Consider the following 576,716-nt stretch of genomic DNA (forward strand, 5'->3'; position numbering starts at 1 on the left):
TTAGAAAAAAAATAAATACACAAATTATCAGGAATAAATTTCAAGATTAATTTTCAACATTTTCAAGAAATTTTCTAATTTTGGAATTTGGAAAAATAAAAACAATTAAGAAAAATTAACCTCAAAACTTGCCAAATTGTTTATAGTGCGATTAAAAATATATTTTTTGTTTTGCTAAAAAGGCACTTTTTTATGAAACGATAGTTTTTTCTCTCGATTTTTCCAATTGCATTAAATTCAGAATTTAATATAAGCAATATTCCAAAAAAAATATGTGTAAAAATTGCTAATGATAATTAATGGTTTGACAATTTTGTAAACGAATTTCAATTATAGTATAAATAATTTATAACCTAAAAATTCTAACTTACCAAATTGACAATTTTCGTCCGCCACGAAAACCAAATTAATAAGTTAATTAACACGTGGATACACAATCAGAAATCTGTAAAAAAAATCCAAATAACCATGATTAAACATTTAATATTTTAGGTTAGACACAAGATTAGAGGGTGAAAAACAATTGCAACTAACAAAAGTGCCACAAAAGTGCGAATGTTGTTCCGACAATAATGTATGCGACGCCATCTTGAAAAATCAACATTTTGCCGAAATTTGGCAACAATGTAATTTTAACCATTTCTTATGCTTTTAATTAGCGCAACATGATAATATTGACAAAACTCACTGAATATTCACTCCATTATATGATTTTGTAAACAATTATTGCGATTTTCGATAATTTTTCATGAAAAAAGAAATGTGTTGACCGAGTCATGGTGAGGGGAAAATTGCAATTTTTATCAATTTTACACACTTTTAGCTACTCATTTATGGCGCTTTCATGAAATGTGATACGGATTGAACAAATTACGAAAAAAATGCAATAGTTTTGTAAAAAAAATAAGGAAAATATTACCATTTTTTCGAAGAAAAGTTGACGATGCAAAGAGACGTTTCATCAGCGCTACTGCATTTCAACAAATGAACACGAAGGAACTCGTCGGAATGGAACGATTCTTCCTTGCTCTCTGATTGGTGGACTGTTTTAGTTGCGGGAAAATACAAACTTTTCATTGGTGGACAATTTTTTTTTGAAATTATTATTAGTATAAAATGTTTATTTTCAAAATTTATCTTAGGATTTATTTAGTAAATTTAATAAGTATTAAAATAAAAATATAAAAATAATCGAAAAATACCAATTTTTTTTTTATTTCCGTTTATTGACTCGACTGTGTACTGTTGATCTATTACCATATGATTTAGGGAGGTTCGCGCTGAGGTCGCTGTGAGTATAAGTCCAGAGAAAGAAAAAGCAGTTTCCTCTTTACCGATGGTAGATTTTATGTCTGACGCAACGCATTCAGCTTGAGGGGTGAACGTATTCTGGGGTATTTGAATCCTTGACTCAGTTTTTAATATCAAATCAGTTATTTTTAATTAGTTGAAATTTAAAGAGAAGTTTTAGTGAAAAATTAGTATAAATTGTTACTGTTTTAAATTATGGAACTAATCCCTATTTTAAACTTTAGAGGAAACAAAATTTTTTTCCATTCTAATATTTTAGAAAGTAAATAATAATAAGGGGCCATTCACATATTACGTGATATATTTAGGGTTAGGAGGGGGGTAAGCAGTATCATGGTTTAATAAATTTTCTATAAACTATAGAAAAAGTATCACACAGGCAGGGCTTGAACTAGGTCCGTAAATCCCGTAAAAGTCCGTAACTTTGCTTGAAGTCCGTAAAAGTCCATTTTTTTGAAAAAAAAGGTCCATAATTTGATTGAGAAAAGGATAAAAAGTTCGTAAATTGTACGATAGAATTTGGATAATTTCAGAGAAATTACAAATGATTGCAGAAATTCAATAATGTTCAAAAATTTTTTTTAAATTCTGGTCAAAATTTCAATTATTTTTATAGAAATAATTAAATTCTTCTCCGAAATTCAATTATTTTCAAAAATTTTCCTCAATTTAATGATTTTTAATAGGTATCTATTTCTAATAAAGTTTTTCAAAAGAATTCAATTATTTAAAAAAAAATTTAATAAAATTCTACATAAACTTTTAATTATTTTCAAAAAATAATACAAATTTCACAGGAATTTCATTATTTACAAATTTTTTAATAAATTTCTTCGCAATCATTGAATTATTTTCATTAATAATACAATTTTTACAAGAATTCAATAATTATTTTCGTAAATAATAAAATTCTTTTTAGGAATTAAATTATTTTCATATATAAATAATAAAACTTATTGCAGAATTTCAATTATTTTTAATACAATTTTAATCGAATTCATCGAAAAAATTCTTAAAAATTTTATTAAAATTCGTCAAAAGAATTCAGTTATTTAAAAATTTATATACAATAGATAAAATTCTTTATGAGAATTCAATTTTAAGAAACATGCAATATTATTAAAAAAATTGCTATTTTTGTATTTAAATAATTGAATTTAGTAGAATTTTATCATAAACATTGATTTAAAAATGGATTTCAGTTAAAATTTTAGACTATAATTGAATATTAAAAGCATTAGAGAGTAAATTTTTAGAAATAATTGAATTTTGAAAAGGTTTCAGATTAAAATCTTTGAAAATTTGAATTTCTCATATTTTTAACAAACAATTCTGTGGAATTAATTTTTTTTGAGAAACTTTAATTGCGGATTCTTTTTGAAATTATTTAAAGTTTTTTTTCTAATATATATTTATATATTTGAAGAATTTACGAATAATTGAAATTTTGTAAAATTAAATTCTAAACAAGTGAATTTGAAAATTCTTAAAGAACTTTTTCAAAAATTATTATAAAAGTAATGGATTTATAGAAGATCTTTAGTTAAAAACACGAATAGAAAATTCAATTTTGTGAAACTTACAAATTATTGCAAAAATTCAATTATTTTCAAGAGTAATAATATTCTTCGCAAAAAATGAAATATTGTTCAAAAGTATAATAAAATTCTTCTTAGGGGATTCAATTATATTTTCAGAAATAATAAAACTCATCGCAAAATTTCAATTATATTTTTAATACACAATTTTAATCGAATTTCTCGAAACATGTATAATTATTCTAAAATATTTTATTAAAAATCGTTGATAAAATTCAATTATTTTAAAATTTGTTGATAACGATTCTTTATGGGAATTGAAATTTAAGAAACATTCAATTATTCAATAAATTATTTATTTTCATTTTATTTGCATTTAAATAATTGAATTCTAGTAAAATTTTCTAATAAAAATTGATTTAAAAATGAATTTCAGTTAAATTTTTTCATAATAATTATTGAATATAGCGTGGATTTTTAAAAATAATTGAATTTTAAAATTAATTTTTTTGAAAAATTTTAATTGAATTTTTTTGTTATATTATTTTAAGTTTTTATATTTTCTAATATTTATTTATAATTAAGGGATTTACGAATAATTAAATTTTCGTAAAATTGAATATTGTAAACAAATGGATTTGAAAATTGTCAAAGAACTTTTTCGAAAATTATTAAAAATAATCGATTTAAAGAAGAATTTTAGTTAAAACTTCTTGTAAATAATAATTGAATTGTAAATGATTTTATCACTCGGTCATCTTCATATTTTATAGTTATGAAGAATTTAATTTCTAGTTTTAAGTAAAATGTTCTCTTATTTGGCTCGGACTGGCTATATTTTTGTCAGTAAATGGTCCGTAATTTTTAATTTTTGGTCCGTAAAGTCCGTACTTTTAAATACTTTCACTGGTTCGAGCCCTGCACAAGGGGAAGGGGATCTAAAATACCTAAACTATATGATTATAAATTAAGATTTTTCTCTAATTTACGAAAAAATGAATTCAAAAGAATACAAATAAAAATTTTTCTATTTCGATAATTTAAGGAATAAATAATATTTATTTGAAATTTTAAATAAATATCAAATTAGGAAAGTATTAATTATAATTTTTGCGAGAAGAATAAAATGACAGTGCTTGATACAGATATTACGAGTATATAGTTAGTAACATACATTCATCAGGTACGGGTATGCACCTGTATCTATTTTATGTGTCTATTGTTGGTAACTGTGCATATAATTATGTTTAGTGTGCATGTATATATACATATATATATATATATAAACAGGTATATACGTCAAAACAAAATGGCTGACAGCGGAAACCGTACAGTGAGGCTTGTTCTTTCGCGGTTCACGTTCCTCATAGTTATTCCAGTCTGACAGTTGAGAAGTAACATGAACCGCGAACGGCTTCACGATACTCTTGATTCATTTGATTCTATTTTATCTATATGATTATTAATTTCTCTATGTGCGTTGATATTATCAGTAGTTGTTTTTAATTGTTCCCATTTCGCGGTTTAATGACCCCTTCAACCCTATAATTTCACCGTCATAATGATTATGAACATCGATTAAATTGCGGATTATGTGTGGGTGATATTCAAGTGTTTTTTTTCTCTTTTTTCTATACCGCCGTCATATATACTACAGTTTCAGTAATATCAGTTTACCAAGGATTTCCTTATAAATAGAAAGTTGAATATATTAAAATATTGTTTGGAAAAAAAATCAGGTATGTCCTTTTCTTTTTGCAGAAGTTTTTCTTGGTTACGGAGATTGTGTTTTGATTCTTTGGCACTTTTTTTTATTATCATTTTTCGCACTGATTTTTATAAAAAGTTTTAAAAAGTTGTATTTTTAGTTGTGAAAACAGTTTACTTTGATTTGGTTTAATCTTTTTATTTACATATTTATTTATTTATGTATTTTTTCAAGTTCAATATTTTTCTTCTTTTTTTGCGCGAAACTAGGTTAATATGTATATTTTTAAACTGTCATTTCCATTTTTGTTGAGCAAAACAAACTGTTACTACAAATTGAAAATTTTAATTTACATATCTGCGTGAATGAAAGGAATTTCGTTTCTTTGAATAAAAATTATTTATTTGTTTTTTGAAAATTATCTGTTTTATTTGATAAAAATAAATTTTTGCTAAAATACCTACTAAATAATAAAGAATTTATTTTTATTGATAATAATTTCTTCCGTTTGCTGGCATCATTTTTTTATTATTTAATATTTACTGTGATTGATAGAATTCTTTTTCTTTAAATGCACTTTTTTTGTAAATAAATAAATAATAACAATAATAAAGATTACTTTATTATTATTATTATTTATTTATTATTTATTATAATAAATGTAACAAATAATAAATATTATAAAAGTAAATATAAATTAAATTTGAAACAAATTATGGTAAATAAATGAGAAAGCACCTGTAAATGTTTTTTAAATAAATACAAAATTTATTTTATGTTAAGATTTTAATGAAAGGATAAAATACAGACTTTTTAATGTAAATTTCAATTGTTCAAAAAATGACAGTTTTAAATGTAATTTTGTGAATTTATAAATATTTTATAAACAAATTAAAATCCAATAGAAATATGAAAAAAGGAAAAAAAACAATACTAAATTTTTTAACGTGCTACACGTGACAGTGAGTTCATGTAATAAGTGACAAAGCATCCTTTACTTGAAAATGTATATATGTATAAATTTCCCGGCGTAAAATAATTGATGAAACAATTCGTAATTTATAGTTTTCGTTATCATAAACTGGGAATTTTAAGTTTAAAAAAAATTAGTTTTTATAAATAGAAAAAAAAGTTATAAGGCTATTATATTATTGTTAAAAATTAATTATAATTAAAATATAATTATAATAAAAATAATAAAATTAATAATAAAATTAACAATTTTAAAAATAGTAGAATTTGAAAATTTTCTAATTTAAATTTTTGTTGAAAACACTAAATAGTTCATTTCTGGAGAAATTACAAATAATTAAAGAAATTCAATTATTTTCAAAAGAAATAAAATTCTTCTTATAAAATTCAACTACAGTAGAGACTCCATTATCCGGACTAATGGATGCAGGCACTTGTCCGGATAATCGAAAATCCGGATAATCGAGTAAAGTACGAATTAAACAAATGTTTGATTCATAATTTTAAGTATTTATTTGCATATGTATTAAAATAAGACTGAAACAAACTAAAACTTTTAAAGTCAACATTAATAAATATTTAGTTAAAAATATTTAAAAATATTTACATAAACATTTTCTTAAAATAATTAAAACACTTTAAAATGCAACATTTCGTGTTTGTTGGCGGGGAGAAATTTTAAATAGAAGTTAACGGCTTGAAACCTTATAAACTTTATATTAAAAAAATTTTTTTTTAATTTTAAATTTGTCCGGATAATCGAATATCCGGATAATAGGGGTCCGGATAATGGAGTCTCTACTGTATGTTCAAAATTTGAAAAAAAATCTCGTAAAAATCCCATTATCTTTATAAATAACAAAATTCTTCTCCAAAGTTCAATTATTTTCATAAATGTCAAAAAAATTCTTGTCCTAATTTCAATTTGTATTTTCAAAAAATTTTCTAATTTCAATTATTTTCAATATCTAAGATTTTAATAAAATTTTCCAAAACAAATTCAATTATTTAAAAAAAATTTTAATAAAATTGTATGTAAACATTTAATTATTTTCATAAATAATAAAAATTTCCCAGGAATTCAATTATTTTCATAAATAATAAATTTTTTTTAAGGAATTCAATTATTATTTTCATAAAAAATAATTTTAAATATTCTAGAAAATAATAATTGAATGAAAATGATGAAAATAATTTTGATGAAGTTACAGTAACAATTTTCTTATAATATAAAATAATGATTTTATCTCTCGGTCATCTTTAATTATTAGAAAACATGAAGAAATCGATCACTCCGAGTCTTCGACTCGGAGCAATCGATATCTTCATGTTTTATAACAAATTTTTTTATAAGTTGTTTAATTTTAAAAAAGGTTTGAATTTGAAATTTTTGAATGTCTTAATTCCTGTGGAAAATCCTGTTCCAAAAATAAGATTAAAAATAGAAATTGTACAAATATTTTTCTTCTTTTTCTAAAAGAAAATAATAATATTGTTAAAAAAATTGTGATTCATATAAATAAAAATAATGCAAAATAAAAAAATTTTCTATTTCTTAAACACAATTGTTTAACAATTTTCTAATTTTCTAATTTCTAAAGAACAAAAATCTGCAATTTCAATTTGACAAAACGTAATATTTAAGGGGAGACCCCACCTTTATTTTGACCCCTTTAAAATAAAATTATTAAACGAGGTAATATTTTTTTTCTTGCATCATTTTTAACTTGAAAACATATAAGACGGTCAAAAATATTTAATTTTAATTTTTAAAGAGGTTAGAATTTTTTTCTTTTGACCTATTGCATATTATTGCAAATCCATGCGAGAAGTTGTTTAGAATGATAAAATATGCATGGAAAAAAATTTTCGTTGAAAAATATTAAAAACTGTAAGAGGAGATCGAATTTTAATATTCAAATCTTTAAATTTTGCCGAAATGTCGGTATATATAAAGTATACCATAAAAGCTTCAGACTATGATTTTTATGGGTTTTACCACAAAAATGAGCTAAATGTTAATTTTAACAATGTTTTTTGAATAATAGTATCAAATTACGTAAGTATACAGTTTGGAAAAAAATTAAAGATTTAAGGCTTTCGAAATTTCGGCAAAAGTTAAAGATTTGAATATTAAAAATTGATCTTCTCTTACAGTTTTTAATATTTTTTAATGAAAATTTTTTTCCAAGCATATTTTACCATTCTAAACAACTTCTCGCATGGATTTGCAATAATATGCAATAGGTCAAAAGAAAAAAATTCTAACCTCTTCAAAAATTAAAATTAAATATTTTTGACCATCTTATGCAAGAAATCTTCACACTTCAGAGTGTGAAGGGACAGAAAAAATGAAAGATTGAATACGAAGATTATTATAGTTAATTATTAAAATTATAAAATAATTAATTGTATAAAAAAATAAAAGTACTGCTTGTAGAAAATATTTTCAAAAATGTGACTGGAGATTTTTTTTTTAAATTAATTTAAATAAATTCTGTTGAATTTTAATTGTATTTGAATTTTCATGAATTTTAATTTTAATTTAAATTGAGTTGAAGAAATGAATGGAATTTTTTTTTCTTTCTCTTTTTTTCTAAACAATAATAAGGATGCATGGTATATAAATGCTTTGGGATAAATACAGTTGGCAATCATTGCAAGGTTTCGACATTTAATTGATGAATTATTGTTCACGTATCGTTAACGTAATTACTGCGATAGAAATGATCACTATTTTAAGATAACAATTGTAAGAGTTTAAGTTTCCCACGTTTTGAGTTTTTTTTTTTTTTTGTTTAATCGATTGCCCTTGACCAAAATTTATCTCCTAGTACTTCAGATTGACTTTAATCCTGATATAAATATATCGAATTTGAATTTGATCATTGAGTTATTGAGTTATTATATGTTCTTATATTATTTTAAGTTCGTTTTTTTAATTCTCTTTAGAGTTATTTTTATTAGGGTTTTTTTTTATTAGTCTATTTTTGTTACAATTCTAAACTGTTTTTTTTTGTTAATTTTAAATGTTTTTGGTGGAAAATAAGGAAAAACTTTATAGACCTTTTTGAAATTCCATTTTGGCATATGTATTATTTTTAAATTCATATATTACTTTCAATTTATTATCATTAAAGATAATTAATCGTCGATTAATATCGATATCAATGTATACATTATTTAGATTCCTTTTTTTTATTATAATTAGTGGTCATCTAACGATGATTTTTAAAATTTGAGAATTTTATTTAAACAAATTTTATTTAAACAATTAAATTTTTTTCTTTCATTTTCATTTCTTTTTTGTTTGCTAAAATTTATTTAAATTTTATTTAGAATTATTAGAATTTTTAACAAATTTTAGATTATTTTGTATTATGATAATTTTATCTTAATGATAATTTTTGTATAATTTTATTTTAGTAAATTATTATTAATAGATTTATAAATAGATTTGTTTTGTAAATAAAATATAGGGAAATGAGAAAAAAAAAATTATCTCAAGTGAAGAGCATAGTATTGAATAAACTTTGATTTAATCTATAATAATTATTAATAGCAAACAAAAAATTATCGACAGTAGTTGAAATGCATGAGTTAAAATATAGTCATTTTGTGTTTAGCAAGGCCGCGCATTTGTAAACATTTTATCGCTTCCGTGGAATTCTTTGTTCCTCTGATGGCTTTGGTTAAAACTTTAATTTATCAACTTAAAATTACGTAAAGAAAATTTTTTGCTTACTAATTGTAATTCTGTAGACATTTGCAAATATTTATAATAATAACTTATTCGTTTGGTTATAATAATGATTTTATTATAGTTTTTATTATTATTATTATTATTATTAATATTATTATTTTTTTGATTTTTTCTGCAACCTGTATAGCCCAGCGGTCAATAAAGTGCCTATTATCGCCCTAGGGCAATAATACTACATTTCTTCTTACATCCAGCTGTCAATTAAGTGTCTATTATTGTCCTAGGGCAATAAAGTACTCATTATTACACTAGAGCAATAATGGTCACTTTATTGACCAGCTGAGTTTTATTATTACCAGCTTAATATTATTATTAATAGTAGTAGTATTGTTATTTTATGAGCATATTTATTATTCCCATTATTATTATTACTATACTCTTTTAATTATTGCTTTAATTTTAACTCAGCTAACTATTTACAAAAATAATGGAAATTTTATTTTTGAGTAGAATTTAATGTTTTGGAATAAAAAAATTTTTTTTTCAATCTGCATATGTCGACAGGATATTCAAGTGATGGCTAATCGAATGAATCAGCAAAAGAGTCATTGACTGTTTTTTAACTATTTTTTCTCTCTCTCTCTCTCGTTCTCCTTCAACATGATTGCATATTGACTATGGAGAAATTTTTCCTTTCTTTCTCTTGATGGATTTCCTACGTTTCATTTTCTCACTCAATATTTTGGTTGCTCAATATTCTTTTGTCATTTTAACTTAAGCACATGTATTCACAGCGGTTAATAAGATTTTTCTTTAACTCTGCGCACTGATTACCATTTACATTCTAATGCCACTAGATTAGCGTTATCCATTATGCATCAGTTATTTTTTTATAGAAAAAAAATCAAATGAATTTTAATATAAAGTTTTTATAAATTTTATATAAACTGATTGTTTTGGACTCTTGGTTTATTTTTCATTTGAGTCACAATTTAGATTCAATTTAATACTTGTTAATTGAATAATTTATAAATTGGTGATTTATTTTATTGTCTATTTATTATTATTTCTTATTGTTTATTTAATTATACTTTGTATTATTATTTAATTAATAATTGAATAATTTATTAATTAGTGATGTATTTTATCATCATTATTATTTGTTATTACGTTTATCATTAGCTATATTATCATAATTATTATTATAACTATTTTGATTATAAAATTATAATATTAATTATTATTATTATTGTCATCTATTTATTATTGTAATATTTTTGAGAAAATTATTTATTACTTGGGTGAAATTTCTCAAAATTAATAATTACTACGATCAAAGAAAATACTTATTATGGATTTATTTCCACCAATTTCTATTATTATAATAATTATTGAACTGATTATTAGGTATTATTATTATATACTTTTTATTATTAGTTTTACATTGTCTTTGTACATATATGATGCTTTTGGAAATTTGGTACATTGTGTAAAAAAGATTCAGATTGTTGAAATCGATTTGGGAGCACGGACTGAGACGGATTTGTAACCAAAAAAAAAAAAAAAAAAAAAAAAATGAAACAAGTTAGTAACGGTACGTGCCTTATTGTAAAAAAAGACAACGGCCTATTCTGCGTTCTTGGTTCTTGATGACTCAGACTTTGAACGTCTAAAAGTAACATGATGTCCTCGATTGTCTTGAAAAGGCGTTTCGATGAACTTAAAGTTCATCGATCAAGGAGAAAATGCTAAAAAATAATTTGTTTTATAAAAAATATTTAAATACGAATATATATTAGCAATAATTGAGAATCGTAATATATTTAAGCATATATGAATAATTTTTGATTATTAATTGACCATATTATGTCCAATATTATGACCATATGATAATTTGTAAGCCTATAAAACAAATATTATTTTGCGAACGATAATAATTCGGATTATCATTATAATATAGTATTAGTACAATTATTTTTAAATTTTAGTTTAATTTACCTAGATTTTAAAATTTAACAAAATTTAGGAAACTCAGATAATAATTCTTAACATGGAGTTCAGAGGAATAATAAATGATTACGTAATAACCAGTAATTGATTGAATTTTGCAGTAAAAGATCGAAGTGAAGTCAGCGGTGAACTTTCACTTTTTTCTTGCATGAAAAAATTCAATTAACCAACGTGAATTGTATAATTTTAATTTTAATTAATGAAAAATGTTATTATTTCTGTTACAGATATTAGTCTTGTATAGTTAACAAGAAAGAAAAGAAAAAAAAATCTGTCGCAATGGCAGAATATTGTGAATATCTTTGGGATCCCTTACGTGGCCACTCGAGTACTGCTCTTGCCCGTAGTCTTTATGATGAACAATCGAGAATCAATAAGGGTGATAAGAAACTTGCGATAAAGACTGTTAGGGCCATACTACGTGATATGCCTGGCGTTGGTAAATTTTTTTTATTTTATGATTCATTTTTTTATTATTACCGTTATTACCTAAAGTAGTAGGAACTTGATTGATTAGGTTCCAATTTAATCAAATATTGATTCGTATATTAAGGATTGGTAAAAATTGAGTAAAAGGAAACATAAAATGATGTATTTTACTATTTATTTTTTGTATTTCGTTTTATTTAATAATAGAATTCAAAATAGTTTACAGTATTTGTTAATGAAATTTTATTATATATATTTTTTTATATTATTTATTTTATTTATTTTTTAATAATAAACGTCCTTTAATAATTATTATAATAATACAGTGTATTTTATTTATCTATTTATTTAATCATAAAAAAACTCTTTTGTACAGTATATTTTATTAACAATTGGAAGTTTCATAGAAAACATTTACCTAAAGTTTCGAATGTTCAAATGAACGAAATATTTTATTGTGCTCTAATATTTTAAAAATTAATAGACTGAAATCGAAAAATATTGTAAATAATTATTTATTTAGCTAAAAAAATATTTTTTAATTATAAAAAACAATATTTTAAAAATAAAATTCGGATTAAAAGAAGTAATAAAAATATCGTCGTTCAATTGAACGTTCGAAACTTTAGGGACATTAGAAAACAATTTTTTTCGGTATTTTTTATAACAATAACAGAAATAATAATAATAATGACAATATTGTAAATTATTTATTTACTAGCAAATGAAACGCGCGGAACGTGATATTGAATTTATTATTCTTATGCAAGTTACAAAATTTTTTATTTTCAAATATAAATTTTAAAATAATTTCATAACCAAAATTTTAAAAATTCACTTATTAAGTACAAAATTAATTATTATTATTTATATTTTCAAAAATTTTAATATAATTCTTCTCAAAAATTCAATTATTTTTACATAAATAATAACATTTTTCGGAAGAATTCAATTATTATTTTAATAAATAGTAACATTTTTTGCAAAAATTCAATTATTTTTAACAAAATTTTAATAAAATTTCAGAAAAGAATCCAGTTATTTTCTAAAATTTTAATAAATACTTCTAAACAATTCAATTTATTTTTTAAATAGTAAAATCTTTACAAAAATTCAATTATTTTTAATAAAATTTCACGAAAGAATTTAATTTTGTTCTTAATTCGTTATAAAATTTTTGAAAAGAATTCAATTATTTTCTAAAATTTTAATAAATCCTTCGAAACAATTCAATTATTTTTTTAAATAGTAAAATTTTTACAAAAATTCAATGATTTTCAAAACAATTTTAATTAAATTCCTCGGAAGAATTCAATTTTTAAAAAAAATTTTTAACACATTTCGAAAAAATTCAATTATTTTTATAAAATGTAGTAAAAATTTTTTTTCAAAAATTAAATTATTTTTAACAAAATTTTAATAAAATTTCACGAAAAAATTCAATTGTTTTTATAAATAGGTATTAAAATTCTTCGCAATAATTTAATTATTTTTATAAATAGTAAAATTCTTTGCAGGAATTCAATTATTTTCAAAACAATTTTAATTGAATTTCTCAGCAGAATTCAAATACTTTCAAATATTTCCTTAACTTTAATTGAATTTCTCGAAAGAATTTAATTATTTTCAAATATTTCTATAAAATTAATTTATTTCCTATTTTAATAAATTCTTCGGAACAATTCAATTATTTTTATAAATAGTAAAATTCTTCGCTAAAGAGTCAAATTATTTTTATAAATAATAAAATTCTTCTCAGGAATTCAATTATTTTAAATACAATAATTTATTTAATAAAATTCTTCTTCATAAAATTCAATTGCTTTCAAAATTTTCAATTAAAATTATTAGAGAAACTCCATTATTTTTAAAAAATTCAAAGAAATTCTATTCAAAAGAATTTAATTAAGATTTTTAAAAATTTTAATAAAATTCATCACGAGAATTCAATTATTTTCATAAATAAAAAAATTCTTCGAAGGAATTCAATTATTCTCTGGAAATTTTTTGATAAGATTCTTTGCAAGATTTAATGATTTTCAATACATTAATTTTAAAATTAAAAATATTTAAAAAGAAAATTTTTAAAAAAGTTAGGAAACAAAAAAAGCAATCAACAACTAACTTTAAACTGCGAATAGATTACTAGAATACTACGATTATTAATATAGAAGATATTATATCAACTGGTCCAAAAAATCAGATTATAAAAAATTGTTATTGTAAAAATAATTACCATTAATTGTAATTTTTAAAAATATTATTATAAAAATACATTTATATTGTTATTAAAATTTATAATGATAAAAATAATAATTTCTTATTATTTTCAATTATTATTATTTTTGTTTATTCAGATTGTTTTGTTGTTATTTATTGTTTTTATTATTATTTGTTATCGTATTTTTTCTGACTAATTTTCCGATCCTTTTTTGGATAAAGGTGAAAAGTACAACATGATAAATATATTATTTATTGTGTACGCAAACGCAGTGGTAGAGTTTTTTAAATAACTGTAAAAAATAAAAAAAAATCTTGCGGTAGATTTAATTTTATAATTGAGTGCTCTTGCATAAAATACTAAAGTGTAAAAAGACGGATTTTTATAATTATAAAAACCGGGAATTATAAAGTAGATCACTTTCTTAAAATATACACGTATACACATATATCGTGTTAATTATTTATTTATTTTTTCCTATTACAGGTGAATTAATTATTTTGCAAATTATGAATGAGAAAATAAAATGTTTTCCTATATTTATGAAGATTTTAAAGAGTTTGCTTTTTTTGTAACAAATTAAATATATTAATTATTGTTGAGGAATTGAAAATTGTTTTTAAATTTATAATAAAATGTATAATTTTCTTCTTTTCGTAATTTTTGTTTTTGAATTCTAAGGGAATTTATGGTTCATTGAAAGTCTGTAATAGACTTACGTCCGGAAATAAATACTTCCTGAATGTTTCAGCCGCATGGCATTATAATGATTGTTTCTTCTATTGTTATTCGCAGATTTAACGCTTTGCAACGATGAATACATTACACGCTTCCTGTTGGCCCGGAAGTACAGAACTGAACAAGCGGCTGCACTGATAGTGGCTTATCAGGCACAAATTGCACACAGACAAGATATTTTTGGTAATCTCACAGCTCGCGATCCTGCATTGCAACGTGCACTTAGAGCCGGTATTCCTGGCGTTCTTCCCGCTCGTGACAAGTAAGAAAAGTGCTTCTTCTTTTTTTTATTTATTTATTTTCTTCTTACGTTCTTCCCGCTCGTGACATGTTAGAACAGTGCTTTTATTTATTTATTTTCTTCTTACACTGTAATTCTCGTTAAAGAGAAGAAGGAAATTTCTTCTTTTTTCAAAAGTAGTAATTTTGATGTCGAGAGTAATAGCAATATTATTTTTTTACTTCTTTATATTTTTGTTTTTGTATAGTTTTACCTTTTTATATTTTTATTTTTCAACTGCTTTATATTTTTTGTTAATTTTTACTTCGATTTATATATTTTCCCTTCTTTATATTTTTACCTTCTTATATTTTTACTTCTTTATATAATCTTCTTTCTTTATATTTTTATCTTCTAATATTTTTAATTTACAATATTTTTACATCTTTACTTTTTTCTCTCTCTATTTTTAATTCTTTATATTTTTACTACCTTATATATAATTATTATTTTTCTTACTTTATATTTTTATCATCTGATTTTTACTTCTTTCTATATTTTTCCTTATTTATACAGGGTTGCCACGCTTCTACTCTTTTCAAATTCTCTGACTCTTACAGATTTTCCAGGTTAAAAAACGGAATTTTTCCAGGTTTTTAAAACGAAAATTATTCGAAAACACAAATAACTTCATTTTTAAATAAATATTTAATCATTATTTTTTTTATAGAAATTAAGATATTCAAAAATTTGAAATTCAATAACATATAAGAATATTCTTATATTGTTACTGTAACTTTTTCAAAAATTATTTTTATCATTTCTAGAATTTTTAATTAAAATTTTTCTTTAAGTCAATTTTTTAAAATAATTTTTCAAAAAGTTCTTTGCGAATTCTCAAATTCTTTTGTTTACAATTTAATTTTACGAAATTTCGATTATTCTGAGATTCTTCAATTAAATATATTAGAAATTAAAAACTAAATAATTACAAAAAAATTCCATTAAACTTATTGAGAAAAATTTATTCTATAGAATTCTTAATTAAAAGCATGAAAAGTTCAAATTTTCAAAGATTTTAATTTGAAATTCATTTTTAAATCAATATTTATTAGAAAATTCTACGAGAATTCAATTATTTAATTATAAAAATATAAATATTTTATGAAACAATTGAATGTTTCTTAAAATTAAATTTTCGTAAAGAATTTTATCAACAAATTTTTAAAAAATTGAATTCTCTTGACAAATTTTAATAAAATTTTTAAAAATAATTGCATTTTTCGAGAAATTTGATGAAAATTGTATTAAAAATAATTGAAATTCAGCCAAGAATTTTATTAAAAGTTTTGAAAATAATTGAATTCTGGAGGAAAATTTTATTATTTATAAAGATAATTGAAATTTTGACGAGAATTTTTGTAAATTTTTAAACATAATTGGATTCTTGCGAAGAATTTTATTAAAATTATTTTGAAAAAAATTGAATTGTTACGCAAAGAACTGCATTAAAATTTTTGAAAATAATTTTATTCTTTAAAGAAATTAAATAAAAAATTTATTGAAAATAATACTTAAATTCTAATAAATAAATTGTAGCAAAGGTTATTAAAATAATTAAATTTCTTTGATAAATTTTAATAAAATTTTTAAGAATAATAACTTTTTTCGAGGAATTCCATTAAAATTGTATTAAAAATAATTGAAATTCAGCATTGAGTTTTATTATTTATAAAAGTAATTGATTCCCTGTAAAAAAAATGTTATTATTCATGAAAATATTTGAATAATAATATAAAAATAATTTGTAAATAATTGAATTCCTGTGAAATTTGTATTATTTATAAAAATAATGAAAGGTTTGAGTAGAATTTTATAAAAAATTTTTTTAACTAATTGAATTCGTTTGGGAACTTTTAATAAAGTTGTAGATATTAAAAATCATTGAATTGAGGAAAGTTTTTGAAAATCATTAAGTTTTCAAATTTTTTTTAAATCTAAGTTTTTTAATATTTCTAATTAAATTCATTTAAAATGGAAATTTTACAAAATTTTAAATCAAAATCTTTTGAAGTTCATCTACTTATATGAAAATTGTAAACGCAATTCTTTTAAAATTGAATTAATTTTGAAATATTTAAGTGAAATTAGATTTCAAAAATAAACACAATAAATTTAGAAAACAACAATTTTCCAGGATTTTGATCAAAATTCCCTGATTTTTCAATTTTTTTCAAGGTTTATAAAATTTCTTGACATTTCCAGGTTTTCCAGGTTTCCAGGTTGCGTAGCAACCCTATTATATTTGAATCTTCTGATATTTTTATTTTTTTACATTTTTACTTCTTTATATTTTTTCCTCCTTATATTTTGATTTTTTAATAATTTTTTTATTTTTTTTTCTATATTTTTACTTCTGAGCCATTCCATTACATTTCGACTAAAGTCGTTACCGACTAATTTAAAGAAATTATAATATTTTGCAGGAATTATTTTAAAGACATTAGGATCACTAAACTTCGTCCTTTAAAAATCACGTGTATTAACCTGATGAAAATAGTAAAAAGTTTAAAGTTAGTTAATTCGGAAAATAGCTTCGGGATCAAAGAAAATCTTTTTCTAGTGTTTGTATCTATACTGATCAATTAATTATTGTCCAATTTTCGTAATTTTTCGTTTTTCTGGAAGGAAGTTAATTTACATTTCAAAATCGTGAAAATAAAAAAAATGCCAATTTTAATTGCTTATTTTTTCACATTTGTAAAGAAAAAAGGAGGAAAGTGATAAGAAAAACTAAAAGTTAATCACAGGTACTTTATATTTGATAAGGTTTTATTCAATTTAATGATTTCTCTTTCTCACATTATAGTGGATGCAATTTGCAAAATTAGGTTATCTGCCAGGTTAACTTTAAAATAATTTTTCATTTCATATTTCTTATTATTAATTGTTTCTATCAATTTCTAATAATAAACTGAGTCATTATTAATAAATTCTAATCATTTTTTTACGTTTTCATAATGAATTATGTGTTTTCTTTCATATTTTTTAATAGGATGAAAAAGTTACAGTTTTTACGACCTCACATACTTTAGATGCTTACTTTACAATACATATTAAAAATATTTTTAAAAAATTCTTTTTGTTTAGTGATCCTAATATATGTCTTTAAAATTATTCCTGCAAAATATTATAATTTTCTAAAATTAGTCGGCAACGACTTTAGTCGAAATATAATGGAATGACTCTTCTTTATTTTTTTCTTTCTCCATATTTTTACCGTCTGTTTTTAATTCTTTATGAATATTTATATATTTTGCTTTATTTTTAATATGCTTTCAAATGTCACTGAATTTATTGAACTGTGAAATTTAATTTTTTCAGAAAGGGCAGGTGTGTTTTGCTCATCCTAGCATCACAATGGGATCCAATTGCTGTTCCTGCATTGGCAGTGCAACGGGCAATTTTTTTAGTCTTAGAAATTCTTATTCAAGACCCCAGAAATCAGGTATATACAGGAAAATAAAATTATAAAAAGAAAAGAATATAGAATTTAAAAAGTTTTAGATTATAAAATAAAGAATATAATATATATTGAATAAAATTTATAAATAGAATAGAATTTAAAGAAGAATATTAAACAAATAAATAAATGGTAAAAAATGGACAAATTTAAGTTTTTGGAGTACAACATAAAAAATTAATTATTAATGAATTAATTTAAAATGTCATTAAATTCCAAAAGTTTATTTCTAATATAAATATTCACTTTTTTTGGGAAAATTTGTTTATATTTGAATACAATTTTCAAATTCGATTTCTTCAAGTTTGAATAATTTTTACTGTTTTCTTTACATATATCAGGAAGTAAAGTGTTTTTTATTATTAATATTTATTTCACATATATGAAGAATTTTTGCTTAAAAGTACGAGTATAAAAAGATTGTGTATTCTGAAAGTTATGCTTGTTACGCAATAATTGTTATCTTCCGTTGTTTCTGAAGACACTTGCATTCATGAACATCCAAGTTCTTTTTATTTGCCTGACATTCAAGTTAAATACGCTCTTCCCGTTTTGAAAGAAGTAATGACTACGAACTTTTTATTTTAAACATTTTCCAGTTAACAATTTTCTTTTTTGGGGAGGCTGTTTTACTCTTCTTTGAAAATTTATTTTTAGTGCTTCTTATTAGAATTAAAAATTAATTTGTAAATTAAAATTGATTTCTAATTTAGAGTAGATGAAACTAAATTTTGCTTTGTATTGGAATTATTTTGTAAATTTAAATTTTATTAATTAAATATTTTAATATTAATTAATTAATTAATTAATTAATTAATTAATTAACTATATTAATTTGAATGTTCTTTCATTCTTTCATTCATTCACTTTTTCTGTCCCTCATACTCTGAAGTTGTCTTTTGTTTATACTTTTGTTTTTTTTATCTTTAGATAGATTGTTTATTATATTATTATGTTATAATTATTTTTGTACTTTATAATTAATTCAAAATTGAAATCGTCAGAATTTTTTTCACTTCTTTTCATTAAAAGACTAAAATTTTGTTAAATATTATTTTTTGTCAACTTGAAATTATGCAAATTTTTGTTCTTTACTTCTAAACAAAATTAAAAAATGGTTAAACAACTGTGATTAAGGAATAGAAAATTTATTTATTTTGCATTATTTTTGTTTATGAATCACAATTTTTAAAAAAAAAATTATTATTTTGTTTTAGAAAAAGAAGAAAAATATTTGCACAATTCCTATTTTTAATCTTATTTTTGGAACAGGATTTTCCACAGGAATTAAGACATTCAAAACATTCAAATTCAAACCTTTTTGAAATTAAACAAATTATAAAAAATTGTTATAAAACATGAAGATATCGATTGCACCGAGTCGAAGACTCGGAGTGATCGATTTCTTCATGTTTTCTAATAATTAAAGATGACCGAGAGATAAAATCAGTATTTTATATTATAAGAATTTTGTTACTGTAACTTCATCAAAATTATTTTTATCATTTTAATTCAATTATTATTTTCTAGAATTTTAAATTATTTTTTATGAAAATAATTGAATTCATTAAAAAAATTTATTATTTATGAAAATAATTCAATTCCTATGAAATTTTTATTATTTATGAAAATTATTAAATGTTTGCATACAATTTTATTAAAAATTTGTTTAAATAATTAAATTCTTTTTGGGAAATTTTATTAAAATAGTGGATATTGAAAATTATGGAAATTAAAAAAATGTTTGAAAATAATTGAAATTAGGACAAGAATTTTTTTGACATTTATGAAAATAATTTAACTTTGGAGAATAATTTTGTTATTTATTTATTTATTTATTTAACAAGTTTACGGGACAAGCCCTTTCGTACATAGTTATTTACAAAGATAATTGCGATTTTTACGAGAATTTTTTTCAAATTCTGAACATAGTTGAATTTTATAAGAAGAGTTTTATTTTTTTTTTAAATAATTGAATTTTTGGATTATTTCTCAAAAATTGAATTTTTTTTAGTGTTTTCAACAAAAATTTAATTTAGAAAATTTTTAAATTCTATTATTTTTATATTGCTAATTTTATTTTTAAAAAAGTCAACAAGCAGTAAGCTGCGCGCTTTACTGCGCGAATTGTTGCTATTTATAGTATTAATTTATTAATTTTGTATTTAAGTATTAATTTATTATTAGTATTAATTTATCAATTTTGCATTAATAATTTATTAATTTTGTTGAAAAAAATTTCAGCAATCTGGATTTGTGGCTGTGGTTGATTGGGGTAATTTTTCCCTGAGACAAGGTGGAGCTTTAGGAGCGGCAGCACTGCGAAATTTGGTGGCTGCACTGAGAGGAAGATTTCCTGCTAGATTTAAAGCAATTCATTTTTTATCGGCTCCACTTTATGTTCAAGCGACACTAGCTCTTGTTAAACCATTTCTCGATGAAAAAACACGAAGCAAAGTGAGTTTTTTTTCACTATTTATAATCAAACAAGAATTTCTAATTTGTCTAATTATTATTTAAATTAATTTTTTATTTAGCCGCGAATATTCCTTTATTATTTCCATTTTTTTCATTTTTAATTCGGTCGAATAAAAATTTTATTGAATATTCAAATGAGAATTCTTTATAAATTCTTTGGAAATTTTTAAACAATTCTTCAGAAATTCTAAAAAAATGTTTAAAAAAAGTTAAAAATTTTTTTTAATTTTTTAAAAATTTCTTTTAAAAAAATTCTTATGAAATAAATTCTAGTGAAATAAATTATATTAAAAATGACTTTAATTTTAAAAAGACCTTTTATTTTAAAAAAAAAGGAAGCAATTATTTCAATGAAATCAGACTTGAATCTGCAAGGTTGAGTAAGAAAAATTTCACAGTTTGCCGGAATAGAAACTAATAACCGCAAACGAATATAAATTTAATAATTTTGTCCTTGTCATTTCATATTATTACACTAACAGAAACGTGACACGTCTCGTAATTTGAGATGTCTTTTTTATCAGCATTTTTTTTTTTTGCATTTTTATATTTAAATCAGTTATTCATCGAAAAATTTTGTTTATTAAAATCGATAAAAAAATAAAGTAGAAATTCTTTTTTTCTTTAATAGTAGATTTTTAGTTATTTGAAAAATTTATTTGAAAATTTATGTGCTGTAAAATATTTAACAGAAAAAAAATAAATTTTTTATACAGAAGTAACTTGATATGGAATAAAAATATTTGTCATAAATTATGCTTATGACGACGAGTTATGTGCATTGTGATATAGAACAATATCACATTGTGTTTAAAAAAAAAATTCCGAGAAAATATAAAAGTGTAAAAAAAATTAATTGTTGTAATTTAATTTTAAATCAATTAAAGTGAATTAGTCAATTACTGAAGTGAATTAATTGTCTTTCAGAGACTTTTCTTTTTAATTAATTGGATTTTTCTTTTCATTTTAAAAATAAATTTCAAAATAAATTCGAAAAAATTAATTTCTATTGCAATTAAAAATTTTAATTATAAGTAATTAATTTGTTTGTTTATTGAAATAAATGAAATGGAACTTATTTTTTTTTATCAATTAAATTGTCTCTTTGAATAATTTCTTTTTAAATATTTTTTTGATATAAGAATAAGTTTTCGTAAATTTTTTTTTGAAATTATTGAATTAGTTGATAATTGATAATTTAAATTAATAAATAAATTTAAGGTTTAATTAAAAAAAAATAAATTTGGAGTTAATTTTAAGTTCTTTTTCAGATATACTTGCATGGAAATAATTTGAGTACTTTGCATCAGCACTTGCCAACTGATATTTTACCAGCGGAATTGGGTGGAACTGGTCCAGCATTTAATCCAGGTCTTTGGGCCGAACCTGTTATTCATTCAGCAATGAAAGAAGCTGAGTTGGCTAACACGAAAAGAGACAAAGAGTCCTCGAATGATGTGAATAACCTCAGAAATTCCCAGGAACAATCAAGGACGCAGGATCAAAAGCATTACGAATTTTCAGACAACGCAAAAAATGAAATGAATCGAACAGAATCCGAAGAACCTGATTCTGTTTTTGAAAACGAGAAAAACTTGAATTACTCCAAGGTCAGAAATAAGTAAAACTTTATCCTAAGAGCCTTTTTTTATTACATATATTTTAATTTTTAAATATTATTTGCAAACCAGAAAATTATTTTTTCGTCAAGTTTGTTTCAGGATCAAATATCAATTGTGTTATTTTGATCATTGTTGTTACTATTATTATTCTTATTAACTAAATTTGAATTTACATTATTTTATATTTATGTATATTTTTTGTTTCTGTATATTCAGGGTTGCCACAGGTCAGGGAAGTCAGAGAATTCAGGGAAAAGTCAGGAATTTTTATTAAAAGTACTGGAAAATATTGAATTTTTAAAATTCATGAGAAAACTCTGAATTTTTATGTTTTTTTTGTTTGCTTCGTAAACTATAAAATTACCACGAATTTTAATACAAAACCTTCAATTTTTTCTATTTCTGACAATAATTTCTTTTCAAATAATTTAATTTTTCAAGAACTATCATAAAATTATGACTTATAAATTATTTAATGAATAATTTTTACAATTTTCATAAATACTAGATTGTTAGAAGAATTTTAATTAAAAATACTAAAAAAAAAGATTTTCGAAAAATTAAAAAAAGATTTCAGAAATTCTCAAAATTTCAATTAACATTATAAATAATAAAATTCTTCATCAAAATTCAATTATTTTTAAAAATTTTAATAAAATTCTCGACAAAACTTCACAGGAATTCAATTATTCAATTTTTAATACATTTCTACGAAATTATTCAATTATTTTCATAAGTAATAAAATTTTCACATGAATTCAATTATTTAAAATACAAAATTTCATAAAATTATCAAATTCGTCACAAGAATTCGCAATTATTTAAAAAAATTTAACAAAGTTCTTTTCAAGATTTAAATTATTTTTATAAATAATAAAATTCTTCGCCGAAATTCAATTATTTTTATAAACTTGAATAAAATTCGTTGCAAAAATTCAATTATTTTTAAAAGTAATAAAATTTTTCGCATAAATTCAATTATGTTCAAAAATTAAAAAAATATTCTTGTCAATGTTTTCAAGTATCTTTATAAATAATAAATTATTTTTTCGATATTCAATTATTTTAGAAAAATTTTAATAAAATTCTTGACAAAATTTCACAGGAATTCAATTATTCAATTTCTAATAAATTTTTTCGAAATAATACAATTATTTTCATAAGTAATAAAATTTTCACAGGAATTCAATTATTTTTATAAATAGTAAAATTCTTCACAGAAATACAGTTATTTTTATAAAATTGAATAAAATTCGTTGGAAGAATTCAATTATTTTTAAAAATAATCAAATTCTTCGCAAAAATTCAATTATGTTCAAAAATTTTAAAAAAAATTCTTTTTTTAAATTTCAAGTATCTTTATAAATAATAAAATTCTTCTCTGACATTCAATTATTTTAGAACAATTTTAATAAAATTCTTGGCAAAATTTCACAGGAATTCAATTATTCAATTTTTAATAAATTTCTTCAAAATAATTCAATTATTTTCATAAGTAATAAAATTTTCACAGGAATTCAATTACTTAAAATACAAAATTTTCATAAATAATAAAACTCATCGCAGGATTTTTTATATTTTGGATTCAATATTTTAATCGAATTCTTCGAAAAATGTAATTCTTCTTAAAAATTTTATTAAAATTTGTTAGAAGAATTCAATTATTTAAAAATTTGTTGATAAAATTCATGATGAGAATTCAATTTAAACAAACATTCAATTATTCAATAAATTATTTATTTTTTAATTTAAATAATTGAATTCTTCTAAAATTTTCTAATAAAAATTTATTTAAAAATTAAAATTATTTGATTATTTAACCGAATAATCGATTTATTATTTATGAAATAAAAAAATAATGCAATGAATTATTGCAACGAATTTTATTACATTTTTTTTTAAATAATTGAATTTTTTTGAGAAATTTTACTAATACTTATAAAAATAATTGAATTCTTGCGAAGGATTTTATTAGGATTTTTGTAAATAATTAACTTTTTTTTGAAAAATTTTAGGGTAATTCAAATTAATTATAATTAATTAATTTGCTTTGTAATAATATTCTTATAAGTTGTTGAATTTTAAAAAGGTTTGAATTTTAACATTTTGAAGAATTTGTATTCCTACAGAAAAATAACAATGATTAAATATTTATTTAAAAAAAAAATTATTGATGTTTTTGAATAATTTTAAAATTAAAGAAATTTGTAAATAAATGTAATAGAACATTTTTTTGAGTATTTAATAATTTTTAGAGTGAATAAAAATATTTTTTATAGGGTCAGGGAAAAAGTGAAAATTTTGTTTGGAAATCAGGGAAAAATAAAATTAAATATTTGTGGCAACTCTGATATTGTAATTTATTTTTGTTATTGTGCTTATTTTTAAGCTTCTTGTTATTATTTTTATTATTACACTTGGAGAATGTAAATTTTAACAAACAATTTTCTTCCTGACAGGCACAAATTTTAAATTTAAATGGGAACGGTTCGGAAATGAAGAAAATAAAAGCATCAGTTTTAGAATCAATTCACAATAATTCGAGGAAAAATCAGGAAATGCAATTATTGATAAATGTTGAGGCATTAGATAAAAATCATCGTGGATTATCAATAAATCATAAAAATAGAAAGTCATTTGAGGAGCAGGAAGCTGAAAATTCCGAGTGCTTAAGTTTTAGATCAGATACAAATTCGAATGAATTTGAAATGGTGCCGAGTCAAGCAGATAGCGAGGATAATTCTCTGGAAATGAAAGTTGAAAAAATTGTCATTCGAACTGGAAAAGGTGAACCACTTCCGGAAGAAGCTAATTTAATAGCATAAAGCGAAGAAAAAAAATTAGATGAAAAAAAAACACATTTTTACATGACATTTGAATGTATTTTCAAATTGAAAATTTCTTTTTTGATACTTGAGAAGAAAAAAAGGAGAATAGAGAAGAATTTTTTCTATAAATCTCTCTTGAAGAGAATTTATAAATTCTCTTAATTATTATGAAAAAAATAATTTTTTAATTAAATTTCGATTTTCGAAATGTGTTTAAATTTTGATGAGAGAGAAAATCACATAAAATATTAAGGAATATTTTGTATACCACTGGAATTATTAATATATTTCTACAGTCTACTATTGATAAAATAAAAGTCTATATATAGAAAAAAATTTACAAGCAATTTCATGATTCGGGGAAATTTGATATTTAGAACAGAAATGACAAGATTGTAAAAGAATCATGAATTCATTATATTTAAAGTTTAACTACTCTTCTCATAAAAATTTTGCCAAAAAAGAAAAAGCAAATAAACAAAAGGACTTTTTTTGAAAATCACATTGAACAGTATTCGCCCCTTATACAGGCCTCAAAATTTTCTCAAAATATACAGAAACCGTCCTTTTTTTTCATCGACAAAAAAAAATTCGTACAGGAATTAAAATATTTACCAAAAAAAAATTTTTTTGATAATTTTAATAGTGAATAGTATCTGCCAGATCTGAAGAGCTCGTAACTTTTAGAAATTTAGAATATATATATGTAAAATAAGATCATTGTGATTGTATAAAAAAAATATTTTTTAGACTTAATAAATTTTGCACCAAGAAAACGATATTTTATTTCATTAATTTAATAAAGTTTTGTCATTAGAGAATAAAGAAAAATTCTTTTTTTTATAAATAAATTTTTTTATTTTATTAGAGGCGTTGACGAAAAGTAGTTATAGTTAATATATTTTTTTAATATAAAAACAACCTAACACCGGTTTAAAAATATTATTCGATAGTATCAAAATAGAGAATACTAGAATTAAGTATAAAAAAAATATTTTTATTGACATTTTCGGATTATTTTTTCAATTTCTGAAGACAAAAAGATTAGTAAAAATTTTTTAAAATTATAATTAATTTTTATTTTAAATAAGTGTACGGGACAAGCTCTTTCGTACTTTTCTTAATAATTATTAAATACGTAATTGTTTCTTAATAGAAAATATTTATTTTAATTTCTTTCTTAATAATAAATAATTAAATACTGATTGAAATTCATCAATATTTCGAACTCGGTTATCAATATTAAATATTATACAATTTTGATAATTATATTTTTATTTAAATTATAAAGAAGTTTAAATAAATATAATTTAACACTAAATTAATAATAATAATAATAATAATAAATCTGTTGTATTTGTAAAATATAATTTAAATGTTAATAAACGATAAATTAGATTTAATGCAGAATTGAAATAATTTAAAAATAATTTTACAAGACTATTTCAATATTTTGAATAAATAAATAAATCGAATAAATGAAAAAATAAATATTTTCTTGTTGATAATAAATATTTAAATATACATTTTTCATTTTGTTTAATTTAATTCATTCATTAATCTGTTGTCTTCAAAAAAAGAAAAAATAGAAAATATATATTTTCTTTTCTCTGTAAAGGCATTATTTTTATCACGAACTTTTTTTCTTTTTTGTACAGTAAGTTAAATATTTTTATATATGTCTGTATATTATAAATGTATAACAAAAATAGGAATTCTGTAAAAAATATCGAGTTTACATTATATTTAAAAAAATAGAAATTGTCAGACGCTTCATTATTTTTTTGCTTAGTCATTGAAGTGGAAAAATGTTTAATAACTTGTTTTACTTGCTTGCGGTAGAAAATCTTTCAATTATAAATAACGTTAGATAATTTATGCGGTTATTGATGGAGGAACCCAGCCTCCGAATCCGCGTTCTAATTCCTCTGCAACTGCTAATGTAAGGCGATCTTGATAAAGGCCACCAATTATCTGAAATTGTCGGAAAAAATTATTTTATTTTTAATGGAATTTAGTGTTTTTAATTTATTAATTAATTTATTATTTGAAATTACTTTTATCACCTATTGTTTATTATTATTATTCTTCCTATTATTATTATTATTATTATTAAAATTATTTTTATTATTACTATTATTATAATTGATTAATTAAATATTTTATTAAATTATTTTATTATTTTATTATTACTTTATTATTTTATCAAAATAGTGGATATTGAAAATCATCGAATTTCGAAAATTTTTTGAAAATAATTGAAATTAGGACAAGAATTTTTTTGAACATTTATGAAAATAATTGAACTTTGGAGCAGAATTTTGTTATTTATAAAGATAATTGGGATTTTTACGAGAAGTTTTTTCAAATTCTGAACATAGTTGAATTTTATAAGATTTCTTTTTTTTTTTTTGAAAATAATTGAATTTCTTCATTATTTCTCCAAAATTGAATTTTTGTTGAAAACACTAAAAAAATTCAATTTTGGAGAAATTACAAATAATTGCTGAAATTCAATTATTTAAAAACAAATTAAAATTCTTCTTATAAAATTCAACTATGTTCAAAATTTGAAAAAAAATTCTCGTAAATATCCCAATTATCTTTATAAATAACAAAATTTTTCTCCAAAGTTCAATTATTTTCATAAAGGTCAAAAAAATTCTTGTCCTAATTTCAATTATTTTCAAAAAATTTTCTAATTTCAATGATTTTTAATATTTTACTATTTTAATAAAATTTCCCAAAAAGAATGCAATTATTATTTTTATAAAAAAATAATTTAAAATTCTAGAAAATAATAATTGAATTAAAATGATGAAAATAATTTTAATGAAGTTACAGTAACAATATTCTAATAATATAAAATAATGATTTTATCTTTCAATTATCTTTATTTTATCTTTATTCTTTTATTATCTTATTTTATCTTTAATTATTTATTAGAAAACATGAAGAAATCGATCACTCCGAGTCTTCGACTCGGAGCAATCGATATCTTCATGTTTTCTAACAATACTTTTATAAGTTGTTTAATTAAAAAAGGTTTGAATTTGAAATTTTTGAATATCTTAATTCCTGTAAATATTTTTCTTCTTTTTCTAAAACAAAATATTAATTTTGTTAAGAAAATTGTGATTAATTAATTAATTAATTTTTAGTCAATTTATACTGAACTTGTCTTTTCGTATTAATTAATTAATTTAATTTTTTTAATCCAGAGGAATGGGGAGCAAATCGTTATTGTAGAACAAAAAAATGTTATTCTTAGCTTTAAATTCACTTCTTAATTAACATATTTTAAAATAATTAGGCATATTTATACTCGTATTTATATAATTATAAAATTATAAATTCAGATTTCGGTAATTTATTCAATTTTTTTTTTTACCTGAATACCAATCGGAAGCCCTTGTTTATTAAGACCTAATGGACAAGCGGTTGCTGGTAGTCCAAGAACATTTATTATTGCTGTATAAGTAAAATTGAATGGTTTTATAAGAGGCTCATGATGCAGTGGAGCAGCTGTCGGATGAGTTGGATACAAGAAAATTCCATCTTCTCCCAGCATATCCTAATTAATGACATTTATTATAATTAATAATGAATGTTATTCTTATTAAAATTTTATTTATTAACAAAAAATTTATCGTGCAAAGAAAATTATTTTAAAGTTTTTATTTTTTAATTTATAAAAAGAAATACATAATTTTCTAATAAAAATACATAAATTGTTTATTATATAGGTACTTTATTCATTTATAAATATAAATAACTAAGTAAATAATGCAAAAATAATAATTGTTTAGTAAGATTAAAAGGCAAATAATTATTTTCCAATCTCAAATGTTTGAAGTTAATAAATTATGATGAAATGAAATATTTTATCATAAGATGACATTAATGCGAAATTCACTATGTAAATAGTACTTTAATCATTTGTTCTTCAAATAATGACACTGTCAAGGACATGGAATTTAATCTTAAATAATTGATATTGATAAAATGTGTCATATCTTTCGTTACTATTGATTTGTCAGATATAATAAATGTGCAAATAGAAAAATGTTTACATAGTTTATTCGATTCTTATTCAAAAGTAATAGAATCTAATAATAGAGTTTGAAAATTGATATCTAAATTTATTGAATTTATTTGATTATTTCTGTTAATTTATTTGATTATGAAATTAACAAATTTTCATTTATTTGATTATCAAATTGTGAATTCAATAAATTAGAGTGAAAAGAAAATTTATTTGATTCAAATAACCACGATTACTTGTCTATTATAAAATAAATATTTACTTGAATCAAATAATTTTTATTTAATTCAAATAAAATTATATTTGAATCAAATAAATTTTTTTTTCAATGTAATTTAATTAAAATTTTTTTTATTTGATAAAACTTACTCTAAATTCTTGATAGAGTTCCCTTCCGCCTTGTATTAATTTTGTATGTTGTTCACTTCCAATTTTCATATTGAATTTTTCAAAAGCTGATGTCATTAAGGCAATTAATGTATGATTGCTCATGAAGAAAAACCATTTTATTAATTCCCACCAAACTTTAATTTGACCCTTTCTATTTGTTAATTCATAGGCAAAATCTTTTCCCTTTTCACCAGTCATCGCTGCCATCCAATAGGCTAAACTCATTTTCATTTTTTTCATTTGTATTTTCGTTGCTTTTATTTTGTGCGCCTTCTCAAGATAATTGACAATTTTTCTCATCGATTCATTTATTTCACGATCTACTGGCGATACCAAAAATTGACCACCATTATTTTCCATGTAGTAGAACTGAAAAAATTTTATTTTATATTTTTGAATTTTAATACTTTATTTTTTTCTTTATATGATAAAAGAATTAATATAAGTTGATATAAACAATAAATTAATATTTATTAATATTATATTATTTATTATTTATTAATATTACCTATGTATATATAATTTAATATTAATTATTAATTCAATTGTTCATTGAAACAATAATACCTTGAGTTTTGAAATATCAACTTTCGAACGTAGATTCAATTTTTCCGCGTTACTGTCGGCTATTATTTCTAAAATTGGAAGCATGTCCTGAGCATATCGACACATTGGTCCAATTCCCAGAAGTGAGTCTTGCTGTTCATTGTGTGTGCTAGGATATTGTCCGTGATTTGAAACAATTCCTGCAGCATGGGAAAAAAAGCGTTTTTATTTAATAATTTTTTATACTTGGGAAAATTTCCATTTTTTGTTGATTGATTTTATAAAAAAAATAATAAGAGACTACCCTTGGAAGGTTTATGACCGAAAATTCCATTAAAAAAGCAGGGCATTCGTATGGAGCCACCAATATCGGAGCCTAATCCACATGGAGAACCTGCAGCCGCCTGCAGACAACCTTCTCCACCTGATGATCCTCCGACAATGTGTCTAAAAGTTTTAATAGAATTTCAATTTATATAATACTTACTAGCTGACTTCTCACATACTTTTTTCAATAAAATTAGCACTTTTAAAAATAATAGAACGTAAAAATTTTTAATTCAAATTCTTTTTTTTATAAAAATAAAATATAAAATGGAATATATAGTTTTAATATTATTATAATTATAATAATCATATATTCTGACATAGGAAATTCAGGGAAAAGTCGGGAATTTTTATTTTAAAGTACTAAAAAAAATTTAACTTTAGAATTCATAAGAAAATTCTGAATTTTGGTGTCTTTTTTGTTTGACTCATAAACTATAAAATTACCACGAATTTTAATAAAACACCTTCAATTTCTTAAATTTCTGACAAAAATTCCTTTTCAAATAACTTAAATCTTGAACAACAACCATAAAATAAATAAATTATTTAATGAATAATTTTTCTTAAATATTTCAAAATTAATTCAATTTTAAAAAAGTTACGTTTACACTTTTCATAAATAAATGAACTTCAAACGGTTTCAATTTGAAATTTTATAAAATTTCAGATTTGAATGAATTTTGAATTAGAAATTTTAAAGAACTTAAAATTTTGAAAAATTTTAATAATTCAAAATTTTCTAAAATTAGTTGAATTTGTCAATATATATTTAATTAATTATTAAAAATAATGAAATTATAGAAGAATTTAATTAAAAACACTAAAAAAATTGAATTTTGAAGAAAATGATTGCAGAAATTCAATTATTTTCAAAAGTATAATAAAATTATTATCACAAAATTCAATTATGTTCAAAATTTACAAAAAAATCTCGACAAAATCCCAATTATTATCTTTATAAATAAAAAAATTCTTCTTCAAAATTCAACTATTTTCAAAAATTTTAATAAAATTTTTGTCAAAATTTCAATTATTTTCAAAATTTTTCCTCATGTCAATGATTTTCAATATCTACTATTTTAATTAAATTACGCAAAAGAATTCAATTATTTCAAAAAAATTTAATAAAATTGTACTCAAACATTTAATTATTTTCATAAATAATAAAAATTTCACAAGAATTCAAATATTTACAACTTTTTCATAAAATTCTTCTCTATAATTCAATTATTTTCAGAAATAATAAAACTCATCGCAGAATTTCAATTATTTTTAATAAAATTTTAATCGAACTCCTTGAAAAATTTAATTATTCTTAAGAAGGTTATTAAAATTCGTCGAAAGAATTAAATTATTTAAAAATTTGTCGATAATATTCTTCATGCCAGAATTCAATTTTAAGAAGTAATCAGAATTTTTCACACTTTTAATTGACAATTTTATAGAATTAATTTTTTTGAAAAAGTTTAATGTTATTTTTTTAAAATTATTTTTATTTTTTACTTTCTAATTTATATGTAATTGAAGAATTTACGAATACTCAAAATTTCGTAAAATTGAATTCTAAACAAATGATTTGAATTTTATTAAAATTCGTCAAAAAAATACAATTATTTAAAAATTTGTTAATAAAATTCTTTATAAGAATTAAATTTTAAGAAACATTCAATTATTCAATAAATAATTTACTATTGTATTTTAAATTTTAAATAATTGAATAAAATTTAATTAGTTTTATAAAACATGAAGAAATCGATTGAAATCGATTTCCTCATGTTTTATAACAATATTTTTAAAGTTGATTAATTTCAAAAAGGTTTAAATTTGAAATTTTTGAAAATCTTAATTCCTATGGAAAAATAATAATAATTAAATATTTAAAAGAGAAATTATTGTTTTCGAATAATTTTACAATTAAAGATATTCGTAAATAAATTTAACAGAACATTTTTTTCAATAAAATTTTTTCCTTCATGTTCTAAAAGAATATGAAGATTAATTTATATAATATTTTTAATTCAATTCGTACAAAACACTGAAAAATAATTTATTTGATTCAAATAACCGATTACTTGTCTATTACCAAATAAATATTTACTTGAATAGAGCAATTTTTATTTAAGTCGTAATTAAATGGCATTTGTTTCAAATACTAATAATTGGTTCAAATACAATTTCTTTTATTTAAATTATCGAAATTTCTAAGTAAATATAAATCTATTCATCTTCTTTTTTTAAATTTTAAGAGCAACATAAAAAAATTAAAATTAAATAAAAAAAAATTGATTTTTAAAAGAGTCATTAATTAAAATTTTTGATAATAGTTATATTAAAAAAAAAAATTTTGTAACAAGCTTGAATAAAAATTCTGTCAAAGGAAAATTTTGTTTACAGAGATAAGAATTGTGATAAAAATAAAAATGATAATGATAACTAAGAATAATAAAGGAATATTAAAGAAAGAGAAATTTAAAAAATATTTACCTTGTGTTGTAAGGATTTCTGCTGGTTCCGTACAATAAATTACTGGACTCCCACCACATTGCACCTTCCGATACATTTGTCGTTGCAAGAGGTATAGCTCCAGCATTTCTCATTAATTTTATTACATTTGCATCCTCATCGGCTATACAATCCTTACGGCATACAATTCCAGCAGTTTGTTTCATGCCAATAATGGCAACACAATCCTTTAAAAAAAAAATTATTTGCAAATAATTTCACATCTTTTTCATTTTTCAAATTTCTTTTTCTCTTAATGATACGTTGATTGTTTTCAGTTTCGTCATTTTTTTTTAAATTACATTCACTCAATTAGTTAATTTGCTTCCAATTTTTAAAATCATGCTCAAGTTTTCTATTTATTTTCTTTTTATTTTCTATTTATTTTCTATTTAAATTTCCTTGTTCTTTATTTTCTTAAAAAAAAAAAAATGTAACATGCTGCATATTTAGCACATTTTTCCTTCTTTTATAGTATTTCATAAAAGAAAATATGTTTCAATATGGAATTTATATATACACAGAGGAAAAAGGGACTATATAAACTATGATAAAGAAAGTGCAAATTATGTATAGTCGTCTTGTAAATTGTACCTATATTGCAAACCATAAAAGCACCTTTGTCGTAAATGGAACTCCAAATAGAGGTTTTTCTTTGGCAAGAAATTCAACTGTTGGAGAATTAGATGATTTTAATAATTCGTCACATTTTCTTGCATCTTTTAATGCCTCCTCGAAACGATCTTCAACCATTGGATTTAATATTGGTTGAATTTCTCTTATTCTATCGATGTACGATTGTACAACATCCTCTGATGAGAGCTGTAATTAATTCATTGCAAATAGTAATTGACCCCTTTTTAAAAAGAAAATATTATTCCTACATTGAAAATAGAAATCATTTTTTTTTCTAATAAACTTTTATCATCAATGTAGTAATATTTCTGATATTAAATAATATTTATTATTCCTATATTAATAATTACTATTATTATTGTTATTATTATTATAAAATTTGCAACAATTCACGAGACTGACTTCTCGCTCACTTTTTTGAATAACATTAGCAATTTTAAAAATAATCGAACGTAAAAATTTTTAATTCAAATTTTTTTTTATAAAAATAAAATATGAAGTAGAATATATATATATATATATATATATATATATATATATATATATATATATATAGTTTTAATATTATTATAATTATAATAATCATATATTTTGACATAGGGAATTCAGGCAAACGTCAGGAATTTTTATTAAAAGTACTGAAAAAAATTAAATTTTTAGAATTCATAAGAAAATTCTAAATAATTTTACTTAAATATTTCAAAATTAATTCAATTTTAAAAGAATTGGGTTTACAATTTTCATAAATAAATGAACTTCAAACGGTTTCAATATGAAATTTTATAAAATTTCAATGTTGAATGAATTTAATTAAAAATTTTAATGAACTTACATTTTTGAAAAATTTTAATCATTCAAAATCTTCTAAAATTAGTTAAATTTGTCAATATATATTTAATTAATTATTAAAAATAATGTATTTATAGAAGAATTTTAGTTAAAAACATTAAAAAAATTGAATTTTAAAGAAGTTACAAATGATTGCAGAAATTCAATTATTTTCAAAAGTAATAAAATTCTTATTATAAAATCCAATTACGTTCAAAATTTACAAAAAAATCTCGACAAATTCCCAATTATTATCTTTATAAATAAAAAAATTCTTCTTCAAAATTCAACTATTTTCAAAAATTTTAATAAAATTCTTGTCAAAATTTCAATTATTTTCAAAAATTTTCCTCATTTAAATTATTTTTAATATCTACTATTTTATTAAATTTACCCAAAAGAATTCAATTATTTAAAAACAATTTTAATAATTTTTAAATAATAAAAAAATTATTTTTAAAAATAATCCAAACTTCACAGAAATTCAAAAATTTACAATTTTTTTTATAAGTTTCTTCTCAATAATTCAATTATTTTCAGAAATAATAAAACTCATCACAGAATTTCAATTTTTTAAAATAAAATTTTAATCGAACTCTTTGAAAAATGTAATTATTCTAAAAGATTTTATTAAAATCCGTCAAAAAAATACAAAATTACGTTTAAAAATTTGTTGAAAAATTCTTTATAAGAATTAAATTTTAAGAAACATTTAATTATTCAATAAATAATTTAGTTTTTTATTGAAATAATTGAATTCTCGTAGAATTTTCTAATAACAATTGATTTAAAAATGAATTTTAGTTTCAATTTTAGATAATAATTGAATATGAAAATAATTTTGAAAAAGTTTCAGTAACAATATTTTTATTTCTTATAATATAAAATAATGATTTTAACACTCGATCCTATTTAATTATTATAAAACATAAAGAATTATCTTTATGTTTTATAACAAATTTGTTGATTAATTTCAAAAAGGTTGGAATTTGAAATTTTTGAAAATCTTAATTCCTATGGAAAAATAATAACAATAATTAAATATTTAAAATATTTAAAAAAGAAATGATTGTTTTCGAATAATTTTACAATTAAAGATATTAGTAGGAAATAAATATAACAGAACATTTTTTTCAATAACATTTTTTCCTTTATTTTCTAAAAATTCAAAAATTTTCAGTTTCATTTTCAATTAAATTTTCTAAATGACAAATAAAATTTATAAACATTTTTTTTTATTATTTTTAAAAAACTTTGAATTTTATTAAAACAATTGTAATTAAGAAATGGAAATGATGCAAATTATTTATTTATGAAAATTGAGAATTTTCTACAAAAATATTAAGAAACGGGACTAACTAATGTTTTTCTCCCCAAAAGAAAAAAATGAATTTATAAACAATATTGTTATTGATAATTAAGAATTATGCATAAAATGGGTATATTTCCCTACTTCTTAATCAAAATTTTTTAACAATATTAACAATTTTCTACTATTTTTTCTAAATAAAAAAGGAGATTAATTTTCATAATAATTTTAATTCGTATTTAATTGAAGAATTTCTGAATAATTTAAATTTCGTAAAATTGATTTGTAAACAAATGTATTTTTAATCTCTCAAAGAACTTTTTTCAAAAATTATTATAAATAATTTATTCCTGTGGGAAAATAATAATAATTAAAATTTAATTAGAAAAGAAGTTATTGATGTTTTCAAATAATTTTAGAATTATAGAAATTCGTAAATAAATGTAATGGAACATTTTTTGGAGTATCTAATCATCTTTAGAGTGAATCAGAATCATTAGATAATAATTAATTAATTAATAATTAATCATCAATAATATTATATTATAATAAAAAAAATGAAGAAATGTAATATTATCTGTCAAAACATATAGAAATACAAAAACATGAATTTTTAAAAAAATCGTGATGATTTTATATTTTATTTCTATTTTCTATCAAAACGTATAAAAAACAAAAGAATAATCATGACTAACTTCAGGTGTGGACAGAATAAAAGAAAGAATAAGACGATTATTATAGTTAATAATAATAATATTTATTATATTATTGAATATTAGTAATAATTAACTATTTTTATTAAAGTAAATATTTATTATTAAATAATATTTGTATGAAATGATTTTTATTTAAAACAACTAAATATTATTATTGACTGTTTGCTTTTGAAAAGTAAAATTTACTAATAAATAAGTAGAAATGACTATATTTATTAGTAAAATTTACTAATAAATTAGTAGAAATGACTATTTATTAGTAAAATTTACTAATAAATTATAGTAGAAAATACTACTAATAATTATTAGTTAAATTCACTTTTAGTTTCTGTTAAAATATGTAAAATTTTTGCTAACTAATTAAATTAGTCAAATTTGACTATTTTCTCAATTATTTATTTACTAGTAATTAGTTATTTTCTATTAATAGTACTTCTACTAGTAATTATTTTTTTAGTTAAAGTAGAGTGTTATTATTAAAAAATAACTTCTAGCACAATTACCATTAGTAGAAAATAAATACTATACTACAAGTATTATTGGTAGAAAATAAATAGTAGTACAAGTACTATTAGTAGAAAATACCCTACTAACAGAAGTACTATATATAGTGAAATAGCTAATTGCTAGTAAATAAATAATTAAGAAAATATTCAAATTTGACTAATTAAATGAGTTACCAAAAATTTATTAGTTAATTTTAATGCTTTTAACTAATTCAAATTTAGAGTAAAAATTCTGAATTTTTTACTGTTAAATATCAATGAAACTTACTTGTTTGTTGCGAATTTTCGTCGCTAATGCTGTTGCGCTGTGTAAAAGTGTTAAATCTTTTATTGGCGGTTGCATTTCCGCTGGACCACTTACATATGCAACTAAAAGTAATAATCCTCTGACTATAAATTCTATCAGTTTGTGAATCACAGACAATATTTTCCCAATGGTCTTCATTTTTTCGTGTTTCTTTTCCTTACTCGACATTTAGCTGAAAAAAATATTGAATGTTATATTGCAGATTTGAATTAATTTTTTATAATTATTTCATTATTGTTTGGATAATTAATTTTTTATTTAAATTAAATTTAATATGGAAAAATTAATTAGCCTAATTATAATAATTGTTTATATATTATAGTGTTTGAGTAATTGCCATGTCAACTATTTATACTGATGGAGCTAAATTAATTTTTATAATTATTATTCAATTATTGTCTGCATAATTAATTTTTTTATTGATATTAAATTTAAGGCAAGAAATTAATAATAATTGTTTACTTGCTTGCATAATTAGTTAAATTAATTAAAAATTAGTTATGAATTGAAAAATTGTATAACTTTCCTATTAAGTGGTTTTTATCAATTGCAATAATTATTTGATATGGAAACGAAAAGAGAATATTGCTAACCAGTGAAATATAAGATGAATGTTATATTCAAAGCATAAATAAAGTAGATGACCTCGTTTAACTTTAACTGCAGTTTACTTGTAATTGAATGAACGAATGAAGACTAATTCGGCATAAACTGGTCAAATTGTAATTCTTTACTCAATTTGTTTCGTTCTAATTTTATAGCGAAATTCAATATCATAACAATTTCATATTATTAATTATTAATATTATTATCATGAAGTATTCAAACAAAAAAATTTAATTATTATTTTTTATTGTACATATTGTGCTTTCGAATTTATCAAATTAATTTTTGAATTAATATTTTTCAAATGTTGATTAAAATATAAAAGTAAAAATTAAAATTAAAATTAAAATTAAAATTAAAATTAAAATTAAATTAAAATATTTTAAATGAAACATTTTTTTCTAGAATTAATAATAACAAATTTCTTTGTTTATTTATTTATTTATTTGAGTAGTAAACAGGCTTACAAAAAATAAATCTTTGTTAAAAAAATACAAAAAAAAGGAATAATAAACCATTTTTTCTCAGTTATTTTGCACTAGTTTCGTAGTAATTAATTAAATTAACTAATGGAGAAAAAAATGTATATTAAAAAAAGGTATAATTTTAAAAAGTGTACTTTTAGCATTTTATTTTTACTCTCAGAGGAATAAAGTTTGCGACAGTATTTTTTTCTCGTTTATTGAAGATAAAGATTTAAACTTCGTTTAAATATTATGTTAACTTAACATCCATGAAAGTAAACAGTCAAGTACTTTATACAGGTGTTATTATTTCAGAAAAAGAGAAAAAGAGTTTATTTTTGAAAAAAAGTTTTAAAAATAAAATATAATTTCCTTTGCAATTATATATTGTTTTACAACTGACTCACATATAGAAATAATTAAACTTGATGAAAATCTACAATAAGACGTTGATTAACATCAGTAAATGAATTTTATAAAATGCGTGTAAACAGAAAGAGTTAATATTTTTAAAAGTCACCGGAAAATTGACTTTTGAAACCTTTGAAAATAATATAATTAAATTATTTAATTATTAGTAACTTAATTAGACTTTGTGCTGTTGAATTAGTAAATTTTACTAATACCTAGAAATTTCTACTAATTTATTAGTAAATTTAACTGAAAAAGCAAAAATTATATCTTATTTAATTGCTGAGTTAATTATATTACACAGGGTGACAAAAAAGTTCCGAATCGAATTATAAATTTTTTTTAAACTATTATTTAAAATTTTGAGTTTTAGAAATTTTTTTTGTAAATTTATTTTATATCCATGTTTGTGTAAAATAATAAATTCCATCGATTTTATTTATTTGACTGGAGTTTTTGAGAATATTGCGAGTTTCATAGAAAACAATTTTGCATTTTGTTCTTGTTTCAATTTATTATTATTAATTCTATTACTTTTGTTTTCGATTTTTTGTCACGTAACTCTATTTCTATTTATTGTTTCGAAAAATATTAGACGTCATTAGGTAAGAATTTTAATTATTATTTGTAGTAGACAGATAGTAGAACAAATTTGTAAATTTAATTGTTATTGTCCATTTTACACAACATATTGTTTACACAGGAAAAGATCTTTACTTGAAAGAGCTATAAATTTTACTAAATAAGCAATATTTTGTAATTTGAGTTGTTACAGTTTAAATTTTTAGCTATTCTAGTAAAACTTATCGCTGTTTCAGGTGAAAATTTTTTTCCTTGTAATATTACATATTATTATTATTAGTTATTTTTTTAATAAATGTGTCACGTGACTTAATATTATATAGTTTTCTTTTAAAAACTAAAACTATGAAAAAATGAGGGACTAACTTTTTTTTAAAACAATATTTACTTTACTTGAAAAATATTTTTGTTTATTTTTGCACTTCGATTTGATTTAGTTTATGAAATTTGTCATCAATATAGGATAATATCCGCAAATTGTTGATTCGATTGGCATAACAATTGTCTGTGTGTAAAATACTGCGATCAACATTAATTGGCCTTTATTTAACGGTACTTTTGCCAATTCGCAACTTGGAAATCGGGCGCGGTGTCTTTATAATATTTTTTTAATAGAATTAAAATTGAAATTAATAGAATTAATTAATAGAATTAAAAAAAAATAAATTCTCAAAAAAAAATAGAAAAATTTTTCTTCAAAGAAAGAAAATGAGTTTTTTTTGCAATTTATCAATTTACATTTGCTGCGCTTAACGTCAAGGATAACGTCAACTGTTTTTTTTTCTACATTTAAAAGAAAAAGTTTTGTTTATTACTTACTCTTGTTTTGCTAATAAGTAATTGTGATATTCCAAGAGATTTTTTTATTTTATTTTTTATTATTATTAAATTTATTAGTCAATGCATCGCATGATTGAGAAAATTAAATTACAATAAACTATTGAAGCAATGTTCCGGTGCCTCTACTTTCCGGCAGAACGCTTAACTGACTGACTTGTGAGACAGTACCAAGAAGACTACAGTACATTAGGCTTCACTTGTTACTGTATATAGGTGTATAAAAACATTTTTCTGTAAGAGAGCGATAGGCCGACTAAAGTGAGGAATATAGCGAATTTTTATCTATAGTCTGTGTCCATTATTATATACTGTGTCATCCTGTAGTGAGACTGATATGGTTCTTTATAAAAAAATTCGCAAATTTTTGAGAAATGTCTATTTTGCCATCATTTTTTTTATTTATTATTTTTGTTTTCTATTTTTTTTTATTTTTTTTTTATTTTTTAATTTATTAATGTACTGAAACTCAAAATTTATTATTCAATTTGATTAAATTAATATTTTTTTACAATGAAAAAAACAATTTATTTAACTGAAATATAATTTACTTGATGCAAGTAAATGTTTTTTTGAATCAAATAAATTTTTTCAGCGTAAACTGTAGAATAGAAAAATTAACTAAAACAAGTATAATTTTTTATAAGTTTTGCAAAATTTATAAAATTTAGAAATAATAATAATAGTAAGAATAATAATGATAATAATAATATTTATAATAACAACGATAATAATTATTTTGCAATAAAAGGCGTAAATACTTTTATTGTACTTATTTTATTTATTTATATGTATTCAATATTTTTTAATTACTGTTACTATTATGTTTCAATATTTTTTTATTTTAGAAAAATTTTAAATTATTCTACGTCATTTTGGAAAGAACATTTAAATATAGCTAAAAGTTGCTAAAAGCAAGGAATGCGGTTGATTATGAATAGGAAATTCCAAATTTACCACTGGCATCATGCGCCCGCTATTCAATTTTAGCGTTATTCAAATATTACACGAATTTCTTTATAGTTATATATTTTATAATAACAAATTAAATAAGAAAAAATTAAAGACTCTAGTATTTATGTATAATTAATAATTATATTATGTAGAAATATGCAAATATATTAGTTAATTAATTAATAATTAGTTAATAAATAGTGAAATAAATAATTCATAATTAAAGAAATGATTGTAATTAAATTAAAGAAAGAATTAAAAAGTTTTTAAAAATGATAAAAATAAAATAAAAAAAATTGTTAATAAAAAGAATTCATTAGGGTTTTTTTCAAATTCAATAAGACATTAGGCTATTTGTACTATAAATAATAGACTTACATAATTTATATGTCTCGTTAATATATTTAAAAGAGTTTATGAGTGCTTTATTGATTTTAAGTAGATGAATATTTTTTTTATTGTTATATAAAAATATACATCACGCAAGCCTCCCATTTTTTTCTCTCTTTTTTTTGTACGTTCTACAAAGCTGCTCGTTTGTATATTAAAACTGAAAATATCATTTATGCACTTAGAGTTAAAATTGCATTTTTATACAAAAGAAATTCTAAAATTGCATTTTAGACGACGAATACCAAATGTGTTTTAAAATTAGTAATTATATTGCTTTGGAAAATGCTTTTTTTTTGTTACATATTCATGAGAAAATTGTGAAAAGAAATAAAAATGATTTTATAATGTGAGATTAAATAAAATATGCAAAAAGAAAATTTGTAAAAAACTAAAAATTTATTTTTGTTTTAAAAAGTAAAATAACTTAGCTCTTTTCTTTTTGCTATTTTTAAAAGAATATAGTTTTAGAATTAAAATATAATTTATAATTATATGAATTATAAAAAGTAATGAAATTGTTTTAAAAATATTTTCGATAATAGTTTTTAAAAGAATACGAAGTTTTATTATTTAAAAATATAAATTTATTACAAATAGGACTAATGTCGAATATTTTATAGTTTATACACAAAAGCTTTGTCATTAATAATTTATAATGAATAAATTTATGGGCAAAATTTATTACAATATGTCTCATTATGAACTTCCGTTAATAAAAACATTTTTAAAAAAAAATATATAGATAGAAAATAATATAATAGTAACAATATTGTAACTACAGTTTAATTTATTATTGATATGCTTTTTTATAACAAATTTCGTTACATTACATGTCACATGAAAATTAATGAAAGCGTGAATGCCAATATGACGATAAAAAATATGTTCATTACATTATTTTTGACTTATTAATTATCAAAAATAAATTACATTTAATTACAATTTATTATTTATTTGTTATTTTGTTTCTAATAGTTTTCTAGTAAAAATTAATTAATATTATTTTCATGTCATTAACATTCAAAAATACAATTATTCAGAAGAATTCTACACAAAATCACTATTTTTCTAAATTTATTCAGGGAAATCAGGAAAAAGTCAGAAAATTTTATCAAAAGTGCTGGAATAATATTCAATTTCAAGAATTCATAAGAAAATTCTGAATGTTATTCTTCAGCATTGAAAGATTTTATATATTTCAAACTCTTCCTGTTTTTAACAATAATTAGACTTTACAGATTTAAAATTGATTTTCTTAAATAATTTAAGTTTTGAAAAACTATCGAGAAAAAATGATTTTTTATGAATTATTTTGGAATAATTTTTTATTTAAAAATTAAAAAAATAATTGAATTTTATGAAATTTGTATTTAAAATTTTTTTGTAAATAATATAAATAAGTAGTAAATGTCACGCCCGCCAAACAAAGTATTTAATTTATTATTATTATCATTACTCAAAATAAATTCGATTATCTTTACAAAATTTCAATAAAAAATTCTTCGAAAAATTTATGAAAAATTACAAAAATGTTATCTTTTGAAATTATTACAGGTGACAGCTAAAAAAAACGCGCCCTAAAGCGCGCGTGTAGTTTCTCCTAGTATTAATAGATAATTAATAATAATGCCTATTAACAATAAAAACTGGTACTTAATCACTTAACTACTTAATCACAAAAATAATTAAAAAATTTCGTTAAAAATTGAAATTTACAAAATATATCACTGCTTTGCTAACTTTGCATAAAATTTCATATTTGTGCCTTCAAAAAATGAATTTAAAATTGTTTTGATAAAATTCTTTATCAGACTTAAATTTTAAGAAATTTTAATTACTCAATAAATTATTTATTTTTGCATTTAAATTATTGAATTATCTAATAAAAATTTATTTAAAAATGAATTTTAGTTAAAGTTCTACATAATAATTGAATATTAAAAGCATTCTAGCATGAATTTTAAGAAATAATTAAATTTAAAAAAAATAAACAAAAAAAATAAAAAGTAAATAAATAAGATAGATAGATAGATAGATATTTATTTCCTTAATGCTACATGTTTACATGTTAAGTAAATAAATAAATAAAATTCTTTAAAAATTTGTATTTTTCATACTTATAACTAACAATTCTGTACAATTAATTATTTTAAAAAAGTTTAATTGAATTTTTTTCTGAAATTATTTGAAGTATTTATTTTTTAATTCGTATTTAGTTGAAGAATTTCTGAATAATTTAAATTTCGTAAACAAATGGATTTTAAAATTCTCAAAGAACTTTTTTCAAAAATTATTAAAAATAATTTATTCCTGTGGGAAAATAATAATGATTAAAATTTATTTAGAAAAGAAGTTATTGATGTTTTCAAATAATTTTAGAATTAAAGAAATTCGTAAATAAATTTAATGGAACATTTTTTGGAGTATCTAATCATTTTTAGAGTTAATCAGAATATTCTTTAGAGTCAAGGAAGAAGTCAAAATTTTGTCAAGTAATAAAGTTTTTCATATTAAAAAAAAGAAAATATTTCACAGGTTTTACATTTGTTAATTTTCTAAACTGTTTGTTACAAAATGTTAATTTTTTAGAAACAAAGGAAATAATGAATAATATAATAATATTAATAATTTTTTTAGATTAATAAAAATATTTTTGAATTATTTAAGAAATAAAAATAATATTATTAAATTAAAAGAATAATAACAAAATAAAGAAATGTAATATTATCTATCAAAAATTCAAAACATATAAAAAACAAAAGCATGAACTTTGTTAAAAAATCGTTATTTTTATATTTTATTTCTATTTTTTATCAAACGAATAAAAAACAAAAGAATAACCATGACTAACTTCAGGTGTGGACAGAATAAAAGAAAGAATAAGACGATTATTATAGTTAATTAAGAATATTGTAACTGAAACTTCTTCAAAATTATTTTCATCATTCCAATTCAATTATTATTTTCTAGAATTTTTAACAAAAATTCTTCTCTAAATCAACTATTTTTTAATAATTTTTGAAAAAGTTCTTTGAGAATTTGCAAATACATTTGTTTAAAATTCAATTTTACGAAATTTTGATTATTCGAAAATTCATCAATTAAATACACAAGTAAGAAAATTTTTGGAAATTTTCCCAAAAAAATTTAGGAAGCAAATTTCACTAATTATTTAGAAAAATTTACTAACATAGATAAAGAAATTTTTCTAAAAAAATATCGAAAACTTCCTATATGAATTTAGAAACATTCCCATAAAATAATGTAGAAAAAATCACAAAAGTTTGGAAAAATTCACTTAAATGTTTAGGAAAATATTTTTAAAATTTAATTCTTATAAAGAATTTTATCAACAAATTTTTAAATAATTTAATTTTTTTGACGATTTTTAATTAAATTTTTAAAAATAATTACTTTTTTCGAGAAATTCGATTAAAATTGTACTAAAAATAATTAAAATTCTACGATGAGCTTTATTATTTATGAAAATAATTGAATTTCTAAAACAAATTTATTATTTATGAAAATAATTGAATTCATAACAAAAATTTATTATTTATGAAATTAATTGAATTATTGCGAAGAAATTTACAGAAAATTTTTTAATAATTATTGACTTCATGTGCAATTTTTATTATTTATGAAAATTATTAAATGTTTGAGTACAATTTTATTAAATGTTTTTTTAAATAATTGAAGTCTTTTATGAAATTTATTAAAATAGTAGATATTGAAAATCATTGAAATGAGGAAAATTTTTAAAAATAATTGAATTTCGGAGAAGAATTTTGTTATTTATAATGATAATTGTAATTTTGACGAGAATTTTTCTTTACATTTTGAAAATAATTGAATTTTTGCAATCATTTAATTTTGAAATATTTGAGTAAAATTATTCATTAAATAATTTATTTATTTTATGATAGTTGTTCAAGAATATAAAGTTATTTAAAAAGAAATTACTGTCAGAAATAGAAAAAATAAAAGGTTTTGTATTAGAATTCGTGATAATTTTATAGTTTATGAGTCAAACAAAAAAGACACAAAACAAAAAAAAAATTCAGAATTTTCTTATGAAATCTAAAAATTTAATTTTTTCCAGTACTTTGTCTGCGACTGTTTCTTGAATTCCCTACTGTCTCAGAATACCTATATATAATTATTGTGGTTATAATAGTAATAATCTATATTCCAATTTACATTTTATATTTATGGAAAAAAAATTTGAATTAAAAATTGCTAAATTCTATTTTTTTAAATTGCTAATTTTATTTAAAAACGTTTAGTGCCGCGCGCTTAAGCGCGCGAATTATTGCTAGTTCATGAAATAATCATTATATAATTTGCCATTTGGTATTATTTTTATTATTATTATATTGTTTTTATGTTTTATTTATAATAACAATAATAACAATAATAATAATAATAATAATAATAATAATAATATTTATAGAATAAAATTTAAAAAATAAAGTATGAAATACTTTCGGAAAAATAAATTAACGAATTTTGATGTAATAGAAGAAAAATGTACAGTGCAATACAAATTTAATTGAGCTTATAATAATTGTGCAATTTTCTGCATTATTATTTCGTTAATTATTTAAAAATTACTTAAAAGGATTTATATGATTTATATACCCTTTTATATCCTTGCACGTTTTTACACTCATGAATATGTAATGAATGAATTATACACACTATACTCTATATAAATCCTAATGAGGAAAATAAAAACTAAAAATGTTTTCCTCGTGAAGATTTTTTTAAAAAAAAAAAGGCAATGACTTACTTTACAAATGTTTATGCTTAATAAAATTTTAATGATGACATTCAAAAAAATAATATAAGGTAAAAAATTTAATTTATATGCGAACAATTTTTTTTCAATAAAAAATAAAATTTTATTTGAAAAAAGAAATAAAAAGTAAAATTTTTTATTGATTTTTTGAAGATAAATGCGTCCCTGAGGGAGCGTTTGTATGTGTGAATATAATTGCTATCGTCTATCAAACGTTTTGCCTTTCAGTGCGACAGAGTAAATCTGGACTTTAATAAACATTTGCTCTTTACATTGTCATTAGAAGAAAGTCATAATTTCGATTGTTATTTAATTGATATTATTCAATTTGTAATTTATAGAATGTTTTTAATATACAAATGTGATGTGATATTTTCATTTTAATTCAAGTGAGAAAAAGAGGGAAACACTTTTTAAGGTTAAAATACTCAACGAATGACTCGCACACGTAAGGATTTGTTTTTTTTTCAGTACAATTTTATTTTAAATTTCTTGCAAATGCTATTATAATTGTCACTTGTGGAGAAAAGATAAAAATGACTCACACACATTTATTTACTTTTTATTTTTCTTACTACGATAAAATAGACTTACTTTTTTATTTTCTTGTATAGCTAGTATGCAACAGTCTCGTACTCCTGATATGTAACAACTGCCATAATTTTAATTGTTTATTAAATAAATTAATTGGTTGAAAAAAATTATTGAATTGTTTACATAGTGATGATTGTGTAAATGAATTTTCTTTTGACAAAAGATAGATAGAGAGAGAAGAATAGATGTTCAGATGCAATGGAGCTTCAGTTGTTAAAATCGATGACTAGTCGTGTTCTTGATAAATAATTTTATTCAAAAAAAAAAACATTTTCTCTATTAAATATTTTTTTCTATGTAATTTCTTTCTAAATATTGGTGAATTTTGGAAATGTTTGATTTTTGTAAATATTTTATTGTTTACCAAATATTAAAGGAGATAAATTTTAGATATTTGAAATTATTTGTACGCATGTGTTGCAGATGTTAGATTGGTCGGTAAATGCTTCGGTAGCTGCTGCCATCTCATGCTTTGTTTCGTAAATTTTTTAAAATTTTATAAAATAAATTTTATTGACATTATTTACGTCTTGAGTAGATTTTGTTTTGTTTATTTAAAGGTCAAAGTTGTGTAAAAGTGAGTCATTTACTGATTATAATAGTAATTGTTATTCTAATGCTTATTTTTGAATTAAATATTTTATTTCCTAATGATTAATTTAATAATTAATAATTTTATTTCCTAACGACTCATTTAATAATTATTAATTTTATTTCCTAACGATTCATTTAATAATTAATAATTTTATTTTCTAACGATTTATTTAATAATTAATAACATTTATATTAATAATTTGATTATAATAATTGTTTTTAATTTAATTGTATTTATTAAATTGTAATTTGTAACTAAATTAAATACTAATTTATTTTTATGAAATTATTTTTTGAATTGTGTAATTAATTTATATACAGAATTGCAGGGATCACAGTCCCCTTTCTTTACTTAATCTCCCTTCTTATCCCCTTATAATTAATAAAATCCCCCTAAAGCACCAAAAGTCAAGACTATTCTCCCCTTTTCACTTTTTAAAAAAAAAAACATTTTTGACTTAGGTACAAAAATTGTCATTATTTTCTAAGTTGGAAAATTTTTTTTCATTTATGAGTTGAAGATTAAAGTTACTACTTTTTACAAACTTTGGAAAAGTTTTAGTTTTGGAGTCTTGAATCTTTTTATATTATTTTTGTTAAGAGTTTTTAAACTCAGAAATTATTTCCTAGAAGGTAACGAGTATAAAATAATTTTTACAATTTACAAAGTAAAGCACAAGTTGTTAGGAATTTCTGACAATTTAAACTATTTTCAGAATAAATTCTAATGAGTCAAAAGAGTAAATTTTACTAATTTTTATATTAAAATTTACTTTTATTATAAAGTTTACTTTTGAATTAGTAAAATTTTCTTTAAATGTAGTAAAAATAGTTATTAAAGATTATTATGTTCAGAGTTAATGTTACTATTCCAGAAGTAAATTTTTACTTAAAATTATTCTACTTATTATTAGATGAAAAAATCACTGTGATCCCTGAGAATATTAAAAAAAAAAATTTTTACAGTTTTTTTCGATTTTGCTTATTTTTAGACGATATTTTTATATAATTGCTGTTATAATAATAAAATATATAGAATTAGGATAGTCAGTTAGGTATATAAATAATTTTAATTTTAATCAAATCATGATTTTGATATTTATTTTAATCTTTTTGATATTTTTATTTCGTTTTTTCCTAAAATAAGTTTTATTAATAATTAATAATTATAAACGAAATCATATACCTAATGCGATCATAGTACATTATAATAATAGGTTATTATAGTAATTAATAATAATAATAATAATAATAATAATAATAATGTGATAATATATAATTATTAATAATTAATAATTCTATTACTATTCCTCTAAACATTTCCAAAGCTCTCTAAATCTGAAATAGCGATAAGTATAAATAGAATTAATTAGCTTGCATATGCTCCTAATTAGTGAAATTTCACTAATTTAGATTTAGAGACTAAAATGGAGAATATACATTTAATTTTAAACACTCGTATTAGTGTTGGGTTTTTCGTTATTTAACCCTTTGAGGTACCCTTGGCGATTATTATCTACAATTTCTTTTTGCCACAGAAAAGTGTGTGATTATAATTTTGCGTTTTTTTGTAATAATTATAATAATATAACCTATAAATGCGGGTAAATTTTTTGCGGCCACTTAAAAGAGTTGTGACGCGGTGCCGCAAAGGGTTAAGAAAATTATTTACTTTTATTTTATTAATTTTTTTTTTTTATTTAAAAACTTTTTTTTTTAAACCGGTTGTGTCAAAAAAAGGGACAACTTCCACGATATGGAAATTTTGTTTCAGGATGGAAAATTCGAGTGCGCAACAAGATGCTGCAGGGTCAAAAGTCGACCCTTTTCTCACCCCCAATCTGGTTAAAGACAAGAAAGACATTTCGGATAAGAATAAAAAAAGTGATTTGAAAATAAAAAATAGCGCGACCAGTCTTTTAGTGCAAAATACAATTTTATTGCCAAGTAGTGTTGTTCGTGTTAAACAATCGTACAATAATGATGGAGTTGAAAAATTAAATGTACAATCGACATCGTCTGGCAGTGCAACCGGTAAGTAAAGAGAAATTTCTTTTTTTAGAAAAAAAATATAAAATTAAAAAAAATATTCTCTTAACAATAATATTTGTTTTGTTTTTTATTTTTTTTTTGAATACTGATTGGTAAATTAAATATTTTATGCAAATCAATAGGCTTATACTATAAGTTCCCCTTTATAGTCCAGAGGTTAATAATGTGCCAATTATTGCCCTAGGGCGACAATATGTACTTTATTATCCTAGGGCAATAATGATCACTTTATAGACAAGCTGGGCTATATGGAGATACCGTATTATTATTTTGTTATAATAACACTCGGAGATGATGAAATTGGGTATTTTATACATAATTATTATTATAAATAATTTATAGTATTTTTATTAATATATTTTATAATATAGTAATTAATACTATTATGTGTGAATGAAGTAAATTTTGAAATTTTAATCTACTTATTATTAGTTATTATTATTAATACTAAAAATATGATTAATAATAATAATTGTTTTAATAGATACTAAAACTAAATAATGAATATATAATTATTGCTATAGTGATACTTAATTTTCTTATAAGTAATACAAATACTATAATAATAATAATAATAATAATAATAATAATAATAATAATAATAATAATAATAATAATAATAATAATAATAATAATAATAATAATAATAATTACAATTGACATTAATAATAGTGGTAATAAATTACTGTTCCAAGTAGACGAGAATTAGGAATTCATCAAATTTGATTACACGACAATTACATTGGTTTCTATTATTACCCAAATCGTCTGCAAATTCATTACTGTTTAATTTCCTGAATAATTGTTCATTACGGTTGCACGCTCTTATTAGCAATCAAATATTACGTGTAATATTTAGTGATTCATAAAGAATTAATTTTTATTCGAAATTTTTTCTGCAAATTAGAATTTAATTGCTTTCTTCTATTTAAATTTTTCAATATACATAGTTCAATTTTTCTTATTATATTAAATTTATAAATCTTTGCTCTTAAAATAAAATTATTCTTGAATGATCAAAGCTTGGATTTTGCTAATAAGAAGGAAAGCGTTTTTTTCTTTTTTAATATATAAATTTGCAGATGGTAATTACTTTGTGTTTCTCATTTTAGTGCTGTTTTTAATAATTCGTTTTTTGTAATTTCTTTTTTTCTTCTGCTGAGTGCTGAATATTCATTTGTGAAAAGTTGTTTATTTTTAATTACGACAAAAGCATTGAAGCTAAAGAGACAAAATAATTACGTTGCAGAATATTTTGCAACATTTTTATGGATCAAGTAGTTTTTTATCAATTTTGTTTATTATAATAATATAATAATTGATTATTGGTTTAGTTTATTTTAATAATAATATTAATAATAATAGTTTTACTATTGGGTAAATAAATAAACATAATAATAAATGAAAAAATTATTATAATGATCAGTAAAAATATAATTAGTAATTAAAAAACAGAAGTGTAGGCCTCGGATATTATGATTTTCTTGACTTTTTTCGACTAATTTCAATAAATGCAATTTTTTTCGACTTATTTTTAAAAAATTGCGTATTTTCCGACTTTTCTTCCAAATATTACAACAAAATACCACATTTTTAATATAGAATCCAACTTATTTTGACTTTTTAGATAAAATAAATATATTAAAATATAATGCGAAAAATAATTGTAGACAAGTCTTTCAAAAATTATTTTTCAATAATTTTTTTAAGAGAATTAAATTTTTAAATTAAACGTATGATTAAAACAGTATTGAATTATTGAAATTTTGTAAAAGTTACTTAAAAATAATTATTTTTAAATAATAAAAGTTCACTTTCAAAAATTTTAATAAAATATTTGAAAATAAACTTCTTAAAGAATTTTAATTGCAAATTTTGAAAATAATTGAATTCTCAGAAATTTTAATGTAAAATCTTCAAGTGTAAATTTATAAATGAAAATTAATGGAAATTAGCTTTTAAAAATTAGATTAAATTATTTTTGAAAAAAGTTATTCTTTGAATTTTTTTATTCTAATTTTTTAAAATGCAATTATTTTCAATATCTTCAATTAAATAATATTTCCGAAAATTTAAATACATACATACAAAAAATATTGAAATTAAAATTTTTTAGAATTATTTTTAATATTTTGGAGAAAATAATCATGTTTAATTTTTAATATTATAGTTCTCCAAAAAGTTAATTAATTTTTTTTTTAATATACAAAAATTCTTTTAAGAAATTCAGTTAATTTCGAAAAATTACATTACAATATTTTTAAAAAACTAATTTTTAGAATTGTTTTATTATTAAATTTTTTAAGATTCAATTATCTTCGAACAAAGTAAATTTAAGTTTCTTAAAATTTACTTTTTTAGACTTATTAAAGTTTTGGATGAATCATGTTCATATTTATAATTAAAATTCTTCAAAAATTTAATTATTTTAAAAATATTTTACCAAATATTCAATTATTTGGAAATTTTTCAATTGTACATAATATTCAATTTTAAAAGAGTTGCGTTTACTATTTTCATAAATAATTAAACTTCAAACGGTTTCAATTTAAAATTTTATATAAAATTTCAATGTTGAATGAATTTAATTAGAAATTTTAATGAACTTAGATTTTTGAAAAATTTTAATAATTCAAAATCTTCTAAAATTAGTTGAATTTGTCAATATGTATTTAATTAATTATTAAAAATTATGGATTTATAGAAGAATTTCAGTTAAAAACACTAAAAAAAGTAAATTTTTGAAAAGTTAGAAAGGATTACAGAAATTGAATTATTTTCAAAAGTAATAAAATTCTTATCACAAAATTCAATTATTTATTTTTATTTATTCAAAAATACACACACAATTATGTTCCAAATTTACAAAAAAATCTCGATAAAATCCCGATTATTATGTTTATAAATAAAAAAATTCTTCAAAATTCAATTATTTTCAAAATTTTTAATAAAATTACCCAAAAGAATTCAATTATTTAAAAACAATTTTAATAAAAATTGTACGCAAACATTTAATTATTTTCAAAAATAATCAAAACTTAACATAAATTTAAATATTTACAATTTTTTTATGAGTTTCATCTCAATAATTAAATTATTTTCATAAATAACAAAACTCGTTGCAAAATTTCAATTTTTTTGATACAATTTTAATCGAATTCCTTGAAAAATGTAATTATTCTAAAAAATTTTTTTAATATTCGTCAAAAGAATTCAATTATTTAAAAATTTTCTATTAAAAATTGATTTAAAAATGAATTTTAGTTTAAACTTTAGATAATAATAGAATAAGAAAATAATTTTGAACAAGTCATAGTAACAATATTCTTATAATATAAAATAATTATTTTAACACTCGATCCTCTTTAATTATTATAAAACATAAAGAAATCGATCACTCCGAGTCTTCGACTCGGAGCAATCAATTTCTTCATGTTTTATAACAATACTTTTATAAGTTGTTTTATTTAAAAAAGGTTTGAATTTGAATGTTTTGAAGAATTTAAATTTCTACGGAAATATAATAATAATAATTAAGTATTTAAAATATTTAAAAAAGAAATTATTGTTTTCAAATAACTTTACAATTAAAAATATTCGAATAAATAAATTTAACAGAACATTTTTTTTTGAATAAAATTTTTTCCTTTATTTTTAAAAAACTTTGAATTTTATTAAAACAATTGAAATTAAGAAATAGAATTGATGCAAATTATTTTCTTATGAAAATTTAGAATTTTCTTCTATAATATTAAGAGACGGGAGTATCTAATGTTTTTCCTCCCAAAAGAAAAAAATAAGTTTGTAAACAATATTGTTATTGAAAAATGAAAATTATGCATAAAATATTTCCTACTTCTTAATCAAAATTTTTTAACAATTAACAATTTTCTAGTATTTTTTATAAATAAAAAGGAGAATAATTTGCATACCTAATAATTTAGATCAGTAAAACTAAATTTGTTATAGATGAAAGCATATACACTGTAAAAAATTTAGGGAGTTAAGGGCATTTGAAACTTGATGACGTCACACATGCTTTGCACAAACTGAAACGTCATCAAGGTTCAAATGCCCTTAACGGACTTGGGAGTTGGGAGTGAAATTTTTCGAGTTAAAAATCAACTCCAAAAGAGAGTTAATTTCTAACTCCCTTCATTCAACACCCGCGCAAGTTATTTTTTCCTTGGGGAGTTAGCATTTGGGTGTGAAATTTTAACTCTCTTTATTTAACTCCCCTGGCATTAACTCCCCAATGGGTGCGACTTTTATAGACCCCCCAGGGGAGTTAAAATTTAACTCCCTTTTTTTACAGTGTATAACAAACAAAACGTGAATATTTTTTATTTGTTAATCATACTTTTTTTAAATTTTCTAATTTGTAATATTATTTAATTATAAATAATGAAAAAATACCTGCATATTTTCGATTTGTCAAACAATATTTTTTAAAGAAAAAAAAAGCAAAAGCATACACAGAAACTAACTTCAAACTGCGGACAGAGTAAGTGAAAGAATACGGAGATGAATATATAGTTAATTAAATATTTATTATCAAATTTTAGTAATAATTAAGTATTTTTATCAAATTAAATATTTATTATTAAATAATATTTGTATGAAATGATTTTTATTTAAAACAATGTAGTATTTTTTTCTTCAAACACAAAAATTAGTGGTTCGAATAGAATTTATTCTGCATTAAAATAAATCCTCTAAGTCTTAATTAGCTATCAAAATAACTAATTTTGATTAATTAATATTAATAATTTTATAAAATGTTTTTCTTTTAAATAGTTTTCTCTTGTTGTATTTGATATAAAAATGTATTTGTCACAATTTGTTTCATGTTTTAAAAGCGAGAAAAAAAAAAAACTATTGCCTTAGGTTATATATGACTTTTGTTGTCCTGTGTATATAACTTTACATCGTTGAATCGAATTAAAAAGCGAGAAGTATTGTTATAAATATAGTAGCATAACATGTCATGTATAATACAATATGAAAACACAAACTATGTTCAAGAAACTTCTCTCATGTCATATTAGTAGTCTGTATGAAGTAAGTTCTCCATTAAAGTTTGAGGTCCGGAATTCGATACCGCTATAGAGGATGACAAAGTTTAGATGGTCCAAGGAAGAGGGAAGAGGGGGATTTATACAAAATGAGTGACTTTGAAAGAGAGGGGTGGTGGCTTTAAAGCTCTCACATAACTATAGTGGAGAAAAGCGCGCGAACAGGGTGACCTGGTGCTCGTCGGAGCGATGCCGCTACTATATTGATCTATCTCTGCCTCAGAGAGTTGTGTGGTATTAAACCAGCGCAGTTTCTTGCGATCCTTCAACGCGTCATCAGTGTTCCATCTCATATATATATATATAGAACATATTTATTCGATTTTCCGAATTAGAAAAAAAATTTTTTTTTGCAAATTTTGAAAATTGGAAATTTTTTTTTTTTTAATTTAGAAAAATATTCCCGCTGATGATAAATTATAAACAGGAGGGAAATTTGAATGATGTATACTATCTCGTAACGTGTATGTACCACAAACGAAAGCACGTGTGTCGTATGCACGATGTTCTAAAACGAGCATGCCCTCTCACCTAATTCGCACCCGCCCACGAAAAGCTTTAATCATTTATCTTTCCTGACTTTCTCAAATGCCTTTTCTATATATACATATATATTTTATATGTGTCATTTAGGAGAATTTTCCGGAACTTCGTTACACGTTTCTAATTCGAGTTCTTGTTTAAGTAATGAGTTTTCCGAAAGAGTGATCAGTACTAATTGAAGTTGTTAGTTCTGGTGTCTTCTGTTAATGTCTTTTCTTCGAATTTCATTCTTTTTTCTTCTTCTTTTTTTTGTTCTACAATTTTTTTTTTCTATATTTGTGAAAATAAATTATTCACGCTTTTGGAAATTGTTTTTTTAGATGTAAAATTTTTTTCTTTTCAAATATTTTTAAAATCATTTTAATGATTAATTTTTGCTTCTATGCATTTTATTTTTGCAATTAAATTACATTATATTCTTAAGAAATATTTTTTCACTCTCTAAATGTTATTTTCGTGAAAAATTACTTCAAAGTAATTAAATTTTGTCAGTTGAATTTTCTAAAACTTATTTACTAATTTTTTATTTTCTAAAAATTTTTTTTCTAATAAAGGTTAATTTCTAAAAAAAACTTGTTTCTAATGAATGTGATTTTCTAATTTTCTTTCTTCTAATAAATGTCATTTTCTAAAAATTTCTTTTTCTAATAAAGGTAATTTTCAAAAATTTTGTTTAACAATATTCAATTTTTGTAATGACGATCAATTGATACATGATTAAAAAATAAAATTTACGAAAATTTTTTAATTCTTTGAAAAAAAACTTGAGATTTCCTTAAAAAATTTTAATAAACAATAGAAATTATAGGAATTTTTTTCCTAAAGATAATTTAAAATTTTCTAAAAAAGTGTTTTATAAATAAATTAATTTTCGAAATTTTACTAAAAAAAATGATGCAAATTATTATTTTTTTTTTCAAAAAAGAAGAGAATTTTGTTAACAAATTGTGATAAGAAATACCTAGTAATTTTATAAAAATTTTTCTTCTTTTTCAAAAAGAAACTTATAATTTTGTAAACAGAATTTATTGTGATTGAGAAACAGAAAATATGCAAAATAGTTTCTATTTCTTAATCTTAGTTTTTAACAATTTTTTAACTTTCATCAAAATTATGGAATTTTATAAATTTCAGGAAAATAAATATTAGAAATCATAACTTTTTAGAAAAACTTTTTTTAGAAATCAAAACTTGTTAGAAAAAATTTTTTTAGAAAAAAGATTTCATTAGAAATCGATTTTTTTAGACAAAAAGTATTAGAAAACATTTTTTAGAAAAAGTGCTCACCTACCAAATAAATATTAACAAAAATAGTAAATAGAAATAATAACAAATAAATAATATTAATACAATAAATAAATAACTAATAAAAATGATAGAAAATAATTATAAATTAGTAGTAAAAAATAAAAAGTTTTTTTTAATAATAATTAGTAAAAATATAAATAAAAATAAAAAAGTTAATAGTAAAATTATTAAAAATACAATTAATAATTAGTAAAAAAAATTAACTAGTAGATAATATTAAAATGTAATTATAATATTTACAAAAGAATATAAATAATAATTTTAAAAAATGAAATAGAAAAATCTTTAATGAAATAAGTAACAAATGAGAAAAGTAGTAAAAAAATATAAAGTTATTGTCATAATTAGCAAAAATCTAAATATTAATAAAAAAGTTGAAAATAAATTAAAACTATGAAAAATAATGAAAAATTCTGGGAAAATTCAAAATAAAAAAGGTAATAGTATGATTAGTAAAAATACAATCAGTAATTAGTTTAAAAAATTGTAATTTTAATTTTTAATGCACCCGCAAATCAATGTGAATTTAAATAATTTATTTTTGCATTTTGTTTGAAAATTTATTACCTATTTTTTTTAATAATAATTAGATGTTTAATGAAGAAGGTGTAAAATAAATTGGACAATTAAAACGACGAGATACGATTTAATAACTTTATGATAGGATGAGAAGGGAAATATGCCCTGCTCGAGGGGTTGCAAGTGAAGGAGAAAACTCATTACTTAAACGTTTGTCATAATTATTACAAGTTATCAAAAATTAATTTTTTTTTTATTTATACTTTCATTTTCATTAAAATTAAAAGAAAATTATTTTTTTACATTTTTAAGGAGCTAATAAGAATTTTAAATTTAGAATAAAATTTCATTGATATTTCTCCTCCAGGATAATATACTTATTGTAATAATTATAATTTCTAAATAATAATATGAATTTTAAAATAAAATTGGAAAAAACATTTTTGAAAATCAATCTTAAAAATTGATTGAAGATTTTTTTTACCAAAAAAAAAGAAAATATAAATTTGAAGATATTGAAAATTATTGAAGAATTTACAAAAGAGAATTTGTAAAATTCAATCATAAAAATTGATTAAAGTATTTTTAAAAAAAAAAAAGAAAAAAAGAAAAAAAATGAGAAAAGAAATTTGATGAAAACTGGAATTGTCCTGATATTAAAAAAAAACTTGATTGTCAGGTATGAGATGGAAAGAAATCGCACTTAATTTCCTGAATTGCGAGTTTTATTCTTCGATTTCCGGATGCCTTTTATTTTTTCATTCACCGCTGATGAAAAAAGGGAACTAAAACACGACAATGTCCTTCCGTTTGAAAAATGGACTCGATAATAATTACTCGGTTTCTATGAGACAATGCCTCGATGTTGTGGGGCACCTTTGGCTTCCACCATGGACCACCGCGATGGCTCTCCACAAAACCTCGGCCTCCAGATTGAGGACGGTCAGTAATTAGAGTAATTGACAATTAGTCGATTCATCGTAAATTCCTATTATTTTCTCTCTCTCTCTCTCTCTCTCTCTCTCTCTCTCTCCTTCCTTATGTCTTTGACCAATTTATTTGAAACAGTTTTCAAACACCATTCTTTTTATTATCTCACTTTTATTACATTTGTTCTGGACAATTAAGTCATCGATAGAGTGAGTGAGTGCAATTTTACGATTGGTCATCTTTTTTACTATTTTTTTTTTTTATTTCTTTCGGATTGAAATTGAGTAATTATTTTTTTTACTACGTGGATAAAAAAATATAAAGTGACTTTTAGTCTTTACAGAGTAAAAACTGTAAAATTTGAAATTTCCGCGAGGCAAATTTTGTTATTAAAAATGTCAATATTTTACAGTAAATGCATTTGCAAACCTATTTTTCGAAAATTTGTCAGTGTAAATAATTTTTGAAAAATTGTTCTCTAGTTGAATTTTTATAATATTTTCACAATTTGTGTTGTAATTGAAATACAATTGAAATTGAGTAAGAATAATTATTCTTTTCGAATAATGTTAAATAGGGAAAAATTTAATAATATTTATTAAATAAATTGATAATTAACTGTATTAATCTTCATATTTATTCATTCATTCTTGTTCGCAGTTTGAAAGTTAGTTTTTGTGTATGATTTTGTTTTTTTTTTCTTTAAAAATTATTGTTTGACAAATCAAAAATATGCAGGTATTTTTTCATGATTCATAATAAATAAATATTAGAAATTAAAAATTTAAAAAAAAATGATGATTAACAAATGAAATAAATACCCATTTTGTTTATTATATATGCATTTTTTCTATAACAAATTTCGTTTGACTGATCTAAATTATGCAAATTTTTTTCTTGTTTATTTATAAAAAATAGAAAATTGTCAAAAAAATTATGATTAAGAATTAGGAGTAAATAAATTTTATGCATAATTTTTATTTCTCAATAACAATATTGTTCGCAAACTCATTCTTTTATTTTGGAAAAAAACATTACATATATTCCCGTTTCTTAATATTTTTGTAGAAAATTTTCAATTTTTATAAGGAAATAATTTACTTTATTTCTATTTCTTAATTACACTTGTCTTAATAAAATTCAATGTTTTTTAAAACTAAAGGAAAAAAATGTTTATAAATTCTATTTGTCAATTACAATTCTTAATTAAAAATGAAAATTTTTGAATTTTTAGAAAATAAAGGAAAAGAATTTACTCAAAAAAATGTTCTGTTACATTTATTTACAAATTTCTTTAATTGCAAAATTATTTAAAAACATCAATAACTTCTTTTTTAAATAAATATTTAATTATTATTATTTTTTCCGTAGGAAATAAGATTTTCAAAAATTTAAAATTCAAACCTTTTTGAATTTAAATAACTTTAAAAATATTGCTAAAAAATATGAAGATATCGATTGCTCCGAGTCGAAGACTCGGAGTGATCGATTTCTACTTGTTTTATAATAATTAAAAATGTTCGAAAGATAAAATAATTATTTTATATTATAAGAATATTGTTATTGTAACTTCTTCAAAATTATTTTCAATTTAATTATTATCTAAAATTTTAACTAAAATATATTTTTATATCAATTTTCATTAGAAAATTCTACTAGAATTCAATTTTATTTAAATACAAAATTTACAAAAGTAAATTATTTATTGAATAATTGAATGTTTCTTAAAATTTAATTCTTATCAAGAATTTTATTACCAAATTTTTAAATAATTGAATTCTTTTGACGAATTTTTATAAAATTTTTAAGAATAGTTACATTTTTCAAGGAATTTGCTTAAAATATTGTATTAAAAATAATTGAAATTCTGCGATGAGTTTTATTATTTATGATAATAAAAATAATAATTTAATTATTAAGAAGAAACTTATAATAAAATTTGTAAATAATTGAATTCCTGTGAAATTTTTATTATTTATGAAAATAGAGATATTGAAAATTATTGAAATGAGGAAAATTTTTGAAAATAATAATTGAATTTTGAAGAAGAATTTTTTTATTTATAAAAATAATTATTGGGATTTTGTCGAGATTTGTTTGAAAATTTTGAAAATAATTGAATTTTGTGATAAGAATTTTATTGCTTTTGAAAATAATTGAATTTCTTATAAGAAAATAAATAATAACAATTTTATCAATAAAAAAAGAATAATAATTTAATAATAAAAATAAATAACTCTTATAAACAAAAATTTACTTTGGAAATAGTAAATTTTACTCGCTAAACGTGGTAAAAATTGAGTCAATTTAGAGTATAGTAAAAATTACTTTTCAATTATTGAAATAAGAAAAATATCAAATATTTAAATGAAGAAAAGTCAAATATTAAATTTAAAAAAGTAGAACTATTGAAATAAAACAAAAAGTTGAATACTTAATTGGAACAAAAAGTTCAATATTGAAATGAAACAAAATGCTAAATATTGAAATGAAGCAGAAGTAAAATTCTTGATTTAAACAAAAGTTGAAAGCTTTAATTAAACATAAGTTAATGAAAGGAGAAAAATAAAGAAGAAAATTTAATTGTGGAAATAGAATTTTAAAACAATCTGAAAATGAAGATTTAAAAATAAACGAAAAAACAATAATTGAATATGACGATAATAAAGAGAAAAAGAGCAATTATAGAAGAAATGATAATAAAAAAAATAAAAATAATAATATCAATATTAATAATAAAAATAACAGAAAAAAAATATTGTCAATACTATTAATAAGAAAAGTAATAAAAATAAAAATGTCAAAAAGAAAATTTCATCAATCGCAGGAGAAGAATTGCGAACCCTCGGGGCATTTGGAGAAAAATAGGACATCATGAATTATTGACAATTTGCATCATCCTTTTTACATATACACAGATTTCATTCAAGGGTCTTGTTATTAGAAAAATGTAGATTTCGAATAGAAACTGAAAGAGTCAATAAGAATATTTTTTCGACCCCCTAAGGGCAGATTGCGTTCTACTTTTCTGTATTTTTGCACATCACTGGAGAATTTATATTTGTGTCTAAGAATAATGTACTTCGTGATATGTTTCATAAATGGAGGAACGAAAACAATTCAAGAAAAGTGGAATTTGAAAAAAACCATATAAATTTATTTTTTTTTTATTATTCCAAAAACCAACTTTTTTAAATTTCAAAAATATAATTTAGATTTTTAGTTCTTTACAAAATTAATGTACTTCTTTTCACATTATTCTTAATAGTTATTAATAAAATTCGAAATTAGTGACATAAAAAAAACATTTTTTATATTATCTAAAAATATAAATATGAATATGAAATAAGAAATAAAAAATTCTATTTTATCAAGAAAGTATTGTTGCGATATTAAAATAATTATTCATGATATTATCAAGAAAATAATTCTTGATATTATCGAAGAAATAAGTTCATGGTATTATTCGAGGAAATTTGAAAGAAAAAAATTCTTATTTTAAATTCTTATTATCGAGAATAATAATAAAAAGGATAATAATAATAATAATTATTATTATAATTATAGTAGTAAACTAAACTAATTAATTAATTATTATTATTATTATTTTATTTTTATTTTTATAGTAGTAAAAAAGACATAAATTCAGTTTGTTTTTTATTATAAAAATATAATTTAAAAACTGTTTTAACAAGAAGGAAATATTAATAATAATAATTATAATAAGAATTGTAATATAATTATTTGTATTAGGGTATTTTTTATTATATATATTATTACATAATACAGTATTTATTAATAATTGTTATTATTATTATTAATTTTTCTACTAATAATAGAAAAAAATTATTCCGTTTATTTTTTAAAATAAAATAAATAAAATAATATAAAAATGCTAATAATAATCAATTGAGATTAAAGAGAATAATGGTTTAGACTACATAAGCCGTTGGTCTATAATGTTTTCTATAGATAATAGTAAAAATCAATAATTCATCATCTCTCAGCGAGTAATTTATTTTTAGCCGCGCGAAGACGTTTTGATGAAAATTGTTTTTATTCTCATAGGAAATCCACGAAATAAAACTGTCCTGGGTCCCGGTTTCAGTCTCATGGATTGGATTAGATTGGGATCAACGGGAATTGACTTGACTGGCGTCGGCGGTATTCCTCAAGTTATTACAATGGCCGAATTAGCAAAACACAATAAGGAGAACGACGCGTGGATTGCAATAAGAGGTGTTTATAAATTATAACAAAAAAATTGAAAAAAAAAATTAAAGAGAAAATAATTATTTTCTTTCAATATTTATTGAAACAAAAATTGTTTGTATTTTTTTTTCGTACTTTCTGTATGTACTACAGTTGAACCAACTTTCTTGGGACGAAACCATGTTTAATAAGGTTTGACTGTAATTAATTTTATTTAATATTTTGTAAATAATAAATTTTTGAATTAATAAATTAAAATATTAAAGTTTTCAATTAAGAAATTAAAAAACAATTGAACATTTTTTCAATCGAAAAATTTAATAATTTATTACAGTCGAACCTAATTAAATGAAGTTTGGTCTCAAGAAAGGGAGTTTAACTGTAGCGTATATGCAGAAAATACGAAAAAAAATTAAATTATTCTTCAATATTTATTGAAAGAATTGCGAGTTTTCGTATTTTCTCTCTATGATACAGTAAAACCTTCTTTCTTGGGATCAAAACCTCGTAACAGGGTTTGACTGTAATGAACTTTGATTTATTTTTAAATAAAATAATTTTTAATTGTATTTTAACTTAATTAAACTTTTTTAAATAAAATTCAAAGTTTTTCAAAAATAAAGCAAAAAAAAAAAAAAAAATTATAAATTCTATTTGTCAATTACAAAGTTTAATTGGAAAGGGAAATTTTTAAATTTTTAGAAAAAAAGGAAAAAAATTTACTCAAAAATGTTCTGTTACATTTATTTACGAATTTCTTTAATTGCAAAATTATTCAAAAACAGCACTAACATCTTTTTTAAATAAATATTTAATTATAATAATTTTTTCCATTTTATATTATAAGAATATTGTTATTGTAACTTCTTAAAAATTATTTTCATATTCAATTATTATCTAGAATTTTAACTAAAATACATTTTTAAATCAATTTTTATTAGAAAATTCTACGAGAATTTAATTATTAAAATACAAAAGTAAATTATTTATTAAATAATTGAATGTTTCTTAAAATTTAATTCTTATAAAGAATTTTATTACCCAATTTTTAAATAATTGAATTCCTTTGACGAATTTTTATAAAATTTTTAAGAATAGGGTAGAGTGGGGTAAAAAAGCCATGGTGTAAAAAAGCCATTTGAGTTTTATTTAAAAACTATTAAGCCGATTTATCAGCTGTTTAGAATATAAATACTATTAGGTAATACGCAACTTTTGAATCTAGTTTGAATGTTGTACCTAGATTAATATTGTTTTTATTGTAATTTTAATTTTTTGTTGCTTTTTTGAAAACATTTTGGTGAACTTTTCAAACATATTACAGTCTGATTAAGTGAACGAATAATAAAAATAAATGTTTGTACATAAGGAGAAAAGCATACCGAAAACGTATACAATGTTAATTTTTGGAAATTGAACTGAATTAACAATTTATTTTTGCTTTTTTTAATAACTAGTCTTGGGTGTAAAAAAGCCAGGGCAAAAAATCCATTGAATATTTTGTGAAATTCACTTGTTTTCTATTTAAACTAACCTTCTTATTTTACAAAATTTCTCGTGTTTATTTAATAAAATAAATTAAACACGACGAAAAAGTAGTTCAAAGTGCATTAAAAAAATAAACAATGAATAAACGGTTGCAACGAAATATGTTATCTGTGGTGAAACTTAAAGAGAACTTCTAAAAAAGGTACGAAAAATTGGCAGTGCAAATCGAAAACAGGTAAACTCTATATAATTTTCAATTTTGCTTGCTAAAAACTCTTTCATAATTATTAAAATATTTTTCAAATAAGACTATTTGTCATATAAATAAAGGAAAACTATAAAAATACCTAAATTGATAACATGTTTTGCTAAAATCGTAGGGTGGCTTTTTCACCCCACCAGGTGGTGCAAAAAAGCCACTTACAGTGCTTCCGTAAAACTCTTATAACTTAGTCCTTTCATGAGATAAAAAATATTTCCGTCAAGAATTTTCAAGCTTAATAACTAAACTTTCAATAACAATTGGAAATTTGAGAAAAAAATTTTAAATACAGATTTTACAGCATCAAAAGTAAAAATGTGGCTTTTTTACCCCACTCTACCCTAATAAATTGTATTTTTTAAGAAATTCGATTAAAATATTGTATTAAAAATAATTGAAATTCTGGATGAGTTTTATTATTTATTTTTTATTAGTTTTTTTTGTATTAGAAATTTTTATTAAAATTTCTATTAATTTTTATTAGAAAATTCTACGAGAATTTAATTATTAAAATGCAAAAGTAAATTATTTATTGAATATTTGAATGTTTCTTAAAATTTAATTCTTATAAAGAATTTTATTACCAAATTTTTAAATAATTGAATTCTTTTGACGAATTTTTATAAAATTTTTAAGAATAGTTACATTTTTCAAGGAAATCGATAAAAATTGTATTAAAAATAGTTGAAATTCTCGATGAGTTTTATTATTTATGATTTATTTTTTATTAGAATTTTTTTTTATTTTTATTAGAAATTTTTATTAATTTTTATTAGAAAATTCTACAAGAATTCAATTATTCAAATACAAAATTAAATTATTTATTGAATAATTGAATGTTTCTTAGAATTTAATTCTTATAAATAATTTTATTATCAAATTTTAAAATAATTGAATTCTTTTGACAAATTTTTATAAAATTTTTAAGAATACTTACATTTTTCAAGGAATTTGATAAAAATTGTATTAAAAATAATTGAAATTCTGCAATGAGTTTTATTATTTATGAATGTAATTTAATTATTGAGAAGAAACTTATAAAAAAAAAATTGTGAATATTTGAATTCCTGTGAAATTTTTATTATTTATGATAATAGAGATATTGAAAATTTTTATTAACAATTATTGAATTTTGTAGAAGAATTTTTTTATTTATAAAAATAATAATTGGGATTTTGTCGTAATTTTTTTTTTTGTAAATTTTGAACATAATTTAATTTTGTGATAATAATTTTATTACTTTTGAAAATAATTTGAAAATATTAATCAAAATTTATTACAGTCAAATCTAATTAAATAAAGTTTGGTCTTAAGAAAGGGGGTTTAACTGTATCGTATATGCAGAAAATACGAAAAAAAATTAACAGAAAATTTTAGATATTCTTCAATATTTATTGAAAGAATTGCGAGTTTTCGTAATTTCTCTCTATGCTACAGTTAAACCTCTTTTCTTGGGATCAAAACCTCGTAACAGGGTTTGACTGCAATGAACTTTGATTTATTTTTAAATAACATAATTTTTAATTATTTATTTATTATTTATTTATTTATTCAATTATATTTTAACTTCCATTTTAATTTTCAAGTTTTAACTTTATTATTAATTTTATTTTTAATTTTTATCTTGAAATTTAACTTTAATTTTTTATTTTAATTTTCTAATTTATTTTTAACTTTAATTTCTATTTTTATTTCAATTTTAATTGTAATTATAATATTAATGTCGATTATCATAGTTAATTTTCTCCTTATTTCACAGGAGTGGTGTTTAATGTGACGCAATATATGAAATTTCATCCTGGAGGTATTGAGGAATTAATGAAGGGCGTGGGAAAAGATGCGACAAAAATTTTCGATAACGTAAGCCATTAATGTCTATTTAATTTTTCATGTAGTAAAAAATTTACCATTCAATTGGTAATTGTTTTCATGTATACTCGTAGATTTTTAAATTGTAGGTCCACGCATGGGTTAATTATCAAAGTATTCTGCAAAAATGCGTTGTCGGAAGGCTCACACGATCCAATTCCATTTCGGAACATTCTCTAACACTAGACAACTTTGTTCTTCCAACAATCAAAACTGATCTTCCAAGTAAACTAATATTTCTTATAACATTCTATTTTTTTGTTTTCTACATTTATTTTCTTACAGATAATATTGAGGTACTTTTTTTGTCTATTTATAATTCTCAATTATTAGTAGTAAAAATATTAACAATATAAAAATTATTTTTTGTATTCACTTAAACCTCAGTTATTGAGACACTCACGTTTCCCTTTAATTGAGGTTCAATATTTTAATGTGGAATAATAATAATATTATTAATTAATTAATAATAATTAATAATAATAGTGATAATAACAATAACAAATAATTAATAAATAATGTAAAAATTATTTTTTGTATACACTTAAACCTCAGTTATTGAGACACTCACGTTTCCCTTTAATTGAGGTTCAATATTTTAATGTGGAATAATAATTATATTATTAATTAATTAATAATAATTAATAATAATAGTGTTAGTTACAATAACAAATAATTAATAAATAATGTAAAAATTATTTTTTGTATACACTTAAACCTCAGTTATTGAGACACTCACGTTTCCCTTTAATTGAGGTTCAATATTTTAATGTGGAATAATAATTATATTATTAATTAATTAATAATAATTAATAATAATAGTGTTAGTTACAATAACAAATAATTAATAAATCATTTAAAAATTATTTTTTGTATACACTTAAACCTCAGTTATTGAGACACTCACGTTTTCCTTTAATTGAGGTTCAATATTATAATGTGGAATAATAATTATATTATTAATAATAATAGTAATAGTAACAGTAACAATAATAACGAGAATAATAATTAGCAAACAATATAAACATTTTTTTTTTTTGCAATTCACTTAAACCTCAGTTATTGAGACAGTAAATATAATTTAAATTGAAATTTTAGATAAACCGAGAGATGAGTCTGCTTCGAGTTCCAGTTCAATTCCAAATGTACGAATGAATTGGAAACAAACCACAAACACCATAAAATTTTTTTATCAATCAGTGATTAATTATCCAGCGGCTAATTATCAATTAACAAGAATAGACGATTCAAAAATTGAGATAGCATTTAGTTTTGGAAATTTTGAAAAAGACGTCGTTAGTCATGAATTTCAATTAGCCGGAGAAGTTAAATGGCCTCCACAATGGACGAAAAATCACGAAACAATGGAGGTAATTGATATTAATATAGAATTTTTTTTATATTTATGATAATAGTGATATTTTTTTTTTTTTTTTTTGATGCAGAGAAATGTTTTCAATTTTTTCTCTTCTTAGTTAATTTGCACGGAGAATCTAATTATCGTTTGTTTCCTTTGTCTTGATAATAATTGTTCTAGTAATCAAAGACATTTTTTGTTTAAAAAATTTATGCATTGTTTATTTATTTATGATAATTATTTTGTTTTCTAGAAAGCAGTGTTATTTTTTTTCTTTTTTTTTAGTTAATTTCCCCTTATTGTAGAATCTAAATAGCATCAGCTTTTTGTTCTAGTGATCAAAGAAAATTTAGTATAAAATAGTTTTAAAAAATGTAAACAGTTTTGAATTTTTTGATTAAATTCGGAAAACCGCTTTTTTGTAATCAAACTTTTCCGTAATGTTTATTTTATTTTATTTATATTACAAGGAAAAAGTAAATAATTTTCCCCTAAAATTGTGATGGAGTTGTTTAGTTATTATTGTCTTTTATTTCAGGTGAATTTCATATTTACGAAAAAGACTGGAGCTCTATGGAAAACCTTTGGAACAAGAACCACTGAATTTAAGGAAAAATTTAAAGAGAGATTATACAAAGATTACGAAGTCATTAGCAATACTTTACTTTGCAAAGTGGTTCATCTAATGGTTCTAAGAGCAAAAGACTATTTGGAGCTTGTTCCGATTGGTCGACATTTAGAAGCTAAAAAAAGTGTTTTAGGTAGATTTTCTTCTCTTTTTAAAGAAAAATATTTCCAACTCGAGAATGATTTTTATTTATTATTTATTATAAATTATTTTTTAAATAAATTTTATTTTTAATTGAAAAATAAATATATTTTTCTAATTAATTATTAAATATTTTTTTTTTATTATTTTATTTGATTGATTATATTATTTTTATTACTGTCGACTCTCAAGGGACATAGAAAAATTCAATTTATCGAAAGTTTCTTATTATCCAGAATTGATTGTATTACATTCACTCTTATTCAATGACTTTCAATAATCTACTATTTTAATAAAATTTTCCAAAATAAATTAATTAATTTTAAAAAAATCAGTTGATAAAATTCTAAGCAAACATTAAATTATTTTCATAAATAATAAAAATTTCATGGGAACTCAACTATTTACAAATTTTTTAAAAATTTCTTGACAATAATTCAATTATTTTCATAAATAATAATATTCTTTGCAGGAATTTAATTATTTATTCTAAAAAAACAGTAAAACCCATCGCAGAATTTCAATTATTTTTAATTCAATATTTTAATCGAATTTCTCGAAAAATGTTTTTTCTTTTAAAAATTTTATTAAAATTCGACGAAAGAATTCAATTATTTAAAAATTTTTTAATAAAATTCTTTATGAGAATTTAATTTTAAGAAACATTCAATTATTCAATAAATTATTTATTTTTGTAGTTACATAATTAATTCTAGTAGAATTTTGCGGAATTTTGTAATAAAAAATTGATTTAAAAATTAATTTTAGTTATAATTTTGGATAATAATTGAATATTAAACGCATTATAGCATGAATTTTCAAAAATAATTGAAATTCTGTGAAGAATTTTATTATTTATGAGAGTAATTGAATTCTTGCAACAAATTTTTATTACATTTTTTTCAGATAGGTAATTGAAGTCCTATTAAGAATTGTATTATTTATGAAAATAATTGAATTCCTGCAATGAATTTTATTACATTTTTTGTAAATAGTTGAATTTTTTTGAGAAATTTTATTAAAATATTAGATTTTGAAAATATTTGAATTTGAACAAAAAATTTCATTATTTATAAAATGTAATTGAATTCTTGCAAAAAATTTTGAAAATAATTACATTTTTCGAGGAATTTATTTTAAACTTCATTAAAAATAATTGAAATTCTGCGATGAGTTTTATTATTTATAAAAATAATTGAAATTCTATGAAAAATTTTATTATTTATGAAAATAATTGAATTCTTACAAAGAATTCTATTACACTTTTTTAAATAACTTAATTCATGTGAAAAGTTTTATTACTAACTTGTAAAAATAATTTAAATCTAGAGAACGATTTTATTAAAAATTTAGTAAATAATTTAATTTCTGATTGAAAAATATTATGAAAATTTAAATTATTATAAAACATAAAGATATCAAACAAAGATATTGATATCTTATAATGTTTTATAATAATATTCTTAAAAGTTATTGAATTTCATGAAGGTTTGAATTGGAAATTTTTTGATAATCTTATTTCCTATGGAATAATAATAATGATTAAATATTTACTTTAAAAAAGAAGCTATTGATTTTTTCGTATAATTTTACAATTAAAGAAATTTTTAAATAAATGTAATATAATAATTTTTTGAGTATCTAATAATTTTTTAGAATAAATCAGAATATTCTTATGTATCAGGAAAGAATTCAAAATTTTGCCTGGAAATTAGGGAAAAGTCAGGGAAAAACAAAATTAATGTTTTGTGGCAATTCTCATAATTTTTATTAAAATCCAAATAGTATTTTGCTTCAAAATCAGAGATTATTGATTCGAATAGAATTTATTTGATTCGAATTATTTATTTATTGTATTTTATTCATTTATTTTTTAATATGTATTTTTTTATTTTCACAGTTTTCTTGAAAGCATCAAATTGTATCGAAATGATATAAAAATTTTGATTAAATTATGATTTGATTCACTTTTTGATATCAATTCGTTGCAATTTGATATTTTGAAATTAAAAATAATAATTAATAAAAAAATAATTAAAAATAAAGAAATAAATAAAATTCAAAATTTTGAATTTTATTTATTTCTTTATTTTTGTTCAGTTAAATGGGACAATTAGTAATAATAGTGGGGTAATAAGTAACAAGATTTCAAATTATAATTTAGGATGTTTATTAATAACATTAAAATAATTGAAAAAATAAATAAACATTTTTATTGTTCGGTCTTTGTGAATCAAAAATTTACAAGAACTGTCCTTATTATAAAAATCAGAAAACAAAAACGTCTTTAATGAACTTATGATAATTATAATAATAATGATAATGAACATCTAAAATTTAAATTCTTGTTACTTATTTTACCCCATTGTTACTAATTGACCCATTTTTACTGTATTTTTTTATTTTATCTATCTTTTTGTTTTATTTTGAAATAAAATAGTCAAGTAGGCTATTATTTGATTAGAATAAATGTTTTTCCACTGCGTGGAGAGATAATATTCTTTTTTTTTTTTTTTTTATTTGAACCAAAAAACACAGCCAAAGATTTTTTTTTGTAAAAATTGTTTTTTTTTCTTTTTAGGAACTGAAGTTTCTAGAATGTACACACCTGTCCCTCCGTGCCTTCATCCCGATGATATGGCGCCCAATTACACGTCCGATTGTATATGTCTTATGGTAAAAAATTATCCAGAAGGGGCACTCACTCCGTCCATGACTGCTTTACAGCCAGGGCAAACATTGAGTTTGAGCAGTGGACTAGGCACCTTCACTGTTGAATCCTTTGACATCTATTCGACAATTCACATGTTGGCTGCGGGTACTGGTTTAACTGCAATGCTTGGAATTATCCAAAGAGCACTTTGCAGACGCAATGTGTAAGTTATTTCCAATTTCTTTTCTTTTATTTATTTACTAGCCACACTATCCGCGCGGGAATGTTGTATGGAACTGCTTATTTTAAACAATTTAAAAAATTTTAAAGAAATAATTATTATTACCTAACAAAGAGATTTAACTAACTAAAATTCAAATAATTTCACTCAATGGTCTCAATTTAAATAGAATTTACATTACTAGACTTAAACTATGGATAGAACAATTCCAATTAGTATCTGGGTCATCTTTTGCATTGCTTATTTTATAAACCCATTTTAATTTAAATACATTTTTAAGAAATAATAATTATTACACACTGAAAAAAGTTTTACTTGAAATAGCGATAAGTTTCTCTAGAATAACGAAAGTATTAATTGAAGCACTGAAAAATTTCGCTACTAAAGTGAAATCTGTAGTTTATCCAGCTAAATATTTTTTGCCGTGCATAACGAAAAAAGAATTAAATTAACATCAGATTTTCTAAATTAAAAAAAAAAACGAATTCAAATAGAAATTAATCATTTTAAAACTTAACCAAATTCACCCCAGAAATCACTGAATTCGATAATTTAGAAGAAAGTCAGACAAAAGCAGGGTTCCTACAGAATCTGGAAATCATATAGAAATCATGGAAATGGTATGGAATTTTTAAAAGGCTTCTGGAAATCAGGGAAATCATGGAAAAAGCCTGAAATTTTTAAAAGTTTCTAAATTTTTCAGTTTTTCATTTTTTCTCTTGAATAGAAATTCAAGCTAAATCTCATAAAAGAGAGGAAAAAATGTTGAATTTTAAGAAATTCGGATTTTTGAATTTTTGATAATTTTCGATAATTTTAGATTTTTTACCAAAGAGTCGAGGCTATTAAATAAGTAAAGTATTTTCCAAGAGCACAAAAATAATGAAGCTAAATCTTATAAAAGAGAGGAAAAAATGTTGAATTTTAAAAAAATCGGTTTTTCGAATTTTTTATAAATTTTGATAATTTTAGAATTTTTACCAAAGGGTGGAGACTATTAAATAAGTAAAATGTTTTTAAAGAGCCCAAAAATATTGAAATTAGATTTAAAATTCCACTGGAATTTCGTAAAAATTTGACCTGGAAATCATCGAAAAGGTATATAGAATTTTAAATTCGGATTTCTGTAGGAATCCTGAAAAGGAAGTTCTATTTTGAATTTCTAAAATTTAATGTCAAATTTAACGCATTAGAAACGAATTACAAGTGAATCCGATAAATTTTGTTAAAATGCTATTACTGCTGTTAAACTTTCATGTTGTACAAAGAAAATTGAATATCGCAAAAATTGTTACATATTTTATACTTTTATTTTCCAAATAATTTAAAAATTAAAAATAATTTTGATAACGAAACTTTTAATTATTCTAAAAATTAAAAAAATAATTATTCATTTAGCTTTTTAAATAAAGAATTTCGTATCTTTCGAATCTAACATAATTGCAAAATATTAAATTAATTGAAAATGATAAAGTTAAACATGAACTTTTAATTCTAATTTCTTTGGAAAACAAAAAATCTGTAGTAAAAATACTAATTATAACTTGCATTAATTATTTAATTACAAGATGTAATATAATATAATGAAGCATCAAATTAAAAAAAATTCTAAATTTGTTTTTAGAAACAACGAAAAAAAATGCCAGGCGAATTTTAGGCGTACCATAGCCCCAAAATTTTAATTCTATACATTGGTTGTTTAATTGAATTTTTAACTTTATAATTATCATTTACTCGGCAGGTATGTGTCCATAATTTAATGTTAACATTATTTAAATATAGAGAAAAGATATTTGATGTAATATATTTTTAATTGAAAAAATTGACAATATATTTTCATTGATTAGTTGAATATTCTGTGAATCACGTATTAATTTAAAACATAAAAAAATGTTAAAAGTTTATAAAATTAACATTATATTAAACAATATTTTTATGTAATAAAAATTATAAGAAATAAAAATTGTATTAAATGACTATTTTGTAAAATATACTTTGATAATTTAAATTTATGTTGTAGTCTTTAATAATATAGAAATTATTTTTAATAATAATTATATCTGTCAAAAATTATTGAAAATAAATATTATATTTTTAATAATTACAGTATTTAGAGTTTTGCAAGTTAAAAAATTATTAAAAAGTTAAAAAACTAAATATTCTGTAATTAAGCAATTTATGAAAATAAAATTCAATTGAATGTTATATCAAATAACTTTTTTTTAATAATATAGAAATAATGTTAACATTAAATTATATAATACATTTAATTAAATTATAAAAAAGTATTTACCTTCAGAATGAATGATAGTTGAAAAGTTAAAAATTGAATTAAACACATAATAATATAAAACATAACCATTGAAACACATCAGAACACATTAAAAAGTTTGACATTAAAAAATATAAAAAATGCCAATACTTAACCCACAAAATTTAATTTTCAAAACAAACAAATGAATGAAGATAATTTGCTAACGGAAAGGAAACTTACGATTATTATAATGTATTTTTTTTAAGTATTCATTTTTATTTTGCAACCTACTCTCTAAAAAAACTTTTCCCCTTTTAAATTAGTAGAATATTACTAATTTTTAGTAAAATTTTACTAATGTTTTAGTAGAATTCCACTAATTGAAAGTCACTTATTTCACTAAATGAATTAGTGAAACTGTTTTATCGACTATTAATAAAACAGTTCTACTAATTGTTAGTAGAATTCTACTAAGCAATCAGTAAAATCTACTAATAATAAATTAGTAAAATTTCACTGTTTGTTAGTAAAATTATTACTAAATCATTTAGTGGAAGACTTTTCGTCATTTCATTAGTAACTTTCTATTAATTCAGATTTAGATAGTATATTTTTGTAGAGTTTTCGATAAATTTAAAAAAAATGTTAAACTGTTACCAACTCTAATTGGTAGTTGGTAACAGTTTTTTATACTTTTTCATATTATTGCATTAATATTATATTTTAAAAAATTTTTAATTCTTTTTTTATTAATTTTACACGGAAAAAATCCTTAGTTGATAAAAAACTGTTAATCTTTTACCAACTCCAATTGGATTTGGTAACAGTTTTTTTTATACTTTTTAATTTTATTTCCTTATTATTATAGTTTTTAATTTTAAATTTTTTTAATTAATTTTACACGGAAAAAATCCTTAGCTGATAAAAAACTGTTAAACAGTTACCAATTCCAATTGGAGTTGGTAACACATATTTTTATACTTTTTAATATTTCCCTAATATTACATTTTTTAAAATTTTTAATTCTTTTTTTATTAATTTTACACGGAAAGAAATCCTTAGCTGATAAAAAACTGTTAATCCTTTATCAACTCCAATTGGATTTGGTAACAGTTTTTTATACTTTTTAATTTTATTTCCTTATTATTTTAGTTTTTTAATTTAAAATTTTTTTATTAATTTTACACGGAAAAAAATCCTTAGCTGATAAAATACTGTTAATCCTTTACCAACTCCAATTGGATTTGGTAACAGTTTTTTATACTTTTTAATTTTATTTCCTTATTATTATAGTTTTTTAATTTAAAATTTTTTTATTAATTTTACACGGAAAAAAATCCTTAGCTGATAAAAAACTATTACCAACTTCAATTGGATTTGGTAACACAGTTTTTTATACTTTTTAATATTTCCTTATTATTTTTTTTAATTTAAAATTTTTTTTATTAATTTTACACAAAAAATAATTCTTAGCTGATAAAAGACTGTTAAACTGTTACCAACTCCAATTGAAGTTGGTAACACAGTTTTTTATATTTTTTAAAATTTCCTTATTATATTTTTTTTAATTTTTAATTATTTTTATTAATTTTTTACATGGAAAAAAATACTTAGCTAATAAACAACTGTTAATCTTTTACCAAATCCAATTGGATTTGGTAACAGTTTTTTATACTTTTTAATTATTATTATTATAATATTATAATATCATTATAATTATTATCATTTTCTTATTATTGTAGTTTTTTAATTAAAAAATTTTTTTATTAATTTTACTTTATTTTACGGTTTTCGTATAGAATCGTTTCACGTGGGAATTAATTCTCCAAAATTTGAATTGGTAAAAATTTTTATAATTTTAATTAGTGACTCTCTATTAGTTTTTGAATTAGTAAATTTTACTTATAGTAGGTAATTTTACTAAATACTAATTTCCACTAATTTATCAGTAAAATTTACTACTTCAAAAGCAAAAAGTTTATTTTACTAATGAACAGTAATTTCTACTAATTTATTAGTAAAATGTACTACTTCAAAAACAAAAAGTCAATCACGAATGTAAATTAGTAAACGTTTTTACTACTTCAAATTTATTTTATATTTATAATTATGTATTTATTTTATTTTTACAATTTCAGTCATCTCTCGATAATTGACCTTTCGATAAAAATTAAAGTTAACTTTTGTCTCTTAGAAAAAATTTTTATTCTAAATCATTCGATAATTTGAATTTTTTCATCTCCCTTGAGACATTCATTCAATTCAATTCATTGACAATTGTCTGTAAATTATAATTTTTATAAATTATAATAATTTAATTTCTTTACAATTATCTGAAATTTATGTATTAATTTGTTTATTGATTTTATTTCTTTTAATTTTTAAAATCTTTTTTCTTTTTTTTTATCGTCGACGCTTTGCAAATTGCTTTAAATCCTCTCTGCTATATAATTGCTTTATTAAATATTCTACATAATTCTCATTTATTCATTATGAAAAATCGCTCTTTCTCTCTCTTTACAGAATTTTAGTAAATTTGGTTAATTTTAACAAAGATGAAGACAACATTTTTTATTCTAAAGAATTAGAGCGAGTTTCTGCGGATAAAAAGTAAGTTATATTCTTTAGAAATTTTTTTTATCTATGTGGCAAATTATAAATTGTTTTCTCTTTCTTATTTTTAGGTTGAAAGTAACGCAAGTATTGTTAAAACCTAATGATACTTGGAATGGAAGGAAGGGAGAAATTTCGAGTGAATTAATGTCCGAATTAATTGGCAATCCAGTTAAGCAAGCTTGTATCTTCTCATGCGGTCCAAAAGGTTTCATGGAAACTGCAAAAACGTGGGTTGAATTCTGATTTTTTTTTTTTTTTTTTTTTTTTAATACAGTTGAACTCGAGTTATTGAGACGTGATTTTGGAAGAATGTATTAGTGTCTCAATTACTCGAGTTTCAGTGTATTTTGAATTAAATGAAGAGCAGTGTAATAATTGCATTGCGATATGATTTTTTAAATTAAAACATTAGCGTTTCTTTATTAATGTCATTTTTATTTCACTTTTATTCTTGTTTTCATCAATTTTATTATTTCTATTATTTTTGTCCTAATTTTTGTTATTTTTCTTCTTTTTTTTTAATATTTGTATTATTTTTATCATTTTTATTATTTTTGTTAATTTTGTCATTGTTGTTTTTGTTATTTTTATTCCTTTCTTCTTTGTTTTTAATATTTTTATCATTTTTGTCATTGTTTTTGTTTTTTTTTTATTATTTTCTTCTTTATTTTTAATTTTAATATTTTTATTATTTCTATCATTTTTGTCATAATTTTTATTATTTTTGTTAATTTTGTCATTGTTGTTTTTGTTATTTTTATTCCTTTCTTCTTTGTTTTTAATATTTTTATCATTTTTGTCATTGTTTTTGTTTTTTTTTATTATTTTCTTCTTTATTTTTAATTTTAATATTTTTATTATTTCTATCATTTTTGTCATAATTTTTATTATTTTTGTTAATTTTGTCATTGTTGTTTTTGTTATTTTTATTCTTTCCTTCTTTGTTTTTAATATTTTTGTCATTGTTTTTGTTTTTTTTTTGGAACCTTTATTATTTTTGTCATTATTTTTACTAATTTTGTTACTGCAGTCATCTCTCGATAATTGATGTTTCGATAAATTGAAGTTGATTTTGGGTCCGTAGAAAATATTTTAATACTAAAATCATTCGATAAATAAAACCTTCGATAATTTTTATTTTTTTATGTCTCGTGAGATTCAAATATTATCGAGAGTTGACTGTATTTTCATTATTTTTAACATTTTTGTTATTTATTGTTATTAACATTATTATTTATTCGTATAAGTTTTTTTATTAGTTTTTTATGGTTAGTTTTAAAGTTAAAATTTTCAAAGTTATTTTTGTTTTTTATTTAAGATATATTTTTTGTATATTTTTTATTTATTATATTAAAATTTTTCACTAATAATGTGTAATTTTCAGATTACTGATGAATATTGGATGGAGCTCGTCGCAAATGCACGAATTTGACGACTAAATTTTTAGACATAAATTAGAGATAACATTAAGAAAGAAAAGGACCTAAATGTTTGCCCACTGCGTCTATGAATGAAAAAAAAAATTTCGCAAATTTTTAGAAATGAATACTTTTAATTTAATATATATTATATAGTTGAGGAATACGTGAAAAATATTCTATACACTACTAGTGAGCATTCTCTCAGGTTTTTACAAATAGGTCTACTAATTTTTAAGTTAATTAATACTAAATAATTTATTTATCACAATTATTTTGTTTAAAAAACTGACCGACTGGAATCTTTTTTTATTGAAAACAAACTTCAAAGAACTTTGGCAAATATCTTCCATTTTACTTATTGATATTCATGAGCTTTGCAAATTATTGTTATTAATTTTTTTCTACCTTCTTTTTTTTGATGAATTTTTGATGTCGCGTAAAATTCTAATGGATAACCACTCAGAAGCACTTATTCTAAAAGCTATTTCGAAATTTGTTAGTTTGTAGTGAAATAAATGTAACTTAAGTACCTGGAGGAATTACGGGAACATGATAAAAAGTAAATAACTGTGCAAGATCGTAATCTATTTTCTAATAATTAATTAATCATTTCGACCATTCTTCCTGAAAGTTTAGAAATAAACCAATATTCTAAAATTTTTGATAATTTTCTTTCTAAATTTTTGAACATATTACTTTTTTTCAATTTGTTTATAAAAAAAGATGTCTAAAAAATAAAAATATATATTTTTAATATTATTTATATTTAACATTATTTATCTATTGCTAATGATTTATTTTTGTTATCTTTACAAAAAATTCATTTATTAAACATTCAGAATAATTTTTTTAACAAAAATATTTTTTTCAATACTGTCCAAAGTAGTTATAAATAGAATTTTGATTCAAATCGCTATATATATGAAAGTAAATTGCGTAAGAAATTAAAAACACACACTTGAAAACAATCTTTACAAAAAATTCATTTAAAAACTATATCCTTGTGATTTTATTTAAAAAGAAATAAAAAATTATTATTTAAAGAGAAAGAAAAAAAAAATAAATATTTTTAATGTGCACAAAATTTCAAAAAATTAAAAAGGTATATTAAAAAAAAAATTCCCTGACGGAAAATTAAATAATAAAAATTTCTAAAATGTGGAATTTTTCTTAGTGAAAACATAGAAATTCTAATTAGTCCATATATAGACACACAAACACAAAACACACTTTATGTAGATTGTGTACATATATACATAGGATTTGTACATATTTAGATATTTATTAGTGTTTAGTATAAATATAGGTATATGGATTTTTGGTCATTGTATTTACGTGATTATTAAGTAAAATAAAAAACTCATGAAATGTGTTCTTTTTAATTTCAACAAAAAAAATTACAACCCTTCTAAAGACAGTTTTTCTTTAGTTTTTATTAATTTATGCTAATTTAATAACTGTAAATGTGAAATTTTAGAAAAAATAATAAAAATAATGATAATATAATACTAAATTACATTAAATATATAATTTGGCGTCTGTTAATTTATTTGTTATTGATTTAGAATCTGCGTCGGTCGCGGTCGTTAAAGCATTGAGAAATGAAAATGAGGCCGTGCGTGGTCGTCATGCGTTCGAATCCTCACAAAGTTAAATATTTTAATGCTATCATAATACAACAAATACGATTTTTATATTAATTAATATTAAACTTAGAATAATAATAACAATAATATAACCATAACAATAACAGTAACAAATAATAATAATAATAATAATAATAATAATAATAATAATAATAATAATAATAATAATAATAATAATAATAATAATTACAATAATAATAGTAGCAATAATAATAAAAATATATTTAACCTATTGTTATTATTACATTCTTTATTTATAATACTTTTAAACATTTTTTATATTAATATATTTCATTATTTATTTAATTTATTAATTATTAATTATATTATAATTTAATTAATCGTTAATTACTATTTTCTCTGAATAATAGAAATAAAATAAAATTAATTTGTATTAATTAGAATTAATTTATATTAATATACAATTCTCTATTTTGATATTATTAATAATATTAATATTGATGCAGAAATTAATTTTTCAAAAGACAAAAATAAATTATTTCGATTAAGAAAAAACTTTATTTCCGGTAAAAGTTTTTTGTGGAACTAATTTTTGGATACGAAAGGTTGATAAATCAATCAAAAAACTTTTCGATCGTTGTGCGTTTAACGTCATAACGAGATTCCCTTAACGTTTTTGCAATTTGATAAATGCTTTCGCAATTTGAAGGGAAAAAAGTAAAACAAAATAGAAGAAAAAGATGATTAATTTGAAGTCAACATTTTTCATAAGAAATTTTTCTTGTTTTTTTTTCGAGAAAAATTTTCATTTGTTTTTGAGATAAATTTTTGTGTAAATAATAATAAATTATTAATTATTAATTATTAATTAATAAAAAAGAAAAAAAAATAAATAAAAAAAAATAAAAAAAAAAATAAATAAATAAAAAAAAAAAAATAAAAAATAAAAAAAATTAAAAAAAAAAAATGAAAAAAATGAAATAAAAAATGTATATGAATTAAATAAAATTTGTTTATAAATTATTAATATTTTTTGTGTAAATGTAAATATGTTTTGTGTAATTGTTAGTATTTTGTGTGTTGCTAATATTTTTGTGATAAATGTAAAAATCAAGAGAATATAAAATTTACTGATACAGTGTTAGTATTAAGTAGTTTAGAGAATTTTTTTTTTTGAAATTCTAGAAAGTATTGGAAATTTGAAACTTGGCCATCTTCGTAAAGAGCTTTTCCGTTTACATAAAGCTAGAATTACGTACCTTTAAGCTGAAAGGTGTGTTTAAAAGTTAGCAAAAATTTTCTTAAAAATTAGTTGAAGGAAGGGAAAGAAATTCTGAAATTGAGAATATTTTTCTTCCTTAAGTAAAAAAAAAATAAAAAATAAAAAAAAAAAAAATAAATAATAAATAATAAAATAAATAAAAAATTATATAATGTATAACAAATATGTTCTACTTTTTAGATTACACTGAAAAAAATACATGAGACATTTTCAACTACATCCCCTTAGTAGAGTAAAAAGTAATAAAACGAACTACTTTTTTAGTTAGTCTGGCTACTTTTGATACTTATTTTAACTGTTTTATGTAGTTAAAAATTATTAATTAAATTAATGTAATTTTACAGTTAACTTTGTAACTGCAGGTATGTTATAGAAATGACTACAGAAAGTAGTAGATTCTACTACTTAAAGTAGTTCGATAGACTAATTTTGTAGTAGTTTTTACTTCTTCTAGGAGTTGAATTATTTTCCATGTAATTTATGTTATAGATTTTTATAGAAGATTATCAACTGTGAAAAGTTGTAAATGCAACTACTTTAAGTAGTAAAATTAACTACAGTTATCAGTTGAACTGTGTCTGGAATGCCTTTAAGTATTAAGCAACTCATCGAAGCGGGCGAGCGTGGTTAGGTGGTTGGGTTATCGGTTTACGAATGTTAGGGTCGAGCGTTCAACTCCCAACGTTTAGAGATTTTTCTCCGTTAGGTATATAGACATTAAATAAATAAGGTATATAGGTAAACAAAAGTGGGTAGGGGGAAATATAAAAAAATACAACTCGATAATATTTATAATAAATTATAAATAATTTTATTTTACCATTTTCAGTAGTTACTTTATTACTGAGTTATCTTAGTAACTTTAACTATATATCAGCAGTTAATTCTACTGCAAAACTGTCATTGGTTCCTATTTAACTAAGAAAAGTAGTTAATGTAACTGTATTATCACTTCATTCAACTACATATCTGATAATTAATGTAAGTTCAAAATTATCTTTGGGGACTTATTGAACTAAGGAAAGTAGTTAAAAAGTAGTCAAATCTACTAAGAATTTTTTTCAGTGTACTTTTTATAGAATTTACTTAATTTTATTTATTATATTTATGTTATTTTTTTTATTGTATTTTACTTTTATATTTAGTCGAATATTTATTTGTTTGTAATAATATTAATTTGAATTTATCACTCTGTAGTATTTAATAATTTATTTATTTAAATTTATATTGTCTATTTTTAGAAGAATTTCACATAAAAATATTCTGAAAATTAATTTCTATTTTTAATTTTTAATTTATTTACACAAAAGTGATGGAATTTTTGAAATTGTTTCCTTAGGGCCATATATTTTTTTAATTAACTTTTTTTCGGTATAGAATTCTTTTTCAATAATAACTGAAAATTTAAATATTAATTAAAGAAATAGTTGAAAGATATTAACTTGAAGGATCATTCTTCTAACCACTTATTTTTGATTCTTTGAATTCTTGGTTCAATGACCGTTGAATACAAAGTTGCACAATAGTTCGGGTTTTTACATTTTTTTTTTTGTTTTTGTTTAGAAAGAGCCGATACCCATCATATTTTGAGCTATTATGCTGTGTATGACGAGTTTCTTTTTTTTTACTACTTTGATTTATGTTTGTGTGTGAATCTGTGTACTGACCACTTCATATTCGTAACAGTTCATTACTATATAGCGAACTTTGAGCACGATGCCTCTCGACTAGATCCGTTTGAAAAACTCATTTTCTCATCAATCAGCTGCCCTCTTATCATGTTTGATGATTTTTTTTTCTTTTCTTTATTTTAATCATCAATTTTAATCTAGAAATTAGTCAGGTGCGTAATAGAAATAGATATTTATTTATTGTGCTTGAAAAAATGATTCTAAAAGAAAAATTAATTTAAAATTTCGAAAAGAAAGATTTAATTTATATTCAGATTTCTGAAAAAATGATTAAGTTTTGAATTCTTTGTTAATTTAAATTTTTATAAAGAATGGAATTTTTAAGAAATAATTAAAAAGTTAATATTAAGTTTCAATTTTTCAAAAATGGTGGTAAAAGTATTTGGATAGTTTTGATTTATCGGTTTTTGAATTAGTAGTGTTTTATTGAAAATAGACTTTACCGAACTATTTTGTAATCCTTCTTATAGTTTGCAGCTATAAGTTGCAACTATAAATCCCTTAGATTTTTTTTTGTAGTTTTATACCTAGACACATTTTTCCAATGTTTAAAACTTTTTCTAGAACTAATGTTTTGTCAGTCCGAATATTTATTCTAATTTTGATTTTGATCGAAATCCTGGAAAATTGTTGTTTTCTAAAGTTATTCTGTTTATTCTTGAAATCTAATTTTACTTAAATATTTCAAAATTAATTCAATTTTAAAAGAATTGCGTTTACAATTTTCATAAGTTGATGAACTTTAACAGATTTTGATTAAAAATTTTGTACAATTTCCATTTTAAATGAATTTAATTAGAAATATAAAAATACTTAAGTTAAAAAAAAATTTAAAACTAAAATTCTTCTGAAATTATAGTTAAATTTTTTATAATATATATATTTAACTTGTTTTATTAAAAATAATGGATTTAAAGAAGAATTTTAGTTAAAAACACTAAAACAAATTGAATTTTGAAGCAATTACAAATTATTGCTGAAATTCAATTATTTTCAAAAGTAGTAAAATTCTTCTCGAAAATTCAATTATTTTCAAAAATTTTAATAAAATTCTTGGCAAAATTTTTAATTATTTTCAAAAACTTTTCTCAATTCAATGATTTTTAATATCTACTACTATAAAAATTCCTAAAAAAAATTCAATTTGTTAAAAAAATTTAAATTTTATTAAGTATTATTATTTTAATTGTTTTCATAAATAATAAAACTCAACGCTGAATTTCAATTATTTTTAATACAATTAAAATAGGTATCATATAAATATAAATAGGTATCAATGCTGATTGAATATTTTTGGTCCAATGTTATATTTTTAGAGATGACAATTACAGATATTATAATATTATACGTGAATAATATTATTATTCACGGTTCTGTGAGTAATTAATTAACTAACTTTGAATTATATTCCGTTGGTAAATTTATTCGCAAAAAAAAACTGTAATGCAATCATTTTCGTGAACCTTTCGGATAAAGATTTTCAATGTACAAACTTTGAATTTTTGTTTGAATTCGAACATTTCTCTCGACTCTCTGGTGGAAAAAAAAGTTAATGATATTATACATTGAAAGAGAGGATTTCCTGCAAGCTCGTAAAATCTCTTGTAATTAATATTTCATATTTGATACAATGTGTATATATGAATAATACCAATATAGAGAAAAGTGATTTCTATGATACTTTGTAAAAAAGTAATTTTTTTCGAATTAATTTTCTATGTAATAATAAAAAAGAAATGGTGATACTGATGAACACAATAAAAAATTGGAAATAGTAAGAAATATAGTAAAATAGTAAGTAGATGAAATAGTGAATAAATAAAATAGTAAAAAAGATAGAAAATAAACATAATAGTAAAAAAAAAACTAAAAAAAAATAGAAAATAAACAAAATAGTCAATAAAAAATGGTAAACAAACAAAACAATAAATAAACAAAAAGTAAATACTAAATGAACAAAATAGTAAAAAACAAAACACTAAATAAACAAAAGGAAAATACTAAATGAATAAAATAGTAAATTTCTAAATATTTGTAAATTACAATAATTTATATATAATCGCATATAAGTTATTAATAAAGTATTGAGTCATTGTTTAAGTATTACAGGTTACAACTTCTATTTTATAAGTCCTTTTTAGGAGTCATTGTGCGATCGTTAAGGGGTCACGTATCAGATTTAAAGTCAAGCCTTTTCAAGTATAACTATCCTACTTTGGGATCATTATTTCTGAAATTCGAGGTCATGACACCTGATCCTCTTCTCATTTTTGCTGGCTTTTTTTCTTAAATTTGCATTTGATTGAGAGAGAGAGAGACTTTAATGCAATTTAATTATTTATTGAAACATTTTTTCTATTTCTACAATCGGAATCAAAATTTTTAGTTTTCAGTACAATTTTTATTTTTAACGTTGCAACTTGAAAAACATTGTTTAATTTTTTTCTGTCTTTCATTGATTGAATTTATTTTATGTTGAATTACTATTATTATTATTTTATTTCTTTATTACTTACAATTGTTTATTATTGCCTTCTCATGGAGAAAGTATTATTTTTTTTGTTTACGGTAATAATTATTGTTCTATTGTTCATTGTTTACAATAACAATTATAATTATTTCAGGGCTCAAAGTAGGTCCGTAAATCCCGTAAAAGTCCGTAACTTTGCTTGAAGTCCGTAAAAGTCCGTTTTTTTGAAAAAAGGTCCGTAAAGTCTGTAATTTCATTCAAAAAGGATGAATAGTTCGTAAATTGAACGATATAATTTTGAGAATTTTAGAGAAATTACAAATGATTGCAGAAATTCAAATATTTTCAAAAGTAGTAAAATTCTTCGCAAAAATTCAATTATGTTCAAAATTTTTTTAAATTCTCGTCAAAATTTCAATTATTATCTTTAGAAATATTAAAATTCTTCTCAGAAATTCAATTATTTTCAAAAAATCTAAAAAACATTGTCAACATTTCAATTATCTTTATAAATAAATAGCAAAATTCTTCGACAAAATTCAATTATTTTCAAAAATTTTATTAAAATCCATTGCAAAATTTCAATTATTTTCAAAAGTAATAATATTCTTCGCAAAAATTAAATATTGTTCAATATCTACTATTTTCATAAAATTTATCAAAAGAATTTAATTATTTAAAAAAAAATTCAATAAAATTCTACAAAAACTTTTAATTATTTTCAAAAAATAATAAAAATTTCACAAGAATTTCATTAAAAACAAATTTTTTTATAAATTTCTTCCCACTCATTCAACTATTTTCATAAATAATAAAATCTTTACGGGGATTCAATTATTTTCGTAAATAATATAATTCCTTTTAGAAATTCAATTATTTTCAATAGAATTTTAATCGAATTCCTCGAAAAATGTAATTCTTCTGGTAAATTTTATTAAAATTCGTCCAAAGAATTTAATTATTTAAAAATTTGTTGATAATATTTTTAATGGGAATTGAATTCCAAGAAACATTTAATTATTCAATAAATTATTTATTTTTGTATTTAAATAATTGAATTCTGGTAGAATTTTCTCATAAACATTGATTTAAAAATAGATTTCAATTAAAATATCAGATTATAATAATTGAATTCTTTCGAAGAATTTTATTAAAATTTTAAAAATAATTGAATTTTATCGAGACATTTTTTTAAAATTGTCTTAAAAATAATTAAAATTCTACCAAAAAAAATTTCTATCGAAACTTTTTAAAATGTTTGAATTTCTGCTAAAATTATGATATTTTAAAAAATAATTGGATTCTTGCGAAGAATTTTATTAAGACTTTTGAAAATAATTGAATCTCTCTAAAGATTTTTATTATTTTACGAAAATATTTAAATTCTTGCGAAAAATTTTATTAAAATTTCTTAAAGTAATTGAAGATATGCTAAGAATTTTGTTATTTTTAATTTATGCCAAGAATTTTATTAAAATTTTTTAAAATAATTCAATTCCTGTTAATTTTTTACAAGAATTTAATTATTTTTGAAAATTTTAATAAAATTCTTCGCAAGAATTCAATTATTTTCATAAATAATAAAATTCAATGCAGAATTTCAAATATTTTATTTATTTTTAATACAATTTTAATCGAATTTTGTCGAAAAATGTAATTATTCTTAAAAATTTTATTAAAAATTCGTTGATAGAATTCAATTATTTGAAAATTTGTTGATAACGATTTTTTATGGGAATTGAATTTTAAGAAACGCTTAATTATTCAATGAATTATTTATTTGCATTTTTGCATTTAAATTTGTATTTAAATAATTGAATTCTAGTAGAATTTTCTAATAAAAATTGATTTTCATTTCATAAAAATGAATTTCAGTTAAAATTTTAGATAATAATTGAACATTACATGCAATAGAGCGTGAATTTAAAAAAATAATTGAATTTTGTAATTAATTTTTTTGAAAAAGTTTAATTGATTTTTTTAAATATTATTTTTAGTTTCTATTTTCTAATATTTATTTAATTAAAGAATTTACGAATAATTGAAATTTTGTAAAATTGAATATTGTAAAGAAATGAATTTGAAAATTGTCAAAGAACTTTTTCGAAAATTATTAGAAATAATCGATATAAGGAAGAATTTTAGATATAAAAATTCTTAAAAATAATAATTAAATTGATAATGATTTTAATTATTATAAATTATTTTTATTAATAATTATTATTAATTATTATAAAACATGAAGAAATCGATGACTTCGAGTCGAAGACTCGGAGTTATCGATTTTTTCATGTTTTATAGTTATGAAAAATTGAATTTCTAGTTTTAAGTAAAATATTCTCTTATTTGATTCGGTCTGATTCTATTTTTGTCAGCTGGTCCGTAAATAAACGTAAATAAACTAGATATCATAATTTAAAACATAATAATTATTATTTGTTATTACAATTATTTATTAACAATAATAATAATATCTATTTTTATTATTATTATTATTATTATTATTATTATTATTATTATTATTATTATCCCATGGCTATTATTTCAGTTATATTTTACTGACATTTTCTGCTTGATTAATTGCTATAGTTAGAATAATTAGTTCATGGCTTTATTAATTATCACCAGCTTTCTTCTCGAGTGTTAAAGACGAGAAAAATCAGAGTTGTTATAAACCGGAAATTTTGTTTATTTACTTGATAGCAAAATTATAATTTTTATAAACATTTTTATATTTCCTTCACATAAATAACGATTGTAATTTTCATATTATTATTTTTCAAGAAAAAAAAATATTTTTTGTAATAAATTTTATTTTAGAAAAAAATTTCTTTTAAACAACTATATTTTTTTACTATATTAAAAAATAATTTTCAATATAAAATTTCATTTTATTAAAAATTTTAAATTTAATTCAATGAAATTTTTGTTCAATATATTAAAATTTGAAGAGAAAAATTAAATTTACATTGAACGTGTATATTTAAATTCTTGAGCTATATAAAAATGATTTTATGACGCATAATTTTTAAGTATCTTAAACAAATTGCCATCATTTTTCGCTTAGTAATTTTTTTTCTCCGGAGATTATAATTTTTTTTTTTAAGTTTCTGTTTACTTTTTTTTCGATGAGTGATAATACTTTATGTGGGGAAAAATGTAAAATGAAGTCGCACTTGTTGAAAAATGTGGAACAATTTTTGTGATGTTTATCATGCAAGGTACAATATTATATTATGAGAGAGGGAAAAAAAATCAAAAGGGACAGATAGGCGGAAGTAAATGGTATCTATATATTAAAAAAAAAATAAATAAAGGGAGAGTATTAGGATCTGAAGATGGAGAAAAGCGCAAAGAGTAGGGGATGACTAACGTTTCCTGTGGAAGGTCGCTGATAGGGATGCTGCGAGTGTAAAGCAGTCTTTAGTTTTCAGTCGCGCGACCGCTCTCGTCCCGGACAGTCGATTGAGCATGATTCGACTGATTTTTTGTTAATTTCTATTTGCCAATTTTCAATCATCGTATTAAATTCAAAAATAGTTTTTAATTTTTTTTGAAAATTTGATTTGAAAAAAATAGTTTTGCAATAAGAAAAATACTTTTTTCGTATCAAGAGTTTTTGGTATTTGGTCAGTGAAATATTGGATTTTATTTATTTCTCATTTGGAAAAAAGGGACGAAGAGGAACAACAACTAAAAGTAATTTAATTTTATGGAAATTTAATTTTATTTAATTATTATTTTAAATTGCAAATTATGTTCGTTCTGTTTGTTATATTTTATCATATTTGTCTCATTCGATTTTTTCCTTAATTTTTCATTTATTTTATTATTTTATTGATATTAATAATATTAATTAATAATTATTAATAATTAATAATTGGTAATTAATAACTAATTAAAATTAATTTATAATTAATTAAACTATTACTATTAAACTATTACTATTGAACTATTAAACTATTAAATTAATTAAACTATATTATTAATTTTAGGCCCCTATTAATTTTTCTTTTTTTTCTTCTTTCTTATTAGATTAAAATTTTAATTTTATTAATTTCTTTTTTGTTTGCTTTCCTCTAGAATTCGTATCATTTTTATTCTGTTTTATTTGTTTTTAATATTTGCTAAAATATAAACATTTAAACAAATATTTTTGGCAATTACGTTACGGTATTTTTGTAGAAAGATTATTTAAAAGGGAATTAAAATTTTTAGTATCTTTTATAAATTATTGTGAATAATAAATTATAATTATAAGTATGACAATGATAACAATACTGTCAATAATTTTATCTATATTATATACTTAATTACTATTAAATTTTTATTTCTCGAAGCTAAATTAACATTATAATTTTTTTTTAATTATTTATTTATTTATTTATTTATCTACTTGAGAAAGGAGTATAGAAATTATTTTATTATTATTATTATTATTCCTACTACTAGTACTGCTACTAGAACCACTATTATTATTCTTTTCATTTCTATTATTATTATTAACATCTTTTGCAATTGTAAATATTCATTATTATTATTTTTTTTGGTCATTGTTAATATTGAGGTTGAAGTGGAGAAATAGCGATAAAAAATGTTAGTTCTTGTAAAATATCTGATGTGAATTTATAAATTGAAGAAAAGAAAAAGCATGAGTGGTACTTTGCGGTATTTGAAAGCTTTCTTTGATTTGAAAAATAGTTTTGAGTCAAACCAGTAAAAATTTCCAGTCACGAAACTCGTGTGCAACCGGCTATGATGGTCGTCCACTCTACTGTAAATTGCTCGAACGAATTTTATTTAAATCGTCGAGTAAATCCTCGATCGGCGATTCTGAACGATATACTTTTTTCAATAAATAGATTACTTTACACAATGCGCCTTTTAAGCGCCACAACTATAGAGACACGCAAATAATACGTGCCCACTTCCATGTATCGTTATACCACACACATTTATATGCATATAATAGTCAAATATATATTTATTATTATTATTATTATTAATTTTTACATTAATAATTTATCACACTGAAAAAAAAATTATCTGATGCGAATAAATATTTACTTGAATCAAATAATATGGTTATTTAAGTGTGATAAATTATTAATAAAAACATTTTTATAACAATAGTAATAAATAAACTATAATAATTTGAATGTTCTTTCATTCATTCACTTTTTTTGTCCGTCATACTCTGAAATTGTCTTTTTTATACTTTTGTTTTTTGTTAACTTTAGATAGATATTGTATATTATATTATTACACAGGTCAACAAAAAAAGACTTACTTTTTTTTTATGAGATAGCGGAATGGTTTCCTATGTATTTTTGGACGCTGAACACGATCCCGACTTCCAAATTTGCCCATCACGTCAGGATTTTGAGAAAAGTGGGGGTAAAGACCTCAAAAACGCTTTTTTGAAGATTTTCAACATTTCTTTTCTCTTTAACCTGACGTGCTAGAGACTTCCACAAGGTCTTAAATTAAAGCTTGTAATGTGCACTACAAGACCAATATCCATAAAATAAAAAAAAATTAAAAATTTTTTCAAAAAATGGGGTTGAAGACACCAAAAATTTGTGTTTTTGGATTGCTTTAATAGACTTCTTGCAATCGCTTGGATTCGCTTGAAAATGGGTACTTGGGGTTTTTGGGGTCGCTGATTACGAATCCGACATTTTTAATTTTTGCAAACTAATATCGGATTCGTAATCAGTGACCCCAAAAACCCCAAGTAACCATTTTCATGCGAATCCAAGCAATTGCAAAAAGTCTATTAAAGCAATCCAAAAACACAAATTTTTGGTGTCTTCAATCCCATTTTTTGAAAAAAAATTTTATTTTTTTTTATTTTATGGATATTGGTCTTTTAGTGCACATTATAAGCTTTAATTTAAGACCTTGTGGAAGTCTCTAGCACGTCAGGTTAAAGAGAAAATAAATGTTGAAATTTCTCAAAAAAGCGTTTTTGGGGTCTTTACCCCCACTTTTCTCAAAATCCTGACGTGATGGGCAATTTTGGAAGTCGGGATCGTGTTCAGCGTCCAAAAATACATAGGAAACCATTCCGCTATCTCATAAAAAAAAGTAAGTCTTTTTTTGTTGACCTGTGTTATTAGCAAACGTTACGCGCAGAACGTGATATTCAATTTATTATTGTTATGCAAATTACAAAATTTTTTATTTTCAAATATAAATTTTTTCAATAATTTCATATTCAAAATTTTAAAAACTCACTTATTAAGTACAAAATTAATTATTACTACTGTTCATATTTTCAAAAATTTTAATAAAATTTCACGATAGAATTCCATTTTTTTTTAAATTTTAATAAATCCTTCTAAACAATTCAATTATTTTTTTAAATATAGTAAAATCTTTACAAAAATTCAATTATTTTCAAAACAATTTTAATTGAATTCCTCGGAAGAATTCAGTTTTTTAAAAAATTATAACACGCTTTGAAAAAATTTAATTTTTTTCTAAAATTTTAAAAAACCCTTCGAAAAAATTCAAATATTTTTTATAAATAGTAAAATTCTTCGCAAAAGTTCAATTAATTTTATACATAGTAACATTCTTCGCAGGAATTCAATTATTTTCAAAACAATTTTAATTGAATTCCTCGGATGAATTCAAATATTTTAAAATATTTCCATAAAATTCAATTATTTCCTAAAATTTTAATAAATTCTTCGAAACAATTAAACTATTTTTATAAATACAAAAATTCTTTTCAGGAATTAAATTATTTTTTATCAAATTTAAATAAAATTACACGAAAGAATTTAATTATTTTCAAAAATTTCCATAAAATTCAATTTCAACAAGAATTTAAAATTCTCTAAATATAATTCAATATTATTCTCAAAATATTTTTTAAAAATTCTATATAAAAATTAAATTACTTTTAATGCAAATTGTAAATATATTCGTCAAAAAAATTGAAAGAATTAAATTATTTTCAAAAAATAATAAAATTCTTGTGGTGAATTCAATTATTTTGAATATACTTAATTTTAATGAAATTTTTTAAAGAAATTCAATTATTTTCGAAACAATTTTAATTGAATTTCTCGAAAAAATTCAATTCTTTTAATAAATACTAAAATCCTTTATAGAAATTCAAATCTTTTCAAAACAATTTTAATAGAATTCCTCGAAAGAATTTAAATTTTCAAATATAACCATAAAATTAATTTATTTTCTAAAATTTTTAGAAATTCTTTGGAACAATTCAATTATTTTCAATTCAATTTTAATAAAATTCTTCTTCATAAAAGTCAATTGCTTTCAAAATTTTCAATTAAAATTATTAAAGAAACTCCATTAGTTTAAAAAAAATTCAAAGAAATTCTTTAAAAGAATTTAATTAGGATTTTTAAAAATTTTAATGAAATTCTTGCGACAATTCAGTTATTTTCCTAAATAATAAAATTCTTTGAAGGAATTCTATTATTATCAAATTTTTTGATAAAATTCTTTGCAACAATTCGATAATTTTCCAAACATTAATTTAAAAATTGAAAATATTTGAAAAGAAAAATTATAAAAAAGTTAAGAAACAAAAAAGTAAACATCAACTAACTTCAAACTGCGAACAGATTACTGGAAAATGTAGTGTTTATTATTATTAATGAATGTTATAATTATATTTATTTTATAATTAATTCAAAATTGTAATGACAAATAGAAATCATCAGAATTTTTTTAACTTCTTTTCACTAAAAGACTAAAATTTTGTTAAATATTATGTTTTGTCAAATTGAAATTATGCACATTTTTGTTCTTTATTTCTAAACAAAATTAGAAAATTGTTAAGCAACTGTGATTAAGAAATAGAAAATTTATTTATTTTGCATTATTTTTGTTTATGAATCACAATTTTTTTAACAAAATTATTATTTTGTTTTAGAAAAAGAAGAAAAATATTTGCACAATTTCTATTTTTAATCTTATTTTTGTAACAGGATTTTTCACAGGAATTAAGACATTCAAAAATTTCAAATTTAAACCTTTTTGAAATTAAACAAAATATAAATATTGTTAGAAAACATGAAGATAGACTCCGAGTCGAAGACTCGGAGTGATCGATTTCTTCATGTTTTATAATAATTAAAAATGACCGAGAGATAAAGTCATTATTTTATATTATAAGAATATTGTTACTGTAACTTTATCAAAATTATTTTTATCATTTTAATTCAATTATTATTTTCTAGAATTTTAAATTATTTTTTATGAAAATAATTGAATTCATTAAAAAAATGTAGGGGAGAGTCTCCAGTTGTGAGACGGGTTTCATTTTTGACCCGTAAATTGTAAACGGTCAAACGAAATTGTAAATAAAATATACCGTTCGAAAGGTAACAGAAATACACAACTTTTATTAAAAGAAAGTATAGTGTTTCGATGAACTCAAAAAATTTTACGATACATTTTCCGAGCACATCGCTTTTTTCAAAAAAAAAAATGTCTCCAGTTGTGAGACACTCATTAAAAATTGCTAAAATTTAATAAGTTTGACATAAAACGTTATGTTTAGTAGAAATAATTAAATATATTAATAATATATATTATTATATACTAAATAATAATATTTATTCGCCAAAATATGACTATCAAATAAACACAATTTAATAGCTTCAACAAGAGCATTAAAATTGATTTCTTCTGAATCAATTGACTTTTTTCCACTTGACATGCCCAAAAATACTAGAAAAAAGAATCAAAACAACATTTAAATAGTATGCCTGCAAAGTCGTATTTTTTATGCTGCCCAGATGGGTGTTGACACCGTCTCACAACTGGTGATATGCTGTGTCTCACACCCAGAAATTGGCGCTATTTTGAAAAAGGAAAATTAAATTATTTTCAACCGTAGATTGGAACAATGCAATGTTGCATCACAAAATATAAGGAAAACACTAAAAGAAAATGCATTACATTTACCTTTTTCAATTAATTAAATTGCAAAAAAAGTACTTTGCATTTATTGAAAAAACGCTTTTTAGTCGATTATCACACACAGTGTTGGTATTTAACAAAAACAGTTTATATATCCGCCTCGGTGTACACGAAAAAGTTGGCTCATATAAAAAGAAATGTTTTTATATAAACCAATCGGCTTTTTAATATTGCATGTTAAAAATAATTGACTGTCTCACAACTGGAGGTGTCTCACAACTGGAGACTCTCCCCTATTATTTAAATATAAATTTAAAATTTTTATTTAAATTTTTTTTATTTTTAATTTATGAAAATAATTATACAATTTTATTAAGATTTTTTTTAAATAATTGAATTCTTTTTGAGAAATTTTATTAAAATAGTAGATATTGAAAATAATTTAAATTAGGACAAGAGTTTTTTTGACATTTATGAAAATAATTGAACTTTGGAGAAGAATTTTGTTATTTATAAAGATAATTGGTATTTTCACGAGAATTTTTTTCAAATTTTGAACATAGTTGAATATTATAAGAAGAACTTTATTTTTGAAAATAATTGAATTTCTGCAATTATTTGTAATTTCTCCAAAATTAAATTTTTTTTAGTGTTTTCAACAAAAATTTAAATTAGAAAATTTTTAAATTCTGTTACTTTTAAAATTGCTAATTTTATTTTAAAAAGGCAGTAAGAAGTTAGCTGCGCTCATAGAAAGATGGCAGGAAAGATGGGATGGTGAGGGAAAAGGTCGATGGACCTATCGCCTTATCCCGGCACTCGCCACCTGGATAAATAGGAAACACGGTCAGGTTTCCTATTATTTGACTCAGGCGCTCACAGGTCACGGGTGTTTTAACTCGTACCTGTGTCGCTTTAAATTACGCGAGAACGAGGTGTGTGCATATTGCCAGTTCCCTGAGGACAACGCGGAGCACACCCTCTTCTCATGCAAAAAATGGGACTTGGAGAGGCGGGCCATGTTCGAAGGTGTAAACAGTCAAGTTACACCGGAGAATATGGTATCGCTGATGACCCAGTCGGAAGAGAATTGGCGGCAAGTCGAGAACTTCATAATCTCGGTTATGTCGAGGAAGGATCTCGACGGCCGCCAAAAAGCGTAATTTAAACAGCTTTTAATTTGTTTGTTTGTTTTTTATTAATTTATTTTGTGATTTATTTGTCCCTATACATTTTTTTTAATTTGTTTTGTTTTTTTTATTCATCTTTGTACAATTTTATGTTTTCAATATTTTATACGCGTTTATTTTTATTTTTTTTTATATATCCGTTTATAATTTTATCTTTTGACTTTTTAAACTTCTTAAAATTTTTGTTTTTTATTGTTGTTGTGCTGTTAATTCCGCTTTTATATTGAAATAGTTTTAAATTTTTTAACTATTGACGCAGGAGAACCGCAGACACAGAACAAAGTCGCAGCAGCGATAGAGTTGGAGCGCCTCCCTCGAAGGCTAAAGTCTTACGACAGTTCCGAGGGAGGGTAAAGGGCTCCAAAAGAAGGGTTACGGGTTTTAGTGGGTCGGGCTGGTAGTAGGTCGCCAGTTTATTAAATTTATTATAACATTTATTTATTTATCCTTTTTTTTAAATTCCCTTTTTTTTATTTTACCAACCCCACATAACCTTGGAGTGCGGAATCCAAGGTGTCTGTAAACAGATTTCCCAAAATTCCCTAAGCAAAAAAAAAAAAAAAAAAAAAAAATAATAATAATAATAATAATAATAATAATAATAATAATAATAATAATAATAATAATAATAATAATAATAATAATAATAATAATAATAATAATAATAATAATAATAATAATAATAATAATAATAATAATAATAATAATAATAATAATAATAATAATAATAATAATAATAATAATAATAATAATAATAATAATAATAATAATAATAATAATAATAATAATAATAATAATAATAATAATAATAATAATAATAATAATAATAATAATAATAATAATAATAATAATAATAATAATAATAATTTTATATGTCAATATATATCAATGTACGAATAATATTATTAAAAATATGAATTGGCAATTGTTTCGTGAAAAATTCTGGAAAAATTCAAATAATATTAAAAAAATTGAAAAAATTTATTTGATTGAAATAAATATTTACTTGAATAAAATAATGTTTATTAAAATAAAATAAATATTGTATTGGGGCCGAATAAATTTTTTCTCCTCACAGTGTAATAGGTGTAATGTAGACACATGCATAAATAGGCATTTGTTCTGATGGGAGATTTAAAAAAATTTTCTGATCATGTTTCACGACAGATCGATTAACGATGATCGATGCCAGAGGGCTATATATTGCTGCTGCGTGAGATGTTTCATACCCTTAAAAAGGATTTTTTTACGAGATCATCATGTTACGTTACCCCTCAAGCGGCAATTTAAAACCGCACGCTGACACGAAATGTTACGTAGATAATTGCCACCAGAGAGAAAAAAGAGAGGAAAAAGCAAGCACATCAAAACTTGCTTCTCTCAAAGTCAAATTCTTCTCCCTCTCTCTGTCTTTCTCTCTCCCCCCCCCCTTCCCAACTCTTTTATATCCTCTTCTTGAACATTTCGCACTTCTATATATTTTTATACACACAATGTCAAATGCGTGCCTACCAATTTTTATTTCAAATGTACCAATGAAATTATATACTTGAAATTCTTTTCCTTTTTTTTTTTGGTTTTCCTTTTTACAATGAAACACTGTCGGTGTGTTCTTTATTCATTTATTTATTGCGATTACAAACTTCTTATGTGTAGGTGAAAAAATTATTTTTATTCTGTACCGACGTTTTTTTTTTAAATTACTTCACGGTGCAAACTGTTAAAAAAAAATTTCTATTTTTTCCATTGCAAAAATACAAGAAAAAAAATTAGCTTTTTTTATTTTTTGCTCTAACTTTTTTTCTGTTACTATCCGATTTGTTTGTAACAAATCTTTTGCAAAATTTTTTGTTCGTTACCTTCAATAAAAAAAAAAAATTAGGTCTAATTAAATACGTAATAATTACTAATTATTGCTTTATCTTTAATTGTCTACAGAATAATAAGTAATAATAATTAATATATATAATTATTAAAATTATAATTAAAATAATAAAAGTTATTATTAGTATAATACATTTCTTACTACGAAGAGAGAAATCTTTTTTATTATAAGACAATATATGGGTAGTTTTTAAAAAAAAAATTATGAGAGATATTTTATGATGTTTATATTCTCTATGATGAAAGACACTTTTTTTCGTTGCATACACGGCAAAATGTAATGTCAGGAGGTTTTATCAAAATTTAATGCATTTCCAATATTTTCCGGATTGCGTGTTCTTATATATACTTCGGGTCGCAGTTTGATTTCAAAGTACGCGTTTACTTATACACTCACACAAACGCAGCTACATATATATACATTATTTAAATCCATATCTGCTATGAAAAAACAATCAAAAATTTATGTCGATGTGTTTTTGACGAAATTATGTATACATACAAAAAGATTTACGTTGATTTTGTATATTGAAAAAAAAAATTAATCCGTCAATATTGTAGAAAAAGAATGTATATTGTAAAAAAAATTTTATTTATAAATAATTATGTGTAGTTAATTACAAATACGTATATCTTGTTTGTTATATGCTTTTTTCTATAACAAATTTCGTTTGACTGATCTAAATTATTATGCAAATTATTCTCCTTTCTATTTATAAAAAATACTAGAAAATTGTTAATTGTTAAATATTTTGATGAAGACGTAGGAAATATACCCATTTTATGCAGAATTTTTATTTCTCGATAACAATATTGTTTACAAATTCATTTTTTTTTCTTTTGGAAAGAAAAACATTAGATATTTTCTTTTTTTAATATTTTTTTTAGAAAATTCACATTTTTTCATAAAGAAATAATTTGCATCAATTCTATTGCTTAATTTCAATTGTTGTTTTAATAAAATTCAAAGTTTTTTAAAAATAAAGAAAAAAAATGTTTATAAATTATATTTGTCAATTAGAAAATTTAATTGAAAATGAAACTGAAAATTTATGAATTCTTAGAAAATAAAGAAAAAAATTTTATTAACAAAAAATTTTAAGTTAAATTTATTTACGAACATCTTTAATTGTAAAATTATTTGAAAACAATAATTTCTTTTTTAAATATTTTAAATATTTAATTATTATTACTTTTCCACGCAGGAATTAAGATTGTCAAAAATTTCAAATTCGAACCTTTTTGAAATTAAACAACTTATAATAATTATTAAAGAGGATCGAGTGGTAAAATCATTATTTTATAATATAAGAATATTGTTACTGTAGCTTCTTAAAAATTATTTTCATATTCTCATATTATCTAAAATTTAAATTAAAATTCATTTTCAAATCAATTTTTATTATAGAAAATTCTACGAGAAATCAATTATTTAAATACAAAAGTAAATTATTTATTGAATAATTGAATGTTTCGTAAAATTTAATTCTTATAAAGAATTTTATTAACATAATTTTTAAATAATTGAATTCTTTTGACAAATTTTAATAGAATTTTTTAGAATAGTTACATTTTTCAAGAAATTGGATTAAAATTGTATTAAAAATAATTGAAATTCTGACATTAGTTTTATTATTTCTGAAAATAATTGAATTCCTAAAAAGAATTTTATTATTAAAAATAATAATAATAATAATAATAATAATAATAATAATAATAATAATAATAATAATAATAATAATTTAAAAATAATTGAATCTCTGAAAAGAATTTTAATATTTATGAAAATAATTAAATTATTGCGAAGAATATATTTTATAAAAATTTTTTAAATAATTGAATTGATTCGACGAATTTTAATATTTTTAAGAATAATTGCATTTTTCAAGAAATTCAATTGTATTAAAAATAGTTAAAATTCTGAGATAAGTTTTATTATTTCTGATAAGAATTTTAATGTTTATAAAAGTAATTTTATTACTGCGAAGAATTTTATAAAAAAAATTTTAAATAATTGAATTGTTTTGACAAATTTTAATAAAATTTTAAGAATAATTGCATTTTTCGAGAAATTAAAATTAAATTGTATTGAGAATTGAGAAAATTTTTTGAAAATAATTGAGTTTCTAAAAAGAATTTTATTATTGTTAAAAATAATTGAATCCCTGTAAAAGATTTTATTATTTCTGAAAATAATTGAATTATCGCGAAGAAATTTATAAAAAATTTGTAAATATTTAAATTCCTGTGAAATTTTTATTATTTATTAAATATTTAGTAAATTCTTCCACAGTTATTTAATAAATTAATTTTTTCGATTTTTGGAAGACGTATATAAAAGGTAAAAGAAAAACACTCTTTTACTTTTTTATAAAATAGACGACGTTTCGGTGGTCAGGTTCGCCACCATCATCAGGTCACTTTAATAGAAAAATTTTTTTAAAAAAAATTAATACAACAAAATTTTGAAAATTTAAATTTAAACAAAAAATAAAAAACAATTTTTACCTAGTTAAAGTCAATAAATAAACATCACGTCAATAAATTAAAAACATAAATAAACGCAATACAACAAAAAAATAAAATATTTAAATTTACAAATCACAAACATATTAAAACGAGTGATTAGTCAAACTGACTGAGCCGGTGACAATTTTCGCGTTATATACAGTCGATGGGGTCAATGACCCGCAATCGAAATATTATGAATTATAACCATTATAACCACCGAAACGTCGTCTATTTTATAAAAAAGTAAAAGAGTGTTTTTCTTTTACCTTTTATATACGTCTTCCAAAAATCGAAAAAATTAATTTATTTTATTATTTATGAAAATAATTAAATGTTTGCGTACAATTTTATTAAAATTGTTTTTAAATAATTGAATTCCTTTAAAATTGAATTAATTTTGAAATATTTAAGTAAACTTATTCATTAAATAATTTATTTATTTTATGATAGTTGTTCAAGATTTAAGTTATTTAAATAGAAATTTTTGTCAGAAATTGAAAAGATTGAAGGTTTTGTATTAGAATTTGTGGTAATTTTATAGTTTATGAGTCAAACAAAAAAGACACTTAAATTCAGAATTTTCTTATGAATTCTAAAAATTTAATTTTTTTCAAAACTTTTAATAAAAATTCCTGACTTTTTCCTGAATTCCCTATATCAGAATATATAATTATTATAATTATAATAATATTAAAACTATATATTCCAATTTACATATTTTATTTTTATAAAAAATAATTTGAATTCAATATTTTTACGTTCTATTATTTTTAAACTTGATAATTTTATTTAAAAAAAAGTGAGTTAAAAGACAGCTGCGCGCAAATTGTTGCTAGTTTATTAATTATGATTGATTAATTATAAAGTAATTATATGTACATAATTAACGACGAATTATTTATTTATTTCATTTACTGAATTGAATTAATTACGTATATTAATAACGAATTATTTCAATTGCGGAACTGGATTTTTATTAAAATTTTATTTTATTACTTTAATATTTGTAAATAATAATATAATTTATAGTAATTTCATAATTAAATAATGAATTAATATTAATAATATAATAATATAATAATATATAATAATAAATATTAAATAATAATAAATAATAATAAGAATAATAATAATTAAATTAATTAATTTTTATAAAGTTTTTCAAATAAAATTACTGAAATAAAATTATTTATATTTAGGTACTTTATAATTGGAAAAAAAGGAATGTTTTTTTATTAAGGGAATTTGAACCATTATGACGTCACATATTTAGAACAAATGCTTTGGACAAACTGTGACGTCATAATGGTTCAAATGCCCTTAAGGAAAATTGAATAAAGTTAACTATAAAAGAAGAAAATTTGGAAAAAACATTTCTCGCGCAAGTTTTTTCTTTCATTGAGACAATAATAGTTAATTTAAAAAAAAAATGTTTTTCTTTTTCTGTTTTTTGTGTGAAACTAAGCGAAACGCGTTTCTCTGGATCTCTTCCCTTTAAGATGCAACCAGTCGTAAAATGTACTCTGCTGAATGCATGTTAAATTCGGAAAATTCACAAACTTCTCGAAAATTGTTTAACTGAATTTTCAAATACTGTCGGAATTTCAGTCACTGCTCTCATGAAACACGTTTATTGTCCTCAACATAGAAAAATTTTCCTTATTAGGAATGTTTTGGAATTTTTTTTCTCTTTTTTTTGTAGAAGTTGTCAATTATATCGGAAAAAAAACTTTCTGCAAATTTTTCTCCTGTAAAATGATTTGTTTTGTAGTATTTTGTTTTTCTTCTACATTTTTGAATTTGATTTTTTGTTTTTGTGTTTGACACAAATATTTTTCTTCCTTTGGAAAATAATATTTATTAAAAAAGTTGTTTGGTTGAATTTTTATTTATTTAAATAATAATGTAATAATAAAATGTATATTATTTTCTTTAACTCATTTTTCAGTTATTTTTTACTGAAAATCAGTATTTCTTTTTTTTTACTGACAATCAGTTATTTTTAACTGTAATTCAGAAACAAAAAGTCAGTCCGCGATATTATTAGTTAAAAGTCTATGATTTTTTTTGTTTTAAATTTTGTGAGTATATTAAATAGGTACTATCAAATAATATTAAATGAATAATTAATGTAATAATAATATATTTATTATTATTAATATTTTTCAAAATTCCCTTTTGTATAGCTTGTTGTAGAACTTGGTTGATTCTATTATAAGTTTAAATGTTGGAAGAAAAGAGATATAAAAACAAATATATGAAAATTGTAGTTTAAATATATGCTAAAAGGAAGCAGCTCTTTATTAGAATAATGTGAAGAATATTTATGGAAAATTTACTCTGTAATGTTTCTTCAAAAAGTTTGTGTAATTAATTTTTTATGAGATGCTATTCCCACTTTGAGAACATTATAATTCTTTTGATACGAAAATAAAATGTCCATACAGAAAATCGTTAAAGAAAGTTTCGATATTATTTTCTGTGAATGATATCTGACATTTTTCATTTTATTTTAAAATTAAATTCTGACATAATTATGATTTTAAATTTCTCTTTCTTTATCGAAATAATGATATAAAAGAATAAAGAAAGAGAGTGAGTTGGTATTTTTATAGTGTTTTTTAAATAACTTTAATGAAACGCATCTAGGGAGTGAAGAATTTCTTTATTGATGGGGTCAATTCTGCGGCTTTTGAAAGCTAATAAAAAATGTAATGAAAATTAAAATCTTTTATTTTCGTATAATAATTTTTCTTCACTCTTTTTTTTTGAAATGTTTCTTGAGAAGATAAATCCTTGAGAAATAAGTCCTCTTAAGCTTAAGTGACTGGGCGAGAGATTAAAACGACAGTAAAATGTTGTCATGAAATTATTATTAAAGAAAAAGGAAATGACAATAAACTTGTTTAAGATAACTTAAGACGTAAAAATTTCGTTGAGAAGAATATTTAAACGGATTTTTCTTCTGTTTTGGATTGTAGTTTATATATGAAAAAAAAATTTTTTTTTGTTTATCTCCCAGGAAAGAGAAATAATTGAGAGTGAATAAATTTAAAATTCGTTTATTTAGGGAACATTTTAGGGACAACGAACAACGCTTAATTGAAATTCAAATACATTCTTACAAACACAGGAGTGTGACGCATTTCAAAGTTTTATTAGGTGTGCTATTACTCTACCTACTTGACGCGAAAATCACGATCGAAAATTCCTTCAGGCTCTCTTGTGCACCTCACGTATTCGTAACTAGTGACCGAGAAGCGATTCGTTGCATACGAAAGGCTATTTTCATTCAAGGCAGCTCAATAGAATAAGGTCTAAATCAACCCTCGCCTCGCCTCGGCGAAAATACACTGATGAACCCCCTCAATATGTGTGCTAATTCAAAACGCGCTACTTTCATTCAAAGATCGCGTACACACACTGAGAAATAATTTATTGGAATTAAAAAAGAAAATTATTTCAATTACATGTAATAAGATTTATTTGAATCACCTCAAATTTATATTTGAATCAAGTAAATTTCTTTATTTAATTTCATCTTTTTCGTAATAATAATAATAATAATAATAATAATAATAATAATAATAATAATAATAATAATAATAATAATAATAATAATAATAATAATAATAATAATAATAATAATAATAATAATAATAATAATAATAATAATAATAATAATAATAATAATAAAAATAAAAACAATAATAATAATAATAAAAATAAAAACAATAATAATAATATTAATAATAATAAAAATATGTGACGCGCTCCAAAGAAAGGTTCCTAAGAAGCAAAGCATTTTAAGGTTATATTTGTATTATTTTTACCTTAATTAAAACTTTTTCTTTAATTCTTTAAAAGTAAAATTAGTTTTTATTAATTATTTTAGGTGTAATTAAAACTTAGGCCTCAGTGAATTATAGTCAGAGTTGATCAACTCCCTTCACACTCATCTACTAAAACCAACTATTTACTACTTTTTTTACGATTTGCTACTATTTGGATACTTTTTTTTTAAATCTGTGACACAAAAAGCTACTTTTTTTTCTTCTTTTTAGAATTAACACTGCTTTAAATCAGCTAATAATTAAGATAAAAAATTATTCTCAAAAATTTTTTTAATTTCTTTGAAACGATTCAATTATTTTGATAAATCTTAAGAAACTTTTTCGTAAGAATTCAATTATTTTCCCAAATAATAAAAGTCTTTGGAGAAATTCAATTATTTTCGATATCTACCAATATTTAATAAAATTTTCCAAAAGAATTCAATTATTATTTAAAAGAATCTTAATAAAATTCGCATGTAAACATTCAATTATTTTTATAAATAATAAAATTTTTTAGAGAAATTCAAATTATTTAAAATAAAATTTTCATTAAATTTTTTTGACAAAATTCAATTATTTCAAAAGAATTTTTATAAACTGCTCCTCGGGAATTCAATATTATTATATGAAAATTTTAATGCAGCTTTTAGCAGAAATTCAATTATTTTTAAAAACTTTATACAAATTCTACATATAAGAATTGAATTATTTTCAATAAAATTTTCATTAAATTCTTCGACAAAAATTTGTAAGAAATCATTTATTTTCATAATAAATAAAATTCTTCACTGGAATTCAATTATTTTCACAAATAATAAAACTCATCGCAGACTTTCAATTATTTTTATAAATATTAAAATTATTTTCAGAGATTCAATTATTTTCATAAATAATAAAACTCATGACAGAATCTCAATTATTTTTAATACATTTTTAATCGAATTCCTCAAAAAATGTAATTATTCTTAAAAATTTTATTAAAATTCGTCGAAAGAATTCAATTATTTAAAAATTTGTTGATAAAATTCTTTATGAGAATTGAATTTTAAGAAACTTTCAATTATTCAATAAATTATTAATTTTTTAAATTGATTTCAATATGAATTTCAGTTAAAATTTTAGATAATAATGTAATAAGCAATTTATCGTGAATTTTTAGAAATGATTGAATTTTAAAATTAATTTTTTTGAAAAAGTTTAATTGAATTTTTCTTTATATTATTTAAAGTATTTTATGTTTTTTAAGTAAATTTTCATTTTTGGTCTGTAAAATTCGTATTTTTAAATACTTTCACTGGTTCGAGTCCTGTAGAATATATACCTTTAATTAAAAGTTTTTGGAAATTGAATTTTATTACAAAAAATTGAATTAGAAAAAAATTGAACTCAAAGAAAAAAGAATTCATAATAAATTTTTACAAAATACAATTTCCATTGAATTTTTTTCGACAAAAATCAATTATTTAAAGAATTTTTATAAAAATTTTCTGGGGAATTTAATTGTTATTTAAAAATTTGAATGCAACTCTTCGCAGAAATTCAATTATTTTTAAAAATTTTATTAAAATTCTATATATAAGAATTGAATTATTTTTAATAAAATTTTTATTAAATTCGTCGAAAAAATTTTATAAGAATTCAATTATATTCATTTAAAGAATAAAATTCTTCGCTGAAATTCAATTATTTTATAAATAATAAAATACTTTAGATAAATTCAATTATTTTGAATATATTTTTAATAAACTTCTTCGCAAAAATTTAATTATTTTCAGATAATAAAATTTTTACAGGAATTCAATGACATAAAATACAATTTTCATAAAATTTTTCGAACAAAATCAACTATTTAAAAAATTTTATTCTTTGGAAGACTTAAATTTTTTTTTATAAATAATAATACGTTTCACAGAATTTCAATTATTTTTTATAAAATTTATAATAAATTCCTTGAAAAATGCAATTATTTTTTAAAATGTTATTAAAATTCTTCAAAGGAATTCAATTATTATTTAAGAAATGTTGATAAAATTCTTTATATAAATTCAATTTTAAGAAATATTCAATTATTCAAAAAATTATTTATTTTTGTATTTAAATAAAAATTAATTAAATTAAATTAATTAATTAAATTACAAAAGATTTTTAAATTGTAATCTTTGAAAATTTTAATTGTTGTAAAACTGTAACAATATTTAACTTTTTATTTTTTTTTGTAATATGTAAATTTATTTTTTTCTTAACAAATTATTAAAGTTTTGAATAATTTTAATTAAAAACATCAACAAAAAAATGATTGAATTTTGGAAGAATTACAGTTGTAATAAATTTTTAGAAATTGTTAAATTTCAAAAAGATTTTACACGCAGTAATCATTTAAAATATTGTAATTTCTGTGGATAATTAAATATGTATTTAAATATTTATTTAACAAAAATTATTCAAGTTTTGAATGTAATTTAATTTGAAAATTATGAAAAAAAACCGTCTTTTGAAAAATTTTAATTAAAATATGTTAAAGATAGTTGAATTTTGTAAAAATTTAGAATTCAAGTTATTAGCAGTATGAGGAAGAATGTAAATTTTTTTGATGAAAATTAGAAAAAAATGCATTAATTAAATTTATGTGATTTTTCTGAATCATTTAAAACTTTTTTCGGAGCGTGACACAAATATAATTTTTGTTTGTTGTAGCGTTTTTTATATTTATAAATAAATAATGTGTCATAATAATATAATAATAATAAATAATGTAATAATAATAATAATAATAATAATCATAATCATAATATTAACAATTTTCATTATTTATGTTGCTCATTTATAATATTGTCAAGAGGGTAATTGAAACTTAAACGAGATAAGTTTTGGTGATAAGCGTTGAGCCCAAGAGAGAAGCGCGAAATGATAAACTTTTGAAAAGCGATCATTCTTGACGCATCACTTCATCTATTATGAAGTGTACGCTTTCCATTTGAAAGTAAATTTCTCATTTCCATTGAATGGCGCTTGATAATAATAATAATGTAAGTAATAGAGACATCTGAATGTCGGAAATCTTTGAAATAATTAAAAAACAAAAAAAAAAAAATAAGAAAAAGAAAAAGGACATTTCAACATTCGCACTGCATAAATGAGAAACGAAACCATTATCCGTAAAGGATGAGAAAAATATTTTTACTACACATGGCCCTGCGCTCGAGTACTTCTCTCTTTAAGGTTAATGCGAAATAAAAATAATAATAATAAAAAAAGAAAATACTATCTGTGAAAAAATAGAAAAAATACGGGAATATAATTGAAATAAAATCCATTTTATTGCTTCTATTAAATAATGTTAATAAGGTAATTAATTTTTCTTTACTTTGAAAAATATGAACTAAAAATAAATAAAATAAAAACTAAAAATATGAATCTCTTTCTTCTAATAAATAACCATTCGTATTCATAATTTATTTTTAATTAAATATTAATAGAGATTAAAACAAAATTAAATTACGCAAATAAAATATTTGTTTTCTAAAAAATGAAAAGAAGTTGTTATATAAATAAGAGAATATTTTCAAATATTAAATTTTTTTTATTTTCTCAAAATAATGAATTTGTTTTTTATTAAAAAGTAATGTACTGCATAGCGTATTAAATATATTAATAATAAAAAAATTTCAGTTTATATTTAAATGTTTATGAAAGTATTCAGCAATATTTTATACAAAAATTCGCGACTTTAAAAACTAGTTGTAAAGGCGGAATTTAAAATTATGTACTGAAACTTTTATACTTTGAACAATTTTCATTTTAAATTCATTTTGAAATTCATTTTCAGTAATAAAAAGTTAATCAATTTGTAATAAAATACAAACTAATTATTTTTTTCCATTGACAAGGGAAAATTTGTCAAATTGTATTTGAAGTTGTAACTTCAGAATATTAATTCACTTTAATAAAATATTTTTTTATGAAATAAATTTTAAAGTATATACATATATAGAATAAAATAAAAATATAATTTTTTTCTGGCCGTTTAAATTGAAATTATGTAAATAAATATTAATATAAATAATAAAAATAATACTAAACATAAAATAAATATACTGCTGTTACTTATTACCCCACTTTTACTAATTGCCCCATTTGATGGTATAGAAAATAAAAAACTCTTTTCAATTCAAAAAACAAGTATATAAAATTTTTATATTAAAAATAAACTTAAAAATAAAAGCCAACTATTCTAGTATTTTTTTTCACACAAAAATTAATTCTAATAAACAAAAAAAGTCATTCGAATTTCTAATTTTCAAAATTAACTTTTCAATTAAACAAAAAGCCTCTGAATTCAACATTTTACCATAAAATGAAATGTTGAATTTCTCATTTAAAAAAAAAAGAAAAAAACACGTTATATAGAAAAATGAAAAAGATAAAATAGTCGCTTTGATCCGCAAATAAAAATATTTGAACTCCATCAATAATTTACTGTCTTCACTGAATTTTCAGAATTGGAAGTGTGCCAATAAGTGAATTGAGATGAAAATATGTTATCACATTGGAACGCACGTGAAACACATTGGCATGTCGCACGAAAAAAAAAGAAAGCAACAAAATAAAATAAATTTGATACGTAATTTCCGTATCAATCGCGAGGCAAACACACACCTACACCATATAACAAAAAAAAAAAAGTTTTTTTTCTCCAAATATACATTTACGCAACATGACGATGACAATTACTTTTGTGCAAACGTAATCAAGCTTAAATATAACTGATTGAATCGGCACATATATAGCAGCACCAAATTCACCGTCATCATTAAACTTTTAATTAACTTTGAAAAACAAAGCAAAAAAAAAAAAATAAATAATTAAAAATTAGTGAATAAATAAAACGAAAAAAAGAAATGATGGAAAAAATAACTATTAGGTATATTGAAAAAAAAATTCTTTCAACCATATCAAATTTTTATACACATACATAAATTGTGTTCGATTCACGAGCCAAAAGTATTCCAAATTCAAACAAAAGAAAACAAAAGGTACGTTCAGTACATTGTAACAAATATGTTTTTCCAATCTTTCGACAAAATGTAAACAACATATTATATTTAGGAAAAATATTGAATTCCTTGGCTTTAATAATATTGAATTGTTTGTAACTATCAACAATTATTATTACTATAATTATTATTAGTATTATTGTTATTTTAATTATTTTATAATAAAAAAGGCCTAAATACGGTATTTACTCTCTAAATTTAAATTAGTAAAAATGTTTACTATTTATTAGATTTAATGACTGACTGTTTGCCTTCAAATTAGTAAATTTTAATAGTAAATTAGTAGAAATTATTATTTATTAATAAAGTTTTCTAATTCCAAAGTAGAAATTACTTGAAATTACTATTTATTAGTATAGTTTACTAATTGAAAAGCAAAAAATTATTGAAATTATACTAATTATTTATTATTTATTATTTATTATTATAATAATTATACTAATTATTTAATAGTAAAATTTACTAATTACAAAGTAGAAATTAGGTACTATTTATTAGTAAAATTTACTAATTCAAAAACAAAAAGTCAGTCACTAGTTTAAATTAGAAAAAACTTATTACTAATTCAAATTTAGAGAATATTTATTATTTTTAAATACGGTATTCAGGATTTTTTAATTAAAAAATATTGTTATATTCACAAAATTATAATTAACTATATTAATAATAATATTAATTAATTTCTGTTTCTTGATTACAATTTTGTTTTAATAAAATTCAAAGTTTTTTAAAAATAAAGGAAAATTTTTTTTATAAAATATATTTGTCAATTACAAATTTTAATTAAAAATGAAATTGAAAATTTTTGAGTTTTTAAAAAATTAAGGAAAAAATTTTAGACAAAAAAATGTTCTCTTACATTTATTTACGAATTTCCTCGCGAATTTCTTTAATTGCAAAATTATTTAAAAACATCATTATAACTTCTTTTTTAAATAAATATTTGGGTAATTATTATTATTTTTCCACAGGAATTAAGATTTTAAAAAATTCCAAATTCAAACCTTTTTGAAATTAATCAACTTTAAAAATATTGTTATAAAACATAAAGATAACAATTACTCCAAGTCGAAGACTCGGAGTAATCGTTATCTTTTTGTTTTATAAAAATAAAGAAGGATTTAGTGCTAAAATTATTATTTTATATTATAAGAATATTGTTACTGTAACTTCTTAAAAATTATTTTCATATTCTATTATTATCTAAAATTTAAACTAAAATTCATTTTTAAATCAATTTTTATTGGAAAATTCTACGAGAATTCAATTATTTAAATACAAAAGTAAATTATTTATTTAATAATTAAATGTTTCTTAAAATTTAATTCTTATAAAGAATTTTATTAACAAATTTTTATATAATTGAATTATTTTGACGAATTTCAATTAGAATTTTTTCTAATTTTTTAGAAATTACAATTTTTAACGAATTTGATTAAAATTGTATTAAAAATAATTGAAATTCTGCCATGAGTTTTATTATTTCTGAAAATAATTGAATTCCTAAAAAGAATTTTATTATTTATAAAAATAATTGAATCTCTGAAAAGAATTTTGATATTTATGAAAATAATTGAATTATTGCGAAGAATTTTATAAAAAAAAATTTTAAATAATTGAATTGCTTCGACGAATTTTAATATTTTTAAGAAAAATTGCATTTTTCAAGAAATTCAATAAATTGTATTAAAAATAATTAAAATTCTGAGATAAGTTTTATTATTTCTGAAAAAAATGTTAATGTTTATAAAAATAATTTAATTACTGTGAAGAATTTTATAACAAAAATTGTAAATAATTGAATTGTTTCGACAAATTTTAATAAAATTTTAAGAATAATTGCATTTTTCAAAAAATTCAAATTAAATTGTATTGAGAATTGAGAAAAATTTTTGAAAATAATTGAATTCCTAAAAAGAATTTTATTATTGTTTAAAGTAATTGAATCCCTGTAAAAGATTTTATTATTTGTGAAAATAATTGAATTATCGCGAAGAAATTTATAAAAAATTTGTAAATATTTGAATTTTTGTGAAATTTTTATTATTTATGAAAATAATTAAATCTTTGCGTACAATTTTATTAAAATTGTTTTTAAATAATTGGTTTCTTTTGGGAAATTTTGTTAAAATAGAAGAAATTGAAAGTAATTGAAATTTTGACAAGAATTTTATAAAAATTTTTAAAAATAATTGAATTTTGAATAAGAATTTTTTTAATTATAAAGATAATAATTGAGATTTTGTCGAAATTTTTTTGTAAATTTTGAACATAATTGAATTTTGTGATAAGAATTTGATTACTTTTGAAAATAATTGAATTTCTGCAATCATTTGTAAATTCTTCAAAATAAAATTTTTTTAGTGTTTTTAACTAATATTCTTCTATAAATCCATTATTTTTAATAATTAATTAAATATTTTTTGACGAATTTAACAAATTTCAGAAGATTTTGAATTATTAAAATTTTTTAAAAATCTAAGTTCATTAAAATTTTGAATTAAATTAATTCAACATTGAAATTTTATAAAATTTCAAATTCAAATCGTTTGAAGTTAATTTATTTATGAAAATTGTAAATGCAACTCTTTTAAAATTGAATTAATTTTTAAATATTTAAGTTCGAAAAATGCAATTATTTTTAAAATTTTTATTAAAATTCTTCAAAAGAATAATTCAACTATTTTAAGAAATTTTTATAAAATTCTCTATAAGAATTCAATTTTAAGAAATATTCAATTATTTAAAAAATTATTTATTTTTGTATTTAAATAATTGAATTTTCGTAGAACTTTCTAAGAAGAATTGATGTAAAATTGAATTTCAATCAAAAATTTAGTTCATAATTAAATATTGAAATAATTAAATTTCAAAAGTTTTTTAAATTGTAATCTTTGAAAATTTTAATTGTTGTAAAACTGTAACAATATTCAACTTTTTATTTTTTTTAATATGTAAATTTTTTTTTTTTGAAAATAATGCAACCATTTATAAATTCTTTAAAATTAAATTTTTTTAGTGTTTTTAACTAATATTCTTCTATAAATCCATTTTTTTAAATAATTAATTAAATATTTATTGACAAATTTAACTAATTTTAGATTTTAAATTATCAAAATTTTTCAAAAATCTAAGTTCATTAAAATTTTGAATTAAATTCATTCAACATTGAAATTTTATAAAATTTCAAATTCAAATCGTTTGAAGTTAATTTATTTATGAAAATTGTAAATGCAACTCTTTTAAAATTGAATTAATTTTTAAATATTTAAGTTCGAAAAATGCATTAAATAATTTATTTTTTTTATGATAGTTGTTCAAGGTTTAATAGTTATTTAAAAAGAAATTTTTGTAAGAAATTGAAAAAATTGAAGGTTTTGTATTAGAATTTGTGGTAATTTTATAGTTTATGAGTCAAACAAAAAAGACACAAAAATTAAGAAATTTCTTATGAATTCTAAAAATTTAATTTTTTCAGTACTTTTAATAAAAATTCCTGCCTTTTTCCTGAATTCCCTATGGCAGAATATATGATTATTATAATTATAATAATATTAAAACTATATATTCCAATTCATATTTTATTTTTATAAAAAAATTTGATTTAAAAATTTTTACGTTCTATTATTTTTAAAATAATTAGCAATTATTGCTAATTTTATTTGAAAAAGTGAGCTAGAAGTTAGCTGCGCGCGAATTGTTGCTAATACTTTATTATTATTACTTTTTAATTATTAAGATTATTGTTGTTATTATTATTTTTATATACTTTATATATCTGTAAATAAATCAATTATTATTTGTTCGTTGCACCGTATGTGCGGGTATTGAACGTTGGGAATAACTTATGTATGTAAATTATTAAAAGAAAATTTGTCCAAGTACAAAATTTTCTTTTCGATAAAACGACGGTTCATTACGTTAATATGTTCGGTACCTGATCTAATTTCACGATCCCTCTTGATGTATAAAAGGGTCAAAATAAAATCCTTATCCATAAAAGCTGCATCCCGGAAACGAAACCCCTTGCTTTGAAGTGTTTCTGATTAAATTATTAGCCAAGGGTCAGTTTTATAAAAAAAAAAAAATGATTTACTTAATAAGCTGAAATTTATTCCTTGAATATTAATTTTTTTGCATTAAGAAATAATTTTTTTTTCAAATTATCTTTTACTATTAAAAATAGAATTTTTTTTATCAAACGTAGAATTCTTTTTAACAAACGACATTGAATATTTTGTATCAAATAATATTTTTTATATTAAATCATAAAATATCATAAAATTTTGTTTGTATAACGTAGTATTTTTATTTTTTTGTAATAAGCTTAGAATTTTTTTTTAGCAAAGTTTTTTCTATTAAACATCGAATTTTTTCTGAAACTAAAAAAATTTTTTTCCAAACGTAGAATTTTTCCTATGAAACACAACATTTTTTCTTTTTAGAATTTTTCAGAAAGAGAATTTTTTTTAGCAAACATGGAATTTTTTCTATGAAAAGTAGAATTTTTCTATTACAAATAAAATTTTTTCTTGTAAAATTTTTTGACAAACTTGAAATTTTTTTTTCAACCCTAAAAATTTTTCCTATGAAAGGTAAAATTTTTCCTGTTTAGAATTTTCTAGAAAGAATTTTTTGGCAAAGTTGAAATTTCTTTACCAAACATCTTTTTTATTATATTAAAAATAGAATTTTTTTTTAATTAAAATCTTTTTTAAAAATATGAAAGACAAAGAATTTAGTCACTACAATAATAATTGTTGCGATGATTATTTTTTTCAAAGAGTAAATAATAAACAGTGAAGTGATAAAATTTATATTAAAAATGTTACCGTTTATTCTTTCACATTTTTTTGCCGTTATGATGTATGTACGTGTTTTTTTCGTGTTTAACATTTTCTGTATTTGCATCTTTGAGTGATAATAATTCAAGTTAAATTCTATAAAAAGAGACAGTCGTTTTTCACGGATGCTGGTTAAAATTTTGTCATAAAGCGTTTTGAGCTTGGCAATGGTTTGCGTCCACTGCAACGAATACAGCAGCATATTTTATTTTTTTTTTTATTCTCTATATATGTATGGTGAATATTTCACTGTTGTTTTATTTCACTCGGATATGTTTTCACAAACTATAAAAATTCTCTTTATTTTTTAATCTAAAAAAAAAGCTTGTTTTCATAACAAAACATAGTAAATATAATACAGATTTTCAGTTATAATTATTCGATTATTATTAATATTATCTAAATTAACGAAATAATTTTTGCTGCAATATTTTCGATGAAAATAATTAGGAATTACTTACAGAACTCTGACTCAGGCGACATTTTAAATATCAATTTATTTAGTAAATAAATCAATTCAATGACTAAAGATAAACCTAAAAATATTGAACCATAAAAATACCAAATTGAAATGAATTCAAAATTTAAATCCAGTTTTATTAATTGTCAAACTCTCTAGATTCATAAAATTAAAAAAATTATCATAAATAATAATAAAATGACGAATATATTGAGATTCAGTATGGAGACGCTTCCACTTGAGAACGCCAAGGTCACCGCTAGATGGCACCTTAGTTCCTTCTTGGAATTTTAATTTTCACTGCCATCTGGTGGCGACCTTGACGTTCTCAAGTGGAGAATTTTTTCTAGTTAAAAAATGTTATTTTGAGAATAAGTCAATTTTTTCAGTAAAAACTTTGATTAAACTTTTAATTTCCTATTAAAATAGAAAGAAAATTTTTCGTAAAATGTCAAGAAACAAACCTTTTTGAACTTAAATTAAAAATTACTTTCTTCGCAATGATGAGAAAGTAATTTTTAAAAATATGTATATTCACTGTGCTCATTGAGATGATGTAAAAAATCGAAAAAAAAATGAAAAATATATATTATTAGAACCGATAAAATGAAGGTAGTGGAGCAGAGAAGTATTCCTCGTGAGAGATCTACTGGTAGATATAAATCTTAAAGAATAGATATCGGGTTCTGGCGACCCGGGAATAAATTTCTCGGCCGTTGCAGAAGTGATTCATTTCCGTCTTCATATAAAGGGTCGAGAAAGATCATGATTTTTTTTCCTTCATGAAGCTTTGTAACTGAAAAAAAAATGTTTTTCTCCTATTCCTCTCAGGATTTTGGTTTCTGCACATAAAACTGATTATCAAATTTCTAATCATTCGGATATTTTCTTAGATAAGTTGAATGAAATTTTCTTCAATATTTTTCCAATTTTTTTAAAAGTTGAATACGCAGAAAAAAAAACATCTACAAAATTTTACTAGTTCAGAAAAATTTGTAGTTGTTTCAGTTAAAACTTTCACTACTTTAGAGAAACCTATCGCTGTTTCATTTCAAGCTTTTTTCCTTAATATTGGGATATTGTCAAAAAGAAAAAATTAGAAGAGAATTTTTTTCAATATTTCCTTTTTTTTTAAAGAAATTACTGTAATTAAGATAGAGATTAAAAACACAAATCAGTTATTTTGAATCCTTATAAATTATTTCCTGTGTGAAATTTTGTAATGTATTAAAAATAATGGAATTCTTTCTATGGATTCACAACCTCCGCCTTTGGTAAATTTTTACTTTCATCCATTTATTATTTTTTTCCCCTTTTATCTTAAATTTAGAAACAGATTTATAAAGTTTGATAAGAATAAATAATGAGAAATCGAATCTACTCGAAATATATATATTTAAAATATCTTTTTAGTCCTTTGGCCAACTTCCCACTAGACGTCAATTTGTTATCTAGAATATAGACCTAAAAATTTTTTGGCATCTCCGGTTCTGACACTTGGTTTGGATTCAATTTTAAAGTTTAGTTGAGAAAAAGTTTAGGAAATTTATATAAACTTCTCTTTTGGAATATTATATTGGATTCTCGTTCTAGTTGAAAGATTAAAAATTATGAAACGGAATATTTCAGAATTAATATTTAAGAGAATAAAAAGTGTCAGTTTGTACGTATGTACATTCTATTGAATTTTCTAAAACTATTTTATATTAGGAAATAGAATTTTAATTTTAATCATATTGTAATTTAAAAATGTTCTCTATTCCTAATTATTTTCCTTGTTTTTCATTTTTTTTGTGTGGGCATTTAAAAGAGAGTTATTAGTTAATTATCGTGGTGTAAATTTCATTAAAATTATTCTTATTTGCATGTAATAACTGGGAAACATGAGCTGATGTTCTTTTTTAATGAAAAACCATTAATTGCATATTTCTATGTAAATTCAAAATTGCGGCATAACAATGGGAGATGATTTTCAAACCTCGTTAATTTAACATATATATATTTTTTTGATATTTTAAATAAAAAGCGAGTAGTAGAACGTTAAATTATTAGACCGGGAGAGAGAGTTGATTATTTAAAAATGAAATTGCAGATGTATTGTTCTAAATGAGAGGGAAAAAAAATTGGAAATTTCTTCATATGTTTGTTCTCTTACCCACACACCTATTAGGAAATATTTTTTTTGCTTTTTTATAATTGAAAAATTTGATAGACATTTCATTATTAAATGAAGACAGTTTTTAGATTTTTATAGAAAGTGCAGATTTCAGTAATTATCTTTATAATTTTATTTAATTTCCCTTAGTTTCTATTTTATTTTTCCTTTTTCTAATGTAAAAAAAAAAATTTCTGTGTATATTCTAAAAGAGTCAGTATTTTACTTGGAATATTATTACTCTTGCAGTGCTCTAGTATATTGAAATAAATGCGAGATTTATTTCGTGACAAATTTTCAACACTGTTGGACGGTGTTTACTTGTCAATTACAATTTTACGACAGTGCCGTCAACTCCGAGTCAGTTTAAATGTAGTTTTATGACACCGGGGATATCTTACCCAAGTAGTAACATTGCTTAATCCTTATGCGACGGCATGGCATCAATAGTTTATTTAAATTTCTCTATCGTATAAACTTTCGAGATTCACTGTGAATTTTGCCTCTAAAACATAACAAATTTTTTATTTAAATCCTTGTATCAACTGCAATAATATTTTTAATAAAATTAGCAATTTTAAAAATAATATAATTTGAAAAAATTTCTAGTTTAAATTTTTGTTTGAAAACACTAAAAAAGATTCAATTTTGGAGAAATTACAAATAATTGCAGAAATTCAATATTTTCAAAAAAAAATAAAATTCTTTTTATAAAAATTATTTTATCTTTTTGTTTTATTATCTTATTTTATCTTTAATTATATTATAAAACATGAAGAAATCAATCACTCTAAGTCTTCGACTCGGAGCAATCGATATCTTCATGTTTTATAACAATACTTTTATAAGTTGATAAATTTAAAAAAGATTTGAATTTGAATGTTTTGAATGTCTTAATTCCTGTGGAAAATCCTGTTCCAAAAATAAGATTAAAAATAGGAATTGTGCAAATATTTTTCTTCTTTTTCTAAAACAAAATAATAATTTATTGTTAAAAAAATTGAGATTCATAAACAAAAATAATGCAAAATAAATAAATTTTCTATTTCTTAATCACAGTTGTTTAACAATTTTCTAATTTTGCTTAGGAGTAAAGATCAAAAATAATTTCAATTTGACAAAATATAATATTTAACAAAATTTTAGTCTTTTAATAAAAAGAAGTGAAAAAAATTCTGATGATTTCTATTTATCATTACAATTTTAAATTAATTATAAAATAAAAATAATTATAACATTAATTAATAATAATAAAGTTCATGTTCCTGTAATATAACTTTTTAATAATTTTTCTTCTCAAATATTTTTAATTTTAAAATTAATGTTTTAAAAATTATTGAATTGTTGCAAAGAATTTTATCAAAAAATTTAATAATAATAGAATTCCTTCAAAGAATTTCATTATTTAGGGAAATAACTGAATTCTCGCGAAGAATTTTATTAAAATTTTTAAAAATCCAAATTAAATTCTTTTAAAGAATTTCTTTGCATTTTTTTTAAACTAATGGAGTTTCTTTAATAATTTTAATTAAAAATTTTGAAAGCAATTGAATTTTATGAAGAAGAATTTTATTAAAAGTGAATTGAAAATAATTGAATTCTTGCGAAGAATTTTACTATTTATAAAAATAGTTGAATTGTTTCGAAGAATTTATAAAAATTTTAGGACACAATAGAAATTTATAGAAATTTTTAAAAATATGTGAATTTATCGGAGGAATTCAATTAAAATTGTTTTGTAAAATCATTAAATTTTTGTAAAGATTTTACTGTTTAAAAAAATAATTGAATTGTTTAGAAGGATTTTACTATTTATAAAAATAATTGAAATGTTTCGAAGAATTTATTAAAATTTTAAGAAATAATTAAATTATTATGAAGAATTTTATAGAAATATTTGAAAATAATGAAATTTTTTCGAGAAATTCAATTAAAGTTATTTCGAAAATAATTGAATTTCTTTAAAGAATTTTATTAAAATTAAGTATGTATATTCAAAATAATTGAATTCATCACAAGAATTTTATTATTTTTTGAAAATAATTGAATTTTTTCAATTTTTTTGACGAATATATTTACAAATTGCATTGAAAAAATTTAATTTTTATATAGAATTTTTTTAAAATATTTTGAGAATAATTGAATTATTTTTAGAGAATTTTAAATTCTTCTTGAAATTGCATTTTGTGGAAATTTTTGATAATAATTACTTTCTTTCGTGTAATTTTATTTAAATTTGATTAAAAATAATTTAATTCCTGCAAAGAATTTTTCTATTTATAAAAATAGTTGAATTGTTTCGAAGAATTTATTAAAATTTTACGAAATAATTTAAATTTATGGAAATATTTTAAAAATATTTGAATTCATCCGAGAATTCAATTAAAATTGTTTTGAAAATAATTGAATTCCTGCAAAAAATTTTACTATTTTTATTAAATTAATTGAATTCTTGCAAAGAATTTTACTATTTATAAAAATAATTGAATTTTTTCGAAGGGTTTATTAAAATTTTAGAAAAAAAATAAATTTTTTTAAAATGTGTTATAATTTTTTAAAAAACTGAATTCTTCCGAGGAATTCAATTAAAATTGTTTTAAAAATAATTGAATTTTTGTAAAGATTTTACTATATTTAAAAAAATAATTGAATTGTTTAGAAGGATTTATTAAAACTTTTGAAAATATAAACAGTAATAATTAATTTTGTATTTAATAAGTGAATTTAATTTAATTCTTCATTAAAAATTAGAATGTAAGAAAAATTTCTTACTTTTGATGGAAAAATAATTTTTGAACACGTTTAAACAAGAAGAATCACTGATTGCAACTAAAATATAATAGTATACAATGCCGAAGAAAAATCCTTATATGAAAATAGTAGATATGCAAATTAGATAAAACAAAACATTCTTATGTTGTCTTTTTGAAAAGAGGAAATTATAAATCTAAGGAAAATAAATTAGTAATTCAATTTTTTTAAAAAAATTTCGAGAAGGAATTGTAAATATCATAAAAGATGTAAAATCGATTGTAGAAAGGCCATTAGTTGGATGACATTGTATCAGTGGCGGAACAATTTATATCCATAACACATGGGAATTGGATTATGAATGATGAGGACATCTCGTCCGGTATACAAATGCTCCTGAGTGGAGGTCAGAGAGTAAAACAACAGTGCGAGCATCATCACTGAAAACCTTTTGTCCGCTCGTTTAATAATTTCTTCATTCCGTTAACCGGACAGAAAGTAAATTTCCATTTGCAATTCATTTCTAGAAGAGGTTAATTTTATCTTCTATTTATTTTCTTATTTACAAATATTTTTCTTTCGATGGGAAAATAATTTCTATCCCCAAAGTTAGCTATTAATTATAGTTAAATTGTCAATTAACAATTAATTTTTTCTGTAAATATTTTAGAACTCTTTAACTAGAATACTTTTGAATTAAAATAGAAAAATAAGAAATCGAAATAAAAATTTGTTTATTTTTGTGTATGAGTGATAAAATATTTTGCCATCGCAATAAAACCACTATTGAGACAGGGAGTTTGCTTAATCCGACGAATTGCGATATTTAACGCAGTCGAGCGAGCAGCAATTAGGAGAGAATCGTCAGAATATTCGACGGAGAGGCTGAATATTAATCCCAGGGGATAATAACCCATCTTCCATTTACGCTTATGGTCGAGGTAATCGTTCCGATTTCGAATTTCGCGATATTCACTGACTTCTATACGTATAGATATGTATGCAAAATTCTACGGACTCAAATTTTATCCATGATTTAATCTTTTACGGTCATTCATTATTGGATTAAATTAGTAGAAGCGTAACTATTTTCACTTAAATCTGATTGCTTTTGTAGAAAAATATTTATATTTTTGGAAATTGAATAGAATTTGTAGAAATAGTGTTTTGGTTATGAAGACGCCCACACGAGTTCTGGTTATTTTCGATTGGCTGTTGCATGACCTTGAACAGTGAGCCAATAGGAAGCGCGGGAGTCCCATATGTGGGCGGGGCTCTAATTTCAAATTCTTGGAAAATTGAATTTGAGTGCGTCGTGCGTCAGTAGCAATCAGTGATTCCTCCTGTTTAAACGTGTTCATTTATAAACCCACTACAAATTTTTCTACATGTATTGAGCGAAACTTTGATAAAAAAATCTGGACTTGTCACTAATTTAATTTAAATTTTATTGTCAGAAAATTTACTTTAAGCTCGTCAGAAGCTATCGGTGATTCATCCTGTTTAAACGTGTTCATTTATTGTAGTTGGAAATTTTTTTGTACATATCTCTCACAAAATGTACATTGTAAAAAAATTTATTTGAGTCAAATGTTTTTTACTATCGTTAAAAAAATATTTATTTGAATCAAATCTTTTTTACTATCGTTAAATAAATATTTATTTGAAACAAATAATAATTTTTATTAAAATTGCAAATAATCTGATAGAAAATATTGTATTCGAGACACTTAATTTTATATTCGAATTAAATATAAATAAAATAATTATTTGATACAATTAATATTCACTAATTTGTGTATTTATATTTACATTTTTATTATTTATATTTTTATTATTATTTATTTTTGTTGCTTTTTATTTTTACATTCAAGTAATTTATTACTTGAGTCAAATATTCATTTTTACGATTTATAGTAAATGGAAAGACAATGCAAATAAAAAAATATTTATTACAAGTAAATATTTATTTGATAGTAATAAAGTAATCTCATAAATCAACTACTAATTGTAGTATTTATGATAAATAAAAATATAATTCCAATCAAGAATTATTTGATACAAATAAATATTTATTTCTTAATTAACAACTATTCGTTCATTTAAAATAAATACTATTATTATTAATACTAAAAATGTTAATTATTAAAATTACAATTCATATAAAAACTAATTGATACAAATAAATATTTATTTCTACAAATATCATGTAATCCATTATTTGAGACGAATAGATTTTCTCATTGTTGCATTGCAAACAAAACGAATAGGAAAATAATTTTTTTATTGTCAGGAGAAATTCTCTTGTAAAGTTTTATGACGAGTTTGTAAGGGAAAATGGATTATAATTTTTTCTAAGTTTTCAAAAGCGCAGAGATAGGTAGGAGAATATCACTTTAACCTTATCTTGAAAAGCACTCCCATAAAAGGCAGTGTTATAACAATTTTTGAATAAGTTACCGTGTAAGGCACTTGAACTTTGAAACATAAAACGGTGCCCTCCCGTCCCACTAGAATGTGTTGTAACCCATAAATCGTCATCTGCGGAACATTCCGGACGTAATATACAATGAAGTCCATTTTAAGAGTTATGATGACGATAAAAGCTTAACGGCACTACTTATGTTTGTTTTCTTCACACAAAAAAATAGCCGACCTAATTTTTATTACGTTTTGTCGGCAAAAAAAAATTCTTTTTTTATTTTGTCTCGAACAATTTTTTAACGTTAAATATTGTTCGATTGCTTTAACGTTAAATATTGCTGGATTTATTTAACATTAAGCATTAATAGATTTCTTAAACGTTGAGTATTTCTTTAACATTAAATATTAATAGATTCTTTAACGTTTAGATATCTCCTTTGTATTATTTTTTCCCTTCTTAATCGACTGTTAGCTTTCGATTATTTTAGTCCCAATCTACCTATTTCCTTTTTCTTCTTGACTTTATTGCACCGTTTGATTATACGGATCGTAGTTTTTTCTCTCTCCCTCTCTTAAGCCAAAACTACATCTACTACCTAAAATACGATTCGCTTTCTTTTTGTGAAAAATCTTTTTAGTCGATAGCTTAAAGATTTAGGCGAAGCGGAATTAAACCACCATTCTTAAAGGTCTTTAAAAGCTCTCCTTCTCTCTTTCCACTTTGTAAAAGAGATGGAGACTACAAAAACAGAAAGCGATAAAGAGGAAAGAAAATGCGAATTCCTGATAGATTGAAAATATCGGAAGTGGAACGATTCTCTTGTCAAATATAATTTCGAATTAGATTAATATTCCTTCCATTGGAAACGAATTTAAATAATCTTGATATGATAAATCACATCGTGGGATATCCTTCTTTTGAATTTTTACATATATTATCTGATTTTTGAGTTGTTCACTTCCTTTTCTTATGATTAGAAAATGAAATTTTTTCTTATATTTTAATATAATTTTTTCTCTTGATTCGTTTATTTATCTCTTGGTTTCCTACATTTATGACTATAGAAAAATTTATGTTTCTTTAAAAGTTTATTGACTTTTAGAGAAAAAATCGTTTATAGTTCTCATCCTTTAAGATCATTAAGTGTCGTTAACTTTCAAAAATGGGTCGTTTGCATGTTAATAAACAAAAAACTTTTTACTTGAAAATCTTGAAAAGTTTTTCATCTTTGCAATTTATTCCTCCGTTTTCCTAACTTTGAAAGTTATGATGCAGCTTTTATATTAAGATTCGTGATGCCGTGAAAAATGTATATTTCCTTCATTAGCTCTTTTTAAAAGTTGCCATTAATATTCTTTAGGTTATTAATTGGTGTACTTAGTAAGTATTTAAGTAATTAATGTTCAATTAAGATTATTTTGATTTTATTTTTCAAAACAAATATTCTGATAATGCTACTTTATTTTCTGAGGAGAGAGAAAAAAATTTACATTTTATCTAGTAAAATGAAACAAAAAAGGATAAATAAAATATAAGAATTGACAAGTACCTAGGGGATTTGTTCTCGTTTCAATGTAAGTACATCTTTCTATCGAAAGATATATATGAACGACCCAGCTGGATCGTACATGGTATAAGCTTATTGGATGCTGGGGTTTCTCACCTATACATTGATATTAAAGAATTGATATTTGTAACAAGTTGCACATGTATGAACTGACATTACTAAGTAAGTGCCACGGGCGATAAAAGCAAAAAAGAGAATGGAAGAAAGTCGAAAAAAAATTCTCAGCACTTTTTTTTTCTGCACTAGACTCTTGTTCAATCGTTCTCTTTTCCGCGTCTTTTTCATGAATATCCGAGTTATGAAGACAGACGTTGAAAAATGAGGATTATAACTTTCAGGCGAAAAAAATTTGTTGAAATGGACGGATGAAAACTGTTCTCAAGAAATTATTAAGATTTTTAGAGCATTAAATTTTTATTTTTAATGAAAAATTTTCTTTAAGTGCGATTTTATTTTTTCATATAGGTGTCTAGGTGAAAAATGTGGGTCGTGTTAAAAGGTGCATTTGAAAAAAGTAGATCGAGTTTTAGTTTGAAGGGGTATTTAATTAGAAAAGTGTGTGTCTTTGATCTTATGGTTATCTGTATATTCAGTTTGTTTTGTTTACCAGCAAGGATAGGTTGCCTCGAGTCATAATGTGAGTTGAGACCTCGATAATAATAGGAATTTAATCCTTATTCTACAGTAGGTAGAATTATTTATTCCAAGCTCGTCAGTCGCAATTCATTATTCGACCTGTTTAGACGCTTATGTTTATCGTTGTGAGCTGGTTATTTTCATTCACAGTTCGGAAGTGTTCGAATTCGACCTGTAAGCTAATTCTTTTTTTACTTTTTTTTGCTGAATCGTGTACGGTTTTTTTTAGTTACAAGCAGTGATTCCGCTTATTTAAACGTGTTCAAGAATTATTTTTCCACCAGAAGATAGAATCAGTGATTCCTCCTGTTTCAACTACTCCCGTTCAAAAATTATTTTTCCATCAAAAGTAAGATACATTTTAATTTTTAATCAAAAATTAAAATAAGCATAGTCTCTAACATTTAAATCAGTGATTCCGCCTGTTTAAACGTGTTCAAAAATTATTTCCCCACCAAAAAATCAGTGATTCCACCTGTTTAAAGGGATGTCAAAGTAGATTGGATTTTTACATTGAGTTTAAGAATTCTTTTTCCACCAGAAGGAATATATTTTTTCGACATTTTAATTTTTGATGCAGAATCAAAATAAGTGTTTTCTTTAAACATTAGTTGCAATCAGTGATTCTGTCTGTTTAAACGTGTTCAAAAATTATTTTCCCATCAGAAAAAAGAATCAGTGATTTCTCTTTAAACGTCTTCAAGAATTAGTCTTCGATCAGAAGTAAGATATTTTTTCGACATTTTAATTTTTAATACAGAATTAAAATAAGTGTATTCTCGAAAAATTAGTTACAATCAGTGATTCTGCCTGTTTAAACGTGTTCAAAAATAATTTTCCGCCTTTTCGTGAAACTCGAAGTCAGAACGCAGATATTTTTAAGATTCGAAAATATTTATATCTTTTTAACAGTAATTTTCTTTTGTTTCTGCATTTTACATATCTGGTAATATTTATTTAGAAGAAAAAATCAATATATTAATTTTTCAGAATTATATTTCAATGTTTTTTTATTTTAATATTTATTAATTTAATTTTTAACATGCTAGAACCGTTTTAGTGCACTGTACTTAACTTTCATATTTCTCTTGAGGTCCAATTGTAATGTATTCTGCTTTAATTTCATTTAAGTTTTGTTTTAATAATTTAATTAATTAAAAATGTAGCCCGTACTTGTAACTAAATATTTTTATTTTTTTCAAGTTATTTTTAATTTAATTATAATGTTTATTTGGATTTATTTTTTATATTTCAAGTAATTAAAAATCTCTCGTGTATAAACTAAAACAAAAAAGCACTTAAATATCCAAATTAAATAAAAATATTAATATGAATGTAAAACATTTATTGAAATAAATACACAAGCTAGATTTTTAATGAATTAAAATATTACATCAACAGAAATAAAAAATGTGTAAACATTTTTTTAGTCGTGTAATAATTTTATCAAAAATCTAAGTTGTGTAATTATTTAAATAAATGCTTTAACTTAACTTTTACTAAATTTTTATTTAATTTAGATAATTAAGAGGTAATATTTTAATAATCAAATTTAATTTACTAAATATTTTTATTTTTCTAAATTTCAATATAATTAATTTATTAATTTATCATTCGTCACGCGTAATATAATTTCATTCTCGATTTCATTATTTTAAAATAGTGAGAAAATGATTAAAATAAATCTGGAGACGAATTATTTTTGGGTAATTGATGCTTTAAAGGTTCCATTTTAAGAGGGATGATTTACTTTTGGACTAGTTTAGTTAAATTGAAGATGGTGAATGGTACGATAGTCAAGAAGCAGTCGAGGGTCAAACATTATAGTGAGAGAAGACTATATAATCAGAGAAGAGGGAGCAAAACGATAAAGTTGTTTGAATGTCTAGTATCCTGGGACAAATGCCAGAGAGTCATTTAAAGCTTCTCTAAAAGGCTGTTTCACGCGCTAAGACGTCGTTTATGGAAGACGAAAGTGAAAGACCCCTTTTTTCCTATTTGCGAGCAATAAAAATCAATGACACACTCCTTTTGGGAATTTTCACATTTTTCCTGCACATCATTGAATCGTAATGCTCATTCGACTCCTTGCAAGTTTTTTTTTATTTAATTTCTATGGGAAAATTTTTTCTCTGAAGTTGTGTTTAATTTTCTTCACTCTTTATTTTTGTATTTAGTTTTTTTGTGGTTAATTTTCGAAAAATTAGATTTTAATTTCTGTCTATAGGGAGAAATAGTGATTATGGCTGAATAATTAAATTTAATTACTAAATATAGATAGTTATTGATATCTAAAATAGATTTTATCGTTTGTGGAAATAATATTGATGATGATGACGAAGAGTCATGGTTTATTGGTAATTGGTAGATTAATAGTAATGTTAGTAATTTATTAAAATAATTCAATTTCATCGGGATTGTAAATTTACGTTCTCTCATTTACTGTGTGTAATCAAATATTCCTTTATTGTCATTCAACAAAGCTGCAAATATCAAGCCGAGATTTCGTTGACATTGCAAGTGGACACAGTAATTATTAGTCTTGCGCAATGTCTAGAAGACCAGTATATGAGCATCAACATTGAATATTATCCTGCAATTAACCTCTTCGCTTTAGGTAACAAATACTTTTTGGTATTTTTCAATTTTTTTGCTTCTATACTTTTGATACATTTTAGTTTTAATTAAACTATCTATTAGAAATTAATTTTCAATTCTAATTCATTGTTACTTTTATATATTTATAATTTTAACTCATTTACATTTTCTATTAATTTATTTTCTATTTTTTGTGTTCTTTTAGTTTTTAAATTATTTGAAAGTTAAATACTGAAGCAGGTAAATCGTAGTCTAGTTTAAGATTTTGATTTAAATAAAAGTAATTAAAAATTTGTTTTCTGAATAAGACAATGGGATTTTGTGAAATAATTTGTTTTTCAATTTAATTTGTGTTGAAAAAGAAATTTCCTTTTAAATGTCAGTTGCAAATTGTAACGATTTCCAACATGTAAATTAATCGTGCTACACGTTTATAATTCATTAGTGCACCACCGGAATAGTGCTGGTGGTTATGTGGATAAACTTCAGTTGGATCAGATTAAAACTTCTTGTGCTCAAGGCCATTTACATATTGCGATACACTCGCATCCTTTCTATCTCAGTTTCATTAAATTTTCTATCGTCATATAGGATTATAAATAACATTTAATCTATTATTTTCCTTAATGTCAAAACAATCATTTTCCCCATTTTCTGCTAAGCAAGAAAATTAGCGGTATTTTTTCTTGTCCTGGAAGTTAATTTAAATATTAAAACTAAATTGTATCTTTAATGTATTTTTTAAATTAATTTTGGTACTAATTTTTGAATTTTAATTTTGTAATTCTAATTTTGTAATTTTAAAAATATTCTAACTTTAATTTTTAATTTTAAATAAAATTTTCCTACGCACATTCATTCAAAAAATTTTGTTAGCTTTAACTTTACATAAGTGACAAATTTATTGAAGTTTATAAGTGCTTTATAAAAGGAGCAGTAATATTTTTTTTACCTATCACAACTGACTCGTGAAACACTTAAATTCTTTTTTCTCTTTTGATTTATGACTTTTTCCTTTAGTTACTTTCATCTTCCTTTTATTATGGTATGTCTGAATCATAAAAACTAAAATTAGAGAACCCATTCGTTAAATCGCTCACGAGCTCAAGATAGAAAGTCAGGGGGGAAAAAATGAAAAAAGAGATACGTGTCATATTGCGCACGTTTATTCCAAAGTTGTTGTAAAAGTTTAATAAAAAAATTTTTGTCGCAGCTAATTAAGATTTCATTGTAGTACGCGACACGCTGGGTAAATTTAAAAAAAAATTCTACTCTCTGGCATTTTGCCGATTTTTGGGTAGGCAAAAAAATATTTTACATTCTCATCACATGAGAAAGTGTTATAATTGTTTTTTTTAATTTTAAAAACTTTTGGTGAGGATGAGATTTCTTCATGTTTTTTGGTCTAATGATGAATTTTTTTAAATTGTAGGTCTTTGGTGAAAATTTACAGTTTTCTTGATGGGGATTTTTCATTTTGAAAAAAATTGAAACAACAGTTGAATTTTTATTTCCGTCTATATAGAATCAAGCGAGTAGTTTTGCTCAGAAAATGAATTTATCTTCACTGTACGTGCGGAGCTGGGTAATAAGGGAAAAATCAATTAAGTCGCGACTAACTCGAACAAATGAACTTTACCGGAAATGAACATTGTAATAAGCTTCTCTTATTTCTTCTTGATTTACGATTCGATTTTTTTGGATAATAATAATTTCGCTTTATTTTGAAAAATTTGTTTTAAATACTGTTTTAATTTACGTTTATAGAAGGTGCCTCGTTTTCTTTATTTATTCTTCTTTAAAGTTGAATTTAAAATAAAATTTATTTAGTTTTTTTTTCTTTTTTGAAAATACGATTCCTGTAAAATATTGTTAATATAACTACCCTCTATGGGGATTTTTGGATTCTCCTCCCATTTTCTAATTATGTCGTAAAATTTATTTTTCCTTTCTGGACACTTTTATTTTAATTGCGTTTACATATGCGGAATTAAAAAAATCTGTTGTACACTTAAAAAAATTTATTTTACTCAAATAGCCAATCTATTACTTAATTTTTTTTTCACAACAATTTTTTAGGTTAAATTTTTATTCACTGTAAATTCTTTTAATTTTTATCGAATAAATATTTAATTGTACTAAATAATTTTTATTGTATTCTATCTTTATTGAGGATAAAAAATATAAATAAACATTTGATTTAAATAAATAAATACTTGAGTGTAGTGAACATAAAAAGAATTAATATAAACAATATAAATAGAAGTATAAAATTTAGCATATATTAAAAATTATTATTATTTGTTACAATTAAATATTTATTTAAAGGTAGTAAAAAACGATTATTTGATTCAAATACTTAGTCGTCAATATTTTGTGGAAATTATTTACAAAAAAATTTCTGGGTATAATAAATGAACACGTTTGAACAGGAGGAATCACCGATTGCTTCTGAAGAGCTTAGAGTAATTTTTCTGAGAGTTTAAAATTAGAGACACACCCTCATGGGATTCTCGCGCTTCCTATTGGCTCACAGTTCGAGGTCAGGCAACAGCCAATCAAATAGAACGAGAAGTCACGCTTCCGATTGGCTCAAAGTTCAAGGTCACGTAACAGCCAATCAAATAGAACGAGAACTTATATTTTTATGTTATTCTATTTTTTACTTATTTCAATATATTTTTTTACAATTCGAATCAATTTTTCAAATAAAAAATATGCAAATAAGTATTTGAACAAAGTTTAAAAATCGTTTATTCAAATTTTAACGATAATAATTTATCCTAAAAATAAGAAGAACAAAAAAAAAAGGATGAAAAATAGTTTGCAAGTTTGCCAATATATTTGATTTATATTGCAGCGCATATAGGAGTGTGGTTTAAAGCAATGTAAGCAAGGAAAATCGTCACATGGGGAAGATAGTCCAAGTTTTGTGAATAAGAGAGAATTTAGACAAATTTCGGTTGGAAGTTTTGCGATCGTAAATTTTGAAAGTTTCGTCTGACTTTAAGTAGCAGCTACAGGTTGAGTTTCTTCTCCCTTAGAATGGAAGAACAATGGCTTGTAACTAGGAAGGAAACTTGAGTATTCTCACGTCTTAGGAAAATTGTTAGTGGAATATACTAGAGAATTCCTTTTCTGTTATCTATATATATTCAGGATTTGCTTCTAGGATCTCTTATCTGAAATGACAAGATTAGCGAAAGGACTATCTCCTCTTCTCTCTACCAATTAATCGAAGTAATATACTTGAATTAATTTTCTAAGTGCTGCAACAAAATTTTAGGAGAGCCTTTGTGTCTCTGCCTTTATCAAAAGTGGTAAATTTTTATGTGAATAGATTTCTTGAAATCGACAATTTAAATTTTATTTTATTTCTCACTTTTGTCATTAAAACGTTTACAATTATTTGCAATTGCTTTTCGTGACAGAATTAGCCAATATTATATTTCATTTTTGTTTTTCTCGAAAAAAAACTAAAGGTTTCCAGAAAAAAAAAGTTCTTCTTGACTTTTCTGGAAAACAGCTTTAACTCCAGTCTTGTATCTCAGACTTGGTTTCGTATTTGCACGGAAATTCGCAGAAAATTAGCAAGACTTCACTTGCTGAATTAAACGAAGTTTCACAATATACTCGGAAAAAGTTCGAATCTTCCAGAGACTGCAGAGTGTCTTTTTGTATGTATATTATATAAAGTTGGACTAACAATTTTTTACCCAACCATTGCTATTTCCCAAAAATAACAAAAAAAAAATGTTTAGAAAAAATAAACTAGAATAAGAGAAAGGAGTGGAAAAATAATGGTGAGATATTTGAGTTGCAAAAATAGCAATGATCAGAGAAAAAGAAAATATGAACTGAAATATAAATTACTGTCAATCGAGATACATATATATATATATATAGAACTCCAGGGGTAAATATGGAACAAGCAAGTTTTTTGTGTAGAATTTTTACGATCAAGTTTTTTAATTTGGTGCTTGCTTTAAATAATAGTTTGCATATTTTTGGAGAGTAATTATATTTTTTTAATTTCTATAAACTTTTTTTTATAAAGGGAGGGGTAAGTATTTTAGCTTCAGTCAGTTATCAACACCCAATTAAATTTTAAACATTTTTTTTAAGAAAATGTAACTAGTACCCACTTAATTTTTCAAAATTTCATGTTCGTTTTAACAAAAAAAATTATTTGACTTTTAATTTCTAAAATTAAGTGACTGTTGATAACTAGGTTCCAGTTCTAGTTTTATTGTAAATAACTTTTTTGAGAATTTCTTTTATAAAAATATAAATGTAGCAAATTTATTCAAACCATTTGCAGGCCTCGCACTCAATAATTAATTTTAAAAAAGTATTTTTAAGACCGAAAAAAGTAGTAAAAAAGTAGCTATTGAAAAATTAAATTTGACGACTAAAAACAACTCGTTTTAGATGATTCAGAAAAATCACAAAAATTTAATTCTGTATATTTTTCTAATTTTTATCAAAAAAAATTTAAATATTTTATTTGCTAATAACTTGAATTCTATAGTTTTACAAAATTCAATAATTTTCTAAATTTTAATTTCAAATTCTACAAAAATACCATTATATTTGAAAATAATCCTCGCCCTATCAGTTCTTTGATTATAATTTTTTTTTACTTCTAAATTGTTGGTGATCATAACATGATTTCTTGTCTGGTTGCAAGAAGGTGCGCAGTTCATAGAAATATTATTATTTTTGTTTAGACGATAATATAATTTATTGAATTGAGATAACAAGATTTATTAAAGAACTTGGAATTTGTAAATTCTCTTGAAGTGTTTCTCTGCAAACTATTGTTTTATAATTACCCCGGTTGAGGGTAGTGATACTTTATGCAATTTTATTGATTAATTTAGAGGAGGTTTTTGTTTGAATTTAATTGAAAGTTGACTAAATGAAACGAGAGTTTATTTTCTGAATGAAAGAGTAATGACATGACTATTATATTGTTTGTCCAGATATATATGTATATGTAGAGGACAAATACTGTATATAGAGAAGAAATAATGAATCCGATTGATAGTCAATCGACCACAGGGTTATTTGTTTCTATTTGGTAGATGCCATTTTCTCTCTCTCTCTCGTTTTATTTTTTTCTCTCTCTCTCTAGCTACCGTTAATAGTGGAAATTCGTTCTCGTGAAACATTCAGTCACACTATAATGGTTGGTGCACGTTTGCTCCCGACATGCATGTAACAAGAACGAAGTTCCACCCTCATTGCAATACAGTACGCTATTGAACTGTAATTGAATTTCCCGCCTATCGGACTGCAATGGAGTGTGTTGGTAACGCATGGGCTCAGTCTCACGAATAGATGGTGTTGATGATTACAACGAATGCATTTGTATAGAACAGTATAACGCACTTGGTTTCACTAAGTACTTGAGGTATTATTGACTTCAAAACGAGTTAAACACACCTGATATATACGCAAATGTATTTATTTGGAAACTGATTTCAAAATAAATGACACTCCAACTTTTCAAGCACTACTGTTCTCAAATATTCGAATATAACATTTGTGTGACTTTTTCGCAGATGAAAAAAATTCAATTTCCAAAAAGTAATATAAATATATTACTTTTTGGAAATTAAATACAATTCTTAAAAATACTATTTTCCTTACGAAGATGTTCGAAAGGAAACGCCCATACGAGTTTTGCTTTCATTTGATTGGCTGTCGCGTGACCTTGAACAGTGAGCCAATAGAAAGCGCGAGTATCCCTAGTGGGCGGGTCTTTAACTTTAAATTCTTAGAATATTTACTTGCATGTCAGTAGCACACAGTGATTCTCCCTGTTTAAACGTGTTCATTTATAATCGACAAAAAAATTTTATACAAACATTCCGCAAATTGATGATGGAAAAAATTTATTTGAAATAAATAATCAACTAGCAACAATTCTAACTTCTTACTACCCATTTTAAAAAAATGAGCAATTTTAAAAATAATAGAATTTTAAAATTTTCTAATTTAAATTTTTGTTGAAAACACTAAAAAAATTTAATTTCGGAGAAATTACAAATAATTGCAGAAATTTAATTGTTTTCAAAAAAATAAAATTCTTCTTATAAAATTCAACTACGTACAAAATTTGAAAAAAAATTCTCGTAAAAATCCCAATTATCTTTATAAATAACAAAATTCTTCTCCAAACTTCAATTATTTTCATAAATGTCAAAAAAATTCTTGTCCAAATTTCAATTATTTTCAAAAAATTTTCTAATTTCAATGATTTTCAATATCTATTGTTTTAATAAAATTTCCCAAAAAGAATACAATTATTTAAAACAAATTTTAATAGAATTGTATGCAAACATTTAGTTATTTTCATAAGTAATAAAAATTCTACAGAAATTCAATTTATTATTTTCATAAATAATAAATTTTTTAAAGGAATTCAATTATTATTTTCATAAACAATAATTTAAAATTCTACAAAATAATAATTGAATTAAAATGATAAAAATAATTTGGATGAAGTTACATAGCAACAATATTCTTATAATATAAAATAATGACTTTATCTCTCGGTCATCTTTAATTATTAGAAAACATGAAGAAATCGATCACTCCGAGTCTTCGACTCGGAGCAATCGATATCTTCATGTTTTATAACAATACTTTTATAAATTGTTTAATTTAAAAAAGGTTTGAATTTGAAATTTTTTTAATCTCTTAATTCCTGTGAAAAATCCTGTTCTAAAAATAAGATAAAAAATAGAAATTGTACAAATATTTTTCTTCTGTTTCTAAAACAAAATACTAATTTTGTTAAAAAAATGTGATTCATAAACAAAAATAATGTAAAATAAATAAATTTTCTATTTCTTAATCACAGTTGTTTAACAATTTTCTAATTTTGCTTAGAAGTAAAGAACAAAAATCTGCATAATTTAAATTTGACAAAACATAATATTTAACAGAATTTTAGTCTTTTAATGAAAAGAGGTGAAAAAAATTCTGATGATTTCTATTTGTCATTACAATTTTGAATTAATTAAAAAATAATTATAACATAAAATAATTATTAATAATAATAAAGTACACGTTTCGGTAATCTGTTCGCAGTTTGAAGTTAGTTGTTGTTTGCTTTTTTGTTTCTTAACTTTTTTATAATTTTTCTTTTCAAATATTTTCAATTTTAAAATTAATGTATTGAGAATCATCGAATTGTTGCAAAGAGTTTTATTAAAATTTTTACAAATCCTAATTCAATTCTTTTGAAGAATTTCTTTGAATTTTTGTTAAACTAATAAAGTTTCTTTAATAATTTTAATTGAAAATTTTGAAAGCAATTAAATTTTATGAAAAGAATTTTATGAAAAGTGAATTGAAAATAATTGAATTCTTGCGAAAAATTTTACTATTTATAAAAATAGTTGAATTGTTTCGAAGAATTTATTAAAATTTTAGGAAATAATTGAAATTTATAGAAATATTTTAAAATATTTGAATTCATCCGAGGAATTCAATTAAAATTGTTTTGAAAAATCATTAAATTTTTGTAAAGATTTTACTATTTAAAAAAATAATTGAATTATTTAGAAGGATTTTACTATTTATAAAAGTAATTAAAATGTTTCGAAGAATTTACTAAGATTTTAAAAAATAATTAAATTGTTATGAAGAATTTTATAGAAATATTTGAAAATAATTAAATTTTTTCGAGAAATTCAATTAAAGTTGTTTCGAAAATAATGGAGTTTCTTTAACAAATTTTATTAAAATTAAGTATTCTTATTCAAAATAATTGAATTCATCACAAGAATTTTGTTATTTTTTGAAAATAATTGAATTCTTTTAATTTTTTGACGAATGTATTTAAAAATTGCATTGAAAGTAATTTAATTTTTATATAGAATTTTTTAAAAATATTTTGAGAATAATTGAATTATTTTTAGAGAATTTTAAATTCTTCTTGAAATTGCATTTTATGGAAATTTTTGAAAATAATTAAATTCTTTCGTGTAATTTTATTTAAATTTGATTAAAAATAATTTAATTCCTGCAAAGAATTTTAGTATTTATAAAAATAGTTGAATTGTTTCGAAGAATTTATTAAAATTTTACGAAATAATTTAATGGAAATATTTTTAAAATATTTGAATTCATCCGAGGAATTTAATTAAAATTATTTTGAAAATAATTGAATTCCTGCAAAAAATTTTACTATTTTTATTAAATTAATTGAATTCTTGCAAAGAATTCTACTATTTATTAAAATAATTGAATTTTTTCGAACGATTGAAATTAAAAAAGACAACTTTAGAGTGTGAGGGACAGAAAAAGTGAATGAATGAATGAACATTCAAATTATTATAATTAATTATATGTAATTAATTTGCTGACAATCATATAAATGTTTAATTCAAATATACAATATAAGTAAACGATACTTTATTGTAATGGGAATTTTATTCGAATCATTGATTTCCGTCTTTAATGTAAATACCTTTTTTGATGAGTATTAGCAAATAAATATTTAGTTCAAATAAATAGTTTAAGTAATTGGAAATATTTTATTCTAACGAATTGTTTCTGTATTTAAATTAAATAAACTTTTTGTTGATTATTATTATTAAAAAAAATATTAGCTTAAAACAATTTTTATTCAAAGGACAAATAAACTGTATTTGAAACAATGAATTTTATATTTGAATATAAAATAAATAATTATAATAAAAATATTAATAATAGCATTTTAGTTAAAAAAAACTATTGTAAAGAAATTAAAACGTAAAAAAATTATATCGTTCAATTAAATACTTATTTAATAATATTCAAGAAATTAATTATTTGAATTTAAAGCTATTCATAGAATATAAAAAGAAAATAGAAATGTAATTCACGCTCAAAAGTAAAGTTTACATAAAAAGTAGAGGAATAAATAAATTATTATAAAATAACGTTTCGTTACTATAAAATCAGAAAATAATTTTTTTAGTTTCGGCATATTTTTCCTCCTCAGGATAATTGTGCTAAAGGAAAATCAATAATTGATTATCTCTGGTTACATGGAGTTGGATGCAAGGGATGTTAGTCTAGTTCTCCGCACTATCGGTCACTAGTAACGTGAATTAATTTTCTCGTCAATTTGCAAATTTCCCAGCTTTCATTTCAATTCCGTTCCGAGTTTTTATTGCGAGGAAAAGAAATTCCATCATTCTTAAATCTCATTTTATTTATAGAGAGACAAGATATTTTTTTTTAAGGAGATATAAAAATCTCTTTTTATTTTTGAGTCTTTATTTATTTTTTTTTATTCTTTTTTTTGAAAAAATACATAATTACAAGGTGGAGCTCTCCTTTTGTTGAGTTTCAATACAATTATAAAATTTCCATAAAATTTTTCATTACGTTTTTGTAATTAGAAAAAAAAGGATATATACTCTTTAATTATACAAAAGAAATTCGAGTTTCATTATAGAAGATATTCAAGTTTCATGATAATTTTATCTCATTTAATATCAGGTCTTTTAATTTGATGGCAGAGAGACTGGTAAACATGGAGGAAAGTTTATTTAAAAATGTAAAAGAAAAGAGTTCGATGTTAATTAAATAGTTTGTGATTAAATTTTTTTTGTAATTAATTTTTTTTTTTTGCTATTATCAGTTAAAAAAGTGGGATCTAATTTTTATATTTTTTGTACTTGTTTATAGTTTTTTTTATTCAACTTTTTAAAAAGTTTTAAAGTGTACCTAACTTTTTGAAACATTTGACAGTGGGAAAATTTTTTTTTTTTGAAAAACAGTTGTGGAAGTTATTTTGAAAAAAAAAATGGTTTTATTTTGTTTTTGTTTTAGAAATGGAATATATTAGTATCTGTATTTGACCGAGTTTCCATCTTATGTTTGCTTTAAACAACGTCAAACTGTCACTTCTCGTGTCTACTGTTATCCTCCATTACCTTTTCATTGTCCACATTAGAGATGATTTTATCAGTTTTCTTCAAAACTTGTATGTATATGTTGTTAGGTGTTTGGTGTGAGTCTCGAGACATAAGATCCTTCAAAAGGGAGTTTGACTTGCCACAAAACTGAAACTTGAGTTGTGCTCGTGGCTTTTTAATTAGCACTTAGTTAAACCACCATTTTCTAGAATTTTCCAATGTTCCGAAGATAATGTTAAAGTTGTTATAAATGAAAATTTTCTAGATGAAAACTTTTAGCGAACCGTGAAGAGTAAAAGTTTAATGAATAGAGAGTTCTCATTAGACTTTTTATCGTTTATTGCAATTTTTTTCTTTTTTTTTGCTCCCAGTTTCCTTATTTTTGCTTTTCTCAGCGCTTTTATTTACTGTTCCTCTTAAAATTATTATAGTAATTGTTTTATTTTGTTGGGATTATTATTATTGTTTCATAGGTGTATGTATTTATTTTTTATTGTATTTATATTTATTTATTATTACATATTTTTATTATTATTTGTTAATATTAATATTACTTTTATTAATATTATTATTATCTTTATATTTTTATCTTCTGTTTTTAATTGTTTTCTTTTTTAATTTTTTATTGTAATTAGTGTACAATAGAGAACAAGAATTTGCTGTCACTTAAGTGTTCTCTTTTTTTAGCAAATACACTAAATACATTTACCGTCGCTTTAATTAATTATTCTTTTTACTGCCAATCTTTTTAGGTCGTAACTTTTCACGGCAAAAAATTTTTCATTCGACATCCTGTAACTGTTTTTAGCAATAGCACTTTGCTATTTTTTTATTAATTACTTAACGCAGTCGTTTAGAAGCAGCAATTTTTTTATGTGACAGTTATTTCATTTTATTTTTTTTTCTTATTGTCAAAATTAATTATTACTTTTTTATATTTCTGATGATATTGATTATAAATAATAATATTATTAATAATATAATAAATATAATATTATTATTACGCAACCTGGAAACTTGGAAATGTCAGGGAATTTTATAATCCTTGAAAAAACCTGGAAAAGTCGGGGAATTTTGATCGAAATCCTGGAAAACTGTTGTTTTCTAAAGTTCTTGTGTTTATTCTTGAAATCTCATTTCACTTAAATATTTCAAAATTAATTCAATTTTAAAAGAATTGCTTTTACAATTTTTATACGTAGATGAACTTTAAAAGATTTTGATTTAAAATTTTGTAAAATTTCAATTTTAAATGAATTTGATAAAAAATTCTATAAAAAAAACTTGGATTAAACAATTTTTTTTAAACTAAAATTCTTCTGAAATTGGTTAAATTTTTTAATATATATTTAACTAGTTTTATTAAAAATAATGGATTTATAAGAAGAATTTTAGTTAAAAACACTAAAACAAATTGAATTTTGAAGCAATTACAAATGATTGATGAAATTCAATTATTTTCAAAAGTAGTAAAATTCTTCTCAGAAATTCAATTATTTTTAAAAATTTTAATAAAATTCTTGTCAAAATTTTAATTATTTTCAAAAACTTTCCTCAATTCAATGATTTTTAATATCTACTACTTTAATAAAAGTTCCTAAAAAAATTCAATTAGTTACAAAATTTTTTAATAAAATTCTACTAATTTATTTTCATAAATAATAAAAATCAATGCTGAATTTCAATTATTTTTAGTAAAATTTTAATGTAATTCCTCGAAAAAAGTTATTATTCTTAAAAATTTTATTAGAATTTAACTATTATTTTTAATAAATTTTGAATTAAATTTCTTTAAGGAATAAAATTATTTTCAAAAATTTTAATGTATGTAATTCTTTACGTAACAATTCAATTTTTTTCAAAATAATTTTAATAAAATTCTTCGCAGATATTCAATTATGTTTAAAAATTAACAAAAATTCTCGCGTCAAAAGTTAAATTATCTTTATAAATAACAAAATTCTTCTCAGGAATTCAAAATTATTTTTCAAAATTTTAATAATAATCTTCGCAAGATTTTAATTATTTTTTTAAATATTAAAACTCATCCCAAGATTTTAATTATTTTTAATAAAATTTTCAATGAATTCAGCGAAGAATGCAACTATTCTTTAAAACTTTAATAAAATTCTTTGAAAAAATTCAATTGTTTCAAAAAATTTTAATCAAATTGTTTATAATAATTCAATTGTTTTCAATATTATTTTAATTCAATTTTTTAAAAGAATTCAATTACTTTCATAAATAATATACAACTTTCAAAGAAATTCAATTATTTAAAACACAATTTTCATAAATTTTTTCGAAAAAAAACAATTATTTTTTTATAGATTTTTATAAAAATTTTCTCAAGAATTCAATTATATTTTAAAATTTTATTAATAATCGTTGCAAGAATTAAAATTAACTATTAATTAACTATTAATAAAATTCTTGTTAGGATTTCTTGAAGGAATTAAATTATTTTCAAAAACTTTAGTGAAATTATTTTTAACAATTCAATTTTTTTCCAAATAATTTTAATAAAATTCTTCGCAGAAATTCATATTATGTTTAAAAATTTACAAAAATTTTCGTTAAAATTTCAATTATTTTTATAAATATTAAATAATAACATTTTTCTCCGAAATTCAATTATTTTCAAAATTTTTTTATAAAATTCTTGGTAGAATTCCAATTATTTTTAATACAATTTTCATCAAATTTCTCGAAAAATGCAATTATTCATAAAAATTTTATTAAAATTTGTCAAGAGAATACAATTATTTAAAAATTTGTTGACAAAATTCTTTATGAAAATTCAATTTTTGAGAAACATTCAATTGTTTCATAAAAATAAAATAAATACATAAATAAATAAATAAAAATAATAAATAAATATAATAAATAGTGATTTAAAAATGAATTTCAAATTAAAATCTTTGAAAATTTGAACTTTTTATACTTTTAAGAATTCTATAGAATTAATTTTTCTCAATAAGTTAAATGGAATTTTTTGTAATTATTTGAAGTTTTTAATTTCTAATATATTTAATTGAAGAATGTCAGAATAATCGTAATTACGTAAAATTAAATTGTAAACGAAGGAATTTGAAAATTCAGAAAGAACTTTTTCAAAAATTATTTTTAAAAAATTGACTTAAGGAAGAATTTTAGTTGAAAATTCTAGATATGAATAATCGTAATGATGAAAATAATTTTTGAAGAAGTTACAGTAACAAAGTAGGAGCTTTTAATTATTATATGTTATTGAATTTAAAATTTTTGAATATCTTAATTTCTATAAAAAAAATAATGATTGAACATTTATTTAAAAATGAAATTATTATTGATGTTTTCGAATAATTTTCGTTTTAAAAACCTGGAAAAATTCCGTTTTTTAATCTGGAAAACCTGGAAAAGTCGGGGAATTTGAAAAGAGCAGCGTGGCAACCTTGTAATTACAAAGGTACATAAATTTTTTTTTTATTATTACGGTTCCTTTTTGTATCTTTACTAATTGAACAGGGGAGATTAATGGTTATTGACAATATTAATTGTCTGAATATTGAGTTAATAATCACAGAGATGAAATTAAATATGCAAATTTGAAAATAGAAGTTTTGTGATTGTCAGTGTCAAGAAAGTTTGAAAGTGAGAAGAATAATTAGCGGAGATGTAGTTTCTTTGTATACATAGAGGGATTTACACACGGTGCATATAGCGTTTAGATCGATAAAATCATCTCTCATGTTTATCCATTGATGTCCTTCGATTCAGTTTCTTGCTGACATGAGCTCGTTATAACGGTGTAGATTTCAAATTATCGATAACCTATAACCCAGAGGCGCGGATATAATGTCTCGGATTTTGACGTCATTCATCACCGATTCTATATCAAAAATGTCATTTATTTAAATAACGCGGCTTGTCTCTTTTTTTCTTTTGATCAAAAATAATTATTGATTTGGCCTTTTGCTTTCCGGTGACACAACCAATATGAAGATGAAAGGGAAAGACATAGAGAGAAAGAGAGTATAAATAAAGGGTTAAATTGAAATCTAAGTTGTTAATTACACTGTGCTTTGTAATTTTGGTTTTGTTTCGCTTTTCTTCTTTTGCTTCTCTTTTATTTTTTTTTGCTTCATTTATTTTTTTGCTTCTTTTATTTTTTTGCTTCTATTAATTTTTTGCTTCTTTTATTTTTTTCCTTCTTTTATTTTTTTCGCTTCTTTTTCCTACTGTTTTCTTTTCTTGATACTTTTTTTTCTTCCTTTTTTTCGAGCTTTTTTTCTGCTCGAGAGTTTATAAATAACCTTAATTACTTAATGATCAACACACCGATCTTAATTAATTTACAGTCCTTTATCTGACACTCTAAACTATTTTCGGGCGTTTCTCCAAGCATTTGAATAATATATATTTCACTGGAATTCATTATTCGGTGGCGTAATTTATTCTTCATTTCATTTCCCTTCGGATTCTTTTTTTCATTTACTTTTTTCTAAATTTGAATCAGTGAAAAATCTTCCACTGATTCGAAATAGGAGTAAATTTGTCTTCTACTTTCTCTGGACCTTAATTAGTTAAAAATAACTAATTATTAATAAAATAATATAATTAATAGTAATTAATTAATACTGATTTTTTCGAAACAATTCGAAAAATTTTCATATTGTTTGGAACATTGAATTAAGTGAAAGAAAATTAAACAATCGGGAATTAAATATATACTTCTAGTTATTCTCAACAGGTAGAAAATAAATTAAATGTGTAGGAAATTTTTTTTTAATGTTCCTTTTATTTTTTTTATTTATATTATTTTTTTATTATTATTATATGTGTGAGTGTAAATAGAAAACATATTTTCTTTGAGTTACACACAGATTCTTTACTAACATACATGTATGTAGTTTGTATGAGAGGAGATCTGATTCGGTAAATTTATCAATTCGAGATAGACAATTTTGTAAGAGTAATATATATCGTATCGCAAAAGTAATTCCCCGGTGTTTCCGCGAGTTGCAGGCAACCGAACAATTCTGTACGAGAAATCAGTTGAATCAGAGATTCTTAATCAAAGTTGAATTATGTGTATTCGATTCATTATGGAGGCAACTCTCTTGTTTCATAATACCTAAGCGAAAGTAACTAAATAAACCAGCAATAACAAGCAACAAATATAAAAAATCAAGAAATAACACAAAAAATTTTTTATATATACAATTAATTAATTATTCAAATTAAATAATCCAATTATGTTTTGTATTAATTATTTAATTTAAATAATATTTTTTAAAGACGTTCAGCACTTAACTTTACACCCAGAGAAAAATTTTATTTATACCAAATAAAATTTATTTGAACAAAATTTTATTTATACCAAATAAAATTTATTTGAATCAAATTCTATTTATACCAAATAAAATTTATTTGAACCAAATTTTATTTATACCAAATAAAATCTATTTTGAAACAAAATAAAAAGTATAGTTGGCTCTGAGTCAAATATATACCTATCCTTTTTTAGGATGAATTGTCTAATTTAAATAATCTTTTATTTTTTACGTTTTCCTTAAATAATTTTGTCCACTATTCACTTTTTTGAGAAAATTGACCGAAATATAAATAAAATTAAAAGAAATTGAATTAAAATTTATTATAATTTTACCATGTTTCATTAAAATTGATATTGATTTTTATTATTTGACTCACTTATTGACAGAGTGCTATTATACTGATGACAAACGAAACGAAATGAAATGAAATTTAATTTATTCGAAAATTACATATCTCATTCAATTACAAGTAGGAAAAGTGATATTTTTCATTTTTTGAAAATAAAGTAATTTTTATCATTAAACATTTATTTGTCTTTCCTTTAGTATTCATTACATTTAACATTTTCAATTTATAATTAAATATCATTTTTTAAATTATTTGTACAAAATAATGAAATTTCACTGTAATGCAATATTTCAGACATATTTATTAATGCCTCTAATTAAAATTGTGATATTTAATATACATATAACATCTCATGGTATAAATAAGGTTAAACTAAACTTTTAGTGTAAAATATATAATAATAATAATATTAATAATAATGTTATTATGAAAAACTAGCTGTTAATAATAATAATAAATAATAATAATTATAATAAATAATAATAATTATAATAATAATGCTCGCTTACCGTGGTCACCCGTGAAATCTGAAAAATAAGTAAATAATATTTATAATAATGGTAATAGTAATAATAATTATAATAGTAAAAATAACAATAATAATGATAATGATAATAATAATAGTAATAATAGTAATAATAATAATTAAAACATGGAAGTTAAAATATATTTTAAATATATATTTTTTCTGGGTGAATAAACTATAGAAACAATAATGAAAATAATAAAACAAATAATAATAATAATCAGTGAAATGTCATTTCAGTTAAATAATTTTAATCTCTGAAAAGTTGAGCTATTAAGTTTTCACACCGGGTTTCGATGGTAAATTAGAATAATCCAGATTATATGTGTTGACACACTCACTATACAAATTATACGTTCAGTAAGTTGAATAGAAAAGTCATTCGCTAAATGAGATATTCAGAATTATTTCAGCTTTTAAATATAGTTAGTGTGGAAAATTTTTTTTATTATTCTATTTTTCATCTCTGATAAAAAATTTAGATAAATATTTTCTTTTTAAAGCAAAAAATATTTTATCTTAATACTCGATGATTATTTCAATAAATCATTGAAATAATACAAAATAATACAAAATAATACAAAATAATACAATAATTAAAACTAGCAACAAACACTTATTAAACCTAGCTAACTTTTTGCTGCTTTTTTGGAATAAAATGATCAATTTTAAAAATAATACAATTTAAAAATTTTCTAATTTAAACTATTGTTGAAAACAGTAAAAAAAATTCAATTTTGGAGAAATTACAAATAATTGCAAAAATTCAATTAATTTAAAAAAAAAAGATTCTTATAAAATTCAACTATCTTCAAAATTTGAAAAAAAAATTCTCGTAAAAATCCCAATTATCTTTACAAATAAAAAAATTCTTTTACAAATTTTAATTATTTTCGTAAATGTCAAAAAAAATTCTTGTCCAAATTTCAATTATTTTCAAAAATAAAATGCATTTTTCTAATTTCAATGATTTTCAATATCTACTATTTTAATAAAATTCCCCAAAAAGAATTCAATTATTTAAAAAAATTTTTAATAAAATTTTATGCAAACATTAAATTATTTTCATAAATAATAAAACTTTCAAAGGAATTCAATTATTTTCATAAATAATAAATGTTTTTTAAGGAATTCAATTATTATTTTCATAAAAAATAATTTAAAATTATTGATAATAATAATTTAATTAAAATGATGAAAATAATTTTGAAGAAGTTACAATAACAATATTCTTATAATATAAAATAATAATTTTATCTCTCGGTCATCTTTAATTATTAGAAAACATGAAGAAATCGATCACTCCGAGTCTTCGACTCGGAGCAATCGATATCTTCATGTTTTATAACAATACTTTTATAAGTTGTTTAATTGAAAAAAGGTTTGAATTTGGAATTTTTGAATGTCTCAATTCTTGTGGAAAATTCTGTTCCAAAAATAAGATTAAAAATAGGAATTGTGCTAATATTTTTCTTCTTTCTCTAAAACAAAATAATAATTTTGTTAAAAAAATTGTGATTCATAAAAATAATGCAAAATAAATAAATTTTCTATTTCCTAATCACAGTTGTTTAACAATTTTCTAATTTAAAAAACAAAAATGTGCATAATTTTTTATTTAAAAAACATAATATTTAACAAAATTTTAGTCTTTTAATGAAAAGAAGTGAAAAAAATTCTGATGATTTCTATTTGTCATTACAATTTTGAATTAATTATAAAAAAAATAATTGTAACATTAATTAATTATTAATAATAATAAAGTATATGTTCCGGTAATCTGTTCGCAGTTTGAAGTTAGTTGTTCTTTGCTTTTTTGTTTCTTAACTTTTTTATAATTTTTCTTTTCAAATATTTTCAATTTTAAAATAATGTATTGAAAATCATCGAATTGTTGCAAAGAGTTTTATTAAAATTTTTACAAATTCTAATTAAATTCTCTTGAAGAATTTCTTTGAATTTTTTTTAAACTATTGGAGTGTTTTTAATAATTTTAATCGTAAATTTTGAAAGCAATTGAATTTTATGAAGAAGAATTTTATTAAAAGTGAAGTGAAAATAATTGAATTCTTGCGAAAAATTTTACTATTTATTTATACTAATTATAAAATTATTTAATGAAATTTATAATAATTTATAACTATTAATTTATACTATTTATTTTACTATTTTTACTATTTATAAAAATAGTTGAATTGTTTTGAATAATTTATTAAAATTTTAGGACATAATTAAAATTTATGGAAATATTTAAAAATTAAAAAATTTAATAATTTAAAAATTCATCTGATGAATTCAATTAAAATTGTTTTGAAAATCATTAAAGTTTTGTAAAGATTTTACTATTTAAAAAAATAATAGAATTGTTTAGAAGGATTTTACTATTTATAAAAGTAATTAAAATGTTTCAAAGAATTTACTAAGATTTTAAAAAATAATTAAATTGTTATGAAGAATTTTATAGAAATATTTGAAAATAATTAAATTTTTTCGAGAAATTCAATTAAAGTTGTTTCGAAAATAATAGAATTTCTTTAAAGAATTTCATTAAAGTTAAGTATATTTAAAATAATTGAATTCATCACTAGAATTTTATTATTTTTTGAAAATAATTGAATTCTTTCAATTTTTTTGACAAATATATTTACAAATTGCATTCCTATGAAAAATCTTGTTCCAAAAATAAGATTAAAAATAGGAATTGTGCAAATATTTTTCTTCTTTTTCTAAAACAAAATTATAATTTTGTTAAAAAAATTGTGATTCATAAACAAAAATAATGCAAAATAAATAAATTTCCTATTTCTTAATCACAGTTGTTTAACAGTTGTTTAAGTGAATGAATGAAACAACATTCAAATTATTATATAGTTAATTATAATTGAGAAATATAATTTTTTTGTTCGTTAGCTGTTGGTTTAAATGAATTCTGTTATTAAACTGCGTTTCTTATTTTAATTTTGATAATTTATTTTTTTTTTTTAAATAAAAAAGCCTAAATACGGTTATTTTGGTTTAAATAATAATAATCTTTTATTTAGAGAAGATTTTGATTATTTGAATTGAATTGAAGAAAATGAAATAAAAATGCTTATTCATAGAAATGAAATTTAAAAATATTATTTATAGAAATGAATGCTTTGCAAAAAAAGAAAAATTGCGAAATTTAGGTCAAATATTATTAGAATTAAAAGAAAGTAATAAAATTGGGTACTATCGAAATTACCGGACTCTTTTTCAAGTCATCAATTTTTTTTTTTTTAAGGATATAAGAGTTTTGACGCGTAAAAGGTAGAAAAAAGTTTCATTCATCTAATGAATGTGGAAACCATTCTTTTCCAACCCCTATAAGGCCTAAAGAGAAGAATTTAGGGTGAGAAAGGAGTTTTTCTTCTTTCTTTTTTGCCACAGCAGGAAAATAATCTTTTTTCCCTTTTAACCATCACAAAATTTCTCTTTATTCACAAAATTTAAACAATATATTATCGAGTATCAAATTTCAAACCATAATTTTTGTCTCTTTTTCCTTGTGAATTTCCTTTGTTTCTCGTCGATCGGGGAGGATAAAAAGAAAAAGAGAGAGAGAGAGAAAGAAAGAGGGAAATAGAGAAAAAAGGAAAATATGATGTCAATATAATATTTTTTCCTTTTTGGCCCGGGGAAAATAAAAAGCCGCTTTTCTTGCTATCTTATCATGAGGAAAAAGAAAAGTGAGATTTTTCCGAGGGTGGAAAATACAATGTGTGTCCCAGAACAATCGTAACGCATCGTTTGCGAAGGTACAATCTTATATACAGTCATCTACAAACTCATCCCACAAAGCTTTGAGGTTTGGTATTGTGGTTGTTACTACCAGCAAGAGCAACAGTAGCGCTACTATGTAAAAGCTGACTATGGTAAAATCAGTGTGGGTGTTAGATATATTTAGAGAGAGAGAGAGAGAATGAGGGAGGGGGGAGAGACTAAAGCTCAAGTTTGTGTGCGATGAAATCAATAATACACGCTTCTATTCAAAACTTGAGTTGGTTTCAAACTACATATATAATTTATATGCATATATATATAAAATGTGTATATGTATATATAATATATATGTGACTTATGTATGTATATATAATCCTTATATATACATACGACTATATAATATTGAGCCAAGACAAGAAATTGTGACCAAATGGATCGAAGTCAAAAGCTGATTTTTCTCACTGAACGAGTAGAAACGAGACACTCGAAAATAAATGGAAACTGCGCTACTATTCGATTCGTGAACAAAAAAAAAAAAAAAAAGAAAAAAGAAATTTATTGTTCCCATGTTTCCTCAGTGGAGAAAAATTGAAATTTATAAATTTTGAAAATAAAAATATACTATTAATAGCGAAAATATAGTTTTAATTAGGAAAACAGATTTCTAATTGATATTTTTCTCTTTATTTTAAAAGATATTGGTTAGAAATTCACCCAAATATATTTTTTTAAATTATTTAAATATATATATTATTAATATAATAATTCAATTTTTTCTCTTTTTGAATTTCGCGCCAATAGGGTTCACTAAATCGCCGCCTAGACGGCGTGAAAATTCTCTCATAAACGAAATGAAGTAAATTGAAAGAAATACAGGAATCATACTGGTGAAGATAAAATTGTTTCGTTTGATTAAATTATTAAATGTTTAAGAATTAAATAAGAATTAACTAAATATTTATTTATTTGGTGTAAAAAATATTTTATTCGTTTGCACGAAAACATTTGGAGTTTTTGGCACCGTAATTTATTATAGATATTTAAATTAGAAAATAAAAATGTTAGAAATTCAATTTTGTTATAGAAAGTAGAATTTTTCAAAAATAAATTTGATTAAAAAATGAAGTCACAGAAAATTTAGAAAAATTCGTTAATTTGATTAAAATAAGATGAAAAGTTCGTAAATTGTACGATAAAATTTGGAGAATTTTAAAGAAATTACAAATGATTGTGAAAATTCAATTATTTTCAAAAGTAATAAGATTTTTCGCAGAAATTCAATTATGTTTAAAAATTTTTCAAAATTTTCGTTAAAATTTCAATTATGTTTAAAAATTTTTCAAAATTCTCGTTAAAATTTTAATTATGTTTAAAAATAATTAAATTCTTCTCCGAAATTCAATTATTTTTAAAAATTTTAATAAAATTCTTAGCAAAAATTCAATTATTTATAAACATTTTCCTCAATCAAATGATTTTTAATATCTACTATTTTAATTAAATTTTCCAAAAGAATTCAATTATTTGAAAAAAAATTTAATAAAATTCTACGCAAACCTTTAATTATTTTGATAAAATAATAAAAATTTCACAGGAATTCAATTATTTACAAAATTTTTTAATAATTTGCACCCAATCATTCAATTATTTTCATAAATAATGAAATTTTTACAGGGATTCAATTATTTTCGTAAATAATAAAATTCTCTTTAAAGAATTCAATTCAAAAACTCATAGCAGAAGTTCAATTATTTTTAACGCAATTTTAATCAAATTCCTCGAAAAATGTAATTCTTAAAAATTTTATTAAAATTCGTCGAAAGAATTCAATTGTTTAAAAATTTATTGATAAAATTCTTCATGAGAATTCAATTTTAAATTGTTTAAATCGTTTATTTTTGTTTTCAAGTAATTGAATTCTAGTAGAATTTTCTAATAAAAGTTGAGTTAAAAATGGATTTTAGTTAAAATTTTAGATTACAATTGATTATTGAAATCATTAGAGCGTGAATTATTAGAAATAATTGAATTTTGAAAAAGTTTCAAATTAAAATCTTTGAAAATCTGAATTTTCTATAGTTTTAACTAACAATTCTGTGGAATTAATTTTTTTAAAAAAGTTTAATTGGGATTTTTTTAAAGATTAGTTGAAGTTTTTATTTTCTAATATATATTTAATTGAAGAATTTACGAATAATTAAAATTTTGTAAAGTTGAATTATAAACAAATGAATTTGAAAATTCTCAAAGAAGTTTTTCAAAAATTATTAAAAATAGTGCATTTATAGAAGAATTTTAGTTAAAAACACGAAACAAAATTTAATTTTCGAAAAGTTACAAATTAATGGAGAAATTCAATTATTTTCAAGAGTAATAATATTCTTTGCAAAAATTAAGTATTGTTAAAAAATAATAAAATTCTTCATTATTTTTACAAATAATAAAACTCATCACAGAATTTCAATTATTTTTTATACAATTTTAATCGAATTCCTCGAAAAATGTAATTATTCTTAAAAATTTTATTAAGATTCGTCGAATAAATTTAATTAAAACTTTGTTGATAAAATTCTTTATGATTGTAAGAAATATTTAATTATTCAATAAATTATTTATTTTTATAGTTAAATAATAGAATTCTAGTAGAATTTTGTAATAAAAATTGATTTCAATATGAATTTCAGTTAAAATTCAAAATAATAATTAAATATTAAAAGCATTATAGGATAAATTTTTAGAAATAATTGAATTTTAAAATTAATTTTTTTGAAAAAATTTAATTAAATTTTTGTTATATTATTTTATGTTTCTATTTTCTAATATATATTTAATTGTAAACAAACGGATTTAAAAATTATTAAAAATAATCGGTTTTTAAATAATTTCACTGGTTCGAGCCCTGTAGAAATTTTTGGAAATTAAATTTTATTAAAAAAAATTCTTTTCAGAAATTGAACTCAACAGAAAAAAAAATTATTAATGAAAAATTGGAAATTGTATTATTTGTGTACCCCGATCAATAACTAATATAAAAAACTGAAATAAGCAGACGTTTTGCGTATCAGACAAGTGTATAAAGTTAATTTAATTGAGTCAAGCTTAATTAATGTTATTGGATTGAGTTTGAAAAAAAAAATTTTACCACTATTCTCATCATTATATAGATTCGTGAATAATTTAATTAGAACACTCAGACTGGGAAATTAAATTTTTAAACACTTCCTTTTTTTCACCTCTTTTAATTATTAAATTGATATTTGTCTCGAGTTGAAATTTTATGTTCCAAATTTAAAAATATTTCAAATCATTCGAATTCTTGCTCGAACATTTTATTAAAATCGTTGAAAAAAAGTAAAAGAAAAATGAAATTAAAATAGAATTGTCAGGAATTCGAAAAATTTCGAATAAAATAAATTGTTAATAATTTTTGACATAAATTGCGAGGAAAGAATGACAATTTTTATTTAAATTACAATTTTTTATTATAGTTGGGAATTTTTGTGTTAATCGAGAAAAATTTATGGCAATCATGAAATAAAAATGAAAAATAGGGGAAACGAAAATATGTTATCTTTTTTTTGTTTTGTTTTTTAAAACATGGATTGTTAATGTTTTTTTGTTTTGATAAGAAATGAATGTTTTTTTTCAACAATGAAAACAAAGCTTGGCAACTTGTTTCAAAATCAGAACGACACTTCAACTCGACCGTGAATACGGGCTTCACGCAAACAATAGTCGTACAGTTTCGATGGAAAATGATGTCACTCGCTTTTTAATAATTCAATTACATATTATATTGTCTCCTCGTAAAATTAATTATTGACTTAATTAATTGTTAAAAATCGTCAGTTGTTCGTGAAAAATATTTTTCTCATTTTTTGAAAAAACGCTTTTTCGTATGTTTTCAGATAGTTGAATAATTAAAAATTAGTATATTATTTTTAATTAAATATTAATATTATTAATTTTATTTTTAATATTAATATTAATTAAGAAAGTAATTTATTTTAGTGATTCTACAATTTATTTAAATAAATAAAAATTTGGACATATTTAAATAATTAAAGAATTGAAATATTAAATCTTAATTCTATTCAAATTAAAAAATCTTCGTCGCCGGGAATCGAACACCGTGTGGAGTAGCTCTCGTGCGGCGCCTTACGCATCACGGCTATCCGCACACTTTTACTCAACTTTATTTTTTTTTAACCTTTTTCGTTAATTGAATTTAAAGACGTAATTTTCTTTGTCTTTTTTTGTTTCTTTTTGATATTTTTGAAGTATATTAACCTAATTATTATTATTAGTACTATTTTTTTTTAATAAAGACTGTGACATTGTTTAGAGGAGAAATTCTGAAATTTAAGCTTTGATATTTTGTTAAAATCCCCGTGAAACTTAATAATATAAATTCTATCATTTCGCACGACAGAAAACGTTGAAATGGGTTTTTCTTCTAAAAGATTTAACTTTGAATCCAGGGGAGTTTTAGTTTTCTGAGTTGGTGACGATATTCACTTAGATATAGGAAAATACGGGGCGCAATGTTGGGAAAATAGCCAGGTGCACAGGCATGTAACGCGACATAATTCAACGTCAAACTGCATCCTAGTTAACTGGCTTTCCGTTTGACCGTACATAAATTCTCAAAGTCACAAATTCAACCGCAATATGTTCTTTCATATTTTTCCGTCGTCTCTAAAATTTTAGAGAAAATCGCAACAAAATTCTTTTTCCCGTACAGCAATGTCGATGAATAATATTTTTAATACCACTTCTCTTCGAGATAATATAATTAATTAAAAATAAAATTGAGAATAAAAAAATAAATAAAGTAGTAAAATAAAATTCAAATAGTTAAAAATATAATTGTTAATTTTATTCAGAGAGTTAACAATATTATTAATTTTACAAAAATATAAATACAAGAAAAAAAATTTTTCAATTTATTGTATTGTTGAAAATAAGTTGAGAATTTATTTTTTGATAGCGATTCGAAATGGTACATTTCCTCATGTTGATATTTTCCAAATAAGTGCACATTGAAGGGTTATACAGAGAAATTTTCTAGCCCATCAGCCATGAATTTGATGGTTAACGATTCGTAGAAAAGTAAAATGGAGAGAAGAAAAAATTTGCTGTTATTAAAGAATGTGATCTCTCTGACCATTAGCATAAATATTCACGGAAAAATTGTCCAGCGATGGTATGAAATTTACTGACATTATAGGAAAAATTGTATCTCCGATTTGAAATTCAGGGAAGAGGAAATCAATTTTAAAAAAATGTTTCATTTTTGTATTTTTCAGATCAAAACTAAATGTCACAAATATTTTTTTCCCCAATTCGAGTAAAGACTTCAGTCAAATAAAACTTTTAATTATAGATTTAAGATTTCTGATTTATCGACATAATTTTGTTTCTGTCATCTTCTGAAAACTGTGAGTGGAATTTCTGTAATTTTCCAAAAGCATTCATTTATTTGAGGTTTAATCTAAGTGCCACAACTATTTTTTCCTTCCGAATTTAAATATTTCTCTATTAAAATCCACTTAGATGAAATTAGTAGTTGTAGATTTCTGGTTTACCGACAAAAAAAAATCTATTCTACCGTTTTCTAAAAAGGGTTTAGAGATTTTCTAAGATTTTTCTACAGCATTTGCTTATTTTAGGTCTAAGCTAAGTGCTACATCTGGAGCAAAACTCCAAAAAGAGCAATTCAAGAAGAAAATTATCGCATTTGCTCAATCAAGCGTTCTCAATACATTCTTTCCAGGCCTCCGCATGGTTCATCGAACAGAAAATCAACCACAAAATCACTTTTATAAAAAAGAATCAAAATTCAATTGTTAAACTTTTCTACAAAAATTATTTTTTCCTGGAGAATAAGAATTAATTAAATTAGAATTAAACAAGAAGTAGAATTCAGAAAAAATTTGAAAAATTTTGTTGAATTTTTGGTTTTAATAGATGAACACGTTTAAACAGGGAGAATCACTGATTGATACTGAGTTACTGACGAACTCGGTAAATTTTCTGAGAACTGAAAATTAAGACCCGCCCAGGTAGAATTCTCGCGCTTCCCATTGGCTCACTGTTCAAGGTCACGAAACAGCCAATCGTAAGAACCGAATAATTATGCGACTGTTTCCATTTCTACAAAAAATTTTGTTTTCAGTATTAAAATTAAAAAGAGGCAAACAAAAAGTAAAAATTCAGAGAAGAAAATTTGGAGAATCGTTTGTTATTTTGAATTAGACAAAAATTGCTGTCGTTTTATAAAAGATAAAGTTTCTTAATTAAATTTTTCCAGTTATCTCTTCTTTACAATGGCATATTGCGAGAGAGACCAGAGATTCAATTGAAAATTGCGTTGCCTTTTTATGACGTAGTTGAGAAGTAAATATGCGATTGCTTAGAAGTCCTTTCACGTGCCAACACGTACATGAGAATGTATGTAAGCGATAGAGGATTGGAGGTATACCCCCCTCCCCCTCTTTCTTCTTTTCTTTTTTATTTGAAAAGCACAGAATTTCCCACTCAGACTTTATATTGCTTCTTCAATAATATTTCGGTTCAAAAAGTTGGTAGTTCACTTGTTCCTATATGTATAATATCAGATAAGGAGAGTGGTGTCTCTTGACGATAAATTTTGCGAAAAATTTAATATTAAAGAAATCTCCCTGAAATTTATTCGAAATCAAGTTACGCCTTGTGTGTTCAATGACCTTATCAATCTTTCTTTTTTAAAAAAAATGGGAAATTTGTTTTTCTCCTAATTTTTTACGGTTGAAAAATGTACCTAAAAGTTTTTTCTTGGAATATTATCCTTTTTGGGTGTCCGTAATGGTGATAAGGTTTTGAAAATTTTTTTCTGCAGCAGTCAGGGTTGCCACGCAACCTGGAATAACCTGGAAAACCTGGAAATGTCAGGGAATTTTTATAAACCTTGAAAAAACCTGGAAAAGTCAGGGAATTTTTATTGGAATTCTGGAAAATTATTGTTTTCTAAAGTTATTGTGCTTATTCTTGTAAACTAATTTTTCTTTAATTCAATTTTCTTAATTCAATTTTAAAAGAGTTGCCTTTACAATTTTTCTTCGCACTAATTCAATTATTTTCATAAATAAAAGAATTTATAGCGATTTACAATTATTTTCATAAATAATAAAACTCATCGCAAATTTCAATTATTTTTAATATAATTTTAATGGAATTTCTCGAAAAATGTATAATTATTCTTAAAAATTTTATTAAAATTCATCAAAGAAATTCAATTATTTTCAAAAGTAATAAAATTCTTCGCATAAATTCAATTACGGTCAAAAGTTTAAAAAATTTATCGTCAAAATTTCAATTTTCTTTAATAAATATTAAAATTTTTTCTCCAAAATTCAATTATTTTCAAAAATTTTAATGAAATTCTTTTTAACAAATTTAATTTTTTCTCAAAAATTCTCGTCCAGTCAATGATTTTCAATATCTACTACTTTAATAAAATTTTCCAAAAGAAATGAATTATTTTAAACATATAAATAATTCTATTATTTTTAAAAATATTCAATTTATGTTTACAGAGATTCGATTATTTTTATAAATATGCAATACAATTTTTTACAGGGATTCAATTATTATTATCATAGATAATAAAACTCATTGCAGAATTTCAATTATTTTTGATACAATTTTAATCGAATTCCTCGAAAAATGTAATTATTCTTAAAATTTTATTATAATTCCTCAAAATAATGCAATTATTTAAAAATTTGTTAATAAAATTCTTTATGAGAATTCAATTTTGAGAAACATTCAATTATTCAATAAATTATTTATTTTTGTATTAAAAATAATTAGGTATTAAAAGAGAAATATTATTAAAAAATTCGTCTCAAGAATTCAATTATTTTCAAAAGTAATAAAATTCTTAGCAAAAATTAAATTATGGTCAAAAGTTTAAAAAAAGTTATAGTCAAAATTTCAATTATTTTTATAAATATTAAAATTTTTCTCTAAAATTGAATTATTTTCAGAAGTTTTAATAAAATTTTTGGTAATATTTCAATTATTTAAAAAAATTTTAATAAAATTCTTGACAAAATTTCAATTATTTTCAAAAACTTTTCTCAATTCAATGAATTTTTTTTTTACAGAGATTCAATTATTTTTAATACATTTTTAATCTAATTTCTCGAAAAATGAAATTATTCTTAAAAATTTTTTTGAAATTCGTCAAAAGAATTTTAATTACCTATTTAAAAATTTGTTGATAAAATTCTTTAAATGAGAGTTTAATTTTAAAAAACATTCAATTCTTCAATAAATTATTTTTTTTTTTATTTAAATAATTGAATTGTCGTAGAATTTTCTAATAATAATTGATTCAAATATGAATTTCAGTTAAAACTTTAGATAATAATTGAGTTTTGAAAAGCAGGTCTCAAATTATAATCTTTGAATGTTTGAATTTTTCATAGTTTTAACTTAAAATTGTGTAGATTTAATTTTTTTGTAAAAGTTGAATTGAATTTTTTCGAAGTTAGTTCAAGTTTTTATTTTCTAATATATATTTGATTGAAGAATTCCCGAATACCTGAATAATCGATGAAATTTCGTAAAATTGAATTGTAAACAAAAGGTTTTGAAAATGTTGAAAGAAATTTTTCAGAAATTATTAATAATTAATTAATTTAAACTATATAAAGAAGAATTTTAGTTAAAAATTGTGGAAAAAAATAATTGAATTAAAATAATGAAAGTAATTTTGAATAAGTTACAGTAACAATATTCTTATTATAGGTATAAAATGATGATTTTATCAGTCCAACATTTTTAATTTATAACATTTTTAATTTCAAAAAGATTTGAATTAAAAATTTTGTAAAATATAAATGTAGTTTTAAAAACCTGGAAAAATTCCGTTTTTTAAACTGGAAAACCTGGAAAAGTCAGGGAATTTGAAATGAACAAAAGTGTGACAACCCTGAGCAGTTTTTTATTGTTACTATTTTTTTGTTTTAATACCAATTGTAATGTTTTGTTTCTAAATACAATTATAAACAAATAAAATACTTTAGACCTCTGGGCTTTTTGTGATTTTGTTTGTATTTGAAGTATTTGTAAAATTTTTTTACCAAAGAAGATCAAAATATAAACGAGTTAAAATTAATTGTTGACGGCGATGAACATCTTGACTGCAAAAAGGTTTTTTTTCTCTTCTTTCCGTCTCCTTTGGAGAGTGATAAATGAAATAGCCGAAAATTATGACATTCGGCAATTTGATTTTTCTTGGAAGATAAAAAAAATAGCAACCCCATATGTCACGTTAGATTTCCGGTATCTTTTTCGATATTTATAAAGAGAAGCTGCGCTATAAATTTCTAATAATCTAAATCTGTGCGGTACTTTTCCATGTCATCTTAACGCACATCTTAGAGATATTAAGACAACTTGAATGGAGTTTGTACATAAGAAGGGGGGTTGCCATGGACCAAAAATATACTCCTTTTAAAGGGCAGTCTCGCTTCCTGACGTGTTTCAGAGAGAAGAGGAAAAAAAAAAAGATATATAGAAGTTTGAAGGGTGCAAAAGGTAATCCCGCTTGATTGAATCCGCACTCTCCGATGCTTTCGTGACCTTCCCTCAAAGACGAGAATATATTTTAGATTCGTGAATGAGAACCAAGTTTCCAATTTCATGAGGCGTCAGCTGCAGTTTCAAATTTTGTCTTATATTTAAAAAAAAAGATTTCTATTCCTCCTGAGAGAAAATTAAAATCGATTTCTTCTGTTTGGTTTTCATTTTTTTTCCCCTCTTTATTACTATTTTAATTATTCATTGGCGTCTCGGAGGAGGTTTTTTTTTTTATTCTTGTTTGAAAATTTAATGTTTTCTGAATGAATTGACATCTATACTATGGATCATGTATATGTGTTGGGCAATTCAGTCTGATTGAATTTTATCGATGCGAAATCGTTTCGATTTGCGAACTGTCGAGAAGGAAAAGATTTCATGAAGAAAGCTCGTCAAAAATACCGTTTTCCAATATCGTTGTAGTTCCGAAAATTGTCATCACGTCACGCATAAAAAAAACTATTATTTCATCTGCTAAAGTTTTTTTTTTGGGAATATTTTTTTTAATCAAAAAAATAATCTACCGTTATATTTCAATATTAAAACTGTCTATCACCCCGAGTCGAAATTTAAGCCCTACTTTCACCCTGAATTTTCAGGGTCTATTGAGTGTTAGGAGTAGTAAAGTAGGGTCTAATTCTAATACAATTAGACCCTACTTTGACTCCCAAAATAGGCGGAAATTTGCCAATCTTCCATTTGGAGAAGCAAAGGAGGGTCTACTTCTAAGAAACCTATACCGTACTTTTAAACCTCGTAGACCCTACTTTCATACTCCTAGACCCTACATTCTAAAAGAAAATTTTGAATTATTTTTTAATGCATTACTTGAAACACTGCAAATGCAAAAAGTACTCCAAATTCATAAATACTTATGTGTTTTATAGCGTCTATATACACTTCGTGTATATAGACGCTATAAAACACATAAAATTCCACTTTTACTCATCCCTAGTGCTTCAATTGAATCTGAGCAAATCTTCAAATTTTTCTTTTCCTAATTGTAGGGTCTAGGAGTATGAAAGTAGGGTCTACGAGGTTTAAAAGTACGGTATAGGTTTCTTAGAAGTAGACCCTCCTTTGCTTCTCCAAATGGAAGATTGGCAAATTTCAGCCTATTTTGGGAGTCAAAGGAGGGTCTAGTTTTTAAAAATTGTATTGAAATCAGACCCTACTTTACGACTGCTAAACCTGAATAAGCCCTACATTTTCAGAGGCTAAGTAGGGTCTAAATTTCGACTCGGGACGTTTGTTGCTTTTAAATCTTTCTTCTCACTTTTTCAATAAATCTGACGCCTCCCAGTATTTTCGTTGAGAAAATCTGATTTAGATTATAAAAAATTTTGATTGGATTTTGTAATTGCTATAATCTTTTTGATTTTTTTTCTATAATTATTTAGCGAGGAATCGAACCCTCTTGATATTTCAAGTCAAGCAGAGTTGCCACTAAGCTATTTAATTTATTTTAACAATACGTTCGTGTACATTTTCACGAGTAATGATTAAATTTTTTATTTGGAGTAATAAAGGAAAGTAGAAACGTGGATAAAGCAGAATAAATATTTTCAAAAAATATAACGAAAGAATTAAAAGATTTAATGAAACGAGACCATTCTGTTAAATAAATAGCGAATGGTAAATTAAAATTGGTTCATTAAAAGAATTACATCATCGAATAAATAATCAGTCAGTGAACTGTAAATGTTTTCAATTATTCTTTGGAAGCAGAAGTTAATGACATGAACAATATTAAACAGTGAAAATGAGTGTAAAACCAATCGATGAACAGTACAGTACTGAGAGGATAATTACGATCGCAAGCTAGAAAATATGATGCATATATAAATGCAAATCGTGAATCCTTTGTACATTGACAATATATCTTTGTACCGTGTATACAAAATATATATCTATATACAAATATATATAAGCATAAATCAAGCACGATTTATGAAACGTGGTTGTATTCGATATTACGTCAAGGTAAACACGAATTGAAAACTGACGATCTAAATATACAATAAAAAAATCCATTCTTCAGTTTAAATCTCAAATATAAAATTCACTTTTCTTTTTCATAAAAGGGGATTTTTTTTTGTAAATTAATTCAAGCTTCATGAGTGACGTTGAACAATTTTATATGTGAAAAGTATTAAAAAATATATATGAAAAAATTTTTTTAATAACAAAATATAAAACTTTAGTTCACCAACATAAATTTTTTCTATACGATTGATGCAGTGGTTAATATTTTGAAAAAATAAAAAAAAGATAAATAAATGCAAAAAATAAAAAATAAACGGGAGTGGAAAAATTGAAACGTACCAAAAATAATAAATAAAATTAATAAGCAAAGATTTTCGATTCGAATAAGAATTATTTCTTTGTAAATATTAAATAAAAATAAATGTACTATGTAGGTACTTACTAATTATAATCAGCAAAACGATTATTTGATTCAAATCAATTATTTTCATCGGCAATTTTGCTATGATTCGTGTAAAAAAACTTTTTGGCGTTGATAAATGAACACGTTTAAACATGAGGAATCACTGATTACTATACTGACGAGCTAGTAAATTTTCTAAGAATTTAAAGTTAGAGACCCGCCCACTTGGTATTCTCGCGCTTCCTATTGGCTCACTGTTCAAGGTCACGAAGCAGCCAATCGAAAGGAACGAAAAATTATGTGGGATCATTTAGTGAAAATAGTTACGCTATAATTACAAATGATTGCAGAAATTCAAATATTTTTAAAAGTAATAAAATTCTTCGACAAAATTCAATTATTTTCAAAAATTTTATTAAAATTCATTACAAAATTTCAATTATTTCCATAATTAACAATATTTATCACACGAATTCAATTATTTTCTAAAGTAATAAAATTCAATTATTTTCTAAAATTTTAATAAAATCGATTGCAAAATTTCAATTATTTTCAAAAGTAATAAAATTCTTCGCAAAAATTTAATTATGTTCAATATTTTTTTTTAAATTCTCGTCAAAATTTCAATTATTACTTTTAGAAACATTAAAATTCTTCTCCGAAATTCAATTATTTTTAAAAAATCTTTTTAAAAAATGGTCAAAACATCTCAATTATCTTTATAAATAAATATAGCAAAATTCTTCGACAAAATTAAATTATTTTCAAAAATTTTAATAAAATCCATTGCAAAATTTCAATTATTTTTAAAAGTAATAATATTCTTCGCAAAAATTAAATACTATTCAATATCTACTATTTTCATAAAATTTACCAAAAGAATTTAATTATTTAAAAAAAAAATTTAATAAAATTCTACAAAAACTTTTAATTTTTTTCAAAAAATAATAAAAATTTCACAAGAATTTCATTAATAACAAATTTTTTTATAAATTTCTTCGCAATCATTCAACTATTTTCATAAATAATAAAATTTTTACGGGGATTCAATTATTTTCGTAAATAATTATTTTCAATAGAATTTTTATCGAATTCCTCGAAAAAATTCTTAAAAATTTTATTAAAATTCGTCCAAAGAATTTAATTATTTAAAAATTTGTTGATAACATTTTTAATGGGAATTGAATTTCAAGAAACATTTAATTATTCAATAAATTTAATAAATTTAAATAATTGAATTTTGGTTGAATTTTCTGATAAACATTGATTTAAAAATAGTTTTCAATTAAAATCTTAGATTTTAATAATTGAATTCTTTTGAAGAATTTCATTAAAATTTTAAAAATAATTGAATTTTATTGATACATTTTTTTAAAATAGTCTTAAAAATAATTGAATTTCTACCAAAAAAAGTTTTATCAAAACTTTTTAAAATGTTTGAATTTCTGCTAAAATTCTGATATTTTTAAAAATAATGGAATTCCTGCGAAGAATTTGATTAAGACTTTTTAAAATAATTGAATCTCTGCAAAGATTTTTATTAGTTTACGAAAATATTTAAATTCTTGAGAAAAATTTTATTAAAATTTCTGAAAAATTTTAATAAAATTCTTCGCAAGAATTCAATTATTATTATAAATAATAAAATTCAATACAGAATTTCAATTATTTTATTTATTTTTAATACAATTTTAATCGAATTTTGTCGAAAACTGTAATTATTCTTAAAAATTTTATTAAAATTCGTTGATAGAATTCAATTATTTGAAAATTTGTTGATAACGATTTTTTATGGGAATTGAATTTTAAGAAACGTTCAATTATTCAATAAATTATTTATTTGCATTTTTGCATTTAAATTTGTATTTAAATAATTGAATTCTAGTAGAATTTTCTAATAAAAATTGATTTTCATTTCATAAAAATGAATTTCAGTTAAAATTTTAGATAATAATTGAATATTAAATGCAATAGAGCGTGAATTTAAAAAAATAATTGAATTTTGTAATTAATTTTTTTGAAAAAGTTTAATTGATTTTTTTAAATATTATTTTTAGTTTCTATTTTCTAATATTTATTTAATTAAAGAATTTAGGAATAATTGAAATTTCGTAAAATTGAATATTGTAAAGAAATGAATTTGAAAATTGTCAAAGAACTTTTTCGATAATTATTAGAAATAATCGATATAAAGAAGAATTTTAGATATAAAAATTCTTAAATATAATAATTGAATTGATAATGATTTTAATTATTATAAATTATTTTTATTAATAATTATTATTAATTATTATAAAACATTATCGATTTCTTCATGTTTTTTAGTTATGAAAAATTGAATTTCTAGTTTTAAGTAAAATATTCTCTTATTTGATTCGCCCTGATTCTATTTTTGTCAGTTGGTCCGTAAAGTCCGTATTTTTAAATACTTTCACTGCTTCGAGCCCTGAAAATATAATAATGAATAAAATAAATAAAATAAAAACATACAAATAATAATAAAATATACAATTGCAGACCGAAATAAAAATTAAAAATCTTATAACAAACATAAAATAAAAATTTTTAATGAATAAAATAAAATACACAAATAAAAACAGAAATAACAAATTAAAAATGTTAATAAAAATGAAAAACAATTAAAAATCGCAAATACAAATAAAACTTAAAAATAAAAAGTACAAAAATATAACTGAAAGTGAAATAAATAAAATCGTAAAAAAGAGGTGGAGAATAAATAAAAGATGTTAAAAAGCAGATAAATATAAAAAATTCAAAACAGAAAATATGACGAATTTTACACATAGCTATAATATTTGTTGTAAAAAAGAAATAGAGAAATAAAATTACACGAAATGATGTTTTATTACTGTTGTTGAAAATTTGAATAGTCCTTATTCAATGAAATAAAATTAATTTCTACTGGCAAACCTTAAGGGGGAGAGAAAATGAAATATTCACTTTTTTTTTCTTCGCTGTTTTTTTATTATATGCTTTTTTACAGTCCCTCGAGACAAAGTCTATAACTGAGTCGGAAATCAAGCCCGCAGGAAAATTAATGAAACTTTTTTGCTGAAAGCCAAGGGCAATAGAACATCATACCAGATGACGTATTAATTATAGATTGACAGCTTTCGTAAAAATACAAAGCACAGTCCATATTTATTTTTTTTTTTCCCCGATAGCAAAAAAAAAAAAGGAAGTGACAACTGCAAATGAAAAAACAAGCGTTTCAAAAGCAATTCGGTCAATCGCTTTTCCGAGTGACACAATCAAGTGGAATTCTTTTTTTTAGGCTAGTATAATATCTCTCATATTCGGATAAATTTATTATTCTCCTGTCCTCATTTCTTTTTTCTAATTTTTTTTTTTTCATTGAGAAAATTCTATTTTTCTCGATGACAAATTTTCGAACAAATTTTTGCAATACCAACAAAGGAATTTTTTATTTTTTGAAATATTTAGCAGAGGGGAAAAAATTTGGAAAATACTGTGAGAATGTACAATAGGGCGATAAATGTACGTGCCTTTTTATGAATAATAATAGAATAATTTGCTAGAGAAGCACTTAGAGGAATAGAATATCTTATTCTGATTGCCGAGAAGCATTTTGTGGTGTCGTTACTCTCAATGGTACATGCACAGAATTATTATGGGGCTTTTCCCGGAAAATGTGGACGATTTCCGTCTGTGAGATGTACGACTCACTAGATAAAAGATATAAAAATCACCATTGTGGATATAAAAGGAGAAAAAAAAACAAATATATAAATTAAAAATAAATAAACTAGGGAGCTTTTGATTAAAATATGTCGGAGATTTTTTGTTTTGGCTAATTGAATCCGTCAAATGTGAAAGTAGATTAATTTTTTCTCGTTACAGACAGTGGGATATTACATTCATTAAAGTAAATAAAATCCCCAAGCAGATAAAAATAAATAATAATGAAAACAAAAATCTATCAAAATGTCTCTTTTTTAAATTTAATTTTTCATTATAATAACAACCGTACGTAATGAGAAGATATTTTAATATTTTCTTTAATAGAAAATATTATTTAAATCGGGATTGCATTTAGGGGGATTTAATACACTTTACTAATTGAGCAGGAGAAGCGGCCCCCACCACGAGGGGCCTTACCCCCTCTACTTGTCTTATTAACCAAGAGAGGGGAGCGCTTCTCTTCAATTAATTTTTGTTAGCTGCTAATTATAAATAAATATCTGTACATTTTCTTCAAAATATAAATTTTCTGAAGTGCGTTCACGTAACTTTTACTTTTACTCAAAAAATTTTCACATTTAATTTCACCCAAAGAATTTTTACACTCAAAACCAACAAAAATTTTTTATTTTTAATTTCACCAAAAAAATTTTTCACTTTCGCGAAAAAAACTTTCACTTTAAATTACACTTAAAATATTTTCACTTGCAAACAAAAAATTTTCACTTTAACTTAAAAAATTTTTATTTACACTAAAAAAATTATCACTTTCAATTTCGCAATAAAAAACATTTCACTTTCAATAAAGAAATTTTCTGTGAAATTGTAAGTAGAATTGTTTTTATTGAAAGTGAATGTTAAAATATTTTGAGTTAAAGTGAAAATATTTTGCGTTACATTCAAAGTGAAAATACTTTTTGAGTGAAAGTGAAAATAATTTTTGTGAAATGTAAAGTTAAAATATTTTGGGTGAAATTAAATATGAAAATTTGTTGTAAAAATTGAAATTATGAATCTTTTAGTAGTGAAAATTCTTTGAGTGAAATTCTAAGTGGACATTTTTCATAGAACGTGAAAGTATTTTGGGTGAAATTGAAAGTGAAAATTTTTTAATTGACAGTAAAAGTAAAAATTTTTTTTGTTGAAAGTGAAAATATTTTGGGTAAAATTGGAATTGTTTTGATTGAAGCAGAGAATTTTTTGAGTGAAGGTGAAAATTATTTGCGTTAAAGTGCAAATTTTATGAGTGAAAGTGAAAATTTCTATGATAAAATTAAAAATTGTTTAAGTGGATTTGAAAGTGGAAATTTTTTGAGTGAAAGTGAAAGTTACGTGAACGCACCCCCATTAAATAAATTGATATTTAAAATAAACATTTTTATTTTTAATTAAATATTATTAGGATATTTTAACGAAAATATTTGTCTCTATTAATATATTAAATATAAAATAGGTTTCACAATCAGTGGAAGAAAAAATAAAATCATTTTAATGAAATATTCAGATTTTTTAACGGAAACAATTTGTTTCTATTATAATATCAATATCAAATATAAAATAAATTTATAATCAGTAGAAGAAATAATAAAAACAATTGTACAAAATAAAAAATTGCAATAAATAAAAAAGACTTCTAATTTTTCATTTAAAACTTATTGACAAAATATAAAAGTTGAATGTAAATAAAAATTAAAAATTGTCATGAATGTAAAACAAAAATTAAAAATAGTTTCTTGCTTCGAAAAATAATATAGAAATTAAAAGTAAACAATGTTTTAATTAGATTTTGATATCCGAACTAAAATAAATTGACTAGCATATTTGTGTTTTGATTTACAATTAATTTATAATTGAATTAGAATTAATTTGAAATTAGTTTAAAATTTATTTGAAATAATTACTTTAGAACTAATTTCTAACTAATTCTGAATTAATTCTAAATTCATAAAAAAAAAATATTAAGGAGAGGGTACACCTATATTTTTAACTGCATTAAAGAAATAATTTAAATATTCAACAAAATTAATTTTAAAGTAATTTTTTGTGAGGAATTCAATTGTCATAAAATAAAATCAGTCAGAAAATATTTTTACTCTTTTATAATTCTTATTTTTCTTAAAAATTGCGGTGGATTTTGAAATCCATACGTACTTTTATTTTCTACTGTGTAGAAAATATGTTTTTGAATCCACAAAAAATGTCCAAATAAAAAAATTTGATTTTCATAATTTTTATAGCATTTTTTTTTAAATCTCGGTTTTTAGGCTGAAAATGCTAAAAAATACAATTATTCTTCATTTTTAAAAAATGAAAATTCATATGTTTATTTTTCTAACTAATTTCAGATCATAATTTTTATAAATAAAAATACAAAAAAATTAGGATAAAATTGTGATCTGAAATTGGTTAGAAAAATAAACAAATGAATTTTCATTTTAAAAAAATGAAGAATAATTGTATTTTTTAGCATTTTTAGCCTAAAAATTTTTTTAAAAAAATGCTATAAAAATTATGAAAATCCATTTTTTTATTTGGACATTTTTTTGTGGATTCAAAAACATTTTTTCTACAAAATTACGTATGGATTTCAAAGTCCACAAATTTTTAAGAAAAATAAAAATCCAAAAAGGGTCAAAATATTTTCTGATTAATTTTATTTTATGACCATTGAATTCTTCAAAAAAAATTACTTTAAAATATTTGTTGAATATTTTAATAATTTCTTTAATATAGTTAAAACTTAAGAATATAGGTGCACCCTTCCCTTAAAGAATTTATTTAGAATAAATTCATTTTAAATTTCACTATATGAATAATTTGAAAAAAAACAATATTTAGAGAAATCAATAAGTAATTTTACGAACGGGAATTATCTTTGGAATGCGACTAAGTTATTCTCATAATTCATGATTTGAAAATTTTCTGAATTGTTTTATATATTAAATCGATTGGAAATAAAAATATCTGCTTATTTCAATTATTTTTAAAATATACTTTAATTTATGCAAAAAAATTTCTAATTGAATGTCTTCTTTAAAAATTATTATTTTTAATTTTCTTCTAAGAAAATATTTTGACTATTGATTTTTTTTTTTTGAGGGAATAAATAACTATTTCTACTCATAAAAACAAAACAGAAATATTAAAGAATAAATATAATATCAGTATATATAAAAATAAATAAATATAAAACAAAAGTAATAAAAATAAATAAAGAAAATGTTTAAACAGATTTTTGTGAGAATTGAAAAAGTTAAAATAAGGAAAACTTTTTTTTAGTTTCAATATAACAGATGTATAAATAATTTTCAGGGAAATATATATATATATAAATATATACATATGTTTAATGCATGGTGGGCGCATTATCTTGTACCTGTCTCCGAAACAGTACAACTTTGTATGGCTTCCTGAATTCATAGTATACAATATATGTATATAGCCTCGTTTTAAGCTTCACGTAGTTTCTCCAGTTTTGCAAAGTTAAAAATTCTCAATGAGACCCTCCAGTTGAAACCGTTTCTATGCGTGACATGTACAACACATTCATGCATGTAACTTGAATAATAAACACTGATGTTACAATTTGATGAATTACGACTTAGATTTAAATTTCACAACTTTCGCAATACATTTTTTGTTTGACGGACTTTTATATTTTTACTAATTTTTTTTCAGAGAAAAAACGCAGTTCCATATTTATAATAGTTAGAATAATTTCACATAATTTTTACCATATTTTGGAAAAAATTTATTTTTGTTACCTATTTTAAAACCTAGTGGATAAAAAATTCATTGAGTCTAATTGAAGGTAAATTTACTTTTCAGATTGTCGAGGAAAAAAAGAGAGAGAGGAGGAGAAAGAAAAATTTTTTTTTTTTTTTTGAAATGAATCGTGAAATGTTGAGATTATTGGCTTTTGATAACGAGATGATGGAATGGATTAATTTAGAAAGCAATAAACTTGAACAAATGTTGAATTCCTGTTGGTGAAGATGCTTGTGGACGAGTGCGGGGGTGGCATGGGATGGTCCGCAAGTGTCCGAGGGGGTTGGTCAACCCCCGGGGGATGCGGAAATTCCGCCATGAGCTTCGCGGGAAGTGTTCCGTCTTTACATCCAACAGGATCGATTAGATCACTTCGATCACATCACTCCGCTATGGTGAGTTCATTTTTCTAATTAACTTTGTTTCAAAAAATATTCTTTTGAATGATTTCAAAAAAAAAATTAAAGAATAAGAATAAATAAATTATTTAGAAAATTAGAATATAAATACTTTGGAGAAGGGGTTATTTCCTTAAATTCTACTAGAATTTTTTTTAAATTATTAAAATAAAAATAAAATAAATAATAAAATAAATAACTTTTTTTTCTATACAAATTCTCTTCTTTCTTGATAATAATTTAGAAACAAAAATAATATCATTATAATTGATATTAAAACAAAAAAAGCACTCAATAATTAATTTTAAAAAAGTAGTAAAAAAAAAAAAAAAGTAGTAGAAAAGTAGCTATTATGAAAAAGAAAAATTAAATTTGACGACTAAAAACAACTCTTTTCAAATGATTCAGAAAAATTACAAAAATTTTTATTCTTCATTTTTTCTAATTTTCATCAAAAAAATTTACCTTTTTTCTCATACTGCTAATATAACTTGAATTCTAAATTTTAATTTTTAATTGTACAAAAATACGATTATATTTAAAAATAAAGTTTGAATGTAGAAACAAAATTTATTTAAATTATTTGACAATACTTCTAAATAATTAGAAATATAATTTAATCTTCTAAAAATAATGCACAGGAATTCAACTACCTTGAAAAAATCAAAACATTTTAATTACAATTTTTCGAAAGACGAATATTTCTCATAATTTTCAAATTAAATTACATTCAAAACATGAATAATTTTTGTTAAATAAATATTTAAATACTCATTTATTTATCCACAGAAATTACAATTACAATATTCTAAATGATTACTGTGTAAAATCTTTTTGAAATTTAACAACTTCTAAAAATTACAACTGTAATTCTTCCAAAATTCATTAAATTTTTTGTTGATGTTTTTAATGAAAATTATTCAAAACTTTAATAATTTAAAAAAAAATTAATTTACGGTATTTAAAAAAAGTAAAAAGCTGAATATTGTTACAGTTTTACAACAATTAAAATTTTCAAAAAGATTACAATTTAAAAATCTTTTGAAATTTAATTATTTCTAAAAATTCATAATATAACACTTCTAATATTTAATTATCAACTAAATTTTTAATTGAAATTCAATTTTAAATCAATTCTTAGAACTTTCAATCAATTCTTGGAACTTAGAAAGTTCCACAAAAATTCAATTATTTAAATAAAAAAATAAATAATTTATTAAATAATTGAATATTTCTTAAAATTGAATTCTTATAAAGAATTTTTTCAAAATTTCTTAAAATAATTGAAATTCTTTCAAAGAATTTTAATAACATTTTTAAAAATTACTGCATTTTTCCAGGAATTCATTTAAAATTTTATTAAAAAATTGAAATTCTGTGAAACGTATTATTATTTATAAAAATAATTTAAGTTTTGCAAAGAATAAAATTTTTTAAATACTTGATTTTGTTCGAAAAAGTTTATGAAATTTGTATTTTATGCCATTGAATTCCTGTAAAAATTTTATTAACTATAAAAATATTTAAATTTCTGTGAAGAAATTTATTAAAATTATATTTAAAATAATTGAATTTCTTAGAAGAATTTTATTATTTACAAAAATAATTGAATTCTTGACATTAATTTTACAATTTATAAAAATAATTTAATAAATTAGAAGAATTTTATCAAAATTGTTGAAAATAATTGAATTTAAATAATATTTTTAAAAAATTGTATTCATTCGAAAAACTTTATTAAAATTGTATGGAAATTAATTGAATTCCTACAAAACTCTTTTATTATTTATGAAAATAATTGAATTTCTTGAAAGAATTTTCTTACTTATGTTAATATTTTAATTCTTGCGAAGAATTAATTTACAACAATAATTGAATTCTTGACAAGAATTTTATCAGAATTGTTGAAAATAATTGAATTTTTATTAAAACTCTTCAAAATAATTGAATTTAAATAACATTTTTTCAAAATAATTGTATTCTTTCGAGAAATTGTATTAAAATTATATTTAAAATAATTTAATGTTTCAGAAGAATTTTATTATTTACAAAAATAATTGAATTCTTGACAAGAATTTTACAATTTATAAAAATAATTTAATTGTTTAGAAAAATTTTATCAGACTAGATGAAAATAATTGAATTCCTTTGAAGAATTTTATTATTTATGTTATTATTTTAATTCTTGCGAAGAATTAATTGACAAAAATAATTGAATTCTTGACAAGAATTTTATCAGAATTGTTGAAAATAATTGAATTTTTATTAAAACTCTTAAAAATAATTAAATTTAAATAATATTTTAAAAATAATTGTATTCTTTAGAGAAATATTATTAAAATTGTATTAAAAATAATTGTATTCCTACAAAACACATTTATTATTTATGAAAATTATTGAATTCCAGCTAAGAATTTTATTATTTACTTGAATAATTGAATTCTTACAAATTTTTTTTGACGAATTTATTTAAAATTTTATTGAAAATAATTCAATTCTTATATATAGGATATGAATAAAATTTTTAAAAATAATTGAAATTCTTCGAAAAGTTGGATTAAAATTTTCAAATAATAATTGAATTCCCGAGAAGAATTTCATAAAAATTCTTTTAAATAATTGATTTTTTTCGAAAAAATTCAAAGAAAATTGTATTTTAAATAATTGAAATCCTGTAAAAATTTTATTATTTATGAAAATAATTGAATGTTTACAAAGAATTTTATTCTATGATTTTTTTAAATAATTGAATTCTTTTGAGAAATTTTATAAAATTATAGTAGATATCGAAAATAATTGAATTTCTGCGAAGATTTTCTTATTTGGGAAAATAATTGAATTCTTACGAAAAAGTTTCTTAAAATTTTTCAAAATAAATAAAGCGTTTCAAAGAAATTTACAAAATTTTTGAGAATAATTTTTTATTTCAATTATTAACTGATTTCAGTGTAAATTCTAAAAAAATAAAGAAAAAAAGTAGCTTTTAGTGTCACAAATCTAAAAAAAAGTATCCAAATTGTATCAAATCGTAAAAAAGTAGTAAATAGTTGGTTCTAGTAGATGAGTGTGAAGCCTGTAATATGAGTTGATGAAATGAGTTGTATTCGTAAAAATATTTTTTATATTTTAATCAAATTTTTCTGAAATCAAAAAGTATTTGAAAGAAGCGCCGAACGATCTTGATGTAGCGTTGCCTTCCAGGCTTAGCACTACACAACCTCCATTCGTTAAGTATACAACTTTGAAATTAATTTCCCTCAAAGAGTAGTAAGTCAATTTTTTTCAAAAGGCAAAAATAAAAATAAGCAATAAATTTTAAAGTGAATTCCGCGCGGCATGGGAATTAAATTGAATAGTGGAAATCTTTTTCTTTTGCGGGGAAGGGATAATTTTTTTTTTTTTTTGACGGGTAGTCAATTTATTTTACAGGCACCACCCGAGACACCCAGGCGCTGTTTGCACTGCCATCCAGTTCATATGTCCACTCCGAACAATTACGTTCAACACCCTGTGCAGTATTATACACCGAGTCGTTGTGCGGATAGGCAAAATGGCACCTACGTACCACAGCGGAACTCCTATCATGGAGGTGAGTACATATATATACTCATTTTTCAATTAACATAAATCTCTGACACGTTAACGAGTTCCCCTCCGGGTTTTGATATAATGCATATCAGAGAAAATTATATGCTTCTAACATCGAGCTCTCTATTTTGCATATTAAGATGATTACGCGAAATTTTTATTATTTTCATTGGAACAGAGAAAATGTTTTTCGAGTATAGGTAGTAATTAAAGAATTTGGAATTTAGAGTAATTAGAAATATTAAAGAGTTTTTATTTTGTCTTTGGGAGATGGTGACGTAATTTTCCTTCTTCAATCTCTTCGGACCCCTTGTCTTATTTCCTGTTGCAATTCTCTAATACATATTACATAGGAAGTACCTTACTTCCGCTGGACCATTGCTGATGCTGCGGTCTTCTTTGCTTTAGAACTCGGAACCACACGCTGAAAGAAATGGGGTTTTTAGGAATGGGTGGGAGGGGAAAGTGGCTGGCAATTTCAACCCCGTCGACATTTCCTTGGCTAGCCAACCTCTGCCAGTAGGATTATCATTATTATTACTGTTATTATGTTTCGCACATTAATTTTCCCCTCAACGATATATGCCCTTCTATAGATATATATATATATGTATGGAGACAGAGAGAGAGAGAGTATAACTTAGTTTCATTTGCGCAAATGTTTGTGAGGAGCAATTAGAGTAATTGCATTAGTGGCATTGTGTTTGTTCTCAAGTATCTTTTCTTAGATTCGCGTATTTTTCTCATCAGTGGATAATTACTTTTTTGCCCACAAAATATTGCGAACAGTCATCTTGTTTTTAATTTCGAACTTTTTAATTTTATCATGAGGGCTTTCATTGAAGTATAATTTTTAAATTACATGTTTTTTTAGAATCATTGTAATCGATATATCCTTTTCATGAGGCGCATCACAGTTTTGTTTATACTATCATTTTACGCTAATTACTATTAATTTATTTTTTTTTGAATTCCTTTTAAAATATTTAAAATATTTTTTATTTATTTTATTTTAATCCTAAAGGAAACTTATTAACAATCAGTAGAAGAGAGAGTAAAAAATTTTTAATTTAATTACTATTAATTTTTTTTTAATTTCTTTTTAAACCCCCACAGCACCGAAACTTTCCTAAAAATTTATTAAATATTTACTTGCAATATTCGTCATATTTAACTGAAAAGTTTAGTGAAAATTGTGTAAAGATTTAAATATCCCGATTAAATAAATGTTTAGCGCAAAGCTTTCCTGAACATTTCCTGAACATGAAATTACATCTTCGCATAATTATAATTATAATTATGCGAAGATTTTATTGAAATGTTCAGGAAAGCTTTGCGCTACACATTTATTTAATCGGGACATTTAAATCTGTACACAACTTTCAATAAACATTGCAATGAAATATTCCGAATATTTCATAAATATTTAAAAATATTTAATAAATTTTTAGGAAACTTTTGGTGCTGTGGGGGAATATTTTAAATATTTTTTATTTATTTTATTTTAATCCTAAAGAAAACTTATTAAAAATCAGTAGAAGAAACAATGAAACAATTTTAATTTAATTACTATTAATTTATTTTTTTTTCAATTCTTTTTAAAATATTTTAAATATTTTCAGGGTGGACAAGTTTTTGCTCTTTTCAAATTCCCTGACTTTTCCAGGTTAAAAACGGAATTTTTCCAGGTTTTTAAAAAAAAAATTTATTCGAAAACATCAATAACTTCATTTTTAAATAAATGTTTAATCATTATTTTTTTTATAAAAATTAAGATATTCAAATATTTTAAATTCAATAACATATAATAATTAAAACCTGCTACTTTGTTACTGTAACTTCTTCAAAAATTATTTTCATCATTACGATTATTCATATCTAGAATTTTCAACTAAAATTCTTCTTCAAGTCAATTTTTTAAAAATAATTTTTGAAAAAGTTCTTTGTGAATTTTCAAATTCTTTTGTTTACAATTTAATTTTACGAAATTTCGATTATTCTGACATTCTTCAATTAAATATATATTAGAAAATAAGAACTTCAAATAATTACAAAAAATTCCATTAAACTTATTGAGAAAAATTAATTCTATAGAATTCTTAATTGAAAGTATGAAAAGTTCAAATTATCAAATATTTTAATTTGAAATTCATTTTTAAATCAATATTTGTTAGAAATTCTTTATGAGAATTCAATATTATTTAATTATAAAAATAAATATTTTATGAAACAATTGAATATTTCTTAAAATTGAATTTTCATAAAGAATTTTTTCAACAAATTTTTAAATAATTGAATTTTCTTGACAAATTTTAATAACATTTTTAAGAATAATTGCATTTTTCGAGAAATTTGATGAAAATTGTATTAAAAATAATTGAAATTCTGCCGAGAATTTTATAAAAAAATTTTGAAAATAATTGAATTTCGGAGAAAAATGTTATTACTTATAAAGATTATTGATATTTTGACGAGAATTTTTGTAAATTTTTAAACATAATATGAATTTCTGCGAAGAATTTTATTAAAATTATTTTGAAAAAAATCGAATTGTTTCGCAAAGAATTGCATTAAAATTTTTAAAAATAATTTTATTCTTTAAGAAATTCAATTAAAAATTTATTAAAAATAATAATTAAATTCTAATAAATAAATTCTAGCAAAGTTTTTTAAAATAATTAAATTTCTTTGATAAATTTTAATAAAATTTTAAAGAATAATAACTTTTTTCGAGGAATTACATTAAAATTGTATTAAAAATAATTGAAATTCAGAATTAAGTTTTATTAGATATTTATGAAAATAATTGAATCTCTATGAAATTTTTATTATTAAAATTTTGCAAAGAATTTTATTAAAATTTTTGAAAATAATTGAATTTCTGAGAAGAATTTTACTACTTTTTAAAATAATTGAATTTCTTCAATCATTTGTAATTTTTCTTCAAAATTCAATTTGTTTTAGTGTTTTTAACTAAAATTCTTCTATAAATCCATTATTTTTAATAAAACTAGTTAAATATAATATTAAAAAATTTAACTAATTTCAGAAGAATTTTAGTTTTTAAAATTTTTTTTAAATCTAAGTTTTTTTATATTTCTAATTAAATTCATTTATAATAGAAATTGTGCAAAATTTTAAATAAAAATCTTTTAAAGTTCATCTACTTATGAAAATTATAAACGCAATTCTTTTAAAATTTAATTAATTTTGAAATATTTAAGTGAAATTAGATTTCACAGCATGTGACTGTTACAGAAATGAATGTTAATTTTTTCGACCACTTTTCTCTTAAAATATTAAATAAATGAAGCTAGTTTTTTGTGAATAACTCTAAAATATAATAAAGAAGAGCAGTGATGTGCAAAAGTTTTAATAATTCTAAAATAAATTATAAAAAAATACTTTGAAATCGGAAAAGACGAGAAACTGATTAAAAGTGATTTTGAGAACTGATAATTTTAAAGTTATTTTTTAATAAATAATTTTAAAAATATTAAAACTTTTTCACATCACTGCCCTTCTTTATGATATTTTAGAGTTATTCACAAAAAACTAGCTTAATTTATTTAATATTTTAAAAGAAAAGTGGTCGAAAAAATTAACATTGAATTCTGTAACAATCACATGCTGCTCAAGTATAAACACAATAACTTTAGAAAACAACAATTTTCCAGGATTTCGATAAAAATTCCCTGACTTTTCCAGGTTTTTTCAAGGTTTATAAAATTCCCTGACATTTCCAGGTTTTCCAGGTTACGTAGCAACCCTGATTTTTTATTTATTTTATTTTAATCCTAAAGAAAACTTATTAAAAATCAGTAGAAGAAAAAGTAAAAAAATTTCAATTCCATTAAATTACAATGTGCATAAAATTGTTACCATAATAATTATCAACAAAAATTTTGATCTTTCAGTCTGTCTTTTATTTATGCCAACTTATAACGAATATTTTATTTTTTTTTACTAAAAGTAAGTCAATTATTTCAGAATAATAACAGTTTACAGTTCTTTTTAATCCTAAAAACGTTAATTATTATGAATAATGGAAAAAAAATTTCTCCGTGGCGAATTTAAATCAAAATTCAAAAATAGTTTTTGTTTCGAAAAGGAATATGTAATTCTGAGTTCATTTCAAATTAATCGTAAATTAAAACTAAATTAATTAGTATTAATTAGAATTAATTTAGTGTTAATGATAGAACTAAATTTAAAATTAATTTAGAATGAAGAGAATGTAGTTAGTAATTTATAAAAAAATTTCTTACTATGTTTTATGGATAAATATTGTTATTTATTTAAAGATTATGCGGATCAATTTACTGCCTTGATAATTTAATGGAATTATTTTCTCAAGTCACTGAGTCAACCCTCTCGATTAGATACGGTCTCATGTGAATTAGATCTACCCCTAATCACTAAATCAAACACAATAGCGATGCTCTAATCAGCTTCATTCCGTTCACTTCAAATGTTAATTCTCTCGTTCAGAAATATGTAATTTGCCAAGAAAATTGCTCCCAATTATTGTTACATTTATAGAATTGGTTTACGAGTCACGATAATATTGAAGTAAAAATATTTTTACATCCTTATTTTTTTGGGAAAAAATTAACAGTAAAAGATTACAGTTACATTTAATTTTTATTTATAGACAGAGAGGAATTTTTTCTACTTTATTGTTATTTATCAAAAAAGAATAATAATTTTTTCCAAATTCTCTTTAAAATTGCATTACATTTCTTTGAAAGATTATTTTTTATTTAAATGACATTTTTGAAATCAAGTGACAAAGGCAAGGGGAATCAAATTTTCCTTGGAATCACAATATGGGACAGAGAAGTAAACGTAGCGGAAAGTCAACGTCTTTCCATCAAGGGAAGACTGTAACTTTTTTTTTCCTATCAAAAATTGCTCTTGTCGCACTTTTCTTCAATATATTGTATAAAATAGAAAGAGTATTAGAATCTTATTTTTTGAAATAAAATTTTAATAATTTAAATATTTGAAATAATTAAAAAAAAGTTTCTAATTTACGCCAATTTGCGAAAATAAAAGCACCCATTAAATAAATTTTCGATGGTTTCCAATTTTAAGAAGACAGTAACGAATAATTTAAAAAATTTTATTTTATTCATTTTAAATTGTTGCAGAATGAAGAATTTTTGTTACATTCTAAAAAGTGGCTTCTGGAAGAGCGGAAATTTCAGAAAAGTATTCCCTTCTAAAGTATCCATATAATTTTTTAGGGTTTATAAAATTTTTTTATGAGTCTGCATTTTTCTTTGTGTTGAAAAAAATTGAGAAATAGTTTTTTTTTAATTATTAGTAAAATAAATTTATCGAGTAATCGTAGAAGAGAGAAAAAAAGAGAGAGAGATAGTTTGTAACATTAATCAAAATTAACCTTCCTCTGTCAGCCCTTTTTTTTTTGCTAAGCGTTGAACTTTATCATGAAGTATGACTGCATCATCAACGAATTCTAATTCCGTTCACTCACGTAGAATTGGATAAAGGGAATTTTTTTTTCTTTACCCCTTTTTTCTCTCTCGACTCGGTAATGCTCACATTGAACAAACCATTGTTTAATTTCTTGTCGCTCTCTTCCCCGTCTACACATTCTTCATCTTCTTTTTATTATTATTTTTTTCGCTTCATTGTCGTCGTGCAGGCAACAGCCACAATTTTAGAGGGCTGACCGCACAAGAGGTTGTATAAAAAAAAGAAGAAAAAAAAACGTCAACGTTGACAATATCCAAGGCGTGGTAAAACCATGAAACTCGAGGACCAAATATTCTTGACTCACGGTCAGTTGTTAACGTACGAGCGGTTATACGTGATTTCCATAAAATTAAATTTTGAGGTGGATTTTTATGAATTTGTGACAAAGAGAAGTGGCGCTTTATTAAATTTAAGGCAGTTTTAACATTCACAGTCCCTATCAAAAAAATTTAAATAGTGGAAAGATTTTATGGGAATGAAATTAGTGGAAGAAAAATTAATTAAAAATTTTGTGGACTTTTAAATTTGATTTCTGAAGTGAAATGGAATTTTTAAATTCGTAATTTCGGGAAGGAATTTTTTTTTTGAGAAGAAAAATAAAAAATATTAGAAATAAAAGCAACGATGCAAATTATCTTTTGAAGTGTTTTCCTTATTAAAGATTTGTTGGTGAATTAAAAACGTTCTTAGCGAGTCTTTTCCGAATATGCTTCGTGTATTTTCGGGACCTGTCGGCTGAGTAGGGGGAGAAGGGTATAAAAGGGACGGTAGAAGGAGAGGGATCGCCATTCTACGATGAGAGGCGGTCAGAAAAGGTTCACTTTTTACCTGCGGTAAAGTAATTTTTTTTTAATTTATCAATCTTATTCGCTTTATTTTAATCCTAAAGGAAACTTATTAAAAATCAGTAGAAGAAAAAGTACGAACATTTCAATTCGATATAAATTACAATATACGCAAAATCGTAACCATAATAAATAGCAATAAATATTTAAACCCACTGTGAGTTAGAATTAAGTTCAACCCAAAAGTGCCCCCAACTAATTTTTCTTTTAATTCTTATTCTGTTATTAAAATTTATTAGATAATGCTGAAAACGAAAATCATCTGTGGAAGGAATTAAAAGAAAGCTCAATTTTTCTTAATTCTTTCTAGGTTTAATTGTTTTAACTTGATTTAAAACTAAACCATGGTTGCCACAAAAATTTAATTTTGTTTTTCCCTGATTTCCAGAGAGAATTTTGACATTTTCCCCTGATCCTAAAAAATATTCTGATTATTATTCCTTGGGAACTGAAATTTTCAAAAATATCAAATTTAATTCTTTTTGAAATTCAATAAATTAGAAAAATATTATTATAAAACATGAATAAGGCAATCACTCCGATTAATAATAATTAATTATTAAAGATTATCCAGTGATAAAATAAAATCTTTATTTTACATTTATTTATTTTTACCTCTTTATTTTATATAAAAATATTTTTACTCTAACTTCTTTGAAATTATTTCATCATTTAAATTCAATTAATATTTTCTAGAATTTTGAAATACAATTCTTCTTTAAATTAATTATTATAGTTAAAAGTACGAAAAATTTATAATTCCAAAGATTTGAATTTAAAACTTTTTCAAAAGTCAATTATTTCTAAAAATTCTAAAAGCTTTAATGCTTTTAATATTCAATTATTATCTATAAAATTTTAACTGAAATTCAATTTTTAAATAAATTTTTATTAGAAAATTCTACGAGAATTCAACTATATAAATACAAAACTAAATAATTTATTGAATAGTTGAATGTTTTTTAAAATTGAATTTTTATGAAGAATTTTATTAACACCTTTTTAAAATAATTAATTTATTTTAAGGAATTTAATTAAAATTTTACAAAAATTTATTAAATTATAGAATTTTATAACAATTTTTGAAAATAATTGAAAACTTTTAAACAATTTTATTAAAATTTTTCAAAATAATTGCATTTATGAGAAGAAATACTCTGCAAAGTATTTTATTACTTTTCAAAAGAATTGAATTCTCGTGATGATTTTGCTATTTAACAAAATAATAGAATTCTTTCAAAAAATTTGATTATTTTTGAGAATAATTAAATTCTTGACAAAAATTTTAAAGAAATTTTTTAAAATAATGAAATTCATTCAAAAAAATTTGATTATTTATGAAAATAATTGAATTCTTGCCAAAAATTTTATAGAAATTTTTTAAAATAATTAAATTCCTTCGAAAAATTTGATTATTTATGAAAATAATTGAATTCTTGCCAAAAATTTTATAGAAATTTTTTTAAATAATTGAATTCCTTCAAAAATTTGATTATTTATAAAAATAATTGAAATTTTGACAAAAATTTTATAAAAATTTTTTTAAATAATTGAATTCCTTCAAAAAATTTTATAGAAATTTTTTAAAATAATTGAATTCTTTCGAAAAATTTGATTATTTATGAAAAAAATCCAATTCTTGCCAAAAATTTTATAGAAATTTTTTTAAATACCTAATTGAATTCCTTCGAAAAATTTGATTATTTATGAAAATAATTGAATTCTTTTGCCGAATTACTGGAAAATTTTTGAAAACAATTGATTATCTTCGATGAATTAAAAGTTTTTTTATAAAAATATTTAAATTTTTGCAACGAATTTTATTATTTTATTGAATAATTGAATGTTTTTTAAAAATTGAATTCTTTTGTCAAGTTTTAATAAATTTTTTTGAGAATAATTGCATTTTTCCATAAAGTTACTTATTTAAAATTATATTAAAAATATTTAAAATTCTAGAATGAAATTAATTGAATACCTAAATAGAAATTTTATTATTTATGAAAATAATTAAATGTTTTCGTAGAATTGTATCAAATTTTTTTTTCAATATTTAAATTTTTTAATAAATTTTATAAAAATCGTAAATATTGAAAGTTATTGAATTGCGAAAAACTATTGAAACTAATTAAAATTTTGCAAAGAATTTTATTTGAATTTTTAAAAATAATTGAATTTTTGGCGAAAGATTATGCTATTTATAAAGATAATTGAATTCTTGTCGAGATATTCGTTAAAATTTTTTAAAATATTTGAATTTCTTCGAAGAATTTTATTACTTTTGAAAATAATTGAACTCTTGTCATAAATATTGTTATTTATGAAAATAATTGATTTTTACAAAGATTTTTTTTTGAATTCCTAAAAATAATTGAATTTTTGTGACGAATTTTGTTATTTATCAAGATAATTGCGTTAAAACTTTTAAAATATTTGAACAATATTTAAAAATCCATTGTGGTCAGAAATAGAAAAAAAAATTTTTCCAGTGCTTTTATTAAAAATTCCTGACTTTTCCCTAATTTCCCTGACTTGTGGCAACCCTGGTGTAATATCAATTTTTAAAACTTATAAAAACAATCAAAATCAATTTTTTTTGGCTTTTAAGAGAAACATGTTTTCTTGAAGCAAAATTTGATAAATACTGTTTGCAGTGAATGTACAAACATTTCAAACAAAGAATTTTCATCATGAGATAGTTTTATGTCAAGTTAAAATAATTAACCTACAAAAAATTAAGAATTTAGTTTTCTTTTAATTCCTTTCATAAATGATTTTCGTTTTCAGCGTAAACTTATCAATTTTAATTTAACAGAATAAGAATTAGAAGAAAAATTATTTGGGGGAGCACTTTTGGGTTAAATTTAATTCAAGCTCACCGTGTAACCAAGTTACAGTATGGCTTTTAACTTTTTTTGTTTACGTAAACTTATAACATAATAAATACTTTATTTTCTTTTTTTTCAAATATGTAACTATTATTACAGAGTGATGACAGTTTACTTTACAGAGATTTCGAGATTGAAATTTAATAGGCGACTTGAGCAATTCGATTTTTTATGAATTCTTTTGTTTATTTTGCAGGGACCGATATAAGTTTGCAATTTAAGAATTTTCATTTGTAATACAGAGCCAAAGACACTACTTGTCAACGAAACGAATAAATTTGTTGACTTGCCTATCGTCTGAGCAGTCAAGTGAAACTGCATTCAAGCGTAATTTAAAGATAAAAGACACAGGTCGCGGTTATATATATTCTATCTTATATTGAGTATTTTTTTACGATTCAAAGCTTTCTGTATGCAAATTAAATTCTCTATTTCCGTCTGCAATTGGAATTAAAGATGTATTCATGCGATATAAACCTAACGTGAAACGGGAAACGAATGATGAGAATATGGTTTTCATGCGCTTAATTCAATTCATTTTTTTTATGCGGAATCAAATCAAAACGAAATTCAAATTCCTCTGAAATTTTAATCATCGGTAATTCAGAAATTAATTTATCTCATGTGATAATTTTATAGTTGGAAATATTCTATTGGATTTATTAGTATAATCTATTCTAGCAATAAAATTATATTTTACTATTTTTATTCAGTTTATCGAAATTGAAAATTCTAACTTTTAGTTTAGAAATTATAATAATAATAATAATAATAATAATAATAATAATAATAATAATAATAATAATAATAATAATAATAATAATAAAAATACTGAAGAAAAAATTTAAGATGATAAAATCAAAGTGAATGAAATGCGTTCCATTTGCATCAAGAAGATAAAATGAGGCGATTTTTTGAAATAAAAAAAAAATAGAGAACAAGAAAGTGTGCTTTGCTGGATGAGGCTATAAGAAAAAGAGGTCAACGATCATGAAATAGGAACGCGATGTCGTCCACTTCTTTAAAGAATCACGATTCTTGGGGGACGACTTGAAAACTCTCTGACAAGTGATTCTCGAATAATAATTCCAATCAATTATTTAACTCTATATATAGTTGTCAAAAGAACTTTTATGAAACTTTTTATTTCAATTATTATTTTTACGAGTCTGTTCCAAATTACTTTTAGAATTTTTCCATTCGCTATCGTCTCTCATTTTATAAAACGACAAATTTCTTTCTCCTTTTTTTTGGGGGGGAAGTTCATTGAAATTTTAGTAAGAATTATTTTTTATTTTTACGAATTTCGAATTTTTTTTTGTTAAATAGGTTCTTTTTAATCAATTTAAAAAGTATTTGATTTCGATGGGGAAAAAAATAAGTTTAAATAGGGTTTTTGTAGAGTGTATGGGATATTTTTTTCAAAATTCTGAGAACGTATTATTTTCATGAGCATCGAAATATAAATCCCCGCGCTCGCTCAGGAAAAATAAATTTGCAATTCGAGACTTGTAGCGAAATGCAAGGTTATTTCATAAAACGAGAAATGTATTCCATGCAAGAATGAATTCTAGTTTTCCACTTAACATAATATGCACATGTCTTCTCGAAATACACACGGGGACATCTACTTTTTAGGGTTGTCAATTTTTTCTTCCTTTGAATTTTTGACAAAGGGCGAATAGTTCCAGTAAAGTTTCATATTACCGAAAAGTTATTCTTTTTATTTTTTTTTTAAGGACTTTATTTCCATTAATTTGAAAAAAAATTATTATATTTTATTGTAATTATTTTAATTTCAATACTATTTTCTTAAGTTATTGTATTTTGAATATTATTTTTTGCTTTATTCTTTTATTATTCGTTTAGTAATTTAGTAATTAAATTATAGCTTTATTAATTTAATTTCTTCTTCACTTTAGTTATTAATTTTATTCTTGTCGTTATTTTATTTCCCTTGTGTAATTTTTTTCTCCCTTGCGCGTTTGACAATTTTTTTGTTTGAATTTTCTTGGATTAATTGAGGTATTAAATTAAGTTTTTTTTTTCTAGACCCTCGACCGCGTTATAATGTAGATTCCGAGGATAGTGTTGGGGGCAACACAAACTGGGTTCTTGGCGATTTGCGCAGCCTTCACCGTTGTGTGCCAGCTCTTCGTCGAACAGGTAAATAGTCTAAATATACATACGTTTGCCCTCATGCCTCATTATTCATCCCATCATTATTCACTGAGAATGGGGATGAAGCACGATTTCAAATCGATATCCTTTTCATAAGGCGCACTCATTAGCATTTCTAATTTCACCAATATATGCGCGCCACTAATTACTGCGAATTCATCCGCCTTTTTTTTAATATTCCCATAATTATGAAAATATTTTGTTTATATTAATAATCATAAATATTTAGGTATATATTAATATTAATTATACAAAATAATATTATTAATATTACTATAAACAAGAATATTAATATAATTTAAATTAAAAATTTAAGAAATATAATAATTACTTATGTGACGATAATGAAGTGAAATCAAAATATTATTATTTAATTGTTTTTAAAATATGCGTTTTATTCGACGCACGAAATTTGTTGTACGCTCCTGAGTGCCGATTGTGCGCGTGCGCTCAGCCTACGACCAATAGCGAGCGAGTATGTCTCTCCACCGAGATCTTCTCCCTCCAACAACGCACCGAACCGAGGACCCCGAATGCACGGTCCGAGATCTTCACTTCTCGAAGCGGTATCACCGCGATAGGGTCTCTGATGTGGTATTACCACGATGAGATCGAAGTGGTTTCACCACAAGCGGTATCACCGCAAGCGGTATCACCGCATAGGAGATAAAGAGGTGTTACCTCACGGGTAGGAACGCGCTCTCCCACGAAATCGTTCGGTGCCGTTTCGAAAGTCGTCGTTGTCCGAAATGTCGTTTATTGTATTGTAACTCGTCGCGTTACTATACTAAAATCCGTGTCTGCTTTATGTTATCGTTTTATCGTTTTGTAACTCGCCACGTTACTCTTTTACGGAAATCCGCGTCTCGCACGTTAATGTTTTTTATTGTAAATTAAACTAATCGTCAACGTCGTCGAAATCACGGTTAACGCACGAATTTATGTCGCTTTATGTACTTCGTTAATATTCGCGATATTACGTTTACGTTCTTTTCTCGTCTCCGCGCGGACGAATTTAGTCAATTTCTGTACTCATTATTTGTATCTCACATTTTATCGCTTTGTTGTTTTGTAAATATATTTTTGAAATTCGATTCTGTAATTAAAATGTTAAAATTCTTAAACGAACCCTGACCGACGAGCAATCCACACCCTTAACATTCATTACAGATTTGGCGCCCGAACAGGGACGGTTAGTTCAAAACGGTTAGTTTGAAACGGTTAGTTTAAAAACGATTAGTTTAAAACGGTAAGTTTAAAACGGAAACGATCGCTTACGAAAACGGTTTAAAGTCGTTTATTCTTTCAGTTTTGTGTTTATTCGGAAAATCACCGCGTCTCGGGAATAATGCCGTTTAGTTTCGTTAAACCGTACGATTACGCGAATAATTCGGAATTGATCGTCGTTATAGTCGATTTCCTTCTTTTTTGATCCGGCGATAAAAGATGATGAATAACGACTCGCTAGTCGATTATTTTTTATCCCCCTCACACGTTTCGTTCGTTTCGTTTCGAATACGTTTGCCGTCGATTGATAGCTTCTTAAATTTCTAATTTTCGCTAATCCCGTCAATCGCTGAAATGTCGATGTCCACGTTAACGTTCGTCGAGAATAGTACGCGTCCGTCCTCCCGAAATATTCGTATGAAGTTTATTTTACGTTCCGTCGTGCATTTTTAGTTCGCGCATTAAAAATGAGTCTTTCCGTTTTGTATATAGTTTCATTTTTCTTTTTTTGATACGAGAAATACGTTAGATTAAACTGTAAGAATTAATAAAGTGCCGCGTTATGTCGTTCAGAATAGACTTTCGCTATCCAACGTCACTTTATTTAGATTCAATCCGCCGATACGAATACCCGACGCTAGAAATTTTCAGTTTTGAATTGCTTTATCGCGCTTACTGGAAAGTTATGTTTCGTAACCTGTCGAAACCCGCATCACGTCTTCCACGTTACTGCACCGAGAACAGACGAACCGTCGCGATTAATTTTCGAGAAGATTTTCGCATATCCAGACCGTCGTTTATTCTATTCGCACGATTATTTTACGAATTATGAATCGTTATTTGTTATAGTGTTCGATCGAATAATAGCAAACCCGTCGGTCCTAGTTCTGTCCGCACCGGATTTACACGCGATTATTCATTCGACTTCAATCACTTATACGATTACGAACGATCACGATTTGTTTTACGAAAAGGACATTTTCCTTTTATTCACGCCGTTTCCCGCTTTTCGTTTACGTATTTACGGAAATATTCAACGTCGCAGAATATTTCAACGCACCGAACGTCACGCATACGCAGTTAGTATCGTCAAACCGAGAGAAAGGTTCGCGATCTAACGTTACCGAAAACGAAACCGAAATACGAAGAAATATCTTGACGTCGAAAAGATATTCTCCCTTACCCTACGTCGATACGGAAATATTTCAACGTCGAAGAAATATTTCAACGAACCGATCTTTTGCATACATTTATCGCCGCGTCGAATTAATGTATCGTAAAAACTTTATGTACGGAGATGCGTTATTGCATTACGTCGCGCAATGCGTATACTCACCGTCAGTTCTGTTTGTACGTCGATCATTCAACTGACTAAAGTGTTCGAGTCGATTAGAAAACGTTAATCGTCAGTAAAAAGTTCCAGCTGTTCGTTTTGTTTTATACCCAATCGCACGATATTCGTTCACTCACGCCGATTACGACCCGAATTACGTTTCCGCGAAAAGATCAGTTAATTGTTACGAAAACGTCGTCACTTAGTTTTAGACTCGCGTTTTGCAATGTAATGAATTAATTTTCTTTTGAAACCTACGTTCACGAATACGAACCCGAAAACCACGTCGTTGTCGCAAACCCCGCGCGATATCCCCAACGTCTGTGAAAATACGTCCGAGAAAACATTAATTTGTTTAATTATCTGAAATCCACGAAATAATTTCGCTCGCACGATTAATACGTCCGTTGTTAAAACCCTATGATAAAACCGTTATCAAATCGTCGTCGCATTATTACGTCGTTATTAAATTATTTAATCATTCATTTTGATTATTACACGTCGTCGTTGTAAAGTCGCCTACGAACCCGTTTGTAAATAATCACGTAAATTGTTCGAATCACGTCGCTGTATTAAATCGTACCGTCGTTGTAAAAAGTGCCGTCGTTAAACCAGAAATCGAAACGTCGCCGCAGATCCGCCAACGTCATCGTGAAAAGAAGATAGTTGTGCCATTACGTCGCAGATTTTGTGAAATCAAGTCACAACTTGATCTTGAGTCAACACGCAACGAAGTCTTGAAGTTCGCCAAGCCGCCAACGAATCGAGCCGAAGTGTCAGTCCGCTAGGTATCCAGTCAACGCCAGTACAGTCGAGTTCCTGTCAAATTCGTTACCTGTCTACAAGTGCAAGTCCGATTCAGTTATCAATTGCCGAGTTGAAGGACGACCTACGAAACGCCACATCGCTAGATTCCACGTCAAGGACATTTTGCCGTTTACGAAGCCGACGAACCACACGACGCTACGAGGAAGTGTTTCCAGTTAAAAACTAGTGCGCGCTTCTGTTCCAAATTCCCTTCGACTGTCAATGATCGCATTTATTCGCGAAAACCCCACGAAAGAGACGCTCAGTGTGCCCCAGTGCTCTTTTCCCTATGCATCGCTACGTCATCACGCACGGTCCAACAATCGACAACGCAGTGCCCTATACCGAGACAGCCAACCACGACGATGAGGATGAGGTCGTTCCAGATCAACGTGATTCTCGAGCCCAACGTCCCAACTGTTCCAGCTGTAGTTCGACGAAAACCACGAATATGTCAACTCGCACAGCAGTCGTTATCAACGCCGCCTCCACGTCGAACATGTGAGTAGTGCTACGATAAAAAAAAAAGTGTTTAAAGAAAGGACATTCTTTTACGAACTCTAAGTGTTTTACGAAAATTTATTTTTATTTTACGCGCATTTTGATTTCCACACTAACGAAAACTCTCGCGAAGTTTTCTCCTTACGAAAAGGGGGTGTGACGATAATGAAGTGAAATCAAAATATTATTATTTAATTGTTTTTAAAATATGCGTTTTATTCGACGCACGAAATTTGTTGTACGCTCCTGAGTGCCGATTGTGCGCGTGCGCTCAGCCTACGACCAATAGCGAGCGAGTATGTCTCTCCACCGAGATCTTCTCCCTCCAACAACGCACCGAACCGAGGACCCCGAATGCACGGTCCGAGATCTTCACTTCTCGAAGCGGTATCACCGCGATAGGGTCTCTGATGTGGTATTACCACGATGAGATCGAAGTGGTTTCACCACAAGCGGTATCACCGCATAGGAGATAAAGAGGTGTTACCTCACGGGTAGGAACGCGCTCTCCCACGAAATCGTTCGGTGCCGTTTCGAAAGTCGTCGTTGTCCGAAATGTCGTTTATTGTATTGTAACTCGTCGCGTTACTATACTAAAATCCGTGTCTGCTTTATGTTATCGTTTTATCGTTTTGTAACTCGCCACGTTACTCTTTTACGGAAATCCGCGTCTCGCACGTTAATGTTTTTTATTGTAAATTAAACTAATCGTCAACGTCGTCGAAATCACGGTTAACGCACGAATTTATGTCGCTTTATGTACTTCGTTAATATTCGCGATATTACGTTTACGTTCTTTTCTCGTCTCCGCGCGGACGAATTTAGTCAATTTCTGTACTCATTATTTGTATCTCACATTTTATCGCTTTGTTGTTTTGTAAATATATTTTTGAAATTCGATTCTGTAATTAAAATGTTAAAATTCTTAAACGAACCCTGACCGACGAGCAATCCACACCCTTAACATTCATTACACTTATTAAATTAAAAAAATATTTATTTTATTAATTTTTGTTTTAAATAAATATATAAAGATATATACTACATGCATCAGGGCTCGAAGTAGGTTCGTAAATTCCGTAAAAGTCAGTAACTTTGCTTGAAGTCCGTAAAAGTCCGTCTTTTTAAAAAATGGTCCACAGAAAAAAGTGAGTGTTATTTTAACACTGAATTCGGTGTTAAAAGTGTCTGCATCAAACTTTAGCTCGGAAGTGTTATTTTAACACTGAAAATAAGGTAAATTTTCTATTATAGAAAATTTATCCTCACTAAAATTACCCTACCAAAATTTACCCGCATCAAAAACAACACTCGCTTTTCTCTGTGTCCCTAAAGTCCTTAATTTCATTCAAACTAGAATGAAAAGTTCCTAAATTGTACTATGTAATTTTGGAAATTTTGAAAAAGTTAGAAATGATTGCAGAAATTCAATTATTTTCAAAAGTAATAAATTCTTCTCAGAAATTCAATTATGTTCACAAAATTTTTAAAAATTTCTCGTCAAAATTTCAATTATCTTTAGAAATAGTTCAATTCTTCATTTATTTATTTATTTATTTAATTAGATCTTCTCCAAAATTCAATTATTTTAAAAAATTTTAATAAATTTATTGGCAAAATTTCAATTATCTTCAAAAATTTTCCTCAATCCAATGATTTTTTATTAAATAGCTACTATTCTAATAAAATTTTCCAAAAAAATTCAATTATTTAAAAAAAATGTAATAAAATTCTACACAAAATACTAAAAATGTCACAAGAATTTCATTATTTGCAAATTTTTTTATAAATTTATTGGCAATCATTAAATTATTTTTATATGTAATAAGATTTTTACGGGGATTCAATTATTTTCGTAAATAATAAAATTCTCTTTAGGAATTCAATTATTTTCATAAATAATAAAAATCATTGCAGAATTTCAAATATTTTTAATACAATTTTAATCGAATTCATCGAAAAAATTCTTAAAAATTTTATTAAAATTCGTCAAAAGAATTCAGTTATTTGAAAATTTATAGATAAAATTATTTGTGAGAATTCAATTTTAAGAAACATGCAATTATTCAATAAATTGTTATTTTTGTATTTAAATAATTGAATTCAAGTAAAATTTTCTCAAAAACATTGATTTAAAAATGGATTTCAGTTAAAAATTTTGATTATAATTGAATATTAAAAGCATTAAAGTGTAAATTTTTAGAAATAATTGAATTTTGAAAAGGTTTCAGATTAAAATCTTTCAAAATTTGAATTTTTCATATTTTTCACTAACAATTCTGTCGAATTATTTTTTTAAGAAAATTTAATTGCGGATTTTTTTTAAATTGTTTAAAGTTTTTATTTTGTAATATATGTATATTTAATTGAAGAATTTACGAATAATTGAAATTTTGTAAAATTGAATTGTGAACAAGTTAATTTGAAAATTCTTAAAGAACTTTTTCAAAAATTATTAAAAATAATGGATTTATAGAAGATGTTTAGTTAAAAACACGAAAAAAAATTCAATTTTGTAAAAGTTACAAATTATTGCAGAAATTCAATTATTTTTAACGCAATTTTAATCAAATTCCTCGAAAAATGTAATTCTTAAAAATTTTATTAAAATTCGCCAAAAGAATTCAATTATTTAAAAATTTGTTAATAAAATTCTTTATGAGAATTAAATTTTAAGAAACATTCAATTATTCAATAAATTATTTATTTTTGTATTTAAATAATTGAATTCTAGTAGAATTTTCTAATAAAAATTGATTTTCATTTATAAAAATCAATTTCAGTTAACATTTTAGATAATAATTGAATATTAAACGCAATATAGCGTGAATTTTAAAAAATAATTGAATTTTGTAATTCATTTTTTTGAAAATGTTTAATTGAGTTTTTTTTAATATTATTTTAAGTTTTTATTTTCTAATATTTATTTAATTGAAGAATTTACGAATAATTGAAATTTCGTAAAATTGAATATTGTAAAAAAATTAATTTTGAAAATTGTCAAAGAACTTTTTCGAAAATTATTAAAAATAATTGATTTAGAAGAATTTTAGTTACAAATTCTTGGAAATAATAATTGAATTGTAAATGATTTTATCACTCGGTCATCTTTAATTATTATAAAACAGGAAGAAATCGATATCTTCATGTTTTATAGTTATGAAAAAATTTAATTTATACTTTTAAGTTGTTCTCTGATTTGACTCGGACTGGTTATATTTTTGTCAGTAATTATTGGTCCGTAATTTTTCATTTTTGGTCCGTAAAGTCTGTATTTTTAAATACTTTCACTGCGATTCGAGCCCTGATGCATGATGAATAAATGAATTTTATTTCTCGCGTTAGATCTGAAAATCGTTCGTCACAATTTTTTATTTTTGTATTGTTATTTTTTAATTAATTGTAGAAATAATAATAAATGAAAAATAGCAGTGTAATAATTTTTTTATATATAATAATAATAATATTATAAATAAGAATATAAATAAAAATATTAATATAATTGAGCGCTCGTTCGACGCTCGAAAAATTTTCAAGCGTCGAACGAGTTGTTGCATTGGAGCGCTCAATTACTAAAAGAAATATTTATTTTATTAATAATCTTTTATTATTTTTCAATTAATTGTAGAAAAAGATAATAAATAAAAACACCACTGTCATGATGTGTATTTTTAAATTGTGAGATAATTTTATAATTAGTAGAAGAAAAAGCAAAAATTGTTTATTCTTTTTTGACTTTTTGTTCTCAAAATGTAAAATTGATTTTTATAAGTAAAATAAAGAATAGATAGAAAAATTAAACTATTTTTTCCATTGCTGGAAATTACAAAAAACTACAAATTTTTCGATTTGGAAAATAAATGTTAATAAATATAAAAAAATAAATAACGAAAATTGAGAAAAATTTCAAAAGAATTTAAAAAATAGTAATGTAAAGCGTGAATGGGGAGGTAATTGTAAATTTAATTTTCTACTGATTAAGTGTCATTACGTGTATAAAGGCACAATTTTCTTGAGCGGTTTTTTTTTATTTTTTTTTTTTTTGAAAAAAGATGCTTGAGTCTAGCGAAACATTTCTTATTATAGGTATAGACGTGGCTGGTATTCAAACACATTTCTATCCCGAGGGTGGCTGGGGATGGTTGGTGTGTGCCGCGGGCTTTCTGGCCCTGTTGCTTACCACTGGAATGCAACTTGCCTTCGGTGTTCTCCATCTTTATGCTGCCCGACACCTCGGCGAACTTCATCTAATGGATATAGGTAAGTTGCCAATAAAACTTACAAGCTTCAATAAAGGTTCAATTTTTTCTTTATTTTTTTTTTATTTTTTTTTATTCCAACCCCCATACTTACATATACAATTCCCTTAATATGAAAAGCATTTTTTTTTCTCTCCAAGTGTGTAGAGAAATATTTCTCCATCAATATTTATAAATTTTTTATTTATTAAAAAATTTGTACTTAATACAATTTTATTTTACAAAATTTATTCAAATTTTTGTCAAGTTAACTTCTTGGGAATTTTTTTCTACTTTATGACAAACATATATATATATATATATATTTTTCGAGGTCTTACGCTTAATTTTAGAATACGTTTTTTTAAGTCCTAGGTAATTTTAAAAGTATACTGATAAGTGTGGTAATGTGGGTTAATTGACATTTACTCTTAGCCACTAATTTCCATTATTCTGACATCAGAGAATCGAATTCAACGTTTTATAATTAGACGATTTTGTAACGAAGAAAGTATTAATTCATTAAATTCAAGACCGCGATTATTTTCGAAATCTAGGTTATTCGACTGGAGTCTATTTTTAAAAAAAGTTGAATATTATCTTTTAGTTCTTAAATGAAACAACAATTTTTATACTATTAGAATAAGAAAATTTATATTTGAAAATATACATTTGAAATGAGAAATTAAAAAAAAAAAAAAATTTTACAACTTATTTATAGATGCAAATAAGTAAATATTAAATTTTAATTTTTAAATTCAAGTAGGTAGGTAAAAAATAAGGGATAAAAGTAAACAATATTTTTCGTTATTTTCTTAAATTGATTTGAGTATTATTTCAAGTTTCTGGAACGAAGGAAAAAGAAGAAAGAAAGAAAGAAATAAAGAAAGGGAAAAAGTGAAATGTCGATAGCGTAAAATAGGTTCGAGTTTCGACACAAGGAGAGGATATTTGTTATTGTTCTTGGATGTTCCTTCCATTTCCTTCAAGTACCCTATACATGAGCTTTAAAGCTAATCTTACACAATGTTGGAAAAATCTCCGCGAAAATGGTAGATAAGAAAATAGAAATAGTGTTGAATGTATATATTTTAGACGAAAAGAAAAGGGGAATGAGAAATTAAATTTTTTCCTTCGTTCATAAAGGTTCAAATTAGTGGATTTTTTTTTTATTCTCAACCCCCATGACATTATATTTAATTAATTTATAATGATTTCTTGATGAAATCCAGTTTGCTTAATTTCTCAAGTATTTAATTAATTAAGTTCCAACCTCTTGGCGCAATACATCAATTAATGAATGAATGAAATCCTTCAGCAAAGATTGACTTTGAAAACGAAAGGTTCAAAATGTCGTTTAATGGAATAAACGCTCTCGTAAAATTAGGTACGTTGCAGTGATAAATTGTAATGGGATTCTCCATTACAATGGCTAAAAAAATTATAGTTTTTTTTTTAAATTTTAGATTTTTATTTCTAATTATTTTATTATTTGTATTATTTTAAATTTTTAATTATTACAGGGCTCGAACTAGATCCGTAAATTCCATAAAGGTTCGTAAAATTGCTTCAAGTCCGTAAAAGTCCGTTTTTTTTAAAAAAGGTCCTTAAAGTCCGTAATTTGAAAGAAAAGGACAAAAAGTTCGTAAATTGTACAATATAATTTGTAGAATTTTAAAGAAACTACAATTGATTGTAGAAATTCAATTGTTTTCAAAAATAATAAAATTCTTCGCAGAAATTTAATTATGTTCAAAAATTAAAAAAAAATTTAGTCAAAATTTCAATTATTTTTAGAAATAATAAAATTCCTTCAAAATTTAATTATTTTCACAAATTTTAATAAAATTCTTGGCAAAATTTCAATTATTTTCAAAATTTCAATTATTTTAAAAAATTTTCATAAATTCAATGATTTTAAAATTTTAATATTTGTTATTTTAATCAAACTTTCCAGAAGAATTCAATTATTTAAAAAAAATTTAATAAAATTCAACGCAAACATTTAATTATTTCCATAAAATAATAAAAATTTCACAGGAATTCAATTATTTACAAATTTTTTTTATAAATTTCTTCTAAATAATAATTCAATTATTTCCATAAATATTTATAAATTTTTACAGGGATTCAATTATTTTTGTAAATAAAATTCTTTTTAGAAATTCAATTATTTTTCTAAATATAATAAAACTCAATGCTGAATTTTATACAATTTTAATGTAATTCCTCGAAAAGTGTAATTATTCTTAAAACTTTTATTAAAATTCGTCGAAAGAATTCAATTATTTAAAGATTTAATGATAAAATTTTTCTATGGGAATTCAATTATTCAAAAAAAAATTTCTTTTATTAAAATAATTGAATTAAAAATAAATTTCAGTTCAAATTTCAGATAAATATTGAATATTAAAAGCATTATAGTGTGAATTTTAAAAAAAAATTAAATTTTGAAAAGGTTTTGATATTAAAATCTTGGAAAATTTTAATTAACAATTCTGTAGAAGAATTAATTTTTTTGAAAAAGTTTGTTTCAATTTTACTTGAAATTATTCTTTTGAAATTTTTATTTTCTAATATATTTCAATTGAAGAATTTCCGAATAATTGAAAGTAAAATTGAATTGTGAACAAATGAATTTGAAAATTCTCAAAGAATTTTTTTAAATATTATTAAAAATAATGGTTTTATAGAAGAATTTTAGTTAAAAAAACTTTTAAAAAAATTTAATTTTGGAGATATAACACATTATTCGAGAAATTCAATTATATTTTTGTATTTAAATAAATGAATTATTCTAGTAGAATTTTCAAATAAAAATTGATTTAAAAATGAATTAATTATAATTTTAGATAATAATTAACTATAATAATCCTATAATTCATTCTTTCATTCTGTCCACACCTGAAGTTAGTTTTTGTGTATTCTTTTGTTGTTTTTTTCTTTAAAAAAAATTTGTTTTTACAAATCAAAAATGTACAGGTATTTTTTCATAATTCATAATAAAGTAATATTAGAAATTAGAAAATTTTAAAAAAAGTGATGATTAACAAATGAAAAATTTACCTATTTTGTTTATTATATGCTTTTTTTATAACAAATTTCGTTTGACTGATCCAATTTTTCTCTTTTTTATTTATAAAAAAATAAAAAATAGAAAATTGGTTAAAAAATTAAGATTAAGAAATAGTAAATAAATACCCATTTTATGCATAATTTTTATTCCTCAATAACAATATTGTTCACAAACTCATTCTTTCATATTGAGGAAAATACATTACATATTCCCGTTTCTTAATATTTTTATAGAAAATTTTCAATTTTCATACGAGAATAATTTACATTATTTCAATTTTTTAATTACAATTGTTTTAATAAAATTCAAAGTTTTTTTTAAAAATGAACGAAACAAATGTTTATAAATTCTATTTGTCAATTACAAATTTTCATTGAAAATGAAAATTTTTAAATTTTTAGAAAATAAAGCAAAAAAATTTTACTCAAAACAAAATGGTCCTTTACATTTTTACGAATTTCTTTAATTGTAAAATTATTCAAAAACATCAATATTTTTCCACAGGAATTTAGATATTCAAAAATTCCAAATTCAAACCTTTTGGAAATTAAACAACTTATAAAAATATTTTGCTATAAAACATGAAGATATTGATTGCTCCGAGTCGAAGACTCGGAGTGATCGATTTCTTCATGTTTTATAATAATTTATAATAATTAAAAATTTATGAAAATAATTGAATTATTGCAAAGAAGTTTATAAAAATTGAAAATAATTGAATTCCTGTGGAATTTTTATTATTTTTGACAATAATTAAATGTTTGTGTTCGATTTTATTAAATTTTCTTTTTATGTAATTGAATTTTTCTCGGCAAATTTTATTAAAATAGTAGATATTGAAAATAATTGAAATTTGGACAAGAATTTTATTGTCATTTTTGAAAATAATTGAACTTTGGCGAAACATTTTGTTATTTGCAAAGATAATTGGGATTTTGACGAGAACTTTTTTGTAATTTTAAACATTATTGAATTTAATAAGAAGAATTTTATTACTTTTGAAAATAATTGAATTTCTGCAATAAATTATTTGTAATTTCTCCAAAATTGAATTATTTTAGTGTTTTCAACAAAAATTTGAATTTGAAATTTTTTTTTATTTTTAAAATTGCTAATTTTATTTAAAAAATGAAGGAAGATGTTAGCTGCGAGCATTAGCGCGCGAATTGTTGCTAGTTAAAAATTAAAAGCAATATAACGTGAATTTTTAGAAATAATTAAATTTTGAATTTAATTTTTCTGAAAAAGCTTAATTGAATTTTTTTTTATATTATTCGAAGTTTTTATTTTCTAATATTATATTTAAATGGGGAAGTTACGAATAATTGAAATTTCTTAAAATTGAATATTGTAAAGAAATTAATTTGAAAATTGTCAAAGAACTTTGTCAAAAATTATTTAAAATAATTGATTTAGAAGAATTTTAGTTACATATTCTTGTAAATAATAATTGAATTGAAATAATGAATTTTGAATAATGTATTTTGAAATAAAAATATTAACAATAAAATAAATAATATAAAAATAAAACAAATTTAAGTCTAGGCGGAGAATATTGGATGGAAAATTAAAAAACTTTTTTTAGAAAAAAATTAATGTGAAAAATATCCAACAGATTATAAAAAAAATTTAAAAAAGAGAAAGTAAATTTATCAAGGAATGCATTAAAATTTTTTTCGATAGGTTATTTCCATATATAAGATATCGTAGTTTTCTCGAGGAGTAAAAAAAAAAGTTTGAGAATTTTTTTCTTCTTTCTTTTTTTTTTGAAGAATTTTTTTTTCGTTGCGCAATGCATTGTGCGGTGCGGCACACGTATTTGCCTGATATTCGTGTGTATTCCTTTAAACCATAGTCGTCTCGAGTTGAACGAAAAGAAAAAAAAACGTAGAGAAAACTTGGGGGAAAAACTTTGTACTCAACTGCAGGCAAACGTGAAAAAAGGACAGAGAAAAGAATAAAGAAAGTGAATAAGTTCCAATTCTCTGCGGCAAGCACGATGATTCGCTTATTTCGATAATGCAGTCGCTTTTCGTACATTTTTCCACCTTTTTCCTCCTTCGCCCACCCCCCCTTCTTTTTTTTCACCCCGAGGGATAAATATATTTTGTTTTTATTAAAAATGAAATGGAGTAAAATTTTTTTTTACTTGTATTTTTATTTCACTGAGGTAGCATTTTACCGTAGACTTATATTAAAAATTACTGGGTATTGAAAATTTTATGTTTGAACATAAGTAGAAAAAATTCACTGATTTTTTTTTGTTCTTGTATTAAAATACTATTGGCCAAGGGAAAAAAATTCAAAAAGTAAAATATTTTTGTTAGCATTAGTATTCGAATGTTTCGTCTGATTAAAATTTAGTCAGAACAATTTTTTATATTTTAAAATTTGCTTATTTTTAAAATATAAAAAAAATGTTCGGATTAAATCTGAGAATTTATTATTTTTATTAATATTATTATTAATAGTATTAATATTTATTTATTAATATTCCCCCTTGTTAAAAATTCCTCGACTTTAACTGCTAGTAGAAAAATTAAAATTTTTGTCTGGCTGATATGGATTTTTACTAGTGATTTAAAAAAGAAAAATTCCGTCATGTGAATGAAAAGGATTTTTTTATAAAGTTACAGTGTGATTAAAACGGGGTTTTACTGCTTGGAAAAAATTGTATAAGTTTGCGAAAACTGTTCGTCGTACCATAAACGTGTTGAACTACTAAATCTGAAAATTTCACGCTCTTAAAAAAATTCCTGTCTGACTAAAACTGACACTAACTACTTACGTTAAAATAGAGTAAAATTTAGAAAAAAGTAGAAAAGTATAAAAAGTTTCTTGACTCGTTAGAAATATATTTTTTATACACAAGAAAGAAAAATTGTGTCTGACTGAAAATACTCTTTTACTACTAAAACGAAAAATTAAATCTCCCGTCTGGCTAATATTATCTTTTTCTACTAATGCCGAAAAAATTTTGAATTTAAAATAACAGAGCTAAAAATGCATTTTTTATTTACTTTTTCCTTTTATATTAATGTTTTTATATTTAAAAATTTATAATAATTTTAGTACATAAAATAATATAAATAGTGTATTTTCTATTTATATTATTTCTTTTTCTACATTTCCAGAGTCTTAAAATTGATTAGATCTTATGGAAAACTTGATTAAACTCCAAAAAAAAATTTGACGTGATACAGATTTCCATGAGGTTTTAAAAAAAGCTTGAAATTTGTATTTTAAGACCCATAGGCGGAAGACCAAAAACATAATTTTGAAAAAAGTGGGGATAAACAAAAAAAAATTGTTTTCGTTATTTTTAATATGGGTGTCCTTTTCAATGTATTTTTGTCCGTTAATCACGATCCCAGGTTCTAAAATTGTCTGTCACTTAAGGATTTTGAGAAAAGTGGGGGTAAAGACAAACAAAATTTTCTTTTTCGTTATTTTTAATATGGGTGTCGTTTTCAATGTATTTTTGGTCTTTAAACACAATCCCGGGTTCTAAAATTGTCTGGCAAGTGAGGATTTTGAGAAAAGTGGGGGTAAACCAAAAAAAAATGGTTTTCGTTATTTTTAATATGGGTGTCGTTTTCAATGTATTTTTGACCTTTAAACAGGATTCCGGGTTCTAAAATTGTCTGACAAGTGAGGATTTTGAGAAAAGTGGGGGTAAAGACCAAAAAAATGAATTTTTTCTCATTATTTTTAATATGGGTGTCGTTTTCAATGTATTTTTGTCCGTTAATCACGATCCCAGGTCCTAAAATTGTCTAGTAAGTGAGGATTTTGAGAAAAGTGGGGGTAAGGACAAAAAAAAATTTTTTTTCGTTATTTTTGATATTGGTGTCGTTTTCAATGTATTTTTGTCCATTGAAGACGATCCCGAACATAATTCGAAGAAAAATGGGAATAAAGATACAAAAAAACGTCTTTTTGCTTGTTTCTATCTCCACTTTTCCCTTTTTTAAATTTTACAATTTTTTCTTCACTTTTGTTTAATTTTCTTTACTTTTTTATTTTTTACCTCCTTTTGACCTTTTTTTTATACCTTATGAGGCAGAGTTTCCATTAAAATGAAAGAAGGAAAAAAATGTTATCAAGAGAGAAAGTCATTTAGTGACGATATTTATATCCATGATTCTAATGACTATGAAGTAATTAGAAATGTTAATATGATTAGATGGGAATTGTGTGTGTGTGTATATAAAGTGGAGACTGTACCGGAAGCGCCTGTCCAGAATAGTTACATGCTTTAAATGATAGCCAACGTTGTTGCACTATAGCTGCGGAGAGATAAAGCCAGCAGTGAATTTCTGCCGGTGGTGGTTCACCCGGAAGACACAAACCAGAACTGTTGTATTGCGTTATGTATGAGGTGTGCGCCAAATCATGCCGCAACTATGGATATAATGTTGCCCAAATGTTACGTGACATGTCATGTAAAGCCTTATTTCTCTTAGCTACAATTTCGCTTTGCTCTATTTACCGCCCACCCTCTCATCCTAATTCTCTAAAACCCCCTCGAAAGCTCATAACAGATTTTAACTTCACGTTTGCACTTTAAGCTAATCTTACACTTCCTGTATAACTCCATTTTGACTCTGGTTTCATGCTAAGTTAATAATAGTATTAATAATAGTTTTATTTTAGTCTATTATCTTTTATCTCTCACTTCTGTGAGGACATTTTTAATGAAAATAAATTTAAGAATAGATAAATAAATTTATTGAAATAATAATAGTAAAATAATAATAATGTTCATAGGAATAATTAACTATAATAATAACTGCTCGAACCAGTGAAAGTATTTAAAAATACGGACTTTATGGACCAAAAATGAAAAAATACGGACCAATTACTGACAAAAATATAAACAGTCCAAGTCAAATAGAAGAACATTTTACTTAAAAACAAAAATATAAATTAAATTTTTCATAACTATAAAACATAAAGATATCGATAACTCCGAGTCTTCGACTCGGAGTAATCGTTATCTTTATGTTTTATAACAATATTTTTAAAGTTTATTTATTTCCAAAAGGTTTGAATTTTATTAAAACAATTGAAATTAAAATTTAACCATTTTTTGTTGCAAATTATTCTTTTCTTTCAAATTTTTTTTTGTCAAATTTATTACAAATCGATATCTTCATGTCTTATAATAAATAATTATTAAAGATAACCGAGTGATAAAATAATTTTAAATTCAATTATTATTTACAAGAATTTTTAACTAAAATTCTTCTTTAAATCGATTATTTTTAAAAATTTTCAAAAAAGTTTTTTGACAATTTTCAAATCTATTTGTTTACAATATTCAATTTTACGAAATTTCAATTATTCGTAAATTCTTCAATTCAATAATAAATATTAGAAAATTAAAACTTAAAAAAAAATTCGAAAAATTCAATTAAACTTTTTCAAAAAAATTAATTTCACAATTTAATTACTTCTAAAAAATCACGCTCATTGCTTTTAATATTCAATTAATATCTAACATTTTAACTAAAATTCATTTTTAAATCAATTTTTATTAGAAAATTCTACGAGAATTCAATTATTTAAATACAAAAATATAATTGAATTTCTGGAATAAGGTGTTATTTCTTCAAAATTAAAACTTTTTTTTAGTGTTTTTAACTAAAATTCTTCAATAAATCCATTATTTTTAATAATTTTTAATAAAGTTCTTTGAGAATTTTCAAATTCATTTGTTTACCATATTCAATTTTACTTTCAATTATTCGAGAATTCTTCAGTTAAATATATTAAAAAATAATAATTTCAAGTAAAATTGATACAAACTTTTTCAAAAAAATTAATTCTTCTACAGAATTGTTAATTAAAATTATGAGAACTAAATTAAATTATCTAAATACAAAAGTAAATAATTTATTGAATAATAAAATGTTTTTTAAAATTCAATTCTCATAAAGAATTTTATCAACAAATTTTTAAATAATAATTGAATTCTTTCGATAAATTTTAATAAAATTTTTAAGAATAATTATATTTTTCGAGGAATTTGATTAAAATTGTATTAAAAATAATTGAAATTCTGCGATGAGTTTTATTATTTGTGCAAATAATTGAATTCCTAAAAAGAGTTTTATTATTTACGAAAATAATTGAATCCCCGTAAAAATTTTATTATTTATGAAAATAATTGAATTCCTAAAAAGAATTTATTTATTTACTAAAATAATTGAATCCCCGTAAAAATTTTATTATTTATGAAAACAATTGTATTAAAAATAATTGAAATATAGAAAATAAAAACTTCAAAATAATTTTAAAAAAATCAACAATTAAAGTTTCTCAAAAAAAATTAATTCCACATAATTGTTATAGTTAAAAATATGAAAAATTCAAATTTTCCAAGATTTTAATCTGAAACCTTTTCAAAATTCAATTATTTTTAAAAATTTACGCTCTAATGCTTTTAATATTCAATTATAATCAAAAGTTTTAACTGAACTCCATTTTTAAATCAATGTTTTTGAGAAAATTCTACTTGAATTCAATTATTTAAATACAAAAATAACAATTTATTGAATAATTTCTTGTTTCTTAAAATTGAATTCTCATAAAGAATTTTATCTATAAATTTTTAAATAACTGAATTCCCTTGACGAATTTTAATAAAATTTTTAAGAATTTTTTCGAGGAATTCGATTAAAATTGTATTAAAAGTAATTAAAATTCTTCAATGAGTTTTATTATTTATGAAAATAATTGAATTCCTAAAAAGAATTTTATTATTTACGAAAATAATTAAAAGTTTGTGTAGAATTTTATTAAATTTTTTTTAAATAATTGAATTCTTTTGGAAAATTTTATTAGAATTGTAGATATCTATTAAAAATCATTGGATTGAGGAAAATTTTTAAAAATAATTGAAATTTTGCCCATGATTTTATTAAAATTTTTTAAAATAATTGAATTTTGGAGAAGAATTTAACTATTTCTAAAGATAATTGAAATTTTGACGAGAATTTAAAAAAATTTTTGAACAAAATTGAATTTTTGAGAATTTTATTACTTTTGAAAATAATTGAATTTCTACAATTATTTGTAATTTTTCTAAAATTATTCAAATTATATTGAACAATTTACGAACTTTTAATCCTTTTTGAATCTAATTACGGACTTTATGACGGACCTAGTTTGAGCACCTAAGTTCATATAAAAGAAATGAAAAAATAATAAAAAAATAAAATAAAACGAATTAGGTATTAATTATTAACTAACTATAATAATAAGTTGGTTGGTATTTATTCATTCTGTCCGTACTTTTAAAGGTACTCTTTTATATGTATGCTTCTCGTTATTTTTATGTATTTTGATAGAAAATGTTACATTACTTTATTTTTTAATTAATTAATCTAAAAAATGTACTATTTTTTTCTTTTGCGTTGACGCTTTCAGTTTTAAAATGAGATAAAAATTATAAACACTTTTAAAATAGTAATTAAGAAAATTACAATTTTGTTTGTAAAATTATAATTTTCTTTTGGAGAATATTTTTTTTTTGCACAATTCCTTTTTCTATAGTCAAATCTTTTTAACAAAATTCTTTTTTTTTAAGAAAATAATTTGCTACATTTCTATTTCTCAATTACAATTTTTTAAACAAAATTCTGTGTATTTTTGGCAATAAAAGAAAAAAAATTTTTATAAATTACATTTTTTTTCCAAAAATTTTAAGTTTGAAAAGAAAAGAAAAAAAATTTGTATAATTTCTATTTTTTAATAACGATGTTTAACGAAAATATAATTTTTTTTTAGAAATAAATTAAAAAATACATAATTTCTATTTCATAGTCACTATTTTTGGACAGAAAATTCTCAGTTGTTTCTTTTTGAACAGAGAGAAGAAATTTGTATCATTTATATTTCTCTGTCACAATGTTTTAACATAACTTCCAGTTTGTTTAGAAATGAAAAAAATAAAATAAAAATAAATAAAAATTAAAAAAAAATAAAATAGAAATTAATAAAAATATTCAAAAAATAAAAATAATAAATAATAAAATAAATGAAAATAAATAATATACTAAAAAAATTTGCGTGATTTCTATTTCTTCATCACAATATTTTTCTAACAAAATCCCAAGTACTAAAAATCCCAAAAGTTAAAAATTTTGTTTAATTTCTATTTTTTAATCACAATTTTAACAAAATTCTATTTTCTTTAAGTAAATGAAAAAATTGTCATAATTAATAATTATACTTTCGTTTTCTTTTATTTATTCATATCTCTTGTTTGGAGAGCTGAAAACTATTTTTACTTTTACGCTGAAAATTTTAGTTTCCCACTAAAAAAGTAGGTTTTTTATGTTTTGTACTTATAGCTACTTTTATTTGTGAAACATTTTTTGCCTCTCCATAGAGATGTGAAGAGAAAAAAAGATTTTTCTTTTCTTTTTTTTTGAAAACATTTTTAAATAATATTTTTTGAGACAAAATTGGAGAATTTAAATTTACATTGTTTGCATGTTTTATTGTCATGAATATGTTAGAGTACGGATGTAAGAACTATAATAGCTTATAAAGCAAGAAAGGGTGCTTTACCAAGATTACCTTTCGTATTCTAAATGCCAGAATTAAATACATACAATTATACGACATTGTTACTGCTTTTAGGTAAATAGAGACGGAGGAAAAAAACAATTATTCATAGAATGTAATACTATCTTGGGAAAATAAATAAAGAAGCGGTTAATTGTTTTTTCCTAATTTTTCTAAATTTTGGTACTAGACAAAATAAAAAAAATAAAAAATCAAATTACTTGGGAAATTGAACAAAATAATTCAGACAATTTTCAATTTTCCCAATTTTTGTCGTCATTAGTAAAAACTAGTTTCAGTCAGACACTTAATTTTTCCTTCTCCATTGATAATATTATTATCAAAAAAAAAAAAATATTAATTCAATTTTCTGCCTCTATGCAAATTGTTTTAAACGATCTTTAAAAAGATATTTGTCGAAATGCTGATGTCATTTAGAGTGGATTTTTTATAAATTCATATTTAATTGAATTCCATTCCTGGAGTGGGACACAAAGGGGGATCGCGAGGGGCGAAAGGCAATGTCATTCCAGTCGTGATTGTCTCCTGGTGCAATAAATCAGTATTCGGTTTTTTTCAACGCGTCAGGAAAAAAACTTTTCTCGTTAAGAATAACAGCTATTTAGTGAGCAATTGCTCTTTTTTTTAAATTCTTCTTGTAACGTTTGAGATTTTTTTTTCTTTTTCCTTCTCCTCTTTTTTTTCTACTCCTATAAGTTTCTTGTCCTTTTCATTTGTTTCACTGTGCGACTTATTTCTTACACACACAGGGTTTACAAGGTTTTATAAAATAGAAAAACCCCTTTTGTGAGGAATGTTGAAATTCGTACTTTTCACTTTGACTCAAAAAGTTAAAAGAATAAAATATACGATCTTAGTGACTTGTAATTTAATTCAGACTGTCATGTAATTTTTCAATTCAAAGAGAAAGAAAAAAGTATTCTTTGCCGTAAAGGAATACTTTTTTCTTCTTTTTCTTATAACTTCAACATTCTGAATTTACAATTTATCCTTGAAGAAATCGTATTGTAATAAATTTGACAAAAAAAAATTAAAAGAAAAGAATAATTTTTAACAAAAAATTGTTAAATTGAGAAATAATGATAAATTTATGGTAAAATGATTAAAATTAAGATTTACTTGTTACTGTAAATAATTATTCTATTAACTATATTAATCTCCGAATTCTTTCATTTATTCTGTCCGCAGTTCGTAGTTAGTTTCTATGTATGATTTTGTTTTTTTTTCTTTAGAAAATATTGTTTGACAGATCGAAAAAAGCAGGTATTTTTTCATTATTTATAATAAAATAATATTACAATTTAGAAAATTTGAAAAAATTATGATTAACAAATAAAAAATATCTCCATTTTGTTTGTTATATGCTTTTTTCGATAACCAATTTCGTTTGACTGATCCAAATTATTATGCAAATTATTCTCCTTTTTATTTATAAAAAATACTAGAAAATTGTTAATTGTTAAAAAATTTTGATTAATAAATATAGGAAATATTTTATGCATAATTTTCATTTTTCAATAACAATATTGTTTATAAACTCATTTTTTTTCTTTTAGGAAGAAAAACATTGGATATTCCCGTTTCTTAATATTTTTGTAGAAAATTCACAATTTTCATAAATGAATAATTTGCATAATTTCTATTTCTTAATTACAATACTTTTAATAAAATTCAAGGTTTTTAAAAATAATAGAAAAAAATGTTTATAAATTCTATTTGTCAAGTTAAAAATTTAATTGAAAATGTAACTGAAAATTTTTGAATTTTTAGAAAATAAAGGAAAAAATTCTAATTTAAAAATTGTTCTGTTAAATTTATTTACAAATATCTTTAATTGTTAAATAATTCGAAAACGATAATATTTTTTAATATTTTAAATATTTAATTATTATTATTTATTATTTTTCTATTATTATCTGAAATTTAAACTAAAATTCATTTTCAAATCAATTCTTATTAGAAAATTCTACGAAAATTCAATAAATTATTTATTAAATAATTGAATGTTTCTTAAAATTTAATTCTCATTTAAAAAATTTTATCAACTAATTATTAAAAAGGTAATTAAAATTCTTTTGACGAATTTCAATAAAATTTTTAAGAATAATTTCATTTTTCGAGAAAATAGATTAAAATTGTAATAAAAATAATTGAAATTCTGCGATGAGTTTTATTATTTATGAAAATAATTGAATTATTAAGAAGAAACTTATAAAAAAATTTGTAAATAATTGAATAACTGTGAAATTTTTATTATTTATGAAAACAATTAAATGTTTGCCTAGAATTTTATTAAAATTGTTTTTAAATAATTGAATTCTTTTAAGTAATTTTATTAAAATAGTAGATATTGAAAATAATTGAAATTTTAACAAAAATTTTATTAAAATTTTTGAAAATAATTGGATTTTTATTAATTTTTTTATTTATAAAGATAATAATTGGGATTTTGTCGAGATTTTTTTGAAAATTTTAAACATAATTGAATTTTTGATAAGAATTTTATTACTTTTGAAAATAATTGAATTGCTGCAAGCATTTTTAACTTCTTCAAAATTTAATTTTTTTATTGTTTTTAAATAAAATTCTTCTATAATTTTAGAAGGTATTATTATTGATTATTAATTATATCAATTTTAGAAGATTTTGAATTATTACAATTTTTCAAAAATTTTAGTTCTGTAAAATTTTTAATTATAAATTCTTTGAAGATTGAAATTTTATAAAATTTCAAATTAAAACCGTTTATGATGTTGAATTATTTATGAAAATTAATTTTGTTGTTTTTCTTGCTAAAACGTACGGTTGGTAAAAATTATAAATGGTAAAAATTACTATTAGCAAAAACTATAATTAGTAAAAATTACGATTGGTAAAAACTACGATTAGTAAAAATTATTATTAGTGAAAACTGCAAATAGTAAAAATTACTGTTGGTAATAACTAAAATTAGTAAAGATTACCGTTGGTAAAAAATTAGTATTAGTAAAAATCACTATTAGCGAAAATTACAATTAGTAAAATTACGATTGGTTAAAAAATTAGAATCGCAGTAAACATTGCTATTAGCAGAAACTGCAATTAGGAAAATTACTATTGGTAAAAAGTAAAAACTACATTACTAAAAGTTACGACTGGTTAAAACTACAATTAAAAAAATTATGGTTAGGAAAAACTACAATTAGTAAAAATTACGATTTTTAAAAACCTATAATTATTTTTTCTTGTGGAAAAAAATTTCCTCACATTTGTTTTAGTCTGACTAAAACTAGTCTTTTCTACTGCGGAAAACTTTATTTGTATTCTTGTCAGGCGAGTATTTTACGATTGATGAGAATTTGTTGATACTTTTTTCCTCTCTCATATTTCATGTCAAAGAAACTTTTTTCTCTTTCGAAGTCAAATCGACATTTTTAAAAAAGAAATCGAAATGAGAAACTGATAAGAAAAAAGTTGTTTTCTTTTTTTTTATATAAAATCTAAAATTTTCTCTGATAGATTTTATATATTCGTGTTACATTCATATGTAAAAAAAACATATATTCACTTAAAATGTCACAGTCACGACTTGTATGTATATGTATATATACATATACTTTTCGAGAATTGCAATTTTTCTTTTATAAATGAAAGTTTTTGAACTTGATAGTATTCTTGGGCACAAAAGGAAAATCGTGCAGACATGACGCTACTAAAGTCATTTCGACGACTTCTGGACATTTTTATTAGAGTTGTACAAGAAAAAAAAAGGAAGAAAACTTTTTTTCTTCTTTTTTGACAGAATGAAGTTTTGTTTTTGAAACAAACAATTTTGTCATGCCACTGGAATAACAAATCTTAATTACACTGTTTCTTTTTTACATAAATTTGGAAAATTTATATACCTATATATGTATATAGTAGTTTACATTTAAGTCGGCGTTGCTGCGAGAATATTTTATTAACTAAATTTAACACTTCCCTTCTTCTCTCGCATAATATAATAAGGAACTGTAAACAATTTTAAATTCATCTTTCAAAATTGTAATGAAAATGAAAATTAATTTAAGAATATTTTTTTAAAATTTATAAATTTTATCTTTTAGTTGCTTTAAATTGAATTCGTTTAATTTTTATTAATATTTTTCTTTATAAAATAACTATATTAATCTTTATTTTCTTTCATTCATTCTGTCCGCAGTTTGAAGATAGTTTCTGTGTATATGCTTTTGTTTGTTTTCTTTAAAAAATATTCTTTGACAAATCAAATATATGCAGGAATTTTTTTATGATTTATAATAAAATAATATTACAAATTAGAAACTTTTTAAAAAATTATGATTAATAAATAAAAGATATACCCATTTTGTTTGTTATATGCTTTTTTCTATAACAAATTTCGTTTGACTGATCTAAATTATTATGCAAATTATTCTCCTTTTTATTTATAAAAAATTCTAGAAAACTGTTAATTGTTAAACAATTTTGATTAAGCAGTAGGAAATATACCCATTTTATGCATAAATTTTATTTCTCAATAACAATATTCTTTACAAACTCATTCTTTCATTTTGGGAAAAAAACATTACATATTCCCGTTTCTTAATATTTTTGGAGAAATTTCTCAATTTTCATAAGGAAATAATTTGCATCAATTCTATTTCTTCATTTCAATTGGTTTAATAAAATTAAAAGTTTTTTAAAAACAAAAGAAAAAATGTTCATAAACTATATTTGTCAATTAGAAAATTTAATTGAAAATGAAAATGAAAATTTTTGAACTTTTAGACAATAAAGAAAAAATTCTATTAAAAAAAATGTTCTGTTATGTTTACGAATATTTTTAATTATAAAGTTATTCGAAAACAATTATTTCTTTTTAAAATATTTTAAATATATAATAATTAGTATTTTTCCATGGGAATTAAGATTTTCAAAAATTTCAAATTCAAACCTTTTTAAAATTAATGAACTTTAAAAATATTGTTATAAAACATGAACTTCGAGTCAAAGACACAGAGTAATCGGTTTCTTCATGTTTAATAATAATTAAAGAGGATCGAGTGTTAAAATCATTATTTTATAATATTATAAGAATATTGTTACTGTAACTTCTTCAAAATTATTTTCATATTCAATTACATATTATATCTAAAAATTTAACTAAAATTCATTTTTAAATAAATTTTTATTATAAAATTCTACGAGAATTCAATTATTTAAATACAAAGTAAATTATTTATTGACTAATTAAATGTTTCTTAAAATTTAATTGTTATAAAAAATTTTAATACCAAATTTTAATAAAATAAATAAATAAATAAATACTAAATTTTTAATTTTGACAAATTTTAATAAAAATTTTAAGAATAGTTGCATTTTTCAAGGAATTCGATTAAAATTGTATTAAAAATAATTGAAAATCTACGATGAGTTTTATTATTTATAAAAATAATTGAATTCCTAGGAAATTTTTATTATTCATGAAAATAATTAATTTTTGCGTACAATTTTATTAAAAATTTTTTTAAATAATTGATTTCTTTTGAGTAGTTTTATTAAAATTAAAGATACTGAAATTCATTGAAATGGGAAGAACTTTTGTAAATAATTGAATTTTGAAGAAGAAATTTATTATTTATAAAAATAATTGCGATTTTGACTACATTTTTTTCAATTTTGAACATAATTGAATTTTGTGAAAAGAATTTTCTTACTTTTAAAATTCTATTACCTGCTGGTAATAGAATTTCTGCAATTATTTGGAACTTCTTCAAAATTCAATTTTTCTAGTGTTTTTAACTAAAATTTTTCTATAATTTCCTTATTTTTAATAATTAATTAAACTTTATTGACAAATTTATCTAATTTTAGAAGATTTTGAATTATTAAAATTTTTCAAAAATCTAAGTTCTTTAAAATTTCTAATTCTAAATTCATTCAAAATTGAAATTTTATAAAATTTCAAATTAAAATCTTTTGAAGTTCAATTATTTATGAAAATTGTAAACGCAACTCTTTTAAAATTGAATTAATTTTGAAATATTTGCGTAAAATTATTCTTGTTGTTTCTTGTTGTCTTTTGTTTATACTTTTCTTTTTTGTTAACTTTAGATAGATTGTATATTATATTATTATGTTATAATTATTTTTATTTTATAAATTAATTCAAAATTGTAATGACAAATAGAAATTATCAGAATTTTTTTCACTTCTTTTCATTAAAAGACTAAAATTTTGTTAAATTGAATGTTTTGTCAAATTGAAATTATGCAGATTTTTGTTCTTTACTTTTAAGGAAAATTAGAAAATTGTTAAACAACTGAGATTAAGAAATAGAAAATTTATTTATTTTGCATTATTTTTGTTTATGAATTACAATTTTTTTTAAACAAACTTATTATTTTGTTTTAGAAAAGAACAAAAATATTTGCATTTCTTTTTTTAATCTTATTTTTGGACCGACAGATAATATCATTATTTTATATTATAAGAATATTGTTACTGTAACTCCATCAAAATTATTTTCATCATTTTAATTCAATTATTATTTTCTAGAATTTTAAATTATTTTTTATGAAAATAATAATTGAATTCCTTGAAAAAAATTTTATTATTTGTGAAAAAAATTGAATTCCTGTAAAATTTTTATTATTTATGAAAATAATTAAATGCTTGCATGCAATTTTATTAACATTTTTTTTAAATAATTGATTCCTTTGAGAAGAATTTATTTAAATAGTAGAAATTGAAAATCATTGAAATTAGAAAATTTTTTTAAAAGAATTTTAAAAGAATTTTATTATTTATAAAGATAATTGGGATTTTTATGAGTTTTTTTTTAAAATTCTGAACATAATTGAATTTTATAAGAAAGATTTTATTTTTTTGAAAATAAACGAATTTCTGCAATTATTTGTAATTTCTCAAAAATTTAATTTTTTTAGTGTTTTCAACAAAAATTTAATTTAGAAAATTTTTCAATTCTATTATTTTTAAAATTGCTAATTTTATTTAAGTTAAGATATCTAAAAAGAAATTATTGTCAGAAATTCAAAAAATTAAGGGTTCTGTATTATAATTTGTGGTAATTTCATAGTTTATGGGGCAAACAAAAAAGACACAAAAATTTAGAATTTTCTTATGAATTCTAAAAATTAAATTTTTTTTAGTTCTTTTGATAAAAATCCCTGACTTTTTCATGAATTTCCTGCGTCAGAATATATGATTATTATAGTTATAATAATATTAAAAGTATATTCCAATTAATATTTTATTTTTATGAAAATAAATTTGAATTACAGATTTTTACGTTGTGTTATTTTTAAAATTCCTAATTTTATTTAAAATTTTATTTTTAAAAAGTGAGTAAAAAGTTAGCCGAGGGCGAATTGTTGCTAGAATTAGTAATTATTACTAATAGACTAATTTTAAATAATTTTTTACTAAAACTTTAATAAAAAAATAAAACTACTAAAAAAAGTGGTAATCGTAGTTTTAAGTTTTAATGCTACCTAATTTTCTTTAATTTACGATCCAATTTTGCCAAATAGAAATAACTAAACAGATGAAATTTCTCTTTTCTATATAAATTTATTGTGTTTATTGGTGAGGTGAATCGTGAAATGAAACTTGTACTTAGTGGTAGAAATTGAAAGATTAAATTTTTCCGTGGTGAGGCTTTTCTCTATTAAAAAGAGAAAAAAAAACTACGTATATTGGAAGTTCAAAAAAGAGATGCTCGTTGGCTCTTTCAATGGCAAGGAAAGATATTTTGAGGTCGAAAAAGATTTACAACTTTTGTACGCTTGTCGCGAACACGAAACTACCATCCGGAGCTTTTTGGTGATATACCATACACACACTGTCGCACGGACGGACAAACTCATAAAGGGAGAGAGAGAGAGAGAGAGAGAACGTGTGCAATCATGATATTACTGATACTTAAAAGGATTTAGTAGAAACCTTCGACTCTTATTTACTGTACATTCCTCTATAGTTACTGAACTTGTGAATTCAATTTAATAGTATCTATTGTACAATAATGTCCAATCATTTTCTATTTGGCAATTTTTTTTTCTTTAATAAAATAATTATCTTTGAGAATTTTTTAATAAAATAATTATTCTTTACTCAATGTATAACAATAATTTTGTCGTAGAGATATTTGAAGTTGTAAAAGTCAATGAACGATCGAGTCCAGTAATTTTACATAGAAGAAAGTTTTAAGTAGTACAAATCAATGTTTAATCAGACTAATTAATTTAAATTGTAATTTACAAAGAAATAAGCGAAAATGATTCTCAAATATAGAATTTAGTGAATGTCGAATATTTAAAAGGAGTGGAAATTAAGAAATCAAAAATCACAACAGCGCATTTTGTTAAAATGGATATTTTAACTAGTGCGAGTCAACCTACGAATTAACTATATTAATCTTCATATTATTTCATTCATTCTCTCCGCAGTTTGAAGTTAGTTTTTGTGTATGCTTCCGTTTTTTTTTTTCTTTAAAAAAATATTGTTTGACAAATCGAAAATGTGCAGGTATTTTTTCATGATTCATAATCAATTAATTTTACAAATTAGAAAATTTAAAAAAATGATGATTAACAAAAGAAAAATATACCCATTTTGTTTAGAAGAGAGTGGGGCATTCCGGACCGGTGGGTAAACCGGCCATAGGATATTTCCATTGAATTAAAATTAAAATAGTTTCATAAAAATTATTTTTAAATAAAATGTTTCTTTCATTAAAATATTTACTTACAATGAAAAATAATTGTCTTCCAATGAGAATTGGACCCTTTAATATTGTTTCTCTGATAAAGACAAACATTTTAATTTTTTTATTTAAAAAAATATTTATTTAATTGAAATTCAATCCCTTATTATTATTTTCATTACTACAACCATTGTTTACATGATTCTTTATGTTTTTTATTATTGTGGATTATGTAAATGCAATATTATAAATAAAAACCAAACGGTCCAGTTTACCCCAGGGGGTGGGGCAAACCGGACCGTTTGCAAAATTTTTTAAAGTTAACACAGCAACTAAACAATAAAAGATAAAGTATAGGTGTCTCTGGGAAAAAGTTGCGCAATTAAATGATCTTTCAAACAAGCCATCGAAAAATTAAATCGGTTGATTCGTTTAGTCACAAGAGTCAAAAAATTGTTCACAAACTCATTCTTTTGTTTTGGGAAAAAAACATTAGGTATTCCCATTTTTTAATATTTTTAGAGAAAATTTTTAATTTTCATAAGGAAATAATTTACATCATTTCTATTTCTTAATTACAGTTGTTTTAATAAAATTCAAAGTTTTTTAAAAATAATAGAAAAAAAATGTTATTATCTAAAATTTAAACTAATATTCATTTTCAAATCAATTCTTATTAATATAATGTTTTTTTAAATGTAATTCTTATGAAGAATTTTAGTATCAAATTTTTGAATAATTCAATTCTTTTGGGTAATTTTATTAAAATAGTAGATATTGACAATAATTAAAATGAGGAAAATTTTTGAAAATAATTGAAATTTTGACAAGAATTTTATTAAAATTTTTGAAAATAATTGGATTTTAAAGAATTTTTTTTATTTATAAAGATAATAATTGGAATTTTGTTGAGATATTTTTGTAAATTTTGAACATAATTGAATTTTTGGATAAGAATTTTATTACTTTTGAAAATAATTGAATTTCTGCAATCATTTGTAACTTCTTCAAAATTAAATTTTTTTTTAGTGTTTTTAACTAAAATTCTTCTGTAAATCCATTATTTTTAATAATTAATTAAATATAAATTGACCAATTTATAATTTATAATTTATTTAATTTATATTTATTTATAAACAAACTAATTTTAGAAGATTTTGAATTATTCCCGTTTCTTAATATTTTTGTAGAAAATTTTCAATTTTCATAAGGAAATACTTTACATCATTTCTATTTCTTAATTACAATTGTTTTAATAAATTCCAAAGTTTTTTAAAAATAAAGGAAAAAATGTTTATAAATTCTATTTGTCAATTACAAATTTTAATTGAAAATGAAAATTTTTGAATTTTTAGAAAATAAAGAAAAAAATTTTACTCAAAAAAAAGATGTGTTAAATTTATTTTCAAATTTCTTTAATTGCAAAATTATTCAAAAACATCAATAACTTCTTTTTTAAATAAATGATTTTTTTTAAATTGAAGATATCGATTGCTCCGAGTTGAAGACTCGGAGTGATCGATTTCTTCATTTTTTATAATAATTAAAAATGTTCGAAAGATAAAATATAATAATATAAAATATAATTATTTTATATTATAAGAATATTGTTATGGTAACTTCTTCAAAATTATTTCCATATTCAATTATTATCTAAAATTTTAACTAAAATTCATTTTTAAATCAATTTTTATTAGAAAATTCTACAAGAATTCAATAATTTACATAGAGAAGTAAATTATTTATTGAAGAATTAAATGTTTTTTAAAATTGAACACTCATTTAAAGAATTTTATCAACAAAATTTTTAAATAGTTAATTAAAATTCTTTTGACGAATTTCAATAACATTTTTAAGAATAATTTCATTTTTCGAGAAATTAGATTAAAAATTGTAATAAAAATAATTGAAAATCTGCGATGACTTTTATTATTTATAAAAATAATTGAATTATTGAAAAGAAACTTATAAAAAAATTTGTAAATAATTGAATAAGTGTGAAATTTTTATTATTTATGAAAATAATTAAATGTTTGCGTAGAAATTTATTAAAATTGTTTTTAAATAATTGAATTCTTTTGGTTAATTTTAATAAAATAGTAGACATCGAAAATAATTGAAATTTTAACAAAAATTTTATTAAAATTTTTGAAAATAGTTGAATTTTGAAGAAGAATTTTTTTATTTATAAAGACAATAATTATGAATTATTAAAATTTTTCAAAAATCTAAGTTCATTAAAATTTCTAATTATAAATTCATTCAAAATTGAAATTTTACAAAATTTCAAATTAAAACCTTTTGAAGTTGAATTATTTATGAAAATTGTGAACGCAACTCTTTTAAAATTGAATTAATTTTGAAATATTTGAGTAAAATCATTTATTTAATAATTTATAAGTCATTGTTTTATGATAATTGTTTAAAATTTTAGTTATTTAAAAAGAAATTCAAATTATTGTCAGAAATTCAAAAAATTAAAGGTTCTGTATTATAATTTGTGGTAATTTCATAGTTTATGAGTCAAACAAAAAAAAAAAAATTCAGAATTTTCTAATGAATTCTAAAAATTTCATTTTTTTAGTACTTTTAATAAAAATCTCTGACTCTTCCCTCAATTCCTTGTATCAGAATATAAGATTATTTTAGTTATAATAATATTAAAATTACCTATTCCAATTTATATTTTATTTTTATGAAAATATATTTGATTTAAAAATTTTTACGTTGTATTATTTTTAAAATTGCTAATTTTATTTTAAAAAGTGATGAAAAGTCTTTTTTTAATTTATGAATTTTTTCTCCTAAAGGATATTTTAAGTAGTATGAGTCAATATGAAATTAGCCAATTTATTTTCAACCATTTTTTCTTATACAACTTTTTTTGAAGTAGGTAGTAAAAATTATTTTTTTTAAATTTTTTACCTTTCCTTAGTTTTAAACTTAATTTTAAGTTGCACAAATCGGTTCGGTCGGACGAAGTGAAATTTTAATTTAAAAAAATTGTCTCGAGATATTTTAAGTGGAAATATCAATTTACTTTTTGTAAAAAAAAAACCGTAAATCGAATTTTTTCTAAGAGGTATTTTTTAAGTAGTGCAAGTAAATGACATGTCAGACCTATTTTAAATTCGAAAATATTTTTTATTATTAATTACATTCTCATCAAAAATGAGAAAGTCTTGGATTTGTGCGATTTTGAGCAATGTCTAATTTTGCTAAATCTTTACGTTTCATGACCCCCTGACTCCAAAAAAATGGTTTTTAGAAAAGTGTCTGTCCGTCTGTCTGTCTGTCTGTCTGTCTGTCTGTCTGTCTGTAGAAAAATTTGTCGCCACGATAACTCGAATAAATTTTTATGAATCGTCTTGCAATTTGGCACACTTTTTAAGTCCATAAAAATGAAGCCTGAGTTCGTTGGGCAGCCCATTTCGTCAAAAAACAACAAAAATACAAAATTTTGAAATTTTCAAAATTTTGTATTTTTTACAATTTTCAAAAAAATATTTTTTTAAAATTTTTTCCTTAAATTTGGTGCAAAAACAAACAACTTTTCCCTTAAACACTTTTCAGTACAACAAAAAACAAAAAAGTTATGAATTTTTTTTTTTTTTTTAAATTTGCTATTTATTGCTTTTTTTGGACTTTTTGTCAGCCTTCTCTTCAGTAGAAAATTTGTCATATTGGGGCCGTGTTAATAAAAATTAGTTCACATTATGCCAATACACCTTTCTTAACATTAGAATCGACAATTGCATCTTTTACACAATTTAAAAAAAATTTTTTCCAAAAAAGTGCAAAAAATTGAGATTTATAGTGAGTGAAGCATTAGCCGAAACATGAGAAAACATTAAAAACATATCGAAACCTTCCTTTTTTTCTTTTAGATGCCAAAATTAGGTAAAAATACAAAATTAGGAACAAAAAAGAACTCAAAAGTTTCAAAAATTCTGCCTTTTTTTGATTTTTTCCATAAAATTTGTTTTTACATTCTCATCAAAAATGAGAAAGTCTTGGATTTGTGCGATTTTGAGCAATGTCTAATTTTGCTAAATCTTTACGTTTCATGACCCCCTGACTCCAAAAAAATGGTTTTTAGAAAAGTGTCTGTCCGTCTGTCTGTCTGTCTGTCTGTAGAAATATTGCTTTACATATTACTCAGAAATTTTTTTTTAAAGCTATTAAAAATTTAATTTTTTAGTATTTCTAAATTAAACAAATTTTTTTTTGAGTTCTGGTTAACCGATATAAAATTCGAAATAGGATTTTTTCATTTTTAATTGCACTATTTGAATATATTTTTTGTTTTTAATCATTTTTACATTATTATCACATGAGAAAGTATTAGTTTTGGTCGAAAATTGACTTTCGCTAATTTCTTAAAATCTCGACGTTTTGGGGTCCCCTGAGTCTGTTAAACATGGTCTAGAAAAAGTGTCTGTCTGTATGTCTGTCTTCGTGTCTGTCTGTAGACACAATGGTGTCCCTACGATAACTCTTGAAAAACTTATTGCATCAACTTGCAACTTTGCATGCACAAAGTTACTGTTAAAATACAGATCGAGTTCGTTAGCCAGCCATTTTCGTCGAAAACTACACAAACTACAGTAGTTTCAAAATTTTGAAAATTCAATTTTTTCAAATTTCAATATTTTTAATTTTATATTACTTTCGATTAGAAAAATACAAACAACTTTTCTCTACAACATTTTTTCATAGAAACTTAATTTTTTTTTAAGTTTTTGGGTCAGGCGAGGTCAACTGGGTTAAAAAAATTTTATTGGTTTTCTAAAATGTTATAACTAAAATATATTCATAAAAGATATAACATTTTAGAAAATCAATGAAATTTTTTTAATACAGTTGTGCTGGTGTGACCCCTTTTTACATTTCAATTTTTGGTCCTATCTTGTTGGAAATGGTTTTTTACATTCTCATCACATGAGAAAGTAATATACCAGAGTAACTTTTCTAGGAGATAAACACTTAATTAAAACAAAAATGTCTGAGTAAATAAACAAAGAGTGAAAAGTTAGTCATTACGCTCCGGTCTACACTATACAAAAAATTTGATACTAATTCTTCAAAAATATTTTAGCTGCTTCTGCAAATCATGTTTTTACTAAGAGAGTTAGTATAATTAAAAATAATTTTACAATTTTAATCATCAAGACCAAAATATACATTTAAATTCACTTAATATCGCAATCATCAGCAAACTAAAACATGTGATGAGAATGCAATCCTTAAAGTCGTAGTAACTTTAAGAAAAAAAAACTGTTTTATGAAACATATAATAGGAAACAAGAACATTAATAATGCACAACAATTGCAAACCCCGGCGAGCGAAGCGAGCCATTTGCGCGCGAAGCGCGCAACAACACACGGAGCGCGAAGCGCGACGTGCGAAATAATCGCCGGAGCGCGAAGCGCGACGATCAATAATCGCGCGCCCCGAGGCGCGCTGAAACTTGCGAGCGAAGCGAGCCCCCGCGCGAAGCGCGGATGAGAATGTGTCCGCGCTTGCGCGGACAGATTTTTTTTAATTAGTAATGTTAATTAATGAATTAATATTCATTAATAATGACACAGTTATTTTTAGGATGTCAAATTAAGACAAAAAACTTATCAAAAGTGTTGGGAAGCAACCTTTTGATACGTTTTTTGTCTCAATCTGATATCCTTAGAAAAAATGTTAATAATTTTTACTAATTCGGATTTTTAGTGCATTATTAATATTGTTATTTTTATTATTAATATTAATTTTAATATTAATTTTAATATAATTATTAATAATAATATTAAACATTTAAAAATTGTTTTCAACTATTAGTTGAAAGTATCGTTATTTAAAATTTATTTTTATTTTAACTATTAGTGGAATTGTATAGGTACAAATATTAAAATTAATTTTTTATTACATTAGTGGAATATTATTAAAAATTACTAATTAATAAACTGGAAATTACATGAATGAAACATTTAGAAATGAAGAAAATAAACTAAACTGTCTTCTTCGACTTTTGTCGAGCAATTATAAATTTCTTATATAATATATGTTTGTAATGAAAATATTTCCTGAACTTGGGAGTGTAATTTAAATTGAAGTCATCGTTCGTTTAATTAGTGCGAACAATTGTTTAGATGGAATTTGTTTAAAAGATAAACGAAAAGAGTATTAAGCAACGTTTGCTCCAATAGAGTCAAGCTGAAATTTAATTAAAACTTTATATTGATTTATGAAGTCGAGGAAAATTGGATTCTTTGTTAATAGATTCGGAAAATAATGTTGAGATTTATATTGAATCGTTTTTTTTCTCTATCTTTTTTTGCAATAACTTTTTTTTTAATTAATATTTTGTTAATTATTTTTTGTCTCTTTTGCTTTTATTATATTTATTAGCATTATTTATTTAATACTATTTACAGTATTCATTTTCTCTTTTCTTTTCAGAAAAAATATTTATTTGTTTTTCTATGAAAAAAAAAATAGATTATTAATAATAGAAGATTATTATTATTTATACAGATTGTATACATAAAAGGGTGATTTTTATTTAGAAAAAAAGGAGGAAAATACCTTGAGACTGTGACCTTTTTGTGTAAGGAGAAATATATTGTGGATTTCTGACATTTTTATATCTCTACTTGAATATTGTAATATTCAATCGACAGTGTAAAATTGTGTACATAATCTGGGCAATGTCACTTGTAATTATTATTATATATTGATTAATATAATAATTGACCGTGAAGTATAAATAAATTACTGAAGAAAAATTCATGTGCTTGATAATAATTAATTGATCGGATATAAATTTCATTAAAGCAGTACAGGCACGACATCTCTTGAATTTCAAGTTCGCGAATAGTATTAGAAAACAATCAATAAATACGACACCCTTTTTAATTACATTTAGATTACTGTTTTTTTTCTTCTGAATCACCGTTTTACTTTTTTCTAATTGTCACAGAGTTTATTTTTATTTTATTATAAATATTATAAATTTTATAAATAAAAATAAATAATTAGAATTTAATTAGAATTATAACTTTTTATTCTTATTTATAAAAGATATTTTTTTATTTCTTTTCTCATGTATAATTTTCTTTTTTTTAAGACTGAAGATAAAAAAATTAGTCCGTAAAAATAGCAAATTAGAGTGAATTCAAGATTTATATCTATTTTTATTAATTATCAAACTCTGATTATAAATTTATAAATAATTATAAAATTACGAACAGCTTGAGATTCTTCTCCACCTGAGAACGCCAAGGTCACCGCCAGATGGCAGTCTAGTCTCTTTCTGGAATTTTTCCTGTCATCTGGTGGTGACCTTGGCGTTCTCAAGTGGAGAAATTAAACCATTTTATCAAAGAAAATATTTTCAGTTGTATAAAAACGTGATAATTTGCAAGAATAATTTAATTTTTCAGTAAAAACTTTCATCAAATTTTTAAATTTCCGCATTTAAACTAAATAGAAAACTTTTAGTAAAAGTTAAATTTTAAATAAAACGAAAATTTTTAGTAAAAATTTGCTTTTAAGTAGTAAAAAAAATAAATTTTTCTAAATGCAAGAAGACATTTCTTTTTTAAGACATAAATATTTTTAGAGAAAAATAATATTTGTTAAAGGCGATGAAAAAAAATTTTTCATTTGTATTTGTTGAACTTTTTAAAGATCAAAATTTTTTCCCTTAAGTGAGAGAATTGTGGAGCTGATAATATTGTTTTTAAAGCGATCTTGAGAGAAGGGAGAGCTTTTGTTATTGAAAGGTATATGTGCATCTCAAGAGAGAGAGCGAACCAAGCGCCAAAGAGCAAAAACAAAAGAATAACGTGATAAGATGTTGCTGATTGAGACACATTTTTCATTTTCTTTTCTCAAGTTATAATTTTCTTTTTTTGCACTTATTTCTACAATTTTTTTCATTTATTTTTCTAAAATTATAGAGAGAAGAAAGTTTTTTATTTTTTAATTTGGTATGAAACAAACATTTTTTTGACACATTCATCAGAATGTGTCAAAAAAAAGTTTGTTTCGTATACCAAATTTCTTGGGGTTAATAATAAATTTCGTAAACTTTTTGAAATAATTGAATTTTACTATTTTTTTTCTAATTTTATTTTAAATTGAATTTACGAAACTAAATATAATATATTTGTCAGTATATATGTGGATTAACAACTGTAGAGTTTTTATTTTGTTCTGTTTGAATATCGACATTTTGGAAATATATGCAGTCTGCTGATTGGTTGTCACGATGAGCTAGACACGAAAAAACGACGACAGAAAAAAATGGAACATCAGGAATACATGTATTCATTGATTTGTTTTATGCTTAAAAATTCACTAAATATTTATTTCATTGATTTTTTTTTTAAACTAAAAAATTCTCTAAATATGTATTTTAAAAAGTATTCAGTGCTCTCTGTTTTTAAAAAAATATTGTTTTTCTTTTTTTGCTCTTTATATTTCGACAAAACAATATTTACTATTTTATTTATTAATTTATTACTAGAATTATACCTACGTGTGGAATTATTTTCCAAATTTTCAGTTACAATTCTTCAAAAAAATACAATAATACTCAGAAATAATTTTTTAAGATGAGAAAATAAAATTCTTTTGAAAAATTGTTTTAAAATAAAATTTATTTTAATGAAATTTGAAAAAATTTCCTATTTTCGCAATTTTTAAAAATTATTTCGACAATTCAACTATTTTTTAAATATTTTAATAACTATTTTTTAAATACCTCATTTTTTCAGAATTTCTAAATATAATTTTTCAAAATTCATTAACTTTTGTTGAATAAATATTTGAATACTTATTGTTATTTATTTGTCCAGTAGGAATTAAAATTTATAAATTTTAATGTAAAACCTTTTGAAATTTAATTATTTCTGCTAAAAACAATAATTCTTGAAATATTCAATTTTTTTCAAAAAATATTCTAAAAATTCAATTATTTTTAATATCTAATATTTTCAAAAAATTTCGCAAAAAAAGTCAATCATTTAAAAAAAAATTGATAAAATTCATCCAAAATTCAATTATTTTCATAAATAATAAAATTTTCACAAGAATTCAATTAATTTAAAAAAGCATTTTCAAAAAAATTTCAAAAAAAATAAATTATTTAACAAAATTTTTATACAATTTTTTACAATGATTCAATTACTTTCACTAATAATAACATTTTTCTTAAAAATTCAACTCATTGAACAATTTCAATTATTTTTAATACTGTTTTAAATTAATTAATCGAAAAATTCAATTATTTTCATTTTTCGCAAATAAAGTTTTCCACAAGAATTCAATTATTTAAAATAAAATTTTCATAATATTTATTATATTTTGAAAAAATTAATTATTTAAAACAATGTTTATAAAATTCTTATGAAGAATTCAATTATTTTTAAAAGTAATAAATTTCTTCTTGGAAATTCAATTATTTTAAGAAATTCTAATAAAATCATTCGCAAGAATTCAATTATTTTAAAGAACAATTAAATACTTTTTAGAAATTCAATTATTTCCAAAAAAATTTAATAAAATATTAAACAGACATTCAATTATTGTCAAAAATTTTAATAGCATTCTTTGTAAACTTTAATTATTTTTAAAAACCTTTTGCAATTCAATGTTTTTTAATATCTACTATTTTCTTAAAATTTCAAAACAGAATTCAATTATTTTTAAAAAATTTTGTAAAATTCTTCGTAGGAATTCAATTCTTTTCATGAATAATAAAAATTTCTCAGGAATTCAATTATTCAAATTAGAATTTGCATAAAATCACTCAATAGAAATGAATTATTTAAAAGTTTTATAAAATTCTTGGCAAGAATAAAATTATTTTTTATAAATATTTAAATTCTTTTATGAATAATAAAATTCGTTGCAGGAATTCAATTTATTAGCAGGATAAGAAAGAAGTAAATATTTTCTATGAAAATTTGGAAAACGTAAGGAAAATAAAATATAGAATGGAAATCTTGTCAATTTTATAAAGTGTTTAAAACTAGTTTTTTTGGTCGTCAAGATTAATTTTTCGAAAGCTACTTGTTTTTCTAAAAATTGCAACTTTAATGAATTTTTTTTTAATTTGAGAAATAAAATTTATAAAGTATTCAAGATTTTTGACAATTTGATATTTTTTTAATACTTTGGATCAAATTTCCTTGCTTTACTTATTTCCCTGTCTTATGAAAATCTTGTTATTAGCAAAATTCTAGGGGAATTAATTTCACTAAAACACTGTATTTACAAATTAATTGTCAAACTTTTGACATGACAATTTAAGGTGTAAAACAATTTGGTATCAAAAAGCCCTAACTTCAAGCGAGGACAGAATATCTCGATTATTATTATATAATAAAAAATAATAAAAAAATAATATTTAAATAGAATTTTTTAATAAATTAATAAATTTATAACAATATTTAATAAATTAGAATTTGAAAAACTAATAATTAATAATAGTAAATAATAAGCGAATTAATATTAATTATTATAATTAAATTATATTAAATTTTAATTAACTTCTTTCACCTTTAATATTAATTATTATAGTTATAATTATAATAATTATTAATTAGGTATTTATTAATATTGTCTTAATAATGAATTTAGGTTCTTAATTTATTTTCTAATTTAATATCTAACTTATTTTTAAAATTATTTATTATGAATAAAAAATGAATACTTTTATTATTAATTTATTATTAATATTAATATTATTAAGAAAATAAAATAAATTTTCTCAATTCTCAACAATTGAATGAATGAAACTTGAATCTTTGATTAATATTTGCCAAAAATCTCGTCTTGACAATCTCATGTCAATATTAATAGCGAAACCGTCAGTTTTGTCAATTTCCCACAGGGGATTAACAATTATTCAGATTTATCTCACTAAATTAATGAGATGATCAAGATAATATTGTTTTTATGCTCAATGTACATTCCCGCATATGTTTACATTGTATAATTTGTAACGTGTCTACTGTAATTATTCTGGATTAATTAACTGCATTTATTAGCGTTTCACAAATATTCCTCTCTTTAGTTTGTTGATGGGATTTTATAACTTGCGCGCTCGAATTAAAGTCACAAACGATTTCTTCATCGCATAGATAAAAAAAAAGAAAAAATAGTAAAAAATACAATTTATATGGATTATAACAAACACGAGAGAAAAAAAAAAACACGAGAGAAATTTAATGATTCAGCTTCTTTAGCGGATTATTTGAAGAGATTAAAAAGCAATATTTTTAAAGTAAACCGCGGATTTTATATACTTTGAGGTGGAATTAAAGAAAAAAAAAGGCGGATAAGTTTTAAAATTAAAAAAAACTTGAAAGTTACAAAGTATCGAGTTGGTAATGAAACGTCGTGCGGTTCATTGGATCAATAAACCAGAAGACAGACGAATAAATATATATTTTCTGTCTTAAGGAATTTATAATAAGAGAAAGCGTTTACTTTTCTTGACGTGTGCGCGTTTTCAACAGGTTGTACCTGGGATTTTAATCCATTAATTTTAAATTCAAATTTACTTCTTTGAAAGTGTTAATAAATTTTTATTCTTTAATTGTAATGTCATATTGTACTTTTTTAAACCATTAACGAAGATTAAATTTTTTTTTCTTTTAATTACCAATTTAATTAGGAACAAATGAAAACAAACTAAATAAAGATAGGTCATTCTTTTAAATTAAGATTTAGCGAACGAAATAATTAACATTAAGAATATATAAATTTTGCAAAAAATTCACTTTTCTTAATACAACACTAACTTAATTTAGAATATAATTGTTTATAACAAACAACATATAATTTTAACTCATTACGAATATAAGTTGACAATTTATTAAAATAACAAAATAATGACAAATTTATTAACAACAATTATAATTAATATAATTTGTTAACAATTAAATTTTTATAACAAACATATTATTATTAATAATAATTATTGAATATAAAAAAATGGCACAAAATGCAGTTTCTTTTACTCGAAATTTTTTTGAGAACAAATTGTTACTAATAATTATTATTAATAATAATATTATTAAATAGTAGAAAAAAATAGTAGATACAAAATAGTAGATACAACAAAATGCGAAATTTATTCGAAATTTTTTTTGAGAACAAATTGTTAATAATAATTGTTACTAATAATATTATTAAATTATTTTTAATAATAATTTTTAAATGTATTTTTACTAAAAATGATATACAAGAAAATGCAGTTTCTTTTAGTCGAAATTTTTTGTAAGCAAATTGTTTATTGTTAAGTGTCCGAATTCCAGAAATTCGAAATGTATAACGAGAGTATAGAAGGAAAAACGAAAATGAAAGCAAGACTTACGATACACCATTTTGAATAATTCATGACCCTCTGGCTGTAAGTACCACAGACAGGAAACACCGATTTCAGTATTACAAAAGGACTCGAGTGATAATTTTCATCCTATCGATATTCATTGGTGAATAAAGTAACCGACCTATCCTTTTACAAAAACCTTTTCATTCTCCATTTTTCGAAAATTTATTCAAAAAAAAAAAAAAAATTCTACTATAAATATGGACATATTTATTTAATCAAAAATTTATTTGAAAAATATCTACATATTCAAAATTAAAAAATTTTTATAGTTTCAAATATAAACATCAATTTTTGAGTAATTTTAAATTCAAAATTAAAAAAATCCAACTATTAAGTACAAATGTACTTATAAAGTATATTTTGTTTGTTATTTTCAAAAATTTTAATAATATATTTTTCGCAAGAATTCAATATTATTCTCATAAATAAAAACATTCTCTGAAAGAATTCAATTATTTTTATAATTGATAAAATTCTTCGTCGGAATTCGCAATTATTTTCAAAATAATTTTAATAAAATTTCACGAAAGGATTCAATTATTTAAAAAAATTTTTTTAATAACATTTTTCGAAAGAATTTAATGATTTTCTTTTATAATAAATTCTTCGAAAAAATTCAATTATTTTTATAAATTGTCAAATTCTTGCCAACAGTCAATTTCAATATAATTTTAATAAAATTTCTAGAAATTCAATTACAATTTTTGAAAATAATTTTTATAATTGTAAATTGTAATTAATCTTTTTTCATAAATTTAATAATGCTGAAAATTGTTGATAAAACTCTCTATAAATTTCCATTATTTTCAATTAAAATTATTATTAGGAAAACTACATTATTTTCACAAAAATTTAAATAAATATTGCAAAGAAAAATTTAATTATTTACGAAAACTATAATAAAATTATTCAGAAGAATGTAATTTTCTATAAACAATTTTAATAAAATTGAAATAGATGTTTAATAACAAAATTATGAATTACAATTCTTAATAAACACGACTATTTTAAAATATTAAACGAACTTCTTCATAAAATTCAATTACTTTAAAAATTTTCAATAAAAATTATTAAAAAAAAAACTCCATTTTTTTCAGAAAATTAAATATAAATTCTTCAAAACACAATTTAGTTATTTTCAAAAATTTTAGTAAAATTCTTGACAAGCATTAAATTGTTCTTAAATATTTCAATAACAATTTCTGAGGAATTCGATTATTTTAATAAAGAATGAAATCGAAACAAATTCTACAATATAGAAAAATTTTTATATTAAAAAATGTATTAAAAAAAAAATTCAACAATAAATATAAATACAAAAATTTATTTAATTATTATTATATATTATTGATTATTAATATATTAATAATTAATAAATTTAATTATTTTCGAAAAAGGCAGAAAATTCCCTTCTAAATTTTTATATTTATTGACAGAATTAAAAAAAAATGTTTTTTAAGTTTGTGAAAAAATTTGTTTATTAATTTGAAATATAATAAATGTTTATTAATAATAAAACAGAAAATTTTGTTTAACATATAATTTCTAATTACTTTTTTCCACTGACAAAAACTGTTTGTTTAGAAAAGCTTGAAATTCCATTGAAACTGTTATTGAATTTAAATTTTTTATTTGTAAGATTTCAAAAAATATTTTTTTTTCTAAATGAAATAGAGAAAATTTGATAAATGAAATTTATTGTCAATAAAGCAGAAAATTTTGGTTAAAATATAATTTCCAATCATATTCTTGTTATAAAAAATATTAATAAATATTAATTATTTGTAATTAAAAAATATTTGCAAAAAAATAATTGCGTTAATTTCTCTCTAATTTTCACTAGAATTCAATTTAAAAATTCCACTGAATTGCTGGAATTATTCTAGTAAAATGGTACAAAATTTTTTTTTTGACTGTGTTCATAAAAAATTTATTCAAAAAAAAATAATTTCACAATAAATGAACAAAAATTTATCAAGAAAAAGCAGAAAAAGAAAATTCTTCAATGAATATACATTTATTTATAAACAAAAACGCCCCTTCAACAAAAATAAATTCTCTTTTTTTTGTGCACATGCAAAATTTCGCGAGAAGAATTTTATTTCTAAAACTAGAAATAGTTCAGCTGTCAATGTCAATTGAGGCAGTTTTGTAACAACGTGACTTCATCGACAAATGCATTGCGGTTACAAAAAAAAAAAAAGAAAAAAAAAGATAGAAAAAAAATTCCCAGAACATGCATTGAATTCTATTGAACCTTTAATTAACATTCTGAAACGTTGACACGCTCTTTCTTCCCATTCTCTAACCAGTTGTCTGAATTTATTTTAAAAACATATCGCTACATTTGTTACCGATTTATCGGAACTATCGAAAAAAAAGAAGAAAATAACGTGTGGTGTACCTTTTTCTATTCTTTTCTCTTCTTTTTTTTGTCATTTTATTTCCTTCCTTTTTACATCAAGAGAATAAAAATGTATAAAGCAGACATCACTATAGGGAAAAAATATTGTCCTCGAGGCAAACGGCGAAAAAAGACCAGAAAAATGCGGACCAAGAAAAAGTATCGACTTCACACATTTTGTGAGAGAAACTGACTTTTAGTGTCCATAATAATAATCAATCATTCGTTCCGACACTGACGATATATCAACGTTTATAATAATAATAATAATAATAATAATAATAATAATAATAATAATAATAATAATAATAATAATAATAATAATAATAATAATAATAATAGTAAAAATAATAATAACAAAAAATAATAATATTATTATTTAATATTAGGTTGAATTTATCACTTGATAAAATTATATTAATATATATAAGAAGTTATCAATCCTCCAAGTCAATCAATAAATTAAATCATAAAAAAATTTAAAAAATTAAATTACAAAAATAAAAAAAAAATAAAAAAAAATAAATTAAATTTAAATTAATTAAATCATATTATTATTATAACAATAGTAATAATAATAATAAATTATACTAACAATAAATAAGTAATGAAATAATAAACTAAAAATTTAAAAATTTAAAAACATTCTCTAAATTTGAATTAGTAAATTTTACTAATAATTAAAAATTTCTACTAATTTAGTGACTGACTATATAATTTTTTATACATTTAATTTCAAACTTTTTTCGTTTTCATAAAATATTTCGTAAAAGTAGAAAAAGAATATATTGTCAGCTTTAGATTTTCTCACTATAAGCACTGGAGATTTTTTTTTTTTGTTATTTTTATTTTCTTCTTTTTTTTAAATGATTTTTACCATTTTTATCGTTACGATGAAAACAAAAAACTCAGTGTATTTTCAGTGAGATTATTGTTCTCGCAGTTAATCCGCATATTGAAAGAGAGACTCTTCATATTTGAACTATATTTTTTTATTTCAACAAAAAAAGAATAAATTACAATACATAACGGAAAAATGATTACTACAAAAAGCATAAGAAAAAAAGATTTCTAAAAAATATGTAAAAAAAATTATTTTTAATAAAAAAATGTTTTTGAATATATATATAAAAAAAATATTTTTAAATGCAGAAAAAAACATTTTTTAAATGTACAATTTATTTCAATAAAATTTGACAATATATTTCTAAATAATTGTCAATATAATTTAATCTTTTCAAAATAATGTACGGGAATTCAACTATCTTTAAAACATTTTAATTACAATTTTTTCAAAATACGAATATTTTTCATAATTTTGAAATTAAATTACATTCAAAACTTGAATAATTTTTGTGAAATAAATATTTAAATACTTATTTATTTATCCACAGAAATTACAATTACAATATTCTAAATGATTACTGTGTAAAATCTTTTTCAAATTTAATAATTTCTAAAAAATTACAACTGTAATTCTTCCAAAATTCAATAATTTTTTTGTTGATGTTTTTTAATTAAAATTATTCAAAACTTGAATAATTTTTAAAGAAAAAAATTAATTAATTAATAAAAAAAATTAATTTACATATTTAAAAAAAAACGAAAAAATTGAATATTTTTATAGTTTTACAATTAAAATTTTCAAAGATTACAATTTAAAAATCTTTTTAAACTTAATTATGTCTAAAAATTCATAATATAACACTTCTAATATTTAATTATAAACTAAATTTTTAATTAAACATAAATTTTAAGTCAATTCTTTTTAGAAAGTTTTACGAAAATTCATTTATTTAAATATAAAAATAAATAATTTATTGAATAATTGAATATTTCTTAATATTGAAGTCTTATAAAGAATTTTATCAAAATTTCTTAAAATAATTTAATTCTTTCGAAGAATATTATAAATTTTTTTTAAAAAATTGCATTTTTCAAGGAATTTATTATTCTTACAAATATTTTTCGACGAATTTAATTAAAATTTTATTAAAAATAATTCAATTCTTAATATATATAGAATTTTAATAAAATTTTTAAAAATAATTAAATTTCTACGGAGAATTGCATTAAAATTTTCAAATAATAATTGAATTCCCAAGAAGAATTTTATAAAAATTATTTTAAATAATTGATTTTTTTCGAAAAAATTCAATGAAAATTGTATTTGAATTCCCAAGAAGAGTTTTATAAAAATTCTTTTAAATAATTGATTTTTTTTCGAAAAAATTCAATGAAAATTGTATTTGAAATAATTGAATTTCTGTAAAAATTATATTATTTATGAAAACAATTGAATATTTTCAAAGAATTGTATTAAGATTCTTTTAAATAATTGAATTCTTTTGAGAAATTTTATTAAATAATAGTAGATATTAAAAATAATTGAATTTCTGTGAAGATTTGATAAAAAAAAATTTGATAAAATTAATTGAATTCTTACGGAGAATTTTAATAACATTTTTAAAAATAATTGCTTTTTTCAAGAAATTTATTTAAAATTGTATAAAAAAAATTCAAATTCTGTGAAAAGTATTATTATTTATAAAAATAATTTATGTCTAGCAAAGAATAAAATTTTTTAAATAGTTGATTTTGTTCGAAAAATTTTATGAAAATTGTATTTTATGCCATTGAGTTCTTTGTTAAAATTTTATTAACTATAAAAATAATTAAATATGTGCGAAGAAGTTTCTTAAAATTATATTCAAAATAATTGAATTTATCCAAAGTATTTTATTATTTATGAAAATAATTAAATTCCAGCGAAGAATTTTATTATTTACTTGAATAATTGAATTCTTACACATTTTTTTCGACGAATTTAATTAAAATTTAATTTTTTTTTTAATTTGATTTTTATATATAGAATGCTAATAAAATTTTTTAAAATAATTGAATTCCTGCGAAGAATCGCATTAAAATTTTCAAATAATAATTGAATTTCCAAGAAGAATTTTCTAAAAATTCTTTTAAATAATTGATTTTTTTCGAAAAGAATCAATGAAAATTGTATTTTAAATAATTGAATTCCTGTAAATTTTTTTTTTATATTTATCAAAACAATTGAATATTTACGAAGAATTTTCTTAAGATTCTTTTAAATAATTGAATTCTTTTGGCAAATTTTATTAAATAATAGTAGATATTGAAGATAATTAAATGTCTGCGAAGATTTTCATTATTTGGGAAAATAATTGAATTTATACGAATAAGTTTCTTAAAATTTTTCAAAATAATTGAATCGTTTCAAAGAAATTTAAAAATTTTTTTTAAGAATAGTTTTTTATTTCAATTATTAGCTGATTTAAAACAGTGTAAATTCTAAAGAAAAAAAAAGAAAATAGTAGCAAATCGTAAAAAAGTAGTAAATAGTTGGTTTTAGATAAGTGTGAAGCCTGCTATTTTTTTCCTTCAAGAAGAGATCTTAATGATTTTTTTTTCTTCAAGAAAAAAGAATATTTTTTTGTATTTTAAAATCTTTACAAACAAAAAATATATTTTCTGTTTAAATGTTTTTTTATTTGGATGAAAATTTAAGGGGCAAAATATTTTTCGATTCCTTAGAAAAAAAGCAATTAATTATCGTCGTCGAGTTGAAAAAGAAAATGGAGTAAAAAGGTTTTTGGAGAGAGTTCGTGGTTCTTTGAAAGTGGCCACATGATGTGATTAGATTATGTTAGTCGAGGTGAGATGAAATTCATGTATAAAAGGAAAAGTGGGTCCAACAGAAGTGGACAAGGGAGGGAGAGAAAGAGTGAGTGAGAGAGAGAGAGAGAGAGAGAGAGAGAGAGAGAGAGAGAGAGAGAGAGAGAGAGAGAGAGAAGGAGAGGAGAGGAGAGATTTACTCGTGTTTCTCAATCTAACAACCAGATTAATGTTTCAGCTTGGGTTGGTGCTTTAAGTGCCGCTGTGTCACGTGGTTCGGCGCCTCTGGTTGTTGGTGCATGTCGTCGAGGAAGCACCAGACTCATAGCAGTGATTGGAGGACTCGTTCTAGCCTTGGCATCCCTTTTCACTTCATTCGCACTCCAAATGCATCAAGTTATATTAAGGTGAATTCAAAACTCATTCTATTTGTTAATAAAAAAAATTCGATGTAAAAAATAATTCACTAACTTTCACTATTTTCGATGTGAAGCAAGAGTCAGAATTTTCCCCCCCATTTCTGCTGTTTGGCAATTTTTGCCATTTCCGGACGAGTAAATTTTACTATTTCCGCAGGTTTGCCACAATTTAGGGGAAAATTTGAAAAAAAGAGAGAAAAATTGTAAAAGTCGAGGAAGTTTGGAAAAAATGAAGATTTAAACAATTTCTATAAAAATAGTTTTACCAGGGTTGCCACAGGTCAGGGAAGTCGGGGAATTCAGGTAAAAGTCAGGCAAAGTAAAATTGGTCAGGGAAGTCAGGATTTTTATTTAAGTAACTGGAAAAAATTGAATTTTGGAGAAGTTACAAATGATTGCAGAAACTCAATTATTCTCAAATGTAATAAAATTCTTCGCAGAAATTCAATTATGTTCAAAAATTAAAAAAAATTCAATTATCTTTAAAATAATAAAATTCTTTTCCAAATTTCAATTATTTCAAAAATTTTAATAGAATTCTTTGCAAAATTTCAATAATTATCAAAAAATTTTTCTCAATTCATTGATTTTCAATATCTACTTTTCATAAAATTAACCAAAAGAATTCAATTATTTAAAAATAATTTTAATAAAATTGTACGCAAACATTTAATTATTTTCATAAATAATAAAAATTTCACAGCTATTCAATTATTTACAAATTTTTTTATAAGTTTCTTCTCAATAATTCAATTATTTTCATAAATAATAAAACTCATCGCAGAATTTCAATTATTTTTATTACAATTTTAATCTTTTTTCTCGAAAAATGAAATTATTCTGAAAAACGTTATTGAAATTTGTCAAAAGAATTTTAATTACCTATTTAAAAATTTTGTTGATAAAATTCTTTAAATGAGAGTTCAATTTTAAAAAAACATTCAATTCTTCAATAAATAATTTACTTTTCTATGTAAATAATTGAATTCTCGTAGAATTTACTAATAAAAATTGATTTAAAAATAAATTTTAGTTAAAATTTTAGAAAATAATTGAATATGAAAATAATTTTGAAGAAATTACAATAACAATATTCTTATAATATAAAATAATTATTTTATTTTAGAATTAAACAAATTTGTAAATAAATGTAACAGAACATTTTTTTGAGTAAAATCTTTTTCTTTCTTTTCTAAAATTTCAAAAATTTTCATTTTCAATTAAAATTTGTAATTGACGAATAATATAATTTATAAACATTTTTTCCTTTATTTTTAAAAAACTTCGGAATTTATTAAAACAATTGTAATTAAGAAATAGAAATGATGTAAAGTATTTCCTTATGAAAATTGAAAATTTTCTACAAAAATATTAAGAAACGGGAATAATTCAAAATCTTCTAAAATTAGTTAAATTTGTCAATTTATATTTAATTAATTATTAAAAATAATGAATTTACAGAAGAATTTTAGTTAAAAACACTAAAAAAATTTTATTTTGGAGAAGTTACAAATGATTGCAGAAACTCAATTATTTTCAAAAGTAATAAAATTCTTCGCAGAAATTCAATTATGTTCAAAAATTAAAAAAAATTCTCATAAAAATTCAATTATCTTTAAAATAATAAAATTCTTCTCCAAATTTCAATTATTTCAAAAATTTTAATAGAATTCTTTGCAAAATTTCAATTATTTTCAAAAAAATTTTCTCAATTCAATGATTTTCAATATCTACTATTTTCATAAAATTAACCAAAAGAATTCAATTATTTAAAAAAAATTTTTTGATAAAATTCTAAGCAAACTTCGCAATAATTCAATTATTTTCATAAATAATAACATTTTTTACAAAAATTCAATTATTTTCATGAATAATAAAATTCATCACGGAATTTCAATTATTTTTAATACAATTTTAATTGAATTCCTCAAAAAATTTAATTATTCTTGAAAATTTTATTAAATTTTTTCGAAAAAATTCAAATTTGTTGATAAAATTCTTTATGATAATTTAGTTTTGAAAAACATTCATTTATTGAATAAATTATTTATTTTTGTATTTAAATAATAAAAATTCTTGTAGAATTTTCCAATAAAAATTGATTTGAAAATGAATATTAGTTAAAATTTTAGATTATAATTAAATATTAAAAGCATTATAGCATAATTTTTTAAAAATAATAGATAATTGAATTCTTTCGAAAAATTTTAATAAAATTTTGGAAAATAATTACATTTTTCTAGGAATTTACTTTAAATTGTATTTTAAATAATTGAAATCTTCAGAAAAATTTTATAATTTATGAAAATAATGGAATTATTACAACGAATTTTATCAATTTTTTTAAAAATAATTGAATTCATGTGAAAAATTTTATAACTTGTAAAAATAATTGAATTTATGCAACGAATTTTATTACATTTTATTTAAATAATTAAATTCTTTTGAAAACTTTTATTAAAATTGTAAATTTTGAAAATTTTTGAATTTCAGCGAAGAATTTCATTATTTGTGAAATGTACCTATCTAATTTAATTCTTGCAAAAAATTTTTGAAGATAATTTCATTTTTCGAGAAATTTATTTAAAATTGCATTAAAAATAATTGAAACCCCGTGAAGAATTTTATTATTTATGAAAATAATTTAATTCTTGCAACGAATTTTATTAGAATTTTTGTAAATAATTTTATTTTTTTTTTTGAAAAATTTCATGAAATTAAAAATTTTTGTAAAACATGAAGATATCAATCACTCCGAGTCGAAGACTCGGAGTAATATATGTTTTTTAATTTTAAAAATGTTTGAATTTGAATGTTTTGAAGAATTTTAATTCCTATGGAAAAATAATAATTAAATACTTATTTAAAAATTTAGTTATTGATGTTTGCGAAATTCGAATAATTTTACAATTTAAGAAATTCGTAGGTAAATATAATAGAATGTTTTTTTTAAGTAGGTATCTAATAATTTTTAGAGTGAATCAGAATATTCTTTATGTTCAGGGAAAAAGTGAAAATTTTGTCTGGAAATCAGGGAAAAGTCAGGGAAAAATAAAATCAAATATTTGTGGCAACCCTGTTTACGAATTATAAATTATAAAAATTTATAAAATTTTTCCTTCTATACAGTTTCCATGGTGTAAGGAGAAAAGGCAGAGAACTTTATTTCTTATTTAAGACTTAAGAATTTGACGCTCGCACTTTTAAACTCAAACAGTTGAACCGCACACTAACATTTATCCCAAGCGCCATTATTTTCAGAAATTTTTTTTTCCTTCCACCCAACCAGCTCCTTAAAAGTTAAAATGTTCGACTCTGGCATTTCTCTTAAATTCTTTTGCTACTATTTTTTTCTCTTTTTCTTCCGAAAAACACTTTTTTTTCAACCGTGAAAAATGTTTTACCCTTTTCTAAACGCGTTATTCGTTCCCACAATGGTACTATTGTATACATCATTAGAGGAATTCCTTTTTGCGAAAAGAGAAAAATAGCTGTGCTTTCTCTACTTGAGAATAGTTTATATTGGTGCTGGTATTGCACTATTTCGACTCTGTCATACAGTAAGCGTCCAATTATGGTGATAAATATTGTCAAGTTTATATATATTTGTGACTATACACTCGGAGGAAAATTTACTTCAAGCAAATAAATTTTGGTTGAAAAAAAACAAATATAAATAATTAATAAATAAATATACAAATAAATTAATTATTATTGGTATAATATGTTTGTATTTTAAGTAGTGTATATCAATTTAATCACCAGATGAAAATTTACTTTGAATAATATTTTTTGGATGAAAAATTTTCTCAAACAATTAAGTAGTAAAAATAATTTTTATTGATAACAAACACATTGAAAACAAAATTTATTTAAATATACATAATTCATTAACTTATTAACAGGGCTCGAGCCGCAGTGAAAGTATTTAAAAATACGGACTTTACGGACCAAAAATGAAAAATTACGGACCAATTTTTCTTTAAATCAATTAATTTTCGAAAAAGTTCTTCGACAATTTTCAAAATCCATTTATTTACAATATATTCAATTTTACAAATTTTAATTATTCGTAAATTCTTTATTTAAATATATATTAGAAAATAAAAACTTCAAATAATATAAAAAAAATTCAATTAGGAATTTTTTTTAAAAAATTAATTTTAGAACTCAATTATTTCTAAAAATTCACGCTATATTGCTTTTAATATTCAATTGTTATCTAAAATTCTAACTGAAATTAATTTTTAAATCAATTTTATTAGAAAATTCTACTAGAATTCGATTATTTAAATACAAAAATAAACAATTTATTGAACAATTGAATGTTTCTTAATATTCAATTCTCATAAAGAATTTTATCAACATATTTTTAAATAATTAAATTCTTTCGAAGATTTTTAATAAAATTTTTAAGAACTACTTTATTCGAGAAATTCGATTAAAATTGTATTAAAAATAATTGAAATTCTGCATTAAGTTTTATTATTTATGAAAATAATTGAATTCCTAAAAAGAATTTTACTATTTTCGAACATAATTAAATTTCTGCAAAGGATTTTATTACTTTTAAAAATAATTGAATTTCTGCAATAATTTGTAACTTCTCCAAAATTAAATTTTTTTTTAGGGTAAGTGCGTCAATTGCTGCGCACAAATACATTTGTTCAGGGCACAAATAATTTTGAAATTTTTTTTAAAAATTACTTAACGATGTAAGTTTTAAAATAGATATAGGAAGTATATACCAAAACTTAATATTTATGTATTTTATTTTAATTAAAAGTTGACGTGTTCAAGGTTTTATTTATTTTCATTGCTAACTTTGCTAGCGGTGCAAAAATACCTACATAAAAAAGGCTTTATTATTGTTTTTAGACTTAAAGTGGTTATTATTATGATGATTTTAGATAAAGAAAACCTTGTTTTAAAAGAAAAATTAAACTTTACTTTATTTTTGTCTGTTATTATATTTTATTTTTAAGAGTAGTAATTAACACAGAATTTGGGCTTGATTTAATTTCTGCGCCCTCAGAAAATCAACTAAGACTGGTTACAATAGACTATCTATTTTGAAAAAGAGCAAGAAAAAATTATGAAAATGAAAGAAAAAATGAAGATTATGGAGGAAAAACTAAAGAAAATTTAATAAATACATAAATTAATTAAGGAAGAATTCTGTTATTAAGTTTTAACTAAATGTTTCAAAAATGTGATAATTCAGAAATTATTTGTTACTTTTGTTAATATATGATATATATTTATTTTTAATAAATTTATATTCTATTCAATTAAACATTGATTAAAATCATTGTCCCATTTTGATTTCATAGTAGTTTGCGGTATTATACACATAAACACGAAATTCTGCGCAGAAACTGACCCACAGGAATTAAATTCGCGCAGCAACTGATGCGCAGCAACTGACTCAAACGCGCAGAATTAAACGCATTGAATATTATTTTTAATTCATTAAATTTATTAAAATAAATTATATTTTAGAGATGTTATTTATTGTAAACATATCTTAATAACACAAACTACAAATTTAATAAGACATAAGTTCAATTTGATCAATATAAAAATTATATTTTATAGTTAAAAGACGTCTTGACCAAAATACCGCAGGAATTAGTACACTTACCCTAGTGTTTACTAAAATTTTTCTATAAATCCATTATTTTTAATCATTTTTGAAAAAATTTTTTGTGGATTTTCTAATTCATTTGTTTTTAACTGAAATTCACTTTTAAATCAATTTTTATTAGTAAATTCTACTAGAATTCGATTATTTAAATACAAAAATAAATAATTTATTGAATAATTGAATGTGTCTTAAAATTGAACTCTCATAAAGAATTTTATCTATAAATTTTTAAATAACTGAATTCTTTTGACGAATTTTAATAAAATTTTTAAGAATTTTTTCGATAAATTCGATTAAAATTGCATTAAAAATATTTGAAATTCTGCAATGATTTTTATTATTTATGAAAATAATTGAATTCCTAAAAAGAATTTTATTATTTACGAAAATAATTGAAATTTTGACAAAAATTTCTATTAAAGTTTTTGAAAATAATTGAATTTCGGAGGAAGTTTATTATTTATAAAGATAATTGAAATTTTGATGAGAATTTTTAAAAATTGTTGAACATAATTGAATTTTTGCAAAGAATTTGAAAATTATTGAATTTCTACAATCATTTGTAATTTCTCTAAAATTCTCTAAATTGTATCGTACAATTTACGAACTATTCGTTCTTTTTTAATTAAATTACGGACTTTACGTACCTTTTTTTTAAAAAAAAACTAACTTTTACGGACTTCAGGCAAATTTACGGATATTTACGGAATTTATAAATCTAGTTTAAACCCTGCAGTATCTATGTACAATAATATAATGTTAAAAAAAATTATTTCACGAAATTTATATTCTTTTTAATTAAAAATCACTAAAATTTAGTAGAATTCTTGTAGAAATTCTATAGAATCGTTCTAGTGAAATTCTATAGAATATTTATTAGAATTCATATAGAATAATTCTATAGAATGATTCTAGTGAAATACTATATCTATAAAACTTTTTCAGCTGAGTTGTAATTGTACTTAGCACGATGAAAAAATTAAATTTAATCACTTAATTTGTCAAAAGGGTATTTTAAGTAGTATAACTTGGAATATCCATTTTCACAAAGTACACTGTTGGGATTTTTAATTTCGTAATTTTCACTCTTTTTAAATATGACACTCACCAAATTCTGTATTTGAGAATTATTTTCCCTTATTTCTTTGTACTTTACAATTTCAATTAATTATTCTGATTGAACATTGATTTGTACTACTTAAAACTTTCTTCTATGTAAAATTACTGGACATGAAATAACTCTGTTCGATCGTTCATTGACTTTTACTACTTAAAATACCTCTCCGACAAAATTCTAGTTAAAAAATTAATACATTGACTTTTACTACTGGTGCTAATTACAATTATTTTTACTACTTAATTCAGTAGGTTCAAAGCATATTTTTCGCAAATACCACACTGAAAAATAGAAGTAATTGTACTTGGCACAATAAAAAAAACGTAAATTTTAATCTCTTAATTTGGTGAAAAGGCTATTTTAAGTAGTACAACTCAATGGCCAATCAGACAAAGTTTATTCTTAAGTGGAATTTCTCCTGAGAAGTATTTTAAGTAGGAGCCAATTGCAAATGAACCAGTGTGAATTTTAATTCGATTTCAATCAATGAACATGTAGTTTAAGTAGTGCAAATCAATTTATCATCAGGCAAAAAAGTATCTTGAAAATAAATAAATAAATAAATAAATTCTCCAAACAATTAAGTAGTAGAAATAATTATAGATCTTATGAATAGTAAAAGAGAATTTGTATCACTTAACTTGTTTGAATATGGTATTTTAAGTAGTAAAAGTCAATATATATTCCGACCAACATTATTTTTAACTACGATCCCCTTGAAGGGTATTTTATGTAGTGCAAGTCAATGCTCAATCAACTAAAGCGAATTTTTATCCATTTGTAATATTTAAACGCGTATTTTAAGTAGTGAATATCAATTTATTATCAGACACCGTGGTTTCAGGTCTACAAATTTTTTTCAGACTCTTCAAAATGAGTAGAAATAGTTACAATTATTTAATATTTTTGTCGCGATCGGAAAAAGTGAATTTTAGTCGGCAACTTTTTAAAAATGTTGTCTTTGAGTAGTACAAGTCAATGTCGAATCAGACAAAGTTTGTTTATAAGCAGCATCTCTCCCAAGAGGTATTTTAAGTAGTACAAGTCAATATTCCATCAGCCTAAGTGAATTTTAATTCAATTTCAGGGCATAAAGGTGTATTTTAAGTGTATGGTGAAAATAAATGTATCGATAGACAAAAGAGTATTTTAGATGAAAAAATTATTTTTCTAAACTAAAATTTCCTCTCAGAAGTATTTTAAGTAGTTAAACTCAATATGTGATTTTTTCAACTAGAATTTCGTCTGCTGACAAGTTTTTTAACTTTTTAAGTAGTAAAAGTCAATAAACGATCCAGTAATTAAATCCAGTATATATAGTATATATACACAGTAAAAAGAAAGTCTTAATTTAAGGCATAAAGAGTACCTTAATTTAAGATGCAACATTTTTAAGGCAGCCTGTGTTTAATTTCAAATCATATTTTTTGGCTGAAATTCAAGAGCAAGCATGCTGGTTTTCAGCACGTTGAATGTGCTGAATTTAAGACAATCATATTGAAAACTCAGCAGTTATATACTTACGATAAAATAGTTTGAAAACCTAGCATTCTTTTCACTTAATATATATTATACTCATAATTGTTTCTTATTATTTCAATATTTGACACTTTCAGGTTATGTATTTTGTTTTTTATCGTCGCAGCGCTCGGAATATATTTGACACTTTCAGTCCTTTTAGGTTACATATTTTGATTTTGATTGTCAGCGCTCGGAATATATGTGGTCAGTTTCGAAATTACTTTCTATTACGATTTTAGTCGATAAAAACGTCATTATAACTTATTTTTATCGGTAACGTTAAAAAATAACCTAAAAGTAAATAGTGATTCAATATTTTTAAATATTTTTTAACAGGAAATGAATGATTTTTATGATTTTTCCATAATCTGTCATATTATGGATAATTATGGATAATCAATATTGTTTATTCAAATAATATAAGTAGTACTATTTACTCATATAATTTTTTTTTATTTAATGATAAAATTTTTATTTTGCTTGTTATGTACTGTCGGTAAAAAAATTCAATATTTAGACGTTTCTGAAACTGATCACATGAGGACTAGTGTATATTTTAAAAACAATGTAAAAACCTAACCTGAAGCTGTCAATTTGTTTGACGTTTAAAAATGTGATTAATATTGGAAAAAATTCAAGAATATTAACTATTATATGCAGTGATCATTTAGAAATTCACTACAGTACTGACAATTGTAAGTTCAGAATGCCTGTTCTTATTTTCACGCAAGCGCAGCTGAAATTAAGACTTCCATTATTTTCACGACTTGTTTAATTTCAGACAGCGCTTAAAGTAAGATTTACTTTTTACTGTGTATAGTATATATAGTATATAAAAAAAATAATTTTTAGTTGCACTTTCTTGTTTTAAATTTCATTTTAAGTAGTAAAAGTCAATGAACTTTCGGACCAATAGAAATTTTACACTATAATTTTGTCTGTACGGTATTTTCTGTAATAAGGATCTATGTACAATCTGCCAAAGTTAATTTTTTCCAGAAAAGTATATTTTAAGTAGTGTAAATCAATTTTCTGTCAGGCATACGGATTTTTTCATTTTTCCCCTCAAAGAGTTATATTTTGAAATGCAGTTTCAATGTCAACATAAATAAAACAATCAAATAAATTTTTAAACAAGAATTTTTTAAAAATAATATTTTCAAAGTAGTACAAATCAGTGTTTAGTCACACAAATTAAATTTTCAACTTTAAACAACATTAACAAGTACAGCATATCTAATTATAATAAAATCAGTGAGTGTTAATTTTTACTTCTCTCAATTTTTGTCTGGTATTACAAGTAGTAAAAGTCAATAATATAGTCAGTGTTGAAAAAACTTTATTTAATTCAAATAACCGATTGCTTGCCTTTTATGAAATAAATATTTACTAGAATTAAATAAGTTTTATCCAAAAGTTAAATAAATTGTTGGCTTTCGAATCAATTATTTCAGTATTTGAAGCAAATAGAAATTAATTGACTTAAAAACTATCTTACAAATCAAAGTATTTATTTAATAGTATAGGCTATATGAATCAAATAAATTTTCTTCCGAGTTAATAGTTTAAAGTAACACAGTTTTTCAGCAGATATCAAATTGAGATAAAAAAAACGAATCAAAAGTGTTGCGAAGCAACGTTGTAATTCGTGTTTTGTCTGAATTTGATATCCTTGAAAAAACTGTGAAAATCTTATTTGAATTGAAATTTCTTCCTCCGAGTGTTAAAAGGAATGAAATTTTTATCTAAATCAACAAAACTCTCGTTTTATCGTAACAAATAAAATAAGTTAATACCATCATTAAGTTAACTCAACACTTTCGTTAAATGAAATAAACTTTTTCTCCGAGTGTACAGTATATAACATAAACAAGTAAAAAGAAAACCTCTAGAGGTAATTTCTAATACAACCAGACCAGTTATTTATGTATGAGTTTGTGTCTCTTTTGATTCTAAAACTGTCATCTGAGGAATAACGAGAGCAGTTTATACAGTTTATAATGATCACTTTCATCATCGAGTTACAATTACGCGAAACAATCATGAATTTCATTCATGCGTGATGCAGTCATGATAAAATCTTCTAGTTAACTTGAACGACTTTCACGGATTTCGCACGAAAAACTTATTCATATACTAGGTGCATGGGGGAAAGTTTTTTCATTTAAAATCTCATTTTAACTTCTATATTTGGAATAGAAATTTTCTTCAATTAACTTACATATTGTGTATATATATATATGTATTATGGAGTTCTTGATTTAGTATTTCTACACAGTAAAACGTGAAGTGTTAGAATAACACCAGAATGGATTAAAATAATCTTTAACAGTTTAATCCCTCTAGGATTAAATTAACACCAGAAAGGATTAAAACAATCTATTTTGGTGTTATTTTTAACTATGAATGAAATTTTACTTTAAATAAAACACCAAAGTCAACGATTTGTAAAAATTCAACGAATTTAGCTTATCCAGGGAGAATAGTAAGTTAGTAAATTAGTTACTAACTTGCTAACTGACTTAGTAACATATTTACTAAATTCAATTGTGTTCAAAAATTTAAAAAAATTCTCGTCCAAATTTCAATTCTCTTTATAAATAATAAAATTCTTCTCTGATATTCAATTATTTTACAAAATTTTAATCAAATTCTTGTCAAAATTTCAATTATTTTCATAAATAATAACTTTTTTTACAGAGATTCAATTATTTTTATAAATAATAAAGTTCTTTTAAGAATTCAATTATTTTCATAAATAATAAAACTCATTGCAGAATTTAAATTATTTTTAATGCAATTTTAATCGAATTCCTCGAAAAATGTAATTTATTATTCTTACAAATTTTATTAAAATTCGTCCAAAGAATTTAATGATTCAAAAAATTTGTTGATAACATTTTTTATGAGAATTGAATTTCAAGAAACATGAAATTCATAAATTATTTATTTTTGTATTTAAATAATTGAATTCTCGTAGAAATTACTAATAAAAATGGTTTTAATAATGAATTTCAGTTAAAATTTTAGATTATAATTAAATATTAAAAGCATTATAACGTGGATTTTTAGAAATAATTAAATTTTCAAAAAGTTTTAAATTAAATTCATTGAAATTCTTAATTTTTCATATTTTTGACAAACAATTCTGTAGAATTTATTCTTTTTAAAAGTTTAATAGAATTTTTATTGAAATTATTTCAAGTTTCTATATTTTTCAATAAATATTTAATTGCAAAATTTCTAAGTAATTCAAATTTTGTAAAATTGAATTGTAAACGAATGAATTTGAAAATTCTTAAAGAACTTTTTAAAAAATTATTAAAAATAATGGATTTTTAGAAGAATTTTAGTTAAAAACACTAGAAAAAAAATTTAATTTTAGAGAAGTTACAAATTATTGCAGAAATTCAATTATTTTCAAGAGTAATAAAATTCTTCTTAAGAATTCAATTATTTTTACTAATAATAAAACTGATCGCAGCGTTTCAATTATTTTTCATACAATTATAATTGAATTTCTTGAAAAAAGTAATTATGTTCATTCAAGTTTTAATAAAATTCGACAAAAGAAATCAATTATTTAAAAATTTGTGAATAAAATTCTTTATGACAATTGAATTTTGAGAAACATTCAATTATTCAATAAATTATTTACTTTTGCATTTAAATAATTAAATTCTTGTAGAATTTTTTAATAAAAATTTGATATTTATTTCATAAAAATGAATTTCAGTTAAAATTTTAGATTATAATTAAATACTAAAAGCAATATAGCGTGAAGTTTTAGAAATAATTGAATTTTGAAATTATTTTTTTATGATAAAGTTTAATTGAATTTTCTTTTCTATTATTTGAAGTTTTTATTTTTTAATATGCATTTAATTAAAGAATATAGGAATAATTGAAATTTCTAAAATTGAATATTGTAGACAAATGGATTTGAAAATTGCCTAAGAACTTTTTCGAAAATTATTAAAAATAATTGATATAAAGTAAAATTGTAAAGACTCGGAGTTATCGATATCTTCATGTTTTATAGTTATAAAAAAATGTAATGAACTAAAATTTCATTCATTGTAAAAAATAACACCAAAATTGATTATTTTAATCTTTTTTGGTGTTAATTTAATCTGCAACACTTTTTAATACCTCACGATTTACTGTGTAATTAATGAAAAATTAGTTTCTGGCAGAGATGCTGAAACTGAGATTTTCAAATTGCATTAGAAAAAAAAATAATAAACAAATATTTATTTTAACAAATAATTCAAGTTTTGAAAAATTTTCAGTTGTGCAAAATTCTTTAGAAATATTCTACAAAAAAAAAAGTTTTCTTTAAAACTTGGAAAATTAAGTCACAAAGTATTGAAAATAATTGAATTTTTCGAAGAGTTATTATTGCAAATAAATATTATTTATTTGTTTACATATAAATGGGAAAATACTATTAATTTTTTTTTTTTATTTTAAACACAGCATTAATTATTAATTTAAATTCAAAAAGCTTAATAAATAATTTGTATTACAATATAACATAAATATGTAATAAATATTTACTTGAATTTACTCTTTCAAATTGAATTAGTAAAAATGTTTACTAATTTGAATTAGTTACTGACTTTTTGCTTTTGAATTAGTAAATTTTACTAGATTAGTAAAAAAAATACTATTTATTAGTAAAATTTGCTAATTCAAAAACAAAAAGTCTTTGATACATAATAATTATTGAATTAGTTTTTACTAAAAAAAATTAGTAGAAGTGACTATTTATTAACAAAATTTACGAATTCAAAAGCAAAAAATCAATTACTAATTCAAGTTAATATTTCTACTGATTAAAATTTAGAGCAAATAGATTTTATTTAAATCAAATAAATTGTATTTGAGTTTTTGAACCATTAATTTCAGTATTTTTATTTATTTCAGTATTTGAAGCAAATATGAAAAAAGAAGATTGAAAAAAATAATAAAAATAGATGAAAATTTTTTTTTTTGATAATTATTAATTTTCCTGTATTCTTGGAATGCAAAGTTCAAAGTTCATAGTTTACGGAGAAATTGCAAAATTTGTTTTCGTTTAAGTAGAAGAGGCGAAATAATTGATTTGAAAAAAATGTTCTTGTATAGTACGAACTCATTGGATTGTTTTTCTTTTGTTTTCTTTTTTTTTGGCAATGCAACAGCTATGGTCTTGTGTTGGGAGCGGGAGCCGGATTGGTAAAGGAAACAGCGGGTCTAGTGCTGGGTCATTACTTCAGGAAGCGGCTCGAGTTTGTTGAAATGATTGTGCAAGCTGGAACGGGCGTGGGGATAGTGCTCTTCAGTGTTTTCTACCAGGAGGCTGTTGGGTGAGTTATTACTTATTACTGCCTGCATCTCATCTACTTCATTCAATAAAAATGTTTTATACTTAATTAAAACACCCAATTTCATTTTCATGAAGCAAAAACGAAAAAATACTATATAAACACGAAATTTTAATTATTACAAGGAGATACCAATGCAATTATAGTGATAATTCATCTTTTTATATAAATATTTTTTTTCTTTTGGAAATTCACTTGAATTGGAGAAATTTACGATTCGACTTGTGATTTCTTTTTAGATTCAAAATTATTAATTTTTATTTTTGTATTTTAGAATAATAATAATATTTACGATTACACTTTTTCTAAGGATATCAAATTGAGACAAGAAAGGAATCAAAACGTTGCTTCGCAACATTTTTCATTCGTTTATTGTCTCAATTTGATTTCCTAAACAACTGTAATAGTGGTAGTGTTAACGATATTAATTTTAAATTTTACTTTATTAATTGTAGTGTTTACAATATTCATTGTAAAAATTACATTATTGACTGTAATGTTTACAATATTTGTAAATTTGTTTGTACTAATGTAAATTGACGAAAAAGTGTTTTTTAAGTAGTACAAGTCAATATACAATCAGACAAAGTTTATTTTTAAGTAGCATCTCTAATGAGAGGCATTTTAAGTAGTACAAGTCAATCTCTCGTTGGGCAAAAAAAAAAAATATTTTTCAACTTTAGAAAAAAAATGCTAAAAATAATTTTTTTCAAAAAGAGGATTTTAAATTAAAAAATATTTTATTATTTTTCGAAACTACTATACATTAAGAAGTAAAAATAATTGTAATCAGCTCGATCAAAGGAAACGCAAATTTTAATCACTTAACTTGTTGCAAAGGGTATTTTAAGTAGTACAACTCAATGGCCGATTAGGCAAAGTTTATTCTTAAGTAGAATTTCGCCTGAGGAGTATTTTAAGAAAGAGTCAATTGCAAATGAACCAGAGTGAACTTTAATTCGATTTCAATCAAGGAACGTGTAGTTTAAGTAGTGCAAATCAATTTCTCATCAGGCAAAAAAGTATTTTAAAAATAAACAAATTAATTAATAAATTCTCCAAACAATTAAGTAGTGAATATCCAGGGTTGCTAAGCAAACTGGAAACCTGGAAAACCTGGGATTGTCAGGGAATTTTATAAACTTTGAAAAAACCTGGAAAAGTCGGGGAATTTTGATCGAAATCCTGGAAAATTGTTGTTTTCTAAAGTTATTGTGTTTATTCTTGAATTCTAATTTCACTTAAATATTTCAAAATTAATTCAATTTTAAAAGAATTGCGTTGACAATTTTTACAAGTAGATCAACTTTAAAAGATTTTGTACAATTTCCATTTTAAATTAATTTAATTAGAAATATAAAAAAACTAATATTTAAAAAAAATATTTTAGAAACTAAAATTCTTCTGAAATTAGTTAAATTTTTTAATATATATTTAACTAGTTTTATTAAAAATAATGGATTTATAGAAGAATTTCAGTTAAATACACTAAAACAAATTGAATTTTGAAACAATTACAAATTATTGCAGAAATTCAATTATTTTCAAAAGTAGTAAAATTCTTCTCAAAAATTCAATTATTTTTAAAAATTTTAATAAAATTCTTGGCAAAATTTTAATTATTTTCAAAAACTTTCCTCAATTTATTGATTTTTAATATCTACTACTTCAATAAAAATTCCTAAAAGAATTTAATTAGTTAAAAAAAATTTAATAAAATTCTACGCAAACATTTAATTATTTTCATGAATAATAGAAATTTCACAGGAATTCAATATTATTTGCAAATTATTTTCATATATTATTTAATTACTTTCATGAATAATAACATTTTTTGCAGGGATTCAATTATTTTCTTAAATGATAAAACTCAATGCTGAATTTCAATTATTTTTAATACAATTTTAATGTAATTCCTCAAAAAAAGTTATAATTCTTAAAAATTTTATTAAAATTTATCAAAGAAATTTAATTATTTTAATAAATTTTGCTACAATTTATTTATTAGAATTTAGTTACTATTTCCAATAAATTTTTAATTAAATTTCTTTAAAGAATAAAATTATTTTCAAAACTTTTAATGCAATTTTTTACGTAACTATTCAATTTTTTTCAAAATAATTTTAATAAAATTCTATGCAAAAATCAAATTATATGTTTAAAAATTTACGAAAATTCTCGTCAAAATTTTTAATTATCTTTATAAATAATCAAAATTTTTCTCCGAAATTCAATTATTTTCAAAACTTTCAATAAAATTCTTGTCAGAATTTCAATTATTTTTAATACAATTTTCATCAAATTTCTCGAAAAATGCAATTATTCTTAAAAATTTTATTAAAATTTGTCAAGAGAATTCAATTATTTAAAAATTTTTAAATAAAATTCTTTATGAAAATTCAATTTTAAGAAACATTCAATTTTTTAATAAAATATTTATTTTTGTAATTAAATTAATGAATTCTCGTAGAATTTCCTAATGATGAATATTGATTTAAAAATGAATTTCAAATTAAAATCTTTGAAAATTTGAACTTTTCATACTTTTAATTAAGAATTCTAAAGAATTAATTTTTCTCAATAAGTTTAATGGACTTTTTTGTAATTATTTTTTGAAGTTTTAAATTTCTAATATATTTAATTGAAGAATGTCAGAACAATTGAAATTTCGTAAAATTAAATTGTAAACAAAAGAGTTTAAAAATTCACAAAGAACTTTTTCAAAAATTATTTTTAAAAAATTGACTTAAAGAAGAATTTTAGTTGAAAATTCAAGGTATGAATAATCCTAATGATGAAAATAATTTTTAAAGAAGTTTCAGTAACAAAGTAGTAGGTTTTAATTATTATAAAACATGAAGAAAGCGATCACTCCGAGTCTTCGACTCGGAGTGATCGCCTTCTTCATGTTTTATAATAATATTTTTATGTTATTGAATTTTAAATTATATCTTAATTTTTATTAAAAAAATAATGATTAAATATTTATTTAAAAATGAAGTTATTGATGTTTTCGAATAATTTTCGTTTTAAAAACCTGAAAAAATTCCGTTTTTCAATCTGGAAAACCTGGAAAAGTCAGGGAATTTGAAAAGAGCAAAAACGTGACAATCTTGAAATCAATTTATTATCAGACAACGTGCCCAGTGAGAAATTTCTCACCGGTCCAATATCGGTCCAATATTGGGAGCCAAGAGACCGATCATCGGTCCACCAATAAAGGCTCCCAATATTGGACCAATATGGGCTGATGCTTGGGATGTAACGGGATCGCCAAGCATCGGTTGTTAATATTGGTCCAATATTGGCCGAATATTGGCAACCAAGAGAAAAAATTTTTTTAATTAAATAATAATAATAAAAAATTAATGTTTATAATTTTTTTGTTTAATATATTTTATTTGTTTAATTATTTATTTTTAATAATTCATGTAAATAATAAATAATTTATTATTTATAAATTATAATAATTTAAAAATGCAGCAGCTATTAGAAAATAGCATTCTGCAAAAAAATTCTATCATTGAAAAATCAATGATAGGCGAGAGAAATCCGCATCTTTAAATAGATTCGCAGATGATAGACAAGAGATATCCGCGTCATTAAACGGATTCGCAGATATACTCTGGTCTCGCGACGAATTTCTCGATACTTATATACACTGGAGTCGCCGTGTCAGTTGCGAGAACGGTTACAGCGTCCCTCTTTCGGCGGAGATAAGAATTGTCACGTAAACTGCTAAATCGCTTTACCGACCGCCTTATTATACCCGCAGTTTACGTGACAATTCTTATCTCTGCCGCAAGAGGGACGCTGTAACCGTTCTCGCAACTGACACGGCGACTCCAGTGTATATAAGTATCGAGAGATTCGTCGCGAGACCAGAGTATATCTGCGAATCCGTTTAATGACGCGGATATCTCTTGTCTATCATCTGCGAATCTATTTAAAGACGCGGATTTCTCTCGCCTATCATTGATTTTTCAATGATAGAATTTTTTTGCAGAATGCTATTTTCTAATAGCTGCTGCATTTTTAAATAATTATAATTTATAAATAATAAATTATTTATTATTTACATGAATTATTAAAAATAAATAATTAAACAAATAAATATCTTAAACAAAAAAATTATAAACATTAATTTTTTATTATTATTATTATTTAATTAAAAAAATTTATTTAAAAAAATTTTTTCTCTTGGTTGCCAATATTAGGCCAATATTGGACCAATATTAACAACCGATGCTTGGCAATCCCGTTACATCCCAAGCATCAGCCCATATTGGTCCAATATTGGGAGTCAATCGGCGCCCAGCACAACAACCAATATTGGACCGATATTGGACCGACTAAAGTCTATTGGCAATTTCTCACTGGGTGGTTTTAAGTCTAAAAAAATTTTCAGACTCTTCAAAATAAGTAGAAATTGTTACAATTATTTAATATTTTTGTCGCGATCGGAAAAAGTGAATTTTAGTCGGCAACTTTTTAAAAATGTTGTCTTTGAGTAGTACAAGTCAATGTCGAATCAGACAAAGTTTGTTTATAAGCAGCATCTCTCCCAAGAGGTATTTTAAGTAGTACAAGTCAATATTCCATCAGCCTAAGTGAATTTTAATTCAATTTCAGGGCATAAAGGTGTATTTTAAGTGTATAGTGAAAATAAATGTATCGATAGACAAAAGAGTATTTTAGATGAAAAAATTTTTTTTCTAAACTAAAATTTCCTCTCAAAAGTATTTTAAGTAGTAAAACTCAATATATGATTGTTTCAACTAGAATTTCGTCTGCTGACAAGTATTTTAACTTTTTAAGTAGTAAAAGTCAATAAACGATCAAACAGAGTGAATTTAAATTCAGAAATTTCTCTCAAAGTTTTAAGTAGTACAAATTATTGCACGTTTGACTGAAATAATAATTTTCTGTTGCAACTTCTTTTTTGAAATTTTATTTTAAGTAGTAAAAGTCAATGGACTTTGCGACCAATAGAAATTTACATCGCATTTTTTTTCAAAGAATATTTTAAGTAGTACGAGTCAATGCAGTAATTTTATTACTATTTTTTACTGTTAAAAGTAGTACGAATCAGCGTAAGATCGGACAAAAACCTATTTTTAATATATATAAATTTTTTTAATTTTTATTATAGTTTTAATTAATAAGAAATCAAATTTAATTTATAAAGATATTGAAGACAGTTAAATTTAACCAGTAATTATTTTTGATTTGTAAAATAAAAATTTGAAATAAAATTTTAAAATTAAATAAGATATATGTGATTGGACAAAGTCAATGATTATATTCTATTACAAGTTAACACTATCGGGGTATATTCTCTAAGTTAATTGTACCCGATCTTGATTGTGAAGAGACCATATCTCTCTGATTGCACATCAAGTTGAGCAGTTTGGGTACATAAACTAATGAACACCATTTCGAGTATGTGCTGATAATTTGTAGGTCTATTTCGATATGTATATGCATACATGTTTATATAATAATATCCGCACTCAACTGAGATAAAAGAATCAATCAAAAGATAATTAAAGGACTCGAGCCAATTATACACCTTCCAATTAAACATTCATTACATTAACAATATAGTAATATTTCAAAAGCAACAAACAAATTTACTTTTGTCAATAGAAAAGGCGATTGAAAATTTATTTTCATCAACAATTGTATAATTATTGTTTATATTACTACTATTCCATTTATTACTGCTATTCAAATTACAATATTTTTTATCTTCAAATATAAACTTAAATTTTTTAATAATTTCAGATTCGAAATTCAAAAAAATTCACTTATTATAAATTATAAGATTGATTATTATTATTATTTTTATTATTATTATTTCTTTTATTATTTCATTTTAATGGTTATAAAAATAATATAAAATATAAAAAATATTTTCTTTAATTTATATTCAAAGAATGAATTTATTTTGAAGAGAAGCGGTCGTTTTGCCTCTAGAGAAATAGTATTGTTTTATTATATATATAAATAATGAGGTTGCGTTATCAGGAATATTTCTCTTTTTAAAAAAATAATTCCTCAAGGGAAAGTGAAATAGTTAAATACAAAAAAGGCGTCTGACCATTTAGGTTGAAAAACAAAAAAAAACTATTCTTTTTAGTTTCTTATGTAAATTATCAGAAGCTGACAATTTTATCATTTTTAAAATTCCCAACTGAGAATAATTATTAATAATTATTTCTATTTTTTACTTATTATTTATTTTTATTTTTTATCAGTTGACGTTTTTTTATTAATTAACTATTTTTTATCAGTTATCACTATTTCTTATTAAAGTATTTCTTATTAGTTATTAGTAATAAGAAATAGTTAATTTTGTATAGTAAAAATATAGTGAAATTTTAAATCAGTATTTATTTATATAAATTTCGTCTAAGAAATATTTTAAGTAGTAAAAGTCAATGAACTTTAAACCAATAAAAATTTTATACTAAATCAATGTTTGGCATCCAATTCTATAATAAACAACATTTACAAATTTTTTATAAATCTCTTCGCAATATAATTCAATTATTTTTCTAAATAATAAAATTTTTACAGGGATTCAATTATTTTTCTAAATACTAAAATACTTTTCAGCATTTCAATTATTTTCATAAATAGTAAAACTCATCGTGGGATTTTAATTATTTTTAATCAAATTTTAATCAAATTCCTCGATAAATGTAATTATTATTAAAAAATTCATTAAAATTTGTCAAACGAATTTAATTATTTAAAAATTTGTTGATAAAATTCTTCATGAGAATTCAATTTTAAGAAAAATTCAAATATTCAATAAATTTTTTTTTTGTATTCAAATAAAAATTGAATATTCTAGTAGAATTTCCTAATAAAAATTGAATTAAAAATGAATTTCACTTAAAAACAAATGAATTTGAAAATTCTCGAAAAACAATTTTAAAAATTATTAAAAAGTAATGGATTTATAGAAAAATTTCAATTAACACTAAAAAAATTCAATTTTGGAGAAGTTACAAATTATGGCAGAAATTCAATTGTTTTTAGAAGTAATAAAATCCATCGCAAAAATTTAATTATGTTCAAAAATAATAAAATGTATTTTTCTTAGGAATTCAATTATTTAAAAATATATTGATAAAATTCTTTATGAGAATTGAATTTTAAGAAACATTCAAATACTCAATAAATTATTTTTTGTATTTAAATAATTGAATTCTAGTAGAAATTTCTAATAAAAATTTATTTAAAAATGAGTTAATTATAATTTTAGACATAATAATTGAATATTAAAAGCAGTGTATCGTGAATGTTTAAAAATAATTGAATTTTGAAATATTAATATTTTTGAAAAAGTGTAATTGAATTTTTTTTATATTATTTGAACTTTTTATTTTCTAATGTATATTTAATTGAAGAATTTACGAACAATTGAAATTTCTAAAATTGAATATTGTAAATAAATGGATTTTGATAAAGAATGATTCTATAGTGAAATTCTATAGAACTTTTTCTGGGACTATAGAATTTTTTTTCTTTGGAATTTTTAGTAATAAAGATCAATGTACAATACGCCAAAGTTAATTTTACCCCATAAAAGTACATTTTAAGTAGTACAAATCAATATTCTGTCAGGCAAACTGATTTTTACTTTTTTACCCTCCAAAAGAAGTATATTTTAAAATCTACTTTTAATGCGTCAACATAAATCAAACAATCAAATAAATTTTCAAACAAGAATTTGTTTTCAAGAAAGAAAATAAAAATTTTTAAAAATAATAAATAAATAATTTTTATAAATATGGGGAAAAAAATATTTCCTTCAATATATATGTGTGTATAGGATGAATGTATCTTTGATTTCTATTTGAGACAGTTGAGTATACACTTGAAGGTGTATTAGCAATTTGAGGGGATTATTAGTTTCCCAAGCTGTTGATGTAGCTCTTCTATAACAGCGATCTCTGGAATTATAGGTCACTTTGAGAGGATGATATCCGGAACAATGAAGAGAGCAATATGAAATGTAACTTCCTACTTGCATTGCATGAAAACAATCATTAATTTAGTTTTGATAATTACAATTTCCCAAAAGTTTTTATACCTATAAACCGGAAAGTTGTATTCAAAACTTTAATGCGTTTGTTGATTTTATTTTTATTTCTCTTTTTCTTTTGTTCTTTTAATTAATATATTTGCCGATAGAATGAAAATACTTAGCATAATTTTATAAAAAAAAAGTATTTTACTTGTTTTTTTACGTTCTGTATTTTTTTTATTTTCTAACTTTTTTTATCTTTCGTACTTTTTATTTTTTGCGTATTTTTTGTATTTTTCGTACTTTTGTTTTTTCTTGTTTTATATTTTTTGTAATTTTTGTATTTTTCTTATTTTTGTATATTTTATTTTTGCGTTTTGAGTATTTTTTCTATTTTTTGCAGTTTTGAATATTTTTGTATAATTTCCATAGTTTTCGTATTTTTTGTATTAAATTTCTTCCTTTTATAGTAATCACTTTATTTATTTTATATTTTCATTTATATAAAAATACAAAAACTACAAAGTACGAAAATACAGAAATACGAAAAATAAAAAAATACGAAAAGTACAAAAAATACGAAAATAAGAAATATATAAAAAAAAGAAATAGTTAATAATATTGTAAGTTTCAAGTAAATATACATTTTTTTAAATAGGTATTCAACAATTATTTTGTAACGAATAAAACTTATTTTCTTTTTATTATTGAAATATGTATTTCACCAAAAAAAAAATGTACGTGGAAAAAACAGTTAATAAATTTAAATAGATGCGTAAATTTTTTTGTTTTAAATTTGTCGAGAATTAAGGAGATAATTACATTGCACTTGAAAGTACTTTCTTGAATAGTAGCATGCATTGTATACGTAAGTATATATAGGGAATGTTGAAAGCAAATTTGTATTTTAGTACAAAGACGGGAAATTTGATTTAATTAAACGTCGGGGTTTGGAAGCAAACGAATGTCTTTGCTTTTGTGTAAATGCGGTATTTAGAACAAACATTGAACAAAGTAGAAACTCTATCAACCAGATTTGTAATAAACCTCAAGTACAGTAATTAATTTCCATTTGAAAAATTACGCTACTCAATTTTAGATTATCACATTAGAAAAAATACTATGAAGAAAAATTTTTTCCTTACAACCATAGATGAAGTCAACTTTTGGAATTAAAATTTATTCTCAAGATTTTTAATCTCAAGGTTTAGATTTAGACAAAAATGATTCCTATAATGTAAATGATTAACACTGTTTTTCTAAGGATATCAAATTGAGACAAAAAAAAATACAGAAAATAATTAATAATAATATTATTAATTATTAATAATATTAATAATAATAAATAATATTAATATTAATATTAATATTAATATTAATTTATTATTAATAATATTATTTATTATTATTATTATTATTATTATTATTATTATTATTATTATTATTATTATTATTATTATTATTATTAATATTTAATATTATTTTTAAGTGGGCTTAAAATAAGAATTTATTTTTTTATTAATTTATTTACTTAAATTGTTTATATTTATTTATAAACGATATTCTTATTATAAAAAAAAAGAAAATTCTTCATGATTATTTATTTATTTACCTAATTTGTTGACACAGGTTGGCATATACTTAATTTGTGAATCGTGATGGTACTCTCTCGAAAGTTGGCTAACAAACGTTAGCAAATAATCGACACTGTGTGAGTTGAGTGTTTGTTTGTATGTGTTTCACAGCCCTGTCGCGCCCACACTTTAAGCGAGTGCCAAGTTTATTCGTCAACCTTGTGCTCCCTGGCCCAAAACAAACATACAATTCAGACACACACACACATTTAAAGGAAAAGAGAAAGAGAGAGAAATATATACGCTTCAAATGAAATTGAAGGAAAAACTGCTCCCCTGAGAATTTTCCGACAGTTTTCAAGTTCAATGTCCTGTGAGAGGAGTATTTTAAGTAGTACAAGTCAATATCCGATCAGACACAGTGAATTTTATTTTTTCAATTTCAAAAGCAAAAAAAATGTGTTTTTTTAAGTGTGGTGTAAATCAATTTATATAATCAGGCCAAAAGACAAGATTCTATTGGTCTGAAAGTTCATTGACCTTTACTACTCAAGATAAAATTTCAAATAAGAAATTGCAACTAAAAATTATTTTACTCAAACGGCCAATAATTTTACTACTTAAAACTTTGAGTAAAATTACTGCATTTAAATTCTCTCTTTTGGATCATTGATTGACTTTTACTACTTAAAAAATTAAGAAAATACTTGTCAGCCAACGAAATTCTAGTTGAAAAATCATAAATTGACTTTTACTACATAAAATACTTCTGAGGAAATTTTAGTTTCGAAAAATAATTTTTTCATCAAAAATACACTTAAAATACACGTTCCTGCATTTAAATTGAATTCAAATTTACTTTGAATGATGGAATATTGAAATAATTGATTCAAATAACTACAATTTCTTTATTTTCAATAAAAATTATTTGATTATAGTAAGTTAAAAATAATAGAGGAGCAATCGGCTATTTAAATTAAAGTTTTTTTCTGTCTGACTATAAATTGACTTTTACTACTTATACTACCAGACAAAAATTAACACCCACTGATTTTATTAGAATTGGATATGCCGTACTTGTTATTGTTGTTGAAAGGGGAAAATTTAATTTGTCTGACCAAACACTGATTTTTACTACTTTGAAAATATTATTTTTAAATAATTCTTGTTTAAAAATTTATTTGATTGTTTTATTTATGTTGACATTGAAACTACATTTCAAAATATACTCTTTGGGGGGAAAAATAAAAACATCCGTATGATTGATAGAATATTGATTTACACTACTTAAAATGTACTTTTCTGGAAAAAAAATTAACTTTGTCAGATTTTACATTGATCCTTACTACTGAAAATACCGCACAGACAAAATTATAGTGTAAAATTTCTATTGGTCTGGAAGTTCATGGACTTTAACTACTTAAAATGAAATTTCAAACAGGAAATTGCAACTGGAAATTATTATTTTAGTCAAACGTGCAATAATTTTTACTACTTAAAATAACAGTTTGGGTAAAATTACAAAATTTAAATTCACTCTATTCGATCGATTATTGACTTTTACTACTTAAAATACGAGACAAAAATTAATGAAAATAAAAATTAAAACTCATTGAATTTATAAAAATTTGGTGCAATATTTGTTATTGTTGTTGAATGTTGAAAATTTAGTTTGACTGACCAAAAAAATTATATTGTACTACTTTAAAAATATTCCCTTAAAAAAATTTTTGTTTTAAAGTTTACTTGATTTACACTACTATAAATGTGCTTTTTGGACAAAAATTTACTTTGGCTGATTGTATCTTGATCTTTACTACTGAAAATTCCACACAGACAAAATTGTAGTATAAAATATATATTGGTTTGAAAGTTCATTGACTTTTACTACTTAAAATACTTGTCAGCAGACAAAAATCTAATTGAAAAAATCATACATTGACTTTTACTACTCAAAATACTTCTGAGAGGAAATTTTTGTTTAGAAAAATAATTTTTTCATCTAAAATTTGTTTGATTGGTTTGTTGATGTTATCAGTGAAAGTACATTTCGAGATATACTCCTTGGAGGGAAAAAATGTAAAAATTCCTTTGCCTGACAGAATATTGATTTACACTACTTAAAATATGCTTTTTTGGACAAAATTAACTTTGGCCGATTGTATATTTATCTTTACTACTAAAAATACCGCACAGAAAAAATTCTACTATAAAATTTTTATTGGTTTGAAAGTTCCTTGACTTTAACTACTTAAGATGAAATTTCAAAGAAGAAGTTGCAACAGAAAATTATTATTTCAGTCAAACGTGCAATAATTTGAGAGAAATTTCTGAATTTAAATTCACTCTGTTCGATCGTTTATTGACTTTTACTACTTAAAAAGTTAAAATACTTGTCAGCAGACGAAATTCTAGTTGAAAAAAATCATATATTGAGTTTTACTACTTAAAATACTTTTGAGTGGAAATTTTAGTTTAGAAAAATAATTTTTTCATCTAAAATACTCTTTTGTCTATCGATACATTTATTTTCACTATACACTTAAAATACACCTTTATGCCCTGAAATTGAATTAAAATTCACTTAGGCTGATGGAATATTGACTTGTACTACTTAAAATACCTCTTGGGAGAGATGCTGCTTATAAACAAACTTTGTCTGATTGGACATTGACTTGTACTACTCAAAGACAATATTTTTAAAAAGTTGCCGACTAAAATTCACTTTTTCCGATCGCGACAAAAATATTAAATAATTGTAACAATTTCTACTTATTTTGAAGAGTCTGAAACAAATTTTAGACCTAAAACCACGATGTTTGATAATAAATTGATATTTACTACTTAAAATACGCGTTTAAATATTACAAATGGATAAAAATTCGCTTTAGTTGATTGAGCATTGACTTGCACTACTTAAAATACTCTTCAAGGGGATCGTAGTTAAAAATAATGTTAGTCGGAATATATATTGACTTTTACTACTTAAAATACCATATTCAAACAAGTTAAGTGATACAAATTCTCTTTTACTATTCATATGAACTATATTTATAATTATTTCTACTACTTAATTGTTTGGAGAATTTATTTATTTATTTATTTATTTTCAAGATACTTTTTTGCCTGATGATAAATTGATTTGCACTACTTAAACTACATGTTCATTGATTGAAATCGAATTAAAATTCACACTGGTTCATTTGCAATTGGCTCCTACTTAAAATACTTCTCAGGAGAAATTCCACTTAAGAATAAACTTTGTCTGATTGGCCATTGAGTTGTACTACTTAAAATAGCCTTTTCACCAAATTAAGAGATTAAAATTTACGTTTTTTTTTATTGTGCCAAGTACAATTACTTCTATTTTTCAGTGTGGTATTTGCGAAAAATATGCTTTGAACCTACTGAATTAAGTAGTAAAAATAATTGTAATTAGCACCAGTAGTAAAAGTCAATGTATTAATTTTTAACTAGAATTTTGTCGGAGAGGTATTTTAAGTAGTAAAAGTCAATGAACGATCGAACAGAGTTATTTTATGTCCAGTAATTTTACATAGAAGAAAGTTTTAAGTAGTACAAATCAATGTTCAATCAGAATAATTAATTGAAATTGTAAAGTACAAAGAAATAAGGAAAAATAATTCTCAAATACAGAATTTGGCGAGTGTCATATTTAAAAAGAGTGAAAATTACGAAATTAAAAATCCCAACAGTGTACTTTGTGAAAATGGATATTTCAAGTGGTACGACTCAATGTAGGAATTATATTACTATTTTTTACAGGTTTTAAATAGTAACGAATCAGCAAAATACTTTCGAGCAAAAGTCTATTTTTAATTTACGATTTTTTCCTTCCTAAAGAATATTTTAAGTAGTATAAGTCAATGAAAAATGAGCCAATTTATTTTCAACCATTTTTTCTTGCCTTAAATTGTAAAAAATTAGTTTTTTAATTTTTTATCTTATATTTTAGTTTTAAACTTAATTTTAAGTAGCACAAATCGATTTCGTCGGACGGAGTAAAATTTTAATTTAAAAAATATTTGTCTTGAGGTATTTTAAGTTGAAAAATCAATTTAATTTTGTAAATGGAATTTTTTAAGTATATTTTTAAGTAGTACATGTATAGTGTATTAGAATTTAGAAAATGGATGAAATTTTGTTCGCAAAAAAATTATTTGATTGAAAATAATGTTCTATTTTTTATTTTAGAAAATTAGGCTGGAGGCATGGACTTCAGTCCGTAACTGGAGCACTTTCAGTGACATTTTTCTTGGGATTAATCTATAGAAGTGCATCACTTTATCATCCTCAACGACGAGCAATTGTACATCTTAAAAATCAGAAAAGTAAACTACGCGAAAAAAAGTCCGCAACAAAAGCACCGCAACGTTTGGTCGATCTTCGTCCATTGAGTTGTCGTCCTGTTAGAATGCTCATGTTGGCAGCCGGTTCAGCTGCTTTTGGTCTTTATACACCTGCCTTTTATATCGTGAGTACTTATTTTTCCATCACCATTTTTCCATTTATTTTTTTTTTCTAATTGTATTTCCTTTTTAATTTTATTTTATTTTATTGGAAATTTTCATTTAATTCCTTTATCGCTCAATTTTTATAAAATTTCGACTCGTATTTTATTTTATTCCTGTTTTAAATTTAATTTCGTTTTATTTAATTTATTTCATTTTTAATTGTATTTTATTTTCATTTGCAATTGTATTTTATTGTTTTTAACTTTAAAAAACAAATTAATTTTTTTTTGTTTGGTTAAAAATAGTTTTTAATTTTTAAAAATTTGATTGCATTGAAAAAAGGGGGAATATAAGTTTAAAGTAATTAGAAATTGCTCTCAAATCATTTAAAAAAGTATCTCCTTTCTTTAATTTCTCTATCTCGTAATTTCAATCTACGATGACTTTATATTCACTCACCCAGTTTTTGCGGAAATCGGAAACCAACATGGAAGTCGGAAACGAAAACAAGACTTGTTTACTGTAACTCTCGAGAGGTATTTCCCTTCCTCCTGATGCTAAAACTAATTTTAAGTTCCACTAAATTTCATATATATTACTACAATCCCCGAAAAAAACAAATAAAGTTATCCCCTCGACGCTTTTCTCTCCCTTTTTCCCCAATTAAAATTCCACTCACTTGTACGATTTTTATTAATCGTTTTTTATTTTCAACACCCATTTTGGGTTTTTTTTCAATCAAATTTTCTTTTTCTATTTACATTTTCTATTAATTTATTTGTTTATTTATTTAGTATTAACGGACTTATAAAGAAAAACGCTTACAGTTTCAGGATTGCCACGCAACCTAGAAACCTGGAAAACCTGGAAATGTCAGGGAACTTTCTAAACCTTGAAAAAACCTGGAAAAATCATGATGGAATTTTGATCAAAGTTCTGGAAAATTATTGTTTTCTAAAGTTATTGTCCTTATTTTTGAAATCTATATTACTTAAATATTTCAAAATTAATTGAATTTTAAAAGAGTTGCGTTTATACAATTTCCATAAATAGATAAACTTCAAAAGGTTTTAATTTGAAGTTTTAGAAAATTTCAATTTTATATGAATGAATTAAACAATAAAAATTTCACAGGAATTCTATTATTTACAAATTTTTTATAAATTTCTTCGCAATAATTCAATTATTTTCATAAAGAATAACATTTTGTACCAGGAATTCAATTATTTTCATAAATAATAAAACTCTATATAGTTTATCAATTACTTTCATAAATAATAAAAACACATCACAGAATTTCAATTATTTTTAATACAATTTTAATGAAATTTCTCGAAAATTGTATAATTATTCTTAAAAATTTTATTAAAATTCATCAAAGAAATTCAAATATGGTCAAAAGTTTAAATAAATTCTCGTCAAAATTTCAATTATCTTTATAAATAATAAAATTCTTCTTTAAAATTCAATTATTTTCAAAAATTTTAATAAAATTCTTTTCAAGAAATCAATTATTTTCAATACAATTTTAATAAACTTTCTCAACAAGATTCAAATATTTTTTAAAAATTTTAATGAAATTTTTCGAGAGAATTCAAATTTTTTTCAAAAACTTTGATAAAATTCTTTATACGATTTAAATTATTGTCATCACAATTTTAATTAAATTTGTTGAAATATTTTAATTTTTTTTTTAAAAGTTCGTAATAAAATTCTTCAAAATAAATCAATTCTTCTCAAAGATTTTAATAAAATTATTCCAAGAATTCAATTATTTTCAAAAGCTGTAATAAAATTCTTGTCAAGAATTCAATTATTTTCATAAATAACATAATTTTCGCAGAAGCTCAATTATTTTCAAAAAATTTAATAAAATTCTTGGCAAAATTTCAATTATTTTCAAAAACTTTTCTTAATTCAATCAAATTTTTTTTACAGAAATTCAATAATTTTTAATACAATTTTTATCTAATTTCTCCAAAAATGAAACTATTCTTAAAAATTTTCTTAAAATTCGTCGGAAGAATTTTAATTATTTAAAAATTTGTTGATAAAATTCTTTATGAGAGTTCAATTTTAAGACACATTCAATTATTTAATAAATTATTTATTTTTGTATTTAAATAATTGAATTCTTGTAGAATTTTCTAATAAAAATTGATTTAAATATGCATTTTAGTTCAAATTTTGGATAATAATTGAATATTAAACTTTCTAAATTTGAATTAGTGGCTGACTTTATGCTTTTGAATTAGCAGATTTTACTAATAAATAGTCGTTTCTACTAATTTAATAATAAAATTTACTAATTTAAAAGCAAAAAGTCAGTCACTAATGCCACTTAGTAAACATTTTTACTAATTAAAATTTAAAAAGAAAGTATTATAGCGTAAATTTTTAGAAATAATTGAATTTTTAAAAGGTTTCAAATTATAATCTTTGAAAGTTTGAATTTTTCATAATTATAACTGAAAATTGTGTAGATTTAATTTTTTTAAAAAAGTTTAATCTAACTTTTCTGAAATTATTTGAAGTTTTTATTTTCTAATATATTTAATTGAAAAATTTTCGAATAATTGATGAAATTTTGTAAAATTGAATTGTAAACAAAAGGATTTGAAAATTTTCAAAGAAATTTTTTAAAAATAATTTATTTAAAGAAAAATTCTAGTTAAAAATTCTGGAAAACAATAATTGAATTGAAGTGATGAAAGTAATTTTGAATAAGTTACAGTAACAATATTCTCATAATATAAAATAATGATTTTATCATTGGGCCATTTTTAATTATTATAAAATATGAATATATCGATTGTTCCGAAGTCCAAGACTCAGAGTGATCGATATCTTCATGTTTTATAATAATTTTTTTAAAATTGTTTAATTCAAAAAAGGTTTGAATTTGAAATTTTTGAAAATCTTAATTCTTATGAAAAAATAATAATGATTAAATATTTATTTAAAAAAGAAGCAATAGAACATTTTTCTGAGTAATAATTTTTAAACTGAATGAGAATATTTTTTAAGTCAAAGAGAAATAAGAATTTTGTCTGAACTTCAAGGGAAAGTCAGGGAAAAACAAAATTAAATTTTTGTTGTCAAAAAATGTAGTTTTAAGAGCCTGGAAAAGCTCCGTTTTTTAACCTGGAAAACCTGGAAAAGTGAGGGAATTTGAAATGAGCAAAAGCGTGGCAACCCTGATTACAAATAAATTATGAATTTTACGTTTTTAGTAGTATTTTATTTTTTGATTAAAAACTAATAATTAATATTACTGTTTTTAATAATTTAAACATGTTATGTAGAGGAAAATTTTTAAATAAAAAATAAAATTTTAAATAAAATTAATGAAGAATTCTCTTTTTAAAGTTGAATGAATAAAAAATACAAGTGGAAAAACATTTTCAATCAAAATGAAACAACTTTTTTTTTATTGTGCATTCGTGAATATACAATTAAAATTAAAAGTTAAAATAGAATTTCAATTAGACTCATTTTCCTGATTAAAGTTTCCGTCTTTTTCTAAATGATTGCGCAGCTATAAAAAATTGGACACTGAAACGAAACGAGTCAATAAAATAAATAACAAAGTCTTTTGTTGTCTTTTTTTTATGAAAACGAGCCAACTTAGACTGCACTTTACTTAAAGATAAAGGCACGCAATTTACCATCAAGTTCAATAATAACCCTATTTCTTTCGAACTTTCCATTGCACCCTGAATTTTCCTCGAAAAAAAAAAGAAAACACTCTTTTATCGTTTTTCTATATAAATTTATTTTTAAAAAAACGTATTTTTACTATATTAATAGGTTTGAAAAATAAATCAAAAACGCAAGTTATCTATTTTTTCTGCAACGACAAAAATATTATTTATTTATAGTTATTTTTTTAGTTCCTTTATTTAGAGTGAAAATTAAATTTCTTTTATAATTAAATATTTTTTTACTAAATTTACTTCTTTTCTGAAACACAATTACTTTCTAGGAAAATTTTTTTTTTCTTTTAATTTTTCCTATAGTTACAACTTAATTATAAAAACTCATTTCAGTATCATTTGGTAGTATGTAATTAGAAGTTTGTAACTTGTTTGAACAACTTTTGGCGATTCAGAAGCAACACGTTCTTAATTGTATGCGTGGGAATTTGTATCGTAAAATGCCAGGATTATTTATATTATTAATTCCTAGCTTAGAAATTGGTCATTCTGCTAATTTCCCTCCATTTTATAGAATTACTTAATTTATTTATGAATTAATAAATTTATTTATTCAAGAATATTATTTATTTGTTATATATATTTTTTCTTTGTAAGTTTCAATTTATTTTATATTATTTATTATTATTTATTATTATTTATTATTTTATTTTTTAAACTTATTCATTTACATAATTTCGTATTAGACAAAAAAAATTTTTTAAACTTTTTTTTCTCTTGCTTCGAATTTATTTAAAACGGTTTTTTTTATTTTATTTTATTTTCTTATTTTTTAAATTGTACTAAATGAAAAAGTAAATGAATCTGTTTGTGAATACGTTGAGAGATTTTTTTTGTAAACTTTCTACTCTCTCAATTAATACTCTACGGAATAATTTTGCAAATGAAATGTGATAAATGTTTTGGAAAAAATTATTTATTTTCTTTTTTACGAATATCAGGCCTCGCACTCAATAATTTTTTTTTACAAAATTCTATAATTTTCTAAATTTTAATTTTAAATTCTACAAAAATACGAATATATTTTTAAAAAATTTTTTTAAATATTCAATTTACTTCAATTAAATTTGACAATATTTTTAATTAATTGTAAATATAATTTAATCTTTTAAAAATAATGTACAAGAATTCAACTATCTTCAAAAAATCAAAACATTTCAATTACAATTTTTTAAAAGACGAATATTTTTCATAATTTTCAAATCAAATTACATTAAAAACTTGAATAATTTTTGTTAAATAAATATTTAAAAACTTATTTATTTATCCAAAGAATTTACATTTACAATATTTGAAATGAACACTGTGTAAAATCTTTTTGAAATTTAACAATTTCTAAAAATTACAACTGCAATTCTTCCAAAATTCAATACTATTCTTTTGTTGACCTTTTTAATTTTTAAATTTTAATTATTTATGAAAATAATTGAATTTCAGCGAAGAATTTTATTCTTTACTTGAATAATTGAATTCTTAGAAATTTTTTTCGATATTTTATTGGTATATATTTTATTGCTCCAAACAAAGTGAAATATTCTCGATAATGATTATGTAAAATAGGCGGAAGTGATTATCTATGAATAAATTATATTGACTAGGTTGTCTTTTTCAGGCATTACAAGGATACCAAGAAGGATTGGAAGCTAGTGCCTTGGTTCTGTTGCAAACTTGTTTGGGCTTGGCAGCCGCATTGGGTTGTGCTGCATGGGGAGTCGTTACAGCCAGACCATCTGCTCAGTGTCTGGTTTCCCGACAATATCTTTGCCAAGTAGCTCTTCTTGGCGTTGGTCAGTATACATTTTAATCAAGAAGAAAAATTACAATATTTCCAATTATTCACCCTCTTTAAAAATTAAACTAAAAAAAGCTATCTTTTCTCTTCAAGGTTGCCATAAAAAATTAATTTTGTTTTTCCCTGACTCTTCCCTGATTTCCACACTCTTTCCTGACTGATTTTGACTTTTTCCCTGACCATAAAGAATATTCTGATTCACTCTAAAAATTATTAGATACTCAAAAAAACATTCTATTACATTTACTTACGAATTTCTTAAATTGTAAAATTATTCGAATTTCGCAAACATCAATAACTAAATTTTTAAATAAGTATTCAATAATTATTTTTCCATAGGAATTAAAATTCTTCAAAACATTCAAATTCAAACATTTTTAAAATTCAACAACTTAGAAGAATATTATTATAATACATGAAGATATCAATTACTCCGAGTCGAAAACTCGGAGTGATTCATATCTTCATGTTTTATAAAAATTTTAATTTCCATGAAATTTTTCAAAAAAAATAAAATTATTTACAAAAATTCTAATAAAATTCGTTGCAGAAATTCAATTATTTTTACAAGTAATAAAATTTTTCACATGAATTCAATTATTTTTCATACAATTTTAAGTAAATTCTTCAAAAATTGTAACTATTTTCAAAAATTTTATTAAAATTTTTCGAAAGAATTTAAGGGGATTTGAACTATTATGACGTCACAATTTGTGCAAAGCATGTGTTCTAAAGCTGTGACGTCATCATGGTTAAAATTCCCTTAATTATCAATTATTTTTAAAAATTCATGCAATAATGCTTTTAATATTCAATTATTATCTAAAATTTTAACTGATATTCATTTTTAAATCAATTTCACAGGCACACAAAAAAAAAAAAGTTTCGTGGCCGAGACACTACAGTAGTATATTCCCATGTATTTTTGGCCGCTGAATCCGAATCTGAAGTCCGAATGCTCAAATTGGTTCTTTTTTTTGAGTTATACTCAAAAAACGACTCAAAACACGAATTTGAACCAAAAAAATTAAAAAATTTTTTTGTGACATGACAATAGCATATTTCCATATATTTTTTCCCGCTGAATCCGGATTCGAAGTCAAAATTGACAGATGTGCTCAAAATTATGAGCTAAACTCAAAAAACGACTCAAAAAACCGAATTAAAATGACGAAAATGAAAAATTTTTTCTGTGACGCTGCAAAAGTATATTCCTATGTATTTTTTCACGCTGAATCCGAATTCGAAGTCAAAATAGACAGATTTGCTCAAAATTTTGAGATAAACTCAAAAAAAGACTCAAAAAACCGAATTAAGATGAAAAAATTTTTTATGACACTACACTACTATATTCCCATGTACTTTTTCCCGCTGAATCCGAATTCGCAGTCAGAATTGACAGATTTGCTCAAAATTTTGAGATAAGCTCAAAGAACTGATAAAAAAAGGGATTTAAAATAAAGAAATGGAAATTTTTTGCTATGACACTACATTACAGTATTTCCATATATTTTTACACTCGGATCTCGCATTTGAAGTCAGAATTATTCTAATGGCTCAAAATTTTGAGACACACAAGAAAATCTGTTAAGTTACAAAAATTAAAGTCAAGAAACTCTACTTTTCTTGCTAGTACACTACATTAGTATATTCTCATGTTTTTACATCTGCTTCTAAATTCAAAGTTAAAATTATTAAATTGGCTCAAAATTTTAAGTTAAATCCAAAAATGCTCAAAATTTAATTTAATGCAAAAGAGTTCATTTTTTTGGTATTCGGTAGTGTATTCCCATGAATTTTATATACGCTGAATACAAATTCGGAGTTAGAATTATCAGAATGACATACAATTTTTTAGAACTCAAACCCTGGTTACAGGTACAAGCATGCATGTTTTTGAGCACTTTTAATGAAATCCAAAATTTTGAGCCACTGTGAAAATTCTGACTTTGGAATCACAGTGAAAAAATACATGGGAATACACTAGTGTAGTGTCATAGCAAAAAATTTCCTTTATTCATATTAAATTACATTTTTATCAGTTTTTTGAGTATATCTCAAAATTTTAAGCAAATCAGTCAGAAATCTGTCAATTCTGACTTTAAATGCGAGATCCGATATGGAAATACTGCAATGTAGTGTCATAGCAAAAAATTTCCATTTCTTTATTTTAAATCGCTTTTTTTATCAGTTCTTTGAGCTTATCTCAAAATTTTGAGCAAATCTGTCAATTCTGACTGCGAATTCGGATTCAGCGGGAAAAAGTACATGGGAATATAGTAGTGTAGTGTCATAAAAAATTTTTTTCATCTTAATTCGGTTTTTTGAGTGGTTTTTTGATTTTATCTCAAAATTTTGAGCAAATCTGTCTATTTTGACTTCGAATTCGGATTCAGCGTGAAAAAATACATAGGAATATACTTTTGCAGCGTCACAGAAAAAATTTGTCATTTTCGTCATTTTAATTCGGTTTTTTGAGTCGTTTTTTGAGTTTAGCTCATAATTTTGAGCACATCTGTCAATTCTGACTTCGAATCCGGATTCAGCGGGAAAAAATACATGGAAATATGCTATTGTCATGTCACAAAAAAATTTTTTAATTTTTTTGGTTCAAATTCGTGTTTTGAGTCGTTTTTTGAGTATAACTCAAAAAAAAGAACCAATTTGAGCATTCGGACTTCAGATTCGGATTCAGCGGCCAAAAATACATGGGAATATACTACTGTAGTGTCTCGGCCACGACACTTTTTTTTTTTGTGTGCCTGTGTTTTTATTGGAAAATTCTACGAGAATTCAATTATTTAAATACAAAAATAAATAATTTATTGAATAAATGAATGTTTCTTAAAATTGAATTCTTATAAAGAATTTTATTAACAAATTTAAATTTTTTCGAAAAATTTTAATAAAATTTTCAAGAATAATTACAATTTTCGAGAAATTTTTATTAAAATTGTATTAAAAATAATTGAAATTCTGTGATGAGTTTCATTATTCATGAAAATAATTGAATTTTTGTAAAAAAATGTTATTATTTATGAAAATAATTGAATTTTTGTAAAAAATGTTATTATTTATGAAAATAATTGAATTTTTGTAAAAAAATGTTATTATTTATGAAAATAATTGAATTTTTGTAAAAAATGTTATTATTTATGAAAATAATTGAATTTTTGTAAAAAAATGTTATTATTTATGAAAATAATTGAATTTTTGTAAAAAATGTTATTATTTATGAAAATAATTAAATTTTTGTAAAAAAATGTTATTATTTCTGAAAATAATTGAATTTTTGTAAAAAATGTTATTATTTATGAAAATAATTGAATTATTGGGAAGTTTGCTTAGAATTTTATCAACATTTTTTTTAAGTAAATGAATTCTTTTTAAAAATTTTATTAAAACAGTAGATATTGAAAATCATTTAATTGAGAAACATTTTTTGAAAATAATTGAAATTTTGAGAAGAATTTTATTAAAATTTTTGCAAATAATTGAATTCTTTCAAAGAATTTTACTAAAATTTTTAAGAATAATTGCATTTTTTGATGAATTTATTTAAAATATTGTATTAAAAATAATTGAAATCTTGCGATTAGTTTCAGTATTTATGAAAATAATTGAATTCTTGCAAGAAATTTTATTTAAATTAAAAATAATTAAATTCCTGAGAAGAATTTTATTATTTATAAAAATAATTGAATTCTTGTCAAGAAGTTTATTATTTATAAAAATAATTGAATTTTTGTAAAAAAAAATGTTATTATTTATGAAAATAATTGAATTTTTGTAAAAAATGTTATTATTTATGAAAATAATTGAATTATTGCGAAGTTTGCTTAGAATTTTATCAACAATTTTTTTTAAATAATTGAATTCTTTTGAAAAATTTTATTAAAACAGTAGATATTAAAAATCATTGAATTGAGAAAAAAATTTTGAAAATAATTGAAATTTGGAGAAGAATTTTATTATTTTTAAAGATAATTGAATTTTGACGAGAATTTTTTTTTAAATTGAACATAATTGAATTTTTGCGAAGAATTTTATTACTTTTGAAAATAATTGAATTTCTGCAATGATTTGTAACTTCTCCAAAATTCAATTTTTTCCAGTTACTTAAATAAAAATCCCTGACTTTTCCCCGAATTCCCTGATTTTCCTGACCTGAGGCAACCCTGCTCTTATAAAAAAAATTATTTTTCCCTCAATCAAAAGGAAATTTGCCTTAAATTTTTCTTAAGAAAATTATTATTATCATTCGTTTGACGATGGAAAAGCAGAAAAAGAAATATTTTTCAATAATTAATAAAAAAAAAAAAATAATATTTTCTTTTTCGCGAATTTTTTATTGTCAAATACAAAACTGAATGTTTATTGTCGCTCGTTAAAATGCATCGGTGGCAAATCCCTTGGAGCGAAAGACACTTTGATAGCAACAAGGCATACAACACATTTATTCCATTCCTTTCTTGTATTCATTTCCGACAAAAGATTTACTGTTCGCACATATTCAAGGCTTTGTTGTAAAATCAATTTTCTTCACGACAGAATTTCTCTGCTCTTCTATTGTCAAACGAGCGAATGAAGATACCCCCTCGCGTTTATTATTCACTTCGAGTGCGTAATTTTGGTTTTCAAATTGCAATGATAATATACCAACTCTTCCGGAATGCTGTTTATATATTATTTTAACGGAAATTATATATTTAACGCTAATTAAATTTATTCGACGATAATAAAGTAGCCTTTAAATAAATATTCCATTTTATACTCATTTAAAAAGAATGTCGAGAGTTAATTTTATAAGCTAATTAGAGAATTAAATATCTATCCACAAAAAATAATATAATAAAATAATAATAAAATTAAAAAATTTCGTCTTAAATAAATATAAAATAAAAATTTAGTAAACAAAAAATTTCCAGTAGGAAAAATTTCGGAAGAAGTAGTAAAATAAATAAATACAGGGCTCGAAGTAGGTCCGTAAATCCTGACAAAGTCCGTAACTTTGCTTCAAGTCCGTAAAAGGTCCGTTTTTTTTAAAAAAGGTCCGTAAAGTCCGTAATTTCATTCAAAAAGGATGAAAAGTCCGTAAATTGTACGATATAATTTTGAAAATTTTAGAGAAACTACAAATGATTGCAGAAATTCAATTATTTTCAAAAGTAATAAAATTCTTCACAAAAATTCAATTATGTTCAAAAATTTTTTTAAATTCTTGTCAACATTTCAATTATCTTTAAAAATATTAAAATTCTTCTCCGAAATTCAATTATTTTCAAAAAATCTAAAAAAACATTGTCAACATTTCAATTATCTTTATAAATAAATAGCAAAATTCTTCGACAAAATTCAATTATTTTCAAAAATTTTAATAAAATTCATTAAAAAATTTCGATTATTTTCAAAAGTAATAATATTCTTCGCAAAAATTAAATATTGTTCAATATCTACTATTTTCATAAAATTTACCAAAAGAATCTAATTATTTAAAAAAAAATTTAATAAAATTCTACAAATACTTTTAATTATTATCAAAAAATAATAAAAATTTCACAAGAATTTTATTAATAACAAATTTTTTTTATAAATTTCTTCTCAATCATTCAACTATATTCATAAATAATAAAATTTGTACCGTGATTCAATTATTTTCGTAAATAATAAAATTCTTTTTAGAAATTCAATTATTTTCAATAGAATTTTAATCGAATTCCTCCAAAAAGTTCTTAAAAATTTTATTAAAATTCGTCCAAAGAATTTAATTATTTAAAAATTTGTTGATAAAATTTTTAATAGGAATTAAATTCCAAGAAACATTCAATTATTCAATAAATTATTTATTTTTTCATTTAAATAATTGAATTCTGGTAGAATTTTCTCATAAACATTGATTTAAAAATGGATTTCAGTTAAAATCTTAGATTATAATAATTGAATTCTTTCGAAGAATTTCATTAGAATTTTAAAAATAATTGAATTTTATCGAGACATTTTTTTAAAATTGTCTTAAAAATAATTGAATTTCTACCAAAAAAGTTTTATCGAAACTTTTTAAAATGTTTGAATTTCTGCCAAAAATTATGATATTTTTGAATTCTTGCAAAGAATTTTATTAAGACTTTTGAAAATAATTGAATCTCTGCAAAGATTTTTATTATTTTGCGAAAATATTCAAATTCTTGCAAAAAATTTTATTGAATATCTGCTAAGAATTTTGTTATTTTTAATTTATGTCAAGAATTTTATTAAAATTTTTAAAAATAATTGAAGTCCTGTTACGTTTAATTATTTTTGAAAATTTTAATAAATAATAAAATTCAATGCAGAATTTCAATTATTACACAGGCACACAAAAAAAAGTGTCGTGGCCGAGACACTACAGTAGTATATTCCCATGTATTTTTGGCCGCTGAATCCGAATCTGAAGTCCGAATGCTCAAATTGGTTCTTTTTTTTTAGTTATACTCAAAAAACGACTCAAAACACGAATTTGAACCAAAAAAATTAAAAATTTTTTTTGTGACATGACAATAGCATATTTTCATGTATTTTTTCCCGCTGTATCCGGATTCGAAGTCAGAATTGACAGATGTGCTCAAAATTATGAGCTAAACTCAAAAAACGACTCAAAAAACCGAATTAAAATGACGAAAATGAAAAATTTTTTCTGTGACATTGCAAAAGTATATTCCTATGTATTTTTTCATGCTGAATCCGAATTCGAAGTCAAAATTGACAGATTTGCTCAAAATTTTGAGATAAACTCAAAGAACTGATAAAAAAAGCGATTTAAAATAAAGAAATGAAAATTTTTTGCTATGACACTACATTACAGTATTTCCATATCGGATCTCGCATTTAAAGTCAGAATTGACAGATTTCTGACTGATTTGCTCAAAATTTTGAGATATACTCAAAAAACTGATAAAAATGTAATTTAATATGAATAAAGGAAATTTTTTGCTATGACACTACACTAGTGTATTCCCATGTATTTTTTCACTGTGATTCCAAAGTCAGAATTTTCAAAGTGGCTCAAAATTTTGGATTTCATTAAAAGTGCTCAAAAACATGCATGCTTGTACCTGTAACCAGGGTTTGAGTTCTAAAAAATTGTATGTCATTCTGATAATTCTAACTCCGAATTTGTATTCAGCGTATATAAAATTCATGGGAATACACTACCGAATACCAAAAAAATGAACTCTTTTGCATTAAATTAAATTTTGAGCATTTTTGGATTTAACTTAAAATTTTGAGCCAATTTAATAATTTTAACTTTGAATTTAGAAGCAGATGTAAAAACATGAGAATATACTAATGTAGTGTACTAGCAAGAAAAGTAGAGTTTCTTGACTTTAATTTTTGTAACTTAACAGATTTTCTTGTGTGTCTCAAAATTTTGAGCCATTAGAATAATTCTGACTTCAAATGCGAGATCCGAGTGTAAAAATATATGGAAATACTGTAATGTAGTGTCATAGCAAAAAATTTCCATTTCTTTATTTTAAATCCCTTTTTTTATCAGTTCTTTGAGCTTATCTCAAAATTTTGAGCAAATCTGTCAATTCTGACTGCGAATTCGGATTCAGCGGAAAAAAGTACATGGGAATATAGTAGTGTAGTGTCATAAAAAATTTTTTCATCTTAATTCGGTTTTTTGAGTCTTTTTTTGAGTTTATCTCAAAATTTTGAGCAAATCTGTCTATTTTGACTTCGAATTCGGATTCAGCGTGAAAAAATACATAGGAATATACTTTTGCAGCGTCACAGAAAAAATTTGTCATTTTCGTCATTTTAATTCGGTTTTTTGAGTCGTTTTTTGAGTTTAGCTCATAATTTTGAGCACATCTGTCAATTCTGACTTCGAATCCGGATTCAGCGGGAAAAAATATATGGAAATATGCTATTGTCATGTCACAAAAAAATTTTTTAATTTTTTTGGTTCAAATTCGTGTTTTGAGTCGTTTTTTGAGTATAACTCAAAAAAAAGAACCAATTTGAGCATTCGGACTTCAGATTCGGATTCAGCGGCCAAAAATACATGGGAATATACTACTGTAGTGTCTCGGCCACGAAACTTTTTTTTTTGTGTGCCTGTGTTATTTTTAATAAAATTTTAATCGAATTTCTCGACAAATTTAATTATTCTTAAAATTTTGATTAAAATTCGTCGAAAGAATTCAATTATTTGAAAATTTATTGATAACGATTTTTTATGGGAATTGAATTTTAAGAAACGTTTAATTATTCAATAAATTATTTATTTGCATTTAAATTTGTATTTAAATAATTGAATTCTAGTAGAATTTTCTAATAAGAATTGATTTTAATTTCATAAAAATGAATTTTGGTTAAAATTTTAGATAATAATTGAATATTAAATGCAATAGAGAGTGAATTTTAAAAAATAATTGAATTTTGTAATTAATTTTTTTGAAAAAGTTTAATTGTCAGGGTAAAATGTTCTCTTATTTGATTCGGCCTGATTCTATTTTTGTCAGTTGGTCCGTAAATGGTCCGTAATTTTTAATTTTTGGTCCGTAAAGTCCGTATTTTTAAATACTTTCACTGCTTCGAGCCCTGTAAATAAAATAAAAATCTAAAATAGCTTCCAAATAAATAAAATAGAAGTGAATTGTAAATAATTTATTTACAAAAAGGAAAAGAAAAATTACCAGTGGAAAAAATTTAGAAATATGAATGAAAAAAAAAATTGATTACGAAAAAAAAAATGAAAACAGAAAATTGTCTGTCGTTTTCTTTCGTGAAAGAGAAATAGAGAGGGAATCCATTAACGATTTAGACAGGTTCGCTGTATATAGTGGCTGGGTATAATATTCAGATGGTACCGGGTAAAAAGAAAAGAGAATGAAAATACTTTGTGCGTTGAACAAGAGTATATGCCGACGGTGGTAACGTAAAATGTAAAGACGAGCATGTGCAAGTAACACTCGAAGAGTGCAACATCAAAAGGGTGAGAAAGTCATAGGGAAAGACTTCCACACACTCGTGATTTTCTTTTTTTTTTTTTTCTAAATTCGAGACCAGTAAAATAAACGCTCTCTTTTGGTCAGTGTGTTTAATGAAATTTTTTTTGTTTCTTAATTTCATTTTAATTAAGAAAAAAATATAATTAGAAATGTTTTCAAAAAAATAATTTTATAATGTTTTCTGTAATTATTTTGTTGTTTTTTTTAATCAGGGACAAATTGGTTTTTGAGAGATAAAATGGTGATTTAATTTCTCCACTTGAGAACGCCAAGGTCGCCACCAGATGGCAGTGAAAATTCCAAGAATTGTGAACTGCCATCTGGCGGTGACCTTGGCGTTCTCAAGTGGAGAATCTCAATAAAAAGCCTTTTGAAATTTACATATCTTTAAAAATCTAAATAACTGTAATTGTACCAAAATTTAATTCTTTCTTAGAATTTTTGCATAAAATTGTTCAAAAATAACAAATTTTTTATATATTTAAAATTTTAAATATTATTGTAGTTGAACTGTAATTAAAAATTCAAAGATTTCAATAATATAAATACCTATTTATATTATTGAAATCTTTTAATTTTTAATTACAGTTTAACTATAATATGAATAATAATAATTATTATTGTTATTAATAAATAATTATTTCAATTATTATCAATAATTTTTGAGAAAAAAAATTCTAAAAAGATTAAATTAAAAAAATTAAATCAATTTTGAGAATTAAAAAAATTTCGAGTGGAAAAAATATTTGTCAATTCCTTTAGATACACCTTTTTCCTACTTTTATTTTTTAAACGAGGTACTTGAATTATTTTACAAATTTTTTTAAGTGCTCTAGTAACTTTCAGTATAAATATAAAGTCGCCAAGAGGAAATTTGTGTTGGTTTTAAAAAAAATAAATTTCTAAACTGAAAAGACACTCACCTCATGGAATTTCGATATATAGGGCACTTTAATTAATTTTCGTTGGGGGGGGGGGAAATAAAAATATTTTTTTTCGCCTGAAAGCAAACGAAAAAGAAAGTCTAGATATGAAAGAAAAAGGAATTCCAAAGGGAAATCTTTTTGAAATGCTTCAGATTAAAGAAATTTGAATTATTTTTTGTTCCTTTGAATAAATATTATACTTTTGAAATATTTTCATTTACATAAATGAATAAGGTAAAAAAAAAATTTTTTTTTCCTTATATTAACAAAAATTATAATAAAGGGAATAATGAGAAATCTTTTTTTGCAATTTAAAGGGGAAATTACATTGCTAAAGAGAGGTAAATCACGTGTTTCAAATTTTTTTCTTTTTTGTTACAAGAGGAAAATCCGCTTAGCTACTTAGTCACCTTTTTCATAATAAATTGATTTCTTAAATAATTAAGTATCGTGCAAGCCCTTTTAAACGTAAGCCACCTACATTTTCAAGGGATTTAATAATCCTTTGTGCAGTGCTTGGTTAACTTTAAAAAAATATAAAAAAAAGTAAGAAAATTGTTTAAAAAATCGTAATCAGTAAAATTCTCTCTTTAAAAAAAAATACTAACTCTAAAGTTTCTCAAACCACAAAGAGTTTAAGAATTTTTATCGAATTTTTAATTATTATTTTTTAATATTCTTTTAAATTTTTTTTAATCTTATTTATTTACAAATAAAATTTTTTTTATTTTCAAATATCAATTATTTTCTAAAACTTTTCGAAACAATTAAATTATTTTTATAAATAGTAAAAGTTTTCTCAAGAATTAAATTATTTTTATAAATAATAAAATCTTTCTCAGGGATTCAATTTTATTTTCAATACCTATATGTTAAAGAAAATTTCACAAAAGGATTCAATTATTTTCAAAAATTGTAATAAAATTCCTCGTAAAAATTCCATTATTTTCATAAATATTTTCATAAATAATAAATTTTTTTTATTATGAATTCAATTATTTTCAGTAGAATTTTTATAAAATTTTTCCAAAAATTCAATTATTTTTCAAAAGTTGTAATAAATATTTTGAAAAAAAAAATTCAATTATTTCCAAAAATTTGTCACAAAATCAAATAGGTAATCAAAATTTTAATTACAATCATTAACAAACACGTTTATTTCAAAGAGTTGAAAGAAATATGCTTAGTAAAATTTAATTATTTTCAAGATTTTTAATAACAAATATTTAAAAAAAAATTTCATAATTTTTAATAAAAAATATTTTTAAAAAAGTTATTTTCAAAAAACTTAAAAGAATTTAATTATTTTCGGAAACTCTAATAAAATGGTTCAAAAAATTTAATTTTCTGTCAATAATTTTAATAAAATTATTAATTACAAATATGAACAAAACCGATTGTTTGAAAAATTTAAAAGATATTTTTTATATAATTTAATTACATTCAAAATTTTTAATTAAAACTATTTGAAAAACTTCCAATTAAATTTTTTTTCCATAAATTTTAATAAAATTTTTCGTAACCATTCAATATTTTTATAAAATACATAATTAAATTCTTTTCTAGAATTTAATTATTTTCATAAATAATAGAATCTTGAGAATTCAATTATTTTTAATACAATTTTTTAAAGAACGAAAAAAAAACATTTTTTATCAATTTTAATGAAATTTTTCAAAAGAATTCATTTATTTTCCAAAATTTTGATAAAATTCTTTGCAAGAAATCAATTATTTTAAAATTTTTTGATAAAATTCTTCGCAAGAATTCAATGATTGTCAATATATTAATTTCAAAGCTCAAATCATTAAAAAAGAAAAATTATTAGTAAACCACTAAGTTTAAATAAATAAATATTTATTTATTCATTTATTTACAAGTAAAATGGTTTTTTGTAAAAAATTAAAAAATTTCCCTTTTATATTTTTTCCACCCATTTTTTTGTTAATAACGAAAAAATTGAATTTTTTCCTTGACACTTTTTAAAAAAAGAAAAAAAAGTATAAAGAGAATAAAAAAGAAGAAAAAATTTCAAAGATGAAAAGACAAAGATGAAACGCATTTCAGTGACCTTTAACTTTATATATATAAAACTGAGGAAAGCAACGTCAACAGCTCGTATTTCGTGTACTCGTGTGTGCCACTGAAATTTATGGGGACACTGCCCTAAGGTATAGTTGAACACCTTCTCTCATTGCGACCAATGTCGCCCAGTAAATTACTCACTTTTCCGTAAAAGTTAGTTTCATGCTTCAAAAAAGAATGAGAAAAAGAAAAATTTTAAACCTTCAATATTCGCACGTCACGCCCACGCACTGACATATAAAATTAGAAATCAAAATGTCATTAAGGAATTTTTTTCCAATAGTTATAAATAACTTTGGAAAATTGCAAATTTTACCTTCACATCTTTCTTTGTGGGAGAAATTATAATTAGACGAAAATTTTTTATTTTATATTAGGATTAGCAATTTTTTTTAAAATTCTTTTTCTTTTTGCAAATTTAATTCGTAGACTTAACTTGAAATCAAAGTTTTTTTTAATCATTAGCTATTTTTTGACGAATCTTCTTCTTTTTGCAAATTTTAAGTAAGAATTTATTCCAATATTTATTTAATTTTTTATTCAATTTAGACAAAAAAAAGTATTTAGTTTGCTTTTCCTTTGTTTATTTAACTTTTTTAATTACTATTAATTTTTTTACAGTTCTTTTTTTCTCAAATTTTTTTAACTATTATTATAAGATTATTATTATATAGTTTAACTATTATTATAAGAATTTAAATATTTTTAATAATATTTTAATAAAATTTTCGTATAAATTAAATTTTTCGCAAAAAATTTAATTACTTTGAAATATTTGGATAAATTTCTTTACAAAAATTCAATTGTTTTAGATTTAAAATTATAGAAGAACTAATGCTAAAGAAATATTTTTAATTGAAAAGAAAAAATTATTTTACTCACACTCACTTTTAAAAAAAAATTAGCAAAAAAATAATAGAACGTAAAAACTTTTAATAAAAATTTCTTTTATAAAAATAAAATATGAAATGGAATATATAGTTTTAATATTATTATAATTATAATAATCATATATTCTGACATAAGGAACTCAGGGAAAAGTCAGAAATTTCTATTAAAAGTTTACTAAAAAAAATTAAATTTTTAGAATTCATAAGAAAATTCTGAATTTTTGTGTCTTTTTTGTTTGACTTATAAAATATAAAATTACCACGAATTCTAATGAAAAAACCTTCAATTTTTTCAATTTCTAACAAAAATTACTTTTTAAATAACTATTAAACCTTGAAAAACTATAATAAAATAAATAAATTATTTAATGAATAATTTTACTTCAATATTTCAAAATTAATTCAATTTTAAAAGAATTGCGGCTACAATTTTCATAAATAAATGAAATTCAAACGATTTCAATTTGAAATTTTATAAAATTTCAATGTTGAATGAATTTTAATTATAAATTTTAATTAACTTAGATTTTTGAAAAATTTTAATAATTCAAAATCTTCTAAAATTAGTTTTTGTCAATATATATTTAATTAATTAGGGGAATGTAGTCAAGGTTGGCCTACTGTCTAGGTAGGCCACTCGCGTTTTTTTGTCAAGTTCACTAGCGCCACCTACGCGCATTTTTGTCGAAGCTTGTCTTAGTGAAACCTAACTTTTTGTTCAATTACATTTTCGGAAAATCGAAAATTGTGTTTTCTGTGACGTCGGTACAAAAAAAGCTCAAAAAAAGTTTTGTGCATAATGTGAAAAACCATTAATAAAAGATAAAAAACAAATTGAATCGTCAAGGCAAGTATGCAGAAAATTTGTGGGACTCATGGTTGAAAGGAAGACAAAGTAAAAAATCGAATCCCGAAACGTATTTCTTTTTGTTTACAACAATTCGGTAATGTTACTTACTGTCAAGGTCGGCCACTATGTGTTTAAAATGCGCAAAGTTGAGGACGAGCTACTTCATTTGCAAAAACTGCAATTCTGTATAACTCATAATATAATTGATCATCTTATTAATATTTTTATTTAATTTTATTAATATTTTAGTGCAAAACTTTTTTTTATTTATATTTATTTTTTTATATTGTTTATTGTTATTATTTTGTTATTTCATTAAGTTACAAACTGTAAACAATAAAGAATCAATTTTCCGTAACTCCAAACATGTTATTTTAGTTTTTAACGATTAATGCCCTTTGAATTTTAAACATGGCCGACCTTGACTGTAATGGCCAACCTGGACTACAAATTTTTTTTTTTTTAAATCTTTATAACTTTTTCATTTTTAAACCTGTCAATTTACTTTGTACAGAAAAAATGTTCCTATTAAACAGGACTTTCCAACCATATACTTCAATTGTCCAAATTCATTTTTAAAAAAAAGTTATAAACAAAAGTCAAAAAGGTGGCCGACCTAGACTATGTTCCCCTATTAAAAATAATGGATTTATAGAAGAATTTTAGTCAAAAACATTTTTAAAATATTGAATTTTGGAGAATTTACAAATGATTGCAGAAATTTAATTATTTTCAAAAGTAATAAAATTCTTCGCAAAAATTCAATTATGTTCAATTTAAAAAAAAAATTCTCGCCAAAATTCAATTATCTTTAAAAATAATAAAATTCTTCTCCAAATTTCAATTATTTTCAAAAATTTTTTCTCAATTCAATGATTTTTAATATCTACTGTTTTAATAAAATTTGTCAAGAGAATTCAATTATTTAAAAAAAATTGTTGATAAAATTCTAAGCAAACTTCGCAAGAATTCAATTATTTTCATAAATAATAACATTTTTTACAAAAATTCAATTATTTTCATAAATAATAACATTTTTTTTACAAAAATTCAATTATTTTTATAAATAATAAACTTCTTGACAAGAATTCAATTATTTTTATAAATAATAAAATTCTTCTCAGGAATTCAATTATTTTTAACTTAAATAAAATTTCTTGCAAGAATTCAATTATTTTTATAAATACTGAAACTAATCGCAAGATTTCAATTATTTTTAATACAATTTTAAATAAATTCATCAAAAAATGCAATTATTCTTAAAAATTTTAGTAAAATTCTTTGAAAGAATTCAATTATTTGCAAAAATTTTAATAAAATTCTTCTCAAAATTTCAATTATTTTCAAAAAATGTTTCTCAATTAAATGATTTTCAATATCTACTCTTTTTAATAAAATTACACAAAAGAATTCAATTATTTAAAAATTTGTTAATAAAATTCTTTATGAGAACTCAATTTTAAGTAACTTTTAATTATTCAATAAATAATTTACTTTTGTATCTAAATAATTGAATTCTCGTACAATTTTCTAATAAAAATTGATTCGAAAATGAATTTTAGTTTAAATTTTAGATAATAATAGAATCTAAACTTGATCCTCTTTAATTATTATAAAACATAAAGAAATCGAGCACTCCGAGTCTTCGACTCGGAGCAATCGATATCTTCATGTTTTATAAAAATACTTTTAAAGTTGATTAATTTCAAAAAGGTTTGAATTTAAAATTTTTGAAAATCTTAATTCCTATGAAAAAATAATAACAATTAAATATTTAAAATATTAAAAAAAATTATTGTTTTCGAATAATTTTACAATTAAAGATATTCGTAAATAAATTTAACAAAACTTTTTTTTTGAATAGAATTTTTTCCTTTATTTTCTAAAAATTCAAAAATTTTCAGTTTCATTTTCAATTAAATTTTCTAATTGACAAATATAATTTATAAACATTGTTTTCCTTTATTTTAAAAAAAACTTTGAATTTTATTAAAACAATTGAAATTAATAAATAGAATTGATACAAATTATTTCCTTATGAAAATTGAGAATTTTCTACAAAAATATTAATAAACGGGAATATCTAATGTTTTTCTTCCCAAAAGAAAGAAATGAATTTGTAAACAATATTGTTATTGAGAAATAAAAATGAGTATATTTCCTACTTCTTAATAAAAATTTTTTAACAATTAACAATTTTCTAGTATTTTTTATAAATAAAAAGGAAAATAATTTGCATAATAATTTAGATCAGTCAAACGAATAACGAAATTTGTTATAGAAAAAAGTATACAAAAAAAATTAGTTACTATTTTTAAAAATTCTTCTTATTCGAATTATCTTTAAAAATAGAATTTAAAGAATAAATTAAAATGGACACAAAATTGCTCCTCCAAAAAAGAACAAAAAAAGTTCTAAAAACTTAATTTCGAGAGTTTAACTTTTGGGCAATTAATTATATTTGATAATAATGCGTTTTAGGGGGTGTACTATTGTTTATTTTTCTTTCTCGTTTGCTTCTCACCAGTTAATTACGCTTTTGAAGAATGTTTGAACTTTCGACAGTGGGCGCGCGAAATTGCATTTTCACATACACTACTATTCAGAAATACCAGTCTAGTTTTCCCTTGTATTTTCCGCTTCTAGAATACATAATACATTAAGGAATGTCGGAGAAGAGACGCATAATACATTCACAAATTAACAACATATATATATTTTTTTTATTTTTTATTTTCTTTTCCGCATGAAACTTTTGCAGTTCTAAAAATGTTTTATTTATAAGACATCTGTCGCATCCAAAGTTAACTCAAAGTTGCAGTTCAATTCATATAATTTTCTTTTTTTCAATTTTCAATTTTCATAATAAGAAAAATAATAATAAAGTAAAACAATTTTTGAAAAAGTTTATTTTTCAAATAAATATCGCATCGATGATGTTTTTTTTTTAGGATTTTGTTTATTTGCAAATTTGAAATTGAATATTTTGCAATTATTGAAAGTTTTTGATTTTATAAATTGCCAGGATATAGATTTTTACACAAGGAAAAATTTCCCAAAGGACTGTAAGATCTCTATATATAGGAGTGCCTCTTTTTTTTGCCTTCCCCACCGCTCTCATATATTGTAAAACTAGTAGAAAGTTACATTTTTCTCGCTACCCTAGAGATTTCAATCTAATAGTAACCAATGGACCTTCTCCCCATTCTTTTTTTGCATATATTTTATTGCAAAAAAAAGAAAAAAAAACAAGAATTAAAATCTTAAAAATAGCACGAGAATATTTTAACAAAACACACGCTTTTGAAATTAAGTCTAAATTAACTTTGCAAAAAGAAAAAGAATTGTAAAAAAATGAATATTAATTTAAAAAAACATTTAATAAAACTCTTTGGGAAAAATATTCATAAATGGTGAAATATTTTGCTGAAATTCAATTACTTTTAATTCAACTTTATAATTAAATTTCTTTAAAAAAATTCAATTATTTTCAAAGATTTTAATAAAATTCTTTATGAGAATTCAGTTCTTTTTAATATAATTTCAATAAAATTCCTTGAAATAATTGAATGATTTTCATAAATTACACGATGTAGGTATTTAATACAATTCTTCGTAAAAATTCAATTCTTTTCAATATAATTTTAATAAATTTTGCCAAAAAAAAATTCAATTATTTTAAAAAAATAATAATATTTTTCAAAAGAATTCAATTATTTCAAAAATTATGATGAAATTCTTTATAAAAATTTCATTATTTATTCAATGAAAATCTTTTTTCAATTCAATTATTTTCAATACAATTTTAATAATTTTTCTCTACATAATTTAATTATTTAAAAATTTTTAATAAAATTCTTTATAAGCATTCAATTATTTTCATAATTATGGTAAAATACTTTGCAAAATTTCATAAATTTTCAAAAATTCTAATAAAATTTGTTAAAAGAATTCAATTATTTGTAATATAATTCTTAAATTAAATTTCTTAACAAGATTTAATTATTTTGAAAAATTGAAAACAAACTTCTTTGAAATAATTGAATTATTACTAAAAATTCTAATAAAATTCTTTGCGAAAATTCAATTATTTTCATAGATAAAATTATTTTTAGAAATTAAATTATTTTCAATTTAATTTAAATAATATTTTTCTAAGAAATTCAATAATTTAAGAAATTTATTAAAAATTCTTCGAATGAATTGAATTATTTTCATGAATAATAAAATTCTTGTAAGGAGTTCAATTATTTTCAATCTTTAATAAAATTCTTTATAAGCATTCAATTCTTTTTAATACCTATAATTTTACTTTAACTCCTAGGAATAATTTAATTATTTTCAAAAATTTTAATAATATTCTTCGAATCAATTCAATTATTTTCAAAAATCTTAATAAAATTCTTTTGCAGAAATTCAATTATTTTTATAAATAAAAAAAATCTTTTTGGAATTCAATTTTAATAAAATTTCTCAAAAAAATTCATTTATTAAGCAAGAAGCAGAAGCAAAATAAATGTTTTGCTATAAAGATACATATTTTTTAATTTATTAAATAAATAAATAAATATTGTTATAAAGTCTCAATTAAAACTTGCAAAAAAAAGAATTTAACAAAAATGAATAATACTTAAAAAAAATTAAGTAGCAAAGTAAAAGCGAAATATATATTTCGCACGTCTAAATTAAAATTGCAAAAAAATTTTAATAAAATTTATTGCAAGTATTCAATTATTTTTATAAATAATATTAATATTGTTCGTAAGGATTCAATTATTTTTAAAAATAATAACATATTTTGCAAAAATTCAATTACTTTCAAAAAAATTTCACGAAAGAATTCAATTTTGTTTAAATTCGTTACAAAACTTCAATTATTTTCTAAAATTTTCATAAATCCTTCGAAACAATTCAATTATATTTATAAATAATAAAATTCTTCGTGAAAATTCAATTATTATCAAACAAATTTCATGACAGAATTAAATTTTTTAAAATTCGTTACAAAAATTCAATTACTTTCAAAAAAATTTCAATAGAATTCAATTATTTTCTAAAATTTTAATAAGAATCGATTTAATTATATTTATAAATAATAAATTCCTTTGCAAAAATTCAATTATTTTTAATACAATTTTACTGGAATTGCTCAAAAAATGTAATTATTCTTAAAAACTTAATTTCAATTCCTCGAAAAAATCAATTATTTAAAAAAATGTTTTTTTTAAATATTTTTTGGAAGGATTGAATAATTATTTTCAAAAATTGAATAAAATTATTCAAAAGAAATTAATTATTTTAAATACAATTTTAATTAAATTTTTTTGAAATAATTCAATTATTTTTTTACATTTTAATTTAATTTTTTTTGAAGAATTCAATTTTTTACACAAATAATTTTTCGAATGAATTCAATTATGTCGATAAATAAGAAAATTACTTCCGAAAATTCAATTATTTTGAGGTATTTTAATAAAATTCTTTTCAAAATTCAATTATTTTCATAAATAACAATATTCATCACAATGATTCAATTATTTTTAAAAGTAATAAATTTCTTCTTGAAAATTCCATTATTTTAAAAAATTCTAATAAATCGTTAGCAAGAATTCAATTATTTTCATAAATAATAAAATGATTTTTAGGAATTCAATTATTTTCAAAAAAATTTAATAAAATTTCCCACAAACATTCAATTATTTAAAAAATGGTTCGTAAAAATTTTCGGAAGAATTCAATTATTTAAATTATTTTATAAAATTCTTCGCAAGAATTAAATTATTTTTATAAATATATTTAAATTCTTTCATTAATAATAAAATTCGTTGCAAGAATTCAATTTATTTGCAGGATAAGAAAAAAGTAAATATTTTTGATGAAAATTAGGAAAAAGTCAGAAAAATAAAAAATATGGAATGGAATTTTTGTCAATTTTGTGAAGTGAATAAAACGAGTTTTTTTTTTGTTTTTTTAACATTAAGAAAATGACAATAACCCACAAAAATTAATTTTCAAAACAAACAAATGAATGCAGAGAATTTGCTAACGGAAAGGAAACTTACGATTATTATAAAGTATATTATAAAGTATATTATTATTATAAAGTATTAAATTTTTTAAAATGAAATAATTAAATAAAATCGAATTGAAATTAAATTTAATCTTTAAAAATTAAATAAATAAAAGAAAAATTAATTTGTTAATTTCCGTTCAACACAATATTGGGGATAAAAATTTACAGAAATATGTATGAATAAATATTTATTCGAATTCAAAGAATGGGAAAAAAATGAATTTTTTCAATTCGAAAGAAAAATTTTAATTTTAATTAAAAAATGATGCTAATTATTTATTCCTTTTTATTTTCAGCTATAGCTCAAGTGGCGCTTGGTAGTGTTCAAGGCTATCATGGAATGGTACTGGCGTGCGGTCTTTATGGTGCATCTCTTGGCGGAGCTCTATATTCATTAAAAATGTTGGCCCTCGAGAGATTAAGATCGAGTCAATTCGCAAGATCTTGGGCTCTGGTGCAAGCTGCGGAAGCTTTGCCAATTTTATTCGGAGTCCCTCTAACTGGTTTGTCAACACATTTCAAAATTCTCTCGAAACGAGAAAATAGAAATTTCGCTGAATTCAAAATTTATTCTACTTCAATTCAATATTTTTCGGACAAATTTTTTTCAATTTATTCTAATTTATTTATTTCACTACAAGGTTCAGATTTTATTTTACTTATCAATTATAATGAATATTTTTTTCTTTCTTTAGAGAAAAGTAAGGAGTAAGGAAAAAAAATAGATTAATTAAAATTAATGAACAATTTTTGTTTCTCTTTTTTTGTATTTTTGTTCTCTTTGCATAAAATCTTATTCGTTTATTAAGTAATAAATTACATCGCTTGTAATTTTGGTGAAATAAAGTTTTCACTTTAGCAGCAAGTAGATGAAAACTCATAAGGTCCTCTTCCCCTCATTCCTCCCTGGGGAAAATTTACGTGCAAATTCTAGTATAACGTCAAAGAGGCTTTAGAGAACCAAAGAGGGTATTATATTGCACATGTTGTAGAATCACTATAAGATAATTTAGGAAGCGGATCAAATAATACCTATTAGAATTGTAATTAAATGTACATTCCTATATTTGAAGAGAATTCTCTCTCTCTCTCTCTCTCTCTCTCTCTCTCTCTCTCTCTCTCTTTCACTCTCTTTCCATGTATATTTTATCATTAAAAAACCATTAAAAGGTAGTAGTTCATTTGAAATAAACGTGTGGCGGTGACTTAATTTCATTTGATGTCATTAGTTTTGACGAACGTTTCAATATTTTTATTAGAATTTCACAAGTCATTCAAAATATTATTAAAACAGAAAATGACTGAACGTGTATTTTTTAATTAAATATTCCTAGAGATTATATCATTTTATTTCTTCTTTCGTTAAGAAATTATTTTAAATTTGTAAACATTTATTTAAATAAGTAGGGTCAATATTTTATTGCTAGTTTGCAAATTTTATGTACTTGATGATTCGAACATTCAAACAATCACAATTTGCGAAAAACGACAATTAAGTTGAATTTCTGTATTTCTTATTTTTTTATGAGCTATTCCTTACTTTTATTTTTTTCAGTTTCATAATTTTCAATGAGCAATAAAAAATTGTCATTGACAAATCGAAAAACTTGAATTATTCAAAATCAATTAAATTTGCTTTAATCACTTAAATTATTGGTTCAAATACAATTTAGTTGATTTTATTTGGTTCACGTAAATATTTATTTGCAGGACAAGTAGGTTACTTGGAGCAAATAAATTTTCTTTTGAATGTAACATTTGGTAAAATTATTAATAATAAAGTACATGTTCCGGTAATTTGTTCACAGTTTGAAGTTAGTTGTTGTTTGCTTTTTTGTTTCTTAACTTTTTTTATAATTTTTTTTTCCCAATATTTTCAATTTTAAAATTCATGTATTACAAATCATGCATTCAGGGTTGCCATGCTTTTGCTCATTTAAAATTCCCTGACTTTTTTAGGTTAAAAAACGGAATTTTTCCAGGTTTTTAAAACGACACTTTTTGACAACAAAAATTTAATTTTGTTTTTCCCTGACTTTCCCTTGAACTCCAGAGAAAATTCTTATATTCTCATTCAGTTTAAAAATTATTACTCAGAAAAATGTTCTATTGCTTCTTTTTTAAATAAATATTTAATCATTATAATTTTTCCATAAGATTTAAGATTTTCAAAAATTTCAAATTCAAACCTTTTTTTAAATTAAACAATTTTAAAAAAATTGTTATAAAACATGAAGATATCGATCACTCTGAGTCTTGGACTCGGAGCAATCGATATCTGCATGTTTTATAATAATTAAAAATGGCTCAATGATAAAATCATTATTTTATATTATAAGAATATTGTTACTGTAACTTATTCAAAATAACTTTCATCACTTCAATTCAATTATTGTTTTCCAGAATTTTTAACTAGAATTCTTCTTTAAATTCATATTGTTTTGAATAATTTTTCAAAAATTTCTTTAAAAATTTTCAAATCCTTTTGTTTACAATTCAATTTTACGAATTTTCATCAATCATTCGGAAATGTTTCAATTAAATATATTAGAAAATAAAAACTTCAAATAATTTCAAAAAAGTTCGATTAAACTTTTTTAAAAAAATTCAATTTACACAATTTTCAGTTAAAATTATGAAAAATTCAAACTTTCAAAGATTATAATTTGAAACCTTTTAAAAATTCAATTATTTCTAAAAATTCACGCTATAATAGTTTCTTTTTAAATTTTAATTTGTAAAAATGTTTACTAAGTGGAATTAGTGACTGACTTTTTGCTTTTGAATTAGTAAATTTTACTATTAAATTAGTAGAAACGACTATTTATTGGTAAAAACGATTATTTATTGTTAATTCAAAAGCAAAAAGTCAGTCACTAATTAAAATTTAGAAAGTTTAATATTCAATTATTATCCAAAATTTGAACTAAAACCCATATATAAATCAATTTTTATTAGAAAATTCTACAAGAATTCAATTATTTAAATACAAAAATAAATAATTTATTGAATAATTGAATGTGTCTTAAAATTGAACTCTCATAAAGAATTTCATCAACAAATTTTTAAATAATTAAAATTCTTTTGACGAATTTTAAGAAAATTTTTAAGAATAGTTTCATTTTTGGATAAATTAGATTAAAATTGTATAAAAAATAATTGAATCTCTGTAAAAAAAATTTCATTGAATTGAGAAAAGTTTTTGAATTCTTGACAAGAATTTTATTACAGCTTTTGAAAATAATTGAATTCTTGGAATAATTTTATTAAAATTTTTGAGAAGAATTGATTTATTTTGAAGAATTTTATTACGAACTTTTAAAAAAAATTAAAATATTCTAACAAATTTAATTAAAATTATGATGACAATAATTTAAATCCTATAAAGGATTTTATCAAAGTTTTTGAAAAAAAATTGAATTCTCTTGAAAAATTTCATTAAAATTTTTTTAAAATATTTGAATCTTGTTGAGAAAGTTTATTAAAATTGTATATTGAAAATAATTGATTTCTTGAAAAGAATTTTATCAACAAATTTTTAAATAATTCAAAGTCTTTTTACGAATTTTAAGAAAATTATTGAGAATAATTTTATCTTTGGAGAAATAAGATTAAAATTGTATTAAAAATAATTGAATCTCTGTAAAAAAATTTCATTGAATTGAGAAAAGTTTTTGAAAATAATTGAAATTTTGACATAGAATTTTGTTAAAGTTTTGAAAATAATTGAATTTCAAAGAAGAATTTTATTATTTATAAAGATAATTGAAATTTTGACGAGAATTTATTTAAACTTTTGACCATAATTTGAATTTCTTTGATGAATTTTAATAAAGTTTTTAAGAATAATTACAATTTTCGAGAAATTTCATTAAAATTGTATTAAAAATAATTGAAATTCTGCGATGAGTTTTTATTATTTATGAAAATAATTGAATTCCTAGTACAAAATGTTATGCTTCATGAAAATAATTTATTTATTGCAAAGAAATTTATAAAAAATTTGTAAATAATAGAATTCCTGCGCAATTTTTATTATTTAATTCATTCATTCAAAATTCAAATTTTCTAAAACTTCAAATTAAAACCTTTTGAAGTTTATCTATTTAAGAAAATTGTAAACGCAACTCTTTTAAAATTCAATTAATTTTGAAATATTTAAGTATTTCGTCATGTTTTATAACAATTTTTTAAAAGTTGTTTAATTTCATAAAGATTTGAATTTGAAATTTTTGAAAATCTTAATTCCTATGGAAAAATAATAATAATAATTAAATATTTATTTAGAAAAAGAAGTTATTGATGTTTTCGAATAATTTAAAAGTAATTCGTAAATAAATGTAACAGAACATTTTTTTGAGTAAATTTTTTTCCTTTATTTTATAAAAATTTTAAAAGTTTGAATTTCATTTTCAATTAAACTTTGTAATTGACAATTAGAATTTTTAAACATTTTTTTTTTCTTTATTTTTAAGAAACTTTGAATTTTGTTAAAGCAGTTGTAATTAAGAAATATAGAAATGATGTAAAGTATTTCCTTATGAAAATTGAGAATTTTCTACAAAAATATTAAGAAACGGGAATATATGTTTTTTTCCAAAAATTTCAAATATTTCAAATATTATTTTATTATAAATCATGAAAAAATACGTTTGCATATTTTCGATTTGTCAAACAATATTTTTTAAAGAAAAAAAAAGGATACACAAAAACTAACTTCTAAGTGTGAACAGACAGAATTTATGAAATAATGAAATATGAAGATTATTATTTAGTAGATAATAATAAATAGTTTACAAAAAAAAGCTTTCTGATATTTAAAATTTAAGTCAAAAAGTAATTGAAAAATGTAAAAAAAGTCGATTAGTCGCATTTTTTTTTAAAAGTCGAAAAAAGTCGAAAAAGTCGTACAATCCGAGCCATGCCGAGGAATTCAATTGAAATTGTTTTGAAAATAATTGAATTTTTGTAAAGATTTTACTATTTAAAAAAATAATTGAATTGTTTAGAAGGATTTATTAAAATTTTAAAAAATAATTGAATTCTTTCGTGAAATTTGATTAAAATTTTTGAAAATACGAACAGCAATAATTAATTTTGTACTTAATAAGTGAATTTTTTAAATTTTGATTATGAAATTATTTAAAAAATTTATATTTGAAAATAAAAAAATTTGTAATTTGCATAAAAATAAGAAATCGAATACCACGTTCCGCGCGCAAGTGCGCGTAACATTTGCTATAGTATTTAATAATATTTAAATGATTTAAATGTTTATTTCAGTGTAAAATTTGTTGGTACATATATTTAATAATAATTAGTGAATTTAATCTGGTGAATTAATTGAATGATTTTTTTTTCAGGTTACATGAACGCGAATAATCCGCGCGTTGGATATTACGCGTGCACATTGAGTTCCTTGTGTGGTGCTGCACTTTTGTTCCTAGTCGGTTGGGGAAGACAGCCGACATCGCCTCTAGTTGTTGGTCCTAGAATACCAAATGTCAGTGGAATGCCGCCCCCGTGCGCTTGTCCACCGCCGCCTAGGCCGAGATTGCCCAAGTCTCAATCTCTTTATGTCCCACTGGACGTTGAGCATAATTATCGAGAACATTATCCGCAACGTGCAATGAATCAAGAACGTTATTGTCATGCTCAATGCCACACGAATCTCAGGCCAAGTAAAAGCGTTCCCGAGGGTCTTGAAAATCACAATAATAATAGTTTACGACGACCACCGCGTCGTCATCGCGACGTGACTGTCATCGAACAAATTACGACTAGTGTCTAATGAAAAAAAAAAAATTATAAATAAAATACAGTCAAGAGGGAAAATCAATTGATTAATAATCATCGCGCACAATTTATTCTGGTCCACAAGCGATTCTCTGATGGACGCATTGAGCTTATTATCATTCTGTCGAATTTCAATTTCACATATACGAAATTATAGACTTTTTGTAATCATTTTTTTTTTCTCTTAAGTATCTAGAATTAAGAAACTGAATAACGATTATTTTCTTAGTTTGCAAATTCTTTTTTGCAACAAACTCCTTTTATTTGTTTCAAAAAAATTTTTATTTGGTCAAAATAAATTATTTACTTATTTCAAATAAATTTTATTTGATCAAAATAAATTATTTCTTTGTTTCAAATAAATTTCATTTGATAAAAATAAATTATTTCTTTGTTTCAAATAAATTTAATTTGATAAAAATAAATTATTTATTTGTTTCAAATAAATTTTATTTGATCAAATGAAATTATTTCTTTGTTTCAAATAAATTTCATTTGATAAAAATAAATTATTTATTTGTTTCAAAGAAATTTTATTTGGTCAAAATAAATAATTCATTTGTTATAAAAAAAATGTTATTTGGTTCAAATAAAAATATGATTTCTGCTAAATAAAATTTTCTATTTTAAGCAAATAAATAATTAAGTAATTAACAGAGAAAAATGTACATTTATTTAACACAAAAAATATATTTGGTTCAGAAATTAGATATATATTTCTCAGAGTGCTATTTCGAACAAAATAATTAGATTCTAATCTAATAATTACCCAGCGACATTTGAAATTTTGAAAGAGAGAAAATTGATGAGCAATAATTAGAATATTTCACATTCATTTTAGTTAATTATTTATTAAGTTTCACGTTTGGATTGCATTCCGCATCAAAAATGATTATCTGTTTCGATATATTCTTTGATCTCGTTTGAATCGCTATTCAGTTTTAAATATGTTTAAAATTTAATTCTGTTACGCTGAACGAAAAATTAAAAAGGAGTAAATTAATGACTATTAGTCAAATAAATATATAGTTTCGTCAAACTAAATTTTATTTGAGAAAAAATTTATAATTACGAAAAAAGTAAATATTTGTTTTTACTAAAAAAATATTTATCATTAATAAATATTTATTAATAACAAATATTTATTAATAACAAATTCTTATTAGTAATAAATATTTTTTATCAATAAATATTTATTACTAAGAAATATTTACAACCTAATAAATATTTCTTCCAACGAATATTTATATCCAATAAATATTTGTTAGTAAAAATACTATTTAGTTTTAAATATTTACAACTAATAAATAATTGTTTACTGGTTAATTGTCAATTAAAATTTATTATAAGATTTAATTTTCTTCAGCGTTTCATAATTCTAAAATTAATCTAATTCAGAAAAAGTGAATTATTTTAATTAAGAAAATTTCAAAATATATTCTCCAAAACAAAAATATTCTCACTTTCGAAGAAAGAAAATTGTTTCAATTTTGTAATAAGTAAAATAATTTTTATTCTCTAATGAATAAAACTATTTCGAGTGAATATAAATTTAAAGTGAATATTAATTAAAAAATGATTGTTTAATTATTAATAACGATAATTTTCTTTCCGTACCGTATACGGAAATTAAAATAAATTACAAGCACCAAATATAATTTGGACTTGTAATGAAAATATTTAGTAAAAAAGAAAAGAATACTGCCCGAATTTCAAATTATAGTTTCAACATTTTTGTTTGTTTAAAACAACACGATTAATTAATTAGTTAATTATTAATTAATTAATTAATTATTTGAATTAATTAATTTAATTAATCTAATCGATTATAAATATAAAGAGAAATAATTAACCAATATTTTCCTTTATAATTTTTAATAATCGTTTCTTGTTAAAAATGTGTAATAAATATTTTCTACTCTTCTTCCGTTCTCTAAGAAATTTTTCAAAATAAAATCTTTGGAAATTTCAAGGAGAACATTATTATTTTTCAAAAGTAAAAGAAAAAAAATATATTGATGACAAAAATTATCATCAAACAAATTTCGATTTTTTATTCTTTCTATAAAAAGAAAAATTTTCTACGTTAAAAAATTTTTTATGAATTGTTCCACAATACTGTGATAATCCATAAAACACATAAATATGTACTTGAAAAATAATTTAAAAAGATTAAATATAGTTGACATAGTTTTTTCAATATAAATAGTGTCTCGATGAAATTTACAATTTTAAATCTATTTCAACTGCGTGTAAATGGAATATTTGTAACTGTTCATAAAATGTATATTGTTGTTAGTAACATTTTTCTATATATAATATATAATTATTTTTTATTTACATATTAATTTAAATTTTTTTATTACTTTATATTATAATAATACTCTAATTCATCTATTTCCTGAAAGAAATATTTCTTTAAAAAAAGTCTTTAAAAAAATGTTCTCTAAAAAATAAAATTTAATTTCAAATTCTCATAAAAATAAATCCCGCAGAATTTTTGTTAACTTCTCAAAAAGTCTTTTTGGAAATAAATTTATCAGGAGAAAAACATTTGCAATTGAAAAAGAATTAATACAAAAATGTTTGGCATCTCAAAAAAGAAATTGGGACCCAATTTTTTAAGAACCTTAGAAATTATTTAAATTGTTAATAAAAAATAACACTTAAAAAATTATAAGGGAACAATTTTTCACTAGTTTTTGAATTAAAAGAAACAATTTCCATTGAATTTGTAAAATTTACACAAAAAAAAACTATGTACATTATTTATAAGTGTTGAAATAAATTGGCAAAAAAATGACAATTATAATCGATAATCTCAAATTTTTTGAGAATTATATATATAATTATTATATAAAAATTATATATGTATATATAAAATATATATATATGCGTTAATATTAATTAAAAAATAATAATGTAAATTATTATTTTTCATATAATATTTATTAAAATTTAATTTTTAGTATATAGTTTATTTATGAAAAAAATAATGTGTAGTTTATGGAATATATGTGAATGTATAAATGCGAGAAAAACACTTTTTTAAAAAGTGTGTTCGTGAAAAATTTAAAAAGTCGAAAGAAAGTTGTATATTTAAATAGTTAAAAATATGTCCTTAGTCCTATTTCATTGTTAAACTAAAAAATATGTACGAATCACCGTTTTGAAAAAAAATCCGATGTGATAAAAATTAAAATTGCAATTAAATTAAAATAATTTTCTTTTCTAATTACGAAAGAAAACCGATAGAATTAGACATCTATAGGAAATAATTAAAAGAGAAAAATGTCTTCTGTTTCTTTTTGACAATTATTATCGAAAAAATAAATGTTGCAATTGAGATAGAAATTCATAAAAAAATTTTATACAATTGTTACCGTAGATAACAAATAGTAATCAATTGATCTTGTAGTTTTTATGAAAATACTAAGCAAATATTTATACATAGTATTATGTTTATAAAGGAAATAAATAATGAAAAAAAAATTGACACTTCTATACATTCAAACATAATTCCACGCAATAATTAAAACCAAAAAAAAAAAGAAAAAGAAAAAAACAGGTGTAAATTGAATAATGTACATAAAAATAAAATAAAATTTTATTATAGTGAAATTATTATACAATTTAGAGAAAAAAATATTTATCAAGAATTAAAAAATAACGATACAAAAGGGTCGTAATATTTAAATAAACAATTTAGAGATATGCAATTTGTCGAAATTTAATTTATCAATGGTATTTATTAATACTACTCTCACAGTATTATTTTATTAATAATTAATAATAAACAATTCTGTCAACATTAATTTTCTTATTTCTATCAATAATAGAAAATTTTACGAATAATTAATAACAAATTTTATTAAAAATTGTCAATGAAAAAGTTTATTAATAATTAATAATAAAAAATGTTATCAATAATTATTAGTAGAAAATTTTATCAATAATTAATAACTAATTTTATAAACAATTAGTAATGAAAATTTTTATCCTAAATTTATAATAAAGAACTTGATCAATAGTTAATAAAAAAATTTTTTTGTTAATAAAAAAAAATTTTATTATTAATTATTAATGAAAAAGTTTTTTAATAAATAATAATAAAATACTTGATCAATAATTAATAATAAAAAATTTTATTAATAATTAATATTAAAAAATTTGTATTAATATAATTTATAATCAAAGGTTTTATTAATATTTAATAATTAATAATAATAAATTAATTTGTCTGGTTGAAATAATATTTTAATATATAAAAAAAATTAATGATGAAAAATTAAAATTTCGATTGATTGTAAATTCTCTAAAACTGAATTAATTAATTCACGCCCTAATGTGTATCACTGAAAAAAATACTAAAGTGCTTCCTTTTATTTCGAAAATAATTTAACATTTTGAAATTGTTTGTTATTAAAAATGTGTTTTAAAAAAATATTTTATAAAACCCATATCAAATTATTGTACTACAAAATAATTAATGTTCTTATTAAGAGATAAATATAATCTGAAAAATTATTTTGTCCTTTTAGCTTTGAAAATTGTTTATGTAATTATTTAAACATTTAAGAGATTATTTTTAACAATCAACAACTATATGATAATAAAATTATAAAATAAGAACTTGTTTTTTATTACCTTTCAATTTTTCTTTTGAAGTTTCGTATTTTCTTCATTTTATTTCCATTTGTTTTCATAATTTTATCCATTTTATCATTTTATTATTGTCATTTTTGTATCCAAAACTAGAGTTGTTTCTTTTTAAAGAAAATTTAACACTTTTATTTATAAACTAGCACATAATTATATATACTTATAATAATAATAATACCAATAACACTTAATTATACTTTTTACATTTACAATTATTAATTAATTCACTGTTTACTTTTAGTTTTAGTATTTTTTTCATCAGCACAATCCACAGTTTGTTTTTTAATTTTATCACCTGAAGATATCTGCAGATGACGCCATTTGTAATTTACAGGTTTACCAACAATTTGAATTTATTTGCACATGAATACAAATTAACTAAAATATTTATAGATTTTGTTTAAAACTTTATCAATGTTAATAAAATATAGCTCCTTGCTTTTTATTTAATTATTTCTTTTTTTTTAATAGATTCGTCTATTTATGAACTATTGAAAATTAGCGGGAAAATATTACAAATTTGAAATGTTTACAATTTAAATTCACGCGCTTATTTTAACCAGTCGAAGAAATTTTCAAGCGCTTGCGCAATTTACACACAAGACGCTAACTTCGCACAAGTGACATTTATTTCTTGGAGCTCTTGGAGGTTAGATTTTTCTCTCATAATAAAAATTGGAGACAAATTATAACTTACATGAAATGGATAAAATATTATCAAAATGTTTTAAACACAGTGTGAAATAATAATGAAAAAGTAATTTAATTTTAAGTGGATACTTTCTCTTAATTATCCATGTGGTGAGTAGTTGTAAATAATCAAAAAGTGTTTATTTTTAAGTCGATTTGCTTTGCCTTTATCTTCATTAATTATTCAATAAAATTTATAAACTTAATTGATTTCGTTTTATTTTTTCGTTAATTTTCAAAAGGTCATAGAGGGAAAATATTTACAAAATATCAAGATTATTTTCTTGAATTGTTATCTTTTTTATACATCAATATTTTTAATAAAAACAACTGGTTATATAAAGGTCAAAGTTTTTTTTTGTAATTTTGTCTTTTTTCTTTAAAACGTTTAAAAACTAAATTTTTCTTTTTTAAAACTTGATAATTTGAAACTCTAACACCAATAATTCAGAAAGATAAGAATTTTCTTTACCGAAATTTTTTTCTTTCTAAAAGATAAAAAATGTACTAGTCACTTTATCTTTTGGAAAAGGAGAAAATACACAGATCTGATATATTAATTAAACATATTAATCTATTAGTTAATATTGAGAATTGAAATTTCCAATTTCTTTTTTCTTGCAGATAAAAGTGATATTGAAAAGAAAATGTCAAACCCGGAAATAAACGGAGGTCAGAATTATTATTGGTCAGCAGAGACAGTTTCTGCACAATCAACAGTATCACAAAATCTCGGTTATTATCAAACGGGAAATGTAAATTTTTCACTTCCCGATGTCACGCAACCACCGCCAAATTTTCGTCTACCACAAAATTCTGTCACTGATAATAAAGTCGTAAATTATCAGCAATATTCATCTGGGCAGGTGAATCTTGCTACTCAATTTCAAAATGGAAGTGTTTCGTCTTTCCAGTCGAATTTTCAACAAATGAATTCTCAATGTGTCAATCAAAATTATTGTATTCCTTCTGGACCGAGTGCTATTCAAGAAAATCAGAATTACAATTATTGGTCGTCAAATTCAGTCAGCGCGAATAATGCAAATCGTTTAGAAACAAATTGGCCACAATCTGTGAATCATACAACAACTTGGAGTACACCATCGAAGTCGAATGGAATTTACTCTGCGGAATCGTCCAGAATTGATGAAAAACGTTCGAATAGACATGAATTTTCTAAAAGATCCGAATGGCGACGCGAAAGACGATCAAATAGTCGCGATAATAGTCGTCGAAGGTCTATCAGTCCTGAGAGTAGATCGCGATCATCTAAATCAAGGTTATTTATCAATTTTTATTATTTACTTTTTTATTAATAAAATAATTTTTTTATTTTCTTTTATTCTATTTTTAATTCTTTTTTATTTTTTTTAAATATTTTTAATTATATTTTTCTTTTTATTCTTTTTTCCTCATTTTTTAATTCAATCTGACAATTTTCTAGATTACGATACGACGACAGAAGAGACGATCGAAGGGATGATCGAAGAGAGAGGTACAATAAATACGAGCGAAGAAGACGAACGTCGAGGGAAAGATCGTATGAAAGGAGAAGCGAGAGAAATTCCGAAAGATCTCATCGCGATAACTCCTACAGTTCTCGATCTTCGACAACAAATTTAGATCGAGGCAGTGAAAATCGAAGAAAACGAACTTCCAAGTCACACGATTCGCCTCCTCGCCCTTCATCGCCGAGTAAATCCTCCACAAAGAAATGCCTTTCCGAAAGGGAACTTATTTTAGAAAAATACAGGTAAATATTTATATTTTCTCAATTTGCTTTTATTACAGGCCTCGGACTCACTAAAGTAGTTAAAAAAAGTAGTAAAAAGTAGCTTTAAGACTGAAAAAACTGGCTATTGAAAAATTAAATTTGACGACTAAAAACAACTCGTTTTAGATGATTCAGAAAAATTTAATTCTGCATTTTTCTCTAATTTTCCTTAAAAAAAATTACATTTTTTCTCATACTGCAAATAACTTAAATTCTAAATTTTTAAAAAATTTAATAATTTTCTAAATTTTAATTTTAAATTCTACAAAAATACGATTATATGTAAAAATATAATTTTTAAATGTACAATTTATTTTCATCAAGTTTGACAATATTTCTAAATAATTGAAAATATAATTTAATCTTTTAAAAATAATGTAAGGGAATTCAAATATCTGTAAAAGATTTTAATTTCAATTTTTCAAAAGTCAAATATTTTTCATAATTTTCAAATTAAATTACATTCAAAACTTGAATAATTTTTGTTAAATAAATATTTAAATACTTATTTATTTATCCACAGAAATTACATTTACAATATTTTAAATGATTACTGTGTACAATCTTTTTGAAATTTGACAATTTCTTAAAATTACAACTGTAATTCTTCCAAAATTCAATAATTTTTTTGTCAACGTTTTTAATTAAAATTATTCAAAACTTTAATAATTTTTTAAGAAAAAAATAAAATTACACATATATTAAAAAAATAAAAAGTTAAATATTGTTACAGTTTTACAACAATTTTTCTTCTTAGAAACTTCTACGAATATTCAATTATTTAAATTTAAAAATAAATAATTTATTAAATAATTGAATATTTTTTAAATTGAATTCTTATAAAGAATTTTATCAAAATTTCTTAAAATAATTGGATTTTTTCGAAGAATTTTCATAACATTTTTAAAAATAATTGCATTTTTCCAGGAATTTATTTAAAATTGTATAAAAAATAAGTGAAATTCTGTGAAACGTATCATTATTTATAAAAATAATTAAAGTCTTGCAAAGAATAAAATTTTTTAAATAATTGATTTTTTGTAGAAAAAATTCAATGAAAATTATATTTTAAATAATTGAATTCCTGTAAAAATGTTATTATCTATGAAAATAATTAAAGTTCTGTGAAGAAGTTTATTAAAATTTTATTCAAAATAATTGAATTTATCTAAAGTATTTTATTATTTACTTGAATAATTGAATTCTTACAAATTTTTTTCGACGAATTGAATTAAAATTTTATTAAAAATAATTCAATTCTTATATACAGAATTTAAATAAATTTTTTAAAAATAATTGAATTTATGTGAAGAGTTGTATTAAAATTTTCAAATAATAATTGAATTCCCGAGAAAAATTTTATAAAAATTCTTCTAAATAGTTGATTTTTGTCGAAAAAATTTAATAAAAATTGTATTTTAAATAATTGAATTCCTGTAAAAATTTTATTATTTATGAAAATAATTGAATTGAAAAAATTAAATAAAAATTGTATTTTAAATAATTGAATTCCTGTAAAAATTTTATTATTTATGAAAATAATTGAATGTTTACAAAGAATTTTATTAAGATTCTTTAAATAATTAAATTCTTTTGGTCAATTTTTTTAAATCTTATAGTAGATATTGAAAATAATTGAATTTCTGCGAAGATTTTCATTATTTTGAGGAAAAATAATTGAATTCTTACGAAAAAGTTTCTTAAAATTTATCAAAATAATTGAATCGTTTCAAAGAAATTAAAAAAATTTTTGAGAATAATTTTTGATTTTAATTATTAGCTCATTTACAGTAGTGTGAATTCTAAACAAAAGAAAAATAGTAGCTTTTAGTATCACAGATTTAAAAAAAAGTATCCAAATAGTAGCAAATCAAAAAAAGTAGTAAATAGTTGATTTTATTAGATGAGTGTGAAGTCTGTTATTATAATAAAAATCCGTTATATTTTCTTCTATTGCTTTATTACAATAAAGAAATAAAAAATAGTTTTCATATTTTCTAATATTGATTTGTTATTATTTATAATAAAAATATCACAAAAAATTACAGACGAAATTATTGTGCAACGAGCAAAGATATCGAGCGAAAAATGGGCGAATTGAATGCAATGGGCACTGAACGAATTCTCGAGAATGAGAGAAAGATTTGGACCCGAACTGCACCGGCCGATTTGTATTATTCGAGGGATGAGAAAAATCCAAAAATTATGCGAGCCACGACAAAATTAAATGAATTGGGTGAAATTTTTAAGAAATTGTTTATAGAACGAGCGGCAGCTGCAAGAGCCTTGCAGGTATTAAATTTTCTAGAAACAAAAGTAATTATAGAAATAAATAGAAAATAAATCAGGAAAAAAATAATGATTTTGGTGAAATAATTACAATTTTACTTTTCAGCCGCCGTATGAACCGCCGGCAAGAAAAACGAGAGCTCGTTTATGTAAACACAAATCAGAAGCGTGCAGTAGTTCGTCGTCGGATAGTGATAGTTCATTGGAAGAGGACGATAGAACAATGGAGGAATTAATGGCCAAAAAATCACATCCCCAAAGGTTACATCCTGAAATGTGGTTCAACGATCCAGGCGAGGTATGTCGTTTAAGAATTTTTATTTATAGAAAAACTAACAACCACGAACAACAATCGAATATTAAATTAAATAGCTAGTACAGGCTTCGTACTCGATAATTAATTTTAAAAAAGTAGCAAAAACTAGCTTAAAGATAAAAAAAATAGTAAAAAAAAGTAGCTATCGAAAAATTAAACTTGACTTCTCAATTTTTTTATAATTTCTTAATTACATTCAAAAATAGAATAATTTTTTAAAATAAATATTTAAATACCTGTATTTATTTTGTCTACAGGAATTAAAATATTTCAAATGATTTTAATGCAACGCATTTTTTAAATTTAACTATTTCTAAAAATTACAAAAGTAATTCATTCAATATTTAATCATTTTTTTTGTTAAAATTTGTAAATAAAATTAATCAAAACTTTAATCATTTTATTTTATTCGATTCTAAATCAATTCTTATTAGAAAGTTCTAAGAGAATAAAATTATTTAAATACAAAAATAAATAATTTATCATGAATAATTAAATATTTCTTAAATTTGAATTCTTATAAAGAATTTTATCAACATTTTTCAAAATAATAATTGAATTTTTACGAAGAATTGCATTAAAATTTTGAATAATAATTAAATTTATTCAAGAAATGTAATTAAAAATTAATTGAAAATAATTATTACACTCTAAGAAACAAATATATAAAATTTTTTAAAATAATTAAATTTTTTCCAAGAATTTTATTCAAATTTTTAAGAATAATAGCGTTTTTAGCGGAATTAATTAAAAATTGTATTAAAAAATTGAAATTCTGCGATGAGTTTTATTATTTATGAAAGTAATTGAATTCTTGCAACGATTATTATTAAAATTTTAAAAATAATTGCATTCTTGAGAAGAATTTTAAAAAAATCATTTTAAATAAATGATTTTTTCGAAAAATTTTATGAAAATTGTGTTTTAAATAATTAAATTTCTTTGAAAATTGTATATTATTTATGAAAATAATTGAATTCTTTCAAAAATTTTATTAAAATTATATTGAAAATAATTCAATTATTATAAAAAATTTCATTAAATTTTTTTTAAATAATTGAATTCCTGCAAAGAGTTTTATTAAAATTTTTAAGAATAGTTGCATTTTTCGCAGAATTCATTTAAAATTGTATTAAAAATAATTGAAATCCTGCGATGAGTTTTAATATTTATAAAAATAATTAAATTCTTGCAACGATTATTATTAAAACTTAAAAAAAAAATTGAATTCCTGAGAAGAATTTTATTATTTATAAAAATAATTGAATTCTTGCAAAGAATTTTATAAAAATCTATAGTGAAATTCAACTGAAAATAGTTAAATTTGCTAAAGAATTTCATTTAAAACTTTTTAACAAATCGAATTTTCAAAGTATTTTAATTTAATAATTAATAAATAATTGAATTTTATAAAGAGTCACATTCTAATGTATTTATGTTTCTTAGTGCGAAGATTCATAATTAAAATTTTTATTATTTAATTTAAAAAAAGATACACACTTAAAATTTTTTAATAAAATTAAATTTTTGCAAAGTTTTTTGGAAAATTCTAAAAATTAAGATTTTTGAAACTTTTCAATTCTGTTGTTTCAAGATAACTGAATTTTCATAAACAAATAATTGAAAAATTTTGACAATTGTAATTTCTTTACATTCTATTAAAAATAATGATTTTCTTTTAAAGAATATTTTATTTAAATTTTTCGAAAATAATCAAGGGAAGTTAGTCACCGTAATTATAATTTTATTTTCAAAAATTTCTTCGCAATATATTCAATTATTTTTATAAATAGTAAAACTCATTACAGAATTTCAATTATTTTCAATACAATTTTAATCAACTTCTTCGAAAAATGTAATTATTCTTAAAAATTTTACTAAAATTCGTCAAAAGAATTCAATTATTTCTAGAATCTGTAAAAACATTCTTCTCAAAAATTCAATTATTTCCATAAGTAGCAAAATTCTTTAGATTTACTAAATTCTTTTGAATATAATTTTTAAAAAATATTCTTCAAAAGAATTCAATTATTTTCATAAATTTCTATAAAATTCTAAAAAACAATTCAATTACTTTCAAAAATTTTAATAAAATTCTACGCAAACATTTAAATTATTTTCATAAGTAATAACATTCTTTTGAAGGATTTAATTACTTTTATAAATAGTAAAATTATTTGCAGAAATTCAATTAGTATGATAGGTTTTAATAAAATTGAATTAATCAAATTTTCAATTATAATTATGAACAGACAAGATTATTTTAAAAAATTGAAAAAATTCTTTGTTTAATTCAGATGAACGATGGTCCACTTTGTAGATGTAGCGAAAAATCAAGGAGATCAGGAATAAGACACGGAATTTATGCCGGCGAGGGCGTTATAAATAAATGCAATTTAGACACAAATAATGCGGATAAACTCTACCATTATCGTATCACAATCAGTCCACCGACAAATTTTCTCACAAAAACACCAACAATCATAAAGCACGATGAGCATGAATTTATTTTCGAAGGTTTCTCCATGCTTTCACATTTTCCACTCGTTAAATTGCCAACATGTAAAGTTATTCGTTTCAATATTGAATACACAATTCTCTACATTGATGAAAAATTACCCGAGAATTTCACCGTTCGTGAACTCGATTATTTCCGTAAGTCTTGAATTAATACAAAATAAAATTATTTTCTTTACAAAAAGTGAAGCACTTTTATTTTTTAAAATATTAAATTTAAATTTATAAAAAATTTTTAAATAATTGCTAAATTGTAGATATTTTAAGACAATTTTGTAAATATTTTTCTTTTGCAGATGAATATTTTTTCAAGGAAATTCTCGAGTTGATGGATTTTGATTTACAACCGGCGCAAGATAAAACGGGCTGTGGACAATTTCATTTTATGCCACGTTTCGTACGCGATTTGGCGGATAATGGACAGGAAATATTGTCAATGAATGAAGTTCTTAATTATTTGATAAAAAATAGTAAACCACTTATCGATGAAAAGGATCTTATTGAAACGGCTGAAATGCCACAGTATAAGTGGCAAAATTTTGCCGATGAAGTGAAGGGAATGGTTGTCACATATCCAGGAAAGAAGCCATGCAGCGTTCGTGTGGATCAATTGGATAGAAATCAAAATGAACAACCACCGGGTGTTGTCGCTTATCCGGAAATCGTTCACTTTGGTATTAGACCACCTCAACTTAGCTACGCCGGAAATGCCGAGTAACTATCAATTTATTTCAATTTTATTTTATTTATTCAGGGTTGTCACAAATATTTAATTTTATTTTTCCCTGACTTTTCCCTGATTTCCAGACAAAATTCTCACTTTTTCCCTGATCCTAAAAAATATTCTGATTCACTCTAAAAATTATTAGATACTCAAAAAAATGTTCTATTACATTTATTTACAAATTTCATATTAATTGTAAAATTATTCAAAAACATCAATAATTTCTTTTTTAAATAAATATTTAATCATTATTATTTTTCCGTGGGAATTAAAATTCTTCAATACATTCAAATTCAAACCTTTTTGAAATTCAACAATTTATAAGAATATTATTACAAAACATAAAGAAGTTCTTCTTCATATTTTCTTATAATTTGAATTACATACCATGAAATTTTTCAAAAAAAAAATTTTATTATTTAGAAAAATCCTAATAAAATCCTTCGCCAAAAATTCAATTATTTTTAAAAAGTAGTAACTTTTCTGAAAAAAATTCAATTATTTAAAAAAATTGTAATAAAATTCGTTGCAATAATTCAATTATTTTCATAAATAATAAATCGATTATTCAGCAATTCATTTTTTAATAAATTTTTATTAGAAAATTCTAGAAGAATTCAATTATTTAAATTAAAAAATAAATAATTTATTGAATAACTGAATGTTTGTTCAAATTGAATTCTCATAAAGAATTTTATCAACAAATTTTTAAATAATTGTACTCTTTTGACAAATTTTAATAAAATTTTTAAGAATAATTACATTTTTTAAAAAATTTGATTAAAATATTGTATTAAAAATTAATTAAAATCCTGCGATGAGTTTTATTATTCATGAAAATAATTAAGAAATTTTCCCAAAAATATTATTAAAATTTTTCTAAAATAATTGAATCTCGGTGAAGAATTTTATTATTTCTAAAAATAATTGAATTCTTGAAAAGAACTTTGTTAAATTTTTTTTTAAGTAATTAAATTCATGCGACGAATTTTATAAAAATCTTTTTCAATAATTGATATTTTTCGAAAAATTTTATGAAATTTTGTATATTAAATAATTGAACTCATGTGAAAATTTTATTATTTATGAAAAAAATTGAATTATTTCAAAGAAATTTATTAAAAATTTTATAAATTATTGAATTCCTGTCAAATTTTGACAAGAATTTTTATTCAAGTTTTTAAAAATAATTGAATTTTGAAGAAGAATTTTATTATTTATAACGATAATTTAAATTTTGACGAGAATTTTTAAAAAAATTTTTTTAAATAATTGAATGTTGAAGAATTTTATTATTTATAAAGATAATTGAAAGTTTGACAAGAATTTTTTTTTTAAATTTTTGAACATAATTGAATTTCTACGAAGAATTTTATTACTTTTGAAAATAATCTAATTCTTTAAACGAATTTTATTCAAGTTTATAAAAATAATTGAATTTCGGTGAAGAATTTTACTATTTCTAAAAATAATTGAATTCTTGAAAAGAACTTTGTTAAATTTTTTTTAAATAATTGAATTCCTGCGACGAATTTTATAAAACTCTTTTTAAATAAAACGGCGCCCTCGACCTCCACTCGTGTCACAAAAATCACCGTAAACAAATGGCTGCCTTTATACCCTTGTTGCTTAATATACTATTTATTTTTAATTATAAAATTTTACTAATTTAGAAATGAAATTTCACAGCTATCAAAAGGCCTGGCGAGATTACGTGAAATTCCGCCACTTACTGGCGAACATGCCGAAACCATCGTTTGAAGACAAGAGAAAATTAGAAGCAAAAGAGAATAAACTACAGGAATTGCGAACACAAAGTAAAATGAAACGCGACGTAACGGTTGATGTCTCCTCGGAGGGTTTCTATCGAACGGGAATTATGTGCGACATGGTGCAACATGGAATGTTGATACCGGTTCTCGTTTGTCATTTACGTTTTCACAAATCACTTGATAATCTAGAGAAAGCTCTTGTTTATAAATTTAAAAATCGCTACCTTCTACAACTCGCTCTCACGCATCCAAGTTATCGTGAGAATTTCGGCACAAATCCAGATCACGCACGTAATTCATTGACAAATTGCGGTATTCGTCAACCTGAATATGGAGATCGACGAATTCACTACATGAATACACGAAAACGTGGTATTAATACGCTAATTAATATAATGTCACGTTTTGGTGCAAAAAAAGAGACGGAATCATCGATTGCGCACAATGAGAGACTTGAATTTCTCGGCGATGCTGTCGTTGAATTTCTCACGTCAATACATCTTTTTCATATGTTCCCCGATCTTGAGGAGGGCGGTTTGGCGACATATCGCGCGGCAATTGTTCAAAATCAACATTTAGCTGTGCTGGCGAAGAAACTTAATTTAGATAAATTTATGCTCTACGCGCATGGAAGTGATTTGTGTCATGACTTGGAATTGAGACACGCAATGGCCAATTGCTTTGAAGCATTAATGGGGGCATTATTTCTCGATGGTGGTATTGAAATTGCTGATCGAGTTTTTGGCGAGACTTTATTTAAGGCCGAAAAGGAGGGAGGCGCTGACGATGAAGACACACTCACGCAAATTTGGGTCAATTATCCAAAACATCCTCTTCAGGAACAAGAACCGCTTGGTGATCGGCAATGGATCGAAAGATTTGAATTATTGCAGGTTATTCACAAATTTAGAAATATTTAATTTTTATTTATTTATTAACAGCTGAGTTGTCACTCACTTTTTAAAATAAAATTAGCAATTTTAAAAATAATAAAACGTAAAAATTTTTAATTCAAATTTTTTTTTATAAAAATAAAATATGAATTGGAATATATAGTTTAACAGAACATTTTTTTCAATAAAATTTTTTCCATTATTTTCTAAAAATTCAAAAATTTTCAGTTTCATTTTCAATTAAATTTTCTAATTAACAAATATAATTTATAAACATTTTTTTCCTTTATTTTTAAAAAACTTTGAATTTTATTAAAACAACATTTGAAATTAAGAAATAGAATTGATGCAAATTATTTTCTTATGAAAATTGTGAATTTTCTACAAAAATATTAAGAAACGGGAATATCTGATGTTTTTCTTTCCAAAAGAAAAAAATGAATTTGCAAACAATATTATTATTGAGAAATAAAAATTATGCGCATAAAATGGGTATATTTCCTACTTCTTAATCAAAATTTTGTAACAATTAACAATTTTCTAGTATTTTTTATAAATATATAAAGGAGAATAATTTGCATAATAATTTAGATCAGTCAAACGAAATTTGTTATAGAAAAAAGCATATAACAAACAAAATGGGTATATTTTTTATTTGTTAATAATTAATTTTTTTTTAAATTTTCTAATTTGTAATATTATTTTATTATCCTAAATCGTGAAAAAATACCTGCATATTTTCGATTTGTCATACAATATTTAAAAGAAAAAAAAACAAAAGCATATATAGAAACTAACTTCAAACTACGGACAGAATGGATGAAAGAATTCGGAGATTAATAATTATAGTTTTTTAATTTAATTTTTATTTTTAATTTAATTTTAATTCTAATTTAATATAGTTAATAATCAATAATTATATTACAAAATTAAATTTAAATAGGTAATAATGTCTAAATTCATATTTAATTCACTGAAATTTGAAAAAGTAATTAAATTTTTGGTTTTTTGCAGAAATTGACTCTATTTGAAGAATCAATCGGAGTTGATTTCAATCATATTCGACTTCTGGCGCGTGCATTCACCGATCGAAGTATTGGCTACACAAATTTGACACTTGGCTCTAATCAGCGATTAGAATTTCTAGGCGACACTGTTTTACAACTTATTGTTTCTGAATATCTGTATAAATATTTTCCAGAACATCACGAAGGTCATTTATCGGTAATTTCAACTTTTTCGACTATTGCATCAAAATAACATTTTTTTTTGTATAAAATTCAAGTTATTTCAACGTTCATAGTGTGAAAAATAATTATAGTCAAATTATAATAATAAAAATATTTTCAGTTACTGCGAAGTTCCCTTGTAAATAACAAAACGCAAGCGGTAGTGTGCGACGATTTAGGAATGACGCAGTACGCACTTTATGGAAATCCAAAAGCCGAATTGAAAACAAAAGATCGCGCCGATTTACTCGAGGCATTTTTAGGCGCTCTCTATGTCGACAAGGGTCTCGATTACTGTCAAGTATTTTGCGACGTCTGCTTTTTCCCTCGACTTCAAGATTTTATCATGAATCAGGATTGGAACGATCCTAAAAGTAAATTGCAACAATGCTGCTTGACTTTGAGAACAATGGATGGCGGAGAACCTGATATTCCTGTTTACAAGTAAAGAAAAACTCTTCTGAAAATTAAAACTTCCAACTCTTCGAATTTTTAATTAATTTTCAATTTTTTTTACAGAGTTATTGAGTGCAAAGGACCGACAAACACAAGAGTTTACACAGTCGCGGTCTACTTCAAGAAAAGACGATTGGCCAAAGCTTCCGGTCACAGTATCCAAGAGGCCGAGATGAATTCAGCGAAAAGAGCTCTCGAAAGTTCAGAAGGTATTTTTTCTGCTTGCTTTTCAATTTCAATTAATTGAAAATAAATTCATTTTTCGTAAAATTTTTGTAAGCATTTTGTGAACGATATTGTAAACAATTTTTCATTATTTGCAGAACTATTCCCGCAATTGGATCATCAGAAACGTGTGATTGCAAAGAGTATGAAACTCCAACAATGGTCGAGAAATAAATCACGCGGTGGAAAAATGACAAAACAAATTGAACGTTCAGATGATTCAGATTCGAGTCATCAACAACAAAAGAGAAGAAGTCGAAGTCGTGAAAATCGTTCCGAACGAAGATCACGAAATCGTTACGACAGTGCAGATCGACGAATGAAAAGTAGTACACGCACTTCAAGAAGTAAAAAACCAAGTTCAGAAAATTTAACACGAAGTCCAGGGAAATTGCGTAAAAGTCCCGAAAATACACATCGAAAAAAATCGGAACTCACAGAAAATTATTATGAAAGTACAAAAAGAAATTTGGAGAATTTAAGAAAAGCTCGTGAAATAAGTCCCGATAATTTACAATTAAATATTACAAATTCAAAAAGTCCTGAAGAAATGGCAAAAAAATTACGAAGCGATCATAGTTCTAGTCCAGATGGAAAACAATCGAATTTTTCCGATTCAACCGAAGATGATAATATTTATGACAACAAGGAGGAGAGGAGGAAAATTGTTAAAAAATGTATGAAAACGAAAAAACGAAAGAGAATCTCAGAGGATAGAGATTTTAGTAGTCAGGAAGAGTATAATATTCCCGAACAATATAGAAACAGTAATTTCTCCAAATATGAAAAAAGAACAAAGAGTTGAAAAATATTAACAATTAATGCATTTTCTCTAGTGCTTTTAACAAATATGGTATTAAAGAAATTATTTTCAAGGAATAGATGGAAAATTTCTCACATTTTTTTCCTTGAGAAGAAACTATTAATGAGTTACCGTTTAATATCCATAAGATTAAAGACTGAGTTTAGTAGTGATGGACTTTAATCTTTAAGAGAAGGTCTTTCTAAAACGAAGCAATGTGAGCAACGTTAAAAAATATGTATTTTTACCCCTTTTTTCTCTTAATTTTAGTATTATTACAGAACAGGTGCCTTCTTCCATTTTTCTAAACTATTTTCCTTTTATTATTATTTCTATTATCAAATATTTGAATTTCGTTGCTTCTAGTAAATAATTAACCCATTGCTATTCCTTTATTGATTTTCGAAATATTTCTTTCGATTTGTGAATTAAATGAAAAGAATTGCATTGAAAATTCTCACCTCAAAGGGTTAATTATGATTGAAAATTGATTTCATAGTATTATGGATGCTATTTCAATAACAGCAAAATTGTAAATTTGAAAATTTAAGTGTTGAGATATTTTTCTCTCACATTTAATTGTAAATAAAAATGTGCTTTTTAAAATTCATGTTTTTATTTTATCAATTATATTCTATTTTTTTGTTATAAATTCTAACTACATATTGTAAATTCTACATAAAATTTGTTTCTTTTTGAAAAAAGAAAACAAAATCACACTTTTAAGTCACTTTTTTTATTGAGGGGGGGAATAAATAAGAGCGACGATTGGGAATTAATTTGCTCTATTCTCCAATAGTAATTGACGTTCCTGACTCTCAATTAGAGACACATCTTCTTTTTGCAATAAACTCGGATGTGTTTGCCTTAATAAATGATCATTTTCGTCTAATATTTTGTTGCAACTTGCGAGACTTTTTACAATATTTGATAAATTCCAATTTTTCGATAATAAAGCATGATTTAAATTAAACAGTCCATATTGAAAACATTGAATTTGAGAGCAAGTTGCACTGGTACGAAGTTCCATTCCAAGTTCGTGAATTAAACTTTTTAAATACATTTCATTTTCATTAATGCTCACAATTTCTGAAAAGAAGAATAGTTTTTAATATTTTTTCTTAATTTTTCTTAATTGTAAATTTAAAAATTATATTTCTTACAAAATTAAAAATTAACGATTTATATTTATCATAAATTTAAAATTTTTACTATAAATTTAACTTTTGTAATTTTGATTATTATAAATTTTTAATTTATTATTTGTGTCAATTATAAGATTTTAAATTTATAATTTTCTTATTAAAAAAAAATCGTACCTAAGGTAAATTCTGGAGATTTGAAGTCCACACATTTTATGGAATAAATCATTGGAGTGTTATTATCCACAGGTCTAATTAGTCCTTTTACTGCCAATTCATAAGCAGCTTGACTTTGAATATCAACTCCGCAAAGTCTTGAAAATAAAAAATAATTGTAATATAGAAAAATTTTCAAAATTACTTTTAATAATTTTTCAAAAAGTTCTTTAAGAATTTTCAAATTCTTTTGTTTACAATTTAATTTTACGAAATTTTGAATAATCTAACATTCTTCAATTAAATATGTTAGGAAATAAAAACTTTGAATAATTTTAAAAAAAAATTCAATTAAACTTTTTTAAAAAACTTAATTCCATATAGAATTGTTAGTTTTAAAAGATTTTAATTGAAACCTTTTGAAAATTCAATTATTTCTAAAAATCCACGCTATAATGCTTACAATATTCAATTATAATCTAAAATTTTAACTGAAATTCATTTTTAAATCAATATTTATTAGAAAATTCAACGAGAATTCAATTATTTAATTACAAAAATAAATATTTTATTAAATAATTGAATGTTTCTTAAAATTGAATTTTGACAAATTTTTGATATTAATTAAATTTCTACGAAGAATTTTATTTAAAATATTTTTAAAAAATTGAATTGTTACAAAGAATTGCATTTAAATTTTTGAAAATAATTTAATTCTTTGAAAAAATTTTATGAAAAATGTATTGAAAATAATACATAAATTGTGATAAATAAATTGTAGCAAAAGCTTTTAAAATAATTGAATTTCTTTGCTGAATTTTAATAAAAATTTTAAGAATAATTACATTTTTCGAGGAATTCCATTAAAATTGTATTAAAAATAATTTAAAGTCTGCGATGAGTGTTATTATGTATTTATGAAAATAATTGAATTATTAAGAAGAAATTTATAAAAAATTTGTAAAGATTTAAATTCCTGGGAAATTTTTATTATTTATGAAAATAATAAAATGTTTCTTTTGGGAATTTTTATTAAAGTAGTAGATATTGAAAAGTCATTGAATTGAGGAAAGTTTTTTAAAATAATTAAAATTTTGACAAGAATTTTATTAGAATTTTGGAAAATAATTGAATTTCTGAGAAGAATTTTACTACTTTTTAAAATAATTGAATTTCTTCAATCATTTGTAATTTTTCTTCAAAATTCAATTTGTTTTAGTGTTTTTAACTAAAGTTCTTCTATAAATCCATAAATTTTAATAATCAAATATACCTATACTTATATTAAAAAATTTAACTAATTTCAGAAGAATTTTAGTTATTAAAATTTTTTTAAATCTAGAATTTTTAAAATTTCTATAATTAAATTCGTTTAAAATTGAAATTTTACAAAATTTCAAATCAAAACCTTTTGAAGTTCATCTACTTATGAAAATTGTAAACGCAACTCTTTTAAAATTGAATTAATTTTAAAATATTTAAGTAAAATTAGATTTCAAGAATAAACACAATAACTTTAGAAAACAACAATTTTCCAGGATTTCGATCAAAATTCCCTGACATTTCCAGATTGCGTGGCAACCCTGTTGAGTTAATTTAACTAATGAAATATTTATTTTAGTTAATGAATTTAATAAATTTTTTAAATAAAAAGAAATTATGACTCACTCAAACATTTTCTTCTGATGTGACGATTGCATTGCAGCACAAACGCGATCAATGTGAGATCTTCGGAGAAATTTGCAATAGGATTTTTCAACTATTCGTCCTGTTATAAAGAAATCATCGGTCGCTTGACCTAAAATTCCCTTCACTCGATATGATCTTGTAGAATTTGAATTTCTCAATTGAAAAGCGAGTTTAGTGCCATTATTCAATCCACAAACAACAACTCCAGAAGTGTGATGTTGTAAATGATTCGCGTAATTTATTTTAATATCGCCCACTTGATATCGTGGACCAACAACAAGAATATCGTCTGCATAACTTGATCTTACTGATACTGACAATTGTTTATTAGTTTCACCCTCTATTAAAACGTATGGATTCGGTGGACGAACTTTCATTTTATTTAAATCTAAAAAGGAGAATTAAAATATAATTACAATTTCGAATTGTAAAATTAAACTCACTTTTCTATATGTTTAATTATATTAACATTATTTGTTATATAGTTTTAAGTCTTAGTTTTGATATATTATTTCAAATAATATGTATGTAAATATTAAAGTGTTTGAATCGTTTCAATATTTCAAATATTTTAAAAATATTCAAAATATTATCAGTAATTAATAAAAATGTTAATACATTTATTTTAATAATTGAGCAATAAATAAATAACAATAATAATAATAATTTTGATTAATAATTTTGTAATATTTATCACTGACCTGCACACAAGTTTTGACTAATTGTTTGTCTTGACACTAACAATGGAATATTTGCCGGTTTATAAATAACGAAAAGTCCATTTAACATTTTCCATACTACCCTTGCGTCATTTGTGTATTTACACATTTTAATTCTATATTAATTACAAAATTAAATAATTAAGGATTAGAAGGACATATACTAGGATTATACCCTATTTTTGACTGTTTTTGACAGAAAAACCTAACCTAAAAATATACAACAAAAACCAAAAGGCGCATTTACATGTAACTCTTGCTCATTGGCCTGTTTAGTCCCCGCTCAAATTTAAAAGTGACCAATGAGCGCACTAATTTTTATGAAGGCGGAGTAGAAGATCAAACCCACCTAACCTAAAATCTGCTGTTTACTACAAGTTCGCTATTTCGGCGCCAACGGAAGTTGTTGTCCTTTATTATCGTAAAAATAACACTTTTATTGTTGAAAAAAAGTGAGAAAACTAAGTTTATATGACGTGAATAAAGTACATCATGTTCGTTACCGATCTTCCGAATGATTTTTACAAAGTAGTACGAGGAAATGTAAGTAATAGTACTCGAATTTTTGGTGTTTTTCAAGAGGGTGTTTGGCTAGGTTAAGTATAACGGTTATTGACATCATCCCTTTAACTATTCCTAAAGGGATGAGAAATTCTTAATTATAAATTATAATCATCTGCATTGTTTAGTTATAATTACTAAATTCTATTTTACTGAAACTTATGTCTACAATTTCATAAAATCGTCAATAGTATTCTGCTTTAAAACTTCTTTTTATCGCAAATCTCATGAGGTGAGAAAGGTCATAAACTAATGCTAATGAAATGTTTTCTTTAAATTTTTAATTCTGACATTAAATCGGAAGAAAAGTTTTAATTTAAACACTGCTTTTAAATAGAATTGAATGCTAGATTAGTATTTGGTTGTAAAATAAAGTTTGCAACTAATAAACTTCCTTTTATTGGAAATCGATTTCAGTGTTGGTATTAATTTTCCATTGATTGAAATGATTAAAGTTGAATAATTTGATTAGAGTAATTATTAATTACTTAATTATAATTAAATCATTAATTATTTAAATTAGAAATTTGCGAGATTTTCGTTCCAGTAAATTTGTATTTGCAAATAAATATTTTCAGCTCTTGAAATTTGTATATTATAAAAGAATTTCACTATTTATTTTATTATATTTATTTCAGCGGTGCCTCCTTTTAGTGAACTTTGACGTGGATGCAATTTGCGCTTCTAGAATTTTGCAATCTCTCTTTAAAAATGATAATGCAGTGTATACTTTGGTCCCAGTGCAAGGAGTTGATGATTTGGTGCAGGCCTATGCGGAAAACTGGGAAGAGGTATTTACAAAACAAATTTTTTATTACGAAAAATTAAAACTATAAAAATATACATAAATATTTGAAATGATTTAGTTTCTTTATTCAAAAAGAAGTGAGTGAAATTGTATATTTGAAATTTTATAATTATAAACAAAATTTTTATCTTTGAGAAGATTTTTTAGATTTGTGACACTAAAAGCTACTTTTTTCTTTTTTTTAAATTTATACTGCTTTAAATAATAAATAATAAATAATTCAATTATTTTACATATCTACGATTATTTAATAAAATTCCCCAAAAGAATTGAATTATTTAAAAGAATCTTAATAAAATTCTTTATTTATTTATTTATCATACATTTCTTCGTAAACATTCAATTATTTTCATAAATATGTAATAAAATTTTTACACGAATTCATTTATGTATTTAAAATATTATTATTTTCAATAAAATTTTAATTAAATTCGTCGAAAAAAATTTGTAAGAATTCAATTATTCAAATAAATAATAAAATTCTTCGCTGGATTCAATTATTTTGAATAAAGTTTTAATAAACTTCTTTGCAGAAATTTAATTATTTTTATTTTTATAGATAATAAAATAGATATTATTATTATTATTATTATTATTATTATTATTATTATTATTATTATTATTAATAAATTAGATAATTTTCTAAATAAATCAGTTAAAATGACTAAAATATGAGTAATTTTTCACTGATTGAACAATTAAAAAATTATTGGAAATTTCTCTTTCCAGCATTTAAGAATATCAGTTATTTTTTAACTTTCAAATCAGTAAAAAATGACAAATATTACAATTATTTTTAACTGATCTTAAATGAAATTTCACTGATTAAAATCGCGAGAATAGAGTCACTGAAAATCAGACAAATTTCACTGATTTAGTTTTAAAGAGTTGTGTTTTTGAATCAATTTATATTATTGACAATAAATTTTATTTAACAATACATATTACATATATGAAAATGATGTTCTGCAAACAGTGAAATTGTGATTTACAACCGGGAAAAATAGCTAATCAAATTTATGTGACAAGAAATTAAAAATGCGTTAGGAACATTTTAAAGGAATGGTTATAATGTAATTTTAATTGATTTTTAATTTAAAAACTGTACCATTGGTCCCTTTCAATGTGAAAAATTTGTGGGCGGTAACGCCACCGTCGCGCCCCTATACTTGACCCTTCCTATGGGTTAATTTTTGACCTGAATGACATTTTGTCACTCTTATTTTTGCTACTTTTCTGAATGTACTGAACATATCACAGAAGCTGTTTACCTTTTCCAGAAAAGGCTAATTACATGGCTTAAAACAAAGAATAGTTCAGATGAATTAAACAAAATTTATTATTTCTCCGAGGGTGCAGCATCGCAGTAAAAAAATAAAAAAAATAGTTTTCAATAGTTTTCGAAATAAAAATTCTCAAAAAAAAGTCATTTTTTTCAGTTTCCAATTTTTCAAATCTAAATATATTGCGAAAAAAATTTTTTTTTGCAAAACTGTTTGGCACAGTTATTTAGTACCCCAAGTACTACAAGATTACAAACTTTAAGAAAAATCAGTGATCCACCAATTGCTTTTCGTATGGAACTGCCCTACTGTTTACTACTTTAAAAAAAAAAAAAATAATTAAAAAAATATTTAAAAAAATTTAAATTTAAATTTAAAATTATAAAAATTAATTATTGAGTGCAAAGCCTGAAAATATAATAATTCCTTTTGAATATTTTTCTGATCCTCACGGAGTGAAATTATATTTTACACATTTGGAATTAATTCGATCTTCATTTTCATTTTAGACGACTTATGTAATTTTAATTAATTGTGGAGGATGCGTGGATATAACGCAACTATTGCAACCAGATGAGCGTATAATATTTTTTATAATCGACAGTCACAGACCTTATGACACGGATAATATTTATTCGGAGAGTCAAATTAGAATACTTGGTAATCCAGAGGCTGAAGAGTCAATTCCTGAATACAATGATATTTATAGGGATGATGTGAGTCTTGAAGACAATTTTTAACATTTTTCTTTTTTTTGTTTCTAATTTATATTATTGGTAATTAAAAGAAAAAATTTCGATAATAATTGGAATTTTTTGTCATTTAGTCTGATGAAGAGGATTTAGTTCCAACTGATGATGAGGAAGGAGGCGATGAAGAAGATGGAGCCGTTGAATCAAATCAAGCTAAACGAAGACGACTGAATGAGGAGATAATATTAAAAAGAAGGGAAATGAGAAAATGGGAGGAAAATCGAGAAACGATTTTGTTTAATTATAAACAATACAGCTATTTCAGCAAATCCGTGAGTTATAATTTTTGAAATAATTGTTATATTTTGAAAAGAAATTAAGAATAAAATTTCCTCTAATTTCTATTTCTACTTGTTTTTCTAATTCATTATTCAAATTTTTCTTTTATTTGTTATTCTGTTAACTTATTTTATTTTCTATTTTTCTATTCAAATGTTAACTTATTTGTTAAAAATTTGTTATTTCTATTTTTTTCCAACATATTAAAAATCTATTGGCGATTTTTTTTTTGCAGAGTGCGGTGCAAATTTTCGAAATGACATGGAAAATGTCAAGAGACACTTTGGATATGGCGTGGTGGGCAATAATTGGAGCCACAGAACAATCTATTCTTAATAAAATTGAAAATCAGAACAGCATTTTAGAGGCAGCTAATTTACAAGGACATGTTTCAAGACTGAGTCACATACGAGGAGTCAATGGAGATAGATTGCAGCAAAGTGCAATAAGAGTCACATACGACAATGAGTATCCTTTCGAATAATGAAAAATTGTGGAGATAACTTTTATACTTTTCAAATTAAGAAACTTTTTTAATTCTAAATAAAATTTTTGTTGGCAATAGTAATTATAAATTTTCCTTAATGATGCGCTTTTAGTCTTCAATTGGCACTTTATAGACACTGGACTGTAGAGGCGAGCTTAAGACATTCAATGACAACGGCCGTTTCGCTACGTCTTTGGTCCATTAAAGGTGAACAGCGTCTCAAGGAATTATTGGCCGAAATGGGTTTACCTCTGGCACAATCAAAGCAACAATTCTCAACCATGGATCTCAATCTTCGTCAGGAATTTAAAGAAATGGTTGAAAAAATATCGGCGAAATATAATATGGACAATGTAAGGGGTACCAGTTTTACTCTTCAATATGGATACAGATTTAAATATTGTGCATCGGACGTCGTTTACGCTATGCTGGCATTGCTCGAGTCAACTGTAAGTCTTTAAATTAAAAATTACTTTTAAATTAGTTTTTAAAAAAGAAACAAGGGTTGACATGCAACCTAGAAAACCTGGAATTGTCAGGAAATTTTATAAACCTTGAAAAAACCTGGAAAAGTCGGGGAATTTTGATCGAAATCCTGGAAAATTGTTGTTTTCTAAAGTTATTGTGTTTATTCTTGAAATCTAATTTTACTTCAATATTTCAAAATTAATTCAATTTTAAAAGAATTGCGATTACAATTTTCATACAGTACCGTCCGCAATTGTCAGTCCACCCATTTTTAAAGGAATGACAAAAATTTTTTAACATAAAATTCATGAAAACTAAAATTTTTTTTGGTTTATATTTTGAAAGACGATAAAATTTTGAAAAGAATAAGACCTTACAGAAGTCATTTGGCCAAAATTTGTAGAAGATATTCCTAAAAATCGTCATTTTCAATGTTTTACAAAAATTTAAATAACTTCTAAAATAATGAACGCTTTTTAATAATCTTAGGCTTATTTTAAAGGTCTTTTTCTACGGAATAAGAATTACTTATAGGCATTAACCTGTCATTTTTAACTTGGAATAAGCATGACGTCAAAATTAGACAAAAAAATTGGAAAAATTTGAAATCAATTTTTTGTACTAAAAACTATTCTAGAACATATATAAAACATGATATGGTGTAGATTTTTCAAGAAAATTTAATAAAAATATATGTTTGAGTTTCAAAAATTATTTTTCTTTTAATAATATTATTTCAAATTTTTTGAATTTTTTTGTCCAACTTTGACGTCATGCTTACTCCAAGTTAAAAATTACAGGTTAATGCCTATAAGTAATTCTTATTCTGTAGAAAATGGTCTTTAAAATAAGCCTAAGATTATTAAAAAGCGTTCATTATTTTAGAAGTTATTCAAATTTTTGTAAAACATTGAAAATGACGATTTTTAAGAATATCTTCTACAAATTTTGGCCAAATGACTTCTGTAAGGTCTTATTCTTTTTAAAATTTTATCGTCTTTCAAAATAAAAAACAAAAAAAATTTTACTTTTTATGAATTTTATGTTAAAAAATTTTTGTCATTCCTTTGAAAATGGGTGGACTGACAATTTCGGACGGTACTGTAAGTAGATGAACTTCAAAAGATTTTGATTTCAAATTTTGTAAAATTTCAATTTTAAATGAATTTAATTATAAATATTAAAAAAAAAACATAGATTTAAAAAAAAATTTTAAACTAAAATTCTTCTAAAATTAGTTAAATACTTCAATATATATTTAATTGATTATTAAAAATAATGGTTTTATAGAAGAATCTTAGTTAAGAACACTAAAACAAATTGAATTTTGAAGCAATTATAAATGATTGCAGAAATTCAATTATTTTTAAAAGTAGTAAAATTCTTCTCAGAAATTCAATTATTTTCAAAAAATTCTAGGCAAAATTTTAATTATTTTCAAAAACTTTTCTCAATTCAATGATTTTTAATATCTACTACTTTTATCAAAATTCCAAAACAAATTTAATTAGTTAAAAAAATTTAAATTTTATTAAGTATTATTTTAATTGTTCTCATAAATAATAAAAATTTCACAGGAATTCAATTATTTACAAATTATTTTCAAATATTATTCAATTATTTTCGTAAATAATAAAATTCAATGCTGAATTTCAATTATTTTTAATACAATTTTAATGGAATTCCTTGAAAAATGTAATTATTCTTAAAAATTTTATTAAAATTTATCAAAGAAATTCAATTATTTTAAAAACCTTTGCTAAAATTTATTTATTAGAATTTAAGTATTATTTTCAATACATTTTTAATAATTTTAATAAAATTCTTCCCAGAAGTCCAATTATGTTTAAAAATTTACAAAAATTCTCGTCAAAATTTCAATTATCTTTATAAATAATAAAATTTTTCTGCGAAATTCAATTATTTTCAAAACTTTTAATAAAATTCTTGGCAGAATTTCAATTATTTTTAATACTATTTTCATCAAATTTCTCGAAAAATGCAATTATTCTTAAAAATTTTATTAAAATTCAGCAATGAAATTCAATTATTTTAAACACTTTGCTACAATTCATTTATTACAATTTAAGTATTATTTTCAATACATTTTTAATTAAATTTCTTTAAAGAATTAAATTATTTTCAAAAATTTTTATGAAATTCTTTGTAACAATTCAATTTTTTCAAAATATTTTAAATAAAATTCTTAGTAGAAATTTAATTAATATAAAAAATTTATCAATATTCAATTATTTTCAATTTCTACTATTTCAATAAAATTTCACAAAATAATTCAATTATATAAAAAGAAATTTTAATAAAATTTGTCTCAAGAATTCAATTATTTTCAAAAGTAATATAATTCTTCGCCAAAATCCAATGATGTTAAAAAATTTACAAAAATTTTTGTCAAAATTTCAATTAACTTAATAAATAATAAAATTTTTCTCCGAAATTCAATTATTTTCAAAACTTTTAATAAAATTCTTGGCAGAATTTCAATTATTTTTAATACCTACAATTTTCATCAAATTTCTCGAAAAATACAATTTTCTTAAAAATTTTAATCAAATTTGTCAAGAGAATTCAATTATTTGAAAATTTGTTGATAAAATTCTTTATGAAAATTCAATTTTAAGAAACATTCAATCGCTTAATAAAATATTTATTTTTATAGTTAAATAATTGAATTCTCGTAGAATTTTGTAATAAATATTGATTTAAAAATGAATTTCAAATTAAAATCTTTGAATATTTGAACTTTTCATACTTTTAATTAAGAATTCTATAGAATTAATTTTTCTCAATAAGTTTAATGGAATTTTTTTAATTATTTGAAGTTTTTAATTTCTAATAATATTTAATTGAAGAATGTCAGAATAATCGAAATTTCGTAAAATTAAATTGTAAACAAAAGAATTTGAAAATTCACAAAGATTTTTTTTTTTAAATTATTTTTAAAAAATTGACTTAAAGAAGAATTTTAGTTGAAAATTTTAATTTTTATTTATAAAAATTTTTTTATGTTATTAAATTTCAAATTATATGTTAATTTCTAAAAAAAAAATTTCAAATTTTTTTATAAACTTCTTAGCAGAATTTCAATTATTTTTAATACAATTTTCATCAACATTCAATTGTTTAATAAAATATTTATTTTTAGGCTGCGTCTACAATAGAAAACAATAATGTGTAATTTGTAGTGTAATGTGTATTGTTTTTGGCATTGACAACTGTCAGGGGCAATTACACTATATATTACACAATTTTCTACACATTATTTTTTCTGTTGTAGACGCAGCCTTATAGTTAAATAATTGTTTTATTGTTTATAATTGTTTTATAGTTAAATAATTAATTCAATTATTTACCAATTTTTTTTAAAGATTTCTTCTAAATAATTCAATTATTTTCATAAATAATAAAATTTTTACAGGGATTCAATGCTGAATTTCAATTATTTTTAATACAATTTTAATGTAATTCCTCGAAAAGTGTATTGTTTAAAAAATTTTTATTAAAATTCGTCGAAAGAATTCAATTATTTAAAAATTTATTGATAAAATTATTTAAATGAGAGTTCAACTTTAAAAAACATTTAATTCTTCAATAAATTATTTATTTTTGTATTTGAATAATTAAATTCTCGTCGAATTTTCTTATAAAAAATTGATTTGAACGATTTGAATATGAATTTGAGTTAACATTTTAGATAATAATTGAATGTTAAATTCTCTAAATTTGAATTAGTAAAAATGTTTTCTAATTTGAATTAGTGACTGACTTTATGCTTTTGAATTAGCAGATTTTACCAATAAATAGTCGTTTCTACTAATTTAATAGTAAAATTTACTAATTCAAAAGCAAAAAGTCAGTCACTAATTCCACTTAGTAAACATTTTTACTAATTCAAATTTATAGAGAAAGTATTAAAGCGTGAATTTTGAGAAATAATTGAATTTTGAAAAGGTTTCAAATTATAATCTTTAAATGTTTGAATTTTTTATACTTTTAACTGAAAATTGTGTAGATTTAATTCTTTTGAAAAAGTTTAAGTAAATTTTTTTTAAGTTATTTGAAGTTTTTATTTTCTAATATATATTTGATTGAAGAATTTCCTAATAATCGATGAAATTTCGTAAAATTAAATTATAAACAAAAGAATTTGAAAATTTTCAAAGAAATTTAGGGAAACAAATTTTCAATAAATTAGTGATAGTTTAATAAAAATTGTTTTTTTTTTTTTGGTATAGGGAAAAAATAGATCGCCACAACATTGTTTTATGGACGCCTCCGATTGTATTTCAAGATTGAAGAAAGATGTACTGGCGAGAGGAATTGAGAAGGCGAAGGAGATGCTGTGTAATATTTACAAAACAGCGCAGGGTGTTTTGGAAATGAAACAAGTGATGAATGCAGGAAGATTTCTTTATGTTGTACTTCCTGGTGGAAATCTTGATAGTCATTTGTTTTCGCATCCTCACGCTCTTATGATGCTCGCGCAATTTGTTTTGCAGGCATATGTTGAAAGTTCGAGAAGTCGACGGGCCCTTGGCTTGCCATTAGTTGCATCTGCTACATATAACACTGAAACAAATATGTGTCTTCTCATTGGGATACCACCAGTTTGCGAGGATCAACCCAGAAGGTATTTTCAATTTAAAATATTAATGCAAATAAAAGAAAAAAAAATTAAAATAATAAAAGAAATAAAATTTTTATTTCCTTTTCTCGGAAAAAGTAATTTTTTTTCTATTTTCAGTTTATTTGGTCTCGCATTCAAAGGAGCGGCAGAAAACACGAATTCGTACCTTGAAGATGATTATTTCGATACTACAAGTAAGTTCTTTTCTTTCATTTCGTTGATAAAAGCAAAAAGTCGATATTTTAGAATTTTATTTAAAATATTTCTCATTTTAGAATTTCATTTGAAATCTTTATTTTAGAATTTTCAGGCCTCGGATATTATGACTTACTAGACTTTTTTCGACTATTTTCAAAATTAAATTTTTGAAATATACAATTAAAAAGATTTTAAATAATTAAAATTTCGTCAAATTTAATTAAAAATAAATCATTTTTTTCAAGTATTATTACAATTTTTGAAAATTAACTTTTAAAGACTTTTAATTGAAAATTTTGGCAATAATTGAATTCTTAAATATTTTAATAAATAATCTTAAAGTGTAAATTCAATAAAAATGAAAATTCATAAAAATTAGGTTCTAAAAATAATATAAAAAAAGTTTTGAAAAAAGTAATTCTCTGAATTATTTCGTTCTAATTTTTTAAAATTCAATTATCTTCAATATTTCCGAAAATTCAAATACATACACAAAATAATAACATTAAAATTTTTTAGAATTACTTTTAACACTAGCAAATAATACACGCGCGGAACGCGGTATTCCATTTATTATTATTTTGTAAATTAAAAAATTTTATATTTTAAAAAATAAACATCAATTATTATTTTTATTAATTGTAAAATTCTTTTCAAGAATTCAATTATTTTTGTAAATAATAAAATTCTTCAATTCAATTATTTTCAATACAATTTTTAAAAAATTTCTACAAAAAAATTCAGTTATATTCAAGATAATTTTAATAAAATTTCTCTAACAGATTCAATCATCTTAAAAAAATTGTAATAAAATTTTTCTAAAGAATTCAATTGTTTTCAAAAGTTTTTAATAAAATTCTTTGTTTTCAATTATATTTAAAAATTTCAATTAAAATTATTTTAAAAAATTACATTATTCTTACGAAATTTAATTAAATTCTTTTAAAAAAATGTAATTATTTACAAAAACTCTAATAAAATTGTTTAAAGGAATTTAATTTTCTGTGAATAGTTTTAATATAAATTAATAGGAAAATTATTAATTATTTTAAAAACTTAAAAGAAAATCTTCATAAAATTCAATTACTTTTATATTTTTCAGTAAAAATTATTTTAAAAAACTTCATTATTTTCAAGAAAATTCAAATAATTTCTTCAAAACAATTCAATTATTTTTAAGAATTAAATTACTTTCAATACAATTTCAATTTCTATTTCAAATTCTATTATTTAAAATAATTGTTGATAAAATTCTTGAAATCGATTCAATTATTTTCAAATTTTTTGATAAATACTTTGCAAGAATTTAATGATTTTCAGTACATTAATTTTAAAATTGAAAACATTTAAAAAGTTCCGAAACAAAAAAGAAAACTGTGAACTTATTACCGGAACACAACGATTATTAATATACATTTTGGAGAAAGTAATCATATTCAAAATTCTTCAATTATTTTCGAAAAATCACAGTACAATATTTATAAAAAATTAATTCTTAGAATTGTTGTATTATAATTTTTAAGATTCAATTACCTTCGAACAAAGTAAATTAAAATTTTTAAAAATTTACTTTTTCAGAATTTTGAAGAAATCATTTATAATTAAAATTCTTCAAAAATTTGGTTAGTTTTTAAAAATTCTTTTAAACTCAATTATTTTTCAAAGATTTTATCAAATTTCAATTATTTTTCAAAGATTTTATTAAATTTAAATTATTTTTTGAGAGATTTTACCAAAATTCAATTTTTTGGACATTTTTTAATTGTATGTAATTGTAAAACTTTTGTCTTGAGAAATTATTTAGAAATATTTTTAAAAAGTTAATTTTAGAAATTTCTTTATTAAATTTTTTGAAAATATTCTACCTTAATATTTTTAAAAAGAAAAAAGGACGGTTTCAATATTATAAAAAAATTGAATTTTTGTATTTAAATAATTGAATTCTCGAAGAACTTTCGGGAAATTATTAAAAATTAATATATAGATAATTGATTTAGAGATGAAGTTTAGTTCAAAATTGTAGAAAATAATTGAATTTTTGGATGGGTTGTAGTTTTAATTTTTAGAAGTTATTCAATTTCAGAAGTTAAAATTTTTTTATTTTTTTTTTCTGTGAAAAAAGAAATAAGAAGTATTTACATATTTATTTATCAAAATTATACAAGTTTTGATTAATTGAATTTAGAAATCAATGGAGAATCAGGGAAATACAAAATAAAATTTTTGTGACAACACTTAATTAAACGACTTTTTCGACTTTATTCTATTTTTAATCGACTAAAGCGACTTTTTTTGCTTATTAAAGTCGATCCAAGGCCTGAATTTTATTTTTTATTTGTATTATTTAAGTATTTTTTAATTATAAGAGAAGATTTTGAATGCTGGTATTTTTTACAGTTGTAAGACTGAAGATTGAACACCGGCCGAAGTTTTTCGACGCTCTGGCAGCGTTGCTCACGTGATAAATAAGTTTTCCTTTTAAGATAAAATAGAGAAGTGTAAGACTTAGCGCCGATTTGTACATACGATACATTTACCTAGGTGTAACTTCTATTTTTGTTAATAACTTATGTGACCGAAAGTGCGTTAATTTTAAAGACACAATTTAGATATTTAATTTCATGTGTCAACGGTTGCATTGACGAATTTTTTTCTCTTAAATTTTCTTTTGTTTTACAATTATAGTGCTCGTAACTTTAAATATTGTCAATGAGACACAAGACTTGTGAAAGAAATTAATTATTGAATTTTACTCAAGGGAAAGAAAATTTTAGTCTTTCTAAAATCATATTTAATAGAAATAAATTTAAAATTCTAAAGTTGTAGGTTGTACTTTAGATTTCTTATTGTAAACTTTACTAAAAATTTTTTTTTTTTGTTTTAACAAAACTTATTTAACTTTTTTCCCGAAATCGTAAAATTTGATTAATCTCTCTCATATTAGAAACATGTAAATATAATTTTTAATGTTTTAAAACCGTCGACGCACTGAGGTTATATGTATATATAGTATAGTTTCCTTTTTTTTTGCAAAAAAAAAGACCTAAAACTAGAATTGGCTAATTAGCATCATAGTTTCCTTTTTATCGAAAATGAAACTAAAAAAACTTATTCATAACAGAGAGAAAAGGTCTTGTGAACTAAAATTATCAGAATAATATTAATATGAAAATTTTGATTTTAACTCTCGTAACGTTCGAATTTTAATTTCTTTTTACAACTCGAAAGAACTTTGACACACGAATGCAAGTCACATAAGAATTAAATTAATTTCGATAATTGCCAATTCTGCCGAGCAGAAAATTTGTTTAGGAAAAAAAAATGTATTTGCGATTATTTCGACGAGAAATTTTTTATATAACGTGACCATTATTTGTAACGAGAAAGAATTTTTTTGACAAACCAAAAAAAAAAAAAATTCTTTTCGAGAACTCCGAAAAACATTATAACTGTAAATAAGTCGAATTAATTTAGTATTAAAATTTAATTTAATTCAGTTCAATAATAATTTTTTGTGAAACAGTAAAACTTGGACAATATAGACAAATTCTGCCATGAATATTGCGAAATCTTTTCAATCTTTTCTAATAATTTTCATCAGGATTTTTTAATTAATTTTCGTTTTTTGCGTTTCTACTCAACATTAATTTATTAAATATTGTTACTATATATATGTTACATGAATGATTAATTATAAAAAAAAAAGATTTTTCGAATCATTTTTTTTATACACGTTTTACAGCGCACATTCAATAATTTCATCACACTTTTTTTTGAGTTCTAGGAAAGGAAAAAAGAGTTTATACTCTTTTTTTTTTCTTTGTGTTGCATTATTTAGTTTGATATTTGTTCGGAACGAGTGGATTTGCGTACGGCGGCAATTTTATTTGTGGGAAGTTTATTATTGCGGTAGCGATCGACAAATTGTTGGACAGAGTCGACAGTGATTTCAGCTCCGTCTTCCATGACGGCGTAAACTCCTCGTGGAATGTCGATTGCCGTGAGCAACGGCACCGCATCATCTAAACCGACAAACTCCCGAAGAATGTCCGATGTTTCGCACTGAAAAATTAAATAATTTTTTTTTTGTTAATCAAAGTTTTAAACAATGAATTTAGAGAAATTGAAATTTAATACTTTTTTTGTTGTCTTTCATTTAATTTAATAATTAACGGTAATTATTAGTTTTTTAATTATAAATTTTCTTTTTTTATTCTCTAAAATTGTAATGTAATAAATAATTCAGTAATTATTTGTCAGAAATTTAACAACTGTCTCCGGTTATTGAATTAATTATTTTGGTAAATTATAATTGTATAGTAATAATTAATTTAACGAGCACAATTTGAGAAATTAATTTAATTGGACAATTTTCTTGAATTGACGTTAAATTATTTATTCGTAATCCGTGAAATATTATCTATTAATTTGTTCGAATGTAAAATTCCGTACGAAAATTCGGATATTAACACAATTTTTGTAAAAAAAAGAATTTAATTAGCCACTTCCGGACAATGGGTATTTTGATCAATACATTCAGAAGGAATTCCAGAGATAATTAGCGTCTGCTAATCAATATGAATTGAATTGATATTCAGGTAATTGGAGATTTGCCACGAAGTTGTCAAGCACCACAGGTATTATTATTAAAATTTATTATTCTAATTAATTTCGATTGTGACATTAATTAACTGTGTTAAAGATTTTTCCAAGTTATTTCCGTAAATTGTGTTTCTTTAATGATTTTCTAATTTTAATGAAACGAATTTATTTTCTTGTTTTCAGATTTTTTATTCTTGTCAGCTGAGGAGAATTTGTAGCTATTTTTTCTTAAGAATAAATTTTCATGTGGAACTTGTAGAAAAATTTACTCACGTCCAGTGCGATAAAAAATTGAAGCATATCGTCCAAATCATCGAAATTCGGATCGTAATCCGGTCTGTCTCTCCTGTAGGCATCTGCGGCCGGTAGTAAAACTGTTTCTCCAAAATGTATTTCACAGTCGTCACCCTCTGAAAGATGAAAAATATTTTATTCGAAATTGGAAGAAAAATGTACCTCGAAAATTTTGGTAAGAGAAGTTTTTTTTATTAGAATTTTTACTTTTAAATAAAATAAAATAAATTAAATTAAATCAATTAAATTATGTAAATTAAATAAATTGATTTAAATACAAATGAATTAAACAAATTAAAATTAAAATCGCTTTGTAAAATAATTAGAATGTGTATTCTTTGATTCAGCTTACCAACAAAGAGAATAATGGCCGGTGCATCGTGCAATGAAGTTGCATACTTTTCCGTTAAAATATTCACTAAACGGCTCGTCCATGGGAAATTCTGAAATTTATGTTAATTTTATTCAAGGAAACTCTTTTCAATAAGATGAGAAATGAGAAAGAACAAATTTGAATAAATCCAACAAGCCAATCAAAAGTATTGCCCATCGAATTGGAAAAATTCCACGAATTCATTCAATTTTAATATTGGAAATGTTAAATCTCTCTGGTTAAATTCAGGTAATTACAGGCTTCGCATTCAATTATTTTCAAAATCTAGTATTTTCATAAAATTTCGTAAAACAATTAAATTATTTTTAAAAAATTGATAAAATTCATCCAAAATTCAATTATTTTCATAAATAATAAAATTTCCACACAAATCCAATTAATTTAAAATTAATAGCATTTTACAGGAATTCAATTATTTTCAAATATTTTAATAAAATTGTTCAGAAAAATCAATTACTTTAAATACAATTTTAATTAAATTTATTTTAAATAATTCAATTATTTTTTCTTTAGATTTTAATAAAATTCTTCCCAAGAATTCAACTATTTACATAAATAATAATTCATCACAAGAATTCAATTATTTTTAAAAAAATTCTAATAAAATCGTTGTCAAGAATTCACTTATTGTCAAAAATTTTAATTGAATTCTTTGTAAAATTTAATTCTTTTTAAAAAACTTTTCGCAGTTCAATGGTTTTTAATATCAACTATTTTCATAAAATTTCCAAACAGAATTCAATTATTTAAAACATTTTTTGTAAAAATCTTCGTAAGAATTCAATTCTTTTCATAAGTAATTAAAATTTTTCAAGAATTCAATTATTTAAATTATAATTTGCATAAAATTAGTGGAAAGAAATGAATTATTTAAAAAAATTTTATAAAATTCTTCGCAAGAATTAAATTATTTTTATAAACATTTAAATTCTTTCATGAATTATAAAATTCGTTGCAGGAATTTAATTTATTAGCAGGATTTGAAAGAATTAAATATTTGTTACTAAAATTAGGAAAAAGTCAGGAAAATAAAATATAGAATGGAATTTTTATCAGTTTTGCGAAGTATCTAAAACGAGTTTTTTTGGTCGTCAAGTTTAATTTTTCGATAGCTACTTTTTTATTTTGAAAGATACTTTTTTAAAATTAATTATCGCGAGTGCGAAGTCTAATTATGGGACAATTTTTGGTCTTTTAAAATTAAATTAAATAATGTTCAAAAATTAAAATTATAGTTTGAGAATTAAACTTGCGTTCAATATGAATTGTTACTAAATAATAATTTGCTTTATTTGTCAAAAAAAAAATATTTTACTGCTAATGAAAATTCTAATGAGTTTTTCTTTTTAGGGGGTAATATTTACCAGCCCCTCGGGATCTTCGAGAAGTTCTGCTCGTCCCTCTAGAGTGATTATGTTATCTCGAGGGTCGAGAATCACCAACGTTGGAATCGCCTGAACGTCCAAGGCCCTCGCTAATTTTTGTCTTCTTTCTTCCTGAGAAAATGGTATTCTCAACCAGGGCATCGATCCCGTGTAAATGTTGTACGATTCCTCGCTTCTGTAAGTGAAAAAAATTCCATTAACTCGACTTTTCAAAATAAAAAATTTAAATTCATTTAGAATAAAATTTATTCGATAAATATAATTATAATTCAAAATTTTGAAATGAGGAAAGTATCAATTTTTCGAATAACGAGGAAATAGAATAGAAAAATATTTTTTTCTTATTCAATGGAAAATTATTGGAAAATATTCTAGTGTCGAGTGTATTTTAAAAAAACCGGCGAGTGTGAAATTATTCGATTAAAATCGCTCGTTTATTTAATTAAAAAAAAGCAGTCGCACAATGTAAAGACTGTATATATCTCTGTCTAGAGTACTTCTTCCTTCGCACCCTCTTGTAATTTTTCTCCTCTTCTTTTTTTGTCTCTCCCTCTTGTTGCTCTTCTTATCCTCTTTGCAAGAGTTTGATGCTCGAACGATAGTCGATCGATTTTCCATAAAGGTTTATGAAAGCCGTCGTGGCACATTGAACCTTTTCTACTTTTTCTCGGTGTTGGTGGGATTTTTTTTATACTTTTTTTTCAGTAACACCTTTTAACACACTCATATATATATTGTTCACTGCCAAGGCAATAATCCGCCTACTCTCCCTTTCTCTCTCTCTCGCTAACATTATCTGGCATCTCGCAATATCAAAGAGGACAGAGTCGTTACTTTACGGTCTAACATTTCATGACCCAAGATCGTAAAGAATTCTTTGTCTCCGCAAAAATATCTGATAAGACATTTTACCCTAATCTCGTTAATTTTTCGACTACTTCCTCCCTTCATTATATTGATGATATTAAATTTAGTACTTTCTTTTTTAAATTAAAATTCGTTTCGAAAAATTTATTTCTCTAGTATTTAAATAATAAATCTGGTTAATTTTGAATTTAATTTAAATTTTGATTCAGGGTTGCTAAGCAATCTGAAAACCTGGAATTGTCAGGAAATTTTATAAACCTTGAAAAAACCTGGAAAAGTCGGGGAATTTTGATCGAAATCCTGAAAAATTGTTGTTTTCTAAAGTTATTGTGTTTATTCTTCAAATCTAATTTCACGTAAATATTTCAAAATTAATTCAATTTTAAAAGAATTGCGTTTACAATTTTCATAAGTAGATGAACTTTAAAAGATTTTGATTTAAAATTTTGTACAATTTCCATTTTAAATGAATTTAATAAGAAATATATTAAAAAAACTTAGATTTAAAAAAAATTTAATAACTAAAATTCTTCTTAAATTATTAGTTTAATGGAATTCCTCGAAAAATGTAATTATTCTTAAAAGTTTTATTAAAATCTATCACAGAAATTCAATTATTTTAAAAACATTTGCTACAATTTATTTATTAGAATTTAAGTATTATTTTCAATGCATTTTTAATTTAAATTCTTAAAAAAATTAAATTATTTTCAAAAATTTTAATGAAATTCTTTGCGTAACAATTCAATTATTTTCAAAATCATTTTAATAATATTCTTCCCAGAAGTTCAAGTATGTTTAAAAATTTACAAAAATTCTCGCCAAAATTCAATTATATTCAGGAATTTTTATAAAATTCATTGTAAAATTCAATTGTTTTCATAAATAACAATATTCATTTCAAGAATATTCAAATATTTTCAAAATAAAAAAAATTCTTCGCAGAAATTCAATTATTTTCAGGAATTTTAATAAAATTCATTGCAAAATTCAATTATTATCAAAATTTTTTCTTAATTCAATGATTTTCAATATTCTATTATTTAAATAAAATTTCCCTAAAGAATTCAATAATTAAACAAAAATTTTGATAATATTCTACACGAACATTCAATTATTTTCCAAACAAATAAAAAATTCTTCGCAGTATAATTCAATTACATTTTTAATTTTAAAATTCTTTTCAGGGATTTAATTATTTTCATAAATAATAAAATCATTCGGAGAAAGTCAATTATTTTCATAAATAATAATATATTCATCACAAAAATTTGAATAAAATTCATTGCAAAATTTCCATTATTTTCCAAACATTTTTCTTAATTCAATAATTTGTATATATCTTTTATTTTAATAAAATTTCCCAAAAGAATTCAATTATTTAAAAACAATTTTGACAAAGTTGTACACGAATGTTCAATTATTTTTTAAAATAATGGAAATTTCACATAAATTGAATTATTAAAAATAGATTATTATTAAATTATTAAAAACTTTGCTACAATTTATTTATTACAATTTAAGTATTATTTTCAATACATTTTTAATTAAATTTCTTTAAAGAATTAAATTATTTTCAAAAATTTTTATGAAATTCTTTGTAACAATTCAATTTTTTTCAAAATAATTGTAATAAAATTCTTCGCAGAAATCCAATTATGTTTAAAAATTTACAAAAATTCTCGTCAAAATTTCAATTATCTTTATAAGTAATAAAATTTTTCTCCGCAATTAAATTATTTTCAAAACTTTAAATAAACTTCTTAGCAGAATTTCAATTATTTTTAATACAATTTTCATCAAATTTCTTGAAAAATGCAATTATTCTTAAAGATTTTATTAAAGTTTAGCAAAGATATTCAATTATTTTAAAAACTTTGCTACAATTTATTTATTACAATTTAAGTTTTATTTTAAATACATATTTAATTAAATTTCTTTAAAGAATTAAATTATTTTCTAAAATTTTTATGAAATTCTTTGTAACAATTCAATTTTTTTTCAAAATATTTTTAATAAAATTCTTAGTAGAAATTTAATTAATATAAAAAATTTGTCAAAGTTTAATTAGTTTTAATTTCTACTATTTCAATAAAATTTCATAAAATAATTCAATTATTTTCAAAATTAATATAATTCTTCGCAAAAATCCAATGATGTTAAAAAATTTACAAAAATTCTCGTCAAAATTTCAATTATCTTTATAAAATAATAAAATTTTTCTCCGAAATTCAATTATTTTCAAAACTTTTAATAAAATTCTTGGCAGAATATCAATTATTTTTAATACAATTTTCATCAAATTTCTCGAAAAATGCAGTTATTCTTAAAATTTTTATAAAAATTTGTCAAGAGAATTCAATTATTTAAAAATTTGTTCATAAAATTTATTTTATTTTTATAAATTTTTATTATTTTTTATAAATTATGTCTACGAACATATTTTTTATTCATTGTATTCATCTGTATTTAAAGGTTTTTTTTGGTCTGTTAATTTCTAAATAAACAAATAAATAAATAAAGTTCTTTATGAAAATTCAATTTTAAGAAACATTCAATTGTTTCATAAAATATTTATGACAATAAATAATTTGACAATAATTTGACTCTAATCAACAATAAATTCTTACATCTTCTATATAAAATATTTATGTCTAATATATTTAATTGAAGAATGTCAGAATAATCGAAATTTGGTAAAATTAAATTGTAAACCCTGATTTGGTTATAAAAGTTATTTTAAATAATTTTTATAATTTATATTTCAAAGTACTTACCTAAATGTTTATTTTTGACATATTTAGAAATATTAATATTTGTAAAATATATTTGAATATAAATAATATTTCTTTTGTTGCAGAAAAACAATTTTAATAGACGATTTCGAAAGATTTTTTTCGAAATCAAAAACTGTGAATCTCAGCGTCTATCATCAGGTAAGAATTTAAAAGAAAATATTTTTTTAATTATTTACAAAAGTTATCTTGCATTTTTTAATGTTTTAAAAATTAATATTTTATTTTGATAATAGTTATTTTATTTTGTTGCAGGAAAAACAATTTAACAAAATGGCGAATTTAAAAATTAAATAGAAGTCAAAGAAAGCTGGGATATTTTTTTCAATTCAAAAACTGCAAATTTCAGACGGTATGTGTAAGAATTTAAAAAAATTAGTTTTAATACAATTTTTCAGTGAATAATTTTACCTCATTTGACAAGAAAATTTCTTTATAAAATATTGATTTTGATACGTTTAGAAATATTAATATCTTTAATTTTTACTTGAATCTAAAATGACAGAAATATTTCTTTTGTAGAAAAACAATTCAGCAGAACAGCGATTTAAAATGTTAAATGGAGGTGAAAAAAGTTTGGAGATATTTTTTTTTTCAATTCAAAAACTGTGAAACTCAGCGGGATTAGGTAAGAGCTTATTTATTTAAAAAATAGTCTCTTCACATATCCTTTGAATGAAAAAGTGCATTATAAGGGTCGAGGGTGGTTGAACTTATAAGGAACATTATTCATGTGACTTTATATGAGGTGCCTTTTCATGAGTCTTTTCTAAATCTCGGTAAGCTTATGCCGTGTCAGAAAAGTAATCTCTCTCTGACATGAAGTTCAAGTAAGTCACGTTTGTGTCAAAAGAAAAACCTCGTCAAATTTTCCTGCTCTGAATTTTTTTTTTCAGTTTCTCTATATTATTTATTCTGTTATTTTTTTTTTCTTCCTCCCTCCCTCCCTTTTTTTATTCTCATTTTATTCAAAGCCTATATATGTGCCATTCGCAGCAATTGGCTTCGTTCCAGAAAAAGTCCTTTCTTCATGAACGCCCGTCACTTGAATTTAATAATCAGATTAAACGAGGACAGAGGAAGGAATGCAACGAATTTTAAATATGATGGAGGACAAGGTTTCGAGGTATTAAAGTACATTGAAAAGCAAAGGCAGGAAGTGAAAAGTAGACTGGATTTAAAGACAATAAGGAAATGTCGAAGTTTTATAAGTTTAAAGTGTTCATAATGTTTTATATTTTGGTACTATTTAAAATTGAGTTTTTGATTTTTATATATATTTTTTTATTTTAATTGAAATTATTAAATAATTAATCTAAAGTGTAAGGTAAAGGAGAATGCCGGAAGGCAGGAACTATGTATAATAAATAAATAATAATCAGATTATAGGGCTCAACGTCATATTCAAACTTTCAAACTTTTATGGTAAAAAAAAAAGAAAATTGCAAAGTAGACAAGTTTCTTTCTTTTTGATGAATTTCGTTTTATAGCGAAATTATTTTATAATTTGAAATTTAATTTTTGAAAAGTTTTCATATTTTGGTGTTTATAGTTTTAATTATTTTTTAACAGTAATTTTCAAATTTAATACAAATTGTTAATAAATTTTTTATTTTTTTTTATTTAAATTAATTATGATTTACTTATTATTAATTATTTAATTTTAATTAATTTAAAATAAATTTATGAATTATTTTTTTATTTTTTTAATTTCAAATTAAATTTTTTACTTTAAATTATTTTTAATTATTTTTTAACCACAATTTTCAAATTCAATAGTAATTATCAGTAAATTAATTATTTATTTGTATTTATTATTTTTTTATTTCATATATTAATTTAAAACATAAAGTCCCGCAGTCTTTATTATTTACTTATTATTAATTATTTAACTTTAATTAATTTAAAATTATTTTTCCATTTGTTCAATTATTATTTAATTTTAGTTATTTTAAATTCAATTTTGACTTTAAATTATTTTTAATTTTAATTTTAAATTATTTGTTTAACTAAAATTTTTAAATTTAATAGTAATTATCAATAAATTTACTATTTATATTTTCATTTATTATTTGTCATTAATTTATTATTAATTAATTAGTTTTAATTAATTTCAAATTAAATTTTGTATTTTTCTATTATTATTTAATTCATTTATTTATATATTATTATATTATCTATTTGTTTATCTAATTTATTTATGACTAATTTATAAATCATTATTTACAGTTATTTATTTATTTATTAGTTTTATTTTCTTATTATCTATTTCTTTTTTATTTTTATTATTTAATTTATCTACATATTTAGTACCTATTTAATCCATTTACTTATTATTAATTAGTCAATTAATTAATTAAATAATTAATTTAATTAATTTCTTTTTCCAGAAATTAATTTTTCAATTTTGAATTATTTTTAAAATTTATTATTTATTAATTAATCATCATTATTATTCAAGTAATTAATTATAAATTAATTAATTAATTAAAATTAAATTTTATATTTTAATTTATTAATTAATTAATTAGTTGTAACGAATAATATAACATTAATAATAATAATAATAATAATAATAATAGATAGAATAATTAATAAATAAAAAAAAAATTAAGTAATAAATAGAAAAATTATTTTACATAATGCAGAATTTTTATTCAGTTTGAAATTAAGTATTGAAATTTCTAATTTAAATTTAAATAAAAAATTGTTAATTAAGGTTAAATTAATTGTTAATAACAAAAATTAGAAACTTATCATTTTTTAATAACGGAAAGATTCATATTCCTGTCTTTCGTTTTTGAATTCATAACATTTTGCCGCCCTTTCAGACTAACCAATCAGAGGGCTTAATTTCTATCACAGGAAGTCATTGATTCAAAATTTTCATTCTCTATATTTGGGAATATTTTTACATATTTCTATTGTTAGATTATCGATTAAATAGTAAGAAACAAGAAAGATTAATTAGGATTTTCAATTAATGTCGATAGATCAGTGAATAATTAGTAATATCACGATTAGTGAATAAATTCAAGTCACTTGTTGGCTGGAAATTTCGAGATCACGTGACATTGTGTATGATCACGTGATGTTTGGTTAACTTCCTGTTGAGCGGGCGGCCATGGCACATTCCGTCTCGTTGCGATCGTGTGTTTTTCATTATTTTACTGTGAATAAATTGTTATTGTGCATGTAGTGTTTCGTAAATTTTCCATATTTTATGGGATTAAGATATGTGGAAATGGTTTTTATGGAAAATATTCGATAAATAGTGGGATAAATTGGCGAATTAGTGTTCCGGCCGGCAGGGTGCAATGTGACATTTTCGCCATTGTGGTAAGAAAAGTATAGTGTGATATTGTTTATTTATTGTTAATTGTTACTTTTTTACTTGTATGGGTAATTCTTTTGAACTTTCGAACATTTGGGATAAAGACAAATGCACTGTATTTGTTTTCAGATGTGGGGGAAGTGAGGGGGTATTGTCAAAAAGGCAGAAAGTCGACAAACATTTTTCGGTCACTATACTTTATTATGGTAAATCCGGTAAATCATTCGCAAATTATTTTATTTTAATATTATTTGTTCGAAATTTTATAGATTTTCGATGAAATTAGTTGAAATTTTTAGTGTTTTTTATGTTAATGATGATTTCTCTTTACAAATTTTCGTTAATTTGACAATAAAAATTTGAGGTTATGTTCGCAATTGGAACTTTTATTTTCTTTTGCAAAATGAAAATAATTTTCAAAACAATTTTCGTTCAGTGTGTATATTAGTGAAATTTGTTCGTAAAATACGTTTCAGAGGAAATTTTTTGTACACCTATAAATTCTGTGATATATTTTTGTTTTCTTGTACTTTTAGCTTATACAATAATAAATAGTAGAAGTTTTTGGAAATATTTTGTGATTAAATTAAATATCTTATTATATTCATTTTTCTTAATTATTGTATTCTTAATTATTATTTTTCAATGACAAATTTTTTTAGATTATAAACTTCGAAAATTTTGTCAATTTTTCTTTGTTTATAATTTTTGGAAAACTGTTCAAAATTATTGTTTTTTCAAGAAATGCTTCTTTTTAACTTAAGTTTTTAATATTCATTATTCAGTTAGACATTTTATTGTTAAATTAATTTTTATTTTTAAAATTATTGTTTTATTTTGTAATGACAAATAATATAATAATAAATTAATAGTAATAATAATAATAACATAATAATTAGTATAATAATGACAGTAAATTTTTTTTAGGTGTGTGATTTGAAATATTTACTTTTACTTCGATGGACTTTTGATGAATCAAGTGGCCTAAGAATTATTTAAGACGATACTAATTGGACTTCCGTTTTGCATTTTCTCTCCTTGGAACTGAAGAGCAGGAAGCTTGTTCGGTGAGTCCTTTCTTTCCCAACTAGTGATGAATTCAGATAGTAATACATTTTTTTTAAATCATACAGAGACAACTAGTTGAACTAATTAATATTATTTACCCAATATTCTAATTAATTTGTAATAATTATTACTTAAATTCATTAATATAATTATTTTTAATTTCTTAAACTTTATTAGAATTTAATAAATAAAATAATAGTAATCTAAAATTATTCAAATTTTTTAAAAAAATTAATTAAACTAGAAAATTAAATGAATTTTGAATTGTCGCTTTTTCTCTTGTTTCAAAGAAAAAAAAATATTTTCCACATAAACATTGCAGCTAACAATTTTTATTGATAGAATGTCAAGTAGTATTTTATTTTATCCTCTTTGTCACTGCGTTATTTTTTCTTTGATTTCATTTTTTTCCATAAAAAATAAAAAAATTAGTTTTTTATTTGCCAATATTTTGCAAAAATTACAATATTTGAATGCTTAATTCTTATTCGTTATGAAAAATGTGAAATTTGAATTAAACTGTTCTTAAAAAATTAAAAAGTTTCTATAATTGGAAAAAATGTAAAATAAAAAGAAATAATGCGGAAAAATAAAAATAGAAATTCAACAGATAAGAATAGAAAGAGAATTCTTTTCTTTTCAACTAGACTTGAAATATGTTATGTGGGGAACGAAAAAAAGAAGACTTTTTCGTTTTCTACATTTCATAATTTCCGAGATTTTCTCACTTTCTATATATTAAGGAAATTGCAAGATTTCCTTCCCCTAAAGACGGGGGCAATGTTATGTCCCTGAATTTACGTTGACATCTCACGCTTTAAGCGAAAGTCAACTTTTCACCCCTAAAATATACACTATATATATTCTTTAACGCTTCTCGTTTCACCCGAACATTTCACGAGTAATGAAAGTTTATTCAAAACTTCTATTTAATTTCCTTTTTCGCAAAAGAATTTATTGAAGCTCTCTTTCTCTCTCTCTCTCATTCATAAAAAAAGAGTCAATGAAATGGAAATTATCTTTACATTTTCTCAGGATAATTTTTTCTGTACATAAAATTTACAATCGTAATTCATCCGAGACGATTGTAAAATAAATTTTACAAATTTGCTTTTTATTAACTTAAATTGAATCTATTAAGAGATATCAAAAGATATTTTACATTATTGAAATTAAATTAGAATATATTATTTTATTGAAATTAAATTACTAAAGAAAAAAAAAATTAAAATTGAATTAAATATTCAATAAAATTTGTTCACAATTTTTTTCATTGAAATCTAATTGGACTATTTGATTCGAAAACAAGATAAAAGTGTCTTGAAAATCTCTTGGTGAATTTTTTTTTTTGGGAAACTTAATTTTCAAAGGGAGAGTCTTCGATAGAAGGGATCCTTTGAATGTTACACCTCCTCGAGGGAATATATCCCCTAATTTATTGGGAATAGCATTAGTGGAAAATTGGGGAACTATTTCTTGAACGTTGGGTAGTTGGTTATATATTAGTCGAATTTCCATTCGAAGCACTTCCGCTTTGCTTTAAATAAATTTCCATTATTTTCTTTTTTCCTCGTTTCACTAGAATACTAGTCGATTGTTTATTATTGTTAAAATAATTATTAAATTCGAATAATTGTAGCGAACATTTCAATTTTTATAAATAGCTAAATTCTTCGACAAAATTCCATTATATTGAGGAATATTTATAAAATTCATTGTAAAATTCAATTATTGTTTTCATAAATAAAAATATATTTCAAGAATTCAATTGTTTTCAAAATAAAAAAAATTCTTCGCAGAAATTCAATTATTTTCAGGAATTTTAATAAAATTCATTGCAAAATTCAATTATTTTCAAGGTACAAAAAGTTTTGAACGTTCAAATGAACGAAATATTTTTTGTTAAAAATATTTTCATAGTTTATTGATTACAATTAATGTTAAAAACTTAAATTTTACATTTAGAAACTTTATAATTAATTTGTTTAATAGTGACACAAAATTTTGTATTAAAAATTTAATTTGAAGAAGAAATAAATAAATTTCGTTCATTTGAACGTTCAAAACTTTAAGATCATTATTTTCAAAATTTTTTCTTAATTCAATGATTTTCAATATTCTATTATTTAAATAAAATTTCCCTAAAGAATTCAATTATTAAACAAAAATTTTGATAATATTCTACACAAACATTCAATTATTTTCCAAACAAATAAAAAATTCTTCGCAGTATAATTCCATTACATTTTTAATTTTAAAATTCTTTTCAGGGATTTGATTATTTTCATAAATAATAAAATCATTCGGAGAAAGTCAATTGTTTTCATAAATAATAATACATTCATCACAAAAATTTTAATAAAATTCATTGCAAAATTTCCATTATTTTCCAAACATTTTTCTTAATTCAATAATTTGTATATATCTTTTATTTTAATAAAATTTCCCAAAAGAATTCAATTATTTAAAAACAATTTTGACAAAGTTGTACACGAATGTTCAATTATTTTTTAAAATAATGGAAATTTCACATAAATTCAATTATTAAAAATAGATTATTATTAAATTGTTAAAAATTTTGCTACAATTTATTTATTACAATTTAAGTATTATTTTCAATACATTTTTAATTAAATTTCTTTAAAGAATTAAATTATTTTCAAAAATTTTTATGAAATTCTTTGTAATAATTCAATTTTTTTCAAAATATTTTTAATAAAATTCTTAGTAGAAATTTAATTAATATAAAAATTTTGTCAAAATTCAATTATTTTCAATTTCTACTATTTCAATAAAATTTCAAAAAATAATTCAATTATTTAAAAAGAAAATTTAATAAAATTCGTCTCAAAAATTCAATTATTTTCAAAAGTAATATAATTCTTCGCAAAAATCGAATGATGTTATAAAAATTACAAAGATTTTCGTCAAAATTTCAATTATCTTAATAAATAATAAAATTTTTCTCCGTAATTCAATTATTTTCAAAACTTTTAATAAAATTCTTGGCAGAATTTCAATTATTTTTTATTCAATTTTCATCAAATTTCTCGAAAAATGCAATGTTCTTAAAAATTTTATTAAAATTTGTCAAGAGAATTCAATTATTTGAAAATTTGTTGATAAAATTCTTTATGAAAATTCAATTTTAAGAAACATTCAATCGCTTAATAAAATATTTATTTTTATAGTTAAATAATTGAATTCTTGTAGAATTTTGTAATAAATATTGATTTAAAAATGAATTTCAAATTAAAATCTTTGAAAATTTGAACTTTTCATACAATTAATTAATAAATTCTATAGAATTAATTTTTCTCAATAATTTTAATGGAATTGTTTTTAATTATTTGAAGTTTTTAATTTCTAATATATTTAATTGAAGAATATAAGAATAATTGAAATTTCGTAAAATTAAATTGTAAACAAAAGAATTTGAAAATTCACAAAGAACTTTTTTAAAAATTATTAAAAAAAATTGACTTAAAGAAGAATTTTAGTTGAAAATTCTAGAAATGAATATTGTAATGATGAAAATAATTTTTGAAGAAGTTACAGTAATTTCAAATTTTTGAAAATCTTAATTTTTATAAAAAAAATGATTAAATATTTATTAAAAAATGAAGTTATTGATGTTATCGAAGAATTTTCGTTTTAAAAACCTGGAAAAATTCCGTGGAATTTAAAAAAGAGCAAAAGCGTGGCAACCCTGGATAATAATTGAAATTTGGAGAATTTACTGATAATTGAAATTTTTGGAAATAATTGAATTTTGTAAAGGTTTCAAATTAAACTCTTTGGAAATCTGAATTTTTCACCAAGTTGAAGTCCACAACGTTGATCAACGAAAAAAATTGTTTACTTAGTAAATTAATTAAATGTTGACACAAAAATATTTAGAAAAAAAATATTGATGCTTATATTTTGATAATAATTATTTTACAATTAAATATTAAATTTAAAATAATACTTGAAAGTATTAAATAAATTTTTTTCGTTGATAAACGTTGTGGACTTCAACTTCGTAATTTTTCATGCTTTTAGTTAAAAATTCTGTGAAACTAATTTTTTTCAAAAAGCTTAATCGAAATTTTTTAAAATTATTTCTAGTTTTTATTTTCTAATGTACATTTAATTGAAGAATTTCCAAATAATCAAAATTTTGCGTAAAATTGAATTGTAAACAAATGGATTTGAAAATTCGTAATTCCCCGAGTCGATGACTCGGAGTGATCGATATCTTCATGTTTTATAATAATATTTTTATAATTTATTAAATTTCAAAAAGTTTTGAATTTCAAATTTTCGAAAATCTTTTTTCCAATTGAAGTTAATAATGTTTTTGAATAATTTTTCAATTAAAGAAATTCGCAAATAAATGTAATAGAACATTTTTTCAGTCATTTTCATTTCTTATTTTTTAAAGTCGATTAAATTATTCTTTAGGATCAGGGAAAAAGTCAAAATTTTGTCTGGAAATCAGGGAAAAACAAAATTAAATTTTTGGGCAACCTTTTAATAATTATTATTATTATTATTAACTTTTTCTTTCTTTTTGAACAAAAAAAGATAATTTCTGTTACTTTTTGCTTTATTTTTGAGTATTTCGTCTTTTTTTTTTTAGAAATATTCCCGATACTTGTGAATTTTATCTGATGGAAAATTTTTTTTTCTTTCTCTCTTCGTAAAATGTATATAAAAATAAATATTGAGAAGTGAATTTTCTTTTTTCCATCGTTTGGTTTGTTTCCACGTGATTCGTCTCCTGGTTTTCATCTATAAAATGGAAGAGGCAAAAACCCCCTTTACCCCTTGGTAATAAGCAATAATTTTACTCTCTGACGTTGAATCGCACGGGGATCGCAAGGTTCTTTATCAGCTCTTACCACGGTCATTACCCCTGTGCAGAATTTTCCCTCTGAATAGAATCAAGCTCTAGACATTTCGAGTTTCTCATTCCATGGAATTCAGAATAATTTACCTCGACATAACATTAATTTCTCCTCTCTTTATAATTAAAGGTGTACATTGAGGATAAATTTTTTTTTTAAAATTGTATATAAATTACGATTTTTCTCATTAAAACATTTCGCCGCACTCGTTAATATTTTAACAATTTATTATCTCCTGTCATATTTACAGGGAAAGAAAATTCATTCCGAAGGGAATAATTATTGTTTATTTTTGTAATATTCAATATTCTTTACAATATTATTTACAAAAAAAAGAAAAATTTGATTTTTGTTTTAATTTTACTAAAATAATAATATATTAAATATAATAATTAAATACTTTATACGAAAATTAAATATGTAATTTTTTTTTTATTCAATTTTGTATTTAAATCAAAAAAATTAAAATTAAATAACATTTAATTATACACGAAATTTTCTTTCGTGGAAAATAATTCAAAAGCGTATGTTTGCACTTAATACAGAAGGAATTTTTGATATTGACATAAAGGTGCATATGTTGTGCGAGGGAATAAAGAGTTGAGATTCGCAATCTCTTCAGTGGAATTTTTTTTGCTTTTTTTTGTATAAATAAAAAAAATGCGTTCTCTTGCGATGCCTCTGGGGGTTTTTTTTCTCGATGTAGAGAAGAAAACGGGGAAAATTGTGTGTATGTTTGTGTGTTATATGGGGAATTGGGGGATGAGAAAAACCAGGCGAATTTCAAGGAAATTTACTTTCCGAACCATTATTTACGACCCTCTTATCCCCTATTTCGTACATCTAAACTTTTTCGAGACCATCAATTTTTAACAAGATTTTTTAACCGTAATAAATTAATCTAGGGAAACGCAGTGTCAACATTTAATCGTATAAATCAAGTGTGTTATATAATTTTTTTTTTATTAAAAATATTCTTCATAGTAATTTATTTTGATGATTGCTATTATAAAATAGTAATAATACTTTTTCGACTTTTCTTCCAAATATTGCAAAACAATACCACATTTTTAGTATAAAATGCAAATTTTTATTGCTTATTTAACTTATTTGAAAAGTTTTAACGCAATTAACTTTTGATAAATAACAAAATTCTTCACAGAAATTCAATTATTTTTAGGAATTTGAATAAAATTCTTTGTAAAATTCAATTATTTTCATAAATAACAATATTCATCACAAGAATTCAATTATTTTCAAAAGGAATAAAATTCTTCGAAGAAATTCAATTATTTTTAAAAATTTTAACGAATATCTCATCAAGAATTCAATTATCTTTACAAATAGCAAAATTTTTGGACAAAAATTCAATTATTTACAAAAATTAAATAAAATTCTTTGCAAAATTTCAATTATTTTCAAAACTTTTTCGCAATTAAATAATTTTCAATATTTACTATTTTTATAAAATTTATCAAAAGATGTAATTATTGGAAAAAAATTTTGATACAATTCTACGAAAACATTCAATTATTTTCATAAATAATAAAATTTCACTTAGGAAGTGAATTATTTTCATCGAAGAATTTCAAATATTTTTAATACAATTTTAAATAAATTCCTTGAAAAATACAATTATTATTCTTAAAAATTTCTATTAAAACTTGAGAAAAGAATTCAATTTTAAGAAACATTCAATAAAATAATAAAGTTCGTTGCAATAATTCAAATATTTTCACAAATAACATTTAATTCGTCGCAGAAAATTAATTATTTTTACAAATTTTTAAGTAATTCTGCAAAAGAATCCAATTAGCTTGATAAAGAAGAAAATTTTTCTCATAAAATCAATTATTCTAAAGAATTTTAATAAAATTCTTTTCTAAAATTTAATTATTTTTGATAAATATGAAAATTCATCACAAGAATTCAACTGTTTTGAAAAGTAATAAAATACTTTGCAGAAATTAAATTATTTTCAAAATTTTTTTTAAATTCTCGCCAAGAATTAAATTATAATTAAAGTTTTTTTTAAAAATTATTTTAACATTTAGGAGAACACAATCATGTTCTTTTAAGAAATTCAATTATTTTCGAAAAATTACATTAAAATATTTTTAAAAAACTAATTTTTTGAAGTGTTTTATCACAATTTTCTAAGATTCAATTGTCTTTGAACAAAGTAAATTATTTTAAAAATTTACTTCTTTAGACTTCATAAAATTTTGGAGAAATTAATTTTTATAATTAAAATTCTTCACAAATTTTTTTTCTTTTATATTTTTTAAAAATTTAATAAGTTTTGAAAAATTTTAACAAATTTCCATTATTTTTTAAAGACTTTACCAAATTTCAATTATTTAAAAATTTTTCAATTGTATAATTGAAAAACTATTATTTTACAAAAATTAATTATAAATATTTTTAAAAACTTAATATAAAGAATTTCTTTATTAAAATTTTTTTGTAAATATAACACATTAATATAACTTTAAACAAAACATGCCTAGTTAAAGTTACAATTATTACAAAAAATTTAATTTTGTATTTAAATAATTGAATAAACAATTTTTTAAAATCAATTTCTTTTGAAAACTAGTGCAAAACCCATCGCGAAATTTTAGTAGCAGGAAAATATTGCTTCAATCTACGTGCTCCAAAAATTTGGCATAAATCGGGTTTTCTCCAACGAAGTTACAAACATTCAAAATCCCGATAAAATGAAGAATGGTTAATTTTTAAGGTAAATTTTGTTATATTTCTCAGTTGATAATCAAAAACGTATTTAAATAATAATAAAGTGTATTTAAAATACTTATTATTTAAATAATTCTGATTTACGAAAATTAAATTACTTTGTCAAAAAAAATTATTAAATATGATCGATTTTTGACATTTCATACAGAAACTTAAATAACATATTTTACAGTTTATTATAAATTATTTGATACTTTTATCAAGTTCAAATCACAAATTAAGTCTTTAAAAATAAATATCAATCGCTTTTTTTATATTTCTTAAAGAGATTACTCCTTTTTTAAATATTTTGTAATGCCTGTCAATGTAACCTTTTTTCATGTACTCTCAATTTATAATATCTTTTTTTATATGAAATGAAATTATTTTTTACAAATCATTGTGCATTTCGTAATCCCAAAACATATAAGAATATTTTCCCGAAATATTGAAATTTTTTATAAAGATCAAAAATACATTAGGCGAAATAAAATGGTTTGACCCACGTAAGTTTTTTATTATATGTAAAAGGCAATACTTCCGGTTTTCTATTGCATTAATTTCTTCCTTGAAGCCTGTTATTGCTATTATTAGGTATTATTTTTATCATTGGTATTATAACAATTATTTTTTTATTATATTTATTGTCGTTATTATTGTCATTGATAAGTGAAAATTTAGAGAAGGAGAGAAATTTTTTAATTTATTTGCTTGAGACGAGAAAATGCACTTAGAGAACTATTTTGTATCGTTATTGGGTATGTGCGAAAACATGAATCTTCACTACGACTTTAACAAGTTTTATGAGCATATATACTATACTGGAAGCTTCTGAAACTTCCTGATAAAATACACATGGATTTACATTTTCTTGTGATGTATCCTGACACCTCAATGGAATATGGTTTTCTTCGTAAACATATATTTTGTCTGGAATTTTTTTCTGTTTTTCACTTCTCTTTGCCCGCATATATTTTATATTTCTAAAATAAATATAAAATACGCATTAAAATGTAAATTTTATTTTCAACTTTTTATATATAAATTCACTTTCTTTTTTCTCCTGTAAAACAAAATGTATAAAAAGAAATTAGACTAAATTTTTATTGCATATTATATTTATTGTGTTGTACTACACTGGAAAAAATATATCCGATTACATGTCTGCTATCAAATAAATATTTACTTGTATCTAATAATTTTTGAGTCAATTTAATTATATTTGCTTCAATTACTGAAATTATTGGTTTAAATACCATTTAATTGTTTTGAATAAAAATTATTTGATTCCAGTTAATATTATTTTTTTTAATTAATCCTTAATCAAAATAAGCATCTATATTATATTTTAATTAATAACATGTTCAAATTTAATTTAAACTTTTTAAAAATGTTGTTTGTTATAAAAAAAATTCAATTATTAAAAAAAAATTGTTGATAAAATTCTACGCATACATTTAATTATTTTCATAAATAATAGAAATTTCACAAGATTTCAATTATTTACAATTTTTTTTATAAATTTCTTCGCAAAAATTCCATTATTTTCGTAAATAATAGTCTTTGAAAATTTAAATTTTTCAACGAAGTTGAAGTCCACAACGTTGATCAACGAAAACACTTTTTTAATTTATTTGAATATTATATTTTTGTTAAATATACAACAATTATTATTAAAATATAAATAAAACTCTACCTTTTTAATAAATTTTTGTGGCAGTATTGTTGCTTTTTCCTTTTTTTTCTATTAATTACCACTTATTGAAAAACTTTTTTCGTTGATAAACGTTGTGGACTTCAACCTGGTATTTTTCATACTTTTAACTAACAGTTCTGTAGAATTAATTTTTATGAAAAAGTTTAATTGAAAATTTTTTTTGAAATTATTTGAAGATTTTATTTTCTAATATATTTAATTGCAGAATTTTCGAATAATCGAAATTTCGTAAAATTGAATTGTAAACAAATGCATTTAAAAATTATAAACTAACTTTTTCAAAAATTTTAGAAACTAATAATTGAATTGAAATGGTAAAAATAATTTTGAAGAGTAAGTTGGTGTAACAATAATCTTATAATATAAAATAATAATGATTTTATCACTCGTTCATCTTTAATTATTATAAAACATGAATATTTTTTGAGTATCTAATCATTTTAGAGTGAATCAGAATATTCTTTGGGGTCAGGGAAAAAGTCTAAATTTTGTCTGGAAATCAGAAAAAAGTCGGGGGGAAAAATTAAATTTTTGTGGCTACCTTAATAATAAATTTGTCGAAAAAAATCAATTATTTGTGACCTGGTCTATGAAAAGGGACCTTACGTGTCAAAAAATCATTTTTTACTTTTTTATTGATTCGGATAGGGTTTGAAACGCTCTTTAAGATGGTGAAAACCAAAAAATCATAAGTTGATTAGAAGTTTTAAAAAAAAATTTTAAAGTCAGAAGAAACAAGAGTAAAAATACGAAAAAACTGATTTTTTGTTATTATACAAATTAACCTTATTACTGTCTTTTTTTTTACAAAAAACGATCACTTTTTAGAGAAGTTGACAGCTGTCAACTGTCGAATTGTCAATTTAACATCATATTCGTAATCAGCGGCCTCGAAAACCCTTACAAACATGTGTCACTTATTTATACTTATTGTTGCTAGTTAGAAAACTTAGATTATTTTTTCTATGTTTGGGGAGTTTGTTATTAATTTATATAAACAATTATTAAAAAAAAATTTTCATTACTTGTATGTTTTTTATTTTGATGCTGTGATTCACGGTGAAGAAAATAAGCCTAACTTGATTAAAAAATATTAATATTTAAAAAAGTTACAAGGGTTTTTCTAAGTTAAACTTTAACTGCTGTTTTCTCGAAAACTTGTTTTCGCACGTAAGGTCACTTTTCACTGTTCAGGTCACATTTATTTAAATTTTGCTGAAAATATTGGAAAAAATTCAATTAATTTTAAAAATTTTAATTAAATTTTTTATAAAAATTCAATTTTAAGAAATAATTAATTATTCAATTGATTATAAATTAGGAATGAAAACTGAAAAATAAAACTACTTTTTTAAATTATGGTCGTCTGTCCATTTGCGCAGACAGTGCAAGATTTTCTATAATTATTTCCCAAATGCTTTTCTCTTTTGGTTTTTCTCTCAGTTGTGCTAATTTATTCTTAAAATATATTTTTTGTTTCTCAATCAACTCTTTTTCTATTCTAATTTTTTCTTCATGTTCTGTTATTGTTAATTCGTTAATCTTCAATAAACATAATGAAATCAAGTGCATCATTCTGTCATATAATGTTGTAATAATAGCCTCTAATGCTATATTGATTCTTATCATTTTTTCTGTTGTAATTATACTATCAATAAATTCAGTTAGGCTGATTTTATTCACCAAATTGTTCCCCTCAATGAAGTTTCTAATAGTATTATCACTATTTTCCAGAATTTCAATTTTAAACTTTGCATTAGAAGTATTCAATGAAGAAATATCAGTACGTTCAAAAATTATTTTTAAATTGTCTCCATTTGCTCTTAATATATTTTTATCTGCCACTTTATTCCAAGCATCAAACTTTTCTTTGAACCAGTCATTCACTTTTGTCTGTAATGTTACAAATTCCCTCATGTTCAGTAAATCATCATTAGTCTTTTGCAGGCAAAGTTTCGAGTTGACTGAAAATGTGAAACCTATATCCTGATGAGATGGCTTGCGTATGCTATCGCAGTTAGTAATAGCTGGAATAATATTATCATCGATGTCAGAAGTAACTCTCCCTACTTTTTTCACTTTCCTGAAGAAGGCTACACGTTGGTTATTATTTATTATATGCCGTACAAAGCCTTTTGAAACTTCGGATATATCCAATTCTGGACTTGATAATAAATTTGTATTTAATTTATAATTGAGGAATTCAGAATCGACTGGATAATCATTATTAATTTGGTTAGGTGCTTTTGAGATAATTACTGATATACTTGGGAAAATATCTTCAAACGTGTTATTAAAATATCCTTCTACAGTTTTTAAAAGTGTTAAAATCTGATTAATATTTCCACTAGTAATGTCGTTATAGCTGATAACTAAAATAAGTTTCAGAGAATCGACCTTTTTTGTCAAATGATACATATGAAAGGCATTATTTATATCTTCCTTTTCACCTCTATTGTCCTCAAATCCAGCGGTATCCCAGAAGTCCAAATTCTGTAATGCTGACCTTTCTGAGTTCCATCTTGTGGGAATTGTAGTCACTGACACTGATCCAGCACCAATTTCTGGTCCTGGACTATTTTCATTAGCTTTTCTTATTTTAATTTCACCATTCTCTCTATAAGCTTTCAATGCATTTCCCATCAAGTAATTAATTAGTGTACTTTTGCCACTTCTTGCACTGCCTATGACAATTGCCGCATTTCCACGTTGACCTCGAGTTGCTGCTTCGATTCGACGTTCAGAATCATGGAAAAGTTGTTTTAATTCATCTACTTCATCAATATTGAAAACACATTCTTCGCTTCTGATCATCGAAATTAGGAAGCAGATTATTGCTAATCTTATCATGATTGTTAATAAATATATAGTTACTTTTCTCAGTGGATATTTAAATGTCTGAAAATAATATGTATATTATTAACTAAACTGATTGCAATGAAACTTGGCAGTCTCTTAGATATTAAGTCTAATCTTAAAATAATAATTTTTAAATTATTTTTTTAGTAATAATATTAAAAATTTAATGTCATATCTTAATTCCTTACAAGCTAGTACTGTAAAAGTTCAAAAAATATTTAAACTGAACGTTTAATATAAATTAAATAAAATTTTAACGTTTATATTGAATACCTCCTTTATGGGCACTAATGTTTCAGGAATAGTTCGATAAAATTTTCTTCAAATAATAAACTTTCACATTAATAGTTGGTCAGATATGTAATAAATGTTTTTAAATCATACAAAAAGAAAATATAAAATAGCAACAACATACTTATTTTTCTAACATAACTTATATTCATTTTAATTAAATCTGAATAACAGTAAGTAAGACACACAATTATTATTTAATATTTCAGAAAGATTAATTTACTATTAATTAGTTTAATAATGTCAAACTTGCACTGTTATTCAAAATATGCATATTTTAAAATTTTAACATAAAAATTTGAGAATAATAAGGATTTTAATAAATTATTGTTTTACTGATTCCTAAAATAACTCGCGCGCGTGGCCTCTTTCTGTATGGTACTTATAAACATACTTAAAAATCTTTTTTCATTTGACATATTAAATTATGTTTTGAATTCACTATAATAGCTATAAGTTTCACTGATTTGGCTCCACCGATAATCCATTTTCGCTGATCCAGCGAAAATGATATTTCTTGCGTTACCTTTTGAAAACAACACAACCTCAAAATAACACTTGAATGAAAACATTTTTAAATTAACGTTCAAGGCGTATATTCAAATTCTATTAATTACATTTTTATGTTATAACTAATAAAATGTAAAATTAGTAAATTAATACGTATTTAGAGGTAAGAAATGTAAATTTAACATTTGTGATTTTAGAGAAATTTCTATGAGAATGGTAAACTGTCAAATATTTCCAATATGGGTGACCAGTGAAATTCATTTTCTCTATATCAGAGAAACAGTTTGACTACTGCATTGGAAATCATTCACTGAATTAGTTGCATAGATTCTTTATATTATTTATTTTCGAAATTAGCTGTATCCCACAGTAAAAATTTTTTTCCGTGCACCTCTAACTTCAGTTTTTCTTCACTTATGTTAGGTTTTTGAAAAATTTTAATTATTCAAATTCTTTCTGAAATTATAGTTAAATTTTTTAATATATATTTAATTAATTATTAAAAATAATGGATTAATAGAAGAATTTTACTTTAAAATATTATTACAAAAATTGAATTTTGGAAAAGTTGTAAATGATTGCATAAATTCAATTATTTTCAAAAGTAATGCAATTCTTTTAGGAAATTCAATTATATTCAAAATTTTTTAAATATTCTCGTCATAATTTCAATTGAGGCGCATGATTATTCCCTAAATGTCATTTGACCGAACTGCATTTATCCAAACTGTTATTTTAACGAAATGTCACTTTAGCGAATCGTCATTTTTTCAAATTGTCACTTTTGCGAAAAGTCATTTTTGCGAAATATCATTTTTACGAATTGTCATTTATGCGAACTGCCATTTTTTCTAATTCTCTTTTTTACGAAATATGTCACTGTTGCGAAAATTGCTATAATAAATGTATATATGCATACAAGTTTACTACAGCAATTTTCGAAAAAATGACATTTCGGAACAATAACTATTTGTAAAAATGACAATTCGTAAAAATGATATTTCGCAAAAATGACTTTTCGCAAAAGTGTCAATTCACGAAAATGGCGTTTCGCAAAAGTGAGACTTCGTTAAAATAACAGTTCGGATAAATGCAATTCGGTAAAATTACATTTCGGTCAAATGACATTTGGGAAATAATCATGCTCCTCGATTTGTCCACAAATTAATACTCGGGGGTTTTCGGGGTCGCTGATTACGAATCCGTTTTCAGATTTTAAAAATTCAAAATGGCGGATCCAATATGGCGGACGACATTTTCAAAACTTCATCGGGTTCACTTAAAACTTATTGTTACTCAGGGGTTTTCGGGGTCGCTGATTACGAATCCAATATCAGATTTTGAACATTCAAAATGGCAGATCCAATATGGCGGACGACATTTTCAAAAATTTATCGGATTCATTTAAAACTTGTTACTCGGCGGTTTTTTTTTACTCTGCTGATTACGAATGTAGCATAAGATTTTTAAAATACAATGTAGCGTTTCGAATATGGCTGGCGCCATTTTAAAAAATTTATCAGATTAACTTAAAAGTTGTTACTTGGGATTTAATGATGTCGTAGATTAAAAATGTAATACCTCCACGCGGTAAACTCTGGGGTCGTAAGTAACGTAGTATACTTAACAGCTGACTGCGGGGAAAAATTTTATATTTATTATCGTTTCAAAAGTTTTTCGTAATCAGCGAAAACCCTCTAGTAACAAGTTTCAAATGAATCCGATAAATTTTAGAAAATTTCATTCGCTATATTGGATCCGCTATTTTGAATTTTCAAAATCTGAAATCGGATTCGTAATCAGCGACCCCGAAAACCCCCGAGTAAAAAGTTTTAAGTGAATCCGATAAATTTTAGTCAGTCGATTTTTAATTTTCATGTCCGCCATATTGGATCCGCCATTTTGAATTTTCAAAATCTGATATCGGATTCGTAATCAGCGACTTCAAATACAATAGTATGCTCGTTTGCGCAAATTTTAGTTTTCTAAAAAGTTGTCGACATTTTGAGCCCACTTATGAGATTTTGGTCTTGACTGCAAAGGGGTTAAAAGCATTATAGCATGAATTTTAAGAAATAATTGAATTTTGAAAAGGTTTCAAATTAAAATCTTTTAAAATCTAAATTTTCCATACTTATAACTAACAATCTGTAGAATTAATTTTTTTTAAAAAGTTTCATTGAATTTTTTTCTAAAATTATTTGAAGTGTTTATTTTTTAATACGTATTCAATTGAAGAATTTCTGAATAATCGAAATTTCGTAAATCAAGTGTTACGGCAAATTAGTAAAATAATTAGAATTAGTAAAAATGTCTACTAATTTGAATTAGTGACTTACTTTTTTGCTTTTGAATTAGTAAATATTACTAATTCAAATGCAAAAAGTCAGTTACTAATTCAAATTTGTAAGGATTTTTTTTTTTTTTTTTTTTTTTTTTTTATTAGCGGATAAATATTCAATAGTTTTTTTAGTTCATGAAATACATTTGTCTAACTTTATATACCTGGCACAATTGCTAAAAATAAATTCTTGAAATTTCCATATCGATAAATATCCAATAGTTTAAATAAGAACCGAAAGTTAATAATCAAGTAGATAATATTTAAATTATTTGAAAATAACCGAAAACATTTTTCAAAAATTGTTTTATAAAATGGAAATTATTTTATTTATTTTTAATTAAATAAAATTCGTCGAAAGAATTAAATTATTTAAAAATTTATTGATAAAATTCATTATGAGAATTCAATTATTCAATAAATTATTTTTTTTATTTAAATAATTGAATTAAAAATAAATTTCACTTCAAATTTTAGATAAAAATTTAATATTAAAAGCCGTATAGTGTGATTTTTTATAAATAATTGAATTTTTGAAATTAATTTTTTTGAAAAAGATTAATTGAATTTTTTTCTTAAAGTTTTACCGAACTATTCAGTAAATTATAACTCGTCAGTTTTATCGAACACTTTATCTTACGTTTTACCGAACTGTATAAGTGAAGCGCTAATGCATGTATCGTAAGGTTTATGCTTTTTACATTATCTTTTAATGCAATTGCTTTTACAGTCTACTTCTTGAAAAATTACTGTTTTACACTTCATCCCAGTTTTACCGAACTAAATTCAGTAAAATTTCAAGAATACATTTTCTCCGTGTATGAAATTTATGAATATAAAAATAAATTCTAATTAATTGCATTCAAACTTTATAAACAATCTTTTTATAGTCTTTAAGTCACATTATTTCCTGAGAATAACGAAATTACAAATTATAAGTTGAGAATTGTAGAGTAAATACCGACAGATTGGCTCGGTCGGATAAATGCCTGGCTCGGTGGGCGGACCAAGGGTACTTGGTTCGCGCCCATTAGCCTGGGATTTTTCCGGCACGTGAGATAATTTGAGCGGGAGGTTTGACGTCGAAGTATAATGATGTGCACCGTCGATTATTGTCCGGTACACACCATTAGAATTCGACTGTCGATAAACCGGTTGTACTCAGGAGAGGTTTTCTACAGTTTCCCTCTCCACTGGCGAGAAAACCCATTAGACGGGTGGTCCAGTCAAATGCGAGTACTCCTAATTTTCAAGTCGCTCTGTAGGCGCAAAAATTTAGTATTAAGAAATGTTTGTAAGGAATGTTCTACGGTTGTAAAAACACTTGTATAGCCAAGATTGTAGGCTTATAAGACGGGTGTATAAACAAATAAATAAAAAATAAATAAAATAAAAAAAATTGTAGAGTAAATAATACATTAAAAAACTGCAAAACTTTAATTACATTTAATCAATTGACGTTAAATTTGTCACAAAAATGTATTTAAAATTTCTGCTAAAGTTTTATTATCAGTTTAGTAAAATCACAAATTGTGAATTAAAAATGTGAAATTAAAAAATGTACCTAATTTGCGAAAAAATGATATTTGAGTAATTCTAAAAGATTGCATTCTAACTCTATGAGAAAATATGTTTGTTTTTGGATTACGATTTTATAGACAGAATTTTAAAGTAGTAGAAATTTTATTTTCAGTGTTTAAAAAAATTTTGTAAAAGAAGATTAAAAATTTCCTAAAGTTATCCAATCATAAAAATAATATCAGACTTTTATCAGTACAATGCTTAGAATATAAAAGTAGTTTTTTTAATGTTCCTGAAGTTTTAAACGATAACATTCATTTACTGTTTTAAATTTATATTTTTTTTACAAAGAAATATTTTTGTACCTTCAAAGAATTAATTTTTAACTATGTAAAAGTTTAATTATAATTATTTTTTAGGGTCATTTGGGGTAAATGTAAACAAGGGGTAAATGTAAACAGTAGATGTTTGAGCTAAATTTACAAATTAAAAAATAAGTACGACGTCAATATTTTTACCTCAGCTCACCTACAAGATGTTCTGAGTATTGCCAATATTTTATTTTGACAATTGGCAATGCCATAGTGTAAGTTATCTTTTAATGCAAAAAAGATTGAAAATCAAAGTTTTACTGTTTCAGTATTTTGTCTCGCATTTGCATAAAAATAAATTTAAAAATAAAAAATATATATATAATTCTTCCTTATTAATGCCCTAACAAAAATTGACTTTGATTTTTGATTTTCGTCAATTTAGTTAATAAATAATTAAGTGTTTACATTTACCCCGAGAATTCGAAAACTCGGGGTAAATGTAAACAGAACTTGAACTACATTTTAAAAGAAAATAATTGAATAAATTTGCTTCTATTTCACAATTTCATTAATTTGGGAATGTAAAATTACATAGAAAAGGAAATTAAGTCCTCTTTGAAAAAAAAAAAATTTTTTTGAAAATTTGATCAATTTTTAAAAATATTTTTAGGTTCATCCGGCATTTTGAAAATTTAAAATTTGACTTCAAATTCGTATTCAGAGACCTCGAAAACCACCGAGTAGCCAGATTCAAGCAAATTTGATCAATTTTAAAAAATATTATTTTTAGGTTCATCCGCCATATTAGATCCACCATTTTGAAATTTAAAAATTTGATTTTAGATTCTTATTCAGCAACCTTAATAACTTCTTTTTACCAAGTTGAATGAAAATCTATTAAAATTTGTTCAAGTTATTCAAGTTTTTACATTACTAGTTTTGTAATGGTTAATTGTTTATTTTATATGATACATTATCAGTCAACTGGTTGATTTACTATACATCTACGAAGAATTTTTATCAGTTTTTCCATCCCTTAAAACAGTAGTATACTTGAAATAACTTGTTTCTTAAACCTCGCTTAACTACAGTGGTGTTTACATTTACCCCAAATTTTAGGAAAATTTCAAAATCTCGGGGTAAATGTAAACAGTCAGTTTTAGGCGATTCAGGTGCATCAATATTTTTTTGAACCTCATATAATTTTTCTAGGGAACTCTAGTAACAAGTTCATGCAAAAAAAATCCGTCCGTTTTACCTTTTAACAAAAAAAAATAATGTTTTTGGTGAAACATAGATATTCCGTTTACATTTACCCCAATTGACCCTATATAGTAACTTTTAAAAATATCTAAATAGAAAAAAAATTTCGTTCGTTTAAACTTTCAAAGTTTAGGAAAATTATTTTGAAAAATTTACGATTGCTTCAGTCATTTTTTTTTTAGTGAAATCGCATAAGAATATTAAAAATATTATTGTCCTAATTTTTTTTTGTATTTATTTGTCTCCTAGTGGAACATATAGATAATTTTTTTTGAAGAAATTTTAATAAATTTTATCTTTTATAGAAAAAATATTTCTGATTAAGAAGCATTTATACTGGTCACAAAAAGGAATTTATTTTTGGTGATAACAAATTAATTATAAATATAAATTAATACTAAAATTTGCATTATTGCTAGTTTAATACCTAGTTAAATTAATTGTAATTAATTTAACTTAATTAATTAAGTTAAATTAATTACAATTAATTTAACTATGTATTAAACAAAAAATTATTCACAATAGATACAAAAAAGAGAAGCGTTGTTCTTATTTTACTTTTTTATTTATACCTACTTCTTTTGACAGATTTTCATTTATATTTTCAAAAAATTTATTGAATTTCAATTTTTTTTTTTTTAAGTGAAAATAAAAATTAATTGAACATGAAAATTTGTTACAGAGAGAATAATCATGAAAATACTAATTTACAATCTGTAAATATTACTAATAAAATAATTCGAATAAATATTAATTTCATCCTTAAAATTGTAAATTCTTACCGCCTTGGTGTCAAACTTATTCGTATATTTAATACACAGGAATAATCAGACGAAGTTCACTATTTCTTTTTTGTTTCAAATTTTAATGTCACGTAACAGAAGACTTTAAAAATTATACGTGATTCTCCAACTTATATACTGTTTATGTTGAATATTATTTAAAATATCTCAAAATTTTATGTACTGCTATCCAATAGAATTTGCACAGGTGCAACCAATTCAGATTGGGAGAAAAAAATATTATTTATCAGTGAATAGATAGAATGATTAGTTTTTTTTGAACGAAATTAATTATTTAGAAAATTTGTTATAAAATTCTCCGAGAAAAATGAATCATTATTAATCATTTTTATAAAATTTGTTTATAAGAATTTATCTATTAATAAAAAAAAATTTAGTTATTTAAAAAAGTTTTTTTTTCGCTTCTGATCATCGAAATTAGGAAGCAGATTTTCTAATACAATCTGTAAATATTACTAATAAAATAATTCGAATAAATATTAATTTTCATAATAGACAAGTAATCGGTTATTTTATGCAAATAAATTTTTTTTAGTGTAAATTATTAGATGAAATTTATTTTTGTAGATAGAGTTTTATGTTAAAAAAAATGAATATTAACTTACCTATCTGAACTGACAAAAATGACCTCGAAATTGTGTCCTCTTTCTCGAATTCTTTGATATGTATCTACCAATTGAGGTGTGAAGGCTTTACATGGTGGGCACTGAAATCAAATGTAATTCATGTTCATCAGATTATTTTCACTATGGAAAAAGAGAAATTAAATTTCAGTATTCTCTTCATCTTCTATATTCGCAGTTACAAGTATACATAAATTCTTATCGGAAAAGAGTTCAAAAAATTGTATCTCATTAAAATTATCGATAATTTGATAATCAACAAAATATTTATTTGTTTCAAAGTGTTTATTTTTTATTTGATTTATTTTCATTTACATTTTTATTTTATTTGATTATTACAATTCTACTCTTAGTAAAATTTAACTACTTAATTTAATATTTCTAAATTTTTTATTCAAGTTTTAATATAGCAGGCATCACAGTGGGTCCCTTTTTCCCCTTTTTGCTGATTTGTCCCCTTTTTCACCTTTTTTTAATCAAAAATAAACAAGTTTTTCTTTTTTTGAAATCTTTTCCAAAGTGTAATCATAAAATTTAGACTCAATGTTATAGAATTCAGTGCGTTTTATTTTTGATTTAGATTATTAACACCACAACATCATATAAATATGTTTTTTATGTTAATGATTGAAATAATATAGATATCGTAAAGAATTTTATAAATTATAAGGTGGTTCATTCAACAGAATGTAAACTAGAAAAACAATAAATTAACATTCAAATAATTAAATTATTATTATTAATAGTTTTTTCTAAAAATAAAACAAAAATTATAATACAAAACCTTTAATTTTTTTCATTTCTGACAATAATTTCTTTTTAAATATCTTAATTCTTGAAGAACTATATATCATAAAATTATAACTTCGAAATTATTTAATGAATAATTTTATTTATACATTTCAAAATTAATTGAACTTTAAAATAGTTTCGTTTATAATTTTCATAAATAGATGAACTTGAAAAAATTTCAAAAATAATCAAATTCTTCGCAGAAATTCAATTATATTAAAAAATTTAAAGAAATTTCTCGTCAAAATTTCAATTCTCTTTATAAATAGGTAATAAAATTCTTCTTCAAAATTCAATTATTTTCAAAAATTTTAATCAAATTCTTTGCAAAATTTCAATTATTTGCAAAAATTTCCCTAAATTCAATTATTTTCAATATCTACTATTTAAATAAAACTTTCCAAAAGCATTCAATTATTTAAAAAAAATTGTTATTAAAATTCTACGCAAACGTTTAATTATTTTCATAAATAATAAAATAATTGCACAAGAATTCTATTATTTACAAATTTTTTATAAATTTCTTCGCAATAATTCCATTATTTTCATAAATAGGTAATCAAACTCATAGCAGAATTTCTATTATTTTTAGTTACTAAAATTGTACGACTTTTTCGACTTTTTTTTTTTTTAAATGCGACTAATCGATTTTTTTCCCATTTTTCAATTACTTTTTGACTTAAATTTTAAATAGCAGAAATCTTTTTTTCTAAACTATTTATTATTATTTACTAAATAATAATCTTCATATTTCATTATTTCATGAAGTCTGTCTGTCCACACTTAGAAGTTAGTTTTTGTGTATGCTTTTTTTTCTTTAAAAAATATTGTTTGATAAATCAAAAATATGCAAGTATTTTTTCATGATTTATAATAAAATAATATTTGAAATATTTAAAATTTTTGAAAAGAAACACTATATATTCCCGTTTCTTAATATTTTTGTAGAAACTTCGCAATTTTCATAAGTAAGAAATTTGTACTATTTCTATTTCTTCATTACAATTGCTATAAAATTCAAAGTTTCTTAAAAATAAAGGAAAAAAAATGTTTAAAAATTCTATTTGTCAATTACAAGGTTTAATTGAAAATGAAATTGAAACTTTTAAAATTTTTAGAAAATAAAGGAAAAAAATTTACTCAAAAAAAAGTTGTGTTACATTTATTTACGAATTTCTTTCAAATTATTCGAAAACATCAATAACTTTTTTTCTAAATGAATATTTAATTATTATTATTTTTCCATAGGAATTAAAATTCTTCAAAAGATTCGAATTCAAACCTTTATGAAATTAAACAACTTATAAAAAATTGTTATAAAACATGAAGAAATCGAGTCTTCGACTCGGAGCAATCGATATCTTCATGTTTTATAATAATTAAAAAATAATAAAAAAAAAGTAAATTTTTAAATAAATAATAATCAAACCGATTATTCGATTCATTTAAGTATTTCTTTGCGTTACAAAATTAATTATTACGATTAAAAATTATTTTTGTGTCTCATCGTAAATATAAAAAAAAACTATGTTCTATCGTCAGTTATTCGCTCAAATGTAGTATTTTTACTTACATTGACAAAAATGTTAATAAAAACAAAAGAAATAATTATTTTTGTGTCTCATTGCAAATAAAAAAAACTACAAATAAAGTAATTTTCATAAAAATATTTTGTTACATTCTACACTCAATTCTAATAAATCCCATTAATATTTTGCCATTTTTTAAAAAAAATTCTACAATTTTATGCCTCTTTTTTGTCGTTTTTTCTAAAATTTTATGCGACTTTTCGCGACTTTTTTTTGGGTCTTAAAGTCGATCCGAGCCCTGTTAGTACAATTTTAATCAAATACCTCGAAAAATGTAATTATTTTCAAAACTTTCATTAAAATTCGTCGAAAGAAATTAATTATTTAAAAATTTGTTGATAACATTCTTTTTGAGAATTCAATATCAAGAAACATTCAATTATTCAATTCAGATTATTTATCTTTCTATTTAAATAATTGAATTCTCGTAGAATTTTCTAATAGAAATTGATTTAAATGATCTTAAAGTTTTGAACGTTCAAATGAACAAAATTTATTTATTTCTTCTTCAAATTAAACTTTTAATACAAAATTTTGCGTCACTATTAAACAAATTAATTATAAACTTTTCTAAATGTAAAATTTAAGTTTTTAACATTAATTGTTATCAATAAACTATGAAAATATTTTTAACAAAAAATATTTCGTTCATTTGAACGTTCAAAACTTTTTGTTCCTTGATTTAAGTGAATTTTAGTTAAAATTTGACATAATAATTGAATATTAAAAGCATATTATAGCGTGAATTTTTAAAAATAATTGAATTTTGAAAGAGTTTCAAATTGAAATCTTTGATAATCTGAATTTTTCATATTTTTGATGAAAATAATTTTGAAGAAGTAACAGTAAAAATATTTTTTATAGTAGAAAATAATGATCTTATCACTCGGTCATCTTTAATTATTATAAATTGTTGAATTTTAAAAAGATTTAAATATGAATGTTTTGAAAATCTTAATTCCTATGGAAAAATAACAGTGATTAAATTTTTTTTTTAAAAAGAAGTTATTGCTGTTTTTTAATAATTTTACAGTTAAAGAAATTCGTAAATAAATGTAATAGAACATTTTTTTTGAAGAAACTAATCACATTTAGAGTGAATCGCAGAATATTCTTGAGGGAAAAAGTCAAAATTTTGTCTGTAAATCAGGAAAAATTCAGGGAAAAATAAATTAAATGTTTGTGGCAACTGATTAAAATCGAATCATTTTTAAAAAATGTTATGAAAGCTATATGATAAAAAATTTGAATTATATATATGCAAGTTGTATAAACAAATAAATTTTTATCCCCTTTTTCAGGAAAAAAAATTCCCCTTTTCACTTTTTTTTTGAGGAAAAAAGGTACTGTGATGCCTGATATAGGGAAAAATAAAGGTAACTAATATGTTAATTTTAATGAATGTAAATAAATTTAATGAAATACATTTTTTTCGGTGAATTTATAAAAAAAAAAAATTTAGGGAATCTTCATTGTTCTTTTTCAAAAAAAGAAAAAGAATTGATTCCAATTGTCTTCTTTGGAAGAAATCTTTGTATAATAATTTATTTAGACTGAATGTAACGAAAAAAGACAAAAAAAATTCCAAGGTCTTTCTCTCGTCGATTCATTCTAGGAAAGTCATCGTCGGAGACTAACATTCTTTAATACTATTAATATCACGTGACATAAAGCAGTTTCTTATATAGCCGGACTCATATATTGGTAGATTGGTACTAAAAATTGCGAGGAGGCGAAATTGTCGTATTAAACATATGTGCCAATGACTACTCATAGATGCGAGTAAAATGGCAATATGTATTTTTATATTGGGTAGACAATTTTTTTTTCTTTTCTTTTTTTTTTTTAATAAGAAACTAGAAATTCAAACCATGTGACTGTGTACATCGACCAGACAATCCAATATGCAACGTGTATCCGACGTAGCGAATAAATGTGTAGGGGCACTTGTAGTTGGTGGGAAGCGCAAAATTCAATGATATTCCCAAACCCCCCCCCCCCCTCCTTCTCCACCCCCTTGGGGGCAAACCGTGTGATGCATGTACCCAATTCCCTTGGAAAAAATTTCTTGATTAAATTTCAAGGGGGTTTTTTAGCTTTCGGAATTTTCCATTATCGAAAATTCATCTTTATTGAATTTATTCGCGTCTTTTGGCTATTAGATTTTGTTGATTGGGAAAAATTAACTTATTTACAGCTGTGTTCATAAAAGCAAACTGTATTTTAATTGTAACTAACTATATATTTAAACTTTATTTTAATTTCTGCGAAGAATTTGTTGTGTACAAAAACAAAGGATCTTTTAAAGAAAAAAGTTAGCAAAATTGACATTAATTCCATTTCTAAGAAGAATTTTGTTATTAATAAAAATATAGTTGAATTGATTTGAATGAATCTATCAATATTTTTCAAAATAACGAAATTCTTTTGAGAAATTGAATTAACATTGTATTGAAAATAATTGAATTCTTGTGAATAATTTTATTAACATTTTTTAAAATAATTAAATTCTTTCAAAGAAATTTATTAAAATTCATAAAAATGATCGAATTCCTTCAAGAAATTTGATTAAAATTTTCTTGAAAAAAATTAAAATCCTACAAAAAATTTTATTACAATTGAATTGAAAATAATTTTATGTATTCGAAGAACTTTATTAACATTTTTAAAAATAATTGAATTCTTCAAGGAAACTTATTACAATTATTGTATTGAAAATAATTGAATTTCTGCGAAGAAGTTTATTATTTATGAAATTAATTGAATTCTTGTTAAGAATTCCATTAAAACTTTTAAAAATAATTGAATTTTTGCTAAGAATTTTCTTATTTGTGAAAATAATTGATTTTTTTCGGAAGAATTCTGAAAAGAATTGAATTTCTGCTCAAATGTTATTGTTTATAAAGATAATTGAAATTTTTACTACAAATTTTAAACATTTTTGAGCATAAATGAATTTCTGCTAAGAGTTTTATTATTTATGAAAATAATTGATTTCTTGGGAAGAATTCGGAAAAGAATTGAATTCCTGCTCAAATTTTATTGTTTATAAAGATAATTGAATTCTTGACAAGAATTTTATTAAAATTTTCGAAAATAATTGAATTCTTTCAATAAACTTTGTTAACGTTTTTAAAAATAATTGATTGTTTTTTATTAATATTTTTAATATTTATTAAAAATAATTGAATTCCTGCAATGAATGTTATTATTTATGAAGATAATTGAATTCATCACAAAGTTTTTCTAGAAATTTTTGAAAATAATGGATTTTTTCTATGAATTTTATTAAAACTTTTTAAAAAAATTGAATTCTTAGGAGAAAATTTATTAAATTTTTTGAAAACAATTTAATTTTTTCCATAAATTTTATAAAACATAATTGAATTTCTGCAATAAATTTCATTATATTTGAAAATAATTGAATTTTGGACAATTTTATTAAAATTTTTGAAAATAATTCAATTTTTTCCATGAATTTTATTAAAACTTTGTTAATAATTGAATTTCTGTAAAAAATTTTGTTGTTTTTGAAATTAATTGATTTTTTGGGAAACTTTTTTGAAAATATTTGAATTTCTGCAAAATTTTGTTATTTTTTAAAGATAATTGAATTCTTGAGAAAAATTTTATTAAATTTTTTTAAAACAATTCAATTTTTTCCATAAATTTTATAAAAAAGAATTGAATTCCTGCTATAGATTTTATTATTTTTGGAAATAATTGAATTTTTAACAATTTTATTAAAATTTTTAAAAATAATTCAATTTTTTCCATGAATTTTATTAAAACTTTTAATAATAATTGTATTTCTGCTAAAAATTTTGTTGTTTTTGAAAATAATTGATTTCTTGGGAAACATTTTTGAAAATAATTGAATTTATGCAATAGATTTTATTATTTTTTAGAATAATTTAATTTTTTATAATTTTATTAAAACTTTTGAAAATTATCCAATTTTGTCCATGAATTTTATTAAAACTTTGTTAAGAATTGAATTAATGCAAAAAATTTTGTTGTTCATGAAAATAATTGATTTCTTGAGAAACATTTTTGAAAATAATCGATTTTCTGCAATATAAATTTTGTTATTTTTTAAAGATAATTGAATACTTGACGAGAATTTTATCAAAATTTTGTATTCCTGCGATTGATTTTATTATTTTTGAGAATAATTTAATTTTTGCCAATTTTATTAAAATTTTTGAAAATAATTCAATTTTTTCCATGAATTTTATTAAAAGTTTGTTAAGAATTGAATTTCTGCTAAAAATTTTGTTATTTATGAAAATAATTGATTTCTTGGGGAACATTTTGTTATTTTTTAATGATAATTAAATTCTTGACAAGAATTTTATCAAAATTTTGGAAAATAATTGATTTCCTTTGAGAAATTTTTATTTCAATTGTTTTGAAAATAATTGAATTCGTACCTTTTATTTGGAAATAATTTATGTGCGAGTATCTGTAACTATTACAAACATTTTATGCCAGTTTTGTCATTTTTTATTTCTGAATTAAGTCCGAGGCCTGAAATTTGTGACTTTTAGTTTTAATTTCGTTCCAAGAAGTTTAAAATTAAAGGTCTTAGATGCTTACATATTTTATTTTATCCCTCGTGTCAAAAATTAATATTTGCAAACAAATCTCAAGCAAAAAATTTATTGAAAGTTTTAAAATTCATTAGAGAGGTTCCATATATCGCATTGGTTTACAAAGAAAATCTTATTTTACGATGTCACTTATGCTTGACGTGAGCTAAAGGGATAATCCCCCGGATGCTGTTCAGCTAATTACCGCAAAGATGGTTTTAACAGAAAATGATATTGCTTGTCGTGTTCGCCTGACAAGAAATTGTGAATGGCACCCTTTTTCTTTGTTGAAAAAAAAACGAGAATCTCTCGCCACACTACCGGAAAGAAGGAAAACTTTCTTGAAAGGGAAAAAAAAATTTATAATCCCTCCCTCCTCTAAGGAGTGGGGGTCGAGTAAAAAGAAAGGTCGGTACAAATATTTAATTCTTCTTGAAGCATCGACATCTATTATTTCTTTCATTTTATTTTTTCTTCTTTTGCATTTTACCCTGTGTTTCTATTCTTCGCTTTTCATTTTTGTCTCGCAGACACTTACTGTGTATGTGTATATATATATGTACGATAATTCTGGAAGCTCTGTTGTTCCCGGATAGTTAAATTGCTTATGCAAACTACTCGAGGAGTTTTACCTCCATCTTCTGTTTACCACTCCACCCTTATTTCTTTTGTAAATTCTATACGGAGGTTCAAATTTGTAGAAACGTAAATTCGGCGGAGAATTTTTTATTTTGCATTGCATGAGAGTCTTGTGTTTGTTTAAAATTTAAACAATGTTTGATATGCACATGTATTATTAAATTTTGCGCATAGGTCTGAATATCAAGTTTAATAACCGAAGGTTTACAAAATAAAATGAATGCATTTTTTCTCGCATCAAAATAAATGTTTTTATAATTCACAACTTTATTTATTTGGCATCATAGTTGGTTCATTTTTTACGCTTTTCCCCTTTTTTGTAGGGTAAACTAAACCAGGGCTCGAAGTAGATCCGTAAAAGTCCGTAACTTTGCTTGAAGTCCGTAAAAGTCCGTTTTTTTGAAAAAAGGTCCGTAAAGTCCGTAATTTCATTCAAAAAGGATGAAAAGTTCGTAAATTATACGATATAAATTAAGAATTTTAGAGAAATTACAAATGATTGCAAATGATTATGATCAAAATTTTCTTTAAATTCTCGTCAAAATTTCAATTATTATCTTTAGAAATATTAAAATTCTTCTCAGAAATTCAATTATTTTCAAAAAATCTAAAAAACATTGTCAACATTTCAATTATCTTTATAAATAAATAGCAAAATTCTTCGACAAAATTCAATTATTTTCAAAAATTTTAATAAAATTCATTAAAAAATTTCAATTATTTTCATAATTAACAATATTTATCACACGAATTCAAATATGTTCAAAAATTTTTAACAATTCTCGTCAAAATTTCAATTAGGGGAGACCGGGGCTACTTGGCGCAGGGGTTGCTTGGCGCACTCGAGTTTTTTCAAAAATTTTGAGTTGAATAATTTTTTCTCTCCACTCAAGTTCAAGTACTTAATGAACTCTAAGTTTGTACAAAGTTTCATTTTTATTAATTAATTATTGTGGCGTATAGATTAAAATAATTGATTTTGGTATTCGAAAGTAAATTTTTGACCTCCTCATTTTTTTGTTATATCTTTTTAGGAAATGATTTAAAATAAAGCTCAAATATCAAGTTTTGAGCTCTAACTATTTGTTTTCTAGGGACAATAAAGAATCTTTGATTTTTATTAATGTTATTAATAAAAACTTTATAAATATATAAAAAGTACCTCCGGGGTTACTTGGCGCGGTTTGGCTGGGGTTACCTACTGGTTTAGTTATATATACCATAAAAGATCTCAAATGTTAAAATTTTATAAATTATTATTTCTTTATTAAAAATATAATTATTTTGTTTAAAAATTGTTGTGAAGGGTGCGTTTTTTAAAAATTAACAGCATATATTTTATAAAAGTTTTCTATAATTTTACGATTACACAAAAAATGTTCTTAATTGTAATTAAATATCATCCTTTTTAAAATTTTTTTTATTGTAAAATGACAGTAAAAAACTTATTTTACTATATCATATAATGTTTCAACTTTAAATCATATAATTTAATTAATTTCAGTCATGCGCCAGGCAACTTCGGGTGGTGCGCCAAGCAACCCCGGCCCGGGGTTGCTTGGCGCACTTTACATAGCTTTGAATAAAGTGGTATAAAAAAAAACTATCAAATAGATTGCAATTTTTTTTGTTTTAAATTGAAGCTGAAATGTTACAGTAAGTTTTCCGTGCAATAGGAATTTAAAAAAAGCAAAAATGTTTTAGTTAAACAACAAAGAGTAAAAAGTGCGCCAAGTAACCCCGGTCTCCCCTATCTTTAGAAATATTAAAATTCTTCTCCGAAATCCAATTATTTTCAAAAAATCTAACAAAAAATGGTCAAAACATCTCATTTATCTTTATAAATAAATAGCAAAATTCTTTAACAAAATTAAATTATTTTTGAAAATTTTAATAAAATTCTTCGCAAGGATTCATAATTATTTTCATAAATAATAAAATTCAATGCAGAATTTCAATTATTTTTAATACAATTTTAATCGAATTTCTCGAAAAATGTAATTATTCTTAAAAATTTTATTAAAATTCGTTGATAGAATTCAATTATTTGAAAATTTGTTGATAACGATTTTTTATGGGAATTGAATTTTAAGAAACGTTCAATTCTTCAATAAATTATTTATTTGCATTTTATTTGTATTTAAATAAATGAATTCTAGTAGAATTTTCTAATAGAAATTGATTTTCATTTCACAAAAATGAATTTCAGTTAAATTTTAGATAATAATTGAATATTAAATGCAATGGAGCGTGAATTTTTAAAAATAATTGAATTTTGTAATTAATTTTTTTGAAAAAGTTTAATTGATTTTTTTAAATATTATTTTTAGTTTCTATTTTCTAATATTTATTTAATATTAAAGAATTTACGAATAATTGAAATTTCGTAATATTGAATATTGTAAAGAAATGAATTTGAAAATTGTCAAAGAACTTTTTCGGAAATTATTAAAAATAATCGATATAAAGAAGAATGTTAGATAAAAAAATTTTTAAAAATAATAATTGAATTGATAATGATTTTAATTATTATAAATTATTTTTATTAATAATTATTATTACCTAATTATTATGAAACATGAAGAAATGGATGAGTTCGAGTCGAATACTCGGAGTTATCGATTTCTTCATGTTTTATAGTTATGAAAAATTGAATTTCTAGTTTTAAGTAAAATATTCTCTTATTTGATTCGGCCTGATTTTATTTTTGTCAGCAGTTGGTCCGTAAATGGTCCGTAATTTTTAATTTTTGGTCCGTAAAGTCCGTATTTTTAAATACTTTCACTGCTTCGAGCCCTGATTAAACTCTAAATTTGAATTAGAAAAAATGTTTATTAATTTGAATTAATTAATTTGTTAATTAATTTGATTTTTTCCTTTCACAGTTTTTGCAATTTTTTATAGGGCTTCTAACATTAGGGGAGACCGGGGCTAAACCGGACAAGTCAAATATTTCCGAAACAAGGTACTGAGTTTAGTAGAAAAAAAGTTTAATGGAAAAAGTTAAGAAGAAAAAATATATTGCAGGTTAATTATTAGATGACGATGTGGGGCTGAATCGGACATCGTGATAAAAAAACAACCAAATCTTTGAATTCTTTAATTTATTTTATATTATATTCTTTGCATAGAACCACTTTATAAATAAATAAATAAAGAATTTATTTTAAAACTCGAATTCGCAAGCGAGTTGCTACAAACAGACAAGTCTGAAAACAGTAATTCATTTTATATTATATTAATTACCGATTTTACATTTTATATTATATTATTTGTATAGAACTATCTACAAATAAATAAATGAAGAATTGATTTGACTTTTCTACAAAAAAAACGAAAATTTGTGTCTCATTCTTTAATTAATTAGCCGTGTCCGATTTAGCCCCATGGGGTGTCCGGTTTAGCCCCACCAATTTTCGGATTTTCGTTTTTGAGGTAGTCACCTTTGAAGCAATATATCTCCAAAGCTACTGTAGTTTTTTAAAATCGAACAAGTGCGATTTGTAGGTGAAGGTATAAGCTTCAAAACGGTATATTACTCTTTAGCAAAAAATATTTTTTTGGATGAGTTTTCTGGTCAAAGACCAAATCCGTCCGGTTTAGCCCCGGTCTCCCCTAAAATAAACAATTAGCAAAAGAAAAAATTGTCATTAAGTAAACGTAGGTAACTTCAGTTTCATAAAATGTTATTAACATGTTAAAAATACTCGATTAATTGTAAAAAATGCTGAACAAAACTAAATTTTTAAATTCCTAGAATTTTTCTCTATATTTTTTCGTATGTATGTAAGAATTTTTCTCCATTGCACATAAACAAAAAGAAGTAGAGAAAGAATTTGTTTTCCTTTCATTCATAGAAGTAAAATCGTTTTCTTCGAGTGTTTTGTATATAACTAGACGTTTTACTAAAAACTTGAAAGCGAGTAAGACCCGTATGCACGAGATATTTTTTAGACGGAACGTTGAGGATCAACTCGAGAGAGATGGTAGGAATAGATAAATTTACCTGATTTGCATAAGGAAAGCTTTAAAGCTCCATTGCCGAGGCTATGGATTAGTTGAAGATAGATTTTTTTTTACTATTCTTATTGTTCTTATAGAAGAAAAGAGAAGAAAAAGTAAGATAGAAGGGAAGAAAGAAAGAAAAAATGAAAGACGTGCTCAATTTATTCGAGATTTTCCTTAAATCTCCATCATAAAGAAATTCTACGAATCCGCAAAAAAGTACAGATTTCTAAATGAGGAAAAATTTTTCACATTTTTTTGAACGCGTATTATACAAGAGAAGTAATAAATAATACTTGTCAAAATGCTGAAACAAATTTTAAACGTTCTTTCAGATATTAATAATATTATTTTATTTCTACTATTTTTATTATCATTTTTATTCTTTTCCTTATTTAGATTTTTATTATTATTCTTGTTTTATTTATATTTTTATTATCATAATATTATTCCTATAATTATTATTTATGGAATTAATTATTTTAATTATTATTTAATTTAATTGGACTATTATTATTTATTTATTTATTTACAATATTATAACATTAAAACTAATTAGTTATTTATTCAAGTTATTATTATTATTATTCTTATTATTGTTATTTATGCAATAAAATAATCTGTGTACTTTGATAATTGATAAATTAATCATAAAATCTAAAATTAGTATGATTTGAGAATGGCGAGAAAATTCGAACTAAATGTAATGAAGGAAAAAATTAATAGTAACGAAGTCAGAGGATTTTTTAATTACAACCATTCACTCTTTATGTATACCATTATTTTCTCTCTTCTATTCTCTTTAAATTTTAATTAGTATATTTTCACCGGGAATATATCAGTGCGAAGTAACTTCAATTGTTAATTCTTTTTATTGATTTTCTGTCAAGTTTATTACTTAATTTTTCATTATGAAATTAGCAAAACAGTCATTTTTACATTAAAAATTCCGAGTATTTTATTTTGTTTTCTATTTGACATAAATCAATGATTTTTTTATGGTGTCAAAAAGTGACGTTTGTGACTCTATTTCAATAAATAATAATCCGATAATTCAATAATTTGATAAGAATAAAAATAATAATAAATAACGTACTCTAAAAGAATTATTTGAGACAAATTATTTTTCTTTATTCTTTCTCAATTCTCAAACAAAATTTAAAAAGCTTCTCATTTCTGTAAATAAAATTTAAATGACTTAAATTGTAGAATAACTTTCTTAAAAGTTTAAAGATAATCGAATTTTTATAAATTGGTATTTAAAATTTTTTGAAATAATTAAAATTTCCTAAAATTTTATTAAAAATAATTGAATTTTATGAGTGGTGTTTACAATTTTTATTAATAATTTAATTTCAAAACGTTTCATTTAGAAATTTTAAAAAATTTGAATTTTGAATAATTTTAATTAAAAATTCTAAAAAGATTAGTTTTTTGAAAAAATTTTCTTGAAATTTTTTTGAAATTAATTGAATTTTTCAATATGTTTAAGGGGAAAAATTTTCGAATTATCGAAATTTTGTAATTTTTAATTGTAAACAAGTGAATTTGAGAAATATTTTAAGTTAACTTCCTTTGATTCTTTAATCAATTGAATTTTGAAAGAACTTTCTGAAAAAAATCAATATATTCCAATTTTTAATTTTATTTTTGGAACAGGATTTTTCACAGAAATTATGACATTTTAAAATTTTAAATTCAAACCTCTTTTAAATTAAACAACTTATAAAAGTATTATTTTCATCATTTTAATTCAATTATTATTTTCTAGAATTTTAGATTATTTTTTATGAAAATAATAACTGAATTCATTAAAAAATATTTATTATTTTGAAAATAATTGAATTCTTGTGAAATTTTTATTATTTGCATACAATTTTATTAAAATTTTTTTTTAAATAATTGAATTCTTTCTGGGAAATTTTATTAAAATAGTAGATATTGAAAACCATGGAAATTAGAAATTTCTTTGAAAATAATTGCAATTAGGACAAGAATTTTTTTGACATTTGTGAAAATATTATTGAACTTTGGAGAAGAATTTTGTTATTTATAAAGATAATTGTGATTTTTGCGAGAATTTTTTTTCAAATTTTGAAAATAATAATTGAATTTTATAAGAATTTTAATTATTTTCAAAATAATTGAATTCTTGTAAAATTTTTATTATTTATGAAAATACTAAAATGTTTGCATACAATTTTATTAAAAAATCTTAATAATAATTGAATTCTTTTTGGGAAATTTTATTAAAACAGTAGATATTGAAAATCACTGAAAATAGAAAATTTTTTGAAAATCATTGAAATTAGGACAAGAATTTTTTTGACATTTATGAAAATATAATTATACTTTGATGAAGAATTTTGTTATTTATAAAGATAATTGAGATTTTTACAAGAATTTTTTTTCAAATTTTAAACATAAGTAGTTGAATTTTATTTTTTTTTAAATAATTGAATTTCTGTAATTCTTTGTAATTTCTCCAAAATTAAATTTTTTTAGTATTTTAAAGGAAAATTTAAATTAGAAAATTTTTAAATTCTATTATTTTCAAAATGGCTAATTTTATGTAAAAAAAGGTAGGAAGAAGTTAGCCGCGCGCTAGCTATTAAATATTTATCTAAAAAACTATTGATGTTTACAATTAATTTAACAATTAAAGAGATTCAAAAATAAATGTATTAAATAATTATAATATTCACTGAAAAAAACATTTATTTGGTTCCAAAGAACGATTACTCAACTATTATCAATTAAATACTTGAATCAAATATTTTTTATTTTAGTCAATTAAATGGTTGATCAATTGATATTTGCTTTAAATATAGAAATTATTGGTTCGAATACAATTTAAATGATTTAAATAAAAATTAGTTGATTCAAGTAAATATTTACTTGATAATAGACAAGTAATCGGTTATTATAGAATCAAATAAATTCTTGTTTTCAGTGTAATAAATAATTACATTATTTTTTGTGTAGATATTTCATAATTTTTAGGGTGAATTAGAATACTTTTTAGGGTCAGGGAAATAATGCCAAAATTCTGTCTGGAAATCAAGGAAAAATAAAATTAAATTTTTGTTGCAACCTTGAGAGTATAGGCTATTTAGTACAATTGGAATTAATCAGAGTTTTTCTTTTTACCTAAAAAAAAATTGTTTTTTACATTAAAATAAATAAAATCACTTACAATAATTTGAACGGTTGCATTTTAACTCGCGCGAGACAATTATTATACATGAATGTTATAGAAAAACGAGAAATGATGAAGGAACAAAAAAACAGAAAGTAGAAATATAATGATAAGGCGATATGTGACAATGCATAATATTTACCCAGTGTGCGCTGAAGTAGACACCCTTGAAGTAGTGTCGAAGCTCCTCGTAGAGCATGGGTTCGTTGCTGTCGCGAGCGCCACAGGGTAAAAGAGGGCCGTCCACGAGGGTAGCTTTTGGATGAGGTGGTTTCCAAGGGAAGTTCGCTCCAGTAAGGTCTGCAAGGGTTCGTTCGACACCCCCTCTGGTCACGACGGAGCCGTTACCACCCTCGAGCAATATCAGAGTTGGCACTCCCGCTTTTATTCGGTACCTCCTCGTCAGTCGTGTCTAGAAAAGTTCAAGAAAATCTCTCTTTAAAACAACTTTCAAGTTAAACGCCTTTCTTAATTGGCCGCACCTTCTCTATACTCTCTATATACTGTTTCTTCTTCTATTCATATTTTCTTTCATGTTTATTTCATTTTTTATAATTATTTATTATCATAATTATATATTAAATAATTCCTCCCCCCCCCCACACTCCTAAAGTGCGAACCAAATTTATTACAGGGTTGCCACGTAACCTGGAAATCTGGAAAACCTGGAAATGTCAGGGAATTTTTATAAACCTTGAAAAAACCTGGAAAAGTCGGGGAATTTTGATTGGAATCCTGGAAAATTATTCTTTTCTAAAGTTATTGTGCTTATTCTTGAAATCTAATTTTTCTTTAATTCAATTTTCTTAATTCAAATTTCTTAATTCAATTTTAAAAGAGTTGCTTTTATAATTTTTCTTCGCAATAATTCAATTATTTTCATAAATAATAAAAAAAATTATAGATTTACAATTATTTTCATAAATAATCAAACTCATCGCAAAATTTCAATTATTTTTAATACAATTTTAATGGAATTTCTCGAAAAATGTATAATTATTCTTAAAAATTTTATTCATATTCATCAAAGAAATTCAATTATTTTCAAAAGTAATTAAATTCTTCGCAGAAATTCAATTATGGTCAAAAGTTTAAAAAATTTATCGTCAAAATTTCAATTATCTTTATAAATATATTAAAATTTTTCTCCAAAATTCAATTATTTTCAAAAATTTTAATGAAATTCTTTTTAACAAATTCAATTTTTTCTCAAAAATTCTCCTCCAGTCAATGATTTTCAATATCTACTATTTTAATAAAATTTTCCAAAAGAAATGAATTATTTTAAACATATAAATAATTCTATTATTTTAAAAAATATTCAATTTATGTTTACAGAGATTCAATTATTTTTATAAATATGTAATACAATTTTTTACAGGGATTCAATTATTATTTTCATAGATAATAAAACTCATTGCAGAATTTCAATTATTTTTGATACAATTTTAATCGAATTCCTCGAAACATGTAATTATTCTTAAAATTTTATTAAAATTCGTCAGAAGAATTCGATTATTTAAAAATTTGTTAATAAAATTCTTTATGAGAATTCAATTTTGAGAAACATTCAATTATTCAATAAATTATTTATTTTTGTATTAAAAATAATTAGGTATTTAAAAAGAAATATTATTAAAAAATTCGTCTCAAGAATTCAATTATTTTCAAAAGTAATAAAATTCTTATCAGAAATTCAATTATGGTCAAGAGTTTAAAAAAAGTTATAGTCAAAATTTCAATTATTTTTATAAATATTAAAATTTTTTTCTAGAATTAAATTATTTTCAAAAATTTTAATAAAATTCTTGGCAATATTTCAATTATTTAAAAAAATTTTAATAAAATTCTTGACAAAATTTCAATTATTTTTAAAAACTTTTCTCAATTCAATCAAATTTTTCACAGAGATTCAATTATTTTTAATACATTTTTAATCTAATTTCTCGAAAAAAGAAATTATTCTTAAAAATTTGATTGAAATTCGTCAAAAGAATTTTAATTACCTATTTAAAAATTTGTTGATAAAATTCTTTAAATGAGAGTTGAATTTTAAAAAATATTCAATTCTTCAATAAATTATTTTTTTTGTATTCAAATAATTGAATTGTCGTAGAATTTTCTAATAATAATTGATTAAAATATGAATTTCAGTTAAAACTTTAGATAATAATTGAGTTTTGAAAAGGTTTCAAATCATAATCTTTGAATGTTTGAATTTTTCATAGTTTTAACTTAAAATTGTGTAGATTTAATTTTTTTGTAAAAGTTGAATTGAATTTTTTCGAAGTTATTGCAAGTTTTTATTTTCTAATATATATTTGATTGAAGAATTTCCGAATACCTGAATAATCGATGAAATTTCGTAAAATTGAATTTTAAACAAAAGGATTTGAAAATGTTGAAAGAAATTTTTCAGAAATTATTAATAATAATTAATTTACACTTTATAAAGAAGAATTATAAAACAATTATTATAATTATTATTATTATTATTATTATTATTATTATTATTATTATTATTATTATTATTATTATTATTATTATTATTATTATTATTATTATTATTATTATTATTATTTATTATTATAATTATAAAACAATAATTGAATTAAAGTAATGAAAGTAATTTTGTATAAGTTACAGTAACAATATTCTTATAATAGGTATAAAATGATGATTTTGTCAGTCCAACATTTTTAATTATTATAAAAAATGAAGATATCGATTGCTCTGCGTCTAAGACTCGGAGTGATCGATATTTTCATGTTTTATAACAATTTTTTATAAGGTATTTAATTTCAAAAAGGTTTGAATTAAAAATTTTGTAAAATATAAATGTATTCCGTTTTTTAACTTGGAAAACCTGGAAAAGTCAGGGAATTTGAAATGAGCAAAAGCATGGCAACCCTGTTATTTATTTCACACTGCTTCGAACTGTAGTTAAATATAATTATTATTCAGGGAAAAGTAAGAGATTTTTATTAAAAGTATTGAAAAAAAAATTAAATTTTTAGAATTCAGAAGAAAATTCTGAATTTTGGTGACTTTTGTTTTCCTCATAAACTATGAATTTTTGATAAAAATACTTTATTTATGTTTATTCTATCTAGTCAAGAAGAAATAATATTTGTTTTTTAAATTTATACATTTGTTCGACCTGTAGTTTTTCTATTGGTTAACAGAACATCTATTCACTGATAAATAATATTTTTTTTCTCCCATTCTGAATTATTGCAACTGTACAAATTCTATTGGATAAGTACATAAGATTTGGAGATATTTTAAATAATATTTACCATGAGCAGTATATAAGTTGGAGAATCACGTATAATTTTTAAAGTTTTCTGTTACGTGCCATTAAGTTTGAAACAAAAAAGAAATAGTAAACTTCGTCTGATTATTCCTGTGTATTAAATATACGAATAAGTTTGACATCAAGGCGGTAAGAATTTACAATTTTAAAGATCAAATTAATATTTTTTCGAAATACTTTATTAGTAATATTTACAGATTTTAAATTAGTATTTTCTTGATTATCCTTTCTGTGTCAAATTTTCATGTTCAATTAATTTTTATTTTCACTTCAAAAAAAAAAAAAAATTGAAATTCAATAATATTTTTGAAATGAAAGTTAAAATATAAATGAAAATCTGTCACAAGAATTAAAAATAAAAAAGTAAAAGTTAAAATCTGTAAAAGTACAAATAAAAATGAAAGTGAGGGTAGAAATGAAATGAAATAATCGTTCCCTCTGGATAGCATAACGAGAACAACTCTTCTCTTTTTTTGTATCTATTTCGCATAATTTTTCGTTTAATTTTAATTAATTTAACTATAGGTATTAAACTAGCGATAACTCGCGAAAATTGTTGTATTAATTTATATTTATAATTAATTTGTTATCACCAAAAATAAATCCTTTATTGTGACCAGTTATTGTTTCTCAATCAGAAATATTTTTTCTAAAAGATAAAATTTATTAAAATTTCCTCAAGAAATGTTACATATAAAAAATTATGTATATGTTTCACTAGGAGACAAATAAATACAAAAGATTAGAATAATAATATTTTTAATATTCTTATGCGATTTCACTAAAAAAAAAACATATGATTGAAGCAATCGTAAATTTTTCAAAATAATTTCCCTATGCTCTGAAAGTTCAAATGGACAAAATCTTTTCCTATTTAAATATTTTTAAAATCCTTATTAATAAAATCAGATGTCTGTCTGTTCATTGCTTGAAACTTCAAAATGTTAACATGATTAGTTATTATGGACATCATAGATTCCAAAAATATTCTTAAAAAATTTAATGTATGTACGTATGTCTGTCACAAAAACTTTGTACCCCAATCACACAAAAACATGTGAATCGATTTAAGTTCAACTTGGTAGGTTATTAGGTATTGACCCAAGGAAGGTTTATAAATTTACAGATTTAAAGAATATTAATTAAAATGGGAGATATTCAATTTTTTCAAAAAAATCGAAAATTTCAAATTTTTTTATTTTTTTATGGATTGTTTTTAAAGTTTCTATACTTGGGTATTACATGTTATTTAGTCACATTTTAGCATAATTTTGCAAAAAAATAAAGTTCTATAACTAATATGTAAGTATAAACATGTTTTCAAAAAATCGAAAATTTCAAAATTTTACATTTTTTTATGGATTGCTTTTGAACTTTCTATATTTGAGTCGAAGACGGGTACGACAGCTAGTTACTATATAAAAAGATAATTATAATAATTAAACTTTTACTCAGTTAAAAATTAATTCTTCGAAGGTACAAAAATTTTGTTTTGTAAAAAAAATATAAATTTAAAACAGTAAATGAATATTATCGTTTATTTTATCGCTTAAAACTTCTGGAACATTAAAAAAAACTACTTTTATATTCTATATTATGTCCTTTACTGACAAGTTTCATTGCTATCAGTTTATAGTTAATAATATACATATTATTTCCAGACATTTAAATATCAATTGGAAAAAGTTACAAGACATTGTTTATCAATCATGATAAGACTGGCAATAATCTGCTTTCTAATTTCCATGATCGAAAGCAAAGATTTTAACTTTGGTATTGATCAGTTAAATAAATTAGCACTAGATTTCGAGGATTCGAAATTTCGAATGGATGAAGCAACTCGAGGTCAAAGTGGAAATGCGGCAATTGTCATAGGCAATGGAAGAGGGGGCAAAAGTACACTAATTAATTACTTAATGGGAAATGAATTGGTAGCTTACAGGCTTCATAATTATGATAGCATTAAAATAAAAAAAGCTAACGAAAGTATCCAAGGACCAGAAATTGGTGCTGGACCACTGTCAACGACTACAATTCCCTTAAAATGGAAGTCAACAAGGCCAGAATTACAGAATTTGGACTTATGGGATGCTGCTGGATTTTCGGATAATAGAGGTGTAGAGCAAGATTTAAACAATTCCTTTAATCTGTATCATTTGACAAAAAAATTAGATTCTCTGAAATTTATTTTAATTATCGGCTTTGACGACATTCATAATACAAATATTCAACATATTTTGAAACTTTTAAGAACCTTAGAAAAATATTTTTATTACAATTTTGAAGATATGTTTCAAAGTATATCAGTAATTATCTCAATAGCACCTCATCAGAGTGATAATGGATTTCCAGTCAATTATGATTATCTAAATTATAAATTAAATAGCAGTTTATTATCAAGTCCAGAATTGGATATATCCGAAGTTTCAAAAGACTTTGTACGGTATATAATAAATAATAGACAACAAGTAGCATTCTTCAGGAAAGCGGAGAAATTAGGGAAAGTTCATTCTGACATCGATGACAATATTATTCCAGCTATTAATAATAGCAAGAGCATAAGCTACTCATTTCACCAGAATGTAGGTTTTCCAATTTCAGAGTACTCTAAAAATTGCCTACTACACGCCATTGATGACATGCTGATCCTAAGTGAATTTGACACATTACAGAAACAATTTGAAAACTTGTTCATTGAACAGTTTGATGCTTTGAATAAATTGGAAGATACAAATACATTAAGAGCAAATAAAGACAATTTAGAAAAAATCTACAATCGTATTGATATTTTGGCATGGGATAATTTGGATGCAAAGGTTAAAATGCAAATTCTGAGTGTTAATTTTGATACTGCTATAAACTTCACTGAGGATGAATTACTTAAGAAAATTAACATAGCTGAATTTATTGATAGTTTACTTACGACTGACAATATGGAAAGAATTCATATTGCATTAGATGCAATTATTAATTCAGTATATTACAGAATAGCACAACTGATTTCATTATGTGAACTGAAGGTTAACCAAATATCATTAACAGACTATAAAGAAAAAATGAGCAAAGATAATGCGATGCTTGCCAAGGAAAAAAAAGATTTGCAGGATAGAATACAAAAGCTGCAGAAAGAACCAAATCAAGAATGCTTATTGGACAAATTTGTACGGAATGTTAAAGAAACTTATACGGTCATAGTTGATGAAATTGGGTAATTGTAATTTAAAAAAGATGGTGTCGTCTACTGTATCTAAACAAACAAGTATTTAAAAAAACAATCATTATATATTATTACAATACCCAATTTCCATAATATCTTCTCTTGAAAATTTTCAGTAAAATTTTAAAGAATAATAGCTTTTTTCGACAAATTCATTATCATAATTTCAGTGATTGAAGCAAATATAATTTAATTGACTAAAAGATTATTTGATATAAATATTTATTTGATAATACACAAGTAATCGGATATTTGAATGAAATATATTTTTTTCAGTGTAGTATAACACAATAAATATATGCAATAAAAAGAAAGTCTAATTTTTTTATACATTCTGTTTTACAACAGAAAATAATAATTAATAATAATTAATAGTAATAATGATTACAGTAATGCTAATAATTTTTGTAATTATAAATAATTATCGCGCTGTATTTTAATTAGAAAGGTAAATGATTGAATTATGGAAAAGGAAAATATTGTTGTAAATTTTGTTAAACAGACAATAGACTTAAATTACGAGTGTGTATATATATATATATTTATTTGCTCAAAAAAGGGTTGATATAATTGATTTTAAAGTACAAAACGTTGAAACGAAAATGCTGAATGCAGTTTCATGTCTAATTTGAAATTGTTTAAATTCAAAGGTAAAGTTTACTCTGGAAACTTGAAGTTTCGGAATCAATGTTCCGAACTCGTAGGTAAACTTTTCAGACAAACTTCAGAGTGTCGGTGTGGAAGTATTTCTCTCCTTCTCTATCTCTCCTTCTTCTTCTTTTTTTCTCTCCACTTGAATCCCAAGGGACAGTAAAAGCTCTTTCAAACCGAAAAGTAAAGCGAGTTACCGCAAAGTCCACTGCTGTTGAGGGCATCTTTTAAAAAGTTTATAATAATCTTAAAAACTTTTGTCAGTATCCACTTTTATAATGCGATGTTAAATATAGATTTCTTTCTATATTTTTTTATTTATATTTATTTTTATTTATTGTGTATGTTATTGTTTTTTATATTTTTTGTTTAAATTTTTTGTTTTTTAATTATTTAGTTTTTAATTTATATTTTCATTTACTCTTTAAATTTCAGTTGGCAGAAATGTTAACTAATTTCAATTAGTGACTGCCTTTTTGCTTTTTAATTACTAAATTTGACTAATAAATAGTAATTTCTACTAAGTTTATTAGTAAAATTTACTAATTCAAAAGCAAAAAGTCACTAATTGAAATTAGTAAACATTTTTACTTATTTAAATTTAGAAAGTAGATTTTTAATTTTAATATTAAATTTAATTAGTTTAAATTAAAATTGAAAATAAAATTATCTTTACTATTAAATATTTATTTACCTTGAATATAAATTTATTGCATTATATATTTATTAATTGTAATTTACTACTTTTTTTACGATTTGCTACTATTTGGATACTTCTTTTTCGATTTGTGACACTAAAAGCTACTTTTTTTCTTTTTTTTTTAGAATTTACACTGCTTTAAATCAGCTAATAATTGAAATAAAAAATTATTATCAAAAATTTTTTTAATTTCTTTGAAATGATTCAATTATTTTGAAAAATTTTTCGTAAGAATACAATTATTTTTTCAAATAATAAAAATCTTCGCAGAAATGTAATTATTTTCAATATATCTACTATTATTTAATAAAATTTCCCAAAAGAATTCAATTATTTAAAAGAATGTTAATAAAATTCTTTGTAAACATTCAATTATTTTCATAAAAAATAAAATTTTTACATGAATTCAATTATTTAAAATAAAGTTTCATTGAATTTTTTCGAAAAAATCAATTATTTAAAAGAATTTTTATAAAATTTTTCTCGGGAATTCAATTATTATTTAAAACTTTTAATTCTATATATAAGAATTGAATTATTTTCAATAAAATTTTAATTAAATTCGTCGAAAAAAATTTGTTAGACTTCAATTATTCAAGTAAACCATAAAATTTTTCGCTGGAGTTCAATTATTTTTAAAAATAATTAAATACTTTAGATAAATTCAATTATTTTGAATATAATTTTTTAAAAAATTTTCCTAAAAATTCAATGATTTTCCCAAATAATGAAAATCTTCACAGAAATTAAATTATTTTCATTATCTAACTATTATTTAATAAAATTTCCCAAAAGAATTCAATTATTTAAAAGAATTTTTATAAAATTCTTCTCGGGAATTCAATTATTATTTAAAAATTTTAATGTAACTCTTCACAGAAATTCAATTATTTTTAAAAATTTTATTAAAATTCTGTATAATATAAGAATTGAATTATTTTTAATAAAATTTTAATTAAATTCGTCGAAAAAAATTTGTAAGAATGCAATTATTCAAGTAAATAATAAAATTCTTCGCGCGAATTCAATTATTTTCATAAATAATAAAATACTTTAGATAAATTCAATTATTTTGAATATTTCATTATTTTTATAGATAATAACATTTTTAGAGGAATTCAATGACTTAAAGTTAAAATACAATTTTCATAAAATTTTTGAACAAAATCAACTATTTAAAATATTTTATTCTTTGCAAGACTTAAATTATTTTTATAAATAACGTTTCACAGAATTTAAATTATTTTTTATACAGTTTTAAATAAATTCCTCGAAAAATGCAATTATTTTTAAAAATGTTATTAAAATTCTTCGAAAGAATTCAATTATTTTAATAAATTTTGATAAAATTCTTCATAAGAATTGAATTTTAAGAAATATTCAATTTTATTCAATAAATTATTTATTTTTATATTTAAATAATTGAATTTTCGTAGAATTTTCTAATAAAAATTGATTTAAAAATGAATTTTAGTTAAAATGTTAGATAATAATTGAATATTAAAAGCATTGTAATATAATTTTTAGAAATAATTGAATTTTGAAAAAATTTCAAATTAAAATCTTTGAAAATTTTAATTATTGTAAAACTGTAACAATATTTAATTTAAAATTTTTTTTTAAATATACATTTAAAAATTATTTTTAAATATAATTGTATTTTTGTAGAATTTAAAATTAAAATTTAGAAAATTATTGAATTTTGTAAAAATTTAGAATTCAAGTTATTAGCAGTATGAGAAAAAATGTAAATTTTCTATGATGGGTTTTTAACCCGTATACTATTGAAAAATAAATAAATGATGAAAATTAGAAAAAAATACAGAATTAAATTTTTTGATTTTTCTGAATCATCTAAAACGAGTTGTTTTTAGTGGTCAAATTTAATTTTCCAATAGCTACTTTCTTTTACTACTTTTTTCGGTCTTAAAGCTACTTTTTACTAATTTTTTAAAATTAATTATTGAGTACGAGGCCTGATATTTTGATAGATAATATTATATTTTTATTTTTTCATTAATTCAAGAAAAAATGTTCATTAATCCAAAAAATGTTCAACAATATTTCCCAATTGGAATAATTTTCACGTTAATTTCAAGTATTTTTTCTCTCTTTTTTTCATTACACAGATTTTTTTATCAAGTACGTAATTTTTATTTTCATCCGCAATGTCTCTGCGTTAATGAATTGGTAATGAAAATTCTGATGAGACTAATAAATATCATCAGTTGCAAAAAAAAAAGAAAAAAAAAGTGGACAAAGTATATATGAGCATCACATGACATCGATTTAAAAAAGAGAAAAAAAAGGAGGAAAAAAAAACTTCTTTATTGTGTATGAAAAGGGGCGTTGCATCAGATCACATTTCGAGGGTCTTTCTCGAGTACTCTCCCCCCATTTGCTTGTTTTTATGGCACCCATGAGTGCGATTACGCAGGTTTATATACCTCATTGATGTGTACGTGTAATAAAGCGCATAAATGAGTGTGTGCGAGTTTCTGACTTTCTTCCGGGCTTTGCCAATTCAGATTTCAAAAGTGACAGGAGAAATGCTTACATTTCTAAAGATTATTCTACGCGAAAAATAAAATGAAAATGTCCCTCCTACCCTCTTGTTGATATATATATGTGCATTCATGATGTTTGTGAAAAAAAATACTTTCAATCATGATTTTTGTCTCCTTCATTTTATGTGAAATGTCATTTTATATTTTTTATACATTTGAAACCGTTTTTTTTTTGCATTCATTTCTTTTATCTCGACATTCGTGTATATAAATCGTCGTTTATAGCGAGTAAATATTGCAAAATTCGATAAATATATATTTTGACGTCGCGAAAAGTTTGCAGCTTTTTGAAAAAACAATATTATTGGCGTGCATAACAAAATTTTATCTTTTCTTTTTGGCCAATTGTTTTTTTTTCTAATTATTAAAAATCATGGATTAATAGAATTTTAATTAAAAACATTTTTAAAAAAATTAAATTTTGGAGAAGTTTAAAAATGATTGCAGAAATTCAATTATTTTCAAAAGTAATAAAATTCTTTGCAGAAATTCAATTATGTTCAATTTTTTTTTTAAATTCTCGTCAAAATTTCAATTAATAGAATTTTTCTTCAAAATTCAATTATTTTTAAAAACTTTAATAAAATTCATGACAGAATTTCAATTATTTTCAAAATTTTTTTTCCAATTCAATGATTTTCAACATCTTTTAATAAAATTTTCCAAAAGAATTTAATTATTTAAAAAAATTTTAATAAAATTCTACTCGAAAATTTAATTATTTTCATAAAAGAATTCAGTTAGTTTTAGAAACTTCTATAAAATTCTTCTGCACAATTGAATTATTTCCATAAATAACATAATTCTTCAGATTTATTAATTAGTTTGTATATTATTTAAAAAAAAATTTCCCACGAATCCAATTATTTTCATTTTACATAAAATTTTTCAAAGCAATTTAATTATTTTAAAAAGTAATCAAATTCTTCGCAAAAATTCAATTATGTTGAAAATTTTTTTAAAAATTCTCAGAATTTCAATTATTTTTATAAATAATAAAATTTTTCTCTAAAATTCAATTATTTTCACAAATTTTAATAAAATTCTACGCAAACATTCAATTATTTTTATAAAAAAATAAAAATTTCACGGGACTTAAATTATTTATAAATTTTTCAATAATTTTTTCGCACTATAATTCAATTATATTTATAAGTACTGAAACTCATCGCAGAATTTCAATTACTTTTAATATAATTTTAGTTGAATTCCTTGAAAAATTTAATTATTCTTAAAAATTGTTATTAAAATTCGTCAGAAGAATTTGATCCATTTAAAATAATTGTTAATAAAATTCTTTATGAGAATTCAATTTTAAGAAACACTCAATTATTCAATAAATTATTGTTTTTTACAACTTAAATAATTGAATTCTCGTATAATTTACTAATAAAAATTGATTTAAAAATGAACTTCAGTTGATACTTTAGAATATTAAAAGCATTGTAATATAATTTTTAGAAACAATTGTATTTTGAAAAAATTATTTCAAATTAAAATCTTTATAAGTCTGAATTTTTCATACTTTTAACAAACAATTCTGTAGAATTTTTTTTTTTTAAAAGTTTAATTAAATTTTTTTTAAAAATTATTTTAAGTTTTTATTTTCTGAATAATAATTTGAAGATTTTACGAATAATCGGATTTTCGTGAAATTGAATTCTAAACAAACGGATTTAAAAATTCTCAAAAAGAATTTTTTCAAAAATTTTTCAAAATAATTTGATCTAAGAAAGAATTTTAGTTGAAAATTATAGAAAATAATAATTAAAAAAAAATTAATTAACTATAATAATTTGAATGTTCTTTCATTCTTTCATTCATTCACTTTTTCTGCCCCTCACACTCTAAAGTTGTCTTTTGTTTATATTTTTGTTATCTTTAGATAGATTGTATATTATATTATTATGTTATAATTATTTTTATTTTATAATTAATTCAAAATTGTAATGACAAATAGAAATCATCACAACTATTTTCCACTTCTTTTCATTAAAAGACTAAAATTTTGTTAAATATTATGTTTTGTCAAATTGAAATTATGCAGATTTTTGTTTTCTACTTCTAAACAAAATTAGAAAATTGTTAAACAACTGTGATTAAGAAATCGAAAATTTATTTATTTTGCATTATTTTTGCTTATGAATCACAATTTTTTGAACAAAATTATTATTTTGTTTTAGAAAAAGAAGAAAAGTATTTGCACAATTTCTATTTTTAATCTTATTTTTGGAACAGGATTTTTCACAGGAATTAAGATATTCAAAATTTTCAAATTCAAACCTTTTTTAAATTAAACAACTTATAAAAGTATTGTTATAAAACATGAAGATATCGATTGCTCCGAGTCGAAGACTCGGTGTAATCGATTTCTTCATGTTTTCTATTAATTAAAGATGCCCGAGAGATAAAATCATTATTTTATATTATAAGAATATTGTTACTGTAACTTCATCAAAATTATTTTCATCGTTTTAATTCAATTATTATTTTATAGAATTTTAAATTATTGTTTATGAAAATAATAATTGAATTCCTTAAAAAAAATTTATTTTTTGTGAAAATAATTGAATTCCTGTGAAATTTTTATTATTTATGAAAATAATGAAATGTTTGCATAAAATTTTGTTAAAATTTTTTTTAAAATAATTGAATTCATTTTGGGAAATTTTATTAAAATAGTAGATATTGAAAATCATTGAAATTAGAAAAATGCATTTTATTTTTGAAAATAATTGAAATTATAGGACAATAATTTTTTTGACATTTATGAAAATAATTGAATTTTGGAGAAGAATTTTGTTATTTATAATGATAATTGTGATTTTCACGAGAATTTTTTTCAAATTTTAAACATAGTTGAATTTTATAAGAAGAATTTTATTTTTTTCTGAAAATAATTGAATTTTTTGCAATTATTTGTATTTCTCCAAAATTGAATTTTTTTTAGTGTTTTCAACAAAAATTTAAATTAGGAAAATTTTTAAATTCTATTATTTTTAAAATTGCTAATTTTATTTAAAAAAGAAAATCATTTTGAGGCAGTTACAGTAACGATATTCTTATAATATAAAATAATTATTTTATCATTAGACATTTAATATGGTTGATTGAGTATTAAATAGAATGAAATTAGTTAAGTTTTACCGAGAAATCTTTTTTAATATTATAGAGAAAGAGGGAAAAAATTTATGCGAACTATTTTTTACTTCGGCAAATGTCGAAGATCCTTTCGCGGAAGAATAATTTATGCAGGATCGAGTTCCTTCGCTTCGAATTCTGAACGTAGGTGGGTAGTCAGACGATCTTGATTAATGAGTAATGTAGAATAGATGAGGAAAATAGATAACAACGAGGTTGTCGAACAATTGTCCAAATAAAATTCAAGTGTGAGACAAGATAATATTTACATATTTTTTCATTTATTTTTAATAATTCTGTCTCTTTTTCTAAATTTTACACCGAAGAATTAAAAAATATACTTGACGAAGAATCCACTAAACTTTTTGTTTCAAATAAATTTTATTCGCTACAAATAAAAATGTTGTGTCGAATAAAATTTTTATTTTTAATTTAGATTATTATTTATAATTTTATTCTGTAAAAAATTTACTTTTATGACTTCAGTAAAAATTACAACTTTAACTAGAGTTATAAAAGCAAAATTTTTTACACTTGGTTTAAATAAAAGTTTTTATATTTTTATATTTGATTAATTTTATACATTTATTTTTATTAATTTATACCAGAGACAATTTTCTGTATAGCAATTTGACAAATTGAGGTTGAGTTCTTTCTTCTTCCTGTTTTTTTTTTAAAAAAGAGAGAGAGAAAAATTTGAAATGTTATTCGATTATTTTTCCCTCTTGTAAAATTTAATTCACGAGAGAATGAAACTATGCTTTCTCTTCTTGAAGTTTGTTGTTCCTCGCGTTTTAAATTACAACATCAGGTAGACACCCCCATGGAATTGCGTGCGATGCACTAAGTCTGAAATATATTCCACCCCTGTCGTTTTGGAGTGACGCAATAATCCGCGTCAGACATCTCAACAACCAAAAGAATTCGCTATTTTTCCTCTCTCGTCTGTTTTTGCATGGCAAGTTCCAAATTAAAATACAATAGATATACAAAACAAAATAAAACAAAAATTCAGTAAGATCCGAGTGGAGAAAAATATTCTATTCTGAAAATAGCAATATTCTCTATATTAAATTTAAAAAAGAATAAAATTCTCTATTAAATATTACTAGAAGAAAATGATGTTAAAAAAAGATATGACTTTTTCGACTATTTTCAAAAAATGCGACTCTTTTCGACTTATTTTCAAAAATTGCAACTTTCTCCACTTTTCAACCAAATATTGCAACAAAATTCAATTATTTTTAAAAGATTTTACCAAATTTTACTTACTTGGAAACTTTTCAATTGTTTATAATTGAAAAACTATTATCTTTCAAAAATTATTTAAAAATATTGTTAAAAAATTAATTTTAAGAATTTCTTTATTACAATTTTTTAAAAATATTATATTTTAATAACTTTTTAAAAAAACATGAACAGTTACATAGTTACAATTATTATAAAAAAAATTTTTTGTATTTAAATAATTGAATTATAAAAAATAAAATAAAACTTTTGGAAAATTATTAAAAATAAATGAATTGGAAATGAAGTTTATTTATAAAAATTGTTGAAAATAATTAAATTCAGTCGAAGAATTTTATTAAAATTTTTAAAAAGAATTAAATTGAAAAAAATAAAACAAAATTATGGAAAATTATTAAAAATATTAACATTTTTAAAAAAGAATTGAATTTCTACAAAGTTACAGCTATTATTATAAAAAATAAAAAAAAATAATTGAATTAAAGATGAAGTTTACTTAAAAATTGTTGAAAATAATTGAATTCCTTAGAAGTATTTTAGTTTTATATAAAAAATTGAATTCTATAGAAGAATTTGATTATAATTTGTGAAAATTCTCAAAAATTTTAATGAAAAATCTTCAAGTGTAAATTTAAAAATGAGATTTAATAAAAATTATCTTCTACAAATTGTAGGTATTAAAATATGTTTGAAAAAAGCAATTCTTAGAAATTTTTTATTCTAATTTTTGAAAATTCAATTATTTTCAATATTTTCAATTTTCGAAAATTCAAATACGTATAAAAAATAATATTAAAATTTTTTAGAATTTTTTTTAACATTTTGGAGAAAATAATCGTGTTTAAAATTTTTAATTAAAGTTCTTTAAAAAAATTAATTCTTTTTAAATTATAGAAAAATTTTTTTAAGAAATTCAATTATTTTCGTAAAATTTCATTACAATATTCTTGAAAGACTAATTCTCAGAAGTGTTTTATCATAATTTTTTAAAAGTCAATTGTCTTCGAACAAAGTAAATTAAAATTTTTAAAGATTTACTTTTTTAGACTTCTAAAAATTTAGGAGATATCACATTCATATTTATAATTAAATTTTAATTTAAAAATTCAATTAAAATTAAAGTAAACTTAAAATTCTTCAAAAATTTGATTATTCATTTAATATTTTTCAAAAAATCAATTATTTTTATAAGATTTTACCATATTTCAATTATTTTTAAAAGATTTTAAAAGATTTTAAAAAAAATTAATTTTAAGAATTTCTTTATAAAAATTTTTTGAAAATATTTTACCATAATAACATTAAAAAAAATGAAAAGTTACAATTATTATAAATAATTGAATTTTTGTATTTAAATAATTGAATTCTTGATGAACTTCAGTGAAATTATTATAAATAATTAATTTAAAGATGAAGTTTAGTAAAAAATTGGAGAAAATAATTGAATTCCTTCGAGAAATTTTTATTGAAATTTAAAAAAAAAGAATTGAATTGCTGCAAAAATTTTATTTTTCTTAAAATAACTGAATTCTATACAAGAATTTGATTAAAGTTTTTGAAGCTAATTGAATTTTCAAAAATTTTAATGAAAAATCTTCAAGTATAAATTGAAAAATTAAAATTTATGAAAATTAGCTTCTAAAAATTATATTAAAATATTTTTGAAAAAAGCATTTCGGAAAATTATTAAAAATAATTGATTTGAAGACGAAGTTTTCGTTAAAAATTTTAGAAAATAATTAAATTTTAAAATGGTGATAGTTGTAATTTTTAGAAATTATTAAATTTCAAAAGAGGTTTTAATTTCAATTTTCTAAAATTTTATTTTCCGTGGATAAACAAATAAGATGTAGGTAAATATTTATTTATCAAAATTATTCAAGTTTTGAATAATGGAATTTAGAAATCAGTGAAAGGGGAAAATCAGAAAAATACAAAATAAAATTTTTTGTGGTAACACTAAATTAAATAAACGACTTCTTCTACTTTTTTAAATATTTTTAGTCGGCTAAAGCAACTTTTTTTGCGCCTTAAAGTCGATCTGCTATATTTAGTATAATAGTACCTATTTTTTTATACTAAACAGAAGAATTTTCATGGAAAGTTGTTTTGATTAAACAGTTTAAATTCTAAATTAAGTTTCTTATTAAAAATTTGGAATTTTAACGGTCAATTAAGTTTATGGGTTAGAATATTACAACTTTTATGATTACAAACATTGATAGAGAAAATTGTTGAAAAATTTCCAGTAATTTAGAAAATTATAGTCTACCATTATAATTACAAATAACGCTGTTATTAAATCGAGATTATTATATATTTGTACTTTTATATTTATATGCCTATAGGTGTATATATATATACATATATACACGGTGAATGTAAAATTTGTAGAATTTGTGGAAGAGAAATTAATATCAGTAGGATATAAAAAGAAGAATCAGTGGCTACTAGACTAGAACCACTTCCTTCTTTCATATAAAATTCATCTCCCCCTTTTTTTCTTATTCTTCAACTTCTTTTTAACTTCTTTTTATCTCCTCTTGTCCTGCAATCTTTCTCATTATCATAATATTCGTCCTCATTCTCTAATGCACCTTTCTAATAGACAAGAAACTTGTTATTCCAAAAGTATTCCCTTTTTTCATTCAAGTAACGTTCTTCTATAAATATGGAAATTTTTCCCATACTTTCTGGTTCCATAATTTTTAAATTTAGCAGAGAGTATTTCTTCATTGTCAAAATTGCATTTTCTCTGTTATAAAAATTGTTTTTTTTCCTTTTCGCGTTTGACATTGTGGAAAATTGCAGAGTTGACAAAGGTTCAGGGAATTGTCGGAAATTTTTTTACTCTACTGGAAAAATATCAAATTTTTTTAGAAAAATTGTGCATGGGTTTTTGTTACAGTTAGAACAGGCTTCACACTCATCTACTAAAACCAAGTATTTACTACTTTTTTTTACGATTTACTATACTATTTGGATACTTTTTTAGATTTATGACACTAAAAGCTTTTTCTTTTTTTTAGAATTTACACTGCTTTCAATCAGCTAATAATTGAAATAAAAAATTATTCTCAAAAACTTTTTAAATTTCTTTCAAATCATTCAATTATTTTGAATATAATTTTAAGAAAATTTTTCGTAAGAATTCAATTATTTTCACAAATAATGAAAATCTTAGCAAAAATTCAATTATTTTGAATATCTACTATTATTTAATAAAATTTCCCAAAAGAATTCAATTATTTAAAAGAATTTTAATAAAATTCTTTGTAAACATTCAATTATTTTCATAAAAATTAAAATTTTTACAGGAATTTAATTATTTAAATTTTAAAATAAAGTTTTATTAAATTTTTTCGACAAAAATAAATTATTTAAAAGAATTTTTATAATGTTCTTCTCGGGAATTCAATTATTATTTGAAAATTTTAATGCAACTCTTTGCAAAAATTCAATTATTTTTAAAAATTTTATTAAAATTCTATATATAAGAATTTAATTATTTTCAATAAAATTTTAATTAAGTTCGTCGAAAAAAATTTGTAAGAATTCAATTATTCAAGTAAATAATAAAATTCTTCGCTGGAATTAAATTATTTTCATAAATAATAAAATAGTTTAGGTAAATTTAATTATTTTGAATATAATTTTAATAAACTTCTTCGCAGAAATTCAATTTTTTTTGTAGATAATAAAATTTTTACTGATGGAATTGAATGACTTACAATACAATCTTCATAAAATTTTTCGAACAAAATCAACTATTTAAAAAATTTTATTCTTTGCAAGACTTAAATTATTTTTATAAATAATAATACTTTTCACATAATTTCAATTATTTTACCTGGACGAATGCAATTATTTTTTAAAATGTTATTCAAATTCTTCGAAATATTTTAATATATAAATAATTGAATTTTCGTGCAACTTTTTAAGAAGAATTTATATAAAATTGAATTTTATTTAAAAACTAGCAACAATTCTTACTGACTTATTTGAAATAAAATTAGCAATTTTAAAAATAATAGAATTTAAAAATTTTCCAATCTAAATTTTTGTTGAAAAAATTAAAAAATTCAATTTTCGAGAAATACAAATAATTGCAGAAATTCAATTATTTTCAAAAAAATAAAATTCTTCTTATAAAATTGAACAGTGTTCAAAATTTAAAAAAAAATCCCAATTATATTTATAAATAACAAAATTCTTCTTCAAAGTTCAATTAATTTCATAAATGTCAAAAAAATTCTTGTCCTAATCTTAATTATTTTCAAAAAATTTTCGAATTTCAATGATTTTCAAAATCTAAGATTTTAATAAAATTTCCCAAAATGAATTCAATTATTTAAAAAAATTTTTAATAAAATTGTATGTAAACATTTAATTATTTTCATTAATAATAATAAAAATTTCACAAGAATTCAATTATTTTCATAAATAATAAATTTTTTTTAAGGAATTCAATTATTATTTTCATAAAAAATAATTTAAAATTCTAGAAAATAATAATTGAATTAAAATGATGAAAAAATTTTGATGAAGTTACAGTAACAATACTCTTATAATATAAAATAATGATTTTATCTCTCGGTCATCTTTAATTATTAGAAAACATGAAGAAATCGATCACTCCGAGTCTTCGACTCGGAACAATCGATATCTTCATGTTTTATAACAATACTTTTATAAGTTGTTTAATTTAAAAAAGGTTTGAATTTGAATGTTTTGAATGTCTTAATTCCTGTGGAAAATCCTGTTCCAAAAATAAGATTAAAAATAGGAATTGTGCAAATATTTTTCTTCTTTTTCTAAAACAAAATAATAATTTTGTTAAAACAATTGTGATTCATAAACAAAAATAATGCAAAATAAATAAATTTTCTATTTCTTATACACAGTTGTTTAAGAATTTTATAGTTTTGTTTAGAATTAAAGAACAAAAATCTGCATAATTTAAATTTGAGAAAACATAATATTTAACAAAATTTTAGTCTTTTGATTATTATTAAACTGTAACAATTTTTTTTTTTTTTTTTTTAAATATGTAAATTTATTTTTTTCTTAAAATATTATTAAAGTTTTGAATAATTTTAATCAAAAACGTCAACAAAAAAAATTATTGAATTTTGGAAGAATTACAGTTGTAATTTTTAGAAATAGTTAAATTTTAAAAAGATTTTACACAGTAATCATTTAGAATATTGTAATTGTAATTTCTGTGTATAAATAAATAAGTATTTAAATATTTATTTCACAAAAATTATTCAAGTTTTGAATGTAATTTAATTTCAAAATTATATAAATAAAGTTTAGTGTTAAATTTAATTGAACTAAATTGTACATTTAAAAAAAATGTTCTACATTTAAAAATTATTTTGAAACATAATCGTATTTTTGTAGAATTATAATTTAAGATTTAGAAAATTATTGAATTTTATAAAAATTTAGAATTCAAGTTATTAGCAGTATGAGAAAAAATGTAAATTTTTTATGATGAAAATTAGAAAAAAAATACATAATTAAATTTTTCGATTTTTCTGAATCATCTAAAACGAGTTGTTTTTAGTCGTTAATTTAATTTTTCAATATAGCTACTTTTTTCGGTCTAAAGCTATTTTTTACTACTTTTTTAAAATTAATTGTTGAGTGCGAGGCTTGGTAGAATTTCGCACTCAGACACTAAAAGCTAATGTTTGTTATTCCTTTTTTCGGTTTAATACTATTTTGACACTGTTTTTTAATTTTTTTGCCACTAAAAAGCTTTTTTGTCCTACCTGCACGGAAAGTATGTCATTTCGGGCACTTAAGGCGGGCGCAAAGTAACACATTACGCCCGGGAGTGGGGGAAGCGGGCGGAAAAGTATTTTGCGCCCGCTTGTATGACGTCAGCGGGCGGTAAAGTATTTTCCGCCCGCTTCGCCTACCTCCGAGCGGGCGGAAAATACTTTACCGCCCGCTTGTTAATTATTCGATTTTCTTCATTAAAATGCGACATTTTCGACTTTCTTTTTGTGTTGACTATAAAACTGCAAACATTTTCAACTTGTTTTATTTTGTCTATAAAAATTTGCAATTTTTTTTTATTTTCTCTAAAAAAATAATGAGACATTTGGTTTTGTTCCCATTTCGTTTATCAAAATTGTCAATTTTAAAAGTTCTTGTTTCAGTTTTGTTTAATTATTAATTACTACGTTCTAAATAAATACTATGTTTCCAGAATACATTGTTTTTTATTTCTATTTTAAAACTTCTATCATTATAGACTTCATTCGATATAATGTTTATATAGAGCTTAATTTTTAACTAATATGAGCGTTTAATCGTGCGTGCCCTCTATGCCATACTTTCCATGCAGTTAGGACAAAAAATTATGTTCGCATCATGGGCGCAAAGGTGATTACGACTTTGGCGGAATTTCGGGACCTCGGGGACACTTTCGCTCCCTCGGCTTCGCCTCGGGCGCGAAATTGTGTCCCCTCGCTCCCTTCATTTCGCCATCGTCGCAATCACCTATTTTGCGCCCTTGTTACGAAAATAACTATTTTTCTTTTCTTTCTTTTTTGCATTACTTTTGTTGTGATTCTTCATTCATTTAGAATTTGAATTCAGAGTTTTGAATTATTGACAGAATTATTGTTGTGAAAATGTGGTAGTGGTGGTGGTGGTTTTTGGTAAATTTACCCAAACAATAGAATGGATTATTTTAAGCATGGCGGATCTAAGCCCCCATCGCGCATATAAGAGGTTTCAGCGCAGCGTTATACTATATAGAGGATAAGTTTTCGACAGTGGGGAGGAATAAATATCCCCATAAATTAAAGTCCTCCTGCGCCCTTTTACCGCTAATCGAGAGGGCGATAGAGCGAGAGAAGAGTCGTGTTCGAAGAGGAAAAAGAACATACACTTCCTTTCCTTGGAATACGATTTTAATCTTGATCTCCAATCCAAAACCCTTCATTCCCTCTCATTGTTCTATTTATCAGCACTTTTGCACTCTAGTCGATTTAACTTTTACTCTGCACTGATGTTCTGATGGAAATTCTACAATGTGGATAAATATTGTATTTCGACTGGATTTTTAAGTTTAAGACCCATTTTGCAGTAATAAATTATTAGGTCTTGTAACTTGCCTTAAGCCTAAACTCCAAAGTTGCTATTCCGGGCTTCGTATTCATTTTCTAAAATTTGCTATTAGTTTTTACTTTTTTTATTTATAGTTTCCTATTTTCATAACGCAAAATGGGAAACAAAAAGAAGAACTTTCCTTCGCAGGACTTTTAAACTATCCTTACAATTAAACATTGACTCCAGCAATAGGATTGAAATTTGGTTTCGTATATTATTCGAAAATCCTCCCCGGTATTTGTGTTTATTCGAAAACTATCGTTCGGTGTTTAAATAACCCATAATAGCAGATTTCACATTGAAGCTGTGGTAATTAACTTTTAACGGAAATTCCGAAATTCTCGAGGAACGATAAACGTAATCGAGAGATAGAGAGAATGCGAGTTTTCGAACCCTGCGAGACCAATATACACAATTTCATTTCCCTCGTAATCCGATGAGCCTTGGAACCCTAATAATAAGCCCTATCTGCCTCGTGCCAGTATCCAACCCTAGGCTAACCTCACGCTTAGTGGCAGTTACCCTTCCAACCAAGACTAAACAAGGACAACGTCTTAGTGCACACTGTATACAGGAGTCACTCATTAGTTTCATTGTACTCTCATGTCACTGTTATAGGATTAGACTATTATGTTAATAGCCACAAAAGAGTTGTTCCGAATGGAAGAAGAAGTAGAAGAAGGCAATTCCGAAATTTTTTTTACGATCAGTTTCGTCAACAAAATTTTGGAATTTTTTTTAGTGATGTTTGCCTACTTTCAACAGATTTTAGATTAAATAATAAACTATAATAATCGTCTTATTCATTCTTTCATTCTGTCCACACCTGAAGTTAGTTTTTGTGTATTCTTTTGTTTTTTTTTTTTTTAAAAAATTTGTTTTGACAAATCGAAAATATGCAGGTATTTTTTCATAATTCATAATAAAAAACCGCTACTAATAATTTTGGTGCTCATTTCATGAACACTTAACTTCCTCATAGAGATAAAAATAATAGAAATATATGAATAACTTTTTATAAATATGGTAAAAGTGATTGAATTTTGGGTCAATAAATGGATTTTTAAATACCCTACAAAATAGTTGCAATAATTTAATAGTTAAACAAAAATTTTCAAACCACACTAAAAAAAAAGTTTTACTTTCAGCCTATTTTTGAGGCTGAATTTATGATGTAAACGGAGTCAGCCCCGTTAAACAAGGACAGACTTATGTGAAATACATGGGCTGAATTTAAGGTGTAAACGGAGTCAGACTTTTTTTTTACTGTGACAAAAAAGTTGAGAAAATGTCATTTTTCACAATTTTTGGTTTTTAAAATACGAATAATTTCGAAATTTATTATTGAAGTAGGTTCAAAAATAGTTCAATCGAAGCGTTTTTTAATGCTCTACAAGTTGATAACGATAATTTTAAAGTTACTTCTACGTTTTTCAACAAAATTTTCAAAAAAGTCTTATTTTCCAAAATTTTTGATTTTTAAAAGTTTAATAACTCCGGTTAATATGGACGAAAAATGTTCAATTAGGGCTCAAAAGATGCGTCTAAAAAAACTCTACAAAATTATGGAAAAACATTTATAGGTGTCCGAACATTTTTTTAAAGTTATGGGCAAAAAACGTTTTTTTGCAAAATTAAAAATAAAAAAAAAATTTAGTTAAACTTTATTAATATATCAGAAAGTACTCTCACTTTATGTCCGCAGGTGAGATCTACAATTTAAAAAAAAATTCAACCCAAAAGCTCTTCATGACTTCGAGATATTTATGAAAATGTGATGTTTACACACACAGTCATACGGAATGACATTTTCTAAAAATGTCATTTTTGAACTCCTGAGGTCAAATAACATAAAGATATGTCAAAAAATCAAACTCGAAAAATTTTGGTATTACAATACTTCCTCTATGAGGAAGTAATAATATTAGAAATTAGAAAATTTAAAGACAAATGGTGATTTACAAATGAAAAATTTACCCATTTTGTTTATTATATGCTTTTTTTGTAACAAATTTCGTTTGACTGATCTAAATTATGCAAATTTTTCTCTTCTTTATTTTTAAAAAATAGAAAATTTGTTAAAAAATTATAATTAAGAAATAGTAAATAAATACCCATTTTATGCATAATTTTTATTTCTCAATAACAATATTGTTCACAAACTCATTTTTTTATTTTGGAAAAAAACATTACATATTCCCGTTTCTTAATATTTTTGTAGAAAATTTTCAATTTTCATAAGGGAATAATTTACATTATTTCAATTTTTTAATTACAGTTATTCTCATAAAATTCAACAAATGTTTATAAATTCTATTTATCAATTACAAATTTTCATTGAAAATGAAAATTTTTGAATTTTTAGAAAATAAATGAAAAAATTTTACTTATAAAAAAATGTTCCCTTACATTTTTACGAATTTCTGTAATTGTAAAATTATTCAAAAACATCAATAATTTCTTTTTTAAATAAATATTTAATTATTATTTTTCCACAGGAATTAAGACATTAGAAAAATTACAAATTCAAACCTTTTTGAAATTAATTTTGGAAAATTTCAATTATTTCTCAACTATTAAATTAAAATTCTTAAAAAAAAATCGATTTTTTAAGAAAATTATTTATTAAATTCAATTATTTTTCAATTATGAAATTAAAATTCATTGAAAACTCAATGGTTTGGAAAATTATTTTAAAAAAATTCAAATTCTTTTCAATTTATTAAATTAAAATTCTTCAAAAAATCGATTTCATGTAAAATTGTTTGTAAAATTCAATTGTTTTCAATTATTAAATTAAAATGCTTTTAAAAGTCGATTTTATTGAACATTTTTTTCTAAAATTCAATTATTTTTCAATCATTATATTAAAATGTTTACAAAAATCGACTTTTTGTGAATTTTTTTTTTAAATTATTAAATTATTTATCAAGAATTTTAATTTAAAAAAATTAAAATTCTTGAAAAAATTAATTTCTTAAGAAAATTATTCGTTAAATTCAATTATTTTTCAATTACGTGAAATTAAAATTCTTTAAAAACACCATTTTTTGGAAAATCCTTAACAAATTCAATTATTTTTCAATTTATTAAATTAAGTTTCTTTAAAAAATCGATTTCATGTAAAGTTGTTTGTAAAATTCAATTTTTTTCAATTATTAAATTAAAATTCTTTTAACCCCTTCACTGTCAGTGGGCTCTATAGAGCCATAAAAATGTCGTGCCCTGTATGTCCATGGGCTCTATAGGGCCATCGAAAAAAAAGACATTTAAAAGTTAACGAATATGGCTAAAAATCCTTACTCGGGGGTTTTCGGGGTCGCTGAATCCAAATCCGTTGTCGAAAATTCAAAATTCAAAATGGCGGCTTCAAAATGGCGCCCAAAAAAAATTTTTAAGTTAACGAATCTGTCTAAAAATACCTTAAAATGCCTACTCGGGGGTTTTCTAGGTCGCTGATTCCAAATCCGTGGTCAAAAATTCAAAATTTAAAATGGCTGCTTTAAAAAAGCTAAAAAAAATTTTTAAGTTAACGAATTCGTTAACTTTTTAATTTTTTTTGGTGGATATTTTGAAGCCGCCATTTTGAATTTTGGCTTTTCGACCACGGATTTTGAATCAGTGACCTCAAAAACATATAATATGACAATATCATGATTTAAAAAAAAAAAATTTTTTTTGAACACTTATGGCACAAAAACTTTATTTTCACTCGACTGTGAAGGGGTTAAAAGTCGATTTTATTGAACATTTTTTTCTAAAATTCAATTATTTTTCAATTATTAAATTAAAATTCATTGAAAAATCAATTTTTCAGAAAAAATTTTTGGAAAATTTTAATTTTTCCTTAACTATTTAATTAAAATACTTTGGAAATTCAATTTTTTGTTAAATTGTATGTAAAATTCAATTATTTTTCAATTATGAAATTAAAATTCTTTTAAAACTCAATTTTTTGGAAAATTCTTTAAAAAACTCAATTTCTTTTCAATTTATAAAATTAAAATTCTATAAAAAATCGATGTCATGTAAAATTGTTTGTAAAATTCAATTTTTTTCAATTATTGAATTAAAATTCTTTCAAATGTCGATTTTATTGATAATGAAAATTTTTGAATTTTTAGAAAATAAAGGAAAAAATTTTACGTAAAAGAAAATGTTCCGTTACATTTTTTTACGAATTTCTTTAATTGTAAAATTATTCAAAAACATCAATAATTTCTTTTTTTAATAAATATTTAATTATTATTATTTTTCCACAGGAATTAGGACATTCAAAAATTCCAAATTCAAACCTTTTTGAAATTAAACAACTTATAAAAGTATTTTGCTATAAAACATGAAGATATTGATATTGCTTCGAGTCGAAGACTCGGAGTGATCGATTTCTTCATGTTTTATAATAATTTATAATAATTGAATTTTTCTCGGAAAATTTTATTAAAATAGTAAATATTGAAAATAATTGAAATTAGGACAAGAATTTTATTGCTGTTTTTGAAAATAATTGAACTTTGGGGAAAAATTTTGTTATTTACAAAGATAATTGTGATTTTGACGAGAATTTTATTTTAATTTTAAACATAATTGAATTTTATGAGAAGAATTTTATTACTTTTGAAAATAATTGAATTTCTGCAATAAATTATTTGTAATTTCTCCAAAATTGAATTATTCTGGTGTCTTCAACAAAAGTTTGAATTTAAAATTTTCAAATTCTATTATTTTTAAAATTAATAATTTTATTTAAAAAATGAAGTAAAAAGTTAGCCGTGCGCTTTAGCGCGCGAATTGTTGCTAGTGAGTATATATTTATTAAAGTCAAAATGATTTGATTATTGAAGTCGAAATAATGTTTGTTTACTTTCGACAGACTTTAGGTTAATTATTTAGTTTAGTATTTAGTAAAGTCGAAATGTTTGTTTACTTTCGACAGATTTTAGGTGAAATATTTAATATTTATTGAAATTTGTTAAATGCGGTATAAGTATAAATTGACATTTTACGAAATATGATTGTATTTTTTTCTCTCTCTCGAAGATTGAAGCTGATAGGCAGACCCCCAGCAAACTATAATGGTTGTGTAGTGCATTACAGGGGATGGTTTCCATGCGAAACGAAGTATAGAAATAGAAGCGCAGGGGAGCTTTTTGTATGGGGTGAAGGTGGTTTTTTCGAAGTCACATACCATCGAAGTCACAAACGGACATTCCTCTGGCGCAATTGTTTGCGATTTTAGCCCTCGCGTCTAACCTGTTTCATGCGAAAAATTTCACATTAAATTTTTTTCCCCCGTTGTAATGATTTCATTCTATCGTTAAAGCTCTTTGACATCTTCCGTACATATCGCTGTATTCAAAAAAATGCTTGAAAATTCACTGAAACTTTAGGGAAACTTTTATCATCAAAGGATGATAAAAGTTCCCCTAAAGTTTCAGTGAATTTTCAGCATTATTTCTCGAAATTTACAGATTTTGGTGACTTTTTGTTTGACTCATAAACTATATAAAATTGCCAAGAATTCTAAAAAAAAACCTTAAATTTTTTCTATTTCTGACAATAATTTATTTTAAATAACTTAATTCTGTTGAAGAACTGCCTTAAGCTTATTATTTAAAAAAAAATTGTCGTCAACATTTCAATTATCTTTATGCATGAATAGCAAAATTCTTCGACATAATTCGATTGAATCGTGAATTTCGAAAAGAGCTTAACTCGGTTTTTTGAAATTTTACAGGCGACACAAAAAACTCTTTATTTCAAACAACTTTTAATATTAAAAGAGTGCAGCTTCTTTTCATAGTAACTAAATACTATTTTATATGAGAAAATGATAAAAGAATTGTTCTTAATAACAGTGAGTTGGAGAAAATTGATATTATAGTTGTCAGAGTTGAGCCCTTTTCGAAATTCATGAAAAAATGTAATCGTGTTAAAGATAAAAATATATTAATGAAATGTTTTACTAACGAGAAACAATTTATTAATTTTTTTATTTAATTTCAAAATGTATTAAATTTTTATTTAACCCAAAAAACAATTCAACATTAGATGGATAAAAATGTTTGAAAATAGTTACATTTCTCGAGGAATTCATTTAAAATTAAAATTGTATTAAAAATAATTAAAATCCCAGAAAAAATTTTTTTATTTATAATAATAATTAAATTCTTACAACGATGTAATAGAACATTTTTTAGTATCTAATAATTTTTAGAGTGAATCAAAATATTCTTTAGAGTCAGGGAAAAAGTGAAAATTTTATCTGGAAATCAGGGAAATGTCAAGGAAAAGCAATATTAAATTTTTATGTCAACCCTGGTCATAATTCTGTCTGGATATCATAAATTTTTGTGGTAACTCTGCAACAGTTTGATTAGTGAAATAAACTCGAATGTTTTTTCTATAAATGATGCTTCCTTAATGTCTCTAAAAAGAGATGAACTTTTTCGTCAAGTATAGCTTTGGGTCTTCCTTGAATGAGAGCCATCGATCAAAAGTCGAGTGGACGTACCTAGCAACCCCACAAAGTAGTTATCCGTAATAAGAGCACCTAAATTGCAGACCTTCTACTCTATGTGCATGTATATATATAACACAACGAAGCACCTTTCCCTAGACTCATGAGGGTGTAAAGTCTGCAGTTGTTCAATTCAGGTTGCTAGGAAACTCGAAGCAAATTGTTCGTTTTTCAAATGTGGTGAAGGGAAAACAGTTTTAATTTTTTTTTCTTTCCTTTTTTATTGCATTATAATCTTTTAAAGACGTTAATTATCTAAATATTGTTCATGTTCCCCTATTTTTCGTGTATTCGCACCACTTTTTCTCCCTCTGTCTCTGCTTGAATGTTTCTTTATGCAGGATGTACAACTCTTCTTGGGTCTTTCTCCCCTTTTCTCCTATTGCTGCTGCTACTTTCTCTTTGTTTGCAGATGTAAACTCCTGACAAAGACATTCGTGTTGTATTCTTTATCTTCAAGTTTCAGGTCCCTGAAAAGTTGGCGTCAAATTTAGGCTCTTAATTTTTCTCTTCTTCATTCAAAATTGCAAAGTAGTTCCACAGAGCTTTAGTTAATTTTCCCCTGATTCAAAATTGCAAAGTTGTTCCACAGCTTTAGTTAATTTTCCCCTGATTCAAAATTGCAAAGTTGTTCCACAGCTTTAGTTAATTTTCCCCTGATTCAAAATTGCAAAGTTGTTTCACAGCTTTAATTAACTTTGCCCTGATTCAAAATTGCAAAGTTGTTCCACAGCTTTAGTTAATTTTCTCTTGATTCAAAATTGCAAAGCATTTCAAAATCCGAAAGTATAGCTTATGTCCTTTTAAATCCTTTTTTGATTTCTAATTCTTGATATAAGTAAAACAGCACGAATGCTGGTACAATTGTTGCAAAGCAATAAATTTCTAGAGCAGAATTGCAATCGCAAATCGGAATTTAAAAGTAATTACGGATAGGATGATGGTGTGAGTGCATTGCACTTGTACAACTGGGCTTGTATTGCTGAGGCACGTTCTTGGCGTTTGCAAGTTTGTGTACATATATACAGACATTGAGTTGCGGTAGGGTTGGCACGACTACAACGTGTGTGCAAGTTTTACCAACCCCCTTCGCTATATCCATCTGGAAAGACCGGTCGATAACACACCAGTCTTTCCAGTTTCTACACTTGGTGCTTTTACTATTTCCCTGGTGTCCTCTTCGATCACTTCTCCCTTACATACATCCCATATAGGAGCTTATATAGTACATCGAGACCTACACCATTCGGGACTGACTCCCTTTCTTACGTCGCGCTTTTCTTTCGAATAATGCCTTCGACTTTGTCGATTTTAACCCACACAACGACGACGACGACGATGCTCATTCCAATCCGGATTTTCAATCTCTACTTTCAACCTCTACATTCAGCGTACACTTGTAGATTAACTTACCCCACGATTTGCGCCCCCATAGCGATCTTAAAAGGTGGAATTTAGAATTGCTCTCGAATTTTCACCATAAGCAGAAGTAGGATTTTATTTTTATTAAAGATATTTTTTTAGTTTTTTTTTTCTAAGAATTTATTAGCAGTGGAGAATACATTTGATTAGAAAGAGCGTTGACGACAACTTAGAGGACCTTCAGAGCTAGATAAAATTATTCACTTTGTGCTTCATTTATACGTTAACAAGCTTCGTACTCATCTACTTAAACCTACTTTTTACAACTTTTTTTTTACGATTTGCTACTATTTAAATACATTATTCTTAAATTTCTGACACTAAAAGCTACTTTTTTCTATGTTTGATCATTTGCACTATACTTTAAAATACTATAGTAAAAAAATTAAAATACTGAATACCCAGTAAAAAAAAACTAATTCAAATGAATTGAAACGAATTAACATTTTTGGTAGGTTCCAATTCGTATTTGTCACAAAGCGGGATTCACTCAAGCTCTTTGTATATTCAATTGAATTTAATTCAATATGTACCAATTTGTCCAAACGAATTCGCATTCGAAAGAAATGGCCAAGGAATGCATTGAATTCGTGCTAACGAATTGAAAAAAATTAAAGGCTCAAAACTTGTCCAGTGAATTGGTACGGATAGAAGGTTTGGAAGTTCAATACAGTTTCACGAATTCAGGAAAATTGCATCATGGCTCCAATTCGTATTTGTCACAAAGCGGGATTCACGAAAGCTCTTTGTGAATTCTTTTTAATTCATTTCAATTAGTTTTCGTTTACTGGGTACTGTACTATTCAAACAATTCAATTACTATTCAAAATTTTTTTTCAAATTTAATTGTTTTCAATCTTTACTATTTTAATAAAAAGTTTCGCAAAAGAATTTAATTACTTAAAAAAAAAATTATAATATTCTTTGCAAACATTCAATTATTTTCATTATTCATAATAAAATTTTCACAGGAATTCAATTACATACATAAAACACAATTTTCATAACATTTTTCTGAAAAAGTCAATTATTAAACAAATTTTTTATAAAATTCAACGCAAGAATTCACTTATTTTTATAAATAATGAAATTCTTCTGAAGAATTAAATTATTTGTAAAAAAAACTTAATAAAGTTCTTTGCAAAAATTCAATTATCTTTATAAATAATAAAATTCTTTTGAGGAATTTAATTATTTTTAAAATTATAAAAAAATTCTTCTGAGAAATTCAATTATTTTTAAAATTATAAAATTCTTCTGAGAAATTCAATTATTTGTAAAAAAATAAAATTGGCTTTAAGATCAGTGTTGCATATTGAATATTATATATTAAAGATCAATTAAAACATCAAAATATGTCATTTGTTTAAAAAATTTAATAACGTTCTTCGTAAAATTTCAATTATTTTTATAAATATTAAAATTTTTTTAACGAATTTAATTATTTTTATTTAATAAAATTCTTCTGAGGAATTCAATTATTTTTAAGAATTGTATTAAAATTCGATGCAAAAATTCAATTATTTTTTAAAAAATTGAATAAAGTTCTTCACAAGAATTCAAATATTTTTAAAAATAATAAAATTCTTTAGAGAAATTAAGTTATTTGTAAAAAAATTAAATAAAGTTCTTCGCAAGAATTCAATTATTTTTTTAAAAATTGAATAAAGTTCTTCGCAAAAATTCAATTATTTTAAAAAATTTCAATAAAGTTCCGTGCAAGAATTCAATTATTTTCAAAAATAATAAATATCATTACAAGGAATTCAATTATTTAAAAAAATGGAATAAAGTTCTTCGCAAGAATTTAATTGTTTTTATAACCAATAAAATTCTTCCCAGAAGTGTAATTATTTTTTAAAATAATTGAATAAATTGGTTCTCAAGAATTCAATTATTTTTGTAAATAATAACTTTCTTCTGAGAAATTCAATTATTTTTAAAAAAATTGAATAAAGTTCTTCGCAAAAATTTAATTATTTTCATAAATAATATAATTCTAAAAAATGAAATTACTTTTAAAAAATTGAATACTCTTCTTCGCAAGAATTCAATTATTTTTATAAATAATAAAATTCTTCTTAAAAATTTAATTATTTTAAAAAAAATTTAATAAAGTTTTTCGCAAGAATTCAATTATTTTTATAAAAATAAAATTCTTCTGAGAAATTCAATTATTTATAAATATTTCAATAAAATTTGGTGCAAGAATCCAATTTTTTTTAAAATAATAAAAATCATTACAAAAGGCACTCAATTATTTTTAAAAAAAATTGAATAAAGTTCTTCGCAAGAATTCAATTATTTTTAAAATTATAAAATTCTTCTGAGAAATTCAAGTATTTGTAAAAAAATTAAATAAAGTTCTTCGCAAAAATTCAATTATTTTTTAAAATAATAAAATTCTTCTGAGAAATTCAATTATTTTTTAAAAAATTGAATACAGTTTTTCGCAAGAATTTAATTATTTTTATAAATAATATAATTCTTCTGAAAAATTCAATTATTTTTAAAGAAATTGAGAGTTCTTCGCAAAAATTCAATTATTTTTATAAAGAATATAATTTTCTTCAATAATTTAATTATTTTTATAACTTATAAAATTCACTGCAAGAATTCAATTATTTTTATAAATCATTAAACTTATCGCTGTATTGCAATTAATTTTAATACAATTTTAAATAAATTCTTCGAAAAATGTAATTATTATTTTTTTATTATTTGAAATATTTAACGGGTAATCACCCTTTATTACAATAAAATGATAATTAGTATTCAACTTAAGTATATAATTAATGTTAACATTTTATTATGAAGTCAATCGAACACACCACACACAGAAACCTAAAACAACTCTTTTAGCGATAACGCAACTGTCTAAAAAAATTTTAAAATAAAAAAAAAATAAAAAAAACTTAAAAATTTTATTAATATTCTTGAAAACAATTCAATTATATGAAGAAATTTTGATATCATTGGTTTATTGGTATTATTAATTATTTTGAATACATTTTTAATTAAAATTCTTGAACGATTTTAATTATTTTCAAAAATTTTAATGAAAATATTCATAGCAATTTAATTAATTTAAAGAAATTTCGCAATAAAATTATTACAATTTGAATAATTTTATTTAAGAATTCTTACAAAAAAAATTATTGAATTCTGGAAGAATTAGTTTGTAATTTTTAGAAATAGTAGTTAAATTTCAAAAAGGCGTTACGTTGAAATCGTTTAAAATATTTTTATTTCTATGGAAGAATAAATAGGTACATATTTAAATATTTATTTAGAAGAAATTGTTCTGTTTTTGAATGCAATTTAATTTATAAATTTTATAATAAAATTCAGTCGTCATATTTAATTTTTCAAAAGTTACTTTTTTAGAACTTTTTTCAGTCTTGAAGCTAATTTTTGATACATTTTTAAAATTAATTTTCGTGTGTACGAAGCTTACGTTATAGAGATATTACAGTATTGCAGGTGTTGCTGAAAATTGTTTTTGCGACAAAAAATAGAATTACAATACGTACACAGTTTCGGATATAAAAAATACAATTTTAGTTCGAATTTATAATCAGAGGTAAAAATAGTTTAAAGCAGAGAGAGAGAGAGAGAGAGAAAGATTTTAGTTTTTCTTTTTTGCTTTTGGCAGGCGAATTTCTTTTACCCTCTGTTCTTAAATTCTTGAGAAGCGTATCGTTTAAAAATGGCACGTTGCTCCTTTTTAGCAACCGACTTTGGAATTAAAACTATTCGCGGAAAATGTGGGTCGCCTTCATTCAAAGCAAATGGAGATGCTTCTACTTTGTCGAGGCTTTTATTCTTTTTCACTATACCAACGAGACTATATTATGCATATAGACGAGTTGGTTTTCTCAGTTCTTGAGTTCCGAGGAAGTTGAAATGTTCATGTATAATTTCTTCGGCAAAAGAAGACATCGAGTAATCAAGCTCCCGGCGTGCGAGCATCATCCACTCCTAGAAAATACATGTATACTTCCATCCTTTTCAGCATTTCCCTTTAAGTATAAACTTCTATTTTATCTTACTTCTGCATTCACTTCTTCATTCATTTACTTCTTCATTTACTTCTGGTCCTGTTTTCTTTATTTTTTGTTTATTCGAATTTATATCTATTATTTATTTGAGCTTCTTTATTTTTTCTTTATTCTATAATTTACTAATTACTATACAGAGTTGTCACAGGTCAGATAATTCTGGGAAAAGTCAGAATTTTATTAAAAGTTCTAGAAAAAATTTAATTTTTTAAAGTCATAAGAAAATTCTGAATTTTTGTGTCTTTTTTGTTTGCCTTGTAAACTATGAAATTATCACAAATTCTAATAAGAAACTTTCATTTTTTTTCTATTTCTATGACATCAATAATTTCTTTTTAAATAACTTAATTAAATATTAAATAACATAATTCCTGAAGAACTACCTATCATAAAATTATTACATAGAAAATATTTTGTGAATAATTTTACTTAAATATTTCAGAATTAATTGAATTTAAAAGAGTTGGGTTTTTCAAAAGGTTTTTATTTAACATTTCAATTTTTAATGAAAAATTTAATTTAATTAATTTAATTAGAAATTTTAAAAAACTTAGATTTTTAAAAAATTTTAATAATTCAAATTCTTTAAAAATTAGTTAAATTTTTTAATATTTATTCATTTGATTATTGAAGATAATAGATTTATAGAAAAATTTTAGTTAAAAACTGTGAAAAAATAATTGAAATTTGGAGAAGTTACAAATAATAGCAATTTTTAGAAAGAATTGAATAACTGAAAAAAGGTCTCAAATTTTTTCAAAGAATTCAATTATCTTATTATAAATATCAAAATTCTTCCTAGAAATTCAATTATTTTCAGGAATTTTAATAAAATTCATTACAAGAATTCAATTATCTTCAAAAGTAATAAGTAGAATTATTTGCAGAAATTCTATTATTTTCAAAAATTTTAATAAAATTCTTGGCAAAATTTCAATTATTTTCAAAAAATTTTTTCAATTCAATGATTTTCAATATCAATTTTAATAAAATTTCCCAAAAGAATAATTTAATTATTTAAAAAGAAATTTGATAAAATTCTACGCAAACATTAAATTATTTTTAAAAATAATGAAAATTTCACAAGAATTCAATTCTTTAAAATATAATTTGAATAAATTTTTTGAAAAAATATCTATTATTCGAAATTTTTTATAAAATTCTTCGCAGTCATTCAATTATTTTCTCAAGTTTTAATAAAATTCATGTAAAAAATGCAATACTTTTAAAAAATAATAAAATTTATCGTAGGAATTCAATTATTTTTATAAGTTTTAATAAAATTCATGGAAGAAATTCATTATTTTAAAAAATTTTATTGAAACGCTTGTTAAGAATTCATTTATTTATTTATTTATTTTATTTTTATTTTTAAATTGAAATCTTCGGAAATTCTTGTAAAATAAATATTCAAATATTTAAATAAAATTAATAAATTTTTGAATAATTTTATTTAAAAATTTCAAGTAAAAAATAATTTAATTTTGGAATATAATTACTAATTTTTTGGAAAAGTTTAATTGACATTTTTTGAAATTATTTCAAGTTTTTATTTTCTATTAAACGATTGAAGAATTTTCGAATAATCGGAATTTCGTAAAATTGATTGGTAAACGAATGGAATTCTAATACAAAACCATCAAGTTTTTCTATTTCTCACAATAATTTATATTCAAATAACTAAATTCTTGAAGAACTATCATAAAATTATTAAGTATTTAGAAATTATTTTTAATGAATAATTTCACTTGAATATTTTAAAATTAATTGAATTTTAAATAAATTGCATTTACAATATTTTAAAAATATATCAACTTCAAAATGTGTTAATTTGCAGTTTTATAAAATTTCAATTTTAAATGAATTTAATTAGAAATTTTTAAGAACTTAGATTTTTGAAAAATTTAAATAATTCAAATTCTTATAAAATTAGTTAAATTTTTTAATATATATTTAATTAATTATTAAAAATAATCGATTTATAGAAGAATTTTAGTTAAAAACACTAAAAAAATGTTATTTGCAAATTTTTTTATAAATTTCTTCGTAATAATTCAACATAATTTTCATAAATAATAAAATTCTTCTCCGAAATTCACTTATTTTCAAAAATTGTAATAAAATTCTTGGCAAAATTCCAATTATTTTCAAAAAATTTTCTCAATTCAATGATTTTCAATATCTACTATTTTAATAAAGTTTTCCAGAAGAATTTAATTATTTAAAAAAAAATGTTGATAAAATTCTACACAAAAATTTAATTATTTTCATAAATAATAAAACTCATTGCAGAATTTCAATTATTTTTAATACCGGCAATTTCAATCAAATTCCTCGAACAATGTAATTATTCTTAAAAAGTGTATTAAAATTCGTCGAAAGAATTCAATTATTTAAAAATTTGTTGATAAAATTCTTTACCAGAATTAAATTTTAAGAAAAATTCAATTATTTATTATATTGTTTATTTTTGTTAAATTAATTTAAAAATGAATATCAGTTAAAAGTTTTTTAGATTGTAATTGAATATTAAATGCATCAAGCGTGAATTTTTAAAAACAATTTAATTTTGAAATGATTTTAAATTAAGAACTTTAAAAATTCGAATTCTTCATACTTTTAACTGATAATTGTGTAGAATTAATTTTTTTTAACAAGTTTAATTTAATTTTTTAAAAAAATTATTTGAAGTTTTTATTTTTTAATGTATATTTTATTGAAGAATTTCCAAAAAAATTTTTTAAAAATTATTAAAAATAAATTATCTAAAGAAGAATGTTAGTTAAAAATTCAAGAAAATAATAATTGAATTGAAAGGATGAAAATAATTCTGAAGAAGTTCTATTAACAATATTGTTATAACATATTAATAATCATTTTTTATCACTCGGTCATCTTTAATTATTATAAGTTGTTGAATTACCTCAAAATGGTTTGAATTTGAATCTTTTGAAAAATTTTAATTCGTATGGAAAAATAATGATTACATATTTATTTAAGAAAGAAGTTATTGATGTTTTCGAATTTACAATTAAAGAAATTCGCAAACAAAAGTAATAAAAATTTTGTTTATTATCTAATATTTTTTCAGAGTAAATCTGAATATTTTTTAGTGTCAGGGAAAAAGTCTGAAAATCAGGGAAAAAGAAAATTAAATGTTTGTGGCAACCCTGTGCTAATTCTAATTTACTTGTTCTAACTAAGTTTTTTAAATTCAGTTGAGATGAATGTGACTTATGCCGTAATCACGTTAGTAAATTTACGTTTGCAGCATAGTTTGAATTTCCTCTAAAGTTTTCCCTTTGGTTTCGGGTGTTAATTTAAAATTGACAATAGCGCCAATGAAGGAGCAAGCGGCGTATATCCAAAAATTTGTATGAATTCCTGCGAAATGATTGACATAACTGTAGGTTAATGTGACGAGAAAGGAGAATATTGATCCCATCATTAATCCAATCGATACGGCAGTGCCTTTGACACTGATCGGAAATATTTCGCCCAAAACCATGTAGGGTATGGTGCCAATTCCTAGCGTGTAGGCGAACATGTAGACAACCAATCCGAACAGTGGAATCCACGATATGTCCGTAACATCCAACCTAACCTGATTCTTCAAATAGAAGAACAAACCACAAATAAATAGACACAATGATGTTAGAATTCCCGACGTCAACAGTAGGATCTTCCTACTAAATCGTTCGATAACACCACCAACAACAAGTCCAGCAATAAAATCAATTCCTCCCAAAATCATAACACAATGCTCCGGAGCTAATGTCGAATCCGTATAGCCAAATATTTCCTGTGTATACGCCGATATCACCATTTTACCAGCTAGAAATTGTGTCGCTTTTAGGCACAAGAGAATAAATAGTCCCCTCCTATGATTTCTGTTGCTGAACAATTCTCTTAGGGGACTTTTGTTAATTTTCTGATTTCTAAACGAAGTGATGGACAGTTTGATGCTTGTTAATTCGGATTCGATCGATTTTTGATTTCTAACGCCACGTAGTTTCATGATACTCGCCATTGCGTCATTGTCTCTGTTTTTCATGAGAAGAAAATATGGTGATTCGGGCATGAAAATAAATGTGGCGAGAAATAAAATTGGTATTGTTATTGATGTGATGTTGTAGATTTGATATGATAAGTATGCACCAATTGCGGTGAAGATGCATGTGCCTATGTTAGAGGCAATATTCATGATGTTCATTAGTATTCCTCTAATGTTCTTCTCGGAAATTTCGCTGACGTAGATGACAATTAAGTTAAAGATTCCGCCATGTCCAATTCCGCCAATGAATCTTCCAACGAAGAGATAGTTTACGTTGTTTGCAGTTGTGATTAAAAGACAGCCAATTAAACTTGGAATTGCAAACACAAGAAGGGTGTATTTTCGGCCAATTCTGTCGACTAGACTGGGACTGAAGAGACAACCGACAAAATCGCCAATCGAATATAATGACACTATCCATGACCCCTCGACGTCAGTTACATGAAATTCGGATTTCTCGCTTTTCAAATAGAGTAAAGAGGGCGATGGCCAGGAACGATATGTGGCGCAGGATATCATTATGAAACAGGCTGTAATTAATGAGAGATTTTCATTAATGATATCGAACTAATGGGAGAGAATTTTTACCCAACAGAATTTTTATTTGTCTTTTATGTTTTTTTGCCGACAATAAGTCAGTATTTTTTAAATAAAGAAATAATTATTATAATATATAATATTAAGTGGGGCGACATATTTTAATTCAGTTGACTAAAAATTCTTTCCTTTGGAAATTTTATAAAATATTTAATATTCCATATTATTATTCAATAAGTTGTTTTAAATCAATTATAGTCACAAAAATTCTTATTTTTTTGTCCAAATTTAATTTTCTTTTTTAATAATGTGTTTTCTTTCAACAACTTGGTATTGAAAAATTTTTATAGATTTTTATTCTTTAAAAATTTTAATAAAATTCTTCAAAAGAAACCAATTTATTTTTAAACATTTTAATAAAATTCTTTGTAGACGCTCAAATATTTTAAACAAATTTAATAACATTTTTTGCAATAATTCAATTATTTTCATAAATAATTAATTCTAGGAATTAATTCAATTAGTTTGAAAATTTTAATATAATTCTGAAATTGAAAATATTTAAATTCTTGAAAAGAATTTTTTTTTAAATAATTCAATTTTTTTGAAGAATTTTGTTATTTGTAAAAATTAATGAATTATTGCGAATAATTTTATTAAAATTTTTTAAAATAATTGAATATCTACGACTTAAAAATTAAATTAAATTCTTTTGACGTGTTTTATTCAAATTGTTTTGAAAATAATTGAATTCTCACAAAGAGTTTTTTTTTTAAATAATTGTATTCTTATGAAGAATATTATTACAATTTTTGAAAATAATTGAATTTCTTCGTAAAATTTTATTATTTATGAAAATAATTGATTTCTTATATAGAAAACATTTTTGAAAATACATAATTGAATTTTAATGAGAAACTTTATTAAAATTGTATTAAAAATAATTTAATTCCTGCGATGAATTTTAGTATTTTTTAAGATAATTGAATCGTTGAAAATAATTTTATTAAAATTTTTGAAAATAATTGCATTTTTTCCATAAATTTCATTTAAACTTTTCTAAATAATTATATTTCTGCTAAGAATTTTATTATTTATGAAAATAAATGATCCCCAAGTTTGGAACGTTCAAATGAACGAAATATTTTTTATTGCAGATATTTTTATAAATTACTAATTACAAAAAAATTAAAAAACTGAAATATTACGTTTAGGAACTCAAAAATTAATTTTTTGGATAATGGCACAAAATAATTGCAATAAAAATTTAATTTGTAGAAAAAATAAATAAATTTCGTTCATTTGAACGTTCAGAACTTTAGGATCTTGAAAATAATTGATTACTTGGAAAAATATTTTTAAAAAAATTGAATTTTTGCAATATTTTGTAATTTTTTGAAGATAATTGAATTCTTGACAAGAATTTTATTAAATTTCTTTAAAATAATTGAATATCTACGACTTAAAAGTTAAAAATTAAATTAAATTCTCTTGATGAGTTTTATTTAAATTGTTTTGAAAATAATTGAACATTTTTGAAAAGAATTGAATTCCCGCACAAATTTTATTACTTATAAAATTAATTGAATTCTTGAGAAGAATTTTATCAAATTTTTGGATAATAATTTAATTTTTTCAAAGAATTTTATTAACGTTTTTAAAAATAATTAAATTCTTTTGCGTTATTTTGTTAAAATTGTATTCAAAATAATTGAATTCCTGCGATGAATTTTATTATTTATGAAAATAATTGAATTCTTGACAAGAGTTTTGTTAAAATTTTTGAAAATAATGACTTTTTTACATGAATTTTATAATAATTCAATATAATTGAATTCCGACGATGAATTTTATTATTTATGAAAATAATTGATTACTTGGAAAAATTTTTAAAAATAATTGAATATCTACGACTTAAAAATTAAATTAAATTCTTTTGACGAGTTTTATTTAAATTGTTTTGAAAATAATTGAACATTTTTGAAAAGAATTAAATTCCTGCATAAATTATATTATTTATAAAGTTAATTGAATTCTTGAGAAGAATTTTATCAAAATTTGTAATATTAATTGAATTTTTTCAAAAAATTTTATTAACGTTTTTAAAAATAATTGAATTCTTTTAAGAAATTTTGTTACAATTGTATTGAAAATAATTGAATTCCTGCGATGAATTTTATTATTTATGAAAATGATTGAATTCTTGACAAGAGTTTTATTAAAATTTTAGAAAATAATGAATTTTTTCTATGAATTTTATTAAATCTTTTGAAAATAATTGAATTCCTAAGATGAATTTTATTATTTTTTAAAATAATTGAATTTTTGACAATGTTATTAAAACGGAAAATAATTGAATTTTTGACAATGTTATTAAAACTTTTAAAAATAATTGAATTCCTACCATGAATTTTATTATTTTTTAAAATAATTTAATTTTTGATTAGTTCATTAAAATTTCTGAAAATAATTGAATTTTGTACATGAATTTTATTAAAACTTTTGAAAATAATTGAATTTCTGCTAAGAATTTTATTATTTATGAAAGTAATTGATTTCTAGGGAAACATTTTTGAAAATAATTGCATTTCTGCAAAATTATATTATTTATAAAGATAATTGAAGTCTTGACAAGAATTTTATCAAAATTTTTGGGAAAATAATTGATTTCCTTACAGAAATTTCAATTCAATTTTATTGAAAATAATTGAATTCCTACTTATTATTTTCAAAAATATTTTAAAATAAGTTTTAGAACCATTTTTCCATTTTTAAGTTTACAATTTAAGATTTATCATTAAAATTTTTAGGAATTTAATTATTTTCAAGATTTGCAATTAAAATTCCTTAAAAGTTGATTTTGAAAAGTTTATAGGTATAGTTTAAAAATTTATTTATCTTAAAAAATAAATGAATTAAATTAAAAATGTGATGACTATGAAAAACTTGCCATTGATAGAAGCAATATATTGCCATAATTGATTCCCCTTTTCTGGAAATTCATCTTCATCCTCAAAGTTTATTTTCTCACAACTACCTGATATTTTTTTCTTCAAGTCACTCTCCATTTTTTTTTTTTTTACTTTCTTTCTAGTTTTAGAGATTAAATTATTATTTATCCTTTTTGTTAAATGAAGTGACTTAAATTAATTTAGATGAATTTAAACAAAATTAGAGGAAACTAAATTAAAGAGATAAAATTAAAGAAAAATATAGGTAAAATTAAATTTGATGAAATTAATCAAAAGTAGATAGAATAAAATTAGATTAAATTAAAATGCCAAAAAAAATTTTGCACTTGTACACTTTGAAAGGAATGAGTTTTTTCTGTGAGCTTTGATTACAAATTTTGAGTTATGCAAAGATGCAACGATGCGCTTGCCAAAATGATAAGATAAACAATTAGTGATACGAATCTTAAACAATATTTATAAATCATTTAAATTTAATTATAGATTAGGGATAAAGAAATTTAAATTTAATTACAAAGAGAAATGATAAAGAAATTTGAGATAAATTTATTGAATTTATATTTGGATTATTTGAATTTGAATTTAAATTAAAATTTTTTTGTTTAGTCCTCTTAAAATTAGAATTTATTTTTCAAGTATTAAATTTAAAAATTGTACGAAATGATGGAAATTATTTGAATCCAAGTGGAGATTTGTCGAGAGCGTTGAACTACTTTTTCTTCTTTTAGATATTACGATTGGATGTTAAATATTGAAAGTTTCAACCGATATTCACTACTTTTTTTTTTTTTTTTTTTTTTTTGTAAAAGCACTTCTTCACATTTCTCTAAAGTTATCTACTCTCGTGATATAAGCTTGGACAATTTCCTCCTGAATTCACAGCCTATCTCATCAAGGCACCTGAACAAATATTGAGAAGTTCAAATACTAAAATTACCACTATACTAAACTTTGTGGTTTTAGTATTATTTTATTTTTCAACTTCCCTATCCGTATCTATTGTTTTTGAACATTAAAAAAAGAAGTCCACTATCATTAGCTTGTATTAAGACTGGTTTTTCTAAAATTATACCGCAACTTGTTATTTTTTATAATAATCATTGTTTTCCTATCTTTATGTTTCTTCAAAGTATTTTGTGTTCAAATATTTTCATTGCTAAATATTTTTTATCTCTAATTCGGTAAACAATTTTTTTTATTGCAGTAAATTAAGACTATTTTTTTGTTCCAACATTGTTGACTTTCGAGAAAATATACAAAAAAAGAGAAAAATTACAAAAAGAAAGAAAAAAGAAAATGTACAAATACGAGACTTTTTTTTTACAAATGTTAGCAATATTTTTTCCAATAAATTGAAATGGCAAAAATATTGTTATGGGGAGAATTTATTGGAGATATTGTGGATTATAAATTGGCAATGAGGGATGAGGACGGGGGGGAGAGGATTTTTATTGTTTCCAACCTCTCACCCCTCAATATATATATATATATATATAGGAAAAATGACGAACAATGTGACAATATAGGAAAAGAAGAAAATTTAATCCTCGCATTTCAAGCGCAATCCCTACGGGTTTCCCAAGTTCTAAAATTCAAGCACATATACTCAAAAAGTTTCGATGAGATTCTGCGACCCTGAAAACCGTGAATTTTTATCTCACAATTCTGAGTCTTTTTCTTCTTCTCTCTCTCTCTCTCTCTCTCTTTTTTTTGCCCACTTTTCCACTCTGCGAGCATTTTTTTTCGCTCTGTATTTATGTCCTCTTTTCATAAATCCGGCTGCTTTCAAATGATAAGCACCCACTTCTTGAATATCTATTTATAAAGATTTTTTTTAGCATTTCATTTAATACTTCTTTTTGGTATTTGTTCATTAGACTAGGGATTATTTTAACAATTTTGATGATCAAAAGACAAAAAAGATTTCTGTACAATGAGGAAAAAAAAATTCTTTATAGAAATGATAAAAATATTTATTTTCTAAATCATTTTTTTGGTAATAAAAATATTAACTAGAATTACTATACAATAATTTTGGTTTTTAGTGTCCGAAAATATTTTTGAAAAACTTAAAATACTTGAATTCTTATTTTTTTTTCCATTGTAAAAACTTTTTATAATCGCAATGAATTTTAAGACAATACCATAATTTTTTCTCATTTCTGTAAAAAAATGAAAAAAAATTTTATAAGTAACTTAAATCGTAGAATAAATTTCTTAAAAGTTCTTAATTATAATTAACTTAGAAATTATTGTAGTTAAAAGCAGTTACAATTTTTATAAAAGTTGAACCTCGGAAGGTTTTAAAATTTGAAAATATCAATCGCAGTGAAAAAATTAATAATTAAATAGTTGTTTAAAAAATTATTTAAGTTTTAAATACTTTTATTTAAAACTCTGAAAAGAATTACGGGTTTTAAGAAAATTTAATTTAACTTTTTTGAGATATATAATTGAAACTTTGTGAAATCGAATTGAAAATAATTTAATCGCTTAAAGAATTTCACTAGAAATTTTTTAAAAAAACTGAATTTTTGAAGAATTTTAATTTAATAATTAGTAAATAATTAAGACAGTCACAATAAATAAATAATTAGTCACAAATATTAGAGTAAAAAAGCAGCATTAAAGAGTCTAAATTATATCTAAAACAATTAATTTCATCAATTAGTTAATTTTACAAAGATTTATTTAAATAAAGATTTTTTTTCAAAAATTGCGAATTTTCAACAAATTTTATTTAAAATTCTAAAAAATGAGGTTTTTCGAATATTTCAGTTCTTATTTTTTAAAGATAATTAAATTTTTATAAACAGATATTTGAAATGTTTCGAAATAGACAATAGTAATTGAAATTTTCTAAAATTTTATTAAAAATAACGATCCCAAAGTTCTGAACATTCAAATGAACGAAGTTTATTTATTTCTTCTTCAATTAAAATTTTTATTGCAATAATTGTGTGTTACTGTCAAAAATAAAGTTTTTGAATGTAAAATTTAAGTTTTTAATTTTCATTGTAAACAGTAAATTACAAAAATATTTTTGATAGAAAATTATTTCGTTCATTTCAACCTTTAAAACTTGTGGATCATTAAAAATAATTGAATTTTATAAGAGTTGCGCTTATAATTTTCATTAATAGTTGAATTTCAAATGTTTCATATAGAAAATGGGAAATAATTTAATTTCTTAAAGAATTTTACTAAAGATTTTTAAAAAAAACCTGAATTTTTAAAGAATTTAAATTTAATAAATAGTAAATAAAACAATCAAAATCAAATTTTTGTCAATAACTAAATTTTCGAAAAATTTTATTGAGAATTCTGAAAAATAAGGTTTTTAAAATATTTCAGTTCTATTGTTTAAAGTAAATTGAATTTTTATAAACAGATTATTTAAAATGTTTTAAAATAATTGAAATTTCCTAAATTTTTGTCAAAAATTAAATTTTCGAAAAATTTTATTAAAAATTCTGAAAAATTAGGTTTTTAAAATATTTCCGTTCTATTTTTTAAAGATAATTGAATTTTTATAAAAAGATTCTTTGAAATGTTTTGAAATAATTGAAATTTCCTAAAATTTTATTAAAAATAATTGAATTTTTTAAGAGTTGCTTACACAATTTTTATTAGTAATTGAATTTTATAAGGTTTCTTATGGAAATTTTGAATTTTTATTCGTATTTCAATTGAAAATTTTAAAAAGGTTTAGTTTTTTGGAAAATTTTGATTGAAATTTTTTTGAAATCAATTGTATTTTTAAATATTTTAAATTAAAATTAAAGAAATTAAATAAATAAATATAATTGAAAAATTTTCGAAATTTCATAATATTGAATTGTAAGTAGGTAAATGAATTTTAGAATTATTTTAAATTAACTTTATTTTTTTTCTTTAAACAATTGAATTTTCAAAGAACTTTCTCAAAAAATATCAAAAATAATAATTGATTTAGAGAAGAAGTTTAATTAAAAATTGAAAAAAAAATAATTGAATTGAAATTATAATGCAAATTTTAAAGCAGTTACAGTATGAATTCTTAAAATTAATCATAAATTTATCTATGTTTAAGTATAAAAAAAATAAGTACTTAAAAAAATTAAATTTTTAGAATTCATAAGAAAATTCTGAATTTTTGTGTCTTTTTTATTTGACTCATAAACTATAAAATTATATACCACGAATTCTAATACAAAACCTTCATTTTTTTCAATTTCTGCCAAAAATTTCTTTTTAAATAACTTAAATCTTGAACAACTATCATAAAATAAACAAATTATTTAATGAAGAATTTTACTTAAATATTTCAAAATTAATTCAATTTTAAAAGAGTTGCGTTTACAATTTTCATAAATAAATGAACTTCAAACGATTTCAATTTGAAATTTTATAAAATTTCAATGTTGAATGAATTTAATTCAAAATTTTAATGAACTTAGATTTTTGAAAAATTTTAATAATTCAAAATCTTCTAAAATTAGTTAAATTTGTCGATATATATTTAATTAATTATTAAAAATAATTGATTTATAGAAGAATTTTAATTAAAAACAATAAAAAAAATTGAATTTTGAAGAAGTTACAAATGATTGCAGAAATTCAATTATGTTAAAATTTACAAAAAAAATCTCGACAAAATCCCAATTATTAATTATTTTGAATTAATTATAAAATAAAAATAATTATTAATTATAACATAATAATATAATATACAATCTATATCTAAAGATAACAAAATACAAAAATATAAACAAAAGACAACTTCAGAGTTTTTTTTGGGTAATTTTATTAAAGTATCCTTCCATTAAAAGACTAAAATTTTGTTAAATATTATGTTTTGTCAAATTAAAATTAGGCAGATTTCTGTTTTTTACTTCTAAGCAAAATTAGAAAATTGTTAAACAACTGTAATTAAGAAATAGAAAATTTATTTATTTTGCATTATTTTTGTTTATGAAGCACTATTTTTTTAACAAAATTATTATTTTGTTTTAGAAAAAGAAATAATTAAATGTTTGCATAAAATTTTATTAAAATTGTTTTAAATAATTGAATTTTTTTTGGGATATTTTATTAAAATAGTAGATATTGAAAATCATTGAAATTAGAAAAATTTTTGAAAATAATTGAAATTAGGACAAGAATTTTTTTGACATTTATGAAAATAATTGAACTTTAGAGAAGAAGAATTTTGTGATTTATAAAGACAATTGGAATTTTTTTCAAATTTTGAACATAATTGAATTTTATGATAGTAATTTTATTACTTTTGAAAATAATTTAATTTCTACAATCATTTGTAACTTCTTCAAAATTCAATTTTTTTAATGTTTTTAACAAAAATTAAAATTAGAAAATTTTCCAATTCTTTTATTTTTAAAATTGCTAATTTTATTTATTTATTATTTTAAAAAGGGAGTAAGAAATTAGCAGCGCGCTTTAGCGCGCGAATTGTTGTTAAATTTATAATAATAGATACTCACTATTTTATTAGAAATATTTTTTGTGTAGGTATTCAATAATTTTTAGGGTGAATTACAATATTCTTTATAGTGTCAGGGAAAATATCAAAATTCTCTCTGAAAAAAACAAAATCAAATTTTTGTCTCATCCTTGAAAGAAAACGTTTCTTTGATGCCCTAATTTTTTAGTTTTTTTACTCTGACTTGATGGATCTAAAATTCTGAATTAATGAAAAATTAAAATTTATAATCTATATTGGTATAGATATGAGCGGGTGTATTTGACGCTTCTGTTGTAACCTCGACTGCCCTCTGATTTCAACCCCTGCTGTTCTGCATATATTGACTCTAGAAGCCTAAGCTAGGTAATAGATGACATACCTGAAGGCATAAATTTCGTATGCTCCAGTCAAGATTAATTGGATTCTGAGATTTTGATTACTGAACGTCTGTCATCTTTTATGAAACTATGACATATTGTCAATTCCGACATTTTACTATGAAAATGTATAATCATTGTTGTACTAATGTTTCGTTAATGTTAAAACTTATAAATGTTTAAAATTTGTTACTGATTTTCTTCTTTTTAATATATATATATGTGACGCTCCACGAAAGAACGCACCTAACGCGGCAACAAATTATAGTTTATGTTTAGGAAAGTTTTTGCTTGATTTAAGATTCATTTTTAATTATCTGTATAGTCAAAAACTATTTTTATTAACTATTTTATATACTAAATAATTAATAAAAACTGTTTTTTGACTACAGATAATTAAAAATGAATCTTATATCAAGCAAATACTTTTCTAAACAAAACCTATAATTTGTTGGTGTGTCACATATGATAATAACATTGCTGTTCGTATATGTTTACATTCGCAGCAAGTGTGAAATTATTCTTTTGAGCTTGCTTTTGAGCTCGCTTTTGAGTATTAGAGAACAATTCACTTACATTGATTCCATTAATCTTGATTTTTCCTTAACGGAATTTTCCCCCACAAATTATGCAGGATTGACGATGACGCCCTTTGAAATCTATAGTGCGTTAATGGTATCAAGGTTCAAAGGTGAATGTCTTCCTGTCACAAAGGGACGGACTTAGTTTCCCTTTGATGTCTAATAACAAAGGGTCGTTGAGGACATTACACTTTGCAGCTTCTACTTTTTTCGTTACCCTTTTTTCCCCGTTTATATTTCTTCCTTTCAATATCGTAACATTGAATGAGTTTTTTGTTGTGTTGTTTTGTGTTGTTTTCAGAATGACTTGGACGTCAAAGTCGTTCAAAGGGAAAAAATCATTTCGTTTGATGGGAAAAATCACTTCTTGAGTTTTTAAAGCAATGCATCAAGTTAGTGATGTGCTAAGATTTCTCCTGTCCCCTGATGTCTATTAATAAGTTGGTGATAAATTGGGTTCAATTTACTTGACACTATAGTGACCGTAAAATATTAGGTCTCGTTACATGAAAGGGTTCGTTACTAGAGGTATGTGGTTAGGAACTATTTAAGCACATCCGCAATCTATAATGATATAGAAACAAAGTTTTGTTAAAGAAAAGTTTTTGTTTTAATGTTTTAGTTTAGTGTTTAGTCTAATGATGCTGTACAGAAACTAATACTGCCATAAACACGAAATTGATAATCCCCTTCGGAAACATTAAGGTACAAGTTAGACTACTAGACTGTAAAATAGAATCACCACTATAGCAATTTTTTTTTATGAAAAGGCAGACTATTCATATTGACATTTTCTTTAGTCTCGAGTTCAATACACTTTTTATACAGTAAAGACATTGATATTGGATCTATATGTTCTCTTATTTATATCTTCCGTTATATAAGAGACATAAACAGACACATTTTCCACTTGGTTGATATTCTCTTCTTCTTTTTTATTCCCTTCTATTAAATTCATTTTTATTTCTCGATATTTTCAATATATAGACTAAAAGTAAATAAAAACTCAATTAAACCTGAAAGCTCTAGTGAGATATTTCAGTTTTTTTTAAAAAGTTTTCCTAGAGGTGCTTTTCCCCGAACCAACGGTTGCTTGTTAATAATTGGATGTGATAAAAATAAAAAATTTCTAATTAAATTCAAGTTGAATAGACGGGAATGGAAGTAAAGAAGAGGGGATGTGAGCAATTAATGGAAAACGCATCGTGTGCGTCGAATGAATTCGAGTTTTATAAATCTAAGGCGAATGTGAAAACAGCTGACGGGACTGTAATTTAGTTGTAGAACGATATGCATCATCAGTCGAATGAAAGATCTTTTTGATCCACTAATGATGCATTAGTCTTCATTCTTTCTTCTCATTATTGTAACCCCGATGTAAAATAAATGGTTCCTTGAAACAAAAAACTTTTCCTCTTTCTTCATTCAACTATAGCAACTATTGCACTTCTTACTGCCTTTTTTTAAAATAAAATTAGCAATTTTAAAAATAATAGAATTTAAAAATTTTCTAATTTAAATTTTTGTTGAAAACACTAAAAAAAATTCAATTTTTGAGAAATTACAAATAATTGCAGAAATTCAATTATTTTCGAAAAAAAATAAAATTCTTATAAAATTCAACTATGTTCAGAATTTGAAAAAAATTCTCGTAAAAATCCCAATTGTCTTTATAAATAACAAAATTCTTCTCCAAAATTCAATTATTTTCATAAATTCCAAAAAAATTCTTGTCCTACTTTCAATTATTTTCAAAAATAAAATGCATTTTTCTAATTTCAATGATTTTCAATATCTACTATTTTAATAAAATTTCCCAAAAAGAATTCAATTATTCAAAAGAAATTTACTAAAATTCTATGCAAACATTTAATTATTTTCATAAATAATAAAAATTTCACAGGAATTCAATTATTTTCATAAATAGGAATAAAATTTTTTTAAGGAAACAAAATAAAAATAATCAATTATTTAACAAAATTTTTATACACTATTCTTCACAATAATTCAATTACTTTCACTAATAATAACAATTTCCATGGAAATTTAATTTTCTAAAAAATATTTTTCATAAAATTCTAAGCAAGAATTCAATTATTTTCATAAATAATAAAACTCATTGAGGAATTTCAATTATTTTTAATACTATTTTAAATTAATTAATCGAAAAATTCAATTATTTTCACAAATAATAGTTTTTCACAAGAATTCAATTATTTAAACTAAAATTTTCATAATATTTATTATATTTCGAAAAAATTATTTATTTAAAACAATGTTTACAAAATTGTTATGCAGAATTGAAATATTTTCAAAAATAGCAAAATTTTTCACAGATATTCAATTTTTTTAAAAATTTTAATAAAATTTTGCGCAATAAAATTCTTCTGAGTAATTCAATTATTTTTGAAAAATTTCAATTTCAATTCTTCGAAAAAATCAATTATTTAGAAAAATATTTTTTTTAATTCTTTGGAAGAATTCAATTATTTACAACAATATTATAATTTTTCACAGGAATTCAATTATATTCAAAAATTTAATAAAATTGTTAAAAAGAAATTTATTGTTTTAAATAAAATTTTAATTAAATTTTTTCTAAGAATTTAATTATTTACACAAATAATTCGCAGTAATTTAATTATTTTTATAAATACTAAAATTCTTCTAAAAAATTCAATTATTTTTAAAAAAATTTAATAAAGTTCTTCGCAAGAATTCAATTATTTTTATAAATAATAAAATTCTTTTGAGGAATTCAATTATGTTTTAAAAAATTGAATATAGTTTTTCCCAAGAATTCAATTATTTTTATAAATATTAAAATTCTTCTGAGAGAAATTCAATTATTTATAAAAATTTCAATAAAATTTGGTGCAAGAATTCAATTATTTTCCAAAATAATAAAAATCATTACAAGGCATTCAATTATTTAAAAAATAATTGAATAAAGTTCTTCGCAAGAATTCAATTATTTTTATAACCAATAAAATTCTTCCCAGAAAATCCAATTATTTTTGTAAATAATAAATTTCTTTTTGGAAATTTAATTATTTTAAAAAATTCTAATAAAATCGTTTGCAAAAATTAAATTATTTTCATAAATAATATAATTGCTTTTTAGGAATTTAATTATTTTCAAAATAATTTAATAAATAAATTCCACACAGACATTCAATTATTCTAAAAAATTTTAATAGTATTCTTTGTAAAATTTAATTATTTTTTAAAAATTTTCGCAATTTGAATATATAAAACAATGTTTATAAAATTCATATGAAGAATTTAGCTATTTTCAAAAATATTAATAAAATTGTTCGAAAGAAATCAATTATTTTAAATACAATTTTAATATTAATTTTTTTTTTTTAAATAATTCAATTATTTTTTTTAGATTTTAATAAAATTCTTCCAAGGAATTTAGTTATTTGCATAAATAATTCTTCGAAAGAATTGAATTACCTTGAAGATAAATAACAAAATTATTTCCGAAAATTCAATTATTTTGAAGCATTTTAATAAAATTCTTTGCAAAATTCAATAATTTTCAAAAATTAACAATATTTATCACCAGAATTCAATTATTTTTAATAGTAATAAATTTCTTCTTGGGAATTAAATTAAATTCATAAATAATAAAATGCTTTTTAGAAATTCAATTACTTTCAAAAAAATTTATTAAAATGCCACACAAACATTCAATTATTTTCAAAAATTTTTTAATAGAATTCTTTGCAAAATTTAATTATTTTTAAAAACTTTTTGCAATTTAATGATTTTCAATATCTACTATTTTAATAAAATTTCCCAAAAAAAAATTCAATTATTTGAAAAAAATTTTAATAAAATTGTATGCAAACATTTAATTATTTTCATAAAAAATAATTTTAAATTCTAGAAAATAATAATTGTATTAAAATGATGAAAATAATTTTGATGATGTTACAATAACAATACTCTTATAAAGTATAATGTTATATATCTTCATTATATATCTTCATGTTTTATAACAATACTTTTATAAGTTGTTTAATTTAAAAAAGGTTTGAATTTGAAATTTTTCAATATCTTAATTCCTGTGGAAAATCCTGTTCCAAAAATAAGATTAAAACTAGGAATTGTTTAAATATTTTTCTCCTTTTTCTAAAACAAAATAATAATTTTGTTAAAAAAATTGTGATTCATAAACAAAAATAATGCAAAATACACAACTTCAAAGTGTGAGGGACAGAAAAAGTAAATGAATGAAAGAACATTTAAATTATAGTTAATTTAATCAATACCCATTTTTTTATATTCTTTTTAATATAAAAAAAAATAAAATACAAATTATAATTCTCTAAAAAAAGATTACAGTTTTCCTCTTTCGGAAGCAGAGTTTAAATAAATAATTATCTCCGATTGGACAAATAAAGATTGTACTGCTATTTCGCGTGATATCCACTTCATCTGTAAAGTCATGCATATCCTTTCACTCATTACTGGGAGTAATTTTTTAAAAAATGTTACACACGAAGATCAAAGCGAAACTAATGTTTCCAAGTGTAAAAGTTGTATATATGTCATTTCATTAGTGAAAAGAGTATTTCTTTTTTTTTTTTTCGTTTTAAAAAGCATTTTATAAAATTCAGAATTTTTTAGTGTGTTCTAAAAATAGAAAAGCAAGCAACATTAAAAATGTATAAGTCCTTGAAAAATCTCTCAACTTTGAAAAAAGTGAAAAGGTTTAATCCAGCGGATGAGAAATTTACAAATGCACTTGTACAAAAGCTGGTTTTAAAAGTAAAGCTCTATATAGAAATTTCAAAATCTTCACGACTTTAAAAACAAAGCGGACGACAAATTTTATTAATAAAAATTATACCCACCGTGAATTATATTGTTTATTATTTTTTAAATAACTGACTGCGTCGTACCTTTTAAGGGTTTTTTGTTATACTTGCAGACAGATTAAAAATTTTATCTTTGAATTACTTGAAAATTCATCTAAAATTTAGACAATTATAATAATTATAACATTCCAGGAACAGGCTTCAATAGAAATTTTTGAAAGACATGTTTGAATTTGAAATAGTGTTATATAATAACCAGGCCTCAGATATTATGACTTTTTTTTGCTATTTTCAAAAAATGCGACTTTTTTCGACTCATTTTCAAAAATTGCAACAAAATACCATATTTTTAGTATAAAATGCAATTCATTTCGATTTTTATAGTGTAAAAAAAAAATTATAAACAAATCTTTCAAAAATTATTTTTGAATAATTTTAGAGCTGTGCAAATTTCAAAAATTCGATTCTCTCCATAAGAATTAACATGGGTTCGATTCGGTTCGAATTTCGAACCCATGTAAAATTCGAATTTTTGCACACCTCTAAATAATTTCTTTCTAATTAAATTTCCGAAATATACAATTAACAAGATTTTAAATAATTAAAATTTGGTAAAATTTAATTAAAAATAATTAATTTTTTTCAAGTACATATTATATATTACAATTTTTAAAAATGAACTTTCAAAGAATTTTAATTAAAAAATTGTGAAAATAATTGAATTATTCTTAAAAATTTTAATGAAAAATCTTCAAGTGAAATTGAAATTTCAATCTTCAAAAATGAAAATTAATGGAAATTAGCTTCTAAAAATTATATTAAAATATGTTTGAAAAAAGCAATTCTTAGAATTTTTTTATTTTAATTTTTTAAAATTCAAATTATTTTCAATATTTTCAATTTTTAAAAATTCAAATACATACAAAAAATAATATTAAAATTTTTTAGAATTTTTTTTAACATTTTGGTTGAAAATAATCGTTTTTAAAATTTTTAATTAATGTTCTTCAAAAAATTAGTTTTCTTTAAATTATACAAAAATTCTTTTAAGAAATACAATCATTTTTGAAAAATTACATTATAATATAATATTTAAAAAAAACATAATTCTCAGAAGTATTTTATCATAATTTTTTAAGATTCAATTATCTTCGAACAAAGTTAATTAAAATTTTTTAAAATTTACTTTTTTAGACTTCTGAAAATTTAGGAGATATCACATTTGATTCATATTTATAATTAAATTTTAATTTAGAAATTCAATTACAATTGAAGAAAATTTTAAATTCTTCAAAAATTTGATCTTTTTTTAATATTTTTCAAAAAAAACAATTATTTTTAGAAGATTTTATCAAATTTCAATTGTTTCGAAATTTTTCAATTGTATATAATTGAAAAAATATTATCTTTCAAACATTATTTTTAAATATTTAAAAAAAATTAATTTTAAGAATTTCTTTATAATAATTTTTTGAAAATATTTTACCATAATAACTTAAAAAAATGAAAATAAGTTACAATTATTATAAATAATTGAATTTTTTTATTTAAATAATTGAATTCTCGAAGAACTGCCGTGAAATTATTATAAATAATTGATTTAAAGATGAAGTTTAGTAAAAAATTATTGTAGAAAATGATTGAATTCCTTCAAGAAATTTTATTGAAATTTAAAAAAAAAGAATTGAATTACTGCAAAAATTTTATATTGTTATAAAAATAACTAAATTCTATACAAGAATTTGATTAAAATTTTTGAAACTAATTGAATTCTCAAAAATTTTAATGAAAAATCTTCAAGTATAAATTGAAAAATTAAAATTTATGAAAATTAGCTTCTAAAAATTATTTTAAAATATTTTTGAAAAAAGCATTTCGGAAAATTATTAAAAATAGTTGATTTGGAGATGAAGTTTTCGTTAAAAATTTTAGAAAATAATTGAATTTTGGAATGGTGATAGTTGTATTTTTAGAAATTATTAAATTTCAAAGGAGCTTTTAATTTCAATTTTCTAAAATTTTATTTTCCGTGGATAAACAAATAAGATTGAGGTAAATATTTATTTATCAAAATTATTCAAGTTTTGAATAATGGAATTTAGAAATCAGTGAAAGGGGAAAAGAAGAAAAATACAAAATTAAAATTTTTTGTGGTAACACTTAATTAAATAAACGATTTTTTCGATATTTTAAAATATTTTTAATCGACTAAGCGACATTTTTTACGCCTTAAAGTCGATCTAAGCTCTGAATAACCTAACTAGGGTTAAAATACTCCAGATAGGGAGTCTTAGGGTTAATTATTACTACTCGATATAATAAAGAAATTTACTTGAAATATTTAAATATTTAATATTCAATATCCAAGAATCCGTGTAATTTAGACAATACAAATTCATGTCTGTGGTTGGAAACAAAAGGGAATGGGTGCGAGATGAAAAAAAAAGGCTTCAACCAGTCACAAATTTCCAAATTAATCCATATGGGAGCGCACATCGAGTAAAGCGATAAACTGAAATTGGCAATCATACAGACATTGAGAGTCAATGTGTATACATGTAAATGTATGATGCACAATATTCCCTTGTATTCGTGTAGGTAAAGCACAAAAGTTTCATACATGCGATGGCTTGTGGTTTGCGGTTTACGTGCATTCATCAAAAGACCGTTAACCCTCATGCATAGGGTTAGGTCGCAAAAGGTCTTATTGAACTTGTCCATTGATAAATAATTATCATTAATCAGTAATGGGCGCATTCATATATCTATATAGTAGATTATTATCGACATATCCTAATGTGAACACTTATTCCTCGCATGGGAGTTGTTCTTCAAACCCCTCGACATAATCTCCAAATAAAAGGCAAAATCTCAAAAATTGAAATTAAAAACAAAAGTAAAATTTTAGGAATTGTAATTAATATTTGTTTTCGCTAAAAACTAAATCAGGAAAATAAAAACAGGCTTCACACTCATCTAACAAAACCAACTATTTACTACTTTTTTACGATTTGCTACTATTTGGATACCTTCTTAGATTTATGGCACTAAAAGCTACTTTTTTTCTTTTTTTTTAGAATTTACACTGCTATACATCAGCTAATAATGGAAATAAAAAATTATTCTCTAAATTTTTTTAAAGTTATTTGAAACGATTCAAATATTTTGATAAATTTTAAGAAACTTCTTCGTAAGAATTCAATTATTCTAGTAAATAATAAAAATCTTCGCAGAAATTCAATTATTTTCGATATCTACAATTATTTAATAAAATTTTCCAAAACAATTCAATTATTTAAAAGAATGTTAATAAAATTCTTTGTAAACTAACATTCAATTATTTTCATAAATAATAAAATTTTTACAAGAATTCAATTATTTAAAATACAATTTGCATTGAATTTTTTCGTCAAAAATAAATTATTTAAAAGAATTTTTATAAATTTCTTCTTATGGGAATGCAATTATTTTTTGGAAATTTTAATGCAACTCTTCGCAGAAATTCAACTATTTTAAAAAATTTTATTAAAATTCTATATATGTATATAAGAATTTAATTATTTTCAATAAAATTTTGATTAAATTCGTTGAAAAAAATTTGTAAGAATTCAATTATTCAAGTAAAAAATAAAATTCTTTGCTAGAATTTAATTATTTTCATAAATAATAAAATACTTTAGATAAATTCAATTATTTTGAATATAATGTTAAGAAAATTTTTCGTAAGAATTCAATTATTTTCCGAAATAATGAAAATCTTCGCAGAAATTCAATTATTTTTAATATCTACTATTATTTAATAAAATTTCGCAAAAGAATTCCATTATTTAAAAGAATTTTTATAAAATTCTTCTCGGGAATTCAATTATTATTTAAAAATTTTAATGCAACTCTTCACAGAAATTCAATTATATTTAAAAATTTTATTAAAATTCTATATAATACAAGAATTGAATTATTTTCAATAAAATTTTAATTAAATTCGTCGAAAAAAATTTGTAAGAATTCAATTATTCAAGTAAATAATTAAATTCTTTGCTAAAATTAAATTATTTTCATAAATAATAAAATACTTTCGATAAATTCAATTATTTTGAATATAATTTTAATAAACTTCTTCGCAGAAATTCAATTATTTTTGAAGATAATAAAATTTTTACAGGAATTCAATGACATCAACTATATTTGAAAAATTTTATTCTTTGCAAGACTTAAATTATTTTTATAAATAATGATACGTTTCACAGAATTTCAATTACTTTTATACAATTTTTAATAAATTCCTAGAAAAATGCAATTATTTTTATAAATGTTAATAAAATTCTTCGAAAGAATTCAATTATTTTAAGAAATTCTGACAAAACTTATCTATAAGAATTCAATTTTAAGAAATATTCAATTATTCATTAAATTATTTATTTTTATATTTAAATAATTGAATTTTCGTACAACGTTCTAAGAAGAATTATTGATTTAAAATTAAATTTCAATTAAAAATTTAGTTCATAATTAAATATTAGACGTATTATATTATGAATTTTTAGAAATAATTAAATTTCAATAGATTTTTAAATTGTAATCTTTAAAAATTTTAATTGTTGTAAAACTGTAACAATATTCAATTTTTTATTTTCTTTTAAATATTTAAAATTTCTTTTTTCTTAAAAAATTGTAAAAGTTTTGAATAATTTTAATCAAAAACAACAACAAAAAAATTATTAAATTTTGAAAGAAATACAGTTGTAATTTTTTGGAAATTGTCAAATTTCGAAAAGTTTTTACACAGTAATCATTTAAAATATTGTAAATGTAATGTCTGTGGATAAATAAATTAGTTTTTAAATATTTATTTAACAAAAATTATTTAAGTGTTGAACGTAATTTAATTTGAAAATTATGAAAAATATTATGATCCACAAGTTTGGAGCGTTCAAATGAACGAAATATTTTTTAATAAACATATCTCTGTAAATTACTCATTGCAATAAAAATTAAAAAATTAAATTTCACATTTAGAAAGTTTATAAATAATATTTTTTACAGTAACGCAAAATTATTTTAATAACAAAATTCATTTGATAAAGAAATAAATAAATTTCGTTCATTTGAACGTTCGGAACTTTAGAATCGCAAAATATTCGTCTTTTGAAAAATTAATTAATTAACTATAATTAATATGAATGTTCTTTCATTCTTTCATTCATTCACTTTTTCTATCCCTCACACTCTGAAGTTGTCTTTTGTTTATACTTTTATTTTTTTTATCTTTAGATAGATTGTTTATTATATTATTATGTTATAATTATTTTTGTATTTTATAATTAATTCAAAATTGTAACGACAAATAGAAATCATCAGAATTTTTTTCAATTCTTTTCATTAAAAGACTAAAATTTTGTTAAATATTATATTTTTTTTGTCAAATTGAAATTATGCAGATTTTTGTTCTTTACTTCTAAACAAAATTAGAAAATTATTAAACAACTGTGATTAAGAAATAGAAAATTTATTTATTTCGCATTATTTTTGTTTATGAATCACAATTTTTTGAACAAAATTATTATTTTGTTTTAGAAAAAAAAGAAAAATATTTGCACAATTCCTATTTTTAATCTTCATTTTGGAACAGGATTTTCCACAGGAATTAAGACATTCAAAAATTTTAAATTCAAACCTTTTTTAAATTAAACAACTTATAAAAGTATTGTTATAAAACATGAAGATATCAATTGCTCCGAGTCGAAGACTCAGAGTGATCGATTTCTTCATGTTTTCTAATAATTAAAGATGACCGAGAGATAAAATCATTATTTTATATTATAAGAATATTGTTACTGTAACTTCATAAAAATTATTTTCATCATTTTAATTCAATTATTATTTTCTAGAATTTTAAATTATTTTTTATGAAAATAATAATTGAATTCGTTAACAAAAAAATTTTATTATTTATGAAAATAATTTGAAATTAGGACAACACTTAATTAAATAGACGACTTTTTTTATACCTTAAAGTTTAATCCAAAGCCTATTGTCATTGTTTTTTGTAATTATTGTCATTATTTATGGATCAGTTTTACCGAAACGAACAATTGATTCGTGATTTCAAAAAAAAAAAAAAATAAATAAAAGAGTAGCGCCATAACAAAAAGAAAACGGAGCATAACATCGCGAAAAAGAGCAGACCGGAACCGAGTATCACCGATAAAAACCGAACCGGAAACGAACTTTCGTTTTTTCTGCTTCGATTTACACTCGGGAGTAAAATAGAAGGGTGTATTATATATGTATATGCGTCATTCAGTTATTATCAGTGGGTATATCCAATTTATCGGATTAGTGCATTAATGCCTTTATTGACACGTATGCGCTCGTGTATGGCATTCGCTTGAAAATTATATGCATTATCTAGTAACAATAAATAATCCAGACAGGCATTTTCTCCTATAAGTCAATTTTAATATGTAGGGTGTGAAATGAATCACTATATTTCATTATAATACAATCACTCATACGCGGAATTTTAAAAATCTCAATTCTCCCCCTTCCTCACTTTGTACGTTTATTTAATATGTACAATTTTTGTCAGGATTTCATTTTCCTAAACTCGAGGTTCATTATTTTTTCGTTTATCATTAGCTTTTGATGTTATTTATTTTTTAAGGTCTTTTTTGGAGTTTTTTTTTATTTTTTTCTGTATTTATTTTTCTTCTATATAAATTGTACCTCTATTAATTATTTCTCGTCTGTATTAATTATTTCTCGTCTATATTAATTATTTCTCTTCTATGTTAATTATTTAACTTCTATATTAATCATTTCTCTTGTATATTAATTATTTATCTTCTATATTAATTATTTCTCTTCTATATTAATTATTTCTCTTCTATATTAATTATTTATCTTTCATATTAATTATTTATCTTGTATATTAAATTATTAATTATTTCTCTTCTGTATTAATTCTTTCTCTACGATATTAAATATTTTTTTCTACTTTAATTATTTATCGCTTATATTAATTAGTTCTCTTCTATATTAATTATTTCTCCTCTGTAGTAATTCTTATTTTGTATTCTTCTTCTTATGTATTAATTATTATTGTAGACTTGGTCAGTTTTAGCTTTTCCAATTTTTCGAAATTTTATATTTCTTGGTAGTTTTTTGAACTGAGGTTTTATCGGTACTTATTTGTTTTGAAATTATTGCAAAAAACACAAAAAATAGAACAAAAAACTTGTGAAAATTTTTTGAATTTTTATATTAGCTTTTTAACAAATTGCCTCCAAATTGTAAAACATTTTTTAACATTTTAAAACCATTTTCTTTTTGTTTGTTAATTGATTAAAAATCGAAAGTTGTGCATTAAAAATGTTTGGCTTTAATTGTAAAATTAAACTCTAATTTTTAATTAGTTTTACCAAAGTTTTACAGAAAAGTTACTAAGAATTTTTAAAAAGTAGTTTTTAATTTTTTAATAAAGTTTATATGAAAATTATAATACTAAGAATTAGTAAACATTTTTGCTAATTAAACTTAGTGGACAACTCTTAACAATTAACAAAATTTTAAGTACCCTAATTTTTCTTGTGTAGAAAAAATGTTTGTTGTGCTCCAAATTCTAAAAACTTTTTCTTCTTTTAAAAATTTGACATTTTTCCGTTGGACTTTGGTCCAGAATAAAAATTGACGCTTTTGATAGTTTTTCAATAAAAATCTAAGAGAATTTTTATTCATCTAATTCTTGTACGTAGAAAAAAAATGTAAGTTCTCATTATCGACATTTTTATGCCCTTTGTTCGTCGAACTTTATCCGCTTAAATATATATTTTGTACGCAGAAAAAAATTGTCTTTGATGTGAAAAAAAAGTAATTTTCTCAGGCAATTTTCGTGCAGCAAATTCTAAAAAGAAAATAATTTCTACCTTCCTCTCGTAGTCTTTGTTAGGAACTGCGAGCCATGGTAGATCAGTGATATGATTTCTGAAGCTTTCGTCAAAATCGAGAACGTCAGCAACATTACTCCAAAGTACAACGTGCACGACTTCAAATCTTTTTCTTTTAATAATCTCCAAATTCTCATCGGTCACACTACTATTATTATTGACACTATTATAAAGTTCTGTCAATTGTCGTGTAAAATCATCGCACGTGGCGCCGGGATTAATAAAACTAAAATAAACACCAATCACATCGCATAGAGATTGACCATCCTCATTTGTTAATACACTATTAACTTCGTATTGTTTAATATCCTGATTATTAATTTGATTACATCTAATTAATTGCTTTCCAAAGAGACGTTGTTGCCAACTTGTCGATTTTGTATTAATCAGTAATTTTTTCGCGCACAGCGTCGTTGGCGATGATGTACACTCGGCCATACCAACCACGTTGAATGTACGCGCGAGACTGACTTAGAAATGCCGACGACTACGACGACGACGCTTTACGCTCTTTTGAGCGAAGGGCGTCAGTGGGGTGCACGGAGTTGTGTGTATATTGTACTATATATGGTGCTATAGCACGTGGTGTCAAAATCTTGTCAAGTGTGTGTACTCGAATCAATATTCATCAGAATCATGAAAATAGTGTTTGGGGGTTTGAAAAATGATTTATATTCCAAACTCTCTTTTCATTCAAATGTTTTTTATTTTATTTCTTCTCATTGCAATTTTTTTATTCTATTTTTTTTTTTTTTTTATTTCATTTATTCCATTCTATTTATTTCATTCATAGGGGAAGGATCTTTTGTTCCAATTATCTATTCAAACGCACGTATTTTTTTTATCCAATAACATGTATATCGAGTCTACCTCCATTTTTCTCAAAATCCTAATGTGTTTGGCAATTTTAAGACCCGGGATAGTGTTCAGCGACCAAAAATACGTTGAAAACCACACCCATATCAAAAATAGAAAACAAACAATATTTTTTGGATTTTTAACCCCCACTTTTTTCGAAAATCTGACGTGTTAGGTAATTTTAAACCCCGGGATAGTGTTCAGCGAACAAAAATACATTGAAAACCACACCCATATCAAAGAAAGCAAAAAGAAAATATTTTTTGGGTCTTTACCCCCACTTTTTTCGAAATCCTGACGTGTTAGGCAATTTTGGAACCCGGGATCGTGTTTGCCCAACAAAAATACATTGAAAACCATTCCCATATCGAAAATAGCAAAAAAAAAAAATTATTTGGGGTCTTACCCCCACTTTTCTCAAAATCCTAACGTGCTAGACAATTTTGAGAGCCAGAATCGTGTTCAGCGAACAAAAATACATTGAAAACCACACCCATATCAAAAATAACAAAAAGAAAATATTTTTTGGGTCTTTACCCCCACTTTTTTCGAAATCCTAACGTGTTAGGTAATTTTCGAACCTGGGATCGTGTTTAGCGAACAAAAATACATTGAAAACCACAACCATATCAACAATAGTAAAAAAAAAAATTTTCTTTGGGGTCTTATCCCCACTTTTCTCAAAATCCTAACGTGCTAGGCAATTTCGAGAGCCAGGATCGTGTTCAGCGAACAAAAATACATTGAAAACCACACCCATATCGAAAATAGCAAAAAGAAAATATTTTTTGGGTCTTTACCCCCACTTTTTTCGAAATCCTAACGTTTCAGACAATTTTAAGACCCGGAATCGTGTTCAGCGAACAAAAATACATTGAAAACCATACCCATATCAAAAATAGGAAAAACGAAAATTTTTGGGTTTTTACCCCCACTTTTTTCAAAATACTCTATTTTTTGGCCTTGCGCATATAAATCGCTCAGAGTGCCGGTTTCAAGCTTCATTTTAAAACATTTAAGAGTCATTTTTAACTAGCTGAAATCGAAAACAATTTTTATTAAATATTTAGTATGTGAAATAGTTCATAAAAATTTTTTTTGACTTCAGATAATTAAAAATGAGTCTTAAATCAAGCAAATAATAAAGATAGAAAACTAAAAAACTTAAAAAAAGAAATAATAAAATAATGAGTAAATAATATAAAAAAATAATAAATTAAAAGATAAAAAATACATAAAAATAATAAATATACAGAAATAATGATATTCTAATTATTATAATTCATTTTAAAAAGAGTATTGTTTAATTATTGATATAAATTTCTTATTTTTTGCAGATGCCTCCCATAGCGAACGATTTGAAAGACAAGAAGAGAAAATTATTTTGTGATCTACGAAGTAAGTGACAATTTCGGTAATATTTTCGATTAATTTAAACAAAAAATTTTTTCCTATTGGGTCAGAATTCGTGAAATTTTCCCAAAAAATAAAAAGTATTTTTTTAAATCGAAATGTTGAAAAAACATTTTTTTTTGTCTTTAGGAATGTGTCCACCAAAGAACAGAAAAATTTTTTTTTTTTACAAAAGTTATTGCAAATTGAATTTTTTTGCAACTTTTTAAACAAAATTTTATTTCTCCTAAATGAATGAACCGCGATTTAAATGAACCAAGCGGAAATATAAAGGGGATAAAATATATTCTTTCCTTTAGGATTAGAAAATTTTTAAAAAGTTTATATTTTAATAATTATTTAATAAATTTTTTATAAACAATTTATTATTTTTAATTTGTGCTGTTTTTTTTTACCGTATTAATTAATTTTGATTTTGATTCCTTATAGTTTTGATTCTATGTTGATATTTCTTTCTTAAATGGCGCAGAACATTAAAAAAATTAATTGTTTATAAAAAATTTATTAAATAATTATTAAAGAATAAACTTTTTTAAAATTTTTCTAATTTTAAGCGAAAGTATATATTTTATTCCCTTTATATTCCCGCTTGGTTCATTTAAATCGGTTCCTTCATTTAGCAGAAATAAAATTTTATTTAAAAAGTACCAAAAAATTCATTTTTAAATAACTTTAATGAAAAAAAAACATTTTTACGAATTCTGACCCTTTTTTTTTAATTAAAATTAGTTAAATTCAAATAATTGAAAAAATTTTATTCAAAAATTAGAGTTTCTTACGGGTCGCGATGTTAAAATGCAGAAAAAATGTAAGTCCCCGAAAAATTAAAATTTTTTTTAATTTTTATTTTTAAATCCTTCATCAGCGTCTAAGGTAATTAAAGAAGTTGTTTCGAATTATTTGAATCAAATAAATATTTATTTGACAAAGTAATCGTTTCCTTGAATCAAATATATTTTTTCTCAATATTACCTTAATACTAATTTTCAGTCAATTATAAAATTAATGGATTTTTCTTTCCCCTTCCAAAAAAAAACATTTCGGTTTCCGTTTATTTGAGGTTAAAAATAAGATTATTATTATTATTTTTTTGAAGGGGGAAAATTGCGATTAATGAACTGAAAATTAGTAAATAAAAAAAAATTTTTTTCGGATTCGGAATACGGGAAAAAAAGGTATATAAAAGTCAAACATGTGCGCACGATGCAGATGTCGAGGGGGCGGACATTCACATAAACAGTCATAAAACCAGAGGGTTCGTTAGGTACACTATTAAATACACATTCTAATCTCGATATATTTGGAACTTTGTCTATTATTAACATTCTCCGTTTGTTCAATAATAAATTCACTCAAGCATAAAATTTCTATTTTTACAAAACCGAAAAAAAAGAAAAGAATCAAAAGTTACTTTCTACGTTTTTTACATGTTGATATGTTTATAAATAATTTTAACAATTAATATAAGTAAAACCGTTAAATATAAGAATATAACAATAACGATGTTTTAAAAGAGAGAAAAAGGAAATTGCGATGTTATTTTCGTTAAAGAGAGAGATGGAAATTCAAAGTGTTACGGAAAGCAATTAAAGAAACAATAGTTAAACGCCAATTAGTCATGCACTGATATATATTTTGTGTGTATAGTCATAAACAAGTAGGTACGATATGTGGGTGTGTATTTCGTTACTCCTGAATATCTGTTTTTAGTCGATTGGCTCGATTGACCCTGTGTAATTATCCAGTAGACTTAATTACTGATAAATCAACCGTACGAAGGACACGACACGAAGATTGAATTTTCATCTCCTCCCCATGTAGTAACTATATTATAGTTTTAGACGATTGCTTTATGAGAAGTTGAAACATTAAGAATTCAATGTCCCTTCAAATTCTAAATCACACGGTTTTCGACTTTGAATTTAAATATATTTTTTATTTTTTCATCTCTTTTCAACTATTTAATTATTTTCTCATCTGTACTTAAGGATCCGAACATTTAATGCACGAAAAGAAAATATCAAAGCTAAATAACTTCGTGAAGACCAAACTAAATTTCAAAATGATGTATATTAGTGAATTGTTTGTTTAGTGATACAGAGTAGAAAAAAAATATGTAGTTTAATTTTTCGGAAAGGCCCACAAGTTTCATCTTTTTTTTTACAAAAAGTAGTCAAAAGTATGCCACAGAAAAAAAGAAGTGTTATTTTAACACTAAAATTAGTGTTAAAACTACACGCAACATTTTTAACAAACACTTTGTGATTTTAACACTTCATTGATGTTAAAATAACACTGGAGTGTGTTAAATTAACACTAGAGGGTGTTAAATTAATATTCATTTTAAATGGGGTTAAAATAACACCAAAATTGTAAAACAACATCATCTGAAAACTACATGCAACAAAATTTAACACACATTTTCTTCTGTGTGAAAAAGGCTATTTTTGGCAAAATTCGAAGCCAAAAAACTTAATGAAGACCATGCTAATTTTCAAAATAATGTATTAACGAATTCTTTGATTAGTGATAGAGAATAGGAAAAAATAATTTGGTTCGTCGGAAACATCCACAATTTAAACCTTTTTCCAAAAAACTGACGATTAGCGTAAAAATCGCTATATTTTGTCAAACTTCAAAGTCAAAAAACTTTATGAAGACCACGCTAGATTTTAGAATAATGTATTAATGAATTATTTCATTATTGACGAAGAATAAGTAAAAAATAATTTGGTTCGTCGGAGACAACCACAATTTTAATCTTTTTCCCAAAAACTGAAAAATAGGCAACTTTTTTCAAACTTCAAAGCCAAAAAACATCATGAAACCCACGCTAAATTTCAAAAAGATGTATTAGTGAATTATTTATTTAGTAATACAGAATCGGAAAAAAAAATTGTTTCATTTTTCGGAAAAGCCCACAATTTTTGTCTTTTTCCAAAAAAAAAAACTGTACCAACCTGTGAAATTAAGCTATTTTTTTCAACCTTCAAAGCCAAAAAAACTTCATAAAGAGCACGCTAAATTTCAAAATCAAAAAAGAAGTAAACTAGTGGATTTTTTATTTAGTGCACCGAAAAAGATATATTCTTGTTTTAAGAGGACAATTCCTCATCTAAAATCCTCTTAAATTTTATTCTTGAATTAAGAATATTACTCTTCATTGGAGAGCATTGAAATAAGAGGAATCCTCTTAAAACAAGTTTTTTTTCAGTGTGATAAAGAATAGGGAAAAATAATTTTAATTTTTGGAAACGGTATTCGAACAAGAAGTCCGAAACAAAATGTCTAAACCGAAAAATCCAAAGTAAATGAAATCCAAAAAAGTAAAAAAAAAAAAAATAGTTTCACTTCGGTCTTATTTTTTGGATTTTTTGTACTCCAAAGAAATTAAAAATCCAATGAAAAAAATTGAGATATAAAAATTTAAATGATTGCCTTGAATGAAATTGTCATTTTTTTTTTTTTTTTTGAGTTGCTTATTTCGATGACTATGAATCGAAAGTATAGATAAACTTAACATTTTAAATTTCTGAAAATATTTAAATTAATCGAGCAATATTGAATTAGAATTATATTGAAAAAAATAATTGGATTTTTGTAAAGAATTTTATCAAAATTGTTGAAAATAATTGTATATTTCTTGGAATAATTGTTTTAAAAATTTTAAAGAATAATTGAAATTTTTTTATTTACGAAAATAATTGAATTTTTGTGAAGATTTTTTTTTAATTATGAAAATAATTGAATTTTTGTGAAGAATATTATTTATGTTAATAAATAATTTAATTTTTGTGAAGAATTTTATTATTTGTGTAAATAATTAAAATACTGCAATTTTAACATTAACATTTTAAATTTCGATTTTATAGCGTAAAAAGTAACAACGTGGCTTTTTCACATGTTTAATAATTTTTTTTTTTTTGTCGATTTGATTTATTTTTGATTTTTTGACGTTGGATATTTTTATTTTGGATTTTTGGTACTTTGGACTTTTTTTCTTGGATTTTCCGTCCTGTAATCAACGCCCACAATTTTCATCTTTTTGCAAAAAAAAAAATAGGCAAAACTCACTACTTTCAGGGCTCGGATCTACTTTAAGACCCAAAAAAGTCGTTTTAGTCGCAAAAATTAACAACAAAAGTCGCGAAAAGTCTCATGAAATTTCTGAAAAAGTCGCAAAAAAAGTCGTGTGAAATTTAAAAAAAAAACCTCAAAAAAGAGTCATGAAATTGTAAAAATTGTAAAAAAAAATGGCAAAATGTTAATGGGGTTTATTAGAATTGAGTGTAGAATGTAACAAAATATTTTTATGAAAATTACTTTATTTAAAGTTTTTTTATTTGCAATGAGACACAAAAATAATTTTTAATCGTAATAATTAATTTTGTAACGCAAAAAAATACTTAAATGAAATGAATAATCGGTTTGATTATTATTTATTTAAAAATTTACTTTTTTTATTATTCTTTAATTATTATAAATTAAATTATTATTTAAAAAAGAAGTTATTGATGTTTTCGAATAATTTAAAAGAAATTCGTAAATAAATGTAACAGAACATTTTTTTGAGTAAATTTTTTTCTTTTAATTTCTAAAAATTTAAAAAGTTTCAATTTAATTTTCAATTAAACTTTGTAATTGACAAATAGAATTTTTAAACTTTTTTTTCATTTATTTTTAAGAAACTTTGAATTTTATTAAAGCAATTGTAATTAAGAAATAGAAATGGTGCAAATTATTTCCTTATGAAAATTCAAAATTGAGAATTTTCTAGAAAAATATTATAAAAAACGGGAATATATAATGTTTCTTTCCAAAATTTTAAATATTTTAAATATTATTTTATTATGAATCATGAAAAAATACTTGCATATTTTCGATTTATTAAACAATATTTTTTAAAGAAAAAAAAAGCATACACAAAAACTAACTTCTAAGTGTGGACAGACAGAATTAATAAAATAATGAAATATGAAGATTATTATTTAATAGTTAATAATAAATAAATTATAGAAAAAAAAATTTCTGCTTTTTAAAATCTAAGTCAAAAAGTAATTGAAAAATTTGAAAAAAGTCGATTAGTCGTATTATTTACTCAAAATTAAGAAAATTGAGACTTTTTTTGACTTATTTTCAAAAATTGCAACTCTTTCGACTTTTTTTTCCAAACATTGCAACAAAATACATCAATTTTCATTGTTACGCCCATATTTAATTTAAAAAGATTTCGAAAATTATTTTATTTAAAAATTCTTTTAAAACTTCCTTCGAACCAAGTTGAAGGAAGTTAAAGATCGTATTGCACTAAGGAATTTCGGTGTCAGCGAAATGGTGCAACTCGCGAGGCAATGACACCAAAATAATTTTATATTTTTAAATTTTATTCAACTCATGAGGCAAGCCCTTGGAACCTACACGAGTAATAAACTATCAATTATTAATTAAACTATATTGATAAATATCGATTAATAAAAGGATATTATTTTATTGAATTTATAATTTGTTTTAAAACAACAACAATGGCTATGGTATATGTATATGTGTGCATATATGTGTATTATCCATGTTATTAACAGTAAAAAGGAAAATTATTAACTATTAGAATTAAAATAATGAAATGCATATTGTATGCATATATATATATATACACGAAGAATAGACGTGAGGCTACACTCAACGCGTTGAGTGAAGACTTCCCGCGCTCCCCACGCTCCCCTTGACATTGTGCGAGAGAGAAAGAAGATTGTGTATAGCATCGAAGCGTTCTCTCTCAGGCATATTGTTCTTACGGAGTATAGTGTACTCTTCTATCCTATCGCTCTTTCTCTCTCACACTAACGGCGAATGTTACTATAATCGTCTGCCTTCAATTTTAAATGCATTTTTTTTAATTTTTCGAACCTTGAAAATAGGGTGAATGATGGCCCGGCCTTAATTAAAAATATTTATACAATTAACAATTATACGATATATAAAGATGGGAACGTTTAGGCTATTATTATTATTAATTCTATTATTATTTCTTTTCTTTCAAAAATATAATTTATCTCTCGTTTCCCTGTACCAACCTAGCTTATAAACCTTGCCCGCCATAAATTGCAAACTTGCGGAAGATTCCAATGCACATTAAAATAATTATTGACAAATGATTTAACGTTGGAATTGTAACAACCTTTTTTTTTAGGGTTACAAAATAGAATGGAATTTCTATTTTGAAATGTCCATTATTTCCAACTTACATTAATCCTATTTTAAGAGATTAATTAAAAAAAAAATAAAATAAATAAATAAACAAATTAAAAATTGTTTCAATAATTAAAAGAATATTAAAAAGAAAATATTCTTTCTAAGAATACAAGAAAAAGGAATTTATTTCAACATAGTGCAATGAACCGATTCCACAAAATGCAAGTTCAGCAATTTTGGCATGGCAACAGGACCAACGCCCTGTCCCCACCTTTCCATATTTCTTAAGGAAGTAAAACTATATAAGCTCATTAATTAGATATCTAAATTGTTCAGTACGGTTTCCCACGGCACAGAGACTCAATCTCTGTCGGAATAAAAATAATATTATCCGTAACGTTCCCGTCCGGTATACAGGATCCAAATTGGTTGTATGTTTATACAAGCAATTTGGCCGGACGAAAATAAAATTCTTAACTCGAAATCCGCGGGGCCACCTAAAGCTAAAATAGTGAAGGGGGAGATTTTATTTAAATAAATTTAAAATTTTCTTTCTTGTCAAATGACCGGCCGGTTTTACGGTGTAGCCGCGTCCGCCCTATTTTTAGTGGTTTAGGAAACTAAGAAAAAAAAAAAAAAAACAATAAGTTGTGCACGTGTGAGTGTATTGTGAAATCTTCGCCCGTCGGCAGAATTCTGGCGGTAGACTTAAGGTTCCAGAACGGGTAAGTAACTGTATCGTTCTGGCTAGTTTTACCCCATCCTCCTTTCTTTTATTGTTTGAGAGGCGGATGGATCCTTTCTTTAATTTACAATAAATCATAACTATTATTTTAATTTTTCTTTCTATTAATTTTCTACATTTTCCTTACCCCCCCCCCCCCCTTCCTTAATTAATTTCTGAATTTTGGCAACTAGGAAACACGAATCCCAGTAAGATAAACAGAGCTCACGCTCTGGCAGTTTGAATTCCTCCAACAAACTGGAAAATAGGGCCATCTCAAAAGCCTAAAATAATCATTATAGTTAAATCAACTATATTAATTATTTAAATATTTTCTCGTTCGTAACATTCATTAAAAAAGTGCAATTTATTTTGATTTTTATAATGAGAAAAATAACTATATAAACAAATCATTCAAAAATTGTTTTTAAATCATTTTTTAAGGTAATTAAATTTTTCACTTATATCTATAATAAAAATCTGAAAAATGTTAATGAAAAATCTTTAAATGTAAATTTAAAAATGAAAATTAATGAAAATTAGCTACTAATTTTTTGAAATTCAATATTTTAAGTATTTTTAATTACATATTTCCGAAAATTAAATATATACAAAGAATAATAACATTTTAGGATTATTTTTAACATTTAGGCAAAAAAAATCATGCTCTTTTTTAATTAAAATTCATCAAAAAATTAATTTTTTTTTAAATTATACAAAAATTCTTTTAAGAAATTCAATTATTTTCGAAAAATTACATTAAAATATTTTTAGAAACTAATTATTAAAATTGTTTTATAATAATTTTTTAAGATTCAATTATCTTTGAACAATGTATAAATAAAAATTTATAAAAATTTACTTTTTGGATTTATAAAAATTTTTGACAAATCATGGTCCTGTTTATAATTAAAATTCTTCAAAAATTTAATCATTTTTATTTATATTTTTCAAAAATTCAATTAATTTTAAAAAAAATTTACCAAATTTTAATTGTCATATACGTTAGGGATTTATTTTTTTTCTCATATTACTGTTGTCTGAAAGATTCTCTTAAAGTCTTGTTTTGAAATCTTGAATTTGAAAATTATTCCCTTTGTAGGTAATTATTTTCTTTTGCAAAAATTTTTTTGGAAAAATTTCTCGTCCGACTCTTTGTATACTGTCTCAACCAAGTAAACTCGAAACAAATTTTTTTTTTTTTTTGCTTTTCTTCTTCAACTCCCTTTTCACCCCCTTTCTCTCTGAACACATTCGTCTGCTTTAACTTCCACCTTTTTCCATGGACATGAGTCGTTCTCTTCTCGCTTTCATCTATATACATTATTTCTGCTCTGTGACTCGCGAAATGCAAAAGGTCATTTTAAAAGCTCTCGGGGTCGCATTCACTTGCCCCGTTTTGTCATTCCCTTTGTTATCCGGAAAAAGGAATTAAAAGTCGTGATATGATGACGGAAAACTGAGAATTTGACGATCATTTATTTAATTTTGATTTCTTTTAAATTTCACTTTTTTTGTATTAGAAATACACTAATTTTTTATTTATTTAAAATTATTTTCAACTATTTTAAATTTAGGTATTTAAAATAGAAATTTTTAATAAATTTTCCAGTTTTCGTGACTGAAAAACAAATGTTCGATTCAAATAATCGATTAGTTGTCTTTTATCAAATAAATATTTACTTGAATCAAAAAATTTTTATTTAAATCAAATTTTATTTTTTAAACTAATATTTTTAGTATTTGAATCAATAATTTTGGTATTTGAACCAATAATTTCAGTATGAATCAACAGTTTCAGTATTTAAATAAATAATTTTAGCATTTGAACCAATATAATTTCAGTTTTGTATGAAATACAAATTTAATTAATTTAAATGAAAATTATTTGATTCGTTGTAAATATTTATTTGATAATAAACAAAATTGGTTAATTGAATGAAATACATTTTTTTTTAATTAACGAATGAATATTCATACTTTTCCAAAAAAAAAAAAGAAAAAAATGTCGACATTTTGTCGAGAAATATTTATTTTGTCATATAAATTTATTGATGGTAATAAAAAAAGAGAATATTGAAATTGAAGTGTCAAATACTTGAGAAAAAAGTATGATTTGATTGTTGTGTGCCTGCTGCGCTGAATATGGCAAAGTTGCCAAGGACACAGCTGGCCAATTTCAACCCTCCTCTTCAGAATTTCAGGGTTATTTTGCGTGTTTTATGGTATATTTGCCTCCACCAGTTGTTCGTTATTTCGTGTCACGAAAAATTCTTGTCTTTACTTTAATTATACAAAAAATTACATTAACCAGAGTTGCCACAAATCGGGAAAATTAAATTGAAAACAGGCGAATCGGCGAATTTTACCAAAAGTGCTGGAAAAATATTAAATTCTTGAAATTAAAAAAAAAATAAATAAATAAAAATTATTGCCGTAATTCTTGAATTACGGCAATAATTTTTATTTTTAGGGTCTGGAAATATTTTTCAAAATTCAGGAAGAAACGAAATTAAATTTTTTTTGGCAACTCTATTAAATTACTTGAATTATTGAAATTACTTGAATCACTTAAATTACTTGAATCACTTAAATTACTTGAAATACTTGAAATAATGGAAATACTTGAAATAATTGAAATACTTGAAATAATTGAAATACTGGAAATACTTTAAATACTGTGATTACTTAAAAAATAAATACTCAAATTTAATTGCTCTTGATTCTTAATTATCCGGATTCATTCATTAAATATAATTTAATTGTAGTAAAATAATTTTTCGCCTTTGGATAATTATTTATATTCTAATCAATGAATATACATTTTGCCGAGGAATTTTATTTGAGAGAAGAAATATAATTTTTTATCGAGACACCCTAATGAATCGTATGTTCAGCAACGTGCGAATGCTGTAATGAGTCTCTCTCTCACCCTCGCCACATTAAATAGTTGTACTAGGGTAGAGAAATTTATTTCCTAAACCGAAAATTAAGAGCTCGCTTTCTACAATAGTAATTAATTTCTAAAAAAAAATATATCAACGATTTCTCAACTGTTCTCCGAAATTTTTTACATTCCCCTCATTTTTCACTCCCATTAACTTTTTTTTTACACCGAATTGTAAAAATTTTCATAATTCAAATGAAATCAAAAAAAAATCCTTAAAGTTCATTTTTTACTCAAATTTTGCTGAAATGAAATTAATCAAGTTTCTAAACGTTAAATTCGTTTAATTAAATTTAAAAATAAATTTATTTTAATTCCTAATTTATATTGTGTTTAGTAATGAAAAATATTTCGATAATTTAATAATTTGAATTTCGTTAAAATTTTGTCAAATTCTATTCGCCTGGAGAAAATAGAAAAAATGTTCCATAACATTCTTTTTTATTTGAAATAAAAACTCCTTACATTAATAAAAAATATTCGTACTTTTTAGTTATCAATTATTTTTCATAAATATTTTTTTTTTCTTAAAGTTTAAGTCTTTTAATATCCTCGCTTCTGAGATCTATCCTGAGACCAGCGATTTTTCTCACTTCCTGAGGTGTTAATCGCCATGCAATTGCATCGGCTCCACAATAATCGGCCAATTCTTCAACTTTTTCAACACTCAAAATTGTCGCTATTTGCATTAGTCTGGCAAATTTGTCACGAACAGACCACGAAGTTGCTGATGCCAAATAACTCGCTAGGGATCTTATTTCCTTGTCCAAAATTAATCCACCAGCCTGAAAATATAATTTTCTTTTTAAAAACAAAAATTCCCACAAACATGAGCGTTGCAACAAATACAAATTTCACAGGAATTTGATTATTTACAAATTTTTTAATACATTTCTTCTCTATAAATTCAATTATTTTCCAAAGTAATACAATTTTCACAAGAATTCAATATTATTTTCATAAATAATACAATTTTTTACAGGGGTTCAATTATTTTCATAAATAATAAAATTATTTTTAGGATTTTAATAATTTTTGTAAATAATAAAACTCATCGTAGAATTTCAATTATTTTTAATACAATTTTAAATCAATTCTCCAAAAGCATTCAATTATTCATAAAAATTCTACGAAAAATCCGTCGAAAGAATTCTATTATTTAAAAATTTGGTGATAAATTTTTTTATGAGAATTGAATTTTAAAAAACATTGATTCTATATTAAGATCGTTGTATTTCGGTAATCTGTTCGTAGTTTGAAGTTAGTTGCTGTTTGCAATTATGTTTTTGTTTCCTAACTTTTTGAATGTTTAAAATTTCAAAATTAATGCACTGAAAATCATTGAATTCTTGTAAAGTATTTATCAAAAATTTTGACAGTAATTGAATTTTATGAAGAATTCAATAATTTTCAATAATTAATAAATTTCTTTATTCAATTTTATAAATGATTAAAAATCTTCATAAAAATTTCAATTATTTTTAAAAATCTTGTGAAAATTCTCCGAGAAAATTCAATTATTTAAAAAAATAATTGAACCTTTTACAAAAGTTAAATTATTTAAAAAACTTTTAATAATAATCCAATTCAAGAATTCAATTATTTTTTAAAATAATGAAATATTCGCTGGAATTTAATTATGTTTAAACATTTTTTTAAAATTCTTCGAAAAAATTCAATACTATCAATAAATAGTAACTTCTTTATAAGAATTTAATTATTTTAAAGACTATTTTAATAAAATTCTTCTGAAAAATTCACTTTTTCTTTACAATTTTGTAAAAATTCAATTATTTGTAGAAATAATAAATTTTTTCGCAGGGATTCAATTATATAAAAAAGTTTCAATAAAATTCTATTCCAGAATTAAATTATTTTCAGAAATAATTAAATTGTCGATGAATTGTCATTGAATTCATGTAAAGTTGTTATAAAAAAATTTGAAAGTAATTAAATTCATTTCAAGAATTTTATCAACATTTTTTCCAATAATTGAATTCTTTCGAGAAAATGTAATTAAAATTGTATTGAAAATAATAACATTTTTTTTAAAGAATTTCATTACATTTCGTAAAAATAATGTAATTTTAATTGAAAATTTCGAAAATAATTGAAATTTACAACGAATTTTATTAAAAGCTTTTGAGAACTATTGATTTCTCCAAAAAAATGTTATTAAAATTTTTAAAAATAATTGAACTTGGTAGAGAAATGTTATTAAAATCATCTTGAATATAATTGAATTTTCTCCTAGAAATTTTATTAAAATTGTATTGAAAATAATTAAATCTCTCAGAAGAATTTTATTATTTTCAAAAATAATTGAATTCTTACCAAGAATTTTACAATTTAAAAAAATAATTGAATTGTTTCGAAGAATAAAATCAGAATTGTTGATAATAATTGAATTTTTATTAAAACTCTTGAAAATAATTGAATTTGAATAATTTTTTAAAAAAATAATTATATTCTTTTGGGAAATTGAATTTAAATTGTATTAAAAAGGATTGAATTTAAATTAAAATTCTTGAAAGTAATCAAATTTAATTTACGTTTTTAAAAATAATTGAATTTTCTCCTAAAAATTTTATTAAAATTGTATTGAAAATAATTATATTTCTCAGAAGAATTTTATTATTTTCAAAAATAATTGAATTCTTACCAAGAATTTTACAATTTAAAAAAATAATTGAATTGTTTCGAAGAATTTTATCAGAATTGTTGATAATAATTGAATTTTTATTAAAACTTTTGAAAATAATTTAATTTGAATAATTTTTTTTAAATAATTGTATTCTTTTGGGAAATGTTATTAAAATTGTATTGAAAATGATTGAATTGAAATTAAAATTCTTTAAAGTAATCAAATTCAATTTATGTTTTTAAAAATAATTGTATTTTTTCGAGAAATTTTATTAAAATCTATAATCAGTCAAAAATAGATGTTTATTCTTGAAAATATAAAATTTTTTAATTTACAAAATAATAAGAAATGGAATACAGCTTTCCACGCGCTGGCGCGCGTATCATTTTCTAGTTATTCAATAAATTATTTATTCTTCTATTTAAATAATTAAATTCTCGTAGAATTTTCTAATAAAAATTGATTTAAAAATGAATTTCATTTGAAATTTTACATACAGGTAATAATTGAATATTAAAAGCATTATAGCGTGAATTTTTAGAAATAATTCAATTTTGAAAAGGTTTCAATTTAAAAACTTTGAAAATTAAAATTTTTCAGAATTTTAACTAACAATTAGGTAGAAAAATTTCTGGATAATCGAAATTTCGTAAAATTGAATTGTAAACAATTTGAAAATTCTGAAAGAACTTTTTCAAAAATGATTAAAAATAATTGATTTAAAGAAGTGGGAGTGTATAATTCTGGTAAAAAAAATTTCTCTTACTCTATTAAAAGTGCATTTGAGAACAACTTTTTCCAATCGTGCAGTGACTTCGGCAGTGAGAATTCCAATCAAGGCGTCATAATTCGAAGCTGTTAGAATATCCTTAAATCCTTGAAGTAATCCCTCGAGATGTTGAATGAGCGTTTGAACGAATGGCTCATCGGTTTCATATCTGAGTAATTCATCCTAGAAGGAATTTTTTATTTAATTGTCAGAAAAAATCTTTAGAAATTTTAGAAAGAAAAAAATTTAACGCTGAAATGGAAGAAAATTTAATGCAGAAATTTTTTGTGTTCCTGGTCTCGAAGTTCTAATAAAATTTTGTTCCTTCATTTATTTTATATTAGCGCTTTTATTAGCTTCTATTTTTATTAATTAATAATTAATTATTTAATATTAATATAATATAGTTAACAATTTAATTTTATTGAAAAAAATTATTCTGTGTATTAATAGAAACTAATGTAAATTAAACATTTTTTCCTAGTTAGGAATTATTCTAACTAAAAAAATTCTAACTAAAATTTTTTCCTAGAGGATAATTCTTAACTAGGAAAAATGTTAAATTAACTTTAGTTTCTATTTTTCATTTAGTAAAATTTCAAAAAATTTCAAAAAAAATTTTTAGACAAAAAAATTGGTTCATTTGAAGGAAAATAATTTTGAAATCAATTACTTCATTAACGTGATGATTTATGGAAACAAAGGCGTCGACCCAGGGTGTCACTCGGGGCTTCACGGCACTTGCTCTTAATTGCTCTAATCCATAATCAATGACGGCCCTTAAACTGTGCGTTACCCCCTTAAGGCCCGCCAAACAACTATCGACCTTTCCCCTTTCCTTATCTTGCATATTGGAAAATGCCTGATTTATTTCCATATTGAGACTTTTGCCCAGAGTCTCCACATACTCAATGCTCACGTCTGTATTGTTTAAATACGCCTGAAACATTTAATAAACAACCAATTAATAATCCTATCAATAATCCAAATACTATTTAATAATTAATAATAATAAATAATAATTAATAATCCGAAAAATTCGGAGCTCAATCGCTGGAAATGTTCTTTCATTTAATTTTATTTTTAATTTAATCTAAATAAATAAGAATAAAAATAATTATTAATGAAATATTTTTTCATTTAAAAATAAATAAAATTTTGAAAATTATATATAATTATTTTTAATAATCATAACATTTTTCGAGAAATTCGATTAAAATTGTATTAAAAATAATTGAAATTCTACGAAGAGTTTTATTATTTATGAAAATAAATGAATTTCTGCAATAATTTGTAACTTCTCCAAAATTCAATTTTTTTTTACTGTTTTTTAACTAAAATTCTTCTTTAAATTCATTATTTATAATAATTTTTGAAAAAGTTCTTTGACAATTTTCAAATTCTTTTTTTTTACAAAATTTCAATTATTCGGATATTCTTCAATTAAATATATATTAGAAATTAAAAACTTCAAAAAAATAATTTCAAGTAAAATTCAAATAAACGTTTTAAAAAAAATTAATTCTTCTACAAAACTATAAGTTAAAAGTATAAAAAATTTTGTTTTTCTCTAACTTTTCCCTGATTTCCCGATAAAATTTTCACTTTTTCCTTGACCCTAAAGAATATTCTGATTTACTCTAAATATCATTAGATAATAGATACTCAAAAAAATGTTCTATTACATCGTTGTAAGAATTTAATTATTATTATAAATAATAAAATTTTTTTTGGGATTTAAATTATTTTTAATACAATTTTAAATGAGTTCCTCGGAAAATGTAATTATTTTTAAACATTTTTTTCAAGAATTCAATTAAATTTCATAAATAATGAAATTCTTTGCTGAAATTCAAATATTTTGAAAATCTACAATTGTAATAAAAATTCTCAAAGAATTCAATTATTTAAAAAAAGGTAATAAAATTCGTTGTAAGAATTCAATTATTATCATAAATAATAATATTCTTCACAGGATTTCAAGTATTTAAAAAAAATGTAATAAAAATTCGTTGAACGACTTCAATTATTTTTCTGAATAGTAAAGTTCTTCACAGGATTTCAATTATTTTTAATACAATTCTAAGTAACTTCTTCGAAAAATGTAAATAATTTCCAAAATTTTATTGAAATTCTTCAAAAGAAATAAATGAACAATTATCAATTATTTTTAATAATTTTTGCAAAAGTTTCTAGAGAATTTTCAAATTCATTTGTTTACAATTTAATTTTACAAAAATTTTGATTATTCAGAAATTCTTTAATTAAATATTTTGGAAATAAAAATTTGAAATAATTTCAAAAAAAATTCAATTAAACTTTTTCAAAATACAATTATTTCTAAAAATCCATGCTATAATATTTTTAGTATTCAATTATTTTTTTAAATATTAACTGAAATTCATTTTTTAAACAATTTTTATCAGAAAATTCTACGAGAATTTTTTTTAAGTAGTAGTTGAATTCTTTTGGAAAATTTTATTAAAATAGATATTGAAAATCATTGAATTGGAAAACATTTTTGAAAATAATTAAAATTTTGACAAGAATTTTATTAAAATTTTTGAAAATAATTGAATTTTAGAAAAGAATTTTATTGTTTCTAAAGATAATTGAAATTTTGACGAGAATTTTTCTTAATTTTTGAACATAGTTGAATTTCTACGAAGAATTTTATTACTTTTGAAAATAATTGAATTTCTGCAATCATTTATAATTTCTCTAAAATTCTTCGAATTATATCGTACAATTTACGAACTTTTTTTTCTTTTTCAATCAAATTACGTACTTTACAGACCTTTTTCTTAAAAAAAAAAACTGACTTTTACGAACTTTAAGCAAATTTACGGACCTTTTCGGGATTTACGGACTTAGTTCGAGCCCTGAGATCAGAAAAATATTCAAGCATTTGGAAAGATTAATTTCAGTCTGACAATTTTTTTTACTGCATTTAGTAAAAATAAATAAATAGTAAGAAAATGATTCACAAGTTTTTTGAATGTTCAAATGAACGAAATACTTTTCATTAAAAAAATTTTTGTAAATTACTGTTTGTAATTAAAATTAATTCATTAAAACGATTTTGTTACATTACTGATTGTAATTAAAATCAAAAACTTAAATTTAACATTTAGAAACTTTATAATTTACTTTTTTTTACACGAGACAAAATTTTGGTAATAAAATTTTACTTTGATGAAGAAATAAATAAATTTCTTTCATTTGAAGATTCGGAATTTTAGAAATATAAAAAAATTTGTATTAGAATTTGTTTTCTGAATTTTTAAAGGGGAAATAAAATAGAATATCGTTTGATTGAAAAAATATCAGTAAAGTACTAGTGAAAATAATTACTAGGAACATTAATCGTCCTTGTTCGGTGTCGGAAGTTTGTAATCGGCCGTGTTGAAAGCTCGTTTGAAGAGCATTATATGCTTGAGCCAAATCTAAATATCCTGCCGGATAACCTTGTCGCAGGCGATTTCTTAATCGGCTTGTAAATTCTCCTTCTAAATTTCCACAAGCCATGTTTACCACCGCACACACTCCATCGATACTCCAACTCGAGATTGCTCGTCTTCAAAATTAAAATTAATATTAAAATTAAAAAACAAAATTATAAATAAAAATCGTCTACTAAATAGAGAATTTTTATTTTTCGATGTAATAATTTACAATTCGGCTGTCCAAAGAAAAAATCACATTTTTCGACCTTACGAAAAATGCGGTTACTGAGTTTTTACTTTAAATAGCAGAATTTTTTGAAACTAGAAATAAAAAATATTTTTATTAATATTTTTTTAAAAATAACATTTTCTCTTTACCTGACACATTTTTTCACTATGAAAAAGACATCGTCAACCATACTTGACGTCTGTTGTTCCTGATCGAGACAATCCATTCCAATTGCTTTATTGACACTCTCCTCTAAAAAGTATCTCTCCAATGCCAAATAAGCTCCCAATAATTCTTGCATACTTCTCGCCAATTCTGAATTATTGACAAATGTCTCAAAATCATTAATCGATGCTTTTCGCTGTGTTGTGTCTGTTGTACTAATTTCCAAATCGCTCTGTAAATTAAAAATCATTCATATTTTTTTCAAAACGAAATTATTGAAATAAAAATTAATAAAAATTGTCTCTTTTTACGCTTATTCGTCTTCTTAAAAATCGAATATAGAGTTCAGAACGAGCGTGCATTATTGTTATCTCTCCTAATAGTAAATCCAGTTCTTTAGGATCGGCCTTTTCACCTCCCTGCTGCTTTCTCAAATAATCGTTTATTGTTTGGACTTTTTTCGAAATACTCCTTTGCTTCATGAATTCGGCAATAATCTTCTTAATTTGCCTGTGAAATCGAATTGGATTAAATTCTTTCAATTACAGAATGGTCGCAAGTTTCAGTTTATCAATTTCCCTGACATTTCTCTGACAATTTACTAACAAAATTATTATTATTATTATGAAATTATTATTTTCCCTGACAAAATTATTTTTACAGGAAACTATGAATGTTTACAGAAAATGAGTAAAATTTATGAATTTTAATAATTTCTAAAAATTACAATTATAACACTTCCTGAATTCAATTATTTTCTACAATTTTCAACTAAACTTCACCTCTGAATCAATTAATTTAAATAATTTTCCAAAAGTTCTTCTAGAATTCAATTATATTTGAAAATAATTTTTGAAAGATAATAGTTTTTCAAGTTTGAAAAATTTCCAAACAATTAAAATTTGTTAAAATCTTTTAAAAATAATTGAATTTTTGAAAAATATAAATAAAAATGTTCGAATTTTTGAAGAAATTTAATTATAAACAGGACCATGATTTCTCAAAAATTTTTATATGTCAAAAAAGTAAATTTTCATAAATTTTTATTTACATTGTTCAAAGATAATTGAATATTATAAAAAAATTATTTTAAAACAATTCTAATAATTAGTTTTTAAAAATATTTGAATGTAATTTTTCGAAAATAATTTAATTTCTTATAAGAATTTTTGTATAAAATTTAAACAAAAAAGGAAATAATTTTTTGATGAATTTTAATTAAAAATTTTGAACATGATTGTTTTCTCCAAAATATTAAAAATAATTCTAAAATGTATTCTAATTTTTGTATGTATTTGAATTTTTGAAAATACTGAAAAAATTGAATTTTAAATAATTAGAAGCTACCTAATTTTCATTAATTTTCATTTTTACATTTACCTTTGAAGATTTTTTATTCTTCAAAAATTGATTTTCAAAAATTGTCACAAATTACTTAAAATAAATGAATTATTTTCAATTAAATTTTACATAATTTCAACTATTCCAAAACATTTTTATTATAGATATATTTGAAAATTTAATTATGTTAAAAAATGATTCAAAAACAATTTTTGAAAGATTTGTTATAGTTATTTTTTGCATTATAGAAATCAAAATAAGTTGCACTTTTCTAGTAAAAATTGGAGTATTTCGTTGCAATGTTTGTAAGAAAAGTCGAAAAAGTCGCAATTTTCTTAATTTTCCTGACAAAAAAAATTTTTTCTTGACATTTCCCTGACTTTACTGAATTAGATATACGGGTCTTGGATTGAAAAAAGTTGCTTTAGTCGAATAAAAATAGAAAAAAGTCGATAAAGTCGTTTATTTAATTCAGTGTTGTCGCAAAAAATTTTATTTTGTATTTCCCTGATTTTCCCCTTTTCACGGATTTCTAAATTCAATTATTCAAAATAATTGAATAATTGAAAAATACTTGAATAATTTTGTTAAATAAATATTTAAATAGATAAGTATTTGCTTTTCCACTGGAAATAAAATTAAAAAGAATTTCAATTCAAAACCTTCTGAAATTCAATAATTTCTAAAAATTATAACTTTAACCCTTCCAAATTTCAATTATTTTCTATTTTTAAGTAAACTTCGTCTCTAAATTAATTATTTTTAATTACTTTTCCGAAAGTTCTTCAAAAATTCAATTATTTAAATACAAAAATTCAATTTTTAATAATAATTACATCTGTAACTGAAAATTCTTATAATCTTATCAAAATTTTTCAAAATAATTGAATTCATTCGAGAAACGTTTTAATTATGAAAAAAATTGAAATCTTGATCAGAATTTTATTAAGAAAAAACTTTAAAGTATTTTACCAAATTTTTTAAAAATTTAATTTCTACGAAGAATTTTATTATTTAGGAAAAGAATTACATTTTTTCAAAGTATTTAATTGAATTTTTTTTATAAAAAATTTTGTTAAAATCTTTCAAAATAATAAAATTTTTGAAAAGAATATTATTAAAATTCTTTAAAATAGTTAAATTTCTATGAAGAATTTAATTAATTATGAAAATAATTCAATTCTCATAAATAATTTTATCAAAATTTTTCAAAGTAATTGAATAGGTATCTGTGAAGAATTTTATTAAAATTCTTTAAAATAATTAAATTTCTTTCGAAAATGATTGATTTTTGGAAATAAATTTTATCAAATTTTCAAGAATAATTTAATTTTTTTGGAAAATTTATAGAAATTGTATAGAAAATAATTGAATTCCTACGAAGAATTTAATTAAATTTTTGAAAACAATAAATAATAATTAATTAATTAGCAAATTAGTTAATAATTGAATTTTTTAGAATTTTGAATCTGAAATTATTCCAAAATTAAATTAAATATTTGAAAAAAAACATTTTTTTTAATTTGACTACTTTGTTCAAAGATAATTGATCTCAAAAAATTATGATAAGACAGTTCTAAGAAGTAGTATTTTAAAAATTCTGTAATGTTAATTTTTGAAAATAATTGAATTTTTTAAAAGAATTTTTGTATAATTGAAGAATGCTAATTGATTTCTTTTGTATAATTTTAATTGAAAATTAAACATCATTGTTTTCTCTAAAATGTTAAAAATAATAGTAAAAAATTTTAAAGGTATTATTTTTTTGTAAATATATGAATTTTCGGAAATATATAATTGAATTTCAATAAAATAAGAATAAAAAAATTCCAACAGTTACTTTTTTCAAAAAAATTTTTAATATAATTTTTAGAAGGTAATTTTTATGAATTTCATTTTTAAATTTACGATTAAAAATTTGTTGTTATAATTCCGGCGAATTTAATTATTTTCAAAATCTACAATATTAAAATTGTTCAAAAGTTGAATTTTAAAAATTGGAATAAAATACTTTAAAAAAGTCAACTATTTTCAATTAAATTTTACAAAATTTCAATTATTTAAAATCTTTTTAATGGTATATTTCGAAAAAATTAGAAAAATTTGTCGAAAATAATTTTTAAAAGATTTGTCTACACACAGTTATTTTTTTACATTGCAAAAATCGAAGAAATTTGCGCATTTTATACTAAAAATGTGGTATTTTTTTGCAATTAGAAGAAAAAGAACAAAGAAAAGGAAAAAAATAGAAAAGTCGAAAGAGTCGCAAGTTTTGAAAATAATTCGAAAATTATCAAATATATTTTGAAAAAGATTTGAATTGAATTTAGTGTGAATAAAATTTGAACTAAAATTATTAATTATTTTCACCTGTCGCACTCCTTTTGCAAAATTGTAATTGAAGTAAAAAGTCGACCAGGTCCATAGTAAGTTTCAATTATTGGCTGATGCACTTCCACAATTCTGGCAATTCCCTCAAACAATAAAGTTATCGTGTCGGCAAATATTACCGGAGCTCTTTTATCCGTACTTTTTACATCCAGAGCCGATTTTAAATTTTTTTGGCAAGTCTCCTGCAACTGTTATAAAAAAATAATATACAGTTTCTGAACATTGAAATAAAAGAAATATTTTTTCAATCAATAAATAAATATTTTCAAAAATTACTCCTTATTGTAAAAATTAAAATTGTAATTTAAATATTTTGGAAAATTTATAATTTAATGTTTTTGATATTTGATGCAATTTTATCACAGTAGCATTTTAATTTGAAGAAATAAATAAATTTTGTCAATTCGAAACATTTGGGACATTTTTCAAATTTCGACTATTTTCATCAATTAAAATGAATGAATCGACGAAAATTGATGAAAATTGACGAACCTTTGAGCAAAGATAAAGGCAAAATTTTTTAAGTCCCTCGGAATGCATTCCAAGAAGGGGGAAAATTTTGAAAAATCTCTCGACAGATGCTAAATCCTCGGATTTGACGGCTTCGTCGAATTTATGGGTGACAACTGTTCTTAATTCGAGAGCGGCTTGCTGTAATGTTGCCAATGAACTTGTTATACTTGTACGATCTCCCGAAACATCTTCCGCCGTTCTCTCCAATAATTTTTGGTCCATTGATAAATATCTGTGTACATGGGCCGCTCCTTGTTCGTAATCTTCATTTTTCAAGGCTGTCGCCACTCCCTGACTGCAAAGTTGCAAGTCAAGTATATCGTTCACTCGACTCTGACACTCGCAAACTCGGCTCTGTAATTTTTAAATTTAAATATAAAAAAAATTCATAACTTGAATTGAATTGAATTATTTTCGAAAATTTTCAATAATATTCTTCTCAAGAATTAAAAATTACTTTTATAAATAATAAAATTCTACGTCGAAATTTCTTTGGAGGAATTCAATAATTATTATCAAAACGTTTGATAAAATTCTTTATATTTTATAATTATAAGAATTAAAATTTTAATTAAATTCCTCTGAAGAATTTAATTATTTAAAAGAATTTTTAATATAATTCCTCGCAGAAAATCAATTATTTTAAAAATTTTAATCAAATTCTTGTACAAAATTCAATTATTTTTTTAAATATAATAAAATTTTTACAGAAATTTAATACAATTTTTTAAACTGACTTCGAACAAAAACTTTGACAAATAATATTTAGTAGTGGATATTTTTTTTTCTTACCCGAGCCAAATCCAAGTGTCGTACTTTAGCACTGACTTTTTCAGCCAAGTCATTTGTGTGATTAATCATATCGCGAAATTTTTCACTTTCTGCTCGAATTACGACTACATTTGGTAAAACTTTGCTTATGTTTTGTAATTTCGCCTCGACATGATAGTGACGAGAGAGAATGTGATTCAATTGCTTGTTAATAGTCACCTAGAAAATGAGAAAATATTTAAAACATTTTTTTCGACTACTTTTTGGGGAATATTTAAAATAGTTTAAATTTTGTTCGCCCTCTTTTTGGGGATATTTAAAGTATTTTAAATATCTACAAATATTTTAAATATTTTGAATAGGTAAGTTGTTGAATTTCAAAAAGGTTCGAATTTGAATCTTTTGAAGAATTTTAATTTCTATGGAAAAATAATAATGATTAAATATTTATTTAAAAAAAAAAGTTATTGATGTTTTCGAATAGTTTTACAATTAAAGAAATTTATAAATAAATGTAATAGAACATTTTTTTGAGTATCCAATCATTTTTAGAGTCAATCAGAATATTCTTTAGGGTTAGGGAGAAAGTCAGAATTTTGTCTGGAAATCAGGGCAAATCCAGGGAAAAACAAAATTAAGTTTACAAAGTTTACAAATACAAGAGTTAGGTATAAATATATAAAACTTTATGTTCATAATAATGGAACAATTCTTACCTCTGCCTCCTGGAGTCTTTCCAATATTTCCTGGCAGTTTTCCTCATTCACAGGCAAATCCATCGTGAAATTAAATTGAAATAGAGTTTTTTTAATAAATAAATCTAGTCATCACAGTTTAAATTCTCTTTTATAAAATGAAAAAGGCTCTTCTTTTTCTTGTAGTGTAAACGTCAATATCGCATTTTGACAGCTATAACAGCCACGTCAAACATAACCTGAAAATTTTTCGAAGAACTAACCAAATCTGATCACGCACAGTAGACACTGTAGAGTTTTCTGGACGACCTTCAACACGTGCATCACGTGTATATAGTTACGCGACCTCACGTTTATTTCCAAACCACTTCAATTTCCTAAATTAACACTCAAGTCTTTTAGTTTAAATATAAAAAGTGTCAAGTGTGAAAAAATTATTTCAATTTTCCCCCCTGATTGAAAAACAATGCGGAAATATTTTAAAACCCAGTGCATTGTGCCAAATTGTAATTCAGGAAAATCGGTAAAATTCAACAGGTTTCCAAAGAATGGTAAACAATGTCAATTATGGATTGAAGCGGTGAAAAATCCATTTTTAGAAACTCTTTCTTTAAACGAGATTCAAACATATCGCGTTTGTCATTTACATTTTTCGAAAGATTCATTTTTTATAACTGCCGAACGTCCACGATTAAAATGGAATGCAATTCCATCACTTCGTTTACCGTTTGAAAAAAATGTTTCCCCCGAATTTATTGATTTGAAAATTGATAAAAAAAAATGTGACAATGAAAATTTGTGTCATAAAGTGGTAAATTTTATTGACAGTAGTAAATTTACACTCAATTATGATAATAATTGTTCTGATAGTGAAACAAAGGTTCAATTAGTGGAGGACGAAAATTTATGTGAAAATAATCTTTTTCAAGAAATAAATAATAAAAATTCGTTGGAGAATATTTTGTCGTATGCGAGTAAGGAATTTCAGAGAGCCGAGAAAAGTAGAGATTTAACGGTTGCTTTTAAAATACGTGCCGATTTGTACAAAAGAAAAAATTTGTCGAATGAAAAAAAATTAAAAACAAAAGAAAAATCATTGAAGGAAAATCGTGATATAAAACAAGATTGTTGCATTGTTCCAAATTGTAAATCTGGTCGACGTATCACAAGGCATTGCTTTCCAAAAGATAAATATTTTGGGAAAAAATGGATAAAGGCAATAAAAAGTCCCTTTTTAAGGGAAATGACATACGATTCCATTCGAAAGAAACGTCTCTCGGTTTGTTATTTACATTTTCCTGAAGACTCCTGGTATCATGGTGTTAAACCACGATTGAAGCAAGACGCAATTCCTTCACTTCAATTGCCGGAGAGATTTATTAAGAAGGAAGAATTGAGAGATAAGAAAAAATCCATTGATTTGCCGGTGGGAAATATTAATGATCTGCCGAATATTAAATTTGATATCATTGACATGACAATCACGTCAATAATGCCAAAAATTTGGGATTTTTCATCATCATTGACGACTGAAAATAATTCCATTAGAGAGAGCTCGTTTGTACTGTCGAAAATTATGGAGAATTTCAATGATAAATATCAATCAATTAATGATATTGGAATGCTTCCGTTTATCACGAAATATTCCAGGGAAATCGAAGTTTAGAGGAAAAAACAAACGATTGGTACGATTTTTTTAAATTAATGTTCTATTAATTCTTTTTAATAATTTAATTTAATTTAATAATATAATAATTAAAATATAAATATAAAATAAATTTTATTAATTAAAAGTAATTATTAAAAGTCAATTAATAAACTGATACTTAATATTATAAAATATTTACTATTACTATATTATTAATTAAAATTATTAAAATTATTATTAAATTCAAGTAAATGTAATTAAAATTTCAATAATTTTAATTTTACTAATTAAGAATAATTATTAAAAATTAATGAATAAATTGATAATTAAATAATAAGCAAAGTAATTAAAAGTGAGTATCACAAACTTTATGATCGACGATTACTATAGAGAAAAAATTTGTTTCATAAGGAAAACAATAAAATTTTTTGTTTACGAATGTTTTTTCTTTTTAAATTATATTGACAAGGAAAGTTTCTAAAGTAATGTGAAAGAGAAAATTTAGAAAAATTTAACAAAGAAAAATATTTTTCCTTCTCAGTTATAAATTATAAACATTGTTAAACTTCACAAAAGTTTTTATTTATATTATTCTTTGAAAAAAGGAAAATTTTCTGCTTTTATATAATCATTGGCACAAAAAAAAATCATTAACGACTTAATCAATAGTTACAATAATAATAATAATAATAATAATAATAATAATAATAATAATAAATAAAACAAGTAAAATAAATAAAATAAAATTATTAATTTTACTCATAATACGACGAAGTAATAGATAAATTGTAAATATTCACTAATGATAAAATTACATACTTAATAGATTAAGGCAAAATAAATGTTTTTTTTTAATATCGTCGGAATATAATATTAAAATATTATTATTATTATTATTATTATTATTATTATTATTATTATTATTATTATACAAATTTAATAAATAAATAAATTCAATAATAAAAACAAATAATAAAAATACATAAATTCGAATTAATATTATTATTATTATTATATTAATTTTCAGTAATTAAAAGTAAATAAATAATAATAAATAATAAATAAATAATATAATTAAAATTTATTCATTTGATGTGCATTAGGATTTAAAATAATTTGCAATGATTCATTCTCTTTTGGAATTATTAACTAATTATTGAATTTAGGACACAATTGTTAATGAAAATAGTTTAAAACAATGATTTTAGTGTTATTTGAAAGCTGGTCAGAGTGCCAATGTTTATAGCAAGAAATTTTTCCAAGAGCAGAGTGGCGCAGTGGAAGCGTGCTGGGCCCATAACCCAGAGGTCCGTGGATCGAAACCACGCTCTGCTAACTATTTTTTTTTCTTCATTTATCCACAGAAACTTTTTCAACTTATTTTATTTATACAAAAAAATTTTTAACAATTTTTTATTTTGAAAATTGCGTAAATTCAGAATATTATTCTTGATAATTTTGAAAATTTTAGTTATAATAACTAAATAATAATTATAATTATATTAATTAAAAAAAAGATTTCTTACTACTAAAAATTTTTTGTCATAAAAATTTTATGACAATGTTTTTTTTATTGATGCGATTTTAAAAAATTATAAATAATCAATAAACAAAAAATATTCTTTTTGAGTGAACAAATATGTTTTTCTTCCAATCAAAGATCATAAATTTTATGAACTTTATCCAGATTGTATAATAATTAAAATCATAATTAATTTTAATTGTATACCTAATATTAATTAAAAATATAATTTCAAATCTATAATTAAAAGTATTTATAATTAAAATCGTAATAAATTTTAAATGTACAATTTCAAAAAGTACAATTGCATAATTTCAATTTATTAAATTGAAATTCTGTAATTTAAATTTAATTATTAATAACTAAAATAGTATCTAATTAACTTTAAATGTATAATAATAAAAAATATAACTGAATTATTTAATTATTAATAATTAAAATCGTAATTAACTTTAATATATTGCCCTTTTTTGCACCGCGTTATGAAAAATATAAATTTTATTTCTGTAATTAAAATTATTAATCTTATTAATAAAAATTATAATTATTGAAATTATTGCCGTAAACAACTTTAATTTACATTTAAAATAAAAATTCTCTGAATATTATTAAATTGTTATTAATTAAAAACTACAGAATAAAATAATCCAATTAAATTCAATTATAAACAGAAAAAAAGGAATGGCAAATAATGATATAAATTTTCGACAGGTTTCAGTGAATCTCAAAAATCGAGCTGTGCTACTTTTGAAGATTAAAAATTTTGTAAAAAAAATCGAATGGTAGGTATCAAATTTTCTACAACTTTTAAAAGAAAAAGAAAGATTGTTACTTTTATGAAATATTTATTTACATTGTCGAGAACATTTTTATAATAATAATTTCTTGATAAAAACTATAGTTGAGAAACAATAAAAACAATATAAAAAACTAGAAAAAATCTATTACTACCTGTTTGACAAGAAAAAAAATAAAGATGTAATTAGATATAATTATAGATAAAATTTATCTATAAAAAAATCCGATAAATTTATATCTCTTTATAAAAATATGAATAATGTGAAAAAAAAATTGTTTATTATTTATCAGAGTTTAAATTCAAAGATACTGCTCCAATTTCAATTCCTTTATGTCCTTTGTTAAATAAATTAACGGATCCGGTTTCACTTGATAATATATTGTGTGAATTAAAATTTCGTTCATAAAGCGAATTATAATTTCGGTTGATTTTTTCTTTAAAGAATCGAGCGCTGAGCATAGAACAAGTGGCAGTGAGGTTACATATTGTAATCTATCGTTGTTCTTCTTGCAATAAGCTCCTTTAGCCTTTAATTCTGAAAATTGGAAAATTTACTTTTTTTTTAACTCTATTCACTAACTTTTAAAATTGCAATAAATTGTTGAACATTCAAATCAAATTTAATTAATACAAATCAAATGAACTAAAATAAACGAAATTTTTTTTAAATATTAAAAAATATTTTCAAAAATTATCACATTGAATTGAAAAATAATATAAAAATTATTTTGCGTATTTATTTTATAGTTAAAAATTAATTATTGATATAAAAATTAAAATTAAAATTAAAATTAATTTAAATTTTTAACGAACTTACCTTGAAAGAAGCTCATGTACTTTTCAATTTCAATACCGCAGCTTTCTTCCGCTGTTTTAATAGCCAAATGATATTTTTCCACATTTTTGAAAATTCTATTAACAATCTTCACGAACCAAGAGGAGACCTCGAGTCGTTCGTTAAATTCCTTTAGTCCAAGAAAAGTGTTTAGCCAAATTTCTATTTGATCCTCACATTCATAAAATGCTCGAGGCACTTCCAATAATTTGACAATAGAACTCTTTACTTTATCGAATAATGGCGAATCCTCGTCAAGCGCCATTAGTAAAAATAAAAGAGACTCGCCATAAAGTTCCTATTGGAAAAATTAAACATTTTTTTAAAATAAATGAATTAATTAATGAAATTTATTAATTTTTAAATTATCAAAGGATTATTAAAAGTAGGAATTAAGTAGAAATTATTATTATAATTTTTTTTAAGTAAATTTACCTGAGCTGGAGTAAACATAAAAGCGTTGGTAGAAAGAAGAAAATCGATGGCGAGTATATTTAAGTCGCTTTGTAAATTTTCTGGAATTTCCAACGGATTTGTGAGTCCAGTTAATAGCATTGTGAAATTGACGTCGGTTTTTACGTTTAAATAAACTAATGCAGGAAAAGCTTCTTGATAAGCTTTCAATAAATTTAAAATCGAAACTAATGTTTCATCTATCGATGGAGTGTCGATTTGTTCTTCGGTTATTTCCTCCACACTCGGTTCGAGAGCTTTCTTCCAAACTCTTAGACATCTTTCGAAAATTGGCGCATTCTGCAAATTATTTTAATCAAATTATTACAATTATTAATAATAATAAAGTAAATGTTTCGGTAATCTGTTCGCAGTTTGAAGATAGTTGTTGTTTGCTTTTTTACAATTAAAATTTACAATTTTCTTAACTCGATTACAATTTTTTTTTCAAATATTTTCAATTTTAAAATTAATGTATTGAAAATCATCGAATTGTTGCAAAGAATTTTATCAAAAAATTTGACAATAATAGAATTCCATCAAAGAATTTTATTATTTAGGAAAATAACTGAATTCTCGCAAAGAATTTTATTAAAATTTTTAAAAATCCTAATTAAATTCTTTAGAAGAATTTCTTTGAAATTTTTTTAAACTAATGGAGTTTCTTTAATAATTTTAATTGAAATTTTTGAAAGTAATTGAATTTTATGAAGAAGTATTTTATTAAAATTGAATTGAAAATAATTGAATTCCTTCAAAGAATTTATTAAAATTTTAGGAAATAATTGAAATTAATGGAAATATTTAAAAATATTTGAATTCATCCGAGAAATTCAATTAAAATTGTTTTGTAAATAATTGAATTCCTACAAAGGATTTTATTATTTATAAAAATAATTGAATTATTGCGACGAATTTTACTATTTATAAAAATAATTGAATTATTGCGAAGAATTTTACTATTTATAAAAATAATTTAAATGTTTCGAAGAATTTATTAAAATTTTAAGAAATAATTAAATTATTATGAAGAATTTTATAAAAATATTTGAAAATAATGAAATTTTTTCGAGAGATTCAATTAAAGTTGTTTCGAAAATAATTGAATTTATCACAAGAATTTTATTATTTTTTTGAAAATAATTGAATTCTTTCAATTTTTTTGACAAATATATTTAAAAATTGCATTGAAAGTAATTTAATTTTTAATTGGAATTTTTAAAAAATATTTTGAGAATAATTTAATTATTTTTAGAGAATTTTAAATTCTTGTTGAAATTGAATTTTATGGAAATTTTTGAAAATAATTAAATTCTTTCGTGTAATTTTATTTAAATTTGATTAAAAATAATTTAATTCCTGCAAAGAATTTTAGTATTTATAAAAATAGTTGAATTGCTTCGAAGAATTTATTAAAATTTTAGGAAATAATTGAAATTTATGGAAATATTTAAAAATATTTAAATTTATCCGAGGAATTCAATTAAAATTGTTTTGAAAATAATTGAATTCCTGCAAAGAATTTTTCTATTTATAAAATAAATTGAATTCTTGCGAAGAATTTTACTATTTATAAAAATAATTGAATTTTTTCGAAGGATTTATTAAACATTTAGAAAACAAGTTGTTCATTTCATGATCATTAAGCTTCCTCAACATAATATATACCAATTGTTTAATTTTTTATTTTAGAATAATTATTTTAAAGTGTTATGATAAAATGTCAAAAAATACAAAATTTCAATTTTTTGTGAAAAATTAAAATATTTATTAACCCCTTCACTGTCAGTGGGCTCTATAGAGCCATAAAAATGTCGTGCCCTGTATGTCCATGGGCTCTATAGGGCCATCGAAAGAAAAGACATTTAAAAGTTAACGAATCTGGTTAAAAATCCTTACTCGGGGGTTTTCGGGGTCGCTGAATCCAAATCCGTTGTCGAAAATTCAAAATTCAAAATGGCGGCTTCAAAATGGCGCCCAAAAAAATTTTTAATTTAACGAATCTGTCTGAAATTGCCTTAAAATGCCTACTCGGGGGTTTTCGAGGTCGCTGATTTCAAATCCGTGGTCAAAAATTCAAAATTTAAAATAGCAGCCTTAAAAAGGAGACAAAAAAAAATTTTTAAGTTAACGAATTCCTTAACTTTAAAATTTTTTTTGGTCGATATTTTGAAGCCGCCATTTTGAATTTTGACTTTTTGACCACGGATTTTGAATTAGAGACCTTAAAAACATATAATATGACAATATCATGATTTTAAAAAAAAAAATTTTTTTGAACACTTATGGCACAAAAACTTTATTTTCACTTGACTGTGAAGGGGTTAATTCTATAAATTTTGATAAAATATATACTTTATATACATGAATCGATTCGTTTTTATGCCAGGAATGCAATTTTGACAAGAATTAATAAAAATTTTAATATATATAAAAGTTATTTCAAAAAATCCAAAAATTAATTTTTTCAAAAATTAAAAAATTGTTGAAAAAATTTTTTTTTTAGATATTTTTGAAAATCCTTTTGTCTGATTTTTGGTATTCATGACCGTAATACACCTACAAAATTTTATCAAAATCCATCAAGACGTGTAAGAGAAAATTTGTCCACAAGAATCGGTGACACACACACACACACACACACACACACACACACACACACACACACACACACACACACACACACACACACACACACACACACACACACACACACACACACACACACACGCACATACATACACACATACATCCGGACATTTGTTCCTCTCGACGAATTATATATACTACACTTGAAAATTTGTTAAAATAATTGATTCTAAAAAATTCAGAAATCGACATCACTATAAGGCTTCTTTTATGAGGAAGCAAAAATTGAATTTTTTCTAAATGTGTTAAAATTTTTTTTAAAAATTGAATTCTTTCGTGAAATTTTATTAAATTTTTTGAAAATATGAACAGTAATAATTAAATTTGTACTTAATAAGGGAATTTTTAAAATTTTAATTATGAAATTATTTCAAAAATTTATATTTGAAAATAAAAAATTTTGTAATTTGCATAACAATAATAAATTGAATAACATGTTCCACGCGTAACATTTGCTAGTAAATTAATATTTTTCTACAAATTATAATATAAATAAAAGGTAAATAAATAAAAGGTTTATTAAAGGTTTCAAACCTATAAATTAATGGTTTCAACCTTTAATTTATAATTATAATAATTTGTAATTAATTAACGATCACTCCGTATCAAATTTGACTCGAAGTTTATTATTATTATTATTATTATTTTGTTACTATTTTGTTAAAAATATTTTAATTTTCCAAAAAATGAAGATTTTTTACTTACTTCCGTCATGTATTCAATTAAATGATTATTGAAGATCTGAAATTTTGTGCATTCGAAATAATCTTCGGCTAGTGATAATAATTTTTTCGTTTGATTCAACATTGTGGTGAATAGTAAAACACTTTCGTGGCGAACTCGTCTATTACTATGAAGTAGAGCGGGTGCGACTGCCTTTCTTAAAACTATCATTGGAAGAGTTAAATTTATCACAGTATTTGCAAAATGCTCGATTTTTAATTCCGACAATTCTTTGGCATCTTGGAAGCATTTTTCAATGTCCAAAGAATTTATTACCTAAAAACAAAATTGCAATTAAGTGGCATCACTTTAAAATATTTTTCTCGCTAAATTATTTTATTCACAAGTTTTTCGTTAAAAAATGTTTTTTAAACTTTTCTAAATTTGAATTAGTAATTAAATGTTTACTAATTTGAATTATTGACTGATATTTTCTTATTAAATTAGTAAATTTTACTATTTACTAAATTAATAAATTTATTAATCAATTTTACTAATTAATTTTTAAGAAACATTTTTGTTAATTCAAATTTATAGAGAAGGAAAATTTGTTTAAAATTTAATTTTTCTTTTCTAATTTGTTGAAATTTTCCTCTAAAAAAAGAATAAAGGAAAAATTTTTTAGAGAAAAATTTTTCAATTGAAAAGTGACAATAATTTAGTAGGGAAAGTTAGTATTTCCCTACCAAATAATAATTAATTTCAGTATTTCTTTCTCCTTAATTTGTTAATTAGGAATTACCTGATTTAAAAATTGGATTAATTTAATCCACTTGGTTGTGGCTTTCGGCGATAGAAAAGGTTCTGTTTGAGTAATTTGTGCTTTCATCAAATCAGGACAAGCTCTTAGAATTTGAACAACTAAATCGCCAGGTTTATCGTGCTCCCAAGGACGATCGAGACTTTTCAGCACCGTGCTCACTAATTGATTATTTTTTCTACCCTGACCAGTGCCTAGACTTTTATCTTGAAATATAATTCCGTACTTTTTCGAAGTCATCAGTATTAAAAGAAATTCGTGTACAGCTTCAACTGCAATCTAAAAAAATGCGTATTTATTTTCAAAACAACTCTTATTCATTATAGATTATGAATTCTTAATTACTAATTAATACTCCCAGACTTCGCACTCGATAATTAATTTTTATAAAAGTAGCAAAAAATTCCATTCCATATTTTTTATTTTCCTGACTTTTTCCTAATTTTCATGGAAAATATTTACTTCTTTCTTATCCTGCTAATAAAATGAATTCCTGCAATGAATTTTATTATTCATGAAAGAATTTAAATATTTATAAAAATAATTTAATTCTTGAAAAGAATTTTATACAAATTTTTAAGTAATTCATTTCTTTCGACTAATTTTATGAAAATTCTAATTTTAATAATTGAATTCTTGAGAAATTTTTCTTATTCATGAAAAGAATTGAGTTCTTACGAAGGTTTTTACAAAACATTTGTTAAATAATTAAATTCTGTTCGGAAATTTTATGAAAATAGTAGATATTAAAAATTACTGAATTGCGAAAAGTTTGTAAAAATAATTAAATTTTACAAAGAATTCAATTAAAATTTTTGACAATAATTGAATTCTTACGAACAATTTTATTAGAATTTTTAAAAATAATTGAATTTCCAAGAAGAAATTTATTACTTTTAAAAATAATTGAATTCTTGTCATGAATATGGTTATTTATGAAAATAATTGAATTTTGCAAAAAATTTTAACTATAAATGCCTCAAAATAATTGAATTTTTGGGAATAATTTTGTTATTTATCTTTAATAATTGAATGAATAAATCTTTAAATTGAATAATTTATCTTTAATAATTAATTAAAAATAATTAAATTCTTGGGAAGAATTTTATTAAAATCTAAAAGAATAATTGAATTATTTCAAAACAATTTAATTAAAATTGTATTTAAAATAATTGATTTCTTTCGAACAATTTTATAAAAATTCTAATTTAAATAATTGAATACCTACCTAAGAAATTTTTATTAGTCATGAAAAGAATTAAATTCTTACCAAAATTTTTACAAACATTTTTTTATATAATTGAATTCTGTTTGGAAATTTTATGAAAATAAAATAGATATTGAAAATCATTAAATTGCGAAAATTTTTAAAAAACATTTTAAATTTTACAAAGAACTCTATTATAATTTTTGTGAATAATTGAATGTCTGTGTGGCATTTTATTGAAATTTTTTTGAAAATAATTAAATTTCTAAAAAGCATTTTATTATTTATGAAAATAATTGAATTCTTGCGAACGATTTTGTTAGAATTTTTTAAAATAATTACATTTTTAAAAAGAAATTTATTACACTTTTAAAAATAATTGAATTTTGCAACAAATTTTATTAAAATGCCTCAAAATAATTGAATTTTCGTGAACAATTTTGTTATTTATCGAAACAATTGAATTCTTTCCAAGAATTATTTATGTAAATAATTGAATATTTAGGAATAATTTTATTAAAATCTAGAAAAATAATTGAATTTAAATTGTATTTAAAATAATTGATTTCTTTCGAACAATTTTATAAAATTATTTTTGAAAATAATTGAATTTTTCCAAAGAATTTGAAAAAAACATTTTTTTAAATAATTGATTTTTTCGAGGAATTGAAATTAAGTTTTTAAGAATAATTACATTTTTTGAGCAATTCCTGTAAAATTATATTAAAAATAATTGAAATGCTGCAATGAATTTTGTTATTTTTTAAAGTAATTGAATAGTTGCTAAGAATTTTATTAAAATTTTCAAAAATAATTTAATTCCTGAGAAGAATTTTATTATTTATGAAAAGAATTGAATTATTGCGAAAAATTTTAAGAATATGTTTAAAAATTCTTCATAAGAATTTTATAAAAATTGTTTTAAATAAGTATTTTTTCGATATATAATAAATATTATGGAAACTTTATTTTAAATAATTGAATTCTTGTGGAAAACTTTATTTGTGAAAAGAATTGAATTTTTCGATTAATTAATTTAAAATCTATTAAAAATAATTGAAATTTTGCGAAGAGTTTTATTATTTATGAAAGTAATCGAATTCTTGCTTAGAATTTTATTTATTTTTTTTTTAAATTAAATTTGCATGAAAAATATTATTATTAGTGAAAGTATTTGAATTATTGAAAAGAATTGTACAAAAATTGGGTTAAATAATTGATTTTTTTGAAAATGCTATTCTAAATTCTAAATTAATTGAATTCAATGTGGAAATTTTACTATTTATGAGAATAATTGAATTTTATTAATAATTTTTAAAATAATTGAATTCTTTTGTGAAATTTTATGAAAATACTAGATATTGAAAATAATGGAATTTCGAATATTTTTTGAAAATAATTGAATCGTTTTAAGGAAGTTGATTATAATTTTTGAAAATAGTTTTTTGATTTCTAGTCTTAGCGAATTTAAAGTAGTGGAAATTCTCAAAAAAAAAAAAAAAAAATAGTAGCTTTCAGTGGCTGAAATCTAAAAAAGTACCCAAATAGTAACATAACGTAAAAAAGTAGTAAATAGGTTTTAGTAGATGAGTGCGAAGCCCCTTTTTAAAATACAAAAATACCTCTTTTTCCTCGGGATCGATTTTCTCCTGTTTCGTTTTCTCCTTCTCCTTCTTTAAACCAGGCCAATTTTTCGGGCCCTTCCAATTGTACAAATTCACAAGACTCTGCACAACTTGAGTCGTGAAAATATGAAGTTTCATTGTTTTAGTGATGGTGAGATTTTCGAGAACGTATTTTTTCACTGTTGTCAATGCCAAATTGACTGTGTCATGTGAATCGTATATTAAATCGGGAAAAATACTTGGAAGTATATCACGTTTTTCCAAAAGTGATCTGATTGTATTATTTCGTCCGTCAATGAGGAATGCGAGGATAAAGTGTATAAATGATGTTCTCACATTATTTCGATCAGTTGGTTTTGTGAGACGTGTGACTGTTTCTAAAATTTGTGAATTTAATGAGAGATTCGTTAAAATATCACGAGGAATTGTGCCACCGAGTGTTATCATTGTTGTGAGCATTTTTAAAATTGTCTTCCTCTGCTTTGCATTACTTTGATTCGAGAGCATTGATTGCATTGACGATGTGTGAGTGTTTATTAATCGTCTGCAGGTTTCTTCTGTCTTTGTGTATTGCTCCGATCCCTCTGGATACAGTCCCAAGACTCTGTAAATAAAATTGTTCATTTTTTATTTTTTTGTTTCATTTTCTTCTTCTTTTGAAATATTTTTGTTTATTTCAAGTTTTTGTCAATTTTATTTTGTTTCTGTCACAGGGTTGCCACGCTTTTGCTCATTTCAAATTTCCTGACTTTTCCAGGTTTTTAAAACTACATTTATATTTTACAAAATTAAATAATTACCTAGTCATTATTATTTTTTAATAGGAAATAAAATTCTTCAAAAGATTCAAATTCAAACCTTTTTGAAATGAAACAAGTTATAAAACATGACCGACTGATAAAATCATTATTTTATATTATAAGAATAATATTGTTACTGTAACTTATTCAAAATTGCTTTCATCACTTCAATTCAATTATTGTTTTCCAGAATTTTTAACTAAAATTCTTCTTTAAATTAATTATTTTTAATAATTTTTGAAAAATTTCTTTGGAAATTTTCAAATTATTTTGTTAACAATTCAATTTTACGAAATTTCATCGTATATTTGGAAATTCTTCAATCAAATATATATTAGAAAATAAAAACTTCGAATAATAAATAAATAAAATTAAATTCGAATTCGAATTCGAATAATTAATAAAAAAAATTTAATTTACACAATGAAAAATTCAAACATTCAAAGATAATTTGAAACCTTTTCAAAATTCAATTATTTCGAAAAATTCACGCTATAATACTTACATTTAGCAAAAATGTTTACTAATTGGAATTAGTAAAAAATGCTTGTGAATTAGAAAATTTTACTATTAAAAATTCATAATTCCTAATTAGTAGAAACGACTATTTATTAGTAAAATCTGCTAATTCATGAGCAATAAGTCAGTCACTAATTAAAATTAGAAAACATTTTTACTAATTCAAATTTAGAGTTTAATATTCAATTAAATGTTTTTTAAATTGAACTCTCATTTAAAGAATTTTATCAACAAATTTTTAAATAGGCAATTAAAATACTTTTGACGAATTTCAATCAAATTTTTAAGAATAATTTCATTTTTTGAGAAAGTAAATTAAAATTGTATTAAAAATAATTGAATCTCTGTAAAAAATTTGATTGAATTGAGAAAAGTTTTTGAAAATAATTGAAATTTTGACAAGAATTTTATTCAAATTTTTGAAAATAATTTAATTTTGGAGAAAAATTTTATTATTTATAAAAATAATTGAAATAATAATAATAATTTTGAAGAGGAATTTTTTAAAACCTTTGACCATAATTTAATTTCTGCGAAGAATTTTATTACTTTTGAAAATAATTGAATTCTTGAGACAAATTTTTAATGAATTCTTTTGTAAAATTTTATTGAAATAGTAGATATTGAAAATAATGGAATTTTGATAAATTATTATTGAAATTAATTAAATTTCTATAAAGAATTTTATTAAAATTATTTTGAAAAAAATTGAATTGTTAAAAAGAATTTCATTAAAATTTTTGAAAATAATTTCTAATAAATAAATTATTCGAAGGCTTTTTAAAATAATCGAATTTCTTTGATGAATTTTAATAAAATTTTTAAGAATAATTACATTTTTCGAGAAATTCCATTAAAATTGTATTAATAGGTAATAATTGAAATTCTACGATGAGTTTTATTATGTATTTATGAAAATAATTGAAAACTTATAAAGTTTTTTTAATTACGAATGAAGATTTCGATTTTATCTTCATTCGTAATTAAATTTCTATTCTATATAGAATTAAAAATTCTCAAGCAGCGAAAAATTCTAACATTAAATATAAAGTTTTTTATTATTTATGAAAATAATTGAACCTCTTTAAAAAATTTGATTATTTATGAAAATAATTTAATTATTGCGAAGAAATTGATAAAGAATTTGTAAATAATAGAATTCCTGTGCAATTTTTATTATTTAATTAATTCATTCATAATTAAAATTTGGACGATAATTTTTTTAAACTTTTGATCATAATTGAATTTCTGCGAAAAATTTTATTACTTTTGAAAATAATTGAATTCTTGAGACGAATTTTTTAATAATATTTCTTTTTAAATACATAATTGAATTCTTTTGTGAAATTTTATTGAAATAGTAGATATTGAAAATAATTAAATTTTGATAAATAATTGAAATTAATTAAATTTCTACGAAGAATTTTATTAAAATTATTTTGAAAAAAAATTGAATTTTTAATAAGAATTTCATTAAAATTTTTGAAAATAATTTGATTCTCTCAAGAAATTTAATTGAAAATTTATTGACAATAATACCTACTTAAATTCTAATAAATAAATTATAGGAAGGCTTTTTAAAATAATTGAAATTCTTTGATGAATTTTAATAAAAAATTTTAGAATAATTCCATTTTTGGAGAAATTCCATTAAAATTGTATTAAAAATAATTGAAATTCTGCGATGAGTTTTATTATTTATGAAAATAATTGAAAACCTGTAAAGTTTTTTATTATTTATGAAAGTAATTGTATCTCTTTCAAAAATTTGATTATTTTTGAAAATAATTGAATTATTGCGAAGAAATTTATAAAGAATTTGTAAATAATAGAATTAAGTGAAAGTGATAAAAAAAATTGTTCTTTTTATTAAATAATTTTTGTACTTGATTAATAAAAATGAAAAATTACCTAATGACGAGCAAATGAACAGCGGAAAATAAAGTGGCAATGTTATTGATATTTTTTTTGTCAGTTGTGTCGAAAACTTTGAGAATTTCAAGAACACTGCCACCTTCCTCAAGATAATCGGCGGCTAAATCGTAATTTTTATTTTCATTGCAAACTGTTACGAATGTTCGAACTTCGTCAAAAGCGTATTCCTTTTGAAAACTATTTCTCAGAGATTTTCCAGTTATTTCGAATTTTTTTGATTTTTGTTTATTTATTTTTTCCTCGTTTTTCGTCGTTTCATTCTCGTCACTATCGTTAGAATCATCATTTTCTCCTTCTGCTGTGACATCAACAGATTTTTTTGCCTTTTTCTTATTGTTATCTTCTTCTTCTTCCTCTTGTTCTGCCTCTACTATAGAAAGGAAAAATTTCGCAATAAATAAATATAAAATTAAACTAATTGAATTCAAAATAATTAATTAAATAAATGAAATTAATGTTAAACAATAATTCTTTTTTATTGTAGGTATTAAAAATAATTTAATTTGAGCGAAGAATTTTAAATTAATTTATTTCTTATGTAGAATTTAATTTTATTTACCATATAAATAAGTGAATTTTTTAATAATTTAACTGGGATAAAATAGAGAAAAATTATTTAATTAAAAAAAGGAAAAATTGTCTTTACCTGAAAATTCGTCAAGTGCTTTTGTTTCACTCTTCTTTCGTTTCTTCTTTTTTTCCTGAGCGACAAATTCTTCGGTGCTATTTTCAGGAACTTTTTGCCTTTTCAAAGGTACTTCGATTTCTCCCTGATCCTCTGTTGAAGTTATCTTTTTCTTTGATTTTGCCATTTTTTTTAGTGAACCAATTATTTTCAGAATTAAATTCTATTTCAATAAAATCCCTTATTTTTTTATTTTTAATGTCCTAATCAAACACGTGCTTTTTTGGAAAACATTGAAACCTAACCTCAAAAAATTAACTTTGGTCACTTTGTTATTTGACACGTTTAACATTAAGTATTTTACAATTTTGTTTTAAATACTACTAGAAAATAAGGATATTAATTGATGCCTTTCGTTAAATTAACTCACTTATTTACATATTTATAATATCACATATTTATTTCTATTTTCAATGAGTAAAAAATTGTTTTGGAATCAAATATACACGAAGTTAGCAAACAATGAAAGAAATTGTCGAGATTTATCGATTTTTATGACGTCAGTGTAAACCATAGAATTACTAATGTAGATGAGAAAGTAAACTCACTGATGTGTGCTAAACAGTATTTTTACTGTTTCTAAATTTAATATAGATGGCACTGATGTTAATTATCGAGTTTTCTTTCTTATATATTCATACTCTATGAATGAATTTTTGACAAGTGAATTTCGATACATTAATCGAAATCATCGAAATTACAAGTTTATTGACTATATTCACTTGATTGAAGTCACATGTTCAATTGCGCATCCAAAAGAAAAGTGACATTTTTATTGTTCATTATTTATTTAGTTTATTATTTATTACACTTTAATTAAACAAGTGATTACCCTTGAAAATGTTATATCAAATTTGATAAATTTTCAAATAAAAGTGAGAATTATTGTACAATAATTCAAAAAAGGAAAGGAAACAAAATTTAATATTTTTTGTTTTGATTCTGTCAGAAAAGTATATTTTTATAATACATATATATGTATATATTGAATATTATATAAAAGTGTTTGATAACCAAATACTTGAAAATCGGTTTTTTTATTATAATATATAAATATATGACAAAGAATAATTAAAAATAATAATGATTTCTACAAAATCGGTGAATTTTCAAAAAAAATATGAATTACCTGAGGGAACATCTATTTTGGAATCACAAGTGGCTGGACATCCGTTCGACGTGGAGAAAAATACAATTAGTATGTTTATCTTCTTTAAATATACTTAATGATAATTAGTTTCATTCATTTTTTTTTCTTGTTGGATTTATTATGTAATTTAAAAATGAAAGTGGTTTTTTTTCTACGAGTTTTTTTTACTAATGAAATATTTTTTTTTAAACAAATTATAAGTAGTGAAATATTTAATTTAATTAAATATTAAATTATCATGAACGGTAAGTGCTGTCAATTATGTTAATTATAATTAATTATATATTAAAAGTAGTTTAAAAGTCGATTATAATTTTGAAAAATTTTATCCTCATTTAATTTTTCCGTAGCGATGAATTTTAAAATTGAATAATTTTCTATTTTTAATTACAGGCATGCTGAAAAGTGATAACGGTCATGTTTTAAAGCCTGTATCGAAAATTTTACTTGGAAAGAGAGAAATTGAATTTTACGAAAATTTACAAAATGCTTCCGATGATATTTCATCGCAATTGTTACGATTCATTCCAAATTATTATGGAACAAGGGAATTGGAAATTACTGAAAAATGTATGTATTAGCAATTTTTATCATAATTTCATTTATTTACTTTATTTATTTATTTGTTTGTTAATTATTTATCTATTTATTAATTTGTTCATTTGTCTATTTTTTTATTTGTTTGTTTGTCTATTTTTTTGTTTATTTGTCTATTTTTTTGTTTTTTTTGTTTTTTTTTGTCTGTTCGTTTATTTATTTATTTGTTTAATAACTTTTTTCAAGAAAATAATTTTCCTACCTATAGTTTTAGAATTTTTTGAATATTATTTCCTGAAGGATTTATAAAATTGTTACGATTTTTTCAGCAACGACATTTTTAGAATTGGCTGACATAACGAAAGGTATGAGTGAACCTTGCGTTATGGATATTAAAATTGGAAAAAGAACGTGGGATCCTCTTGCAGGGGAAGAGAAACAAATTGCCGAAGGAAAAAAATATGTGGAATCAAGACGTGCCTATGGATTTTGTATTCCAGGTTTTCAAGTCTATCGACTGTCTGATGGTCAATTGAGAAAATTTGGCAAAGATTATGGCAAACAATTGAATGAAAAATCTGTCATTGAAGGTACAGTTGGAATGTTTGAAATCTAAAAATTATTATATTAAAAATAATTGAAATCTTATAAAGAATTTTTTCACTTCTTTCGAAAAGTTTTATAAAAATTTTCAAAAATAATTGAATTCTTTAGAAAGATTGTTACTTAAAATTTTAGAAAATAATTGAATTCCAGCAAAAAATTTTATTATTTATGAAGATAATTGAATTCTTGAGAAGAATTGTATGACAATTTTTAGGGAATAATTAAAATCTTTTAAAAAATTTATTGAAATTTTGAAAAGATTGAAATGTTTTCAACAATTTTATTATAATTTTTAAAAACAATTGAATTCTTTTGAAGAATTTATTTTAATTTTACCAGGAATTGTTTTCAAGTTTAAAAAACATAGTTAATAATTCTAAAAATAATTTTTGATTATTGAATTTTATTAAAATTTTTAGGAAATAATTCAATTCTTTTTAGAATTTTATCACAACTTTTGAAAATAATTGAATTATTTTAAGGAAATTTATTACAAGTTTCAAAAACAATTAAATTCTCTCGAAGAATTTCTTTGAATTTTACGAAGAATTTATTTTAACTTTTTATAAAATAATCGTCTTTGGTAATTTTAATTAAATTTTTAAAAATAATTGAATTTTTTATTAAAATTTTATAAAAAATAATTGAATTTGTACGAATAATTTAATTATTTATAAAATTAATTGAATTTTTGTGTAGAATTTTGGAAAATAATTGGATTTTGTTTACTAAAATTGCATTAAAAACAATTAAATTCATCCGAGAAATTTTAGTATATTTATAACAATACATTTAATTATTGATGTACGGAATTGAATTCTTCCGAAGAATTTTATTAAAATTTTTTTAAAATAATTGAATTCTTTCGAAAAATTTTATTACTGTTTTTGGATTGATGGAAAAATTTTAAGGAAATTCTTAGGAAATAATTGAATTTTTTCGAGATATTTATTAAACATTTTTAGGAAATAATTGAATTAACTCAAGGATTTATAACAATAATTGAATTCTTGTGAATAATTTTAATAAAAGTTTTGAAAATAGTTAAATTCTTGACAAATTTTATTACTTATAACAATAATTGAATTTTTCCAAAGAATTTTATTAAAATTTCGTAAATTATTGAATTGTTTCGAGGAATTTTTATTAAAATTGTAATAAAAATAATGAATAATAATAATTAATTAATAAGTGGTTTTTTTTAAAAATTTTTATTCTGAAATAATTGTAGAATTGAGTTTTAAGTTTATTGAATTTCAATTAAACAATTGCAATTTTCTATTTCTTTCAGCACTGGAATTATTTCTCAATATTTCCACAGGCAATTTACCAAATCGAGATTTAATATTAAAACTTTTGTCATTTTTGTGGAAGATATTGGCATTTTTTCGTGCACAAAAAAAATATCGTTTCTATTCGAGTTCATTATTAATAGCATACGATGCAATGAAATTACGTCAATTAACACGTTTAAATGGCCATCAAAATGAATCATCATTGCCATCAATGAATCGTAGTAATACATTTTCACATTCATTGAATTCCGTTGATATTCAAAGTCAGCCGGTTGTCATTGAAAATGGCATAAAAGGACTTTTTAAAAGTGCATCGCCAACATTTTTAAAGAGAGCAATTCACAATCGAACATTAGATAGATTTCAAACGTTAAAAAGAAGTCTATCGAGTCATGAGATAACGAAAAAAGAAATTGACAAACAACAAACAACAGCAACATCAACGCCTATTGTGAATTTCGAAGAAAATCGATTATTTCGAACACATTCTTACACTCATAATTTTGATAATGATATTAAGGAAATGAAGGAGGATTACGCGACAATTCTCGCTGAACTTTGCGGTAAATCAAAGGAACAACAAAATTGGGTGCGAATTAATATGATTGATTTCACTCATGTCTTTCCTGCCGATGATGATGATTTTGATCACAATTATCTCGAGGGTCTTGAAAGTTTAATTAAACTTTTGGAAAGATTTTTGGCACGAGTAATAAAGAGAAATTAGTCGTAAGTCATATGAGAAATTGTGTCGATAACTAATTATAAATTAATATTAATTAATATTTGTATTTATATAATTTTTAATTTGAATTTATACAATTATACCACTAATTGCAATTTGAATTAATTATATTTATACGAATAATTGCAATTTCGATTAATTGTAAAAATCTTTCTAAAATTTCGAACGTTCAAATGAACGACGATATTTTTTTACTTTTAATTTTTTAAAAAATTATTTTGTATATTAAAAATTGGATTTTTAAATAAATTTTTAGTTTAATTATTTTTCTTTTTTGTATTAGTAATTTTGAAAAAATATTTAAATAGAAGCAAATTAAGTTCAAAACTTTAGGAATATTATATTTATACAAATAATTTCCAAATTAAATTAAATTAAATTCGATTAATTATAAAAATGTTTCTAAAGTTTCGAAAGTTCAAATGAACGACGTTTTTTAACTTCTTTTAATTTGTATTTTCTTTTTTTTTATAAAAAAATTAGTTTAAATTTGCATTTCCGACTAAATGTTTAATTTTAATTATTTTTCTTTTTTGTATCAGTAATTTTGAAAAATATTTAAATAGAAATAAATTTAATTCAATTGAACTTTCGAAACATTAGGAAAATTAGATTTAAATAATTGCAATTTGGATTAATTATATTTATATAACGAATTATAATTACAATATTAATTGAATTTTAATTAATTAATTAATTGAATACAATAAAAATAATAATTAAAATTAATTGTATAATAAATTAATAATATTAATAATTATTGATTATTATACAATTATAATTATTAACTCCGAATTAATTTTTATCGAACTTGTTGTGTTCCTTTCTCAACGTTGTGAAAGTGCCAAAAGAAGTCTATTATTATTTTTTTTAAATATATATTTTATAAAAATATTGTGCTTTTGCTAATCATTTTATTAATGTTACTTTTTTTATAAAGAGAATTTTTTGAAAAAAGACTCACTCGCCTTATGCAGCCAGAGAAGTAGTTTTATTAGTCTCGAAAGTTAAATATTTATTTTTCTATGTCGTCATTAAAGTGATAAGTAATTTTGATTCTAATAAAATATTTCTCTGGGCAATGGAATGTTAAACTATTGTAATATATTTTATTTTCTACTAATATACATGCAAAAAATTGTATTAATTATTTTCATAATTCGTAATTATTTTTATAGTATTATAATTATAATAATATAATGTAAACAGAATAATAGGTAATGTATATAACATTTTTTGACTTTATTATATATACATTATTTATATTACAATTATTTTTTATATAAATAATTATAATAATATTAATTATAATTATTACAATACTAATTATAATAATATACTATGAATTATATTGATAATTAATTTATTTTTTCAATTTTCAAGCACGAAAGTACTTATATTTAAAGTGTTTAAGTATTATGTAAAATTTATACATTTATAAACTTATAATATATATTTGTTACAATTTACTGTTATAATATTCTTACATTTACCCCAATAATATTGTGATTTTTAATCGAAAAATTAATTTTTTTCTTGTTTTATGTTTTTTGTAATTAATTGCATAAGATTTGTAAATATATTTTAAGTTTATATTTCTTTTTTCATCTATATCAAATTTAATTATATACAATTTAATTTTTATTAAAGTGCAATTTATACAAAAATATAATTTGTGTAAAAAAATAAAATTTATTTAAAAATGTAATTTGTATAGAAATAATGTTCCAAATCTCGAATAGTAAAAAAAATTAATTAAATTGTTTTGAATGTAAAATTATAATTTTTTAAATTTAACATATTTTTGTAATGTTTTGTAATATTTTTAATATTAATACAAAAGTAGTTAATAATCGAAATTTTTTGAAGAATATTACAAAATTTTAAAAATAATTGAATTTTTAGGAAAATTGTATTAATATTTTTAAAAATAATTAATTTCAATCAAAAGATTTTTATTATTTAGAATAATAATTGGATTTTTCTGAGAAACGGATTGAAATTGAATTAAAATTGCATCGAAAATAATTGATTTCTTTAGAAGAATTTTTAAAAAAAAATTTAAATAATTCAGTTCTTTCAAAACATTTTTATTATAATTTTGTAATTGCTTGAAAAAATTGAAATGATATTTTTATGATATAATTGAATTTTTCTGAGAAATTTATTGCAATTTTTTAAAATTACTGAATTCATTCAAGTAATTTCGTTTAAATTTTGAAAATAATTGAATTTGAATTGAATTATTGGAACTAATTAAATTCTTTTAAAGAATTTTTAAATTTTCTTTAAAATTTTTAAAATATTGTACTTTTTTAAAATAATTTTAAGTAAAAATTTTGATTCTCATAATTTTATTACAATTTTTGAAAATAATTGAATTTTTCACTACAAAATTTTATTAAAAACAATTAAAGAAATTTTATTATTTATAAAAATAATTGAATTCTTACAAATCATTTCAATATTTATGAAAGTAATTGAATTCCTGCGAAGAATTTTAATCAAAGTTTTGAAAATAATTGAATTTTTTTGCTAAATTTTGTATTGAATTTTTGCAAAGAATTTATTACTTTTAAAAATAATTGAATTTCTGCAATCATTTGTAATTTCTCCAAAATTCAATTTTCTTGGTGTTTTTAACTAAAATTCTTCTATAAATCCATTATTTTTAATAATTAATTAAATATATATTTAAAAATTTATTTAATTTCAGAAGAATTTGAATTATTAAAATTTTTCAAAAATCAAAGTTTTTTTTCAAAAAAAGTTCATTAAAATTTCTAATTAAATTCATTCAAAAATTGAAATTATTGTCAAAAATAGAAATAATTAAAGTTTTGCAAGGAATTTTATTAAAATTTTTGAAAATAACTGAATTTCGAATAAGAATTTAGCTTTTTATTAAAATGATTGAAATCTTGACGAGACTTTTTAAAAAAATTTTTAAATAATTGAATTCCTTCGACAGATGTTTTATAGAATTTTTAAAAATAATTGAATTCTTATAGAAAATTGAATTAAAATTGTATTAAAAATAATTGAGATTCTGCGATGAGTTTTATTATTTATGGAAAAAATTAAATTTCTAAAAATAATTTTATTATTTATGAAAATGAATCCCAGAAAAGAATTTTACTATTTTTAAAAATAATTGAACTTCGGCAAAGAAATTTTCTATTTATTAAAATAATTGAACTCTTGACGAGACTTTTTAAAAAAGTGTTTAAATAATTGAATTTCGGTGAAGAAATTTATTATTTAGCAAGATAAGATAGAATTGAATTCTTATTAAGAATTTTATCAACAAATTTTTAAATAATTGAATTCCTTCGACAGATATTTTATAGAATTTTTAAAAATAATTGAATTCTTTTAGAAAATTAAATTAAAATATTGTATTAAAAATAATTGAAATTCTGCGATGAGTTTTATTATTTATGGAAAAAATTGAATTCCTAGAAATAATTTTATTATTTATGAAAATGAATCCCAGAAAAGAATTTTACTGTTCTTAAAAATAATTGAATTTCGGCGAAGAAATTTGCTATTTATTAAAATAATAATAATAATAATAATAATAATAACAATTAGTTAATAAGTGAATCTTTTTAAATTTTATTTCTAAAATTATCCAAAAATTGAATTTAATATTCACAAATAAATTTTTTTGTAATTTGCATTTTAAATTAAATTAAATTCAATTCAATTTAATTATTTACCGCATTTTACGCGCTGGCCGTACGTAAAATTTGTTATTTTGTATAAAAATATATAATTAAAAAATAAAATGTAAGAAATTTTTTTTGCATGAAAATACTCAAAATAATGCAAATTAATTTTGTAAAATTGAAAAAAGGACGGGAAAAATTGATTTAATCAGATATTTATTAATCGTTATTCACTTTATTTACTCGTAATAATATTATTCTTTGTCATATATATAATAATTCTATTTAATTCTTACTATTTATATTTATATATATATATATATATATAATATATAGTGTATTTATGTTCATTATGTATAATATATTATCTACATTTATAATCCCTATGAAAGGCATCTCCAAACAGACTTCAGATTTACTTTTCTTTTAAAATATCTTATTTATTCATAAAAATACAGGGGACTCGCGCACACTGTCGTAGGATGTTGCTGGCTTTCTTATTTTTTTTTACGGAAAAATCGTAGGCCATGGCCATGTGCGTCATGATTGCACGCAATTAATTTTTTTATTTATTTTTTTCCACCCTGTAATTTATACATTTAATGACGAATATAAAATAATTCGTCACAACTTACTTCCACATTTCAGTCCCTTATTGTTTTTTTTTTTTTTTTCATCGAAAAATGTTTTGTTTTAACGATACAAAGCACATTTTTCAATTTAACAAGTGTTGTTGCGCCTCTCCTAGAAAATTATTTATTTATTTTTTTTAAACTATGTACATTTTTTTTTCATGGAGCTGACGCGCAACCTTGATAAAATTTATTACCTTTTTTTTACGTGACATTTTCTTTCAAGACAATAATATAGTTTTTTTTTTAGGGAAAATTCAACTTTTTCTTGTTAATACTGCGTACATCTTTTTTTTTTAAGTGTGGAAAAAAATGCAAAAGAAAAAATGCATTGTGAAGAAAAAATGCGTCTGGAGAAAATTTGTTTTTCTATTGAAAAAATTTTTCTAAAAATTGTTTTAAAAATTGTTTCAATAGTATTTTTAATTTTCTTTTCATTAATTATAAGTCTTGAGAAAAAAAATTGTCGAAAATTTCCGATTATCGTTATATTATTTTCTCGTTATTACACGAGATTTAATTTTTTTTTGCCAATTAATTTCATTAATTTTATTAATTTCATTAATTTAATATACAAATTTTTCTGAAAATATCAGAGTGTTTTTTTTTCTCTCTATATATAATTTTTTTCGTCTGAAAATATTCTTCATAAAATATTTTTTTTTTTAAAAACATCTCTATAAACTTTTTTTTTTCATTATTATTCTGTTTTTTTTTCTTTCATTTTTTTTTAAAGTATATTTGAAAAAATATTGGGAAAAAATTTACTGTAAATATTTTTTCAAACAACTTTTGACAATAATTGATTTATTTTTTATTTAAAAAACGAATTGGAACGATTTAAAATGTAATCGATATTCGCATGATTCGTTGTGCGCTCTTGGCTTTCGATTTATTTTTTTATTTTTTTTTATTTCATTTTTTTTTTGTTTGTTTTTTAAGCTCAGCAACGTCCCACAATTGGTGCCCAATCTCAATTATTACAAAAGGAATAGTCGACGGTAAAACGAGACAATAAAAAGTATATTTTCTAAACGTAGGTAAAAATTGGTAACTTTGACTCACTCCATGAAAAAATTATAGCCGATTTTCAGCGGCTCTCGGTTTTTTTTTTACTGTCTATCGTTTCTGGATTGTTACTTTTCTTTTTCTTCTTTACTCTTCTATTCCTCGCCTTATCTTTAAAAATTTGATACGAAAAAAATCAAATGGGCGTAATTTACAATAATTAATATTTTTTTATTATCATTAATAATAAATATTATTCGATAATTATCAATAATTAATATTATTCGATAATTATTCATAATTAGGTAATATAATTTGATAATTTAATAATTTAATAATTTGATAATTTGATAATTGATAATTGATATTTGATAATTGCGATAATTTATATACAAATATCAAAAAAAGAAAAAAGGACCCTCATTTTAATTTTCAATTACGTTTCACGTAATTAAAATTTTTTCACATTTTTTTATTCGAACTTATTTTGAATCTATTATACATCGCTAAATTTTTATGTTTCAGATCTTTTTTTGTAAATTAACAATAAAATCTTTTGAATCGGGCTCGAGTATTTTCAGTATTGAGAAAATTATTTTTATTCCAAAAAAGATTAGTAAAAGTTGATAAATTTATTTTCACTGTTTATTAATAATATTTATTAATTTTAAAAAATGTTATTAAAATTGATAGTATTAATAACTGTAAAAGATACCTATTAATTTTAATATTAGAAAATGAATAATAATATTAATAATATTATCATTAATAAATAATACTAAATAATAATAATAATAATAATAAATTATTAAAAAACAATAATATTATTATTATTATTATTTTATTATTATTTTTATTAAGTGGAATTTCCAATTTGTAAATTTTAACTTTTTTTATTTTTAGTTCCTGTGTATAAAAATTTTCAATTAGTTTTAATTTTTGTTTATTTACTTTTTTCAGATAATTTTTTGTTTCTATATTTTTTTTGTTCTATTGTTCGTTTTTGCATTTTTTTCCTTATTATATTTGTTTTTTGTTTGTTTGTTTTTCTGTTTTGCTTGGTTTTTTTTTGTTTGTTTTGTGTTTATTTTATTTGTCTTTTGTTTTATTTGTTTTTTGCTTGTTTGTTTAGTGTTTTCTTTTTTATTTTGTTTGTTTTTTTTTGTATTATTTGTTTTGATTTGTGTTTTCTTTTGTCTTTTGTTTTATTTGTTTGTTTAGTGTTTGCTTTATTATTTTGTTTATTTCTTGCTTGTTTGTTTCTTTTGGTGGAATTTTTCTTGTTTATTTTTTGTTCTGTGTTTTTTTTTAATTTCTTTCTTTTTTGTTTTATTTATTTCTGTTTGATTTTATTTTTGCTTTTTTGTTTATAATTTTGTTTGGTTTTTTCTTGAATGGTTTTTTGTTTTATTTGTTTATTTGTTTATTTGTTTATTTGTTTATTGGTTTATTTGTTTATTTGTTTATTTGTCTGTTATGTTTATTTTTTAATTTGTTTTTGTTAATTTGCCTTTCGTTTAGTTGAAAATAAAATAACTCGAGTCCGATTCAATAGTTCCAATATTGCGTGTATATTATAAAAATACAAAAAATATCAAGAAAAAATAATTTTTTTCTCTACAAACTTTTTTTTTACCTAAAAAGCTTTTTTCTTTAAATTTTAAATTACGCTTCTTTAAGTAAGCATTTTTTTTCTCTCTCTCTCTCTCTCTCTTTCTCTCTAAATATATAAAAATAATATTGCATGAAAATGATGAGACGGAAGTATAGACTAGCACTAGTTACTATAGAAGGTAACAAATATTATTATAATATGTACAAAGTTTTTAATCCAGAAACGAAAGTCAGTGACAACTTTAAACATTTTTTTTTCTTTTTTTTTTATTCATTATTCTCTCACTCGCACTTAAATATTAAAGGTTGGGCACGATAATACTCTTGGTAGTAGTATAATGCCCTAAGTCTTGCTGATCCAACGCTTTAAGCCCTTCCCAGCGAGGCATCACACCGCATTCCCCGACAACCGTCATTTAATATGACATTATTAATATTTTTTTTTCTTTTTTGCTTATCAGTAATATATAGTATTTTTATATATATTTATACACATGCACATTTATGCAAGACAGTTGGACTTGATTCGAATCGATATAAACTCGTAGCCATCGATCAAGTTCGGTATTACTATTTTTTTTTCTTTTATACATCACATTGATATTCACGTTTTTTTTTCTCCCTCGAGAGGAAAAAAATTTATGTATAAATTTATCTCAATTATTACACAGATTATAAAAATGTTGCCAAAAAGGAAAAAAAAAATAATTTAATTTAATGTTGAAATTCGCTTTTTAAGTCTTCTCGGTAATAAATTAAGTGTAAAATAAAAAAAAAAGTATTGTAACTATTAATTAATTAATTACTAATTTTTTTTTTTGTTCGGAAGTCGTGAACTTTTTTTCTTTTGGTGGCAGTTGTTGTTTTAAGCGAATTTCAACCGAAGACAAATTGTGAGCAAAAATGTTAACTACAGTTGAACACAATAATTATACTAAAGGCAGTTTTTTTTTAACAAATATGTACTATATATATATTTATAATATAAACAAAAATTAGCAATAATTGCTAACGAAAGAAGAAAAAATTGCTAACGAAAAAAAAAATGAGTAAAAATTAGCGAAAATTGCAAAAATTGGTGATGGAAAGAAATTAGTAAAAATCGATAAAGAAAAAAAATTTCGTCGAAAGATTGCGCGTCACATACATTATATAATAATAAATATTACAATTGACAAACGTGAACGCGACTTAATTGTTAATTTTTTTTTTTTTTTTTTTGCAACTTAGACAGAAAAATCGGGAAAAATAGTAAAAATATTTCGAGATAATAATAATTTTTTAAGTCACCTTGTCTAATATCTAATTGAACACAAGAGCAATGAAGGTGTCTGGGAATGCAGGCGAAAAAGCCCTGCCGTCATTCTCTTATCAAACAAATAATATACAAATTTACCGTATGAAGTATCCATCAGTAGTTAAGTCTTATAAGTATGGACAAGTTTATCCCTTGGGCTAGTTAGGCCTAAGGTTTTTTTTTTTTGTTTACATTTCCAAATATTGATTTTTGTTTTTTTTTTTTTTGTTGTGCTTTGGCCGTTTTCCTCTTTCGAGTGCCTCTTTTAATTTTTTTATTCTAATTTTTTAATCAATTTTTCAAGAATTTTTTGTTTCTTATAATTGTTCCGTTAAAAATATATTTACTCTCTAGATATTTTACATAGCGAAATATTTGATTCATTTCTCTTAGTAATAAATAAATTAATTAATATTAATTTTATTTAATTAAAAGAAATTTTTTAAAAATTTAAATATTTTTTGTTTTTTATTAAAAAATATTATTTTTTTTATTCAAAGATAGAAAAATATTAGCATCGGAAAAATAATAAGGCCGCGTTATTAATATTAGATATTATTACTATCGAAAATCAAATTGCTTACTGTTAATTTTTATTATTTTAGTTAAAAATTTACATTATTAATTTTTATTTTTTAAAAATTTGAATTCTTTTTGTTTAGAAATTTATAATTTTTATTTAAAATCTTAAACTATAAATTTCTTTATCTAAAAACTTAAGTTTTTTTATTTAAAATTTTCTAATTTTTAATTTTTCTTTTTAATTATTAATTATTAATTATTAATTATTAATTTTGTTTCTTTAAAATTTCTTTATTTAGATTATTGGTTATTGATAGTTTATTAATTATTATTGACTTCTTTGTTTAAAACATTTAATAATTAATTTTGTAATCATTATTATCGAAAGGAAAGTGAGTCAAGTTTTATAAATAAAATATCTAGAGAGTAGTATTTTATTTTTTGTTTAAAATTTGATTTTGTCCAAATTGTTTGTTTTTTAGATTTACGAGTTTTCAATTTTTTGTTCCTTTTTTTTATTATATAATTAAACAAATGGAATTATAAAGTGTTAGGTGTTTTAATTGTTAATTCGATTACTTTAAAAGATTAAATAACAAAATATGAAGAAATTTAACAAACAAAAAAAATAACAAAATTAAATAGAACGATTAAATTAGAAACAAATAGTTAAATAAAGCTATTAAATATTATGCTGAATTTTTGAACACCACTTATCAAGTGCAAAGGAGTAAAGCTTCTTCTTCTTCTTTTTTCTTATTATTATTATTATTATTATTATTATTATTATTATTATTATTATTAATATTATTTTTAATATTAATATTATTTTCAGTATTAATAATTTTCAATATTAATATTATTTTCAATATTAACATTATTTTCTCAATATTAATATTATTTGCAATATTATTATTATTATTAGAATTACAATTATAATAATTATCATTATTATCATTTATTCATAAAGTTATTATGCATTGTATAAATAAAATTGCACTTTTTCAAGGTACTATATTGAATTTTTTTTCTTTTTCTTTTCGAGAACCTCGACTGAGGAAGTTGGCAAGCACACACACCATTTTATTTAAATATTATTTGACCGTACTCGTAATAACTACGATAAAATTCTACGGAGGCAAGACAATAAAAAAAATTAAATTTCAACTCGTGTAACGAAATAAATGAAAATTTAAATTTCGTTTCACGAAATATCATGCCGTTTCGGTGTCGGTGTTGTATACACATACATACATCTACGTGGAGCAACTTTGAGAAAAAAAAATATGAAAAAAATATATATATTTATATTTATTTATATTTATATTGAACAATTTTCTTAACTAGCGTCAGCCACTGGTATATTTTACACTTATAAATACTTCGAACCTTAAATAATTGAGCCGATCGCATTTTTCGAGAATCCCCTCTCCTTCTCATTACGTCAATATTTGTCTCGTTTTGAAATTAAAAGGATTTGGAATTTTTTTTTTCATTTTGTTTTCAAATTAACAATTGATAATTATTGTTAATGTAATATATAATTATAAATACAATGAATTTTCAGAAATTATTTAATTAGTCACATTAGTTAGCTAGATAATTAAGTAAATAATTGAATAGTTAATTAAATAATTAATTAAATGACTAATTAAATAATTAAATAAATAATTCTTTTCATTTTTTGAAACATTTTAATATTGTAATGAAATGAAGGTGAATTAATCTATTTTTTAAATTAAAATTTTTAGAATTGTAGGAATGTATTTGATGTAATAATTGTTGGTGAAGGGAAAGAGAATCTCGAGGTTTTTAATATTTTCTTTCTTTTACTTTTTTTTGATACATTTCTGCAGTATTGTTTACTTTCAATTTGTAGAATATTAAAAATTACAAAATGAATTGAAATTTAATTTAATTTATACAATTATTTAATTGAGAAGTTATTTAGTTAACTTTTTTTAAAATTATAAATTGAATGTTTATTTAATTTTTGAAAATTAGAAATTAAATTTTTTTTGAATTTTTGAAAATTAGTAAATTGAAATTCAATTATTTTTTATTATATAAATTGGATTTTAATTAATTTTTATAATAAATTGAATTTCAATTATTTTGAATTATAAATTAAATTTTAATTATTTGTAATTACTAATTACAAATTGAATTTGAATTACTTTGGACTATAAATTGAATTTCAATTGTATTAAATCATAAATTGAATTTTTATTACTTAGAAATAGAAATTTAATTAGAATGTTTAATTTTTTGAAATTATGAATTAAACTTTAATTAAATTTCAAAAAAATTAGAGAGTTAATTTTTTTCATTTATTAGAAAATAAATAAAAGTTGAAAAGTTGTAATTGAAAGTAAATAAGAAATGTTTGAAATGTATTTAAAAAAATGTTCAACTTTACAACGAAAGTTAAAATAGGCTCGATATTAAAAAAAATTGCATACCTTTTCATTTCAGATGAAAAATTTAGAAAATAACAAAAATGATTAATTTAACTATTAAATTTTAAGTACAAGCACAAAATTTTGTAATTGAACTTTGGAATTACTTATGTAAAGTTCTAAGTTTCTATTTACTTTGTCTTTTATAATTTTTTATTCTCTGCAAAAAGCTTTTGAATTTCCAGTGATTTGTTTACTTTCTATTTTCTCCAATCTGTTGTTATCAAAAATCCAATTAAAATTATTTTTTTAATGCATTTAAATTAGAAAAAAATTTAATTTAATTAAAAATTATTAAATTTAAAACATTTTTAACCCAATTTGCGAAATTGGAATTAAATTGAAAATATTTTCAAATAAATTCAGAAAATTGAAATTAAATTTCAAATAAATTTTAATTTAATTCAGAAAATTGAAACCTAATTTCAAATATTTTTAATACAATTACGAAAATTGAAATTTAATTTTAAATATTTTTAATTCAATTCAGAAAATTAAAATTGAATGTAAAATATTTTCAATTCATTTCGGAAAATTGAAATTTAATTTCAAATATTTCTAAATTAAATTCAGAAAACTAAAATTAAATGTAAAATATTTTCAATTAATTTCGGAAAATTGAAATTTAATTTCAAATATTTCTAAATTAAATTCAGAAAACTAAAATTAAATGTAAAATATTTTCAATTCAATTCAGAAAATTGACATTAAATAAAAAAAATTGTAAACAAAGTTAAAAATGATTTAATTTAATATAAAACATTTTTAACTCTAAGTAAAGAAATTGAAATTAAGTTTAAAACATTTTCAGCCGAATCAAAAAATTGAAATTAAATTTTAATTAATTTTTAATTAAAGTAGAACAATTGAATTGCACGTAGAAAATTTTTATTTGAATCGTCAAAATTGAAATTAAATCTTAGACAATAATAATTGAAAAAACAAAATTGAAATTAAATTCCAATCATTTTCAATAATTAAATTAACAAAATTAAAATTAAATTTTTTTAATTTATAAATTAATTAATTATGAACGTTTTGACAAAACAAACATTTTGTCAACATTTTGTATTAAAAACTCGAAATTCAATTAAGTAATTTCAATTATGTTACAAATTTTTTTAATTAAGTCGAAAAAATTTCAATTATATTGAGCATTTTTTCAATTAAATTAAAAATATTGAAAATAAATTGAAAAAATTGTAATTTAATTTGAAAAATTGTAACTAAATTTATATACTTGTTTAATTGAAGTTCACAACGCGTAATTCAACGATTAATTTAAAGAAAACTTTTCACGCAGAAAGTGAAAATTTTTCTTATGAAACCAATTGATAAAAAAATTTCTAAAGAATTTTTTAAAGGAAATACTATCAAAATTTGGCTACAAAAACATTTTTTCTTCTAATTCGACAAAAAAAAAAAAATTTATTTTTTTTTATTCATTATTTTCAATTTTGTAAATATTTTTAAATAGTTTAAACAAAATTGTGATTAAATTAACAAAATTATAGCTGAGTTTGAATATTTTTAATTAAATTAAAAAAAAGTAATTAAATTTGAAAAAATAATTTAACTTTTCAAGATATATTTATAAATGCAAGTTCAATTTGATAACTTCGAATGATTCAAATAAACTGAAATTTAGTTTATAAATTCAAATAATTATAACAAATCTGGAGAGAATAGAAAGATTTTTTTCAAATAAACTCTAAATTTGAATAAGTAAACCTTTTTCTTAAAGAGAATTAGTTTTTTTTTTAATTTTCTGAAAGGGAATTAGTTTCCCTTTTAGTTAGTGAATTTTACTACAAAAAATTAGTAGAAATTACTATCAATGAATTTCAATCTCAGTCAATCTCAAACGAAAAGGTATGCTAATAGAATTAATTCTCATCTTCTCCTTTAAAGCAGATTATCCTTTAAAGACACTTTACTCAAAGAATAGAATAGAATTCTTTTTAGTTAAAAAAAAAATTATTTTTTATAAATATCGAAGTCGAGGGGCTATTGACCATTATTTTCAAAAAAAAAAAATATTCTCCTAATCAAAAATCTTGATAAAACATATTTGATGCTCCTCTCTGATGCTCTCAGCGTTCTATTATTTTAAGTTTTTTCTATTTATTTTTTTATCATTTTTTTTTTTGCATTATTTTTCTTTATTTTTTTTTTGTTTTACGGTAACGAGTTTTAACGACTGTCGTTGTGACAATTGCAGTAGTGGTAACTGGTGGATATTTAGTAATCGTACTAGTTTAATAGTAGTGGTAAAAGTGTAGTAGTAGTAACAGTTTTATAATGAGAATCACGTTGAGACGTCGATGAGCGTCGAGAAGGATTCGAAAAACGTCAGGGCAAAATCGTAGAAATGCACAATGGTAAGCTGTCGTTTTTTTTGCAATAATTGCGCGTCGGACGTTGACATTGAAGAGCTGATAGACTTTTAATGCTAAAATCGTGATAGATTTTTTTTTTTGTTTCTTTGTTTTCTTCTAAATAGCTGTTGATTTCTCGCAGCGGTAATTAATGGTGGATTGGTGTGTGATTTATGATGAGCGTGCGTACAAGAGTCTTATCGTCGATCAGATTATGCAATGTGAACACACAATGACGTAGTTGCGCGACTGCGTACAGAAATATATATTATTAATATAGTCTTTTAGTTTCGATAAAAAAGTTCAGTCCTCAATTGATTTCATTTTTTTTTTTTTTTTTTTTTTCTTATTTATTTTAATATAACGCTTTCTCTCTTTTTTTTCTCATTTATTTATTCTTTCTCTCTGGCTTCTCTTTCACTCTCGCCGTCTCGGTTTTTTTTTTATTATCATATTCTGCTTTCGGTAAAATTCTTTTGACCGAATAACTTCAACTCTAATTGTAAGTCTTCTCTCTTCTTTCAAAAAACTTGTTTCTTTTTTTTTTTGTACAACGCAACGAACACACACATTTATATTATTTATATATTTATATATATTATAGTTATTATACATACACAAACAAATTCTTTCCTCCGTTTCATGCACGTGAGTAGAAGGTTTGTTTGTTTAACTACCAATTTTTTTCTTTCGTCTCGTCTATTTATATATGTATACAGGTGTTGGTAGTCAGCTTCGTTTTTCAATTTTTTTATTTACTATCTTTGAGTTGCTGAATTGAGTAGAAAAGGAACGTAGAACATTTTGCTTTCGAGCAGCAGTGTTGCGGCCGATTGAACCTTTAAAATGATAATCAAATTGTTAGTGCTGTGGAATTTTTTTTTTAAATTCATTTTTAAAAATTAAAATAGAATTAGAAATTTGAGAAAGAAATTTGGAAAATTTCGATATCTGGGTTGCCACAAGTCAGGAAAGTTAGAGGGGGGGGGGGGATTATTTTCTAAAGAATTACAATCAAAATTTTTCTTTCCAACAAGATTTTTTCTAAATAAAAATTTTAAAGAAATTCAAACTCAAAATTTTAAGAAGATTTAAACTTAAAATTTTTTCAAGCTCAAGTTTTTCGAAAAGTTTTATTAAAAATTCGGCAAAATTGAAAGAGATTCAAACTCAAAATTTTAAAAAGATTTAAACTTAAATTTTTTTTTAAACTCAAGTTTCGTAAAGTTTTATTTAAAATTCTGAAAAATTAGATTTTTGAGAAATTTTTAATAGATTTAAACTCAAAATTTTAAAAAGATTGAAAATGCTGGAAAATTTAAAGAATTTTTTAATTTAATGCTACTTTTGCAAACTTCAAATAAAAGTAATTAAAGTTAAACAATTTCGAAAGCGATTTTAAGAAAATCTAATATTACAAGTAGGTAAATAATTGTAACAATTTACAAAGAGTACCTTGAGTTTTCGTTATTTCTGCAAATAATTTTTATTTTAAGAAATTAAATTAATTTCTTTCAAAGAATCAAATTCTAGAATAAATTTCTTAAAGTTATTAATTATTATAATTAAAATTAACTTAGAAAAGATTTTAATTAAAGACAGTTGCAATTTTCAGTATTATTATATTATATATTCTATTAACTTTCGCAAAAGGTCTTCAAACTACAATTTTTTAAAATTACAATTTCTGTGAAAAAATTGACACTAATTATGTATATTTATTTAGAAAGTTAAACTATTCAGAAAAAAATCTACAAATTAAATTATTTAATTTTTTGATAATTTTATATAAAATTCCGGAAAAAATTAGTTTTCTAAAAAATTTTAATTCACTTTCTTTAAAATATATTTGAATTTCCATAAACAAGTAATTGAACATTTTTAAAATAATTGGAAATATCTCAAATTTAATTAAAATTGAATTTTTTAATAATTTTAATTTAATAATTGGAAAAAAATTAAAATTTACAAAGTTTCACAATCGATCTATAAATAAGTAATTATTGAAAATTTTTAAAATAATTGAAATTTCCTAAAATTTAATTAAAATTGAATTTTTTAATAATTTTAATTTAATAATTGGAGAATAATTAAAATTTGTAAAGTGTCACAACATAAAATACTTATTTTAATTCACAATTAATTATAAAACAATACCTTGATTTTTTTTGTTATTTCTGTAAATAATTAAATTTATTCTTATTAAAATATTAATATTAAAATTTTATTTTAAATAATTAAATTCTAGAATAACTTTCATAAAGTTATTAATTCTACAATTAACCGAGAAACTATTTACCGTTAAAAGCAGTTGCAATTTTCAGAAATAACTAAATTTCAGAAAGTTTTGAACTAGAATTTTTGAAAATTTCAATTATTTAAGTTTTAAATACTTTTATTTATATAAAGTTCCGAAAAATTTCAGACTTTTGTGAAATTTAAATTTAATTTTTTATAGATACTTGAGTTTTTATGAATAAGTAAGTGAAATTTCTTTAAATAATTGAATTTTTATAATAATTAAAATTTATAAAATTAATAAAATTATTTGAATAATGGAAATTTTTTAAAATTCTATTAAAAGTATTTAATTTTTTTAAAAAGAATTTTGTTGAATTATTTGAAAATAATCGATGAAAGAAGAACGGAAATCAGGGGAGAAAATAAAATTTTTGTGGCACCCTGGATATCACAAAAAGATAAAAGTAGATTTTTTTGTTACTTCCAGTGAACGAATTTTAATTTTTTTTTTAAATTTTCAAAATGAATTAGTTTTAATCAGTAAATAGTAATTTACTAATTTAATAATTATTTGTGAAGGAATTAATTACTATTAGTATTAATTCAATAGTAATTACTATTGACCATAAACGAAAATTAAAGTAAATTAAATATTTATTTGGTAAATCATTAATTTTTACAAAAATGCAAAAAAATAATTTTACAATAAAATTTAAAATGAATTAAAATTGAATCAATTCAGGGTGGCCGCTTAAAAAAAAGAACGTATATTAAATTTAATTTTAAATTCTTTCTATTTTTAACAATAATTAAGCAAAATATAATTTTAATTAAATTCGTCGAAAAAATTAGAAAGAAAAAAAATTTCACATCGTATAAAATAGTGAAAAATAAATCAATTTAAAATTTTTTTTTTTTGCAACAATATTTTAACAAAACAAATTTGAATTATTAAAAATTTGAACTAATTAGAACAAAAGTGATACGAAATTTATAAAAATTAATTTTTAAATAATAAATAAAGTAAATAAAAAATAAAAATAAATGAAACTTTATTTCTTAGAAAATAAATATTTATAAAAAACCGTATTTTGCATTAATATCAATTCGTCTTTTTACAATTACTCATAAGCAACTATTTTTATATTTTAGAATATTAAATTGATATTATTAATATTAATATAGATTATAAGTTGAATTTTTGAATTTTAAAAACTTTCAAATTAAAGTTTTAAAGAAGTTGAATTGTAAAAGATTTTAATTAAAAATTCTGAATAAGTTAGTTTTTTAAAACATTTGTATTCACATTTTTTTTCAAATTAGTTAAATTTTTAAATGTATAATATTTAATTCGAAAACTTTCAAATTATTCAAAATTTCATGAAATTGTCTTGTAAACAAGTGAATTTTATAAATATTTTAATTAAAAATTTTCGAAAATAATTGAATTGAAATTTTTAAAATAATTTTTAATAAGTAACAGTATAGCAATTATGAATTCTTAAAAATTATTCGATTTTAAACGATTTGAAACTTTTTTTTGAAATCTTCCTATGGAAAAATAATAATAATTAAATACTTATTTCAAAAAATCTATTTAAGTTCCAAATGATTTTACAATTTATTTATTTTATTAGACTATTTGATTATATTTTTATTTTATTTATTTGTTCAAAAAATTAAAGATATTAAAAAAAATGTATTATAAACATATTTCGGAGTTTCAATTATTTTTAGTATAAACTCAAATATTTTTAGGCTTTGGAAAAAAGTCAAAGTTTTGTCTAAAAATCAGATATTTCTTTCAATCTTTCATGGAATTGTTTATTTTCAGAATTATTCTTTATGACCGGGAAAAAAAATTCATGATCTTGGATGGACCGGGAATTTTTTTTTATGAAAAAAGTGACCACCCTGGTAAATTAAAATTTTATTGTTTGATTTAAGCGTTTAAAAGTTAGGGAAAATAATCAAACGAAATGAATTTAAATAAATACGTAATTATAAATTGCCAGGAGGGCAGAATTAATTTTTTTTTCAAGTAAAAAAGAAAGAAAAATTGAAAGACATTTACCTCTGGCAATCTGATAATAAGGTCCTGGAAGCGGCCAGGTTGATTCGGTGCGCTGTGTTCGAGGAAACTTTTCAAACAATTGACGTACCGCTCTTGAATTTGCTCCAATTCCACCGTAGCACCTTGTGCTGTAAAAAATAATCGGCGAATTATTTTATTTTCTTTTTCTAATTATAAATAAAATTACGATTTAATATAACAGTTTTCATGCAGATTTTAAATTGAGACAAAAAAGCGAATCAAAAGTTAAGATAAATAATAAAATTATTATTATTATTATTATTATTATTATATAATTATTTTTACAAATTGTGAGAAATTTTCCATTATAATGAAATTCTCACCTTGCGAGAGCATCGCGATGACTTTTAAACAAACATATTCCTCCATTCGCAGCTTCACCCTCCTAAACATGTGCGTGACGTATGTGATTTTTTCCACCATGAGTCCCACATCTTGCCTCAATTGTTCCATGGTTATTTCTCGGCCCATCATGGTCGAGAGACACGTTTGTAACGTGTACATATTGTTCGAAACCTGAACCACAAAAAAAAAAAATAATAATTTTGCATAAGAAAATTAAAAATTCTGTTCGTACAGTAATAAAATATAAGAATTAATTTTTATAAAAGAGTTAAAAATCATTAAATCTTGGTCCAAAAAATATGTTTTTATATATTCTATAAGATGGTTATAATAGTTTAACAATTACACATAAGTTAATAAACAAGAATGTTGAAAAAATGATATTTTCCACAATTTTTGATTTTTCAAATATCAATAATTTGATAATTTTTGACCGAATCAGGTTCGAAAATAGGTCAATCGAAGCGTTTTTTAATACTCTACATGTTGGTAATGATACTTTTAAAGTTACTTTTATATTTTAACAAAATTTTCAAAAAAGTGTTATTTTCGAAAAATTTAGATTTTTAAAACTTTAATATCTCTGGCTAATATAGACGAAAAATGTTCAATGAAGGCTCAAAAGATGCGTCTGAAAAAACTCTACAAAACTGAAGAAAAACATTTATAGGTGTCCTAACATTTTTTTTAAGTTATGGCCAAAAAACGTTTTTTTACAAAATGAAAAATGCAAAAAAAATATAGTTAAACTTTATGAATCGGTCTGAAAATACTCTCATTTTATGTCCCCCGGGGAGACCTACAATTAAAAAAAAAAATTGAGGCCTTTAGCTCACCTCTTGCATAAAATCAGTTCCGGTTCCATCGTTACCAGCGTTGGAAACTCGATGCTGACCGTGCATGGCCTGATAAGCCGACGTGGTGAGCACCAGAAGTTCATGCCACTTGTGAGTGAGTAGCCACGTGTGGACATCTACCGGTAGCTCAAGGTAGAAGGGTAACCTTTTGGTCCATTGCACCAACTTGTACACTATGCTGTCTCCTATCTGACACAGCTTCTTACTTAAGTCTGATTTATGGTCCAGCAGCTCGTCCAAGTTCTAGAGAAGCGATCAATAAATTTTATTTTATTCATGCAAATTAATAGTACAATAAAGTACACTTTATTGCCCTAGGGTAATAATGCAAGCTTCGCACTCACCTACTAAAACCTACTATTTACTAATTTTTTAACATTATGCTACTATTTGGATACTTTTTTTTTTAAATTTCAACCACTAAAAGTTTCTATTTCTGTATTTTTCTTTTTGAGAATTTCCACTAGTTTAAATTTGCTAATACTAGAAATCAAAAAACTATTCTCAAAAATTATAATCAAATTCTTTAAAACGATTTAATTATTTTCAAAAAAATATTCGAAATTCAATTATTTTCAATTATCTAGTATTTTCATAAAGTTTCGCAAAAGAATTTAATTATTTAAATAAAAATTGATAAAATTCATCCTAATTTCAATTAATTTCATAAATAATAATATTTACACAGGAATTCAATTAATTTAGAATAGCATTTTAAAAAAAAAATATCGAAAAATTCAATTATTTAACAAAATTTTTATACAATTCTTCACTAATAATTCAAATATTTTCACTAATAACATTTTCCATGGAAATTTAATTTTTAAAAAAAATTTTTGATAAAATTCTAAGCAAGAATTCAATTATTTTCATAAATAATAAAACTCGTCGAAAAATCAATGTTTATAAAATTCTTATATAAAGGATTCAGTTATTTTCAAAAATAACAAAATTTTTCACAGAAATACATTTTTTTTAAACATTTTAATAAACTTTTTCGCAATAATTTAATTATTTTGATAAATAATATCATTTTTCTCACAAATTCAATTATTTTTGAAAAATTTTAATGAAATTCTTAAAAATTTAATTTCAATTCCTCGAAACAATCAATTATTTAAAAACATGTTTGTTTAAAATTCTTTGAAAGAATTCAATTATTTCGATAAATAACAAAATTATTCCAGATAATTCAATTATTTTGAGACATTTTAATTAAATTCTTTTATAAAGAATTCAATTATTTTCAAAACTAAAAAAATTTTTCACAAAAATTCAATTCTTTTTAAAGATTGTAATAAAATTTTTTGCAGTAATTCAATTATTTTTAACAAAAAAAAATTCTTTTCACGAATTCAAATATTTTTGAAAATTTTAATAAAATTCTTAGCAACTATTCAATTATTTTCAATAATAATAAAATTTAACGCAGGATTTCAATTGTTTTTAATACAATTTTATAGGAATTGATCAAAAAGTATAATTATTCTTAAAAATTTAATTTCAATTCCTCGAAAAAATCAATTGTTTAAAAAATTTTTTAAAATTCTTTGGAAGAATCCAACTATTTAGAAAAATATTAGAATTTTTCACAGGAATATAATTATTTCCAAATAGTTTAATAAAATGGTTCGAAAAAAATCAATTATTTTAAATACCTACAATTTTAATTAAATTTTTTTTTAAATAATTCAATTATTCTTTTTAATTTTAATTAAATTTTTCCCAAGAGTTCAATTTATTATTTACGCATAAATAATTCTTCGAAAGAATTCAATTATGTCGATAAATAACAAAATTATTACCGAGAAAATAATAATATAATAATTATAATATATAATATAATAATATATAATATATATAATATATATATATTATAATATATATTATAATTATAATATATAATAATATAATAATATATTAATATTATAATATATTATTATTATAATTATTATTATTATTATAATTATTATTATTACCGTGAATTCAATTATATTGAGTCATTTTAATAAAATTCTTTGCAAAATTCAATTATTTTCATAAATGACAATCAATATTCATCACAAGAATTTAATTATTTTTAAAAGTATTAATTTTCTTCTTTGAAATTCAATAATTTTTCAAAAATTCTAATAAAGTCGTTGTCAAAAATTGAATTATGTCAAAAATTTTAATTGAATTCTTTGTAAAATTTATTTATTTTTAAAAACTTTTCGCAATGCAATGATTTTTAATATCTACTATTTTCATAAAATTTCCAAACAAAATTCAATTATTCAAAAAATTTTTTTGTAAAAATCTTCGTAAGAATTCAATTCTTTTCATGAATAAGAAACATTTCTCAGGAATTCAATTATTTAAATTAGAATTTGCATAAAATTAGTCGAAAGAAATCAATTATTTAAAAATTTTTATAAAATTCTTCGCAAGAATTAAATTATTTTGATAAATATTTAAATTTTTTCATGAATAATAAAATTTGTTGCATGAAGTTACTTTTTCCTACTTTTTAAAAATTAATTATCGAGTGCGAAGTCTGATAATGGGTACTTTATTGCCCTAGAGCAATAATGAGCACTTTTTTTTTACACTAAACTTTTTACTTTTTTTACATTAAAATATTTTTTACCTTAAACTACTTTTTATATTAAAAATATTTTTTTAAAGTAAAAAAAAAAATTAGAAAATAAATAATATAATTGGAAAATTATACTAACCCTTATCGTAGCGATATCTTGGAACTCGTCGCAGTCTATTAGGGTTTGTATCATAGCGAGAGTGGCATCCAAAGGAAATGCCCGATCCCTCGAACTACTAACTGCGTTATCCAGCCTCTGCCGTAAATGCACAACCTGCAATAAAAAAATCCGTCTCAATTAGCACATCATTTAATGAATAGCAAAATAGTGACTGTTAAATAAAATTTACTTGTTTCAAATAAATTTTTTTAAATAAATATTTTCCAATAAATTTTTTCAAATAAAAAAAAGAATTTTATTGAAACAAAGAAAATTTTTATTTGAATAACAAAAAAAAATTTAGAAAAGTAATAATAAAAAAAGTTTAGAAAAAAAATAACAAAAACAAAACAATTATAAACACACAATATTCGTCTGGGAGAAATGAAAGTGTTTCTGTTGAGAGCTTGGATTAGAACCTTTCTCTGACCTTTCGAACTTTCCTGAAACTTTGAGGTCGAATCACGATTTCATGATACACGTTGTTACATGAAACATATAAGGAAGAAGATTTTTCTGGATTCATTTGGGGAAAGTTTTCTTTCTGTTGAAAAAAGAAAAGAAAAGAAGGAGAGATACTAAAGGTCTGTGTACAGTGATCATCGTCGTCATCGTCGTCATCGTCGTCGTCATCATCATCGTCGGCCGTGGGACGTTCTCTGGCATAAGCCGCAGTATAAGGAAGAAGGAGGCACAGCATTTGGTTTGGAATGGAGGAGGGTGAGGTCAGTGTCCCTTGTGCAGACTTTCACGAGTTACGAAACGTCCGAGAACTGCCCGTCCTTGGCACCGGTTGCCGCTGATTTTCTATTGTCCCTATCTCGTGCTTCACCTCGAGAGATTTCAAACATTCAATATTCGAGCCGTTAATCAAACAAATTTTCCAAGTTTCATTTTCCGAAAAAGTCTCATGAAATTTTAGACAAAACGACAAAAAAGAGGCATGAAATTGTACAAATTGTAAAAAAAATGGCAAACCGTTAATGGGGTTTATTAGAATTGAGTGTAGAATGTAACAAAATATTTTTATGAAAATTACTTTATTTGCCGTTTTTTTATTTGCAATGAGACACCAAAATAATTATTTCTTTTGTTTTTTTTTAACATTTTTGTCGATATAAATAAAAAATACTACATTTGAGCGAATAACTGACGATAGAACATAGTTTTTTTTATATTTACAATAAGACAGAAAAATAATTTTTAATCATAATAATTAATTTCGAATGCAAAAAAATACTTAAATGAATCGAATAATCGGTTTGATTATTATTTATTTAAAAATTTACTTTTCTTTATTATTTTTTAATTATTATAAAACATGAAGATATCGATTGATCCGAGTCGAAGACTCGATTTCTTCATGTTTTATAACAATTTTTTATAAGTTTGTTGAATTTCAAAATGGTTTGAATTCGAATCTTTTGAAGAATTCTAATTCCTATGGAAAAATAATAATAATTAAATATTTATTTAAAAAAGAAGTTATTGATGTTTTCGAGTTTTTGAAAAGAAATTCTTAAATAAATGTAACAGAACATTTTTTTGAGTAAATTTTTTTCCTTTATTTTTTAATAATTTAAAAAGTTTCAATTTCATTTTCAATTAAAATTTGTAATTGACAAATAGAATTTTTAAACATTTTTTCCCTTTTATTTTAAGAAACTGAGTTTTATTAAAGCAATTATAATTAAGAAATCCATAGAAATGGTGCAAATTATTTCCTTATGAAAATTGAGAATTTTCTAGAAAAATATTAAGAAACGGGAATATATAATGTTTCTTTTACAAAATTTTAAATATTTCAAATATTATTTTATTATCAATCATGAAAAAATACTTGCATATTTTTGATTTATCAAACAATATTTTTTAATGAAAAAAAAGCATACACAACAACTAACTTCTAAGTGTGGACAGACAGAATTAATAAAATAATGAAATATGAAGATTATTATAAATAATAATAAATAGTTATAAATAATAATAAATAGTACATAATAATAAATAGTTTACAAATAAAAAGATTTCTGCTATTTAAAATTTAAGTCAAAAAGTAATTGAAAAATGTGAAAAAAGTCGATTAGTCCCAGTTATTTATTATTATTACTAATAATTATTTATTTACTAATTATTAGTCATTTACTAATCAGTTATTTTCTTTATATAATTAATTATTTTTTTACTAACTGTTAAAGGAAAAAATTAGACAAAATTTTAACTTTTTAACAATTAGTTATTTTCAATTAATTCTGATTTTGAGATTTAACGAAATTTCGTAAATATTATTCTAAATAATTTCTTCAGAATTGCCACAGGTCAGGGAAAATTAAATTAGACAAAAAAAAATAAAGAAAATTGAATTTTAAGAAAATTTTATATAAAATTCCGAAAAAATTAGTTTTCTGAGAAATTTTAATTCACTTTTTTAAAGATATTTTAAATTTCTATAAACAAATAGGTAATTGAAAAATTTTCAAAATAATTTAATGCAGTTGCAATGTTCAGAAATAATTGAGAATTTTTGGAAATTTCAATTGCTGTCCAGAAATTAGTATTTATTTGTAAAAAGAATATAATGATAATGCAATTATAATTAAATATTTATTTTTTCAAATTATGGAATTTTTTATTACTTTTATTTTGAAATTCTAAAAAATTTTAGGTTTCTGTGAAATTTTAATGTAATTTTGAAACAATTTTTATTAATTGCTTAATTTTTAAAAATTGTAATTTAAAATTATATTTTGATTTTTTGATCAATTTTATTTAAAATTCTAAAACATTTTGAAACAATTGAAATTTACTAAAATTCTATTCAAAATAATTGAAATTTTGAAAAAAAATGAAAACTCTTAAAATACTTTTAAAAATAATTAAAGTTTTCGAAAGAATTGAAATTTGAAATTTCCTGAAATAATATTAAAAATCATTCAATTTTCCTGAAATTATATTAAAAATAAATGAAATTTTGGAAAAAATTGAAAATTCCTAAAGTACTTTTAAAAATAATTGAAGTTTTTGGAAAGAATCGAAGTTTCCAGAAATAATATTAAAAATCATTAAATTTTCCTAAAAATATATTAAAAATAATTAAAATTTTGAAAAAAATTGAAAATTCCTAAAATACTTTTAAAAATAATTGAAGTTTTTAGAAAGAATCTAAATTTCCAGAAATAATATTAAAAATCATTAAATTTTCCTAAAATTATATTAAAAATAATTAAATTTTTTTGAAATAATTTAAATTCTCTAAAACTCTATGAAAAAGTAATTGAATTTTTTGCTAAAGAATTTTAATGAAATATTTTGAAAATAATCGATGGAAATTTGCAACAAAAATTTTATTTTTAAAATAGGTATATAGAATATTCAATTTTTTGCTTCTAAAAATGTTGTTTTTTAATAATTTATCTTCCTTTGATTTGTTTAAGAATTAGGGTAAAAAAAATGTAAATTCTGTCTGAAAATAAGGGAAAAAGAAATTTAAATGTTTTTGGCATTCCCGTTTCTTCCTTATTCTGATTGTGATTCATTTTTTCTTCGAATTATGGCTGTGCAATATTTTTGCAAGCCACTTGCACAATTTACTCGTTTTCACTTTTGGCAATGGCCTCTAGACTTACACGAGCCGATTGATTGCATATTTTACACGACTTTCGTCATTCGAGAATTTTCTTTTGTCTTCCTCGTATAGATTTTTCAGTTCCCCTTTCGTTTCTTCTCTCATCTTCTCTCTCTCTCTCTCATTTTTTTGAAACTTTCGAACTTCTTTTTTTAAAAATTAGTTTAAAGAGGAAGGAATAAATACTTTTCTCAAAAATTAGTTTACAGAGGAAAGAAATTCTAAAAATTAGTTTAGAGAAGCTAGAAGTTTGGAAAGATAGAAATTTTCTGGGTTTAAAAAGTAAAAAAAACTTTGGAAAAAAATACAATTTTCTTGGTTGAAAAAAGTCTTGAAAGATAAAATTTTCGTTTTCTAGTTTAAAGCTGGGAAAAAATGTTTGAAGAGACATTTTTTCTGTTTAGAATATGTAATTTCGTAGCTCTGGGTGAATAATGAATTGTATTTTACAAAATGGCCTTCATTAATCTCAGCAGCGAATAAAAGAGTTAATTTGTGGAAGTCACCTTCGATAGAGGATGGGGAGATGCGATAAGAAAATTTGCGCGTGAGAGAGAAAATATCTACGCGATTATTATTCGCAGACAAACAATGGACGACAGGTAAGCAAGCAAGCAAGTAAAGCGTCATCCATGATGACGATCAACTTAGCTATAAGCACACTCCTTGCATCTATCGTTCTTTCGTAATATGGGAAACCTTGAGGTTTGCGCAAGCCAACTTGTAAGAAAGTGAAATTGCTCTCAGAGTTCATTCAATTTCAGGTTTCCCTCCATTCTCAATTCTGTATCTTATTATTATTATCCAATTTTTATTTCTAGAAATAATTACCAACTTTAGGTTTTTCTTTCTTGTTCTCGTTTTGAAACTTGATTTTTTTTTTGTTTAATGTCAGTAACTTTTTGTATTCGTTTAAAAATTTTTAGGACTTCGAAGGTGTTCCTAAAAGACATCTTTTTGAAACTACAAACATTTGGAAATTTACAAACATTTTATTTTTTTTGTTTCTGAGTAAAAAACCTATTTCGATGCTCAACGTCGAGGCTAGTACCAATTTTATTCGATCGAATAAAATTCGGTACCAATTTGTACCAATTTACTATCAGTTTGATACTTTCATGAAAAATGATGATAGTCATGATGATGATGATAAAAATATCAAACGCCAGACGATTCTACAAACTATTTTCAAGAAACCTGGATAGAAAAAGAATTGTTGTGAATTCCCCCTTTTTAGAGAGAAATTCTTGAAGGCGCGCGCGTGTGTGTGTGTGTATATATATATATTTTTTTGAAAAGGGAAAAATTATTTGAAGCCATTTGTGGACTTACTTCGGAGGGATTGGTGAGAGCCGTTTTGAGAATGGTTCCATTAACAAGATGGCCCGAGTGCACATTGTGGCTCGGATGGCTGGAGGTAGGTTGAGAGTTGTGTGAATCACCGGATGAAATTCTGTGATGATGGAGAAAACTTCCTGCCAGCTGGGTATGTTGCTGTTGTTGACTGTGATGAGCCGCCGCTGCAGCAGCCATGTGTTTTTCCAACATTGTTGTTCCCATGGTTCCTTTGCTGCCAGTCAACGTCCCCGAGCCATTTACACCACTAACATTACCACCTCCTCCCATTCCACCCCCAACTCCCGACGATTTTGTCGTTTTCTTATGTTTCTTGTACTTTACCTACGCAAAGCATTTCGAAAAAATTATCATTTTAACAGAATTGTTCATTTCTACAATAATTTAATTTCTAAAATACTATTTTTACAATAGAATTTAGATATTTTTCTATAGACAGTTGTAAAAAGATGAGTTACTTGGAGCCGATTTTGGGTCATTTGGTTGTTCCATTTTGATACCCAAATGACCAAAAATCGGCTCCAAATTGACACTCAGTTTATTGACTAAAAAATTGACTTTAGTGCACCGTGGATTGATTTTTAAGAAATCGTTTCGTCAGGAGAAATATTTTACGTTACCTTATAAAGATTATAGACGGCGCCAGAATTCCTGCCACCGGGCATGCGATCTTCGCGGACCGCTTGCAGGACCATACCCTGTTCGATGCACTTTTTGAAACGACAATATTGACACCGATTCCTCTGGGCTTTTGTAATCTCACAGCCTCCTTCAGCCACACAAGTGTAGACCCGCCTGTTCTGCACTGTCCTCTTGAAAAAGCCCTTGCAACTGAAATTTAAAATTCCTGATAAACTCGAATTCTTCATTCGTAATTAAAGTTCAAAACTATTTTCCTTAAAAATCTACAGGAAAGTTTATGTTGCAAAAGTTTATTTAAAGTTCCCCTTTTGTCACTTTCAAATTCCTTTTTTTGCAGAAGCAGAAAAAATATCCTCTTTTTTGGTTTCTAAAAAATTTTGGAGAAGGACAATGGGAATTAAAACACGGATCAATTTATTTTCTCGATTCAAGGTAATCTTGAGGAAGAATTCCAGGAGTGTCTGAATCGAACACCTGCCCACACTTTCGAATACAGAGCGGAAGATGCGGCAGGTGTATGTGCGAATTTAACGGAAGGTTAGAGTTCAAAGGTCAACTTTCTAGGAGAAATGTTGATCAAAGGTCATCAATTTCGCCACCGGGATTTGCCAGCTATTATCGAAAGATAATTTCGAATAATATTTTTGAAATAGACCAAAAAGTATAGAAGAGAAATTTGCAATTAGGTTTGAAAGAATCAGGATTTTTTTCCGCCCACAAGGCCAGATTTGAACTTGATAAACTTTTGGCAATTAGAACTCTTGTCGAATTGGATCGAAAAACCGACCGGTTCTTCGATACGGTCAAACCTCGAGTAACAAGAAGTAACAAACAGTGTGTCGAGTAAAAGGAAGTAAAAAATATTGCACAGGAAGCAAACAAAAGAAAGCACTCACCCTTCGCAGGTGATGATACCGTAATGAAGTCCAGTGGCCTTGTCCTCGCAAATCATGCAAATCATAGGCGTTTCATCCTCCTCGTGTTCCTGTGGTGGTAATGGCGGTGCAGGTGGTGCAACAGATAACGACTGTGACGCCACCTCTGATTTAACAACCCCGCCATTTCTCACCCACGGTTGATTCGAACCGGAAGCCGTTAGATTTAATGCCTGAATTTGTTGAGCAGCCGGCAATTGCGTTAGATCACCGGCCCACAGCCTTTCCATATTTAATGGCGGACCCGATGAGTACGATATGCCAGGCGGTTTCCCTCGTGACTCCTGTCCGAGATTCAATAGCAATTGTGCCGCCGATTCCTCAGTGGACGAACAGGAAGCCGATGACGCTGTCGTCGTCCACGAGGCTGCAGGCGGTGGTACAGGATCAAGTGCTGGCGCTGACCAAATCATTGTCCTCACGCCACCAACTTCGCCCATTATTACACTTGGTGGTGGTCGTGGAGTTGTTGGCGCCGACCTTTGGGCCGGTGGCTTCATACTCTCGCCTAAAAATAAATTTTTGTTTAGTTGGTTATCGATTTGGTATTTGGGGTTTTTGATCTTTAGGTGACTGGGTTCTTGGGAACTGATGTCATTATTGTTACCGACTGGTGGTAATTATCATCGATCGGTATAATACCAACAGAAGGCGATTGCCATCTGTCGATACGATATCAACAGAGGGCGAGTTAGAACAGTCGGAACAATAAAGAGGGGACAGGGGCCTTATGAGTTACAAGGAGTGCCATTATTGTTACCGACTGGTGGTAATGACCAGCGGTCGGTACAATACCGACAGAGGGGGGATTACCACCAGTCGGTAACAATATCAACAAAGGGGATTACAGTCACTAAACGGTAATAGCAAGAAACTTACATGCACCTCCAGTATTTGATCCCGCGGAACCGGTGCCATTTCCACTGGCATTGCCACTGGATCCGGAGCCATTTCCAGTGGTGACATTGACCCCAGAGCCATTGCTGCTCGAGGATCCGGCAAGATTTTGCGCATAATTAACGGCACTGCTGATGACGCCATTGAGTAATCGTTGGGTGGCGAAATTCTGTCCGACGGCGCCCGGTGGCCAGAATTGATGATGGCCTAGAATATGCGACGGCACCGTTGGCGTGCGATGCCTCTGTGGTGTTGGCGGTGTTTGCATGTGATTCCCATGGGAAGAATTGGTTCTGGGACTCATATTTGGATTGAACTGTGACGAGGGACTGCTCCTTTGTGATGATTGTTGTTGTTGTTGTTGTTGCTGCTGTTGATTTGTGTTGATGTTGGTGTCATTACGATTATTCCCACCGCCACCACCTGGACCGCCACCGGGACCACCGCCATCAAATACAGAATTATCCGATTCCTCTTTCGATTGTACTGAGGTGAGGTGATTCCCTCGATCGGGACTCTCGCTCCTGCTACTCGACTCCTGGGACATTGGTGTTGTGGAGACGGCCTGAATTGGCGATTGGGGTGATGATCTCGTTGGTGCTGGTGTACATGAACGTTGATGATCGTCGGCGACACGTGAACTGATGACGTCGGGAAAAACGGAATCGGGCGAGGCACGATCCGAGCCATGGTCACGTATTGGATCCTGACTTATTACGGAACTTCTGATTGTGTCGCGAGCCGGTGTCCCGGGACTTGGACTGCTGCGCAGGTATTCGGATTTTACTTTGACCACCGGGCAGCCCGGCGAGCCTGGCATATTGGCGTCTGGTGATGATGTCGAGGTATCCGCCACACTTTCTCCTGGAGCAGGAAAGTTTATGGGTGAAGGTGCGTCCGCTGGCTGGATCCCTAGCGGTGAGCCTGCTGATCCGAGGGATACTGGGGAGTCTGAGAAAAAAGTTTTTTATTCTTTTTTTTTTGCATTTTTGACGCTTTTAATGTTTTATTTTATGATAGAAACCTTTAAGCTTGCGGGAAGCTTTCAGCAAGCTTAAAAATATTATTTAAGCTTGCAGGAAGCTTTAATACGCAATTTAAGCTTGCGGGAAGCTTTCAGCAAGCTTGAAAATATTATTTAAGCTTGCAGGAAGCTTTAATACACAATTTAAGCTTGCGGGAAGCTTTCAGCAAGCTTAAAAATATTATTTAAGCTTGTGGGAAGCTTTAATACACAATTTAAGCTTGCGGGAAGCTTTCAGCATGCTTTAAACACTCTGTAAGCTTGCGGGAAGCTTGCAGCAAGGTTTAAAACACTCTTTAAGTTTGAAACAAGCTTGAAAATATTGTATAAGCTTGCAGCAAGCTTGAATTAAATACTTATTACTCAATCATGAGTCTCAAAGTACTTCAGGGTTGCCACAGGTCAGGGAAATCAGGGAAAAGTCAGAGATTTTTAATAAAATTACTGGAAAAAATTTAATTTGTAGAATTCATAAGAAAACTTTGAATTTTTTGTGCCTTTTTTCTTTTTTGTTTGCCGCATAAACTATTAAAATACCACGAATTCCAATACAAAACCTTCAAAATTTTTTTCTAATTCTGACCAGAATGAATTTTTTAATATTATTTAATTATTTCAAAAGTTTTAATACAATTATCTTAATAAATAACAAAATTCTTTACAAAAATTCAATTATTTTTAGAATTTTAACAAAATTCTTAACAAAAATCGTTTATTTTTATAAATAACAATATTCATCACAAGAATTCAATTATTTTTAAAAGTTATAAAATTCTTCGAAGAAATTCATTTATTTTTAAAAATTTGAAAGAATATCTCGTCAAGAATTCAATTATCTTTATAAATAGCAAAATTTATTATTTTCATAAAATTTATCAAATAATTTAATTATTAAAAAAAATTGGTTGATACAATTCTACGTAAACATTCAATTATTTTCATTAATGATAAAATTTCATTTAGGAATTCAATTATTTTCATCGCAGAATTTCCAATATTTTTAATACAATTTTAAATAAATTTAAGATTTAAATAAATTCAAATTGAAGAAACATTCCATTATTCAATAAAATAATAAAATTCGTTGCAATAATTCAATTATTTTCATAAATGACTTTTCAATCGTGACAGAAAATTAATTATTTTCAAAAATTTTTAAGTAATTCTGCAAATGAATTCAATTATCTTGATGAACAACAAAGTTTTCCACATGAAATCAATTATTTTAAGGAATTTTAATAAAATTCTTTTCCAAAATTCAATTATTTCGATAAATATCAAAATTCATCATAGGAATGCAATTCTTTTGAAAACAAATAAAATACTTTCCGAAAATTAATTTATTTTCAAAATTTTTTAGAAATTCACGTTAATAATTGAAAACTTTTTGAAGAATTGTTAAATAAATTATTTATTTTTGTATTTAAATAATTTAATTCTCGTAAAATTTTCTAATTAAAAATTGATTTAAAAATGAATAATTTCAGTTAGAATTTTTGATAATAATTAAATATTAAAAACATAAGGGGGAAATATTTAGAAATAATTGAATTTTGAAATGGTTTCGAATTCAAATCTGTGAAAATCAGAACTTTTCGTACTTTTAACTAACAATTCTGCGTAGAATTAATTTTATTTTATTCTCGATTTTATTATTAATTCACTGGGTTGTCTTTAATTATTATTAAAACATCGCCTTCTTCATGTTTTCTAATAATATTCTTATAAGTTGTTGAATTTCAAAAAGGTTTGTATTTGAATGTTTTGAAGAATTTTAATTGCTACTGAAAAATAATAATGATTAAATATTTATTTAAATGAAGTTGTTGATGTTTTTGAATAATTTTATAATTTTAGAAATTTGCAAATAAATGTATTAGAACATTTTTCTCGGCATATAATCACTTTCAGTGTGAATCAGAATATTATTTTCTGATCAGGGAAAAAGTTAAAATGTTGTCTGGGAAACAGGGAAAAACGAAATTAATTTTTTTATGGCAACCCTGTATTTGCTGATAGTACTTTGAATAATTCAAAGAAAATTGAAGAATATTCTTACTTTTTTTCTTTATCTCTTACAATTGAACTGAATTTGAGAATAATTTTTTCCAATTAGAATTTATTAAAATAGAAATTCTTTCGAATTAAATTTTTTTTTTTTTGCAAATAGAACTCTCTTCGAATAGAAATATTCTTGACAAGTAACGATTTGCAAAAAATAAAAATAAAAATTGGCACTTCATTATTAGAGGAATTATTACTCGGTTCAATGATCGCGCAACTATCTTGAACTCGTTGTATATAGACATGAACATATTCTCGCTTTTAATCGGTGGCCGGTCCTAGAGTTCCGCGTGCACACATGAAAATATTATTAATCATAAGCAACTAAGCGATGAACTATCACTGGCAATTAATAACTATTATTGTTTTGCTCGCGAAATAACCATCCAAGAAACCGCAGCAATATAGTTCCCGCTTTTGTCGTCTCTCATTAAAAAAGAAAAAGGGAAAAACAATAAGAGCTCAAACGTCAAAGTCAATCTATTATCTTTGGATGAAGTTATTAACTTTAAAGATTCTATTTTCTCCACTCGTGTCACTCATTTCAGTTTATGTATTTAGACAATATTGAAGAAATCTTTTCGATTATTTACACGGTAATAAAAATATTATTAGAATAATACAAAAAATAAATCGACTGATCTAAAAAAAAAGTATTAGGTAATAAAATAATTAATATTTTAATTCATTTAAATTAATTATTAATAGCAATTAATTAATTTCTTCTCTACCTGAATTGTCAGTGATCGATTTAATCAAATGTTAAATAATAACAAGAAAAATATAATTAAAAATTAATAATTAATTTAATTAATTATTAATACCTAGTGATTAATTAATTTTTTTCTCTATCTGACTCCAAGTGTTCAAATTACTTAAATAGCAATTAATTTTATTTAATTACTAATTATTTAAGTTGTTAATCGATTTATTGAAATTTAGAGAGTAATAAATAATCTTATAGTTATCTATAATAATTAAAGAAAATAAAAATTTGAACGCTCTAAAATTATTTAACGATGAAATTATCTTCACTTGACAATTGATTTGTCTTATTTTAAAATTTTAAATAAATAATTTCTCCAAGTACCTATATAATAAATATATGATCGATAATAATTGATTTGACAATGGCGAGAAAAATTTAATGTCTTTCTTGAAAACAGGAAATAACACTTACACTTATTGTTACATTAAAAGAAAAAAAATTATATTGTTATTATGGAGACAAATTTCCTATATAGTTTTGTGCTTGGTAATTTTTCTCTCTCTCTCTCTCTCTTTTTTTTTTTTTGTTTCCTGAACGTTTGACGTTATTGCTGAAGGTCTTTATATGTATTTTTGTATGAGTGTAATTGACGATATATAAGTGACAATATAATACAAAAGTGTAATAGTCATTCGGAGAAGTTGCGCCGCCGTGAAAAGGATGTGGAATTATGGCTGTTCGTGTAGGTCAAGGAAGGAATGCAGTTGACAAGGCCGAGACGTGATTGTAGGTACCTAGGTACTAGTTTCAAAGCTATTAATAGTGAAAACAACACTTATATATTTATATTGACAATTGCTTTTATATTGATATCTCATCCACGAAAAACAAAATTTTTTAATTTGCTCCGAATTTTTTATTTTTTTTTTTTTTTGTGTATTTTATTCCATTTTTGGTCATATTTTATTTTTATTTTATTATTTAATCTCTTTCAGTTATTTTCTTTTACTTTTTTAGTTTTTTATTTCTTTTTTTTTTTTTTTATTATTTTCTCTCTAAAACTGAATCAGTGAAATTTGACTGATTTTCAGTGACTATTCTCGCGATTTGAATCAGTGAAATTTCACTGAAGATCAGTTAAAAATGATTAAAATTTCAGTCATTTTTCACTGATTGGTCAATTAAAAAATAAATGCACGGAGAAAAATATATAGTAACTTTTACTACTTTTATAGTAAAAAATTTCCGGTAATTTTTACTACTTTTGGAGTAAATTTTGCGTCGTTCGAAGTACATATTTGTAAAAATTAGTAAAATTTATTTTGAACTTAGCAAAATTTACTCCAAAAGTAGTAAAAATTATCAGAAATGCTTTACCGATAATTTTTTACTATAAATGTAGTAAAAGTTACTTTATATTTTTCTCCGTGTGTAATTTAAAATTTTCAATATGCGTGACAAAAATTTTCAGTAATTTTTTAATTGTCCATTCAGTGAAAAAATGTTTTGATATTTCAGTAATTTTTAACTGATTTTCAGTGAAATTTCACTGATTCAAATCGCGAGAATAGAGTCACTGATTTTCAGTCAAATTTCACTGATTCTGAGGATTTTCACTGATTCAGATTTAGAGAATTTATTTATTTTTTGTTTTTTTCAGTTATTTTCTTTTATTTTTTTTAATTTTTAATTCTTTTTCTTTTTAGCTACTTAGTTAAATTTTTTTTATACTTTCATGCTTCTAAAGTTTCTAACGTATTCAAATGAACGACAATATTTTTTTACTTCTCTTAATTTGTATTTTTTTATAGAAAAAAAATTATTTTTTGTATTAAAAAAAAGGATTTTTAATTAAATAAATGTTTAATTTTAATTATGTATTACTCTTTTTTGCGTCAGTAATTTTGAAAAATATTAAAATAGAAAAAAATTTCGTTCAAATAAACGTTCAAAAGTTTAGAAAAATTTATTTTCTTGTATTTTTTCAGTTTCTTTATTTTTTTTTTTATCTTTTTAGTTATTTTTTCACTTTTTTTATTTTATTCTTATTTTATTAATTTTGATTTTTACTTTATTTATAACAAAATAATGAAACTAGATTTAAAATTTATTTAGCTAAATTTTACTAAATTATCAGGTATACAATTTTTAATGAAAATTATTAATCAAATAATTCACAGGGAAAATTTCTTAGATAGGAAATGATAATTTTTTTCGTATTATTATTATTTTTCTTTATATTTTTACTACTTTTTGAGTTTTTAATTTATAATTTATTTATTTGTTTTAATAATTTTTAAATATTTAAAACTATTCTTTGTTGCTTAAATACAAAACAAAAAAATTTTTTTAATTACTTTTTCAAAATTTAAAATTAATTTATTCAGTTTTAATATAATCAAATTTTTACTAATAATTATATCAAAAATTTTTTAATTAATTCAATTCTTTCGATTAAAAGAATTTTATTAAAAATTGTATTGAAAATAATTAATTCTTATGAAGAATTTTATTGTTAGTAAAAAAAAAAAATAAATATTTGAATTCCTGTGAAGAATTTTATTAAAATTGTATTGAAAATAATTTTTGTAACTTTTCATAATTTTGACTCTGAAATCGCATTTACTTTTTGCATAGAATTTTATTCAAAATTTTTGAAAATAATTAAATTCTTTTTCTATCATTTTATGAAAATAATTGAGTTCTTGCAAATTTTTTTGACTTCAATTAAATTCAAAATTCAATTAAAATTTTATTGAAAATAATTCAATTCTTATGGAGAATTTTATTAAAATTTATTAAAAATAATTGAATTTTTTCAATTATTTCAATTCGAATTGAATTAAAATTTTATTGAAAATAATTCAATTCTGATAGAGAATTTTATTAAAATTTATTAAAAAAGATTGAATTCTTTCAATTATTTCAATTTGAATTGAATTAAAATTTTATTTAAAATAATTCAATTCTTATGCAGAATTTTATAAAAATTGTAATGAAAATAATTGAATTGCTGCAGAAAAGTTAATTATTTTCAAAAAATAATTGAATTCCAGCGAAGAATTTTATTCTTTATATAAAAATAATTGAATTCTTACAAAGAATTTGGATTAAAATTGTATTTAAAAAAATTAAATTGCTGCGAAGAATTTTATTCTTTATATAAAAATAATAGAATTCTTGCAAAGAATTTTATTGAAATTTAAAAAAAAATACTAATTAATTTCCTTAAAGTTTTGAAATAGAATTATGTTTGTTAATCCTAATTTTAATTAAAAATTCAATTATTAAATTTTATTAAAATTTTTATATAAATAATTGAATTCGTTCGAAAACTTTATTAAAATTTTGAAAAATAATTGAAATTGCAATTTTCTCGCTAATTTCTCGTTAATGGAAATTGGAAATTAAAAAAAGGGTTAAAGGAAAAAAAAGCTGGGAATTTTGCGCTTATTTGATAATATTAACATTTTAGCCGAAGTGAACTGTCAATTAAAGGTCATTGCTCGCGTGAAATTGGCACACATACCTATCACGAAATGTCTTAGGGGTAATCCGTGAAGCGTGCCGAAGCTCATTTATCATCGTTGTATATTATAAAATTTTTGCGCTTCAATCACGTGCAAAATTCTATTGTCAACGTAATGCAACAGTTGTAGTGCTTCTAGAAATGTCGTTGCACTTGCCGATCGTTAATTCCTCTTGTCACGAGCGACCGACCGCGAGTAACACCAGTTTTATAGAAATAGACAACACACGTTTGTGTTTGTATATATTTTTAAACATTCTTATACTAAAAAAAAAAGAATGAAAAAAAATATATAGAAAAGTTCTAATAATAATTTCTCAATTTTTTTATTATCATTCATTTCTCTATTGTGTTCCTTTAAAAGTTTTATTTTTCATTTTTCAATTAAACTTATATTTTCAATTAAATTTATATTTTTAATAATTTCAATTAAACTTATATTTTCAATTAAATTCGTATTTTTAAATTTCATCTGAATTAAAAATATAAATTAAAATATAGATTAAAAAAAACCATAATTGAATAAAAAACACAAGACTGAATAATTGAAATGAAGAATTATAACCAAAATAGATAATTAAATAAAAATAAAAAATTAACCAAAATGAGTAATTGAAAATTTTTTTTATTTTAAGAAATTAATTGAAATTATCTCTGGAAATAAATTTTTTTTTTAATTTCTATAATAATTAAATGCAAAAAATTGAGAGAGAACTTTGAATTTGATGAGTCCATTTGGTGAATGTGTCTTTATTCGAACGCTTCACACGTGTCTGACTAAAAATTGATCCTTTCTCCTTGTGAATATAAACGCGAGATGGGAGGAAATTGTCAAGAGTTACTTCGTTATTTTTATTTAAAGTAATATAATAAATTTCTTTCTGATTATAAATTAGAATTTTCAGTGAATAATGATATTTAATAATTAAGTGCCTTTTTTAATTATATCTGCGCTTTAATTCGTTATAACAATTACTTACATAACTGCGCATTAATTAATTATAATAAAATAGCATTTAAATTTTGCAATGGGATTATTAACTTTGTTATATCTATATATACTTATCGTAATTCTCACTTTAATTCCAATTTCATTATCGAAAGAGTTTATAGAAAGAAAATTAAAATAATTGTTAATTATCGAAAAATCAATTTATCTTTAAAATTGGCTATTAAATGTATTTTTGAAATGTATTTTTTGAATGTATTTTTCAAATGTTGTTTTAAAATGTATTTTTTAAATTTATCATAATAAATATTGTTTATAAATAAAAAATTATATAAAAATTATTTATCTTCTAAAGTTGAAGCTTTTTAAATTGAGAGTAAAATCAAAGTAAGAATATTCTTTTTTCCGCGAGGAGAATAATTGAAAAATTGGTAAAATTTTATCAACAAAAAAATTAGTAAATATAGTTACTACTTGAAGAAAATAAAAAAGTATTTATTTGTAAACGATTTTTTACCTTTGTTCAGATTTAGAAACTAATAAATTCATTTACCAATTATTTACTTATTCACCAATTTTTTTTTACCAATTTAGGTATTTATTTATTTATCAATTTAATATATATATAGGCTTATTTATTTATTTAAAAATTTGATAAATAGACTTATTTGATATCAGCGAATTGATAGATGTTTTTAAATGAGAAAAAAGGAAATATACAGAAAGTTCCAATAAATTATTTAGATAAAGAAAAATATTTTTGCTCACCGTCGCTACTACATCGGGAGTCGACCTTTCTCCTTTTCAACTTGAGGTCTTGAAACAAGCTCATGTTGTCTAGCTCACACGGGCTGCTCGTAAGGGTCATAATTCCTGAAACAGAAAGAGAAAATATTTTATAACAATTTTCACTTTTTCCCGTCGCAATAAAATCAAGGAAATAACAGATCTTGTCATCACTATCTGACTATATATACTATATAAAGTTATAAACCATAAGACGTAATTGCAAAATTTTTTCTTTCATTTCTTTCGTTTTTTTATTTATTTTTCTTATTTTCTATTTTTTTAGACTTAAAAATTATATTCGAAAAATGATGCTAAAGATATTATTACTGATAATAATTACTATTGAAAAATACTAAAGTAACTTGAAAAATTACTTTAAATTAATTTTAAATATCATTTTATTTAGTAAAGAAATTAATTCTGCGACTAACGATAAAGCTAAAAGAAATTAGACCAAAAAATTAACTATTAACTATAATAATGAATGTTCTTTCATTTTTTCATTCATTCACTTTTTCTGTCCCTCACACTCTGAAGTTGTCTTTTGTTTATACTTTTGTTTTTTGTTATCTTTAGATAGATTGTATATTATATTATTATGTTATAATTATATTTAATATTCTATAATTAATTCAAAATTGTAATGACAAATAGAAATCATCAGAATTTTTTTCACTTCTTTTCATTAACTTAAATTTTGTTAAATATTATGTTTTGTCAAATTGTTATTATGCAGATTTTTGTTCTTTACTTCTAAGGAAAATTAGAAACTTGTTAAACAACTGTGATTAAGAAATAGAAAATTTATTTATTTCGCATTATTTTTGTTTATGAATCACAATTTTTTTAACAAAATTATTATTTTGTTTTAGAAAAAGAAGAAAAATATTTGCACAATTTCTATTTTTAATTTTATTTTTGGAACAGGATTTTCCACAAGAATTAAGACATTCAAAACATTCAAATTCAAACCTTTTTGAAATTAAACAAATTATAAAAAATTGTTATAAAACATGAAGATATCGATTGCTCCGAGTCGAAGACTCGGAGTGATCGATTTCTTCATGTTTTCTAATAAATAAAGATGACCGAGAGATAAAATCATTATTTTATATTATAAGAATATTGATACTGTAACTTCATCAAAATTATTTTCATCATTTTAATTAAATTATTATTTTCTAGAATTTTAAATTATTTTTTATGAAAATAATTAAATTCCTTAAAAAAATTTTATTATTTATAAAAATAATTGAATTTCTGTGAAATTTTTATTATTTATGAAAATAATGAAATGTTTGCATACAATTTTATTGAAATTTTTTTTAAATAATTGAATTCTTTTTGGGAAATTTTATTAAAATAGTAGATATTGAAAATCAATTGAAATTAGAGAATTTTTTGAAAATAATTGAAATTAGGACAAGAATTTTTTTGACATTTATGAAAATAATTGAATTTTGGAGAAGAATTTTGTTATTTATAAAGATAATTGGGATTTTTACGAGAATTTTTTTCAAATTTTGAACAAAGTTGAATTTTATAATAAGAATTTTATTTTTTTTTTGAAAATAATTGAATTTCTGCAATCATTTGTAATTTCACCAAAATTGAATTTTTTTTTGAGTTTTCAACAAAAAATTAAATTAGAAAATTTTTAAATTCACAAATAAATAGTAATTTCTACTAATTTATTAGTAACATTTACTAATTGAATGAATTTTTGCTTTTGAATTAGTAAATTTTACTAATAAATTAGTCTTTATTACTCTTTATTAGTAAAATTACTCTTTATTAGTAAAATTTAAGTTTCTTAGTATTTTAATTCTTTTTGGTCTATAAATTTACTAATTGACTAACTTGTTGCTTTTGCATTAGTATATGAAATTGTTATTTCTACTAATTTATTAGTCAAATTTACTAATTCAAAAGCAACAAGTTAGTCGATTAGTAAATTTTACGAATAAATAATAATTTCTACTAATTTATTAGTAAAATTTACTAATTGAATGACTTTTTGCTTTTAAATTAGTGAATTTTACTAATAAATTAGTAAAATTACTCTTTATTATTAAAATTTACGTTTTTTAGTATTTAAATTTTTTTTGGTCTTTAAATTTAGTTTGTAAATAAAATTTGTAAATTTGACTAATAAATTAGTAGAAATTACTATTTTTTAGTAAAATTTACTAATTGACTGACTTTTTGCTTTTGAATTAGTAAATTTTGCTATGAAATTGTTATTTCTACTAATTTATTAGTTAAATTTACTAATTCGAAAGAAACAAGTCAATCATTTAATAAATTTTACGAATAAATAGTAATTTATCTTAATTTATTAATCAAATTTATTAATTGACTGACTTTTGGCTTTCGAATTAGTGAATTTTACTAATAAATTAGTAAAATTACTCTTTACTAGTCAAATTTACGTTTTTTAGTATTTAAATTCTTTTTGGTCTGTAAATTTCGTTTTTAAATAAAATTAGTAAATTTTACTAATAAATTAGTAGTAATTACTATTTATTAGTAAAATTGACTAATTTACTAAATTTTTGCTTTTTAATTAGTGAATTTTGCTAATAAATTAGTAGAAATTACTATTTATTAGTAATGTTTACTTTTTTTTAATATTTAAAATTTCTTTTCGTCTATAAATTTAGTCTGTAAATAAAGTAAGTAAATTTTACTAAGAATTTAGTAAGAGAAATTACTATTTAGTAGTAAAATTTACTAATTGACTGCCTTTTTGCTATTGAATTAGTGAATTTTACCAATAATTGTTATTTCTACTAATTTATTAGTCAAATTTACTAATTAAAATTTAGAGAGTCAGTCACCTGATTGACAGTTAAAACTATGATTTTTTATTGATTGAAATATAGAGATTATTATTATTATATATTATAAATAATAATACAATATACTATATTGTATATATATATAGTATAAAATTTGATATTACTTTGTATAATATACGTGTAGCATTTGTTGTCTACCAGTCAAACTGGATTTCTTATAAAACTTGATTGGTCTCATATATATAATCGACCATGGAGGCGATACTTTATCTCGTTGGGACATTAAAAAAATGTGTTTAGACATTGTATGTGACTCCTGGTTGACATCATATGTATATATGTTGTGTGCATATCGACGAGGAGGTTGTCACTCTCAATATATGTGAAAGTATACTAGACTTTATGCTATTTACTGCGAACGCATAGTTCACTATTAACCCCTCTTTAAACAGAGGCTTACAATAATTATTAGATCTGCACGTTGCATAGTTTCATAGAAGGATAGATGAAAAAAAAAATTCATCTGTAGAACTCCTGACACGATTCAATTTATTACGTGAAGTCATAAATGGAAATTTATCATTATTAATGGAAATTAAAACAAAAAAAAAATTTATCGAAAATTTTTCTTTTTCTATATTTTTTAAATTTATTATATTTTTTTGGAAATTTTTTTTGTCGACGCGACGCTTAATTCAGGAACATATCTATTTTCTATTTTTACTTCTTTTCATATTATATTTAATTTGTTTTGATTTTAAATGTAAATATATTATATTTCTAAATTTGTATAGACAAAGAATAAAAAAAAATTTTTTTTTAATTGAAAGTAAATAAAAAATTTTAGAATAAATGTAATTTTTTCGAAATAAACATTATTTAAGACTTTGAGAGGCGCCATTATATAGTAACTGGTGTGTTGAGAATGTGTTAATTGGTTCTTGCACTCGCTCCTTCAATTACAAGTCAGGGTCAACCGACAAATGAATAAACAGTAAAGGCCTTCGCTAAAACCATGAAATGAAAAATGCAAAATAGTAAAGTTCATAGACGTATTTTATAAAATTTTGATTTCATTTTCTGAGTTCAAAATAATAATAAATATATAGTAATAGAAATAAAAATAGTAATTTCTAAGAATTTATTAGTAAAATTTACTACTTTTATTTACAAACTGAATTTAAAGACGAAAAAAAATTTTATATACTAAAAAAGTAAATTTTACTAATAAATAGCAGTTTCTACTAATTTATTAGTAAAATTTACTAATTCAAAAGCAAAAAGTCAGTCAGTTAGTAAATTTTATTAATAAATAGTCATTTTTACTAATTTATTAGTCAAATTTACGAATTTTATTTACAAAATAAATTTATAGACCAAAAAAACTTTAAATACTTAAAAACGTAAATTTTAGTAATAAAGAGTAATTTTACTAATATCTTAGTAAAATTCACTAATTAAAAAGCAAGAAGGCAGTCAATTAGTAAATTTTACTAATAAATAGCAGTTTGTACTAATTTATTAATTTTATTTACAAACAAAATATATAGACGAAAAAAAAGAAAATTTTAATAATAAATAGGTAGTAGGTAATTTCAAAGAATTTATTAGTAAAATTTACTAATACTAAAAAAGGTAAATTTTACTGTTAAATTGTAATTTCTACAAATTTATTAGTAAAATTTACTAATTCAAAAGCAAAAAGTCAGTCAATTAGTAAATTTTACTAATAAATAGCAGTTTCTAGTAATTTTTTATTAAAATTTATTACTTTTATTTACAAACAAAATTTACAGACCAAAAAATATTTAAATACTAAAGAAAGTAAATTTTACTAATAAATAGTTATTTTTACTAATAAATAGAAGTTTTTATTAATTTATTAGCAGAATTCAGTAATTCAAAAGCAAAAAGTCAGTCAATTAGTAAATTTTACTAATAATTAGTAATTTCTGCTAATTCATTAGTAAAATTTACTAATTCAAAAGCAAAAAGTAATTAAATTAGTAAATATTTTTACTAATAAAAATTTAGACAGATAATAATAATAACAATAACTATATTAATAGTAGTAAGAACGATTTTCTTTTTTTAAAGAGGAGGTAAAAATACCAATAATAAATTAATTTTTTTATTAATATTATTTCTAAAAATTAATAATTATAAATTATTTTTGTCATTAGTTGCAGTAATTATTTTTTATTAAAACATTAAAATACTTGTTTGATAAATATTTAAATAAAATATTATTATTTTCTTTGTTCTGTTTTTTTTTCTTTTTTTTGTGTAATTAACACATTAGCATTGAATTAATATTGACAAAACCGAATATCTCATTTTCAGGTTCAATAATATAATAAATTTATATCAGAGAATAAGACATCTTCATTATCACATTTTTATGAAGCTCATTAAAAAAAAATGACTCATTTTATACTTGAAAATATTCTCAACAACTTATTTATCGCGCAAAATATTGCTGTTCATAAAGATTAATTCAAAATTTCTTTTCTTCTTTTTTTTATGGAAGTGCGATTATTAAATTATGTATATATTCGTTTATATCGATAAAAAATATTTAATGGGTAAAAAACAAATTTCTTTTTTTTATCGCGGTAATAATTTGGTCAAGTAAATGTGCGCGTTTACTTAAAATTAAATTAAAAAAATTTGTATTTAATTTTAATATTTTAATTTTTTATCGATATTTTATAATAATTAATGGGTAATTTTTGCAAATAAAATGTTTTAATTTTTTGCCTCTGACGTAAGTTCGATGACAACAATAATTATTATTATACTTAATGCTTTCTTGTCTTTTGTCTCGTCAATAATCGACAGTAATCACTGGCGGATCTTTAAGTAGTATAGCCAAATTTTGGTCAGGCTTCAATGTATGAATAGAAAGACGTGATAAATGGAACATTCTTATTTTAAAAATTGATTTTTCTCGGGGAAAATATTTTTTGTTATTAGTGTTTAATGTATGCAATCTATTTAATGAATAAATAATAATTTTTTGTGTATTTTAACTTTTAAGTATTAGTGCTTTCTTACAATATTTTCTTTACTACTTTATTTTTTTTTATATTTATATTAATTTACTATTAAATTCAATACTTGTGCTAATAATTAATAATAATTCATAATTACCCTAAATTTTTAATATAAATTAAATTTAGTTTTAAGCTTTAATTAAAAAAATATGCATTTTTTAAATTAAATTTATTTATTTAATATTTGCTTGAAAAAAAAATTGTGATTCAAATAATCGGTTACTTATCTATTATCAAATAATAAAATAATAAAATTATTGATTCAAACATAATTTATTTGATTTGTGTAATAAAAATTATTTGATTCAATTCAAGTAAATATTTATTTGATAATAGATAAGTAATCGGTTATTTTCTTTTGTTTTAAATAAAAATTTTATTCGATATAAATAAAACTTTTATTTAAAGCAAATAAAATTCTATTTTAACGAAATAAAAATAAACAAATAAAAATAAACTAAATAAAAGTGAAACAAATAAAAAGTCCAACGTAAAATAAAAAAAAATATTTTTTTTTAAATTGTTAATATAAACTTATTATGTTTTTGTTATTGATAATATATTATTATTTAAGTATTAAAAAGAAGTGGTTTCCTTTTATTTATTTAAAAACAAATTCCTTATTAGCATAATGAAATTGGAAAAAGAAAAATATTTCGAAAATCGATTACTCGGAGTGTGTGCGCCGCTGCGAATGATGCTCGTGTATATAGATGTGCTTGTACACACACGCAAGAGAGCCGAGCAAGTATATACCTCGGTGCACTGGGGTCCTTGCTCTCTGGCCGTATGTGGGTCAGCAGTCTCACACACGCCACCGTTCTTGCGTAACCAATGCATGCATGCTCCATCATACATACATGCAACTATATCTTTTATTTTTACCCCTATTTACCTTCTTTTAACACGTTTTTAGAACCCTACACCTCAAATCACTTCCTCAAATTAACATTTGCCTTTTTTAATTATCGTTAATTATTAATTATTATATAAATATAATTCAATAAATAAAAAAATATATACATAATAAATTTACTAATTCAAAAGCAAAAAGTCAGTCAATTAGTAAAATTTACTAATTTTATTTACAAACTAAATTTATAGACGAAAAAAAGTTTTAAATACTAAAAAACGTAAATTTTGATAATAAAGAGTAATTTTACTAATTTATTAGTAAAATTCACTAATTCAAAAGCAAAAAGTCAGTCAATTAGTAAATTTTACTAATAAATAGTAATTTCTACAAATTTACTAATTCAAAAGCAAAAAGTTAGTCAATTAATAAATCTTAATAATAAATAGTAATTCTTAATAAATGAGTAAAATTTACTAAATCAAAAGCAAAATGTCAGTCAAGAAATTTTACTAAAAGAATAGTAATTTCTACTAATTTATCAGTAAAATTACTAATTTAAAAGCAAAGCCTGTCAATTAGTAAAATTTACTAATTCGAAAGCAAAAAATTAATCACTGATTCGAATTAGTAAACATTTTTACGAATTCAAATTTAGACAGAATAAAACTAAAAATATTGAAGTGAATAATAATTATGTTATATATATTTATAGAATTGTATAATTGTAAAATTAAAAAGTGATTGTTAAATAAAATTTTACTGATTTTTCAATAAAATTGCGCCAAATTGACAAAGAGAAAAAAATTTCTGCCTTTAATATGATTTCAATGGGGGAAAATAACAAAAGAAAACTATATATACAAGTTTCAGGGACGTGATTTGAAATTGAATTCTGAAAATTCAATTCTTTGAGTTTGGAGAGTCTCTCTTTTTCCTTATCCTCTGTATACACGTTTTTCCAATTGTTTGTTCTTGTTCCGAAAAAAAGGAAATTTTGTGTCAGTCACTTTTCTCTGTTTTTTTTATATTATTACCGAAATGTGATCCACTCTTTTATGTATAAATTATAAAATAATAATATATGATTATATATATAGAAAAAATAAATTGTGAGAAATGGATTAATTTAATTAAAATATTTGAAACTTCGCTATAATATGGTAAAGGGTAGTAATTTTTTGATATATTTTATTCTGTTTTAGAAGACTGTGATGCCAGGAACAAAATTAAAAGAGATTACAAAGAGTGAGTCAACAATTAATTTTTTGTCAAAATTTTATGAAATTATTAAAAAACGTACTAAATTGGTCAAAATTTAATCGAATTTGTAAAAATCGGATATTTATTATAGTCAAAATTCTAGCAAATTAGTAAAAATCATACTTCATTAATAAAAAACTAGGAACAATTCAAGCGCTAAAGCGAGCGGCTAACTTCTTACTGACTTTTTTAAATAAAATTAGCAATTTTAAGAATAATAGAATTTAAAAATTTTCTAATTTAAATTTTTGTTGAAAACACTAAAAAAATTCAATTTTGGAGAAATAAAAAATTAAAAAAAAAATCATATTCAACTATGTTCAAAATTTGCAAAAAATTTTCGTAAAAATCCCAATTATCTTTATAAATAACAAAATTCTTCTCCAAAGTTCAATTATTTTCATTAATTTCAAAAAAAATTCTTGTCCTAATTTCAATTATTTTCAAAAATAAAATGCATTTTTCTAATTTCAATTATTTTCAATATCTACTATTTTAATAAAATTTCCCAAAAAGAATTCAATTATTTAAAAAAAATTTCAATAAAATTGTATGCAAACATTTAATTATTTTCATAAATAATACAAATTTCACAGAAATTCAATTATTTTTATAAATAATAAATTTTTTTTAAGGAATTCAATTATTTTCATAAAAAATACTTTAAAATTCTAGAAAATAATAATTGAATTAAAATGATGAAAATAATTTTGATGAAGTTACAGTAACAATATTCTTATGATATAAAATAATGATTTTATCTCTCGGTCATCTTTAATTATTAGAAAACATGAAGAAATCGATCACTCCGAGTCTTCGACTCGGAGCAATCGATGTCTTCATGTTTTCTAACAATTTTTTATATTTTGTTTAACTTCAAAAAGGTTTGAATTTGAAATTTTTGAATGTCTTAATTCCTGTGGAAAATCCTGTTCCAAAAATAAGATTAAAAATAGGAATTGTGCAAATATTTTTCTTCTTTTTCTAAAAGAAAATAATTAATTTTGTTAAAAAAATTGTGATTCATAAAGAAAAATAATGCAAAATAAATAAATTTTCTATTTCTTAATCACAGTTGTTTAACAATTTTCTAATTTTGTTTAGAAGTAAAGAACAAAAATCTGCATAATTTAAATTTGAAAAAACATAATATTTAACAAAATTTTAGTCTTTTAATAAAAAGGAGTGAAAAAAATTCTGATGATTTCCATTTGTCATTACAATTGTGAATTAATTATAAAATAAAAATCAATATAACAAAATCGGTCAGAAAATATTTTGACCCTTTTTGAATTTTTATTTTTCTAAAAAATTAGTGGATTTTGAAATTCATAAGTAATTTGTTATAGAAAATATGTATGTTTTTGAATCCACAAAAAAAATTGATTTTTATCATTTTTATAGCATTTTTTTGAAAAAAACTCGGTTTTTAGGCTAAAAATACGAAAAGATACAATTATTTTTCAGTTTTTTTAAAGAAAATTCATTCGTTTATTTTTTTTACTAATTTCGGATCACAATTTTATCCTAATTTTTTTTTATTTTTTATATTATATAAAAATTATGATCTGAAATTAGTTAGAAAAATAAACAAATGAATTTTCATTTAAAAAAAAATGAAGAATAATTGTATTTTTTTTAGTAATTTCAGCCTAAAAACATAGACTTTTTTTTAAAAAAATACAATAAAAATGATGAAAATCAATTTTTTTATTTGGGAATTTTTTTGTGGATCAAAAAACATATTTTCTACAAAATTACGTATATATGGATTTCAAAATCCACCAATTTTTAGGAAAAATAATAATTGAAAAAGGGTCAGAATATTTTCTGACCGATTTTATTTTGACATTATTATAGTTAATTCTACTTCATTAGTCGAAAGGCTATACCTTATTAGTTAAAATTCTACTAAATCGGTAAAAATCGAACTAAATTCGGCAAAATTCTACTAAATGAGTCAAAATCGTACTAAATTAGGCCAAATTCTACTAATGAGTCAAAATCGTACTAAATTAGGCCAAATTCTACTAATGAGTCAAAATTTTACTAAATTAGGAAAAATTCTACTAAATGAGTCAAAATCGTACTAAATTGAACAAAATTCTTTGAAATTAGTCTGTACTAATTTCATAGATATTCTATCAATAAATTCCACGAAATTAGTCAAAATAGTACTAAATTTGGCCAAAATTCTATAAAAATTCTATGAAATTAGTGAAAATCCTACAAAATTCGTCAAAAATCGTACTAAATTGGTCAAAATTAAATAAAACTAGTCAAAATCCCACTAAATAAGTCAAAATCGTATTAAATTGGCCAAATTCTATAAAAATAGTGAAAATCCTACAAAATTAGTAAAAATTGCAATAAATTGGACAATATAATATGAAATTAGTCAAAATCCCTCCAAATTAGCCAAAATCATACAAAACTATTTAAAAACTATTTAAATGTCTACTAATTTTTAATTTTAGAGAGCATATATTATATTCAAGATCAAAAGAAAGTAAAAATGAAACTTGAAAGTATTTTTAATGACACACTCTCGTTAAATTTTGATTCGATTTAAATACCGGTAAATCTGAATGCGACTTAGGCACAATGGATGATTTTATGTCCTAGATAGAATTTACCGCTACGACGCTGCGATGGTGAAAGTGACTCTCCCACGCCATAACATCCTAGTTCTAGTTGTAGTCTCTTTATTCTCTCTCTCTCTCTCTCTCTCTCTCTCTCTCTCTCTCTCTCTCTTTCTATCTCGTTTCCTCATTTCTTTTTCTCTCTACACAGACATTGAAATACACGAGGAGACTATAATATGTCTGACTCAAGTTGATGCTTTCTTGAATCTTTTGACAACCATCTCATTTGTTTTAGGAAAGAAAGAAAAAATGTAAAAAAAAAACATAACAATCTGATTATTCTTTTGCGTAGTAAAAGAGTAGAAAGTGGCGAGAACTCAACATTTGAACATTTTCAAAGTTCAGAGGAGTGGTTAAATTTTAATTATCCTGTGTTTAAAATAATTTATTCCCATATTACAGTATAGTATTAATATTAAGTTCAAGGATTTGTATTTCAAAACTTCCGGTGTTGGTGTTTGTTTAAAAATTATTTTCTTTTTCTGTATTTAGTTGAATTGTAAATCCAAACTCCTTCTAAGCTGTACATTAATTTTTCTGGTTTTTAACTAGGTACTAATTTCACTAATTTTAATTTTAATTTTTTTTTGTCTCAATTTGATATTCTTAGAAAAACTGTAAATTAATGAACTCTATAATTAATTTCGCCGATGTTCGAAAAATATTCAATCGCAAAGATGGAAAAACTTATTCTTACGTATATATATAAATAAAATTGAGTAAAAGTAATGGAGTGTATTTGGAGAGTTGCAAAAGTCCGATAAGATGGTCGAAAATAAACACGAATTTTCAAAAGTGTGCCAGTGGAGGTAAGATGTCTCACCTCGAATAACCTTATCTACTTATGAAATCATCATTGCGCGTTGAAAATACTTTTAAATAATTACAAACCCGGTGCATAGTAGATATTATTTTTGCCCGATGCGATTAATAACTTTCACAAACAGTAAAATCATTTTTAAATTGAATCGAGCATTAATAAAGAATTAAATAAAAATACCTCTTACTATTCTATACACACTGTCTGCATTATACATTGAGAAAACAATATATTTGAATCAAACATATTTATTTTTGTTATTATAAAATATAATGAATTCAAACATATTTTTTTTATTGTAACAATGTTTCCTAATTTGAATTAGTAATTGACTTTTTGCCTTTGAATTAGTAAATTTTACTAATAAATAGTCATTTCTTTCATATATTTAAAAGAATTTATCACTTGGTAAAAATTATATAATTCGAAGTAATTTCTTTAAATTTATTAGTAATTTCTACTAATAAATAGTAATTTCTACAAATTCATTAGTAATTTCTTCTAATAAATACTAATTTCTATTAATTTAGCAGTTATTAAATTTATTAATACAAAGGAAAACTGTCAGTCAATTGTCAATTTTACTAATAAATAGTAATTTTTACGAATTTATTATTAGTTATTAGTTACAGACTTTTTGCTCTTGAATTAGTCAATTTTACTAATAAATAGTAATTTCTACTAATTTTTTAGACAAATTTACTAATTCAAATACCAAATGTCAGTCAATTAGTAAAATTTACCAATAATCAGTAATTACTACTAATTTATTAGTAAAATTTACTAATTTAAAAGCAAAAAGTCAGGGACAAATTGAAATTAGTGAATATTTTTACTAATTCAAATTTAGACAGGAAGAAAAAAGGATTTCTGATTATTTGAAAAGAAATTCATTTTCAAATTAAAATGTTTTAAAATAATATTTAAACTGCATTTTTTCTTAAAAAGAATTTTTACCAAATACTAAAAAAAATTTCCCTTCAGGAGAGATCTTAATTACTTTTTTCTTCGAGAAATATACTAGTTTTTTATTTTTTCTTCTATAAATAGCTCTTTAAATTTAAATTAGTAAAAATGTTTACAAATTTAAATTAGTGATTGATTTTTTTCTGTTTAATTAGTAAATTTTATTAATAAATTAGTAGAAATTACTATTTATTAATTATTAGTAAAATTAGTGATTGAATTTTTGATTTCGAATTAGTAAACATTACTAATAAATTAGTAGAAATTATTATTTGCTTTTAATTTAGTAAATTTTACTAATAAATAGTAATTTCTACTAATTTATTAGTAAAATATATCATTCAAAAGGAGAAAGTCAGTTAATTAGTAAATTTTTACTAATAAATAGTAATTTCTACGAATTTATTATTAGTTATTAGTGACAAACTTGCTACTTTTGAATTAGTCAATTTTACTAGTAAATATTAAATTCAAGTAATTTATTAGTAAAATTTACTAATTCAAATGCGAATCGTCATTCAATTAGTAAAATTTACTAATAAACAATAATTTTTACTAATTTATTAGTCAAATTTACTTATTTAAATGACAAATGTCAGTCAATCAGTAAAATTTACTAATAAATATTAATTTCTACTAATTTATTTGCAAAATTTTATAATTTAAAATAAAAAAATCGGTCAATTAGTGAATTTTACTAATGAATAGTCATTCCTAATAATAAATAGTAACTTCTACTAATAAATAGTAATATCTACTAATTTATTAGTAAAATTTATTAATTCAATGCAAAATGGGAGTCAATTAGTAATTTCTACTAATTTAGTAGTAAAATTTACTAATATAAAATCAAAAAGTCTGTTAATTAGTGAATTTTACTAATAAATAGTAATTACTACTAATTTATTAGTAGTTAAAGTAGTTAAAATTATTAGTTACTGACTTTTTGTTTTTTAATTAGTCAATTTTACTAATAAATACTTCAATATTTTTGGAAACAATAAAATTATAACTAAAACATCTTTTATTTACTAATAAATAGTAATTTCTTCAAATTTATTAGTAATATCTACTAATTTATTAGTTATATCTACTAATTTATTATTAAAATTAACTAATTTATTAGTAAAATTTACTAATTCAAGGCAAAATAGCAGTCAATTAGTAAATTTTACTAATAAATAGTAATTTCGAATAATATATTTTTTAAAATTTTATAATTTAAAATCAAAAAGTCAGTCAATTAGTGAATTTCACTAATAAATAGTCATTTTTAATAATAAATAGTAACTTCTACTAATAAATAGTAATATCTACTAATTTATTAGTAAAATTTATTAATTCAAGAGAAAATGGGAGTCAATTAGTAATTTTTATTCTTTTAGTAGTAAAATTTACTAATTGAAAATTAAAAAGTCTGTCAATTAGTGAATTTTACTAATAAATCGGAATTACTACTAATGCATTAGTAGTAAAAGTAGTTAAGTAGTTAAAGTGATTAGTGACTCAGTGTTTGTTTTTGAATTAGTAATTTGTACTAATAAATAGTAATTTCTACTAATAAATAGTCATTTTTACTAATAAATAGTTATTTTTAATAATAAATAGTAACTTCTACTAATAAATAGCAATTTCTACTAGTTTATTAGTAAAATTTCCTAATTCAAAAGGAAAAAGTCAGTTACTAATTCAAATTGTCAAACATTTTTACTAATTCAAATTTAAAGAGATTTATTCGTTTACCAACTATGTTTATAACTGTATTCGTGAAATTAATATTAATGATGTCAATTTGCAGGGGGGGGGGGGAGAAATGCGCTATTGAAAAAGTGTTTTTTTTCTTTTAATCAAAAGTGTTATATATTAGCGTGCGTTCTTTTTTTTTGCCGTTATAGCACCATTAAAAGAATGTACTGTCATAAATGAATTTCAACTACAATAAAGTATCTTTATATAATAGTAAATTGGCATTTGGTTTGCCACGTAACGTGCCTATAATTTATAAGAGCAATTCTGACGGGGAACTTGGTGGAAAAGAAAGAAACAAGTTCTCTCCTTTCTATTGACTCCATAATGATGATGCAAAAACTATCTTTCTCTCCACAACACTCTATAAATATATAAGAGTGAATTATTAAATTTATTTTGCAATCATTTGTAATATGAAATTTTTTTTTTTTTAATGATTGTCAGATTCGCACCATTATAATCATAGGTCAGAAATGGCTCTAAATTTAGACGCTTTGTTAACATTATTATTTTTATTATTATAACAATTATTATTATTATCATTATTATTATTGTTATTTTTAATATTATAACAATTATTACTATTATTATTATTATTATTATTATTATTATTATTATTATTATTATTATTATTATTCTCATTTTTGTTATTATTATTTATTTATTTATTGTTTTTTATCATTACTTGAATTATTTTTCTCAAAAACGAACAATGAGTGTGTAATATATTGAAAAGTACAATTTTTTTTTTCTGTGGCAATTTCCGCATATTTTTCGTTTCACGTGTGGAGTCTGACAAATACCGGCTTTATCTCCTGGATGGAATCTTGAAGAGTTTCCGTGTTGTTGTGCTGATGGTTGGTAACGATTCGCGTTGATTTTATAAGAGATGAAGAGTGAATAATATTCGAGGGGAGGAAAGAGTATGAGAAGTATTGCGGTGAAGGTGAAAAGAGAGATAAAATAGGAGAGAAATTAAATTTAAAAAAGAGAGGGAGAGAGAGAAAATCGGTTGTTGTGTGTCGAGTGAGAACGGATAGTGAGAGTCAGAGCTTGGTACGTTGAACTTATGCAGTGAAAGTTTCTATTATACCACTGGCCTTACCTTACTTTTCCTATGGCAAGCTTTACCGCGTTGTGTCATAAGTCCCAAGGTGGCAACTACGAGAACCGATTTGTTCCGCTGTCGTGCTATACGGACCCGATACACGCAATTGCTCGTCCTATACAATGTCCCGTTTTTTTCGATTTAATTGTCTGTTTATTTATTTATTTTTTTTTTTTGAAAAAAAGAATTCTACGTAAAATGTTAAAATATTATTAAAATAAAAAAAACTTACAGAATTTTCTTGACTTTTCCCTGATTTCCGGACAAAATTTTTAATATTTTCCCTGAACCTTAAGAATATTCTGATTCATACTCTAAAAATGATTAGATTACTCAAAACACTATTCTATTATATTTAATTACGAATTTTTTTTTATTGTAAAATTATTCCAAAAACACCAATAAATTATGTTTTAAATAAATATTTAATTATTATTATTCCATAGGAATTTTATTTTTATAAAATATATTAGTATAAAATTAAATAATAAAATTGAAATTAAAATATTAATTAATTAAATTAATTAAATGAATCAAATTAATTAATTAAATATTAATTAATTAAAATATAAAAATTCTCTTTTATAAAATTTTCGAAAAATTTCAAATTCAAATCTTTACGAAATTCAACAAATAATAAGAATATTATTATAAAACATAAAGATATCAATCACTCCGAGTCGAAGACTCGGAGTTATCGATATCTTCATGTTTTGTAATAATTTAAATATTCACAAAATTTTTCAAAAAAAAAAAAGAAATTAAACTATTTACAAAAATTTGAATAAAATCCTTCCCAAGAATTCAATTATTCTTACAAGTATTAAAAATTTTCACATGAATTCAATTATTTTCATAAATAATAAAATTTTTCCCAAGATTTCAATTATTTTTAATACAATTTTAAATAAATTCCTGAAAAAATTTTATTTTTAAAATTTTTTTACAAGAATTCAATTACATTTCAGAAAAATAATGAAATTCTTTGTTGAAATTAAAATATTTTCAAAATCTACTAATTTAATGAATGTTCTTAAATAAATTCAATTATTTTTAAAAAAATGTATAATAAAATGCGTTGCGAGAATTCAATTATTTTCATAAATAATACAATTCTTTACAGGATTTCAGTTATTTAAAAAAAAAAGTTATAAAAAATTCGTTGCAAGAATTGAACTATTTCATAAATAATAAAATTTTTCGCAGGACTTCAATTATTTAAAAAAAATGTAATAAAAATTCTTTATAAGAATTAAATTTTTTTCTGCTAAATAATAAAATTTGTTTACAGGATTTCAATTATTTTTAATAAAATTTTAAGTAAATTGTTCGAAAAATGTAATTATATTCAAAATTATTCAAAGTTCGATTATTTTTGAAAATTCATGCTATAATGCTTTTAATATTCAATTATTATTGTGTAAAATTTTAACTGAAATTCATTTCTAAATCAATTTTTATTATAGAAAATTCCATACGAGAATTTAATTATTTAAATAGAAAAATAAATAATTTTTGGAATAAATAAATGTTTTTTAAAATTGAATCCTCATAAAGAATTTTATCAACAAATTTTTAAATAATTCAATAGTAGAGTTATATTGAAAATGATTGAATTGTGGAAAATTTTTGAAAATAATTGAAATTTTGACAAGAATTTTATTAAAATTTTCGAAAATAATTGAATTTCAGAGAAGAATTTTATTATTTTTAAAGATAATTGAAATTTTGATGTGACATTTTTAAAAATTTTTGAACATAATTACCAAGTTGAAGTCCACAACGTTTATCAACGAAAAAAATTTTTTACTTAGTAAATAAATTAAAAATTAGCAGCAATATTAACCCAAAAATATTTAGAAAAAAAAGATTGATGTTTATATTTTGATAATAATTATTTTACAATTAAATATTAAATTAAAAATAATATTTGAAAGTATTAAATAAATTTTTTTCGTTGATAAACGTTGTGGAGTTCAACTTCGTACATAATTGAATTTCTACGAAGAATTTTGTTTCTTTTTGAAAATAATTGAATTTCTGCAATTATTTGTAACTTTTTATAAATTCAATTTTTTTCCAGTACTTTAATCAAAATTTCCTGAAATTTATTTGAATAAATAAAATAATTTGTTTAATTAAACATAGAAATTTATTTGAATACAGACATTTTTTTGAATAAATAAAATAATTTGTTTAAGTAAATATAGAAATTTATTTGTTTTAAAGAAATAAAATAATTTGTTTAAATAAATAAAGAAATTTGTTTGAATAACGAAATTTATTTGTTTAAATAAATAAAAAAAAATTTTTTTCATATAAATAATGGCACGAAGCGTCCGCGCACAATTACGCAATGGAATGAATCCACAAGTTTTGAACGTTCAAATGAACAAAACACTTTTTATTAGAAATGTTTTTATAACTTATTGTTTGCAATAAAAATTAAAAACTTAAATTTTACACTTAGAAACTTTATCATTCATTTATTTTATATCGACAAAAAATTATTGTAATAAATATTTAAAATTAAAGAAGAAAATAAATAAATTTCGTTCATTTGAACGTTCAGAATTTTAGGATCATGCAATGGAAAATAATGAAAGTTCTTTTTTGAGTTAAAAATAACGCAAAGTTTCGAAAAAAAACGATGTAATTTAAAAGTTTAAACTTAGTCGACTGTGTTTAGACTTTTCACTTTCACTATAATTTTAGAATTAGTCGGCTATTAAAAATTGTGTACCTCACTGATGCTGGAATTGATTCTCAGGTCACTGAACCAACAGCCATAGTTTATTTTAAGAATCTTTTTTCAAAATCCTCATCGTGAAAAAAATTCTCTTTTTTTTAAATCCATTCTAGTCTTTTTTTTTTGAAATGTATCGAAAAAAACTAGAAATAATTTTTTTGAAAATTAAAATGGGTAGAAGAAAGAAATAATATTGAAACGTATTGGAGAAAAGAAGAAATAAAGCTGAAAATAAAAATAAATCTGAAAATTAAAATAAATAAACTGAAAATAAAAATATGAATAAAAAAAATAAACTAAAAATATAAATAAAAAAAGGAAACATAAAACTATTGTTAAAAAAAAGGAAAAATAAATTTTAAAAATCTTAAAATATTGTGAAAAAGGAAAAAGAAATAAAAAAATCTAAGAATATAAATAAAAAACTAAAAATATTATGAAAAAAAGAGAAAAAATTGAAAATGTCATTTAACTATCAATATTTTTAGTTTAAATTTATAAAACTATGTTTATTTTCTCAAAAAATAAAAAAGAGGGTAAATTCAGCATAAATTATAAAAGAGAATTTGATTCTCGTTGAGGAATGAAAAACTTTTCAAGACACGAGGGACAATAAATTTTCGATTGACGATGCGAAATTTTTCAGAAAAAAAAACTTAAAAGTTCGAAAAATGTCGCAATTGGGAATTGAAGCGTAACATTTTTCATGGATGTCTATTTGAAAGGTGGTGGAAGGAGGGGTTACGAGGTACCCCCCACACACAACTCAGGTTATTCCCAGTTTTCTATTGCTTACGTAATTCGGTTCTATGGAATCGCAATGATTCCAATCGCTAACTCGACCCCGAGTATATAGTTGGGTAACAACACTGCTGACTCTTCCTGTTCACAACTTATAAGTCGGAAGAATTAAAATGAGAAAAAAAAAGTCAGCATTGCTTTGAAAAGTTGCGCATTTTCACATATAAAGCAAAACCTAGAGAGAGAAAGAGAGAAAGAAAAAAAAACGAGACGTCAATTTTAACTCACAAGGAGATTTTATATAAATTTCTTTTTCTATAATATATAAAGCAGACTTTTTGAATTTATTTATTATTATTTATATTTAATTTAATAATAATAATAATTTGATTTAGTATAACAATAATACTCTCTACATTTTGAATTAGTAATTAAATGATTACTAATTTGAATTAGTGACTGACTTTTTGCTTTTGAATTTGTAAATTTTACTAGTACACTAGTAAAAATTACTGTTTATTAGTCAAATTTACTAATAAATTTGTAGAAATTACCATTAATTAGTAAAATTTACTAATTTACTAACATTTTGCTAATAAATTAGTAAAAATTGCTATTTATTAGTAAAATTTAATTTTTTTTAGTATTTAAAAATTTTTTTTTTCTATAAATTTAGTCTGTAAATAAAATTAGTAAATTTTACTAATAAATTAGTAGAAATTACTATTAATTATTAAAATTTACTAATTTACTGACTTTTTGCATTTGAATTAGTAAATTTTGCTAATAAATTAGTAGAAATTAAATAAATTTGTATAAATTACTATTAATTAGTAAAATTTACTAATTTACTGACTTTTTGCATTTGAATTAGTAAATTTGGCTATGAAATTAGTTGAAATTACTATTTATCAGTAAAATTTAATTTTTTTTTAGTATTTAAAACTTTTTTTCATCTATAAATTTAGTCTGTGAATAAAATTAGTAAATTTTACTAATAAAATTAGTAAATTTTACTAATAAAATTAGTATATTTAACTAATATATTAGTAGAAATTAATATTTATTAGTCAAACATACTAACGTACTGACTTTTTGCTTTTGAATTAGTAAATTTTACTAGTAAATTAGTAGAAATTACGTTTTTTTAGTCAAATTTACTAATAAATTTGTAGAAATTACCATTAATTAGTAAAATTTACTAATAAATTAGTGCAAATTACTATTAATTATTAAAATTTACTAATTTACTGACTTTTTGCATTTGAATTAGTAAATTTTGCTAATAAATTAGTAGAAATTACTATTTATTAGTAAAATTTACTTCCGATTAGTATTTAAAACGTTTTTTCGTCTATAAATTTAGTCTGTAAATAAAATTAGTAAATTTTACTAATTAATTAGTAGAAATTACTATTTATTAGTCAAACTTACTAATTTACTGACTTTTTGCTTTTGAATTAGTAAGTTTTACTAGTAAATTAATAGAAATTACTATTCCGTACTAAAATTTACTAATTTAATTAATTTCTGTTTTTCAATTAGTATATTTTACTAATAAATAGTAATTAATAATGTTTAGTTAATTTAGTCAACATTTTTACTAATTCAAATTTAGAGAGTAAGTTAATAACAATTTAAAAAATCATAGTTTTTGAAACAAAAAGAGTAAGAAGAATTATTATTATTATTAAACTAGTAAATTAAGAATTTAGTTTTTACCAAATAAAAATTATATTATTATTAATACTAAACTACTAAGTTGCGAATTTCGTTTTTACTAAATTATATTTAAATTATTATTATTATAATTGCCGTGATTGCTAAATTTCTAAATTACGAATTTAGTTTTTACTAAAATTACTAATTCAGTTTTTACTAAATTATTATTATTACTAAATTACTAAATTAGTAATCTACTTTTTACAAAATTAAAATTAAATAATTATCAATACTAAACCACAAAAATACGAATTTAGTTTCTACTAAAATCGCTAATTTAGTTTTCTTTTCCAAATAAAAATAAGTTGCTAAAAATTATTTTTTCTCTTACTAATTAAAATAATGACTAAATAATTATTGTTTAAATTATTATTTATTTTTTTATTCTTTAATTTATTGCACTCATCTTTTGCCAAATTTAGCTATAAACAAATAATTGTAAAATATCGTTAAATTATTATACTGAGTTCAAGTTTAAAATTTTTCATATAACATCTATTTATATAGGTACAAAATTCATAACATTTTTTTGGTAATAATTTTCTTCTGAGAATTTAAATAAAAGAAAACAATTGTTCGTTGTTTGTCAATAAAAAATAAAAATCGTAGCTAATTTGAAAAGATAATTTTTTCATAGGCAATTAATAGTATGTAAATTATGTTAATTTGCATCTGACACTTTCTCGTCGTGTGTAAACAGATGTTACATTGACATTAAAGTATAATATAGTAAGAAATATAATTAGTAATGGATAAAGTTTCTTTCTTCTTCTTTTTTTAAGAAAAAAAAAAAGAAAATAAATATTATTCTTGAATTTTCGAGGTTATGTCTACAATTAATTTCAATATTTTGTGTGAAATATTCGAAATTTCCGAATGTGAAGGTTTTTTAATTTTCAAAGGTAAGGCCATTGGATTCAAGGCCTTGTCGAATTATTTATTATGCATTTTTTTTTTTTTAATAACTACGTCATAAATATATTTTCATTATTATTTTCATTATTATTTAATTTATTTATTTATCATATATTTTTTATTTCTTACTTTTTTTTATATTATTTATTATTTCTTTCTGTATTTACTGTTTATTTATTTATTTATTATTTCTTATTTATTTCTTATTTCTTATTTAATTTTTATTATTTTTTATTTATTTCTTATTTATTACTATTTCTTATTCATTATTTCTTTCTTAGTCTTTGTTTATTATTATTATTGTTATTATTATAGCGATTTTATATATTTTCCTTATAAATAATTCATTTGCTATTATTTTTTCTTTTATTTATTTATTATTATTTTTTCCTTCTTATCTATTTATTATTATTTTTTTCTTATTTTTCATTTATTATTTCAAATTAAAATTTTTTTTTCACTTCCAAATATTTTCAATTACATTTTTGGAAAAAATTTTTTGAAAATAATTTTTTAACAATAATAATAATAATTTATCATTGTAATTACTCGAATTATGCAATAAAATTTAGATCATGCGCCTGACTATAGAAGTCATTAATCCCAATTCTCCCCCATTTTTAAAAACATCGAATGAAAGTAGTCTTGTTCTATTTTTAAAATAATTTTTTGAATTTTTCGTTTTTTTCTCTTTTTTTTTTCATTTTTAGTGATACGAAAGCGAGAGTAAGTGAGAGAGAGAAGGGGGAAGATTTACAAACTAGAACGGTATTTTAGTATACAAAAATAAACGAAAATGAGGGCAGCTGCTCTATTCTATTTTAATTTATTTTGTTATTTTATTTGCATTTTTTTTCTCTTGTTCAAATCTCAAAAAAAAAAAAAAAACCTTTCTTCGACATTGAAGAAGCAAAAGTGATTTTTTTCCTTTCGTTAAAAAAAAAAATACATAATTCTTGTGGATGAAGAATTAAGTCTCTTATGTAATTTTATATAAACGAAATGTTTGCCATTTGTATTAAAAATAAATATTTTTCGAAATTTTACGCATTTTCAGATTTAACGTTTATATATCATGTTTCTTTTGTAATTAAGATTAAATACACTTGGCAAACTATTTTTAGATTATTTCAATGCAACTTGTGTTCTTAATTTGAGTATATTCTATTTTCGAAATTAGAATACATGTCACAGTTAAGAATATATTTTATTTTTGAATTTATTCTATATTTAGAAATTCGTTCTAAATTCAATCAAATTATAATAATAATTATATTTTTTCCTTTTTTGTCTTTTTTTTTGTTTCTTTCCTTTTTTTTCTTGTTTTTACTTCAATTTATTTATTTAGTAATTAATTATTATTAATGCTAAAAATTTTGTAAATGAATTATTTTTTTTGAACGGTATATATTTTTAACTGATAATATATTCAATTAATAATGTTTATAATTAATTAGATTTTTAATTCGAAATATTTTTAATATATAACGTTTCTAATTAATAATATTTTTAATTAATTATATATTTGATTAATAATGTTTATAGTTAAAAACGTTTTTAAATAAAAATATTTTTAATTCGAAATATTTTCAATCAATATCGTCTTTTAGTTCATATTTTTAATTAATAACATTTTCAATTCGAAATATTTTTAATTAATAACGTTTTTAGTCAATAATATGTTTAATAAAAATATAGTTAATATTTATAGTTCATGAGGTTTTTAATTAATCTTTATAATTAGTAACATTTTTATTAAATAATTTTTTTATTTATTTATTTTTTATTTCTTTTTTTCTATTTTTCATTGATGCTCAATATCTTGATGATAAATTGAAAGTAACTTTCGTCGCGAGCATTCATTACAACAAAAAATCATCAGCCAAAATTTTTATTTTAATTTATTTTTTTGAAAACTTTTTCGAACAAATTGCATCGTTACATTACTTATATATATACGACAACAGTTAGCAATTGTGATTTGTAATTAGCGAAGCGTGCAATTGTGAAATCGCGTCGACGGTGTTATTGACCCGAAGGCCGATTGTGGCGTATATAACAATCGTGATCTCCAAGTTGAAATATGTAATTCGCCTTAAAAATTATTGCAATGTCGTTTATCACACAAAACTTGAAAAAAACGTGATTCAAATTTTTTTCTCTTGAAACAAAAAAAGAAAAAAAAAGAGGCGTGAAAAAGTTTCATAATTTCAACTTTTATTTGAGGAGAAAAATCGTAAGACAACGTTTCCGAATTTTTTCTGTTCGTATCTACTTTTAGTTTCTGTTAATCAAATTCGATTAATTTTAATAATGGAATAACTTAAATTCGATTAATTTACATGTAATTTAAATAAATAAAAAATAAATAAAATTTTTAACTAATATTATTTGTCAATAAAAATTTTTTTATTTAATATTTTATTTTTTGTTACTTGTATATTTTGAATGAATAATGTTTTTTAATAGTAATGTTTGGAATTAATAATATTTTTAATTAATAACGTTTTTATTTAATAATACGATTAGTTAATAATATTTCTAATTAATAACATTTTCAATTAATAATATTTTTAATTAATAAAGTTTTTAATTAATAATACATTTAGTTTATAATATTTCCAATTAATAATATTTTCAATTAATAATACATTTAGTTAATATTTATAGTTAAAAACATTTTTATTTCAAAATATTTTTGATTACAAATAAATTTAGTTAATTTTTGTAATTAATAATATTTTTAATTAATAATGTTTTTAATTCATAATATTTTTAATTCTTAATATATTTAGTTAATACTATTAATAGATTAATACAAATATTATAAAAATATTTATAAATATTATTTTTAATGTTTTAAATTCATAATTATTTTAATTATTAATATATTCATTAAACACTATTTTTAATTATATCAACATTTGCAATTAATAAAAACCCCAATTAATTTAATTCACCAAATCAAAATTTTATAATTTACTTATATTACATAATCAGAACAAATATAATTTAAAAAAAAGAACAATACGAACAATTTATTGTTAATTTTTCAAAATACGTTTCTCTATTGCCACATAAAATGTTATGTATACAGTAATTTCACTATCTTCAGAAAATTATTGTTATTTGTTATTTTTATTATTATTATTCAAAGTGTTTCTGAAGATAAGAGGAAGTAAAAAAGAAGCAAAAAAAAAGAAAAAAAGAAGAAAAAAGTGTGTGAAATATAAAGGAAATGAGATTCCTACCCAAGTGTCGACCCTGTAGTACACTCATTTTGGCGCACATGGTAAAATCACTATTTCATGTGGAAGCTTTCATGTCATGTTTCGGTGAAAATCTTGACTTCATCAAAGGCAGTGAAGCCGGCGCCTTATAGAAATGAAACGAGGCGCAAAATAATCCATCCTCAAACATTTCTACATGATTTAATCCATAAAACACAAATATACATATCACGTTCACTATAAAATATCCTCGTAAAATTCAATGTTGCATTTCATTTTTTTCTTCATTATTGAAAAAATATCTTGTTTTGTCATTTCATTTTTTTATGTTCACACTCTTGAAACGGAACAATTTTTTTTTAGTATCCTTTGGCACTTTAAAGGGGATTTTTCACTAATTTCACTTTTTTTGGGGGGGGGGGGGGTTGAAAAAACTTTGTTTTAGTTTTTAACTTTTTACTTTTGGTTTACTTTTTGATCCTCTGATTTTTTTATTTATATTTTTCTCCCTTTTTTCTTATTTTTACCCTTTTTATATTTTTCACTCTTTGTCCCTCTATTTTATATTTTTTTCCATTTTTTTATTTTTCACTCTTTTTTCTGACCCTTCTTCTTATTTTTCCCTCTTTTTTTTATTTTTCACTCTTTGTCCCCCTTTTTTCCCACTTTTTTATTTTCCACTCTTTGTCCCCCTTTTTTTCTTCACTTTTTTTTTATTTTTCACTCATTTTCTCTCCCTTTTTGTATTTTTCACTCTTTTTTCGACCCTTTTTTCACCCTTTTTTTTGTTGTTTAAAAAGTGTTTTTGTTAAATTTTTGAGAAAAATGTAAAAATGTGGGGATTGAGGAGAAGTAAATATTGTACACGAGTATAACGGTGAAGGCGGAACGAAATAAGAAGTCGAGGTAGAACGGAAGCACACGACGCGAACTGTGAAAATAACGATGTGAACGCGAGGAACTTCCCAAACTTTTTGGGGACGGCCTGATTGTTGAAACGGTCACGACGAATCATGGATGCCGTTTATTCATGGAGGTGGTGGTACCAGTGACCTCGATAATGTTTGGCCCTCCAATCGAAAGGCCCCAATGCCAAAAACTCGACTCTCGCACACGCATCGCGCACCGGTCCTTTCAGAAACTTTCACTCTCTCCAAATTTTTGTATCTTTCAACTCTCTCGTCCATGTATTTTTCTTGCACTTACTCCAAAATTCAATTTTACAAATTTTTTTTCCCTTTTTTTTTGCCATTTTTTGGGGGAAATTTAGAAATTTACCCCAAACTCTCTAAGTGTGATTTAGTAAAAAAGTTTACATAAATTAGTCACTGACTTTTTTCTTTTTAATTTATACATTAATACATTTTAGTAATAAATTGGTAGAAATTACTATTTATTAGCAAATTTACTAATAAATCAGTAGAGATTTCTATTTTTTAGCAATTTTATTAATAAATTAGTAGAAATTATTATTTATTAGTCAAATATATTAATTCAAAAGCAATAAGTCGGTCACTAAAGTTTACTAATAAATAGTAATTTCTACTAATTTATCAGCATCTCAAATTACTGGTAATTTTAATTACAAAAGCAAAATTACAAAATTAGTAAAGTCAGTCGATTAGTAAAGTTTACTAATAAATAGTAATTTCTACTAATTTATTAGTAAAATTTACTTATTCAAAGGCAAAATGGCAGTCAATTATTAAATTTTATTAATAAATAGTAATTTCAACTAATTTATCAGTAAAATTACTACATCAAAAGTCAGTTAAATACTAAATTTTACTAATAAATAGTAATTACAACTAATGTAACAGTAAAATTACTAATTCAAAAGTCAGCCAATTAGTAAATTTTAATAATAAATAGTAATTTCTTCTAATTCACTAGTAAAATTTACTAATTCAAAACAAAAAAATCAGTGACATTTTACTAATAAATAGTAATTGCTACTAATTCATTAGTAAAATTCACTAATTCAAAAGAAAAAAGTCAGTGAAATTTTACTAATAAATAGTAATTTCTACTAATTTATTAGTAAAATTACTAGTGATTTTTAATTACAAAAGCAGAAAGTCAGTCAATTAGTAAAGTTTACTGATAAATAGTAATTTGCACTAATTTATTAGTAAAATAACTCATTCAAAAGTCAGTCAATTAGTAAACTTTACTAATAAATTGCAATTTCCACTAATTTAACAGTAAAATTACTAATTCAAAAGTCAGCCAATTAGTAAATTTTAATAATAAATAGTAATTTCTTCTAATTCACTAGTAAAATTTACTAATTCAAAAGCAAAAAGTCAGTCAAATTTTACTAATAAAAAGTACTTTCTACGAATTTATCAGTTAAATTTCTAATTCAAAAGCAAAAAGTCAAAGTAGTAAATTTCTCTATTAAATAGTAATTTCTACGAATTTATCATTGAAATTACTAATTCAAAAGCAAAAAGTCAGTCAATTAGTAAATTTTATTGATATATAGTAATTTCTACTAATTCATCAGTAAAATTACTAATTCAAGAGCAAAAAGTCAGTCAAGTAGTAATTTTATCAAATAAATAGTAATTTCTACTAATTTATGAGCAAAATTTACTAATTCAAAAGCAAAAAGACAGTCGAGAAAGCAAAAAGTAATTAATTTTGCTATCAGTAAAAAATAACTGAATAATTAGTAAAATTTGTCGAACTGAATGAATTAAAAGAAACTATTGAAACATCTGTTGTTTTTAACTGACAATTAGTTGGTTCTAACTGACAATTAGTTTTTTGTTAACTGATTCAAATTTAGAGAGTAATATTAAAAAGGAACAATTTCTTTGAAGGTACAAAATGGAACATTACATAAAATTTTTACTATCAATTCTAAAAAAAAAACAGAAAAAATAATAAAAAGGAAATAAACATGTTACAGTTTTAATAAACAATCTCTGTATCTGGAGACACAATATACCACTAATTACAAATTCCCATTCTCTAATTACATCCGCAACAATCCATCTCCGTATTCACCTGAATCAATACATAACCAATTATGTAAGTAAAATTAGTCAGCAAAAATAATTAATTGACATCTAAATTTATACCTCACTCATACAAATAATAATTTCTCTCTCTCTCTCTCTCTCCCTCTTTTGAGATCCGACTTTTGTACCTTCGACAATAAAATTTCCATTGTGCAAGGAAGGAAGGAAAATTGCAATTACTATTGAAGAGGAAATATTTTTGTACATATTTATTTTATGTATTTATAATAAATTGTATATTTGAATCAATAAATTTAGTATTTGAAGAAAATAATATTTATTGACAAATAGAATTTATTAAAATGAAAATTACTTGGTACTAATAAATATTCATTTGACAATAAACAAGTAATCGATTATTTGAATTAATAACATTTTTTTCAGCGTATATACTTTTTTGTTTTTATTATTATTACTATTTTTAAAAGTAAGTTACTAATGACACTTATTTTGTTAAAAACCACTTATTGTACTATTTTTTAACTGAGATTTTAAATACTAATTTATTTAGTTAACAAATTATGTCTAAAGATAAACTTAAATAAATTAGACCTTAAAAATAGCAATTCATTTATAGTAATTGTCAAACTTTCTAGATTCAATGGTCTGATTATAAATAATTAAGAAATTGAATATTAACGAACAGATGGAGATTCAATATGGAGATGCTGTTCTCCACCTCAGAACGCCAAAGTCACCGCTAGATGACAGCTCGGCTCCTTCTTGGAATTTTCACTGCCATCTGGTGGTGACCTTGGCGTTCTCAAGTGGAGGAATTAATCCAACATTTTATCAAACATCTTCTTTTCAGTTAAAAAATTTTATTTTGAAAATAATGAAATTTTTTTTCAGTTAAAACTTTAAGCAAATTTTAAATTTCGTATTAAAATAAAAAAAAACTTTTAGCATCCTTTTCTGTAGAATTTAAGAAAAAGTGTCAAGAGAACAACTTTATGAAACTTTTTAGACCAATTTCTAAATTCAGTCTGAGGTTTGCACTGATAATAAGTCAATTTCCACTGAAATTCACATTAAGAGTAAAATCCCGAAAGATTGAGAGAAAGATTTTTAAAAAAAGCACGTGAGAGAATGATGTGTAAAATATATGCGGGGGAATATGAGGTCAATTTTTCGAGTGTTTCACTTTTAACTGATAAAGAAAGTAACGAAAGTCAGCGATGAAAGTTTCGTAGGACCGGCAGGTGAGAGTATTTATAATATATATATATATATATATATATATATATATATATATATATAAAATCGGTGTATATATACAATATATATAGTTATATATATACATGTCCGTAAGAAGATCGTCATTTTGCGGGCATGCATTCTGGTCGAAAGTAAAAGTAAGCGAATGCTCTCTGCGCGACAACCTCGTAATTCGGATATAATGTGAATACCGGTTTTATTTGCACGTCTTACAGATTCCAAATGAGAGAAGAGCCGATCTCGCAAGTGTCACTGTCAGGTTCATTAAAAATGTCACTTTTACCGTATGTGGAAATCGCCATTTTTTCTCTCTCTTTCTCTCTCTCGATTTATTTTATTTTTCTCTCATTTCATGGAGCAAAGTAACTTTCAAACATTATTATCGAGATGTGTTGGTTTTTTTTTCTCCTTTTTTTCGGTGTTTTTCTCTTACGTAAGCGAAAATTGTAATTTATTGTTTCTTTAATTGCTCTCTAAATTTGAATTAATAAAAATGTTTACTAATTTGAAATTAGTGACTTTTTGCTTTTAAATTAGTAAATTCTACTAAGAATTTAGTAGAACTGCCTTAATTTTTAAATTAGTAAAGTTCTCTAATAAATGGTAATTTCTATTAATATATTAGTAAAATTTACTAATTCAATGTTTACTAACAGTAAAGTTTACTAATAGTAAAGTTAACTAGTAGTAAAGTTTATTGATAGTAAAGTTTACTAATAGCAAAGTTTACTAATAGTCAAGTTAATTAGTAGTGAAGTTTACTGATAGTAAAGTTGACTAATTATAAAGTTTACTAATAGGAAAGTTTACTAACAGTATAGTTTACTAGATAACTAGATAGTTTACTAGTTAACTAGTAGTAAAGTTTACTGATAGTAAAGTTTATTGATAGTAAATTTTACTTATAGTAAAGTTTATACTGATAGTAGCGTTTACTGATAGTCAAGTTAACTAGTAGTAAAGTTCACTGATAGTAAAGTTTACTGACAGTCAAGTTAACTAGTAGTAAAGTTTACTGATAGTAAAGTTTATTAGGGCAAAGTTTACTAACAGTCAAGTTGACTAATATATTAGTAAAATTTCTACTAATTTATTGACTGACATTCTGCTTTTAAATTAGTTAATTTTACTAATAAATTAGTAGAAATTACTATATGTTAGTAAAATTTAGAGATTTTTGCTTCTGAATTAGTAAATTTTATTAATAAATAGTAATTTTTACTAATCTATTAGTAAAATTAGTAAAAAAATAGTAATTTCTACTAATTTATTAGTAAATTTTACTGATTCAAAAGCAAAAGCAAAAATTACTAAATTTTTCTAATAAATAGTAATTTTTACAAATTTATTAGTAAAATTCACTAATTTAAAAGCAAAAAGTAAATCACTAATTTAAATTAGTAATCATTTTTACGAATTCAAATTTAGATTGTTACATTTAATTAATTCATTCTCTAAATTCGTTTTATTCTATTAATTCAGTATTTTAAATTTAATGAATTTTTTTATTTAAATTATTTTCCATTTAATGAAAATATATTTCATTATTATACATTGAACTTTTGATTCGAAAATTTTGTTTCTTTTTTGAAAAGAGTATTGTTTTTTTTAATGAACGAAATTCATTCTTTCGACAAACTCAATATTATTCTTTCAACGAGATTTGTAGCACTATAAATGTTTTTCCACGCACTAAATTGAATTTCCCGTAATAAAAATCAGTTTTCATAACTCAAAATGATGATTCTGACATACTTCCCGATTTCCACTCATGAAAAAGCAATTCTAACACTAAAGTTTAATTAGATCACTGCGTGTATTTCACCCCAATTGACCCACTTTCTCGTTCGCAGTCTAATTTACGTTTCTCATTCTTCAAAAAAAAAAAAAATAATAATAATAACATTGCGAATGATGCACAATTTCCCATCCTCCCGGGAGCACTCTTTATATATTGAAAAAAAAGGAAAATAAATAAAAAACACGAAAAATTTAGTATTTTTCTCCGTTTCGACTCTGTTTCGCATTCCGGACAATCAGTTGAAACGACTTTGTGCAACGCGAATGAAACGAAAATTATCAAATAAAAGGGAAGTAATTTTATTTCTCCTCACATACACACTTTATATAGTTTACGGACGTATTTGTCTTGATGGAGCACTTTTATATAATATATCAAAATACTTTTTTTTTATATTTTCATCCGAATTAGTAATTTTCTGCTTAATATTGAAAACTACCAATTTTTTTTTTCGGAAACTACTAATTTTATTGTAAATTATCCGCTAATTGAAATTGTAGAGTTTCACTTTTTATTTAAAAACAATCTCGGAAACAATTTTACTGTAAGGATTTTACACTAATTTTTTAGTAGAAAATTACTAATTTTACACTAGTAAAATAAAAATAGTAATTTTCTTTTTCTACCACTCTCTAAATTTGAATTAGTAAAAATGTTTAGTAATTTGAATTGGTGACTGCGACTTTTTGCTTTTGAATTAGTCAATTTTACTAATAAATAGTAATTTCCACTAATTTATTAGTCAAATTTACTACTAGTTAACTTCACTATCAGTAAACTTGAAACTAGTAAATATTAACAAATTAGTAGAAATTACTATTTATTAGTAAACTTTGAATTAGTGAATTTTATTAATAAATTAGTAGAAATTACTATATATTAGTAAACTTTACTATTAGTTAATTTGACTGTTAGTAAACCTTACTGTTAGTAAATTTTACTATCAGAAAACTTTACTACTAGTTAACTTGACTGTCAGTAAACTTTAATTTTAGTAAACTTTACTATCAGTAAACTTAACTACTAGTTAACTTTACTGTCAGTAAACTTTTCTACTAGTTAACTTTACTACTAGTTAACTTGACTATTAGTAAACTTTCATATTACTAAACTTTATAATTAGTAAACTTTCCTATTAGTAAATTTTATAATTAGTAAACTTTACTACTAGTTAACTTTACTGTCAGTAAACTTTACTATCAGTAAACTTAACTACTAGTTAATTTTACTGTCAGTAAACTTTTCTACTAGTTAACTTTACTACTAGTTAACTTGACTATTAGTAAACTTTACTGTTAGTAAACTTTCATATTACTAAACTTTATAATTAGTAAACTTTCCTATTAGTAAATTTTATAATTAGTAAACTTTACTACTAGTTAACTTTACTGTCAGTAAACTTTACTATCAGTAAACTTAACTACTAGTTAATTTTACTGTCAGTAAACTTTTCTACTAGTTAACTTTACTACTAGTTAACTTGACTATTAGTAATCTTTACTGTTAGTAAACTTTCATATTACTAAACTTTATAATTAGTAAACTTTCCTATTAGTAAATTTTATAATTAGTAAACTTTACTACTAGTTAACTTTACTGTCAGTAAACTTTACTATCAGTAAACTTAACTACTAGTTAACTTTACTGTCAGTAAACTTTTCTACTAGTTAACTTTACTACTAGTTAACTTGACTATTAGTAAACTTTACTGTTAGTAAACTTTCCTATTACTAAACTTTATAATTAGTAAACTTTCCTATTAGTAAACTTTATAATTAGTAAACTTTACTACTAGTTAACTTTACTGTCAGTAAACTTTACTATTAGTAAACTTTACTACTAGTTAACTTAACACTCAGTAAACTTTACTACTAGTTAACTTAACACTCAGTAAACTTTACTACTAGTTAACTTGACTATTAGTAAACTTTACTGTTAGTAAACTTTTCTAGTAGTAAGCTTAACTATCAGTAAACTTTGAATTAGTAAATTTTACTAATAAATTAGTAGAAATTACCATTTATTAAAAAACTTTACTAATTCAAAAATTAAGCCAGTTCTACTAATTTCTTTGTGGAATTTACTAAATCAAAAGCAAAATGTCACTTACTAATTAAAATTAGTAAACACTTTTACAAATTCAAATTTCGAGAGCACAAAATTAGCAACTAATGCTCACTATTGGTAATCCTTATTCAATTGGTAAACTAAGCACTCTTTCAATTAGTAAAAAAATACCAATTCAGATATGTAGAGAGTAGATTTTTTTGGAAAAATTAATTTTTCCTTTCGTTTTGTAAATTTTTTTTTAGAAATTATATACATATGATTATAGAATTTTGAAAAACAAAGAGAAACACGAGTTTTCAGTGACTTTTCTAGGCAGAGAAATACGTCTAGCCTAGTCGCGAGTACATGCGTATATTCCTAAGTAAAGTGTAGGCTGTAGAGTCGCTCGTACCAGCACACTGTGAGCGGTCGGCCATGGCATACTTACTAATGTCAATCACACCGGCATGCACTCTTGCACGTAGTTGCAAAAGTATTGTGCGCAGCTGCATGTGTTTGTGCATATATATATATATATGTTCACTTGAGATACATAGATATACTTTTATGCATCTCTCTCTATTTGTATGTGTAAAAGTATTCTATACACTTGTATACGCGATATACATGGATTTTTAGCTGTATGCATGTACACGCTTCATACATATTTACATAGTCTATCTTATTCCTATTATATGTATATGCATATACATTTCACGTATATGCAATAAAATCCACATATTAAAATTTATTTTTAAAGAAATTTATAAGAAGAGGTTTTTTTTCGATATTCTACAGTCTAAATTTGAATTGATAGAGTTTTACTAAAAAATTAGTAAAATTTTACTAATTTTACTAATTTAACTACTAAAACTAATTTTACCAATTGCTAGTCATCTATTTCGCTAAATGAATTATTGAAATTGTTTTATCGATTTTTAATAAAACAGTTCTGCTAATTTTTAGTAGAATAAATTCTGCTAAGCAATCAGTAAAATTCTACTAAAGTTAGTAAAATTTCACTAATTGTGAAATAACATTGTTTTAATAAAACCGTTCTACTAATTTTCAGTAGAATTCCACTAAGCAATTAAGAAAGTTCTACTAAAAATTACTCTCTACATTTCAATTAGTAAAAATGTTTGACAATTTGAATTAGTAACTGACTTTTTGCTTTTGAATTAGTAAATTATATTCATAAATAGTCATTTTCACTAATTTATTAGTACAATTTACTAATTCAGAAGCAAAAAGTCAGTCACTAATTCAAATTAGTAAACATTTTTACTAATTTAAATTAAGAAAGTAGTAAAATTTCACTAATTAATAGTTAGTCATTAATTAGTAAAATTTTACTAATTTGACTTTTAATAAAACATTTCTACTAATTTCTTCTAATTCTACTAAGAAATTAGTAAAATATTAGCCAGGGCTCGGATTGTACGACTTTTTCGACGTTTTTTTTTTAAAATGCGACTAATCGCCTTTGTTACCATTTTTCAATTACTTTTTGACTTAAATTTGAAATAGCAGAAATCTTTTTTTTGTAAACTATTTATTATTATAGTACTAAATAATAATTTTCATATTTCATTAATTCTGTCTGTCCACACTTAGAAGTTATATTCCCGTTTCTTAATATTTTTCTAGAAAATTTTCAATTTTCAAAAAGAAAATAATTTGCACCATTTCTATTTCTTAATTACAATTATTACTTTAATAAAATTCAGTTTCTTAAAAATGAAGGAAAAAAATGTTTAAAACTTCTATTTGTCAATTACAAAGTTTAATTGAAAATTAAATTAAAACTTTTTAAATTTTTAGAAAATAAAGGAAAAAAATTTACTCAAAAAAATGTTCTGCTACATTTATTTACGAATTTCTTTTAAATTATTCGAAAACATCAATAACTTCTTTTTTAAATAAATATTTAATTATTATTTTTCCATAGGAATTAAAATTCGTCAAAAGATAAGAATTCAAACCTTTTTGAAATTCAACAACTTATAAAAAATTGTTATAAAACATGAAGAAATCGAGTCTTCGACTCGGAGCAATCGATATCTTCATGTTTTATAATAATTAAAAAATAATAAAAAAAAGTAAATTTTTAAATAAATAATAATCAAATCGATTATTTGATTCATTCCAGTATTTTTTTGCGTTACAAAATTAATTATTACGATTAAAAATTATTTTTGTGTTTCATCGTAAATATAAAAAAAACTATGTTCTATCGTCAGTTATTCGCTCAAATGTAGTTTTTTTTAATTATATCGACAAAAATATTCAAAAAAACAAAAGAAATAATTATTTTTGTTTATTATTCTATAGGATTAGTAAAAATGGTTAGTAATTTGAAATAGTTACTGACTTTTTGCTCTTAAATTAGTCAATTTTACTAATAAATAGTAATTTCTACTAATTTATTAATAAAATTTAGTAATAAGTAGTAATCTCTATACTAATTTATTAGTAAAATTTCATAATAATTAGTAATTTTTATTACTTTATTTTATTATTAAAGTTTACTATCAAGTAGTAATCTGTTTGTAGTATATAAATTGTCTTTTTTAGTTAAAAAATAGTCTTTTTTTTAGTTCAAAAATAATGTAGTGAGAAAAATAATTATTTATTATTCCTTAAAGAAATTTTTTGGAGAAAAAAAGTTTTGGATTTTTTTGAGAAACTAATTTTTTAAAATTAGTAGAATTTTTGCGACTAATTTGCTTGGTGAAAATTCACTAATTTAATTAGTAGAATTTTGTCTAATGTGATTAGTTCATTAATTTACTCTCTAAATTCAAATTAGTGACTGACTTTTTGCTTTTAAATTAGTGAATTTTATTAATAAATTTGTAGAAATGACTATATTTATTAGTAAAATTTAGTAATTTTTTCTTTTGCTTTTGAATCAGTAAATTTTACTAATAAATTAGTAGAAATTACTATTTATTAGCACACTTTACTAATTCAAAAGCAAAAATCTCTAAATTTTACTAACATATATAGTAATTTCTACTAATTTATTAGTAAAATTTACTAATTTAAAATCAAAAAGTCAGTCAATAAGTTAGTAGAAATTTTACTAATACATAATTATTTATACTAATTTAGCGACTGCCTCTTTGCTTTTGAATTAGTAAATTTGACTAAAAAATAGTGATTTCTACTAATTTATTACCTAGTAATATTTACTAATTCAAAAGCAAAAAGTCAGTCAAATTTTACTAATAAAAAGTAATTTGAAGTCATTTAATTAGTAGAATCTTTGACAAATTTAATTAGCAGTATTTGGAATAATCTAGGTAATTAGTTGAATTTTGACTAATTTAATTGCTGGAATTTTTAGTAATTTAATTAGGAGAATTTTGACAATTTTAATTAGTAAATTAGTATTTAGGTAATAAATTAGTAATTTATAGTAGTTAAAATTATTGGTAGTTAAAAATGATTTGACTACAACAAATTGTAGTCAAAATGATTGATAGTTGCAACAAATCGCAGTTCTAATCACTATAGTATAGTTACAATCAATTGTACTTACAAACATTGGTAGTTAAAAAATAGATAGTTAAAGCCAATAGTTTTTAAGTTTTAATAGTTCTAATAGTTTTTAATGATTCTAGTAGTTTTTAAATAGTTAACGCACAATTTTATATTCTTAGGAAAATTGTGTATTAGCTATAAGTTTGTCGCTGCCGCAATTTTTTGTCCCTGAACCTTTCAGTTTTGTCGAATGCACGCCCTTAACCCTCGACTTTTTATTACAAAGCAAAGACGTAATATGCTTGTTCTGCAATAGCGCGTTTATGCCTTTCGCAAATGCAATCGGCTAAGCCAATCGCTTATTTTTATATTTGCACTCACGTTTCATGGGCAACTAACTATTCAATAGCTTTTCTCGCAGATATAATACATAAGGCTGTAAAAAAATTAAATCTTACTCTCAAAAATGGACTTAATCTGGATTTAAATTCAACTCTCTGAATTCGAAATTTCGATTAAATTATACTAATTAATAGTAATTTCTACTAATTTTTTAGTAAAATTTAATAATACGAAAGCAAAAAATCGGCCAATTAGTAAATTTTACTAACAAATAGTACATAATTTCTACTAATTTATTAGTCAAATTTACTAATTCGAATTTAAAGATAAAAATAAGGTACTTTTCAATTTTTTCTGTTTGTTTACTGAACAGTATACATAAAGAACAGCGTCCAATAGTATATAATTATAAAAAATATTAAATTATAAAATAAAAAAAAAAAATTAGTAAAATATGCGAAAAATATGCGAAAACTTATTGATAGCAGTACGCCCATGAAGTTTCTTGAGGGACAACGTCGAGATAACTCTTATCTGTTGACCCGCTCGTAATCTGGTGCAAGGTTTGATGCACTTGGTTTAATTTTCTTGTTTGACAACGATAATAACTCTTATATGATTTAGCAACAATAAAAACTCTCCATGATCTCTTTTCCGTTTTCAAATGTCTTCAAGGAAACACTATTTTATATTTAATCCGAGTCATTCTATTCATTTCTCTTTTAAACTTTTCCTATCTTTTATGAAATAACTCGTGAGACAATCATTATAAATATAACGTATTTGTTAATTTGCATTTTTTTAACAAAATTTCATTTTTTAATCAAGACTGTATTTTTTTTATTAAAAATTCATTTTTTAATCAAGACTGCATTTTTTTTTTTATCAAAATTTCATTTTTTTATAAAAAATGCATTTTTTTATCAAAACTGCATTTTCTTATCAAAATTTCATTTTTAATCAAAATTTCATTTTTTATAAAAATTTCATTTTTTAATCAAAACTGCATTTTTTGATCAAAATTGCATTTTTTAACCAAAATTTCATTTTTTAATCGAAACTGCATTTTTTTTTATCAAAATTTCATTTTTTATAACAATTTCAGTTTTTATCAAAATTTCAGTTTTTAATCAAAACTGTAATTTTTTTATCAAAACTGCATTTTTTTATCAAAATTTCATTTTTCAATCAAGACTGCATTTTTTTTTGAAAATTTCATTTTTTATAAAAATTTCAATTTTTAATCAAAACTACATTTTTTAATCAAAATTGTAAATTTTTTATCAAAATTGCATTTTTCAATCAAAACTGCATTTTTTTTGAAAATTTCATTCTTTATAAAAATTTCAGTTTTTAATCAAAACTGTAAATTTTTTATCAAAACTGTAAATTTTCTTATCAAAATTGCATTTTTTAATCAAAATTTCATTTTTTAATCAAAACTGCATTTTTTTATCAAAATTCCATTTTTTATTAAATTTTCAGTTTTTTAATCAAAACTGCATTTTTTTATCAAAATTTCATTTTTTATAACAATTTCAGTTTTTATCAAAATTTCAGTTTTTAATCAAAACTGCATTTTTTAATCAAAACTGTAATTTTTTATCAGAACTGCATTTTTTATTTTAAATTTCATTTTCAATCAAAATTTCAGTTTTCAATTATAACTGCATTTTTTAATCAAAACTGTAAATTATTTATCAAAACTGCATTTTTTAATCAAGACTGCATTTTTTTAATCAAAACTGCATTTTTTTGAAAATTTCATTTTTTATCAAAATTTCATTTCTTAATCAAAACTGCATTTTTTTTATAAAAAATGCATTTTTTTATCAAAACTGCATTTTCTTATCAAAATTTCATTTTTAATCAAAATTTCATTTTTTATAAAAATTTCATTTTTTAATCAAAACTGCATTTTTTGATCAAAATTGCATTTTTTAATCGAAACTGCATTTTTTTTTATCAAAATTTCATTTTTTATAACAATTTCAGTTTTTATCAAAATTTCAGTTTTTAATCAAAACTGTAATTTTTTTATCAAAACTGCATTTTTTTATCAAAATTTCATTTTTCAATCAAGACTGCATTTTTTTTTGAAAATTTCATTTTTTATAAAAATTTCAATTTTTAATCAAAACTACATTTTTTAATCAAAATTGTAAATTTTTTATCAAAATTGCATTTTTCAATCAAAACTGCATTTTTTTTGAAAATTTCATTCTTTATAAAAATTTCAGTTTTTAATCAAAACTGTAAATTTTTTATCAAAACTGTAAATTTTCTTATCAAAATTGCATTTTTTAATCAAAATTTCATTTTTTAATCAAAACTGCATTTTTTTATCAAAATTCCATTTTTTATTAAATTTTCAGTTTTTTAATCAAAACTGCATTTTTTTATCAAAATTTCATTTTTTATAACAATTTCAGTTTTTATCAAAATTTCAGTTTTTAATCAAAACTGCATTTTTTAATCAAAACTGTAATTTTTTATCAGAACTGCATTTTTTATTTTAAATTTCATTTTCAATCAAAATTTCAGTTTTCAATTTAACTGCATTTTTTAATCAAAACTGTAAATTATTTATCAAAACTGCATTTTTTAATCAAGACTGCATTTTTTTAATCAAAACTGCATTTTTTTGAAAATTTCATTTTTTATCAAAATTTCATTTCTTAATCAAAACTGCATTTTTTTTATCAAAACTGCATTTTTTTATCAAAATTTCATTTTTCAATCAAGACTGCATTTTTTAATCAAAATTTCATTTTTAATCAAAATTTCATTTTTTATAAAAATTTCAGTTTTTAATCGACAATGCATTTTTTGATCAAAATTGTAAATTTTTTATTAAAATTGCATTTTTTAACCAAAATTTCATTTTTTAATCAAAACTGCATTTTTTAATCAAAATTTCATTTTTTATAACAATTTCAGTTTTTATCAAAATTTCAGTTTTTAATCAAAACTGTAATTTTTTTTATCAAAACTGCATTTTTTTATCAAAATTTCATTTTTCAATCAAGACTGCATTTTTTTTTGAAAATTTCATTTTTTATAAAAATTTCAATTTTTAATCAAAACTACATTTTTTAATCAAAATTGTAAATTTTTTATCAAAATTGCATTTTTCAATGAAAACTGCATTTTTTTTGAAAATTTCATTTTTTATAAAAATTTCAATTTTTAATCAAAACTGCATTTTTTAATCAAAACTGTAAATTTTTTATCAAAATTGCATTTTTTAATCAAAATTTCATTTTTTAATCAAAACTGCATTTTTTTATCAAAATTCCATTTTTTATTAAATTTTCAGTTTTTAATCAAAACTGCATTTTTTTATCAAAATTTCATTTTTTATAACAATTTCAGTTATTATCAAAATTTCAGTTTTTAATCAAAACTGCATTTTTTAATCAAAACTGTAATTTTTTTATCAGAACTGCATTTTTTATTTTAAATTTCATTTTTAATCAAAATTTCAGTTTTCAATTAAAACTGAATTTTTTAATCAAAACTGTAAATTTTTTATCGAAACTGCATTTTTTAATCAAGACTGCATTTTTTTGAAAATTTCATTTTTTATCAAAATTTTATTTTTTAATCAAAACTGCATTTTTTTATCAAAAATTTTTTTTTTAATCAAAACTGCATTTTTTTAATAAAAAATGCATTTTTTAAGTAGTTTTTATTGGAGAAATTTTCCTAAAATTGAGATTGTAATTCTTTCGATCAAAAACATTTACATTATTTCTTACTTCGTTTTTAATTTATTTCCTTAATTGCAGTTTGTTTTATTTGTTTATAATTGTAATTAATTACTTTGTTTTTCTTATTAAAATTTGATTCTATATTTTATTTATTTGATTATTAACATTTTTTTCTTATTGAATTTCTTAATTCTATTGTAACAATCACGGTGGCTGCGTGGTAACACACATGTCATGTGTCTCTAGGGGTATAGGCTTCGATCCCACATGCGTGAGAAAATTTTTATTATTATTATTATTATTGAATTTCATTTTATTATCATAATTATTTCTCTCTCTTTATTAAATTAAAAATTAATAAATAATTATTTAATTTCCTTTGTTATTATTATAGTTATTTTTTATAATATTTTTTTTTATTTGTATCATAATTATTTTTTTCTTTTTTTTCAATTTTTTCAACATTTTTCATAATTATTTCAGTTTTTTCTTCTATGTAAACTGACAATTTGTTATAATCTTTTGTCCTTCTTGCGGAATAAATAAGCAAATTATTGACGCTTCCGCGGAAATATCTCAAAAGTTGGCAGACTCGTTCAGAAAACAACAGCCACAATCATGATTCAACCTTCTAAATGCTTCGGATCAACTTTGTTATATAAAATACTTTATGAATGTATTTTTTATGTATTTATTTATTTATGTTTTTTTAATTTTTTTTAACCTAACTTTGTTATTTAACTTATTTCTGAAATTTACAAATTTTCATTTTATAATTGAAACAAAATTTTCATTTGGTTCAAATAAAGCAAATTTTTATTTGAATCAACAAATTTTTTATGTTTCATAAATGGAATAATTAAAAAAAAATAGTTGAATTCAACTATACTACTATTTTACTACTTAAATAAATAAATAAATAAATTCAAGTTTAGTTCGCAGTGAAAACTGTTGTTCATGAATGATACACATTTTTGAAAATAATTGAATTGGAATTGAATTTAGAAAAAAAAATTAAATTAAATATCGGTTCGAAATTAATTTGTGAAATACAAACGGCGGTGAATCTACTTTTTTAAGTAGTCGAGGGAGATTATAGTCAGACTTTCCTCTGAAACGAGACGAATAAAATCGAGAAATCTTGATTCCCTGATTTAAGAGCATTTCATCGAGAATTCATTAATTGCATCGACTACAAATATGCAAAATTAAGTTTCGATTGAGAAACAAAATTCGAATAAAAAAAATTTTTTCAACCTTTTTCATCCATAAATTAATTTTTCTCCCGGTGATTTATATAAAAGAAAATTATTGTCTACACTGATAAAAGGTCGATGATCACGGATATTTGTCCATGATCTTGTTGGAATTTTCTTAAGCTACGCGATTGCGTGCTTAGACTAATATCAAGTTGGAATTATCGCCACTTGCAAACAGTGCCTTAAGGCCGACTTTTGTCCGTGAGAATCGACCTTAAAGGAGTGTCGACATCATATCAACGTCACCATGATCCAAGTAACACATGAACGTCACGATCCTCATATACTCTAAAGAATGATCTCGTAACAATGGAAAATGCAAGAAAAATTTTCATCAAGATCATTTAACAAACAAAATAGAATTATTCTCTCTTTTTTATTAACATTTTTTTTCTCCCCTCCCTCAAAAAAAAAAAAAAAAACATTTATTTGACGCATGCATTGAAAATATGCTCAATTATTCTCTAGAATTGGTAAAAATGGTTATACACTGAAAAAAAATTTATTTGACTCAAATAAATTGATTAATTGACTTTTATTAATTAAATATTTAATTGAATAAAATAATATTTACTGAGTTAATTAAATGGTTCAATTCATATTTACTTCAAATTCTAAAACTATTGATTCAAATACCATTTAATTGACTCCAATAAATATTATTTGAGTTAAGTAAATATTTAACTGATAATAGTCAATTAATCGGATATTTGAATTAAACAAATTTTATTTTTCAGTGTAATAATTTGAATTAGTTACTGACTTTTTGGTATTGAATTAGTAAATTTTACTAATAAATAGTAATTATTTCTACTAAATTATTAATAAAATTTAGTAATAAGTAGTAATCACTACTAATTTAATAGTAAAATTTAATAATAAGTCAGTAATCTACTAATTTATTAGTAAAATTTACTAATAAGTAGTAATTTACTAATTCATTAGAAAAATTAACTAATAAGCAGTAATTTCTACTAAAAAAATGTTCTGTTACATTTATTTACGAATTTCTTTAACTGAAAAATTATTCGAAAACAATATATAACTTCATTTTTAAATAAATATTTTGCCACAGGAATTAAGATTTTCAAAAGTGTAAAATTCAATAGTAAAAATATTATTATAAAACTTGCTAATTTGTTACTGTACCTTCTTTAAAAAATAATTTTCATCATTTCGATTATTCATTAATAGAATTTTCAACTAGAAATCTTCTTAAAATCAACTTTTTTAATAATTTTTGAAAAAGTACCTAGTTTGTGAATTTTCAGATTCTTATGTTTACAATTTAATTTTACGAAATTTCGATTATTCTGACAGTTTTCAATTAATTATATTAGAAATTAAAAACTTCAAATAATTAAAAAAAAAAAATTCCACTAAAATTTTTAGAAAAAAATTAATTCTACAGAATTCTTAATTAAAAGTAGGAAAAGTTCAAATCAAAGATTTTAATTAGAAATTTTTTGGAAATTCAATTATTTCTTAAATTCCACGCTTTCACTATTCAATTATAATCTAAAATTTTAACTGAAATTAATTTTTAAATCAATATTTATTAAAAAATTCTACGAGAATTGAATTATTTAAATATAAAAATAAATATTTTATTATATTGAATGTTTGTTAAAATTGAATTTTCATAAAGAATTTTATCAAAAAGTTTTTAAAAAATTGAATTCTCTTGACAAATTTTAATAAAATTTTTAAGAATTAAGAATAATTTTATTTTTCGAGAAATTTGATGAAAATTGTATTAAAAACAATTAAAATTCTGCGATGAGTTTTATTATTTGTGAAAATAATTGAATTCCTAAAAAGAATTTTATTATTTACGAAAATAATTGAATCCCCAAAACAATTTTATTATTTATGAAAATAATTGAATGATTGGGAAGAAATTTATAAAAAAATTTATAAATAATGAAATTCTTGGGGAATTTTTATTATTTTTTGAAAATAATTAAATGTTTGTGTAGAATTTTATTAAATTTTTTTTTTAAATAATTGAATTCTTTTGGAAAATTTTAATCAAAATAGAAGATATTAAAAATCATTGAATTGAGAAAAATTTTTGAAAATAATTGAAATTTTGCCAAAAATTTTATTCAAATTTTAGAAAATAATTGAATTTCGGAGAAAAATTTAATTTTTTTAAAGATAATTGAAATTTTGACGAAAATTTTTGTAAATTTTTTAACAAAATAGAATTTCTGCGAAGAATTCAATTAGTTTTGAAAATACTTAAATTCTTGAAACGAATTTTATTAACATTTCTTTTTAAATAATTGAATTCTTTTGTGAAATTTTATTGAAATAGTAGACATTGAAAATAATTGAATTTTGACAAATTTTTGAAATTAATTAAAATTCTATGAAGAATTTCATTAAAATTACATTGAAAAAAATTGAATTGTTACAAAGAATTTCATTAAAATTTTTTAGAATAATTTAATTTTTTGAAGAAATTTAATAAAAACTGTATTGAAAATAGTACTTAAGTTCTAATAAATAGATTGTAGCAAAGATTTTAAAAATAATTGAATTTCTTTGATAAATTTTAATATATTTTTTAAAAATAATTTCATTTTCCGGAAATTTGATGAAAATTGTATTAAAAATAATTGAAACTCTGCCAAGGATTTTATTAAAATTTTTGAAAATAATTGAATTTTGGAGAAAAATTTTATTATTTATAAAGATAATTGAAAGTTTGACGAGAATTTTTGTAAATTTTTTAACATAATCGAATTTTTTCGAAGAATTATATTGTTTTTGAAAATAATTGAATTTGTGAGACGAATTTTATTAAAATTTCTTTTTAAATAATTGAATTTATTGTGAAATGTTATTGAATTTTGACAAATTTTTGATAATTGAATTTCTATCAAGAATTTTATTAAAATTCTATTGAAAAAAATTGAATTGTTACGAAGAATATCATTATCATTATAATTAAAATGTTTTTTGAAAATAATTGAATTTTTTTGATAAATTTTATTATAATTTTTAAGAATGATTTCATTTTTCGAGAAATGTTTGCGTAGAGTTTTATTAAAATTTCTTTTAACTAATTGAATTCTTTTGGGTTTTTTTTTAATAAATGTAGTAGATATGTAAAATCATTGAATTGAGGAAATTTTTTGAAAATAATTAAAAGTTTACCAAGAATTTTATTAAGATTTTAGAAAATAATTGAATTTTTGAGAAGAATTTTACTCCTTTTAAAAATAATTGAATTTTTTCAATTATTTCTAATTGCTTCAAAATTGAATTTGTTTTAGTGTTTTTAACTAAAATTCTTCTATAAATCCATTATTGTTAATAATCAATTAAATATTTATTCAAAAATTTAACTAAATTTCAGAAGAATTTTAGTTATTAAATTTTTTTTTAAATCTAGGTTTTTTAAAAATTCTTTTGTTTATTTTAATTTAATTTAATTTTAATTTTTAAAATTTTTAAAATGAATTGAAATTTAGAGACTAATTTTATTGCGAAATAAGACAAGAGTCAATTTATAGAAAGGATTTTTTTTTCAAAGCAAAATTTTTGTAGAAAGTTATGAAGAGAGAAAAGATACAGTTTATTAAAATTTAAAATAGAAGAGATTGAAACAAGATTGCGATGACTTCGGATACAGTCGATTAACTGGCATGTGTCAGGGTCATGTGAGATCATTAGGACGCAAGGATACGCGGTTAGGTTTCAATATACTATCGCTGTAAATTTATCCTGCCGGGTTTATTCACGTTCTTCGAGGATCAAGGAAGAACCTCGCTGAGAATTTCAAGAACACTAATATAAAAACTCGCGATCCTCAATTTTTTTTCTATTCGAAAAAAAAAGAAAAATATTCTATCGAGTTTAAAAAAAAAATGACATTCCATTTTCAACTTCCGAATTGTCAAGTACAATATTTCTATTTCAACCTCAAGTTAATGTATTTTTAATTATTTCGCGGATTTTTCTTAAACGCAACTGCAATTTTTTTTTATGTAACATTAATAAAGTTGAGTCAAATTAGGAAGTGAAATTTCTTTTTGAATAGTATTTTAATTTTTTGTTTGTTGACCATTGAAAAATAATAATTCAAAATATTCGGGGTTAAAACTAATAAATTAAATTAAATTAACAATTAAACTAATAAAAAACGTAGTATGATTATATTTATATTTAAAATTATAAATTTGATACCAAGAGAAATTAACTACTAAAATAAAAAAAAATTTCAAGAGAGTGAAGAATCGAACCCTGGTCTTGTCGGCACAACATGCAAGCGGCGTTACCACTCGACTACTGCACACTGGGAATTAACTTTTAAATTTAATTTCAAATCACTGTAAAATCAGTTTAAAATCAGTTTAGAATCAGTTTAGATTTCAGAAACAGTTTAGAATCAGTTAAAAAAGGTGTTGAACAAATAGAGAATATATTTACTTTTTTTTTCGAGAGACGATATAATCGAGTTCCATTTTTATCGCTATGAAATAGAATTGAAATTCAACGGCATAAAAGCGTAAGAAGCCCCGCGTTTGTGTTGATGTGAATACGTATAATGCCGTGATTACTGCCGGATATATTTAGTTTGAGATTGGCATAGGTCGCGAGAGTATACTGTTTGTTATCTGTTTCTGCGCACGTGGCCTCTATTAGAGCTGTTCTAGCCGGTTATAGTCAGCGTCTAGTTCTTGCCTATAGTGACTGCTCAAATATATATTAGCAAAAATTTTATTCTTTCTCTCTCTCTCTCTCTGTTTCTAGAAAATTTCTCCAAAAAAATTTTTTTGAGGAAGATAATTTACTAAATTATTTTTTAACTAAAAAAATATTTTTTTTTTAACTGATAAAGACTATTTTTCCAAACATGAAAATAAATTGACCAGGGAAAAGTCAGGGATTATTCTAATACAAACCTTCAGAAATTTTTTTGTATTTCTGACAAGAATACATTTTTTAATGTTATTTATTTTAAAAGTTTTTTTATTATCTTCATAAATAAAAAAATTCTTCACAGAAATTCAATTATTTTTCGGAATTTTCATAAAATTCTTTGCAAAATTCAATTATTTTAATGAATAACAATATTCATTAAAAAAAATTCAATTATTTTCGAAAATAATAAAATTCTTTGAAGAAATTCAATTATTTTCGAAAATTTTAACGAATATCTCGTCAAGAATTCAATTTATTATCTTTACATATATGTAGCAAAATTTTTCGCCTAAAATTCAATTATTTTCAAAAGTTTTGAGTAATTCAATAATTTTTAATATTATTCAATATTAAAAAAATATTTAATACGATTCTATTAATATTCAATTATTAGCTAAAATTTTAAGTGAAATTAATTTTTAAATTAATTTTTATTAGAATATTCTACTAGAATTCAATTATTTAAATACAAATTTAAATGTAAAAATGCAAATAAATAATTTATTGAATAATTGAATGTTTCTTAAAATTCAATTCTCATAAAGATTCGTTATCAACAAGTTTTCAACTAATGGAATTCTATCAACGAATTTGATTAAAATTTTCAAATTCAATTTTACAAAATTTCAATTATTTGTAAATCCTTTAATTATAAATATATATTAGAAAAAAAACTTTAAATAATTTCAAAAAAAAATCTGCAATTAAAGTTTCTCGAAGAAAATTAATTCCACAGAATTGTTAATTAAAAATATGAAAAATTTAAATTTTCAAAGATTTTAATCTAAAAACCATTTCAAAATTCAATCATTTCTAAAAATTTACGCTCTAATGCTTTTAATATTCAATTATAATGTAAAATTTTAACTGAAATTTATTTTTAAATTAATATACATCAAAAAATTTTTCTAGAATTCAACTATTTAAATAGAAAAATAACAATTTATTGAATAATTCCATGTTTCTTAAAATTGAATTCTTATAAAGAATTTTATCTATAAATTTTTAAATAACTTAATTCTTTTTACGAATTTTAATAAAATTTTAAAGAATTCTTTCGAGGAATTCGATTAAAATTGTATTAAACATAATTGAAATTCGGCAATGAGTGTTATTATTTATAATTGAATCCTCCGCAACAATTTTATTATTTATGAAAATAATTGAACGATTGCGAAGAAATTTATAAAAAATTTGTAAATAATTGAATTCAATTATTTTCTTTTCATTCAAATATTTCTGAAAATTTATGCTTTAATGCTTTTAATATTCAATTATTATATAAAATTTTAATTAAATTTAGTTTTGTAAATCAGTTTCTATTAGAAAATTCTATGAAAAATCAATTATTTAAATACAAAAATAAATATTTAAAAATTTCTCAAAATTGAATTTTCATAAAAAAATTTATCAACAAATTTTTAAATAATTGTATTCTTTCGATGAATTTTAATAAAATTTTTAAAAACAATTACATTCTTCGGAGAATTGAATTGATATTGAAAAAAATATTTAAGACAATTTATTAATATTCAATTAATGTCTAAAATTATAACAGAAATTAATTTTTAAATCAATTTTTATTAGAATATTCTACTAAAATTCAATTATTTAAATACAAAAATAAATAATTTATTGAATTCTATAAAAAATTATTAAAAATGGATTTTTTGTTGGAAAAATTTATGAAAATTGTATTTTAAATAATTGAATACCCGCAAAATTTTTATTATTTTAGAAAATAATTGAATGTCTGCGTAGAATTTTATAACAAATTTTTTGAATAATTGTTTTTTTTGAAAAATTTATTAAAAATACTAGATATTAAAAATTATAAAATTACGAAAAATTTTTGAAAATAAAAAAATAGTAGATATTGAAAATTATTTAATTGAGGGAAGTTTTTGAAAATAATTGAAATGTTTGCGTAGATTTTTATTTAAATTTGAAAAAAAATTGAATTTTGAATAAGTTTTTTATTATTTTTAAAGGTAATTGAAATTTTGACGTTATTTTTTAAAAATTCTTGATCATAATTGAATTTCTGCGAAGAATTTTAATACTTTTGAAAATAATTGAAATTACGCAATGAGTTTTATTATTTATGAAAATAATTGATTTTCTAAAAAGAATTTTATTATTTACGAAAATAAATAATTGAATCCCCGTAAAAATTTGATTATTTATGAAAATAATTGAATGATTGCGAAGAAATTTATAAATAAATATGTAAATAATGAAATTCTTGTGAAATTTTTATTATTTTTTGAAAATAATTAAATGTTTGCGTAGAATTTTATTAAAAATTTTTTTAAATAATTGAATTCTTTTGGAAAATTTTATGAAAATAGTATATTTTGAAAATAATTAAATTGAGGGAAATTTTTGAAAATAATTGAAATTTTGCCAAAAATTTTATTAAAATTTTTGAAAATAATTGTATTTTGGAGAAGAATTTTATTATTTCTAAAGATAATTGAAATTTTGACGAGAATTAAAAAAAATTTTTAAACATAATTGAATTTCTGCGAAGAATTTTATTACTTTTGAAAATAATTGAATTTCTGCAATCATTTGTAATTTCTCTAAAATTATTCTCCAAATTATATCGTACAATTTACGAATAACTTTTCGTCCTTTTTCAATCATATTACGGACTTTACGGACCTTTTTTCAAAAGAAAAACGGATTTTTGTGGATTTTTCCGGGATTTGCAGACCTAGTTCGAGTCCTGTAAATGTTAATAAAGGAGTTTTAACATTATTTTGGCTTGCGAGAGTGAAATTGACGTCATAGGTGAAGTTAGGAATAGAGGCCAATAAATTCTTAACTAGGATCCATTGACTCTAGGCCGATGGCTTTTAACACGCGACGAATTGAAGTCAATGAAAAATGTTGTTCAGAACAAGTACCCGGATCACTTATACTCATGATTATACATATACAGTCCTTCGAGCAACTCTCGACCAATGTCAAGCGATTGTCATTATATTAGTTAGACACTGTTGTAATGTTGTGTGTGACTCAAGTCATGATGGAATATTTCCCTCGACCAATAGACGAATGCAATTTTAAATTTCCCATTCTTCATTGGCTCTATATGCAACCAATAAAAATGTCTCTAGATGTGAATTATTTTTCCTCTAAAAATCATTTATATAAAAGAATTTAAAGATTTTAAAAGAATCGCTTTTTGATTCAAGGAAAATTTCTCCCTTAACATTAATCTGAAAGAAATTATTTTTTGGCGCAAGAGTTTCACTAATTTAAAAATTAATTTTCGTATTTTCAAGGACCTTAATTTTTGTCAAATACTGTTTGTTAATTTTGGCCTTGGGTCCAAATAATTACAAGAAAGCTCTTTGTTAATAGAATTGTTTTAATTAAAAAAAAATTACTTAACTTCCAGATATGTAAAAAAAAATTCTACTTTGTTAATAACTATAATATTTTTATTTCACATTCAGTTCTTTTTTTTTTGCTTACAAGTTTTCTTTGTTAGAAATTGTAGAAAAAAACGTGGAGGTCAATGAGAAAAATAAGACTCAAACTGGTGAAACGCAAATTTAACATATTGCAGAATGCTTAATTCACAGAAACAGAAATTCATTCAAGGTTTCTACACTTATGAAATTCATTGATCGAATTGTAATTTGATTTTCAGCTTGGCTTTGAATTTTAAGTTTCTAACACTTTTTTATCATTTCCTTGTTTTTCTTCTATATTTTGTTTTATAAATCAGATCCTTTCTCTTAGAAAAAAAAGAAAAAAGAAAAAAATCTAAATATGAGCAGGAAAATTTTTATTAAAAAATTCTTCGAAAATTCAATTATTTAAATAACAAAATAAGTAATTTATTCAATAATTAAATGTTTCTTAAAATTTAATTTTTACGAAGAATTTTATTAATAATTTTTGAAAATATTTAATTTCTTTTAAGGAATTTAATTAAAATTTTACTGAAATTTATTATATTAAAGAATTTTGTAACAATTTTTGCAAATAATTGAAAACTTTATGAAGAATTTTATTAAAATTTTTAAAAATAATTGAATTTCTGAGAAGAATTTGAATATTAATTTATGAAAATAATTGATTTAATGCGAAGTATTTTATTAAATTTTGTTTAAATAATTGAAATTTTCCCAAGAATTTTATTAGAATTTTTGACAATAATTTAATTCTTGAGAAGAATTTCGCTATTTAATTCTTAACGAGAATTTTTTTTTTTAAATGTTGAAAATAATTTAATTTCTGCAAAGTATTTTATTATTTTTCAAAAAAAAAATGAATTCTTCTGATAAATTTTGATATTTATCAAAATAATTGAGTTTTGGAAAAGAATTTTATTAAAAATTCCTTAAAATAATTTAAATTTATGGGAAGAATTTTGTTTGTTTATCAAAAGATAATTAAATTCTTTTGCAAAATTACTTGCAAAATTTTAACAATAATTCATTTTCTGCGACGAATTAAGTTATTTATGAAAATATTCGAATTATTGCAATGAATTTTATTTTTTTATTGAATAATTGAATGTTTCTTAAAATTGAATTCTTTCGTCAAGTTTTAATAAAATTTTGATACATTTTTATGCAAAATTGCATTTTTTGAGGAATTTATTTAAATATTGTATTAAAAATATTTAAAAATTCTGCGACGAAAATAATTGAATTCCTAAATGAAATTTTATTATTTATGAAAATAATTGAATGTTACAATTGTATTAAATATTTTTTTCAATAATTAAATCTTTTGATAAATTTTATGAAAATAGTAAATATTGAAAATTATTGTGAATTTCTCAAAATTTTTGGAAAATAATTGAAATTTTGCAAAGAATATTATTTAAATTTTTGAAAATAATTGGATTTTAGGCGAAAAATTTTGCTATATATGTAAAAATAATTTAATTCTTGACGAGATATTCGTTAAAATTTGTAAAAATAATTGAATTTCATCGAAGAATTTTATTATACTTTTAAAAATATAATTGAATTTTTTTAATGAATATTGTTATTTATGAAAATAATTGAATTTTTTAAAGATTTTTATTAAAATTCTTAAAAATATTTGAATTTCTGTGAAAAATTTTATTATTTATCAAGGTAATTGTGTTAAAAATTTTTGAAATAAATAATATTAAAAAATTCATTCTTGTCAGAAATACAAAAATTTTTTCAATGTTTGTATTAGAATTCAAGTAGTTTCACAGTTTATGAGGCAAACAAAAAAAAAACACCAAAAAGAATTTATTTTCAGAATTTTTTTATGAATTCTAGAAATTTAATTTTGTTTGAATTTTTTTTCAGAATTTTTTTATGAACTAAAAATTTAATTTTTTCCAGTACTTTTAATTTAATAAAAATCCCTGACCAATTCTACTTTCCCTGAATTCCCTGATCTGTGGCAACCTTGAAAAAATTCCTTTATATAAAATTTATTATTATTATTATTATAATTTTCATTGTGATTACTATTATTATGAATATTAATTGTTATTTTTTTCCCTTGTAGCCGTAGCTGGAAAATTATTTTTTTCTGTAGTCGGAAGTGAAAAATTATTATAACTTTTATTATTAGCTTCGCGCAGTGGCGATATTATACTTTTATTAGGAAAATACATAAGTAGAAAAAAATTCCGTTCATGTTAAAAGTTTTTTTTTTTTTTTGAAAAAATTTTTATTGTTAAATTTAAAAGATAAATAAACGAGTTCCCGTTGAGAAGAGGATACTTGTGTGCGCGATGTGAAACGATAGAAAAGTGATGGTTAGTAAACTGTTTGAAATATAATACAGGAGGCGAGCGTAATCATGCAAATATGTGCAAGTGTGTGCTTCAATGTATTGCAGTTGAGTGCAGAGTATTGAATATATAGAAGTTTACAAGCGCGACCTATCTCAACCTCGTCATTGGGAGGCGTGCGCACTGGATATTGCGCGCGGGTAAACGAGATAGACGAGTCAAGTGGCGACGAAGGGGTTGGTATTAGGCTAGGTTAGGGACGTCACCCACGACTGCGTTCATCCGCCAGAATAACTTCTGGCGGGCTTGCACACAGTTTCCCTCACGTTTATACACACTGACCGTGATTTTCAAATTTCTATTCAGAATTTTTTATTTTTTTTATTTTTACTGTTTTACATTCAGAGATAAAAATTTATTTGAAACAGACAAAGTTTAACCAAATTCTATTCTATTCTATTCTATTCTATTCAAATTCTATTCTATTCATTCTATTCACTTCGTTTGTGAGCGAATTTTCATGCCATCTACGCGGCGGTTTAAAGAACTTTTGGCGCGAAATTCAAAATCAGAAAAGTTTGAATTTTTCAAATACAAGAAATGATTTTAAATAGAAAATTTCCAAAATTATCATCACAACGGAAGGGAATTTTTTAAGTTTCACTAGAATAAATTTATTATTTATTATTTAAATTAATAAATATTTACATATTTAATAAATTTAAATATTAAATTTATTATTAGAATTGAATTTTATCTATAGTGAAACTTAATTTTTTTTATTTCCTTTTTACGTTGCGAATAAAATTTTTTTTTTAAATTATTAAGGAAATATTTATTTAAACATTAAATTTAAAGAGAAAATATTAATTATTATTTAATTTTAATTTTAAAATAATATTTCTCTTAACCATTATGATGATAATTTTGAAAATTTTCAAAATAGAACAAAAAAATGTTTGCTCTCCTTATATTCTTGGGAGTGAATTATTAAAAAGGAAAAGAGACGATAATTTATAAACTTTTCTCAATTGGAGGAGAATAGTTGTTTTTGTCTTTAGAGAATTTCTGATCTTAATGTTGAAAAAAGAAAAGAAAAAAAGTCAATGCAATGGCATTCTGAAGTGATTGACGGTCTAGTTTATACTCATTTTATTACCGTTCGGAGGTCGAGTTGCAGACGAAGCGACATAGTTGCAAGAAGCCCACGTTTGCTAACTCTATATATACTGTATTCATATATAACAAGATTGCAACGAGCTTTGTATTTTGTCCTCAAGATCTTTCGTCAATTAGCGATCGACTAAAAAATTATTGTTTAATATCCAGCATTTTTTTTTTTTTTTTTTTTTTTTTTTTTTTGAAGACATCAATATTGTCCCACCCTCACTCTTTTTTTTTTGTTGATACTACTATTTAATAGTTTAAATAATAAATAATTTAATAAACTAGTATTAATTAACTTTATATAAAAATGGTAGAAATTTATACTAATAAAATTAATTAGCAATAAATATCATAATTAATAAATATAATAATTATTAAGTAGTTAAATTAAAAATAAAAATTGATAATGTTAATAAAATAATTTATAATTTAATATTTATTCATTAATTTATTTAATAATAATAAATAATTTATTTTAATCTGAATTAGTTATATGTACTATAAATAGTAAATTTAAAAAAAATTCGATTTTACTGTGATAGAAAATATAAAAAGAAATATTTTTTTTTTCTCGAGAAAAGAGAGACCGGACGTGGGTCAACCTTCGATATAGATTGTTCTATAAATTGTCGTAAGAATTTCGAAAGACGGAAGAAGGCCTTTTTTTATTAAAGGAGATTCATATATGTGACCTAGACCTTTTGCTGTCAATATCCGATCTCTATTCTCAATTTGCATTAATGCCTGTCCACACACATTTATATTTTTTTCCCCTCACTTTCAAAGATCCCATTCAATGTCATATACCATTCACTGTCTTTAATAATAATGAATGCGAGAAATAATTTATAAAATTAAATAATTTTTCTATGGTATTCTTGAAAATTTTTCTATTTTGCGTATAAAAAATATATTTATTAATAATAATAGTAACAGCAAGAAAAAGAGTTTTTTTTTAATAAAAAAGATCTAAATTTATTTCTTTTTATTGTAATTAAAAAAATCTTTTCAAAAAAGCGAATATTAAAACAATAATAATAATAATTATTAATTAACAACAAAAACAATAATTTTGCAATAAAACGGCCTAAATTTATTTCTTTTTATTACAATGAATTGAAAACTGTTTTCAAAAAAAGCAAATATTAAAACAAGAATAAATATAATAATAATTAATAATTATTTAACAACAAAAACAACAATAATTTTTCAACAATAAGGTCCTAATTTAGTTATGTTTACTAACATTTAATAAAAAACTGGTTTTAAAAAAAGCAAATATTAAAGCAACAATAATAATTATATTAATTAAATAAAAACAACAAACAATAATAATTTTGTGATAAAAAGGGCTAAATTTAGTTTTTTTTTAAATTTAATTAAAAAATGGTATTAAAAAAACAGCAATAATTAAAACAATAATAATAGTAATAATTCTAAGTAATAAAAATAATAATAGTAGCAATAGTAGTAATAATAATAAGAATAACAATAATAATTAAATTATAACAAATATTATTATTATTATTATTATTTTTATTTTTATTTTTATTTTTATTTTTATTTTTATTATTATGATTATTATTATTATTATTATTATTATTATTATTATTATTATTATTATTATTTTGATTATTATTAATAATAAATATCTACATGGAAAAAGTTATATGGACAACATTGGTTATGTATATGTGCACATAATCCTGATTATAAAACACATCATTTGTCAAGATGCTTCGATTATATGTTTATATTAAAAAATTTATATACTGATATATAAATGGAGTCAGTTGTCATAAGGAAAAGCGCAATTGATCATAAAATTACGTAACTGACAATTTGTATATGGTTTCTATTTATAATGCAACAAAAGCGTCACCTAATGGGTTCAGTGCGCTCTCATAAGGCACGCACGTTATTTTCTTTTTCTTTTTTTTTTAAATTATCAACATTTCTGTAAAAAGAAAAAAAATGCGAGGACACTTTTATTTATTATAATAATATAATAAATATTTACATGATTTAAAAAATAATTTTCAAGGAATCAAATATTTAATTGAACTATTAAATATTTATTTTTTCATATTTTTTATAGTTTTAATTTATTTTTCAAATATTCACGTAAATATTCCATATAATAAATATTTAGTATAATAATTATATAATTTAATAAATATTTGATTTAATATATTAAATATTTGCTTACATAATATTATTATAAAAAAATATTTAATAACTTTCTAAAATCGTAATTAGTGAAAAGTGCTCCAATGATTTAAATTAGTAAAAATTTCAACTACTTTTTAGTAGAATTGAACAATTTCAAGTTGTAATTGATATTAAAAAATTAAATCAATTAATTAACGAATAATTGTAAAACGCATTAAACATTAATTAAAATTACAAATAAATTTTAATTACAAATAAATTTTTAAGTAGTCCTTTAAAATTAAAAAGAGGAGAAATAAAACATCTTTCACTCACATTTTTCCGTTCAAGACATCAAAAACACGAAAATGGCTGCTTAATGAATTAAATTTATCAAAGAACAAAGGACGACGCCAAGGTCATTCACTGACGATGGCCTGAGGTCACTAGGTGACGCGAAAAAAAGTGACCTTTGATCAGGTCTAAAACTCGCGCACGTATTTTGTTTCAATATCCACCACGTCACTTTCTGCATTCAACCTATTTTTCACTTTTTAATTTCACCACTCGTTTTTAAATAGAAATAAAAAAAAAATTGTTCAATATTGATTACAATTTCAATCAATAAATATATACATTTATTGTTTTTCCAATTTCATCCTATAAATATTTCTTTTTTTTTTACTTTGCCAATAAAGCTCTTCGCAAGATACAATTTTTTTTTCACCCTCTTTCTCTTTCATTTATTTCATATATATTTCCTCTAAGAATATTATTTGCATTTTTCTTTTTTAGAAAATTCTTTTTTATTTCTCTTATAAAATAATTTCTTTATTTGATTTTTATTTATTTTAAGGAAAAAATTCTTCTTTTTTCTCTTCGAGCTCACAAATTTCTAATTTCTAATTAATTTATTATAATTTTCTTTCTTACTTTTTCTTCTTCTTTAATTCTTTTTTTTCTTAAAGTAGATCAACAATTTCTGATCATCCTCCTCGTTTTCGAAAGAAAATTGTTTCTGAATTTACGATAAACTTTTTTAAATTTTGGTCTTTGATTGAAAATCTTGTTAAAAATTCTCCAAATTCATTTTATTTTCTTTTTTTCATTTACATTGGACTGTAAATTTTTCCTCAAATTGTATTAAATTTCGAAGAAAATAAATTTTTTGCTAAATTAGTAAATTTTTGATAAACTAATTAATTTGCGATAAAAATCGAAATTAATTTTTATTTTCTTCTATTTGGAAAAATTTCCATTAATTAAAATCACAATGTTTTGTATCAAATGTGATGAGATTTTTTTGACCCACTTTCACGTTCTTTTTTTTCGAACACAAATGAAAGAGGAAATAAAAAAAAGGGTTGAAAAAAGGGAAGAGGCACACACCATAGTCGCGCACACGACCCACTTGCACGTGTTTTATTTATTTATTTTTTTCTTCCTCTTTTTTTCTCTCTCCTTTTGTAAAAGTGGGTTATCCTTTGTCCTGACAGAAGGCTGGTTTTGTGTTCTTCTTGTCCGGTCTTTTAGGTTCCTCAGGCAGCATCACACACAAACCAATAACGGTTTTCCTCGCCGCATCCTCTTTATTCATTCAAAACAAACGATTCGCATTCAGGACACATTTTTCGATCCAAAAATGTTTTTATTTTATTTTTTTTTTTTTTGAAACAGAAAAATTATTTCTTATAAAAAACGACAGATTTTCCGTTATTTCACGATGTGTAACCAAACCACTTCCTGTTATCAATGTGGGGAGGCTGATAATAATTTTATCCCACACTTTTAAACACACTTCCACCTTCACTCACTGTCACTATGTTGGGAGTTTTTATTTCGTTTTACTTCCTTTTATTAATCGCAGGTTATTCACAATTTATTATTTGTTTCCATACTTTTGAGTTACTTTTTCTTTGCTTCTTTCTTCTTTTTGTGCTTTTTATCTTCTTCTTGCTCTCTTTTCTTTTTTCTTCTTCTAACGCTTTTTTCTTCTTTTTTACTTCTTATTACACTATTTTTTCTTCTTCTCTTTTCTTTTTTCTTCTTCTAACGCTTTCTTCTCCCTTTTCCTTCTTTTCACTCTCTTTTCTTCTTTTCACTCTGTTTTCTTCTTTTTACTCTCTTTTCTTATTTTTTTCTGGCGCCTTTCTTTCTTCTTTTTACTCTCTTTTCTTATTTTTTTTCTTCTGGAGCCTTTATTTCTTCTTTTTTCTTCTTTTCACTCTGTTTTCTTCTTCTAACGCTTTCTTTCTTCCTTTTTCCTTCTTTTCACTCTCTTTTCTTCTTCTAACGCTTTTCTTCCTTCTTTTTCCTTTTTTCACTGTTTTCTTCTTCTTATTTCTTTTTACTCTCTTTTCTTCTTTTTTTCTTCTAACGCCTTTCCTTCTTCTTTTTCTTTTTTTTCACTCTGTTTTCTTCTTTTTATTTCTTTTTTTTCTTCTAACGCCTTTCCTTCTTCTTTTTCTTTTTTTTCACTCTGTTTTCTTCTTTTTATTTCTTTTTTTTCTGGCGCCTTTCCTTCTTCTTTTTCCTTCTTTTCACTCTGTTTTCTTTTTTTCCTTCTTCTTACACTTTATTTTTCTTCTTTTTTGCTTTATTTTCACTTTCTTCACAGTTTTCGCATTTTTATTTTGAAAATATCATAATAAATAATAATTACTTTATAATATTGAGACACTACTCTTTTCTTTTTACTTCTTTTTTTTTACTTTTTACTTTTTTTTTGCCTTATTTTCACTTTTATTTGAAATTTCTAAGAAACTCTTCTTGAAAATTAATATTAATTAACTTTTCTCTAATTTATAATTTCCCTTATTTTCACTTCTTTTTAAAAAATATTTTCAACTCAGTAATTTAGAATTTTCGAAAGTTTTTAATTTTTCCACTTCTTTTTCCCTCCTTTCTCCGTTAAATTTGCACTTTTCACAAATTTTCTTTTAAGAAAATATTTATTTAATTATTTATTTAGTTTAATAACGGAGAAAAAATTATTAATTATCAACTTGATAATAATTTACTTTACAGTTGGAAAACTGGATTTTTTCACTGAAAATATTTTATTAAAATTTCTCACTGAAAATATTTTACTAAAATTTTTCCTGCAGAAATTATTCTTTAATTTCAGTTTCACTTTCTAAATTTGACGTAAATTTCACTTGTGAATTGAATTTACCAGTCGGAAAAAATTGATAGAAAGGAAATATTTTTTTTTTTTTTATTTTAATTTTATTTTTATTCGATTTTTATTCAGACTGAGAGTTAAAAATGTGAATTCTTTGGAGGAATAATTTTTTTTTAAAAGCAAATTTCTAATTGTTGTTGATATAGATTTTGATTTATGTGATGACAGTGACTCTCGATGGAGGCAGTGTAACACTTTTGAGTTTCCAAGTTGATAAGCGAACTTGCATCGATCGATGCTGGCAGTGTTGTTCGAGAGTATTTCTGCTTCTTCAGCTTTCCAAATAAAAACCAAAAGGGAAAAAAAATTCACTATAACTTTCACGATGATTTTTTCCTTTTTTTTTGAATTAGTCGATGAGATCACAGAATTGGCAGTGTATTATGAGATCAAAAATTTCTTTTTTCCCTTTTTCCAGATTTTTTATTTTCTTTTCACTTTCAATTGCAATTTTTTCTTCGTCAAGTGAATTTTCTTTTCTTTTTTTCTTCAAGTGTAATTTTTCTTTTTTCTCAGGTGTATTTTCTCTTCTTTTTTCTTCAACTGTAATTTTTTTGTTCTCAGGTGTATTTTCTCTTCTTTTCCCTCCAAATGCAAATTATTTTTCTATTTAATTTAATTCTTTTTAATTCAATTAAGTATAATTTCTTTTTTCTTCTTTTTTTAAGTGTAATTTTCTCTTTTAAATATAATTTTCCCAATTTTCTTGTCTATTAGTATTATTATTATTATTATTATTGTTGATAATTTGTCGATTATCTCGATTTTTCTCTCACTTATTTATTTATTTTTTTTTTTTGAGGGAAATTTTTATCACACTTTCACTAACACTGTTGATTTTTTTTCACAAAATTCGATGAAAATTCATTGTCCAAATTGAGTAGCAAAAATAAAATAGAAAATTATTCACAAGAGAAGTTCACAGGAAAAGGTATCGAGTTTTTTGGCCGATGAAAGGTCGGGGTCGATGATGATTTCCGGTTTTTTTGACGGTCGCTGGTCGGAAGAAGGAACCACGTGGTTATTTGTGAGGAGATTCCTGCGAAAGGTTGAAATTGTTGCGCGCGCGCACGTCGTACTTTTTTTTTTTTTTTTGGTGTCACATTCGCGATTTGTCGAGTTCTCCCTCGTGTCTCTATTTTTAATTTGTAGAGTCTCTCTTTCTCTCTTACACACACTATTCGAAACAGTAATTTAAATTGAGTGATAAATATAAGTAAATTATTCAAAAATTTTAATAAAATTAGAAAATTGCAATTAAATTACAATAAGTGGAATTAAATTACAATTCTTGTAATTTAATTTCGATTGTTTTGTAATTTAATTACAAATCAAAATTGTAATTAAATTACAAAATTATAGTTAAATTACAAAAACAAAATTGTAATTAAATTATGAAATTATAAATTAAATTACAAACTTGTAATAAAATTACAAAATTGTAATAAAATTGCAAAATTATAATAAAATGATGATTTCTCCAATAAGGTAAAAGAAGATAAAGAAAATTTTCCCCAGTAAGAGAAAATTAAATAAATTTTTCTTTTCCTATTAAAGAAATTTATTTAATTTTCTCCTGCAGGAAAAGAAAATTATTTTAAAGGAGAGAAAATGAAATTAAAAAATTGAAATAAAATTGACAGATAAGATTGAATTTTAAAGAACACTGATAATGGGGAAGAGAAAAATTGAGATAGTACACTGTGAATGAAGTGAATGACTGTGAAGGAGGCTTAATAATTCCGGAGTTGTTCGGGGGGCAGAGTTGGCTTCGACAAAGTAGGGCGACGACTGGGACAGCAGCGGCCACGGGCAAAGCAAAGCGCAAAGTCGTCGCCGTGCGATACCGCGCCACACGCTCCCGTCGTGTGGTGCTGCTGGGGAAGTGGAAGAGAGAACGAACCCTCCACACGTTTAGAGACGCAAAGCGCTTGTTGCAAACTCCGTTCTCCAGTAGGGGAACTATATATCTAGTAAAAAGAGAGAGAGAGAGAGAGTGCCTAGAACCTCACACACACACACACATACATACACTCTCACTTTTTCACCATTTTTCACGTTGCACATTCACGAGAGCGTGCTATGAACTTTATGGCATTTTCGATCTAAATCGAAAAATCCCCCTTTTCACATTTTAAATCCGATTTGCGATAACAGGGTTGTCACAGGACGGGAAAAATAAAAATATTCGGGAAAATCAGGGAAAAGTCAGGGAAAATGAAATTTGTCAGGGAAATATTAAGGAAAAGTCAGGGATTTTTTATTAAAAGTACTGGAAAAAAAATAAATTTTTAGAATTTTAGAGAAAATTATGAATTTTTGTGTCTTTTTTGTTTGGACTCATAAACTATGAAATTATCACGAATTCTAATAAAAAAACTAAGAAAAAAATTTTTGTTTTTATTTACGAATATCTTTAATTGTAAAATTATTCGAAAACAATAATTTTTTTTAATATTTAAAAAATTTTAAATTATTATTAATTACTATTATTATAATTATTTATTATTTATTAATTATTATTATTTTTCCATAGGAATTAAGATTTTCAAAAATTTCAAATTCAAACCTTTTTGAAATTAATCAAGTTTAAAAATATCGTTATAAAACATAAAGAAAACGATTACTCCGAGTCGAAGATTCGGAGTGATCGATTTCTTCATGTTTTCTAATAATTAAAGACAATCGGATGTGTTAAAATCATTATTTTATATTATAAGAATATTGTTACTGTAACTAATTAACAATTATTTTCATATTCCATTATTAACTAAAATTTAAACTAAAATTCATTTTCAAATCAATTTTTATTAGAAAATTCTACGAGAATTCGATTCTTTAAATATAAAAGTAAATTATTTATTGAATAATTGAATGTTTCTTGATATTTAACTCTTATAAAGAATTTTATTAACACATTTTTAAATAATTGAATTCTTTTTACGAATTTTAATAAAAAATTTTAGAATGAATTCTTTAGAATAAATTTTTGGAATGCGATGAGTTTTATTATTTTTGAAAATAATTGAACTATGGAGAAGAAACTTATAAAATTACATTACAGAACGTATAAAATTATAAAATTACTACATTCCTGTGAAATTTTTATTATTTATGAAAATAATTAAATGTTTGCGTACAATGTTATTAAAATTATTTTTAAATAATTTATAATTCGTTTTGGGAAATTTTATTAAAATCTTAGATATTGAAAATCATTGAAATTCGAAAATTCTTTGAAAATAATTGAAATTAGGATAAGAATTTTTTTTGAAATTTATGTAAAATAATTGAACTTTGGAGAAGAATATTGTTATTTATAAAGATAATTGGGATTTTTACGAGAATTTTTTTCAAATTTTGAACTTAGTTGAATTTTATAAGAAGAATTTTATGTTTTTTGAAAATAATTGAATTTTTGTAATTATTTGAAAATAATTGAAATTTTGACAAGCATTTTATTAAATTTTTTGAAAATAATTCAATTTTGAAGAAGAATGTTTTTATTTATAAAGATAATTGGGATTTTGTCGAGATTTTTTTATAAATTTTGAACATAATTGAATTTTGTGATAAGAATTTTATTACTTTTGAAAATAATTGAATTTCTGCAATGATTTGCAACTTCTTTAAAATTCAATTTATTTTGTGTTTTTAACTAAAATTCTTCTAAAAAACCATTATTTTTAATAATTAATTAAATATATATTGTCAAATTTAACTAATTTTAGAAGATTTTGAATTATTAAAATTTTTCAAAAATCTAAGTTTTTTTTATAAATTTTCAATTTTCAAACTCTCTTAAAATTGAATTAATTTAAAAATATTTAAGTAAAATTACTCATTAAATAATTTATTAACTTTATAATAGCTGTTCAAGATTTAAGTTATTTAAAAAAAAATTTTTGTCAGAAATTCAATTATGTTCAAAACTATTTTAAAATTCTTGGCAAAATTTCAATTATTTTCAAAAAATTTTTCTAAATTCAAAGATTTTTACTATTTTCATAAAGTTTTCCAAAAGAATGCAATTATTTAAAAAAAATATTGATAAAATTCTACGCAAACATATTTTTATAAATAATAAAATTCTTTTTAGAAATTCAATTATTTTTATAATTGATAAAACTTATCGGAGAAATTCATTTTTTTTAAAAAGCAATAAAATTCTTTGCAGAAATTCAATTATGTTCAAAATTTTTTTTAAAATTCTCGTCAAAATTTCAATTATTTTTAGAAATAATTAAATTCTTCTCCGAAGTCTAATTCTTTAAAAAATTTTAATAAAATTCTTGGCAAAATTTCAATTTCTTTAAAAAAGATTTTCCCTTAATTCAATGATTTTTCAATATCTATCATTTTAATAAAATTTTCGAAAAGAATTCAATTATATAAAAAAAATATTTATAAAATTCTAAGAAAAAATTTAATTATTTTTATAATTAATAAAAATTTCACAGGGATTCAATTATTTACAAATTTTGGATACACCCCAAATTTTTTATAATTTTCTTCGCAAGAATTTAATTTATTATTTTCATAAATAATAAATTCTTTCGAAGAAAATCAATTATTTACAAATTTTTTAAAACTTTCTTCCCAAAAATTCAATTATTTTCATAAATAATAAAATTTTTCGTAAAAATTCAATTATGTTTAAAAATTTTTTAAAATTATCGTCAAAATTTCAATTATCCTCATACAAATAATAATATTCTTCTCCGTAATTCAATTATTTTAAAAACTTTTAATAAATTTCTTGGCAAAATTATAATTATTTTCAAAAAAATTTCAATTATTTAAAATAAAAATAAAAATTATCATAATAATATTTTTATAAGTTATTGAATTTCAAAAGATTTAAAATTGAAATATTTGGAATTTGTAAATCGTATGGAAAAATAATAATGATTATTGCAGTTATTGATGTTTTCAAATAATTTAAACAATTGACGAAATTTATAAATAAACGTAATAGAACATTTTTTTGAGTATCTAATAATTTTTTAGGGAAAATGGGAAAATTCTCTCTAGAAGTTGGGAAAAACTAAATCAAATTTTGTGCCACTCTTGAATAGACTCTTTTCACTTACTTTTATAACAAAAAATTTTTTTTAACTATTTTAAAAAAGATTTTTTAGTCAGTGGAAGTTATAGGGACTATATTGTAGTTTTTGCATTTTAAGCACAATTTTGCTTACATGTTTAAAAAAAAAAACAAAAATAAGAGAAAGTTACACGTGTTTGTGTTATCTACACTTGTGCACGGTCTAGGCCACACGGTGTTCGATAATCGAAAAATAAAACTTTCACCTTCCAAAATGCGTCATTATAGATATACTGACGAGAGACTTTGAGAGTCCACGCGGTCAATAGACTTACAATTAAACTCGTTTGAACCTATAAGGACCTCTGATTTATCTAAAAAAAAAATCTTTGTCTGACGTATGAGAGAAATTTTAGAAGCATGAAAAATTAACTTTCATTTCATATAATCTAATTTCAAAAGTCTCATTTAATAATTTTCGTAAAATTATTTGAAAACTGGCAAATTTTTATTCAGAAAACTTTTTTCTTCCTGTCTTTGTTCCAAAGGGAATTTTTATTTTGTAATCACAAAATAAAAATTCCCTTTGGAACAAAGTTATTTTGTAATCGCAAAATAAAACTCTCTTTTAAATAAATTATTTTTATATAATTTTTGAAAAATTTCTTCTTGAGAATTGTCAAATCCATTTGTTTACAATTCAATTTTACGTGATTCTTCAATTCTTCAATTTACGGAAATTCTTCAATTAAATATACATTAGAAAATAAAAACTTGAAATAATTTTTAAAAATTTCGAATAAGCTTTTTAAAGAAAATTAGTATCAAAGAATTTTTTATTTAAAATATATGAACAATTAAAATTTTCAAAGATTTTTAACTGAAATTTATTTTAAAATCAATTTTTATTAGAAAATTCTACGAGAATTCAATTATTTAAATACAAGCATTGATAATTTATTAAATAATTGAATGTTTCTTAAAATTGAATTACTAAGAATAATTATATTTTCCAAGGAATTCGATTAAAATTGTATTAAAAAAAATTAAAATTATTATTATTTATAAAAATAATTGAATTATTACGAAGAATTTAAAAAAAGAATTTAAATAATTGATTTTTTTCGAAAAAATTTTTGCAAATTCTATTGTTAATAATTGAATTCCTGTGAATTTTTTTTTTTTCTTTGAAAAATAATGGAATATTCGTGT

The 576,716-nt window shown here is 22.4% G+C and overlaps 16 protein-coding genes, 1 long non-coding RNA gene and 1 other non-coding gene across 22 annotated transcripts in view; 10 read left to right on the forward strand and 8 right to left on the reverse strand.

Moving 5' to 3' along the window:
- The first annotated feature begins 4,172 nt into the window (after positions 1-4,172).
- LOC122504652 (clavesin-2-like) lies at positions 4,173-26,077 on the forward strand. The gene is made up of 7 exons (XM_043615845.1): positions 4,173-4,588; positions 11,470-11,681; positions 14,688-14,892; positions 18,235-18,358; positions 20,618-20,830; positions 22,123-22,461; positions 24,933-26,077. The coding sequence occupies exons 2-7, from the start codon at positions 11,522-11,524 to the stop codon at positions 25,296-25,298; spliced, it is 1,407 nt and encodes a 468-aa protein (XP_043471780.1). The 5' UTR covers positions 4,173-4,588; positions 11,470-11,521; the 3' UTR covers positions 25,299-26,077.
- A 999-nt stretch (positions 26,078-27,076) lies between these two features.
- On the reverse strand, positions 27,077-47,235 carry LOC122504654 (fatty-acid amide hydrolase 2-A). 2 transcript variants are annotated; one of them, XM_043615849.1, is made up of 9 exons: positions 47,059-47,235; positions 37,378-37,588; positions 33,733-33,936; positions 33,097-33,302; positions 30,587-30,729; positions 30,304-30,482; positions 29,716-30,105; positions 28,693-28,875; positions 27,077-27,275 (listed from the first exon to the last, which is right to left on the reverse strand). In XM_043615849.1, exons 2-9 carry the CDS (start codon positions 37,582-37,584, stop codon positions 27,177-27,179), a joined length of 1,611 nt encoding a protein of 536 aa, XP_043471784.1. In that variant the 5' UTR covers positions 37,585-37,588; positions 47,059-47,235; the 3' UTR covers positions 27,077-27,176. The 2 variants fall into 2 exon arrangements, with proteins under 2 accessions (XP_043471784.1, XP_043471783.1); XM_043615848.1 differs by lacking the exon at positions 47,059-47,235 and adding an exon at positions 40,299-40,510.
- Positions 46,665-77,878, forward strand: LOC122504653 (cytochrome b5 reductase 4). The gene is made up of 11 exons (XM_043615847.1): positions 46,665-46,912; positions 49,427-49,686; positions 62,148-62,318; positions 65,801-65,901; positions 66,000-66,135; positions 67,009-67,280; positions 67,806-68,028; positions 70,618-70,912; positions 75,708-75,794; positions 75,869-76,027; positions 77,185-77,878. The coding sequence occupies exons 2-11, from the start codon at positions 49,428-49,430 to the stop codon at positions 77,237-77,239; spliced, it is 1,758 nt and encodes a 585-aa protein (XP_043471782.1). The 5' UTR covers positions 46,665-46,912; position 49,427; the 3' UTR covers positions 77,240-77,878.
- A 9,842-nt stretch (positions 77,879-87,720) lies between these two features.
- On the forward strand, positions 87,721-286,346 carry LOC122504655 (monocarboxylate transporter 10). Its single transcript, XM_043615850.1, has 11 exons — positions 87,721-87,970; positions 164,523-164,857; positions 168,290-168,449; positions 179,736-179,849; positions 187,819-187,992; positions 227,043-227,211; positions 240,695-240,859; positions 254,708-254,987; positions 260,296-260,470; positions 280,595-280,801; positions 285,662-286,346. Exons 2-11 carry the CDS (start codon positions 164,690-164,692, stop codon positions 286,087-286,089), a joined length of 2,040 nt encoding a protein of 679 aa, XP_043471785.1. The 5' UTR covers positions 87,721-87,970; positions 164,523-164,689; the 3' UTR covers positions 286,090-286,346.
- A 5,030-nt stretch (positions 286,347-291,376) lies between these two features.
- On the forward strand, positions 291,377-304,646 carry LOC122504656 (ribonuclease 3). Its single transcript, XM_043615851.1, has 12 exons — positions 291,377-291,557; positions 292,071-292,725; positions 292,891-293,199; positions 295,269-295,512; positions 295,616-295,807; positions 298,123-298,480; positions 298,639-299,056; positions 300,756-301,731; positions 302,746-302,955; positions 303,082-303,404; positions 303,480-303,625; positions 303,740-304,646. The coding sequence occupies exons 2-12, from the start codon at positions 292,094-292,096 to the stop codon at positions 304,444-304,446; spliced, it is 4,515 nt and encodes a 1,504-aa protein (XP_043471786.1). The 5' UTR covers positions 291,377-291,557; positions 292,071-292,093; the 3' UTR covers positions 304,447-304,646.
- A 391-nt stretch (positions 304,647-305,037) lies between these two features.
- On the reverse strand, positions 305,038-308,355 carry LOC122504657 (mitochondrial mRNA pseudouridine synthase Trub2). Its single transcript, XM_043615852.1, has 4 exons — positions 308,132-308,355; positions 307,410-307,818; positions 305,763-305,899; positions 305,038-305,532 (listed from the first exon to the last, which is right to left on the reverse strand). Exons 1-4 carry the CDS (start codon positions 308,256-308,258, stop codon positions 305,219-305,221), a joined length of 987 nt encoding a protein of 328 aa, XP_043471787.1. The 5' UTR covers positions 308,259-308,355; the 3' UTR covers positions 305,038-305,218.
- A 155-nt stretch (positions 308,356-308,510) lies between these two features.
- LOC122504659 (cell division control protein 45 homolog) lies at positions 308,511-321,189 on the forward strand. Its single transcript, XM_043615853.1, has 9 exons — positions 308,511-308,692; positions 309,349-309,501; positions 311,311-311,517; positions 311,628-311,825; positions 312,068-312,300; positions 312,432-312,768; positions 317,041-317,435; positions 317,550-317,626; positions 320,028-321,189. The coding sequence occupies exons 1-9, from the start codon at positions 308,642-308,644 to the stop codon at positions 320,090-320,092; spliced, it is 1,716 nt and encodes a 571-aa protein (XP_043471788.1). The 5' UTR covers positions 308,511-308,641; the 3' UTR covers positions 320,093-321,189.
- A 106-nt stretch (positions 321,190-321,295) lies between these two features.
- LOC122504662 (nucleoredoxin-like) lies at positions 321,296-428,276 on the reverse strand. Its single transcript, XM_043615857.1, has 7 exons — positions 427,772-428,276; positions 367,198-367,467; positions 352,222-352,322; positions 324,285-324,480; positions 322,879-322,969; positions 322,506-322,642; positions 321,296-321,692 (listed from the first exon to the last, which is right to left on the reverse strand). The coding sequence occupies exons 1-7, from the start codon at positions 428,228-428,230 to the stop codon at positions 321,465-321,467; spliced, it is 1,482 nt and encodes a 493-aa protein (XP_043471792.1). The 5' UTR covers positions 428,231-428,276; the 3' UTR covers positions 321,296-321,464.
- Positions 331,093-430,048, forward strand: LOC122504664. The gene is made up of 4 exons (XR_006301853.1): positions 331,093-331,306; positions 331,431-331,507; positions 332,229-332,368; positions 429,988-430,048. It is a non-coding gene; the product is annotated as an uncharacterized LOC122504664 (long non-coding RNA).
- On the reverse strand, positions 342,765-351,750 carry LOC122504661. Its single transcript, XM_043615855.1, has 2 exons — positions 351,596-351,750; positions 342,765-344,612 (listed from the first exon to the last, which is right to left on the reverse strand). The coding sequence occupies exon 2, from the start codon at positions 344,562-344,564 to the stop codon at positions 343,071-343,073; it is 1,494 nt and encodes a 497-aa protein (XP_043471790.1). The 5' UTR covers positions 344,565-344,612; positions 351,596-351,750; the 3' UTR covers positions 342,765-343,070.
- Positions 370,344-373,870, forward strand: LOC122504660. The gene is made up of 2 exons (XM_043615854.1): positions 370,344-370,500; positions 372,033-373,870. Exon 2 carries the CDS (start codon positions 372,081-372,083, stop codon positions 373,581-373,583), a length of 1,503 nt encoding a protein of 500 aa, XP_043471789.1. The 5' UTR covers positions 370,344-370,500; positions 372,033-372,080; the 3' UTR covers positions 373,584-373,870.
- LOC122504663 (facilitated trehalose transporter Tret1-like) lies at positions 404,136-405,632 on the reverse strand. Its single transcript, XM_043615858.1, has one exon. It carries the CDS (start codon positions 405,600-405,602, stop codon positions 404,289-404,291), a length of 1,314 nt encoding a protein of 437 aa, XP_043471793.1. The 5' UTR covers positions 405,603-405,632; the 3' UTR covers positions 404,136-404,288.
- Positions 430,049-440,347: 10,299 nt separating the features above from the next.
- On the reverse strand, positions 440,348-453,120 carry LOC122504666 (conserved oligomeric Golgi complex subunit 4). The gene is made up of 10 exons (XM_043615860.1): positions 452,909-453,120; positions 452,214-452,411; positions 451,401-451,775; positions 450,888-451,096; positions 447,488-447,686; positions 447,161-447,408; positions 446,691-446,913; positions 444,010-444,276; positions 443,334-443,519; positions 440,348-440,708 (listed from the first exon to the last, which is right to left on the reverse strand). The coding sequence occupies exons 1-10, from the start codon at positions 452,969-452,971 to the stop codon at positions 440,451-440,453; spliced, it is 2,226 nt and encodes a 741-aa protein (XP_043471795.1). The 5' UTR covers positions 452,972-453,120; the 3' UTR covers positions 440,348-440,450.
- A 48-nt stretch (positions 453,121-453,168) lies between these two features.
- LOC122504667 lies at positions 453,169-456,972 on the forward strand. The gene is made up of 2 exons (XM_043615861.1): positions 453,169-454,572; positions 456,769-456,972. Exon 1 carries the CDS (start codon positions 453,354-453,356, stop codon positions 454,551-454,553), a length of 1,200 nt encoding a protein of 399 aa, XP_043471796.1. The 5' UTR covers positions 453,169-453,353; the 3' UTR covers positions 454,554-454,572; positions 456,769-456,972.
- Trnam-cau lies at positions 455,799-455,870 on the forward strand. The gene has a single exon. It is a non-coding gene; the product is annotated as a tRNA-Met (tRNA).
- Positions 456,973-457,011: 39 nt separating the features above from the next.
- Positions 457,012-469,498, reverse strand: LOC122504665 (nucleolar pre-ribosomal-associated protein 1-like). Its single transcript, XM_043615859.1, has 8 exons — positions 469,009-469,498; positions 468,339-468,732; positions 465,106-465,712; positions 462,259-462,555; positions 461,499-461,792; positions 458,127-458,444; positions 457,674-457,989; positions 457,012-457,391 (listed from the first exon to the last, which is right to left on the reverse strand). The coding sequence occupies exons 1-8, from the start codon at positions 469,172-469,174 to the stop codon at positions 457,156-457,158; spliced, it is 2,628 nt and encodes an 875-aa protein (XP_043471794.1). The 5' UTR covers positions 469,175-469,498; the 3' UTR covers positions 457,012-457,155.
- Positions 469,499-469,761: 263 nt separating this feature from the next.
- LOC122504668 (inositol polyphosphate multikinase) lies at positions 469,762-473,499 on the forward strand. The gene is made up of 4 exons (XM_043615862.1): positions 469,762-470,245; positions 470,591-470,767; positions 471,064-471,324; positions 472,632-473,499. The coding sequence occupies exons 1-4, from the start codon at positions 470,131-470,133 to the stop codon at positions 473,360-473,362; spliced, it is 1,284 nt and encodes a 427-aa protein (XP_043471797.1). The 5' UTR covers positions 469,762-470,130; the 3' UTR covers positions 473,363-473,499.
- A 12,684-nt stretch (positions 473,500-486,183) lies between these two features.
- The window catches only part of LOC122504669 (hormone receptor 4), a 299,547-nt gene continuing 209,014 nt past the window's right edge, over positions 486,184-576,716 (reverse strand). For 2 of the 4 annotated variants that reach the window (XM_043615866.1, XM_043615865.1), the window contains 10 exons: positions 511,736-511,840; positions 502,675-503,643; positions 501,757-502,303; positions 500,839-501,049; positions 500,195-500,542; positions 495,217-495,351; positions 492,479-492,742; positions 491,621-491,813; positions 491,277-491,404; positions 486,184-487,800 (listed from right to left, as the gene is read on the reverse strand). In XM_043615866.1, coding sequence (XP_043471801.1) covers positions 487,720-487,800; positions 491,277-491,404; positions 491,621-491,813; positions 492,479-492,742; positions 495,217-495,351; positions 500,195-500,542; positions 500,839-501,049; positions 501,757-502,303; positions 502,675-503,643; positions 511,736-511,835 — 2,976 coding nt within the window. In that variant the 5' untranslated portion in view covers positions 511,836-511,840 and the 3' untranslated portion in view covers positions 486,184-487,719. Of the gene's footprint in view, positions 487,801-491,276; positions 491,405-491,620; positions 491,814-492,478; positions 492,743-495,216; positions 495,352-500,194; positions 500,543-500,838; positions 501,050-501,756; positions 502,304-502,674; positions 503,644-511,735; positions 511,841-536,395; positions 536,771-567,609; positions 568,048-576,716 lie in introns of those variants that run through there. The other 2 variants (XM_043615864.1, XM_043615863.1) reach the window with 2 other exon arrangements.

Source organism: Leptopilina heterotoma, unplaced genomic scaffold (genome assembly GCF_015476425.1).
Source record: "Leptopilina heterotoma isolate Lh14 unplaced genomic scaffold, ASM1547642v1 Lhet_31, whole genome shotgun sequence".
In the NCBI taxonomy this organism is placed as follows: domain Eukaryota; kingdom Metazoa; phylum Arthropoda; class Insecta; order Hymenoptera; family Figitidae; genus Leptopilina; species Leptopilina heterotoma.

Excerpts from the sequence above, each read along its gene's own strand:
- LOC122504657 (XM_043615852.1), bottom strand. The coding sequence starts at position 308,258 with ATGTGTAAATACACAAATGACGCAAGGGTAGTATGGAAAATGTTAAAT. Across the intron at positions 305,900-307,409 it reads CATCAGAAGAAAATGTTTGA|ACTTTGCGGAGTTGATATTC; the intron begins GTGAGTCATAAT and ends TTTATTTTCAAG. Across the intron at positions 305,533-305,762 it reads ATCTCCAGAATTTACCTTAG|AAATTGTGAGCATTAATGAA; the intron begins GTACGATTTTTT and ends TCTTCTTTTCAG.
- LOC122504665 (XM_043615859.1), bottom strand. The coding sequence starts at position 469,174 with ATGGCAAAATCAAAGAAAAAGATAACTTCAACAGAGGATCAGGGAGAA. Across the intron at positions 457,990-458,126 it reads TTATGTTTACTCCAGCTCAG|GAACTTTATGGCGAGTCTCT; the intron begins GTAAATTTACTT and ends TTTTTCCAATAG. Across the intron at positions 457,392-457,673 it reads GTACATGAGCTTCTTTCAAG|AATTAAAGGCTAAAGGAGCT; the intron begins GTAAGTTCGTTA and ends TCCAATTTTCAG.
- LOC122504653 (XM_043615847.1), top strand. The coding sequence starts at position 49,428 with ATGGAAAATTCGAGTGCGCAACAAGATGCTGCAGGGTCAAAAGTCGAC. Across the intron at positions 68,029-70,617 it reads AGCTAAAAAAAGTGTTTTAG|GAACTGAAGTTTCTAGAATG; the intron begins GTAGATTTTCTT and ends TTTTCTTTTTAG. Across the intron at positions 70,913-75,707 it reads GCACTTTGCAGACGCAATGT|AATTTTAGTAAATTTGGTTA; the intron begins GTAAGTTATTTC and ends CTCTCTTTACAG.
- LOC122504660 (XM_043615854.1), top strand. The coding sequence starts at position 372,081 with ATGATAAGACTGGCAATAATCTGCTTTCTAATTTCCATGATCGAAAGC.
- LOC122504652 (XM_043615845.1), top strand. The coding sequence starts at position 11,522 with ATGGCAGAATATTGTGAATATCTTTGGGATCCCTTACGTGGCCACTCG. Across the intron at positions 14,893-18,234 it reads GTTCTTCCCGCTCGTGACAA|AAAGGGCAGGTGTGTTTTGC; the intron begins GTAAGAAAAGTG and ends TAATTTTTTCAG. Across the intron at positions 18,359-20,617 it reads TTCAAGACCCCAGAAATCAG|CAATCTGGATTTGTGGCTGT; the intron begins GTATATACAGGA and ends AAAAAATTTCAG.
- LOC122504655 (XM_043615850.1), top strand. The coding sequence starts at position 164,690 with ATGCTTGTGGACGAGTGCGGGGGTGGCATGGGATGGTCCGCAAGTGTC. Across the intron at positions 168,450-179,735 it reads GCGGAACTCCTATCATGGAG|ACCCTCGACCGCGTTATAAT; the intron begins GTGAGTACATAT and ends TTTTTTTTCTAG. Across the intron at positions 227,212-240,694 it reads ATGCATCAAGTTATATTAAG|CTATGGTCTTGTGTTGGGAG; the intron begins GTGAATTCAAAA and ends GCAATGCAACAG.
- LOC122504663 (XM_043615858.1), bottom strand. The coding sequence starts at position 405,602 with ATGATATCCTGCGCCACATATCGTTCCTGGCCATCGCCCTCTTTACTC.
- LOC122504666 (XM_043615860.1), bottom strand. The coding sequence starts at position 452,971 with ATGGATTTGCCTGTGAATGAGGAAAACTGCCAGGAAATATTGGAAAGA. Across the intron at positions 452,412-452,908 it reads AAAGACTCCAGGAGGCAGAG|GTGACTATTAACAAGCAATT; the intron begins GTAAGAATTGTT and ends CTCATTTTCTAG. Across the intron at positions 451,097-451,400 it reads GCCTTTATCTTTGCTCAAAG|TTGCAGGAGACTTGCCAAAA; the intron begins GTTCGTCAATTT and ends TTTTTATAACAG.
- LOC122504667 (XM_043615861.1), top strand. The coding sequence starts at position 453,354 with ATGCGGAAATATTTTAAAACCCAGTGCATTGTGCCAAATTGTAATTCA.
- LOC122504668 (XM_043615862.1), top strand. The coding sequence starts at position 470,131 with ATGATTTCTACAAAATCGGTGAATTTTCAAAAAAAATATGAATTACCT. Across the intron at positions 470,768-471,063 it reads ATTGGAAATTACTGAAAAAT|CAACGACATTTTTAGAATTG; the intron begins GTATGTATTAGC and ends CGATTTTTTCAG. Across the intron at positions 471,325-472,631 it reads TGAAAAATCTGTCATTGAAG|CACTGGAATTATTTCTCAAT; the intron begins GTACAGTTGGAA and ends TATTTCTTTCAG.
- LOC122504654 (XM_043615849.1), bottom strand. The coding sequence starts at position 37,584 with ATGTCGAGTAAGGAAAAGAAACACGAAAAAATGAAGACCATTGGGAAA. Across the intron at positions 33,937-37,377 it reads CGAAAATTCGCAACAAACAA|CTCTCATCAGAGGATGTTGT; the intron begins GTAAGTTTCATT and ends AATTAATTACAG. Across the intron at positions 33,303-33,732 it reads GAGTTCCATTTACGACAAAG|GATTGTGTTGCCATTATTGG; the intron begins GTGCTTTTATGG and ends TTTTTTTTAAAG.
- LOC122504656 (XM_043615851.1), top strand. The coding sequence starts at position 292,094 with ATGTCAAACCCGGAAATAAACGGAGGTCAGAATTATTATTGGTCAGCA. Across the intron at positions 293,200-295,268 it reads CTTATTTTAGAAAAATACAG|ACGAAATTATTGTGCAACGA; the intron begins GTAAATATTTAT and ends AAAAAATTACAG. Across the intron at positions 302,956-303,081 it reads ATCACGAAGGTCATTTATCG|TTACTGCGAAGTTCCCTTGT; the intron begins GTAATTTCAACT and ends AAATATTTTCAG.
- LOC122504661 (XM_043615855.1), bottom strand. The coding sequence starts at position 344,564 with ATGATAAGATTAGCAATAATCTGCTTCCTAATTTCGATGATCAGAAGC.
- LOC122504662 (XM_043615857.1), bottom strand. The coding sequence starts at position 428,230 with ATGGCCGAGTGTACATCATCGCCAACGACGCTGTGCGCGAAAAAATTA. Across the intron at positions 322,970-324,284 it reads TCGAAGATCCCGAGGGGCTG|AATTTCCCATGGACGAGCCG; the intron begins GTAAATATTACC and ends CATAAATTTCAG. Across the intron at positions 321,693-322,505 it reads AATTTTTTATCGCACTGGAC|TGCGAAACATCGGACATTCT; the intron begins GTGAGTAAATTT and ends TTAATTTTTCAG.
- LOC122504659 (XM_043615853.1), top strand. The coding sequence starts at position 308,642 with ATGTTCGTTACCGATCTTCCGAATGATTTTTACAAAGTAGTACGAGGA. Across the intron at positions 309,502-311,310 it reads ATGCGGAAAACTGGGAAGAG|ACGACTTATGTAATTTTAAT; the intron begins GTATTTACAAAA and ends TTTTCATTTTAG. Across the intron at positions 317,436-317,549 it reads TGCGAGGATCAACCCAGAAG|TTTATTTGGTCTCGCATTCA; the intron begins GTATTTTCAATT and ends TTCTATTTTCAG.